Here is a 576,716-nt window from a genome sequence, read left to right on the forward strand (position 1 = left end):
TGGTTAGGAAGGCTTCCAGGATAAGAAAGCAGTGTGAATAAAGGCACAAAGATCGGATGGCAAATGTGGAGCATATAGTAAAATGGTAACTTAATTGTGTGATACAGGAAGTTCATCAATGTACATAATGGGAGACAATCCCGTGAAGGTGGTGGGGGCCAGATTATGGCTAAGCCAGAAAGGGTGAACTTGAAGTGGTCTGTGCAGTCATATTTAGTTAGTACTTATTTAGTTAGACTATTATTTATAATAAATTATATTTATTATTTTTAATAAGTTAGTACTAATTTAGAGCCATATTTAGTTAGTACTTATTACAAAAATGGTTTTATGACTAAGATATTCTACTTATTCTCAAGAATGTTTCAGCTTTTTGGGATTAATATCATAATTCCAAAAGTAATTGAGATGGAAAATGAGAAATGTCTGATAATAAAATAAATGCAGGGTTAATGCAAAAACCATAAAACCAGGGCAACTTATGTATTCTGGAGGGCTCAGAAAATTTTGGGGATAAATGGCCTTGACACTAAGACCTAAGAATTTAAACAGGACAGTGTGTAAGAAAATCATGTTGTGTTTGGAAAAATTGGAATTATCTCAGGAATTCAGAACTTAGATTGTAAAAGGGAGATGAGTGTAGACACAGGTTAGTTTTACTAAGTGGGGAGCGTATCATGCATAACGTAGGGGGCTGTGGCAAATCTGCTGCTGTACATCGATACCTTGCTGCTCTCTTCTCAACACATGGCAGGATTGTACTTCTACGTGTCTGGAAACTGGGTATGAGCCTTGTGATTTCCTTTGGCCAGTGAATGTGTGTGCATAGCATTTAATTCTTGGTGATCAGCTCTATGTCCGGTTCTTTTGCTGCCGTGAGATGAAGGAAGCATGAAGTATGATGTGAAAGTGCAACACTGAGCTATCACATGGAGGCTGACTCCCTCCAAACACATTAAGTGACTGAGACATTGGGGATTGTTATTACAGCAATTCTACCCTCTCCAGATAAAAACACAAGCCACGGTGAAGAGTCTGGATTTCATTATGGTGGCAATGAGGACAAATAGGCGTCTGTGTGTGTGTATATATGTGTGTGTGTTTTAAGTAGCAGTATAGTGACAAATTCGGATGGCTTTCCATAGCTGCATCTCCTGATTTAACCAATGCATATCAAAAATATTTTGAGAAATTGTGTTTAAATTGATTATGTGTATAGTTTCTTATTGTTCCCTAAACAACACAGTAAAACAGCTATTCATGTAGCATTTATATTTTATTGGTTATTAAAAGAACCTTGAAATAATTTAAAATATATAGAATGATGCACATTGGTTGGATGCAAATACTATACCAATTTATGTACAGGAGTTGAGCATCTGTGGATTTGGGTATTTGTGGGGGATCCTGAAGCAATTCCCATGTGTGGATACCAAGAGACAACTGTATGCTCAGAGCATAAATTTTTGAATACTACTGTCATATAAATTTATAGGAAAACAAAAATCATGTCCAATAATCCAGGCAAGAGATTATGACAGTAAGAATCAGGGCACTGGCAGCAGAATAGAAGAGAGCTGAGACATAGGAGAAATGCTATTCTGATGGAATGGCTAGGATTTGTGGAGTGATTAGCTGTGAGAAGTGCAGGAAGAGTCTATGAAGACAGGCCTCCCCAGCTTGGAGAACCTCAAATTGTGCTGTCCTCAATAAAACAAGAACTGCAGTAGCAGAAACCAGTTGGGAAGGAAGGAGGATTTGGTCCATGAGCCAAAGAGAATTGAAGACTTCGCATTAGAGTTCAGGGATTAGGAATCATTGCTTCGAGGTGGTGGCTGAAGTAAAGGAAACGATTGCCTGGAGAAAGGGGCTGGAAGAGAATCTTGATAAAGTATTTGAGGGACAAGAAAGGAAGAGAGACCAGTGCATGAGCTGTGTCACTGAAGCTGAAGAACAGCTTGTCTGGAAGGAAAGCGTATAGCATGCGGAGACGCCAAGAAGAAGGAAGATGAAAAAAATCCCATTGAAGTCGAGTAATCATGCTGGAAATCTTTGAAAGGAGGTGCTGGGTTGGGGGAAAGAGGAGAATTGCCACCAAAACAAAAACAAAACACCATTGTGAGCAGAGAACAGATTTTGAGAGACAGAGGGCAAAAGTGTGCTGAAAAAATGCCAATGCCAATGAAAGACTCTAAACAAACTGGAGGGAATAAATAAGAATAAAATCTAAATAAAAAAATCTAAATAAGACATTGAAATTTCCATAAAAATTGTATCTATAATGGTACTAACTGTAATTAAGTATGCATGGTACTCCTTTGGAGTTTCAATGTTGGGGTCAGGCAGGCCTAGATTTGAGTATCAGATTTATCAATGACAGTTTTGTTAGATGCTACAAGAAGATTTTATTGGGGTCCCAAATCTTTATAAATAAGCTTCTTCCTGATGTAACTTGTCTACCTATTTGACTTCACCTGACACCTCCCTGTCCTTTGTATTCTATGTTCCAGCCACATGGGCATATAGTTAATGAGCTTAATACATAAGAACTATTAACATTCTTTCGGGTTTAAGATCCTCTCAGTCGTGCTTGGAGTAGGTTTAGAGAAATTATGGTCTTGGACTTCAAGCAACTTGCTGAATAGTCAATTGCAGTTGAAGTCTATCTTTTTTTTTTTAAAGATTTATCTATTTATTTGAAAGTCAGAGTTACAGAGAAAGAGAGACACACAGAGAGAGGTCTTCCATCTGCTGGTTAACTCCCGAAGTGGCCACAATGGCCAGGGCAGAGCCAGGCCAAAGCCAGGAGCCAGGAGCTGCATCTGGGTATCTCACATGAATGGGCCCAAGCACTTGGCCATTTTTCACTGCTTTTCCCTGGCCATTAGCAGGGAGCTGCATAGGAAGTGGAGCAGCAAGGACACAAATCAGCACACGTGTGGCATGCTTGAGTTGCCTGTGGCAGCTTTACCCGCTATGAAACAATACTGACCCCACAGTTGATGTCTATCTTTTAAGACAATGGTGGCCAAGGTGACATCTGAGATGCGGGGAATTTACCTCAAGGAAAGTGTTGGGTCCAGGCCTAGCTGGTCCTTATAGTGAGACTCATGTGGTTGTGAGAATAGGGGGGTCATGGGCAAGACACCACATGTTGTTTCCAGCCTTATGATTGGCTCTGGCGCTGCTTGGGGAGAAAAGGGCCCTTTTTGCCTTTGTCTGCTCAGCCTTAGCTGTGAGCACGAAGAAGTAGTGCTTGACCACTGTAGGGTGTGGAGGGGCTTCTGGTGAGGGCATGATCACAACACTTTCCAGAAAATTCAGCCCATAAGCAAACATCTATGACTTTGGTTGTGAATGCATTTTTATATTTTACTATGTGTCTAGATTTGGGCCAAATGACAAGAAAGGAAATTTTATTTAAAAAAAATTAGTAGCATCCAGGTTTTACAAAATGCTTCATTTTCAAAGGAAAAAGTACTATTTATTCATTATATTTATTTGAAAGGCAGAAAGACAGGCAGAGAGGTTTCCCATCTGCTGGTCCACTTCCCAAGGTGAAGTGAAGCTGAGAGCCAGGAACATGATCTGAGTCGCCCACGTAGGTGGCAGGAACCCAAGTACCTGCTGCATCCCAGGGTGTGCATTAGCAGGAAGCTGGAATCAAACACAAGCACTCTAATAGGGATGCTGTTGTCTCAAGGGTCATCTTAATTGCTGTGCTAAATGCCTACTCTGGTTTTTTTAATAACAAGTAATTCTTGGCAGCCATGGCTGCATGGGCTAAAGCTGAGCCTTCACTGGAGTGTTGGAGCTACAATACTTCTGTACCCACGGGCCTGTCTGAACACATTCTGCCCTGATGTAATTTTGGAAGAAGCTCACTGGCCACCAAAGCTGGAGCGCACCTTGTAACTTACTAGGTCATTGCTCCTCTATTGTACCATCACATGTAGATGTTTTGCTGGAATGCATCTTCTTCATTAGAGGAGATATTAATTATTTGGAGGGTGGCATTCATACTGGCTAACTAATAATAGCTTTCAGGCCTGATTCTTCATCATTAAATTCTTGGACCCACTTCTGCTAGGGTTATATAACTAGCGTTAGTCATTTTTGCCCAAGATCTGTCTATATCACCTTGTAGTATGGTAGATAAAGCCAAATATTATGAGCAACTTCCCAGAGAAACACTGCAAGTATATCTTAGGAGTCAGGCTTGCTGACAAGGAGAGATATATGGGATCACAGCCAAGATCTAAAAGTCCACATGAGGACTGAATGTGTTGCTCAGAATCCCAATTTTGGACTCAAAACAGCCCTCACTCAGGGAGAAAGGAATTTACCTGACAAAGAAAATGAATGTTGTCTTTCCTGGAGAAGAAGGAACATCTGTGGGAACTAAAATGACTCAGTTTATACTCACAGATCCAGACCTGTGGTGGCGTAACAAGTATCAAAGGACTTATATTTTTCTTCTTATTTTGCTTTTCAGCACAGCCTATCCCACTAACCATTCATGACACTAGGCCACAAAATTGTCATATCTGTATATTTACAAATATTTCGTGGTTACCTACAATGAATTGCACATTTTTTCTGAGCACTGGGGATAAACCAGACGATAAAATGAAACCCCTGGTTTCAAGGCATTTACATTCTAAAGGGGGATAAATGGGTATATGTGTATATACATTCATGCATACAGGTAGTGCTGAATGAGATGAATTTCAAATAGTGGAGGAATGTACTGAAAGGGAGTGTGTCGCTCCCCCTCTTCGTGGAGGAACGACACTAAACCCTGCCTAGGCTTCATATCCGAGTCACGGCACCATTATGTCACTCCCCCTCTTCGTGGAGGAACGACACAGGACCCTGCGCTGTTCTTTTGTCTGCTCGGCCCTTCCCGGGTTTGCTGCTGGTTCTTCCCGGGTTGGCTACTGACCCTTCCACCTCCGTGGAAGGGCGGTTCCCCCTGCCACTTTCCCCACTTCCGCGGGGGAGCGGCACACCGCCGGCCGGCTCTTTCGGGGGCTGCACAGGTGTTCCTTCAGATAGATGTTCCCCTTAGATGTTCCTCGTGCATGGCGTCTCTCTCCTCCTTTATAGTCCTCTTCCACCAATCCCAACTCTGCTACCCACACGCCGAGTACGCTGCTCTCCTCCAATCAGGAGCAGGTCCTGCTGTTTATTGGTTGAACTGGAGGCAGCTGTGTAGAAGCTGTTTCCTCCTCTCCCAGCGCCATATTGTGGGAGAGCAGATGCATAGAATAAGTCTTAATTCCAGTAACTTAGTCTAGTCCGAGTTGCTCCCAGTTGCTCCCCACAGGAGTGCATTTAAGCCAGGGTTCTTTTTAAGGCAACACCATCAGAGCAGGAACCACAGTAAGGTGAAGAATAAACCACTGGGATAATAAGGGAAAGGTGTTCTAAGGCAAAGAATACATCAAGTGCAAGAGCACTGAGGTGCAAATACTCATTGTGTGTTTGAGGATCAGCAAGGAGGCTGGAGTGACAGAGCAGAACGGGTCTGGGGCCCCAGGACTCGGGGATGAATGCATCCTCTCACAGCACTTTTTGTCTATGAAACAGGACGTGCTTTGATTTTGTCATTTCTTGGCACTCTTTCCTCTGAGAGGATGGCAACTTTATTTTCTCAGTCTCTTTGCCTCCTATGGTGACAACTGTGCCACACACAGCAGAAGTCCCCAACTGGTTTTAGAGACAAGAAATCTTTATTACAAGTCCTACCTCACCATTTAATGTCTGTGCAGCCTGGGCAAAGAATTTAATCTGCTTCAGCATTAGTTTCCACATTTGAACAGTGTGTTAAGAAGTCCCAACATGAGGGCTATCAAATGGATTAAATGCACTACACCATGTAAAGCCCTTAGCTCACAGCCTGTTGATGATAAGCGTGCAATAGATGGTTACAGGTGAGTGACAAGGATCCAGTGACTACATGAGTTATCTCAGGGACAGGATGCTGATCTCTAACTTACAATTCTTGGAAAGTTTGCTTTATAGATAGCTTAACGTGAGGGCTGCTCTTTCTAGTTTATCACTTCTAAAATAGTGAACAAGACACTTTCACCAACTAGTTTCACTCTCTCCTTTGTTAGTAGCTTCGGCATGCTCAGAATAGCATACAACTTTTGGACATTTTATCTGGTCTGAAACTGCTGGCCTGAGTGAATTGTGTCTGGGTTCTACCATCAACTATTACCAGCTTTTCTTGCCTGCTGAGGCTGGGTGAGGTTTGTCTTTTGTGTCTTCATAAGTAGTTCATAGTTTTCTCTGTGTTCATAAATGATACATTATATGGTAATTGCTTGTTTTCTGGTTTATACCTGAAATCATTTGATGGTAGAGACCTCTGGAGGATCATCCTTGAGCCCTTGCTGGCTGAAATTAATTTGCCTGAAATGAGTGTACAAGGATTCAGGTTCCCGATATGCATTGTCCCTGTACTTGATGGGGAAGAAAGAGATCATTAACAAAGACTCACATGGTTGCTTGTTTCTGTTAAAATTTGAACAAATTAGATGCTTAAGCTACAGCCAATCAAACTTTCAGATCTTTCTCCACTAACTTCTCTGTGCCACTTTCCCTCACGTTGAGTAGTGTTGATGTGGCTAAGGGAGCTTTGTGGACTCAGCTCAGAGGAAGTTTAACTGAATATATAGATTTCATTTTAATCTAATAATATTTACGCATGTGGTTCACGTTCTCCTCTTTGTATAGCTAAGCTATAGCTTGCTGGCCCAGTCCAAGAACAGCTTGCAGAAATAATAATTATTGCCTCTTGTGCCAACTTGCCCGGTGTTGGACTGTAATAATGAAGGACCGAAGGTTGTTCTTTGAGATGAATGTGCTGCTAGAACTCCAAGGAGAGAGGTATGTGACAAGCAGCGCTTGAAGTCTATGATGCCAGAAATTAGTCTAGGAAAGCTCTTCCAGCCATTAAGTGTGGAAGGCCATAGAGGATTGGGTTTTAATTGCTGGGAGCATACCAAAAGAGAAGTTCCCTTCTTGATAGATATAATTTTATAGTACCTTACCAAGAATGAATAGTAAAGCTGGAAAAAAAATGTCAAACTGCCAATTATCAGGAAAAAATTCAGATCAGTGATATTGAAGGAAAGAGTAAAATATCCTTCCTTTCTGTCTATAGATAATGATATTTTAAAATAATTGTCATAAGTAAAGTGATCAGTCAAAATATCAGGAAAAGATATAGGAGTTTTTGTCAGGGAAGCTAATTAGTAAAAAATGCTATTTTCCTTGGATTGTATAATATTTGTGATGAATTTTGACTTAATTTTTTGTGGTTTTCTAATGTTCTATGTAAGTTGGTTTTGACTTGATTATACATTATTTTCTTAAAACTGTATAAACTGCAGGATCTGCAAGCTGGGACCCATCTGCACTTACCATTTAGCATGATCACCAGCTCATCATAGGTGTTCATTAAATTCCTGATTGAATGCATGAATGAATGGATGAGTAGATAAATATGATGAGATAAATCACTTTTAATCTTTTAACATGAAGGGCAGAATTACACACACACACACACACAGAGACAGAGAGACAGAGACAGAGACAGGGACAGGGACAGAGAGGCAGACAGAGAAAGGGATTTCCCACCTGCTGGCTCACTCCTCACATGACAGCAACAGCTGGAGATGAGCCTATCTGAAGCCAAGAGCCAAGAGCTTCTTCAGTGTCTTCCACATGGGTACAGGGGCCCAAGGACTTGGGCCATCCCTCGCTGCTTTCCCAGGCACATTAGTAGGGAACTGGATCAGAAGTGGAGCAGCTGGGAGCAGCCCATGTGGGATGCTGGCACTGTAACAGTGGCTTTACCTGCCATGCCAAAACACTGGCCCCATCACTTTCAATCTTAAACCTTGGTCTCTTTATCTGAAAAACAGTAAAGGCACGAATCGTTTAAGTCAGGGTTCTGGAATTTTCTTTGACAAGCAAGAGTTACATTCCCATGTCCTAAGTTTTCTCTGTGGAGTCTTTGCCCTTGACTGATCACCTGAATTATGGTCTCTCTTTTAGTGTCCAAACAACTTCTTTGTCAAGTAGATTCTGTTCAGTGTTTGTACAACCACCACATGGTCAAACCCAAACCGGCTCCTGCAATCATAGGATCAGATTGTGGGCACTCTAATTCCTATTTTTGTTGACTCCATATCTTTAGGCCACTACTTTATTTTCCACAAAGATAGTTTTAAAATAGTATTGAAAAATCCCTCCTGTCCCATCTGATTCTCTTAAAGATGACCTGTGGAAATATATAACTTCTGTGTGAGGACTGACATTCATCTGTTATCTTCTATTAGCAAATTAAAAACAAACCATCATACCATCGTAGACAAATTTGGCTGAAGGCTCTTACTATTCTTATTATTTTAAGGACAGGACTCAACCATTAAACAGTTCCTTCCTGTTGGATCTTCCATACGCTGAACATCCACACACTTTTGCTAAGAACCTCTGTGACAGGCTGGCAAGTGTTTTTCCCAGTGCTTCATGGGAAACCTTCATGAGAACTCTAAGAATCAGAAATGTTCTTGGATCCTGTGATGTGTTTTAGTTCAGGATTACTAAGGAGATGTCAGTTATGTCTGTGTCTTGAATAGTGCCAACCAGAATCGAAATCACACCAGTTGTTTCACTAACAGAGAGCTCTTCATTCGCCGGTTGGTGGTGCCAATGTTGCTGACCAGTGATGGCTTAGGAGCCACAGATGGGCATCTTTTCTTTCACTGCTTAAGTTTATAGTGATTTTCGAACTAAATGTTTATTTATTTTTCTCAAAGTAAATGAGAAGTTCAAAAAGAGAATGAAAGTGATTTACCCCTCAATATATAACTTGCACCCCTCACCTCTCAACTTGAGTTACATTAATTATTTATTCTCAAATTCAGCTCTGTATTTTTCATGATCTGTGTTTGTGTCATATTGTTCACAGAGCAAGAATGAGCTTTAGCAGGATACCTTGAGGGTGTAAGGATGAGTATTGCACCATTTTATCTTATAGTTTTAAATATACTTACATTTTAGCAATTTAACATTTTTCTCGGTTTGGTTCATTTATCAAACTTGTGCTATAAAGCAAATCATTATGCTTTCAGGACAACACACGTCGAGAAGCAGTAAGAATTTTTTCCATTGACTGGTCTTCTTCAGTAACTCATTGACCTCAGCTTGCTGTTCTGAGGAACAAACATATGCAAGAAGTCAAGAGGGCACAAGGAGAAATGTAAGAAAGAGGTCTCAGCAGGAAAAGATGAGAGGAGAGAAAGACATTTTATAATTTATCAAAATAGGAATACGAGGACCACAGGATTTATGAAAAATTAAACACTGTCCCTTTAAAAAAGAAAAAGATAAAATTCGCATTTTATTTAGATTGAAACACACTAAGCAAAGATTGTTTTGTTTTAATCAAAAAACAAAAATGTTTCATCTATTGACTGTTGATAAGCTACATTTCCCATTAAATTCTGCCTAGATAGTCAAGGTAAGGCATGGCAAGAAAAGATAGAGACACAGACATAATGTTAGTGTCCAGGGACTTTGCTTCTGATTCTAGGATGATTCTAAAGTGAGTATCAAATACACACCTTCTAAAAAGCTCGCAGAACAGTTATGTGTAGGCTCAACAAAGGCCTGGATGAGCTGGCAGAATCCAGATTTGGACCCATCTCTGCTGGGTGCTTGGTGAATGCTCAATAAATATTTATTGAATGAATTCGGTGACCTAGACAGGGAGGTTATACCTCTTTTATGATGCCTGATCATAGCTATTACCAGCCACTCATGCTGAAACACAAATTTACTAGAGTCTTTGTGCCCTCGAAATGCTACTGTCCCCAAAAGTTTCTGCTGTGGGAAAGCTAAGAACTCTCTTACTTTAATATTTTATGGTCAAATGATTCAAATCACTGTTTACTTAAGGAAAAGGCAGAGGCACTGTTCCAATCCTTTGTTGGCTGTATTCCACTCATCATAAAGAAAAATAAGACTATGCAGGGGTGGATGTTTGGCCTAGCAGTTGAATCACCATTTGAGATTCCCACATTCCACATCAAGGTCACTGTATTTGACACCGACCTCCAGCTGAGTCCAGCCTACTGCTAATGTAGACCGGGGGAAGCAGCAGTGATGGCTAAGTGATTGGGTTCCTTTCACCCACATGAAAGACCTGGATTGATTTCCCAGCTCCTGTCTTTGGCCCATCTCAGCCTTGATCGTTTTGGGCATTTGGAAAGTAAACCAGCAGCTGGGAGCTGTTTCTCTATCTCTGTTTCTCTGTGCATCTGTCTGCCTCTCAAGGAAGTAAATAAAAAAAAAATCTTTAAAAAGACTGTGGAAGGCAGAGATACTTTTCTTCTTGCTTTGCTCTTTCTGCTTGGAAAAGAGGGGTGAGGACCAACTATCCCACCTAAACTATTTTATATTCTCTTCTTCAGCTCTGTCGCCCTCCTTGCTGATTAAATAGTCCTGCAAGTCTTTAGATTTGTATTCGTGGTTGGGGGGCTAAGAATAGTATCTCACAAGCAGTTCCATAGTTCTCTCTTAGGAAAGTGCTAATGATAGCAGGTGTGCCACAGACACCCTGCAGGTGGCAGAGAGGAAAGATAGAAAGGGAAGGTGTGCAAGATCATAAAAAACAGGATTGCAAGGCTTTTTTCTGGAGTTTTTGAAGGCCACATGTGATAAATACATCACTGTATATCTAACTCCATAAGTTGAACATATGTTAGGAATGAACACCTAATTCATGTGTTATGGCTAAACAGCCAACCAGGGAGTCTCATTAGTTAACACATTAATTAGGATCCTGTTTACTCTTCTACTGTCAACAATTATTTGTTTGAGCTAACCTATTCTACCTTCATTTGAGGAAAGCAGTACCAGTAAGTACATGAAAATGTGATTCAATTTTATAAGGAATGTAGAATCCTTATAGGATATAAAATTTTCTGCACATATTCTGATCATTCAATACTCTAAATAAATGAAGAAGGCATAAGATTTAACTTAGGTTAACAAGAGCAGCAAATGGAATTATAAATATTATCCCTTTATGAATATTTCATTTTTGATTGATTCAAACACTCATTCATGTAATCCTGAGTACTAAGGATGCCCAGGTAAGTAAAATAAGGCTCTGTTTTCATGTGGCTTACAGTCTAGTAGAAATCAGGAAGTCAACATGGAAAATAAATATGTCCCCAGCCTCACCATCTTGTGGGTACAAATGAGAGCAGGGTTAGAAGATTACCCTGAATCTCAATACCCTAATGCATGGGTTAGCAAACTGCAGTGTGAAGACCAAGTCCAGCTGACTACCTGTTTTTGTAAAATTTGATGGGAACACAGACACACCCATTTGTTTACTTATTTCCTGGGTCTGTTTTGTGCTCAGTGAATGACTTCAGTGGTTGTGAATGAGAATGCTACAGCCCAGAAAGCCTAACATATTTACTGCTTGGACCTGTGCAGAATGGGCTTGTTGCGCCCTATTGCCTGGTCTTCAGAATGCATGAGATTCCCCTGGAGGGTCAACTTGTCAGTCCTGGTCAAGGCACTCTAAGGGTGCCTTTCTACCCTTAGAAGCTGGACTCAGACAGTGACGGCCACCAAGCATCCTTCAGAGGAGCCACTGCTACAGTCATCCCCTAGGCCGCCCGGGAGCCTTGAAGTCCTAGTGCTCACTATCTCCTCCCCATGGGCTACTCCATTGTAAAGCACCCTGTTGCCATTTTGGTAGATCCAGAGACTTGCCAACCTTATGGGGCTACTCAGAAGACAGAAGTAGGCTGTTTTGTTCTCTGGATCCCTGGCAGGTTTGGCCAGTGAGAGGCACTGGCTGAAGATCCCAGGCAGAGAAGAAAGGGAGCTCATTCCTAGGGACTTCTTCCTGCTAGGATGCAGGTTGGCAGAGAGTGGTTCCTCCACTGAAACCTAATCCTCCCTAGGTCCTACCAGTTTCCTTCAGTTCTGAGGAAGGCTCACTCCCTTATCCTTTAAGCTTTGGTGGATGGCAGCAGCCACCCCAAAGCAGACTTCACAATTCCTGTTTCCTTAACTACCTGCATCTTTGGACATAGTTCCTTCATTATATTACCCACCAATTTCCTCCTTTGAGTGTTCTATCATTTCCTGCTGGAATCCTGACTATACCCCAAATCATTTTCCCAAGGCACTTGCATTCCAGGAAGATGACCGAGGCAGAATCCTAACCTCTCCCCTGAGCCATAGGCTGTGGCACTGACTCCAAAGTCATTTTCCTCCTGGGACTTTTTATCTTCTTTTCTTTCTTACAATTTGGTCATGAATGGAACCCATTTCAGGGCAGCATTCTAATAAACTGGAGACTCAAATAGGTCTATAGGGGTGAAGAGAGTTGGGGGTGCCTGACATCACCTTACTCCACCCCTTGGTAGCATCTGAAACTTCAGTACTTCTGGCCACTTGGGATAAGGGGCCTCTTAACACATATGAATAGTGTCGTAGTGTCCGAGCTCCAGCTCAGCTCAATGTGAAAGGTTGGAGGCGAGTGGCCTGCTCTTTACCCAGGTACATCTGAGGCCCAGCTCTTGCTTAGGTGAATACACTGGAAGCAAATGCATTTGAGCATTACAAAATTATGAACCTGTTTGCCTTCAATCCTAACCCACCCTCATAGCTTGGAGCTCCCCTTTAGAGGTGCAGACAACGTACACATGTTGTAATTACATCAGAGCATTTCCAGAGCCATGGTGCAGAGGCCAAACATCCAACAAGTGCAGGACACAATGGAGAAGCCAGAGTGTGCGAGCCAGGGAAGATGTGGAGCCGCTTATAAACACTTCCCCATCCCACTCTCGGCTGCTTTCCCAGGGGAGCTTCAATTCTGCTTGATTTCCCAGCCTTACCCTCTGCCCTGCCGCCCAAGGTCTCAGTCAGAAGGTGCCTCTCGGGTTCGCCATTCTGACTGATTTAATTTACAGATTTTCTCGCTCTTCCATGGCAACAAAGGTCACATGGCTTAGCTATTATGTTGTTCAGGAAACAGCTTTTTTATTGCTGTGGTTCCATAATAGTGGGTGAAATTCCTTTTGTGTCTGTGTATGTTTGTGTTTATTCTTGGCCTTGAGATTATAAGATCCTACCAGTTTCATGATCACATCTTGAAAACATTTTTTTTTCCTTAAGGCTTTTTTTTTTTTTTTTTTGCCAAAGAGGGTAGAAATGTGCGTGTGCACTTGCAGGGGTGTGTCCTTATCTTCAAAGACCGATTTCCTAGCCATTGGGAAAGCAGTGGGCCAAGGATGGGTTCACTTGGAGAACACGAATTTGTGTTGTCTATAGGCAGCTGTAACCGGGAGAAAGTGGCCTGGAACTCAGAAGAGCCCAGGCACCATTGATTATGATTCGCATTTTATCTAGAAAGGTGAACTCCGCCTGTGAGTGGGGAATTCTGCTGGAGTCAGAAACCTTTCTGTGGTTGTTGCCTTGGCTCTGCTTTTCTTGATGTAGAGAGCATTCAATAATGGAAAACCAGTTCCAACATTGTGGATGCCACGGGACTCGGGAGGTGGGAATTGGTATGTCAGTTTCTGAAGCAGAAGGCAGAGACTCAAAGAATTTGTGATTCCCTCCCTGGGACGCACAGCTCCTTCGAGAGGCAAGAACAGCATGTTGGATGTGAAGGTTGCGTCCTTAGTGCCTTCTCTAGGGCTGACTGCAAAGGGGTCAAGCCTGCCCTGCTGAGCTACTGGGGTCTGTCACAGGGTTTTGAAAGGCCGGGCAGGCAATCCATACCATTCCTTCTGGTTTTACACTGCACCTTCCTCCCCCACCAATGCCAATGACTGCTAAAGATACTGGACTTTTGACCCCTGCACACAACACCATCCTATGTCTGTTCTTACACCTAAACCCAGTGGCTCTCCCTTCTCTTTTGGATGTGTTCACTTAATAAAAGTGATTAAGCAATTAATGAAGTCCTCAATGCTGATAGCAATTTAATTGAGTCACTTCTTCTAAGCCAGCACTGCCAATCACACAGACTGGATCCTTCCCACACCTTCTAGACACACATTTCCTTTGGTCCCTGTCTATCTCCCCTGTGATGCTGGGACCTCCTGTTGTTTCAGGACCAAGTCTTCATCCTTAAGTCCCTACTACCTGCTATGGTACTGAAACACAGCGGGGCTCGATAAATGTTTAATGAAAGCATGATAACGTGTTCCAGGGCAGTGAGCAGCCAATTTGCTACTGGATGTTAGAAACTCTGAAGACACTGGATTTTATTAAATAATAAAATAGACATTTCCAGGAGTTTTGTTATGAAGGCAGAATTGAACTCTCTGAGTGTGTTTTATACAGACCCTTTGGCAGTAGGCAGTAGGAGGGGCTGGATAAGGACATTTAGACACCAGCTATTGGAAGAATCCTGGAGGCAGATAAAGGAGGGCTGAAACCAAACAGGGGCAGTGAGAATAAAACAGAGAAGACCCAGGTGGAAACACCTGGTAGCAGTCGAATCAGCAGGGTGTGATGATTGAAATCAACAGGGGAGGAGCAGACATTTAGCCTGGCGGTTAAGACACCAGCAAGCCACATACATCATAGTTCCTGGGTTTGAATCCCTGCTGTGGCTCCTGTTTCCAGCTTCCTGCTGGTACAGACCCTGGGAGGCAGCAGTAATGGCTCACGTAATTGACTTCCTGCTAGCGTCAGCCTGGCCCAGCCCTGACCATTGTAGGCATTTGGAGAGTGAACCAGCAGATGGGAGAACTCCGCACGCTCCTCTGTTTATCTCTGCCTCTCAAATAAATGAATAAAATTTTAAACAATTAAATTGACTGGCAGGTCAGGGAGGCAGCAGCATGGGTGCTTGAGAAGCCTAGATTATTCTCTTTTGAGCACTTTTCCCTGGGCCCTGCTCCTACTCCGCACAGTCTCTGTCCTTAAACTGCTGACTCAGCTCTTGACTAGGCTCTTGGTTTTTCACTGGCATTGGCTGTTCATACCCACTTAAACTCAAAAAGGAAAGTTCTCAGTGTAAGCATGGATACTTCAGAACCCTGTAAGCTAAATTGGCGCATATGCTTTGGTCCTTTGTGCAGAATATGTCAGGATCACCCTGCCTGACCTGATTCAGTTGGCGCTGAGCAGGAGCGCCCCCTTCAGGCAGACTTGTCCCACAGCTGCGGCAGGGGATTAGATAGAAAGAGATCACGGTATGTCCAGGTAAAGGTGATGGTCAAAACCATGCAAGTAGATAACACCACTAAAGCAATTTAATACTAGTTTAAAAAAATGACAATATCCAATATTTATCAAGTGGTTATTTTGTTCTGAATTTGAAATATGTAGTGAGAGGGGCCAGCACTGTGGCATAGTAGGCTAAGCCTCCAACTGCAGTACTGGCATCCCATGTGGGCACTGGTTCAAGTCTGGCTGTTCCTCTTCCTTTCCAGCTCTCTGTTATGGTCTGGGAAAGCAAGTACTTGGACCCCTGCACCCACCTGGGAGACCTGGCAGTGCTCCTGGCTTCAGATCCACTCAGCTCCAGCCGATGCAGCCATCTGGGGAGTAAACAGTGGATGGAAGACCTTTCTCTCAGTCTCTCCCTCTCTCTGTCTATAACTCTACCTTTCAAATAAATAATCTTTTTAAAAAAAATAAATATGTAGTGAGATATTCAATGCCTTTAACAGCAAGGTGAGGTAGATATTATTAAACCCATTCAGCAGTGAAGAAACTGAGGTACACTAAGGTTAATTCAGTTGTGGTTCACAATCATCTAGCTTAAAAGCAGAGAAACTAGGCTTCAAACCTGGGCAATTGCACCTCTGAGTTCATATCCCCAACCACGCTGCCAGACCAGGAAAGATGCTGGGAAGAGGATGGGTACTGCGGGCCTGGTGGCAGGGAGGAGGCTACTCTACGCCTCAGCCTCAGAGTGCTCCTTTTTTGAGACGAGCATTGCTGGGACTTAGGGACAGCTCTGTAATATTGGGGGGCTGACGAACTGGAGTTCCTGGGGAGGAGGGTGCCGGCCCCTGGCCTGGCCTGGTCATAGCAGCCATGAGTGACAGAAAGAACTCCAAGTCCAAGACCCAGCTCCCACTGCTGCCTGAAGCCACAGTTCTGCCCTTGGTGAAGTGAGTGCCACAGGGGTTGAAGGGGGGCAGGTGTGTGCCTGTACCAGCACAATGCCAGGTGCACAGGTGCTGGTGTGTGGTAAAAGTTTAGTTGTCCCTTGTCTCTCTTAGACAATGGATGCCAGAGGGGCATCCATTACTCCCTGACTTACTTATGTCTCCTTACTCCTGGCAGACCCACTTACACAAGTTATGTTCATGAGATGGTGAGAGCCTTCCTCCATGCCCCTAAAAGACGTGCTGAATTGTGTCTTGCATTTCCTCCCAGTGGAATGCTCAGTTTTACCCCCAGTTAGAGCAACAGTCAGATGCAGAGGAAACTCTTCTTGCACTAGACATGCTCTGTGAAGTATTGTTCCTTTTTGTTTGTCTTATGTAATGTGCTGGTAATTTTATTGTGCCAGTTGACATTTCCAGCCAATGTAATTACATTTGGAAATGGTTGCAAGAGGCCATTGCTAAAGAAATCAAACACTGCCCCTCTTTATGTAAAGTGGGGTTAATAATTCCTCCTAATGTTTGTACCATGCCTAGGGAGTCTTGGCTGAACTCTTTCAAACCCAGAGCAGCATCTCCTGTCTCACTGTGCCCTTCGTTAGCACCCATTACAGCAGAGCCAGTCTGGCACAAGGCAGTGCAGAAGGCGCAATCCCTTGGGATCTATGTAATGAGCACCCCACCTGAGTGGCAGAGTGGTAACATTAAAACACAGGAAATGTCACATGTAAATTAAGTGCTATTGTCACAAACACGAGCAGTACTTTCCCTACAAGTTCTGTGTAAGCACAGGATAAAGAGGGCACCATGTCTTCTTTCTGGTCTGTCAAGGGAGAGATGCCAGCCCTGAGCGAGCAGCTGGGGCCCTATAGACCATGCCACTGGGGGAGGCTGGGCAAGAGGCTGTGCTGGGGGAGGTAATAGGATTCAGATGCTCTTTCCTTTGGCCCCATCTGGTTAAACCCAGGCGAGGAATACCTTCGCTTGCCTTCCAGATGAGCCACAGAGGAGGTTGGCGAGGGACATGAGCATGTCAGTGAAGTGTTTGTAGAGTGAAATTGGGGCTACAGTGTCACTGGTTCGTTTTCACATAAGGTGAGAAACAGCCGTTTTCTGTACTACTGCTTGTCTGCTGTGTGTGAGTTCAGAAAACACTTATCGAGTGCCTGTTAGCTCCACTTTTAAGTCCTGGAAATGCAGAGACATAAAATAGTCCTGGGTGTCACCAACCAAGATGGAAACAAAAGCAACCTACAGCGTAGTGCAGGGATGACGTCATCTTCTTTTGTCCTTGAACTGAGATACTTTTCTATTGTTAGTGACTACTTGGAGCCTGATTGCTCTGAAGGGTCATCTGGGTTCTGCAGACAGGTGCACTGGGCTCAAGGTGCTCCAGGAGCTTCCCTGCACTGCCGCAAATTAATTCCACAGGTATGTATTTAGTGCCGTCTACAACGCCAGATGCTGCTCTTGGTGCTTGCAATGCCGTGGCGGCCGCCACACACACTGCAGGCGAAGTCGACAGACAATAGACAAACCCTTCATAAAATGTCAGTGGAGATAAGGGGCAGGAGAGAAAAAGACAACAGGATAAAGGAGTGGAAGGTGACTGAGGAGGAAGAGAGGCCGCTCCGGTGAGGTGACATTTGCGCCCAGTCCTAAAAGAATTATGGAAAATATCAAGGGAAGGAGGAGCTAGGCTGAGGGAGCAGCAAACACAGAGCCTTTAGGCGGAGTGTACCAGAAGGCTGGGCGGGGAATGGGTCTGAGGTGGAGTCGGTGAGGAGCTGAGTGGCGGGAAATCAGATTGGAGATGTGGCTGAGGGAGGCTCAGGTTGGCCTGCTGAGTTGTGATCAGCTTTTGGGATGTTAGCCTGCTACGAAGAAGCCATGGAGGGGTTGAGCAGAGGAGGGAGGTGGCCATGCCCATGTGCCCTGATTTAAAAGGCAGGGGTGAGACTGGACGAAAGGAAACCGGTGAGGACGCTTGCAGTGGAGCACGTGGGAGAGGAGCTGGGTCTGGGGTGGTAGAAGCCGGCAGGGCTTTCTGACTGGATGGACCACAGGGAGAAAAGGTAGAGGTGGTTCCAAGGTTTGGTGTCTGAGGAACGGGATGGAAGGAGTGGATCTGGGAAGGGGAAGCTGAGGAGAGCAGATTGGGGTGGGGTAGGGCTCAGGAGTTTGGTATTTGTAACACATTGGCTTAGCACTCCTGTTTTAGAGGTCACGTGGGCCCCAGGACGCAGGCGCCTGGCTCCCAGGAAAAGGTGGGGCATGGCAAGAGGAGTGTGGCCGCGCGGTGATCTGTGCCTCTTACTTCCCTGGTGGTGCTTGCTGTTCTGTTTCGTGAACGGTAGGTAACTCCTCAGACCAAATTTCCTGGATTTGCCTGTTTCTCCTTTGACTGCAGAAGAAATACAGGTTACCCTGGACAATTTATTGACTGTGTTTTCTGAATTGAAGCCTGGCATAGATGGTCTGATAAATATAAACATTTTAAAACTGAGATTGTTCCAAATGTCTGGATAGATGATTGTAGAGCTGATTAGTTCACGTGGTCATGAATTCATTCATTCCATGAGCATTTATTGAGCACCTTAATACTTTGCTGCTTTTTAGTTAACTCACTGCACAAAAAGAAGACTAATTAAGACAGGCTAATCTAAAGGGGCTGCTTTCCTTATTTTGTTTCCTCTGGGCACCAGAAATCCTCAAATGTTGGCATAAATTTAGGTTTCAGCATAACAGATAACAGGGGTCCTGAGCATCTGTCACTTCACCCACTGCTCACGCCTTCTCAGCCCGTTCAGACTCACTGCCTTCTTGCTCTTCTCCCATCATACTCTCGCCTTGTGTCATCCGACTAGGCTGCACCCTCCATCTTTGAGATCCTTCCTCCTGACACTTTTAATGCTTGTTTTCTCACTAAGAGGTTCCTGCTCAAATGTCATTTTTTAGTGACTTCTCATCTCAACTTGATCTCAAGTGCCAACGACCCATCCTCATACTCGGTGCCCACATCATGCATCACCATGTGACCACGTGACATACCATGCCTGTGCTTTTGTCCTTGTCAGTCACCATCTACCAAACCGTGAGCTCTTTGAGAACAGGATCATATTGTCCTCCACTGTAACTGGGCACCAGAATCAAGACCATGCCTGGCACAAATAAATCTTCAGTAAATGAAGAACGAAGGAATGGATTTAAATGGAGACTGCCTCCCCCACCCCCGCCCCGGACTTTTAAACTGAGAACCTTAGATGGTTTATTAGCTTGCTAGGATGGTCATATCACAGAGTCACAGACAGGGTGCCTAAACAACCAGTATTTATTTTCTCACAGTTCTGCAGGCTGGACATCTGGAAGTCCAAGAGCAGGATGCCAGCAGGGTTGGCCTCTCTTCTTGATTTGCAGATGGTCACCTTCTCACTGTGTCCTCCCGTGACCTTCTCTCTGTATTGGTGCATTCCTGGTGTCTCATCCTCTGCTTACACAGACAGCAGTTATTTCAGATCAGGCCTCTTAGCCATCCTAGATGCCCACCCCATTTAACCTTAAGGACCTAATTAAAGGGTACTTAAACCAGTCATGTTGGGGCATCAGGCTTCAACATATGAATTTTAAGGTAACACAATTCAGTCCATCACAGATGGAAAAATACTGCTGCTTATCACAGCAGATTCTTAACCTCAGCCTCTGTGAAGAGATTAGTTTTGTATAAAAGCATTGTTCATATCGGGGTCCATTCCTTCATGCCTAATCCAGGTACTGCTGTGCCAATGGTAGAGTTTCTATGGTGCCCAGTCTGCACGAATCCTCTTTCCTGTGCCCCACATTATTCCTTCCCCAGCTACATCTGCACTCAGAGGTCTGCTCCTTCCTAAGACCCTAAGCTTGACCAGGGCATGTATTTTGTGTTTCCTTATGTATCCCTGGGAAGGACGAAGGCTGCTGTGGCCACCGACAATTAAACCAAGAGCTGAGCCTGCATTCTTTCAGTCCCCAGGTCCTCTACTCAGCAACAGTGTTCTTGCCCACAGCACAGAGGGCTCGGTTTGGTTCTGGGGTCCAATAACCTTTAGTAGAAGGGGTTCTCTGTGTGTTTGGAGTCTCAACCTCACAGTCCTTTCCTTTGGACCATAATTGGAGGAATTTCATTCAAGCATTTTGTACCCAATGTCACCTGTGAGCTTTGCCAGGCTCTGTAGACACAACATCCATGAGCAAGTCAAGGTCTAGCGTGACAGCCAGTGGGTTAAACAACCACACAGCACAGCCAGAAGGGAATGTTGATAGAGATCGCAAGGTTCAGGGGTGGGCAAATGAGAAAGTACCCTCCCTGTCTGGAAATGATCAGAGGAGGAGCAGGCTCAGAATTCTCTGACTTGTCTCCTAGTGGAGAGGCAAAGTCTGTGTCCCCTCCCCATGAATCTCTGGGCTAGTTCATGACTGTGTGGAGTGGTAGAATGTAGCAGAGAACCACAAGAATTCTGAGGAAGGCACCTTGTTCATTGGAATGTCTGACTACTGTACTGCTGTTGTCCCAGGGAGGACACACATAGACATTCTGGTTGACAATACCAACAGGCCTCCGCCCTCAGTCACCTCCACCAAGGCAGCAGCATGTCAGCGAAGAAGCTGTCTAGGGAGTGGATCCTCCATTGCAAATTACCAGCCCCCAGCCATCTGAGTCATGGCTGACTGAGGAGGGGAGACAAGCCATCCTTGCTTGTCTTCTTTCGTTCCACTAAGTTTTGGTGTGATTTGGTACATGGCAAGAGTACCTGGAACAGGACATCAAAAACAAAGCACTTGCACTGGGCCTGCAGGGCTGAGCTCAGCAGATGGGCACCATGGGGAAGAACATACCAGGTTCAAGGGACATCACATGCAAAAGCATATTGGACATTAGTGAGTGGGTGGTGTCGTGAGGGACTTGCCCTCACTTGTGCTTGTGTGAAGCACAGATTGGCCACCAAGATGTGACTGAAGCAACCTGCAGGAGCTGGATGGACCATGAGAAACTGTACTTGTTTGTTTTTATTCATAGGGAACTTTTCATGCCTGGAGAACACCTTCTTCTGGCTCGATTCCATGGAGGTTAAACTTGCTGCTGTTCCATAATTCCTGATGATGGATGGATGCCTGATGACTTAGATGTGAAATGAATTGTTGGACAACACTGGAGTTGCTGTCTATAACATAGAAATAAAAGAACCTCTTTGTTTCCTATGTTCCTGGCCACTGGCTTCCAATTCCAGCATTTCAACATTTCCCTGGTGGGAACAACAGGCTAGTTCTCCAGGGTCACTGTGTGGTTTCTGAAAGGCAAGGTGAAGATACCAGCTTTTCCTGGAATGCTATGACTTCCAGGGCTCAGAGTGGGCCGTGCCAGAGGGCCCTTTTAAGGGACGGGCTAAGGTCACTCTGCTTCATGAAAATCCATTCTCCCAGAATACCCCCATTACATTTTTTCCAAACTTACCATTTCTTTTTGTTTTTCAAGGGAACAAAAGCACTTTCCCTGCCTGGAAAGGACGCTCCCATTCCGTATCCTTGTTGAGGCAATTTTAGAAGTACCTTGCCCTGTGCCGCGGGATATTGTAGTGCGTTTCCATATCACATTTAAAGGCTCACTCCTTAAAATTGTCACGTCTGGAGAGCCCTAGATAAGTCAGCAAGGACACAGACGTGATCACTCTCTCCTGCCCCTAGTATTACAGGCAGCTATCAATTCCAGCTCATTTAGGCTGATCCAATCCCGGCACCAAAAGCCATTTCCATATTATTACACCAAACTGGAAATTACAGAGGCTGTGTATTCCTCTGCGAAGTCTCCAATTTAGGCTGATAACTTAGCGCTAGGTTATTAGTGACATGCATCATTATTCTCAAGATACATCTATCTGCAAAACTCTGCTCTCAAATCCTTTGGAAAATCTCCGCTGGGCTGCTCAGCTTCTCCACGAGGCAAGCTGCACGGTTCATGTTAATGCACCCTTACCACAGGCTCTAAAATTAATTTTTGATCATTGATTCCTTGCATTAACAGCCCCCTGAGCCCTTCTAGTGGGTAAAGAAACAGCACAGATCGAGGCCACAGAGAGAGATGGTGGGCAAGTTGGAGTCAGAACGAATGGGCTTTAATTAAATGGGATCTCACCGGGCCTCGGAGCATCCTAGTGAAAGCTACAGCCACGAGCTGACAAGGAAAATGAGAATCTCATTTCAACTTCTCTTTTAGTCTGGATGTAGCTTGTTTTAGTCAAATAATTCAATTTAGGAAAAGCCAAATATACAAGTTGAGGAATGATACATGCCACCTGTTCAACTGTTTTGATTCCTTTATTGAATAAAGTAAGTAAACAAAAATGTTTGACTATTTAGCTGTACGAAAACTTTTAACTGCTACCGATCATGCAATTCTATTATTTTATCATTTTGTCCATAAAAATAGTTGAACTTAGAAACCAGAATTCCTGACAAGAAGATTTAATTGCTTGAGTTGGAAGAGTCCCATGAAAGAAATGCTTTAGCTGTATTTTATGGCTGAATTGAAAATACATGGTTTCAACTCAAATTTCCTGAATGTGAGCCTCTGATTATACAGATTCTTGTAGGATCATACTTCAAAACGTTTGTGGGAAATATAATTAATAGATAAGTTCATTTTGGTGCAAAATTTTTTGAAATCTATGGATACTAGGAGTTTTCAAAATGTTCATGTAAGATGTTTATTATAAAAAAAAACTACACATGGATTTCAAAATTTTTTGCACCCCTATAAGAATTTATTTATTTATTAAACATTTAATTTTACTTTTAATTTAAAGGTGGAGGTACAGAGAGAGAGAGGGGGAGAGAGAGAGAGAGAGAAAGAAAGAGAATGAGAGGTCTTCTATCCACTGGTCCACTCCCCAAACAGTCACCAACGGTCAGGGCTAGGCAAGGCCTAAGCCAGGAGCCAGGAGCCTCATCCAGGACTCCCATGTGGGTGCAGAGACCCAAGCACTTTGGGCATCCTCCACTACCCTCTCAGGCACATCAGCAGGGAGACAGGTAGGAAGTGTAGTTTCATGCTGCAGACGACAGTTCAACCTGCTGCGCCACAATGCCGGCCCCGCTAATCTTTTTTTTTTTTTTTTTTAATTTCATTTTCCCCAAAGTTTTTGAAATACCTTCATACTTTATCTCACTCAATTCTCACCAAATCTCCATGGAGTAAGAATCATGATGCACGATTTAGTGTTGGGCAGTGGAGCCTTAGGGCAGTGGAGTTAGGTTAAACCTAACTGGCTCCAGCTTGTACCAGCCCGGGCTGTTGTGGCCAAGTGGGGGGTGAATCAGTAAATGGAAGATCGATCTCTCTCTCTCTCTCTCTGTAATTGTGACTTTTAAATAAATAAATAAACCTTAAAAACAAAACAAAGCAAAGCAAAACTGAAGGGAGGATTTTAACTAGCTTAGCCCACAGACCTCAAAGCCTGTTGTCACCCTGGCAGCATCAGTCTCCCCTGGGAACTTGCTACAAATCAAACCTCAGCCTGTACCCACACCCAGGGGTGTGGTCCCAGTGTCTTAGGAAGCCCTCCAGGTGATGCTAATACACACTCGACTTTGAGAATGATTAGCTCAGGGGTTGAACATGACAAAGAGGCAGAAATGCAGGTGCTTTTGTTTTAAGGAAAGAATATATAAAAATATGAAATTCAAAAAGATAAATTGGGGCACATTATAACTAACTCATCATATTTCAAAAAAGCATCTGCCAGAAGTTTTAGTTAGGGATACACCTCCTTAATAGATTTAAAATGAGATTCAACCTTCAAATCTTTATGTTTGTCTTCTCTTCAGGAAGCCAATTTATTTTGGTTCTTATTTATATTACTTAAAACAGTGACTTATTTAAATTACATTGTTTGATTATAGGAGAAGTATATGTATGTAAATTTGTATTCGATTCTATAATTTCAATCAGGTAGACTGGTGCCCAATGTATTACTGGTTGCTCGATACCTATTTTTGAATGCATCTATAGGGCCCTGTTAGATGCAATGTCTTCTCTCTGTGTCTGTGTCTATAGGTGTAATGTCACTATTAACATGGATAATCTAGTAGGAGAGATAACAGGTAAGTCATAGAGTAAATCACACAGAGCAGGAACTAACTGATGAGAAACCAGTGAGTATAGATGGAAGCAATGAGGACTTGGCAAGGCCTGGGGGGGGGGGGTGGAACTTGACTTGGGGCCAGATTGTTATAGGTGAAGAATATTGAAAAGCATTTCAAGTTTGTTGGTAAAGACCTAACTAAAGTAAAAGAGACGATAATGTGTAGGGAATTTTCAATATTCTTGAGTTGGATAGGTGTCCTGGGGCCAGCCTGAAGACAAATTTGGAGTCTGAAGTGTGAATAGTTTATCCTGAAAAATGGTTAAATAAGGTGAAGAGATAACATAAGTGCTACTCACAAAAATTAACCTTCAAGCAGACAAAATTTAAATCAATGTGTGGTTCAACACTTGCATGCAACTATAAAATGCTGACACCTTTCACATTCTAAATTCCATAAGAGAGCTCTTCAAAAATCCTTGGAAAATGAGATTAAAAGATAAGTTTATCTGGGGGCAAAACAATGTTGAAATCCATGCACAGTTTTTTCCTAATATGAATTTTCATTGAACATGTTGAAGACTCTTTGTATGTATTGATTTTAGTTATATTTTCAATGGCCTTTTTGAAAAGATAGTTTTTAAAAGCTTTATTTATTATTTGGAAGACAGAATGACAGAAGGAGAGAGAGCGATCGATCGTTCATCTCTTGGTTCACTCCTCAACTGCCTGTAACAGCCAGGACTGAACCAGTCTAAAACAAGGAGCCAGGAACTTCATCTGGGTCTCCCAGGTAGGTGGCAGGGACTCAGTCACTTGAGCCATGACCATCCGCCTCCCAGGAAGCTGGGCTGGAAGCAGAGAAAATTCTGGTATAGGCTGCAGGTATCCCCAGCGGCCACCTAACTAGCAGGGTAACCACTCCTGGCCCAAATGCATTTTTCAATGAACTTTTCCAAGTTCCTTTCTAAGCTATTATGCATTATATGCACACATTGTTGACTCACCTTTTGCTTTTGTCCACTTAAATACTTCTGCTATGTCACATTTTTGCTACTTTTCTCTTGTGTATTTATATACTTTATAATAAACAATTAAGTTTATAGAGAGCAAAATATGAGTTAACAATGTGTTCATAAGCTGTATTAATAGGAGCGCAGTATGTTATTTGATCTTAAGTAAAGGCTAGCTGTGTTTTGTTATGACTATTATTTTTATCACCACTAATATTCTGGCAACAGTTTGCTGATAAAACATGTCCAGGTCGTGTACCATATTCACACTTTAAAAGCATTACATTGAGAACTTTTTTGGGGAAATTGTGGCAAGATCTCTTGTTGAAAACTTCCAGAAAAATCTGAAAATTTGAAACAGGAGCTCAAAAATACCCTGATTATCATCATGATGGCAATTTGCACTTTACATTCTTCCTACACTTTATTATTTACCAAGTAATTTCATGGTCACTAGTTCACTTTAATTTTCACATTAACTCTGGAAAATGAATATTATTATCCCCATTTTATGGATGGGAATATTTAATATCTCAATGGTTTTGTACAATAGAAATATGATGTGAGCCACATATGAAATTTAAAAATCTCCAGCAGCCATATTAGAAAAGGAAAAAGAGACAGTTAAAGTCAATTCTAATAATATGTTTTATTTAATCCAATATATCTAAAGTATTATCTTTACAATATGTATCCAATATGAAAATTACTAGAGAGAAAATTTGTTTTCTACTAAGAGTTTGAAAACCTCTGTATCTGACATTCATAGGACATGTCAATTTAGACTAACCACATTCAAATGCTCAATAGCAATAGATGGCTAGAGGCTAGTGCAGGTCCCCAGGCCAGTGCAGGAATCTAAGTAAGTGCCTTACATGGTGAGAATCGTGCTTGCAACTCAGGGAAGGATAGACAATTAGAATGACCTCTGCTCCTGATCTCATGCTTATCGGCTGGAATAACCACAAAAATGAAACAAGCCAGTCAAAAAGAAAACGACTTTGTGCTGTTCAATCCAAGTGTGTTCCGGTGTCACACATATTTTATTTTATTTTGCATAAGTTTTATGACAAGTTCGGGAAAGAAATGGTTGAAGCTCTTGCCAGCAAAATATCTGTGATAGAGAAATCAGAGTGGGTGTCGCCTTGCAGAACCCAGAGAACTAAATCAGAAGCCTCATCATTTCAGATTTTTTCAGTCATATTTGCAGTGATTATTGGAGAAAAGGTTTAAATCTATATGGTGGGGGCCAGCAATGTGACATAGCAGGCAAAGCTGCTGCCTGCAGTGCCGGTATTCCATATGGGTGCTGATTTGAATACTGGCTGCTCCACTTCCAATCCAGCCTTCTGGTATGGCCTGGTAATGCAGTGGGAGATGGCTCAAGTCTTTGGGCCCCTGTGCCTGTGTAGGAGACCCAGAAGAAGCTCTTGGCTCCTGGCTTTGGATCGGCACAGCTCTGGCTGTTGTGGTCATCTGGGGAGATGAAAAACCTTTCTCTCCCTCTCTCTGTCTCTCTCTCCCTCTCTCTGCCTCTGCCTTTCAGATACATAAAAAAAAAAAAATCTTAAAAAAACTATATGATTATATATTCCAATAGAAGAATCTCAGATCAACTGAATGATGTCCGTCCTTAATTAGAGGTGGCCTTCCCCATCAACAATGCAATGAGGTGATTCTAAATGCAAATTTGTTGTGTGCAAATATAATTAAAGTGAGAATTAACATACAAATGTACATATTCTTATTGAATTGAAAATGATGTATCTGTAACGTCCTAATCTTCATTATTGTTGGTATGGAATCAGTTATGAAGAATGAGACTTTTATTATCCAACTATTAAAACAAACATTCAAAATTTTCAGAAATAGAAATTCTCCCAAGAACCTCCTTTGAGACCTCTACTGGAACCAATACCCTTCAACTCCTAAAGTGAGATAAGTGTAGGGATCCAGAGGATAGGAGCCCCTGTGGATCTACATGTTGTTATGAAAAACATACCAAAGTTGCTGAGGTACTTGGATTATTTTGAGGTACTTGGATTATGTTACACTCATGCTATAGTCTAAAGCTGGGCCGTTTTCATTTTTATTTCATATATGGTTTCCAGAACCATGACTATATTTTATATATGAGGAACTATAAATGCCCGTAGCAGCTCAGATAGAGTAAGGTCAGTACAAACCAAATAAAGAGGTGATTGCTAGAAATTATAAGCTTCCATATACCTGAGGGTCATTACCATTTATCCTCTGACAACAACTTATTAATGAGATTTTATAGTTGGGGCACATCTGAATCTTGGGTTTAGAACAGTCATCTTACACTTTTAGGCTTTTTATAATTAAAAAAAATGTTTTTCACACCCAAGGAAAGAGTCATATGTGCACAAAATCTTAATGATCATTTGAAGCACTTCACTGACAGACTTTCTATGTGGTCTTCCCCAAGTCTGGCTCCAATTGTAAGCGTCAAGTCCTGCTTTTACGAGTCACTCACTGCAGTGCGTCCTGCTGGGCACTGAGAACCACTGATCAGAATGCATTTAGATCTGAGTGCTTTCCCAATTATGATTTGTAATTACATAGAATGTAAGCACGAGTTTAAGTGGTTGTAAGACTGTGCCAGTCCTGGTCACACTATTAATTTAATAAACTGAATATTTAGCCGGGGCTTCATAATTAAACACCAACTGACGGGAAAGATTCTTAAAAACGTTGTCTTTTGATTTGGATCCGTTCCTCCACCCCTGCTCCCCCAACCCTCTTTTTTTTCCCCCCAAAGGGAAAGGGAAAGAGATGGAGAGTGATGATGCTAATCTCTTTGCCTCTAGGTGTTTATCACACCATGAAAGCCAAAACAATTACTCAGGGCTTCATGTGGTAGGCATGACTGGTAAACAGCAAAATGCTATTTCCTTGGAGAATGTTTTCTTGCAGTGTTTCACACTGGCAGAGGGAAAGCCATTCCCCAACAGGAGCAGCCCTCCTTCGGAGCGCAAATACAAACGAACAAAAATGACATTATGTTCTTGCCTGCCGGAGGCAAAAAGAATCACCTATTCTTAACAGGACTTCAGGTGTGTGATTTTCTGCCATTTTCCTTCTTTTATTAGATTAGAATGACTGCCCCTTGTAAGAGGCAAGCTGTAACGTGGCACTCCCAGGGCAGCTGGAGGATACAACCGTGCTACCTTATGTCTTTAAGGTAACTTGATGCATCCTTGCTGTGCAGGAATTTCTCAACTCTATTCAGACAGATGCAGACGGGGTAGTAATTAAGTTTTCTCTTTCCAGTCAAGTTTCTTTTTTTTTTTTTTCCTCATGGAATTCGTAGTACACTAATTAAATATGAGTTTAAAGTAACGCCTCTGTAAAAATGGGACTAAGTTAAGAAAAGGGGGATTATTTTTACTTCCAAGCCTTTGCAGCTTGCTTCCGCCAGCCTCACTAAATCTTTAGTGCTGGCATAATTAGATTTTGCACAATAATGGCCCATTTTGCCAGTTATGATTCCAGGGTTCGTAAAAACATCACATATTTTTAAATGGTACTACTCCATTTTAATTCATCCATCAATTAAAAACAGCTTTTGAATGAATGGAGAAGGAAGAGGGAGGACACCAGCATTTATTAAGTGCGCAGCAATTTAAAAACAGCCCATCCCACGAAATCATTTAAGTCTTCTTGCTGGACTTGTCTCAGGACAGGACCTGTTCTAAAAATGTACAAGGGGAAGAATTGTTCTGCCACCAGAGATCACAAGTTGCAGATTACTCAATGTTAGTGCAAGTTTTTCCACAGATGTTACTCCCTGCTTTCCAGTTAATTGCAATAATAAGGCTTGTATAAGGAATAAGCTGTTTCTTAGGTATTGGATTCTGTAGATGTAGAATGAAGATGTAAGTCACATCTTACCAGGTATTGTGGAGAGAGAAAGTCCTCTCTATTTCCAAGACTGTTGGTGAAAATTCAAAATACGATAGTTGAGGTTGTTAATTCTTTCTGACATCACGTTATGTTTACATGCAGCATACACTTGCAATTTGTTGGCATCTATATTAGGTGACTAGAGGAAAAAGTTACTTTGAGTGTAAAGTAAAAATACAGTGGTGAAGAATAAGTCTAAATGGAAATGGTCAGAACTGTTGGGATGTTTGTGCCAGCTGATCACTTGATATCTCTCAGAATTGAAACTGATTAGAATCTAGTCCTGATCTCTTTAGGCACAGTAGTTATACACAACCAGGAATATGAATCAAAGCCTTGAGGGCAACTCTTATCTCTATTTTTCATCTCTGTATATTACCAAAGCTGTCCAATTAAAAAAACAAAATAAAAGCCCTAAGGTTTTACGTGATATCCATAGCATTCTAAGATACAGCTTTCTCACTGCCACCACTGACATCTTTATCAGTTAAGTCTGGGAGTAAAAATGGTAGGTAAAGAACTCAAGTTCAGATTCCTGAAGCTGAGGCTTCAAATTACATCAGATCATACATACACATAGAATCCCATACAAAACAAATATACAGAAAACTTAGTTCAAAGTCCACGCATATGCTGCTCAATCCTGTGAGTGAAAAAAATGGTTAAATAGGTATTTTATTTAGGATTTAACAATAGGTGAAATACATTGGCCTGTTTTTCATGTAGCACAGAGTATCCCATTTCAGAGTATCAGCTCTTTACATCCTAAGAACACTGGACAATTGACGGGGGAGGGAGAAGGAGATGGAACAAAATGTTTTATTTCAAGATTTTCTCATCCCAAACTCCTCGTTCTGCAAAAGGCCACAGGTTCAAAAAAAGATGTGCAGGATTAGCAACAGGGACAGTTGAACCATGGAGCTTGTGCCTTCTTCCAAATTGTCCCTTTTTAAAGTTGCAGGGTGAGCGACTGGTGCCAGTCTAGGTAGGGATTTGACTTCAGGGAGATCCAACCCAAATGTTCTCAGAGCCCAGAACAAAAGTATCCATGGAGGCCCACGTGCATATGGAAAAATTTTTAAAAGCCATATATTAGGCTAACAAAACATCCAATAAGTTGTGTTTCATCCCACTATGTTGACTCATATGCTTTCATAGCCAGTGGAAGCTCCCCCTTCCCATCCCCCGTAGATTTAAAGTCCTTACACTGCTCTGAGGTCAGTACTACGTGCACCCTGGACTTGAGTGGACCTTGTCTATCTCTCTCCCACCCCTCTTCTCTGTCTATCCAAGCCTGAACTCTGGTTTTCTCTGCAAGGAGTGTCTCCTCACTCAGCTGTGAATGCCCCAGCAACTAGTCAAGACTGCAGGCACTAAGCCATACACAGACCCCTTATGTGCGGACACATGCACATTGCTGGCTGCTGCCAGTGTCTAGACCCCAGAGGAGGTCCACATATGTGCTGATAATCTGGGTAGGAACTGTAGTTTCTGGCAGTGAGGCCAAGCTGCAGGAGGGTCAGAACTGGCCCCTGGGAGCATCACCCCTCTTGGCTGGGATAACGTTTCCATCTAGGTTGTGTATGGGTCATGACTAGGCAAGTTCCTCACTTTCCTATACATAGCAACACTCCCTCTGTAGCTGGAATGTTCTTCCATTTTGGAAATGGATGCGAATCACCAGAGTTGATAGAAAGAACCATGCTTGTAGTTTCACTCTGTGGGAAAGTTGACAGATTGACCTCATAGGGAAGATGATAACTTAACCTACTTTAAGAAACCTATCCAGGTGGAAACAGAGCAAATATTAGGACCTCATATGTGGGGACAACTTAATACTCTTTTCACCTCAGTCCTGTTCTTAGAACATAATATTGTAGATGAAACTAGATTTGTAAGAATTCTGGAAAGCAATAGGCAAATAAAATCCACTGAGTTTTTTTTTTTTTTTTAACCAAAGGAATAGGTCCCTTAGAAGAACTTGAGAATCCAGATTAAAAAGAACATTTCATTTCCATTTATTGTATACCTAAAAGTGAATTTTTATTAAAAGCAGATCACATCACTTCAGGAAATTCAGAAAACTATATCTAAATACACTGAATGCAAGATATTCCTCATCAATTTAGATTCTTATAGCCTCATAAAGATAAAATGCAGATGAATTGATTTAGATCAGGGCTTCATTAAATTTTAGAATTAGCTTTTGGAATCCCCTGTATTGAATGTGCAGTGTCTGATTCCTGAGCATTGTGATAAAGCCATGAGTGAATAATGATAAAGTGCATCATTGCCAGAAATAACACAGTCTGCCTTTGGTTTGTGCTAATAAACTATAAGACAACTTAAATTCCAATTTTAATATTAGAAATCCACCTCATTATAAGTAATCTCAACACTGTATGTTATCAGCATTTTCATGTGCATTCTTTGGTGAGCCTGAAATATAATTTCTGTTTATGCTTCCAATGTAAATCTCCAATTTCTTGTTGGCCACTCTGGCATGAAGCCAGAGCTCTAATATATTTCCATCTTTTCTTATTTCTTATATCAAAAGAGACTGTTGGTTTGAATAACAAACATTCAATCGACTTAGACGTGGGGTGGCAGGCAGTACAGGCATTACCTGTTTACCTTTTATTGCCTTCTTTGAATTGGCTTTTCTGGGAACAAAACCAATAAGACATGCTGTTCCTTCATCTAGTTTTTACTCAGCTTATTTATCAGAAGACATTTCCTCCCCCCGTTTCTGCAAAGAGTGGCAGCAGGGAGAAGAATTCAGACTGGAACCCAGCCTCCAGCCTAATGCTCTCAGAGGTTATTGCTCCATTGAGTCATGTAGAACTTCATTGTCCTTAAGACTCTGGCTAGGGCTGATAATTATTTTTGATTCCAGGAGATGCTGCTGCTAACACATTTGTAACCTGTAGGACAACAGGACGCTAGGAATGGAACACACACTGTTTTTGCCTCTATGAGCGTTTTCAGTGGTTCTCCCTACTCCCTTCCCCCGGCTGTCTTGTACAGTAATTGGCCTAATAAAAGGCAGAAACAAGAATTTATTACACTGTGGGCAGTACTTAAAACAAACCTTATTCTTAGGGACAGCAGTGAAGTCTACTTGCTGCTGTATGTTTCGGTATTTCCTCTAACTATTTAGTCTTCCTATAATGTCAAATTGCTAACCACTCAATGTCCCTGCTACTCTTCTGGCTCCCCAGGTAGCTTCTTAGGATACTCCATGTAAACACTGTATTTGGAAAGATACATAGATCAGCATCCCTAGAGTCACATGATCACCATCAATCTGTGAAAATAGCATGACTTAAAAATAAAAGTCTCTTAGTACTGTGCCAACAGGCTTTGGCATAATCTTGGCAATCGCTTAGATTTTTTTTTTTTTTGCTGTTATAATTTTTCCCAAGTGGAAGTAGTCTCATATGTTGTAGAAGTTGTCCAAGCTAGTGAACATCAATCCATCTTCCTGGGCACTAAATTCGTCAGCTGAATGTATTCAGTCCACACAGAAAGCAGTAAAGTGAGTGTGAAACTGCTCGGTGGTTGCTCCTTTCATCTTAAGAAATTGCAATACAAATTCCTGAAATCGTTTATGCAGGAATTTTTATTCTTTAAATCTTCCAGTGTTAAAGCAACAAGAAAACATTTAGAAGGTCCTTTGGTGGAATCTTATTACACTTGTTATATATGTAAACGGATATTCTTTGATGCCAGCACGTTCGTTGCCCTTACAGAGGAATCTCTGCACAATGAAACAAAACCAAAACGAAAGAGGACAAAATAAAACGTCAGTCTTTGCTGATCTGAATTAGATACATTAACAGATTGTCTGGTAACACAAATTGGCAATAATACAAAAAATCTACATATTACAGTATTTCAAGAAAAATAACTTCATTTGAATACAAAAGGATAGATACACTTTCTCTTTTCCTATAGCCACTCTTGTCTAGTGGGTGTGCCTCGCACCGAGATGACTCAGTGCTGCTAAGATATGCAGGGGTATGACTGGCTGGCGCTTTTGGAGGGGCTGTTACACATGTGTATCACTAACATCAGACAAAGAAATCTTTCAACCAACAGGGTTACAGAGCAACGTTCACTAAAGCACAGGTTGGAAGGGATCTGGGGGCTGAAGCAGGCCAATATGGCAGCTTGTAACAGACTTCCATAAACTCACGATGCGCCCGGCCGCGCAGAACGCTTCTGTTGGGTGGTCCGCACACTGGGCAGAGCGGTGCCAGGTCGCACCGCGCGTTGGAGTAGCGAATGTTTGTAGGTTGATTGATTTGTTTGTTTGCCTTTTGTCTTTCCTGTTGGGGTGGGGGGGCTGTCACAGCCTTTCCAATCCACAGCAAGCTTTGCAGTTGGCAATGTGATTTGCAGTGATAATATCAAACAGCTGCCAACTCCTCTGGAGTCAGAAGTGAACAGTCTTGACCCCGATGTGCTGTCCACGGCTGATAAATATGGCTTAGTTCAGTTAGGCCCTCTTAGTTTGCACACTGTGTTCGAGTGGGGTGTCTGGGGTGTGTGTGTTTGTGTGTTTCTACGTTGGTAGCAAATGCTAGGGTTGCCTTTGCTTCCCCGCGGCACAGGTCTGTCCCAGGGCCGGAGGCGACGCCTAGAACACCAGGGGGTTGGCGGCCCCCAGCAGCGCGCTCAGCAGGAGCAGCAGCAGGAGCAGCGGCAGGGCGGGCTTGCTGTGCGCAGGCGGCCCCTGGCCGGAGTCCGGCCCGCAGCTGCCCGCCTCCTCGCACCGCAGCTTCTCGCACAGGATGCCGGTGTAGGCGGCCGGGCACAGGCAGCGCACATTGTTGTGGCATGTCCCTCCGTTCTGACAGTGCAGGAGCTCGTTGTCGCAGACATTCGCTGCAGAGTTAGGGGGAGGGGGCGGAGAGGAGAAGCAGAATCAATTTAGGTTCACCTGCTACATCATGTTTTCAGCTTTTAAAAAAAAATCTCTATCGATCTTGTACCCCTCCCCCACCCCCAAACTAAGCGTGGGACTCCAATTTCCAAACAAATGTAGTTTGCTGCCTTTGTTTTTATCGTATTAGTCCTTTTCGTATAGATTTTTGTTGCAATCTTGGATATCATCGCTGTCCATTTCAGGCTGTCGAATACCAAGTAATGCAATACTCCTGCTGTGGCAGTGTCTTCTCTTCATGGAACTGGGACCTGTTGTGACCTTCTGGGTTTATCAAGGACAAATGCCTGCTACAAGAATGCAGAGCTTTGAAGCCAGATGAGTGTTAGTTAAAATGCAAAGCAGTGTTGATAAAATGACCAAGATCCTGTACAGGACTGGCCATTCTCCCTGCACATGATCCCAGCTCCTGCATGCAAGAGATGGAGCCCAAAGGGAAGCATGGGGATGAGGGCTTGGGGCGTGGGGAAAGTAGCATGCTCCAGGCAGGCGGCAGCCAGATGGGAAGAAAGAAAGCCAGTTTCATGGGAGGAGAGTGAAGGAAGAGCGGTCACAATTGTCCCTGACATCCTATTAGGATTATTTTTTTTTTTTACCACCTTGTAAATGTGGGAAAGTAGAGCCAGCCCAAGGTTACCTTGATTTCTGGGAATAGTAATAAATGCTACGGTGAAACCCTGATTATCAAAATTGCATTATGCCCATCGATTAAAAGAATCAGTCTGAATAAATCAAGATTAGCCATTTAGAGACTGAGATTCATCCATAGCCCCTGTCACGTGACTTTCACCTCTAATAATTTCTTGTTCCCTCCAAATCCTGGTTATCCTCATTAATTCCACATCTCCTATTCTTTTAGATAATCAAGGTTTCACTGATTCAGCAGAATACTAAATAGAACCCAGGGAAATTAAAACGACAACAAAGAGTGAAGGAGCCAAGAACACTTCCCAGCAACATATGCTGTTTAAGCACCTGACGTACAGAGCAGAGCCGCCCTGAACTGGGCGACTGGAGGAGCAGAGCAGAAAAAGTAACTTCTTATAAATGATAACATTTTTTCATAAAAAAATATGTCATGGTCAAACTTCCCCCAGGATGTCACATGAATTAAACACATACACACAGTCATACACACACTTAATATTAAGTGTAAAGTATTTTCAAAACAACGCCCACCTTCCAAGTAATAGCTCAATAGAGAATGTAGCCTTGTCCATTAATCATGTTCAATAGTCATGTCACCTTCAAGAGAAGCTTAATTAGCACAAACATGCTAGGGCTTTGTGTGCAAATGAGCTGAGAAGAGGTGGTGTTGGATCCCCTGTGCTTTAAACTGGGCCCTGTTTGATCACCTTTCTCAAAATGTCCTTGGCCACGGCTCACTAGGCTAATCCGCCGCCTTGCGGCGCCAACACACCGGGTTCTAGTCCCAGTCAGGGTGCGAGATTCTGTCCCGGTTGCCCCTCTTCCAGGCCAGCTCTCTGCTATGGCCCGGGAGTGCAGTGGAGGATGGCCCAAGTCCTTGGGCCCTGCACCCGCATGGGAGACCAGGAGAAGCACCTGGCTCCTGCCTTCGGATCAGCGCAATGTGCCAGCTGCAGGGCGCCGGACGCGGCGGCCATTGGAGGGTGAACCAACGGCAAAAAGGAAGACCTTTCTCTCTGTCTCTCTCCCTCACTGTCCACTCTGCCTGTCAAAAAAAAAAAAATGTCCTTGGTGATCTACCTCTGAGACAGTTGGATAGTGAATTGGTATAATTTTCAAATACACCCATACTTGCTATCTATAAATGTCAGAAGTGATTATTAAGGTCTACTAAATTCTTCAGATTCAAAATATTGATTTCAAGGCATGGTTCCATTATTTCTAAAGATTGCATAGCCTATCTCTCATTAGGTGGGTTAGAAGTCATGACTATTAGAACCGATTGTAGTATTTTATGAGACATGGTTAAAAATGGAAAGATCTGTACTCATGAAATGAAGTTCACAGGAGCAGAGTGGTTAGCCTTATGGTCAAGACTGACAAAAGCCCTAGTTTATTGGTTGCTATCAATTTGGAAAGCATTCATAGGTTTTTGGGATTTTGTTTTGTCTACATTTCAGGAAATATCTGTTTAATTGGGACAACATGGGATAAACAGATCCAAATAACTATTTCCATTTAAGGTTAAAGATTCTCAGCGTTTCTTGTTCCAGACAGCAGATTGCTGAATGTGATATTTCCTTTCATTTGGGCACTAGAGGTAGCAAAATATCTGTTCCATCAATATCGATAATTGCTTGCCCTGAATAATTGAGAAGAAATCAATAGTTAATTAAATATCACTCCTTTAAAAAAAAGCTATTTTTCTTCTTCTTGGGCCTGAATGTAAATCAGTTGTTGAACAGAGGTTTCTTTTTTTTTTAAACAAGCTGGTGATTAAGTTAAAATTCAATACCTTAGCTACAACTAAATAATCTACTAGTTGATTTTGATGGTTCTGAGAAATTTAATGAATAGACAAGGAACAAACTTATCCCAGATTGATAATCTCATGGATTGGGGAAACATGTTTTTTGTCAGAATAAATGTGAACAACAAAACCTAGAATGTATTTCATTCTTTTAGAATTTACTATAAAACACTGCATTTGGTTTCTTGATTGTGCTATTTCTCCAGCAAATGTAGAACTTTGCTACAGATCTTACCTGCTATTCATAAAATCCTGCCCCCACTTCATGTCATTTTAAATCAAAATTGTGGAGGTCAATAAACAAACTAGTTTGGTGGTTAATATCATTGAGCTCTTTTTCAGCATATGAAACTCTGTATTAAATACCACAAAGAAAATAAAGGACATATAGAACAAAGGCTCTGTTCCTGGGTACTGTAAATCTGGTTGGGAAGATAAAGTATTTACAAGAAATGATCTAATATTAATTTCATTAAAATGCTCTTATCAATTCCATCTAGCTTAACCAACATCTGTTTCATGCTAGGCACCCTGCTAGATTTTAAGTTGTAATTCTAACTGCCCTAAAGGAGCTCACAGTTTGGTGGAAAATAAACAAACATGAAGAGATATGACATGGTACAAAAAGTCTGCAAAGGAAGTATTTGCAGACTGCTAAGGGATTTCAAATGATGGTATAAATAATTACTTTTGGGAAGATTAGGGAGAAGAGATTGTATTTCATGACATGCATGCATGATGAAGATATTGGTAGAAAGAACCGTATGAGTAAAGGCAAGAAAATGAGAAAGAATGTCCTGTTGGTTGTTAAGCCCTTTTTGCTCCACTCTAAATCCATTCTTCCTGTGTTGTCTGCCGGACCAACCAACAGGGGGCACTAGAGGGAGTAGAGAAAAGTGAATAAACACATTCCCTTGTTCCTGTTGTATGGTTCTTCCTCACAGCAGGACAGGATTCCAGTACTCAGTTTTGTGCAGAACCAACTTCATCTCACCCTCAGAAGTTCCTTCACCAGCTTGGGAGCCATCCTTCGCTAAAGGCTTGAACCCTAACTGGTGCTCAGTATTTCAGACGTAACAGCAATGGCCAGGGTCACTGTCCTCAGAGGTCTAGGTCCCAGGGCTGTGGGGTCCCTTGTCCAAACTTTTAATTTCTGAAAACTTCATTTTCTTCCCTATAATTCTTCAGACTCAGAGTGATGTCTGCCTCCTGCTCACACAATTACTGTATGAGTTACTTCAGTGTCCTGTTCTTATTTTAAAGTTTTCAAACAGTTGTTTAACTGTCTCTTGTAATAAATTGTCTCTGTTGAAATGCCTATCATGGTTTCAGTTTTCTTTTATTTTTAAAAAATATTATTTTCTTTTTTTATTTAAAAGGCAGAGAGAGAGAGAGAATCATCAATATACCTGTTCACTCCTCAAATGTCTACAACATGCCAGAGCAGGAGCCTAGAACTCAGTTGTCAAGTTCTCCCACATGGGTAAATAGAAGGAATTCAAGTACTTGAATTATCATCTGCTGCATCCCACAGCCCACATTGGCAGGAAGCTGAATCAGAAGGGGAGGAGCTGGGACTTGAACTGTGTATTCTGATGTGGGAAATGGGTTTCCCAACAGCATTTTAACTGTTGAGCCAAACACCTTCCCATGTTTTTGCTTTTCTGACTGGAGACTGACTGAGAGACATGGGGAACATATCAGTGAATGATAAATGTACTAGTGTAGCTAGAATATAGGATATGCACAGGGAAAATGGAGACTGGAAAGGTAGGTTGTGGACTGACTATGAAGGTTCTACAAAACCAAGTAGAGTTTACATAATATGCATTGGGAAAGCTTGTGAAAATAAGTGGAAAATAAAGGTAAGGCTAGACCAGGAAAAGGACATACTGGAGACAAGGAGAACAAACACTTCAACAAAATAGATTTAGGCTAAGTTAGAGCAATGGGGAAAGGAAGCAGGGGCCAGGTATGGAGACAGGTTGCATGAATGAACATTAGAGGTTCCTAGACTCTGGTTTTTGATATTTATATGCAACATTAGTAAAATAGATACTGAGAAGAGTTATGTCAGGGAAGAAACTGAAATTTTGGCGGGGGCATGGATAATTGAGTGATCTACAGGTTCTTTTGTACATTTCTTGTTATTAGTTGGAAAAACTACTTAATAGATCAAGAGATAGTTTCTCCTGGGAAAACAATCTAGAGCAAGGCAGGATGTGGTTATGCTTATACAAGACAGAACAAAAGGAGTAAAAGGCATTGTCCTGGGGAACGTAGACCAAATAAAACTGAGGAAATGCAGAAATAGCACTAAGAATACTAGCATTTAAGTCATAAAAGAAGAAGATAATCATTAAGGCTGCTGGGAAAAAAAAGTCAACAGAATGTAATGGTCACATGAGGGTAAAGAATTAATCAAGAATTCTTCTTGCTATGGACGACCGCTTCTAGAACAGACCAGAAAAGTACGATGGGAAGGGCATTCTTGGTTCTTGATTGCACTGTATGTTCTTCATTAAGACTAATAGAAGACATTTGGGGATAATTTACAAAATATTGGGAATATTTGAGGAATTAACATTTAATGAAGGGCACTGGATGTCAATCTAAAGCATAGTTTTCAACACTGGATGACTTTACATCCAACAAGACACTTCACAATGACTGGTAACATTGGTTGTCAGAACTGCCAGGAGGACTGCTAGTGGCTCCCAGTAGGTCAAGGCCTGGGATACTGCTGAATATACTGAAATGTACAGGACAGCCCCCATACCAAAGAACCACTCCCCAGCGAATGCTGGAGGCCTGGATCAGCACATCAGCCACAGCAATGAATGTGAATATTCTCTGATACCTATGCGGGGAAAAGAGAACTTTCCTAGATCAAAGAAACTGTGAGTTTACAGTCTTGGGAATTAGAGACACCTGTGTGTGCTTAAAGTAGCAATTGAGAGTGGATTATCATCTTGGGGGAATAAATATAACAGATTGGGATCCAATAGACTTCTTGGTAATGTTCATTATTAAAAGATAAGAGGAACCAAAGCACTCCTGTCATGTATTCGTTCTTCTTTACAATATGTTTTTCCTGAATACAAAAAAAACGTGGCAAGTAATAGAATACAAAAAAAAGTGATGTGTATGAGCAAAATTGACATTTTGATGTTTGTTGATTGTTTACAGTCCTGTCTCTACTGTTTAGGAAGAGTGTTATTTTCTGTTTACTATTTGTTGAATACTTAGCATGCAGTTAATCTTATGAATATAAAATAAACAGAAAATAGATCATTGTAAAAATTAAAAGAATAAGAAAGAAAGGAGGGGGGAGAGTGACAGCAGCAGAGGCGGGAGAAAGAGTAAGGTGGGAAGCATCACTATGCTCCTAAATCTATATAGAGGACATATATGAAGTTTGTTCACCTTAAAAACTAAATAAATAAATTAAAAAAGCAACAGTTGAATCAGAGCTTTTAGGAAACCTTAGAAACCATCTAGGCAAGCACTATATGTGGAACTGAGAGCAATTTAGGGCAGAACTAGAGCGAGAAGGTGGGTCTTCTGATCGACCTGCGCTTCTCCATGGAGAACAGTCAGGAGAGACACGTGAGCAGTGTTGCACAGCACTTTGTATAACACAGCAGCGCGCCAGTGGATCAGTTCTCTGGAGATTCTCAGAGACTTTCAGTTGTGTCAACTCCTGCTCTGCTTTCCTACTACATGGTGACCAGGCAGAGGTCTTTGCTGTTAGCATTAAATGTTACATCTTCCAGGATTCTATCACATCCTGGCAGAGTTCCAAGAACAAATCAGTTCACACCGGAAAGAAAACCAGAAACATCAAAGGCCTTGGCTGGAAATGGCAAATCTTTTAGTGTCTCTTTTCTCTTTTTATTTTTATGCATAGGAGATTACTAAGGTTTCAACATCCTCTACAAATCTCATGTTGAAATTTAGTTGCCATTGTAGCAACAAGAAGCAGCGGAACCTTTCAGATGTGTTTAAGTTGTCAGGGTTCTGCCCTCACGAATGAACTAATGTCATTATCACAGGAATGGGTTTGTATTGTGGCAGTCATTCTGCTTCCTCTTCATATCTCTCCTTGCCCTTCTGTCATATTATAACACAGCAAGGTGGCCCATGTAGGTGCCTGTCCCCTTGTCTTAGATTTTCCAGCCTCCAGAAATATAAGCTAAAAAACCTGTTCATTATAAATTACCCAGTCTGTGGTATCCTGTTATTGAAACACAAAAATGAACTAAGATAGCATTATAGCTGCCTAATTTTGGCATTTGCCTGCACTGCACTTCAGAATCCTGCTCAACACAAGTTTCCAGGCATCCACTTCCAGTTGAGAAAGCTGGCATGAGGATAAATACCCTTGAACTACAATCTTTGAATTATCTTTATTTCATCTTGCATCAAGAGCCACCCAACCTGCATCTTTCAGTTCCCACTGTCCTTACTTGGTGCCCTTCTCTGTGGATTTGCCTCAAATGAAAACTCAGAACTTATTTTGTAACATATTTATTTTAAGCATATTCCAACTTTCTCTTTCTTGTTATTGATAGTCTAACAGTGTCCTATCTCAGATAAATGGAAAGTTAATCTTTAAATCCCTTTATACAACCCTTGATCCAACACTGGATGCAAATAGTTATTAGCTAGGCACAATTCTTGTTATGGTAAAATATGTACCTTAGATATTAGAAAAGCTAACACTGCTTTGGTAATAGCTTGATTATTTATAATGATTCTTTTTCTTACTGATAACAATAGTTTATTTATGGCGTGCTCAATATCACACCTTATAACTGCTACCGCTCTGATATTTTGATATTAGAAATGCTCTCAAATGGGCTGACCAACATAATCCACGGACGTTGACAGATGAGGTTATGGTGTAAATGTTAGTCTCCAACAGAGTTATGTGGCCAAAAGATGAAGTGTAGGATGCCGGTGGAAAGGCTGAAGTCAGCAAGGTGCTATAATAGCTCTGATCACAACTGCAGTAGGAAGTCACACGGGAAGATAAATAAGTTCTCACAACTGCCACAAATGTATAAAAACACTTAGAATTTCCACAATGAAAGAATAGGAATAAGCAGCATTTTCTCCTCTCTCACTTCTGTTATTCCTTATTCTTTGGATGGAGAGAGTCACAAGGATGTAGCTAAATTACTGAATTCTTCAATTGTATTTTTGTGGTTTTTTTGATTGTCACATACATTTCCTCTTTCCAAACTGAAATTTGCTCTCAAAATGTGAACTACAAAACTTTGGTTTCCTTTCCCTGTATTAGATCTTTCTGGAAGGTCTGGAGAAGCAGAACTAGAGACGGATCCTATATGTTCAGAAGGCACCAGCCAGGACTTGGGTGTTGCTACTTGTTCTTTATTATTTTGTTTTTTTCTTCTGTGACCTGGAAGGTCATTTATTCCCCTATGGTCATGATGACCCATTGCATTACCAAAGGGACGTTTTCTTTTCTCTATTCGGGTTTTGTTCGCAGCTATACATTCAGGTTCACCCTGCCAGTGACTGCTGTGCTTGAGCAGTGCTGGCTCTGTATTTATAGACTTGAAAGTTTCTCTTTCTGGCTTTGTCTCCTGCACTTCAAGGAATCAATGCAATGCGTTGCCATGACAGCTTTCCTTGACGGTTGTATTAATGAAGTGACCTCCACCTTCACCACCTGAAATAAGCGCAGGATTGCTAAGGGAAAGATGCTCCAAACTCTTCCTGATCTATTCAAAGAATCGTCAAAGAGTGAATAATCTCCACCAAACAGGCTACTAACAGAGGTATGTGTGCTACATTCAGGTCTGATTTAGGCATTTGAAATCTGGTGGCAGGGGCTGAAGAACTGTGATTATGGCCCATTTATACAGCTTTTGCACTAGCTGAGACATGAGATATAAAACTGAACCTACAGGTTAGCTCCTGGGGCATGGAAGAAACTTTGTAGGCTGTAATCTAATGGCCTCATTTTGGAAATTCTAGGTACCCTGAATACATTTTCCTTCTTTTGTTCCTCACTGACATCTGGCCAGGAGAAATAGCATGGTGCAGTGGCAAAAACATTGGGTCAGAGTCATGAAGCTTGAGTTCTAGTACTGACTAGTCTTCACATTAGTGTGAGGCTTTGGAAATATCATGAAACCAGTTCATGACATCCACCTGTGCACCCATCCATCATGTTCTGGTTGATGGGTGCAGAGTGACGAGCCAGACCAATAGTACAGATGCATATGTGGAGCTGGTGGTCTTGTGATGGCTATGCAGGAAGGGAGAGGCCTGAAAGGAGGCATTTCTACAGTTCTCTTGAGCTATCTGATTTTCATGGATATTGAGAATGGAAAGTCTATCTTATTAAAGTAAAGAGTTGGGGATTTCTCATCTTTTTGATTAATTATGTGATAACTATTGGACTTCTATCACATTATGAGTTCTTGTGATGACTTTGGGTGACTATCTTTGATCTATTTTGCCTGTCTTACAGTTTTTACTCTCGCATGCACTAAAAGCATGAGGTAATATGAACAGAATTAGGTGAAAAGTGTTGAGATTCAAGTCCCATCCTGGTGGTTAATGGGTTGGGTGAACCTGGGGAAATCACTTAACCTGTTTGTCCCTCTCTTTCCTCACTTCTAAAGCACAGATAATGACACTTGTCCTGTTTACCCATCTCACAGTGTCGGGAGCCTTGAAATGAATTATGTGGAGGTGCTCTAAAAATATAAAACACAGCCTAAGTCTACTTTGTTAACGTTCAATTCCTTTCTCAATCCCTTCTAATGCTAGAAGCTCAGAGTGGAAAAGTGAGGTGCTAATTCCTTACTCTGCTAGAATAATGAGTTCAGTGCTCCCTATCCAATTCAAGGCACTTGAAGTGAAAAAGGAAGTGAATGCCCTCCCTCAAAGGCAGTATCTGTGTATGTCTCCATCTGCAAGTATGAATCTTGAGAGAGCCTGGAGCCACAACATGTAGTTTTTGAATATTTGTATTCAGCTGCTGTGTACTTCACAGCACCTTGCAAGGTCAACTTGGAGTGGCAGTGCCCATTATCTCAAAGGTGACTTTTATATTCTCACTCAATGTGCTTATTCCTGTATCAATCAGGGTACATAAATAATATGTGTTTCCATAGTAGCAGGGGGGAAAACTGAGCTAGAGTTTATAACCCACTTCTTCTCTGTACTTCACCTATGCCTTGTAATGTTGAGGGTTGAGGGGAGGCAGGTAGAGTTGCAAACAACTGGTTGAAACCTGGGGCCATCATGTGAAACACTTTTACTTTCCTGCTCCCAACTTACATTCTTATCCATGTCTGTATCCATCTAGGGACAGTGGTACTGATGGCACGATCCCCATGAGACAGCATCAAGTCCATATGGTCTCAGTGTAATGAAGCCAACGAACAGAGCTGAAGGGGCTGTAGGGAACAGGGTAGAAGCTGTCGGCTGCGTGGTCAGATATGTCTCAGTAATCAAATGCAGCAGATTTTGACCTTAGGGAACAGCCATTCTCTTCAGATTAATCTAACAGCAAAGCACCTATTATGGGACTAACACTTTCTCTTGTCCAACCAAGCAAAACACTGCTTAGGATGTCATTAAAATGCCCCATCCATTTTGAAGGAGTCCTTGTCTGCAGTTTGTAGTGTCCAAGCTGGTGTGAAAGAGGTGACAAGTAACACTAATGCAGGAGCAAAAGGCACTGTTCAGATACCCCCAAAGGTTTTGGCTTTTCCAACTTAAAAAAAAAGCCCCTGTTGATGCTGAAAAAGAATTAATTCACTGAGAGTCCTACAAGCCAAAGGCTGGGCACCTTTCCCAAAGTAATCATTAATGATGTATTGAAATCCTATTTAGGTCAACACCTTCAGACACAGACACAGGCAAGGTGTTCATAAAAATGGTGCTGAGAAACCAGAGTTTCTCATTGAAGATCAGAAAATGTGCTTGTCTAGATGAATAAAATGGCACAACCTCTACTCTTACCTCCAAGTGAAAGATGGTGTTCATGGGCAGGCATATTCACACGTGATGACAAGACACATCAGGGTATAGGTCATTGTTTCCAGAACATGACATTATGTCAGGAGGAAAAACAGATGCAAAATGTTTATTCAGTATGATCTTCATGGGTTCAGACATGTACTTCATGTACCTTATATAATATAAACCTTAGCAAAGATAGATTGTACCATAGCATGATCAATGTTTGGATGGTAGGAAAGCAGCTGAATTTAGTAATTTAAAATTTTGGTTTTTTTTTATTTTTCACTCTTTCTAAATTGTCTAGAATAAAACAGAGTCCTTTGAAGATACTAAAAATGTTTGCAATAGGAATTGGTGTTTCTTGAGATGATAAAAGTTTCTTTTAGTGAGAAGATAAATATATTATAAAATATAATTCATTTTCAAAATGAAACATGTAATCAAATATTGCCACATCTCATTATTTGTGTTATTTATATATATATAAAGACAATTATCTTAAACATTCATAAATATTATGTCATAAAAAGTGTGAGTCCCTACATGAGTCTATAGTCACAGGAGAGTCCTTGGCACTGGGGTTCCTTACTTTGTCAAAGACTCCACAGCCTCAGGTATGGTTAAAACTAGCAGAACTTCCCAAGCTTGATCTGCAGCCCAGGAGCCATCTTGTTGGTAACTAGTATGGACCAAAGCAAAATGAGTTGACATTTTTATACGTGAGGATCAAGTCACAGTAATGACTACGGTTGAATTTCCCACTACCTTTCCAGGAGTGGGGAACAAAGTTAGATTTCAACTACCTTTAAGCAAACCTATTTCATGCAACTTGAGTTTTGTGGTAGACTCAAACTTGCTACCTTATGGTACATGTCTACACCATATCTATTACCTGATCCATGTGGTCCTATCATTAGTATTCAACACTGTCCCTGGAATGGAATAGATGTTCAGTAAATGTGTACCAAATAATAAAATTTGTCCTTTGTTTTCTGTCTCTTCCTGAATAGTGGATATATATATATATATATATATATATATAAAATTAGTAGACAACTAGTTATCTCACCAGCTAGCTAGATAGGAGAGGAAAGTAGAGACAGATATAGAGGGATAAAAAGCTTATAAGTTGGAGAACAGGAAGTGGAAAAATTTTTCCTTGATGACTGCATTTAGGAAAGTAAAAGGCAGGATTCTCTGCTGAGCATGAGGAAGCAGGCACAAGGTGGTGTCTTAAAACGAAGAGATGAAATATTTGTCAGAAAATGGGAGAGGCCACTAACCAGCAGCACATGGGACAATTACTGAGCCCCTTAAATGTTCCAGCTCAGGTTAGTCACCATGATTTGTCAAAGACCCTCACATAGGATTGTCTCAGGAAAACATGAATGAGAAGAGAATGGGGACTTGTACGAGGTTTCTTCCTTCAGGGCTATAATACACAACTGCAGCAGGGAAGGAGATAATGGCAAGAAGTAAGGATGATGGGTCATTATGATAAGAGGTCAGAAGCATTCCCTTCATTTTTCATTCAACAAAATGTATTAGCTCATTATAATTTGGGCATTGTAACAGGAAGGTGAAAAAAACATGGTCCTGAGACCTCAGAGTAACTTAGCAATTTTTTTATTGGAAAGATGGGAAGACTGGAAATATGATTAGCAACACAGGCTCAAGGAAAACGCTAGATGGGGTGGGATAGGGTTGAAGTGAAAGATCATGATGGGGACCTAGAAGAATGCAAGAAAAAGGATTTAGTGCTCTTTGAAATGACCATGGGTGTTTTGAAAGACAATACATATAGCCCCTTAAAGTTGTGAAGACAAATCCATAAAATATCTCCCATTCTGGCTGGGAAGTGGAGCAATACTATAGGTCTTTGATATTGGCATTAAGAAGCAAAAGTATCTATGGCTAAAATGAGATAATTGTGCCATTAATTCCAATGCATACTATTTTTTTAATTTTAAGACAGAATTTCAATGTATGTCTCTGAGCATGTTGTAAAGCTAAAATATAATTTGAGGTTCCTGTTTGTCAAGCTATAGCCAAATGTCTCCTTAGAGACTTAATTTTTTCTATATATACTTGGCAGGAGTTTTCTAAATATGGTCTAAGCCCTCTTAGGATTTTTAAACAGCAGGGATATTTAAGCATGAAAAATAGCTACTGAAATCACACAGCAGTAACTTCTCTTAATGATTTTTTTCCTTGGGAATCACCGTAATTCACTCGGCCTCGCTGTCACCATAACCACCTCCTGACAATGTCAGATCAAGTCTTGGGAGGTGATTTTATAATGTCAGGATGAAACAAAACCATTTCCTTGTTAATGCCAATGTCAAGGCAGAATGAATTGGTGTCAATAAATTCAAGGTGAGGAAAATAACATTATGGAATCAAGAGAATGTGCAAAATGATGACAGCAGTCATTTAAGGATGCCTGACTGCAAGTAAAAATGACTGCTAATTTTCAAAAGTGTATTTGCCATTGCACTGGGGACCAAACAGCTAAATTTCCTAAAATACGCTAGTGAGGTTAAAGAAGGACAAAGAAGTTATAGATATAAGCAAGTCAGAAGCATTCCTTTGCAATAATGTCAATGCTGACCATTGAGATACACATTGTACTTTCCCATTAACAAATTCCTAAGAATCCAAATTTGAGCTGCAAAGCTTAGTACTTAATTGTTTCCTTGGTGGTATCCACAAGTCTATGTTCAAATACTGACATCACCACTCTGGATTTCTGAACCTCTTTTCTATTCAGTGTTTTTACCACATGGGTACTGCTCAGTACCCTACAATAGAAAGACACAAGAATCACAGAAATGGTGTTTATCATTATAGTTTCCTATATTTATATGTCATTAGATAAAGTAACTTCACATCACACATAGCCCTACATCTTCTAGATTACTTTTTTTTAATTTGTTTTTGACAGGTAGAGTCAGACAGTGAGAGAGAGAGAGAGACAGAGAGAAAGGTCTTCCTTTTTCCATTGGTTCATCCCCCAAGTGGCCGCTACAGACAGTGCCTTGCAGCCGGCACGCTGCACCGATCCGAAGCCAGGAGCCAGGTGCTTCCTCCTGGTCTCCCATGCGGGTGCAGGGCCTAAGGACCTGGACCATCCTCCACTGCACTGCCAGGCCACAGCAGAGAGCTAGACTGGAAGAGGAGCAACCGGGACAGAATCTGGTGCCCCGACCGGGACTAGAACCCCCAGGGTACCGGCGCCTCAAGTGGAGGATTAGCCTAATGAGCCGCAACACCGGCCCTTCTAGATTACTTTTATCATTAATAATTTCTAGCTTCCTAGTTACTTCATAAACTTCAGAAAAAATCATCTTTGATTCCTACAATTTCTCAGATGAAAATATAACTGTTTACCTGTTGAATCAAGACTGCTCAAGATTGTTTAAAGTATTTTGTTTCCACCAAATACTAACTGAATAATCTGGAACAAATCACTCAACTTGTTTCCTACACAAAATGGATAATTGAATACGTAGTATCCACTCCTTAAGACAGTCACATGGATGTAATAAGTTCATTTGTACTTAGTCAATGTTAATTGACTTTTTAAAACAGACAACAAACACTCCTTTCCCATGTGCATTTTCTGTCTCCTCAACTAAAATGGATGCAATCTGAGGGCAGGTCATTCATTGTCTCATACCTCTTCTCACTGACACAGAGTGGGTTATTTATTAACCTTACTCCCTGGGGGCAGCAGCCATCTCTGTCAGCTTTGTACTCTCAGACATCTATTTTGTTTTATAGTCCCATGTAGCTACCACCCTTGCTCATTTTTTTCCTGTCACAGAATATGAGATTATCAATGATTGTTTTTCTGGTGATGAGTTTTCAGGCAACTTCTACATTTCTAAGGTCATGAAATAACTAAATCACTTCTAACAACAAAACTGAAAATAATCCGAATTTTCATTTGTTGAGTCAGGGGCACCTGACTAGAAGTAGTGGTTTTAAAAGTCCCTTCACTTAGCTGTCTTACGGCCTTTTGCTTCGGTCTTTTGCTTTTGATTCCTGTGTTGTAATGAGATGAGCAGCCTTGAGGGAGACAAAAGGGGGCAGGGAAGACAGGGAAGTGGGGACTTGGGCTGAGTGGACACCAAAGGCCACTAAAACTCCCCTGAGGCACAGTGCCTGTTCTCTGCAGTGGGTGTCTCCAGCTCCACTTGTTGTAGGGTAGGGATCATGTTAAAAATTTGCAATCTGCAAGGCTCTTGTATTTCTTGTTCTTGTAAACTACAGCTGGCTCTTGTATTTAGGTTCTCCCTCTCTCTTTCTCTTTCTTCATGCACTCCCCAAACAAAATGTGTGGAGGGCAAAAGGCAGATCCTCTACCTACTATACTTCCTGTTAAATTACCATTCAGACTAGTCCTGAAAGCAAAGACCCTGCACTTGAACAAATGCTTCTGTTTTCACTGGGTGTGTTCATACGCTTGGTGTGCTCTATAATCTCTCTTAGGTCATGTTCTCTGCTTTTGTCTTCCTGGATCCCAATTGTTTTCTACCCTTCATGTACTCTATGTAGGCCTCTTGGTTAAACTAAAGTTCCTTCATTCACCCCAGGCTTCCTGGGTCACTGTTGCTGGTCACTGCTGCATCAGACCTTTCATATGTGTCCAAGTTTCTCAACCCCATGCAGTGTTTGCTTTTTATACCAGGTGCCACTTACTTGTCAAATCTTTTGACCATAACTCCAGCCTATTAAGATCTGTCTCAAGCAGGTCTCTGACCTGTTTAATCAGGCAATTCCTTTGTGCTAATGATGTTGCAGGTTATAAAATTTTATGCTTGTCAAATCTGCCTACAAAGTTTAAATACTTTATTCTAAAGGCTAAGCTATGCTTGGCCTGGCTTTAACACCACAAAGTAGTGTAGTTTATTCACAGATTTTAAAGAAAGAAAAATTCATAGGGTAGGAGAAGGAAGCAGAGGTTTTTTTTAATGTGTAAAGCTGATGCCCTTGGTTATATTAAGCAGAACGGAAGAAACACACAACTCAGAGGATATTGAGTTGAAGGCAAGGCTGTTACTAGAACATTGAAGTCTTCCCCTGTAGCCAATTGCTTTGATTTTTAGAAAACAATTATTAGTGGTCTCCTTTTCCTTTATACTCCAGCAAAACATATATATTTTCAAAATAATCTCAAATCTCTCAAACCCACTAAAATGGAATTGTATTTAGAAATGAATATAACACATTTTCCTTCTACAGTGGGTATTTGCCAGTTTTTAGGGTCACTAATGATATTATGAAGGAATAAAGACTACAATTTAATGAACATCTGGGAGTGACTCCAAAGAACATAATCAGAGACTCTTTCTTGTATGGATGAGGTAGTATATTGAAAAAAAAGAAAAAAATATCTTATAAAGTCTTACAAAGCACAAGTACATTTTGGCTCAACAATTTTCTGATGAGAATTCTTAGATTTTTCTTTTAATCTAATGCTTAAGTAACTAAAATATTTTAATTAGTATTATAGATTATTCATTTGCTATTTTAAATTAATCAATTTTATTTCCTGACAACAAGTGGAAAATACAAAGATACCATGGATTGAAATTGTATTTTGTTTTTTCTAGCATTACGTAAGTAATAAGATGAAAATTTATGGGAAAAAATTCAGATGGTAAAGATGTATTGTGCCAAAGTTTCAAGATAAATAAATTTTTATGACCAAGGAATAAACTACATAATATAGATTTAGTTGCAATGCTAATATCAATAGATTCTTAACTATGCTGCCAAGAGTAATAAAGTGAGAATAATGGGAAAAGATTGAATGACCACATGAAGAAATAAAGGATTTTCAGTGATCTTCAACCTTTATCAGCTTATTTCCTAAGAAGCACATAACGAATTCATGTTGATGATGTGTACTTGCCTAATGACATCAAAATGCATGATCAATGCATGCTAACTAGCCCAGGGTCTAATGCAGAACATTCTTAATTGGAAATCAGTCAAGGCACAATGAAAACCTAAGCCAGTGTGGGGTGAAAAGGAAAGAAATCTAATTTCCTGGTTTGATGAGAGACACTTGGAAATAGCCTAGGATAGTTTGGCTCTTATACAGTCTTTAGCAGAAATAGGGTGGTAGAATCCTACACATCTGAAGTCACATCTTGACATCTTGAAGTCACATCCCACAACTATAGAACCTCAATTCTGTAGTTGTGGGACCTCTGCATGGCAAATACCTCCCTGAGCCTTTGCTTTCACATCTGTAAAATAGCCACTGTGGATTTTTACCTAGTGGGGTAGTTTTGAAGATGAGAATAGACACCAACACATTAATAGCTTACCAGCACATAGTTAACTATTTCAATTCTGGAGAGGTATAAATGTGATGTAACTGTGTAAGATATATCTGGCAACTAACAAGAAAAACACAGAACTTCTCTACATAGTCCCTCTTCCAGTTTGGTAACTGAAAGGAAAAGCACACATTGATATGTCATTATATGGATCACATTTGGGGGCATGGTGGAGGGGTGGTGTTTAGTCAAGAGTAATAACAAAAGCTAACTTTTCTTTATTGGACATTTAGTTTGCAACAAGTATTTTTCTAAATTCTTTTCTGCATTGATTTATTTAACCTTCTTTACAATTTTATAAGGTAGGTACTGTCCTTCTAACAGTTTTGCAAAAGAAGAAATGAAGAACTGAGGAAAGCAAATAACCTAAGATCACATCCAGTGTGGGTGGCAGAGCTTGGCTCCTACCCAGACCCCTGGGCATAATCACTTTGCTTTCTCTCCTGATTGCTGTGCTCTAGGTCCACATGCTAGAATGCTGTGAATGTGATTAAGTTTGTCCCTCCATTTCTTACCCTCTAAATGGGAGCTAGTAGGAACACTTTTCACCAGGCATCCGATAGAAAACATAAAAAGTTTATCATTGTCGCAGGTCACCTCAAAATTCAAATTTAATACTGAATTTTTCATCAAAGGCAAGCACTGACTACAACAGGTCCTGGACGCATGTATTTGTACTACCTACCAACATGGTCCAAGCCACTGACATCTCTAACCTGAACTACAATGTCTTGTCGGTTCCAATTTCACCTGTCCCTTCTTTCCCCCTTACTATTCATTGTCCACATTGCCCACAGTAACCAGATATTATTTTTAAATGTTTATTTATTTAATCCACTTGAAAGGCAGAACTATTAGAGAGAAGAGAGACAGAGGGGGGAGAGAGAGAGAGAGAGAGAGAGAGAGAGAGAGAGAGAAAGAGCTATCTTGCACCCACTGGTTCACTCCCTAAAAGTCCACAATAGCCACGCAGAGTCAGGATGAAGGCAGGAGCCCAAAACTCCATCTGGGTCTCCCAGGTGGGTGAAAGGTGCCCACTATCATCTGTTACCTCTTAGGATGCATTAGTAGGAAGTTGGATCAGAAGTGGAGTGGCTGGCACTCCAACTGGAACTCCATTGTGGGATGTAGGCATCCTAAGCAGTAGCTTAACTCACTGCACCATGGCACCAGCCTCTAGTTACAATTTTTTAATTTAAACCCATATATTGGGTCACTTGGACTTCTTAATGTCCATTGTATGTAGAATAAAATCCTGGCCTTCAAGTAAGAGGAAACTGGTACCTCTCTTGCTCACCTCATCTCTGAACACCTCCCTCTGACCACACTGCTACCATACGTGCTTCCTTCTATTTTCTGAACCAGTCACGAGCTCCTGCTTTCCCCCTGGCTTTTGCAGAAGTTATCTGCACCACCTGGAATGCTGGGCCTCCAGGATTTTCCATGGTGGGCTCTTCTTTATCATGTCTGTCTCCGCTGAAGTGATAGCATCTCAGAAAAGTTTTGCTGACTATATAGCCTATAGTAGTAGTCTCTGCCCACTGTTCATTATTTTTAAAAAATATTTATTTATTTATTTTAAAGAAAGAGTTATATAGAGAGAAATATCTTCCATCCCTGGTTCACTCCCCAGATGGCTGCATGGCTGGGGTTGGAACCAAAGCCCAGGAGCTTGGAACTCCATCCAGGTCTCCCAAGTGGGTCCAAGGGGTCGAAGCACTTGAACCATTTTCTGCTGCTTTCCCAGGTGCATTAGCAGGGACCTGGATCAGGAGTGAAGCAGCAGGATTTGAAACTGGGATCCAAACGGGATGCTGGTGTTGCACACAGTGTTTTTTTTTTTTTTTTTTTTTTTGACAGGCAGAGTGGACAGTGAGAGAGAGAGAGAAAGGTCTTCCTTTTTGCCGTTGGTTCACCCTCCAATGGCCGCCGCGGCTGGCGCGCTGCGGCCGGCGCACCGTGCTGATCCGATGGCAGGAGCCAGGTGCTTCTCCTGGTCTCCCATGGGATGCAGGGCCCAAGGACTTGGGCCATCCTCTACTGCACTCCCTGGCCACAGCAGAGAGCTGGCCTGGAAGAGGGGCAACCGGGACAGAATCCAGCGCCCCGACTGGGACTAGAACCCGGTGTGCCGGTCCCGCAAGGCAGAGGATTAGCCTAGTGAGCCGCAGCGCCGGCGGCACACAGTGCCACCCTCATTGTTTGCTTTTTGCTGGTTCCTGTCTTGCCCCTGACACCAGCATGTGAACTCCTTGAGAGCAGGATCTATGTGTGTCTTCTTACCAAGGACTCCTTGATGCCTAGTACAGCACTGGCACAGAGTTCACGCTAAATACACACTCATTGAATACACTGATGGCTTCCATGGCTTGTTTCACCCGGAATTATTTCCTTAAGAGCCAAAAAATAGGGCAACAATAATGGATTTTGTGGAGACTCCTGGCTGGGATGGATTTTAATTGCTCTTCTACCCCAAGATGAGATAAACTTTTCTGATCTTCTGGGCTTCAAGACTGGCTGTTAACTACAGAAGACAATTAGCACCACAGTGCATGGGGCTGCCAGACCCTCTGGAGTTAAATACCACAGTGTGCGTCATGGCAGTGCTGCGTTACACAGCCTTGCTCCAGGGGAATATTATGCTCTTGGAAATCCAGCAAAAAATTCCCCTCAGAGAAAGGATCATTCCTCTGAGGGATGGACGGTTTCCAGCATCGGTTTCCACAGCTAGCCTACCTCCTAATTTCTAGCTCGGAATAGAAGTGAAAGCTGTCAGAACAAGAACCTATCAAATAATACAGCTATTATTGCACATAGAGCTGCCTATTTTCCCAAACAGTGCAGCTAAAATGCTGGGAAATAAATATTCCCAAGATGTCAATATTAAACCACGGGCCGTAGAGGAAATAATTTGATGTCCCACATAGGCAACTATTGGATTTGTGAGATTTAATTGCCAAAGTTATTCCAAAGTGTAAAATCTATCTGCTTGAGAAAATACTCTCTCTCAGGGCTCCGAAGGGAAGCTGAAGAGGAATCAGCTCACCTCTTTCTGAGAAAAAGCAGAGGAACAATGTCACGGTAAGGGAAGCTGCTAATGACCCGAGTGCGCACTCACAGGGAGCGGCTGCATGGGGGGCCGAGGCACAGCTTAGCCACGTGGCATGAGGCTGTGAGTGGAGTTTCATGAAGCTTAGGACAAGAACCGAGAGCAGCCATCCGCAACTGAAACTGGCCCATGATGAACGGTAGCCCCACCCGCACACGCGCTGCAGAGTTTTTGGAGGTTTTTCTCTCCTGACAGAGCAAATTGTTTTTCTACCTTTAATGCTGTATTGTAAAGAAATGGAAAAGAGTAAAGAGAAATCAGAGTAAGGGAGCCACCATGGCACATTTTACTTCACAAATTCACTGCACTCCCTGGTGTATTTCTGACTATTGCGGTGGGGGCGGGGAGGGTGTGGAGATACTGATTTGTAATTTAAAATCCCCCACTGGAAAATCTGCAAGCAAATAATTTGCTCTGGGAGTACTTGGCCAGCTCCAACTTAAAATACTGCTGTGAACCCTTTCCTCCAACATCCTAAAACTGTGTACCAGAACAGCTCCTTCGTGCCACGTTCTAGGTTAGAGTACTCTACACAAAGCCTCGTGCCAAGCCCTCCCCTGCTGGCTTCCTGCCAGAGCCCCTGCAGGATGGATTTTGTCCGGAGAAGCCGATGCTAATGCTGCTGAGTCTTGCCCCCACCCCATGCAGTGTCAATTATCTGGACTGTGAATAATTCCGAATGACTTAAGTGGGTAGAAATAACCTCACGTTTAATGGATAGTTTTTTTTTTTTTTCTCGACAATTTCTTATTTTCTACTCCTGTCTTGCTCCCACACCTACCTCCCACCACCACATTTTCTTGCAATTTTTTTTTAGGCTGACATTTTTGTCTACCGCCAAAGGTATTTTCAAAGACTCCCAGAGCCATGAATGCTGAGAATGGGATCTTCAGAAAGTATGTATTCTATTTTGAGCTGAATGCAGAGCATAACCTGAAGCCAGTGGCCTCTGTGTAAAGAAAGCAAAACAAAGCGCAACAGAATCTGCGTTTTACAAAGGATAGACAACAGAGCCCTCCTTGGTTTAAGACTCAAGTCAAATTAAATGCAATCTCTCTCTCTCTTTTTGAACAGTATGCTTATAAGTCTTTGCAAAGTTACAAAAGAACAGCAATGAACTACTCTGACTTTGTTCTCTTTGATACACTTCAGGTAATAATAGATAGGATGAACTGAAGCTGTATAAAAATCCAGTCAGGACACTTTTTCACAGGTGAAAGAGAAGAATACAAATAAAATAAAATAAAATAAAATAAAATAAAATAAAATAAAATAAAATAAACAAAATGCATTGAAAATGACTTTGAAATGGCATCCGTCTGACTCCCTAAACTGTTTTGATCCCTTCTGAGACTGTACAAAGCAGTACAACATTAGGGAAAAATTAAATTATATTCCTTACCAGGGAATAACGTTTCTAACTTGAGAATGAAGTTTACATCCAACAAACAGGATTGCACATAAGAAAAACTATAGAAATTGGAATGATAAATTTGGTCCACCCATTTTGTCATACAAAATGTTATGCAGCAATTCACTGTATGGAAAACAGTAACTATGGTAATATAGTAATGCTGATAAATGGTAGGACATTACACATTTCTTTTACTGTTCTTTTTTCCTGAGTTGCTCAACTTCATAAAGGCTGTCAAGCTATTTTTTCCTCAGTAATTGTTTCATGAAGATTGTTAATATGTGAATTAACTGAATTTGCATGACTTTAAGAAGGAAGCAGTGGACACTTTGCTCATTTCTGTCCATGTTGCAAATGATACCAATTTTTTAGCTTTAAACCAGATGGTCAATAAAGGCAGTGACCTCAGTAATAGCCAATGTAATTACCTACTTTATTTTCACTGAAATTGAAATTTCATTGAAAATAATTTTGTCTCTCAGTTTATTTATGGTGAAAAGTGCTTTTTACCTTTTGAACTTTAAGACCACTGGGCTGAATATAATGGCGAGAGATTTCCTTTAATCGCCTCTAATGGCTTCAGAGTAGGCTGAAGTTAAATTTAAAATGATATAGAGTTCTTTTGCTTCCCTCAGATTGGCAGTTCCTAATTTTAGAAGATTGCCACTGGAGTGGTGTAACAGTGGAACTAATGTGTCATCCCCATTAATCTAACAGATTTAAAGTAAGGGGATTTTGAACTGATTTTTTATTGTTCTCTGTGTTTTAATATTTGACACTAGACATGTGGTAAATAACATTCCCAAACTTTCAGATGAGAACATGATGGGATTGAGCATATCTGCACTTGGGCCATTAGAGCAAATGAGAACAACTTTTAATCAGAGACCGAACCTTTTTCTCTGAGAGGATGGATAAAACCTGCCATCCTGATGATATGCTTATTCTTCAGTATCTCTAAGGATTCTGGAATACACAAATGAAAAGCTAGACTTCAGAAACATTTCCTATTGTATTCATAATGCAAGAAATTAATGTTCGGTTTTTTAGGTATTATGGCAAAATATTAGATTCATAATTTTCTAATATATTAGGAAGCAAACACATCTTTACACAACAACTTATAAGTCTACTGATATGAATAATTTATTCTCATGGCTTATGTATGATTCAGACTGTATTACTTATAAAATAATGGTACAATTTCTTGTTACAAAAAACTTAATAAAATAATCAGAGAAAACATAAATAACATTTTCTTCCCACGCAAAAATAAACAAAAAGAAATCAAACTGAAAACAAAAAAAAAAATCTGTTTGTGCCTTAGGATATTACATGAATATCTGGCAAACATATGTTATGTTATTATTAAGCTCAGTATTAGAATATTACAAAATTCTGTATTAACTGAACATAACAATACATTCAAATTACCTATGTTGGGTTAAGACTCATATCTATATCTACAGCACTGAGCACAATGCCATACACATGGGTGAATGTGACAGGTGTAAATAGAATTCAAATGCATTACTTCTAGACTTTTCCAAATATATACTGCTCTTGTAATTGAAATTCTATATTGGGGATTTGATACCAAAAAAGAAAAATTCATACTGGAAAATAAGTTGGATGATAGGTGTATGGTGTGTCTTTCAAGTTTGTAGGCTGCCTGTTGGCTTATATTTCTCTTCACAAATTCTTCCCAAATGAAGAACAGATTGGAACTATATGAGTGCATCCAAGGCCTCACAGAAAAAGGATTGTGTTGACCAGACAAGCTTGAAGATTGAGGTCTGTATTTTCTTTAATTAACACCATTTAGATTTAACAATGGTAGAATGATAGAATCAAAAGGGAATCATTTCTTACATGTATGATGGTGTTGTGTGTAGCATTTCTGCAGAAGAATTTTAACTCATCAGTATTGTGATTTATATGGCACAATATTCCAAATTCCGTGGACCTAAGATCTAGCATCCAATATGATCTTATGGTGAATGGAGTCTCTGATCTCTAATGGTCCATCAAAGGACAAATGTCATACAATGTAGGGATTAAGATCTTGCATCATGTTTTGCAAACATTAGTGTTGCACTGCATAGTCAAAAAAAAAAAAAAAGGAGAGAGAGAGAGAGAGAGAGAAAGAAAGAAAGAAAGAAAGAAAGAAAGAACGAACGAGCGAGCGAGCTTGCTGACCCATGTGAAACCAATTGGAATCACTAATCTTGAACTACAGGGTCCCTTGATGGTACTGGATATTTTATGCTAGTTTAAAAGTAAAGGATTAAATGAGGTATTATGTGGTATCTTCAGTGCCCTATATCTAATGCTGTTGTCAAATTCAGCTAGGGGTCACAGTAAGTAAGCAAAGTAGGTCCCTTGTTGGGTCTACTTGCTTCTGAGACTTGGCAGATACACCTAAATGAGATTGATCCTATAATACCAGAGTTCCCAGGATCGGGTGTGGCCCTACACTTTAAAATCTGTCTTGGATGAAAAAGAACTTGCTTCTGCTGTATCCAAATACCATTCTCTCTTCACAAATTTGAAAGCAGGGATACAGACATCTGGTTGTATCTAAGGAGTCTTCATTTTGTTAGACCTAGGTACTTCACAGCCAAGCAAGCCTATGGCTTTTCAGTCCACTCAATGGAGGGGGTCATGTCTTCCTGTGGGTCCCCCTAATGTCTTACTACTTACTCTAAGCAGATACACCTACTAAAGCCCTCAGATGCCTTTCACCATCCTATTTCATGGTCTTTGTCTTTCCTTAATCACCTTCCTTCACATGATGATGGCTGTCAGTTTTTAAGATGAAATGACTTGCCACGTATCATGATGAGTCACTGTGTTAGGATTCAGAGTATATTTTTATCCCTTCTCAAATGGGTGCATCTTTCCAACTCTTATTGGAGACTGTCACACGTCCCATGTTTTCAAAGACCCTGTTTTCAGCAGCCACTGTAACCAGCCATCTCTTCTCTTATGCCCTTCCAAAAGGGATGACAGGCTCAGGATATGCAGCTGAGACAGTGTGTCTGCCACCAGCAGCTAATGATTGGATGATGAAGAGAATTCTTGCCATTCCTGTCTCCAGGGCAACAGAGGGAGCCTGACCAGGTATTACTAACATGATATCATGAAAGCTGCTACCACAATAATGGCTCTTCTATGTATTGTTCTGGCCGTGCCATCCCATGCTGTCATCTCATTCCACAGAAATGGCTGCAGTGCAATAGCCGTTACTGTCCCTCTCACCATGGCACAGCAGAGGAGAGTCCCTTTGGGGTTACCCTGCTTGTCTGAGTATAATGAACCTTCAAAGTGAATCGGGCATGTATTGCTTTTTACAAACACCAACACAGCTGTTGAGGAAGAACAAGTCTGTGTTTAAGAAGATGGGGACCTCCCTGTCTCTCATATTCAACATTCAGGTTCATCTGATCTTAAGGAGTACCACGGGAGGCTGCTGGAAAACATTGTGCATAATGATTCTTATTGTTCCTAAAGATCATCCTGTAAGTGTTCTTACATTCAACGATATTCCTCATTATGATTCGCTTCTTGCCTCAACTTCCCTACAGAGCTTACTGCTGAGTTGCCACGGCACAGTATGCTGTGCATGGAATTTGAACGGGCAACCTGTGCTGGTAGGGGCTAGAAAGGAGGGGTGCTGGGTCTGTGCCTCACTTCCTCCCCTTCTAATTTCTTGATTGCAGACAACCCGTGTCACCTCTTGTTAGTTTTTTCTTACCCATAAAGCATAGAGAGTGACATCGTTTATCAAAGGAATGTTGCAAAGATTAAATAAGGTGATGCAGAGAGCCTGCCATGGTGATAATGTTAGACTGGGATTATATCTTTTGTCATACATGATCCAGCAACAGAATCTATGGCAGCCATTTATGCAGGCTATTTCCTTCTTTGGAGAACTCATTTGTGAAGTGACATGGGGTCTTCTAAATGGTTTACAGTTTGATGTTTACTTATTTAATCGACAGGTTTCAGGAACTGGTCAAAGAACATCATGCCTAGTTTGAGTGATCATGTGTTTTTGAGAAGACACTAGATTTTTGGCTTGAATTGCATAATTTGCATCCTCAGATGCTGTCCATTCTCTCCATTAACATCCTGGACCTTTGTGAATGTGTAGGGGCTACACCTGTTACAGCTGTGTTTGGACCTTACAGCAGGGTCTCTCCTCTGCCCATGCCTATGCATCAGCCCTGTGATTTGGGAATCTGGGTATAACTTACTCGTCCTGTGTGTGCATGGGTGGACTAGTTGTTGATATTGAGAAATACATTCACTGTACACAGAGGGCAGTGAATAAACATTTGCTCCTGTTGGCAGGAGATGAAGCAATAGTGAGAGACAGTTGGTAACACTCATCTGTCGATGCTTGTTTTTTTTATCCAGAAGGCTCTTTCTCTACTGTGTGATACTGTTTGTGCTCATGGACACTGCTACTAATGAGTACTCAGGGTTGTTTCTATCTCTCTAAAAGCAAATAGATCCAGTAGTTGGGCTGTGGTCCAAGATTAGAATGCTGTAAGCTCCTAGTCCCTCCTGGCTCTGAAGGAGGAGTGTAGCCTGTGCATCAGGAAGGAATCACACCTGTGTCTTATTATTTTTTTAACAGTTCGATCATCTATTGATTGTTTGCTTTGAACAACTACTCTAAATTCAGTTCCTCATCTATTAAATAGGCAGAATAGGATTTCCTTGCAGGATTACTGAGACAATAAATGAAGTAATTCCTGTGAAATGTCCAAGCACTGATTTTTGCATGATGAGTTTTTTACAGAAATATTTAATGTAATTTAATTTATATGATTTTTAAAAAAATTTTTTGGCAGGCAGAGTGGACAGTGAGAGAGAGAGACAAAGAGAAAGGTTTTCCTTTGCTGTTGGTTCACCCTCCAATGGCTGCTGCAGCCCGCACGCTGCGACCAGCGCACCACGCTGATCCCAAGGCAGGAGCCAGGTGCTTCTCCTGGTCTCCCATGGGATGCAGGGCCCAAGGACTTGGGCCATCCTCCACTGCACTCCCGGGCCACAGCAGAGAGCTGGCCTGGAAGAGGGGCAACCGGGACAGAATCCGGCGCCCCAACCGGGACTAGAATCCAGTGTGCCAGCGCCGCAAGGTGGAGGATTAGCCTATTGAGCCGCTAATTTATATGATTTTTATAGTATGTGTGTATTTACTAGTAAGGGTCCAGCCTATTTCCCTCCATGATAGCCTTCTTTCCTGTTTAATAAAGTCATTACGGTTTGAAAAGAAAGGCATGGTCAGCAGGAAAATCCCAAGTACACTGGAGGGGAAAAATAGACTCATGTAAATCTGGAAAAACCCTGAGGGCTTTGGCCATAATCTCTAGTCGTGTTTTCCACACACTCTTCTGTGAGAAATGCATACTCTTGAATCTGGGAACTAGGTACCTGCTGAGGGAAAGAAAAGATTCCCCAGTGAACTCCTGTCTTCTTTTGAAAGGAAATGTGTTTTCAATGTCCTTTTTGACTGTCAGTTTCTGATTGAAGTTTTGGATAGAAATCTATGTTCCAGAGGAACTTTATTTTAACTGATATTAAAATTGGAGCTATGAGCAGGTAATGTGTTCCCTTCTTGGTTAATAATAAGTGAAAGACTATCTTAACCTTCTGATTTAATTAACACACTTGGCATTGACTATGCTTTTTTTTTTTTTTTTTTACAAAGTAGTGAAATTCTAATTTGAAATTGGCCACAGGAGAGGGTCTTTCTTCCAATAGTTAAATATTGACCATTGTTTTGAGATCCTCAACTACAACTCGGGAAGTGAGCTGCGGGGAATGGAAGTGCCACATTCTCACTCAGAGCATGCAGAAAGAAGTATTCAAGAATGCTGAGCAAGGCTGAGGGCTTTGCCCTCTCTGGAGCTTAGGCGCTTCTCCAGGGCCAGAGGAGAATCCTGGATGCCAGCCATCTCTTGAGTAAAGGAAAAACTGTAAACTCCTTGTCTTTATGACTTTTTCACTCCCCACTAAATTTTTATAACATGAAGGAATCCATATAATAGGCTCTGGTCCCCATGAGAGGCTTCCCACTTTCCCTGATGAACACACATAATTGTCTCATCAAATACTGCTTATGAATGAACTATAACTGGGTTCTCCATTGACAGGCTTAACGACTCTCATTGACAGTTACAAATCCTTCCTGGCCCTGCATCAAGGCTATCACCTGGCATGGGTCTATCGTAGAGTAATATTGATAATAGCTACTACTCATGGAACTTTGTATACCCATCCACAAAAGAGACCTAGATGGAGCTCCAGAGTCCTGGCTTTGGTCTGCCCCAATCCTGGCTGCTGTGGGCATTTGGGTAGTGAACCAGTATGTGGAAAACCTCATTGTCTGTTTTTCTGTCTGTTCCCCTCGCTCTGTTGCTCTGCTTTTCAAATAAATCGAATGGTAGATAAATAATATTAAAATGACAGGCCAATGTGCTATGCAGAGGGACAGTGCATTTCAAATGCAGACTAAATCAAGGTGACTGTGCCCTGATGTTGAACCTGTGCCAGTGTGCTGCCGAGGACCTCATATACACATGCTCGTTGCTCTGTGGAGACTGTGTTAACCGATCCTTTGTTCCTTAGTGCCTTTGGTCACCCTGAAAACTCATCCTTACTTCTTCAAGGGCAGTTTGACATGAACTGTTACTCATACCGTGATTTTAAATCTTCTGCGGGAATTAACAATCTTATTTCCTGCAAGTTAGAGTCTCAATTTGAGGACCTTTCCAGTATACGAAGAGAAATTTTAACTTTGTTGGAAAACAGCACTTAGCATGAACTTGCTAAAAATAACCAAGTAACCCTGAGGAAAATCTCCTGAAGAGTTCTTTTTTAAAAAGTGAGGGAACTGGATGCATTTCTGGCATACAAATCCCTAAGGATGTCAACGGTCTCCAAGCTGAAAACAGGCAAGTACCCAATGGGTTGAGGATGACTCCGTGGATTGGAACTGTCCAATCAGCACTGTTTTCTGTTCAAGTGGAGAGCCTAGTCTAGTTTTTGGTCTGTTTAGGGGTCATTATAATTCAAGACCCATCTAGCAGGCAAGCATTTTAGCCTTATAAGGTAATTTCCAGGATTTAGGGTGAAACTGAAATTGATGAAGAATTGCTGCTAAGATTAAATTTAAATTTAAAGGATAAATTTAAAGAATTTAAAGGATATAGTGGCTTTATTTTCCTATTTGGAAACTGAAAAACTAAAAGGCACTGTTTTATCACAAAGAGCTTTGTTTTCTTGTTTGCTTCATTTCCTTTATCCTAACTTAAAAGCTAAAAGAACTTATATTAGACAAGATCTTAAGTAAAATTTTTAGTTTTATAGGTGACAATTATAAGTTGAAATAACTACTCACAAAAAGACACAAACAGATATGAAATCCCATACATTTTCAGCCTTTTTTTTTTTTGTCAGTAAGGAACTGTGAATATCACAGCTTTCATTTTATGGTGTCATTTGTTTAAGACCTGATTGCTTTCTCAGATTTGTTAATCCAACCCCCACCATTTCCAGTGCAATTTGAGGGCAGGGACCATCACTTGTAATTTGTTATCTTATTGTATGCTTTTACGGTGGGACAGAAACTGAGTTAAACCCTTTAATTCATTCTATTAAACCTCAAAGATAATGAGGTATATCCAATTCTTATCATTTACATGGACAAAATGAGGCTTCTTTTTTAACAGTAAGTATTTGAATGTAGAGCAACAACAGATCTGTACTGTTAGTTGATTCTGTCGGAATTCAGGCACAAAATATGCTGAAAATATGATGTTCTGTTTAATCATTAAAATTCTGTTATTGTTTATGACATTTTTCTTTTAGGAATAACAGGGGTTAATGTATTTTAATAATTGTATTTATTTCTAAAAATCCTACTGGACACAGACATTTCTGAAGAGAAAAGATAAAGTATCAATAGCAATAAAGCAGCCATATTTTTCCTTATACTGACTTGCTGTCTTTCTATCTTAGAAATACTTTATGAAGTCAAGGATGCAACAAGAAACTTAATTTTAAAAAATGGTAATAGAGAACTTGGTAAAATACATTTCAGAGTAATTCTAATCATTTGTGTCAAGATAAAGGAAATTAAGGTAGCTAAAGTTTTCAGTCCTCTATAGAAAAATCAATTATAAACCAGTTACGCTGCTGACACTAAACAATAAATCCCTGGATTTAGTTAATAAAAAAGAGCTTTCACTTTTTGAAGGTTTGTTTTTTAATGCAACAGAGGAAACTCCTAACATTGATTTTTGAGAAAGAAGGGGCTATTGAAATCAGGTATCTTTGAATACAGACATATTGTTGATCTTAGTCTGTTTGGACCGGAAATCCCTTACCATCTTGGGAAAAAACATCTTTTTAAAGCTGCCCAGGTGCTGCAGTGATACTAGCATTGGTTATGCATCCTCATCCCTCAAGCTCTAACTGGGATTGGCAAATTGGAACGCAGCTTGAGTCTTACTTGGGTACACTGAGTCAACCCTTGGCTGGGTTAAATCTTCCTAGGAACATGTAGTTACTGAGTACAGATTCCTCTTGCCTGACTGCATATTATAATTACCCAGAGAGTTGTAGGACATACAGATGCCTGGGGCCCACCCCAGGGAATCCCATTTAAGTATGCTGGAGTGGGGTTAGTGATAACTATTTCATTTCAATCTCAATTAACCTTTATATAGTCACTGAGATGTTCACTGTCTTGTCACTTTCTAGTTTGGGATGATTAGAATCTTGCTGTCATTCGTTCCCTTTTGTTCTCATAAAACCAATGACACAAAGGTTAAAACCACTGAGAAGGAAAGTTTTTCAACAAGTGCAGCTCTGCTCATCGCTTTCAAATGAGCAATTAATAATTCATCACAATTAACTGAGTTATGAGTTTCTCTTTCAATACGTTTCCAAACATGAATAGATTAAATGGTAATTGCCATCAAATTTTATGTTCTATTTCATGTGCTCAATAAAAGTTTATCTTTTGGAGCTCACTTTGTATTTCTCTTTGATATATTCATAACCAGATGCAATATACTATATTAAAATATTTATCATTAACCTATCAAATATTAACCACTTTTAAATTGTACGGATGAAAGAAAACAAATAGGCTACATGTTTAAGTTTTCATGATTTTCCTTAGTTTAATATGATTTGAATTTGTAGAATACATGCTGATGAAAACTGATGTAGTGACAGACTCTGAGAGTTTCTTCCCCTTAAGGAAATTTGTCTGAGGTTTATGCATGTATTTTACTGATTGGCCACCATTCTTCCATGGACATTAAGTGATACAAGCAAGGAAATCTTTGGGCTTAAAACTCAGTTGATTCTGGGTTAAAATCCTCACCTAGGATTTGGTCCTCTGCTTCTCCAATTTCAATGTGCATACAAATCATCTGGAGGGCTTGTGAACCTGCACATCAGTAAGTCTGGGATGGTGGCTACATTTCTAATAAATTCCCAATTTTGCTGAAGGATCACACTTTGAAATTGCAAGGATCTAGCTGATTTTTTATAGGTTGCATGGCCTTTCTGAGCCTCAGTTCATTTATCTGTAAAATGGGAAAAATTGTTGATGGAGTTTTTTGTAGATTAACAAGATAGTGAAAATGGCACAGTGTTATTTGCATGGCAAGCAAATAACAAGTAGTGGCTATTATTATTTTTACATATTAATAAGGAGAACTAATCTATGGCTTAAAACAAGTGACTAAACTTGAAGAATATTTCTTAGAACCCAACAGGCATAAGAAACCTATCATTAGAAGAGCAAATTAGAAAAGTAGTACTAAGAAGACTAAGGTAGTGTTAGACCTGAGACTCCTCTTAACCGTCAGCTCTTTAATGGGGAGCATATTTTATTTATTTTTTTTTCCAAAATCTGACACAACTTCAGGTACATAGCTGGAATTTCAATATTTGTTAAACAAATGATTGCATGAATTAATGACTGAGTAAGTTAAAGAAGAATGATTGAATCAACAAGTGAATGATGTGAATGGCCCACAGCCAGCCCAGTTTACCAGGGGGGGAGAATTTGGTATATTTAGCAAGACTCCGTCAAGAAGATCTTTCTATCACCATGATTAAACTGAATTTAATAACCTAAGATGAAATGAAGGGTATAGTTTTCTTGGCTAGTTAAAGATGATCTGGCCTCATTTATTGAATTCAAAGGAATATAGTGAAACAGTAACTGCTAGACAGCTTTAGTAAAATTGCCATTTCAGAAATTTCAAGACTTGATATAATTATATGGAATTTATACATTATGTCTATGTATAGCTTAACATTGCTGTTGCAAAATCAGCAAATTTGATTTTTATTTGATTAGAGAGAATAAGGGTGCACTACCTCAGGGGAGACTTAACATCTTCTATGGGAGCACAAATCAAAGTTGGATCTGCATGTCACAGACACTGCAGTAATTATGACATTAGGTCAAAAATAAATTGCCAAATTACCTCGGTAACAATCACTCCTGCGGACTCCCAAATATAGTCTTTTTGCATTCAAAAATCCATGTGTACAATGTGTTTGTCTATACTATTGATTTTCATAATAAAGAATGCAGATTAACACATGGACTAGGTGCATAGGATCAACAATACTGATTAAAAAGTGGTATAAATGTGATTCTTAAAAATAATTACCTCAATGTTTCATCATTTTGTAGTCTACCAGTTCTGAGGCACATGCTCATTTTCCCAAAAGACTTGTAGTTGAGAAAAAGACTGACTACAATCCATAATGTTAATCCTACACTTTTGCAGAATAGGAGAAGGCATGTTGTTAAAAATATATCTTAGCAATTGGTTCTGTTTTAAAATGAACATCCAGTGATGTCTGAATGATCTTGAGTGCTAACCAAGAAGATGAGTCAGGGACTGAAGTTAAATGCAGAGCAGCTGAACTGTGTGTGGGTATGAATCTTTGTGTGTATTTTGTGCCTATTTGACATGAAGTCTGACTTTATTGGAATTTACATGAAAATAATCGATTGTGCTGCATTTATGCAGACCATTGGCAGCCATGGATGACTGAAAATGGACCATAATTTTTAAAAACAGAAAACTCGACAGATACAGGATGCAAAGCACGTATGCATTTAAATAGGGATGGATCATGACATTATTCCTGTGGGCAATACAGAATCTCCTGCATTTAACAGGATCAGTCAAACTCAGCAGAGAATTGGGGCAAAAGGGGTGGGGTTTGCAGCATTGACGTGTACTTTATTCAGAATAATTACCTCCACTATTAAAATTGATGGGCGAAAGGCTACATTCTCAACATGTTCTCTGTGTATTTTTTTCCTGTGTCCTTGGTGTTGGAGCCTGATCTTATTGAGATAATTCTTTCTTAGTAAGAGGATTTTTTTTTTTTTTGCTTACAGTCAAGGTGATGGGTTGTTCTTGCAGAATACAACAGAAAGATTTCTCACACCAATATGAGCAATCCTGATCATATTATGGCCAGCCTGACTTCTCTTTCATTAGTGGTTGATTGTACTAAATTGATGCTAAATTGGCTTGGTTGGCTCTTAAAGCCTTTAAAGAGTTGGCACAGACTATATCTGTGAACTTGTCCTAGAAATTATATGGTCAAGGCCTCCATGTTTCTGGGAATCCCAACATTTTTCTTAAGTCAATTAGGACCTTGCAAATACGAACCAGTTAGATCAACTCCATGTGACATCCATGTCAAGACAGAGGACATAGTTTAATGAAATGGATTTTCCCTCTTATGCTTTCTCCTGCTTCCTGTTTCATATTTTCTTGGTTTTATTTAACAATTCTTCTGTTCCTTCATTTCTAACTGCTGTGTGAGTTTGGAATAAATCAAACTGTGATGTGCAGGCCAAATCCAGCCTATCTCCTGTTTTCTACGACCTAGGAATGGTATATTTACATTTTTGAATAAAGGTAACAACATCAAAGGAAGAATAACATTTTTGACATGTGAAAATTGTAGGAAATTCAAATTTCAGTATCTACAGTTTGAACATAGCCACATTTGTCCATTGAGTGTTGTCTGTGGCTGATTTTGCGCTAAAGGGACAGAGATCATTACAACCCACAGACTCAATGTAGTTCCTATTTGGTCCTTTAAAGGAAAAGTTTGCCAACTCTGGAATGAATTATCAAAGCTTCATTTACACTTACACATTATATTTATGTGTGCAACTCAGGATGATTTTGAGGTAGTCTTTCTCTCTAACACACACACACACACACACAAACCTTTCTCGGTGATGGCTCAAGGTGAAATGCCATTTATACACTGTCTGGAGTAAGGAAAGGGCTTCATAGATTGCATTGCCTCCTGGCCTCCTGATCTGGTTACTATAAGATAGGACCAGGCTGCTGCACTGATTCTAGATTACTAGTAGACAAAATCGTGTCTGTATTTCTCCTGGAGCACAAGCCTTTCCCACACCTTTCACTGTTAAGTTTGGGTGGTTTGTTGGTGTGACATGTCACTCTCAGTATTCTCTCCAAATAAAGGAGAGCATTAGCCTGAATTGCTAAGTATATGTGGGAAGTTTCCCATGCCTATCAGGGCTGAGGCCCCTCCCAGAGCTGAGAGCCCAGGAGCCCAGGAAACTCAACAGAAGGCCAGCGTCAGAATGAAGGGTAGGCCCACTATCTAGTTGTCCTTTGTTGAGCTTGTGTGATTCAGGAGCTGCGGATTCTGAATGTTTTCAGTATATGACCCTGCTGTGGAGGACATTCTGAAACAAGTCCAACTCCGTTGGTATTTGCCCCCTGTGGTTACTTTGAATGGAGCCACTAATGTGTGAAGAATTACAGCACTTTCCATGGCACAGACCCTGACCCCTCTTGCTACTGGGTGGTATCCTGATGCGTTGGAGTTGGGGGGTGGGGTGGACTTTTTCTAACAATCCCAAATCAAAGTTATGTGAAGAATTAAGGTGAAAACAAGAACTACAACTGGAAAGTGATGGTGATTAGCACAGCTGAGTGGTATGGCCTCTTCCCGCTGACTCAAGAGAAATTTCCCATCAGCGGGCAAGCCTGGGTTTGCTCTTCCAGCTGACAAGATGAGCCCCTTTCCCCCAGGAGGACTACCCAGCATATTTGTAATTCCTACCGATTGCCATTGTCTATCCTCTCTCTTGCTAATATTTTCCTATTAAAATTACCTCCAGGAGGCTCTCACTGGCTCTGTTTAAAGAGCACTTTCAGCTACCCTTAGGAATTGCACACAGTAACATCAAGTGCCCTTCTTGGAGTATTTATTTTTCATCACTCTTATGTATGTGGTGCTCAGTAAGGGAAATGATTGGTGTTCAAGTTGCTTAGCAAGGAAATTAAAAGCTTGGATTCAGTGTTGCTGTGGACTTTAAAGATGCGAGCAACTTCTAGTGAAAGACACAGAGGAGCCAAAAGCGTGCAATCATGTGTTTGGCCCTGCAAAAAGCCTGAGACCTCACAGACACAGCCTGTTGTTAAGTGCCGTGCTGCTGCCTGTCAACACATTCTACACGCGAGGTCAGCGGGAGGAGTGAGAACCAGACATCTTAATGTAAAACAGCAAACAGGAAGAGACAGCAAGTAGAGGTGATTGAAAAATTACAAGGTAGGCTCAAGGTATTGTCCAGGGAGGTGTAATCTTCAGCTCACAAAAGCAACTGGAAGAATCATCTTAATATCATCATGATCACAAGCTGTCAGGCCTGTGGAAGTTAATCTCAAATTGTGTACAAAAAGAAAAAAGTAATGTATATGAGTGGAATTGACATCTCGAGATTTGATTGTTGTTAATAGCTCTTGTCTATGCTCCTGTGGAACAGTGGTCTTCCTGCTTTCTACCTGTTGAATTATTTAGTGGAGGATTAAAGCCTGTGATGCTAAAGTAAATTGAAAATGTTATCACAAAAATTAAAAGGGGAAAAAAGAAAGAAAGGAAGAAGGGAGAGAGGGTTGTAAGTATCATTATGAGCTTAAAATTGTATATATGAAATATATAAAATCTTTATACACATTTAAAAAAAGAAAAGAGAGAAAACTTCCTTAATAGTAGCAGCACAAGAGCTATGATGGGAACAAATTAAATCTAAACCAAAGGGGCTACATGAATCTTTAGTTTCTGCCTTTTGGAAAACAGGGGGGAGGACTGAGAACAGGGCAAGTGAGGAGGAGGAGAGCTGAAGTGTGTGAGTAGAAATTACAGTGTCAAGGGCAGCACCACGACAACCGTGGCTCCTAACAGAAGCTGCAGAAGCTGAGCTGAAGGCTGTCATGAAATCTCCCCTCTGCCCCATGGGCTTGGTCTGAAGTCAGAGCTGCAAAACTGAAGAGGCCCAGGAGGCCTCTTCCCGTGTCTTTCCATTTAAGCCATAACTCTCCAGACACATCACTAACGGATGCCTGCTCAGCTTCTATTTGAGCCATTGTAGAATCTGAGGAACTCGTCGTTACTCAACACCCTCCAGCCCCCCTTACTGCTCACTGATTTCTTAAAGAGCTGGGGAGGATAACTGTTGGAAAAAGCTAAGTTGAAACCCACCTCCCTCTTTTTACCCATGGCCCCTGCTCTATCTTTCTGAACCGACTGGTCTGCATTCTCATCATAGCCTTGTTTCCATGAAAATGCTTCTTCAAAGAGGGAACTCTCCTGCATCACTGTCTGCTCTGCTAAGTTATTGTTTCTGAGGTCTGGATTTTGATGCAGGCTGTGGCAGTGGAACTGTAACCTCCTTTGACCTTTGTGCTAGCTTCCATGCCACTTCGGACATACCGTTGTCTGGAATCGAACCTGAAGGTAACTTAACTCTAGGGGCCAGCGCTGTGGCGTAGCGGGCAAAGCTGCCACCTGCAGTGCCATCATCCCTTATGGGCACCAGTTTGAGTCTCGGCTGCTCCACTTCTGATCCAGCTCTCTGCTATGGCCTGGGAAAGCAGTAGAAGATGGCCCAAGTCCTTGGGCCCCTGACCTCCGTGGGAGAGCCAGAAGAACCTCCTGGCTCCTTGCTTCAGATCAGAGCAGTTCTGGCTGTTGCGGCCATCTGGGGAGTGAACCAGCAGATGGAAGACCTTCTCTCTCTGCCTCTGCCTCTCTGTAACTCTGTGTTTCAAATAAATCCTCTATATCTCTGTAGCTTGAACTAAAGTTAATAAAGGTTTGCCACCTGCATGTCTGCAGTTTTGCAAGCCTAATTTTACCAGCACAGTGTCTTCCACATAGTAGGGCTAAATTCATGCCCATCAATATCTCCTAAATGAAACTCTTGGGTAGTTATATTGATTACTTTAGAAAACACCCATTTGCTCAAGGTTATCTCTTGGAAACAACGCATGCTTTTACTTTTTAAAAAATTCAGTGAATGTGTGTGTGCACATGTACTCATGCATATTTTTAACGAGAGTCCAAGATTCTACTTTTTTCTCCCATGAATATTTTCAATTCTCCCCAATATCCAGGACAGTACTCCCTTTTTAAAAAAATAGCATTTATTCTCTATGTAACACTGTCATCTCCCCACTACCATTAAGTGGTACTAATCATTCTCCTGAGTACTTCTCCCACTCCTTTTTTTTTAATAAAAATTACATTATATAGCAATTGTTATTTTTAAAAAATTATGTTCATATTTGAGAGGGTGGGAGAAAGATTTGGAAAGAGAGAGAAACTGCCAACAACTGACTCATTCCCTAAATGACTGCCATGTCTGTGACTGGGCCAGGGCTGGACCCAGGATCTAGGAACACAATCAAGATCTCCCTTATGGATGGAAGGAACCCAATGACTTGAACCATCACCTTCTGTCTCTTAGGGGCTGCTTTGGCAGGAAGTGGGGTATTGAATCCAGACACTCTGCTATTTTAACCACTGGGTCAAATACCTCCCCCATATTTCTTCCGCTTCTTTGGTGAAGAAATTCCTATCAATGAAAGTCAACATTGTCAGCAGTTATCTTGATTTTCAAATTACCTTATTTTGGAATATAATATGGCATTTGAATTTTTCCAATTTTCCTCTAAGTGGTCAAGTGGTTTATAAGAAACTTCTGTAATACCTTTTCTATGTGGTCTTTGGTTTTTACTGAAAAATATTTCACTCTTCGATCTTCTAATCCACAATACAAGTCTATATCTTCTTGACCTACTTAACTTTTTAAATCTATCCTTTTAAGTACATTTTACTCTTATATGTCTTCATTCCAAGCATCCTTTGCATTTCTTTTCCATGGTATTCACATATTTGTCTTTGGCATTAAATACTTACATTCTGATTATTGTGGTTGACAGTATAAAATGGGTCCTTTTGGCTGGTGTTGTGAAGAGTGGGTTAAGCTGCTTTTTGGGATTTCTGCTTCCCATATCAGAGTACCTTATTGAGTCCTGGCTACCCTGCTTACCATCTAGCTTCCTGCTAATGAACCTGGGAAGACAGCAGATGATGGTCTGAGTCCTTGTCACCCACAATGAAGACCAGGTGGAGTTCCTAGCATCTAACTTTGGCCTGGCCCACTCTTGGTTGTTGCAATCATTTGTGGAGTGAAGCAGCTAAGGGAAGAACGCTTTCTCTTTCTTTGTCTTTTCATATGTCACTCTGCCTTTCAAATACACAAATAAATTTTTAAAAATAAATAAATGCATAAGTAAAATGGGTCCTTGAAGATGTTTACATGCTAATCCCCAAAGCCTATCACTTCATATGGCAAAAGAGACTTCACAGATATGCTTGAATTAAATACCCTGAGTTGTAGAGATTATTCTGGATTATCTGTGAGGATGGTTATTTGCACAGGTCTTTAGAAGTCCTTGGCTTTGAAGATGGAGGAGGGGGGCATAGGATCTCTAGAAGTTAGGAAAGGCAAGAAAGCAGATTCTCCACTGGAGCCTGCAGAAGGTTCTCCGAGTGAGACTGCTGCTACTGAACTGTAAGGCAGTGGCTTCTGTTGTTTCAGGCTTCTGCGTCTTGTCACTATTACAGCAGCCATAGACAACTACCCAAGTTATTGGGCCAACTCTGTAAAGGGATGGATGTAAGTTATAAGTTTGTTTACACAACTCTCTCTTATTCTTCTTCTTTTATTTTTGACAGGCAGAGTGGACAGTGAGAGAGAGACAGAGAGAAAGGTCTTCCTTTGCCGTTGGTTCACCCTCCAATGGCCCCCGCGGCTGGCGCACCGCGCTGATCCGATGGCAGGAGCCAGGTACTTCTCCTGGTCTCCCATGGGGTGCAGGGCCCAAGGACTTGGGCCATCCTCCACTGCACTTCCAGGCCACAGCAGAGAGCTGGCCTGGAAGAGGGGCAACCGGGACTAGAACCCAGTGTGCCGGCGCCGCAGGCGGAGGATTAGCCTAGTGAGCTACGGCGCCGGCCTCTTATTCCTCTTTTGAGTCTGTGTTTTCTTTTTCCAATTCTATAGTTTGCTACAGTATGTGGTTTGACAGTTTTATCAGAGTATTTTCCATATATTCCACTCAAATTTAATGAAAAATCTTACTGATTGGGCCACTGAGCCCTAAATACATGCTTTCCTGTTCTTGGTGATTTATGCACTGCTCCTTTGCAAGGACCCGTATTCTAATACTGTAGGCCATGGTCCAGCCACTGACTGTGTCTCCCCTTTGTCCATGTGCTTATTTCCTACAGCTCTGTTATCATCCAACATTATGCCATTCAACTTACATCAACGTATCTTTTGATCTTAGTTCAAAGACCAAGACTGTGAGTCCTTCTGAAAGTACTAATAATAGTCGCACAAATTAGGTAAAAATGAGTAACAATTAGTGCCTTTAATAAACAATGCAGGATGTTCCTCCAGGCAGACAACATATATTCACCAGCTTCATTCATTCTACTGGTGGCTATTTCCATGTTAAAAAACTGAAAACTCACAAACTTCCTTCTGCCCAATCTTTGTTTAGTGTTGGTAGCAAGGGTTAACCCTTCATGTTTTATGTGAAGCATAGAAGGTTGCTTCCTTTTTGGAAAATTCAAGTTTATTTTCTGGGGCCTAGCTATTGCCTCTTCTCTTATTCAAAAAGGGGGCATTTAAAAAAGAAATTTCTCTCTCTTCTCAATATCTTATTCTTCTAATGGGTAACCTCAACACTATTTTTCATTCTGTTGTGCCTCCTTGAAATCTTTTTATTTCTGTTTTCTTCCTAGGTTATTTGTTCCACACTGTCTAAACACCATTTATTCAGGTGGTTTTCAAGTGTTTCACCTTTTGTATCAGAGAACAGCTTAGATTTATGGAGCACATAATTGGTGGCCTCTTCAGGCAGAAAGTCACTGATGAACCTAGAGTTCTTTAGTTTCCACAGCTGAAGCCACACAATAGCTTTTGGGGTCAGCTTTGCTTCAATTTCTTGAATCATACCTCTCTCTAACAAAGGTGCTTTGTGAAGCCCCAGGTCAAAAGCTTGATTCTTGAGTATTGACCAATCTTGCTGCAAGTTCCGCACTAACATAAGTTTTTGGATGTGGATTCTTACTTGTTCTTTGTTAATCAGCATGTGCTTATAACTAAGTAATAATGATTGAGGACTTAATATGCACTATAGCCCACATTCATTTTTGTCCTTGGCTCTTGCAGCTACCTTATGTGTTGGGTCCTATTATTATCCATAATTTTAGATGAAGACCAGGCTTATTGAGTTCAAGTAATTTCCTTCAACTCTTGCAGGTGGTGAGTTGGAGACGGTGTCAAAACCTATCTTGGTATGACTACCAATCCTACTTACAGGATGCAACTGACAGCATGTGATTGGATCTCTTCTTTATTTTCTTTTCTGGAAATGTGAGTCCTTTTGCATTCCTGTTCCACACGGTCCCTTGTGTTAGTCCTTAATATTGGAGCCCTGGATCCCTTGGAATCTTTCTGCTATTTATATCAGTCCTCCTGGCAGCTCTAAATAAATGTCTACTTATTCTAGCATATGGCTGCCACTTGTCACTGTTGGCAGTGACACCACTACTCTACCACTGCATTCCTCCTAAGCAGTGGTTCTTGTTTCCAGGTTAATATCTCTGTCAATGATACTGTGATGAATACAAGGAGTCCAATTCAAGGCCAACAGAAGTGTATGTTGTAAGGGCAGGGATGAGAAAGGGAGAGATTGATCTGGGAGACATTTTGGAGTACAATTATAATGTGTGAAGACACAACATTGATATGCAAAATGTTTTTCAAGCTACCAGCACAAACTAATCAGAATGGACACCTACTATAATACTAGAGCAGGTTTGACGGCATCCTGCTATGACAGGTGTTACCCTGTTACTGGCTGGATGCTGGTGGAGTTTTAAGAGCTTTCAGAGAAAAGCATCTTGGGATCTTGGTGAAGTCATCCTTTACTGACTTCAGAATTTTTATATTTTGACATAGATATTAGCCCTAGGATGGGCCTAAGGGAGAGAAAGGAAATTTCAGAGTGAGAAAAACTCTTGCGAGCTGAAAGATGTGTTTGGAATATGTTAAACACATGCATACACATTGCTTCTACTCTAGTCTTATGAAAGTTATTCGATATTTCTGGAACAGTGTTATCTCATGCAGCTTTGCCCAAGAAGTTCTTTCTCACAAAATATGGGAACATTTGACTTAAATACTATTTCTCAGGAAGCCTTACTCCCCATCTTGGTTTCATTAATAACTAACATGTAGATATCTCCTTTTTAGTTCTAATTTCCTTTGATCATAATTGTTGGGTTACATGCTAGCCTCCCAAATGGTGAACTCCATATCTGTATGTCTAAAACAGCTACCTCTTTTTATCTTGGCAGCCTCTACCATTAGCCCAATGCTTAAGTCATAGTAGGAAATCAATACATAGTCAAAACAATGAATCTCTTTGTTGCCATCATCTCAGCAACAGCCATACAAAGTGCTCACACTGAGGCACAGATTCTGTGACCCGTGTATCATTCAGCCTTTATAAGCAAGGGTCAAGCTTGAAGCCAGTCTTCTGATTCCAGAAGAGACTATTTGGTGACATGACATCTTTTCAAATACTCCAAATAATTAATATAAAATGACTGGGTTAGGCTCTTTGGGGGATACTTTTCACCCAGGCAAGTTTAATTTCTTTTCGTCTCCAAAGTCTTACCCTGGTTATACCCAGGAACCTATTCAGCAGATCTTGCTGCATAGCGTTTACATGGATGCTCTCTTTAAGAACTGTGTCTTAATCACAAATTCTCCTTTGTCTGAATGCCTGGGATTTTGACCCTTCCTCTGCCTATCTCTCCTTCCCTTCTGACTGTTGGCTTATTCTGAGCCATCAGATTCAGCTGTGTTGGGACTGATGCTTGTCCTCTGAGTCCCGGCTCTTCATGTGGCTCCTGGGATCTAACAACAAAACTAAACATCTAAGGACTATGATTGCTGGGACACTATGGCACACAAGACTTTTAAACCATCGCTTTATCCAGAACTTAGGCACGTGTGCTGCCTAGTTCCTATCTTACTACCTTTCAGTGCCCTTCTTTAGCACACAGCTCCTAGATGCTGTCTAGTCTTGAATTGCTCAATTCCACACTTCTGAACTCATTGCCATAGTTCATTGCTGCCCATGGCAATTTGGCTTAAATTATGAAGAAAACTTGCTGCCAGATAATTATAAATTCTACAAGTGGTATATAGAACATTCTTTCATTTTCTATAGAATATGATATACAATTTTCTAAAGAAATTGATGATAGTCATTATTTAGAATTTATTATTCAGAATATTAAAGTTATTATATTATAGAAATATATAATTTCATATAGATATTTACTCTAAACAGTTCCTGCATGCTGACATTTTTTTCAAGTGAAAAGTAAGCAAAAAGAAATCTGGAGCCATGCTGTTCAGTATAGTAGACCCATATGCCTATGAGGCTTGCAACACGGGTGATCCTAATTGACATGCTCTGTAAGTATGTAATAAATATCCAATTCCACAGACAGTACAGAAAAAATGGAAAATGTGTCCCTAATAATTTTGATATTATTTATATGCTGAGATGATAATATTTTCTATATTTGGGGTCAAATAAGTTGTGAAAATTAATTTCTCCTATTTCCCTTTTACTTTTTTAATGTGGATAACAAAAATTTCCAAGCTGCACAAACAGCATGTGTTATTTCTACAGAACTGTGCTGTGTAGGGGATAAACCTTGTGGTTCTTTAATATTCTTAAGTTAACTATGTATAGATGGAACAGGAAATTCACATGGAATTCAAAAAGAGAAAAGTCTGTGAATGACAGAAGGAAACCTTTGCTTGGATTTTTACATTTCTGCTCTGTGTATACACTGACAAGCCACCTGCCTCAACAAACTTTGAAGAAGACATCATAATCTCCAGAGAAATGAGGCTGAACCAAATGGCATCTATCTGAGGCTTGCCACATGGTACCTAACCTCAGAGACTGAAAATCAATATTGACTTTTGTCATTTATTTTACCTTGGCATTTGAATATTCCTTAGATTTATTACCTTTAGGTTTTTGGTTAAGATGCAGTGATGGGTCTGACAGCAAGGTGGTAATAAGTTATGTAGATATCATTTAATTTATGAACTCTGGAGCTCCAGGGTAGCTTTCAGCTGAGGAAATATATTAACCACGTACACATCACCCTTCATTTTGTGGTGAGGATTTTCAAGCCGGGTCCCTATTGTGGCACTTAATTTATGGTCTGGCCAGGTACATGGATCTCCATACAATATTTCAATACAAGTTGCTCCAGCTATCAGAAGGGATGAAGATGAGCTTCCAAGAAGCCAGGTGGACAGCTGATGGATTGCTCTCTTGCACATGGGGCTGAAGCATTAAGTAGCTTTTAAAGCTTGTCAGTGGTTTGGGTCTTTTTCTGCTCTGAGAAGCTGCACGCACTGGCTAGACAAGCAGAATCAGCCATGCTGCAGCAGGCAGAGGGCAGCTCCCAGATTTACTTACGTTGACAGCCGTAGTGCCAGGAATTTCCCGGCAGACACTCATCACACTTAGGCCCTGTCGTTCCAGTCTTACACTCACAAAATCCTGAGCCATTACAACGATCATGGATTGAGCCCAAAGGGTTACAATAACACTCTGTAGAAACAAGACAACACACAGGCTGGAGACAAGTCTGCATGGCTTATAGGTTATCAACATAGGAGCATCACTTATTTAAATGAGTCACTTACTTGAAGAAAGGTGTCCATTAATGAAATGCTTTGGCAAATATGGCTATTTCTGGACCATTAATTTATTTGCCCTGCCTTCCATTATACCATTTTTATGATATGGGAGGAAATCAACTGAAAACTTCCAAGGAAATAAGACATCGTGCTTTTCACTGGTAACAGACCATAGAGATTCCATTTGTTAGCACATTTTCAGATGGTTTAATGAACACTATGAAAAGTTCGAGTATCAAGGATAAATCAACATTCTATCACCGTACTACCTGTTTTAAATTATTCAAATGGGCTTATTTGTTACACTTGATATTTGAGAGTTGCTGAGTATTTTAAAAGTGCAATATGAATGCACTTTGCTTATTTAAAGATAATTTTACTTTATCTTTGAGAGAGCACCTTAACTTCTTTATGTATATACTGTTTTGTGATGAGCCTTTAGATATTGCATTGCCTAGGAATGTTAGTACAGTATTTATGAAACCTAAATTAAGAGTAATGAAATAAAAATAAATTTTGGAACCCAAAATAAATTTCAGTATAGGTATAGTTGAGATGTTAATCTCTCATTATAGTGTCTGCTGGTAGGACAATATATGTTTGGCTAGTACAAAAATAAGTAGAATATTTTCTTTTTCCTCACACACTCTTTTAGGGATATTTTTATTTTTGAAGTTTATTTTTCTTTGACAGCCTCCACCTTATGTACAAATGACTATGTTGTCTACTCTCCAGTCTACATACAAAGGATTCTTTAAAAAATATCATTTATGGAACCATGGCCAATGGTAGATGTGGGGTAATGAGAATGCCTTTAGAGGGTCATATTTGATTCTGTGAAACTAGGAAGATTATGCAGGACTGTCAGATTACCAAGCAACATGAAATACTTTGGGATGCTTGATTGAATTATAGTTATTAAAAGTGCTTGTGTATGCTTTGATATACATAAGATAACTCTGATGACCTGATCTTGGGTTTCAAGGAGAATTAAAAATAATACATCAAAACTTTGAGATATGTTTAGCAGCGACTGCTGAACTCTGCGTTTCATTCTGATGCAAAGCTTGTTAGCAGGGATTATTAACAGTGATTACCCAAGGTCACAGACCATGTATCCTCCAGCTTCCTGCTTAATGTTCAAGTTTATATGAAACAGAAGCATGCAAGGATGTCATCTTCATGTAATTGTTGGGTCATCACAGAGTAATTACATGCATCTTTGGAGAAGGGGCTGTGTTTGTAATTTGTATGAAAAATAGGTAAATTTGCCAGGCATCACAAAGCAGCCATCATTGGCAGAAAGGACTGGCCAGCTGCATTGTATATTTGCTGTAATAGAAAATGATGTGTTTTAAAACATCTATTTCAACACATACTACATTTTGTCAAAGATATGAGCTGTTTCTCCACAGCTAGGATGGTGAATTGGATTGCCAATTGTTAGAAAATTGGCAAACTGCCTTTTTTCTTTTAATTTAGAGAAGACTTAGATGAAGTTCGAAGTTTCCAAGTTTACTGCCTAATCCGTGAAAGAGTCGTGTAACAGCCACTCATTTTCATTAGTGCTTTCTATACAAAATAGTATTAAAATTAACTCTCAATTACTTGTGGTGAAACCTCTTAAATTTAATTCTCAGCTCTGCCTTAAGCCCTTTGGGGAGCTTACATATGGAAAAGAGTGAACGGGCTCATGCTGTCTCATAGAGCAAAATGTGGCCATGGAACCTCCAGAGCAAACCCTAGTTCTAGCCGTGTGCACAGGCAATGCCAGCATCCCCGCCTTGGTCTCTCCAGTGCGGGAAATGAAATTTATCACTCTTTGGGGAAATTGTTGTTGTTTCACGGTAAGAATATAAAAAAGATAGAAGCCCATATCTGTTTATCTGTTAGCCAAAATATACAGATTATTTTAAAAAACTAATTTTTCACTTTTGGTAAAGGTCAACAATTGAAGGGATTTTAAGGTGTGTGTATGTGGGGGGCGTGGATAATGTGATTATTCTAACGATAACTAAGAATGCTCATCTTTGTCTTGAAGAATTTTATTTGGTTGAGGAGTATAAAATGCTAAATAGAAATATGTTTGTTCAATAAAATAAAATTCCCCAAGGGTTTATAATTTTAATTAACATTTTTTAGAAATGGAGAAAACAATTGTTTTTGCTTTTTCAGTAAAATAAACATAAAACAGCTATTAAATCTTCCATATTTCATCTGCAGTTTATGTGATTTATAAGACAAAAGTAGGATGGGCTATCTTCCAGTCCATGTACAATTGAATACAGGTTTATAAAAAAACTACAACTCTCAGACTGGATGAGGAGAAGCAGACTTTGTAGTTCATTGATTACTTTAGGACTGAGAAAAGGTCAAACTTCATAATAATAGAATACTCCGAATAAAATATATTGGGATACTGTTAAGTTATAGGCCATGAGACATTTTATATATAAAACCTTTTCTTTGCAGGCCTTCTTCTTTGATTTATTTAAAATACCAGCAAATATTATGAAACATTTTTATGTAATGTATTTTGTAAAAGTGATTCAGTTTTCTTCCTGTGTTCCTAAGTATTCTACTTTTTCTGTTGTTTCCATATTGATAGTATGACATTTATTTATTTTTACAAATGGCATTCAGTTGAAACATACTCTGCGTTCAGAATTCAGACAGCTCCATGTCTTTTGGGTTTTATTAATATCCACAAATCTTTGCCGCCCAAGTGTTATGAAGGCAATTGGACTTCTGTTCATAAGCTCATCGTGGAATTGCTGCTGTCATCCCAAATGTGTACCATAAGTACCAGTCTGAAAAGCATAGCTCTGCTAATTGTGCCAGAGAGGTGGGGATAAATTGTTCAAGCTTGGAAGTTGGGGATCCCTTTGCTAAAGCTTTATGATTTGGATCAATTTGTTTTATTTTTCTCAAGTAGAAAGTAAGGGAAATATTTGATATGATACTTACCCCACTGTTTGTTCATGAGAGTCAAATTTTAAAAATTGTAAATCAGTTTATAGTTTATCAAGCGTTTCCTGTGCATGCCACATGTTCCTGTTATGTCCAGGTGGCTCAAATGACTTACCTAAGGCACCCAGATACTAATTAGCAATCTGGGACTTGGAACCAAGGTTTCCAGCTTCTAATTTACAAATAATAAATAAGAAAGCACTTTGAAAAATAAAAAATACTATGGACATAAATGATATTATGTATACGTGGCCCAATTTAATCCAAAACAATTGTATAGTTATTTTATGTGACACTTTGTGAAAACTTAAAAGATCTTGACAATCCAATCAGAGAGCAATGACACCAGAAATGCAGGTTGAATAGATTCCTTTTTTGATGAAAAGATCATCTGTCACTTTTCAGCTGTGTACTCTATTTAATTTGGTTGTCTGTATAGCTAACTGCTAAGACATCCTTTAGCATTTCAAATATATGCAATGCTTAGGAGTAAATTACTAATGAAATTCCATTTATTGTTTCTTATTTTTCCACTGGCCTCCCTTTTCTCAGTGAAAAAGGAACCTGGTCCTCTTCAGGTCACAGGTGCAGTAGTCATTGGCAAGGGGGCAGAGGCACTGCTCAAGGGACCCTGTGGATCCAGTTTTCCAGGGTTCATGCACACAGGAAGCTATGAGAATTAATTGCCTAGGATGATTTTAAGAAATTGCTCCTGTTTTGGGGGGACTACAGGAAAATCCAATAAATGGAATTTCATTTACTATGGATGAAAAAGGCAGACTTCTACATTACCAGTTGCTAGTAGTTTTCAATTCCAAATGGCAACATTTTAAATCCATCAACACTTGTTGATCACCAATTATGTGTTAGAGCTTTCACTCTCATTTTTCATAACTATAATTAAATTCTGTATGAGTTTCCATTTTGAATGTTGAATCTATAATTTATGGCTATATGATCAGGTCAAAATTACCAGGTTTTAAAATTTCATGCAAAATAAAAAGAAAGAGAAGAAAGAAAAATCTTCATCTCCTAAACATGATTTCTCAGATCATCATTTTTAAAGTGAAAACAACATAAGGATTCAAAATATGCACTCCAGCTATGATTTCAACCAGTACAGTGAATTCCAAGTCTAATATAAGAATTTATGCTCCATGAAGGAAGTGCATTCTGGCTCAGCTCTGGTGTCAACCACCAACCTCTCCACCCTAAATAGCTCCCCATAGCTGGAAAGGCACAGAACTATAGCTGAAATTATAATGGAACTGACCTATGCACACATTCTCATCGTCCAGCTGTGCAGAAGCATTTCTGAAGTAGCCCAGCCTGCATAACTCACAGTGCTGCCCTCTAGTGTTGTGTTTACAGCTCACGCAAATGACTGTATTTAGCAGATCGATATAACTGCATCGATTGGAGTGGCCGAAGCATTCACAGTCTTGCAAGGAAGAACAGAAATGTATACAGAGTGTATACAGTAGCAGAGTAACAGCACACTACATGCTTGGATAAAATGAGGGATGGAGAAAAGATGGTGGAATGACATTACATACATGTGATTCAGCATGACACATGGTGACAACAGGTGGTTGTGACTGGCGTGGAAATAGCATCTGTTTCAAGCAGGCTAGAAAGGTTGGACATTCGGAACATGACTGAAGATTGTTAATTCTTGGCAGACAAGATGAACAGAAGCATTTGCAGGTGTACACCTTTTAAATTTTGGGAAGGCTCAGTTTCCATTGATACAAAATTCTAATTTTTGTACATGGAGAGTTTTACTATCTTTGCATTGTTTCCCCCATTTTCTCTTCAAATCTGCAGTATTGAAAAGAGGGAGGGGAGAATGTGAGCATTGAAATCAGATTCTGCCATCCCCTGGCTCCTTTGTCTCATCGTCATTTATATTAAGACAGTAACTCAGTTATGTTTTCATAGAAATCATGGACATTTAATTATTTTTCCCACCTAACACTAAAATGAAAAGATGGCATTCTTGGGCCTTTCTTCAGAGTAAGTCTGCATCTTTATGTGGAAGAGAAAACACAACAAACAAGAAATTTTTTGGTATTAAACAAGTACTTCTAAGATTTCCTTTTTTTCCAGTTTCAAGCAAAGTTTGCTTAGGAAAAACATAAAAGAGCTAGGCAGTTACTGTATTGCCAAATTTTGTTTCCTTCATCACTCTTGACTGTTAGCCCTACCCTCTGAGGCTTAGGCCTAATGGTGATAGGAACCAGATAGGAGATGGAGAGAAGAGGATGGGAACCTTGTGGAGAGCTGAGGAATGACTGTGTTTCTTCTTTCTTGTTTCTGGAACACAGCCAGAAGTTGTTCATCTAATTCCAACATTTCAAATAAAATGGCAAGGACAAATCCTCTGTTGGTATAACTCAATTTTCATATTAAAATGTGAGATGTAATGAGGAAGAAAGTGATTTGTTTTCTCAGAATACAGGGGTAAAGGAGTCATACATGATCCTGCAAACTGTGTTTGCCTAGAAACATCCCTCTCGTTAATGTCGAGCTTTTGCTTATTCCATTAGGGAGTCAAACACAGTCACCCACTCACTCACTCACTCATTCATTCAATAAATATTTTGTTGAGTTGGTTTCTTATGTGCTGGGAACTATGCTGTGTGCTGAGTTTCTCTTTTGGCTTGCATTCACTTTTGGGAATATTGCATTTTGATCACTAGAGCAGAAGTGAATGTTTTCAACAAGGAATAATACAGAGAAATGACAAGCTTTAAAATGATTTTAATTTGTATGTGACCACTCATCAAAACAGTGTAGATTTATTTACCAAAGAGCTACAACCAAGATCCTGATGGAATGAAATCAAATTTGGATAAAAAGCAGAGGAAGACACTAGAAATAGTAAAGAATAACAGATACTCAGGTCAGCACCTAGGAGATCTCAGTTGTTTAAGAAAGAGGAAAGAAGACGGGAAAGATCATGAAGTGAAGCCACTTCTTTTATCTGAAGTCAGCTGTAACAGGGTGTATATGTACGCAGGGAGGAGGTGGGGATGGGGATAGGGATAGGGAGGAGCCAGAGGGAGAAGAAAGGCAGTGGGAGACTCCAAAGTAGAAGATGGAGTAGGAAAACAGCCAAGTAAATTAGTAGCTAAAGCATGCCAAGTTAATAATAATAACACCACCAAAAATAATATAGAGTCATAGGGGTAAATATCTGGCCTAGCAATTAAGACATAGGATTGGACACCTGCGTCTCACAATCAAGTACATGAGTTTGATTCTCAGCTCTGGCTCCGGTCTCCAGCTTCCTGCTAATGCAAACTCTAGGAGACAGCAGTGTTGGATCAATCAATTGGATCCCTGGTCAACAAGATAGAGACCTGAACTGAGTTTCTGGCTTCTGGCCTTGGCTTGTCCCAACTTTAGCTCTTGTGAACATTTAAGGAATAAACCAGCAGATCGGTGCTCTACCTGTGTTCTCTTTCTGTCTCTCTGCTTATCAAATAATAATAATAAAAATAACAAAATTACAGAAATTCTCTTGGAAAACAATGTACATTTCACTCAAAACCATCAAACTTCTTGAGTTACAAATTGCTTATACTGGCATTTCTGTCTCTCTTGGGAACTAGGCTTCCAGAGCCTACCTCCATTGAGTTGAGTAAAATATTGTTCTGGCCTGGAGCCTCCAGGAGCCCTTGTTGCTCCAAAGGGATGAAGAGGCTCCTTTCTGGCCATCCTTCGCGGGTTCTTCAACCCCAGCTTGGTTCTCCATGCATCTAATTCAATGACTCCGCTTTTCTTTCAAATGTTTTTACGTACGAATATTCATTCTAGGAGCTCTCTGGCACTACACAGAAGCTGGATGTCAGGAAATTTGCCTAGTAGGTGAGACAAACGTGCCTGGGCAATTAAAAGAACAAAGTACTATGTGTTAAGAATGCAGAGCAGTGACACAAAGCAATCTAGGTGGAAAGAGAAAATCATTTAATGGGAAGGAAATTAGGGAAGCGTCCTGCAGGATCTGTACCCTGAATCTTCCTTGAGGGCAGCTATGGTTTATTTTAATTGAAAAAACTATTTTTTTAAAGGAAGGGTGAAAGGAGCATTTCAGGTGAAATGAACAGAGGGAAGAATGCACAAAAGCATGATGTTGGGGAAATGTGGGGAACAAGGCCGGAGAACGTTCATAGTTCATAACGTGGGGCCTTTGTGGAATTTTAGGGACCCTGTAGGACCTGCCAATGGCTGGTATTATTTGCTCAGCTCCATTTCATAACCTTTATCTAAGAAAAAATGTACCTGTAAAATATCCAAGTTCAATACTTTAAGGCCCATTCCATAAACCTCCACAGATATGCCAAATGTGACACTGTTGCCTACTACTGTTTGAGTTTAGTGAACACTATGCATTTCTGTGGTGCTATTTATTTATGGGTCTTGCTTGAAAACTAATTTATTCATTTGGATCAGAAAATTTAAATAATTATGCAAGAAACAATTCCAAGCTAAACTTACAATACTATGAGCTCATTTGGAAGGTATATGGATAAAGATGTTTTATCAACATTAAAGGATTGGGGCTGGTGCTGTGATATGTGCAGTAAAGCCACCGCCTGCAGTGCCAGTATCCAATATGGGTGCTGGTTCGAGATCTGGCTGATCCACTTCCTATCCAGCTCTCTGCTATGGCATAGGAAAGCAGTAGACAATGGCCCAAGTCCTGACTTGGGCCTCTGCACCTGTGTGGGAGACCCAGAAGAAATCTCCTGGCTCCTGGCTTCGGATTGGCTCAGTTCTGGCCATTGCAGCTAATTGGGGAGTGAACCAGCGGATGGAAGATCTCTCTCTGCCTCTCCTTCTCTCGGTGTGTAACTCTGACTTTCAAATAAATAAATAAATCTTAAAAAAAAAAACATTAAAGGATTTTATAATCCAGAAAAAATGGACCAATGAAACTTGATACTTTAAGACTCCCAGGATTCTTCTGAGACTTTGATAAAAGTGCCTTATCTGACCATGACACATTTGAGAAGGTTGAATGAGAAAAAGGTCTTTGAAAGTTACTTCAAAAACACAAAAGCTTGATATAAATGTGAGGCATTTCAAATATAATTAGTAGATAGCTATACTATTTTTCAGTATTCTGTTGATTTACCACACTTTAGTATTTGTCTTTCAACACAGGCACAGAACCCATTAATGATTATTAATGATACAATTTTAGGTGCAATATCATATTAAGACACTGAAGGGATGATATTAGTAGTTTAATAATTCTTGATCTTAGCCAAAAGGCCAAGAAGCAATAGTTGAATAATTATTTATTTTCCACTTCTCTAACCTCTCTTCTCTTCTCATAAAGTATAGAGTCCATGCTCCTGCCTCAGAACTTCTTTCTTTTATTTACACCCCACCCTCCTTATAGTCTTCTGGGAAATCTGATTCCAGTTAAATTTTACTCTGCACAGCAGCTACATGTGGCTGGAATCATTTGAAACAAGTCTCTTGTTCATGGTCATAAATCTCAATTTGGCATTCTGGGTTGCCAGACAACCTTCCACCAGCAGGTGCTCTGGGCCATTCCTCTGTCTTGATTCTCCTCCTTCCTTATCCCCCATTGCTTTCTCTCTCTCTCTCTCTCTCCTCACTCTCTCTCTCTCCTCCCTCTATCTCTGTCACCCTCATTCCTCCCTCTCTCTCTCCCCCCTCACTCTTCTCTCTCTCCCTCCCTCTCTCTCTCTCTCCCTCCCTCTCTCCTCCCCACCCCCCATCTCCTTGAATGTCTGACAGCTTAGTCTTAGTTCCTCATTGCTCTTTAGATTCACCTTACCTGTTTATCACACAGCTCCAAGACTTTAAAAACCATCTACATGTGGATCATTCCATACTTATTTCTAGTCTGACCATCTCCTGAGTTACTTATTAAGACATTATTCATACTCATATACAGTATCCACTGCTTTTTAAACACCTTCACTTGGATGTTTAATAAAGATTTCAACTTTAACTTGTTCAAAACTGAGGTCTTGGGCTACTTTCTTAAACTTGCCTCTCATCCAGTAAATGATGACTTTATTCCTCTAATTTCAAAACTTAAAATGCTGGGAATTTTTCTTGAAATTTATTTTTCCAACTCCCTACCACAAATAATCAGATACTCTTGGCAATGCTTTTAAAATACATTTTGAATCTCAGTACCTCCTACCATCCTCACTAACTCATTCTGAGTCAATGGCACCATCCTCTCCCACCTGAAGGATTGACATTGTCCCCAAACTGCTCTCCTGGCTTCCACCCTTGGGATAAATCTCCTTTCCACAGTCACAGTGATCCCTCCAAAACTTCCATATGGTCCAGACACCCCTCTGCTCGCAATCCCAGTTCTTTCCTTTTTCATAAAATAAAAGAGGGGTTTACCCATTCCCCAGTGGTCAGACTAGTGGCTTTCCAGTGGGCTCAATGCAATCATTCTCTTCCCCACTTGCTGTACAGCACTTCCATGCTGCTCCTCAAACATGCTAGGCACAACCCAGGGCCTTTGAACTTGCTGTCACCTCTGTCGGGAGTGCTCCTTCCCCAGGCATCTCCACGACTTGCTTCCTCACTTCCTTTTTTAGGTCTCTATTCAAAGAAAACTCTCTAAATAATGGTCCCAAACCCAAGCACTCTAATTCCTCAGTTTCTTAAACCTGTTTAATATTTTTTCATACAATTTAAAACACCTGAAACATACATTAAAAAAATTCCTCCCCTGTGCCTAGAGTGTAAATACATGAGGACAGACCATCTGTTTTGTCCATAGCTGTAACCAGATAACTTAAAGCAGGTACTAAAAACACTCAAAAAATGTTGTGAACGAATAAGTGAATGAATGGGGATCCTATAAGCGCCTTTCTATGAGAGACAAAGGAAGACAAAGAGGTAAGCTATGGTAAGATCCACCCCTCCACATTTGAAACTCCTGAGAGTTGGGCTATATCCCATACACCAAAGAATTTACAACAACAACATCCACCCATCAAGCTCGTGACTACATTAGCCAAGAGTTGGATATTCAAGTAAACACAAATCAGTTTAGGTAGAAAAAAACAGATTTACAAAAACTGCCATGTTTTAAGATTTTATTTGAAAAGCAGATATACAGACAGAGGAGAGAACGTGAGAAAGAGATCTTCCATCCACTGATACACTCCCCAAATGCTGCAATGTCCAGTGCTGGGCCATGCTGAAGCCAGGAGCCAGGAGCTTCTTCTAGGTCTCCCACATGCATGCAGGGGACCAAGGACTTGGGGCATCTTCCACTGCTTTCCCAGGTGCATTAGAAGCAAGCTGGATCAGAAGTGGAGCAGCCAGTACTTAAAATGGCACCCCTATAAGGATTCCAACACTGCTGGAGGAGACTTAACCTTTTATGCAACAGCACCAGCCACAACCACTATGGTTTTATAGAGTTTTAAATCTCAACTTGCATAGCAGACCATTGCTATATGTATCTCTCACTCTATATATAGTTCAGAAACATCCTATTACTGTCGTACAAACAAAGCCAATGGGGCTTCAAAACTACATTTGCATGTTGTTACACAACAGGCATGGGCAACACATGGTTGTTGAGGAGTATTACCCTGTACAGGGAATCATGTAGCAGGAGACACCATCAATGAGGCTCAGTCCCACAGAGTCTAGTGTAAGAATTTCCTAACCCTGAAACTACTAACATTTTGGACCAAATGATTGCTGGGTATAGCTGTTCGTGCACTGTAGGATAACCAGGAGCAGCACCTTGACCATTAGCAACAGTAGCAACCCCCAGGTGTCCACACCAAACCTTCAGACATTGTTAAATGTCTCCTTGGGGGTAAAATCTACTCCCCACCCCATACATGCACCTTGAGTGCTTTTGGTCTACTAGGAAGATAAGAAGGAAATATTATATCTGAGTATGTACCACTTACATGGTACACATTACATCATATGAGGCAGTTATGATAGTATTTTAGAAGCAGGAGGGGGCCAGCATTGTGATGTAGTGGGTACTGCCACTGCCTGAGAAACTGGCATCTCATATGGACACCAGTTTGAGTCCTGGCTGCTCCATTTTAGATCCAGCTCCCTGCTACTGGCGTAGGAAGGCAGCTGAGGATGGTCCAAATGTGTGGGCCCCTGTATCCACATGAGAGGCACTTGATGAAGCTCCTGGCTCCCAGCTTTGGACTGGCCCAGCCCTGGATGCTGCAGCTCTCCGGGGAGTGAATCAGCTGATGGAAGATCTCTCTGTGTTCCTCTCCCTCTCCCTCTCTCTCTAACTCTGCCTTTCAAATAAATTTTTAAAAAAATTATAGACAAAGACAATGGAAGAAAAAGAATGTTAGGAAGGGGGAAGGAGAAGAAATTTCGCTTTTATGTCTTCTTTCTTACCATTACCCATGTTATCTGTAATTACATTATGTCACCTACAATGTAAAAATAACATAAAACATTCTGAATGAAGCACAGGTGGGTCCTTCCTTCCTTCCTTCCTTCCTTCCTTCCTTCCTTCCTTCCCTCCCTCCCTCTCTCATTTCCTCCTCTCCCCCTTCTCTCTTTATTTCTTTTCTTTGTGTGCTTGTGCTTGACCAAATGAAGAAAACTCATTCAAATCTACAGCTGATGAAAATTTATCTTACCCCCTCTCTCTCTTTCTCTGCCCCTCCTCTCTCTGTGTGACTCTGACTTTCAAATAAATAAGTAAATCTTTAAAAAAAATAAGAAAATTCATCTTACTGTGGCTGGTGCTATGGCATAACAGGTAAAGCCACTGCCTGTAGTGCCGGCATCACATATGGGCACCGGTTTGAGTCTCGGCTGCTCCACTTCTGATCCAGCTCTCTGCTATGATCTGGGAAAGCAGTAGAAGTGGCCTAAGTCCTTGGGCCCCTGCACCCACGTGGGAGACCTGGAGGAAGCTCCTGATTCCTGGCTTTGGATGGGCTCAGCTCCGGCTATTGAAGTTAATAGGGGAACAAACCAGCAGATAGAAGTCCTCTCTCTCTCTCTCTCTCTCTCTCTCTCTCTAACTCTGACTTTGAGACAAATAAATAAATCTTTAAAAAAAAGTATCTTATTTGTTCAAAGAGAAATGATTTGGGAAAGAGATTTTAGATATACGGCAAACAAACAAACTAAACAAAAAAAACACAAAACTTAAACCTTTAAGAAGCATTTCCCTTTGGGGCATTAACAGTGTGATGCCTTCCTCCGCACAGGTGGGAAAGACAAAGCTCCAGCACTCTCCAGGTCATTTCCCTGTCTTGCATCCTCCTACAGCTATGAAGCTCTTCCACATGTACTGCTCAGTGACACTGTGTTTTTTTTTTTTTTTTTCTTTCTGATAAGTCTACTTCATTAGGTGGCTGCTTCCTGCCTCCAGGGATGTGTTTGGACCTCATTAGTGCAGTGTCCTCAAGAAACTAGAGATTCTCTGATGCAGGGTCAGATTCCAGGTCAAGGGGCCTCTTGTATATCCAGCATGTTTCACACAACATGACAGAGTCTGATTGTGTAACAGTCCCTTTTGCTTGCTGCCTTCTTCACCTCTTGTTTCTTTCTGTAGATTTGCATAGCGTAGTGAGGAATGGCATCCCCATTGTGGCTTTAAGACTTGCCCTCATGACACATCACATGTACAAATCTGCTTGTTACCCTCTGAACTTGTAGCTCCTCAGTTCCTAAAAACGTATTTGCCAAAATTTCAAACCCATCTGGATTCCCTTCAAAAGGGCACCTTCAATGTTCCTTTGTTAAAAGCACATGTGAGAAGTTTCACATATGGGGAAAGCACTGTAGGTTCCTCTTTCTCATGTCCTGACCTCTTCCTCGTCTTTCCCCTCTTCTTTATATGCCAAGAAAGGAAAAATTCAACAACATTGATTAAAATCTGGGAAATGACTTGAGTAAACTCAATAAGGAATAAGGAAGCTATTATAGTCATTTTAATCTAAGAGGGTCAAACTAAGTTCAGATTTCATTAATAAATCTATCCCTTTGTAAGAGGTGTTTCATGGGGAAAGAGAAAAACCAACCAAGAGAACAACATATGCCCAACAGTCAAGGGTGGAAAACAAGACACACCTGTCACACAGGACATTTAAAGGAAAATGATGAAATGAAAACAGGAGTCTTTATGTTTCCTGAAAAATCTTCGGTCTGTGAATGACAGATGCTAGCTGGAATGGGCCATTCAGGAGTCACAGATGAGATACTGCTTGCTTTCATTCAAAGAAAGTGATGTAATTATTATTTTCATATCATAGTAAAAAATTAACCCAGTGTAGATCTTCACTGGTATTTTTCAAATTCATTCAAAATGGTGTTTGGGCTCAAAAATTCCAAAGTGTTTCATTTGTCACAAAGTGAAAGGGACACCGAACATGGACCCTGCCCTCCTGGCCTCATGAAAAGCATCCTTGAAACTCATTCTTGGTGAGTTTCTTTACTTCCAAAGCAAATAAATATCTATGTTAGTGTAGACATTCATGGTCTAAATAGGAACCTAGATTCTTATCACTTTTAATTCACACATTAATCTTTCAGAAAACAAATATTGCAGTGTTTTAAAATTACAGTCATATTTCAGAGGGAAGCATATTTTTTCTTACAGATGACATTCTCAGTACCATTTGATGCATTGATTGGTATCAGTCAACATGCCTCACCAATAGGCTGATGGGTACACTTCACAGATATTCCAGATTCATACAGTGCAATGTTTCACAACACATAACACCATGAAATCACTGTATGAATCCAAGAATTCCTACCTCTCTTGTGGTTTGCAACTTGAACAGAAGAAACTGTTGACAAAGCTAATTTGGGAGCAACTGGATAGGTTTAAGAGAATGAACAGCAAATTAGAAACAACAGCGAAAGGTTCAAACTGCAATAACATCAACAACCAACTTTAAAAGTAGCCCTAAGTGAGGAGACTATTGGTGTGTGTTGTTTATGTGCCTTTGTTTCAATTACAAAGCAAAGAAAGGCTCATATTTGGCTAGAAATGGTTCGACATCTTCAGTGAAAAAGTTTAGAATTTTTATATCAGAGGAAAAGATAATTATCACTTAAATTAAGAATTCAGTTAAGCAAAAATTGTTCTCAAAACAATATGGATATGAAGATCTCCACTGTCCCTCTTTTAAAATGGTAGCTGTCCTGTTGAGTTATGAGTAATATCATTGCCTCAATTCACCATGGCACTGTGTGTCACAAGTCTGTTTCTATATAAGCCAGCTAAATTATCTCTGTTGAACTGATGAGATACCATTAAACCTAGTCACAATGGTCATTCAGCAGCATTGAGTCTTGGCCTCAGAGTCATCTTGAACATATGTACCTTCAAGAATTGATGTCTTCTCAAATTTATTGACTTTGTGAAGATATCAGTTTCTTAATGATGGGATTTTCTCCCTGAGTGTGCCTGCCATTTCTTTTCCAATTATTCACAATTATTGCTGTGAAAATAGCAATACCAGAATAGAGCCTGATGTTCTTTATAGATGTTGACAGGATAAATTATGATGACACAGAACTGGCCTCTACTACAAAGTGCACCTTTTACTAAAATTTCAAGTTCAAACACTTTATTCAACTGTGTTTTTTCTTAAACAGATTCATTTGAGCTCATCCACATTCTAAAAGAGTGCAACTTACATTACCTAAGGATATTTCTGAAAGCTTTTTGTCCTGTGACACCCACAGAAAACATAGCAAAATAATTAAATGGATCTATTTCAGGTATTGAACAATGAATAATCTTGTTCATCTCAAAACTCACTGTGAGAAGTGTTCAGTCTTAGATTCTATCTTGTATAATTTGTTGAGCTATGAGATTCAATGGGAAATACTCAGCAACATTTCACTGAAGATGCTCTCATTGAATTTACCAAAGAATAAAGCCACTAAACCTCCCCTGGATCCTTATAGAATTATACTAATAGGGGTGAGCTTGATCTGTATTTCTTCTTCCACATATGTATGCAGAAACTTGAAAAAATTCATTTGGAGCAGATGATTAAGATAATTCTATTTGCTAGTAATGTATGTATCTAGGACAGTCTCGATTTCATCACTCTGATCAAGGACTGAAAATGCAGCCCTTCCAATTTGACTCCTCAACAAATTGCTAATATATTTTGTTTTGCTTAGCAGCTATTTCCTGGTTCCTCCTTTTGCTCATTTCCTCCTCCATCTGTATTCATTAACGTGTAAAAGGAACATCCTGTATATAACTAAGGAAGGTGGAAGCCAAAGATGTGCCTTTTCTTCTTTTTTCTTCATTTTTTTTTTTTTTTTTTTGGAGAAGGAAGAAGGCAGAAGGACACAACTCTATATTAAAGTGAAAACACCTATTTATGCATGACTATATGTATGTACATATTTAGTCTAGATGTTCATGTGAATTAACATTGCATTGCATTTATAAAGTTTATTGTCCAGTTTTTACAGTTCTGTTTCTTCTACTCTCAGTAAGTTTCCTCTTTCCTTTTCTTTTCTGTTTTGGTGACATTAGAAATCAGAAAATACCTAACTGCTCTAAGGACAGACAGAAAACAGATTGTTGTTAGTGCCAGTAGACATGAATGTGAATAAAAGGGAAGAGTTCCAACAAAGAAAATTTACTGTGCTGTAGTTGGGGTGGGGTGGTGGCAATCCAAATTTTTGCAAGTCAGCATGGAGTTACAGGAAAACCTACATCACAATACTGCTTTTATGTATTTTCCCAGACCCTCCAAACAACTGAAGTACCAGTCGGTTTATTTAAGAAAGTAACAGAAAGATAGTGGAAGGACACCTATGTCACTCACAAGCTTTTAAAAATTTATTTATACTCCACATTGCGATGGAAGTAGAACTCTAAGCTTCTCTTTGCACTGACTGATGTTCAGTGTAAATTTGGTAGAGGGGTTATAACTTTTACCCCAAGTAAAATTTTTCTCCATGTTTCATCCCAATATTTCTGGGACATTTTTCATCTTAGAAAAAAAAGAGTCCAATTATGATTCTTTAAAAGACATGGCATTCATGATAATGTTCTTATTTAGTGCCAAAAAGTGGTATATGGGCTTTTCTTTCAAACATGTGGAGGTTTATTATTAGTAGGAATTTCACATGCTCCTACCTTGTTTTGGGTTAGAAACCTCAAGGGAAGAAATATTCGGCCATATCCTATTAAACTTGGGAGGAGCTGCATGCATCAGGAAAAATCAGGGCATGTTATTTTCAGCTATGTCATTTGGTTTAAACAGAAAATTATATGGACAAAGACACAAACCACACATCTGCTCTTTATCTTGGCTGTGATGCACTTAAACAAAACATGACTCCCACACTAAACAAGAGCAAGCAATTGATGATTCCCAAAACATTGAATGGACATTAAATATATAGCCACATCCCTAACAAAGCTATGCATTTACTTTTGAAATTAAGGTAGAGTGTTTTTACACAAATAACCAAATAGGGATTTCAGCAATCCAAACTATTATGTAAAACTGGTGCCTGAAACCAGAAGATAACATTGAAGAAATAATTTCTCAGTTGAGGATTCCATTCTCTTTAGTTTATATTTACAGATATGAACTGGTTGCATTAGTCTTTCTTGAGAGATTCTTTGGGGGCATGTTTTAAGTGTGAGCCACTATCTCTAAAACTAAGTAAATCTATTTCCTATTTTCACATGGCAATTTCTCGAAGCGGAAAAGAGGGATTACAGATTACTGGTGGTTCTAATTTATAGAGAATAATCCAAGGTGATTCCAGTTCATGTCTAAGGTTTGTATGTATAGGTATGTATGCTTTCATGATGCTTTAACCTCAAAATAAGTTCCTAGTTATTGGTTCCTATAAAGAAATAATTAAAAGCATAGTGTGAGAATTTATAGCATTTTTTCTTGGATCCACCATTACGAAAAAAAGAAAACCTGACTATAAGTAACACAAGGACAGCTCTTACTCCAACTCCTGGAGCATGTTCCTGTCACTGCTCCTGATTTCTCACTGATAAGTGGATGGACTCAAGTTTTAATATTGCTAGTTAAAGTTTTATAGATCTGGTTTTTTGTCTCCCTAATCAGACAGGATCTCCTTGAAGATGAGGAAATCCTTGTAAAGGGGTTTTAGTGAATATCTGGAAATTGTGAAGTTTGTATCAAGTGGTGAGCTACTACAAATAGGTGTTAACAGATTGTTTTCTCCATAATTAGATTGCAGCAAATAATAACCTTGCTAGACATGAGACTTTCAGCGTAACTTTGGCTATTTAATATTTGTTAGAAAAGCTGATCTAACAGAGCTGCTAGATCTTCCAGTTCTACGAGAGCTGTTGCTCTGCTTGGTTCTGCTATTATGCATGCATACAGAGAGGTAAAGAAAATCTTAATATTAGTGTTACCGAATCTATCAAAATTTCAGAAGAAAAAATATATACATGTAACAGTTTTCCATATGTGCATTCAGGTGTCACTAAATATATTTGGTAACATGTTGACAAAGCATGCAAATGATTGACTGAGTGTTGCTTTTTCACTTGAGCATTTTGATGAGCAGTAAATAGTGAGTTATAGAACAAGCTGACCTGATCTTTCATGATTAACTTTGGAAAACTATAAATTTCCATTTTGAAGGTATTAATATTATCCCTAGAAGTTGTTTATTTAAAGATATTTCAAATTATTGGTATGATTTTATATAAAACACATTTACCTATGTATTACTAACATCAAATTAATGCAATCTTAGTTCAGTGGAATACTTTCCTCCACCTTTTTCTGTAGTGGAGGAAAGAGCTTGTAAGGGGTGGTCATGTTTGTAAGTTCAACACAACTATTTAGTGATGTGTTTGTCTCTGTGATATGAATGAAATCATATGACTTGTTATTTTGCTAAGCTTCCCCAAGAAACTTAAGACAATAATTCATATTAAATCAGTACAGAAATGAGTTCAGAAAAAATTAACACCATAAATTAAATTTTATTGTTCCATATTCTGTTAAATATTTATTTATGTCTACATTTTATATAGCTGTTTTCTTAGTGTTTTATGGTTTTTTCCTGAGGATGTTGAGATTCTACTTTAAGAATCATATGTATTTTAAAAATTAATGTTAGTCATTCTGCTTTTGAATTGTTAAAACCAGTTGACTTGCATGGAATTTTCAAGATACACACTTTAGTTGCAAACTTTTACCTATCTAGAATGAAAATTCGTCTGTACATAAGATATTTTCTTGGGCTGGGGAAGCCCTTGTTTTTGCCTGGGAATATAATTTTCAATTTTTTTTTTATGTAGGATGCCTAACCTTTCTGAAATATTTAAACTGAGAACTACTGGCAGTTATATGGAGGTCCTGATGTAATCTACATCTGTATCTATATATCTATATCTATACGTTTATATCTATATCTGTATCTATATCTGTATCTATATCTATATCTCTCCAGTGGGACAAAATTGTGTGTGTTCTACATGTTCCTTGAGAGGAAAAATATTGACTTGAGAAACTGGGTATTGAAATGTGTGGCCCTTAAACTCCTATATTGTGAAACTGCCCATACACATTTGAATATTTGGTCATCACAAGATTTTTAAACTTACTGTTTCATGTGCATTTAAAAAGCATTTATTTTGTTTTAAAATTGCCAGGCCCAGTAAGCAATCAACTTAAATGTATCAATTACTTTCATTTTACTTTTGTAATTACTGGCATGTAGGAAATATTCAACAAATATTACTAACAAGTGTTGAATTCCCAGAAATAAATTAGGGACATTGGAGCCTATCTTAATAGCATAATTGAGACAAATTCTGTCTCAACATATTCTTATCCAAAGAGAGTCTTTGTAGAAAAATATGAGAATTCCTAGCTAGCCAATAGGCTACTTGTTTTAAGTAAGAATAAAATTGTAAATAGGAAAAAAAGTATTGGTATTGCCTCTTTGAGGTATCATTTCTGTTTGCAAAAGTAGGATAAGTCTCTGGGCCAATGTGAAGATAATTTGCTACAAGGCAAAGAGTCGTGGAGGCAAGCTTTAGCATTTAACCACTTCTGCATATGCCTTCTGGAGAGTTCCCTGTGTGTAGGGTGAGGCCGTATGCCTCTACTGTGGACCTTTCAACTGGCATGGTGAAATCCAAACTGGAGTTGAGGAATTATTCTCAAGGAGATGAAAGGGATGAACGTTATGTTTGTACATGGCCAGCCATTCATGGATAATGTTTTATGGAAACAGATTCTGGTCTCATTCATCTGGGTAAATAAGCCAAATTTATCTTGATCTCCTTAACTGAGCTGCCTATGTATGGAATATGGAGATCAAAATTACATACCTTTCAACTGTCCCTTCAAAAATTAACATAGTATCTTAAAGACCCATTAGATGCAGTTATTCTGTTGTTACTTTTAAGGATTTCCATAGACGTAATTTGAAAACCCAAGTACCTACTTAAGAGAAACTTATTTAAGACATAGTGCATGTAAATAGACCTCAGCACTTGGACAAGTTCCTTAACTTTTTGTACATAATTTTCTCATGTGTAAAATGCAAGTAATGACAATGACTTGCTTCTAGTTGTTGTCAAGAGTGAATGAATTAATGCTTGGCCTTGTAGTGAGTATTCAATAAATGATAGCTCTTACTCTATTTGTGGTTATGGTCGTAATAAAAATCATATTACTGTGGTATAAACAGTTCTGACTGACTTGAAGTAGGGAAAATAATGAGCTCCCTCTATTTCTTTGCAATCTTAATTGTTCCCAAAGCAAGTGATTTTGATATGCAAAAACATTTACTTAAGATCTGGTTTACTTTAGGGAATAAGCTAGTTCTATGGGAGATATCAATTAACTTTACTGCTTAGAAAACAATAGAAATTATTTTAAATACTGTGGGAAACATTTTATTTTTAACCTTTAAAGATACAAAAATGTTAATTTCTGAGTTTTTAGAATCACATCAGTGTAGACTAATAATCTGCTACATATTTCCTTTAAATTTTGTTCTTGTTGTTAAGAACTCCTCGGAAACTGTTATACGGCAATTTATTGGAGATACTTGAAATCCATTTTCATGAATCAGAAAAACTGAGATTCCTGTTATAAAAATGAAGTCCTAGGAGAAAAAAATTTTTTTTTCTCCTCTGAGCCTGAAGGAAAACTCTCTACACTGTAAATTGGAGGGAACCATGTTAGAATTGCTAAACCTGGCCAGCTAGTGCTCACGCCATAGTGAATCAAGCTGAAAAGCAAGCTTGAAGCAGAAAGCAGAAACCATTTTATTTATATCAAGAAAGCTTTAGAGGTAGGGTTGCTTTAGAATATTAAGTTGTCTTCCACCACACATAGTATTCACTAAGCATGCTGGACAGCTCTAAGGATAGAATAAAATATGATCATGGTTCCCTACAAAAGGGAAAGTTTATAGTTTTTGGTCTACCACTATCTCATGCTTTAGGCATTTAAACATGAGAGGGTGAATTCTACACTTGATCTTAGCCAAAAGGCCAAGAAGCAATGAGAGGGTGAATTCTAATGTCACGGTAGATTGTAAAGAATCCTGGTTTGGAAAGTGGACACTGAGCTGGAATCCTGCTCCAACTACTGCCCAGATGCTTTACAGCCCAAGGAAGTCTTTGTCACCTTCTCAAATGATGAAATTGGATGAGCTGCTCTTTAACTTTCCTAACAACACTATCTATGTAATTTTTTTGTGCTTCTAAAGCACAGCACCTTGTGAGAAACAGGGCACCATCATGACATGAAAAGTTAACACTGAAAGGAGGCAAGAGAGAGTCTTCATTAAAACTCTGCCTTCTTCCAGGCATTGGAGGAGAGTGTCAGATGGAGATAAAAATCACAGCCATTGCTGTGATTTCTCAAGGAATATGGAAATAGCATTACTGTTGCCTAGAAAGAAATCTATAAGAAACCCAACGCTCTCCAGGAGAAAACTCTGGAGCCTTGGAGGTAATTTTACCATCTTCACAGCTTGCTGCCTACTCTCAGAAGCACATCATTTATCCAAGGGTAAAGAGAGAGTTTAATGTGATCCTGATAGGTCTCTCTTTGAAATGGCACATAGAGTTTAACTTGCTATGCACAACTATGTCAATAAAGGAAACAGTTTGATTGACTGTCATAGAACACGTGCAAGCATGTTTCACATCTTGTATAGATAATTTTGGGGACTTTTTCATGTTTTATGGTGTGTCTGACATTTAAACATTTCTCCTCTTCCCTAGTAGTTTGAAGGTGTTTGGTAGAAGGGCATATTTTGATGGGAGAGGGAGGATCACAATCCCCCACCCTCCAAGAATCTATGCTTGTAAGTTCTGATGATGACAACACAGCAACGTACTGGAAAATGAGCTTCTATTTTTCTCTAGGACTCTGTAGTTACCTGTACAAAAACAAGTCAGTTTGGATATGGAAAGATCCTTTAAATTGCAGTGTAGTGGATTGGAAAGAGTCTGGGGTAGCAGTCAATAAATCTAGGATCTTCCTTTTCTAATCTCTTCTCCTTGGTTAAATGTTGAGTGTAGTCTTTGGAGTTGGAGAGGCATTCCTGGCTGTATATTGGGCATGTTTCTTGGCCACTCTGGGACTTAAGAGTTGGGGTTTGTAAAGTGGCTTTCAGGAGCTGCATGGAACCATCTCCTTACAATTCCAAGCAAAAACCTTGAATTTTTCTCAGGAAGTAGAGTAGTTAGTTGGATAGTCCTCCACTGATAGTCCAAGAAGACTTCAACTGATATACCTTGAAGCGACTGCTATAGTGTGGGAATTCACAGATAACATATGCAGAATTTCATTGGTGGTCCTTTGGGAGAACTTGACAAATCTTCAGCTCATCTAGGTACTTCATGACCCCACAGAAATAATTAGCAAAGACAGAGATATCAGCTCACACTTAAAAAGTGGCTTGACATTCACCGGGGAAGAGGTTAATACACAAAGTCAATATTCTCAAGGGGGGCTGCTGTGGTCAAGAAAGATTAGTAAATCTCTTGGAATTTTTTTAAGTAGGAAAGTCTTTCCCACTTGTACATTGGGAAATTTGATTTGCCTTTGAGGATTAAAGAGGCAGCTATGTCCTAATGTTCATTCAATTTTAGGGTAGCCACAAAGGTGTTTCATGAAAGTGAAATTCTAGTTACACAAATATGAAATGAATTTGTGATGAGGATACTGGGTCCGTGATAAAACAGTCCCAAAAGCACTTCACCTGGGACATTAGCTTGCTTTCTAGAACATCAGCAAACAGTTCAAAATTAATGTAGCACACCATGCAATTTGCCATATTGCTACACTAGCCTGATATTTGTTTCCTTGTTATATAAAACCTAATTAGTTAAAGGGCAATTCAAATAAAACTTTTATTTGGGGGATTTAGAAGTATTAAAGCAAAGGAAAAGGAGAAACAAATGTATATTACAGCTCTCCAGATAGCATGAACACGATTACTAATAACCCTTGGGTGGGAAAATGATTAACCTTGTTATTTTCCTTACAATCCAGTTTTCTACAATAAATTGGTACTACAAAAAATATTTGGATGCTGTATGGAAAACAAGTTGTACAAGGTCTCCAACTGGCATCAAATGTTTTCAAGTATGAAAACATCTCTGGGCTTGCTCAACAGGCTGATGGATCCCTGCAGGTAGTACTTCTCTGTTTAATTGTCCTGCCAATTAAATAAAATTAGAAACTAATTTTTAAGTCTGTGATGAAACCAACGTGCATTATATGAGTAAACAAGAAAATGCAATGTTTCCCTTAAGGGAACTTTCACTTCAAACTTATTAATTTGGGGTGGGGAGTGGACTGCCAACACCTTCATTGATATTCTATGCTTTTTATGTCATTTTTTTTTAGTTTTTGAAAGTAATTTAAAGAAACAACCCACAATCTGGTTCACAATATTTATATTTGAGGAAGTATTTCTATTTACTTTAAAATTCCAGTATTTTTGAAATGTTCTTTCTTGATGTGATCTTTCATTTTGTGAATAGTCCACCTTTATTCGCTGTCTCATCCTTGACCTGCTTTTATAAAAAGTGATAATCATCCACTCAAAGCTATTTGCCATTCAGCCAATTCTTGCTGTTCTAATTATGCTGTTTTTTAATACATTGTTTAAGCTAATTAGTGCAATAATTTGCTCTTCAGGGCTAAGGACAAGATAATATATGTTAGGAGGAAGTGATTAGTTTATCATTTTAACAAAAAACACCCACAACGAGCCAACAATAAATTTGGATCATCAGCTTCAACAAATGTTCACTTGGATAAAATTGTGAATGTTTACTTTTAAGTGTATAATACATTTTATTAAAAAAAAGAAACTTGAATGAATCACTACACATCAGGTAGAGTAAAAACATAGATCAAAAGGCTTAACTGGCTATAGATCTATTTTGGGATTCATTAATTGCTGACAATATCACCAGTTCTTTTCAGCCATGCTGAAATCACATTAAAATGGCAAAGTTTTAAATCAAGTATCCTTGGGATGATTAGGAAACCTATTTCCTAATAGATAGACAACAGCAGGTACAAATGACCTTAATGGGAATTTTGTTTCAAAAATATTTGTAGCAGATGAACGGAAAGGATGACCACTCTGTCCATGCTTTTGAACCTTAATATAGGCATTGATATTCTGAGATCTATATTCAAAACCTCTAGCCATTATGTGTACTGCATATGTATGTACACTTATGGTTACATACATCAATAATTTACATCAGTAATATACAGCATTTATTTTCCTTGAGAAATGCTTTGATGATCAGAGTGAATCTAATGAGTGTTATTTCTGTTATAATGGTAGCTTCCTGTTCAGCAGGTGAAATTGTATTCATTGATTCCTTCTTTGGGGTAAAGGGAAAGCTCTGGCAAACAACCAACTTTAGTTAAAAATCCAAGCAGTTCCCTCTTCTCTGGTTTGCACCTTGAAAATCCCCTTTCCCATGTCCTGTAGAACAGGTCGTGAGTCAACTATGTGTGAATTCTTGCCCTTTGGAGAGGAACGGAATCCACTAGTACACTCAACAAGTGTCTCATAATCCCACAAAGAAGGAACTTGTGAATGCCATCAAAGCAGCCCAGAAGATACAGTCATGTTTGATGGTTTCTTTGTAAATCTCTTTACCTTAAAGCCAAGCAACAGGCAAGCTAGTCATGTGTGATGGTGGGTGACCCCTTGAAGCTCATACATCCTGTTTCCTGGAAATCTGAGAAAACACCAATCGCACTCCAAGCAGAACAGCCAGAGGCATGTGGAAGCAGAGGACAGACTATCACTTCTAGTGAGAGGGCTTCTGTCAGGTTTTAAGAGCTAAATTTCCTGGATTCCTGATAATAACGGTTAACACATTTTTCAAAGGCACAACAAAGCATCCTTTCAGGTCACCACTGAATTCAAAATAAAACAGAGCAAAACCAAAGTGGAATTTCCCGATTGAGTGTGTAAAAGGTCAACATCTGCTGATGCTCAGATATGGCGGATGTGGTGGAGGCGGCCGAATGAGATGTAGAGTGAGCAGTACAGTCAGAGGGTCCATGCAACACACAATTGACACTCTGAACAGAAACACACCCCAGCGCCAAAGAACTACTTTTCCATCCATCCATTTCTGAAACTGTTGACCTGCCAGATCACATGGCAGCCTCCATGATGTGTCTCAGCTTGCTTCCTTTTGGTTCCTTCTGGCTCTAAGATACATGCGCGGATGCAATTGTCAAGGCCTGAGAGGAGCACATTATGGGGTATTCATACAGTTAGGCAAATGCCAAGGTAGATACTAAAGCAATAAAACGAGACTATCTGAACTGAAGGTTTGTGTTTTTAAGTTTGTAGAACAGATGCCTTTCCAATAATATCACAGAGAACACTGTACCATTAGGTTAGTATCTAAATGGACATGAACACTAACTACTTCTATTTGCAAAGTAGATGATTTCCATGGCATTTAGCACATCTAGTTCTTAGGAAATTGGTGCCCGGGTCTATTCACAAGCTTAAATAAGCTGGGTTGATTTATAATTTGGAAGACCTGACTGTGCATTTATAAGAAGCAAATGTTGTTTCATCCAAATTATCAGAGTGTTGCTTGTTGGAAGATGTTTGGTATTGCCATTCTCCAACTGTTGCTATTTACACTGCAATCACCCAGCTTGGCATAGCACCTATGATGCTAGCCTGTGAGAGGGTTCACTGCAGTGAAAATTCTCTTGACTTTTACAATGCATAATTGCACTTCTGGAGTGCTTTATTTCTGATCAGTTTATCCAGAAGTTATTGCAATATTTTAGCCTGCACACATAAATGGTGCAATATATGAAAATATGTAAAGTTCTGCTCTGAAAAGTGATTAGTTATTTCCCTAATGGGCACATCAGGGCTGATGTCAGAGTGCCAATTTGTCACACCTGGAGAAAGAGCTGTAGTTTACTTCATGATAGATGAGAGAATGTTCTCTGCAGTGATACTGGACAAATAGAGGGAGTAACAGGGGTTTCTCTTTAATGACTTGAATTTCTACTAAAAATATTTCTTGTAGGAATTTCTAGTACTCTAACTCCTAAATTCTGCATCTTTTTTATATATATCTCTTCTCTGTCACACTTAAACCTAAGTGGTCAAGAAGATGTGGATCATTATAGTTTAAGAGAGAAAGGAACATTCTGATGATCTTTTTTCCTTTATTCTTCCAGAAAGGCAGATGATCACAACGTGCTTGTTTCAGGCCTTCACAAAACCAACAGTTTACCGCATTAACAAAACTTCCCCTTCCCCCTGGTTTCATGGCTTTTTCCTTGGGTCCTAATAATTATGCACAAGGCATTCATTGGTATTCATTTTCTGCTTTTCCAGATTGTATTAGAAATGCACACCTAGTCCTAGAGAGTTCAAATTCTTTGTTTCTTACTAAGTATGGGTAATTGGATTATTCATATTTTGGTAAATGAGATGTGCTCACCTAAGTAACTGCACCTCTGGCCTTCATTGACCGACAATAATAAGGAAAGCTGTGGCACCATGTCCACAGAAGAGTTACACAGAAATAACTATTTTATCTATGCATTCGCTATTTCTGTACAGAAAACCAACATACAAATGCAATTCACAAAGAAAATACTCTATTACATCAGAAATGGACTCTGGGAAAATAGATCTGAGGAGCTGAACAACAAAGCAAAGCTAGCCTAGACTTGGTTTGGTGATTTGTTACTTACTACCAATACTGGAAATACTGGGGATACCTGGAGAGAAAGAGAACAATAAAGAAAAGCAATTAGCTATAACATCTTTAAATTAGTATAAAACTTTTAGAAAATGCATATTTAAAAACATTCAGGTCATTAGGAAATTAGCACACTGAAAAATTATATACAAATATCTAGGCATTGAAATCATTTTGGTTTTATTCTAGACCTCTGAGGTTCTTAGAGTTGGGAAATCATGCTCAACTTCAATAGTTGGTGTAAGGGAGTCTTGTGACAGGCTCACACATTTTATGGCCACCTATAAGGTTAATGGACATTTGTATGTGGTTCAAAACATAGTGAGCTAGGTTTATGTTCTGGGCATAAGACACCAAATACATACTGTATGGACCTATACAAAGATATCCACATCTGCAATAGATCTTTGAAAGTGTGCTATGAGATGCTTGTGCTAGCTGCTGAAAATCATTTGGCACTTTATTTGATTAATTTCACATAACCATCATTTTTATTCCTCTTTTACTTGTCAAATATGTGGATTAAACTCTGTAATAGAAACTTAATTGAGCAGAATAATTCAGGAATACATTAGGTTGTTCATATTGATCATGGACTTCATTGATTTTTCAGCTTTCATTTTAATTCATGAGTTGTACAAAGGTAGTGGATCCATTTCAGAGTGTGGCTGGACTTGGTAAAACGACATTTTAGTTGGGTATCCACACTAAGACTCTGAGCCAAGCAATATAGTGCTGTGGCCAACAGCAGGGACACAGAAGCCTGGCCCTCTGAGTTTGAAACTTGTCTTTGAATCCTAAGTTATTCCTGACTCTGTGAACTTGGGACGTGCTGCTTATGCTCTTGGTGGCAGGGGCTCAGTTTTCTACTCGTTAGGGTTGTTGCAAGGATGATATAAATTGAAAAATGTAAAGCACTCAGAACATTGCCATGACAAGTACTATGTGCTATATCCATCTTTACAATTATTGTTTTAGCTGGTTCATCAGGAATCACTATGAGACACTGCTAATTAAAGGTCAAAGATTTGTAGCCTTGCCACTAAATTCAGGAAGCAATATCAGAAACATGTGATGGTGAAAGTTGTGCTTCACAACTAACCAATTGGGTGTTGAAGTTAGCAAGTTCCCTAGCTTCCCAACTTGTTTCCATATTTAAAAACGGGCTAATAATATCTACTGCATAGGGCTGCTGTGAGGATTGAATGAGATAATCCATAAAAATGTCTGACACATGGTAGGTAGTCAATGAATGATAGCTGCTAATGAGTTGTTCAGGCTTGTTTTCTACATCATTGGAGTGTAGTAACAGGTGGTAACTATAAGAGTCATTAAGCTTCTATTTTAATATTTATATTTGAACAACTACCCTCTGCTTATATGAACCAATCACTGTAACTTGCTCAGAGATTCTTTGTATTTTTTAAAATCAAGAATTATTTTCTTATTTAATAGTGGGGAGAGGAGAATGAGGAATAAAGGCTTACTATGATTTTTGTAAATATTGGAAGGAATTTCAGTTATTAGATATAACAAAAATCTCTTAAATATTCAGAGTTTATAATGATTCAGTTTAATTATGATCATAGATCGACAAAGCTGGAAGCCATTCCCCTATTTTTACCCTATGCCATGAACTGAACTTTAAGCTCAGTGTAATTTCTGCAAAGGACTACTACATTCCTGACCTGATATTTCAGTAGACTAGCTAAGCTGCAGCAAGGCAGAGATTTGGTATTGAATCTTTTTTTCCTCCCTTTTCAAATCCCCTGTTGAGTGAGGTGCAATGGCAGCATCATAATTTTAGTATCAATTGCAGGAGCTCCAAATTTCCCCATGATTGAAAATCCTGCTCCAGTGCAAGGAACTGCTTGCCTGTTGTAATCCGTCAAAGAGAATGTAAGTTAGGACAGCAGGAAGAGACTTTTCATGTGTTTTCAAACTTATTTGGAATAAGAGGGCCATGCATAATGCAAGGTGCTTGATCAGACACAAAGGAGAGCAAGCCAGCAAGACTGATGCAATATTTGCTGCAGTTGAATACTTTAGAAAGATGCAGAAATATTTCTATTCCTTTGAGGATACCAGCGCAGGAGAGAAATGTTCATTCCAAATACACAAACCTCACCAAAGTAGGCCATTATGAGATCCTATTTTCCTCATGAAGATGTTATTACCTAACACTGGATGTTTAAAATTCAGGTTCTTCCTCATCTTGTGGCTTACGGTTTTTTGAGGGGCTGCCAGATGAATTACTTTCTGTTCAACAGTTGTAAAATGTGAATTGCTTAGGAAAGATTTTTAAGCTTCTCATTTAAGTAAAGATTTTTGAAACTGAAAATTTCTAAGCAACAAGGGATGTCCATTAACATATTTTCACAGGTTGTTTATTCCCTAATTCTTCTTATTTTAATAACCAAATACCTTGCTGTGGGTTCTCTTCAGACAGCTTAAGAATTTAGTAAATCCATTACATCATTAAAACATTACAAGGAAGCCATAAGAAATCCTTCAAACCCTCAAGGAAGTAAGACAGGAAGGTCTAGAAATGAATGCCAACAGCTCATTTCCTGAAAGGTGGAGTGTCTTTGGTGTCCCTGAGGAATGAATCAGCGAATGAGATTCTGTCTTACAACACTGACTGCCCATATGCCATGGGAACTGGGGTCACATTGTGCTCCAAGAGATTGTCTAGGCAAAAGCTGGTAGATTTTTCTTAAGATTCCCTTTGAAGTGATAGCTGCTGGGTTCTTTTTACCTTGAAATCTGAGCTCAGATATTATTTCTCCCCTTCCTTCTCTGCATCCTTGATATTAACTGCTCTCTCCTCTGTGACCCCACATTGCTTGACACAGACCTTTGTGATGGATTTATCAACTTGTTTTTTGTGATTATTTGCGTGTTTGCCTGAGGGCTCTGAGGGACAAACTCCAAGTCTTAGTTTTTGTATCGCTTGTATCTGCCTGGGACAATGCTTGACATATAAGACTTGCTCAATGTACATTTGAGCAAAAATTTATTGCTTGTTTCCATGAAGGTTTGTGTTATGATAAGAATATCATTTGGGGGCATAGCTTGGTTTTGCCCCTTATGAAATGTTCCACGGAAGTGCTTCTGAGTTCAGGATTAATGAATGTTTTAGTTGTCTTTGAATACTTCCCCTATTCTGTGAGGAAGAGTTTTACGCACTGTAAAGATTTCCCTCACTGCTTTACCTTCCATGCAACTGAGAGCTCAGGGCTCGACCTGATGCTCTGTTGGGGAAACTGCATAGTGTTTAGTGTTTGGCCTATTTTCTTTGTGTCCTTTTTCTTATACCTTCTTTTCTTTTAAAAGTATTATTTACTTACTCACTTGTTTTCTTATTTATTTGAAAGGCAGAGTGAGAGAGAAGGAGAAAGACAAAGAGAAGGGGGAGAAGAAGCAGCAGCTGCTGCCGCCAGATCCTCCACACGGGTGGCATGGACCCATGTCCTTGGGCCACCTTCTGTTGCCTTCCCAGGTGCACTAGCTGGGAGTCAGATCAGAAGCCGAGCAGCTGGGATTCGAGCTGGTGCTCCAATGTCAGGATGCCAGCATCACGAGAGGTGGCGTAACCTGCTGCACTGCAACGCTGGCTCCCACTGGTCTTCCTTTTCAACTTCTATTTAATTCTTGTATTTATATTTGTCTTTTTTGCCAAGACACTGGAAGTAGGTAAATATTTTTGGGGGGGTTTAGATGTGTATAGATCTGAAAGCCCCTTTTAAGAAAAAGAACATTAAAATATAAAACGAGATATAAAACTGGATTTTTTTTTTTTTGTCAGAATGAGTCCAATGAGGGATCCTGAAGTTTAAGCTTCATTGGTTCAATCTATCTCTGGAACAACCTCAAAATTGCTTGGGAAAGATAAATAGATAAAAGGTAGATAAAAAGGCAGAAAATGAAGGAAGATACTAGATAAGCTAATTCACAAAAGTGATGTAAAATTGAGCACTGAAAGAGATTTTAAAAGTCATCTTATTCTGCCCTTTGATTTCACAGACAAGGCATAAAGAGATGCGAGTGCCTTGTCCAAGCTGACCCTTTTACACTCAGCATCAGAGCATGGAGTTTCTAGTCCCTGTCTGATACTTTGCTAAACCCACACTGAGGAAATGAAGCACAGGTATGCGGGAGTTTGCCACGAGTTTCTGTGATGCACTGTATGATTTTAGTGCTAATGCTTCTTCTAGAATAGGAATGTCATGGCGGCCTGAGAAATACACCACGTTGAGGGAGCCTAGGAAGGTCTTACGCCACCACCATGTGCCTGAAAAATAAGATGCTTGCTGCACAGGTCTTTGTAGTTAGTTCCTCCTGTAGCAGCCCTTCCCATTGCCACATTAATTTCAGTGTTTGTTTTAAAGGAATTCTGTTGTTATTAGGGGGAAGAGAACCTGGTAGAATTATGTAATGAGATGATGTGATCTTTCCTACTTTTTACATTTTTACTGCACCCCTTCCCCAGGTAAATCATGAAAGGGTACATAGTTAAGCAAGTCAACATGATGGAGATCTCAAAACTAAATACCCTGGTCATCAGAAGCAGATTAATGCAGTGCTGAAAGCCATAACTCCTTTGGAGAATCAATGGAAAGTTCAGCAGCTTTTCATCAAGAAGGAAGCAGAAGGGATAAGGATTCAGTGTGCTTCAAATTGAGAGGTAAAATTACCATTGTTGTGATTGATGGTTTGAGATAAAAAAAACCATCAAGTAGGTGATGGGATCTTCTTACAGCTAGACTGAAGCCACTGGGAGCTCTAAACTCCAAAAAAATGCCAGTTGAAGAAGAGAGAGGTGATCGGTAAGAAAACATACAGCAGATTTATTTGTATTCCAAAAGAATTATTTCCAATGTCCTTCCAGCCCTGGTCGCTGGTCCAAACTGCGGTTGATAGGAGATGTGGTGTTGTCTCCCAAGAACATGAAAGTGAGGGAAATGAGAATCTCTTCACAGAATTATGCTGTGAAATCATAAATAATCCGAGTAGAGGAGGTGGCATTAACTTGGCTTACTCTATTAACAAATCTGAGGAAGAGAAGGACAAGCTAACCAAAAGGTGGTAGCCCGGAAAAAGGAGCATCTTGAGACATCTGGGGGCAGTATTGTCCTAGCATTGTCTCAGGGAGCATGCTTGATAACCTGTAAACTTCCAGACCTTCTGCGTTCTGTTGGCCTTAGGAAGGCTGACCCTGTGGTAGGATGGATATGTTGGGATGTTTAAGCTTGATGTTATTAGTATGCAAGTCATTTAAATTTCCTGATCCCATGCACACCAAGCAACTTGCTGATAATTTTCTGGCTCTGCACGTAGACTTAATTACAGGAAAGAGAATATACTGGTCATAAGGACTTGAATATTCTGAGCACAGTAACAGTTATTTCATATTATGGATGAATAAAAAGACATTTGACCATAATTTATCTACCTATAAAGCTGCTGATTTCAAGAGAAAAGTTTGCTGATCATGTGCTAGCTCTCAGGGAAAAAATAATGATGCTACCAACTAACTTCATTGTGAGCTCACTATGTTTCAGGCCTTGTCTCAATGCTGTACACATTCTAGTTGCCTTAACTTTTATAAAAACTTGATGAAGTCAATACTCAGGTTAAGTTCACACATGGTGGAAACTCAAATACATACAGGTTAAGTAATTTTCCCAAGATCACCTCACTTAGCATGGAAACTGCAGCTGCAACCTAGGAGCCATATTCCAGACTTTGGGCCCTTATTCATCATTCTATGCTATCTCTCAATTTATTGTAAGCCCCAATTTCTTACTTTCAGTCCTCAAATTAAAATCAAAAAAGGAACAAAAACTTTGTATAAAAGAAAATTTTTCTTTCCCCCTAAAGCATACCTGTAGCACAACCTAATAAGATCTGGGCTTATTTGGCAGCAAATCTGGACTGGAATTGATATGAGGGTATTAATTATAGTCTGCCTTTATCCTGCTTTGTGAGAATAATAAGTTTGCTGCAGAAGTATAAGAAATGTTTGATTAAGTGGTGCTGATATTCTGCTGTGAGTTTTTTGTAATATTTTTATATGTCCTGTATTACCATTCTAAAATTCTTAAAATGTATGACTCCAAATGAGGTCTGGTTCCATGTGCATGAATAGCTTGGTATTTTGGTTTTATATTTGAGTGTACCAGCTTGGAGCATATACATAAGTTCCTATGAAAAAGAATTTTTCTAATTTCTTGCCTGATTTAAGGTTCTAAGTCTGGAAGGTTCTTGGTCAGAACCCAATAATGACCAAGTCATCCTAGTGACTGTCACATAGGGAAGCCTGTGAAAACTAGCCAGCCAATTTGATACATCAAGGGGTTGAGTAGGCCATGAGCCCCAGTGGGTGTTTTTCCTGTTGGATTTCCTCTAAGATCTCAGGTGGTCTCTCCCTGTCGGTGCTTGTGTTAGAACTGCTGAGCTGCGAAGGGCAAGACCAACAGGAGGCCAATATATCCACAAACACATAACAGGGATTTAGTTTTAAGTACTCACTCACCAGAATAACTAATTATAACTAGCAGTTAATAGTTACTAGACATTTGTAAAGACCAAGAACAAAACATGTTTCCTCTCTTAAATTGCTGATGTTTTAGCTCCTGTAGTCATATAGATCTGAGTTCAAATTTTGCTCTCTCATGTATTAGCTGTGAGGCCTCGGGACACTTTACTTATGTGTGTCATTTCTTTATCTGTAGAATAGTTTTAATAGTTGTATTCATCCCATGGGGATATTGTGAGGCTTTTAGGAGATGCAGCACAGAAAGCACTTAATGAGCTATAAAAGGCTAAGGGAAACTTAATAAATATCATTATTTTTTTTACAGACAGAGTTAGACAGAGAGAGAGAGAAAGAGACAAGAGAGAAAGGTCTTCCTACCGTTGGTTCACCCCCTAAATGGCCACTACAGCCAGCGCGCTGCGCTGATCTGAGCCAGAGGAGCCAGGTGCTTCCTCCCGGTCTCCCATGGGGTGCAGGGCCCAAGCACTTGGACCATCCTCTACTGCCTTCCCGGGCCACAGCAGAGAGCTGGACTGGAAGGGGAGCAACCAGGACAGAATCCGGCGCCCCAACCGGGACTAGAACGGGGTGCCGGTGCTGCAGGTGGAGGATTAGCCAAGTGAGCTGTGGTGCCAGCCAGCTATCATTATTATAAAAATTTTAGTTGGAGATAGTCACTCATTTTTGTAATTCTATATACATGATCAATAATTTAGAATAAGAGAGAAAGAGGAGCAATTTATTTTTCATGGGGGAGTCCAGGCAAACTTCTCTGGGAAGTTGGCTTTGAGAGGCACTCATGAAAATGAATAGAATTTCAAAAAAGATTAAATAGAACGGTGCTTTAGGAGGAAAGGATGAATTTAGTATCTAGCAAGATGACTCTGAGATCTTTATAGACAGCTGGGAAAAGATGATCTAGGTTCATTAGAAAGATTAAAGCTAGAATTGGTTGATTACTACCAAGTCAATAATCCTAAGAGCTAAAATCACGGAAGTAAATAGGAATGCCAAGGAAAAACATCCATAGGCTGAGGATAGGCAAAGTAAGGGAACATGACAATTTAAAGGAAGAACGGAAGTTGGCCTTTGAAGACATAGAAATAACAGATCTAGGAGTAAAGGCAGGTTTAGAGAAGACTGACATGTTCAAACAGGTGTTGAAATGGACCCTAAACCCCAATGGAGGATAGAGAAAGTCACTCAAATTTAACCTAAGAAGCAAAATAGAGCAATGTGCAGTACTTCCTCTCACTCTTACTAGTAATGCAAACCTTGAAGATACGTTTGCTCTATAATCATAAGATTCCGTGTATGTAAAATAAAAATGGTAGTATTTACCTTCTAAGACTGTTGTGAGTTTAGAACAGACTAATGGATATAAAGCACTTAGGAAATTGTCTGAATAATGGCACACACATGTATACACCTGGGGAAACATAAATTGGTCAATGCAAATTTAATATCAGGGAAAATAATAGAACAAGCATCAAATTACTTTCCATCACTCAAAGGAGCTCTAGATATTGTGTAACAATTCAAGTTGGATTTCTGAACAAATAATGTCAATGTCAGTCCAATTTAATTTTCTTTCTTTGAAGAATATTAGACTATGTAGGTAAGAGAAAAGTAAAAGGTTGAACACAGACATACTAGCTGGGCTTTCTGCTATCTCTATGATGTTTCTATAACAAGCCTGCAAGAAATTATTTAGACCAGCTTGTCCTCAGAAGAGTGTTTTATAGAAAGATATTAAGTGTTCCATGAAACAAATGAATCTGGGAAACATTGGGTAAAATATGTTATTTTACAGTAGGGCTTCTCAAGTGTTTTTAAAAAGGTATTGTGAGTATCAAAGAGTCAGTATAGTGTACAGCATTTTCCTAAATGATTTGGCCATGAAATTATTTTAAGGGTCAAGGAATCCAGATTAAAAAGTCGATGTATAGACATTATATTACTTTTGTTGGAGTTATGGTTCCTAAACAGTGATTATTAAGTTTCAGCATCTGTATCCATATGAGTTTAAAGGATGTTACCTAATATTTTTATTTATGAGCTGGACAATGGAAATCAAGAGGATCATGATTCTGAGGATGTTCGACAGATCTGATATGACTTTGAGGCAGAAACAAAATTCAAAGGGCATTCAAAGTAGAATTCTATCAAAAATAGAATGAAGATCAACAGGGAGAGGAAAGACGTCTTTTCTACAAAACATAAGCTTTGTAGAAAAATAAGAAAAAGATTTTCACAAGTATATTTCTTCAGAGCTCAAGGAAACTTGGTCTTGATTAAAAGCATGATGGGTCAAAATATTATTACAAAAATTAATACTCTACCTTTTCCAAGCTTATTACAAGAAAATGATAGAGAATTTGGTGTGTCTTGCAGACTTGGGTGGCTGTACTTCAGAGTGCTGGTGTTCAACAGTCTTCTCTCTTGGCTGTACATACTCCACACAAAAGTTGGCCTGAATTGCTCTAGAATGCAGGACCTCTCAAGTCCAACGACTCCCAAAAAGTCTTAGCAGATGGGACTTCTCAGAGGAGTTCGCTGAGTGGCTTTAGATGGGAATCTTTTCTGCCTGCTTTAATGGATGAAGCCTACCTAGTTCTCTTTCCACCTTTGGGGTTTAGGGTTGGGGAGGGGTGAACAGAAACTGCTCTTTCTATTCAAAGATAATCCTGGCTGGGATTCTGCTAAATCCAGAGGTTGTCCTGTATGAGTCACATTTTGAGGCCACTGAGTGGTTGATTTTGAAGGCTCTGCAATTACAGTCCCTCCTATTTTACTTCTTAGGTTTGTATTTTTGTATTAGGGTATGACATATCCTAAACGTCCTTCTTACATAACTGATTCACATACACTAGGGAGAGTCATCTGAATGTGTGTGTGTGTGTGTGTGTGTGTGAGAGAGAGAGAGAGAGAGAGAGAATATGAACTGATAATTATAATGATATTAGAAGTCCACTAATGAATTAGAGGACTTCCAGGGCAGGCAACCAGATAAAAGACATGAAAATAACACATGAAAAATGGAATTGATGATAATTAAACTGGAGAATAAATGAAAACAGGGTCATTTCAGTTCTTTTATTACATAAAAAGGAAAAATAGAAACTAGGAAGCACTCAACATTAATCTTAAGAAATCACTTTTATAGCAAAACTGTCCAACAATGGACAAGCTGCCTTATGAAAAAAATCCTAAAAATAAATTATTTTTGAACACTTATTTTGTGACAGGTGTTATGCTAAATAAACATATTACATGCATTAGCTTATTCAATCCTCTCAAAATGCCTATGAGTTAAGAGCTATTATTATCTGCACATTACAGATGGGAAACTGTGTTGGAGAAGTTAGCTTACTTTATCAAGGTCACTCTGCTAGTGCATGGAGGAACCAGGATTTGATTCTGGAACCTGTGCACTAAACTACTAAGTTATTGACTTCAACTGTTGGATGTTTTCAAGCATAGTCCCATGTGTCAGAGATTTAGTTAAATGAGTTTTTTCCTATTGCAAAGACTGGATCATGGCAGACAATTTCTACAATCTTTCATCAACTTTATGCTATATTGAGGTTTGAATTATTGAATTGAACCCTTCTGGCCATTGGGTCCATTGTGTTTCTATTTTAGCAGAACATGGAAAAGTCCAAAAATCTAGAAAAGGTTAGTAAAGTGTAAGTAAAGTCTAAGGGACAAGTAGACAATCATGCCCACAAGGAAACTCAAAAGATATTGCATTCCTTTGTCCAGGTAATAACTTGGTGATCTTCAATGTGCAAAGGGCTAGGAGTATAGTCACTTCCATGGAGAATATAACAAGAGATCAATTTCAGCAAGAAAGCTTGGTTGAAACAAGGTCTTCTCAACGAAAGCACATTGAAATAAGCAAAGATTTTGAAGCACACAAATGGGTAGAAGAACCAGGTCCTATTAAAACAGAAGCTAATGCCTTCAACTTGGGTCTACCATGGTTGCCTCTTTGGTGGCCTTGAAGTTGGCCTACCTCAGGGATGAACAAGGGTGACAGCAAGTGTTTGTGAACTGCCTTCTCTTCCATGCTGTCCCACTAAAGTGGCAGCAGGCCCTGAAAATAAAATCTGAACCATTTTCATATATGGAAAGCTTTAAACTGAATTTGACAACTGTGGTGATAGGGGTAATTAGCTAGCCAGCCACAGGGTATTGCAACAAATAACCTTGTAAGATGCCTTCCGAATTCATGAGTCTGTGACTCTCAACAATTGAGGAAGGCCCGAGAAAGTCTCTATTAATAAAATCATCCCGAAAAACCCAAGTATCTATTCAACAGAGCTTTAATGTATTAATTTTAGGAAAGAGAAGTCTTTTTTTTTTTTTCTGTAACACAGAGCTGAATGGCCTTACAAAGAGATTTTTTAAAAAAACCATTGGTAGGATTTTTTCTGCTTCATAGAAATTTTATCATAATTTCATGCCCCCACACTTCACGGCTTGTTACTTGGTCCATTACTCTTACATTTTAACTTGATAAGGTCCTGGTACCTGTGATATTAGTTTTAAGTTTAGTTTCTCACAGCTGCTGCTTTGAAAGGCCTGATAACATTCTTAGCCACTGGCTTTTCAAGTTCTCTCTCTCCTGTGCTAACTGTTGTGCTGCTTCTGTTCCTCCTCTGTGAATAGGTCTATTCTAGACCAACCATCTCTCTGCTCTCTAGAGAGGGCTAATGTTGGGCTTTTGTAGGTGGCTAGTTGATCCATCTAAGAAATTGGACAATTTATTCTGGAAATAATCACTTTTTGATTATATCAGAGCTTCTTTTCCTATATTCCTCAGGAATTTCAGTGGGGCACATCTGTGTGGCAATGGGGCATCTCATATGGCTCCTTTAAACATAGAGAATTGCCTGTGGTCTTTCACATAGACACAAAATCTCTTTTTCTTAATCTAGTGTCCATCAGCCACAATCATTCTGTTTGACTGCAGATGGCCTTACTCCCAGAATCCATGGCAGGCTTGCCGGAATGGCTGGAGTTTGGAAAAATCCATTCATTTCGCTAGGAAAAGGGAAGACCTCGGTCAACTTGGAGAAGAAAATACCTTTTGGACTAGATGTTTCTTGTGTTCCTCAGCATTGGAAAATGTGATTGTAAATATTCAAAGAATTCCTGGAAATTGTTTATGGATAAAAGCAAGTTAGGGTTGAGAGTTTTCAAGGCCCTGGGTATGTTAATAAGAAATTAAATTGGGGAAGAAATTAGATCACCCACCTGTTCCACCCATTTAGAAAAAGTTGCTTCTGTGATCCCAAGAATAATTTCTCAACTCATTTAATGTGTGTTGGAAGAGTGAATTTAAGATGATGACACGCTGATGGGTGGGCAAATAAGGGACTACAACTTTAGCTGCACTTTGAAGAGCAATCAGATAATTTCTAAGAGGAGTAGAGTCACAAATGGCAATGAAATTGAGAGGAACTATCAGCTCAAGGTGCACAGAAGATGGCATTACCAAACAAAGTTACTCACAGGTATTTGCAGTGCCTTTGGGGATGGGGAGATACGAGCCTGGACTCCAAGGTCGGCCCTGATAATTCTTCTTGCATTTCCCACAGTCTGGGCCTGTAGTGTTGTGCTCACATTCACATGTCAGTTTGCTGTTGTCATACACACACACTGTGGCATGGAGATTACACTTGCACCTAGGCAGAGGAGAGACAAAGAGGTCATTGTCAGTCATGTTGGTCTTAATGACCACTGAGGCTTTCCTAGTCTACCTCCTGGGGTTGTGGCTCTCAAAGTCAATTGCTCAGTGCCTAATTCCTACACAGAGGCATCCATTAAAATGCAGATTAGCAGGCCTTGGGAATCTTTATATTGAGTGCCAGGGGGTGGGAGCTCTCACAGGGCAACTTGCCTGTCCTCACTCTGCACTTTAAGGAAGCCCAGTACCAGCAGAGGCCTAATTGCTCCCCTGGACAACTGTGCCCTCAAACTAAGGGTTTCCCAACAGGTATCCAAAATATTGCCACTAGTGAGTGGTTTTCCTGTGATCTTCTCAAACCTAAGACCATTTATCTGGGTTTGAAGAACAGTGTTCTCTTCCTTTTTGGTTTTACATCATTAGGACAATTCTTACTCATTGAAGAATGAAGATAACCATTAAAACAATCTGCTGCTCAGGCTTGTAGACCGAAGAGGCTATCTATCCTCAGGTGCTCTCTTTCTGGGATCTAAATGACATTCTCTTAAAGGGGAAGAATTTCCCCAGCCAGCCCTCCCCCCCAGAGTGAGGGGAGACTTCCCATTTATAGAAAATATGGCAATCATAGAGGTCTCTTAGAAACAGGCCAAATGACTCTGATAAAGGATACTTAGACTTCTAGAAAATATGAAAACCATGTGTGGCAGAGGCTTGAAGCCATTAGCAAAGGACCCAGCATTTGCTGCCTGTGAATAAAGCTGTGATACATGAGTGGCAACACTGGAATATGCAATTTCCACAAAAATCCATTTCTGTATCTGAAATCTCTGACTACAAAACTGCAGAGGCCAGCTTGGTGTTTGTTGAGGAAGCAGGTTATACATTGCACCACACTGAGATTGGGCCACAGAACCCAGGAAAGGTAAAATCTAAGTTGATGACCAGAAGTCAGGATAATGTGTTTGGGAAGAAAGGGTCTATGCAAAAGGGAAACCCTGGGCACCCAGGCCAGAGGATAAAGTACCGATTCATCTGAACCTGGAAACATTAAGTGTGTGTGTGCATGTGTGTGTGAAAATAAGTCTGGACACACACACACAAATAGACTCAAGTTTCTTAAAAAAACAAACAAAAATACTGTGAGTAGATGTCATGAACTGAGAAAAAGAGAATATTCTGTCTTAGAAAGGAGCATGAGATTTTTTGAAATGATGTTGATTTCTACAATGGCTGTATAGCAATGGCAAAGTTTCTCTTTTGTGCAACAGTCTGTTTGCATCTCATGATAAAGGCTCAGGCAAATAGTAGTGCTGAAAGCTGCCAGCCTCCCTTGCAACTAAACAGTGTAGTTCTTAATTCATTTGCCACCCATTCAAACCTCTCTGGAACCACTCAGCATCAGCCTCCTTAGGGATCTACTACAATCTGTTAAGACTTTAAGCTACACTCTGCCCTCTGTGTACTTAGGAAGTATAATAAACTGAAAGGCTACTATTTAAACAATATCTATTTAACTTAGACATGCAAATATCAGCTTTGAAAATTACCATTTGTATAGTCTTTTAAAAAGGTAAGAGAGGGGCTCCTGCTGTGGTGCAGTGTTTTAAGCTGCCACCTGCAGTGCTGGTTCCAGTCCCAGCTGCTTCATTTCCCATCCAGCTCCCTTCTAATGTGTCTGGGAGAGCAGCAGAAGGTGGCCCAGGTCCTTGGGCCCCTGCACTCACGTAGGAGACCTGGAAGAAGCTCCAGGCTTTGGCTTGGCTAGGCCATTTGGGGTGTGAACTAGTGGATGGAAGATCCCTTTCTCTGTCTCTCCTCTCTCTGTAACTCTGACTTTCAAGCAAATAAATAAATCCTAAGGAAAAAGGCAAGCAAAAAAATAATTTAGTTAAATTCTGCTTAATTATGAGCCATGTCCTATAACCACCTCCTCCATGTAGGCAGTTATTTGTGCTGGGCTGCTTATTAATGGAACTTTCTCCTTGCATATTAGCACCTTTATTTATGGGTGTGTTTATACAAAAGGAGGATGTTTGAAACCTAAGTGATAGAAGCACCAGCTTATACTGATTTAACACCCTATCTGGTGTTAAAAATTCTAAATGAGGAAGTGAACAATGTGACCTCAAAGCATATGCTAGATGCATGTGTGAAGACTAAGAAGGCAGGTAGTAACTGTAAATTGGATTGTATATCTTATAACTCTTATTACCTTCATATTTGTAGTCATTCTCTGAGTTACAGGCAATTTCTATTCGAAAGACATTATGTTAGCTGGGAAAACAGTTTCATTTTGAATAACAAAAGGAGGTGAAAGGAGAATGGATGATTCTTTAGTTTTATTTTTCTCAGATTTCTTCCAATCAATGGCTCATTCTCACCTGTCCAAAAGCTTATTAATCACTGAAGTCTCAACTCAATTCAATCTGTCCTGTCCCCTATAGACACTCTGAGCTCTATTATTCTGATTTCCTCAGTGATTCTGTGTGTTTTGTTTGGCTCATTGCTATGTAGGCTCTGTGCTGTTAAAATTCTTTACTCATTGAATAATTCTCTGACATCTCAAGGGGGAAAATATCTACCTGTACCTGGTCTTTTACTCTAGCTACTTCCTTAACTTTCTCCTTTTCCTTCTTGAGTTTGCTATACTTGCCATCTTCATTTGCTTATCTTCCACTCACTCTTTCCAATTGACCACAACTTCTTTTTAATTTTTTATATAGTTTTAAAAGATTTATTGATCTACTTAAACGTCAAAATTACAGAGAGGAAGAGGGAGAGAGAGAGAGGGAGAGGGAGAGAGAGAGCCTCTATCCACCAGTTCACTCCCTAAATGGCTGCAACAGCTGGGGCTGACCCAGGCAAAAGCCAGGAGCGAGGAGCTAGGAGCCAGGAGCCAGGAGATTCCTCCTGGTCTCCCAGGAGGCCCAAGCACTCAGGCCATCCTCCATTGTCCTCCCAGGCACATCAGCAGAGACCTGGATTGGAAGTGGAGCAGTCAGGACTCAAACCAGCGACCATATAGGGTGCCAATATCAAAGGCGGCAGCTTTACCCACTACACCGCAGCACAAGCCTCATCACTGCTTCTTTTTTTAAAGAAAAATTATTTATGTATGTATTTTTATTTGAAAGGTGGGGAAACAGAGAGAGAGAAACACAGAGTGAGATAGTGATCTTTCATCTGATGGCTCACTCCCCAAATGCCTACAACAGTTGAAGCTGGGTCTGACCAAAGTTGGGAACCTGGAAATCATACTGTGTCCCCGCCATAGGTGATAGGGACTCAAGTACTTGAGCTGTCACCTGCTGCCTCCCAGGGCACACATCAGCAGGAAGCTGGAACTGGAAGCAGGGCTGAGAATCAATCTCAGATACTCTGATACAGAATGCAGTGTCCCAAATGGAGGCTTAATCAGTGCATCAAATGACCACCCCCCGATCATAACCTCTCTTGCCAGGATCACCCATGATATCCTTGTTGAAAATCCAGTAGATACTTTTCCTTTCTTTATTTGACCCCTTGGGGCACTGACTCTGAAGACCACTCCCTTTGCCCTGACACTCTCCCCGTTGGATGCTCAAGGTCATTTTCAAGACTCTCTTCTGCTTACTTTCTCTATGTGTTGTGCTTTGGGTTCTGCCCCAGCACGATTGGCACACTCCTTCTCTCTCTGGGCGTTCTTATCTAGATTGTCTCATCAATTTCCTTCTGTGGTCCATCTTCTGAACTGCACATTTTTCAAAGTAAATTTGAATGATCTGTCCTCCACTTCTAAGAAAACACATATAAAATAAGCTCAAAAACTTGAAACCATTTTTGTGAGATGCAGAGATTCTTCGTTACCTACAGTGGTCCACAGTACCTCCATCCCTCTATTACTCCAGGTAAGGCATATCTGGCCAAAGTGTTGGTAAGTCTTTGTGTCTGTATCACTATCACAGATCTCTCTCTTGCATTTCCAAATGACTTCTAGATGCATCAAACACAACATGTTCCAAACTGAATTCTTTGGATACCTTGTCCCACCTGTTCCTTCTGTGTTCTCCATTTTAGTAAACTATGTTATCTTCTATCTCATTAGCCAAGAGTGGCTCCTATAACTTCCTTTCCTAATACATCTAATCTGCCATTACTCAGTCTTTCACCAAGTCCTAACATTCCTCTTGCTTGACTGTATCTAAAATTTATACAATGATCACTTCCTTAGTTGAGATCATCATCATCTTTGATCTGATTCATTACAGAAAGTTCTACTTAGAACTGAGTGCTCAAATTATGTTTCTTTCTAGTCCAATCTCAGCACAACAGTCAAAATAATGTTCTACACCAATATACTTGGGCTACTCCTGGCTTAGAACCATTGTTGTCTTTCCCAGTATTCTCAGGATACAGTTCAATTCTGTAATATGGCTTGCAAGTGGCTTTGCAGTTTACCTCATATCCCTTCTCCAGCTTCATCTGTACCACTTCTAATTACATACTTAATGCTTTGAATTTTGCCTCCAGGTAATATTACAAAACTGTTTCTCAAGCCTTCAACATTCAACTTTCCTATACCTATTTCTTTTATCTGGATAAGTCTTCCCTTCTAGGTCCTAGCTAGTTCCTAGTTTCTGCTTGTCATTCAAAAAAATCTAATCAATTTTCTGAATGTTTCTCTGGCTCACAATGATGCTATTTCTATGTGTTTCCACACATCTAGCCAGGCATGTTGCATATTATGTCCACTATCTCTGCTATAGACATAAGCTGCATTCTATTCTCCTGCTACTGTTACTAGAGTGTAAGTTTTGGGGAATCAGCAATTATGTCTGCCTTTCTTATTGCCAACATGTGTCAAAGTGCTTGGAATATAATAGGTGCTCCAAAAACATTTGATGACTAAACAAGTGAACAGTAAAGAAATAAGCTTCCTGAAAGCAGGAACTTCATGTGCATGTTCTTATGAAATCAAACACTATGACACTATGGTGTGTGCTGAAAATTGCCACATACCCTTATCATTGGCTTCATAATTAACCTTATATAGGACAAAAGAATCTATAAAATTGATGAAACCTTGCAAACTCTATTTAATTTAAGCTCCAGAGAATTTACCAGAAGATTGAAACCTTACATAAGAACTATCTTAAAACAATGCCTAGAAACCTAAGGAAAAGAACACAGCACAGGGGGAGAGGAACAGCAATGCATTTGTGTAACATGATTACTCTGAGGGATGCACCTGTTAGTGTCAACTCCTCACGTAAGGTTGACCATGCTTTTCATTTGAACTTTGGAGGAGCATTGCTTGGGCACTGGCTAAAATCATGACTTCCCCAGCAGTAAATCTGATGACTTATCTCAGCATTGGAGCTGTCTTTCTTGAGTAATTGTGACAATTTTGTGTTGGAACAAAGCATTGAAAGTGGACTCTGAGGTACCGCAGCATTGTATTTTGAAGTGGTTCCCTTTCATTTTCCATAGCTCAGTTTATTCTCATCACTCTCATTCCAATCAGACACTAAAATCCTTTATTTAGAGCCTTTGCCAGAGTAGCTGTTCTTCTAACAGGAAAAAAATGGATTTCACAATATTGGGAGATTGCTCTCAATTCCTGGTGTTGCAACCTCTGGCCCTGTGATGGGTGGAGGGCAGATTTCTGTGACATCTCACTTGTCTCCGACAGATTGATTATCCGTTTCCATGGCCATCCAGCGCCCACTTTTATTGTCACATTGGGAGGGGGAGGAACTGTGCAAGTGGAGACCTAAAAGGCTTCACTAGCAAGCAAATGTGTGAGGTTCTGTAAAGCTCAGCCTATTCACTGGTTCTGTTTACACACACCTAGAATTCATGCTAAGACATTGCTGCTAAAACTAATGGACTTCCATGAACCTTGAAGATCCATTTGTGTGCAAATGACAAACAGGAGACATCGTCAAATAAGGGAGTCACTAAGACAAATTTAGAAGAAAAATGAGTTATCTTCTGTGATGCAAACTAATGAACACCGGTGTGTTCTCCCTTTCATCCAGGTCTGCACTTCCTGTATTTTAGTGACCAGCTGTCATGAGTCAATTTAATCTTGCTTATAAAAAGGCTGCAACATTTAGTTCTGTGCCACCTGCCAGTAGGTATGAAAAACCCATAGAGTCTGTCTGATTTTTCTTTATAACTTAATATATCTATTCTGGGAAGGATATTATCTGCCAGAATTTCCTGCAAGTTAGAGGTTCCTACAGTCTATTACTAATGTTTAAAATAGTGGTACTGAGAGAGGAAAGTTAGAAACTTGCTCTTTGAAAAGCCAAACAGGAAGAAAGGTTAGGCTTGCTGCTTTGTAGGTCAGGGTTTGGACTACTTTTGTGCCAAGGGAGGATTCACCACAGAGTGCATGAAATTTAAGCTACAGGGCTATTCCAAGGCCCTGAAGAGAACCCTAGCAACGTATTCCTGTAGTAATATGCTTTTGTATATTTTGTACAAATAAGATACTATTTATGTACTTATATTAATAAACATTTTCACCCTTAATAAGTACCTCCCTGCTCCCAGTACCAAAGGGCGTAAATTTTAGGCACCACCAAACCCAGATCAGTTTCTGTTTTATCTTCTGCATTGTAGGGGCACTAGCTATACAAATGATTTTAGAAAATGTGTTGTCACAAATATGGGAGCTTTGTAGATATCTTCTTGAAAAGATAACAAATTACCCCATGTCTCTTGCCTACTTTTTTATGCCTCTGCAGTCTCTAGACCTTTCACATATGTTTTAGCTTTTTGTTACTACAATGAAATACCTGAAGAAATTAACTTTTAAAACAGAAAAGTTTATTTAACTCACAGTACTGATTTATGTATTTTCATTTTATTTGGAAGGCAGAGAGAGTGAGAGAGAGAGAGACAGACAGACAGACACAGATTTTCAATCTGCTGGTTCATTCTCCAAATATCCCAGCAGCCAAAGCAGAGCCCAGCTGAAGCCAAGAGCCCCTGAGACTCAATCTGGGACTCCCATGTGGGTCCCTGGGATAGCTCAGTATTGGAGGCCCAACTTCAAGTGGGAGCCCCACTGATTTGACTTCTGGTTACAGCAGTGAAATGGGAATGAAGGAACACAGATGGATGAAGGATCACAGAGTGAATCAGCAAGAAGAGAGAGAGAGAGAGTGGGACCAACTCAGACTTTTATAACCAACCCTCTGGCAAGAACTACTTCCCTGGGATTTACTCTGGAGGACAAAAAGACCTCCCACTGGGTCACAGCCCTTAAATTTTCTACCACCTCCCAAGAGCAGCAACCTAGGGACCAAATCTTTAACTCATGGGCCTTTGGAATATACCCAAACTAATATACAATCAATAGCAGCATCATCAGATAAGTTTCTGGCTCTCACCTCAATGTGTTACTTGAAATGTGAGATGCAATATAATTTATAGATTATGAGTTATGACACTGGAATCAGACAGCCTGAATTCAAATCTTGCCTCTTCCACTTATTTGCTGTGAGGCCACAGATGAATAATTTAATAAATCATCAAACAGAACTAACATTGACTGCCTACTGATGTTGCGCTAAGTGCCTTTTGCATATTTCACACATTATTTCACACAAGCCTCACAATAATTCCATGGGATTGGCACTAATTATTACATTTGATGTATTTGAATATTAAGGGATTGAGAACACACATCTCCCAGCTAGTATAAGATGGAGCAAGAATTCAGATTGAAAGCAACCTGTGTCTAGCCCTCTGCTCTCACCACTGCAAAGGGCATTATGTCTTCCTAAGTATGCTAAGCTCAGCTACATCCTCTGTAAAACAGGGGCAATGAGTGCATGTGTTTTAAAATAATTTTTAAGATTTGACAAAAAAAAAATCCCTTAGGACTGTATCTGAAACAAAGTTCAAAGTGATTTTGATTTCTTTTTCTCTAATGACTAATGATGGTGAACTTTTATTCATGTGTCCTTTGGCTATTTATATATAGGGATCTTCAAAAGTCCATGGAAATGTATATTATGAGAAAACTTTGTATTGATTTCATATCTTTTTCACCAAATGTAAACGTATCTATTAAATCTATTTTTCCACAAACTTTTTTTTTTTTTTTTTGACAGGTAGAGTGGATAGTGAGAGAGAGAGAGAGACAGAGAGAAAGGTCTTCCTTTTGCCATTGGTTCACCCTCCAATGGCCGCCACGGCTGGCACGCTGTGGCCGGCGCACTGCGCTGATCCGAAGGCAGGAGCCAGGTGCTTATCCTGGTCTCCCATGGGGTGCAGGGCCCAAGCACTTGGGCCATCCTCCACTGCACTCCCGGGCCACAGCAGAGAGCTGGCCTGGAAGAGGGGCAACCGGGAAAGAATCCGGCGCCCCGACCGGGACTAGAACCCGGTGTGCTGGCGCCAATAGGTGGAGGATTAGCCTAGTGAGCCGCGGCGCCGGCCTTCACAAACTTTTTGATATACCCTCATTTTGATTCCTTGAAAAAAAAAAAAACAAACAGCTATTCATATGCTCTACTCATTCTGTAATTGGGTTACTTACCACTTTATTATTGATTTGTTAGATTTTCTTATGTATGCTAGAGGTAAATACCATTTTGACCAAAAAATATAAACCAGACATTTTTAATATGCTAATCAGTAGATCTAACAGAATTTACAAACAAAATGGTCAGTCTAGTTTGTGAGTTCAGATAAAACCTTCAGGCTAGTTCAGTTTAGACCAAAGATTTCCAAACAGGATTACTGCTAGAAGCGAGGTTTGCCTTAGAATCATTCTCATATTTTAGGCTTTGTGTCTGTCCGAATTTGACACACTTGAACCTTCCTCTGCACAGAAGTCATTTAGGGTTCTGGTTAAAATACAGATTGTTGAGTCAATAAGTCTGACAGAGACCTGCAATTTCTCACAAGCTCTCAAGAGATACTCTAGTTGCCTGTCTATAGACTACACTTGAGTAGCCAGAGTTCTAGCAGTCCTAGAAACATGAGTGTCATTCTCAAATGAACCAGTTCACTTTTTCTGGCTTTGGATCTCTTAGGAAGAGCCCAGTCTTTAGAATTGACTCTTACCTAAAACTTACCAGCAGTAGTCTCAGAGAAAGTACTTGACTGTACTTGCTACACCCTAAATAAACAGATAATTATTCCTAGTGAAAGTGGTAGTGGGAGTCAGGTGAAATAATGTACATAAAATAATTATTACAGTTCAAGTCAAACAATGGGATTTATTTGAAGGGCAGAGAGAGAGAAAGAGAGAGCTATTTGATATTTTCCATTGTTGGTTCACTCTCCAAATGCCTGTGACAGCTGTGTCAGGGTTAGGTCGAAGCCAGGAGCCTGGAACTCCATTCTGGTCTTCCCATGTAGGTAGCAGGAACCCAAGTACTTGGGCCATCTCCTCTGCTGCCTTACCAGGTACGTTATGAGGAAGCTGGATTGGAAGTAGGGTAGCCGGGACTCAAATTGTCACTCTGATGGGATGCCAGTGTCCCAAGTGGCAACTTAACCTACTATGCCACAATGCCCTTTTCAGGGCTGTCTTTTAGTGTGAAGAAAATGTTCTAAAATTTGATACTGCTGATGGTTGCCCAACTTTTTAAATATACTAAGAACTATTAAATGTATGTCTAGAAAAGTGAAAATGTAAACAAAATAAGGTATTTGTCCAAAATAGAATAGAAAACAGTGGAAAAGAGTTTGAGCTCTGGAGTCACATAGCCCTGCTTCAGCAGCAAACTTAGGAAATCCCCTTAAGCTCTGTTTACTTTCACTGTAAAACCTGGGTAATTAAATAACTACTGGAGGGGTTGTTGGGAGAATTAAATTACATGACACCATGAGTCTGAGTCTGCTGATTGATGTATTCTTCCATTTTTTTTAGGTACATCAATACAATTTTGGTGTACGCTCAGTCAGAATAAATACTACATTTCCTAGTACCTCCTCTGGATAGATAGGACCATGTGACTATGTTCTGGCCAACGGGATTGTTGAATGAAAATACCTTTGGCATAAACCAGTCTCTGTTTTTAAATAAGTTTGATCAGAAGCAACTTTTGCATAGTGACCAGTCCCCTAGCTTTATGTGTAAATAAATTTTAACCTAGACTAGGAGTATACCCTTGTAACCAAGCAACTGAGTCTCAATCAATCATATCAGCTTAACTTCCAGCCGATCAGAGACTGAAAACTGCTAAAACATGTTAATAGCAGTACAAGGCAAATGCCAACTGCAGCCCCACATGTTGTTTCTATATGTCACTTCCTTTACTCTGGCTATGAATATAACTGGTATATGTTAGCTTTTTGTTACTTTAAAATACCTGAGAGAGGCTACTAAGGAAGGAAGAAGTTCTATTTAAGCTTACAATTTGAAGGTTCACAGCCCAAAAGCAGGTGGCCCATTAGTCTGACATCTGCTGAAGATGGTGAATGGCAGATCCCATGCAGAGGAAACGTCACGTGGAGAACCAGGAAGCAGAGATGGTCAGGAAGCGTGCTCGCCTTATATAACCAACCATCTCAGGAGAACTGCTTTCCAAAAAGGGCAAGTTCCCAAAGACCTAAAGACCTCCCACTAGCACTAGACCTACCTCCCAGATACCATCATTAGATCAAATCTCCATCCTTAATCCATCAACTAGTAACATTACTCCATTAACCTTAAAGTGATATTTTGGGGTTTAAATGTCTGCATGAGTTTGGGGAGCAAAATCCTGTTCAAACCATAATCTTTCCACCCTGGCTCCCCAAAGCTCACATGCTTCTCACATAAAATAAACAATCATTCAAAACTCCGAAGGGCTTAACTCAGTCCAACATTAATGTTGTTCAAAATCCAAAGTCTTATCTGAGACTCAAGGCAAATTTGGGTAATTGTGCATTCCTGTGCAATCAAAGAGCAGGTACCCACTTCTAAGATGCAATAGTGGGATAGCCATAGGGTAGATATTTCATTCTAAAAATGGAAACAGGGAAATAAAAATGACTAATCAGGTCGAAGTAAGACCAAAACTCAGCAGGAAAAACATTGAATCTTAAACTTCTATGTGCAGTATCCTGGTCACATAGTGATGGGGGCTGGACTCCCAAAGGCTGTGAAGCCCTAAGCTTTAGCTTTGCAGGTCATAGCCCCTGCATCATTTCTCACTGGTTGGAATCTCATCTCTGCAGCTCCACTATTGGGGACTCTCTGCAGCAGCTCTGACCCCACATTTCAGCTGGGCATTGCCCTAGTGGAGGTGCTCTGTAGGGGCTGTGTCCCTGTGACCAATCTCTGAGCTGCTAGTTTGTTCAAAACGTTCTTTGAAATTTAAGTGGAGGCCTCCATGTCTCGATGCTCTGTTGGCCTGTGCTTGTGTGGGTATTCTCTGAGGCCGCATGCTGATGTGTATGGTTTTCCTAGGCTTGCCTGGCACACTGCTTGCAGTTTTCCCAGCAGGTGTCTCATGTTACTGATATCTCTACCCCTCTGGGTTCTCCAATGCAGCTTCACTCCCACAGCTCCACTGAAGCATCACTCTATGCAGGGTCTCCAGCCCTGCAGCACAGCTCTGCCTGACCTTCCATGCACTTCTTTGAAATCTCTGTAGAAGCCACCATGACTCCTTAACTGTGACATTCTGTACATGTGTAAAACCAACATCATACAGGTGACACTGACGTCTGCTGTCACCATAAACCTCATCTGGGCCCACGTGAACTCTGGCTTTAGCAGTCTTGGACCACTTTGTTAGCAAGCCAGAATCCAGAGCTTGTCCTGGACCAGCAGGACACCCTTGGGCTCTCTCCTGAAAGGATGCTGCCCTAGAAGGATCTTTAAGATACAATTTCACTTCTAAACCCTGGTGGGCCTGTTAGGAGAGGGGCTGCCTTGAAGAACTCTGAAAAGCCTTTAGGATCTTTCTCCCATTGCTTCATCCATTAGCAAATGACTCCCTTCTACATGTGCCAGTCTCTTTAGCAAGTGGTTGCTCCATCTCACTTTCCCGTTCCTAACAAGCTTTTTCTTCCTCCTTTCTCTGGTCAGGCTGTAAATTTTTCGAATCTTTCTGCTGTGATAGTTTTTACTCCTGATTCTCATTGTAAAACTGACAGCTGCCAGTAACACCTATGCTGAAACCTGAAGGCTTCTTAGAGAGGCTACTTAGGAAGGAATGCTTATTTTGGCTTAGAGTTTCAAAGTTCACGGTCTAAGAATGAGCAGTGGCATGAGTCTGGGGGTCTGATGAGGATGGTGGATGGCAGTATCCATGAAGAGGAAGGATCACACAGTGAGAAGAGAAGTAGAGAGCGCACGAGAGCCCTCTTGGGAGAACTACCTTCGGAGGGCAAGCCCACAATGACCTAAAGAACTCTCCCCAGGCTCACTTCCCATTTGCCATCATCATATCAAGTCTCCACTCTTAATCCATCAACCATTAACATTAATCCATTAATAATCAGTATAATACTTTTGGGCTTAGATGTCTGCATGCGTTTGTGGAACTAATTCCTGTTCAAATCTTCAGATTATACGTGTGGTGGGGTGGAGTATTCTGAACCATCCTCAGTGTGGAACACTGCCTGGTTCCAGAAATTTTGCTCTTGCTCAAGTAAACTACCTTAAAATTTAATGGGCCTCAGTTTTTCTTTGGACATGATAGTAGTGGGAATGGTGTCTGTGATACTCCTGTTGTGCCCTGAAGAACTGGTGGCATGGACTCTCCTCTATAACACATTTAATTTCTAGAACATGAATACAGTATTGAGTTACATTAGAGCTATATTGTACCTGGACTGAGGAACAAACCTGAACATGGACAATGAACTCAGGCTCTTGGACCGTATCTATTGCAGTTTGGTGAAAGTGGATCAAAGTGGGTGTGGAGTGGAGGACACCACCACTACCTTGGAGTACCTATGTGCCTGCTGCCGGAGAAGGAAATAAACTTCTACTTTTAAAATGCACTGTTAAGTTTGTCTTACATGCAATTTATACCTGAATATAGGACCTGGTCTACAGTAAGCACATAATAGATACAAGATATTATTATCTCTTATATTATAATTTGAACATTACAAAAAAAAAAAAAAGGCCAGATCATCAAAAAAAAAAAAAAAAAAAATGAGTCTGGCCTGATCCTGATCCCTCAAGGAGAAAGAAGATTCCAGTCTTTCAGAATTCTTTTCTTCCTTCTTAAGGACCAACAGAGAATCTGGACATCTTGCCTCTGTTGGGTTTATTGTGTGATTGACACACATGCAGGCAAGAAAATGCACTAGGACCCTAGGAAGCTGTCCTGCAAATCTAGATGGTTTTGAACTTTTACTTTCATAAATGCATTAAAATCTGGTTGATGGCGCTTTCCTAGCTTGGGTTCTGTTTTGGGGAGAATAATTTTAAAAAATTGATTTATATAGCCTTTTCCTCCCAGATAACTATATTTCTACATTGTTTTCTCTAGGAATATAAAATAAAAACAGAGATTTTGATCAGTTCTTCATAGGATACCATGATCCTAGGGTCTTTTAACAAATATATAAAACAATTTAATTGCCCTCAGGTCTTATGAGACAAAGATCAGAAAGTCTTATATATTTAGGAAATAAATGAATTATCCTGGCATTAAAAAATCCACTAAAAGTTCCACTGAAATCTTAGTTAAGACCCTAAACTTGACTATAGTGAAATATCAGATCATGTGATTCACTAAAATGTTTGTTCTTTTAGATAATATTAAAATTGGTCTTTTTCTATTTCTAATCTTGCAAGGGAAACTAGGGTACTATGACTGCAAAATGAATATAGGATCCTATAAATCTGAGATAAATGCAATAACTTTGTGAGCTTGGCTCAGGGACATGATGGTACTCTGTAACTGTTTACTAAACTTATGAAGCAACTGATTGGATAACAGTCACTGAAGGGTAAAAGATCCAATAGGATAATGTCAGTAATACAGAATTCTACCTTGTTAAAGTAAAACTAAGCTGAGCCAAGTCTAATAAGTGACCCTAGAAGCTTAATATATACCCAGGCATGGTAAATTTTTATAACCTTTTTGAGAAAATAGAAAATTCAAAGGTCTTCAGTCCCAGAAATAAAAATGAACAAAGTTCAAGTCACCAGGCTTCATAAAAGAGATGGGGTAGCTTTGTGTTAAAAGCTTGGACTCTAGACACAGAGGGCCTGAGTTCAAGTCCTAGCTCCACCAGGAACTTGCTGAGTTCGCCTAATCTGAGTCCGAGTTTTCTCACCTGTAACCTGGGCTACTATTCATATTTGTAATATAGGATTTCTATGAAGATTAAATGAAGTAACCTAGCAGTTATCAACTTAATGTCTTCAAGTGCTTTTCACACACATCACACCCATTGTGTGGTAGGGTAACCAACAGCTACATTAGCTTTCTTTTCTTTTTCCTTTTTATAGAACCATAGAGGTGAATTTTTTTTTCACCTAGGTTTTTATTTCCAGTTTGATGTGAACTATACCATGATAATTTCTTATATACTTCCTTGGATTAAGCAATATAACTTTCCTTTCTCTCAAAGGAATTATGTGATAAAAATAGAGAAGGAATAAACCTTACTTTCTTTCTGGTTTTAAAAAACCAAAGTTCAGTCTGTTTCTGGCTAGAGGGCTGCAAACCATTAGACACTGTGGCATTCCTTTATCAGGTTAGATTATCAGGTAAATTCTTGATATCTCTTAAATATGTATGTATACTTGTCCACTTAAGAATGGCCTTATTTCTTCAAATGGTTCTATCAGAATCTGATTAAAAATGGATCAGACTGATTAAATAGTTCCATGAGTAGGATTTTTTTTTTAAAGTCAAACCTGTGTCAAAGAAAACTATTCTACTACAGCAACCTTATTCTACACTTTCAGTTTTCACTACAAAATTTGAGAGGAAATTGAATTAGATTCCTATGGGTGATATGGAAAATTGGGGGAAATAGGTTTCTTCTAATTCTCCCTATTCTGAGAAATAAAATAATATCCAGTAGAGAAGAGTGTGCCTAGCAAAGCCTTTGTTTTCTTCTTTCCTCTTATTTTGTGTCCTACTTTTGTTAAACAGACCTTGGAAAAGCTGAAGTGTAAAGGCCAAAACAAAACAAAACAAAAAACCCACAAAAAGAAGGGGACAGAGATGAAAAAAACCCATAGCCACCAAAAGAGCTTGATCTTTCTTGTCATGACCAATGACCCAAACTGTGCCACTTAAGATTAGAAATGAAGACTCTAAAGCAAAGAAACAAAGGACCCTGAAAATAGAAATGAAGAACAGCAACGAGTTCTGAAATAATCCACAAGATAGGGCATGACCAGGAAAAAAATAACTAGATAGTGGCTATGGGATTTATTGACACTATCTTGAGCATAGTCAATGATGTAGTCTTTCTATCTGTATGGTTAGATATTCAGAGGTGAGGGATGTGCCACAATATTACAGCAGAATGTTTAGTGAAAAGTGAAAATAAAATACAGTTTTAAAGATTTATTTATTTATTTGGAAGGCAGGGTGATAGAGGATCTGATAGAGACAGAGAGATCTTTCATCTGCTGGTTCATTCTCCATATGGCCACAATGGCCAGGGGTTGATCCAGGTTGAAGCTAAGAGCCCTGAGCTCCTTTTGGGTCTCCTACATGCATGTCAGGGACCCAAGTACTTGGGCCATCTTCTACTACCTTCCCGGGGCAGTAGCAGGGAGCTGGACAGGGGGCATAGCAGCTGGGACTTGAACTGGTGCTCTGATATGGGAGGGCAGCACTGCAGGCAGCAAGTTGGCTCATTGTGCAACAATGCCAGCCTCTGAAATTAAAAATAATTTAATATGAATCAATGTCATAATTTAGAATCAAGTAATATATGACCAAGAAATCTGAGTTCAATCACTAACTGATTCACTTTCTGTGGGCTAGGCTGGTTTCCTGAGGCTAAAAGGTTTAGTTCTTGTTTGAAAAAATGTCCCATATTGGCTGCTTGACAGGCCCCACCTTCTGGTAATATGTAAATTGTAATTGCTATGCATGCTGTAGCTTCTGCCTTCCCTAGATCCCTTTTTCCTTCTTTAGTAACAACCCTTTGTGATCAACCCTTCTTATTCTCAAGCTCAGTGATTCAGGTAGGGGAGTCTGAAGTCAAGATCCCTGAGTGAGCAGGAAAGCCAGGCTTGGTCAATCAACCCAACCAATTTTATCTTCCTGGGAACAATGCTTGATTCAAGGATAGGAATGAGGCCTTCCATGTGAAGGCCTTTACAGAAATTATGGGAACGGTAAGTGCTTCTCTGATAATCTTGCTAAACTGCTAGGAAGTAAATCTGAAACTGCTCTTGGCCATGGTTGCCATAGCATGAGGAATATGAACAAAGCCAAGACAAGAGGAGAGCCAAACCGAGAGACAGGGACAGTGACTTAAAGACTTTGTGGAGCCCATGATCTAGGTGCTCGAATCTAGCTGTGACCTGGATTCTTAGTTATCTGAGTCAGAGTTGTCTCTATTTTGTTTAAACTAGTTTGAAGTGGTTTCCTATGACTTGCAACCAAACGATTCTGACACACGCCAAACGACAGTGCAGATTATACCGTGTTGCTTCTCCATGACTCCCCCACCTCCTGAAGCTGACTGAGCTAGACTGGATGTACGCCCCCGAAGCAGTTATTTTATGAATTGGACAGCAAACTGAAAGTTATCATCTGGGCTTGCAAAAATGAGCTAGACCAACCAGATTTTTCTGCCAAGGGTTTAGCACTATAAAATAGAGAAGCATTTTTCCCTAGGAGGAGTCATTATAATAGCTAACTTCAAAGCCTATTGAATTTCTAAACTTTTGCTTATAATTTTTCTTTATAAAATGAACTGATATTTTTAGTTATGGTAAAAAGCACTGTATTTTGGAGTTAGACAAATCTGACTCAAACCCACTCTTGATCACCCTTTAACTGTCTGATCCTTAAGCTAGTGACTTTGCTTCATTAAGACTAGTTCTTCACTTATAAAATGGAGATAACAAAAAACTATTCTTTTTACTGTTTACTGTGACTTTTGAATGAGATAGCATGCCATGAACTGCTCCTATGTTGGTTCTTGGTTAGCTTTAATTCTCACATGATTTCATCATCCATCATTATAAAATATTTGCTAAATAGTCACTGTATATAAAACCTCTCTGGTTAAGATTTTCCTATATCTGACCATTGGTTCATTAATAAACAAGCAAAACAAAACAAACAAGTAAACAAACTCTTTAATTAAACAATGTTCACAGGAATTGTGAATTTCACAGGGGCGGGGGAGGGGCAGGCTAAATCTCTCTGAGCAGGTCCTTTCATAGTGCCTATCATGCAGTAGGCTTTTAATAAATGTTTGATAGAAGGGTTATCTAACACCAACCCATCACTGTGGAACTGCAGAAATACAGGATCAGCAACAGTGAGCATAACAATATAAATTAGCTGGTATTATTGAGCTTACTCTGTGTTGAAATGCATACTCCTAAGAGTACACATTCCTAGTGGTGTTTTGTTTCATCTATACAGCAACTTTGTGAGAGACAGGCAGGAATGTATCACTATCTCCATTTTAAATACAAAGAAAATCCAGCCCTAGAGAGAGTACATGTAAGACATAAAGTTATTCTTTTTTTAATCCATAAACAATGACTCAGCTGTTCTCCACACACCTTCATATCCCCTCTCCTCAAATATCATTAGCATGGATGGCTGTTTGACAACACATCCTCTCACTAGCAATACTTTACATAAACTCAGACAACTTTTGTGTCTTCACAGGTTTAAAAATTGTAGTCTTTTGGCCTTGTTTTTAGTTGCCAAACATTTCTGTTCTAACTTCCATGGGGTATCAAAGTTGTGTGATGGAAGGGAAAGGAAAAGGAGGTTTTGCGCAAGAAAATGGATAGCCTCTCTCAAATTCTGCTGTTGTCTCCCGTGAAGGTCACTGGAGACAGTCCTCCCATTCAGCTTCCTGATCTCTCACCTCTTGCCTCAGCATGCTCAGTGTTGGAGCAGCAAGTTGAACAAGCCAGGGGTGAGACAGTGTCAGACAGAGCCCCCCTAAATGATAAGGGGTGCATGTTGGAAGACAACACTCCAACCTCCTTGTCCCTCAGGGTGACAGCTCTGTAGAACAGCACTGTCATTGACTTCTTTTCCCGCTAGGGTTACTCCCCATATTGTATCACTGTGGAGTGCTTTCTGGGCTTATTCCCATATGTAGTATTTGTACCCAACTCCTTGTCTCAGGAGGCCTCAGAGGTAGGAGTACAGAAAGAAGAATCCAGCCAAGGGATCCTGGTCAACTGTGCAGTAGATGCTAAGTCAAAGGCATCAGTGATCAACTGCTGACCTCCCCAGGGGCAAGATGCTTTCAAGCCCATCATCCATGTTTGCTGACCTCTTACTGGGCCTGTGGGAGGGAGTTTGTTATGTAATGGGGCTTCCTTGCTAGCTGCTTCTCCCAGGATTGTCTGAATTCCTCCCGGGGTGTTGTGAAAGGAACACTGGACTTCCAGAAGGTAACTGATAGATAATGAATCACCCTCAATATATATATAATTTGTCCAAATACACTAGGATCAAAACGTACATCCAAGTCTTCTATCTCCTAAGTACAAATTTGTCAACTTGAATTCTGGCTCTACCTTTGCTTGCAGTGTGACCTTGGATAGATAAGCTATCTTTGACTCAGATGCTCTTTAGTTTTTCTGGATACCCACTGGATAATATTGGTACCCATGTCATAAGGTTGTGACACAGAACAACAGATTATCTTTGAAGCATTTAAAAATGCACATAGTGGCTAGTGCTGTGGCTCACTAGGCTAATCCTCCGCCTTGCAGCGCCGGCACACCAGGTTCTAGTCCTGGTCGGGGCACCGGATTCTGTCCCGGTTGTCCCTCTTCCAGGCCAGCTCTCTGCTGTGGCCAGGGAGTGCAGTGGAGGATGGCCCAAGTGCTTGGGCCCTGCGGCCCATGGGAGACCAGGAGAAGCTTCTGGCTCCTGCCATCGGATCAGCGCGGTGCGCCGGCAGCAGCACGCTGGCCGCGCGGCCATTGGAGGGTGAACCAATGGCAAAGGAAGACCTTTCTCTCTGTCTCTCTCACTGTCTACTCTGCCTGTCAAAAAAATAAATAAATAAATAAAATGCACATAGTATTTGCTAACATTGCCAACATTTTCTTCATCATCCTCATCCTCATCCTCAGCTTCATTATTCTGTCATCATTTTGGCTGCAGGAATGAAAAAATAAGGGGGGAGGCACTAGAAGGAGCAAAGGCTTCCAAGTTTCTGACTTGCAGATGTCCACGTAATGCCCGTGCTGAAAGATCCTATGCAAGGTTTCTAGGTACATTTGGCTGACACAAAGCTTTGGATGTTACCAATAAAAGCCATATTCTCTTCCCTTGCAGATTGTTTAGTTTGGTTATGATTTTAAACTTTCAGGAACTTGTGCCAAATCAGAAGAATGCTGTTGACCCCTGATCTTCAGGGAATGGAGGATATATCATCTGAAACTAAGAAGGAAGGTGCTGGAAGCCTTAGGTTTCCATAGTGGTGGCCACAGAGATGGAGTGACCTGCACTCTTTCTAATAAAAACCATCTGATGGTGACAGTAACTGCCTCAATGCAGTCCCTGGCCTTGAGGTTTCCCCTCATTTGAGGGCCCGCCCAAAGAGCAACCCTGCCACAAAAGCAAATGGAAATCGCCTCTCCTGCAGGACTGGAAATATCACATGCAGAGTGCGGTGCAGCCTTTGAATCCACAGGGTAGCAAAGTAAAGGTCAATTACCTCACTTAGAGGAATGAAAGGCATGTAGTAAAAGTCAAATAGATATTCTGTTAGATAATGTATTTCAAGCATGAAAATGAGGATTTTCTATTGCAGGGTTATATTTAATGCACTGGTAAACACAAGAGCTTTATGACAAAGAATAAGATATGAGACTGACAGTGAATCTGCTTGACAGAGTGCCCTCTGTTCGATGTGTGGGATGGGAAGTGTGGTCACCATTGATTGGTGTCAGGACCCTGACGGGGAGGAGGCAGGCTGGTCCCACACCCTTTCAGACAGAGCCGGGAGGAACAGGTGCTTCTGTGGGTAGCTGTAGCTATATAAGGCTGGCAAGACACGCTCAGCTGGGCCAGACCAGCCTCTCGGTCCTGAGTCTGTCCTGACCTGTGAACTTGTCCCTGGAGCTCTTCTTCTTCCCAGACATTCTTCTGGTCCTGACATTGGTGCAGCACCTAGCTCTGCTCCTCTGCATTGATGAATCAGGTTTAACCTTATTCCCTACCTCTGTGGCTGTGACTCTTACTTCCAAGACTTTCTCCTGCCCTTCGTATTCCAGATTTGCATATGTGCTTTCAACCAGGATCAATGTGCATCAATCCTGGCTTCTGCATTTGTTGATGATTTGATTTGGAGTTGTGACCCCAATTTTTGCATTCTGATAAGTTGTTTAGGAAGGGCTCTCTGCCTTAAAACAATCACCTGGCTATGTCTCTGGATATATCTTCTTTCCTGGCCATGCCCTCTGTGTTGCAACTCATCATAAGCATCCTTCAGGGTCACAGGCACTGTTTGGGAGCCAGGAGGAGGCATGCCTCTGCTGCTGACTTGGGACCTCCTGGAAACCTGTCATTATTTCACCTGGGGAAGCATCAGTTTATCGCTAACTACTGAAGAAGTTGTGCCCCTGTAGGCATGGTGCTTACTTTCTCTGAACTTCAGTTTACACTTTATAAGTATTGTAAATAATTCCACTTTTCATTGCTTTTTTAACAAAAGAACTTATATTAAATCTGAATACTTGGCAAAGAATGTATTTCAATATTAATCAAAGCTGCAAAACCATCACTTGGGAGTTCTGCTAGAAACATCAGCAATATATTGTATCTGTGTGGCTACCTCTATTAATAGTGTTGGAAATCACACTTTGGTGAGGTTTTCACTCATGCAGTGTAATGAAAATACCTAATTACTCTTCTTGGGAATGCTCTGATTCTGTGGAATCACCCAAATGCAGATGCTTCAATTTGCCTTCTGGATTAGTGACATAAATTTGGTGCTTCCTTGGCAGATGCCAAGTCTCTGAGATGCCTCAGGAAATCCCAATTTATGATGCTTCCCAATGCCTGAAATGCTCACTTGCCCTCGGGAGACATATGCATGTTTTGGTCCAAGCACTTGCTCACAGGACATTACATATGACACAAGGAGCAGCGAGGAGTTTGATCTCTTATACTCCAGGAAAAACAGTGTAAAAAGAAACCAGTTTAAGCTTAGTGCACACAGGCTGCAGTGGACTGTGATGCCTTAAAGAGAGGTGATGAAGGATGAGACAGATGTGAAAAAATGTTCTGTTGCACAAAGACATTGTTGGTTGTTTCATGTAGGTCAGGAGGTCTGGAATGTTCCCTGAAAGTCATCTTGAGGCAGGGATCATGACAGGCTTTGGAAGGAGAGGAGAAATCTTTCTTCTTTCTCTGGAGCCAGCAAGTAAGATTCCAGGACTTGGAAGTATGGTGGTGGTAGGAGGTTCCAGCTAGGGTGATGGGGATGCTCCTTTCTTCCCAGCCACCACATTGCAGCTGCATGATGACGGCTTCTGGGACATTCAATGTGTCACCTTAGAATCATTCCCTGACTCTCAGTGCTGTCCTTCAGTGCTCCACAAACCTTCCTCCAAGTAGCATTTATCACCTTGGAGAAGGCACTGTGGCACGGTAGGTTGGGGTGTCTGCATCCCATATTGGAGTGCCTTGGATTCAGTCCTACTGTTGCTTTCTATCTAGCTTACTGCTGAAAGCGCCTATGAGGTGGTCGATCATGGCCTAAGTACTTGGGTTCCTGACACCCATGTGGGAGACATAGATGGAGTTCCTGGTTCCTGATTTCAGCCTTGCCCAATTCTGACTTTTGAGGACATTTGCGGGGAGTGGGGGGGTGAACCAGCAGATAGAAGACTTTTCTTTCTCCCTCTCTTTCTGTTACTGCCTTTCAAATAAATAAACAACATTTAACCACTTTGTTCTAAGGACAAATATGTCCTCAACTGGGAGAAACAGATATGTGATAAGAAGCCTGAATAGTCCCTTTGGAAGGAAGCACGAGGAGTCAGAGGACCCTGGAGACCTACGTATCAGGCTCAAGGCACTTCAGTGCCCCTTGGTAGGGTTGTGTCTCCTTGTTCCTCCTGTTTCACTGTTATCCTATAGGAGATTCTGCTGCTAAGCCAATGAACAAATGAGCCATGATCATGTAAAAAGAGATATCACTCAGACAGTTTGGAATGAACAGAGCTGTGATCATAGAAAGTAGGAGAGAAAGGGGCAAGGACAGTGGTTAGAAAGAAATATGAGAAGACTAGAGGTGGGACCAAGAAAGCCAAGAAATTACCCAGTAAAGTTCACTCTAAGTGATATGGTGGTAACCAGGTTAGGAATCCCTGTGTTATACAAGTTAAAGGTCAGAGTAAAGTAGGTCAAAAATTCATGGATAAAACAGAATTCAGGGAAGATGTAAATTCAAAGTTGAGAGAGAGTGGGTGGAACAAAGTTACCATAGTAAAGTGGGTAAAAGATTTGGCTTCTCAGCAAAATTTTCTGATTGGAATTATAGACTTTGTCCGTTTAACAAGATATATAACCTTGGACAATATTAAAAATCTTAAGCTCCTAAGCTTCCCCATGTATAAAATGAAAATACTGACTATAGCAATATTATCATATGAACGTTTTGATCATTAAATGAGTAAGAAAGAGTAAGACATTTAGAAGAGTTCCTAGCACAATATAAACATTCAATAAATATTAGCTATTACTATCATTGCTATTGTTTTCTAGACAAATATGAACTAGGACCAAACAATTAATGACCAAATGTGCTGACTAGTCACCTGTCCTCTGTCTTCCTCTCTTCAAAAGAAGGAAGAAATAAGTGGAAAGGAAGGGAAGGGTTGGGTACAAGAACTTAAAGAGCAGAGCAAATGGCTAAAACAACCGAAGTTTATGAATTTCACATTTGCTTCCTTGAGGTGTAGCTAAAAATCATGCTTATTACTAATTATGAGTCAAATTATCAATCTATGATGTGAGGGTAGGAGAACTACTGTGTATTTTATTCTGTGGAGTGGTCTCTTTATGTCAGAGTCAAGAAATACATCAACATTTTGGGATAAAAGACAATAATGCACACCATTCATATCCAAAATAGTAATTTTATCCAATGAATCTATTAGCTACAAATTCTAGCTCAATAGTACTCTGTAGATTTTTTCAGACATCACTGGAAGATGCATTAAGAACATGGACTCCAGAAAACCTTCCACTTCCAACCAAGATGGAATAACAGATCCTACATATACCCTTCTAACTGATGCAACAACACTGCCTTCCCCTGCTCCCTAAAAAAAAAAATAGCTGAAACATGATATGAGAAATGTTTTTTTTTTTTTTTTTTTTTTTTTTTTTTTTGACAGGCAGAGTGGACAGTGAGAGAGAGAGACAGAGAGGAAGGTCTTCCTTTTCCATTGGTTCACCCCCAATGGCCGCCACGGCCGGCGCGCTACAGCTGGCGCACTGCGCTGATCTGATGGCAGGAGCCAGGAACTTATCCTGGTCTCCCATGGGGTGCAGGGCTCAAGCACTTGGGCCATTCTCCGCTGCACTCCTGGGCCACAGCAGAGAGCTGGACAGGAAGAGGAGCAACCAGGACAGGATCTGGTGCCCTGACCGGGACTAGAACCCGCTGTGCCGGCGCCGCAGGTGGAGGATTAGCCTATTGAGCCGCGGCGCCGGCAGAGAAATGTTTTTATGACATTTTATGACAATTATCTTTGATAGATAGGAAACAAATGAGGTGATTCCAACAAATACCTTAGTTTACTGCCTTCATAGAGTTTTATGGACATAGTGTAGAAAGGAAGAACCCAGGATGAGCCCCATTGCCTCTACCATCAGAGGAGATGGAAGTGAGGGTTCAAGAGTTAAGTCGAAAGAGTGGAGAGAAGAGAACCAAACAAGTAAGAACACTGGAGACTTGCACAGGGGACCCTTAATTACTCAGTCCAGCAGAGGTCAATGCCTGTGTACTAAAAAAAAAAAAAAAAAATTACATGAGCCGGAGAGCAAAGTATCCAAAGGATTAGAAAAAATGTCTAACATTTATACAAAACCAGGAATAGTGCCTATTCTCATTAGCCAAACAAGAAAAACTCATAATTCACAGGACACTGGATAGAATTCTCAGGAAAGTCTTGCTTCACTAATGCAAAATAATTAACCCTAGACTAAGTATTGCTCCAGACAGCCTAATGAATCACAAAAGCAAGACCCAAAAGGATTAACATATTTCCAAAATAACTTAATAAATCCCAGAACAAGCCTCAAGACTCTTCATAGGAATACAAAATTACCATTCACCAAGGTAAAATTGACAATATTTGGCACACAAAGAATACCAACCACAGAAAGAAGAAAAATGACACCAAAAATCAATCAATCTAAACCAACTCAAACTTTGTATGCATATTAGAATTAGGAGACAGAACATTAAAACAGTTACAATAATTATTATAATTGCATTCATATGTTCAAAAGTTAACCAGAGGACTGGAAGACATAATGAAAGACTTGAATTTCCTGAGACAAAAAACGCAATTCTTCAAAGCGAAATAAACTGGATGGCATCAGAAGAAAAGGTTAGTAAATTTAAAGACAAAGCCTTAGAAACTACTTAAAATGAAATACCCAAAGAGGAGGAAAAAAGATTTTTTTATAAATGGAAAGAGAGCATCAGTGAAATGCATGCCAAAGCAAGTGATCTAAGACATGCAAGTAGAAATGCCGATGTAGAAGAGACAGAGGTGGGCAGAATAAATGTTTGAAGAAATAATTAGTAAAAATCTTCAAGTTTTTACCAAGTTCAAGAAGTGTAATGAATCCCAAGTATAAGAAATCTGAAGAAAAATACACCTAGCACATCATCAACAAAATGCCCAAAACCAGTGGAAAAGAGTATCTTAAAAGGCACGTAAATGTGGATTTCCTTTTAGAAACAATGCAAATGAAATGATAAAGAAGCAAACTGGTTAAAGTAATGGAAGAAAAACAAATCCTGTTGATTATAATGCTAGACCCAGAAAAGTATCTTTCAAAAATGAAGGCAAAATAAAGAAATTTTCAGGCATATAAAAGCTGAAAGAATTCATCATCACATGCACATGCACTACAAAGAAATGTTAAAGGAGGTCCTCAGGCAAAAGAAAGATGATAACAGATGGAAATCTGGATTTACACACAGAAAAGTGAAGAGTACTAGAAACGGCTGCTATGTGCTAAGCATATAGTTTTTTTCTTATTATTTAAAAGATAAAATAAAAATGATAAAAATATATTGTGAGGTTTATCACACACACACAAAATACAGGAAAACAAAAGCATAAAGGATGTGAAGGGCAAAATAGAAGTATTCTAAGCTTCTTATCTGAAGTGGTATGACACTTTATTAGATATCTGAAGTCGTGTGGTATCACTTGAATTGAGATTAGTAAGTTACAGTTATATAGTTTATACCCCAAAGTGATCCTAAAATAACAATAAGAAGAGTTACAACTAATAAATTAAGAAGATACAAGAAGCAGTTTAAAAAATTCATAAATCCAAACACAGAAATTGAGGAAAAGCAAACAGTAAAAATGGGACAAATAGAAAATAAATAGCATGATTTAGACTTAAATCTAATTATGTCAATAATCACAATAAATCTAAATTACCTCAACATTCTAATTAAGACATAGATAAAGCGGCTGGCATTGGTTAAGATGCCGCCTATGATGCTGGAAACCCATATAGGTGCTGGTTTGTGTCCCAGCTGCTCCACTTCTGATTCAGCTTCCTGCTAATATGCTTGGGAAAACAACAGAAAATGGCCCAAGAGCTTGGGCTTCTACACTCACATGGGAGACCCAGATGAAGCTCCTGTCTCCTGCCTCCTGACTTCTGCCTGGCCCAGCCCTGGCAATTATAGCCATTGGAGTGTGAACCAGCAGATAGAAGATATCTCTCTCTGTCTCTCTGTCTCTCCCTCTCTCTGTAACTCTGCATTTTAAATAAATAAATAAATCTTTTAAAAAATAGACATAGATAAAGCAGCAATATCGTTACATGATGTCTATAAACAGATGATGGTAACACTACAAAGTAAGCTGGAATGGAATGTTAATATCAGGAAAAAAAGTAGATTTCGGATCAAGAACTATCACTACAGGTAAGTGGGTTATTTAATCATGCTAAAGGATTCAACTGATCAAGGAAATAGAAAAGTCATAATTGTTAATGCTCCTAAAAACAGAGCTTTAAAATGCATGAAACAAAACTGATAGAATTATAAGGAGAAATAACAAATCTGTAATTGTGACCAGAGGTTTCAATTTCCTCTCTTAATAGTTGGTGGAACAGGAAGACAGAAAATTAGGAAGCTTATTGTAGACTTGAACAACACCATCAACCAACTTGATCTTGCTAAAACATTCCACCCAAAACAACCAGAAAACATACCTTTCTAGGTATACACAGAATACTTACTAAAAAAGACCACATTCTGAGCCATAAAATAAGTCAAAATAAAATTAGAAAGATGAAAGTCACACAGTATTATTCTCTGAATAAAATGAAATTAAATTCTAAATCAACAATAGATACCTCAAACATCCACAAACATTTAGTAAAGCAAATATACATGTTTAAATAAGTCATGAATCAAATTAAAAATAAAGGAGGAAATTAGGAAGTATTTTAAATTGACAACATAAATCAGAATCTGTGGGACAGCGGTGAATAGTACTAGATAGGGAAAGAATTCATAGCACTAAATGCTAAGACTTTTTAAAAAGAAGAAATGTTGGCCGACGCCACGGCTCAATAGGCTAATCCTCTGCCTATGGTGCCGACACACCAGGTTCTAATCCCGGTCGGGGCACCAGATTCTGTCCCGGTCGCTTCTCTTCCTGTCCAGCTCTCTGCTGTGGCCCGGGAAGGCAGTGGAGGATGGCCCAAGTGCTTGGGCCCTGTACCTACATGGGAAACCAGGAGAAGTGCCTGGCTCCTGGCTTTGGATCGGCACAGTGTGCTGGCCCCAGCGCACCACTGGGGGTGAACCAATGGAAAATGAAAACCTTCCTCTCTGTCTCTCTCTCACTGTCTACTCTGCCTGTCAAAAACAACAACAACAACAACAACAACAACAACAACAACAACAACAACAAAAAAAACCTGCTTCATCAATAACCTCAGCTTCCATTTTAAGAAACCAGAAACAGAAGAGTCAGGTAAACCCAAAGTATACTTAATAAATACCAAAGCAGTAACCAAAGAAGTGGAAAGCAGAAAGACAATAGAGAAAAATCGAGACCAAAATCCAGTTCATAGAGAAGCTTTCTAAAACATTTTATTTCAAAATAGTTCCAAATTTACAAGACAAGAATTGTGAGGTAGTAACACAGAGTTTCCATAAACCCTTTCCCCAGTTCCCCTACTGACATCTCATATTAATATCTTTTTAAATTTTTTTTAATTTTTAAATTTTTTAAAAGATTTATTTATTTATTTGAAAGTCAGAGTTACACAAAGAGAGAAGCAGAAGCAGAGAGAGACAGAGGTCCTCCATCTGCTGGTTTACTCCCCAGTTGGCTGCAATGGCTGAAGCTGTGCCCATCCGAAGCCAGGAGTCAGGAGCCCCCTCTGGGTCTCCCACATGGGTGCAGAAGCCCCAGGACTTGGGCCTTCCTCCACCGCTCTCCCAGGCCATAGTAGAGAGCTGGATCAGAAGTGGAGCAGCCGGGTCCCACATTGCATGCCAGCATTGCAGGTGGTGGCTTTACCTGCTACACCACAGCGTCGACCCCTCATAATGCTATCTTTGTCACAATTAATGAACCACATCCAACTTTTCACATTTTTGAAGCTGAAAAATTTCTAGCTGGACTGATTTGGGGAAAAGTATAGTGAAGACACAAACTACCTATGTCTGGACACCATGGAGTCTATAGACAGTAGAAGGATAACTAGAGAATATTATGAACAACTTGATGTGGATAAATTTGGCAACTTAGATTAAATAGGCAAATTCCTACAAATTACTGAAACTTACTCAAGAAGAAATAGTTAGCTTGAATAGCCTTTTATCTCTTAAAGAAATAGAATTTATAACTAGAACTTTTTCCACAGAGAAAACTCCAGGTCCAAATGCAGTCACTGGAGAATTCTGGGAAACACTTAAGAAAGAAATACCAATGTCACACAAACTCTGCCACAAAAGTGAAGAGGAGAGAATAATTCCTAGCTAATTATTTGAACCCCAAAATACTCTAGCATCAAGCCAAGAAAAGTCACTACAGGACAAGAAAATGATAGACCAACCCTCATATACATAGATATAGAAATCCTGAACAAAAATTTAGCCAATCAAATTCAAAAATATTTAATGAAGAGAATATATATCTAAGTGAAATGTACCTCAGAAATGCAAGGTTGCTTTACTATTAAAAATATGTCTGTGCAATTCACCACTTAAACAAACTTAAAGGAAAAATTATATGATCATCTCAACTGACACAGGTGAAATATTTTGCAAAATCTTACATCCGTTTCTGATAACAACTCTCAGAGGATTAGCACTGGAAGAGCACTTTACCAACATGTTAACATGAAACATGCATTTACCATTTTAACTATGATCAAAGACTGAGTGCTTTCCCTTTAAAGTCAGGAAAAAGATAAAAAAGAAATTTTTTTTAAGGTTTACCTATTTCATTTGAAAGGCAGAGACCAGAGAAAGAAGGAGAGACACACAGAGAGAGATCTTCCATCTGATAGTTCACTCCCCAAATGCCTGTAAGGACCCTGGCTGGGCCAGGCCAAAGCCAGGAGCCAGGAGCTTCCTCTTGTTTCCCATGTGGGTGCAGGGGCCCAAGCACTTGGACCATCCCCTACTGCCCTCCCAGGTGCACTAGTGGGGAGCTTGACTGACAGCGGAGCAACTGAGAATCCAGCCAATGCCCAAATGGGATGCTAGCACTGCAGGCAGCTTCAATAGAAGATGGCACAACTGCTTGGGCCCCTGCAAGTGCATGGGAGACCCAGAAGAAGCTCCTAGTTTCTGGCTTTGGCTCAGCTCAGCTCTGGCCTGTGGGGAGTGAATCAGCAGATGGAAGACCTTTTTCTGTCTTTCCTTCTCTTTGTCTGTAACTCTACCTCTCAAATAAATACATAAATAAATATTAAAAAGTTTATTCTTATTACTTTTTTTCCCTCGAAATTTTTCATATACTTTATTGACTTAAGGGCCCAACAAGACAGCATTTGGTCAGTTGAGAAAGGGACTTCATTGAAGACAATTCATCATGGTAATGTTGAGTGATCTGAGTTGCAGGATTTGAGGATGGAAATTCCAGTCACTGGATGATATAGCATAGGACATTTGCTCATTGATTTCCAAAGGACCCTTTATGCACTGTGGGTGAAGAAGGCAAGAGTATAGTGTAGCATGTTGGTGGCTGCTGAGAGTTTAGTCAGGAGGGCAGGTAGACTGGTAAAATCAGCAGGATTGATTTGCTGAGCCACCACTGGCCTGAATGAACCCCTGGCTCTCTCTCCAACGTGGAGATGATTTTCTGATCTGCTGGTGTGAGGAAACGAGGTCAATATTTAAAATGTTTCCTGTCCCAAGCTCTAGGACCAACGGGGCCACAGTTTTATTTCCTGCATTCTTTGCCTGGCAACCCATGAGGTTCTGAGATAAAAACCGAGTTCTTAGGGCATGAGCTTTAAAAAGTATCGTGACCAGTTCAAGTAAATGAAAACTCTATTCCTTTGATTGTTTTTATTTTTTAAAAATAATTTATTTATTTATTTGAAAGGTAGAGTTACAGACATTGAGAGGGAGAGACAGAGAGAAAGGTCTTCCATCCGTTGGTTCACTCCCCAAATGGCCGCAACGGCCAGAGCTGCGCCGATCTGAAGCCAGGTGCCAGGAGCTTCTTCCGGTCTCCCATAAAGATGCAGGAGCCCAGGGACTTGGGCCACTTCCACTGCTTACCCAGGCCACAGCAGAGAGCTGGATTGGAAGAGGAGCAGCCAGGACTAGAACTGGCACCCATATGGGATGCTGGTGCCGCAGGTGGGGGATTAACCTACTGCGCCACTGCACTGGCCCCATCTCCATTCCTTTGAAATATGACTGCCTCTCTGTATTTGAACCTAATCAGTCCAATCAGTGTATTTTAAAAATTAGTCTTCCCCTTTACATATACTTTCACAACTCCCACCTGTGTGTGAAAAAAAAAATGCCTCACTGCAGGAACGCTGCTCTTTCGAACACTCAAGCTCCTCCTCAGCTCCCCTTCCCCATCCTCCCCTGGACCACCCTTCCACTCTGCCCAGCACCTAAGAGCAAGGTGATGAGCAGGGGTTTGGTCTGGTCTGGCCTTCTGTTCCTAAGGGGTGGATTTGGAGAAGGCTGCTAGGATGCACACAAATACATCAGAGGTCTGGGATGCATCAATGGCAGGGTCGAGTCCCTGTTTCCTGAGGTCCTCCACAAGTGGGGTGGTCTGAATGTGGATTTCCAAGGCCTTCTCATGACTGATGGATCAAGGGTTCCCCAGTGATGTCATCTTTTATGGGTTCCTCTAGGAAACTGAACCCCTTGTGGTAGGAATGGCCACAGTTGAGGGTAATCTGCCTTTCTGAAATGCTCTGGAGTTGCAGGGTGTCTGGGATACCGAATTCAATTACAGAACCAAGCTTCTCTTTCCTCTTCTCCATCAGGACAGCCAGCAATTTCTCCTGCCTCCCACTCTGAGGGAAGCCTCTAGAAGAAACCATTCCTGCACGACGGGGTCTCTAGATACTTCTCAGTGAGCTCCATGACCATTTCATCATTCACCAGTTTCCCTTCAGCTTTCTTCCAAGCTCTGAGCCAGAAGCTACCATGGACCTGAGCATGTCCTTGTTGGCTAAATGACAGACACAGAAATTTGGGGCCAGTCTGGGTGCCTAGGTACCTTTTGCCAGGCTCTGGCAGGCCCAGCAGCATGGCCTGGATGCTTTTGAGAAACTCGAGTTTGGCTGCCAACATACTGGGAGCCATGCCAGTCAAAGTCTCTCACTGCCATATACCCGTACAGTTCCCATTCTTATTATTTCTGACTCCTTGTTTGTGCAACACATCTAAAAGGATCTCAGAAAGCTAACTTTGCAAGGTTGGAGGATAAAAGATCAATATACAAAAATCAATCATATTTCTAAAGATTGGTAACAAAAAAATTGGAAATTGAACTAAAAGCTTACATAATTTATATGAAGCATTTAGCGATAAATCTGAAAAAATATGTATGTGACCTGTATACAAATAGACACAACATTGCTGAAAGAAAAAAGACCTAAATAAATGGAGAGATGCTCTTGATGGGCCAGAAGACTAAAAATTGTTAAAATGTCAATTCTCCCCCAATTATCAATGGGTTCAATGCATTCCAAATTAATTCCTTCCACCTACCAAGCATAAAGCTCATCAGACTTCTATTTCTCCTTTAAATATTGATAATCTTATTCCAAAATTCATATGGAAATATAAAAGTCCTAGAATAACCAAAACAAGTGTGAGAAAGAGCAAGCTAGAAGATTAAATTAGGCAATTTCAAGCCTTATAAAGCTACAGGAATGGAAACAGTGTAAAACTGGTTTAAAGATAAATGAGGGCCGGTGCCGCGGCTCACTAGGCTAATCCTCCGCCTTGCGGCACCAGCACACCAGGTTCTAGTCCTGGTGGGGGGTGCCAGATTCTGTCCTGGTTGCGCCTCTTCCAGGCCAGCTCTCTGCTATGGCCAGGGAGTGCAGTGGAGGATGGCTCAAGTGCTTGGGCCCTGCACCCCATGGGAGACCAGGATAAGTACCTGGCTCCTGCCATCGGATCAGCGGCAAAAGGAAAACCTTTCTCTCTCTCTCTCTCTCTCACTGTCCACTCTGCATGTCCAAAAAAAAAAAAAAAAAGATAAATGAGAACAGAATAAACAGTTAACAAATAGACCCATACGTCTATGGACAACTGATTTTGACAAAAACTCAAAGGCATTTCTGTAGAAAAAGGACTGTGTTTTCAAGAAATGGTAGTAGTGGGGCCAGCACTGCAGCATAGCAGGTCAAGCCTCCATCTTCAGCGCTGGCATCTCATATGGGTGCTGGTCAGAGTCTGGGCTGCTCCACTTCCGCCCCAACTTCCTGCTAATGTGCCTGGGAAAGCAGTGTCGTGTGGCCCAAGCTCCTGGCTCCTGGTTCCTGGCTTTGGATTGGCCCAGTTCCAGCCATCGTGACCATTTGGGGAGCAAACCTGTGGATGGAAGACCTCTGGCTCTGGCTCTGCCTCTCTGTAACTCAAATAAATAAATAAATCTTAAAAAAAAATGGTAGAACAATTAGTTATATAAAAATGATCTTCTATCCATTCCTAACATTCTTTACAAAAGTTGACTCAATGCTGATCATTATCTTAAATATTAAGCACAAACACATTTTTGAGAAGAACGCATAGAAGAAAATCTTGGTGATCTGGGGTTAGGAAAAGATTTGTTATGTATGACACCAATAATATGAACCATAAAGAACAAATTGATTGGTGCCAGTGTTATAGCATAGGAGATTAAGCCTCCGCCGGAAGCAACGGCATCTTAAGTGGGCACTAGTTGGAGTCCTGGCTGCTCCATTTCTGATCCAGTTCCCTGTTAATGGCCTGGGAAAGCAGTGGAGGATACCCCAAGTGCTTATGCCTCTGCACTCTGGTGGGAGACCTGGAAGAAGTTCCTGACTCCTGCCTTTGGATTAGCCCAGCCTTTGCAGGCATTTGGGGAGTGAACCAACAGATGGAAGACCTCTCTGTGTCTCTCCCTCTCTCTGTAACTCTGCCTCTCAAATAAATAAATAAATAAATCTTTTTTTAAAAAAGAACAAATTGATAAAATTAAAAATTTCTACTTTTAAGACATTGTAAAGAAGAAAAAATAAAAAAAGACAGATGGAGAAATCCATGGATTTTAAGAAGTTGTTTGCAAAACACAAATCTGACAAAAAAATAATTATCTGCAATATAACTCAATAATAAGAAAGCAAATAACCCAATCTATAATTTAAAAATTGTACCAAAGATTTGAGCTAAGAGAGATTTAAGGCAAATAAGCAAATGAAAGATGCTCAATGTCCTTAGTTGTTAGAAAAGTGCCAATTTAAATCACAATGAGATACCTTTGCATGGAGTAGTGAATTGCAGTAGACTTAAAGTCAGATGTGGGAGTAGACTACGGGTCTTAAGTGCAACTGGTAGCACTTTGTGTACTGACTGTGAGACTTCAGTTAAGTTCACTAACTCCATCATTGTCAGTTTCCCTATTTGTAAAATGAGGACAGCAACTGTACTTAGCACACACAGAATTGCTATGAAAGAAGGTGAAATGAGAAAACTGTACTGAAGAATCTGCCATCAGGTCTTTTTGTTAGATAAAGAAATAAAGAAATGTGATATTTTTGCACACTTGAGAGTCATTCCTGCTCCACATATTTAGTTTCTCGTAGGAGAAAGGGAAGGGAACAGCAGATGGGGGAGAGGCAGAACCAAGAGAGTAGATGCAGGAAACTGGAGCAAGAGGTAATGAGAAGGTAGAAAAATCCTCTAAGAACCCTGGAAATAATGAGGATGTGGAGTTAGAATAACAGGTTTCCTATTGTATATGAGATGGATATTCCAGTTAATTTTATTTAAAGACCTTAACACATGATACTCCAGTAGGCTAGGTCTTATGGGAAATCTGGATGGCTCACATACTGGTAATATGTATTTTTTAGCAAAAGTTCCTGTTTTACAAATGGAGAACAGCTGCCATTCTCTAAGGATACAATGGAGATTTCAGGCGTGGCTTTGATGCAACAGGAATCCACATGCACAAAGGTATTCCAGGATTTAAGAACCACACGGGGAAACATTTTCCTGGGAGGGGTCCCACTGATCACACTGTGTGTGAAGACTGTTGGGCTACAGCAGTGATCCCTCACATTACCACTGTTGCCTGGGTGTCTGTAAAGAACAAGGTGTGCTGGTGTCAATCAGTAGGCTCTGCGCTTCCGGAAGGAGTTTCAGATCTACCTGTTTCTCAGTCCAAACTCCACTTCTTAGGGTTCAGGAAAAACAAAAACAACGAATTTCTGGCTAATATTAAGACATGCATTTCCTGTTTGTTGGCAGGCACCAGTTTAGAATGCCCAGGTCTCTATTCAGGATTCAGTCTCTTTGCCCACTGTATCTGTAGCACAGGACTGAGTTATCATATGCCTTGATGTCATTAAACATTTATTAAGCACCCATAGTGTGCAAGACACAGAGAAACAGATAAAGGCATTGTTCCTACTTAGCAGCCCTGTGTAAAAGAAGAGTAATGAATGTATGCTTATTCAGTAGATCAAGCAACCAATATACATTTTAAGAAATCCATAAATATTTAATCAAGATTTTATACAGTAATTCTGACAGAGAAACTTGGGCTTCTGGGAATACATCAAAATAGGATTCAAAATGACTAAAAATTTAAAGGCCTGCTGTTTTTTGTGGACACAATGAATCGAAATACCTTAAAATGGATATTTCAAAAGTATTCTATATAATTTCTCAGAAAAAAAATCTAAAAATCAAATGACATCCTAAGTCTTAATAAGCAAGATGAGCTTATGCTGTATCTTTTTCATCAAGACAGAAGATGTGGAAGATTCCATTGTATCTCAATCACTTGTTCATTAAACATTTGGGAAAAATTTGAAGTCTAACTCTATCCTTTCACTCACATACACAGCTTTATAGAAACAACTTTTGTCCACAGCCCTGTGACTTTAGTATGCTGGAGTTTCAGGCCTTTTGGAGCATCATCCTTGACTCTACACCCTTTTGTTATAAAGTCAATTTTAGCTATGAGTTTCCAGTTTTCTGGAGAGAATGTGTCACAATAAACTTGGAGACAGATTTTTGGGTCTATATTTAATTCAAAGTGCCCTTACATCTGCTCAGACACCATCCTAAAGCAGTCCTTCTGAGATGCGAGTGATGACCCACCACTTCCGATCTATATTTGCAGGTGGCATTCCTTAGCAGCCACCTGCCAGCTGGTGTCTCCGCACTTTTCTCCCTCCTGTGCCACTGAAAGGGAACAATTTGTTGTGTGGGAGGTCTCAAATTCTGGAGATTAAATTACCATCTGAGTGGACACAGTTACAGCACCATTCAAAAATATCACTTAACTCTGCTACATTATTTCCCCCGCATACTCCCAGGTGAGTCGCTACAGCTCTGTGTCACTGCTATTGTTTCTTGGAGCAGCCACTGGTGGCAAACTCTTTATCTGTCATCAGCTTACTGGAGAGGCAAACTAGAGAAGGTACTTCGACACAGTGGGGATACAGTGCATTTGTGATCTGAAAGGAAATTGAGTTTCTGTTGAACTGTTTACTGCTGCTGGAGAAACAAGAGAGGTTAATTTCATACTGTTTAATATAGCTTTGAAAGACTGCACAATAAAATAATGCTTGAGCATAATAGTGGTATGCTTAAGACCTGCCCTCCCGCAAGCAAAACAAACTCAAAATCGTTTTAGATTTTTAAAATGGATTTTAAATTCTTATGAATTCACATTCTGAGGGATTATGCTAAGTAGCTGTTACAAATCATATCTTGTGCCAAGTGGCATGTAGAAAAATATGCAAAAATCTGATTATGTTTCATTGAAGATTCTCTCTATTTTGTATTATAGCTGAATTTGAATTTTTATATTTATCGGCATCATTACATCACATATGGTAAGTGACTGTAAAATATGCATATATAAAATTATATTGGCTTACCTATATGCAAATGAATAAATATATTCATGTGTTTGTATGTTTTTATTATCCTGTAACTTCTTAAAAAGTGGCACTGGAGTCCAGCTGTTTCTTATGGGCCCTTGAGTGCAAACAGGGCTTGCTGTGTACCACTAGTAAATCATTCACAACATTGTTAATCCTTTGGTTGCCTTTTCTTCATAAGAACTATTCATTTTTTTGGGAGGGGTGGAACTGTTCCTATTATAAGCTCACACCGTGGAGTCATAGTGTGAATAAAGACAAGATTCTAGGGTTGATTTTCACCATTTTAATGAAATCTTCCTAGAGAAGAAATTCAAAGTCCTAGACAACATACTTAATCTTAACTGCCTTTTAATTCAGCACTTTATAATAGAAAATTATTGTGGGCCACAGATATGAGCCATATATGTAAGTTAAAATGTTCTCAGAAGCCACATTTTTAAAAAGTAACAGATAAAATTAATGTTTTAAAGATTTATTTACTTATTGGGGGGAGAGAAGTCTTCCATCTGCTGGTTTGCTCCCCAGACGACCCCAATGGCAGAAGCTGTGCCTATCTGAAGCCAGGAGCCAAGAGTTTCCTCCAGAGCTCCCAAGTGGCTGCAGGGGCCCAAGGACTTGGGCCATCTTCCACTGCTTTCCCAAGCCATAACAGAGAGCTGGATCTGAATTGGAGCAGCTGGGACTTGAACAGGTGCCCATATGGGATGCCAACACTGCAGGGAACAGCTTTACCCACTAAACCTCAGTGCCAACCCCAAATAAAATTAATTTTAATAATATACTTACAATACAATAAAAATATTTGTATTTATTTAAATCAAGTATATCAAAACACATTATGCTTCAATGTTTTTTCCAACATTTATCAAAATTAATATATAGCTGTGAGTAGTATAAAATTATTTTGCTTTATGTCAACACTATAGGTATTGCATTAGGGGAAATTTTTTTTTAAAGATTTATTTATTTGTAAGTCAGAGAGAGACAGAGAGACAGAGAGAGAGATTCCACTGGCTGATTTGCACCCCAAAGTGGTCACAATGGCCAAGGCTAAGCCAGGCTGAAGCTGGGGGCTTTATCTATCTCCCATATGGGTGCAGGGACCCAAACACTTGGGCCATCTTTCACTGCTTTTCCCAGACCATTAGCAGGGAGCTGGATTGAAAGGGGAACAGCCAGGATTTGAACCAGTGACATGTCAGTGTTACAGGTAGTGGCTTTACCCACTATACCACAATACTGGCCCCAGCGGAAATATGTTTTTAAATAATGAGAGAAGATTGAGAGACAAGAATTAGAGAGACAAATTGGGTTTGCGTCAGAAAGATGTGGTTTGGGACTTCTGGTTTTGTATTTGAATATACAATTAACTTTATAAGTAACAGTATTTTGAGACAATTTTATCTGTAAAGGGAGACTAATAATACCTGATTCAAATTAGATGGGCAGGCAAAACACTTGGTACATGAGAAATTGATCAGTAAATGCTTGGAGGAAGATGGTGATGGTGATGCTTTCTTAAATGTGAAACCAAGAAGTATGGTTTTGCTCAACTCACTAAGAACTCATTGGAAGGTACTCTATACTCTGCTGGACATATTACAAATGGTTTTAAGAGTCCTTTGAAAAACTATGCAACTTCATAAAAAATATAAACATAATGGGGCAGGCATTTGGCAAAGTAGTGAAGACACGGCTTGGGATACCTACATCCCATATCAGAGCATCTGGGTTCAAGTCCAGCTTCCTGGTAATGTGTACCCTGAGGCAGCAGGTGATGACTCAAGTTGCTGAGTGCCTGCTGTCCATAAGGGAGACCCAGACTGAATCCCTGGCTCCTGGCTTCAGTATATTCCAACCCTGGCTGTTATGGGCATTTGGAGAGTAACCAGAGGATAGAGGGATGTCTCTCTATTTGTCTCTGTTTTTTTTTTCTCTATTCCTCTGCCTTTTGATTAAAATTAAAACATTGAACTTTATTTTAAAAATAAGAAATAAATGTGTAGTTTAACCAAGTTAACCCATTCTTTGAACATATGTGCATGAAATAATTTAAGTGAATAAAAAGAGCTTTATTATGAAAGTCTTTGTTGCAGTGTACCTATCAAAAAGAAATGAATGGGAAATGCCAAGTTTAATAAATGATTAGCTTAGTAGAAATGTAGTCTACCATATACAGAAATGTTATATCATTACGCAGTCAATAGGAATAATCATGAAAATTACGTGAAATTTATAAAATAATTATGGCAAATAGAAGTGAAAATTCAGAAATGGCAAGTGTACTTTGATAACAATTATATATATGGATGTGAAAAAAAAGTTGGGGAGGTAATTTGTACAAACAGAAGGGACTATGTTAGGGTGAAGTGACTTAAATTATTATTCAATATTGCTATATAATATTGAAAAAATAAGCAGTTTATTCTAGAAATATATTATAATTATCCCATCAATTAAAAATATTTAGAATCTCCTCTATGTACTTCACATTAAAGCAACCCAGAAAAAAAGAGAACAGCTCTCTGTACCCCAAAAGTTATCTAGATCAAAACAGGAAATAACTGATCAAAACAATGATGAACAACTTTAAGTAGTAACTGTGTCCTATTATAGCTTTAGTTATAAAGACATTGTTTGCAACATCTCATGAAATATACATGTAAAAACATGGAATGATTGAACACCAAATAGATTCAGATTCAGGTAAGAGAGAAGACGATCGATGAAAAGAAACTGCCTCTCAGCAGAGACTGGCTTTGAGCTGAAATAGGAAAGCTATGCAGTTTTGTGTAAGTGGCAAGAGAGGATCCACTTTACAGAAATGACAAAATGAATAAAAGCATGTAGTGTAGGGAATTAATCCGAAAAGAGAGTGATATTATTAGCAGATTTCTTTTGGAGAGGGGGAGGCACAGTACTGGAATAATTATTTATTGCATGCAAAAATTTGCACGGATTAAGTGCAAACTTTGGTTCGGATGCGGAGATGAGATTAGGCATAATGTTGAAAGCATGCTGCCTTGCAGATTGTTTCCTGTCTCTGGATGACAACTGGATTGGAATGGGTGCCCTCCCTTGTCCTTCCTGATTACGAGATTCTGCGATGACATAAAAGACACGAAGACAGCACAATGCTGTAGTCCCTTCACAGCATTACAGTGGGATACCGTCCTATTATACTTGTACTTGCGATGCGGCTTTTTTCTGTCAGAAAACTAAGCCTCATCTTCACTTTGCCATACTTTCACTTAATTCAAATAAGATGATGTGCTACTTTAAAAAGTTTGATTGGACTATTTCATATTGATAAAGAAAAGAAAACCTAACTCTGGTCCTTTGAATAATTTTTCAAAAGAAGAAGTGACACACAACCTTGACAGTTAACTTGACAAGGTACACAATAGGCTCCTCAGGAACACAGGCAGGTGACCTTGGGTGCGACAGGAGAAAGCCCTGAGATGCCACCAGCAGACAGGAGGGGCACTAGGACCAAAATCAGACCTGTGCTCGGAACATTCTCTGAGCTCACCTGCAAGTGCTCAGGCAAAATAAAAGCAGATTGCTAAGAAAGGTACAGAAACTTTAAAAAAGAACCTCCAAAAGGTCTTGAAATCTGCATCTGCCCTTATTCTATTTTGGCTTCAAATGAAAATAGCATCACTTGCCTTGTGCTTTGCGGTTCACAGAGTGTTGTAACATATATCCCGTGTTTAATCCCACAACAATCATGGGATTTCGCAGATGAGGTAATAGTCTCAGAGGCTGGGGGTCTGCCCACGCCTCTCTCCCCTGCCATAAGCAGGGAGACTGAGCTTGCATCTAGCTCTTCAGAGTGCAAAGCTCATTATTTCCACTGTACAACTTTGGCTTCATGTATGCCAGGGTAACACATAGACTAATTCGTTTTCCTACTTAGATCCTGTCACTGTAATGGTGGCTAAAATGGGGATTGACTGGTGAGCACTGTACCTTCCAGTAATGAAAGCAATGGGACACCGGAATAGCACTTACCATAAGCAGCCAGGGTTTTAATCAGAAGCATATATCAACCTGGATGCAGGTACCTGGTCTGCCTCACATTAGGCATTAAGTGGCAACATTCCAAGGGAATAAAAGTGTGTTTTTTTTTTTTTTTTTTTTTTTTTTTTTTTTTTTGACAGGCAGAGTGGACAGTGAGAGAGAGAGAGAAAGGTCTTCCTTTACTGTTGGTTCACCTTCCAATGGCGCGCTGCAGCCGGCGTACTGCACCGATCTGAAGCCAGGAGCCAGGTGCTTCTTCTGGTCTCCCATGCGGGTGCAGGGCCCAAGGACCTGGACCATCCTCCACTGTACTCCCGGGCCACAGCAGAGAGCTGGACTGGAAGAGGAGCAACCGGGACAGAATCCGGCACCCCGACCGGGACTAGAACCTGGTGTGCCAGCGCCACAGGTGGAGGATTAGCCTAGTTAGCCATGGCGCTGGCCTCAAAAGGTCTTTTCTTCATAACTCTCACACACTACCTGCTAATGCAACTCGGATTTCCACCATTCAAGTTATTCTTTGGGTAATGTATAACCACTGTTTTAGCAAAATAATTATATTATCATGATGGAAATATCACAGCCCACAGATTTGGGAAAATTTGTGAGAGGGAGAGCTCCAAGAAAAATAGATAGAGGTCATGGAAAATCTGACGGGTGGGTTACAGGGATGGAGGGATGGGTGCCTTGGGGAGTGCCTCAGGAATTTGTGATGGTTGTACAAGAACACTAAATGAATGACCGGTGGACAGGCGGTGAGCTCTACTCTCTCTGTGACTTGGCTCAAGGCTCCTGTCATTGCCTCTGCCATATTTAAACAGCTTGTTCTTGCTGAGTGTTCCACCGACCCTGCCAGTCACACTCTAAGATTCTACAAACGAGTGTAACAGAAGCCAAGATGTTAATTTGATATGACTCTACAATTATGAAGGCATCCTCAGAATTGAAAGAACAAACATGCTTTCATCAGGTTATTGCCGCAGGATGTAGGCTGGTTTATCATTTCTTCCATACAGAAATCATTTCCTGAGTGACAAAAAATGACATCCATTTTCACTGGGATGAGGAGGTGTTAGCAGCAATGAAAAGGTTTGTTTTCTCAAACCCATTTCAAAGACCTTTTGCTTTTTTCCCCTGGAGTTGTGAATGTCCATACTGCAACATGAAAACTGATTTTTCTTTAAAGTGATACATTTAATAAGAGAGTTAAAGAAGTGACACAGGATTTCTGCTGGAAGCAAACTTATGTGACATTATCTATTCAGCAATAACAAAACTAAGGTTCTGAATTCTTTAAAGACCTTGGAAACAAAAATGTAACATGCATTTTGGACTAATAGAGAAGAGATACTTCGTGACTGGTGTCTAGATGTTAGAAAGCAATGTCTAAATTTTTGAGCCAAATACTATGTGTTAATTGATCGTTATTCCCTAAACAGAGCTTAGCATAGGATTCTTGCATAGAGTACATGTTCAACAAATGTTATCTAATGTATACTGACTAGCTGCATGGATCAATAATGCAGATAAACCTTTAGGAGAATTATTTAATTTTGCATATACTTCTTTTAAGTAAACCATATATTGTTTGTGAGTTTGAAATACTGTTCAATACCACACACATTAAATTATGAGATGTAACCTTGCTCAAAATCTTCCAGTGGTTTCCCACTGCCTACAGTGTGCCTCTAAGACTTAAACAATATGACACTATGCCTTTCCACCTTCAGTGTTCTTCTCCACACTGCACTTGCTTTTCCCTTCAGCATCCTTACACTTGCTGTTCCTCTGGTTGAATGTTCTGCAGATACTGATATGGGTTACTCCTTCGCTCTGATATCCTGTCCTCAGAGAAGCCTTCTTAGACCACTCCTTCTAAAGTGGCTGACTTCTTATTCTCTTCCTCTCATTCTAGTTTGTTTTTCTTCATGGTATGTATTACTGCTTGTGATTGTCATATTCATTGTTTGGTTTGTGCTAAGTTCAGTACATGTCATAAAATTGTTGCCTAGTAAACCTTTTCCTCAAAGAATCAATTTCCTAATCAATTTGTCATGTGGTGTAGACCATGAGGTTGCAACTCAAACACTGTCAGTTGTAAGGCAGGTAAGTGAACCCTGTCTAAAACAAAGTGTAGTAGGAGCTGCAACTACAGGGACAGTTTAGGTCCCCTAAAAAGATATTCAAATAAAAAAATGTTGTGTTGACCAAATAATACACCATATGAGGACCAGACTGGGCTCAGCTGCCTTGGGGTTACATAGATAATATACTTACAGCCAGCAATGATCACCTAATGATAGTTTTGGAGGAAATATAAAATAAATATTTATTTCCTCTTCTCTCATTCACTTTCTTTTGTCTTATCACCCTTAGCATTTTCCCTGAAGATCTGGATTAGCATGGTATATGTGTCTAATTCTGACTGCTCAGTTCCCTAATGATATGAAAGGGGGATGCAAATGAAAACCCACCACTAGCTTTCTAACCACAGAAACAGTAAGCTCTAACTTTAACAACATAGAATCCTTGATGAAAATTGGTGGAACAAGTTTGTGGGGGGGAGTGCCAAGGGCTGACAGAAATGGAAATTGTCACCCCTCACCTCTGAAAATTATTTTCAGATTTGTAGAGAGGGGTAATTTCCAGAGGGATGGTCATCCTGTAAGGAATAATAAAGCTAAAGAGACTATAAAGCCTTTATCTGTCCACTACACTGACTATTCTGTATTCATGGGCTTTCTTGGGAATGAGGGCAGATCTTTGGCAATTCTCTGATACTCTGATGTCTACGTCTATGATAGGGTTCACATTCAGCCAATCTGTTCCTCTTTGTTATCTATGCTTCTCTACAACCAACCTCCATGGCCTGTTGCTTCAGATTGTGATTCACAATCATTAACTGCAGTATATGTTTATCAACTTCAGTTATAAGAAAAATTGGGCAGACAGGATGTAACTACATTGTCATGAGCTACTACAGACACTGAATGAGGAGGCACAGGTATCATTGCCTGTGGAAGTCAGGTGCATTGTACCCACAGATGAATTTGTGTGTCTGAATCTCTATAGCTCCACCAACATCTAAGGAATCACAATTTATTTATTTTTTTAGTTGCCTTTTCAGATTTCTACCAGATTACAATAATATTGTATGATAGAGATGTCAACATTTTTAACAAAATTTTGTGACTTTTTGCAATACCATCATCAGCCTTATTGATCTTGGCCTTGCAAATTATGGAGTCTGCCATGATTTAGATTAATTTGCAATGAAGCTGTGAAGCCTAGAATTAACAGCAAAAACCTAGAGAAACTAATCTGTCAATTCAAGGCACAGACTTCAATCCTTTAATCACAGCTAAACTCTTTATTTTCTGGGGCACCAAAGCTGTCCTCACAGCAGAGTGTTATGGCATGTTTGTAATGTCTAAAGGGTAAAAATATGCTCAAATTGCAGTTCAAACAGTGTGGTTTTAAGCAACAACAGCTTGTAGAAGTTGTTAAACTCTCTGCTTCTTTTTCCTGGAATGATTTGATTATCATCTTAAGGTGCTCTTTAGAATTCATTACTTTCAAAGTAGATATTCTAATGTAAACTTTTGTTCATATTAGTTTGGGAAAAGATGATCAAGTTTTCAGTGGGCTAGATCAATGATAGAATGCAGCAAATGAATGAGTAGCAAAGGAAAATGTATTCATCCAGAAAAATGGAACAGAAAACTCCCACTGGTGGCCAAACCTAAGTGCAAGTGGCCAACTGTAATTGAATGATTCTGGTGTCTTGAAATGAGATGGATCACAGATGTCAAGAATACATTGTATCCCCTCAGACTCAACTATTTTCTAGTGCTTAATCATAGGATCTTCTTTATTAACAATGCTTGATGAACTAAACTTTAAAATAATTCAGACATGACACCTAATATCTCTTGGTAAAGAGGGAAATACTTTCTCCAAGTTACATTTTCCCCATAAAGATAAAAAAAAATAACCTATGGTATTTACTTTCAGATTTTGCATATTGTTGTTTATAAAAATCTCTCTGTTTTGCAGTCTTAGGACATGTAAACATTTTCTCATAGTATGTAAAATGTAGTCATAGTAAGTTTGTTTTAAATTTAATATATTTAAAGGGTGGGCATTTGGCTAACTGCCAGTTAGGATGCCCACTTTCCAGGTTTAGGTACCAGTGTTCGAGTCCTGGGCCCAGCCCTGATTCCAGCTTCCTGCTAATGTGTACCTTGGGAGGCAGCAGATGATGGCTTCCATGGCTGTGTCCTTGCCATCTATGTGTGAGATCTGAATTGGTTTCCCCATTTGTGGAGTGAACCAGTGGATGTAAAGGCTGTCTCTCTGCTTCTCAAAATAAAATAATTAAATAAATAAATATTTTTAAAATGAATATATTTTGAAATCTTAATCATACATTTGCATAGAATGATCCTTTATTTAAGACCAATCATAAATGTAAAAGTAATCTGACTTATAAAGTGGGATATAATACTATAAATTCTGTTAGAATTTTTAAATGTTCCTTAGATATAGGAAACAAAGTGCACCTTCAACATTCTACATAACCAAACAACTTCATCTGTATTTCAAACATTTTCAACCAATAATGTCCTTCATTTTTGTATCAACTCACCATTAGAACCAAATATTGAAAGGACCAGAGAGTGTGGTATGAGTATGTAATTTATAGTTGCTATTGTGGAAAACAAATTGTTAAATAGAGGGGAATAAAATACTAACATTCACATTTCTTGTTAAAATAGGTTTTTCTGTTATTCTCTCTATCTTTCAGCTTTTAAAATTAGCCCATCCTCTTTCTTTCAATGTTAACTTTGGAATTCAGAGTTTCTAGCCACTTCTCAACTATTTCATGAAATCACTTCAAGTTTTAAGGGCCTATGAAGTGTTTTTGGAACAAATGAACTGTTAGAATATGTCTGAACTTTTTTACCTCTATGGAACTTGTGGAGCTCAAGGTTTTGACAAAGAGATGTTAGAAGCAAGGTATCCAGAAATGATGTTATATCCCTGAATGAAGCACTTTTAGCATCCCCTTCCTGGCTCATGTTCACTGCATGCCTGCTCATTTTCTCTGGCCTATTTAAGTATAAATTTAGACATTTTTAAAATGAGATCATGGTTCAGTGAGGTCAACTATTACAATGGATCTGGCCAGGAAAAAAGAAGAATGCCTTTCAAATAATGCTAATCCACTACAGGCTTGCCATTGCCCTGCAACTCGGGGAAGGAATCCAGGCATGCAATTATTTGGTCCGATTCTGACCATGGTGGGGCATGCTAGAGAACACATCTACAAATTATTCTTGGTGAACATGTTTTCTGGCTGGGAACTGCTGATTATGCCCTAATGGAGAGAGTATTGGTAAAGTCCTTCCTGTCACCAGATTAGCCTTTTCTATCTGTACCCACAAGGTCAATATATCTCTAACAATGACCCGACTCCTTTCAGCAAATAGCCTAATTCTACCTTAAAAACCAGCTTTCTTAAGAATTCGTTAATGAATCCAATAAATATTTTTGAGAATATGCTCACTACCCAGTATTTTCTAGATGCATGTTCTTCAATCCCAGCTGCTCATTAAAATTTCTTAAAAAGTTTTAAAATATGCTTGCCAGGCCCCATGCCAGGCGCATAGTCATTGAGCATGATCTTAAGTGTTACAGAATTGAAAAACATATTTCATGCACTGAGGCTATAAAAGGCTACTTATATTTTAGTGAAGAAAGGACCCAAACACTTGTAAAGAGTTTTGTTTCTGCCAGTATGTCAGCCTAGAACATATTAGAAATTCCTCACAATGTATTTATTTATTTGAAAGGGGGTGGGAATCATGGGATAGAGAGAGAAAGGGAGATAAGAGAGAGAGAGAGATAGAGACAGAGAGAGAGACAGACAGAATGAATTCCCATTTGCTGGTTCACTCCAATAATGTCTGCAATGCTTGAGCCTGGGCCAGGCCAAAGCAAGGAGCCAAGAACTCAATCCAGGTCTCTCACATGGGTGTCAGGGACACAGGAACACAACTGCTTGAGCCATCACCTGATTCCTTCTAGGGTATTCACTTTCAGGAATCTTGAATTGATAACAGAGCTGGGAACTTGAAGCCATGCATTTAGATAAGAGATGCAGGTGTCCCAAATGGCATCTTAACAGTTATGCCTGCAATACAATTCTTTAAAAACAATTTTGAGCTGTAAAACAGTGCAAACAATCCACTGAAGTAAGGAAAAAAAAAAAAAACAGAGAAATAAGCAAACATTGAAGCCATCATATTGCTGAATTTCTGTGGCCCTGAGTTTGAGGGTAGTGTTGAATGGACTGGTACCAGAAGAAACCTTGAGTCCAATGGATCAGAGAGCATCCTAAATAAAGAGGAACCCAGGAAGGGTTAAGGTCTTATAAGAACTGGCAAATTGGGCCGGCGCCGCGGCTCACTAGGCTAATCCCCCGCCTGTGGCGCTGGCACCCCGGCTTCTAGTCCCGGTCGGGGCGCCGGATTCTGTCCCGGTTGCTTCTCTTCCAGTCCAGCTCTCTGCTGTGGTCCGGGAGTGCAGTGGAGGATGGCCCCTGCATGGGAGACCAGGAGGAAGCACCTGACTCCTGGCTTCGGATTGGCACAATGCCGGCCGTGGTGGCCACTTGGGGGGTGAACCAACGGAAAAAGGAAGACCTTTCTCTCTGTCTCTCTCTCTCACTGTCTAACTCTGCCTATCAAAAAAAATAAATAAATAAAAACTGGCAAATTAACATGGGTACATATGGACACATTCATACTGACATCCACATTTCCAATAAATCTTGAGACAGTAAGGAAAGTTATTTTTCTTGCTTTATTCTAAGTAATGGTTAAAAACCAACAAATATCTCAGATTGTGGCTGCTTCCCTGCTCTTATGGGCCTAAAGTAGAATATACCCTATCAGAGTTTCTTAAAACTAGAATATGTGAATTATTACTTAAAATAGAGGTAGGCCATGTTGTTGTTAGAGTCCAGAAGAAGAGAACATTAGTTGACCTCATTAAAGAATTTGTACAGATATAGGGCCATCAATTATAAGCTAATAATATTTTTAAAAGCATACACGCTATCTGGAAACCTTGAGAACCCATGGGATAAGTACAAAGAGTCACGCCAATTAAAAAACCCAAACCATTAAAAATAAAAATGAAAAAGTAAAAAGAACCAGACCCGAACAGATGGTGAAAACAGGAATAATCAAGTCAAATAAAAAATAAATATGTTTGATAGCCTTAAGAAATAAAGAGGAAATTGGACACATGACTATCAAAAATAATCAGGCAGGTTGAAAAGGAAAAAAAAAAACAACACATTCTAGAAATAAAACACTCACTTACTAAATTAAAAAATTCAATGTAAGTTCTTTATGTGGAGAGAAACCCAGTGTAAGACAGAAGTAGCGTGGCTTATCAACAGGAAGGAATGGATTATTTTTAGGATGCCAACTGCTGGGCACACTGCTTCTTCTCTTTTTAAAGTATACAATGTTAAAACACACCACACCAAAGTATGGCATCATAAATAATGGAATGTTTATTACTCACTCAGGCAAGAGATATTCCCTGGGTGGTGGGTGGAACCCACTCACAAAAGGGTGCTTTAGGAATGTCTAGTGGAAGGGGATGGGAAGGTGGGCAGGCCACAGGAAGGTACTGCAGTGATGTTGGGAGTAGACCAGGTTCTTTCTGGTGGACCACCTTGGCAAGGGCCAACAGCAGTTGGGAGGAAGTCCCCAGAGCAGGTAACTGCAGCAGAGACAAGTGAACTTGGCATTTGATAATCCCTATGCAGCTTTGAATTATAGGGTTTCACTGATAGATATAGTAGAGCAGGGTTGGGGAGCTCCATTCATTCTGGCAGGTGTTAAATGGTTTAGTTAGTGTCATAACACTTGGGGTGCTTTAATTCCATATTCCACAACTATTCAGTAAGTGGTATGGACTAATCAGTTATTAAAGTCAAAAAGTTAAGTAGGTCCTAATCTCAGATCATATGCAAAATTCAACCCCAGTTAAATTTGGGATTTCCATGTGAGTGACAAAATTCTAGAAAATTTAGAAGAAGATGGCAGAATGTCCTTATGGTTTGGGGGAAAAATGAAGATTAAATTTTTTCTGAATTTACTGAGGAGTAATTGACATAAAAATTCAATATATTATAAGAGGTACAAAACGATTATATAGTGAAATGCTTACTACCATCAAGATATTCAGAATAGTCATCACTTCACATAGGTGTGTGTGTGTGTGTGTGTGTGTGTGTGTGTGTATGTTGAGGAAATTTAATATCCATGCTCTTAACAAATCTCAGGTATACAATATAACTCTGTATAATACAAATGCTGTAATTTATCTTCAAAATTTATTCTTCCTGAGTAACTGAAACCTTATCCTCTTTGACCAACATCTTCCCATTTCCCCCCACTCCCCAGGTCCTAGTGGAACCACAATACTGCTCTCTGGCATATTAGCTCAACTTTTTAAGATTCCATTAATAAGAGAGATCATGAAGTATTTATTTTTCTGTGCCTGGCTTACTTCTCTTAGTACAATGTTCTCCACATTCCTCTGTGTTGTCACAAACGACAGGTTTTATTCTTTTAAAAGATCAATGATATTTCATTGTATATATACACACAATGTTTTCTTTATTCCTTCATGTGTTAATGAACACTTGGGTTAATTCCCTTTCTTGACTATTGTGAATTATACTTCCATGAACATGGGAACGTAGCTATCTCTTTGAGAATCTCATTTCATTAGATATATACCTGGAAATAGGAATGCTCCATCATATGATAGTTCATCAAAGATTGGCTTCTTAAGTGAAGCACATAAACATACTATTAATAAAGGAAATTATGATGAATTTGTATCAATTAAAAATTATGAGCACTTGTTCATCAAAAGCTCCCATAAAGAGAATGAAAATGTAAACTATAAATTGTAGAAAGCAAGATAAAACTGTTGAAGTATTAGAATCCTTATTCTATGAGGATATTCCTATGAGTCAATTAAAAATAAAAGATAAACCACTTCATAGAAAAAATGGACAAAACACAGGAAAAGACATTTCATCAAATAAGAAACAAGAACAAAGGGGAGGTATTGTGGCACAGTGGGGTAAGCCTCTGCTTGGGATTGCCTCATCCCATTCTAGAAGGCCTAGGATTGAGTCCTGCTTCTCCTCCTGCCTTGATTCCTGCTGTGTACCCTGAGAAGCAGCAGATAGCATCTCAAGTACTTGGGGCCCACCCAGACATATGGGAGACCTGGATGGGGTTCTGGGTTCCTGTCTTCTGCCTGGCTCAGTCCTGGTCTCTGTGAGCCACATGGGAAGTGAACCAATAGACGGACAAACTCTCTGTCTCTCCTTTTCTCCTCTCTCCTTCTGTCTTCCTGCTTTTTAAATAAGTTAATAAATTAATTTTTTAAAAAACTTGGATGCTAAACATTTTAGATGATATTTTAGTAATGAGACTGTTATTTAAAACCACAACTAATTTTATATTCATAAGACTGGAAAAAATTGTTGAGCTTCAAAATAGTAAGGGTTAGTGAGATGCAAAAACTTTTAGAATTGTTGATAAGAATACAAATTAGTACAAGTGCTTTGGGGAAAAGTAGGAATTGTTAAAATGTTGACTATGTGTTATATGCCCAATGCAAAATCCTTTCTTTTTTTTTTTAAGATTTATTTATTTATCTAGAAGTCAGAGTTACACACACACACACACACACACACAGAGGTCTTCCATCTGCTGGCTCACTCCCCAATTGGCTGCAACAGCAGGACCTGCACCAATATGAAGCCAGGAGCCAGGAGCTCCCTCAGGGTCTCCCACATGGGTTCAGGGCCCCAAAGACTTGGGCCATCCTCCACTGCCCTCCCAGTCCATAGCAGAGAGCTGGATCATAAGTGGAGCAGGTGGGACTCAAACTTGCACTCACAAGGGATGCCAGCACCACAGGTGGCAGCCTTACCTGACACGCCACAGCACTGGCCCCATCCTTGCTTTCTAAAGTGTCTTCCTATAGACCTTTTTGCATAAATATACCAGAATGTTCTTAACAGGGATATCTGTAAAAGCAGTACTTGAAAACAAACCAAATGTCCACTGACTAGAATATGGATAAACTGTGGGACAGTTATGGAAATATTATTAACAGTTAAGAATCTCCAGATAATAATATTGAGTGGAGAAAAGCAAATCTCAAAAAAAAAAATGATGCTTGAAACTGACTAAACAGTGTATTGTTTTGGGTACGTGTCTACAAGCTGAAACCACAGAGAAAAGCAAGAGAATGAGGGAAACATAATTTAAGACATTGGTTACATCAGATCTTAGTGTAGGAGATTACAAAGTCATGGACATGCATCATCAAGGAATTTGGCAATATTGCCAATGTTCTGTTTCTCAAATTATGTGAAGGGTTCATAGGTGACTAATTTTGTTTTTCAGTTCTTTAGCTACTCACATTTTACATACATCGCTGTACCTAATTATTCATTGTGGTATCATTTTTGCATATATTTCCAGTTAGCAAAAATGTAAAATGTATAGATTATAGGGATTATGTATGCATATGTAGTCCTGCATTGACTTAATTGTGACTCCTTGAATGGATAGCTTCTTAAAGCACAGCAGATAGAGATTAAAATTTTACTTCACATTTGGTACTGTATAATTTGAGATATCTACTTTCTCTAAGTAGAATATGTATGTGTTACTATAATGGTTTAAAGACACATTTGACATAGGAAATAAGAATTCATGTTTTATAGAAAAATTCCATCAGAGCTACTTTGCATAATTCTTTGTTACCTGGGAAAATACTTATATCATATTATATGTAATTCAATACTTCTGGCCAAGAGATTATATGAATATATTGGTGGTCAATGGTTGCTAAAATCTAAATTATAATGATTCCAATAAAAACTGTTTTCACTTCAAATAAAAATTATTTTATACTTGTAAGTTGAATCACACATGTAAATATACATTTAAAAAATAATGGCATAAATACATAATTAGGATCATTTTATATGGAGATAAGTACTATAAAAAGAACTGGGATAGTATCATTCCAGTAGGAAAGCTGTCTCTGTGAAGATGACATTTGAGAAGGGATCTGAGTGATGTGACAGAGTCCATGAAATGGTGGGCAAAATGCATTCCAGGCAGGGGAATCAGAAGCTCATGATGAGGTTGTGAAGAGGAACAAGCTTGACATTTGAGGACTGGAAGAAAGGCTCTGTGGCTACTGCTGTGTAATCAGGAGGGGAACGTCCCGGAGGAAGCCAGAGAGAGACAGAGAGAGAGACAGACAAACAGACAGATGCAGCAGGTAGGAGACCAGCCATGGAGGCTGCCAGAGGTCAAGAAGTAGAGTTTGGGCTAGCTCTGTGACTCACTTGGCTACTCCTCCACCTGCGGCGCCGGCACCCCGGGTTCTAGTCCCAGTTGGGGCACCGGATACTCGTCCTGGTTGCTCCTCTTCCAGTCCAGCTCTCTGCTGTGGCCTGGGAGGGTAGTGGAGGATGGCCCAAGTGTTTGGGTTCTTGCACCTGCATGGGAGACCGGGAGGAAGCAGCCAGCTCCTGCTTCAGATCGGCACACAGCACCAGCTGTAGCGGCCATTAGGGGAGTGAACCAATGGAAGGAAGGCCTTCCTCTCTGTCTCTCTCTCACTGTCTAGCACTCTGTCAAATAAAAAAAAATAAAAATAAAAAAAGAAGTAGAGTTTGGACGTTTTCTCAGATGCACTGGGAAGCCACTGTTGAATATTAAGTGTGAAAAGAACAGCGTTCTGTTTACTATTTGTTGAATTATTTATTTAGTGGGAGGTTAAACTTGTGATTATCAAGTAAATTGAAATTATGTCATTGTAAAAATTGAAAGAAAATAAGAAAGGAAGAAAGGAAAGGGTGGGAGTGAGTGAGAGAGGGAGAGGAGGTTAGGAAGTACCATTGTTAAAACTGTATATATGAAGTACATGAAATTTGTTGCTTTTATATAAATAAAGTAATACTGTCAAAGTTTACAAAGGTAACATTGGCTGTAGATTGGAAAATAGATTTTAGAGCATCCTAAGCAAAAGCACAGAGACCAATATACTAATTTTTCTATCAAAATAATGATAATAGCAACCAAAGTGCACATACTATGTATTTGGCATATAGCATTGTAAACATTATTTTAAATCTCTTAAAGAAAGGCAGAGTTTTAGTTGGGTTATGAAAGTTAATATTCTAGACACCCAATTTGAATTAATTTGATAAAATGATCACAAGTCATTGTCATCAATAGGGGCAATGTAATTTAGAACAAGACTATATTCAGAGGTAGGAGGGAGGTTTCAGCCTGGGGTGGTGCCTCTGACAGTTTAAGCATGGCAGGGGACAACAAGCTAAGAAACTTCTGCACAGTAAAGAAACATTCAACAAAGTGAAGAGGCAGTTGACAGAATGGGAGAAATATTTGCAAACTATGCATCTGACAAAGGATTAATATCCATGATAAACAAGGAACTCAAGAAACTCAACAACATCAAAACAAACAATCCAGTTAAGAAATAGGCAAAAGATATGAACAGGCATTTTTCAAAGGATGACATGTAAATGGCCAATAGACACATGAAAACATGTTTAGGATCACTAGCTATCAGGGAAATGTAAATTAAAACCACAATGAGGTCACTTTACCCCATTTAGAATAGCTATCATGTAAAATCAAAAACTAATAAATGCTGGAGGACATGAAGAAAAAGGTATCATAATATAGTGTTGCTGGGAGTGTAAACTAGTACAAGCATTATGGAAAACAGTATGGAGAGTCCTCAAAAATCTGAAAATATATCTACAATATGACTCAGTCATCCCACTAATGGGACTTTACCCAAAGACAATGAATGAAATTGGCATATGAGAGTTATCTGTACCCCCATGTTTATAGCACCTCAATTCATAGTAGCTATGATATGAAACCCAGAGTCCATCAGCTGAAGACTGGATAAAGAAAATGTGGTATATATGTTTGGTGGGATACTGCTCAGCCATGAAAACAAAGAAACCCTGCCCTTTACAACAAAATGGATGAAAGTGGAGACCGTTAGGCTTAGTGAAATAAGCCAGTCCCCAAAAGATAAATATCATATGCTTTATCTAATATGTTACAGTTTACAATACAAATAATATATAAGAATGAAACTGCCATCTTATGATTTCAATGTTGCTTATAGCCCTTATCTATATTTCTATGAGACAGCAGTCTTTCTACTTTTCACTTGTTGAACAATCTGGTTAGTGGTGCATCAAGTCTGTGATTATAAAGTAAATTGAAAGTATGTTATTGCAAAAATTAAAAGAAAAAAATGAAAGAATGGAAAGTGAAGGGATTGAGAAAGGGAGGGAAGTATGGTTATCTTATTGAATTATATCTATGAAATATATGAAACATGTTCTCTTAAAATTAATAATTAAAATGAAAACAACGAAGTGCAGGAATGACCATAAGAAAAATGACCTAACATGAAATCTGAGAAAATAGATTAACATACTCATTAACAAGGGCACCAGAACCAGAAAAGATGACTGGGAGTCAGAGAACAGGATGACAGGATAATAGTGGAGTGCTAACAAATAACAATTCCTTGTTAAGGATGTGCCAGTCACCAATTGCAGCACATGATGTTATGCACCAATTCTCTCCACAATCCCATGAGGCCAGCTATTATTTGCCCTTTACTGAGATGATGATGATGGAGAGAGGGATTTGAACCTTTGTCTGGCTACAAAGATTCCTACCAAGCAGTGCAGAGCCCTGCTGTTCTTGTTCTGTTCTTCCTGTACAAGTTTGCTCTTCCTGCTTGCTCTGCTTTGTTCTTTTTATACCTTTCTCATTCCACCGTCTCTAAAACGTGCTCCCACTGCTTCTGCTACCATTTTTTTCTAGGGTGAGTGCACTCTTGAAAAATAGAAACTTTTAAAAAAATCTAGGCTAGAAAAGAGATGATGGCAGAGGTGGGTGGACTAAAATGGAATCATTGCTTTTTAAAGTTCCTACTATGTGCAGATTCTTTATACGTGCAGATGCAAAGTAAGAACGTCCTAGTTGTCACGGGGGCAAGATTAAAGACACCTTTAAACCATTTTGAAAGAGTGTGTTAAATAAGGGGTGCCTTGCAATAAACCTCCAAAAGCTATTCTGGTACCCTAAGCCTGATCAAAGCCTCTTTTTAAACTAGCTACTGAACATTTTATCTTGGATATAAATTTTTCACTTGTTTTGACATCTCTGAAGAGTTTTGTAAAACTTGCCAAAAAAAATCTAAATATATAACAGAGTTGTGAGTGCACCTTGAGAGAAATGTATTCTAGATCCAGAACAGCCTTCAGAGCTCATGTGTTCAAGCTATCGCCCCAGCAAGGGGCTGTGGGTCAATTCTGTGCTGCTGCCTGGAACCTGCTTCCTGGGTACAGTCCCCCTCAGATAAGGGTTTCTCTCAAATGCATGATCTTTTCCTGCAGCCTGCAACCCAGAGAATACCAAAATGGTTTACCCAAGCACCACTTTTTCCCCTGGCCAGTTGACTATAATATTCAAACCCAGAGCAAAGGATACAGTTTCCTCATAAAGCAGAGTGTACAGGGAGCATTCGCCTTCCAGAGCTGTGTTACAGACGTAGAAAACCTCCAGTCATTTCTGGCTGGTGGTAGTTTACTCTTTCTTAGTCTCATGCACTCTTCCTTTTTTGAAGCCTATGGAAATTGCAATGCCTGAGCAAGGCAGACTGTGATGTTTCCACTACACGGGCTGGAGATACCACATCCCACTCCAAATAATGGCTTTGCAGGTGAATCTTTACTGTCTGTTGTTGGCTGGTAAAAGCAGACTTTCTCTGATACTTTAGGGCCTCAGCAGCCTCAGGAAACTCCTTCACAAAGCAGATTCCCAAGGTTAGCAACAGATGCCAAGTGAACTAATCAATATTCTCAGTTCTGAAATGAGAGGGTATTTCCCTCTGTGTCAGTTACATAACCTAGGAATGAAAATCTTTCAATTCAAAATCTTTTTTAAAGAAAAAATAAAAGCAGCAAAAATCTAGGACAGGGTGCACTTTTCATTTGGGGATTATTTGAGGAACAGGAATCCCTAAGGTACTGTAAAAGCTTCATGTAAGATACAGTGGGTGATACTCAGATCGCTTAGGATAAGGACAGTTATCAGTCTGCAGGTGAGTTCTTTACAGCGGTAGTTTGTGGGTGGAGGGGTGACTATCTTGAATAATATGAAATGCCATCTGACATTTCCATCCAGGGATAACACCATTTCAAGGGAGAAAACCAAAGGAGACTGCTTCTCCTTGCTGCTGTGTTTGTAACTTCTGTGCCAATGTGGCTCACACCTGTCTAGTGACCTGCTGAGCATGCTGCCTTCCAGCAGTTCAGAAAACTTAGAGAATCATCCTCTGGGCTCTTCAGAGTCACATAAAAAATAATAAAAGTTGTTTTTAATAACCAACAATAAAAGTTGGTTATTCTGAGTACTTGCTAAGAAATAGTTGTATCACATAACCTGTTTGAACAGGTTAGCTCCTTTGTATTATTTTAAAAGATTTATTTATTTATTTAAAAGGCAGAGTTGAGAGAGAGAGAGGGAGAGAGCGAGCAAGGCTGTCTTCCATCCATTGGTTTACTCTCCAAATGGCTGCAATAGGCTGAGCTGGGCCAGGCCAAACCAGGAGCCTAGGATTCCATCTGGGTCTCCTATGGGGGTGGCAGGGTCCTAGGCACACAGGCCATCTTCCACTGCCTTTTCAGGTTCATTAGCAGAGAGTTAGGTTGGAAGTGGAGTAGCTGAGACATGAACCAGCATATGAAACTGTCAGTGTCATAGGCAGCAGTTTAATATGCTGTGTCACAATGCCTACTCTTCACCTTTGTTTTAATAACTAATCCCAGTATCAAGCAGTGTAAAGCTGTCTGCTACTACTCAGACTTTCCATATAACTCAAGAACACTGGATTTCAATTCTCAGATAAATAAATTACAATAACTTAAACTTTTGGAGAGACTTTCATAGTCAGATCAACAACAGAAAATGATCCATTTTCTCTTTGGAGTTATTGATTTTTACTCTTAGAAACACAAAAATATTGTAAGTGATATTTTGGATCTCTTCCAGGAATATTAGTGTTTGAATGGTGTGGAACAATTTTCTGTGACAATAAAAGGGAGTACATTGTTTTGATCTGTTTTAAAGTAAATGACATTTTATTCACAAATCAACTTTTTTTCTGCTGTTTTAGAGTCTCACATTGCCTAGGAAAGGAAGACTAGGTTTAAAAACATCATTCTTGTCTTTGGAAATACAAAATTCTTCCCTCCACCCAACTAAACAGCTTGAAACTTAGGACCCAGATGAGTTTTTGAACACAAGTGAGATATGTGTTTTGGAATTGAGCGTAATTGAGCATAAAAGCATTACAGGACAGTTAAGAAACCCTGCTTCACATCCCTTAGATATTGTTGGGTCCAAGGAAATGACCTCAACCTCCTCAAAAAGACAATAGAGTGATGGGTAAGTTTGCAGGAAAGCACTTCATGTAGTAGATTTGAAAAAAATTAGAAGACCAACAGATGGAATGTGTCTGGATCCCCTCCCTGGTGGTGTACGTGTCACTAAATATCATCAGTGTGAACCAGGGTGGTCCCACAGGAGCCTGCCAAGGCAGCAGCAATGACCCAAATGCACTTCCCTATACAAAAAACTCAAGGCTGATGAGTGCAGCTGGCTTTTCTTGTCTCTTCACAGCTCCCTGGTGCCCTGTTTTCCCCCTGCACTCTCTCCCCAAAAAGAATCCAGAAAAATCAGATCATAATTTTAGATAAAAAGAAACTTTTCATTTATGTTTCCATTAAAACTTTGGTAAGTATCATCTATAAGTTTAAAGAATCAGTCCTCCTTTTTCCTGAAATTACATGGGAAAACGAATTAGTCAATGTTTCCAAACATAAGCATTAAAAACAATAAATATGCCTCTATGGTGAAGTTTTCCTTTTGGAGAGGAAGGACTAACAAAATCTAAATTAAATTAAAATGGTGTTCTGGGAACCAAAGTGGAATTACAGTTCAATAGAGTAACGTAATTAGGCAATGTAAGTTTTTTTTTTTTTTTTTCCTAAGCGCCAAGTCTAAAACATGGGCTTTGTAAAGGCTCAGGATCATTGTCAGAACTCAATTCAATATTCCAGCTTCTCAAATTCACAGCCAGTGCACTCTGCCTTTAAGGTATCACTTGTCTGATTATCACACCAGTCTCTCCATCTCCAAATGGTTTTGTGTAACTTTCAAGTGCAGCAGCCCCATTTGGAAACTGACAAGTGTTCATTTTGAAATGGAGTCATCAAATGCATGCGCCTTCAGGAGGCTCCTCTTTTCATGAGAACAAACAAAGGGAAATGTTTTTAGTACAAAATCCCTTTTTAACAAATAAAAAGCTTGTATTGCACTGCAGGGCTGCACACCTCCACAAAGCCCTGGCTCTTTTTGGTGGTCCTCAGAAGCCAGCTTCTCATTGTGCAATTCATCCAGGGACAGAGTGTCTGCTGGGCTAATGAGCTCTCCTGCAGTCTCCTCTCCTGCAGGCGAATCCCCAAAAGCACAGTCTTAAATCAGATACTGTAAAAGTCAAAAAGGGGTTTGGAGGAGGGAAAAGAAAGGGGAAGAAAAAGGTAGGTCAAGAATGCAGAGTTAACAGTAGGTCAATAATCATACTTTGCATCTGACTTCAGTGAAGTTGTGTGCTTGAAGATATTCATCTGCACAGTTGATTCTAAACTTGTTCTTTCTTAGCAAGATTCTGTTTTGAGTATTGCATCATTTGAGCACACCTCCAATGGATATTAATGTAATAGATCATTCATGGCAGCTTGCTCTTATGTATACTGATAGCAACCTTGACCAGGAACTGATTAGGAAGGGCAGGATTAAGGAGCATTCCCTTTTTGCTGGAAACTAGAGCATGACCTTGGAAACCTGAAGGCTCTGATGTCCTGTCCTAGTACTAATTTTCCCATGTTTTACGCTGGCACCAGTGAGTCCAGCAGACATTATTACGAAGCTATGTGACAGCATCTAATAAAGTATGTTGGGAGAGAAATCATGGCTCCCCTTTGCGCTGATGATCTTTTGGAGAAATACAGTATTGTGGATTACAGGAGGTGGAGGGTGCAAAAACTGATGATATCTCTGGCAGTTCATCATAAGTCTGCAACTTGCCAGTGATCTATAGCTGCAAAGGAATAACTTTCATGAGAAACAGGGATGAAGATTTGTCTTCTTCATGTTAGCAAAGATGTTTTAGAGAGAACTATTTGATTATTTATTGGTTGTTCTAAATTCCTGAATGCAAATTTAAGCCATTACAGGTCTCTGCAGTGTGAAACTTCTGTAGGTTAGTCTGCCTTTAGAAGTGACCATTGGGGTTGTTTAAAATAACACAGACTGTGCTACGAGTGGTTTAGCAATAAATTTCTAGAATTTAAGATGCCAGGGGAGTATTAGTAATGTTGGGGTTAACAGAGGCAGCTCATTTTAGAAATTTGGTATTTGAGTTTTTCAACACTATCCAAAGTAGGTTCACTACATTCTTTTTAACAAACTCTCCAGCATGGAGCAGATGGTTCCTCTATTAACAACCATTTGCATTTAACATATTGCAATGATTTATGTACCACATGCCATGGAGCAAAGCAAAAACATTCAGTAGCAACTAATTAGTTGAGTGTAAAGACACATATCTCAATGTACAGAACCCTCCTCTAACTGTGTTTTACATTTTTATAGTTTACTGCTTTATTTGTGCAAAGCAGTTAAATCTGAACTATGGCATTCCTCTTATGATTATGGTAATGCCTCTATAATTATGGTTCTATTAATGCCTCAGTCATTTTTTTTTTAAATTTAATTTAAGAGGTTACTATTTGTATAAAAGAATTTCCCTGGACACTGATAGGTCAGTCACATTTTATTTTTAAATAGAGTGCTGTAAGTCACTAACAAACCATCCTAAATGCTTATTTTAAGAAGTTCACTTTGCTTTTTAAGTAAAACCTATTCAATATAAATTGGATATGACATAAGACTACTAATAAAATAGTGATTTACAAAGAATGGCTAATTTAATTGGGTTTTTAATGTCATATTTATTAATATCTAATTCCTTTTTTATCATATCTCTCTCAGTAAACTGTCCACTCTAAGGCGATCATAATTTTTCCCTTCACCTGCTTAAACCTCAGTTGTAATTCCCTCTTAAGTCATAGATTCATTTCTAAACTGGACGTGCCTCCTCAACTGGTGACCTCTGAACCCCCTTAGGACACTGGGGTTTTACTGCCTTTCAGAGGCAGCTTTTCTGAAGCCAAGGGAGACACAGAACTAAAAATTGCATTAGTTATTGCATTCTTAGGAAAAGGAGTCCCAACTCTTTTTCTCTCTTAGATGATCCTGAGATATTTTCTCCTTTGTACAGACCAACAGGGTCAATGGACATTACGATACTGTCACTGTGTGTCAAGGTGACAATGCTAGGACTATAGGATGAACCAATGAATCTTTTATAAGTCTGATTTTCATTCTCAAGAGCTGTCCATGCAAAATGTCAAAGTAGGCCATCCATCATCAGTGAGAATAAATGCACATCTGCGACCCAGAGGAGATGGGCTATAATAGAGCTGCATTTACCCAGGATTCGAGGGGCCAGCCTAAGCACACTGAGCTTGCTTCTCTCTCTCTGCAATTCCCATTTTAATTTTCATGAGAATCTCTACCAATGTAGAATTCTAGAAATACAGTAATGATAAATTTAGCCTGCTGAGGTCTTTAAAGGGGGAAGGAAACAATTAAGACAGGTAAGTGCACCTTAAAGAAGGTACAACAGGGTATGAATTATGTGGTAGTACAAATATAAATTTAGTCCATCAATATGGGAAACTGGAGTTAGTAGAGCAAGAAAAAATATTATGGTGAAGGTTGATGAGGCCATTATGTGGTGAGACTAATAAAAAATAATATCAAAAAGAAAACAAAGCTTCTTTCAAAGCCATATTGCTTCCCTTCATGGGCCCCACTGTAATAACTACCATTTATTTAATATGTACTAACAATTTGTACATGTTAATAATCTTGCAAGTAACTTATCAATGTAAGTAGCATTCGCTCCATCTTATAGATGAGAGAACTGAAACTCTAAGATATTTAAATTACGTAATTTTTCTAAAGTCATCCAAGTAGCAAGTGGGGGAGCTGGGATTTGAATTCAGGTCTATTGGCTTGGGTATACCCTAGGTTGATTCTCTGTATGAACTACAGTTGGTTAACAACTATATGCCACAAATTGCTATTTACTTATTTGGCTTCTATCAAAAACTCAGCTGTGGTATGTAATTTCCGCTGGCATCTTATTTTCATAGTAAAATAATATTGGGATCTCCACATATGCTGTTGTTAGCAGCAAAAATCTAATAGGATAATCAATATCAAGGAAAAGAGCAAATAATCAAATTGCAAAGAAGCCTCCTGGTTTAAACTCATCAATGCTAAACAAATATAAAATGTATAACCCTGAAAGATATTCTTTGCTTCTGCAGGACTCTTGTTTTCCATAAATAACATTTATATTTAATGAAAAAAGGATTAACTTTGTATTGAAAATTGAGCCCATCATTCAGCCTGATTAAACAACATGCAGTCTGGCAAATCCACATTTTACTCAATATTCGTATGTGTCTGAAACCAACTCAACTGTGGATCAATTCTCTGGATATACCAATATTAGGGGAAAGATAAGAAACATGTGTTTTTCTAAGTGCATGTATAGATCTGGTACTAAAATAGAGCATTACTTTCTACCATTAGATAATATTCAACTGTTTCAAGTGATTAATAACAACAATTTCATATGGCCCAACCATATGGTGGGAACTGGCTAGTGATAACCTTGATGAAGATGAGAAAAATCAGTCTGTCTCCAGAAAGCTTCTCACATTCCTAAGGCCTGGGCTGGTGCTCTTCCTTCTCCCTGCTGTTGCCACAGCAACCTTATACACATCCTCATCACTGCACAGACCACGTTGCTTTGTAATTTCTTCTTGAAATGCCTGTCAGCTCATCCAGATGGTAGCAACTTAAGGACAGGGACTATGGTTTTTCATCTTTGTATCTCCAGATGCTGGCACACTGCCAGGGACTAGTAAGCACTAAACATTTAAGTGCTTGCATTTGTTTGTATTGTATTTTGCATTTTTGAGAATTCTTAAAAGGAAGTAGGTAGATATTATTATTTCCAATGTAACAGTTTTGGGATTAGAATCCATGTAATTTGATTCTTAGTTAAATGATTTCTTCTTTATATTTTTGCAAATTGCCATGTTCTTGCAAAGTTTATAAGATCATTTCAAGTAAACTAAACAGAATTGGATATTCTTTTGTTTCTTAATTCTCAAAAATAATTAATTCCCAAAATAGAAAAACGTATGCATATTATTAACAGTTTTAATTAAATGATTATGCTATTTACAAAATGGACCTCTTTCCTTTTTAAGTTATAACATATTCCTGACTTTCCCTGGCCTGCTTTTCATATCTGTTTCTGTTACACATTATGAGTTCTTGAGTATTTTACATTTCAGATCATGTAAAAAATTATTACTATTGTCTCCTTTGATATTAACACTACATTCTTAGTTGCACACCTCATCTCTTCTTCTAAATGAGTCATGTAGAACACAGAAAAACTGCATCCCACAAATTGTGACCTGTTGACTTCCCAAATTCACAATGGCTGGAGAAGTGGACAGAGCTGAACAACAAAAAGCCACTAGAGAGGTCCTTGTTGAGCTGGAGAGTATGTGCTTTGAAGCAAGTGGGGCTTGCACTTTGCCCTTATATCCTCTACTCCCCATCTACAGTCAGGCATGCACTGGGCAATTCGCATGCTTGTAGGGTAATTGTGGGTGAGATTTATCAACTGATCTTCTCTTCTTGGGAAGGAGCGTAAGTATATGCAGCATTCTGTTAAGGAGCGCTCTTGCAACTACAACCTTCCTCCCTTCCTCCTTTCTTCCTTTCCAAAACACTTACAAAGGGAATAAAACAACTTCAATGCATTTTTGTAATATACACTTCATCCATACTGTCTACACTTATATATTATATAATATATAATATGTATTATATATATATTATATATTTCCCAGAGAGCTTGAAAACTCATTAGACAGTTGAACCATTATCCTATAATACCACTTATCAATGGTCTAAATACATTCAAATTCAGATACGAGGTGAGAATACTTTCTAGATATTCTGGTGTGATTCAGAGACAACAGGCTACAATCAGTACAGGTAATAATTATTACCATTTACTTATTTCTAAAAAATATTTGTACTTGGATAACAATTTAAGCACATAAAGTAGTGATTTATTTATAAACCATCTATAGGCCAATTTACTGAGACATTCACTAATAAATACTTTCTCTAAATCTCCTTTAGCACTTTGGTAAAAACATGAATTCAGTGTGTTCTCAGACAGATAGCTCTCGATTTCTAACATTAGTAATGGTACATCACTCCTCTGATACCCTAGGATGAAAAATTTGTTTAAACTTTATGGATACCCACACCTGCCTCCTTTATCCTCCACTACTGCCGTTCTCATGTTTCTGTAAGAGGTATGGCAGCTCTGCACCCTCATTATAGAGGGTCCCATACATCAAAAATATGCAACAGTTCTTTTTTTTTCTGTTCTCTAAAAAAATATTTTTTTGAAAGTTTGGCAACAGATTAAGCAGATATGAGTTATGGGAAGGGAACTTGAGAAAAAAGCTAAATCTAACACCGGATCTCCATACTCCTCCAAATCCTATCAGAATGTACAGAGCTGAGAGCTCAAGGGTGTGGCAGGAGGCTTGGGAAATGGGAAGAAAAAATTAGGACTATGCTTTTTTTTTTGTTTTGTACTTAAAAAAAAAAAAACATGTTTGGCATCCTAAATCACCAAAAGTAGATAACTAAGAAGACAGGTTCCTCAGATAACTGTACATTCTCCCTTCCCTGAGCTTGAGTGGTGTAGCTTTGGCTTGATGGTATAGTATTTAAGATTCTCACTTTAATTTATACATTGGCTTTAAAAAAAAAAAGAATTATTTTATTTATTTTGAAAGTCAGAGTTACACAGAGAGAGAAGGAGAGGCAGAGAGAGAGGTCTTCCATTCCGATGGTTCACTCCCCCAAATGACCGCAATGGCCAGAGCTGAGCTGACCTGAAGCCAGGAACCAGAAGGTTCCTCCAGGTCTCCCATGAGGCTGCAGGGGCCCAAAGAGTTGGGCCATCTTCTACTGCTTTCCCAGACCATAGCAGAGAGCTGGATCGGAAGAGGAGCAAGCCGGGACTTGAACCAGCGCCCACATGGGATGTCAACGCTGCAGGCTGGGGCTTAAACCCTCTGCGCCACAGTGTTGGCCCCTATACATTGGCTTTTAACATATACCTCATTGGAGTGAGAGAGAAACAGAGAGAGAGGGAGGGAGAGAGAGAGAGAGAGAGATGGAGTAGGGGAAAGATATTTTTCTAGGGATTGTAATATATATCTCTAATCTTTCACCATCTACTTGTGCCACTACAGGGTAAATACAAGAATTTGGGACCATTTACAGTTCAAATGCATCCTCTCCTCTTGTGCTTTTTGTTATAGCTGTCATACATATTAAAGCTACATCCATTATAAACATCACAATACAGTAAAATAATTTTTGTCTTAAGTAGTGATATTTAGTTAAAAGAAAGAAAAAGTAAAATAGTCTTTTAGATTTACCCATATGTTTTCAATTGAAGTTCAAAATTTTAATTTGATAACATTTCATTTTAGCCTGATGTTTCTTTTAATATTTCTTCTGGTGTAGGTCGCTGGTGATAAGTTCACATTTCTTTTTATCTTAAAATGTTTATAATAATCCTTCATATGTAAAAGACAGTTTCACTGGGCATAGAATTCTGTATTGACAGTTATTTTTTCTCTCCCTTCAGTGTTTGAGAGGCATTGTTCTACTTTCTGATCTCAATCGTTTCTGATGAGAATTCAACGGTCATTTGAACTCTTTTTTACATATATGTAATGTATATTTTTTTTCTGCTTCTTTCAATATTTTCTCATCATCATGGATTTCAGTAGCTGATCCATGATATGCATAGGGGTTGCTTTATATTCCTCTTACTTAGGTTCATGTATCTTTATGTTTTTGGAGAAATTTCAGAAAATACGTACTCAAATATTTTTTTGTCCTATTCCCTCTATTTTCTTATTTAGGGACTCCAGTTACACATTTACTTGACCTTCAGATATTATCCTGGAGATATTTGAAGTTTAGTTCATTTTCTGCCTTCTTTCTCACTGTTCTCCATAGTGGATATTTTCTATATATCTACCTTCAAATTCACTGACTCTTCTGTCAGATCCAATTTACTCTTAATTACATCTGGTGGAAATTTATGAATGATCTCAGATATATTTTTTTCAGTACTAGAATTTTCATTTAGTTCCTTTTTATAGTTTCTACTTATCTGCAGATATTTTATATCTCCATTTATTAACAACGTATTTTCCTACATCTATTAGCATAGTTATAATAACTTTTAAAATTCTTGTGTGCTAATTCCAATACCTAGGTCATGTTGAACTTGGATTTAATTCTTTGTTCTAGAGTACTGGTCATCTTTTTCTATTTTCTTCAATTGGAATTGCGTCTGTACCTTATGAATGGCACTTTTTAGAGACTGGATTCTGTACTTCTGAAGAGTATTGATTTTGTTTTAGTAGGCAGGGAACATAGCTAAATTCAAGTTGCACACTCTGTCTCCTCCATAATTGCAGCTAAAGTCTCAACTCAGTTCTGGAGACTTTTCCACACGTTGATGATTGAGGAGTTAGCAAAGATTTAGGCAGGGATTACACAGAGTATTGGGGTTCCTCCCTCTCAGGCTCTCTCCTTTCTGTATTTCCCTCTTCACATTTTTGTGGCTGTGGTTGTCCCAACTCTGTCCTCTGGTTGTTTAAGGCAATAAGATAAGAAGATTTTTCATTTTCTAATATAGCTCCCTTTCTCCATCATGCATGGAATAGACTGCAGTCTGTCCTAGAGAAAAGTAGAAAAAAGTAGAACTCTTTCTTAATTTCTTCCAAGGATTGACTCCCCTCTAGTATTTGCCTGCTTCTGATGACTCTTGGGGACCTTCAAGTAATTGTTTTTGTGTTTAGCTCAGGGTTCACAGCTGTTATGTGCATGAAGATCAGTATGACAGGAAATTGGCTTGGTCACTACCAGAAGAACAATTTTTGGTGTAGATTTGGGGTATGGGGGGTGGGCCTAGAAATACCTGATGGAGAAGTGAGCTAGAGAACTTTTCTGCTGTGGCCTTTCAAGTTCAGGCAGATCCAGTCACCACTTAGGAGACTAGGCCAAGGAAACAGCTTCTGCTGTCTGCTAGCTTACACACAGCAGGACTGGCTATAGTAGATAATGGATCCTTTTGCTGTACCTTGGGGAGCTGGCTTTGGAATATGAGTCAGTCAGTGATACAGCTCAATATATAATTTATAAAAATTTAGCATATTGTACGTATGCCTTTATTTATATTTCTTTCCCAACCTTGCAAATATTAGGGGCAGACCTATTTTCTTGCATTATTGAAAACCTGTTTTTCAGATGTACTTCTTCCTTTCTATATTCATGGCCATTATCTTTCAAAACTCTGGAAGGTCTCTATTCCAAGACACTTTATATACATGTAGCAGCCCAATCTAAGAGTTTTTGAAAAATTGCCATCTTCCCTAACACCCAACACTTTACAAGGACCTAAAGTGGTTCCCCATTGTCTACTTATAGTATGAAATCAAAATACAGACTGATAATAAAGACCCTCCATTCTTATTATGTGATCTGTCTCTTAAGCTCCCCTCCTGATTGTGCTTCTCCTCGCCTCTAAAAATCGAGCTCTTTCTAAGTTGATCTGATTCTCAAATACTTTCTATGCAACTTATGGTCTGATTCCTCATGGATTCTCAAAATCCTCTTTCCTCCAGTCAGTCCCTTCATCAAGGAGCCCCTTGTAAACTCAAAAACCTTAACACCATGCTCCATCACAAAGGCAAGAAAATATTAGAGTAAGACCTAGAGTGATGTTAAATAAGGATATAGAGGAAAGATGCATGGATACATCTTGGAATTTCTATGTTTTACTCATTGGGTAAAAGTGTATTACATTTGTGCTATTAACTTATTTTTAATTTTGATAAAATAGAGAATCTGCTATTTTACCAATGGTTAATCATACAGCTTTGTGGCATTAAGTACATCCACACTGCTGAATGGCCATCTTCAACATCCACCTCCAAAAATCTTCATCTTCCCGACCTGAAACTTGGCACAAATACACAACTGCTCTCCCTTTACCCCTCTCCCACCTCCTGACAACTACCATTCTATTTCCTGTCTCGTTGAATTTGACTACATTAGGAATCTCATATAAGTGGAATCAGACAGTATTTACCCTTTGTTACTAGCTTATTTCACTTAATGTGACACCTTCAAGTTCCATCCATGTTGTGACACATGTCAAAATTTCTGTCTTTTTTTATGGCTGAGTAAAATTCCATTGTGTGTATATATAGCATGCTTTTTTCATTCATCTATCAATAGATAACGGATGGCTTCCACTTTTGGGCAGTTGTGAAACATATTCCGGTGAAAAAGGATGTGTGAGTATCTGTTCAAGTCTTTGCTTTTGTTTCTTTTGGGTGCACCCAAAAGAAATTCCACAGTGAAATTGGTGGATTATATAGTAAGTATTTCTCTAATTTTGGGGATTATCAACACACCAATTTCCATTGCAATTGTGCCTTTTCAGGAGCACAAGGCACAAGGGTTCCAATTTCTTCACACTCTTGCCCAAACTTATTTTCTCTTCTCTCTCTCTCTCGTATTAACAACCACTGCAATTGTTGTGAAGTGGTATCTCATTGTCGTTTAGATCTTCATGTCCCTAATGACTAGTGATGTTGAGATTGTTTCATGTGCTTATTAGCTATTTGCAGGGAAAAATGTCTATCGGAGTCCTTTGATCATTTTTAAATTTGGCTTTTGCCATTGGTGTTTTCAAGCTGTAAGAGTTCTTTGTATATTCTGGGTAACAATTTCTTATCAAACATATTATTTATAAATATTTTCTGTTATATCATGGATTGCTTTTTAAATTTGTTTATAATGTCCTTTGATGCATAAAACTTTTTAATTTTGATAACGTTCAATCCATATATTTTTTCAACTGTGTGTTTGGTGTCACATATAAGAAAATATTGCCAAAATCAATGCCATGAAGTTTTTCCTATGTTTTATTCTAAATGCTTCAAAGATTTAGCTCTTACATTTAAGTCTTTGATCCATTTAAGTCAGTTCTTGAATATGGTGTAAGGTAAAGGTCCAACATGTTTCTTTTTCTGGCATGTGGATATCCAATTTCCTCTTCTCCTCCCCTCCCCTCTCCTTTCCTCTCCTCCCCTCCCCTCTCTTCTATTTTTTTCTATTCTTTTCTTTCTAAGATTTATTTGTTTATTTGAAAGTCAGAGCTACAGAGAGAGAGGGAGAGACAGAGAGAGAGATCTTCCATCTGCTACTACACTCCTCAAATGGCTGCAATAATCAGGGTTGGGCCAGGCAAAAGCTAGGAGCCAGGAGTTAAGCTTACTCCTATTTTATTGTTTTTATGTTATTAAAATGGAATTTTTATATTAATTTTCTTTTTGGAATGCTCATTGTCAGTATATAAAACCATAGCTGATTTTTATGTATTGATTTTGTATCCTGAAACTTGGTTGCATTTCACCTTTAGTATTTAAATTATTTCTTTTTCCAAAGATATAGTCAGTGACTAAAATGTGAATAAAATAGAAAATCACAAAGAACTAATAAAAGTTATAATTCTACCATTATGAAATAACCATACATGGTTTCTGTCTCTCTCTCCTTCTCACACTGAGCCTCATATATTAATGATTTAAAATTCTATTTTGCCAGATAAGAGTGCACAATGAATGTTAGTTATTTGATTTATATGTTCCTAAGAGGCTGAGCTATTTAATCTATATAGTTGGGTTTGGTCCCTTCCTGCTTCCACGTCTTCTTTCTTCAAACTCTTTCCAGTTCCATCTCTGAATCCACCAACATTTATATGCCTCACTTAAAAATTGTAAGATATTTTAAAACTCCTGGGCTACTATTGGGGCTGGCTCTGTGGCATAGCAGGTAATGCCAGCTGCCTGCAGTGCCAGCATCCCATACGGGCGCTGGTTCAAGTCCTGGTTGCTCCACTTCCTATCCAGCTCTCTGCTATGGCCTGGGCCTGGGCCTGAACATGGCCCAAGCCCTTGGGCCCCTGCACCCAAGTGGGAGACCTGGAAGAAGCTCCTGGCTCCTCCTGGCTTCGGATTGGTGCAGCTCCAGCCCTTGCAGCCAATTGGCGGGCGAACCATCGGATGGAAGACCCCCCCCCCCCCCGCCTCTCCTTCTCTCTTTGTGTAACTCTGACTTTCAAGTGAAATAAATAAATCTTTTAAAAAAAATTCCTGGGCTACTGAGCCCAAGAGGTAAACATCATTTGAGGTCAACTTTGGGACATATGGTGATAGTAGGGATTTTATAGGGATTTTACTAAATATTGTTTAGGGGTAAATGAAGAGTTAAAGTTTTTTTTTTTTTCACAAACTTCTGTTCATCCAGGAAAAAAGGAATTAATAGTCATAATTTCTACTCTTGGGAGGACTGATCAAATAATGCATAGCTTGGTAAGGAGGTATTTATTTTTGCAGAATGCATGTATTACTCTTATCTGGGCCAGATAAAATGTATTGCTTAAGTTTGGACAATTGATTGCAGCCTCAAGATTTGAAATTCTGCTGTGTTTGATGAAGTAGCATAACCAAAAATATTGGCTTAGCTCCAGTTTCCTGGGAGGCCTGGATGGAAAATACACAGAGATGGCCAGAGGATGTCCAATGGGGAAGAGTGTAGATACCAGAACAGAGTCTGCCGTGCTCAGAAAAGCATTCCCATTCCACAGGCATTCACTCATCCCTACAGTAAGTATTTATTGAACATCAAATGCATGTGAGGCCCAGTTCTAGGCACTGGGGGCAGACCAGTGAGTAAAGTATTAACAAGTTTAAATTCTAGTTATACAAGAGTGTAATCCTTGGCTAATTCACTTAACCATCCTGTTTCACATCTGAAAATGAAGTAGTAAGATGAAATTAGTCTCCTGCTTTGTTTTGGTTCTGAAAGAAATGATTTTGTGATATAATGACTTTTTTTTTTTTTTGACAGGCAGAGTGGACAGAGAGAGAGAGAGAGACAGGGAGAAAGGTCTTCCTTTTCCGTTGGTTCACCTTCCAATGGCCGCTGTGGCCAGCGCGCTGTGGCTGGTGCACCGCGCTGATCTGAAGGCAGGAGCCAGGTGCTTCTCCTGGTCTCCCATGCGGGTGCAGGGCCCAAGGACTTGGGCCATCTTCCACTGCACTCCCTGGCCACAGCAGAGAGCAGGACTGGAAGAGGGGCAACTGGGACAGGATCTGGTGCCCCGACCAGGACTAGAACCTGGGGTGCCTGTGCCGCAGCTGGAGGATTAGCCTAGTGAGCCGCGGCCCCGGGCCGTGATATAATGACTCTTTATTTGGTATGTACACTGTTTACATAAATCCAGTACAGGAGTTCATGACATGGACTCCTCCCAACTTGCCAAATTCCTGACCTCTTAGGGTCCCCGCTTCTGTCATTTCCAGGCTCCCCCTTCCAATCTGTTTTCTGTTCCCAGAAGCACTACAGAATCTATAATTGCACGTGGACATCAGCAGTATATTATAACCACTTTGCTTCCCTGATACTCTGGTAGCACCAAATGAGCCAAAGTAGCCAAGTCAGCAACATAACTCTTAGACAAAGTGACATCCTTAGTTTATACAACAGTTTACTTTACCAAATTTCAGTTTGTTTTTCACTAACAGTCTTATGGAGCAAAAGGAAGGCAAAGTGCAATTAACTAAAATCAGACTGGAGTTTCAAGAATATCCCCCAAAGCAAGTGAAAAAAGTATATTAAACATTAGTTAATCTCACTTTTCTTTAAATACATGATTTTATTTTATTGCTGTAATTAGAGTTTGAGGAGCTTACATATGGGAGGAATAGAAATCCCTTAGCATCTCTATTTATCTCTATAATGCACCAGATTGTACCACTTGGCATTTCATTTTTCACATCTTTGCTGACTCTTCCATCATAATTTCTCTAGCTTAAAACAAAACAAAACAACTATTTCAATATAATAATTTCCTATAATTCATAAAGAAAGATGTACAGTATTTCCCAAGGTTCAAAGACTAAGAGCAACCATTTTAAAAAGAAAGATATTCCCTATCAAGGTTAGTTTTTCTCTAAGGTACTAAGTTTTTCATTCACTGTAGCAGCAATATAGGAAAGATGACATCTAAAGTTAGACTTTGCTATGAAAAATCAATCCATTCTTAGCACTGCAAATAGTTTAAACATATACACACACACATACAAACACAAACTTTTATTTATTTCTACATATTGTATTACGAGTCCAATTGATGCTGGAACTTGAAGGAATCTTGCTGCCCCCATGAATTCTGTGACTATTGTTTCTTTGGGCATATTAACAGATGTTTTTTACCTAATCTGGGAAGCTGTGGCTTAAATTAAATGGAAGTATTTCTTTACTGTAGGGTAACCCAGAGCTTTTACTATAGTCATAGGCATGGGAATCAACTAGAAGGAAATGTTGTGAACATCCAAATGTATCGCAGAATTACAGGTACTTATCTGAAGGGGAATTCTAAGAAACATTAATCTAGCATACTACTCTTGCTTTGTGGATGAAGAGACTACTTACACTGATTTGCTCTATGCTCACAGAGTTGTTAGCACAGACAGAGCTATGACTTATTATTTTTCTCGATCCCTATTCAGTTGTGTTCATTTAAAATAAGATAGATAATGATTTGAAACCCTAATGATTTGTCTTCTGTGCACTCCTCATCTTTCTAGTACAGTGTCTTGGGTATCAGACACAAGGCAGAAAGAGCCAACACAATAGCTGAAGTAACTGCATAATATTTTAGGTTGAGATCTTCAGACCAATTGACTTGTTAGGCACCTATGTCACATATTTCCAGTCTGTCTATACATTCATTCAGCGTTTTTCCAGTAAAAATTTTGAAACAAATTCATATGCCAACCTAAGTCTTTTAAAATTTTCCCTCTTCCTCTTTGCCACTGATTGATTGATCTTGTTTAGGAGCAGTCTCCCCATCTATTCAAAGAAGGCAGAAAGAGCAATTAAGAGACTAAATGAAAGCAATGATTTCTGGTTAAACTAACATATTTCTACAAGTGAATTCTTGAAGTGGAATATTGACCACTATTGCAATGGAATAAATATGGTGGCATTTCCAGAATTTATGGAAATATGGAATAAAAGTTTATTTTGGTACAAAGATTTTTTTTTTGACAGGCAGAGTTAGACAGACAGAGAGAGAGAAAGGTCTTCCTTCCATTGGTTCACCCCCCAAATGGCTGCTACGGCCGGCACGCTGCACCAATCCGAAGCCAGGAGCCAGGTGCCTCCTCCTGGTGTCCCATGCGGGTGCAGGGCTCAAGCACCTGGGCCATCCTCCACTGCTTTCCTGGGCCACACCAGAGAGCTGGACTGGAAGAGGAGCAACCGGGACAGAACTGGTGCCCCTACTGGGACTAGAACCCAGAGTGCTGGCACCGCAGGCAGAGGATTAGCCTAGTGAGCCGTGGCGCTGGCCTGGTACAAAGATTTTTGAAATCCATGCAAATGATCAGTCTTCAAATTTATTGCTTATTATGAAGAAAACTATGCATGGATTCCAAGACACATTTGTTCTTACATTTGGAGAATGAATGGAAATGGTCTCTTTACTGAACCATTGATAGCATGGATCCACAAAAAATTACACCAAATATAAATCAATCACCATCACCTTCTAACATATAACTATATGCTTCTGATTGTAGAAATAAAACAAACAAGCCCAGTAAGAACTCCCCAAATGATCAATTGCTGAATTAGGATAAAGAAGATGGCTCCAGAAGTGAGACAGAAGAGCTAAGAATATGCCACTGTTTGGGCATGCAGGTGCACTTTGAATATTGATTCCCTAATAAATACTAAGCTAATAGATGAAATTATTGCATTTCTTCATTAGGTAGTATTTTCCCCTAAATATCCTTATGCTTCTTAAAAAAGAGAAATTTTTCCTTTAATAACCCACTAGCATGAAAATATCTATGGCTTGAGGGAATTAGGGATAAAAAGACACAGGGTTGTTTTTCTGAGTGCTAATGAAGTTTATAAGTTAAATGGAGGAATTATTAGATACCTTCTCTGTTTATAATGATACAAACCTCAGAGGAAAATGATCTGCTTATGCATATATTCTGTTTATAGTTCAAGAATTTCTCAAGAATTTGAAAAATAAGTTCCAAATCAGAATGGCATGCAGTAGCCCACTTAAAATGGGAACACCCTGTAAATCTCCATTTCCACTGCAGCTAAGTAGCATTGCTTTGTGTTCTTTTCTTCTTAATTGTGGTTACTAAGCTTTTCATTTAAATATTCTTATTTATTGGACTTAATCTTCTTTTTAAGAGAAGAACAAATTATATTTTAGATGGTAGAATGGTGAGATATCCATTCAGCTTGGAAAAAAGACCTGGGGGATAAGCTCATTGACTGTCAATTTATGAAATTTTATTGTCTGAAGAGGCAGTGCAATTATTTACTACAGTTTCAGAAAAGGGAATGTAGATTTGATTAAAAGGGAAAACAGGGCCAGGCATTTGGCACAGTGGCTAAGACACTGCTTGGGACAACCACATGCCATACTGGTGTGCCTGTTTGAGATCCTGCTATGCTTCAATTTCCAGCTTCCTGCCATATGAACTCTGGGAAGCAGTAGGTGACGGTTCAAGTACTTCAGTCTTCTTGATCCGTGTGAGAGACCCAGACTGAGTTCCAGTTTCCTGGCTTCAGTTTGGTCCAGCCCCCACTGCTACAGACATTTGAGGACTGAATCAGAGGAATGAAGATCCCTAGGTCTGTCTATTTTTGTTTCTCTGACTTTCAGTTTGATTCTCAGCTTCTTGCCATCCAGACCCTGGAAGGTAGAAGATGTTGGCTCAGGTACTGGGTTCTACTTGGAAGTCCTAGATTGAATTCCTGGCTCCTAGCTCTGGCCCTGGGGACTTTTGGAGGTGCAAATCAATAGATGAGAGCTCTGTCTGTCTCTGAAATAAAAATAATTGGCAAAATAAAAGGGTCACTTGAAGGGTCAGTGTTCTTAAAGTTGGCCACTTCCAAGCTTGTCTATTAGTATCTGTGAATTGTTTTAATTTCTGATAATTCTCCTCAATTAAAAGCCATTGTAGACATTAAAACTTACATACAGTTGTGGTAGAAAAAAATAATGTTGAGAAAATTCAGCTGTTTTTTCTTTCCTCCAAAAAATGAGAAACTGTCATAATTTTGTTATAGCAGTAAAACACCTAGAATTTAATACAATATGACAAATTAATCCAATCATATGCTTTTAAGTTGAGAAAAATGGGGGCTGGTGTTATGGCATAGTAGGTTAAACCACTGCCTGCAGTGCTGGCATCATATATGGTAGCCATTTTGAGTCCCAGCTGCTCCATTTCTGATCCAGCTCGCTGCTAATGCACCTGGGAAAGCAGCATAAGATGGCCCACTTGCTTAGGCCCCTGCACTGACATGGGACACCTGGCCATTGAGGCAGTTTGGAGAGGGAACCAGTGGATAGCAGGTCTCTTTCTGTCTTTCCCTCTCTATATATAATTCTGCCTTTCAAATAAAATAAATAAATCTTTAAAAGAGTAAAGTTGGGGAAAACGAAGAAGTTAGAGTTCAGATAAACATACAGCAACCTAGTAACATGAAATACTAAATCAAAAGTTAAGAAGTGTGTAACTTCCAGAACATTCCAGGAAAGGCAGAATCATAGAATTGATTGATCTGTTTGCTGCTATTTAGTGGGCTGGCTGTAGCAGCCATATAGGGGGTGAACCAATGGAAGGAAGACCTTTCTTTCTGTCTCTTTCTCTCTCACTGTCTAACTCTGCCTGTCCAAAAAAAAAAAAAAAAAAGACTCCTTTCAGAATTGTTTGAGTCTCCTATATGTTCTGAGCTCACTTTAGGGAGGTGTGGCTGGAAAAGCATAACATTTGGAGAAAACATAAGGTTTTTAATTAGCACACTGATTTTTACTACTTTATGTGTTATGCTGGAAAAAAGAAGTCATGGACATTCTCTGGTCCTTGGTTTTATCAACTGTAAAAAGGATTTTAACACCACCTGCCTCACAAGTGTCTTGTAGGTATGAAAGAAAATATGACAACTGACAACAAATTTATAAACTTAGTGCATGCAAATACAAAGGATTATTATTTATATAGTTTACCATAACTCATTTCCCTCTCTTTGGATTTCCTATCCCCTAGATTATTTCTCAATTTCGTAGAAACTACCTTTCAAATGGCAGTATTTCATAGTGTTCTATAAATGACTGTGATCATTTATAACTATAAGGGGAAAAAAACCTGCTTTTTGATGTCATCTATTACCCAAATTTCAACCATCATATGTAAGGCAATAATTTTTAAACTTGTATATTTAACTCAAATCTCTTTCTGCAATTCTAACACAGTTTTTTCAAATTCATAGCTGGAACTGCCATTTGGATTCCTACTACTTGAACTGGCCAAACAACAAGAAAAAATTAACAAAATGATTGACTAAATTTCTGTTTCGGTGTTTATTTGGCCTATTAGTTTATGGCTCTACTGCCCCTTCAGTTGACTAAGAACTTTTTTTCTCTTAGTTCTTCCTCAGCATCTGATTGGTTGCCAAGTCCTATTGATCTGGTAAGGAAGTCTTAATGGATTGTTATATGCTGTCTTCTGTGGAATTTGTGGAGTTTTCCTGAACTCTGTGCCTCAGGGCTTAGAGTTACTGTGTGGTCACTACTGCACAATTAAGCAAAGTAGTGGCTCTGCAGTCTGTACAGACACCCTGGAACAGCCTCTACTATCACTGCCTTAAAATACTTCTCATCTGCACCTTTTGATATGTGAGAATCCATGCTGTAGATTCCTTATGGCATGGGGGACACCAAGAGCAAGATGAAGGGAGCCTCTAGTGCTTCCTGGAGATGCTGAAGTTCTGTAGGGAGACACTGAGGGGTCTTCTCCCAGGACTCTCAACTTCACTGACTCCCGGCTATTCAGAGCTCCCCAACTGCTGTGCTGTTGAATGCATAATTTGTCTGCTTGGTATATTCATTCTTTCTTGACTGCTTGGCACAGGAAAGCATGTATTTCAAGACACCATGCAAATGTCACAGTCTCATCAAAGCTTTCACTTCCCTTCCCAGATTAAATTAGTCACCCCTTCTCTGTGACTGTAGTGCTGTAAACATTCATATAGTAAAAGCACTTAGTCCATGCTGTCATCATTTTTTTTTGTTCTTTATGAGTCCATGGCCCTGCTAGGTCTCAGTTCCTTGAGAGTAAAGACCATGCCTGCGCATCTCTCTGGCAGACTATGTCAGCATCTGTCCCAGGACGGAGGACAAATGTTGACTGATGACAGACAGAAGGAAGGTGATATAAAAGCAGAATCTGTTAAGTGGTAGAAAAGCCCAAACTTGATAGCAAGAACTAATTGGGAAAGAATGGATCACGGTCAAGTTCAGCAAATTAGAAGTGTCTTGTGGGATGCCTCTTACATGAGATGTGAAAAGTAAATATTTTGGTAGGCTTATTTGAGTTGTGGCTAGGAGACTTAGAGAACTTGCAGAATAACTGAGAAACCTTTTGTAGTTAGAAAATCACTTCTATGTTACACAATTTTGCAAACATTTGAAAAATGCTCTATTACTTTTTAGAGTTCTCTCAGTGTTCTAACTTACTTGACACATTATATTTTGGGGCTCACCATTTAACGTGAATGTTACCTTCACCTTGTTCTGATTATGGCAACTATCAAGACAGTAACATGCAAACAGGAAGGGTTTACAAATAAAAGCTTGGCTCCTTGTGAGAGTGAGAGTGAAGTGGGCCTTTCTCACTCCTCATAGCCAGGGCAGAGAGGTGGAGGGGAGGAGGGGAGGAGGGGAGGAGGGGAGACATGCTCTGGCCCTGGCCCTGACCAGATCCTGGGACTAGGTAAGGAGACTCTGGTTCTGAGCTGGGGCAGTAGTGAGGTGAGGAAAGCACTGGAAACTTTGTGAAAGTCGAGCTTCTGTGCTGGAGCTGCTGGGCTCCCTTCTTAGAGGTCAACAATGGATGAGGAAGAAGCAAAAACATTACAGTTGTTCTTACCCCCACTTCTCCATTGAGGGGGATACATTCCAAGACCTACAGGACATATCTGAACCCATGGACAGTATGGAAACTGACAGTATGTTTTTTCTGGAACATAAATACTTATGAGAAAGTATAATTTATAAAATAGGCAAAGTAAGAGATTAAGAACAATACTAGAAATAAAATAAAACCATTATAACAATGTATTTATTTATTTAAAACTTAAAATTACTTACTCTGAGCTTTTTCATTTAATATTTTTGAACTATAATTGACTATGGGTAAGTGGAACTGCCAAAAGCCAAACCGTGGATATAGGGAAACTACTCTATTTATATTTTGACAACTGCCTACCCATAAAGGTGCCTGAGTGGATGTGAAAAGGGGTAAGAAATGAATAAATTCTATTAAGAAACAATTACTGAGGACTACCTTTAGGGATATTTCATAAAAATGCAAGTAATAGAGGGGGCAATTAGAGTTCTCTAGGCCACTGAGAAAATTGATTACAATTCAATCTTAAAGTTCTTGTTAAAGTGGAATCTCTATTGTCTTATGTCCAAAACAAGTCACTTGATGTGTTGCTGATAGCATATCTAAAAATAAATGAGCAAATTAACATTCACTTGTCATTCAGATTTAAAATTTATCATAATAAATCCCATTACATCCTCAAAAAGGCACACCTCAAAGAAACAATAAACAATGTTGTTTATTCTCTATAAAATCTATGTATCTGACAAATATCATGTTCAATTCTTCACTACGTTTAATGATGGAAAGCTTAGAAGGAAACAAAATACTTCCAAATCAAAATTTCCAACTGTGTAACTCAGAAAACATTTTGGACATTATCTATATTTAACAGCTTTTGAATTAACCCCCTGCCTGTACAGAAAGATGCTCAGAACAAACATCAACTCCTCATTTCTCCTCTCACCCCTCATCTGGGCACATTTTATTCATGCACTAGACGACCTTTTTTGGCCATTAGAACCATCTTGTTTCAGCAGTTAATTAACACAAGTACCATAATTTAATACAGTTAATGCTACTTGATGCCCTTTAATGTACCTTCCATTAGTGATATTATTGTAGTATTACCCTGTAAATTAAAATGAGATCAAGACTAAGAGAGCGGCTCTTTAATTAAGGTACTGGCACACTGCACTCGTCTATTATTCACAAGAGAAAATCACCCTGACTTACTGAAGCAGGACATCCATAAGTCAGAATTAGTCCATGAAGATTATTAGGTTTATTGAACAATGTAAGTACTACGGAGTCACTGAGATTGCCAATAGCTGTGTTTCCTCTTTTTCCTCCATTATCTTAATAAATACACAATGAGAGGGAGTAAATGGAAGCAAAGTAAGTATGTAGCAGAAGAGAAATAAATTTTTAATAATGAGATTATAGTTTGTCATTAGTAAAATAGCCATCAGATGTATCACATGCCCAACAGAACATAAATGCGACATTAGTCTAATGACAATTGGAGCTTCATTTTTATGTCAAACACTATGTATAAAATATACATGTGCATAAAGAAGTAGAGACTAGAAATCCACTATCAGTCAGTTTAAGCAAAGATCTTCAACTGCTTTTGTTTCATAATTTAATATTTCAAGAAAAAACATTGTGTATTCTCTGCCACTATTTTGTGGATATTTACATCTTGTTTCCATTTCACTTTCCCAAAATAGCCCACGTAAACTCCCACATTATGGTGGGCAAGGGGGTGTAAGTCACAAGTAGAAAAATATCATTATCATGATCAGATATAGACATGTAGAGGCATGTAAAATGTTGCAGGCACTGCACGGGATGGTGGAAAGGTTGGAGAGATGGGGATAGCATAGGAAACAGACCTCAGTTACGTTTTGGAAAGTTTAACAGTCATGATCGTCTTGAAAAGGAAACCTTAGAACTGTCCCTTAGAGGTCATCCATTAAAATCTATCTAGTCCTCCTGTACATGATTTGTTGTATAAGAGAAAGATAATCTAGACCATTCACTCCATCAGAGTTGTCAAGAGTCAAATGATTATATCAATGTCCACGCTGAAAGGCCACTGAACCAGGCAATAGCTCAACATTTCCCTTTAGTGGCTCCATCAGGAGCAGATCTTCCTTATATAACTCAAAAGCTGGAGACATGCCCGAGCCATCAGGCCTTGATTCTTTAGTCCCTCCCCTAAGACTAAAAATACTCCAGCCATCTGGTGCTTGGTGCAGTACATGCCAGTACTGCATTTGCCCTAAGGAAGTTGGACAGAGTGTAGAGGTGACAGAGTGGAACCTTATGGAAGGTGGTCACCTCTACCGGACCTTTCACCTTGCCCAGCTGCTTCTCACCTGCTTGTACTTGACTGGTGATCAGGGAAAGACAGTGGAGGTGAGTCCTGGAGATGGGAGGAAGATTCCTCCAAACTCAGGCTGCAGTGAAGATGGAGAACACTACCAGGATGAGGTATAAAAGAAAAGTGATAAATCTGGAAGGATTCTACATTTGCAACATGCCACCATTACAAGAAGGTGGATCTGACCCAGTGGGGAATGCTTACAAATGCTTTCAGCTTTATTTATGTCATTCGAGATGCAGAGAGACAGATGGGGATAGAGGCAGACAAGAGCTTCCCTCACACCTCTGTCTGCTGGTTCACTCCCCAAATGCCCACGAGACTGGGAATGTGAGAGGCGGAAGCTGGGAGCCAGGTCTGCCATGGGCATGGCAGGTACCCAAGCACTTGAACCATCATCTACTGCCTCTCAAGGTCTGCGTTAGCTGGAAGTTGGAATCAGGAGCTGGAGCCAGGAATCAAACTCAGGAAAAAAAGCAGGCATTTTAACTGGAATCCTAACTGCTGGTCTAAATGCCTGCCTTGCCTTTAGGTTTAAAAATATATTTTATATTTTCTTTTAAATTATTACAGAAAAGAAAAAAAGCATATCCAGTACTAACAATATGACCCAACAATGGTTATCCCTTAGGCAAAAAGCTTGTAATGTTTGCTGTGTTTACAAGAGGCAAATGAGTACATGTGGGAAAGTCAGGCTTCTGGGATTTGTCCCCAAGAATAAGATACTGGAAATTGATAATCTTTTGCTGAATTGCTCCTGAGTGTAATTGGCTATATGTTGTTATAAACACCAAACTCATATTTGGGACCATGGCTGCATATGGCCCCATCATGCTACCCTGGCCCATACATAAACTGCCCTCTATATCCTGGAGCCCACAAGCTCAATAGTGTATCAATGCATGCTTCTCATATTTTGCTTTAAAAACAACATCATCACACACCATGAAGATCTTGGTCATAAGTTTTATAAAAGCTCCATAGCTTAAGATTCTTGATTCTTTCAGGAGAAACATGAAGCTGGAACAAAATTGATGGCCACCAGTCCCAGTTCCTTTTCCACAACTGAAACTTTTGAGCAGTAATACCCACTCTGAGTGGTAATACCCACGAATCCATGCTGCATATCCACTGTGGCTTTTACATTAACAGTGGTAACCCCTTCTTCCTGACAATACACACAGGCAAGGTAACCCTCTGAGAACCAGAGTCAGCATGCTTCTCCAGTGTCTGAGTTCTAGGCAGCATTAAAGGATGCTGGAAGCCAGTAAATTGAATGAATACTGCCATATCTGCTTAAATTTTATGATTACTTAATTAAATCTACAAGAATATGTGTCACTTATATTTTTATTCTCATATATTTTGATTTAAAGCTCTTGGCATTTTTAGAGTGATTACTGTTTTGCGTTTCTTTTCCTTTTTTTTTTTTTTTTCTATTTCCTGAATTCTCCCCTCTTACCTTTAGTTTTCCTCACTTGTTAGCTCATGCTTCCATTGCCATTGAGTGGTTTACTGGATGATATACCACATGTAACGGTTGGTTGAAAACCTCTGACAGGGATCCTGGTTCTCTTTATTTAAGTTTTTCATTTAAGCATCTTCAAAAGTCTTAGAAAACTTGCTCAATCGTGTTTTAGTTATATTACCAAAACCAAAGATATCTCAAACTGTGACTATGAATATCACAATGCTGGTCCGTCAATAACTGATCTACATTATGAGGAATGCCTGATTAGGTTCATATTTTAAATGGTATATCTTTTTAGTACAATGACATTCAAAAACTTAAAAGTAGAACTTGCTCCACATCAACAAATGCATTCTTCCTTACATGATTTTGATTCTGATTTAATATTTTTAAAGAGTCACAATTTTTACTGCTGAAAGTTTTAGTGTGCAGTATAAAAAAATATAAACAGACTGTTGTACCACACTGAAACTCTATCTTTCATTAAAATACAAAGGCAAGGAGTATTTTTTGTTTTCATTCCCTTAGAGAGCAACTGGCTTTACTCCCCTGGCTTATTACCTTAAAGACTTAAACCACCTCCTGACCTAAGGAGTTGTTCTGTATCAAATGAGATTTTTTTTTCTTTTTTTTTTTTTTTTTTTTTTTTTTTTTTTTTTTTTTTTTACAGGCAGAGTGGACAGTGAGAGAGAGAGACAGAGAGAGAAAGGTCTTCCTTTGCCGTTGGTTCACCCTCCAATGGCCGCCGCTGCAGCCGGCGCACCGCGCTGATCCTGGCAGGAGCCAGGAGCCAGGTGCTTTTCCTGGTCTCCCATGGGGTGCAGGGCCCAAGCACCTGGGCCATCCTCCACTGCACTCCCTGGCCATAGCAGAGAGCTGGCCTGGAAGAGGGGCAACCGGGACAGAATCCGGCGCCCCAACCGGGACTAGAACCCGGTGTGCCGGCGCCGCAAGGTGGAGGATTAGCCTATTGAGCCACGGCGCCGGCAAGATTTTTTTTTTCTTTTTGGCTTTTGTTTAGGTTCTAAAGAATCCTGCCAGGTTCAGTGACAGCAAGCCTGGGATTACAAATTACTGCTGAGTACAAAGGGTTTCAAATGCCTGCAGAAACTACTTCCTCACTAGCGTTCCTGAGAAAATGTTGCAGCAGAAATTGACAAATGTCCCTTCCCAGCTGTGGGACCAACATGCTGGAGTTTCCTTTAGATCCACCCATTCCCATTCAAGGTTGGCAGATGTTCGCTTACCTTCCTCGCACCTTTATGTCTGAGATTGCATAAAAGTAGCGTGCCAAGTGGAGCTCATCGACAAATATTTCCCCAACAGCTGGTCTCAACAGCCTTATCCTCAGGTCTGTGACTGTGAAGAAATCTCTGAGTTTCTTGGTTGTATCCAGCTGTCCGTACAGGGAAGCCATATTGCGTAGCCGAGGTCCAGCAAAAAACGCGAACCTGTCTTTGATTTCAAAGTGGATTATTTTGCTATTTGTGGAATAGCCTGTGGAGTACTCTTCTGTACAAATTATTTCTAAGACCGTGTGCTGTGACAAATCCTTCACAGATTTGGGATCCATGTGAAACGCATCTAAGCAGTCTGTAGCGTAATACTGATAGGGCTGCCATGTTCGTCCATAATCCAGGGATTTCTCCAGGATCATTTGGTCTGGCCGCCCCGATTCAAAGGTGATCACTATGTTGTCTGTGAGCTCAATGGTTTTGCTCCAAGACAGAGTGATGTTCACTTGCAGAGGCTTGGGATACTCCTTCCAAGTAGCAGACTGCCAAAATGTGGAGGGGTGTCTTCCTTCAAAATCAAACATCAGCTCAGGGGGGTGTGCCAGCTCAGGGGTGCTAGCATCACATTCATTATTGCACATATAGGGGTTACCCTGTGGAAGAAGAACAAAGAGGGGTGTCAAAACACTGGGTTGACACACGTCTTGCCATATTGTTATTGCTAAGAGACCAGGAAGAGAAAAAACAAAGCCATTTTCAGTAAATATTTTTATTTGCCCTAACTGGATTCTCCTCTGTAGTAGAATTTATTTATTTTTTTTTTCTTGAACAATAAGGTAATTTTCTTTTTTCCTCCCATGGGCTTTAAGAAATGAGAATAATTTATTTACCCCATATATGTTAGATACATAATGTGGTCACAGAAGCACAAAGACACCAAGCAACTGTTTAACAGCTCAGCTCCTCTGCTTCCTCTTAGAACAATGCTGTAGAAAAGCAAAGGGACTTCCTCCCTGGCTCAAGGACACTCCTTAGCAGCACAGTGCTTTAAAAAGTCATTTTTCAAGCAAGGCTTTAGAACTAGCAATGAACCGTACATACCCATGTCCTGTTTAGAAAACAATGTCCCCATACAACATTCAGCTTCTCTTGGCTTTGCCTCAAATCCATCATACTTAACTAGGTCCCTGCTTCATAAAGTCTGGTTTTAAAACATTTACTTTTTTCACCACAAATCATTAAAATGTGGTACACTACAGGCTCTGGTATTGGGCCAAACATCTGCCATCCTATTAGCTGAAGATAAGAGGATTGCTCAGGACATTCTTGGAGCTGGGAGTGTGGTCCAAGTTATCAGGACAAAAAACTCACTACAATTGTCCTTCTGAATCCATGGGGAATTGGTTCCAGGACCTTCTGGGGACACAAAAATCTTTGGGTGCTCAAGTCTGTTATATAAAATAGTGGTGTAGTACTTGCAGGTAACCAGTATATATTCTCCCGTATACTTAAATCATCTCCAGATTTTCTATAATACCCAACACCACATAAATAGTAATTATACCATGTTGTCCAGGGAATAATGATGAGGAAAAAAATAGTCTGTAGATGTTCAATACAAAAAGAACCATTGTAGACCTAACAATGTAGTACATGAACCAGAAGAGGTGAACAATGCTCACATGAGTGCTGGAGAGAAACTAAGTAGTTGTGAAAGGTCAGAGGCTACAGCAGGTGTGCCTAACATGGCTTCATTCCTATGGGTTCAGCTTAGTGCTCAACATATGGAAAATTCAAGTTTGCTCTTTGGAACTTTTTGAAAAATTTTTTTGGTGGGAGGCATTTCCCTCTCTGATTGATTAGTTGAATCTTTAGGTGTGGAGCCTTTGGATCCAGAGTTTGGAATCTACTCAAACAAGAGGGTGCTGCACATGAACTCGCAGCCACTTGATAGGTTTGTTTCTCTGTGCAGGCCTAAAAGCAGCTCTCCAGGGACGTCAGTTATTATTATTCTTTTAACAAAGGCTGCTTCCCTTACAGCTCAGTCTAACAAGAAACTGGATGTAAGTCATAACACCACTTCTACTACACTAACTCGCTATCCTCAGCTTTCATCAGTAGATTCTATGGTGAAAGACCTGCTCCCAGATTTTCATTTTCATTTTAAGAAAACAAATTGAGTCAACTATTGAGGTACAGTACTTTCTCTTTTTCCATGGGGATGCATTCCTGGACACCTGAAGTCATGGATAGTACTGGGTCTTATATGTGTGTTTTATCCTGTATGTACATATCTATGACAAGGCTTAATTTATAAACTAGGCACAGGACAGGGTTAAAAATAATAATAGATTGGAATGATTATAATACACTTGTAATGAAAATCATGTGAACACAGTCTTTCTATCTCGAAGTATCTTATTATACTTACCCTTTTTCTTGGGAAGATATGAGATGATATAACATCATTGGATAAGATGAGGTGATGAGAGTGAGGTAGACATTGTGATGTAGCATTAAGCTGCTATGTAAGGGTTACTTGAACACAAACTGCAATAACTTGATAGTTGATCTGATTATTAAGATGGCTACTAAGTGACTAAAGGTAGCATACACAGGGAGGATGTGTAGGACAAAGGAAAAATTCTGAATGGGGTTGGCGAAAGATTTCACCATGCTGTTCAGGTGGTGCTTTCATTTAAAACTTACAAATTGCTTATTTTTGGAATTTTCCTTTTAGTGTTTTCAGATCATGATTAACCACAAATAACTGAATGCATGGAAAATGAAATTGTGGATAAGTGATGGAACATCTTGATGGAACAAGGACATAAGGCTCAGCCATTCTCCCTCATTGCCCAAAGGAATGTATTCCTTGCCCTTGAAACTCAATTGGGTCTCACACCTTATTGCCTTCATACCCCACTCTGCATTCTTTTCCAGGTTCCCAAGGTCCTGCCCAGTTTCTGAAATTCCCCTCCCTGCTGCCCCCTTACCCCTACCCCCAGCCCTAGCCCTCCTTAAAACGGCCTGGCCCCTGGGGTCGGGCCTTCTGCCACATGCTCCATCTTGCACACGCAGGCAGCTGATCACCCACCTCTGGGGATTTACTTTCTCTGAATAAATTTGGTCTGGCTGTAAATGTGTGCACTGCCTCCTCTCTATTCTATAACTCTTTTCCTAACACTATATGTCTCCTTTCTCCCATGTTAGATAAATACGAACAGGGATTGGTGAAAGAACCAACCCTCTGACATGGTCCTTGGGCTTTCTCTTGTAATTACGGTAAGAGTTCTTCATTCTTTTTCATGAACAGTGGGATTTTCATCATACCTGTAGCTGGGTCTTAGATAACGAGATTACACTTTAGATATTGACTCTCAGTTACTGGCTGACTCCTGTGAAATATAAGATGAACATTGGAGAATTGTTTGGTATCCCCAGAGGCAACTTTCTCCTACCTCATCAGCTAATGCTCTCACTCTCTCTTTCCCATTAATGTAACCAAATCCAAAAGTTGGCAACAGGTTTGGGGACTCAGTATAATTGAGACAGCACAAGAGAAAGAAGAGAAGGTACATTATTTGAGGAACAGAACTGTTTTAAAAATATACTCAAGAAATCAGTGATAATGGAAATGTTTCTGTACTTCTCTCTCCAATTTCAATTCCCTATTCCTGATTCCAGCGTCTGTGCCTATTTATAGGCATCCCCTTCACAATGAGCCAAGGGGGCGGGGGGTGGGGTGGGGTAGCATGGATAAGTTTCTGTTCCAGGTGGAATAAATCATCAAATTTATTATTATTTAAACTCTCTTGAGCATACCAGAGAACCAAGTGCTAAGCTCTGCAACCTGCAAAAGCTTTTTATGGAGGGCTATAAATGTTGTGGAATCTGTCAGGATTTATAAATTCTAAATATATGTAAATGTGCATTTTGCTGGAAAGGGTCAGATTTACACAAATCACACCTGCATTTGAGATTTATTGAAAAAATATTGTCATTTCAAAACCTGTCCACAGGTAGCCATCTGCACAATCATTAACATTGACGCTACCACCTTCATCTTGACAAGAGCCAGGGGTATGGAAACAAGAGGAATCAATTCCACAGGATACACCAAAGTGAGTTATCAGACATTTGTTTTCAGTTGTGTTGAAAGATAGCACTTGTGGGCCATTAGCCTAGCTAGCTGCACAGAGCTTCTCAGATGGTGACAGGGCATGGGTCACTGCTAACAAATCTGTCTTAGAAAGAATGTTTGAATTAATCTCTGTAAAAGACATCTATTCCTACATTCAGGGAAAGGTGTTGGTAATATCCAACATTTAGTTAGCACTTCCACATTGGACACTATACATATATTATCCAGGGCAATCTTTTTCATTGTCACCTCAAAGAAGAGGAAACAGGTACACAATGTTGAATAACCCGCCAGAGGTCATATAAAAAAGAAAGAGTTATGCCAGAACAACTCCTCTACCCTTGCCCTGATTTGCTCAACCCCCTAGTCAGTGGGGTTCCTTATGTGACAACCCTGTCTTAGAAACAGGATTGGCTGGTAGAATGGAAATTTCTGAGATTGAGTTTGGGAAACAGAGCTTAAGATTTTCTTGTCTCAGAGCACCCTGATGAACATCATCATATATCTGAGATACATTAAAAACCTTGCTTAGCTTCATGTAATACCTAGTTTCATAAACTTATCTGACCATGGAGTTGCTTTTCAGCTGATTTGCCCCCTACTTATAGTCTACAGATAGAGTTCCATAGAGGGCATCCTTGGAGCTTTTCTGCACCATATTACTCTTAAAATTGTAAACGTGTGTGGAGACACAACCCAGATACGGTTCTTTAATGAAGATGCGATCACAGAAAACACTTGATCTCTACTTTAGATCTACGTGGCTCCCTTCCATGGGGCTCATTGGAACAGCCAGCTCAGGTAAATGTCAACATCTGTGTTAAGTTTTTGTAACTGTGCACAGACCTGGTGCTCTGGACACTTGAATAAGGAGAGAAAAGTTTTACGCATTCAACATTTATTGATTATCTACTACATTACTACATTCAAGGTACTCATCTCGCTTCTCAAGATACAGGAAACAAATACAAGTCTGGTTTCTGTGGTGCTTTCCATCTCAGATAGGGGAGAAGCAATAAACAAACAAACATGTTTTATAATGTCACGTTATGATAACTATTATGGAGAAAAATAAAACCAATTAAAGGGGGAAATGGCATTGGTGCAAGGGTAGTGGGTGTAATTTTATATGGGGAGGTCAGAGAAGGTCTCCCCGATAGTGTGACATTTGAGCAGATTAAGAACAATTCCCAATCCACGCTGCGCATAATCAGGAGGTGCGCCAGGATGGCGGTTTTGTCCTTCATCTGACTCTACTCTTAGTGATATTTTCAGCAGCATAACAATTTATTGAAATCGATGGGTAAACAAATCATTTCAAATGAGAATCTACACCAAATGACTGTAGATACCAAAAAAAAAAAAAAAATCAATTGGACTGTTCTCCTTATTTCATAGCACTCATCCTCTTTTAGGAGATTAATGATTTGATGGCCATTAACATAACTTACTGAGAGGCAATGACATTGAGAGAAAATTAGCAGAGCAGGAAAAAAAAAAAGATTTCATTCTGGTCCCCTGCATTGTAGGTGTGAGAGAAAGGAAACAGAAAGAACAGAGCAGAAGAAGCTGAAAATCTTACTGTCCCCCAAAGGGAAAGCTGGAGGAGAGATTATATGCTAAAATATTTAGTGTAAATATTTCACATGGGTGTGATCTGTAATACTGTTGTTACAGAGAATTATCAATATGAAAACAATTCGTGTTAAAGGGATTAGATTAATTAAATTTTCAACTACTTCAACTCCACCCTAATCCTCTTTAATAATATCTGTGATGAAATTTATATAAGAAAAAGCAACTTTCTGCTACTTATGAAAGCAAAGAACACTTCCAACTACTAAATCTAGCAGATTCAGGCATCAGCAAGTCTAAGTAATTATTTTGTGGCCAGCAGGCATCCTTAAGTAGATTTTAATTTAAGTTCTACAAGCAACAGATCCTTAGCTGATTGTCTATGGACAAAGCAGAAAATATTTATGACTATGTAGATAATATTTACACCACTAAAAGATCCCTAAATAATTAAACAGACATTGCTACTAAATATTTTTACAGCAATTAGAAGAAGATTGTGAAGTTAAATTTCATTCTAAAATGTTAATATTTTACCTCTGGGAGAATTAATGTTAGTTATTAATTAACACTTTGTAACCAATATGGAATGTTGTCATTCTTTCTTAATGTGCTTTCAGAATTTAGAAGGATATCTAAAAGTTCAGAATTGCTTTCACTGCTTCTATTGATAGGAGGTGTCTTTCTTTCGGCCAGTGACACTTAGTTCCTTCAGAGTTAAAATCAAAACAAAACCCTACATAAGCTGTTTAAATACAACATTGTGTTGCTCTCATTTTGCCTTGTCCTCCCAAGCTATACCTATTAGGAAACTATTGGGAATGACACTTGGAAATAAAGGGGATCCTCATGGGAGATTTGCTACTGAAATGTAAGTTACATGCCAAGCAGGCGTGTACTAACACGTGTCTGTGAGAGACATTTTGGTTAACACCTAAGCCAATCATGAAAAACAATGAGACTGAGCTGCCTCACACCTATCTGCATCTGGCCCATCCTTGCTTGTTTTATTGATAAGTGACAGTTAAAAAGGACACAGAGGCGAGAAGCATCACTGAGGGATGGGACTCCCAACGTGTTTCTGCTGCAATTCTGAAATAGACACTATTAGACTTTCCTAATGCAAAACCTTAAAGAGTGTGGCAGGCATGTAGAGCCTACTTCACTCCTCAGAGAGACAGACCATGCACACTGTCCTTTAACTGCAAGGGTGAAGCTTAGCCATCGTCTTAGGCAGATGGCTTCCTTCCCACCTTCCCTCCATCTTCCTGGGGAGTCAAGCTTACAGTCCAGTTTCTGGGAGACTGGTGGTCAAATCTTTCATATAAGAGGTGCACATTTGGGTCCAAGGGACTCCCATTCCTAGTACTTTTGGGAGCCTCCCAACCATTCCTTCTTGCTTGGAGTCCCTCTCCTCTCATGGCTTATAGCTTTGTTACTGGCAGTGGGCAGAAGCAGGGAGAAGTCAGAGCCAGAGGCAAGCATAGGCCAAGAGAATGGACATCTGTGCCAAAGCCTGAAAGATAAATATCAGTACCACTGAGCCTGACAGAGTGACAAACCCCAGCGATCACAGCTACAGAGACAGACTGTGTATCCTCAGATAGCAAAGGTCCATAAGGCGGCCTGGTTCCTGCTGGCCCCAGGTTCTTAGGACACAAAGCTCAGGAATGTCCATGTAATGCAATCCCATTGTAACCTGCCCTGTACGTTGGTAGGCTGGGTCCCATTGTTGGGGACATATGGTAACAAGCTAGCCTGAATACTGTTAGACTGCCTGACCGTTCCATATTCTGAGATCATTGAGACTTTTGTCAGAGCATGAGTCTCAAATTTCAGTTTGCAAAATAATGTATGGCTGCTCTAAGAATGGGGGGACATTTAGGGTTTTGTTTGGGTGACTCTGGAGTTTAAAAATGACCACTCCATCTTCTAATGGAACTTTTTGTGCACCGCAAAGTTTGCTCCCTGGCATAGGCAGGGACTTAAGGCCTGATTGAAGATGTACCTTGCTTCAATCTGCTCCCTGACAATACTAACACCTTGTGGACTTTTTGACTCAAAAATAAAGACATGGAAGCTTAACCCTTATGCAAGGAGAATCCTGGAGGCCAAGTCACAGATGATGGGTCATAATAGACACCTGAGCAAATCCCCACAGAGGATGACTATGAGGATTTCCAAACTAGTGAAGGCCACAGAGGTCAAGAAAACCAGGCTTTTAAGGATCCAAAGACTTCCGCAGCCCACACATTTGGATTCCTGTGTAGCAACCTGAATCACTACTTTGCAGGCACGGAAGATATAAAATCTACCAGATTAAAGAGAGCCTGGCAGTAACTGTCTCCAGAACAATCCTGCACGGAGGTGATATTATGGTAAGCACTGGGGAAATTTCTTTTTAAAAATATTTTCTTAAAAAAAAAAACACAAGTGTTCAATACACTATTTTCCCTTAGAGGTACTCTTGAAATAGACCAGAACACAGATGCTAACATGTTAATAACAGAAAACTGCAGAGGGCTGTCAGCATTTAAGTTAAAGCAACCTTGAGAGAAACAAGACAAGTTAAAATATGAAAGTGGGAATGTTCTGAGTCCTGACATCACCGTGAGAGTTAGTTTGAATGTCGGAACCCTAAAGCCTCTGACCTAATGCTCAAAAACTGATGCCTTCTTCTGTGACATGAGGAAGCAAGTCCAAGACCCACTTGAAGTCCATGGATGAAAGGTCATCGGTTTTAAGAGTATGGGAAGACCCAAAGCACACCACGCTAAAGCCATCCCTTGACCATGAGAGGCAGGAAGAAAATTTCCCAATAATTGGTTTCTGATGAATTTGTCCTGATTTTTCCTCTTTTTTATTTCTTTCAAACTCTGCTCTTCCAAATTCATTAGCTACATATTGGATACCAACAAATACCAAGGTTAAAAACATTGTGAGGAACACAGAAAGAAAAACAACAAGATGTTAGCAATTTGGTGTGGAGATTGGGTTACATAGGAGACAACCACATATTTCTTCAATGGGTTACTTGGGTTCCTATGGAGACTATTATGCATCCTTGAGAATAAACTGTAACAACTAACACAGTACAACTCTGTGGAGTGCCCATTTCACCCTTGTAAAACCCCAAGTTCTGACCCAGCATAGAGCCTGGCATTTGTTACTGTCTTTGCCTAAGATGATCTCTCACTAAGGCTTTAGTCCCAGGGGTTATTCCTTCTCACTTTTTAGGTATCAATTTAGGTACCTCCTGAAAAAAATTCTTTCTTTGACACTTACTTAAATTAAGCCCCCCCCATTACTATTTTCTACTATAGAACTATGTTATTTCTTTCTGAAATTTCTAATCATCACTGGTAATTATACAAACTTTTACTTTTTTAGAGGCTACTTCTCCTACTTGACTGTCAGCTCAGTGTAGATAGGGACTATGCTTAATTAATATGCCACACTACACCCAGTGCACATAAACATAATTTCATATCATAAACAGACATTGTATGGAGTAAACTGCAGAGAGATTTTGCAAGTATTTTTTGGAAAGTAACAAAAAGATATTTTATGCTTGGAATAGATTTGGAGGTATGTTGTCAAAACTGATTGGGGCCGGCACTATGGCGTAGCAGGAAAAGCCGTCACCTTCAATGCCAGCATCCCATATGGGCGCCAGCTTGAGACCCAGCTTCTCCACTTCTGATCCAGCTATCTACTATGGCCTGGGAAAGCAGAAGAAGATGGCCCAAGTCCTTGGACCCCTACACCTGTGTGGGAGACCTGGAGGAAGCTCCTTGCTCCTGGCTTCGGATCAGAGCAGTTCTGGCCATTGAGGCCATCTGGGGAGTGAACCAGCGGATGGAAGGCCTCTCTCTCTCTCTCTCTCTCTCTTTCTCTCTCTTTCTCTCTTTCTCTCTTCCTCTCTGCCTCTCCTTCTCTCTCTGTGTAACTCTGACTTTCAAGTAAATAAATAAATCTTAAAAAAAACTGATTAAACAGGGATATAACTGGGGGAGAGGTTGGGAGTGTCTGGGAGAAATCAGTAACAACTTATCCTGTTCTACCACCCTCCTGTATGTTATATTGCATCTAAACCACCTTGGAGTTGCTTTATCAAAACTAGTCTTACCAAGACTGAAAGGTTAACCAAACCCACCTCAAATTCCTAGTCAGAGGATGTTTGCTGCACCTGTGGCAATCCAGTGGTGTTCTCCATTCTAGTCACTCCTAGCAACTAGACACTAACAGTGTGTTCAGAAATGTGGTTTATTCTCATGGCAAAGACAGTAACAAATGCCAGGCTCTATGCTGGGTCAGAACTTGGGGTTTTACAGGAGCTAACACACAGCAGTTTTTGCTGGAGTGTCACAAGCTAGAGGGAGAGATGGTAGGTGGGGGTGGAAGGAGCAGGCAGGGAGGAGATCACACAGAAATCAAAATGCCAGACAGGATTCTTGATGTTACTCTTAGAGGAATGGGGGTGGGGGAGTGATGGTGGGGGAGTTGATAGAGAGATGGCCATGACCTGACTTAAATTTTAACAATTTTCTCTGTCTTCTGAGTTGATAGAACCTAAACATAAGGAACAGAAGCGAGACATGATAGTGGATTGGTCTAGGGTGGAAGGAGTGGAAATAGACACAAGTGGATGGAGCGATTTACATTTTGAAAGGAGAATCAATAGTGCTTTACATGAGCTCATGCATCTGCTTAATATTTCTGACCAGATCTGATACAAAGTAGAGATGGAGAACAGAAAGTGAAAATGAGTCATTTTTCAGGTTTCTGGCTTGATCAAGTAGGTGTGAGTGTTCATTCTTCACTGAGCTATGGGAGGCCAAGTTCAGAGTTGTGAGGAAAACAAGAATGCAAGGTTGGACATACTGAATGTGATATTCTTGTGAGGCACACAGTAAAGCCAAGCTTATGTAGCGCTTATACATCCAACACTATTCTAAATGCGTTACTCATATTAACACATTTAGTCTTTGTAATGATACTGCAAGATAGACACTATGCATTATTTACCTTATTTTACATAGAAGGCAATTGAAGTACAAATTGTTTAAATAATGCGTTGAGAATCACATAGTTAATGAGCCTCCAAGTCAGGATACAAGTGTAGCCCTCAGTCAACAGGGTCAATGCTCTCAGCTGCTATTCTGCCTCTTTATACATTGAGATGTTCAGATCAGTAGGGGTCATACTAAAGTTTACAATTATGAGCCACTAGCTTACAGAGTATTTGAATGTAACAATGGAAATGAAGCCTGGGGGAGGAAGAGTAGGGATAAGAGGGGAAAGACCTGAGATTGTGCCTCATGTCAGCTCATACCAGTAGCCAGTGCTCATTCACGTACTAGGTTCCACAGACATCATTCATCATTGCTCAGCAAACTACCTGTTAAATAAAAATGTATCTCACTTTTAAATTTATATTTATTTATTTAAGAAAGAAAGAAGGAGTCCCTCATGCCCTGGTTTACTCCCTAAATACTTGCAACAGCCAGAGCCGAGCCAGGTCAAAGCCAGAATCTGGGAATTCCACCTGGGTCTTCCATGTGGTTGGCAGGAACCCAGTCACTTCAACCCACACTGATGCAAGGATCTGTGTTAGCAGGAAGCTGGAGTCGGGAGCTGGAGGCAAGTATTGAACAGACATTCTGAGGAGGGACACAGTCACCCTACTGGTAACTTAATTCCTAGGCCAAATCTTTCCATCATTTATTTTTAAAAAGTAGGTTTGAGGAGCTGCAGTTCTGGCGCAGTGGGTTACAGCACCGCCTGCAATGCCACCATCCCACATGAGTGCCAATTCAAGTCCCAACTCCTCTGCTTTAGCTCCAGTTCCTTGCTAATGTGCCTCGGAAAGCAGTGTAAGCTGGCTGGAATGCTTAGGTCCCTAGGTCCTAGGCATTTTCCCTTTTATCCCTACTCTTCATTCCCCAGGGTTCACATCCATTCTTACTTTCTTACTTTCAAATACTTTGTTAGCGGCTCATAATTTGTAATCTTCAGTCTGATCCCTACTGATCTGAACATCTCAGTGTAGAAAGAGGAAGAATAAACCAGTGGATGGAAAATCTCTTCTCTTCCCCTTAGTGTCCCCCTGCCCCTGTTCCCTGTAACTCTGCCTTTCAAATAATAATAATAATTAAAAAAGGAAACAAGTAGATTTGAATAGGAATGTATTAAATTATAAATATATATACAATAAGGAAAATGTGAAATTTTGGAACATTGTACCTGCTGTATGTAAACAAAGAGCTTCCAAAGATAAAAGATAGACTATCTTCAAATGTTTTATCATTTTTTAAAAATTAGGCCATCTAAAGCTATGAGAGAAGCAGCAGACTCCATTTAAAAGAATTTTAACAGAATTCACCTTTACCATTGACATTCCAATTACTCTAAAGAGAAGTAAATGGAAGGATGATTCAAGATAAAGATCAACAGAAAGAATTAATTTAGATATTGTCCTATCCATGGTTTTCCTAACCTTGTCCTCTATTTTTTACCTTTCCACCATATGCTCCTCTTCACCTTTCTCTGTCTATTCTCTTTATTTTAAATCCTTTAAGCCAAAGTTCATCCATGGTCTCATTCTTTGACCTTTTCCCTTCTAATTCTATGTGAATTCCCTCATTGAATTAATTTACATTTACAGCTTAAACTATTATTCATACTTTGATGGCTCTGAAGTTCTGTCTTCAGCTCTAATTTCCCACATGAATTTCTATTCAACTTCTTATTAGACATCACTCAAATGATTCATAAGAATTTAACTCAACATATTGAAAAGTTAATGTTTTCTCTTTCCCTTCCTAATAACTCAGTCCTAACGTTATTAGGTGGGTCTGAACAAGGTAGGGATCATTTTTGTGAAATTCTCACCAAAATATGCATAATCTGAATGTAATCATGAGGAAGTATAGACAACCCTCAATTGAGGGGTATTCTGTAAAATAAGGGTCGTGTAATATATAACTGAATCATAAAAGATTGAGGAACATTTCAAGATCAATGCACAATGAAGACTACTAATGCTGCCCAACGCAGATCATTTTGCTGTAGAGGACATTATTGGAACAACTGGTGAAACCAGAATGGAATCTTAGGGTTACCTACAGATGAAGTAGCCATATGATTTTCTTGATTTTGATGGTCAAATTATAATTATCTAGGAAAATGTCCTTATATGTAAGAGATATTCAAGTGATATCAGTTATGAGGTATCATATTCATAGTTAGAGGCAAGCACCTCTGGGAAAAGAAGTTTATTATGTTTATAATGCATGTGCAACTTTTCTGGTATTGAGATAAAAAATATCAATTTTTATGTGTCAATCAGATATAAAAATAAAACAAAATTTAAAAAAAGTCCCATACTAAATAAAAATGAATTTTCTAGCATCCTTCCACCCAGCAGTAATATATATTTCAGTGACATTTAAACTTTAAGGTGCACAAAAAAGCAATACCTGGTGAGTCCAGTCCTTATATCTATTGGGGATTGTTTTAATAGACTGAATTGATCCTCTTGGCTTTGAATTCCAGCTCTATCACTTAGCTACTGTGTAATTTTTTACAAACATTTTTCACTTTTGGGGCCTTACAACTTCTTATTTAACTTCAACATAATAATCTTATGCACTTCATGATATTAGTCTCAGATAAAATTGCATAATTTGCATGATAAGTACTTAGCATCTTCTTGGTATGTAGTAAATGCTTGATAATTAGTGATTAGTACTCAGTGTGCTCCTCTACCTGCATTCCTTGACTCTGAGAATGATACAAATTTCTTCCATTTCCAAAGTAGGAAATTTGGGAATCATCTTGTAATCTTTATTCTTCCTCAATTTGTTTATAAAACACAACACCACAGCTTCACTCAAATTGCCTTTGCCTTCCTCAGGAAAGCAGAAAAATAGACCAACAAGAAGGAGACAACATAAATTAGGGAAGTTTAGAAGTATGGGATAAAATTGGAAGGATTTGCCCATAAACTGGTGACTGGGAATCAAAGAAATGACGAAGCTTAAGAACTGATCATGTCTCTAAGTTGTAGATAGAATTTGTGTGATGTAATATGCAATGTAACAACAACAAAAAAATCAAACTCCAAGTACTGAGTGACTTGTGTGTGATTGATACAGTTACTGGGGTTTCTGGTAAGATTGGAGGACAGAGATAAATAGTATGAGCTTCACTTATGTCCTAGAAGTCCTTTTCTAGTCTTCCTTTTCTCCACCAGTAAAAGCAGTATTTCTCCTAGTAGCTGTAGAATGGAGCATCTCTTTTTTAAGCTCATCTTGCTGTACTAGTGCAACCCACAGCATCCTTCTATGTTTACAGGAGGAGCTAAATGCCAAGAACTTGGTTTGTTTTTTAGCAAGTATGAAGAACTAAATAAAAATTGGTGGGGGAAGTAGTGAATGAGCTGGTCATAATTTTATAAGGCCTAGGCCAGGAGCCACATCAGTGGGGCAAATCCTTGAAAAACGATGCAAGAGGTAGCATAGAAATGGTTGTAGACAAGGAATCAGGCATGTTCTTCTGGGAATAGGGATGTGGACTTAGTATATTATGCCACAGCTTTAGTGGCTAATAACAGAGATCCTGAAATCTACCTGGGTCTAGAAGTTGACTCATGAGCTAATAAGGTTTACCCTTCAAGGCCATTCAGTTACACAAGCTGCTTCTCTGGCCTCATTTGTGAGTTTTACGTTTCTCTCTTTAAATGAGAAGCCCCAGGGGCAGGTGTGGTTCAGTGAGTTGAGTTGCATCTTAGGATACCTGCATCGCAAATCAGAGTGCCAGCTGGAATGTTGCCATGTCCACTTCCAATCCAGTGTCCTGCTAATGCATATGAGAGGCAGCAGGTGATGGCTCTAGTGCTTGGGTCTCTGCCACTCACACTGGGGGTCCTGGATGGATTCCAGGTTCTTGGCTTCAGCTTGGCACCCCCAGCCCTAGATGTTTTTGGCATTTTGGGAGTGAACAGGCAGATAGAAGACTGTCTCTCTCCCTCCCTCCCTCTCCCCCTTTCTCTTTCCCCCTCCCCCTCTGCTTTTCAGGTATTAGAAAATAAATAAATGTTAAAAAAAAAAAGATCACCAGGACAGTATAGGTTTTATGAGCCTGGTCTCTTATCACTATCTAGGACATAGTGTGTATTTCAGTGCCCCTGAAGTAAAATAACTCTTCCTTCTCATTTCCTTTTTTCAATTGTTTCCATTTGTTTCTTTTTCCCTGACATGCTCTATTCCCCAAATTTCTAGTCTTGAAATACATTTTCTCTCAATCCAATTTTCAAAATGTTACTTAAGTTCATATCTAATATATAATATACTAATATTTTATTAAAATATGAATGTGTCATATTCAGATCAACAGATTCAAATTTCTCTTGTCATATAACCAACGAAAATATAACCTTCACTTACCTGTAAGGTTGAAGTAGCTGTTAGTCTACTGGAGCCATCATTGTGAATCAAAGTAAATTAAATGATAAAAATATTAAGCATTTATCCTATGTCAGCTATTACATTTGATGTTATAGATTAGTTCAAAATAAGGTTGATTCTTCCTCATCAGTTGCAATGCAGCAGCAAGAAAATATTGAAAAAGATGCATCATTTTGAAAATAAGAAAATGTGATTCAGAGGGCTACTTTGGGTAGGTCACATAGAAATGAAATAGCAGTTAAATTTTCAAATTCCCTGACAATAAGTGAAAAAATTTATGGTTAAAGAGAGGTTTAAAAGTTAGCAAGTCATTAGGAAAGATTTAGAGGAGATAGAGTCTTGGTTTTGAAAAACTTTTTTTTTTTTTTTTTTGCATAGGTGAAGAAGACATATTCTCCTTTAGAAATATAGAAGGAATCAGGGACTATGACCAATTGTTATGGCTAAGAATTTTGAGAGAGGCTTTGTATTTGTCATTCCATTTATTGTTCACAATTCCCTAGGAGACAGGTGTTATCCTAATAGAAGCAACAGAGGTTCAAAATGTCAAGAAACCTAGTTGAGATAAATGATGGAAATCTGCTTATAAAGAGGAAATTGAACCTAATGTTCTGGAAGCCAGGGGTGGGTTGTGAGGGAGTAGAAAATAAATTTAAATATACAATTGTAAGCTGATTTTACAGAGTGCTGAAAGCTGGATAGAAATGGTGAGGTTTGATTGATTGGAGAATAGAAAGTTGTTAGTGGTTTTTATAGTAGAAGTGTATTGGCATTTCATTATTTGAAGTAAAATATTTGAAAGGAGCCATGTAGAAAGAAAGTTTATTTTAGCTTACAGTTTTGGAGGTTCACAGTCCTAGTTTGAGTGACTCTATTTATTTAGGCATCTGGTGAGGGTGAGGAATAACAGAGCAACAGTCACAGAGCAAGCGAGAATGCAAAGCGAGAGAGGTAGAGAGAAAGAGAGAGAGAGGTGTAGAGAGAGAGACAGAGAGAGAGGGATGGGGAAAGAGAGGGGGGAGGGGGAGGGAGGGAGAGAGAGAGAGAGAGAGAGAGACTAGAAGCATGTATTTCCTTCACATCCTTGTGCCTTCCATTATAGGGCCATATCGATTCAATCATTAGACTCACCTTAACAGCTTAATCTAATCTAACCACTTTCTAAGGCCTCACCTTCAAACACCAAAATTCAATGACAGTTTCACCTTTAATCCATTAATTATGACTCTGAGGATCAAGACTTTAACACATGGGCGAGATACCCAAATTATTTCCCAAACCATAAAATATGGTTAATCACCTCCACTTGTTTTCTGGATTCATTTCCATAGAAAAACACAAAGTTTAATTTAAGTCCATTGTTAGGTGTCATCAAATAATGAAGAAGAATCAAAAGCAAGATACAGTTAGAATCTAGGAGTGGGAATGCAAATAATCATGGGCATATTTTATTCATTTTTGTATCCAGCATAAATTCTGGCATATGGTTGGATAACTAATAAATGATAGTCATGTAAATGGCTATAAAACAAGCAATTTTATAATTAGCCTTCCTACTCAACAAAATATGAAAATTCTCAAAAACTGAAGAAACAAATTATGTGTCTTCTAATTAAACTGCATTTCTGCTTCAGGAATTGCTTTTGGAATATCAGGTAAAAATAGAATATGCTGGTGCTGTGGCTTAATAGGCTAATCCTCCGCCTGCAGCGCCAGCACACCAGGTTCTAGTCCCGGTCAGGGCGCTGGATTCTGTCCCGGTTGCCCCTCTTCCAGGCCTATGGCCTGGGAGTGCAGTGGAGGATGGCCAAGTCCTTGGGTCCTGCACCCCATGGGAAACCAGGATAAGCACCTGGCTCCTGCCTTCAGATCAGCGCGGTGCGCTGGCCGCAGCACGCCGGCTGCGGCGGCCATTGGAGGGTGAACCAACGGCAAAGGAAGACCTTTCTCTCTGTCTTTCTCTCTCTCACTGTCCACTCTGCCTGTCAAAAAAAAAAAAAAATAGAATATGATCATTGACTTCTCTCTTTGTTTACAGTGATACTGCCCAAACCTAAAACATTAGTTCATGAGGTTAAAAATGTCATGTACATCATTTGCAAACCAAGAGGTATCCTTGTGGATCCAGAAAGCATCCAGAATTGTCCTTGGGCTGGTGACTCAATTTTCATGGGAGTCTAGGGCAGGTACTGAGGGAATCTTAGAAATAGTGGACTATCATGATAATGCCAGATACATGAAAGGGGGATAAATCTGAGGGATGGAAGCCAGCTAGGAATTAGTTTCAGTTATCTAGGCATGAGAAGAAGGGGCTGGACTAATGTGAACAGCAGAATGATGGAAGATTTAGCAGGAATTTGATTAATTGGAAGTACAGATCAAAGGAAAAGCAAGAGTCAATGAGGATATCAATGTGCATTTCCCAGAAAACAACAGAAGTGGTGGTGATAAGGTATCCATTTGATAATAGCTTAAGATTGGGACTCTGATTGCCCCATCCCAGCAGCTCCATTTAAGAAACATTAGTTTTACATCCAGAGTAACTGAAAATTTTAAAAAGCACCGTAGAGATTCAACTTAAAATCCACATCAAAATATTTTAAAGGTTACCAACCTCATTTCTCTCCAACTATCCCACATGCCTAAATACTGACCCACAAATCTTTCCAACCTCACTTTTAAGTTCCCATTAAATGAATCTCAAAGACAGTGTACACAAGCTCCTTTAACACTCTTGGTTTCTTCCCTTTTTTCTTTTTATCTTCTTTCAGTTACTGTGTGCTTATATCATTACAAATCCAGCTAATCCCTTTGGCTCCTTTAAATATCCTTCTCACACATGACACTAGTGTTTAAAATAAAGACTCAGTGGTCTAGAGGGCAAAGAAGAATTCAAAGGAGTCAGTGGAAAAAGCCATGAATGTTTTCAGGGAGCTAAGTGTGCCCAACCATATTTTTGACAAGTGACCAGAGCTGGGAATTTCAATTTGAGGAAGTAAGGTATATTAACTTCCTCAAAGTAACCATGTGAGAGTGAAAGCCAAGTGCAAATGCCAAGTGGAGATAACTAGAATAGAAGTTTGGACAGGGATAAATGCTAGAAGACAGAAACCAATAAATACAGGAATAGGTTAGGAAAAAGTTATAAAAGCTTATTAGCTGGAAATTAGTGTTGCATGAGGGTATTAGTGTTTGGCTGAAATGAAGTCATTATTTTCAGGCCTGGACAATTGGAACAAATTATTGCTTCTTCTAAAGTGAACAGGTGCATAGAGCTCCCTTTCTGAGGTAGAGCTCAGCATGTTATGAACTCAAGTATGAGGATGGAAAATTCAAAGTCTAACTAGTTAATTAAGGCAAAATTCACTATAATAAACAGTGTGATCAGGAGTATCCTAGAAATTGTCTGATTCTTGTGTTATTCATGGTAAGAAAAGACAAAGAAAATCAGACATAAGAATCAGAAAATTTCTTCAGAAATTGCATAAGAAAAGATATTAATTGGATGGCCAAGAATCAAAGTGCAATAAGGATCTATCTATGTGCTCCCAGAAAAATCACTAGAAATTCTTTAGCTTCAATATTAATAAATCATTTCAGAATTCAGGTGTAGAGAATAGACTTCTTTTTTCTTGAGATGCCTCCCTTAATACCCACCATGTAGGGAGCTCTTCAACTCCTCTAGAAGAAAGAAGAGTCCGTGAACTTGGTCATAAATGTGAAAACACAAAACATGCTTAGATTTGCTTTTATTGGCAACTGACAACCTATATTTGAGGTACTATATGTAATTTAGGCCACTCTCAAAAGCTGAATATGTGTACAAGGAGAGAAATAAAAATTTAATCTAATACCCAAGAAAATGAAAAGGTAATTCATATCCTAAAGAATAAAGGAAAAAAAATTCTTTGAAAATGGCAGAAGGGGAAAAAAGTATATGATCAATAGTGCCAGATATTTGAGAGACGATAAGGAGTTAGAAAAATCTTTTGATTTGTCTCGAAAGCAGTTGTCACTGACCTTGGAAATACTTGCTATAATAGGTGTTGAGGCAAAAGCCATTTTACCAGAGAATGGTGCAATGATTTTTTTTAAATAGAGGCAGAAGTTCAAAACACTCATTAGGGAAGTCTGAAAATGAAGGCAGGGAAAATGGGATAGTAATTTTAAATGGGGAAGAGGATCAAGCACTTTTGAGACTGTTGAAGGTTTGATGTTGGAGTGTAAAGAAATGTAGACAAAGAGGAAGCAATAAATATACTTATGAAAGAGGGTTAGTGTGGGACTAAGTTGCTAGTATCTGTATAGTAATTTGGAAACACAGGATAGATCCCTAACACAGAAAACTCCCTCTTATAATGGCTAAATCTTTTTAGTTAGTAGCAGGATGCTCTATGGCTAAGTTTATTGAATAAATGTCTCCCTTATTCCTCACTTTCTAATCTCATTAATCTGCTGTGGTTAACTTTCACTAACAGGAACCAATATAAGGATTGATTTTAGGCAATTTTAAATCTTCTTCAATATTAGTTCAGGACCAGATCAGTGGAAAATCTACTTGTACTGAATGGATTGCACTGGTCTACTCAAGTGATTTCAGAAGTGGGAAGTTAGAAGATATTGAATTTTAAATATTAGATTATTTTATATTGGACTTTGGATCTAATATAAGATATTAAAGCGTGAAATCACATTGTTCTTATTGCTGGCTTTCTTTTTTATCTTGCTGCAGGATCAGTATTGTTTTAGTTCAGTATTTGATGGCCCATGAGCCAATAGCACAAGGGAAAATATTTATACTACTTATTGAATGGTGTACAGCCCAAGCTTTAAAACAAATGTTGCCAAACTTTAAACACAATAATTTATTAATGTCTGATAGCCAAATCATATTTTACTATTGAAGCATAGGAAATATGAAACAAAATAGAATGTATCATCGAGCTAGCCTAAAGAAGTGAAGAATATGTTTGTGAATCAACTGTGGTCTTTCCTTTAAAAAGAAGCATTTCTCCAAGAAAGACAGCCTCTACGCAGTCCTGTATGTCAATGCCATAAAATGTTTGGTAAACAAAAGGCAAATGGAGAAGAAAATCATAAGGATTCACACTCATGTGACCCAAATGAGTCAACATTATTTTCAATAGAACATTTGGACATCTAGGGGGTCTTCAGAAAGTTAACAAACACTGTGCTTTATCTTTTAATTCCATTTGCCATTAACTTTTGCAAGTTCCCTTATCTATTTAGAATAATCAATATTTAGCATTACATTCAAAATATTAAAATCAGAGGTTAAACATGCTCTTTGAACCATCAAAGTACACATTTGATTTTCCTGAATTATAACACAGGCTCAGGTTTCTTTAGGAATATATCTAAGCATTTTTCTAAAACAAAAATAGTATTTAAAATGGACCTATTAAGTGTTAGGATAGTTCGGAGTACTCCATTAGAAGTCCTTTATATGTATTAAATAATTTATTTTGTAAAACAAAAACACCACTCTCTGAGGAGTATCCTGTACTATTTAGTTTTACAGATAAGGAAATCAGAACTTAAATGATCTGCCAAGATTTCACAGTGAGTTAGCAACAGCATATGCACAGGCCTTAATCTAAAGTTTATGTCTTAAACAAAAACTGATAGACAAATTTTACATATTTATGGAGTATCAAGTGATGTCTCAGTACATGTATATGTTATGTAATATTCAAATTAGGTTAAACATATCTATCTCCCCAAACATCATTTCCTTATGATTAGAACAATTGAAATCCTTCTAGTCCTTTTGTGTTTGTGTATAAAAAATTCAATTCTTTATCATTTATCACTAATGACCAAAATGTTGGTAAGAGAGCAACTACCCATATGATATTTTGTTTTACTTAAGCCCTCATGAGGATGTTTTCTGCAGAGCAAAAATTTAAAACATTGTTCTTGAAATGGTCAAATGGCAGGCAGACTAGCAGTAACCTGCATATCATCAATGGAGTATGAGGCAGAGATGGGTTCCCAGGAAAAACAAGGATGTCAGAGTAAGTTGAAGACAGAGAAAGGTGAATTTATGGTGAGTGCCAAATTACAAGGTAGATCTAGTTTACATCTCTTTTAAATAAGACTAGAATTCATCCTAGAAACTGCAGGGAAGCTAGGCAGGCACCTTTTGTCAAAGGCCAAGATACCACAGTAGCTGGACAAGAAGGGAAGAAAAGCTAAGACCTGCATAAGGCTTATTCAAAAAGATCTTAAGTTCTGAGTGCAAAGACAATGATTTAGGTTCCAGAAAAGAAAGGACCCTATGGAAAACACTGGCAAACAGTAAGCTAATGTGAAGTTCAGAAACCTTGAACAGACCAGTATTTTGTAAAGGGATCCCAGGGGAATATTAGCCATTTGAGTGTTCTCCCCATAAGGATTTACAATGGAATTCTATATTAAAAATGAGAACTCACATGGATATCTATCTAAAAAAAGTGTGTGGAAAAATGGAACTAAAAGTATGATTCTATCTGGATGAAAAACATTTTTGAAAATCCATGCACAATGTTTTTCTAATAAACATTTTCCACATATTATGAAAAAATATTTACAGTAAAATAAACTCACATTTTAAGTGTTTATTCATATATATATATGTGTGTGTGTGTGTGTGTGTGTGTGAGAGATAGGGAGAACAATAGAGAGAAAAAGAGACAGATCTTCCTTCACTGGTTCACTCCCCAGATGCCTGAAACAGCTGGGCCTGGGCCAGGGTGAAGTCAGGAGCCTGAAACTCCATCTGGGTCTCCACATGGGTGGCAGGGATCCACATACTTGAGCCATCATCTGCTAACTCGGAACATCTTAGACACTCTGGCATAGAATATTGGTGTCCACATGGCAGCTTAACCCATTGCATCACAATGTCCATCTCAGCAAAATGAACTCGTGTTTTAAATTAAAATTTCCCATGAACTTTTTGGAGTACCATTGAATTTATTAAGATAACACCAAAATACTGTTTCAGAGAATAGGTTTCGGGGAACAACTGGGAGATTCACATGAAGACAGAATGAAGTACTCCACTAGGAGAGTTGAAGAAAATATTGGAGCATCTATTTCTGCATTTGTTAGCTCATCCTTTAGAATCTCCTATTTCGATATACTTTATAATATGCAAAATGTAGTAGTGCAGTAGAACATTTGTTCAATTAAAATTATTTAATTTTTATTTGAAAGGCAGTGGAGAGATAGAGAGAGAAAGAGAAAGAGAATCTTATATCTGTTGATTCACTTCCCAAATGCCTGCAACATTTGGGACCGGCCAGGTCAAAGGTGGGAGCCAATCTTGATCTCCTTTGTGGGTGGCAGGGGCCCAAGTACTCCAGCCATTATCTGCTGCCTCCCATGGCGTGCTTTAGCAGAAAGCTGACTTGGAAGCAGAGGTGGGACTAGTGCCCAGGGGACTCCACTATGGGATGTAGGTGTCCCAAGAGGCATCTGAACTGCTGTGCCAAACACGCAGTCCCATTTATTCAATTTTTATATAAATCATACATGTATTAAGGGCACATACTCATTACTGTTCATTGATGAAGTACACATCAAGCAGGTTTGGAGAAAAACAGAAGAGGACGGAGACTATTTTCTTTGGGTGAATGTTCCCTACAACACAACTCTAATCTACACTAACTTAGAGGTTGCTCCTCATACCTCTTGCATTTTTATTTCTTTTTCCAGGATTAATTTTTAGCTATATAAACACTCTTAGCTACTGAAGCTGTTGGTGGTAGGTGCCAATATCACTTGATCAATGGCATATAAAGACTTTCAAAAATGATACAAATACTTTCCCCTTAAGAGTAAATATGAAAAGAAATCAAAACAATAAATAGTATTTATTACTATTGATTAGTAAAATAAAAAATATGCTAACAACTCATTCCTATATAGGTCTGTATATAGAAATAAAAATATTTTTCTTTGCAATATTGATAGCTACTCAGAGTTTATTTTAAGATCTTTATAAGAAAAATAAGTTAAAAGCACTGGTCTCAAAAAGTCCTCAGCTGCTCGGTAGAAAAAAAAAGGAAAAAGAAGAGAAAATCCATTCAGTCACTGCAGGTATTTGGACTTATAAAGTAAATCCTTTTTTCCTGATGCCCTTAAAATTCTCTCTAAATAAGTTTGCTGACGTACATTTTAAAAATAAAATCTGGATTCACAAAAATATTACTAACCTTTCCATATCCAATTGTGCTTTGTTACTAAGTCCTAAAATTTTAACATTGAATTTGACTGCAAGGTCTTAAAATGTGACAGTAAAATGTAAATTGGTTGATTTTGAGACACAGATAGTCTTTCAAAATTACAAGACAAAAACAAAGATGAGGCACTGGGCACTGTCTTGTTTGGGAAACCCCCCCCCCCTTTTTTTTTTTGACAGGCAGAGTGGACAGTGAGAGAGAGAAAGAGAGAAAGGTCTTCCTTTGCCGTTGGTTCACCCTCCAATGGCCGCCGCGCCAGCGCGCTGCAGCCAGCGTACCGCGCTGGTCCGATGGCAGGAGCCAGGTACTTATCCTGGTCTCCCATGGGGTGCAGGGCCCAAGGACTTGGGCCATCCTCCACTTCACTCCCTGGATCATCACAATTAAAACACATGCAACTTTTCCTTCTGCCTTAAAAGTTCCTGGAGTTGTCTGAAATTGTCACTGTTTATTGTGTTCAAGTCAATAACTGACTTAGTTATAACAATCATGGAGAATTAAGATTGCAGACTCAAAGCATCAGTGCTTGTGGAAGAAGAATCATGTTGGTGTCTGGTGAGCTGGGAACTCACGCATAGCATCAGGAAGCAGTTGCTGTGTGGTTGCATGTGGTGACTGCTCTGTAGGAATTCAGATCTAGCAGTGCTAAATTCTCTGATTTTTTCCAAAAGGCTGCAAAGATCCAGATTTTAGGTGATCTCTGAATATTTACAAGATCAGCCAATTTTAAGGCAAGCAATGCATGTAACAAACCAACCATAAACATAGGCTAGATTCAAACTGCCAACTGCTGTATGCACCCTGTGCTGCAGCTGTAGGCTTCCCTTCGGTGACGTGGAATTGTGCTTCACTCTCTTTGGAAAATCAAAGGTCCTGGGCTTTTGAGGCAAAGAAGCCTCCATTGGTATTCTTATTTGGCTCAGTAAAGTTCCGGTACTTGGGACAAGTTACCTGTCCACCACAAGAATTCATTTTTTTCAGCTGTTACACAAAGAAAACAGTAATAATCTTGAAGCATTGTTGTGATGTCTAAAAACCAAATAGTGTAGCTCCTCTCTAAAAGGCACTGAATCTGTTTTCTTCAGTTTTGCTGCCACAGGTAACAAAAATGGGAAGTGTGTGTGTGTGTGTGTGTGTGTATGTGCATGCGTGCGTGCGTGTGTGTGTAAGGGTTTGGATATTCACGATGGTTTTAATGCTTTGGTTTTTGTTTCTTTGTTGAGGCCACATAGGAAGTAGAAACAACAGAACCTATTACATCACTAACTTAGCACATGCTTCTTCTTAAGTTACTTAACTTTGCTGGGCCTCACTTCCCTCAGTCCCTAACCTTACATAAGAAAAGTGAGAACAATGATGCTCGTCTTCCCAGTCATTCTGAGACACTCACATGGTGGTTATACCCTGGGCAGTGTAGTCACTTTCTGGATTGGCCATGCTACTTTCCCACATTTGGCTTCCTCATCTGTAATGTGGGAATAACAGAACCTATCTTGAAGGGTCTTGTTACCCAATATGTAGGACATCTAAAGCACTTAAACCATGCTCAGAACACATCAAATGCCTAATAAAAAATAGCTGCTTCTATAGTTCATAGAATTTAATGTGCCAGTGATTGTAAGAAGTTCCAAGGGTACCACCAAACAAGAAAACAAATGCTTCCAATTGAATTGTGACATCATTTGCTGTCAGAACTTTTAATTTACACTAAAAGAAGTTATTTAGAATTCTGTATAGATTTGCATCAGACACCACGCTTGTGTATATACAGATATATATTTAATTGCTTAGACTGATCTTGCTGAATTGCTTTACAACTTTGAATTTTATATATCAGTGCTTTTGTCCCAATCACCTGGGCAATCAGGAACATTGGGAATATATTACATCCTTTTCCTCTTTTTCTATTTCTTCTTTTTCTTGGAGTTTTGTGAAAGACTTTGCATTTCAAAAATTTTTCCAAGATTCCTATTCATAGAAGGATGAGTAAAATGTGCCCATATCCCAATACAACACAACCCATATGTACCAAGAAGTCCAAGGCAACACTCTTTAACAAAATGCTTTTGATCATCTGCAATGTATTATCCCAAGCTGCTGATGCAATTTTGCCAGTTTTGAGGTTCACAGTTTCCTGACCTTACTGAAAAATGTCAACAGAAGGTTTTCAGGTGAGAATTGAGACTCACATTCCTTTCTCCTATTGCCCTTATACTGTTTGTTTCCGGAAACATCAAGGGGCTATCCTGGTTTAGTCATGTGCACAGGAACCACAGCCAGGCTTGTGCAAATGCAAGAAATAAGAACTCTGTCACCACTGCCTCCTGTTCAACAGTAATTTTATGATACCATTGATTGGAAGGTGCATCCTGATTTCAGTGATGTGAAAATGAAGGGAGAAAAGTGTGATTTAGGATCGATGCAATAAAAGTTCTCATAAAATATGACTCAGAGGATATAATGCCCTTCTCTTGATTTCTCCTTCAATAACTTTATTTGTTAACAACTTTGACAAAACAGGTTCTTGGGTGACATCATCCATTGTAGCACAGGCCTGAAAAAGTGCCCTCTATTGAATAATTAAATCATGATTTTCCCCAGAAATTCAAGTTTCTCCATTGTCTCTAGGCCTATGACAATATAGATGAGAACTAACAAAGAAATCAACATTCCCTGGTGTTGAAGTGACTTGACTTTTGTGCTCTGAACCAATGGAATTCATCATTACAACTTTCTGTAACTTAAAGATTATTAACAAGATACAGTTTGTATCACTGTCCTAATGACTAATGATACCTGGGACATGAAAAACTCAACTGCTATTTTTTAGGCCTTTTAAACCCCCAAATCTGAAATACATTTCATTATATCTCTAGTGATAAATTTCAGTCCATTTGTTGAGTTCATAGGTTTTATCTTCGTGACAACTGACCTCTATTGCCCATTATATTCTGAATCATTTTTTAAATCCATGATTTCATTTTCTCGGTATTCTGAGTATGGCTGATTTGATTATCTGCAATGTCAGGCCTGCTTTTTACTACTTTCAAATATGACTTTTATTTCAGTTATCGTCATTTTCATTAGGTAGCGTGCTCTTCTTTTCCAGGTCTGCTTTTGCTCAAAGAGACAATGTCCTCCTTTATTTTATTAGGAATAAGAAGTAGATAATTTCTAAAAACATGTTGTCTACTTCATGAAATAGATCAGATTTATTTCTAAACACTTGTAACTTGGTTCTGTTGTATGTCTGCATTGCTGCTACTGTTTTATATCTTTGAGAACGATTTGTTGATATTTTCATCCTGGCAGCTAAGATTTTTCTTGGACATCTAGAGCAGCAGCAATTGCTAATTTGGGGAAAGACAGGTTTATTAGAGAAATGACCCTACCATCTTAAATCTTAACCAGTGGTTATCAAAGGTCAGAGTGCATAAGAATTGCCAAGGAAGGGCACTTGACCTAGGGGCCAAGACACCTGTGCCCCATATCAAATTGCCTGTGTTCAAAGCTTGGCTCCATTCCCAATTCAAGTGTGTGCTAATGCTTACCCTGGGAGACAGCTGGTGATGGTTTAGGTAGCTGGATCCCTGCCACCCATGTGGGAAACCTGAAATATGCTCTTGGCTCCCAGCTTTCTCCTTTTATAACCCTGGTCATTGTAGGCATTTGAGGAATGAGCCACTGTACAGGAGCTCTCTGTATGTCTCTCTGCCTCTCAAATAAACAAATAAAAATTCAGAATAAGAAACACACCTGAGGAAATTTTTTAAAGAATGCAATTCTAATGTTCCACTCCCATTATAACTGGAGTGGGGTAGCTGGGATCATCATTTGTTAAATATTGAATATATGAAAATCTCAAAAGCACATTTCAGGGACAAATCCTGAAAGAAGAATCTGGAATTAAGGCCATGAGAGAGTTGATCAGCAAACTAAACAAGGCTGATATGTCATAAAAATTATTTAGTGTCTCTAAGAGATTTTAGGCAGGAAAGTGACAGTCAAATGGACAGAGAAAATAGCAGTGAATACATTTTATTGAGGTTCCTTTCTGTTATATATTTTCAAAGTTAATGATCCCAACAACCTGATGATATGCAAATTGTTAGTTTTATCTTATAATCATCTGAAATGAGTTAAGTAAGTTGACCATAAGAATGGAACTGGAACTTAAGCCTATGTGTACCTGATTTAAGACCTATGCTATACAATACCATGTAACAGGGTCAATGGCAGTTCTGCAAGGAACACAGATAATGAGGCAGAGAGTGCAATGAAGTGGCTACTGAAAGCCAGACAGGAATTATGAAGGGAACTAAAGATAGAAGAAGGGGACAGGGGTGATCAAGACAGAAATGGGTATGTCATAGAGAAAATAATAACAAAAATCACAGATCTTGTTGACCGACCTAAATTAGTGGTAGGGGCAGTAAGTATGTATTAGGGGCTGATATTTCCGGTCTATGTATCTACGTAAATGGTGATCTCAGCCATTAAGATGGACAAATAGTTGAAAATATACGTTTTACATAAATTCCATGAGATCTGTTAGAAGTTCACTACTGGATTTATGGGTAATAAATGTGAATCAGTGGCTCTTAGTCAAATCCATGGAAGGCTGTATGAAATGGAAAAGTCAGATGGCCGAGATGGAGTCTGGGTAAGAATACCATTAGGAGGATGAACTGTGGAAGATAAGAGGCAGAGATGGTGACCCAAAGAGGTAAAAAGAAAATAAAGAATGGATCAAGAGAGTAGGCAGTTTCAAAAGAGTAAAAGTGGTCAACAGGGACAAATATTGCACTAGAGTACAGTGAAATAAAGATGTGAGAATATCTACTGAATTAGCAACTAATAGCCCACCTTTGAAAATTAAATTAACTATATGTTACATATAACAGTTAAAACAATTTTAAACTCTGATTCTCTCATCTCTTACATGAGCTTTGTATCATTTATACAGTTCTTATATGTGCACTTGAAGTAACAGCTATAATTTATTAGATACATACCATGTCCTTGGTTCTTCACATACATTATTGTTAGTTCACAAAACTTATCATCTGCATTTTAAAGACGAAGAAACAAAGTGTTCCCATAACCATAATTCAAAGAAGAAGAAATTAAAACTAAAGTGGCTGATATCATGACCTGTTTTCTTTTTTTTTTTTTGACAGGAAGAGTGGACAGTGAGAGAGAGAGAGACAGAGAGAAAGGTCTTCCTTTTGCCGTTGGTTCACCCTCCAATGGCCGCCGCGGCCAGCGCGATGTGGCCGGCGCACCGCGCTGATCCGATGGCAGGAGCCAGGAGCCAGGTGCTTTTCCTGGTCTCCCATGGGGTGCAGGGCCCAAGCACCTGGGCCATCCTCCACTGCACTCCCGGGCCACAGCAGAGGGCTGGCCTGGAAGAGGGGCAACCGGGACAGAATCTGGCGCCCCGACCGGGACTAGAACCCGGTGTGCCGGCGCCGCTAGACCTGTTTTCTTTAACACTATAAACCCACAGCTCTCTTCAGGTTTCAATTGTACAAGCCAAATGCCATCAAATGCAGCTTCAATATGGCACAGGAAAACTAGAGACAGAGAAGTTATCTGATGTTTCTAGCCCATGAAAGAAGCTGGATTATTTAATCCATCACGGAAGCCAGAGGAACTGTTAATACCAACCAAAGTGACGATGGAAATACCCACAACAAATGAACTAAAAGACTGATTCAAAGGTGTGGGTGAGAAAGCTTAAGACAATCACATCAACAGAGAATCATAACAGAAGAAGCAAAGTCAGGGGAGACCCATAGGCAAACCAAAGTGACAAGACTTGCTTCGCTTCGTGGGGCTCCACTTCACAAAGGCAAAAGCACAAATGATTCTTCCTGCACATCCCTGCAACCCTGGTGCGATTACACAACCACTTTCTGACATCAAAAACTGAACACAGTGTAAAATCCTTGGGATGATTTTAATTAAAAGGTATTTTCCAAGTGACACATGAAAGAAACTTGCAAAAAGGCACATTTAATCCAGATGTTGAGTGTTGGAAAGATTTCACTTACTGAATACACTTAGTTTGACACCATTTTGGATGAAAACATGGCAAATTCCCAGTGGATCAGCTCATTTAATATATTGAAAACCTTGCACTTCAGATGAACTCAGACCCATAGCACATTTCGTTTTAAGGTAATGTCACAAAATGGTAGATAAATAAATAACAAGCATGAACAAAATGCTTGGGGACACCAGATAACTGTAAACTCTCATTTCTGTGTCTACTGGAAAGGCAAAATTACCCTGTCCTCTTAAACATGAATCCCACAAAACTGTTACTTTTTGAGACCATTAGCTTCACTTGATCTTCATCAACCATGATACTTTGCAGTCAGAGTTTCATTTCTTTTAAAAACACATCCCTTTACTGACAGATGAAGGTGCAGTTCCTGATTCACTGATAGCTGATATATATTTTGGGTTATTGGTTTAGTAGTGTGAAGGGAGGAGATGAAGCAGAAAGAGGGAGGTAGATGACTTGTGCCTTTCCTTTCAAGCTCTGAACTGGCCCTGCCTTGGAGAGACATATGGCAACGAATAGGCATGCAGCCTGCAGGCACACAAACAGATACCTATGGAAGTCCCTCAGGCTGAAACATGGAACTTGGCTGCATTCATACAATGCTCTAGCCCAGAGGTTCTAAATTTTGGGGTGAGTTAGAATCACAGGTGGAGTCGTTATTAAAAATTCAAATGCTTAGATTCCCACTTCAGTCCTACCAAATAAAAATCTCTGGAAGTAGATCCCTGGTATCCCTGCTGTCCTTAGGCTCTCCTGTTGATTTGGATACAAACCACAACTGCAGAACCACTGCTCTGGCCACCAGGGTACGCCTCTTCCGCCAGAACTCTGATGACTTGCTGCGTAGCAGATGGCATCTGCTGATGGAGGCTCTGCCCTATTGCCCAGGTCCTGGATGCTGCTACTCCTGTTTGATTCTGCCTCTCTTTAAAAATTATTTCTTGCCTATTTTTCACCTGGAAACCAAACCAAACCAAATCAAACCAAGACCAAAATCAAAACTTATATGCTTAAAAAAATCACGAATTAGAGAAATCTGGAAAATACACAAAAGAATAAAGATCATTTATAATTGTACGATTCTTTTACAGAATCATGTACCTATTAAAAATAGCTATTTTTATTGAACACAATATAATAACGAACTTCTGCTAAGTTTGTTATCTTATTTTAATTCTCACTACAATCTTATAAGGAATATACCATTATGCATCCACTTTAAAAGAAAGTGAGAGTTACGCAAGCTGTAATAGGTAGCGGCAGAGTAATGGTTGGAACCCAGGAACACAGTTTCTTTTCTCATTCAAATATTCAATATATCCATATTTCCAAGGTATAAAATATTTTATAAATATTTCTTATATTAGCCAACTAGCTCCTCTATTTAGGACTCTGTTACTTGCTTATTCATTGTTCATAATCCCACAAGGGATTTTAAATTGCTATAATGATGCAGTGAATAACTGTGTGAGTTTATCTTTAGCTCTTTTCCCAATTAATTTCCTTAGGGCAACTTCTTAGAAAATGATTCAATATTTCAAAGAGTATAAATGCTTTTTAAAAAAGTAATTCTTGATGCACATTGCAAAATTGTTTTTTTACGAAAGATTATAAAAAGTCTATATTTTTAAATCTATCCTTGCTAAAACGCTACAATAACCATTTCTCATTTTTCCTGATTATAACATAGGTGGCCACATTTAAGCATTGATCTTTGGTTGTGTTTCTGATTTTTTCGTTAAGTTGTTAATGATGGAATGACTGAATCAACAGATACGCACATTTTAAAAGCTGTTAATAGTTTCAATATTTCTAAATTGTCTGCTAGAAAGGTCACATTTATACTGCCACCAGTTGGGGATGTAAGTGGTCATTTCTTCATATCTTTATCAACAGAAACATCTTGTTTGTCTCTGCATCTTTTCTTCTGTATATAAAGATAATTGAAAATGAATCTTGATGTAAATGGGATAGGAGAGGGAGCGGGAGATGGGATGGTTACGGGTGGGAGGGAAGTTATGGGGGGGAAAAAGCCACTGTAATCCAAAAGCTGTACTTTGGAAATTTATATTTATTAAATAAAAGATTTTTAAAAAAGAGTCAAAGGGATCACATAAACGAGACTAGTGTCTGCTAATACTAACTGATCGAATTAAAAAGGTGAGAACAGGCTGGTGCAGTGGCTCACTAGGCTAATCCTCTGCCTGAGGTGCCAGCACTCCAGGTTCTAGTCCAGGTTGGGGCACTGGTTCAGTCCTGGTTTCTCCTCTTCCAGTCAGCTCTCTGCTGTGGCCTAGGAGAGCAGTGGAGGATGGCCCATATGCTTGGGACCTGTACCCACATGGGAGACCAGGAAGAAGCACCTGGCTCCTGGCTTCAGATCAGCGCTGTGCACCGGCCAAAGTGGCCATTTGGGGGATGAACCAACGGAAGGAAGACCTTTCTCTCTGTCTCTTCCTCTCACTAACTCTGCCTGTCCAAAAAAAAAAAAAAAAAAAAAAAAAGGAGAGAACGATACAACATGGGATGCGGGATACACAGCAGACTCATAGAATGGAATGGCAGATGTCCTAAACAGCACTCTGGCCTCAGAATCAGCCCTTAAGGCATGCAGATCTGGCTGAAAAGCCCATGAGAGTATTTCAGGCATGGAAAGCCAAGACACTCTGGGGAAAAAAAAAAAAAAAAAGACCTAAATGAAAGATCTCTGTGAGTGAGATCCCAGTGGAAAGAATGCGCCATCAAAGGAGATACCTTTCTCTAAAGGGAGGAGAGAACTTCCACTTTGACTATGACCTTATCTAAAAAAGATCAGAGTTGGTGAACTCAAAAGGTTTCCATAGCCTTGGTAACTCATGACAAGAGCCTCGGGTGATTATTGACACCATGAACAAGAGTGTCAATTGTTAAGTCAACAACAGGAGTCACTGTGCACTTACTCCCCATGTAGGATCTGTGTCCTTAATGTGTTGTACAATGTGAATTAATGCTATAACTGATACTCAAACAGTACTTTACACTTTGTGTTTCTGTGTGGGTGCAAACTGTTGAAATCTTAACTTAATATATACTAAATTAATCTTCTGTATATAAAGATATTTGAAAATGAATCTTGATGTGAATGGAACGGGAGAGGGAGCGGGTGATGGGAGGGTTGCGGGTAGGAGGGAAGTTATGGGAGGGAAAAAGCCACTGTAATCCAAAAGCTGTACTTTGGAAATTTATATTTATTAAATAAAAGTTAAAACAAAAAAAAAGAAAAAAAAAGATTATTAGCTCTGTCATATAAATTGCAAAATGTCTCCAGTTTGTCATCTGCATATTTCTTAGGAATGTTTTTGATGTATTAGAGTTTAAATTTTAATACAGTCATGTCTATAAGTATTTTCTTTCTAGCTTCTACCTTTGTTTTTAGACAAAATTTAGAAAAAATGTGCTCTGAGCCAACTAAATATTCACTTACATTTTCTTCTTAATTTTATATATGGCATTATTTAATTTTTAATTTATTTAAACAAAAATTCTACATGTCTGACATTGCAGGTAATTAATATATTTAATAATTAATTTCCCCTATGTGAAATGTTGCCTTTATAAACTTTTGAAAAATACACAAGCATCCATTTACTATGCATTGCATGTATATAGATATACACATGTACAGGTATTATGCATATACATATGTATAAACATTTCAATATGTACATATACATGTGAAATACTTTAAAATGCTCCTGCAAGTATAAGCAACATTTAAGCAATATAATAAGCTGGTTTTTCATTAATTTCTTCACTGTATATTAATAATAAGTTCTACATGCAAGGACATAATTATGAGGTTTTTCTCAATTTTATGAGTTTTCTCAATTTTATTTATTTATTTATTTATTTATTTATTTTTTTGACAGGCAGAGTGGACAGTGAGAGAGAGAAACAGAGAGAAAGGTCTTCCTTTGCCGTTGGTTCACCCTCCAATGGCCGCCGCGGCCGGCGCGCTGCGGCCGGCGCACCGCGCTGATCCGATGGCAGGAGCCAGGAGCCAGGTGCTTTTCCTGGTCTCCCATGCGGGTGCAGGGCCCAAGCACCTGGGCCATCCTCCACTGCACTCCCTGACCACAGCAGAGGGCTGGCCTGGAAGAGGGGCAACCGGGACAGAATCCGGCGCCCCGACCGGGACTAGAACCCGGTGTGCCGGCGCCGCTAGGCGGAGGATTAGCCTAGTGAGCCACGGCGCCGGCCTTTTTTATTTATTTTTTTTAAAAATTTAATACATTTTTAAATTTATTGTTAATTTATCTGTCAAATTTTATTTGACAGAGTTACAGACAATGAGAGAGAGAGACAGAGAGAAAGGTCTTCCATCCACTGGGTCACTCATAAAATGGCCACAAAGGCTGGAGCCAGGCAGATCCAAAGCCAGGAGCCAGGAGCTTCTTCCAGGTCTCCCATGCAGGTGCAGAGGCCCAGGGACTTGGGCCATCTTCCACTGCCTTCCCAGGCCATAACAGAGAGCCAGATTGAAAGAGGAGCAGACGGGACTAGAACTGGTGCCTATTTGGGATGCTGGTGCTGCAGGCAGAAGATTAAGCCACTGTGCCACAGCATTGGCCCCCTTGTATTATATTGACAAGGAAGAGGTCCTACTATTTAATGAGAAAATCTACTTTGCTGTAAAGTCTAGAGCACGTATGGTCCCTGCTGTTCATTGGGCACTTAACTACCCAAGTATAACAACATGTTTTAACCGAATTTTAGATCTTTTTAGTCGGTGTTCACATGAAAAGTCACCTATGTATAGACTGTGCCCATCTAACAAGTACCCCTTATAATGCTTAACACAACACACTGTTGAGAAAAATTCATCGTCTGAAAAGTGGAAATCACTTACACATTGATTTTGCAAAGGCACCAGATTCAAAGAGGATAAGTGACTTACCCAAGGCCACAAAGTTGATTAGTGACTGTGTTAAAATCAGGGAGAAGCTCTCCCAATTAAAAAAAAACCTGTTTATTTAGTGTTTTAAAAAATATTTACTTATTTATTTGTTTGTTAGAAAGGCAGAATCATGGAGAGAGAGGGGGAGACAGAAACAGAAACCTTTCATCCACTGGTTCACTCCCCTAATAGCCCCAACAGCCTGGAATGGTCCAGGCAGAAACAAGAAACCAAGGACTCCATCCAGGTCTCCAACATAGGTGGCAAGGACCCAAGCACTAGTGGCATTTCTACTTGTCTCCCAGGTATGTTAGCAGTGACCTGGATTGAGGGTCTAGAACCACAGCTCATATGGGATGCCAGTGTTGCAGGCAGCAGCTTAATCTATTGTGTCACAATGCTGGCCCCTATTTTTATTTTTTATCTACTTGAAAGGCAAGGGAGGCCGGCGCCGCAGCTCACTAGGCTCCCGCCTTGCGGCGCCGGCACACCCGGTTCTAGTCCCAGTCAGGACGCCGGATTCTGTCTCAGTTGCCCCTCTTCCAGGCCAGCTCTCTGCTGTGGCCAGGGAAGGCAGTGGAGGATGGCCCAAGTCCTTGGGCCCTGCACCCCATGGGAGACCAGGAGAAGCACCTGGCTCCTGCCTTTGGATCAACGTGGTGCGCCGGCCGCAGCGTGCTGGCTGCAGCGGCCACTGGAGGGTGAACCAACGGCAAAAGGAAGACCTTTCTCTCTGTCTCTCTCTCTCACTGTCCACTCTGCCTGTCAAAAAGGAAAAAAAAAAGAAAAAGAAAGACAAGGGAGAGAGAGAAAGAGAGAGAGACAGAGAGAGAGAGAAAGATCTTCCATCTTCTCTTCTCTGCCCCAAATCCTTTCGACAGCCATGGCTGGGCCAGGCTGGAGCCAGGATCCTAGACCCTATCCAGGTCTCTCCATGGGTGGCAGAGGTCCAAGCACTTGAGTCATCATCTGCTGCCTCCCAGGATGCGTTAGCAGGAAGCTGAGTGGGAAGCAGAGGAGCTGAGACTCAAACAGGCACTTTAATATGGACTGTGGGCATCACAAGCCATGGTTCAACTTGCTGTGTCCAAATGCCAGCCCCCACGGGCCCAGGTTTTTCAGGTGTCACTTTTTGTCACACTGTCTCCTCACCAGACTCCATCATCACATTCTTTTTTCCTACCATTTCCTTTGGCTCCTCTTGCTGGCCTACTCTGCTGAAAATACTTGGCACAAAGGCAGAATCCTTTAGGCTCTCAAGCCACAAGTGACAGTGTTATCAAATCATTGGTTACCATGCCAGGGATTATGAAATATATCTGTTCTGTATTCTAACATGCACAGATTTAAGCATTTTGTGTCTGGTTAGCTAAGTTATTATTGGTATAGGAGAACTAAATATACAAACTGAAAAATTAGAAACATGGCAAAGACATAATGCCTGTTGAAGCCAAGACAGAAATGTTAAGGATGGCTTTATCATATGTTGAGGTCAACACTTTTTCAATGGAAAGATTTGAAATTATAATTGTTCTTCGTAGAAAATATGATTGCATACAAAAATATTCCTTGCCTTTACTGCTCAATGTAAAAAATCAATTAATGTAAAAATCAATTGAGCATAATTCTATTGGTAAATTACATTATAATATATGAGGGCACTTGAAAAAGTTCATGGAAAGTGGAATTAATAGATACATTTATTTTGATGCAAAAAAAACCTGGAAATCCATGTGTAACTTTTCCATGGAATGCATTTTCCAACTACTTGAAAACTCCTCGTTTATAACAGGGAATAATAATGAGAATCTCAACGAGCATTCAACAAAAATTTTTTGAGGGGTTACTGCATGCCAGGTTGTATATAATATTCATAATATAAGAATGAGTAAGACATGTTATCCCTCACTTGTGGAATTTACAAATCTCTTAGGAAACAAAGATGAGAAAAGACTGGAATTACAGTAAGTTTAATAAAGAAGAGATCCTGGGCTAGAATCGAGGAAAGACTATTCAAAAGAAGTGAAATTTAACTTGAGACTGAAAGGATGAGTCTGAAGAAGCTTTGGCTAAAGAGGGGAGTTGGGGGTGAGAAGAAACATTCCAACTAGGGACACTTGTATAGTCAAGAGGCAAGGAGAGGCTCTATATGCTAAAGATTGATGAAACTTTATGAAGCTCTGAGATTCACATAAGCTTCTTTATAAATGGATCTGGAGGAAGACAGGTAGTGTGTGGGGGCACTTTACAAGTTTGGTTGGACTTGAGGCTACTGGATCACTGATATGAAGAAGTCAAGATGAAACTGCAGATAAATGGGAATGAGGGGATATTAATAATGGAAAATTCTTGAGAAGGAGGGAGGAGAGAAATATACCATGGCCGATAAAGGGATAAGCTTCCCCTATTATAAAGGGAAAAACCAGGCTGTTCTTTTTTTATATAACATCACTTTTTACCCCTCTGTTTCCTATTTCTGACTTTGAATAGCACTTGCTTGGGTAATTGTCACAATCTTGATAATTCTACTGCAGCTTCCTTCAGGTTTTCTCCACTAACCCTACATACTATTATCAAAGACAATCTTACTAAATTATATGTATGATTATGTTCTTCCCATGCTCAACAGTCTCTCATGTCCTCCATTCATGAGAGCTGTCATTTGTTAAGCTTTTCATAAGTGCAAAGCTTATCTTTTTTACCTTATAATTTAGGAGGAGGACAACAATATTTTATTTTTCCTCCTTCTCATCATCATACCTGAGAGAGGAATTAGCCTCACATTACAACTGAGAGTGTCAGAGGTCACAGAGCTCAACTAATAGTACAGTCAGAATTCAAACAAGTGTCTGGTTAACTATTAACTTCTGCTCCTAACAGTTATCTTTCTACCCGGACAATGAAAGTCAAAATCCTTGGTTTTACATTCAAGTTCTTCAAGGCATATTGCAAATATGCATCTACAATCCTTTGCCCTTCTATCACTTCTCCAAGTTTAAAGAAGTTCTACTTTATTTCCTGCAGGTGCACCAAGCAGTGGAGTCTTTGAGGTGATAGTGCTCCAAAGAATACACAGTCCTTAACCAAGGGCCCTGTAACTTTGCCATTCTGCATTGCATCTGCATAACAAAGGAGTGATGAACTTCTTGCACTTTAGACCAATTTTTTTAAAAATAGTGTATTGTCTTTACCATTTTTTGGTTGAAGAGAAGGTATTTTAAAGGATGATAAATAATTTATTAATCATACTTTCTCTAAAGCCAACTATACGCTGTATGAGATTTACTGGGTTTTTAGCTCCATAGCTTATGAATTAATACATCTATTATTCCTTAGTATCAATAAATATTCTATATGTACAAGAGGAAGAAGTCTTCAAAATACCTCAGGAAACCAAATACAGCTGGAAATATCTACATAATTTTGCGCACATATTTAAAAGCTTTATAACTGTATAAATATCATTGTACCATGTGAGAAAGATATATAGTTCAGTGTTATTTGAATACCCCAAATCACTGTTGGAATGAAAAGTGTGTTAACATTTTTCATAAATTTGAATGATTAGATTTACACTTTTCTTGGCAAAAACTTTGGAATCGGGATAAAGGACATTATATTATTGATGTCCAAATGAATCACATCTGGACCAGCACTGTGGCACAGAGGGTTAAGTTGCTTATGAAACCAGCATCCCAAATTGGAGTGCTGGTTCAAGTCCTGGATGCTCCACTTGTGATTCAGCTTCCTGCTAATGCACCTTGGAAGGCAGTGAATAATGGTTTAAGTTCTCGGGCCCCTGCAACCCACATGGGAGACCCGGATGGAGTTCCTGGCTCCTGGCTTCAACATGGCCCAGCCCTGGCTTTTGAGGCATTTGGGGAGTGAATCATCAGATGGGAGATCCTCGATTCTCTCTCCCTCTCCCTCCCCTCAACCCCCCTCTCTGAGGCTCTACCTTTCAAATAAAGAAATAAATGGATAGATAAATCTTAAAAATCAAATCACATCAGACACCAGGAATTGGGATGATCATTTGGCAGAACTACGGAGACACCAGCTGGGATCCCTGCATTCTATTTTCACAGTGCTTTGGCTTCCCAGCTCCACTTCCAATTCCAGCTTCCTACTGGTGTGTACCCTGAGAGGAAGCAGAAGATGGCTCAACTACTTGGGTCCCTGACACCTACACAGGAGAACCAGATAGAGTTCCATGCTCCTGCCTTTGGTCTGAGCTGGCCCTGACTGTTGCAGGTGTTGAGGAGTGAAGCAGCAGATGGAGTATCTTTCTCTTTCTAGCTCTTTCAAATAAATAAAAATAAATAAATAGCTCATTTCTGTTTAAAAAAATCTCTGTAATTAATATTTACTGTAAGCTCTTCTACATGAAAAGAAACCACCACCAGCAGGAACTAATAGCTTATTTACAAGGCACTGACTTTGGTATCCACACTTCTTACTTCCATTCATTTATATATGATCCTATTTAATTCTCTAAATGTATTTCTACAACAAATATTCAAAAAATATTTGCTACTGCATACTCTGTAGCAAATCAGATATAAATTATGGGAAGACAATGAGTTGGGAGCATGCAATCCTCCATAGTGTTCGTTAATGGGTACTTGTGACAAGATACTGTCAGCTTCAGTTTACTAATCGTTCCTTGAATGGTTCCCATTTCGTCAACACAGTGCTCAGGCATCATTAGGATAAGTCATCACTGGTGGCAGGAGAGAAATGATTTGCTCATCAGACGTATTGCAAAGCATAAGGCCGGTTATAGAAAACATGGGAGGTCTTCAGGTCTTACTCATTTAGTGAGTACAAGAAAACCACTTCCCAATTTTATGTTCCCCTACACCCTCAGCCTCCAATACCATTAATTAGTCCTCATTTTCCCATGGCTCCTGGACAATTAAGGAATTAGGATTTAGGGCTGTCTGCTAGATGAATCTAGATATAGAAGCTAAAATATAAATAGTTCCCTGGGTCTCACACATCTGCTTAAGAGAATTTGTCACAACCACCCTCACAAATGACAAAGTGACTTCCCGTCTCCAGCTGCTACTTCATAGTCTCTTTGATGTGTTTCCTTCTTTTAGGAGAGCAAGCTGACATTTATTCTTTGTTGTTAATTCTATTGTTAATCCCATAGAGTGGGGGTGAGGCATACTATACTTCCAGATGAGAAACAGAACAAAGACAAATCCGCAAATGGAGGCTTTCGGGATCTTTAAAATCCAGTGCTGGGATTGTCTGCAATTGTGTTATTACTCACGGGCTGTTGATTCTTCACCTGTGGATTCCATGCAAAAGTCAGATGTCTAAATAATCACAATTTCATGCTTAGTCATAAAGCTCTCATTGTTTTCAACAATTTCTGACCTGCTTCTATGCTGCCAATGTGTCTGCTGCCATATTTAATAAGCTTTAGAGTTGGTGGATTAACACTGAATGTCAAGCACCACAATTAGAATTGCTGATCACATGCAGAAACACTAGTTTAATGTATTAAAAAATTGCCTTATTCTTGCCATAAAATTCAGTACTCAATTCTGTTGCATTTGATCATTCTTTCATGTGCTTTTTAGCTCTCAATAATCCTTTCATGAATACAAGCCTTTGAAAAGGAGAAAGTTAACATAAATAAAAATGACAATTGTAAATGGAACTTAATTTCTTTTACTTTTATAAAAAGGTGCACTAGGCAGTTTAGCTGTTCATTTTTCCTATGATTCATCAACAGCCAAATAACCCCTAATCTGTAAAAGAGCAAATTTGAAAGCCGGACCCCAGCAGAGTCAAGTGCCTGTCCGTAGTATAGCTTAGAGTTAGGCTTTCTTATATTGTCAAGTTATACATAATAATTTTCTGGAAGGGAGTGATGTTCTTTATCCATTCTACTTCATATTATTCTGAATAGTTATGATAAATTATATCTGAAGTTTAATCTATATTTTCGCACAGCATCAAGTAGTATAAACTCAATTTTTGGGAGAACCAATATTTCTCACACAACCCACAAAACAATGTATATCAAAATATTTTAATATATGTGAGTGGCAATCAATGACAAATAATTTACTCATTGACATATATCCATGACTAATCCAATTAAAATTAGATTTCATACCAAGGCCTATACTCCTTCCTGAGGCAAACCACTCACTGTTGTCTACTTCAAGTCAGCAGACTGATCAACGTATCAATAGCTATCAATGAAATAATGCTCATTTAGTTTTCTTTTCCTTTTAAATCGATTCCTTTTTATTATAGATCTACTATATTCATTAAGGAAACTTGGAATATTCAAAATGCTGTAACAGAGAAAAAGCCCTGGTAGTTATGCCAAAATTGCTATCCTTTAATATTGTGAAAGTGATCTTATTTACCTCTCAAATCTTATCCATTTTTTAAAAATAAGATCTTTCTGCTTTTTACTTGTTAAACTTCTTATTTGGTTAAGTATTAAGCTCTTATACTGAAATTTAAATTTAAAATATGCTATCTCAAAAGCTACAAAAAAAGAAAGGTAGAAGGAAGGCGGGAAGGGGGGAGAAATGCTTAAAATTTAGTGAAATTAAATTATATAATTTTATCTGCCTTTTTCACTTATGTAAATATTTTTCATTTTATTGCAAACTACAAATTTTAATTTGAATGGCTACATAATTGTCTATTAAGTCAATCAATTATTAGGCCAATTTTCTTAAGCACAGAATTACTGAAGATTTTACCTCCTTTATTTGTGTATGTACATTGAAGGTTTCTTTAAGTATCTGTAAACTGATCAATACTCAAACTATTGGGTAGGGGCATATTCAAGCCTCTGACAAGTATCCTCAAATTAGGTTCTATTCATTAAGAGTGGCCCCATTTTTCCTTGCCTTGATTGTCTTCAAATTTTCACAGCTTCATAAAGTAATCAGTTTTAAAAGGTAATTTTCAGGCCCTCTTTTAGTATACAACACTCAAGAGTTTATTCTCTCATTTTTGTTGAGTGTCTTCTGCATGAAAAATCTTGTTAGTCACTCAAAGTCAGCTCTGATGCATGAAGGAACAGCAAGCACCTGCCTTCAAGGAGCTAATATTAAAAAAGAGGATAAAGAGTACCTCCAAAGGTTTGTGGAAAAACAGAATTCAAAGGTAGGTTTATTTTGGTGCAAACATTTTGAAATCTATGCATAGTTGTTTTTTTTTTTTTTTTTTTGACAGATTTAGACAGAGAGTGAGAGAGAGAAAGGTCTTCCTATCCGTTGGTTCACCCCCCAAATGGCTGCTATGGCTGGTGTGCTGCGCCGATCCAAAGCTAGGACCCAGGTGCTTCCTCTTGGTCTCCCAAGCGGGTGCAGGGCCCAAGCACCTGGGCCATCCTCCACTACCACAGCAGAGAGCTGGACTGGAAGAGGAGCAACCGGGACAGAATCCGGCACCCCAACCGGGACTAGAACCCGGGGTGCAGGCGCAGAAGGCGGAGGATTAGCCAAGTAAGCTGCAGTGCCAGCTGCATAGTTTTTTCATAGTATACATTTTAATGAATGTTTTGATGACCCTTTGTATACATGGATTTCAAATTGTTTTGCAACAAAATGAACTTATCTTTTAATTTCATTTTTTGCAAACCTTTGGAAGTACACCTATATACTCAGAAATGAATGGAAATAGCTGGCGCCGCGGCTCACTAGGCTAATCCTCCGCCTTGCGGCGCCAGCACACCGGGTTCTAGTCCCGGTTGGGGCGCCGGATTCTGTCCTGGTTGTCCCTCTTCCAGGCCAGCTCTCTGCTGTGGCCAGGGAGTGCAGTGGAGGATGGCCCAAGTGCTTGGGCCCTGCACCCCCTGGGAGACCAGGAGAAGCACCTGGCTCCTGCCATCGGATCAGCGCAGTGCGCCGGCAGCAGCACGCCGGCCGCGGCGGCCATTGGAGGGTGAACCAACGGCAAAGGAAGACCTTTCTCTCTGTCTCTCTTTCTCACTGTCCACTCTGCCTGTCAAAAAAAAAAAAAAAAGAAAAAAAGAAATGAATGGAAATAAGGTCAATCCAGTGTAAATTAAAACATTGATCAGAATTGGCTGAGGTAATAAGGGTGTCCTGAAGATGGAGCATTTGAACTGGGCTTTAGAGGGTGCCTAAAAAGTTGAATTAGTGGGAAGCAAGAAGACAGGCTAACAATAAAAGCAAGTTACAGGAAACAAGGGCATATAACTGAATAACTGAGAGACAGCGTAGAGCTTAGGAGTTAAGTTAGTGGCTTAGTTAATGATTTGACTTCATCATCAGGCAGTAGTTCCTGGACACCATCTGTTCTGCTATACGGAGCCACTGTGGGTTCTTTAGTACAGATGTAAGGATTCATACAGCAAATTAAAAGAGTTAATATGGCAGTGGTGTGAAAAAAGGATTGAACAGAGAAAGAAACAAGATATCTAGGTCAGACCTATTGAAATGATCTACTCCCAACAAGGCTTACTCATTGGAAATGACAACACAGCAATTGAACTGACTTGCTCATTCAAAGGTAATCATTAAAAAGAATAATGCTGCTACAGATATTTGGGAAATTGAAACTGAATCAAGTAGCAAATTAAAAGAGTTATTTGCACTGACATAACCTATGTGTGCTTGGTGCTTCTTAGGGATTAAACAGAAGAAAAGGGAGAAGGTTTCTTTTTTGTTGTGGTGGTTTTTTTTCTATTATAAGCTTCTCCAAGCAACACCCTGCATCAACAGGGCATCCTGGGAAAGCAAAACAAGTGTGTTCTGACAGGGGACAGAACTATTTTGCTTGAGGAAGTTCACTGCAAGCCGAGATGGACTCGGTAAGGCACAGCCCTTTCAGCACTGACTGAACGGGCTGGTAGAAGTCAGAGGGAAGAGTGTCTCTGTAGAAATGGAAGGGGTGCTGTTCTAAGAGTAGAGTTCAAAGTTGATGAGAGCTCTGCTATGGTCTGGGTGTTTGTGCCCCACCCTCCACAAAGCCACAGGCTCGCTCAAATATACCCCAGGATAATGGTGTTCAAGAGGTGGGCTCTTTGGGAGATGGTTAGGATTATGGCCTTATAAAAGAAGCCCCAGGAAGTGGCCTTGCTTTTTCCACTTTGTCAGATTATAGTGGGAAGAAATCCATCTATGAACCAGAAAGAGGGCTCTTTGTAGACAACAAATACACTGGCGCTTTGAGCTAAGATTCTACAGCCTCCAGAACAGTGAAAATAAATTTCTTTAAAAGCCCAGTTTATGTTATTTTGTTACAACATTAAGAATGACTAAGACAAACCCCATTTAGAAATAGCACTATTCCCGGAATTTGATTGAAATGAGACTTAAGGAAAGTGCCAGAACATGACCTTTAGGATCTAGGTCCAGCTGGAAACTAAGGTGGATTTGCACCAGATGGTGAGATAGTATTTGGGTGGGCCTTCCCCTCAGGCAAAAGTGCTCAGGAAGAGAATCAAGGAACCTTGAGTGCCTACGGAAAGGGCCTGACCATTGCCTGATTATGCTGTAGTACGTATTTAGAGGGCAGTATCTGTTGGCAGCATTACAGAGATGCCTTACCTTTCAGCAGCAGGTAGAGATGGAGGGATCATTTTCAAACTCTGGAGGCACTAATGATGAAAGGCAGGAGTGGTGGTATATTAACTTACCACCTACCTCACGAACACAAATACACACAAGGCTGGAAGGCTCAACAGTATTAATTAGGATCAGCTGGCATGAAGTCTCAGGATGAGGGATCCCAGGAAGAAAGCTGGAATAAACAGGCAAGGTTGGCTACAAGCATAAGTCTGAAACAGTTTTGGCTATTGTTTCGCTAGCAACTGAAATGTTTTCTACTGCGTGAATATACCAAAGTGACTTATGGCATTTATCACACTGAAAAATAAAGAGGAAAAGAACCTTCCACTATGAAAAATGGGCAAAGCTCCCTTTATTATTTATTTACAATTTCAGTTTTTTTTTTATTTGAAACACAGATACATATGAGTTTGTGTGCATGTGAACACATATACACAGAGAGAAATCCATCTTACATCTGATGATTCATTCCCTAAATGCCTTAAGTATCTGGGGCTCAGTTTAGTCAAAGCCAGGAACTTGGACTAAATCTGGGTCTTCCACATAGCTGGCAGGGATCCACTACTTGAGCCATCACTGCTACCTTCCAGGGTGCCCATCTGCAGGGAGCTAGAATTGGAAGCCAAGCCAAAACTCAATTTCAGTCACTTCAATTCGGGATGCAGACATCCCAGGTGGTGGCTTATCTGCTATACCAAATGCCCACCCCATTCTTGATTATTTTAATAAAGAGATATATAACTAAGCATCCTCTCTGTGAACTACCATAGTTTTGTATAAATGAAAGGTATGAAGTTTGTATATCTTAACTAAAAGGTTTCTAGAAAAATATATATAATCTAAGGAAAACATGTGTCATACTCAACTAACACTTTGTTCAATGCCTTCTCTACCAGTTACTTTTCTAAGTGATTCTTTTCTAAGTGATTCTCAAAGTGTGATCCATGGACCAATATTGTACTGCACACTGTTACCTGTGTGTGATAGGATAGGTTGTTTTTTGACAAAATATGAATCAGTGCATTATCTCCTTCAGTGGGAAGATCTCACTCAAAAAAAAGTCTTCTAACTAAAAAGTGTGCTTATTAACATAGTTCATTTATATTCTGAAACAAGTTTCTTACCTGATCATGCAAAATTAACAAATAGCTTTTTGGCTTCACAGATGATACTACAGGTAAAACTGATTTAGATTTATTCAAGTACACAAGTCAAACATGGTATCTCATTGAGGAAAATGTAGGGCAAAGACATTTAATTTAGAATTGGTTCATTTCTTTAGATTCCTGTGCCAAAATCATGGTAAAATATGTCAATTCTACAACTCTTATGACATTTGTGAAATGCCTCAAAATCCTCAATTATCTTGAAAACTCCTGAACATAAACATTGAGTTTCACAAAAGGCAAACAACAGCAACACATATATATTCTTGTGTTTAGGAGGAGACTAGACACATTTCTTTCTCTTAAAAAATAGCCTTGCCCAATATAAATCCCAAAAGTGTTGAAGGAGCTTGTGGGATGAGATGGCAAACTAAGGACATCATACATGCCTTAGTTCCACTGGGTATCCTAAAATAATACCATCTTATATCTATATAATTATATGGAAGTGCAAAAAATGAACAGCTATTTAAGAATAAATAAAAGATTTCAATACATTTATAGAAGAAAACAAACCAGAGAGTTCGTGGGCAAATACAGTTAAAAAAAAAAAGAAGAAACACCACAGCACAGAATGTGCTACAAGAGGACTACTGCAGAAGTGAGAAGATGAGAAACCAAAATGGATCAATAATATTGAGAAATGATGTGGCTTGAAAGAGGAAGAGAAAGTGGACATTACGTATAGAACCAGTCGTCCCACTTCCATTACTCATAGAGACTGGCATTCTGGCATTTGTTCCTAACCAAAAAAGTAAAATGAAAAAAAAAACCAGTAAATTAAATAAACTGTCTATGGGTAGTCTAGGTTTCTGACATAAATGTTAGAGATTGACAACAGTCAATCTTTCCTTACTTTGGCATTTGTGGTTCCATGGATTGTGGCTTGCAATCTAATCTTTGGGTCCCCCTCAACTCAACCTAATGGGAAGTTAAAGATGGTATCCTTGAAAAATATAGGAGAAAACAGAAGTCAGGAGAATCAAAAAACAAGTCAGCACAGGTGAGCAGAAAGGAGGAATCCTCGTGTTACATCTGTGTTGCTGGCTTAGAGTTCTAATCATTCTCATTGAGAATGGGAAGCAGGGCTGTTAGTCTGTACACTCAGGAATGACCCAGTTAAGTCTTTGTAACTGACTTCTACCCTAATTGGTCAGTGATAATGTTATCCTATTTGCTAAACAATTGACTTGAAGAGGGAAGTCCACAGGAAAACCCGTGATAACATGCAATAGATTTTTATGAGTGGGAAGATAAAAAACTTCAGGTTATGATAGACATAAAATCACATTGCCAATAAGGAAAAAAGGAAAATATAGAAAAAATATATAGTGGCAGACATTTGCTGCAGAGCTGGGACTCTTGCATCACATATCAGAGGACCTAGTAGAAGTCCTGAGCTGATTGCTTCTGATCCATATTTCTGCTAATGTGCACCCTAGGAAACAGCAGATGAGACAAGTACCTGGATCTCTATCACCCATGTGGGAGACATGGGTTAAGTTCTATGCTTTGGACTTCAGCCTGGCCCAGACCTAGTGCTTGTATGAGTTTGGACAATGATCTACTTGATGGATAATTTCTCTCTGGTTCTCTCCTCTGCCTTTCAAATAAAATGAAAATAAGTAAGGAAAAATTTGAAAAAGAATAAAGTTATACAAAAAGGTATAGATGTTGGTATGAAGTATATATGAACCAAAAATAATGCAACATAATTTTAAGCTATTTTAGGTCTTTAAAAATAATATATTTGACCTTGATGCTAAAAAAAAAATCTTTCTCCAGAGTGATGAAAATGTTACGATGAGGCCGGTGCTGTGGCATAGCAGGTTAAGCCGACTCCTGCAGTGCTGACATCCCATGTGGGCGCTGGTTCGAGTCCTGGATGCTTTACTTCTAATCCAGCTCTCTGATATGGTCTGGGAAAGCACTGGAAGATGGCCCAAGTCCTTGGACCCCTGCACCGTGTGGGAGACCTGGAAGAAGCTCCTGGCTCCAGGTTTTGGATCTGCTCAGCTCCGGGATGTTGTGGCCATTTGAGGAGTGAACCAGTGGATGGAAGACCTCTCTCTCTGCTTCTGCCTCTCTGTAACTTTGCCTTTCATATAAATAAATAATTCTTTTTTTTTAAAAAAAAAGGTCATGACATTAGTGCTGTAGAGAGAAAATGTAATCTTAGTACTCAATTCACCCATGATCAACATAAGCACAGTCATATTTTCCCACTATAATTGATTTTAACTTTTAGAATCAAGCTATGGGTCAAGCACAATAACCATAGTTATGATTATAGCACAAAATGTGAATATTGAGAGTATCAATATCATAAAAATAATAGCAAGAAGGTGATTAGTGAAATAGGATAAATAAAAGTGGGACAAAGTTTAAAGTCATTTAAAATTCTCATATAGTGGAAATCCAGAGGTTCGCTGAAAAGTTGATGGAAAAAGAAATACACGTATAAAATTACAAAAAATAATCAATAGAAGACTTAAATTAATTCAATGATCTTCAAACAATGAAAAAAAAGAAGTGAGCATTTGGTGAAAGTAATGCTATATTATGATTAGACCTTTTAATTCATGATAGGGAATCTATCTAATCTATATTATGATTAGACCTTTTAATTCATGATAGGGAATCTTCTAATAAAGAAAGAGAGGTGAACACATATTAGGGACAAAGCCAGAAATGATGAAAAGTGATTGTTTCTGGGCAGTGAGATTGAATGAATAAGATCTCCGATCTTGGGATTTCTTATCTTAAGCACTTACTCTGATTTGAAAAAGTAAAACAATAAGCAAAAAAATAAAAATATTTGTAGTGGCTCTGCATCAAGCATATAATACTAAAGGAATAAAAGAGTAATCTTAATTTCTCTGAGTTATTTCCTACCTAAAAAGGGAGACAAGACATGAAACAACTCAAGAAAAAAAGTAATGTTAAACAAGTACTAAGAACAATGTAAATGTACTTGTATAGGAGCTAAAGGAACACAGATGCTGAATGACAACATTTCAACTTATTTTTTGCAGTCTGTATCCTGGAAGACAGTAGTCTTTACTAGCTCAAGGTGTCCTCAAGGAACTGATGGACTCATAGGGCTAGTGAGAAAATGGAAAACTCTATTTTAAAAAGGCAAAGCTCATAGGAAAATATCCAGAGAGAAGAAACAGTCAACATGTGGTCAAGTGCAAGAGGTGGTAAATAGAGTGGATCTTGACCAGAGAAACCATATCATGTAGTTTTTAATAGCACTGCCTCCTAAAAGTTATACCATATTTTATCTTGAATCATTTTTTTCTGGCATGAAAAATGTTATATGAAATAATGGCTGGCTTTCATTTATTTATTAGACTTAAGGTTGCTTCTAAGAGACACTGGATTATTTATAAGAATGCAAATTTAAAAAGCCTTCTGGAATTTAGAAAAGCCTGTCATTTAAAACCCCTATAAATTAGATATGCCCTATTCTATACAACAAACTTTTACATGTTCTTTCTCACAAGATATGCGGCATCAACAATTTGTTAAATGTGATTCTTTTGAGGAAGTCATTTGAATTTAACCTCTAAGATCCAAGTAAACTATTGACCTTCATCAAATGTCTGCTCATTAGAAACTGCACGTAAAAGGCACCTTTGATTTTTCTCTGAAACATATTTGTTCTCAAATTTCTGTAGTATTTTGATTTTATTCATTTGAGAATTTTATTTTCCTCTAAAATGTCAGCATTAGCTAACAAATGAAGCTTACCTAGGACTCTAAGTAACTTTAAGTGGAACCTAGGACTCTAAGTAACTCTAAGTGGATATAATATCCTCATGCACTATTGTTCCATCATTTAAAGTGTGTTTCACGTGTAAAATATGTTTAGATTTGGCCCTATAGAGGTAATACAGGACTGTCTCCACTGCCTCAAAGCTTTCAAGCTATTGTGGCCACCATGAGAATGCCAACTTTCAATTTCCAATCACAGGGATTGTAACTGATGAAGTGCCTTGGCTTTTGAGCTCTAATTTTCCATCTCTAAGTTTGACCAGAGAGTCTACACTTACAAGAGCTGCTCCTGGAAAACAGCGAATGCAGCAATGACAAGGAGGCATCCAGGTCCTGAGAGATACAATGCTCCTTTCATGGGTGATTTTGGGTTTGGAGATTCATCATTGGCTTTGCTGCAGCTTTCTTAGAATTGCATCCTTGTCTGAAGCTTTTCATAAACAACCCTCATCCTTTCTCTCTCCTCCACAAAATTATACATGCATAGTGATCTGCCAACTTTCCCAGCCCCTCTATACTTCCTTTCCCTTTATCCTTATGGGAATTCTCTTCAATTAATTTCTTGCACATCTAATACTGGCATCACATCTTCTTCCTGGAGGACCTTAACTAATAAACCATTAAAGATCACATCTTAAGAATGGTTAATTTTCCTGTCTCTTTAATAAGATCAAAAAGGAAATGTAAGTGACTCAGGGAAGGTGAAGGGATATTGGCCAATGAGTATCATTATTGACAATTTATTATGCATATTAGCTTATGTATCCAACAATTACCTTGCTTACTAAATATATGTCAGGTAGAGTACTAGGTGCCTGGAATGCAGAGATCAGCTATCACCTGGTTGTCTTCAACCTGTACGATTTCATTGATGGCAAGTGTATTTCATGAGTACACTCTAATGGAAGTAGACACCCAGTGTTACGAAAACCCAGTTGAAGACCCAACTGATATTTCTACATGCAAGGAAGGATGTGATCAACAAGTATTTATGGAATCTCCTCAGTATGGACTCATGTTTAGAGCAGAAGCTGTTTGAGACACAAAAGCAGAGGCTTGATCTCTGTGATATGCTTAGAGACTTGGTGGCGAGACACCAAATGGATACTCTCGAAACAAAGTATAAAAAAATTAGTTAAAATTGATTTATATCTTATTTTCTCCAAAAATATTTCAGGTGGCTAACATAATTAAAATTAGCACCTTCTGTATTCTGAGCTCTGTAATAAGTGCTGGGGGTGGGGGTGAGTTAAGAGAAAATAAGAAATTTCCCTCCTCTGTTATCAGAGCTCATCTTTTGGTGGGGAATGATGTAAGTGTCATAGTTACTTTTATATGTCGACCTGATTGGGACATAGGGTGTCCAGACATTTGGTTAGAAGTTATCCTAGGCATGTCTGCAAGGCTGCTGGTGGATGAGATAAATATTTGAAGCAGATTTAGTAAAGCAAATTTCCCTCCTTAATGTGGGTAAACCTCATCCAATCGGTAAAATTTCTAAATGAACAAATAGAACAAAAAGTCTGCCTCTCTCTTGAGTAAGAGGGAAATCCTTCTACTTGACTGCCTTCAAGCTTTATTCCTGCATTTATTCTGCAGTTGAAATATCATCTTCTACTGGATCTTGAGCCTAGTGACCTTCAGGCTGGAGCTACACATTGGTTCTCTTGGGTCTTTAGCTTACTGCCTGCAAACTTGGGGCTTGTCAGCTTCCATAACTGCACAAGTCATTTCCTTATAATAAATCTCTTCACACACACATATCTTATTGGTTTTGTTTCTCTGGAGAAGCCTGACTAACACAAAAGAGAAGCACAAAAATGTAGTAAGAGAAATGAGAATAAGGATTTCTGGACCTCTGGGAAAACAGGTTATTTATTCCAGAATTGGAGTAGGTGGTAGAGAGGTAGTCAGAAGGATTCCTAGAGGAAGTGTCTAAGCTGAGACTCAGTTCAGCAACCTTTGTAGATAATCAAATGCTAAATAATCAATGCTTAAAGTAATTTTATCAATATTCCAAAATGCACATATAATCAAGTGTAAATTCCTTAGTCAACATATCTAAAGCCCTGTATAATATGTCAAAATGGGCACTAATTTGTCTCCAGTGCTTTCCTGCTCAAGATGCAGCAAAAAATCCCATGACAGAATAAGTTTGACTCCTTCCAAAATTCCTAGGAACATTATTCTCTTCATCTGGATAACCTGCCCTCACTTTCTGCTGCTCCTCTAAACCTTTCTTTCAGTGACAAGGTGACCTGCAGCAAATTATTTAACTGCCTATACTTTAATGTCCTCATTGGAACATGGAGGGATAATAGTATCCAATTCTTAGGGTTATTGTAAGGCATAAATGAATTAATTATAAACAAATGGGCCCTAGTGCTTATTAAACACTACATAAGTGTTTCCAATTGTTAAATTTACTCTTAGCAGTTCAAGCTCAGTCCACCTATTCCACCAAGTCTTTCCAAATCGCATACCTCAATGGCTATTTCATTTTCCATTTTCCTGAAATCTGACAGTACATTTTAAATTATCTGTGAACACAGCACATGGTACTTTGCCATGTTACTTGTTTTCCAAGAATGGTCCCTGTCAACAGTCAGTCTGCCTGGGTTAGAATATCAGTGCTACTATATTGTGGACTTGGGGAAGTTATTCCCCAATTTCCAAGTCCCTCATTTGTACATTTTGAATAATGGTAATACCCACCTAAATGGGTTCTTTACAAACTCCACAACAAAATACAGCCACTATTAGTGTCTCACACAGATTAAGAGCTTGCTAAATGTTTGATATTAATAAATTATAAACTCCCTTGGCATAGAGCTTTGCCTGAATTTTCTAATTCTTAGCACTTAAGTAGTTACTGGAAAACAATGACAAATCACTGTGGAAACACAGAAGAGAAGGAAAAAGTATTGTTAGGAAAAAAAAAGCATTGAAAATTAAACTACAAAGCACAGTGGATTTATGTTGCATGTATTCAGTTCATCTAATACACATGTATTCAGGCAGCATGATTATAAATAACAGGCAGTAGTTAAGAGATTCATAATTTATATATATATGAAAGTAAAATAGCATAAAGATGTATATAATTAATATTGCAAAGATTAGAATTTGAGGGAAAAATCCAACTCTAAAATATTTTTTAAAGTATTGATTTATTTATTGAAAGGCATAGATACAGAGAGAGAGAGAGATCCATCTGCTGTTTCACTCCAAAGGACCTCATTAGCTGGGCCTGGGCCAGATCGAAGCTGGGAGCTCGCAACCAATTCATCCCTCTTCAGTGGGTGGCAGGAAACCCAAGTACTTGAGTCATCATTGGCTGCTTCCTAGGATGTGCCACGGGTAGGAAGTTGGATTAGGGAATGGAGCTGGGACTTGAAGTTGACTCACCAGTGTGGGATATGGGTGTTCCCAAGGGCCATTTTAACTGTGGTGCCAAATGCCTGCCACATTCCTCAAATATTCACTCCACACCAGTAAGATGTAAGTCTCTGCATGAGGCACTTCCTCAGGAGACTTGAAAACAAGCAGAGGATAGAGGGCACCTTGGCTGCTCTTCCAGGTCCCTGTTCCTTGTATGTTAAAAATTACACAATAATAAAAATAACTGTGCAGCTTCATATTTCATATTTTCAAAGGCATGTGTCATGTAATCCCCTTAGCAGTTCTCAGAGATGAATTTTCAATAACTTCAGATAATTTATAATAATTTATCCTAATTCATAAGCCAATATATTCTTCTACCAGGATTGAAACACCCTAAAATCTGACTCCAAGTGTTTACTTCTAATTCTTTACATTGCCACTGCTTTTTTTTTTTTTTTTTTTTGACAGGCAGAGTGGACAGTGAGAGAGAGAGACAGAGAGAAAGGTCTTCCTTTGCCGTTGGTTCACCCTCCAATGGCCGCCGCTGCAGCCGGCACACCGCGCTGATCCTGGCAGGAGCCAGGAGCCAGGTGCTTTTCCTGGTCTCCCATGGGGTGCAGGGCCCAAGCACCTGGGCCATCCTCCACTGCACTCCCTGGCCATAGCAGAGAGCTGGCCTGGAAGAGGGGCAACCGGGACAGAATCCGGCGCCCCAACCGGGACTAGAACCCGGTGTGCCGGCGCCGCAAGGTGGAGGATTAGCCTATTGAGCCACGGCGCCGGCTGCCACTGCTTTTCTGTTGCCCACTGCTTCCATTTCTCTCACTTCTCAGCTACACCTCGTCATAACTACCTTGACACCTCCCCACATCTGAGTTACCTACACCATTTAACAAGACCGGATACTGTTAAAAAAAAACTTTCATGTGGGATAGAGGCTAGATTTACATTTGATTTGTTTACTAAGAAATGGGCAATGATTGATCTTTCTTGCAAAAAGCAAGCTGCTTGAAAAACAATGATTGTTAGGAATATTCTATGCAAGCTTTAAGTATTTATGATGCTTTAGATTAGTTCATATTATAGACAAATTTAGCTGAGCTTGTAAGTGCTTCTGACTTCAGTGCTTTAAGCTGCATGAGCATTTGTACTTAATAGCTACCCTATGATAATGCCCACTGTCTCAGTACAATGCCACCATAAGCTAATTTGTATAGCACATACTACTTTTAAAGATGATGTTTCTCCAGTCACTTGGTGAGCACTTCGAACCTCAACTTCACCCCTCTACAACTTCTGTTTAAATACAGATTAACTTTCACTTACTCAACTCTGAATATATGGGGAAATGGTTCCTTCTTGCAGCAATGGCTGCCTCAGAGGGTTTTCAGGTATTCCATACAGCCAGACAGTTGCACATAAATAACTGCCCCGAGGGATGTTCCCACAGGGAGTTCCTTATCTTGTTCCACATACCGTGGGAATTCACTGGAACAAAAAGACCTGGCGGGCTGATGTGAATATCATTTTCCCAGTGGAATCTTTCCAAAATGCTTATTTATTAACCACCAAAAACTCTGAAGTTTACATGAGCCCAGCAGAGAACTAAAAGTGGTGGAGCAAATGCAGGGAACTCATTAGTTTAGGATATAAACAAAGGAAAGGAACAATGACTATTATTCTGTGTTCTGAAAAGAACCTTCGGGAAGGAAACAATTTGCCAAATGGAAAAAAGAACCTCTTCGTCCCTTTAAGAATATTATTAGTGGTAGTATTAATGATATTGTTATTATTCAAAAAGCTAGACAAAACTATTATTGATGACAACTGGGTCACTTGTAAAGACATGCCATCAACACAAGGAGGTGCTCAGTAAGGATTTGTTGGAAAGTCACGTAAGCCACCAAGGATATTGTACTGAAGCTGATTTCCATTTGACTTTTAAAAGTTCTCTGCATCACTATTTGGTCAGAAGGGAATTTTAACTAGAAGAGACGGTTTTAGCTTAAAACTCTGAATCATTGTTTTTAGAACAGGTACTAAACTTGACAGAACAAGGTCTTACCTCCCCATAATTCCCTCTTTTCATTAACATCACCTTTTTTTTCAATGCATTTAAAAGACAGTGCATGCCCTAGATTCTAAAGTCACTAATATATATTCATGAGGCAAACACGACTGGAGTGCTACTCTGCAAACTCTATACCTTATCATATTCTTGTCTCAGATTAGTAGCATTTTTTTGACCTAAAGATAGGGAAATATCTATTAACCAGAGCTGTGTCAACTACTTTTCTCTGTGTCGAAGGCTCATTTGTGATAACTTTACATGCTTTATCCATTTTAATTAAATATCAATTCAATCTATACCAAAAATAAGGTTTACATTGAAATGTATCATTTTGGTGCAGTAATTAAGTTATTTGGGATTCTTATTCATCTTCTGGTTGTGTTTACTAAAGTGTCTGAGGTCTGCCAGTTACTAACATATTTTTACTGTCATTTTTTTTAAATATAACTTCTGAGGATATGGCATTATTTATTCATAGGCTGAATCTGGAATGAAACAGTAAAGGAAAACACAGTGATAATAGTAACAACAACAATAATAAAAGCTCAAGAATGATAGATTTGTTTAGGTTGGACTTGTTGACTTCCAAGTGATTTTGTCTGATAATGATGGATACAATCTCTATTAAAGATTATTTTGAACTGATTTATAGTACCTGGAGTCCTAAATTCAGTGTTTATATTTGTAGACAAAATTATAGTAACTATTAAATTTTCTTAGTTTTAGATTCATATTTAAATATTGTTGCCCACCTTTGCTGATAAGCTATTTGCCTTTCAACTCTTCTTTGGCTGAATAGTAGAACACCTGTTTTATCTAATAAGATCTTCAGTTCTTGACAAGATCACTCATTCCCTTACCATTAGAATCATTCTAGGGGCTGGCTTTGTAGCATAGTGGGTAATGCCACCACCTGCGATTCCACCATCACATCTGGGTGCGGTAATTGTCCTGGCTGCTCCACTTCTGACCTAGCTCCCAACTAGTGGCCTGGAAAAAGCAGTGGAAGATGGTGCAAGTACTTGGGCTCCTGTCACCTACATGGTAGACCCAGATGAAGCTTCTGGCTCCTGGCTTTGGCCTGGCACAGTTCTGGCCATTGTGGCAATCTGGGGAATGAATCAGGGGATATAAGATCTCTCTCTCTCTCTCTCTCTCTCACTCGCGCTCTCTCTCTTTCTCCCCTCCTCCCTCCCTCTCTCTTTCCCTCTCCCTCTCCCTCTCTCTGTGGCTCTTTCAAATAAATAAATCAATCTTTTAAAAATCATCCTGCAAATTAATGTTGGCAGATAAATGCTGCTTTAGCAAGATGATCATCTTCTCTTAAAATAAATATATTATTTAAGTAAAACAAATTCTGTGTCATGCTAAATTTTTATTTTTTTTTAAGATTTATTTATTTGAAAGGCAGAGTTACAGAGAGAGGGAGACAGAGAGAGAGAGAGAGATCTTTCAACTACTGGTTCACTCACAAATGGTCGCAATGGCTGGAGCTGGGCTGATCCAAAACCAGGAGCCAGGAGCTTCTTCTGGAAATCCCATGTGGATGCTGGGGCTCAAGCACTTGGGCCATCTTCCAGTGCCTTCCCAGGCCATTAGCAGAGAGCTGGATCAGAAGAGGAGCATCCAAGAAACAAACTGGGCACCGCTATGGGATTCTGGCCCATCAGATGGGGGCCTAATCCACTATGCCATAGACAAGCCCCACTAAATTGTTTTCTTCTAGGACATGCACTGCCAATGAAAACCTCAGTTTTTGAACTTAAAGAAATATGTGAGACCTTGACTAGGAGAAAGTAACATACAATATACTTCAGGGAGGTAAATGTAGGTTTTGTTTGGAAAACAAGAAGTTTATGTCTTGGAGATGAATCCATATCCAAATTATGAGCTTTTATGAAACAAAGAGCTCTTCTTATTATAACAGAACCCGCTAAAACAAGCAGAAATGCTAATAAACAGATTAAGAGTTCTATATATGATTTGCTTATTTTAGTCATAGCATCCTTATTCCCATTTTATAAATGAAAAAACTGAGTCTTAGAAATATTGAGTAATTTGTCTGAGGTTACTGAGATGAGACTCCAAGGGCTTGGATTCAAACTGAGACCAGCTGCATACAGACACTCAGCTGTTTACAAAGTTCCCATTTCATAAGAGTAAAATGAAGACATAAACTGACCCTGGTAATCTACAATGGGATTTCCATAATTTATAAAACTATTTATAGAAATAATAAAATAATTTTGACTATCACAGGATAAACTCAATACAAACTGCAGGTCAGAAAATGCTCAAAAAGTAATATATGGTCCTAATTGTGTGAGCACAGTGAATTTGTTTTCTGTTTTAAAAAGTTGCTCTCACTGTTTTATATCTGTCTTTCTGCTTAACGTGACTTTCATTTGGTTTTCACCAAATTTGGAACAATTTGCTGTGCAGAAGCCCAGCTTGAAATAAAATGGCAGTTGATGGTATTTTTCATACTGGCATACTTTGTGTAATATTCAGTGGCTTTTCAATGGCATTTGGAATGTAAATAGAAAATACTGAGCCAGCTATCCTAAAAGCAAAACAATTGCTTAGACTACCATTGTGAGGACAATAGTACAGAACAGCTTTAAAGCTGCTGCTGTCTATGTGTTCAGTTAAGTTTATGATATTTAAAGACAATCAGAACACAGATGGAAAGAAAATCTCTAAAAGCAACCCAGTCAGGGAAGCTGCTAAGTAGCCTAAAGACAAAAATTCCAACAAGTATATCATTCCTGGAGTCTTACTTCACACTAGAATGTTTGAGCTGCAAGAGTCAGAAGGAATGGCTGCCATCCTAGTCTCCCATTATCAGTTAAGGGGCACATTCATTCATTTACAAACCTTTCCCTAAGCACACCCCATGTGACAGATTCTTCCTCTAGACATTGTCAATCATGACAAATGGAGGGATGGTGGCTATAAAGCACCTGCCGTCATGGAGCTGCCTTCATGTAGGTAATGAAGGCCAATGAATAAAGCAAATAAGCATGTACCATACACCAGGGCAGTAAGTGCTATGCAGAGAAAATAAAGCAGGACAAACAGCACTGCAAATTCCAAGGGTGGTGATGGGGATACTGTTTTCCTTGGGTGGTAAAACTTCACCAGAAGAAAAGTCACTGAACAGATCACAAATGAGTGGAGAACTCAGGGAAATGAGGTTGAGGTATGTAGAGCTGGAGAAAAGAAAATTCCAGGCTGTGAATACAAAGGTAAGGATGTGCTTGGGCAGGTGGCAGAAGTCAAAAAAGAAGCCTATGGGATTTACAAACAAAACATTGAGATGGGAATGGGAGATAAAGCCAGGGAGGTAGTGAGGATACTATAAAGATTGGTCTTTTGTTTATTAAAGATAGTAAGTCACTGAGAAATGTTTTAACAGAGGAGCATGGCTTGGTAAAAGAATATCACCCTGATAAGAGACTATAGGAAGTAAGTGTAGACATGGTGAACCAGCTAGGAGGTTACTGTGGTTATCTATTTGAGAGATGATAGTGGTTTGAATGGTTGTTTTCTAGATCAATTTGTGGAGGAAGTGGACACATTAAAGAGAAGATGCCAACATGTGGGCTGTCATGAAGAGAGATGTTTAAGCACTCAGAGGAGTTGTGAGGTATGAAAATGAGCTATTTGGGGTTTATCAATCATACACATTTTAAGCTATGAAATCAATTTGTAACAAAGGATGAAGAGGAAACAGTGTATCTTAAAGTGTTGGGAGATAAGGAGAAGCCAGCAAAGAAAAGAATGTTGACAGAGAACCAGGATAGAGCAGTCCAAAATACCAAGTAAGGAAGTGGGGATAATCAACCAAGTCCCACATATCCAATAAATGAAGGAAAGTGAAGTCTGAGATCTCCCTCATCAGATTTGGTAAAGTGGAGATTAGAGGTGATTTTGATGATGAATTATTTTGTTAGAATAGAGGAGACAAAGGCACTTTTATAATTGTTGTAGAGAAAACAAAAGTGATGGCAGAACAGACAGCCAGTACAGAGAGCTCTTTTGTGGAGACTTGTAGGTAAAGAGAAGCTGAGATTTAGGGTGTGGCTAATAACAGGATATGAAGTCAAGAGTTTTTTGAATATGGGACAAAATTGAGTGTAACATATAAACTCTATGCTAAGAGAAGGCATGATAATGTAATAGAAAATGAGGAAAATATGTGCAATAATACACTTGATGAGAAGGGATGGAATCTAATGTACAAAAAGAAAGGTTACTCTTATATAGAATGAAGGACAATTTATTCATAATCAAGGAAATAGTATAGTTTGGGAACTGGACACAGGAAAACTGTTAGGTATATGCTGAGAACCAGTGGAAATTGGATTCCTATTCAATGGTTAGCAGAGTGCCTTTTGAATTTATATTCTTGTGAAAGGTAGAAATAAATAATTAGGGGATGCAATGCTATGATGAAGACTTACTGGAGGGTAGGAGGCTAGGGGTGTTACTATGTGAAGAAGGAAAGCAGCAGAGGCCACACATTCTGAGGAGCCAGGGGACCTCCTGGCAAAGCAGGGAAGGACATTCTAGGGACTGGGAGTACCTGCAGTCACTGCAGGAGACAGGTGCTGGGGATTGGGAAGCATAGTGAGAATTTACTGAGTGCTATAGGTTTGAGACATATTTGGAAGTTAGAATTGATAGGATTGGGGAGTGGCTTGAATTTAAAGATGAATATGAGGGTAAGGGACAAGCTTCAGTTGATAACCAGGATTCTAGTTTGAACAACTGAGTTTATGTTGTGTTTGCATCAGCTCAGTGCCTCCTGACCCTTTATGCATAATTTACCTCTGTGTGTGTTAACCTTCTGCATTCAAATTGCACACATGTCCTGTCTCCCTACAGAGTCCTGTAGTATTCTCCCAGCCCACACTGATCTCTGTCTTCTTTGAGTAATGATCAAAATCATTACTGCTAATTGGAAATCTTTTGACAATCAGGCATTGTACATGCATTATCTCTAACAATAGAAATTAAAAGGTAGGTCTTGTTATTCTTTTTAGAGATTATGAAAAAAATGAAAGTTCAGTGCAGACACTTTAGTGTGTGTCCTGTTGCTCTATTAATAGAATAAAAGTAGCTGAAAAGCAATTTCTTTTTAAAAAAGATATATTTAGTTAGTTATTAGAAAGGCAGAGTGACACACAGAGAGAAAGAGGAACATAAAGAGAAAGAGAATGAAATCTTCCATGTGTTGGTTTGCTACCCAAAGGCCATAAGAGCCCAGGGCTGAATCAGGCCAAAGCCAGGAGCCAGGAGCATCATCTGGGTCTGCCACATAGGAGGCAGGGACTCGGGTCCTTGAGCCATTGTCTGCTGCTTCCCAAGTGTATTCACAGGGTGTTGGATCACAAGTGCACACTCCAATATGGGATGTGGCATCCCAGAGTGGACCTATTGCACCAGAAGTGATTTCTGAACTTCTACTCTCCATACTTTTTTGTACATTGTAACATAATGTGTCATAACTATAACTAGACTCTGGCTTCAGAGCAGGCAATCAAAGCCTTTAAGTTAGCCATTTAAAGCCTCAAACGTATGAGGAAGTCAATCCATTGACATGAAGCAAAAGAAATCTTCAGATGATACCCATAACTGCAAAGTTTCACAATTTCCACTAAACATGTTCAGGGAGAGGAGGAACAGCCAAAGAGCACTCCTACTGGCTGAAATGTTTACAAAAAGCTTCAATTTAATAGCACCATAAAGACCTGAAAGAAGAGTCCCCATTGTGATTCTTCTCATCTTATAAATAGAAAGCTGGAGTCAAAGGGTTAAATGACTTTATGAAGGTCACTCAGGTTTTTTTTTTGTTGTTGTTGTTGTTTTGTTTTGTTTTGTTTTTAAAGATTTATTTTGGGGCCAGCGCTGTGGTGCAGTATGTTAATCCTCTGCCTGCTGCACTGGCATCCCATATGGGCACCGGTTCTAGTCCTGGCAGTTTCTCTTCTAATCCAGCTCTCTGCTGTGGCCTGGGAAAGCAGTAGAAGATGTCCCAAGTCCTTGGGCCACTGCACCCGCATGGGAGACTGGGAAGAAGCATCTGGCTCCTGGCTTCGGATTGGCACAGCTCCGACTGCTGCAGCCACTGGGGAGTGAACCAGGAGAGGAAAGACCTCTCTCTGTGTCTCTACCTCTCTCTGTAACTCTGTCTTTCGAATAAATAAAATAAATCGCTTTTTAAAAAGATTTTATTTATTTATTTATTTGAGAGGTAGAGTTACAGACAGTGAGAGGGAGAAACAGAGAGAAAGGTCTTCTCTGATTGAAGATTAAAGATTGAAGACTGAAGATTGAATCAGCAAATGAGAGCACTGAATTCCCTCCCCCCCTCCAAGTAATTTTTTTAAAAAAGTTACTGTAAAATGTGACCAGCATGCAATTAGAATTGTATAGAAAATATTAAATAATGCACAGAGTTTAGAAAAATGTTCTGTAAGAAGTTTCAATTGCACATTAAGTCTATGATATGCTTCTTACAGAAGTTTAATGAAGCTAGACATTGAATCAAAGAGAAGCATATACTGGTAGGAGGCCAATCAGAACACTAGTACAGTGCTCAAGTTTTTGGCATGCATTCATGGTTTTATTTTCTTGTATATTTATTAAATAAGTAATTTATTAACAATTTTAACAAAAGAGGAATATGACTAAATGTTTTAAAATAACATACATTTTGAGCTCATAATTATTAATTTTAAACTTAAAAATTTAACATATTTATTATTTTGTAAAAATTTGATTTCAAAATAACTAATCATCAGTATAACCAAATTAGCTAACAGAAAAAAACTCATTGCTTTTCTGAAATCTCCACGTGACATTTGCCTCACTGCCTTATAGCCCTGTAAATCTCAACTCATGTGGAGAGAATTTTCAATGCCCAAGATCATTCTGTTAAAATAGTTAATCATAGTTGACTGCCTTTCAGTAAGTCATCTCACTTCCAGACTCACCATTTCAATCGATTGCCAACTTGATAAATCAAGGAAGAAGTGCCATATTCAAATTCTCATGAGTGAAAATACTCCATTTTCTGGAAAAAGTATTTCATGGAGTCTGGAGGAGTGAGTTCTACAGGTACAGATTTGTAGACTAGACATCTGTACCTACCCCCCTATTGATTTATTACAAATTTTATTTATCAGCTTTCTATTGTTCTGTAATTCTCCAGGGAACTCAAGGAGGCATCCTCTTGAGAGAGGACAGTGAGACAGACTATTGGAACAATATGAAAATGAGATACAATCACCACAGCAGGATTAGCCCTTCATGCAACATTCATTCATTCCACAAATATTTGTTGATGTCTGCTGCAAAAACACTGGAAGATAGAAAGGTGAGTGAGGACGCAGGCAAAGCACTCAGTGTGGGTGGCAGAGGCAAATTGGCAAGATTTTGCATATTACCCAAGTCCTAGAAAAAGTTCTGGCCGCATATTCCATTGAAAGCCTTATTTCAGTGGAGATAAACTATGTGTGAATGTTTCCTCAAGAGAGAGATTCTCAAAGAACTCTCACAGCCATATGCAGTGACTGAAGGCTGGACTCACCTTTGTCTTGCTAATCACAGATACAGGTTGAACAGAAAGGAAAGGAAAAGGAAATGACCCCATGATACCCTATCTTAGCCTAACGTAAACACAGAAAATGTTCAGATCAGGTGCACAGATGCAAAATGATTTCTATTTTTTTAAAACTGCAATGTATAAAGAAATGAGATCATAGAATTATACCAAGGGATTCTCTTCAGAGAGTATAGAGTAAAATGAAAATCTGAGGAGCACTGATAAAAAATGAAAGGAAAATCCATATATAGTCTTTTAACTCTCTAGGGAGGGATGGGACATTGATTGTCATAAGACTCCAAGGATTTTGCCTTGTAGTTAAATGGCAAAATCCACTAGAACTTTGGGGATTGCTTCTTTAATGAAGCCATTTCTGTAATGAATGAACCCTTCAGCCTCCACCAAAAAAAATGTGGGAGGGAGAGTGTCAACTTTTAATAAACTGTGTGGCAGATAAGATGATTGATCAGAAATCTCTCTTACTGTCACCTTAAGGAGTAACCAGCTACAGAGATGTGCAAAAAGGTGGGGAAATGGGGGTGGTGCTGGTGGAGGGGTGGGGGCAGGGTGCAGTTGAAAACTGAGAGAAGGGGTGTCTGTGTGTACAGTCTATAAGACAGAGGAAGAGACAGTGGCTTCGATCTGCTTAATCACATAACAAGTGAGAGCTAGCACCATAATTTCCTGTCATCTACTGACATCTATCACGTACAAGACAGCTTAGTCTGTAATTCCTTGAATGTTTCAACAACTTAAGATGAGAAGACTGTAGGAGAAACATTACACACATTTAATAAAGAAGACTTGGGATTTCAAAATATTTCATTAGGAAGTGTTTAGGTCATGATGTATTGTGTTATTTTATTCATTTATTTTACAAAATCCCTAAAACAATACTTAAATTCAAACTTCAGATTCTGGAGTGCTCAAACATGAAAATGAATGCTAAAATGTATTTTTTCATAAAATTAATAAAGGCAGGTGCCATCAGCATAACTCTCGAATACATTTTCCCCATAGGGACTATCTGGGATTGCCTCAGGTTATAAGGCTTATAAGGAGACAAGAAATGCTAAGTGGGAAGTTATACCGTACAAGACTTGGAAGGAATTTTTTTTTTAACTTGCCTTGTTAAGGCTAATTACCATAGATGAAAAGCGCTAGATAACTTAGAGTATTCATTAGCTCTCTCACTCCACTAAGCAGCTGTCCCCAAAGTGCTAATATCTTTCCTACTACATTCTTAAAACGTTTCATATTCACTATTCATGATTCACACTTCGAAAAGACCAACTTCCTGATTAATGCCTAAATAGAAAGAGTATAAAATGTGTCTCAAAAATTAGCACAGGCCTCAAAGGTGTAAGACTGCCTATCTTAAAGGCTTCAGGAAAATTTAGAAGAAATAACATGTTATCAGCTTTCCACCGACACCCATTCACTCCCCTGTACACATCTTTTCTCCACAGAACAAGTGGTGATATAGCCCACACTTGGAGTACACATTGGGTTTGCACATTCCAAAGCTCTGAGGGGTGTGCAACCCACTCCACTTCATAATAGAGACAATGTGGATTCCATGGCCCCCTCCCCACTGCCCACTTATCAGAAATATTTGCACAGTAACTCAGGCATGAGTAAAAGGTCAACCTTGCACATAACGCTTCCCACCCTTTGCCATCACATCTTCCAATAAGCTAATTTCTCAACTGGTCATCACTAAAACATTTCCTGTAATTAAAAATATTTATAGCTATGAATAGTCATGTACCAGAGAAAAGAGGATTCCGTTCTGCCCATTACCAACAGATGGTAAACAACAGCCTAATAATAGTCCTTTATTTGTCTCTCCTTTTCTTTTTTGAGGCAAAGGGAGAGACTGCTTTAATCTATTTTATATTTATTTTAAGCAGAAGACAAATCTGCTCCTGGTAACATGGACACGGTTGTATTAAGTCAACATAAGTGACTTTAAAGATATTCTCATTCATGTATTTATTTCCTGGGTACTTAACTCCCACAGGTCTTATACCATATTCTTATTTTGGAATTATTTCACTATGCATTGTATTTCTCCTTCATAAGTATATATTCCTACAATGCAATTTATGTGTATCTCACAGTGCTCAGGCTGAGAACATTATATAAGGCTTGAGTTTACCTGATATATGTGAATGTGGAACAGCCCATAAGTAAACTAGTATAATATAGTTATCATTTAGAATAATAGAATTATCATCTAAAATCAACAACAGATTTGGAAATAAAGTGTTATATTTATTTGAATTAGAATTTTAAAATTTATTTATTTGAAAAGTAGAGAGATACACATTTACACACATAGAGAGACACAGAGAGAGACAGACACATTTGCTATTTCTAGTTCACTACCCAAATTCCCATAGCAACTGAGGCTGCGCCACAAACCACAAACCAGAACTCAATCCAGGTCTCCCACATGAATGTCAGGAACCCAACCACTTGACTTGCCACCCAGGGTGTGCATTAGAAGGAAGCTGGATTTAGAAGCAGAGCTGGGACTTGAGCCTAAGCACTCCAATATGGAAGGTAAGCACGCTATATGGTGTTTTAACTGCTTTATCAAACACCTTTCCCTTGGGGCCCGGGTTGTGGCACAGCGGGTTAATGCCCTGGCCTGAAGTGCCGGCATCCCATATGGGCACCAGTTCTAGTCCCGGCTGCTCGACTTCCAATCCAGCTCTCTGCTATAGCCTGGGAAAGCAGTGGAAGATGGCCCAACTCCTTGGGCCCTTGCATCTGTGTGAGAGACCCAGAAGGAGCTCCTGGCTCCTGGCTTTTGATTGGCACAGCTCCAGCTGTTGTGGCCAATTGGGGAGTGAACCATCAGATGGAAGACCTTTCTCTCTCTACTTCTCCTCTCTCTGTGTAACTCTGACTTTCAAATAAATAAATAAACCTTAAAAAAAAAAAAAACCTGCCCCTTATTTGAAATTTTTAATTTATTTTTATTTTACGTTGTTGAATTCATCAAATGGTCTTTTTAATATTACAAAATATGAAAGAAAAATCTTTAACTGCCAGTATTTTCTATCTGATGTTAATAAATCTTATCAAATTGGCTACTGAAAGTTGCTTGGTATTTTAAGAAACTTTTAGTTACCTACATAGTATTTATCACACTTGTGATTAAACAATCAATTTACAATAGACAAATGTCTTAATTATCTTCAAGATTGCCCATTCCATAAGAGCAGGGACTATATCTGCCTTGCTTATTTTCATATATCCAATACTTAAACTAATGCTTGGTATATGGAGGAAGCTTGGTAAAAATATATTGGAACAATAAAGAATTAATATATTTTTTATAAATTGATAAATCAGATAATAACTACCATCCCTGGCTCTGATATTTTGGGCTCTGATCTATTGTAACCATATAGCTCTTCAGATGCAATTTCTTGCAATGAAGCTATAGTGGGGTTCTCTAGATCCTTTCACTTGCTCTTCCCTTCCCCCCGAGTTAAACTTGATGAGTACTCCTAGCTGAGATCCCCTTTATCCATGGAAAATATTGGCTTTTAATCAGTGGTATCCATGTATTAGGTTTGTCAGGCAAAAGGAGCAGAAGAAATGCCAACAGAAGAAACCAGAGCCATATGTGTATGTGGCATGGAAGGGAATACTTCCCTGATTGTTTCTTGGGATCTGTAAACATTATAGTCTTGACAACAGTATTGCCTGGTAGCAATGATGGAGATACTGCTTGTTCAGAGCCTAAACAATAGGCTCTGTAGCATGAAGTTCAGCATCAGCATCAGCTGTAAGACAGAAGTAGTAGTACTATCATGTGCCCATTGAAGCATCTGCTTCTGGATTTTGATCAGGGTCTTCTGAAGTAGTCACACCATCATAACAATCCATTTGTTTCTAGAACATGTTACCTCTGAGAATGTCAGTACTAAATATCCCTGCTTTGACTTCCTCTCATCTAGCTTCTGGCTACTATGAACATAGGTACTACTAGAGGCAGAAGAATATCAGCTTGAAAGAGAGATCCTATTTCCTATTGTCCGCATGCTTAGCTTTTGAGACGAGTGTGAAAAGAACCAAACAATCCCAGAAAGTCATCAATGAGAAGACCATCTTCTCATCACGCTACAAATTCTCTTTATGGGTTGTGTTGCCAGCAATTGTTCTTATCAGAGGCAGTGCAAGAAGGATATCTGGAAAGCTGGGAAGAATTAAAAAAAAAAAACTCATGCATTTTTATATGATGTTATCACAGAAGACTACTTTTGGGAGAGGATCAAACAACTGTTTTCAGTTTTCAATCACTATTTACTATCATAACAACTTGACCAGCATTTTAATTATGTGTGCGTCTTCTTGTTCATTTTGGAGTCCTTTTTAAAGGTAACCCATAATGAGCATTCAAATGGAAAGAATAAAATGTTCTTTTTTTAAAAAGATTTATTTATTTATTTGAAAGTCAGAGTTACACAGAGAGAGGAGAGGCAGAGAGAGATATCTTCCATCTGATGTTCACTCCCCAATTGGCCACAATGGCTGGAGCTGCGTCGATCCAAAGCCAGGAGCCAAGAGCTTCCTCCAGGTCTCCCATGCGGGTGCAGGGGCCCAAGGATCTGGGCCATCTTCCACTGCTTTCCCAGGCCACAGAAGAGAGCTGGATTGGAAGTGGAGCAGCCGGGACTCGAACCTGTGCCCATATGGGATGCCGGTGCTTCAGGCCAAGGCATTAACCCATTGCGCCACAGCACCAGCCCTTGAACAAAATGTTCTAACAATTATAGTCCTGCGGAACCCCTCTCACCTAGCTCAAGATTTATAGCAACTGTCTGACCTTAATAGTCAATTGCTATTATTTTGGATTTGGAATCAACAGGATTATAATTAAAATATCAGAATATTGAATTATATTTCTGACTCAAGGTATAAATAAAACTTTAAAGATTGTAAGAATCATTTAAAGAAGAAAACAGAGATCTAATAAAAAGAAATCAGTTGCCAAAGATCTATGGTAACCACTGCACATATATCTGACACACTAGAGAGAAGCAGTTGATTGGAATGAAGTAAATAGCGAGACCGAGGTTTTAGCTTGTGGGGGAGAACATATAATGAGGAAAGAGCAGAAGTACCAAATGTAAATTATTCATTACCAGCAGAATAATATTTTAGGGAGGAAAAATAGAATAGAGCTTGAGGGAAACAATCTAGAAATGAGTTCTAATAGGTTTTGTATCTTTGAATATTATCTGAAACAAGTTCAGAGTTAAATGAAATGACTTTAAAGGTATTTTCTGTTTCTAATTTAGATGAGTGTATGGCCAAGCAAATCAAAGCTGTCTTACATTGCACACGCCTTACACAATAAGCTTTCTAATACTGATGATCCTTTCGGCTAACCTTGTCAATTTAATCGTACCATCAACAACATTGAACTTTACCAAATGAACATATTTGCTACCTTGATCTAGCTGGTACTTTAGTGTGAAAGGGTAACATGTTTTCAATTACCATGTGCTTTGAATAAAAATATACCAGGAAAACATGGCAAGAAGGAAACATAGAAAAAGAAGGAAAGAGAAAATAAGACTAGAACAAAAATGATCTGCATCCTTGGGAACTGTTTCTTATAATTTTCATGATTTTATGATTTTTAAACCCAACTATTTATAGTGAAGTTTTCATATTTTAATGTTCATAAAGGGGTTCTTTTCTGTCTCTAATAGCAATCATGTTTTGATCACCACCATTAGGGAGCTGATTGATTTCTAGTACTCCTTTCAAGAATTATCTTACTTATTTTCCATTTTCCCTTTGGATATGATGAGACAGATTGTATTCTTTAGGATCCCCATTTTTGTCTGCCTCAATGATTAAAACAAATAAATAATAACAACAACATAAAAAGCAAATGGCTTTATTTTCTTTGTATGAAAAGAGTCACACTCTCAGATTAAAGTCTCCTTGGGTTAGGCATGCCAAAGTGTACTCAGTACATGGAATCTGAATTCTCTCTAGATCTGGCCAAGAGGTATTTAGTGACATAGCCATTTACCTGTGGGCATGGTACCCTGCGATGAGCAACTTCATCAATCCAAGTGAGTTATTTCCTATCTTCAGTTTCCTTTTTTGGAATATGAGCATATAACAGTAGCCAGTTTCAATGAGTGTTTTGTGAGGATATAAGTACGTGGAAGAGTACTTGACACACTAAAATGCTCCCATGAGGTTTTGTGTTTGCTGTTACTATAAACTGTGTCTCATGTATTTCTCTAAAAATGAACTAAATTTAAAAAAATATTTTCAATAAAATGCAGCACACAGCCTACTATGAAGGTATTCATGTTTTTGCTTTTATTTGATCTTTTTTTGGTCATTTTGTCTGAATATATGAAAAAAAACTACTTTAAGTTAGAGATGACCCTGCATTGCTTTTAGATAGTAACAATGTTTGCGGCAATATCATTTAGATTTTATTCTTCAATAGTTAAAATTAAAAAAGAATAGAGCTATTAAACACTAAGAATAGCTCTGAACAAAAGAAAAGAACATATAATCCTTCAAAAGCATTCAATTTAATAAAATGCATTTCATAAAAGCAAATGTAGATGATCATACATTTATGGAAGGACTTCTACATTATTGGAAAGAGTACTAAAAATCAATCAGCTCCCTAATGGTAGTGATCAAAACATGATGCTATTAGGGGCAGAAAAGAACCCCCTTCAGGAACATTAAAGCATAATCATCCTACATTGGGCAAGGCTACCAATGCTACTGTAGGATAGGATTAACCTGTGAATGTCTTTCACATAATGTTTTAATCCCACTTGTCCAAAATGTTGTGGTGCATCAGGTTAAGACACTACTTGGGATGCCTATGTTTCAGGTTGAAGTGCCTGTTTGAGTTCTGGCTACCCTGGTTCTGATCCAGCTTCCTGCTGATATATCCCAAGAAGTAGTAAATAGTATTTCAAGTGCCACCCATGAGAGAGCGTTCCAGGTTCCTGGCTTTAGCTTGGCCCAGTCCTGGCTGCTGTGGGCTTTAGGGGAGTGTACCAGCAGATGGAAATACTCTCTCTCTCTCTCTCTCTCTCTCTCAGATATACATACATACATTTTCGAGTAAATGAAAATAAATAAGTGGAGGTCAGGGGCCAACGTTGTGGTGTAGCAGATTAACCTACTGCCTGTGATGCTGGCATCCTTATGGGCATGCCAGTTCTAGTCCCATATGCTCCACTTCTGATATCGATCCCTGCTAATGTGCCTGGCAAAGTAGCAGATGATGGGCTAAATTCTTAAGCCCCTGCATTCATGTGGGAGACCTGGCTTCAGCCTGACCCAACCCTCAGCTGTTGCAGACATTTGTGGAATGAAACAGTGAATGGAAGATCTCTTTCCATCTCTCTTTCTCTGTAACTCCATCTTCCAAATAAGCAAATAAATAAATCTTTAAAAACTAAGTGGGCAGCAAAAAATGAGAAAAGAGATCCTACTGTCACAGATAATATCCTAAATAATGAAATGATCTTGAGAAAGAAGGCTGTCTGGGTTATTCTAGATCTGAGGCTACTGAAACAAAAAAGGAAGCATGAGAAAGGACGCTGGATTATTAAACTCGAAATGTAGGGTACTCTTACTGCCGAGCCATTGGGAGAGTAAGATATTTTGGTTTGGGAAATTCTACACAGCTGCATATATCATTTGGCATTTTATGCTGCTTCTGCAAGACTTTTTCTTCCCCACCAGCCATGCATCTCCATGGATGGCATGTGGGACGTTTTCTCAGCCAGGGTCCATGCAAAGGAGACTCCAATCCTCTCCACATGGTGCCCATCCTCAGCCTATTTCTACATGCAGGGAACAAATTGGCAGTTCATAGTCAAGATGATATTGTTGGATACATTCACAATCAATTCCAAATCAGGTTGCTGGAAGAGCAGAGTGGCAATTCAATTTATTCATGAAGATGTCCAAAATGACTGTATTGACAGTCATTTTAAACATAAAGAGGACAAATCCTTTATTTCCAAATAACTGATTGGGAAATTGAGACATGATATTAAAGAAATAGGAGGGATTTTCTATTTCCTTATCTATATTTAAACTCTAAAATACATACTCGTGATGGATAAACATCACAAGGTCATCTTTTCTCAAATATTTCTCTAGACCTAGTTCTTCTCCAATCAGGATAATTTTAACAGAAATGAGTTTCAGTGATGTTCTCATGGTGACTCCAAAGATTTTTGTGTTATTAAGGCTGTGAATTATGATCTAAACTGGTTTCTAAACTAGTTCATTCAATCCAAATAATTATAAAGGCAGGTAGTCATTATCAAATAAATGGTATATAATCTTTTATAACGTCATACATGATTATTTTGGAAGCAGATTTACTTTTCTAATTTAGCATGGTTAAAGTTCTTCAGTAGGTAGCTAAAAAAGGAAAATAGAAGTTAGAATTCAGACTAGAAAGAAAAATCTCCATATCTTTCAGATAAGCAAAAACATTTCAAAATCAAATCTGTCAGAAATGGAAGTCAGCTCAGTTTGGACAATAAAAAAAATAACAGTTTGGACATTTTGACAGGTATAGAAAAGGCATAAAGTATGGCTGATTAATTCTGTTAGAATATGATACTAATTGGACAGAAGCCATTCTCTGGATTAAATTCCTCATTTACTCTCCAGTTTCTGCAGGGTAAAAGCCAAATAAATGGCTTCCAAAGCTCTTCTGGGTGACTTCCCTGCCCTGCCTTCCTCTCCAGCCTCCTGTTCTTCCTTCCCTTTTTCTCCTCCTCTTTTTCCCCCTCTACCATCTTCCTCTCCTCCTCCTCCTTCTCCTTTAAGGGTAAGCACATACTTGAGCAGAGTTCCCTCTCCAACTGCCTGGGAGCACAGCTCCCTCTGTCTGAACCCCTTCTTTATGACAGTCTTGCTCTGATTTCCCTTGGAACAGGGCCTGTAACTTTTATGGGCTAATATTAGGCTAGCTTTACACATTCTTTACATTAATTCTTACTCCTTTGCAGGTCCCCACACATAATCCTAAGCTCTTTAAAATCAGATTATGCCTTTCATTTATATAGAAAATAAAAGCGTGGGGTCTGGAATTGAGTCAGTCTTTAATACACTGAATATATATGTTTGATCATTGAATAAATGAATGAGTCCAGTTAGCAGCTGGCAGTTCCAAGAAACACTAAAAAGTCCTTGCACATTGGTTGTCATCTTCTAAGGGTATCTCTGGTTACACAAGGAAACTGATGGGAGGCCAGTAGAAGCTCATTGTCCATAAAGGGCAAAGGCCATTAAACTGAACTGTGGTGTGGGTGTAACAAAGGATCATTAGTGACATTTTCCTTTTAAAATAACAGCCACATTTCGATATCAAATAGCTATAGAGAAATTTGAATGCCTGAGATGTGACCGTAAAGGAATGAAATGACTTTAATAAACAACACGTGAAAACCAGTTTCATTAACTTAAAAAGTCAGACTCTGACAGATACATTTAGAAGCTGCTTGTATGACAATTAAGGCTGTAGCTTGCAAACATTCACTGGGGTTCCCAGCAAAAATGTTTAATTTTCTCAAAACACAGTTATTTTTTAAGAGTGTAAAAATAATTATAATCTTATAAAATAATTGTAAGCTTGTAAAAATAATTGAGGCTTAGTCAGAGGCATCAGAGATGCTGTGACAAACTGGGCTCATTTCTTAGGATTTCAGATTATTTCTAAACATGAACTTGAGTTTTCAAACCTCAGAAACCCTGTTTTACAGGTAACTTTATTCCCCCAGTCATCTCCAAAAACATCTCCCTAAAACAATAATGTGTCAGAAGGGAAGGATGTGGCCCTTTGCTGAAAAACCTGAATTACTGGAATTTTCAATTGGACCTGCATTTAGACAGGTACCCTCAAAGAGACAATAGGGCAGTTAATGAGAAAGGAGGGTATTTCAAGAATGAATTCCCGTCTAGCTATAGCTTTCAAATCACACAGGAAAAGAAGAATTTAATCAGAAAGGCCCTAAATATATTTTCAGCTGAGTTAATGCATTTCCTTTTATTTCTTTTCTTTGAAACAAGGTAGTAAAACTGACCAACTCAAAACTAACAGCCCCACCTCTCAATGTCTCACTCCCCCAGGGTTGCAACACCCAGGATCTGGGCTGCCTCTACACTAGGCAATGACTGTGTCTTTGTGAAAGAAAACCCCCTTTGCTATCATGGCATGATGTTTAGGATGTTTAATAATTTTAAGTGACGTTAAGTAATTTTAAGTGACATCTGAAATCTCAAGCTATCAAAATGAGGCTATGCGGAAAATAAGAAGTTTGACTTCATTTTCATTATTTTACTCTTTTGTCTATTGTCTTCTCCTTTGTAGACATGTAAAGAAGTTAAAAGGCTCACTTTGTTTTACATCTTAATATTAACAGTCCTAAGCATTTTCAATGCCCTAATTGTAAGTATTTTTTGGTATTGTTATTGTTGTAGTTGTTCATGATTATGATTAATAGACTTAAATAATCAGGTCAAAAAGCTAGGAAACATAGAAATAGTCCTTGGACTTTCTTTTCCAGGCAAAGGTAAAATATTTTTGGCAGGGATGTATGAAGCTTTTTTTTTTGAGCCTTGCAGCTGTTCCTATAAAACGGTCATAAGCATCCAAAGTCACAGATTAGGTATAAAACACAATCAGGTTTAAGCAACGTCTTTTTTACGTCCCCAAATGGACAGATTAGTCTGGCCTTTCACTAAACAAAAGGCCATTCTATTTTTAATTTTCAACTCATTTATCTCTTTCAAAAGTACCCTTCTATTTAAATCTGTTACCATTCCCTACAAGAAAATCCTATCACCATTGCTTTCTTGGAGTTGGCAGTCCCCACTGAACACAACTGATAATGCATGTTCGGATGCACCCCATCACCTGGTGCAGCTCCCCACAGCAGGGCAGGCACCTCCAAGGGTTGTGGTGTGGGTTCTGCAGAGGGAACCTGGGGAGCTCTCCAGCACTGCTGGGAAAGTGGACACAAATAGCAGTGGCAGCTGCAGCCGCTGGGAAGTAGGGTACAGGGCCACCAAGAGCTAAGATGACATGAAGTCACTGAGAGCTTATTTTGACTTGCTGGACAAAAAAAAAAGGCATAAGAAGTGCTTATTTACCTCAGTTTTACAACCCAACTGGTTTGTTGGGTTTTCAGATTGTATAGTTTGTATTAACTCAATTTTAACATTGATTGCTGCTCTTGATGTTAAACAGATCGGAAGGCTACTCCAGCCGTCACTGTAGGTGTTTATTTAAAGAACACATTTTCCACAGCCTGTTCTGTGCTGTACAGCCTTACTAGAGTATTCTCATGTCAACCAACCCCCCTGGGCTTTTCCAAGTGATGAATCCTAAAAGATGTTTTCCCCACAGAAACCACAAGGTAAATGTAACAAGTAATCAATCTTCCAAGCAGCAATCAGGCAACCACTTAACGAACACTCTACACAAACAAAATAATTAATCTAAGCACTGTCCCAAATAGTAATTAATCTAATTGGCTCTGAGCGATGTGTTTGTTCACTGTACACTATTTTGCTTCATAGTTGTCATAGTTAAAGGTGTCGGAGACAGTACAAATGTGTTAACCAGCTCAAAAGAATACTAATTTCAGGAGGAAAGTGTGACACAAATGTTTACACAGTGTGGGGTGTTCCTTTGTTTGCAGAGAAGAATAACACATATCAATGTCAGAGGAAAACACAAAGGACAAATGCGGTAAAATAAAAGAGGAAACGGGTAACACTCAGGCAAGCCATCAGAGCTGAGCCAATGATAACGTGATATGGACCAACTGCCATTTGGGGAAGGGCAGGCAAACTTAATTACAAATGTCCCCATGAATGAAAACTGAAATGGTTTCTAGAGAGAGCCAAAGAGTACCTGTTTCTTTCTTTCTTTTTTTTTTTTTTTTGACAGGCAGAGTGGATAGTGAGAGAGAGAGACAGAGAGAAAGGTCTTCCTTTGCCGTTGGTTCACCCTCCAATGGCTGCCAAGGCCGGCGCGCTGCGGCCGGCGCACCACACTGATCCAATGGCAGGAGCCAGGTACTTCTCCTGGTCTCCCATGGGGTGCAGGGCCCAAGCACTTGGGCCACCTCCACTGCACTCCCTGGCCACAGCAGAGAGCTGGCCTGGAAGAGGGGCAACCGGGACAGAATCCGGCATCCCGACCGGGACTAGAACCTGGTGTGCTGGCACCGCAAGGCGGAGGATTAGCCTAGTGAGCCGCGGCACCGGCCAGTACCTGTTTCTAAGATCTATGATTCACAAATTGGGAAAAAGAGTTGATTGAATTTCTAGGAGTAAATGGGTGTTAAGGGAGGTAATTCTGATAACTTAGTAGAAATTAAGTCCCTCATTAGCTGTTTCTTTTTTGGATTTTGAATTCAATACTTGCAAATATTATCAGCTAACTCTTATCACTGAATATTGTTTTATGTCACAAGATCAAACCTTTAATGCAGGGTGACTGCAGCCAAGAATAAAAAAGAGTCACCAGATTGCATTTATAGCTGAAATGTGGTGCAGAAGTATGATATGCAGTGGTATTCAGGCTCAATTTAGATCCCACTGAGTAACAAGTGCTTTCTCAAAACTGTGTTTTTAGCTCATGGGAGCTGAGCAAAACTACATAGATATTTTGGCCTATTTAAAGAAATACCCCTGAAATTAAGATTGTAGGTTTCAATTCTTGTTTATAAAAAGTTTCCAAGGCTGGCACTATGACACAGCAGGCTAAAGCCCCGGCCTGCATTGCTGGCATCTTATATGAGCGCTGGTTCAAGTCCCGGCTGCTCCACTTCTGATCCAGTTCTCTGCTATGGCCTGGGAAAACAGTAGAAGATGGCCCACGTCCTTGGCCCCTGTACCCACATGGGAGACCTGGAAGAAGCTCCTGGCTCCTGGCTTTGGATCAGCTCAGCGCTGGCCATTGCAATCATCTGGGGAGTAAACCAATGGATGGAAGAACTCTCTCTCTCTCTCTCTCTCTCTCTCTCTCTACCTCTCTCTATAAGTCTTTCAAATAAATAAAATAAATCTTTAAAAAGATTTAAAAAAATTCCTCTGGCATCCTTTAGTTCTTTGTGAGTGGGAAAATGGTGTGAAGAAAGCAAGCATTCTAGCAGGAAATGCTAAGGTGTGTCCCCCTACAGCAAAGATGGTGATGGCAGATGCACCCATTTGTTGGAGCCCGAGCAGAACCTGTGCCCATCTTAATGCTGTTGATATTTCCCACTCATTGGCTCTACAGGAGTCTGTTTTAAGCGGTCATAGCCATACCAGAGAAAGCTATAGCTTTGATGACAGTGGGCTGTAATGGCTTTCACTTTACAGGTAATACAGGAGTGGACAGGAGCCAAGGAACAAAACCATAGCCTAGACACCAAGATATTTAAGACATTAAGAGACGAAATTTGCTAGTTGTAGGAATCCCTGATGCAGAACCAAGCAAAAGCCAAATCACCCTTGTATGAGAAGTAGAAGGGGAACAGTGAAACTAAGCAGAGAAAGTTGATCTGCTAAGAGAACTAGATGAGGGTCCAGAAGTGTGAAGTGGTTTAGAACTGGATAGAGAAGTCTCAGTCTAACCCTGTGTTGCCTAACTGCCTGCAATTTCCTATTTCTAGATGCTGACAGGATTTCCTGTTGGACCTATTTAATAAATGCCACGTTTACATGTATTGGTTTCTTTTTTTTTTTTTATTTTTATTTTTGACAGGCAGAGTTAGACAGTGAGAGAGAGAGAAAGGTCTTCCTTCCATTGGTTTACCCCCCAAATGGCCGCCACGGCCGGTGCGCTGCACCAATCCGAAGCCAGGAGCCAGGTGTTTCCTCCTGGTCTCCCATGTGGGTGCAGGCGCCCAAGCACTTGGGCCATCCTCCACTGCCTTCCCAGGCCACAGCAGAGAGCTGGACTGGAAGAACAGCAACCAGGACAGAATCCGGTGCCCCAACCGGGACTAGAACCCGGGGTGCTGGCGCCACAGGAGGAGGATTAGCCTAGTGAGCTGCGGCACTGGCCTACATGTATTGGTTTCTATGGTTTTCAACAATACAGCACATTTTCAATTAGAACAGAAAAGAATCACTATTTGGCATTTTCTATTTGAAAAATCTAGGACCAATCAATTACTTTGGTCAGTGAGGACAAAGGGCCCTTAACACCAGGCTGAATCTGGCTCTGAAGAATCTGAGCAGCAGAGTGAGTTGGTTAGAGCTGAGTTCTAGGAAGCTGGCTTACCAGAGGGTGGTTCAACTGTGAGTACTAAATTTTACATTCATCAATGTACTGGGCAAGTTTGAGTTTTTAGGGCCTTGACCTAAGGCTATGACCAGGAGATGGGAAGGGAAAGCAGATCCTAGAGATGGTGAAGGCGCAGAATCCATGGAATTTGCTAACTAATTTTTTAACTGGATGCTAAGGCGAAGGAGTGGTCTGGGAAATAAAGTTTATTCTAAGATTACAAGCCTGAGGGACTTTGAGAACAGTGATTCAAATAGAGAAATCTAAAAGCCAAAAAGAGGAACTGATTAAGCTATAATAGAAGTGGAAGAAAAAGAAAGTTAAGGATAGAGAGAGGGGCCAGCACTGTGCCATAGTGAGTAAAAACCCATGCTTACAGTGCATGTGGGTGCCTGTTTGAGTCCTGGCTGCTCCATTTCTGATCCAGCTGCCTGTTAATGTGCCTGGGAAAGCAGGGGAGAATGGCCCAGGTGCGTGGGCCCCTGCACCCTTGTGGGAGACCTGAAGGAAGCTTCTGGTTCTAGATGGATGACATCTCTCTCTCTCTTTCTCTTTCTCTGCCTCTCCTTCTCTGTAATTCTGCCTTTCAAATAGATAAATAAATCTTAAAAAATTAGTTTTGGCACCCATTGACAAATAGATAAGTTAAAAGCTTTCTGAAAGGCAACAGTAGAAATTATTTGAAAAAAAAATTTCATCTTTAATACAGAATTACAAGAAGATTTTCAAGAATAATTAAGCCAAGGAGCCATATTAAAAGAATTGGTTGATCAAGTATAATCTGACCCTAATGCCAATTGAGAGAATAAAAATAGCAGGTGGAAACAAAGTATGATCATTGAAAGGAATCTGGAAAATGGCTTTACCTATTTACAAACTTGAGAGCACACATAAATGTGTACTGTATGTTACTACCTGTAAATCTTGGGTAGATTTGTGTAAGCTCTGACTTTGAATTTCCACTATAAAGTGAGGATAAGTTTGCCTTACTTAAATATAAGGGTTACTGTGAAGATAGATAATAAAGGACTAGAAAGGAAAAAAAGTTTTGGCACTCAGAGAGATAAAGCTGCCAACTCAAAAATCAGTCACCCAGAACATATCCTTTTCACAGAGATTCTGGATGATCTGAAGCACTACCGCATGTATACATGCTCTGTATTATTTTAATGTTTTTCTCTAAAATGCATTTTGTAAAATTGAAGACATTAAGATATGTATAATAAAGATTATCATGTATTAAGAAAAATTTTGATAAAATGTAAATACATACTGAATTTTGATAAATAAAACTTGTCAATAGAGTTAATCTCTCTAAGGGGATAAGGTGACAAAATCAAGATCCCACTTCAGAAGCAAGACATCCCTTTCTGCAGCTCAGTAGGGTGACTGCTTTCAGCTGATTTTGTCTTGATCAAAGTCACTCTACCTCCCCTGGAGCAGCTCACACCCAGTGACTGGTTGATGCAGAAGTGCAAATGCTAAGCCATCTTGCCTAGATTCTGAACATGCCTGAAGAAACATGGGTTAACCTGAAATCAGTTTTGTGAAAACATTACAGTTCAACTTGTCCCTCTCTCCAAAACTGCTTCCTTCTCCTTCATAGGAATCCTTCTTGAGAGTATTCCTCACGGGCTTCCCGTGTGCAAACTGGTTTCTCAGCTTACTCCTCAGAAACACATGTGTCACGTGTTCTTTTGTGTTTCACTTCCAGATCATCCCTGCCTCTTTTCCTGCCAGCATTCACCACCATTCTAAGTAGGGTATTAATCATTCCCATGTAATTCTTTTTATTTTATTTTCTTAATTTTTATTTATTTTAAAAGCAGAAAAATAGAAAGAGACGGAAAGACATAGAAAGATCCTCCATCTGCTGGTTCACTTCTCTGATGCCCACAGTGGTTAGGGGTGGACCAGCCTGAAGCCAAGAGACTGGAACTCAGTCTGTGTTTCCCACATGGGTGGCAGGGACCCAAGTATTTGAGCCATCATTTGCTGCCTCCCAGGGTGCACATTGGCTGGAAGCTAGAATTGGAAGTAAAGATGAGACTCAATGGCCAACATGGGATAAAAGGGTTCCAAGCACCATATTAACCACTGAGCCAAACATCTGCCCTCTGTAAAATTATTTAGTTTTATCACAAGAAGTTTCCATTTCCTGAATTCTTTTGAAGGCCACCTTTCTCATTTTCGTGTCAAGTTGGAGACTACCGAAATTAAAATAGCCACAATTAAATCTGAAGAGAGCGACAATCTGGATCTATGGCTCAAGGTATAAATTTGTGTTAATAAAGACTGATTCAAAGATTGTAGGCAAATTTAGGTGGAGAAATAAGTTTATGGAGTTTACATATAACAATGAAAGCACTTTGCATGCTCTCACCTCCCATCAGAAACTCACAAGGAAGGCCTGTTGGAATGAACTAAAGTATATATAAACATCTTTGAGAACCTGCTGTTGTCCCACTGCCACAATATAGGAATGCACATGGCAACATTTTCCAGAGTCTCACATGACCTGTTGGTTCCAGGAGACCTGCACAGCTTTTATTTTACAGGAAAGATCTTAGTTAGATAAATTTGTAAATAAAAGTTAAAAAAAATAAATTTATAAAACTCTGGCCAGACATGTAAAATAAGCTCAATTTTCTCAGGAATGTGAAAATTTCCTTAATGTACTAATAAACTGTGGATTTTCAAGAAGCTATTTGATGAAGTTCTTTCCAAACTGCTTTGAACACAGAACACTTTTTTGGGAGTGATCTCATAAAAATAACACATTTGGAGAATGTTTATCTTAGGAATAATGCAAGTAGCAATGTCTTAAAATATATTGTCCAAGACTGGATAAAGAAATTATGGGATATGTACTCTTTAGAATACTATACCGCAGTAAGAAACAACGAAATCCAGTCATTTGCAACAAAATGGAGGAATCTGGAAAACATTATGCTGAGTGAAATAAGCCAGTCCCAAAGGGACAAATATCATATGTTCTCCCTGATCAGTGACAACTGACTGAACACCAAAAAGGAAACCTGTTGAAGTGGAATGGACACTATGAGAAACGGTGACTTGATCAGCATAGCCCTGACTGTTAATGAACAACTTAATACATTATCCCTCTTAGTAGTTTTTTTTGTCTGTTCTACTTAATATAATGGTTTAATTCTGTAATTAATATACAGTTATTCTTAAGTGTTGAAATTTAACTGAAATGTGATCCCTGTTAAACATAAGAGTGGGAATAAGAGAGGGAAGAGATGTACAATTTGGGACATGCTCAAGCTGACTTGCCCCAAATGGTAGAGTTAGAAACATACCAGGGTTTTCCAATTCAATCCCATCAAGGTGGCATGTACCAATGCCATCTCACTAGTCCAAGTGATCAATTTCAGTTCACAATTGATCATAATGAAAGGACTAAGAGTCAAAGGGAGCACATAAACAAGTCTAGTACCTGCTAATACTAACCGATAGAATAAATAAAGGGGAGAGTGATCCAACATGGGAAGCGAGATACTCAGCAGACTCATAGAATGGCGGATGTCCGAAATAGCACTCTGGCCTCAGAATCAGCCCTAAAGGCATTCGGATCTGGCTGAAAAGCCCATGAGAGTATTTCAGGCATGGAAAGCCAAGACACTCTGGCAAAAAAAAAAAACAAAAACAAAAACAAAAAAAAACACCTAACTGAAAGATCTCTGTGAGTGAGATCCCAGTGGAAAGAACAGGTCTTCAAAGAAGGAGGTACCTTTCTCTGAAGGGAGGAGAGAACCTCCACTTTGACTATGACCTTGTCTAAACAAGATAAGAGTCAGAGAACTCAAGGGGCTTTCATAGCCTTGGAAACTCATGACTGGAGCATAGGGAGATTACTGATGCCATAAACAGGAGTGTCAATTTGTAAAGTCAACAACAGGAGTCACTGTGCACTTACTCCTCATGTAGGATCTCTGTCCTTAATGTGCCGTACATTGAGACTTAATGCTATAACGAGTACTCAAACAGTATATTTCACTTTGTGTTTCTATGTGGGTACAAACTGTTGAAATCTTTACTTAATGTATACTAAACTGATTTTCTGTAAAAAAAAAAAAAAAGAAGAAGAAAATATCAATTCCCAACTTGACTCTCACTGGGATTAAACATGACAATAGGTCTGATCTGATTTCATCATCATTTAAAAAATCATCTATTATTTTTCACTTTATGTTTCTGTGTAGGAGCAAACTGTTGAAATCTTTACTTAATGTATGCTAAACTGATCTTCTGTATATAAACAGAATCGAAAATGAATCTTGATGTGAATGGAAGGGGAGAGGGAGTGGGAAAGGGGAGGGTTGCGCGTGGGAGGGACGCTATGGGGGGGAAGCCATTGTAATCCATAAGCCATACTTTGGAAATTTATATTCATTAAATAAAAGTTAAAAAAAAGATATTGTCCAAATACTTACATAGCTACCCAAACTACCTTTGAAATTTCAATCAATATAATTTTTAAATATCTGATGAAATAAGCCAGAAGCATTCTTAATTGGGAAGGAGGATTGGGGGAAAGTGCCACCATGTTTCTATAATGTTATAAAGAAATTATATAAAACTTGTACAACTTAAATAAAATATATTTTAAAAAAGAAAAAAAAGATGTTATAAGAGACAAGGTATCTGTACAAGTAACTATCTCCATTCATGAAAGGAAAACGCAAAATTCAGCACTTTGGAAATGAAGAAACATTGTCTTTCATCTTTTATGCCCTTCTGAACTTACAATGTGACCACAATAAAAAAGCTGAATAATAATTGACAGGTTAATAAAAATCGCCTACATTGTGATTGTCATTATAAATTCATTGAATTCAACTTGATAGCCAAAAGCAATAAAAAGTTGTTGTCTTAAATCACAGAAGACTTGAGGACAAGTGGGTAGTGGAAGTATGCATATGTGATCTTAGTTCCTTGATAAGATTAACTCCTTGCTGCCTCCTGTAGCTTCTGTAGTGCCAAAGGTGCAAGCATCTCTGAGAATCTCAAACTTTCTTAGGCCCATAATTGGTTTCCATACCTGTTGCTCTCCTCTCAGCACCTGGAGAAGACATTGTGTTACATCAGTGAACTTCTCAGTACGTACGTGCCGTGGACGCTGTCCGGCACTAAAGCGATGATCATGAGTGAATCCTCATCATTCTTATTCTGGAGTCAAGACTCCAAACAAAAGCATCTGACCACCAAGCCAAGGCTACAGAACTGAGCCCAGCTGCCAAGTTTTATTTCTCTTTTATGACTCCCTTACTTGGAGACGAGGTATCATTCCTACATTCCTACAATGTGATTTTTCCCTTTAAACAGAATGGTGCATTAGCAACAGGATACCTAAAAAAGACAAGTCCATGACAGTAACAAGAGATCATTTGGAGTGACGACCCTTAGTTCTGCAAGAACTATAAACCTGATTTAAATAACTATTAGTGGTTGATGAGGTTGTCTATATTCATATACCACCTCACATGTGGACCACCAGTCTCTGACTTCCTTGTTTGGGCCGTGCTTCCAAAGGTGGGTGTCAGATACATATTAGCTGACCCAAGAGTAACAGAGCAGCTAAGGCCATAGCTGTTGATAGAACACACAGCTGAGACCTTTGCCTCACTGGACACTGGTCTTGCTTCTCTGACAACAGGAGTCCTGGGTCAGCTGTGAGCTCCTCTTGTTTATGTGGCAGAGAGTTAGCATTAACTTTGCTATTCAGGCACTCAACAAAGAAACACTAACCACATGATCTGGAGGCAAAGGGAAAGATCCAGTGCTATGAATGGGACCCAGTTCCATGGAATCCAGGCAGAAATCAGCCAAGAAGCTCCATGTTTCCCAGATTAGATCTGGATCTGCCTGGAAGTCCCCAACACACATGGAAAGGTACTATGCTTACCACTATACGTATTATCTCACTTAATCATTCCAATTGCCAGAGAAGCTGCATATCATTATTTTACTCACCTTACAGAAGAAGAAACTGAGTCTTCGGTATTTCAAATGACTTTTCCAAGGTCATACAGGTTACAAGTGGCAAAAATCCTAGCCTCTCTGACCCCAAGTCCTGTGCTCACTTTCATTTAGTCATCTTATTTGGCTCTCTCCCCTGCATGGCTCTTTTTTTTTTTTAAGATTTATTTATTGGAAAAGCAGAGTTAGAGAGAGGCAGAGGCAGAGAGAGAGAGAGAGAGAGAGAGAGAGAACTTCTTCCAGGTCTCCCACATTGGGGCAGGGGCCCAAGGACTTTGGCCATCTTCTACTGTTTTTCCAGGCCAAAGGACTTGGGCTATCTCTGCTACTTTCCTAGGCCATAGCAGGGGTCTCGATCTGGAGTGGAGCAGCTGAAACTCGAACCACACCCCATATGGGATGCCAGCACTGCAGGTGGCAGCTTTACCCGCTATGCCACAGTATTGGCCCCTGCTTCATGGCTCTTTGACTTCATTTTAACATAGGACTGAAAGAAAAAGAGCCAAAGACAAAAAGACCAGCTAATTAAGTAATGATTTCTTTTCTAGGTGGCATTGAGGGTGGTATTGTGGTGTGACAAATGGCATAGCAACTCCCATTTAGTATTCGGGAAACAACCGGCTTCTTGTGTGCAGATGGAATGCCTCGGAAGGATAAGATTACTCTTAGGGAGAATTGCCCTTTCGGCTCCTTCCACCGGAGCCTCACAGTGGGCTCCTGAAATGTACCTTAGTGAAAAATCAAGCAGAAAGGCAGCCTCATTTCCGAATTCCCAGGGTTTCTAGGGTGACAGCCACATCAATAAAACCACAATGAAGTGGCAGAAAATGTGACATGCCTTTCTAGGAATAACCCAGTGCCTGGCTGAAAGCTGTAATTCTCACCAAGGAAGGAGGCACACAATGGATTTTACAATTTACATGTGGATGTTGAGTAATATGAAAAATTAAACTTAGCCATACAAATACATATACAACTCACATATAAGAGATCTTAGATTTTATGAGATTCACTGAAAGTTCCTTTAAGTAGCCAATTTATTATATTTAAATTTTATATAACATTACGAAAGAGCTCTAAGACAGCAAATTTTAAGATTTCAGTACTAGTAGATACTGCAATAAAATTTTTATCATAAATAAAAGTACCCTTTAAATTATTATGTATATATCACAGGAAATGTGGTGGATGAGGAAAATCAATTTTAAACTCAACCACTCAGGATCATGCCTACTATAAGAATTGAGCTTTATATGCATTTTCCCACTGCAAAACAGAGATTAATAAATTTATAATAGTATTCCTTTATGAATAATTGCACGTGAGCTCTAATTTCCCACAAGAGTTTTTTTTGGGGGGGTGGAACAAAGAGAATAAAACTGTACTGAAGACTTTATGATATGCTCAAGTTGAATACACCTAATACTGTCCCAGTTTAACAGCTTACACATTAAATCCTGCATAAATTTGCCCTAAAGCCATAATTAGACAACTAACCATTATATAAATAATATTTCTAGATATTTTATAGCCTACTATAAAAAATAAATGAACTCCATACAGCAATATACATATATTTTTTATTTGAGGCTGTGAGAAAGAGAGAGAGAGAGGGAGAGGGAGATGGAGATGGAGAGAGAGCGTCACAGAGAGTGAGGGTGCATTCCCATCAGCTGGTTCACTTCTCAAACACCTGCAAAGGCCAGGACTAGGTGAGACAGAGCCGAGAGCTGGAAACTCAATCCAGGTCTCCCATGTGGCAGAAGGGATCCAACTTCTGAACTATCACCACATGCCACTGTTTCCCAGGGTCTGCATTAGCAGGAAGCTGGAGTAAGGAGTCAGAGCTGGTTATCAAGCAAAGTTACTCTGATAAGGGGCATGGTGGCCCAATCAGTGTCCTGAGCGCTAAGCTAAATGGCTTTTCCAGCAATACATGTATTAAAGTACCAATTTAGAGATTTAGAATTTAATTGTTTAGGTATATGATATAAAATTGTTTTAATAAGAACATTAGAAAATGCATATCATTTATGAAGCATCTAGCATGTGACTAGCTCTAAATTAGGCTTTTAAACATACATTATAACACTTAATATGATCCCTGGTGGGAGAGGTATTACTATTTCTATTTTACAGGAGAAAAAATAGTAACTTGGTATTAACAGCTAGTTTACCCAAAAGCAAATGGGAGATGGCATGTGATAAGCCATTCAGACCCTTATGTGCTTCTGCGACTGTCATTCCCTCTCTCCCTATTCATTTGTTCCTTTCCCTTGTCAGCCTAAAATAACCACAATGAAAGTATTTTCCTAGATTGATATTCTGAAAATCATTCAAATATAGTCGCATCAAATTAGAGCAAGAAAATAGTATTGATTACAAGCAACGGTAAAAATCAACACAATAAATGGGAACAACAAAAAAGTACATATAAGTGGTGAACAGCAAATTAAACTTGAAAAATCACTTCAATTTAAAAACTAAACAGTGGTGGTAAGAGTAGATTTTTTTTCTTATAATAGCCAAATAGGCTGATGGTTCATTTCATTGTGCAGCAATATTCTGATTTTTCTCCTAAAGCTGGAAATGCCTATTTACCAGAATGAGAAAAATACTTACACTTATGTAAACTGCAGTGGTAAATTATGCATGCTCAATTAATCCACAAGTACAGCCTTGGGTTTGCTTAAGGTTCTTGAAGCATAAGACGCAGGTGCCATGCTAATAATTTATCAACCTCTGGATTTTTAGTCATCTATTCAGATTAGGCTGATTGTGCACAGAACATTCTCTAAAAGGAGTTACATGGATAAATTTCTGTAGATGACCCTCCCCCACCGTATGATTCATTATTGGGCTCCACCAATGTGAAATATATATATATATATATATATATATATATATATATATATGAGAAAGCGCTGCTAGCTCACAATTGCAGCCCACAATAAATCTTCTTTATTTACTGCCCACCTGGCTATGGCTCTATCAGTATCAGCAGGAGAAAAGATAAAATCTTATCAGTGAGCTGCGCTGACACCAGCTGCAGTTTCCCTTTCAGGACTTGGGGTACGTGGACTGCACACCAGTTCTATCAGCCTCCAAATGACAGCTAAATTCTCCAGCATGAGATGTACTGCCCAGCATGTGTCGCTTAACTAAAGGTCTCGCTGTCCTCTCCACACTTTTTACCTGATTCAGAGGACCTATGAGTGACATGCAAGAGGGAAAGAGTGAGAGAGACAGAGATGGATAGAGAGAGACAGAACACCTTGATCCGACAGGAAAGTGATGGAGGGAGGGACAAAAGATGCAGAAAGGAACCTCAAACAAAACAGTATACAAAATTACTGAAATAAGGGATCATTCACTCCATAATGGAATTTGAAAGCAGAAATGTAAGTGGAAGAATTTAAAGCTCTAACAAAATCTCACATAATGGCAAGGTCTGTTTTAGAGAATAAAAGAGGCCTATTATTTCTAAGACAGCAGCCTTGGTTTGTATGGAGCAGCAGATGCGGGGACATAATACGATATCTCACATGGCACATTTCAGAACAAGTGAAATGAAGGGGATCGGGTTGGCAAACCAAATTGTCAACACTTTTTAATTATTCAGAATCATGAATTTTCAAAGTTACAGGCAACGTAAAGGAAAGAGAAATAGTTCAAATGTTTAATTTTACTCCATTTCACCAGTATTTTGTCTCTAGGATAACTAAATGTAGATAACAATAGTTCCCTTATTTATTGATTTGTGTCTATGAAAAGCAAATATTTTTAAATGAGCAACATTTCATTTAATTACTGTTTGTAGCCCTTGCCTATTTTTCTGCTGGACTATAGTCTTTTTACTTTTTATCTGTTGAACTCTATTTAGTACAGCCATTAAACCTTTGATTGTATTGTAAATTAAAAATATGTTATCTCAAAAAATACACCAGTAAGTTAACATACTTTAATTTACCCTCAAGTTTATTAGTAGTTTAGTTTTTCATTTCAAAATAAAGCTTTCTAACTTGTTATAAAGCTACTTTTATATTATTGATTAAAGTGCCTAATTTTGTTGAAATTTAAACTATAAGATATTTAAAGAGTAGAGGAGTAAACTGAATCATTCTTTTTTCTATCTATCTGAATATTTTTATATTAAAATAATTTAAGCACAAGGGATCATAGCAAAGAACCTATTGGTCAATTTCTTGAACTGTGGCTCCTTATCTCTGCTTAAAATACAGTACTACCAACTTAATATGCAATTCCTCCAAACACATTTTTTACAAACATGCATGAAAATACTAAGTGGGGAAAATCAAGGTATTAAACAGTGAGTGCACTCTATTTGCTTTAATTTGTTTTTCTTTCAATATACCTTGTTCTGGGGCCGGCACTGTGGTGCAGTAGGTTAATTATCTGCCTGCGGCGCCGGCATCCCATATGGGTGCTGGTTCTAGTCCTGGCTGCTCCTCTTCCAGTCCAGTTCTCTGCTGTGGCCTGGGATAGCAATGGAAGATGGCACAAGTCCTTGGGCCCCTGCACCCACATGGGAGACCAGGAGGAGGCACCTGGCTCCTGACTTTAGATCTGTGCAACTCCAGCCATTGCGGCCATTTGGGGAATGAACCAATGGACGGAAAACCTTTCTGTTTCTCCCTCTCACTTTCTGTAACTCTCTCAAATAAATAAACAAAATCTTTTTTAAAAAATACCTTGTTCTGATCTTTTAAACTGGTAAACAGAATTTAGTTTTAAGAATGTACCATGATTTATGTAAATAGTTTCCACATATGTAGGTTATTCCTGGTCATTTTCAAGCTTAAAACATTTTAGGATACATTTTTGGGGTCACTCTTCCTCATGCAAACCTACTGCTTCTTCTAGAAATGCTCAAATTCAATTCAGTCCCTGATGTTCCAATAAGTGTAAAGTCTAACAGGAATAGCTGCAGAGCTACAAGGAGAAATTTAACACATGGAATATAAATGCGGGAAAATATTTTGTATAATTTTTCAAAGGAATAAAAGTCAAGTTCACAAGTTATGAGGATTTTCAACAAACCCCTTGATGCTCTGAGCAAGCCTTAGAAATTTAAATCAGAAGCCCTCTGGCAACCTTACCTCTTAGTCATCAAAAGCTCACTTTCCCTGTATGTGACATATTGACATATGGTAACCTCTTACTCCAAAGAGTTATTTCTTCTCAAACAAGGCTTTTCATTATTTTGTTCCCTGGTTGCATCTAATCCTTCAGTATTACATTTTTTTTTCCTTTATAATTTGGAAATCCACCAAAACAAAGTTATATTTGAAGCACAAATATTCTCACTTTAGCTGCTCAATGAGATCCAGCCACAACATTAGGAGCTGAGGTGAGGTGATCAACAGGCTAGAGGGAAAAGATCTTTTGTTTGCTGCAGGAAGCAACTACCTCATAAGTATAAAGGTAAGGGTTGGGGTGAGTCTCTGCAGACCTGAAAGCAGCACACATGCACCAGTTTATAGTCCACTTAACATCTCTCACAGGACACCATTTGTCTGACCCTCTGTAGAGCTCAGAGGCTGATCTGCATGGCTCATACTATTTAGTACAGCCAGGTGGTAGGAAGACTTACCCCTCCACATACTCCTAAAGCCACCGAGTTAGGCTGTATTGTATATTTTTCACTGAATTTTTCTTAATGCCATGCATGCATATAAATATAAAAACCAAATCTATCCTAATGTATGGATGATATATTTCACAATGAAAAGTTCACTAAACATTTCTGGGCATAATAGTACAAGATGTCACTTCTTTTTAAAGTCAGTTCAGGATTTTCAACACAATTATGAATCCCACCCCCCAGTCATTTCCTTGCCCTAAAATTTGTTCTTGGCATCAGTTTAAACTCCCAAATAGAGTCAAGCCATCAGCCAAATCTATTGGAAAGTGGTATTGTAGAGACGCCTTTGAGGCAAGGACCACAGGTTCTGGAGGACTGGGGTAGGTATTGCAGGGAGACTGAGGTGCAACTGTTAACATTCTGTTCTATTGGTCACCAGGAAGACTGAAGTGCAACTTTAACACTCTGTTGCCTTGGTCACTGAGTGCTGTGCCCTGTTTGGGTTGTTCTAGTGATAGGATACAAGTTAGAATGAGACCTTCTATGCAACTTGTAGTAGGGCTAAAAGCAGGTAGTTTACAGGTTGGTTGTTCTTGGTTTATTAATGATAATCACAATGTGATCACAATCACATTCACAATGTGAAATTCAGTGATATTTGCATTTCTTTTTTAGTAGAACACTAACCAAAGACAATTTTTTTGCTGCACAATACACATTTCTGCTTCCTCCTTTCCATTTATTTCCATATTTGGCTATTCCAGGAGTTCTCTAATCCAAGAACCCATTAGTAATTTATCAAAAGAGTATCAAAAGAGCAAATGTCATTATACAGGAGGCCAAGGGAACTATTTTGCATTTGATTTCTGGTTCTGATAGCATTACTATTGATTTAGTATTCTCTGATATGACATGAGCTAGACACAACAGATCATTGTATTTTTGAACTGTCAATCACAAATAGATCCAAGGCTTTCCAAAATTTTTGAGCATATGAGAGCAGAAAGTTCATTGCAAAGTCTTAAAACTAAACTTTACCTGAAATGTCCTGGTCCTAAAAGATTCAATAAGGAGGTGTCTTATTACTACTAAAAAAAGAAATTATTTAAAATGGAGAAATTTCAAGTTATTTTCAAAATCCCTTGAAGCAAATTAAAAAGCAAAGGTAGAAAGAGTTATAAAAAATCATGTAACATAATTAGCACTTTAAAAAGTTAAATCCAACATTATTTTAAGATATTTATTATAGACCTGTCATTTCCTAAACTAAGAACACAGAGTTTAAGTAAAATGAAAGACTTCTCTAATTTCTAACTAACAATAATTGGGATTTTTTTTTGAGTTTATGATAGTGAATGCATTTAAAAATACTTTAATTAGTTAAATGTACATCAATTTCCATGATAGAGAGATGGAGTATTTAAATTGTACATAGTTTGTTAACCATTTTTCACTAACTGAACAATGAAAATAAAATTGGAACCATGAAAACCAAATGGATAGCTAGGTATTCATGAAAAACATTTACTGCATATAGTGTGTTGGAAACATCAAGAAAGATTTGCAAAAGAATATGCACATTTTTGGCCAATGGAATATTACAAAATACCTAGCAGATGCAGCAGAGGGGCACTGCCCAGGCACAGTGGATATTTTCACCAGTAAGCTCAGATGGTGGCTGTAATACCCCTGTGTGGGCCAGCGCCACAGCTCAATAGGCTAATCCTCTGCCTGCAGCGCTGGCACACAGGGTTCTAGTGCCGGTCAGGGTGCTAGATTCTGTCCTGGTTGCCTCTCTTCCAGGCCAGCTCTCTGCTGTGGCCTGGGAGTACAGTGGAGGATGGCCCAAGTGCTTGGGCCCTGCACCCGCATGGGAGACCAGGAGAAGCACCTGGCTCCTGGCTTTGGATCAGCACAATGCGCCGGCCACAGCAGCCATTGGAGGGTGAACCAATGGAAAAGGAAGACCTTTCTCTCTGTCTCACTGTCCACTCCGCCTGTGAAAAAAAAAAAAAAAAAAAAAAAAAAACAAACAAACAAACAAAAAACACCATGTGTGCCGGCCACTGTGCCCACGGGCAGCCTCTCAGTCCTGAATGAGGCCTTCTGTGATATCCTGGACTACACAGTTCGGGTGAACAAGCTTCAGCATTAAGCTACTTGACTTCAACTTCCGACTCCACCACAATTTACTGCTAGTGTGAACTGATTTAACTTCACGAAAACTAAATTTTCTAATCTGTGAATGAGGACATTTCATTCCACTCAAAGGGGTAGATAAACCCCCTTCAAAAGTATCTCTATTCTATAATCATACCACATATTCTTTAGATAATTACTACTTGATAGGATTTTTACATCAATAGAAATGCTCTATTTATGTGATAGTCAACATGGTAGCCACTAACTACACGTGGCTAGTGAGCACTTGCAATCTAACTAGCACAACTGAGGACCTGAGGACTTATGTAATTTAATTTACTCACATTTAAATTTAAGTAGTTAGTGACCATGTTATTGTACAGCACAGTTCTTGAGAGCTATTAACACATGCGCTAGACTCAGTTTCCCTCATGATTCATCTCATACTGAGCTCCACCTCAACTCTCAAGGATTGCTGTTTTTTCTCGACTCCAACCCCACCTGCCCAGCATGTCACTTGGATCTCTTGCTCTCTGTGTAGTCCCACTATACAACACAGCTACAATGTGCACACACAGTCCATGCCATTCTCTGATATGATGGACTTAATAACATATAACAGGCTCTCAGCGGTTAGATTTCAGTCTATACAAAGTAGGAACTATTTATCTATCATCCCTGTGGTTTCTAGAATGGTAGGAGTCACACTCAGCATTTAATCTTCCTCCAGAAAACACACTTCTTACTCTTGACTCAAGAATGTCAACTAAGGGCGAGCCTAGTGGCATAGTAGGTTAAGTCTCCACCTGCAGCACTGGGCATCCTATATGGGCACTGATCAGAAGCTCCTCTTCTGATCTTGCTCTCTACTATGGCCTGGGAAAGCAGTGGAAGATGGCCCAAGTGCTTGGCCCCTGCACCCATGTGGGAGACCCAGAGGAAGCTCCTGGCTTCAGATCGGCCCAGCTCCAGCCATTGCAGCCATGTGGTGAGTGAACCAGTGGTTGGAAAACCTTTGTCTCTGTCTCTACCTCTCTCTGTCTGTGGCTCTACCTCTCAAGTAAATAAATAAAACCTTAAGAAAAAAAAGAATGTCAAGTAGGTGCAATTTGAGGCATTTCAAAAAGTTGGTAGAATAATGTGGAGTACAATATTCCTGATACCTAATCTTACAATGAACTGTTAAGTCCTGTCCCACCCTTTCATTTCTACTTGAATCTGGAGTTTTTTGCTTTCTAACCTTGCTCTTGAACCTGAGCTACATAATGCATGAGATTGATTTGAGACAACACATGAAACATTCATAAAATTCTCTAAGGCAGAAATTGCTGGTGCTTCATGATTGCCATTTGTATTGTTTCCTTCTGTCAATCTAATCTGAAATGTTCTATTCCTTTAAGCCCTAACTCTTATGTTATCCAACACTTGTAGTTTTTTTTTTTCCTCACAACCACAGACATTATTATTTGCTTGCTTGCTTGTGATTTCATAGTACTTTCTATGATTCTTTATTTTGGTAACTATTACATTGCCTGGTATAAAGAAGGTGCTCAATTAATATGAATTGCAAAAGTGAATAATAGCTGGATGTTAGCAGTTTATTTGGTTATGCCTTTGCCTTGATCATAGCTTCTGAAGTGTTACAAATATAAATAAGACCACAGCTTATTTATATTTTTATTCCTAAGATCAAATAGTGCCTGGAAAACAGGGAGCATGAGAAATAACCTTTGGGCCCAGATGACATGCAACAATCTTTTTTTGTTCTGACCACACCCTGATTAGCTTTCCCAAATGCAGGGAACCAGATTATCATCTGTACACTTTACTCTGCCTTTCTGTCTTTCAGTTCTCCTGATTTTTAACTCTCTGCCTGAATATTTAGTAACTTCCATTTTTTAAGTTTGTCTCATTTCTTGCCCGTTTGACCTCTTTTAACACATGTTTATTAAGCATCTACTTTCCCAACAGGGAATATGCTTGGACTTCAACTCACTAACTGGACCAATCAACTTTGCACATATATATTTTTAAGCAACCATGATTAGGAAATATGAACATGCATCCTGGCTCTGTATTATTTCTGAATTTCTAGGCAAAGCAAAATAGAAACCAAGTACAACTGCAATTAGTGCATGCCCTTTGTTTCTTGACTCAACCTCCTGTAATTTTTCTTATCTTTTTTTGGCCTTCTCTGTCTTTCACTGTTTATGAGTTCCATGTTCCATCCTCTCAGTATCAATTATTTGCATTTAAAAAAATTTAGTAGTTTCCCTAGAGTTTACAATATACATTTTTAATTAACTTCATTCTGTCTTCAAATGATACTTAACAGCTTCACTTGCAAGGCAGATACCTTTTCAGATTATTCTCCATTCCTCCCTCCCATGCCTTCTGACAGCGCTGGCATTCATTTCACTAATCAACATGCTATAATCACCCAATATACTGTTGCTATTATTACTTCAGACAGTCATCTTTCAAAGCAATTAGGAACAAGAAAAATAAAAGGCTTTATTTTTTCCCTTTTCAATGCTCTTCCTTTCTTTATGTGGGTCCAAATTTCTGATTTATATCCTCTTTCTTCTGCCTGAATAACTTAGATCTTCACTTTTGAAAAACAATTTCAATGAGTCTAGAAATGGTATTTTTTACATTCAGCACTTTAATTTTTAAAAAAATTTTTTTAGACAGGCAGAGTGACAGTGAGAGAGAGAGAGACAGAGAGAAAGGTCTTCCTTTACTGTTGGTTCACCCTCCAATGGCCGCTGCGGCCGGTGAACCGCGCCAATCCAAAGCCAGGGGCCAGGTGCTTCTCCTGGTCTCCCATGCAGGCGCAGGGCCCTAGCACTTGGGCCATCCTCCACTGCTCTCCCGGGCCACAGCAGAGAGCTGGCCTGGAAGAGGGGCAACCGGGACTAGAACCTGGTGTGCCGGCGCCGCAGGCGGAGTATTAGCCTATTGAGCTGTGGCGCCGGCCACATTCAGCACTTTAATAACTCACTCTATGCTTCTATTGCTTGCATGATTTCTGACCAGAAGTCTACTATAATTACAATAGTTGTTCCTTTGTACGTAAGGTATTTTTCCTCCTCTGGATTCTTTCAAGGTTCTCTTTTATGATTTTCTGCATTTAAATATGATATGCTTAGAAATGCTATATAAATGTGTGTGGTGTAAAATGTACAAAGACACTTCAAAATTAATGAGAATAGAATTAAATTTATTGAATTATTTAATTTAAAATTTAATGCTATATATTTATTTTGGTGAAAAACAATTTTTAAATCCATGCATCTTTTGGAGTCTTCGAAAATTTCGTGAGAAATAAATGCTTTGAAAAAACTGTATGTTGCAGTGAGGATTTTTTCTGGTCATGAATAGCTTGCGCTCTATGGTCCTCCTGCATCTGGATGTGCATATCATTCCCAGGAGTGAGGAAAGTTTTCAGTTACCACTTCATTGAATAGGTTTTCTACGCCTTTAAACCAACATTCTTCAGAAAATCCCAAGATTCACATATTTGTTATTTACTGGTTTCCAAAAGGTCTTGGAGGCTATCTTCATTCTTTTTTCTTTCTTCCCTCTTTTTGTCTGACTGGGATTTTTCAAAAGACCTATCTTCAAGTTCAGACATTCTTTGTTCTGCTTGATCTAGTCTGTTGTTAAAGCTGTGAATTGTATTTCTTATTTGACTTACTGAGTTATTCATTTCTAAGATTTTTGTTTGATTTGTTTATAAGATCTCTATATCTTTGCTGAATTTCTCATTAATATCATACATTGATTTCCTAATCTTCTTAATCTTCTATCTGTATTTAGTATCTCTGAGCATCCTCATAATCACTCTTTTGAATTCTCTATCACACAATGCATCAATTTCCTTTTCTTTGGAATCTGATACTAAAGTGTTATGGTGCTCCTTTTGGAGTACCACATTATCTTGCTTTTTCATATTCCTTGTGTCCCTATGTTGATAATGCTGCATCTTACAGTTTAGTTGTCTCTAGTTAATTTTAACTTATTTATTTACTTATTTATTTATTTGGGAGGCAGAAAGAATGACAGACAGAAAGAGCTGATAGCCAGTAACTCAATCCTGGTAGGTGGCAGGAATCCAATTCTTCAGCCATCTCTGCTGCCTCCCAGGGTCTGCTTTGGCAAGAAGTTGCAATCAGGAGTTGACACTAGGAAATGAACCTAAGTATGCAGGTAAATTGAAAGGTATTTTACCTATTAGGCTAAAAGCCTGCCTAACACTTTTTAAAAAAGATTTATTTATTCATTTATGAGGCATAGCTAAAGAGAGAGAGAAAGAGGGAGAAACAGACAGAGAGGTCTTCCATCTGCTGGTTCACTCCCAAAATGGACAAAATGGCCAAAGCTGGGCTGATCCAAAGCCAGGAGCTTCTTCTGGATCTCCCACAGGAGTGCAGGGGTACAAGCACTTGGGCTGTCCTCTGCTGCTTTCCCAGGCTGTTAGCAGACACCTGGATCAGAATTGGAGCATCTGGGACTTGAATCAGCGCCCATCTACTATGACATAGCGCCAGTTCCCAACACTTTTAAAATGTGGCTTTCACAGATTAACAGCTTTTACTTGAAGATGTTTCTTTGGGTGTTGGTTTAATAGGTTACTTTAGCTTCAGTTCCAGTCGAACATTTAAGGATATTCTTCCTGTTTCTTCTTCCACTACAACCAGTGACAATGTTGGCAGGGACACTGGGCATGGATTTCAAGGTGTTTTTTTTTTCCTTTTTTTTTTGACAGAAAATAAACTTATTTTTATTCTATTTTTCCATAAAGGACTCTTGTATTTAGATGTCCTTATTTCTGTATTCTCTGGTAACTTAGAGGGTCTGTCTTGCAGCCTGTCAATTTTCCCTCATCTCCTTATATTCTTTCCTGGTTGCAGTGATCCAAATATATTTTATTAAAGACCTGATTCTCATGTCCTATTTTCCCAGCATAAAATGATATTGGCAGGCTGGTGGGATTTGACGTGGAAGGAATGTCTTTTCCTTATGACGATACTCCATTACCCTAGACAGCTACTCTGGACATATTTCACAGTAATTCCTTCCAAGGCAAAGCAATAACAGAATCTTTACTATAAGAACCTGATGAGACAGACAAGAAAATTCTAAGGCTGAGCTTTATGGGAATTTCTCACATTCAAGACAGTCTACATTTAAGCAACTAGTAATTCATCAAAATGATTACTGAAATGCACTAACCAGAATAAAGACTGCTCTGGCTTGGGCTCTAGGTACACAAATAAAGATGACTCTGAATGTGCCTGTCCCTCCAAAATTTGGAGTGGCAATTTACCATGTAACTTCATCTCTGATGAATCCAAGAAAAGTCACTGGCTTTCAGTTATACGGGTTTTCCTTGCTGTAAGGACAAGAGTAAGGACCTCCAATCCTTTTATGTGCCAGAAGTGAAACCAGAAGGCCTACATGTGGGGGTTTTGAATTCAAACAAATGGAGCAGAAGCTCTGCTGTTGTCATTTAGTAGCTATGTAACCCTGGGAAATTACTGAACCTTTTAAAATAGCTGCATTGATAAAACTCAAATAATTATGAGAGGCTTAAATTAAGTAAGGCCTTGCTGTACATTGAGTCTAGCACACAGAAAGGGCTCAATAAATGTTGGCTGCTGTTATTTCCCAGGGGTCATTTTCACTTGTGCTTATGCACAATCCTCTGCTGAAGGCCTTGCTTTGTATTTCTGGATCCTGCCTCCGTGTCCCAAATGTGAGGCTTGACACTGCATGAGCAGTTCCAGTGTTGACAAATTTGGAAGTCATGGTGTCAGTAACAGCCTCCCCATTTTAATGATTGACTGGGCTTTTACTCAATAAAAGACAACAATTCTTGACCCTCAGTGTTTTGTCCAAGGGAACCAGCTGATAGTGGGATTATATGGCAATTACAGTTGTGTTGTTAGAAGTGGATAGAGGAGAATTTCAAATATCCTCTATGTTGTTTTTCAGCTGTACCACTATACACATATTATTTACCCTCTCTGTGCAACAGCCTTATAAGCCTATTGTTTGACTAATGCAATAGAGAAGAATAGTGTCTATCATGTGGAATAGCTGTGCAGATCAAAAGACAGAACACACCCAGCACTTAAAACAATGATTGGCACAGAATAGGCACTGAATAAGCATGAAATGCAATTAGTATTGACCAGATATGTCTGGGGGAAAAGAGGTAAAAAAGCTTTCTTGACCATCTCTTAATAGCTCTAGGCCCTTATTTGATTATATTATTAGATTTATAAGTTATTCCTTCTGTATTACAAAATTTTATCCCTTATCAAGGTAAAAAAATCAATGGCCAAAAAGTCTATCTCCAGGGTATATATAAAGTGACAGAACAACACAGGCAAAATTAGTGCAGGAAGTTATCTGCCCTTTGATCTAATGTACCTCTTGCTCTGAAACAATCCTGGACTGCTTTAGAGCAGAAGTCATGGAGAGAGGTACATGAGATGAGAAAGGTGGTTCCAATTACATGGCTTCCATGAGAAAAACTTAATATAGGAAAGAGCAAAAAATGTGGGAAAAATGTCAAAAGCCAGATGGTCATTAAACATCCTGAACAGGCAACAGCCAATTAAATAATTAATCCGTAACCAAAATCTACAAATGAGATTTCTTTTCCATGTACACTCCCTAATCACTGTATTTGAAAGCTGTCTGGGAAGGGATTCTAGCTTTAGATGTAGGGAATAGTAAAGGATCGTGATTGTCAGAGAACTCACTAAAAGAACTTGACTACTATGCTGAATGTTTTCCAAAATGCCAGCAGCACATTTCTTTTCCAATAGAGGATGTAATTCATCAATTGTTAAGATTGATTTTCTAAGTAAAGTTCCTTTCTGGATGGGCTTTGAAATTGTACACATTGCATTTCTTTTTTTAAAACTATAATCAAACATGCTTACATAAGGACCTAAAAGTTTGAATACCATTGAATAATCTAAAGGCTACTCCCAGTGGGATGTCAGAGTTCAACAGACTTCATATAAAACAACAATCATTTCAGAAATATCTAAGCTCAATGAATTTATTTTTTGAGATCCACAAAACACAATAGAGAAGTACAAATGCTTGAAACTAGTTGACTAAGTCTCTGTCTAATAATATCTCATCTTTTATCTCCAAGGTGAAAATACTTGATTTATTTAGACTTGAAATTGAAAGCTGTTATTCTCAGTACAGGTCTATATGCTTTAATGTTTCCATAATCTCATATTGATGGAATCTGGGCAAAATACACCAGCCCCATCACAGACAACCTTGAAACAAACAATGGTAAAACAATGTTTGTTGCCTCTGGTGGGAAATGCAATTAAAATGAGTAAAGGTTAATAAAAATTATATTGTTATCTATAAAATAGTAAGAACATATTTTGAAGAGATTTGTGCATAAACTTCATCTTAAATAAAATAAAGTCCAATATGAGAGCTTCCAGCTTTAAATTGTTTTTTCTATAGTCTGAGCTATACACAACTGTTATTATCAGATAATATCTATGCAACTGAGTGCTATTAGTATCCTCCATTTTGAGTAGACTATTTTATTATAAAACATGAGATTGGACAATTTTATATCTACTCCTTTTATTGATTCTGACTAGTAAGTGGGCAATCAATGGTGATTACAAGATGCAAAGCATTCCAGGGTAGTGAGAAAATTAATTGGACCCATCTTTTCTCTTAACTATACAACATCTTCAAGATGAACAGCAGGTGGGCTTTAATATAAATACATATACCCTTTAAGACCCAAATCAGCAACAAAATTTATGAGACTACTTTAAAATGATGAAGCATCTAAAAGGAGATTATATTTTCAAAGGAACTGCTATATAAATTGCTAGTCAATGTAAACATATGATGCCATGACTATTGAGTAAATAACAAAAAGTAGTAATTTAAACATAAGAGAGAAATCATAGAAGACAGGAGACCTACAGCTCTTGCTTCCCATGGTAGAAGGGAATGATATACAGAGAAGAACTGCTTCAAACAGGGTCATTCTGCAGTTTCTCTAGCATGAGATACAACCAACATTTTGTTGGATTTTTTTTAACTTATAAAGAACTCCATTCTACTTAAGTGTCCTTTATACATTGTTATTCTGGATCTATACTTGACTTCACATGAAAAGAGACTTTTAGAGCAAAATGGATCTAATCTTGAACCATTTTAGTAGCTAGGAAAGAAGGTTACACATTGTATCTTTTTATTCCATTCACCTTGACTTTAAGCCAATAATGACCAGAGAAGACCAACCCTGAAGTTTAGTTTTAAATATTCACTCAATACCAGGCTGCTATCCAGAATTTCTGAATAAAGAGGGATTCACTATTTTTTCTCTCTATAGAAAAACCACCCAATATACAAATTATGCTCAGACATATGGGAGGTGCCTGATAAGTCTCCACACTCATTCTATTCATGGTTTCCTAAATTAGGGGAAAGAGGAAAGGGTATCAACTCATCAGCTAAATTTGCTTTTCTTAATGTGCCCATAGATTAATCACACATCCTCTTCTTTGGCACCAAGATGACTTCTTCAGCCTAGTAATATCCAAGCTGAAGATGGAGCAGATACCCTTGAGGATCAACTCACAGGTGCTAGGATTTGCCCTCCTTCAATCTGCACATCTCATTAGTCTGGACTTGATGAGTACCATCCAGGGGTTACTATTTGTCTGCCCTTCTATGTGGAGCAATGTCTTTTTACAAAGGGTGAAGTTCTCAGAACTGTAATTATTTTAGTAATGTGTTATAATCTAATGTACTAACATCACAATGAGTCAAAGACTACCCACCTGAATTGAATTATCCCCAAGATGTAATAAATAGCCTTAGAAAAAGGATACAGTCTTTTTAAAAGACACACAGAATTGTACTTGACAAATTACTTACCTGGACTAGCCACCATTTACCAACCGCATACAGCAGAGTCAAAGTCTTTACCAGGGGCCGGCGCCTTGGTTCACTTGGTTAATCCTCCACCTGCAGCACCGGCATCCCATATGGGCACCGGGTTCTAGTCCCAATTGCTCCTCTTCCAGTCCAGCTCTCTGCTGTGGCCTGGGAAGGCAGTGGAGGATGGCCCAAGTGCCTGGGCGCCTGCACCCACGTGGGCGACCAGGAAGAATTACCTGGATCCTGGCTTCAGATTGGTGTAGCACCAGCCATAGTGGCCATTTTGGGGGTGAACCAACGGAAGAAAAACCTTTCTCTGTCTCTCTCCCTCACTGTCTAACTCTGTCTGTCCATAAAAAAAAAAAAGTCTGTTTACCAGACCCTGTGCTCCAAGACAGCCCAGAAGGCCACTTCCTGTCCCAAGAAGCCATCAGTGGATGCAGTGGTGGGCAGTTCTGGCTGTTTATACCACATCTGAGCTTGTTAATTAGAAATGACTTTTGGCTGGCACCGCGGCTCAATAGGCTAATCCTCTGCCTGCGGCACTGGCACACTGGGTTCTAGTCCTGGTCAGGGCGCCGGATTCTGTCCTGGTTGCCCTTCTTCCAGGCCAGCTCTCTGCTGTGGCCTGGGAGTGCAGTGGAGGATGGCCCAAGTCCTTGGGCCCTGCACCCCATGGGAGACCAGGAGAAGCACCTGGCTCCTGCTTTCGGATCAGCGCGGTGCTTTGGCCGCGGCGGCCATTGGAGGGTGAACCAATGGCAAAGGAAGACCTTTCTCTCTGTCTCACTCTCTCACTGTCCACTCTGCCTGTCAAAAAAAAAAAAAATTAGAAATGACCTTTATGATCATCACCATGGCCATCATGAGCATTGATTCTCTTATTGCAGCTAATTTATGTGTGTTACTTCTATTTTTAAAAACTACAATACAGATATATTTTTGTGTTATGCAGGTATAGAAATTACTGCTCTGAAAGTCAAGTACCTTGTGTTAAGCTTAATTATTGCCAGCGCCGCGGCTCACTAGGCTAATCCTCCGCCTGAGGCGCCGGCACACCGGGTTCTAGTCCTGGCCGGGACGCTGGATTCTGTCCCGGTTGCCCCTCTTCCAGGCCAGCTCTCTGCTGTGGCCAGGGAGTGCAGTGGAGGATGGCCCAAGTCCTTGGGCCCTGCACCCCTTGGGAGACCAGGATAAGTACCTGGCTCCTGCCATCGGATCAGTGCGGTGCGCCGGCTGCAGCGAGCCGGCCGCGGTGGCCATTGGAGGGTGAACCAACGGCAAAGGAAGACCTTTCTCTCTGTCTCTCTCTCTCTGTCCACTCTGCCTGTCAAAAAAAAAAAAAAAAAAAAAGCTTAATTATTACCAGAATCTGGCATCAACATCATCTTTATCTGTTCCCCAAATCCATGGTTTTCTTATTCTACCATATCTCTTTTATTCTATAGAACTCAAAATATGGCTAACATTTTAGAAATTATCCTTCTAGGAAGCACTCTATGTGACACAAGGAAAGCTAAATTCATCCATATTTGAAATTAGTTAGTAATTATACCATGGCATTGTTCCTACTAAGACTGACTAGTGAGTCAGAAAGTCATCTTTGGGGCAAATGTTGTGATATAACAGGTTAAGACACCACCTGTAATGCTAGCATTCCATATGGGTGCCAATTTGAGTCTTGGTTGCTCCACTTCCAATCCTGCTCCCTGCTAATACTCTTGAGAAATCAGTGGAAGGTGGCCCAAGTCCTTGTGCCCCTGGACCCACATGGGAGACCTGGAGGAAGCCCCTGGCTCCTGGCTTTGGCTGGGCCCAGCCCTGGCTATTGCAGACATTTGGGGAATGAACCAGCAGATGGAAGGTTTCTCTCTCTCTTCCCCTCTGTAACTCTGTCTTTCAACTCTTTTTGTAAAATCTCTTTATAAAAAATAGATTTTAAAAACATAAAAGGATAGTTTTTTAATATGACTTTAAAAATTTATTTTATTTATATGAAAGAGCTACAGAGGGGGTGGGAGAGAGAGAGAGAGAAACCTTCCATCTGCTGGTTCATTCCCCAAGTGTGCAATAGCCAGGGCTGGGCCAAACCGAAGCCAGGAGCCAGGAATCATCCAGGTTTCCTACATGGATAGCAGGGATACAAGCATTTGGGCCATCTTCTGCTGCTTTACCCAACCCACTAGCAGGGAGCTGGATCAGAAGTGGAGCAGCTAGAACTGGAATTGGCAACCATATGGGAGGCCAGTGTTGCAAGTAGCAGCTTTACCTACTGTGCCACATGCTGGCCTGAGTCATCTTCTGTACAGCTGTAGTCTCTCAGCATTAAATTAGTATGATTAATTAGAAATAAGTCATGTATCTGTGAGAGTTTTAAAAACACCTTCTATGTGACATAATTTGCTGATCACTGCTATGGTTTCAGTATTACTTGTCCCCCAGGCATTCACGTTTTGGAGATTTGGTTTTTCAGGGTGGCAGTGTTGAGGTGGTGGAATCTTTGAGATGTGTGGTCTAGTGAGAGTGGTTGGGACACTGAAGGTTCTTTGTTTCTGGGGGACTATGGCTGGTTCCCAATAGTGTAAGTTGCTTGAAAACAGCCAAGAGCCTGAACTCTGGATTCCTCTGTGGCTTCCTGTCTTGCCATGAGATCTTTCTCACCCACACTCCCACAAGGATGCCATATGCCTTCAAGCACTCACCAGAGGCTGAAATGAGGCTGTGTAATCTTGGGTTGTCAGTCTCCAAAGTAGCTGGATGAGTCTATTTTTCCTTATAATATACCAGGTCCATGTATTTCATTATAACAATGGAAAATGGGCTAATACAAACAGAAAAATTCATTGTGCTAAATATTATAATATTCCAATTTTAAATAGAAGAAAACATAACTGAGATCAAAAAGAAAAAGGAGGGGCCAGCGTTTTTGGCAGAGTGGGTTAAGCTGCTTCCATGTATGCCACTGGCATCCAATCTGAGTGCTAGCTTCTCTACTCCCGAACCAGCTCCCTGCTAATGCACATGGGAAAGCAGCAGAGGATGCCCCAAGTATGTGGATCCCTGCCACTGATGTGGGAGACCCAGATGAAGCTCTGACTACTGGCTTTGGCCTGGGTCAGCCAAGGCTATTGTGACTATTTGGGAAGTGAAGCAGCAGATGGAAGATCTCTCTTTGTCTCTCTCTCCTTCTGTCTGTAATTTTGCCTTTCAAAAAATAACTGAAAGAACACAAGCAAGCAAGAAAAAAAAATGAAAGAACGAAAGGAAGGAAGGAAGGAAGGAAGGAAGGAAGGAAGGAAGGAAATCAAGATAAAAAAACAAACAAACAGAGATTTAGAGAACTTGTTTGGCTGACCCATACAAAATCAGTATTCAAATCCTACTCTATTGGCTTAATCTTTCCAGAATCCTAAAAATTCCTCTCCAAGTCCAGCTCCCAGATGCCTCGTAGCTACTAGTCACCTACTTTTCTCTTGGAGCCCTCTCTTTTATTCTTTATGGAACCAATCTTGCAGGGACTGCAGACTTTTGAGGGTCTACATGATATAGACATCTCAGCGTGAGATGGACTGGAACCTGCAAGGAAGTACCTTCTATCACGGTTATGTTCAGGGACATTCAGAAGTAAAAAGGTCTTAGGTTCATGATCGTCCATGGTTATTTTAATGCTTATAAAACTAATCTAATAAACAGGAACATTAATCCAGTAAATAATAATGAGAAATTGTGCATTTTAGGGTGAGTACCTGTATTATTATTTATATGTATCACACTTAGTTTCCTCAATTTGTACTCCACATTTTACCTTCCTGAAAAATTCTAGGGCCAGTTTTTCCCATCTTTACAAATAAACCAAATTCCCAGGGACCACAGAATAGTGTTTCTAAAGAAACAAATTCCGTTTTCAGGGTCATTAACATATTCCCATGGGTCTACAGAGCACAACAACTGTGAGGGAAAATGCATTTCCTTCTGCTGAAGAGAAACCACCACATTTTTTTCCAGCCCCATCTCAGAGACTTATCATCATTTCCAACAGAATTCACAGTAAATACAGAAATACTCGACAATATGACTTAAGTAAAGGAATCACCTGGGACTCTAAAAAGAATATTTTAAGCCCCCCAAAAAACAAAAAAGTTTCTGAACCGTCATAGCTTAGTAAACTTTTTAGAAGTGAAAAAGGAAAATAAGATATTATAAGGATTGGCTTCCCAAGTCCCCACAGAGAAACCTAACACACTGGTTCCTCCACCGTGAAGCCCTTTCTCAGCCTCTTTTTTTTTTTTTTCAGAGAAGAATCCTTTCAGAATTCTTATTTTAAAAATAAACAAAAACACCTTTGCAATGTGCTAAACACATGCTGAATTCTGGCAGTTTATTAAGTTGCTCCAGACAGATGAGGGAAGAGCCTGAGAGGACAGCAAAGGAGCCCTCTTGTTTTGGCATTTGTATTGCTCACTGTGTTTTACTATCAGAGAGGACATACGTGATGAGGAAATGACATCAAGTGCATACAGATGTGGCTAAAAAGGCCAACACTGATCAACTGAGGGCATGCACGTATGGAGCAGAGAATTGATTGTCATTCAATTGCTAAGTGGGACTGCCATCCAAAGAGTCCTTTTACGCTATTTCTGCTCTCCTACGCTGCCCCCAGCGCCAATTCTGCTGAGCACGAGCAGTTCCAGTGGTTCCATAACCTGCTGGGTTGACCACTCAGCTGTCCTTCCTTAGAAGGCTTCTAGTATGAAGCCAGTCTGAGTCTTATTTCATGCATCCTCAAGGCATTTTTTTACCAATTTCCTTCTGATAATAAGGTCATACTCTAATGTATTTAATCATGATCATCTCAGAGATGCCTTGAAGGGAGCAATGCTACGACCCCCAGAGGAATGAGCACAGTAGTCATTGCAATCTTGTCTTGTGATTTACATTCACATGTCCACCTCATGCATGATACCAACTGAGACTCTCCATTGGCTGGCAGTGATGTCATCCAGCTGTTATGGCCTCATCAGAACTAGATAACACTATTCATATCTGGAAATGAAGCCACATCAGTTTCATCTTTAACTTCCCTGAGACTCAGTTTTCCCATCTATAAATTGGAATAATAACACTCTCTGCCTCATGATTTTATTGTGAGCCTACTATAAAATATTTTACACAGTGGGTGGCATGTAGCAGTCAAACTGTTAATATTAACTATTGTTATTGTCCCTCAGCTTTCTGGAAGATGTCCTGACTTCACATGTATATGATAACCTACCAAAGAAGTGATATGCATTTGAGGGGGTCTTCAAAAAGTTCATGGGAAATGCATATTACAAAAAATGATGCATTTCAAAAACTTTTTGTACCAAAATGAACTTTTCGCTTAAAAATTATTCATTGTATATAAAAAGAATAATATGGGGCAGGGCGGAACAAACTCCTATCCATGGGTTTACCTCCCAAATATGCACAATGACTGAGAGATGGGAGGCAAAAACAGGAGCCAAGAACTTAATCTGAGTGTTCCACATGTGTGACAGGAACCCAACCACCTGAGCCATCACCACTGACCCCCAGTATCTGATTTAGCAGGAAGCTGGAGTCAAGAGCCAGACACGTGGGCATTGAAAGCATTGAATACATGGAAGGCATTAAATGCAGCCATCTTGATAGGAGATTCAGGAACTGTTGGCTTAACTATTAGGTTAAATGTCCATCCCCAAACTTATCTTATGATTCTATTTTTTCCATGACCTCTTGAAAGTACCCTTATACATTTTTAGAAATGATCATTTTTACTTTTCTTTAAACATATAAGGCATTTACAACAACCTAGAGCAGAATTTTGGATGCCGTGTTGTAAAAGATTATATAAGTAAATTTTGTAGTTCACAAAATAACAGTCCAGTCTGACCTCATAGATTTAAAACTTCCTGGCATGTAACAAGTGAACCCTGAGTATTTCAATGTTAGAAAGACTGAGAGAGTGAACTAGAAGAGATTGGTATCTAAGTTCAAGTGTGTTATTGATAAAAATGATAATGTCTTTCTCTTGGAGGTATTGTTTCAATTTTGCCTTTGGGAGAGAATTTTTCAACTCAGGTTTAATCTAGGAAATTAACTTAAGTATTTGAAAATTTATGCAAAAAAGCTTTTGTGGATTGCCTAATACTTATATAGCAGTTGAATCAGAACAACAAAAGAAGCAGAGATGATGTATTATCTAGAAGTCATATAAATGGGTGTTTGTCAACAACTACAGTAAGTGTTTTCCTATCAATAATTCTTGAATTTTTTTTCAAGCAATTAAAAAAGCACTTATTGGCATCTTTGAAGGAAAATTTAGGAGATTTCATGTAAAATACCATCATGTCACAGCAATGTTCTGTTGATGCTTCAATGTTAAAGTATTTTATTTTTATTTTTTTAATTTATTTGACAGGTAGAGTTATAGGCTGAGAGAGAGAGACAGACAGAGAGAAAGGTCCTCCCTCCGTTGGTTCACTCCCCAAATGACTGCCACAGTTGGCGCTGCACCAATCCAAAGCCAGGAGCTAGGTGCTTCCTCCTGGTCTCCCATGCAGGTGCAGGGGCCCAAGCACTTGGGCCAACCTCCACTGCCCTCCTGGGCCACAGCAGAGAGCTGGACGGGAAGAGGAGCAACCAGGACTAGAACCTGGTGCCCACGTCAAAATATTTTTGAAGGAAAGTTAATAAAGATTCTAAGTTTATGTTCCAAAACATAGTGGAAGGTTTTAAAAGGTACTAAAAAATATATAAGACCTTGTTTTGTTTGTGTATGTGTGTGTGTGTGTGAGAGAGAGAGAGAGAGAGAGAGAGAGAGAATGTGCGTATTTGTTTCCAGCTTGAGCCAGGAGTAAATTCAGCCAAGAATTCAAACATCTTGATCTTTTGGATGCATGCTAGGACAGTTCCAACAGGACTGCTATGCTCAAGTAACTGGGGAACAAATTAGGTAAGAGTAAATCCTAAGGAATAATGAAGACACAGGAACGTAATTTCAGGTTAGTGCCAGAATTGGAGAGCAGAATACTTCTGAATAAAGCCAGTTGTTTACTACTCACAGTGTTCTCCAGCTAGTGGCTGGAGAAAGGCTAAAATACAAACTGAAAGGATAGAAAATTAACATCTCTGCATTGCCCTGGGAGGCTGAGTCAGTCTGATTTGGGTACCTGTAGAATAGTAACAGTGACCAACATATACTGAACCTTGCTCTGGGCTGGGTACAGCCCTATGAGGTAAGTAATAACATTAATCACAGCTGACAGATGAGGAAATGTGGATAAACAGAGATTAGGTAATTTCTCACAGTCACACTGCAACCCAAGAGCAAGGCTAAAATGCAGAACCAGGGAGGAAGGAGTTGGATTCCACACCCCAATCTGATCCACTACAGGTTATAGAGCTACAGAAATGCTCAAGTAGAGAATTGGGTTATCACTCATACTTGAAACATGCAGAAATGGATTTGAGGCTTCAGGAATTCCAGGAGAATGCAGCAAGCCATTGGTGTTGCTCTGGCGATGGGCCAAGCAACATCCTCAGACCTCCAGCCTCCACTTGGAGACATCAAGAGTGGAGGCAACTGCAGAGACAGCAAAGGCCTGAGTGGCACCACCACTTCAAGAAGTTAGAAAACCCAAGCAAGAAAGCAGTTGACAAGCTTAGGTATCTGGGAAGACTGTGTTCATGTGCAAATCTCCTTAGAATAACTGGGGCAACCTTTTTTTTTTTTTTTTTAAATATTTATTTACTTTATTTGAAAGAATTAGAGAGAGAGAGAGAGAGAGAGAGAGAGAGAGAGAGAGATCTTCCATCTTTTAGTTCACTCTCCAAATAGCCACAATAGCCAGGGCTGGGCCAGGCCAAAACCAGGAAATTCTTCTGAGTCTGCTGTGTGGATGCCCAAGGAATTGGGCCATCTTCCACTGCTTTCCCAGGCACGTTAGCAGGGAGCTGGATCAGAAATAGAACAGCCAGGACTCAAACTGGCACCATATGGAATGCCAGCACTGTGGACAGTGGCTTAGCCCACTGGCCTGTAGCGCTGGCCTAAGGCAATCTTTACACAGGAATGGTGTTCACACAGTGTTGAATAGGGAAATAATCAAAGAAACATTGTCGGTAACAAATACTTTGCCACTGAATTTCATTTGCAGGCTGATGTGACCAGGGGAAACCACTTCAGGTGCTAAGGAAGTAAGAGGACCAGAGATGACAGTTGGGTTGGAAGCTGCCATTCCTGTGCCTACTGGGAACTGAGCTCCATGCGTGCATGTGATTGCCCTGGAGGCTTGGAAATCTACATGCATTTTATTCTTGAGAAATAAAACTTTCATCATATTAATAACAAAATTCTTTTCTTACACAAGGAGAGATGGAAAAAATATTAACTTGGCATTTATCTCAGATACAACATTTTACTTCCTGACTGTGTTAATGGTTGTATTTGAATAGCAGGGAGAAAGAAAAAGACCTAAAATAGTGTATCACATTTCACATTTAACATATGGGATCAATTTCATCAAATTAAGACTCACAAGAGTACAGGGGGACATCCTCGGGGTTCTGTTGCCATTATTCTGTAATACACTCATAACAGTGTTACCTTTGTGTATGCTATAAAACTGACACTGGGTAAAAAGTAGCTTCAAAGACAACAGGCCTAGGTTCAAGTCCTGCCTCTTCTCACAAGCTGTACAACTTTGGGCAAGACAGTCACTATCTCTGCATCTTATTGTATCTGTCCACAAATGCAGATGATATTTGCCTATCTCACAGCAGTACTGCAAGGTTTTCATAAGACATTACTTTCCATGTGCTTGGAACAGGGTTGGGATCAGAGAGATTGTGAGACCACAGACCTTGCACGTATACTTCCATGGTCTGTGTGATTGTCCCTAGGGGTGATTTGAGCAATTCAAATGTTAATCACTTGGAAAGAGATCTATCAAAAAGAAACAGGCATGACATATAGATATATGTATGTATAATATATACCTATATGTATTACATATATGTAATACATTATATATACTATATATAATGTATAGTGTACATTATATATAGTGTACATTATGTATAATATATACATACATGTATATATGTATAATATATATGTATATTATACTATTACCATTAGACTATTCGAATTTTTACATCATTAGAATAAGGATTGAAAAACAAATTCTTAAACTTATCTTGACACATATGAGAACTCTTTTTTTAAAAAAAGCCAAAAGTTTCTTCCGGGTATCCCACACAGGTGCAGGGGCCCAAAGACTTGGACCATCTTCCACTGCTTTCCCAGGACACAGCAGAGAGTTGGATTGGAAGTGGAGCCACCAGGACTTGAACCAGCACCCTTATGGGATGCTGGTACTACAGGTAGTGGCTTTACCTGCCACGCCACAGCTCCGGACCTGAGAACTGTCTTGAGATAACAAAGTTTTGTCTGCCTTGATACACACTAATGTCATATTTAGAGAGACATAACTTCTACTGATTACTTATCTCATAGCACACTCTCTGCTAATTTGCTTTCAGCATTTAAGTTAACTTCCACAAAAAGGAGAAAAGTATAGTTTACAGAGAATACGTAGCTTGCTTAGGTACTACCAGTTAGTATAGTGATTTTTGCTAAGATTCAAACCCATATCTAATTCCAAAGCAATGTTTGAACCCCTAATCCATATTGATTGAACTCTCCAGAAAGTCTACACATATTTATATATTATCTCACAGAACCTGCCACTGAAAACAAAAAGTTTTCTTTTTATTTGAAAGGCAGAGAGAGACAGAGAGAGATTCATTTGCTCGTTCACTCCCCCAAATACCTGCAACAGCCAGGGCTGGGCTAGGTGGAAGCCAGGAACCAGGAACTTAATCTGAATCTCCCGCATGGGTAACAGGGACCCAATCAGTTGAGGCACAACCCACTGCCTCTTAGGGTGTGCACTAGCAGGAAGTTGAAATAGGGAGTGGAGTCAAAACTCATACCCAGCACTCCAATATAGGATGTGAGCCTCCCAAGTGCATCTTAACTGGGTCAAACTGTCATTCCAGACTTTTTTCTTTTAATTTGTACTCTAGAGGCCAGTGCTCTGGCATAGTGGGTTAAGCCTCTGCTTGCATCACTGGCATCCCATATGGGTGTCAGTTCTAGTCCCGGCTGTTCCACTTCTGATCCTGCTCTCTGCTATGGCCTGGGCAAGCATCCTGCACCCATGTGGGAGACCTGGAAGAAGCTCCTGGGTCCTGGCTTCAGATCAGCTCATCCCTGGCCATTGCAGTCGTTTGGGGAGTGAACCAGTAGATGGAAGACCTTTCTCTGTCTCTCCCTCTCTGTCTGTAACTCTACCTCTCAAATAAATAAATACAATATTTTTTAAAAATCGCACTCTATTTTCCTTTGTCTATGAACAGGTGCTTCTCACCCATCTTGACTTATGAGATAGATGTAAATATCCCTGACTGTGATGTCTTCTAATCACAAATCTGACTCAGCATCTTTCCAAAGTTAAGTTGCTTGCCAGAGTCTTGGATTATTAAAGGGAACTACTAATTTTTCTAGTTTCATGCATCCAAGTTTCATGTTCTGGTAAATACTATATTAATGTTTTCCTGTAATATAAACTTATTTTCCTATAGTTATTCTGAGTATAGGGACTAAGAGTGATAGTAGCAGCAGAAGTAGTAATCACAAACATTTATTAAACGCCTTCTTTATGCTAGATAGTATACTAATTGACAAATGTGAATTATCTCATTTATTACTCACTATAATCTCATAAAAGAAGTGACAGATAATGCATAGATAAGAAACTAAGTCTTAGGATTTCAGGACTTAAAATATGCAGAGGTGAGTTTCAAACTGCATTTTGACACTGACATCTATATTCTTAAGTGCTACAAATTCTGCTTCAGTTGTACAATGTGAGCTGGGATGCAATTTCATTTCTCATTATTCCTGCATAATTAAATGAATACGCTGCAATCCTGCAGCTTCTGTTAAATACCATGCAATACTTCAGAAGAAAAAGCAGACAGTAGGCCAGTGGGGAACACTTAAAACCGCAGTATTCCAGGCAGAAAAACTGAATCAAATCCCATTTAGTAAAATCTTTAGGGAACGACAAATGTCTGACCACATAAAGCACTCAGATAGTAGCTTCCCAGGGGACTGTGCTCCATACCCCCTCTTGATTTGGTCTCTATGTGGTGAGGGTTTAGAGAGGGTGAAACAGTCTGAAGATCCAGGAAAACGGAGATGTGCTACATGGGAGATGATGCCATAAGTCACCAGGCTTAGAAATCAGTGACTGAAGCACTGCAGTCTCCAGACAAACATCAATTTTCTTGAAAATGTGTTTCATAGATCTCCATGGGCAAACATCTTATGGCAATCTTCTTCAGGGAAGAAGAACCCCAAGAATGTGGGCTTTGGTTTCTGGTTTTATATCTTCATAACCATATATATCAAATCTTCAGGCAAGTCAAGATCCTGTGTCAGACAGGGGCACCCTCCTAACAGATACACCTGAGATTTCTTTGCATTATGCTCATAAATTTGCAGGGATCCACTCATCTTCTATTGTGTGGTGTTCTTGGTGACCCTTGGCATCTCTCTATAAAGCAGGTGTGTGATGTTAGGGTAAATTATCTAGTCTATAGGAATGAGAAGAAATTAACCAGCCCATTAGAGTATCAAATCCATGACCTTTTACTCTAACAAAAACATCTTAAAACAAATGCACTAACATTTTCAAAATTTCCATGTGAGTCTTTTTTTTTTTTTTTTGACAAGCAGAGTTAGACAGTGAGAGAGAGAAAGAAACAGAGAGAAAGGTCTTCCTTTTCTGTTGGTTAACCCCCCAAATGGCCGCTATGGCTGGTGTACTGCGCCTAGCGCGCTGTGCCCATCCGAAGCCAGGAGCCAGGTACTTCCTCATGATCTCCCATGCGGGTACAGGGCTCAAGCACTTGGGCCATCCTCCACTGCCCTCCTGGGCCACAGCAGAGAGCTGGACTTGAAGAGGAGCAATCGGGACAGAATCCGGTGCCCCAACTGGGACTAGAACCCGGGGTGCTGGCGCCGCAGGCAGAGGATTAGCCAAGTGAGCCGCAGCGCCAGCCTCCATGTGAGTCTAAATACCTTTATTCCTCAGAGTTTCATTATTATTTTTGAGAATTCTCTTCTTATTCCTACATAAAATGCCTCTTTTCTCCATTCTCAGGATCACTGTTCAATCTGACACAATTCTAAATTGATTCTTCCAGGATTTTATCCTCACCTCACTCCTCCTCCACCTTATCTAACAGGCAAACAGAAAAGAATAATGTTCTCTAACCTTAAAAAAATAGGTCTTTTTCTTAGACCTATTGTCCCCAGAGTTATCACTTTTTCATACTTGTTCCACACAGAAAATTTAAGAATGATGTTTATTTCATTTTCATTATAAAACAGGTAGGTTAAGTATAGAAAATTAGCAAATACAGCTGAAGAAAAGCATAGAATTTAAAACTGCCCATAATACAAACACTTGGAAATAATGAAAAATATAGTCATTCTGATTGATACTATATTTTACTTAGAGCACACTGTTAGTGCTTTACCAATTTGTTAAATATTCTTTTATTCGCAAAACAGCAAGAGACATCCATTAATCCCCTTTCATTCCCCTCATGTCCTAGGCTCTTGCCCATAGATACAATTCTTTCACCCATGACTTTTGTTTATCAAGTTCATTAGCCTATTCTCATTTCTCTCCCTTTATCAATTTCTGATATCACATGGGATACCATGTTTTGTGCAAGAACTCTCTACATCATGTGACACAATCTTTATACACACACACACACTTCCAACCTGTTGATAGCCTCCTTATAGATTCCCTACTCTATAAGCTACTGTCCATACATGTTCTCTCCTCCTTTCCACCATAAAAAGGTTGGCATTATTCCCATTGAACTACAGAAACTAAAACTCAAATGAAGTAATTTGTTTAAAGTCATAGCATATGTCTAAGTTATTTGTCAAAATGCATATTTCTGGGCTCCACCACAATCCTACACTACTGATCAAAATCTGTAGAGATGAGATCTAGAAGCTTGCTAAACACTCTCCCCAAGTTATTTCTGTGCACATTACAGGTAGGAAAGCACTGGCTGGAAACAGTCCTTCTTAAAATGAAATTCAAGCATATATTACAGGCAAAAGTTCTTTCCTAAGCTCCAGGACTACATATGGATCTCTGTACCAAGCTCAGAACTCAGTATGTCCCCAAATGAAAACTGAATTGATTCTCTTTTCTCACTGAACACTTCTCCTATCCGGAAAGGCACTACTGGTCTTCCCATCCACCAGCCTCAGGTCCTAGACAGAGCCTGCCTTCCCCAACCCCCACCCATATCTGGTAAATTGCTGATTTCCATCTCTAAAATGTTCTTCACATCTATATCTTCATTTGTACAAGCATTGTTTCAATCATCCTACAATATTTGGCATAGGTATTGTGCATATAGGTGATATATAGCTGAGGAACATTCTAGGAATAGGATTGTGATTCCTAGCAGCAAAGTTTTAATAAGTACTTAGGCTATTTCAATAACATTTCAGGGACTGTGCTAAGGAGTTTATCTATGCTACCACATTTAACTGTTATACCCACCCTAAATTTTAGGCTATTATCCTTATCGTACAGATGAGGACCATGACAGTTAGCTACATAAAGTAACTCAGTCACCAAAGTACAAAATGGACACAGAGCCAGGTTTATACTTCATCTATCTCAACCCCTGCTCTCACCCAGTAAGTCACAGAGTCCTCAGTTGGCCAGAGCTTTTGCTCTGTAGTGCTCAGGAGGCAGGTGCAGAGGAACTGACAGCCATGATGAAGTATAGGAAGTTCCAGTATGTGGAAAGTACAGGGTGCAAGGAAGTTCCCAGGAGAGATGCCATCCAGACTTACTGGGTGACAGCAAGTCAGAGATGGCCTCCTGCAAGGAGCAATTCATCTATTGTGATGAAAGATGAGCAGGAGTTAGCCTAGTGGTGAGGAGAAGCAGACTCAAGGCAGATGGACCAGGAGTGAAGGTTTGAGACACAGGAAAAAATTCAGCAAGTTAAAGGTGCTGAAATCAGTTAGGGGGAGCCATCTCAGAATGTGGGAGAGGCAGGGAAGGAGGAGGAGGAAAGGTTAGAGATAAGGCTTTGGAGCTCAGCAGGGCCCTGAACATGCAGAAGTATCTTTGCTTCTAGGAGCTGCTCTTCAAACTTCAAGGGACACATTACCCCAGCTCAGCTTTCCAAAGGATGACACTGACAATTGCACTCTTTTGCACAAAAATGTTCCATTCTCCTTACTTGTTAAATATAGAGCCCACTTCCCTTAGTATACATTGGTTCAAATATATACTAGGACCCAGGCATGGGCCAGGCCCTCTGCCGAGTGATGACACACATGGGCATTGCCTTCTGCCTCCAGACCTCATGCACCTAAGGGTCTAACAAATGAATTATTTGCTCTGCATATTCCTACTGTACCTTGGGATTTTCCTTCTACCAAGAAAGGTCTTTCCTTGCATGTTGGTAGCTATACCTCAGAGGCCAGCTGAGATGTCACCTCCAACCCACGGCCACCATGAATCCTTGCAGACAATTTGTAATCTGCGTTCCTCAGAATCCTCCAACACTTAGTCCATGCTTTGTTAGAGCATGGATCAATTTTTTTCTCATTGGTGTGTGTGTGTTTGTTTTTAAGCAAATGGTTTTCCTAGCTTTAGGAGTACAACCTCGCTGTGGGTTGAGGTCCCTGCGTAATTGTCCTTGTATCATCACAGCCCTGTATAGCGTTATCATGAAAGCTCATATACACGGAGCTCTTTCATTAGAGTGAGCTGTATGAAACTGTCTTTTTGCAGGTCTTTTTAGTGAATATTGAAAATATTACAGCCGGCGCTGCGGCTCAATAGGCTAATCCTCCACCTAGCGGCACCAGCACACCAGGTTCTAGTCCCGGTCAGGGCGCTGGATTCTGTCCCGGTTGCCCCTCTTCCAGGCCAGTTCTCTGCTGTGGCCCGGGAAGGCAGTGGAGGATGGCCCAAGTGCTTGGGCCCTGCACCCCATGGGAGACCAGGAGAAGCACCTGGCTCCTGCCTTCGGATCAGCGTGGTGCACCGGCTGCAGTGCGCCAACCGTGGCAGCCATTGGAGGGTGAACCAACGGCAAAGGAAGACCTTTCTCTCTGTCTCTCTCTCTCACTATCCACTCTGCCTGTCAAAAAAAAAAAATATTGCATGTTTTAACCTAAACATAGGCCAAGTACTGAACTAAGAACTTTACATGAGATATCTTAATTAATCCTCATTAAGCCCTGTGATGGAGGTACTATAATTACTTGGATTATACAATGCAACCAAGACTTAGAGAAGGTAAGCAATTTGGTCAAGGTTACACTGATAATAAGTAGAAGAGTTTAAATGAAGTAAAAATTATTGGAATGAAACATTTCAAAATGGTGACAAAAAATTGCTTCTCAGTGATGGGAAGAAGGGAAATATATGCCATTTTTTTTTTAAGATTTATTTATTTAAAAGCCAGAGTTACACAGAGAGACAAGGAGGGGGGGGAGGGTTCTTCCATCACTTGTTCACTTCCCAATTGGCCGCAATGGCTGGAGCTGTGCTGATCTGAAGTCAGGAGCCAGGAGCTTCTTCTGAGTCTCCCATGCAGGTGCAGGGGCCCAAGGACCTTGGCCGTCTTCTACTGCTTTCCCAGGGCATAGCAGAGAGCTGGATTCAAAGTGGAACAGCCAGGACTCGAACTGGCGTCCATATGGGATGCCAGCACTGCAGTGGCGGCTTAACCCGCTACACCACAGTGCCGGCCCCCATACATGCCATTTTAAATTATTTTCTATATTTTTCTTTTTTCCACAATGACTGTGAATAAGAATGTTATTACAGTAACTAAAGATGCATAGCATTAATTATAATAATGATGATCTATTCAGCACATATCTTTTGCCTTGCCAAACACTGTTCTAACCCCTTTAAATCATTTAATGTTCACAATAATCCTAGGAGATATCGTCTTGACAAGTGAGGAAACTGAGGCTACGAGAGGATCAAATCTTTGCCCAAAGTCACATGGCTAATGAGCAGGGGAGCCAGGATTTGGCAGTCTGGCCTTAGAGAATATTCTCTCAGCTTCTATGCCATGCATGTACAATAAACAAACAAACAAACAAACAAGTATAATATAAAGGATGTATTTAAAAAGTAAGACTCACAAACATATGTTAATCTAAATCAAGAGGTTAGGAACACATTCAAAATGTCAATGAATTTGGTACCTTAATTCACCCTTGCTCTGGCTGGCATAAAACCACAGGCAGGCTCTTTTTAAAATGTTGCACTTTCTAAGGCAGAATTACTTGTTTACTAGCTTCTTCAAAGAATAATGATTGGAAAAGCACAGAGGCATACAGCACATGTGATGGTTCACAGTCTGGAATAGAAAAGGTATTTCTGATTCTGCCACAGGAATTTGTCAGCTAGACCTAATTAAGTCCAAAGTATCTCTGAGGAACTAGTCATAGTTCAATTAATAACTGGCCTGGCATAAAACAAGCAGGGAAGGGAACAGGAGTGCGGCTCAGTAGGTACTTAGAAAAGAATCTATTTTGGGAAAAGCAAGTCTTAAGGAGAATTTCGGGTGCAGCTTTCCACACATACTCCATCCCCATGTCTACTCCCCTCTGTGATGTGCAGTACAGAAATGGAAACACTGTGGCTCGAGCTTTAGTGCCAACAGTTAGCCAAGTCTTCATAATATGTCCTTTAACATGATTTCTTGTGATGTCTCTTTAGGCAAGCTGTTGTGCTTTTCATAGCTTCCAGATGTTAGAGCCATGATGCAAAAAATTGAAACAAGTGTAATGGGCTTGATTGTGCAAAATCATATCAATTCAAATTAGCTTATGAGCCCACTAAACATTAACAGTCAATGAGTTTACAAGAGATTAAAACTGAACACAGCACTAACTATGGTATATCATGGCAGTATGAGGAATTTAACAACTAAAATGAAAATATTTCACTTCACTTTAATGTAGCACAATTTTCCAATCACCCTGGAATATGTTTGACTGTGAATCTTGGCATTCACTACCATGTCTTTTAAAAAGCAGAATTCCAAGACACGAGACAGCATCACCCTGGGGTGTTCCCAAGAGCTCTTCCTTGAAAACACGTCTGGCTTCTGAATGGTTACTGCCATCATCCACCTAACTTGCTCCAAGTAAGTCAACATGAACAAGGCATAGGTGGATAATGGGTACAGAGCAGGTGCTCAATATTACTCTTTTCATGCCCCCCTTCTCCTATATTACAGGAATAAAGAAGTCCTTTCATCACTGCTATAGGAACAAATGGACACAAGCAAATATATTTCAGGTTAAATGGAATCAATACAGCTGGAGTTTTCCTCTGTAAGTTCTTGGGAAGGCAAATTAGTTGGGCTATGTACAGATGCTCCAGTGAATGATTCACTCTTCAAAGCTCAATAATGCGAAGATTCTCTTAAGAAAATAAGATATGTCGGCCGGCGCCGCGGCTCACTAGGCTAATCCTCTGCCTTGTGGCGCCGGCACACCGGGTTCTAGTCCCGGTCAGGGTGCCGGATTCTTTCCCGGTTGCCCCTCTTCCAGACCAGCTCTCTGCTGTGGCCAGGGAGTGCAGTGGAGGATGGCCCAAGTGCTTGGGCCCTGCATCCCATGGGAGACCAGGATAAGTACCTGGCTCCTGCCATTGGATCAGCGTGGTGCGCCGGCCGCAGCGTGCCAGCCGCGGCGGCCATTGGAGGGTGAACCAACGGCAAAGGAAGACCTTTCTCTCTGTCTCTCTCTCTCACTGTCCACTCTGCCTGTCAAAAAATAAATAAATAAAATAAAATAAAAAGAAAACAAGATATGTCTACAGTCTTTGCATGTGTTCAGTAAAACTAAATTAGCAAGTAGAAAAATGTCTTGATATTACTGTTAATATAGCAAAATTAAATGAGCACCAATTTTGAAGCCAAAAAGACCTGAACTTGAATCTTATTTTTTTTATTAACTATGTGTCCTTGGAAAAGTCCCTTAATCTTACTGGGAGTCATCTTAAATGGGGTATTACTTTTGTTGCAGTGCTGATGCAAGGATTCAAGATAAGATTTGTAGAGAATGGGGACAGTCTCTGGAGAATAGTAAGAACTCATTAAATGATATAATATTATTACAATGATTATTCAAGCATACTCATTAATATTAAGATTACATTTGATAAAGTCAGTAATATCATAGATTTATAGATTTTTGACAAATAAAATGTATGGGTTGTGTTAATATACTAGAGAGTAAAGGAGGTTCTTGCTCTATGGATTTAACCAAATCCCCTAAGCCTTTTAATTCCTATATGATGTTTTCATCCAGGAAAACAATAATATCTAGTTCTTATTTTCTCCTTAGAGATTTATGAGCATTAAATATATTTTAATATTTCTAGAAAGAGATTTAAGCTCTTTTTGGAAATAAATCTGAAGGAGCCATTGATCAGAGTTTGACGTGGGAATAATTTCACTGCTGGGTTGCATTTTTCCAAATACATTTCTCCCCATAAACTGATGCAAAATTCAGTATTTCATTTTCTGAATATTGCCCAAATGAATTGTGGAAGTCCAGCAGAAGTGCTTGATTGTACTTTCATTAGAGTTCTTTTCCTTTAGGCCATACAGGTGCAATGAAAGAAGAAAGAAAATTAATTAAATTTATGGGCATGTTTATACCCTCCAGGTGTCATAAAATGTACTGGCTCAGACATTTTTCAAGTAATTAAGCAGACATCTCTGTGTTACCTAATGAGTTGCTGCCCTTCCCTTTTTAATCTGGTGAGAGATCTCATCATCTGCTTGCTGTCAGCTGATGGGTTTTTCCCTGGATGAGTTCAACCTTCTCCTCATGCTGCAAAGCTAATGGGACTCCATGGATACAAATAGGAGATTCTTTTTCCTGCAAAGATCTTTCCAAGGGTCAAGTAATAATCGCACTAGGCATAGTGGCTTGGAGATATTGAAACAACCATGTTTGCCTCTTTTATGTATTATTGGAGATGCCACTTTATATTATTTGATAAATATTATGACAGATTTTCTCAAATATTCAAATGTATATTATACATTTCTCAATATTCTCAAATATTCAAAAGTATATTATACATTTGAATGAAGAGAGTAAGTATGAAGAAAGTATTCAGTTCAATCTGAAGCTTATGTTCACAGATGAGATAAAATTTGAACTGTATCTTAACAGATGTATAAATAAAATTCTGCCAGACAAAATAGGGATTGGGAAAGATTCTAATAAAGACCACATACAACTTACTGATATGATGCTTCCATAATTCACTTAGCACTATTCTGAACCCAGAGACTCCTAAAGTGCACTAGGTATAGTTGAGAAAGCAAACTAACATGTATGTAGCCATTAGGGCTCTAAATCACAGCAAATATGGAACACTGATTCAGTTCAAGTTGATGTTCATAGGGATTGAGTATAGGTTGATGTTCAGAAGATATATTAAAGCTACATTATAGAGTACAACATGGAGAAGGCATCTCAAAGGAATGAAGGAATAGCTGAGCTAAGCTGATGGATAAAGAAAGAATGGGAGAGGGGATTCTACATAAGGGAGCATCCAAAGGACCATGGAGGGAGCTGGTATCTGGGTCCCAAAGCGTGGCATGGAAAAGCAGCTAAAAACAAGATTAGCGAGGTATAGGGAGGACAAATTAAAATGGAAGACATGAAAAGCCAGGAACTGAGGCTGGAATTTGAACATTTGTATAGATTCCTTCTCTAGGATTGACCACATACTAGGCCATAAAGCAAGTCTCAGCAAATTCAAAAGAATTAGAATCATACCATGCAGCTTCTCAGACCATAAAGGAATGAAATTGGAAATTAGCAACTCAGGAATCCCTAGAGCATATGCAAACACGTGGAGATTGAACAACATGCTCCTGAATGAACAATGGGTCATAGAAGGAATCAAAAGAGAAATCAAAAATTTTCTGGAAGTAAATGAGGATAACAGCACAACATACCAAAACTTATGGGATACAGCAAAAGCAGTGTTAAGAGGAAAGTTTATATCAATAGGTGCCTACATCAAGAAATTGGAAAGGCACCAAATAAATGAGCTTTCAATTCATCAGAAGGATCTAGAAAATCTGCAGCAAACCAGACCCAAATCTAGTAGGAGAAGAGAAATAATTAAAATCAGAGAAGAAATCAACAGGATTGAATCAAAAAAAAAAAAAAACATTACAAAAAATCAGCCAAACGAGGAGCTGGTTTTTTGAAAAAATAAACAAAATTAACACCCCATTGGCCCAACTAACTAAAAAAAGAAGAGAAAAGACCCAAATCAATAAAATCAGAGACGAAAAAGGAAACGTAACAACAGACACCACAGAAATAAAAAGAATCATCAGAAATTACTACAAGGACTTGTATGCCAGCAAACAGGGAAACCTATCAGAAATGGATAGATTCCTGGACACATGCAACCTACCTAAATTGAACCAGGAAGACACAGAAAACCTAAACAGACCCATAACTGAGACAGAAATTGAAACAGTAATAAAGGCCCTCCAAACAAAGAAAAGCCCAGGACCAGATGGATTCACTGCTGAATTCTACCAGACATTTAAAGAAGAACTGACTCCAATTCTTCTCAAACTATTCAGAACAATTGAAAACGAGGGAATCCTCCCAAATTCTATGAAGCCAGCATCACCTTAATTCCTAAGCCAGAAAAAGATGCAGCATTGAAAGAGAATTACAGACCAATATCCCTGATGAACATAGATGCAAAAATCCTCAATAAAATTCTGGCCAATAGAATGCAACAACACATCAGGAAGATCATCCACCCAGACCAAGTGGGATTTATCCCTGGCATGCAGGGATGGTTCAATGTTCACAAATCAATCAATGTGATACACTACATTAACAGATTGCAGAAGAAAAACCACATGATTATCTCAATAGACGCCAAGAAAGCATTTGATAAAATACAAAACCCTTTCATGATGAAAACTCTAAGCAAACTGGGTTTGGAAGGAACATTCCTCAATACAATCAAAGCAATTTATGAAAAAACCACGGCCAACATCCTATTGAATGGGGAAAAGTTGGAAGCATTTCCACTGAAATCTGGCACCAGACAGGGATACCCACTCTCACCACTGCTATTCAATATAGTTCTGGAAGTTTTAGCCAGAGCTATTAGGCAATAAAAAGAAATTAAAGGGATACAAAATGGGAAGGAAGAAGTCAAACTGTCCCTCTTTGCAGATGATATGATTCTTTATTTAGGGGATCCAAAGAACTCTACTAAGACTATTGGAACTCATAGAAGAGCTTGGCAAAGTAGAAGGATATAAAACCAACGCACAAAAATCAACAGCCTTTGTATACACAGACAATGCCATGGCTGAGGAAGAACTTCTAAGACCAATCCCATTCACAATAGCTACAAAAACAATCAAATACCTTGGAATAAACTTAAGCAACAATGTTAAAGATCTCTACAATGAGAATCACAAAATCTTAAAGAAAGAAATAGAAGAGGATACCAAAAAATGGAAAAATCTTCCATGCTCATGGATTGGAAGAATCAACATCATCAAAATGTCCATTCTCCCAAAAGCAATTTACAGATTCAATGCAATACCAATCAAGATACCAAGGACATTCTTCTCAGATCTAGAAAAAATGATGCTGAAATTCATATGGAGGCACAAGAGACCTCGAATAGCTAAAGCAATCTTGTACAAGAAAAACAAAGCCGGAGGCATCACAATACCAGATTTCAGGACATACTACAGGGCAGTTGTTATCAAAACAGCATGGAACTGGTATAGAAACAGATGGATAGACCAATGGAACAGAATAGAAACACCAGAAATCAATCCAAACATCTATAGCCAACTTATATTTGATCAAGGATCCAAAACCAATCCCTGGAGTAAGGACAGTCTATACAATAAATGGTGCTGGGAAAACTGGATTTCCACGTGCAGAATCATGAAGCAAGACCCCTACCTTTCACCTTACACAAAAATCCACTCAACATGGATTAAATACCTAAATCTATGACCCGACAGCTTCAAATTATAGAGAGCATAGGAGAAATCCTGCAAAATATAGGTACTGGCAAAGACTTCTTAGAAAAGACCCCAGAAGCACAGGCAGTCAAAGCCAAAATTAACATTTGGGATTGCATCAAATTGAGAAGCTTCTGTACTGCAAAAGAAACAGTCAGGAAAGTGAAGAGGCAACCAACAGAATGGGAAAAAATATTTGCAAACTATGCAACAGATAAAGGGTTGATAACCAGAATATACAAAGAAATCAAGAAACTCCACAACATCAAAACAAACAATCCACTTAAGAGATGGGCTAAAGACCTCAATAGACATTTTTCAAAAGAGGAAATCCAAATGGCCAACAGGCACATGAAAAGATGTTCAAGATCACTAGCAATCAGGGAAATGCAAATCAAAACCACAATGAGGTTTCACCTGACCCCAGTTAGAATGGCTCACATTCAGAATTCTACCAACAATAGATGCTGGCGAGGATGTGGGGAAAAAGGGACACTAACCCACTGTTGGTGGGAATGCAAACTGGTTAAGCCACTATGGAAGTCAGTCTGGAGGTTCTTCAGAAACCTGAATATAACCCTCCCATACAACCCAGCCATCCCACTCCTTGGAATTTACCCAAAGGAAATTAAATTGGCAAACAAGCAAGCTGTCTGCACATTAATGTTTATTGCAGCTCAATTCACAATAGCTAAGACCTGGAATCAACCCAAATGCCCATCAACAGTAGACTGGAAAAAGAAATTATGGGACATGTACTCTATAGAATACTATACAGCAGTCAAAAACAATGAAATCCAGTCACTTACAACAAAATGGAGGAATCTGGAAAACATCATGCTGAGTGAATTAAGCCAGTCCCAAAAGGACAAATATCATATGTTCTCCCTGATCGGTTTCAACTAACTGAGCAGCAAAGGGGAAACCTGTTGAAGTGAAAGGGACACTAGTAGAAACAGTGACTTGATCAGCCCTTGTCCTGACTGTTGATGTACAATGTAATACTTTATCCCGTTTAGTATTTTTTTTTGTTCTACTTAATACTATTGGTTGAAGTCTGTAATTAACACACAATTATTCTTAGGTGTTTAAATTTTAACTGAAAAGAGACCCCTGTTAAATATAAGAGTGGGAATAAGAGAGGGAGGAGATGTACAATTTGGGACATGCTCAATGGGACTTGCCCCACATGGTGGAGTTAGAAATGTGCTAGGGGATTCCAATACAATCCCATCAAGGTGGCATGTACCAATGCCATCTCACTACTCTAAGTGATCAATTTCAGTTCACAATTGATCACACTGATAGGTCTAAGAGTCAAAGGGATCACACAAACAAGACTAGTGTCTGCTAATACTAACTGATAGAATAAAAAAGGGAGAGAACAATCCAACATGGAAGCGGGATACACAGAAGACTCATAGAATGGCAGATGTCCTAAATAGCACTCTGGCCTCAGAATCAGCCCTTAAGGCATTGGGATATGGCTGAAGAGCCCATGAGAGTATTTCAGGCATGGAAACTAAGACACCCTGGGGGAAAAAAAAAAAAAAAAGACCTAAATGAAGATCTTTGTGAGTGAGATCCCATTGGAAAGAACGGGGCTATCAAAGAAAGAGGTACCTTTCTCTGAATGGAGGAGAGAACCTCCACTTTGACTATGACCCTGTTGGAATAAGTTCGAAGTCGGCGAACTCAAAAGGCTTCCATAGCCTTGGCAACTCATGACTAGAGCCTAAGGAGATTTCTGATGCCATAAACAAGAGTGTCAAATTGTTAAGTCAACAACAGGAGTCACTGTGTACTTACTTCTCATGTGGGTTCTGTCCTTAATGTGTTGTCCAATGTGAATTAATGCTATAACTAGTACTGAAACAGTATTTTACACTTTGTGTTTCTGTGTGGGTGCAAGCTGATGAAATCTTTATTTAATATATACTAAACTGATCTTCTGTATATAAAGATAATTGAAAATGAATCTTGATATGAATGGAAGGGGAGAGAGAGCGGGAAAGGGGAGGGTTGCGGGTGGGAGGGAAGTCATCGGGGGGGGGGGGAGCCAATGTAGTCCATAAGCTGTACTTTGGAAATCTATATTCATTAAATAAAAGTTAAAAAAAAAAAGAAAATGCATCTTGATGTGAATGGAATGGGAGAGGGAGCGGGAGATGGGATTGGTGCGAGTGGGAGGGAAATTATGGGGGGGGGGGAAGCCATTGTAATCCATAAACTGTACTTTGGAAATTGATATTTACTGAATAAAAAATGAAAAATAAAAAAAAATCACTTGAAGACATTTGAAAGATCAACTAATCTAAACCTATCCTCCCTGTAAAATCTCTTCCACAGATAAATAAATATATGGAAAATACTATTTTTTAAGGTTCGTCTGGCAGTCACTTAAGATTGCTCAGAATCCCCTGGCTCTTTGGGTATATACCTCATCTTCCCTCTAGACTGGCTGTCTCCTGGGTTCCCCATCTCAATGGAGCAGGCCCAGGACCTCCCCTGGAGGTTTTACCTCTGTATTCTCCCTTCAAATTGTCCCTTTAGGACCACTGCCTTAATTTGGTTCTTCATCATGTCATACTGCAGTAACCCACTAGTTGTCTAACTTCTCTCCTTATCATCATTTTTGTTCCATTCCAGGTTATTTGGAAGAAAGATTATAGTACGAAAGCTATCTTCCTAATGTGCATTATTTTAGTATTGTCTTCAGTGTAAAACCTGAAATTTCTCTGCCTGATCTCTTGGGAAAATGATTCTCTGTCATCCTTAGAGCAGTTTCCCTGTCCCCTCCAAGAATGTCCTCACCATTCATATTTAAATATAATTTGCATATCCTTCCAATCTTTGCTCAAAGTGGCTACCCTTTCTGTAATGCTCTTCTCCTTCCTCAACACTCAACTCTGGCATTATCATCCTTGGTAATTACACATATTTAAATCATATATCTTGGCCAGCGCCATGGCTCAATAGGCTAATCCTCCGCCTAGCGGCGCCTGCACACCGGGTTCTAGTCCCGGTTGGGGCACCAGATTCTGCCCTGGTTGCCCCTCTTCCAGGCCAGCTCTCTGCTGTGGCCCAGGAGTGTGGTGGAGGATGGCCCAAGTCCTTGGGCACCTGCACCCCATGGGAGACCAGGAGAGGCGCCTGGCTCCTGCCATTGGATCAGCGCGGTGCACTGGCCGCAGCGTGCCGGCCGCGGCGGCCATTGGAGGGTGAACCAACAGCAAAGGAAGACCTTTTTCTCTGTCTCTCTCTCTCACTGTCCACTCTGCCTGTAAAAAAAAAAAAAATCATATATCTTAGTTGCAGTTGATTGAAATCTTGAACCACCCAACTGAAACAAACTGAACCACTAAACAGAAGGTAGCAGAATATTGGTTGACAAGAGGGAATGATAACAATGCCAACTTCAGGCACTGTCTGAACTATTGACACATCTTTGTTAGATCTCTCTCTGGAACCCCCTCCCCCGCCCCAAAATATAAAGGTTCTATTTTTTCCTCCTAAAGATAGACTTTCTTCATGTGTGGGCAGCTCCCTCTGGACTACCCAATAGCCAATGCAAGAAGACTTTTTGTACCTATAAGTCCTGTTACCCCTCACAGCTGCTCCTTTCATACTTTTTATATACCACTACCTTAACCCACCACTATTTCACCATCTGCTTTCTTTGCTGCTTTACTCAAGGATATACTTTGAAGCAAATCTATCTGACTACAGTACTTGGCACATAGCAGTCTCTTGAAAAACACTCATTCAATGTGCTCCCCAAATTAAAACTTGTCACTGACACAAAGAGAATAGGGTAACAGATATGGTTTCAAATGAGAGCAGGCCAGAGTAGAGGAGCAAGGATTCATTCTCAATGCCATATGAGTATTTGCACTTAAACTGAGCGAGACAAAGCAGATGCCACCAGTTTGAAAATTACAAAAGAATTTGGAGTCTCAGAAACCAAGCAAATGGCTTACAAACACAAAATACAACATTTGAGCTTCATTTGTTTGTACACTGAATAACTGGGAATGTTCTCTATTTTTCCTAAATGGTCCTATTTATTGGCAAGAATAGGTAACTTACAAATGCATGGCCATGTGGGCAGGGGCATCACCACAGTGGTGGCGGAGTCCCAGAGAAAGCCTGCAGAAGCTGCAAGCATGGCTGACAAGAGACATGTGTGTCAGATGAACTGGAAGGTAAGTCCCTCAGTGACCACTGCAGGGGGACCAAGGCAATGGATTATAGAGACAACCTACCCTAAGAGCAGTGCCTTGGTCCCTGGAAAGGGTGGATGATTCTCACTGCAGAATGGGGTTGGGGCATATGTCTGCCAACCGGACCTCTGGAAATGAAAGAGTTCCTTCATTATAAACATAGGGAGACACTGGGGCATAAATTGCTTATAGCCATATTTGATAACAGCTGACACTAAACTGAGCAAAGAAGCCCTCTCCTTACTTCTGCATGACTCAGGGCATGACTTTAGTGCCCTGGCATCTCTGGAGGAGAATACACATCCCCTTTGGTGCCTTAAGTGTTTCAACCTCAGCTGCCTTCACAGTCACTGGGCAGGTAGGGACTCCCCACAGAAACCATTCTTCTGTGGATACCAGAGGCAACAGCAGCAAGAGTCCCTGGAGCCAGAGCCAGGATGAAAGAGGAAGAAAATCACACTGCCATGCTGTTGCTGTTAGCACAGGTTCAAGTTCACGGTGTGGTAGAAACCTTCCCAGGGGCCCCTAACTATAACAGGGCAAGTGCATGAAGCCAAGAATCTTAAAAGAGTCAACAGGTACAAGATTCAGTGAAACAGGGGTCGTGGAAGTATTTATAACTTCATAGGGCATGGAGGGAAGGAACTGGCACAAGAATTACTAAAACTGAATACACATGGCAACTCATTTTCACTAGGGTAAAATGTTTTTAATCATTTCTAATACTAGAAAAAAAAACCTCAGCTAACATTTAGACCCTAAATATTAAACATATATAGTTTCTCCATGGAAAATTTTATTTTTCACCTCATTTTCTAGGGCAGAGGCAGATGTTGATCAAAAGAGAAAAGCAGAGTGAAGAACTGGTTTAAAATAATAAAGAAGTGGACAACAGGATTGCTCACTAAGCACCATGAAAAAAATTGGCTTTGTGCCATCACCTTCACAGTTACAATATTCTTCCTTGGGGAACTGGCTGTTCGAAGCCTGAAAGTCTTTTTTTTTTTTTTTTTTATGTAAAAGCCTGCTGCATAAACTATGTGATTCCACAGAGGAGTTTTTCACAGATGTGGGAGGGGAAATGGGAAGCTGTCTGAAGCAAAATGAAATGTCCAGGTGTCATAGTTAGTGCCAGGAAGAGTGTCTTCTTAGGGCAGGGCCTCAGTTCTGCTATCACTGGGGATAATAAAGCTGTGTCAGGTGGAGAAAAGGACTCCTTCAATAAAACCCACACTGACACTTGAGAGTGGCCAGGATATGTGTGAAATTAGGTACCAAGTAATTGGATGTCTTCAGTTCCAAAACACACTGCATATGACTTTTGAAAACATGCCAGTGAAAATTCTTTTTATCTCTCCCCAGAAAATTACTAAGCAGAAATCTCTCAAGACCAAATTTCAAAGTGTTTTCCATGTTCATTATGATTAAAGAGCTATATATCAGCTTTCTGCTGACCCCAACCCCATCCAATTGCACCAGAAAGGTGGGAAAAACAGGCATCAAGGTCTTTTATTCAAAACCAGCACTTTATATAAAGGCTGGCACCTGGTCTAGATGCTGTCTGAGTGAAGGAATTATCTTTGATCCACCCATAAACCCTCTGCCAACAGTCTCACACAGAATCCAATTTATACCAGTGTATACCAGGCACTAAATACTTATTACCATTTTAAACAATTCTTACAATCTAAAATTTGCATATTTAATTTTCTAGGAGTAATACTTAGGGTAGTTAGTGGGTGCAGCTTAGGATACAGAAGTTAAAAACCTTGTATGTTCTATACATTCATTTGGTCAAGCAAGTACCTATGTAACACTGGGCGATGAGTACAACAAATGAAAGATATGCTGACAAAGTTTGAGAGATGCAAAACTGACTGGTATGAGCCTTTCCTAGAAAGAACTTCCCATCTAGTTAGGGAGATCTACTTGATTAAATATTCATCATGATGAATGGCACATCCAACTGGCCAGTAAACATAAAAAGATGTTAAATTTTATTACTCAGAAGGGAAATGAAAATTAAAACTACAACAAAATACCACTATATACCCAGAACAGTGGAAGGGGAAAGATGCAAAATATTGAATGCTCATGAGGACATGGTGTGAGAGGGGGTAGGCAAATGGGAGTTTAAGGGAGACCAGGTATAGTCACTTCAGAAAATGTGTTTCCATGTCTATGAGAGTCTAGACACCTGCTACCACATATAGCTAAGAAAAACATATTCTTACATGTTAACTAAAAATCATGCATTAGAATATTGTAGTAGCCCTGGAAACTACACAAACCTTCATCCATTGTAGAATGGACAAATAAATTGTCACAATAGGCAATGAGAATAAATGATCTACAGTGACACATAATATTGTAGATGAATCTAAAAAAACACAACATTCAACCAAAAAAGTCATATGTGAAAGAGCACATATGGTATGATTCCATTTATATAAAATTCTAAAACAAGCCAAACTAGTTTATGCTATAAAAAGTCAGAATAGCTGTTATCTTTTGGGAATCAGCAGTAATTAGTAAAGTTGAAAGAGTGAGAAGTGTGTCTGGGAAGATGTTGATATTCTGTTTGTTAATCTGGATGCTTATTGCACAGGTGACTCTCAGTTCCATTCTATTCATTCTTTTGTACACATAATTCGGGTATGTTTCTGTGTGTATGTATTTTTTAATTTATTTAAAAGTCAGAGTTACACAGAGAGAGGAGAGGCAGAGAGAAAGAGAGAGAGAGAGAGAGACAGAGAGAGACAGAGAAAGAGAAAGAGGTCTTCCATCTAATGGTTCACTCCCCAATTGGCTGCAACGCCTGGAGCTATGCTGATCTGAAGCCAGGAGCCAGGAGCTTCTTCCGGGTCTCCCACACAGGTGCAGGGGTCCAAGGACTTGGGCCATCTTCTTCTGCTTTCCAGGGCATTGCAGAGAGCTGGATCGGAAGTGAAGCAGTCACGTCTCGAATTGGCATCCATATGGCATGCTGGCGCATCAGGTCAGGGCGTTAACCTGCTGCACCGCAGTGCCGACACCTCTATGTTTATATTTTTTAAAAATATTTATTTACTTATTTATTTGAAAGAGTAACAGAAGAGGGGGAGAGACAGAGGAGGGGAGAGATTGAGAGAGAGAGAGAGAGAATCTTCCATCCTCTATTCACACCCCAGATGGCCACAATGGCCAGCACTGGGCCAGGCCAAAGCCAGGAACCAGGAGCTTCATCTGGGTTTCCCACATGGATGGCAGGGGCCCAAGACCTTGGACCATCTTTCATTGCCTTTACCAGACCATTAGAAGGGAGCTGGTTTGGAACCAGGACATCACCTGCACCCATAAGGATGCCAGCATCACAGATGGTGACTTCATTTGCTACACCTCAGCATGGGTCTATGTAGGTATATTAGACTAATGAAACTTAACAAGGGGTCAGTGTTGTGGCACAGCTGACCTCCTAGAATGCTGGCATCCCATATGAGCACTGGTTCTAGTTCTGGCTCCATCATTTGTGATCCACCTCCCTGCTAATGCACCTGGGAAAGCAACAGATGTCCTAAGTTTTGCGGCCCATGACACCTGTGTGGGAAACCTGGATAGAATTCCAGGCTCTTGGCTTAGGCTTAGCCCAACTTGGCTGTTGTAACCATTTGGGGAGTTAACTAGTGGATGGAAGATCTCTCCCTCTTTCTCTCCCCTCCTTCTTTCTCTCTCTCTCTTTGTAACTCTGCCTTTCAAATAAATAAAATAAATCTTAAAAATATTCTAACAAAAAGCCTACTTTGCATATTGTAAAGGAATTATAAAGAAAGTAGCATTTGGGATCAAGGGAACATTGTAATTTCACATTTTGAGGCTCTGCATCCTTGTCCAAACTTTTTTTTTTTTTTTTTGACAGGCAGAGTGGACAGTGTGAGAGAGAGACAGAGAGAAAGTTCTTCCTTTTCCATTGGTTCACCCCCACAAATGCTGCTGCGACTGGTGTGCTGAGACTGGCACACCGCGCTGATCCGAAGCCAGGAGCCAGGTGCTTCTCCTGGTCTCCCATGGGGTGCAGGGCCCAAGCACTTGGGCCATCCTCCACTGTCTTCCAGGGCCACAGCAGAGAGCTGGACTGGAAGAGGGGCAACCAGGACAGAATCCGGCACCCCGACCAGGACTAGAACCTGGGATGCCGGCGCCAAAGGCAGAGGATTAGCCTATTGAGCCGCAGCGCCAGCCACTTGTCCAAACTTTTAATACTAACAGAAATTTAAAATAAAAAAGCTATGACCAACTTTTGGTTTGAGTTCTGATATGCAAAATGTTTGCAAGCCAATGCTACCATCCTTACAAGGAAAATTTGGGTAAATTAAAAACAACTAACTTTTCTTGGACCTATCAAATAACTGAAGTTGCATGGGAAAACAAGACCGTGAAATGTAGGAAAACGGGAACATCCAATGAAACACAGCCTAGAGCTCCCTGCCTAGAATAAAAGCCTCTGAAGCCTTAAGCTGGCAGGCACACTTACAAAGAATTATCAAAGAATTGCTGGAGGTCGAGATGGACTAGTATGAGAATGAGACACTTCTGGGGTCAAGTCTTAGTGGGGCCCCATACTTTCATAGGCTCTACTTTCAGGGATCCCATTTTGTTTTCACTCTAAAGATTTCCTGTGGCTCTGGCAGAGAGAAGGGATACGCGAGATATTGCACAAAAGTCAAGACCCAACCCAACCTGATTATGGCTCAGTGACTCTTGTGTGCATTACTTTTGAGTATCACCAGCAGAGAGCACTTCTAATGTCTAGTTTTTGACTAGAGAATGGAGAAATTTAGCAAAGCAGTCCAAAGCCAACTATCATAAAATGTACATGAACAGGGAATGTGGAGGAATGGGACAGGAAACCACATGTAAGATAAGGCCATATTTCTGTTACCTATTGCTAGGTAGTATAATACCTAGCACTTCAGTGGCTTAAATCAATTACCATTTCATCATAATCTATAATTTTGTGGTTCAGGGATTTGGGCAGAACTCTGCTGGATAATTCTTCTGCTTCAGCTGGTGTCAATCATGGGTACTAGGTGGTAGGTAGATGGTGGCCTGGGCGATATGGAGGGTGAAAACAGCTCCATTTAAAGATGTGGTTCCTGGGAAGGAATTGATGGAATGGTGGAATGAGCTGGGCCCTGTTCCACAAGGTCATTCACGTGGTAGTCTATTTTCTGTTGCTATAACAAAGTACTTGAAGCTGAGTGATTTACCAGAAGTCTATTAGCTCACAGTTTTGAAGATTCAAGAACATGGCAGCAGCATCACACAGCATCATTAGAAAGAACACGTGCAACATGCAAGGAGAGGTCACACAGAGGTCAGACATGGGAGAGGACAAGTCTTTCTTTTAACTTCCCTTCTTGAAGGAACTGAGATCTCATGAAAACTTTGTTAACTACTTCAAAGGGTAGAAACCTCAATGAACTAATTGTTTTGCACCAAGCCCTATATCATACAGGTTTCACCAACCCCCAAATCTCTACACTGAGGACCAAACTTCCAACAGATGAACGCATAGGGGCTCACACTCAAATCATATCTCTTTCTTTTTTTTTAATTTATTTTACAGATAGAGTTAGACAATGAAAGAGAGAGACAGAGAGAAAGGTCTTCCTTCTGTTGGTTCACGGCCAAATGGCCGCCACAGCCAGAACCACGCCAATCTGAAGCCAGGAGCCAGGCGCCTCCTCCTGGTCTCCCATGCGGGTGCAGGGGCCCAAGCACTTGGGCCCTTCTCCACTGACTTCCCAGGCCATAGCAGAGAGCTGGAAGAGAAGCAACCGGGACAAAAATCCAGTGCCAATATGAAATGCCAGTGCTGCAAGGCAGAGGATTAACCAAGTGAGGACGGCGCCAGCTCTGAGCAGATATTTTTTAAGGGATGAAATACAAATGGCAAAACACATACTTCATCCTAATTAGAATGGCTACTTTTACACAAGCAAGTATTAGCATCTCTACGATGAGAATCACAAAATCTTAAAGAAAAAAATAGGATACCAAAAAATGTAAAAATCTTCCATGCTCATGGATTGGAAGAATCAACATCATCAAAATGTCCATTCTCCCAAAAGCAATTTACAGATTCAATGCAATACCAATCAAGATACCAAGGACATTCTTCTCAGATCTAGAAAAAATGATGCTGAAATTCATATGGAGATGCAAGAGAACTTGAATAGCTAAAGCAATCATGTACAAGAAAAACAAAGCTGGAGCCTTCACAATACCAGATTTCAGGACATACTACAGGGCAGTTGTTATCAAAACAGCATGGAACTGGTACAGAAACAGATGGATAGACCAATGGAACAGAATAGAAACACCAGAAATCAACCCAAACATCTACAGCCAACTTATATTTGATCAAGGATCTAAAACCAATTTTTGGAGCAAGACAGTCTATTCAATAAATGGTGCTGAGAAAACTGGATTTCCACATGCAGAAGCATGAAGCAAGACCCCTACCTTTCACCTTACACAAAAATCCACTCAACATGGATTAAATACCTAAATCTATGACCCGACACCATCAAATTATAGAGAGCATAGGAGAAACCCTGCAAAATATAGGTACTGGCAAAGACTTCTTAGAAAATACCCCAGAAGCACAGGCAGTCAAAGCCAAAATTAACATTTGGGATTGCATCAAATTGAGAAGCTTCTGTACTGCAAAAGAAACAGTCAGGAAAGTGAAGAGGCAACCAACAGAATGGGAAAAAATATTTGCAAACTACGCAACAGATAAAGGGTTGATAACCAGAATATACAATGAGATCAAGAAACTCCACAACACCAAAACAAACCATCCACTTGAGAGATGGGCCAATGACCTCAATAGACATTTTTCAAAAGAGGAAATCCAAATGGCCAACAGGCACATGAAAAGATGTTCAAGATCACTAGCAATCAGGGAAATGCAAATCAAAACCAAAATGAGGTTTCACCTCACCCCCGTTAGAATGGCTCACATTCAGAATTCTACCAACAATAGATGCTGGCGAGGATGTGAGGAAAAAGGGACACTAACCCACTGTTGGTGGCAACGCAAACTGGTTAAGCCACTATGGAAGTCAGTCTGGAGATTCTTCAGAAACCTGAATATAACCCTACCATACAACCCAGCCATCCCACTCCTTGGAATTTACCCAAAGGAAATTAAATTGGCAAACAAACAAGCTGTCTGCACATTAATGTTTATGCAGCTCAAGTCACATTAAGACCTGGAATCAATCCAAATGCCCAAAACAGTAGACTAGATGAAGAAATTATGGGAGATGTACTCTATAGAATACTATACAGCAGTCAAAAACAATGAAATCCAGTCATTTACAACAAAATGGAGGAATCTGGAAAACATCATGCTGAGTGAATTAAGCCAGTCCCAAAAGGACAAATATCATATGTTCTCCCTGATTAGTGACAACTAACCAACCACAAAAAAGGAAACCTGTTGAAGTGAAATGGACACTATGAGAAACAGTGACTTGATCAGCCCTTGTCCTGACTGTTGATGTACAATGTAATACTTTATCCCTTTTAGTATTTTTTTGTTCTCCTTAATACTATTGGTTGAAGTCTGTAATTAACACACAATTATTCTTAGGTGTTTAAATTTTAACTGAAAAGAGACCCCTGTTAAATATAAGAGTGGGAATAAGAGAGGGAGGAGATGCACAATTTGGGACATGCTCAATGGGACTTGCCCCAAATGGTAGTTAGAAATGAATGTGCTGGGGGATTCCAATACAATCCCATCAAGGTGGCATGTACCAATGCCATCTCACTACTCTAAGTGATCAATTTCAGTTCACAATTGATCACACTGATAGGTCTAAGAGTCAAAGGGATCACACAAACAAGACTAGTGTCTGCTAATACTAACTGATAGAATCAAAAAGGGAGAGAACGATCCAACATGGGAAGTGGGATACACAGCATACTCATAGAATGGCAGATGTCCTAAATAGCACTCTGGCCTCAGAATCAGTCCTTAAGGCATTCAGATATGGCTGAAGATCCCATGAGAGTATTTCAGGCATGGAAACTAAGACACCCTGGGGAAAAAAAAAAAAAACTAAATGAAAGAAAGAACGGGCCATCAAAGGAAGAGGTACCTTTCTCTGAATGGAGGAGGGAACTTCCACTTTGACTATGACCTTGTCTAAATAAGATTGAAGTCAGCGAACTCAAGAGGCTTCTGTAGCCTTGGAAACTTCAGGACTAGAGGCTAGGGAGATTTCTGATGCCATAAACAAGAGTGTCAATTTGTTAAGTCAACAACAGGAGTTACTGTGTACTTATTCCTCATGTGGGATCTCTGTCCTTAATGTGTTGTACAATGTGAATTAATGCTATAACTAATAATACTCAAACAGTATTTTACACTTTATGTTCTGTGTGGGTGCAAACTGATGAAATCTTTACTGAATATATTAAATCAATCTTCTGTATATAAAGATAATTGAAAATGAATCTTGATGTGAATGGAATGGGAGAGGGAGCGGGAGATGGGAGGTGTGAGGGTGGGAGGGAAATTATGGGGGGGAAGCCATTGTAATCCATAAACTGTACTTTGGAAAATTATATTACTAAATAAAGTTTTAAAAAAATAAACAAAGAAGAAGTACAGCAGCTTGAACATAAACCAGCACTCTCATGGGAGGTCAGCATTGCAAGCAGTGGGTTAACCAGCTAGGCCACAAGACTGGCCACTAAAAACTTAAACTTCATTTAATGGAGTAAATAGTCAATTACAAGAATTAATGAACTGTAATATGGTATTGGGGCTGGCGCTGTCATATTGCCGGTAAGGCTGCTGCCTGAAGTGCTGGCATTCCATATGGGTGCCAACTTGAGTCCCAGCTGCTCCACTTTTGTTCCCTCTCTCTACTATGGCCTGGGAAAGCAGTGGAAGATGGCTCAAGTCCTTGGGCCCTTACACTCACGAGGCAGACCAGGAGACCTGGTTCCTGGCTTTGAACCAGACCAGCTCTTCCACTGCAGCCATCTGGGGAGTGAACCAATGTATAGAAGATCTCTGTCTCCACCTCTGTCTCTCTGTAACTCTGCCTTTCAGATAAATAAATAAATCTTAAAAACAATGAAATATGGTATTGAGAAAGTCACCTAAAACGCAATGCACAATAACAGTTTAAAAAATATGAAAAAGCAAGTTAAAAAGATCAGCTAACACTCTCAAGTATACTTCAATAGAAAAATTCAAAGCATGGAGTAAAAGGAATGGATAAAAAAAATTTCTAAAACTGAATAAAAATAGATGCTTTCAGATCCAAAATAAAAAGCCACGATAGAAAATAAAAAAAGAAAAAGAAACTGCACATAAGCAGAGTTTAATAAAACTGCAAGAAGAATACCCCCCCACATACACACAGGTATTTCAGAAAATCCATGTAAAACTGAATTTAAAATAAGTTTATTTTGGTGCAAAAATTTTTATATACAGGCTAATTTTCTACTAACTTTCTCAAAATCCCTGTGTGTGTGTGTGTGTGTGTTTGTGTTTGTATGAGTGTCTTAGGACACAATAAAAAAATCTTTTAAAAATGATGGAAAATAACTGTCAAACCAGAATTCTAGCTCCTTGTTCACTACTATTCTAAAATAGTGACACAGCATAAAAGACATTTTCAAACTTAGGGTAAGAAAAGTCACTATTCACAAACTTTTTTGAAAAAACTATTATGGATGTACTTAAAGAAAAATAGCAAATTAAAGGGTAGAAGGATGCAAAAAAAATTGAGTGATTGAAACAACTGAAAAATATTTTGATAAATTTAATTATCTACAAAAACAAAGAAATGCTATGTTTTTAAAAGAGAATCAAAATTCTGTACAATAATAACGACAACAAAAACAGTTGTAGGTCAATTTGCAGATAGCTAAAATCTTTTTTGTTTTAAAAGAGTGCAGATTTGGAGCCAGCACTGTTGTGTAGTGGGTAAAGCCACTGCCTGCAGCACCAGCATCCCATATAGGCATCGGTTCAAGTCCCGGCTGTTCCACTTCCAATCCAGCTCTCTGCAATGGCCTGGGAAAGCAGAAGAAGATGGCCCAAGGACTTGGGCCCCCACACCTGCATGGGAGACCCAGAAGAAACTTCTGGCCTGGTTCTGGATCAGCCCAACTCTGGCAATTGCAGCCATTTGGGGAGTGAACCAGCAGATGGAAGACCTTTCTCTCTCTCTCTCTCTCTCTCTCTCTCTGCCTCTGATGTTCTGTAACTCTGCCATTCAAATAAATAAACAAATCTTTGTAAAAAAGAGTGTAGACTTAATAAATAACTTCAGTTAAGATAGAAATTTATATTATTAAGACAAAAAAGATAGCTCTCCACATGGATTGATCTCAAAGGCCTTACACCAAATCAAAGAAGCTGATTATATATAGATGAAAAGAAAATTTAAAGTGATTGGTAATTGCCATTATTTAGGAGTAGGAACAAGGTTGGCTACAGAGATCAGCATGAGCAAATTCTGTGAGCATTTGGAATTGTTCAGAATTCTGACTGTGCTGCTGTTACAAAAATACATGCATAGATTAAAACTCAGAATTGTACTGAAATAAGTTAATGCTACTATTTATAAATGAAAAATATTAAACAAAAATGTTGGTAATTAATAAAGTAATAGCAATAAATTTTATAGTTTCAGTCCAGTAGAGAGAATAAAGTTAATCCAAGGTAAGATTGGAGATAATAAAAAAGAAAGCAAATAAAAGTTGTTCTAAATAGATTCTAGTAATGGTTATGGCGATGATAGTAGCAAAGGCATTCACTGTGTACCATTTCAAACATTATATTTATGAAAAGTAATTGTCAATCTAAAATTATATTTCTGGGTATATTACTATTCTAGAATGAAAACATAACAAAAAAGACATTTCCAGACTCAGACTAAGAAATCTAATATTTACAGAACTTTATGTATGTGTGTATATTTCAAGTAGTAAAGGTTAAAATTGGGATTTGAAAGTAGAAAAAAGTAAAAATGGATCAGAAATAACAATAAATATAAATGGATTATATTTTCCTTGGCATTTGGATTAAAAAGAAAAAAAGAATAGCTAAGAGATATGCCTAAAGTAAAATTATACAGGAAGGCAAACAATAAAAATAACCTTTTATAACCTACTAATGAAATATTAACTGTAAAGAGACAAGCAAACAAGCAAATAAATAAAACAAGAAGATGAAAGTGTAACAGTACCAATATCAGATAAAATAAAATTTAAAGCCTAAAGAATTATTAGGGATAAAAAGGAACATTATGTAAGTATAGAAAGAATAAATCAATTAAAAAATATAACAGAGGAGATACACATATACTAAGGATCCCTTCATGGAACAAATAGCATTTGGACTCTCCTTTAAAGAATGTGCTGAATATTAAGCTAGATGTGGATTGAGAAACATTAAGGAAATGGAAGCAGGTGTTATCTAATATGTCTGATCAGATATATGTGTTTAAGTATATTTGTGTTTTACAAGGTTAACAGTATTTTTTTTCTGTTGGAATGCCTGCATCAGGAAGATACAGCAGACTGGAAGATATGCTGACAGGCTTGAAATGTTCCAAGCAAGTGGACATGTAAAATCTGGGCTGAATTATCTTTCTCCTCTTAACCTAATCACTCACTGTATGTGACCAGAATATAGAACAGAGAGCATGGAACAAAGAGATTAAGAAAGGCAAGAGGTAAATCCTAAGGCAGTCTCTGAGTTCCTTAATCATAGAAGTGACGGACTTCTACCCAAACACATGAATTCACAGGAAAAAGGGGAAATAAAGAAGAACCTCTGATAACACAATATGGAAAATTTATATGATAACTAGAAGGCTACTTAACAAGTAGGCACAAGGACAGATATAGATTCAGATTGGAAGACTGAGCTGATACTAAATTGGAATTGCAGGACAATTCAGAAAGCAGTCAATAGACTTTTAGCAAGATGGTCCTAGAGACAAACCCAAACACACATGAAAGAAAAGTTTTTCCTGCCTTAAAGTGTCAGCTGTCCAAGGAGTGTTTATCTCTCTAGTATCTGCTGGAAATAAAATAAGAATATCCAAAGGGTGGACAAAAAAAGATAATGATTAGGTCAAAACTCCCCTTCTGGATACATTTTCACTAAGGTATTCCTGTAGCTTGACGGGAATACAAATACTCATGAAAATGTCTTCCCAGAGACTCAACAGTGAACCAGAGATATCATCAGCAAGACAAGGAAGACGGTTCTAACTCAACTGCACAGAATATGGTTTAGTTGATATATTAGCAAGGACTACCAAAGAGAAAATTCTTTAAATTTTCTTTATTTGTTTTTTTTTTTTTTTAATCTAATTGAAAGGCTCAGAGACGAGAGAGAGAGAGAGAGAGAGAGTAAGTGAGTTCTCATCTGCTGGTTCATTTTTCAAATGTCACCAACACCTGAACAAGGGCCAATCCAGTTCTCTCAAAATGTGCACTAGCAGGAAGCTAGAACGGAGACCAGAGCCAGAACTCAAATACAGACACTTGGACACGGTACTCCGGCATTCCAAGTGGCATCTTAACTGCTGGGCCAAATGCCTACAAGAGAATATGTTATTTTGAAATGGAGGTTGCTAGGGGTATCTTTGTCACTCCTGTACTTCCCTAGCACAGAGTAGATGGTCTTACAATTTAATTAAATGAATAAATTAATGTTAACAGTTACCTAACAATGGAACCCATTTTGATGTACCAGTCAAACATAAGAATGAAAAAAAAAAGGGATGGTTACAAAAACAGTGTCCCAGAAACTGACATGGCTACTGAGTCCCCATGGCTACTGAGTCCCTATCTGCCTAAAGAAGGAGTACATGATATTTGTCATGTCAGATGGTTCTAACATATCGACAGATGACCCTATAACACCAAATGGAAGCTGGCATGAAAACTCTGGATAAAAAAAAATCATGTTTTTTTTTTTTTAAAAAGAGATCAAACAAACAAAACCTGGCCCAGAAGGCTATTGATTGATAAAACAGACTATCACAAAGATATTGAGCAAGCAGAGAGGATTTGGTTTTTATGAAGTTGATAATGGATTTCATCAGGATTACCATTATGACTTCTACTGAAATAGTCACTTTACTTTGCACGGGCCAGAGTTGGGACTCTGAATTAATTATGGTAATTTTGAAGTATCTATGCAAGAAGAGGACGATGTGTATGAATAAGTAATTATCTCTTAGTAACATTTTCTGATGAATAAATCAGTTTAAAATTGGAAATCTGTGTCCTCTGGTAATTTCCTCTAAGCCTTCTTTCCTATGAAATCCATTTTCAAAATTAACACACCTAGAAGACATTCGTTAAACCTCTGTTGAATGGATGAATTTTGATGTGACATTGAGATAATACTTGTTTATATTACTATAAGGTACTACCCAATGCATATTTTCATAAGCAAATGTTTTTCAATGATTATAGGGCGACAGTGAAATTTAATACTTTGATAGAAGTTACAAAGACAGGACTGGAGTGAATTAGAGGTGTGTTTCACATATTTAAGTCTCACCTTTGCTTTAAAAAGTATATAAAGGCAACATGCATAATGTATGCCAAACTGCAGAACTAGGGACAGCCCAAAAAAGGGGCATTAAACTTGGTGAAGTGGATAATGCCCTACTACATGAGTATATATAAAACAATTAAGAATGCTGTGGACAGGCCGGTGCCACGGCTCACTAGGCTAATCCTCTGCCTTACGGCGCCGGCACACCGGGTTCTAGTCCCGGTCAGGGCGCCGGATTCTTTCCCGGTTGCCCCTCTTCCAGGCCAGCTCTCTGCTTGTGGCCAGGGAGTGCAGTGGAGGATGGCCCAAGTCCTTGGGTCCTGCCCCCCATGGGAGACCAGGAGAAGCACCTGGCTCCTGCCATCGGATCAGCGCGGTGCGCTGGCCGCAGCGTGCCGGCCGCAGCGGCCATTGGAGGGTGAACCAACAGCAAAGGAAGACCTCTCTCTGTCTCTCTCTCACTGTCCACTCTGCCTGTCAAAAAAAAAAAAAAAGAATGCTGTGGACATAATTGAGGTAATAAAATCATAAAATGATATATAGAGAGCAAATTGGATAGTATTCAGAAAATCTTAAAAAATCTTAAACTATTAAAATCAAGATGAACTTTTTGAAATCTTAGAAGTTATTTCAGCACGAGACCAAGAAATTTCAAAGTGAGAAATAACTTATACAACTCAGATTCAACTAAGCAGTATCAAGAAATATCAGGACATTTCAGAAGAAAGTAAATAATAGATTCATGTACAGGAGAGTCATAGGAAGCATATGATATTTTGGTGCCTTGTTCCCAAGTATTTTAAGTGAAAATCAGCTGTTCTCGGAATACAGCCTTTTGCTCCATTAATAGGGACAGAATAAAGAACTAAACACCACGAGCCAGCATTATGGTAAATCTGGAAAGCCTGTGTGTGATACCAAGGCAAACAACTTTAGAACTCCGAGAGTGCCATGACAGCACACAGCACAATGTTCTTGTTTTGCATGATGAGAAAACTGAGGCCAAGTCACACTTCGTGCCAGAGGTTACCAAGTTATAAAGGCAGAAAACACAATCTGGATTCTCTGAGTCTCCAGTTCAAAGTCCTTTCTATTACTCATTGACTCTCTCAGTGCATAAGAATGTTCATACAAGGGTGTCAGGGCATGGCGGGGACGGAGGTAGAGGGGAGATGCAAACAAATATGGGAGTAAGACAAGTATTATTTCCGTCCCCTAAACATGAGCATTAGATTCTTTGATTTCTTATGATATACTTTTACTTAAGCTTTGCATAATCAGACTAGTTTATTGATTGGAAATAAAGTTCTGACTATTTATGAATTTATGATTAAAAATACAATGATCAGTTGGATGGAAATGTTTATATGACATGGTGCACCAAATTATCACGTTACATCCATACATTCAAATAATCTTTGTCAAGGTGCTACACATAGAAAATAAAATTGATTCTACCCTGCCACTGCAAGAAAGGGCATTCTAATATGTTGTGACAGGGATTAGACAGGTAACATTGTCAGAGAAACTCTACATAGGAGAAGCAGCTGAGCTTGGAGTCAAGGAACCAAAATTCCAGCTGTGGCTCACCTGGAATGTAGTCCTGGTAAATCTGTTGCTCTTCCTAGCATCAGGCTGGTTATCAGTTTGAAAAAAAGAGTAGCTAAGATGGCCTTTGACATCCCTTCTATGTCAAATAATCAAATATTGTCGACCCGTTCTTATAAAGTGTACTGAACTTCACAGATAACATTTCATTATGAAATTAAATTGTGATATGCCCAGTTTCTGAAGAACAAAATCCAGGAGTGGGGACCCTGGTTATTTTCCATTAGCCTTTGTCTACAATGAGGGCTCCGTGACTATGTCGTTTGTTGCTGCAGAGGGCAGCAGGAGAGTGACAGGAAGCAAGCAGAAAGCCACCTCCTGTAACTAAGAATTGCAGGTCTCATCCCCTGGTATTTCTGCATCACAGGCTAAAGTATCACACAGAGATTTACCAGTGTTCCTTCTATGGCAGTCAGATTTAGCAAAATAAAAATAGAAGCACACTCCCCATTAGAGATTCAGATAAACAATGAATAAGTTTATAGTAAAATTTTATATACCAAAAATGTTTACACTAACATTCTGTGTACAGAATTCAAGTTTAACTGAATGACCTGTATCTTATCTGGCAACCCTAACACCTTGACATACAGGTACACACATGCACATGCAAACACACATAAACACACACACACACATCCCCATGCACACCAAAATCAGTACAAGTTTTCATATGCCCTTGATTTGCTGTAGCTAGGAAAAATGTGACCCACACTAAGACTGACATTTTGGAGGAAGGAGAGTTATAGTGATGAAAAGTAAAGATCACCCATAGGTAGAATAAATATTTCATCTTTATATATTCTGAGTATGCTGCTGGCAATTTTAGAATGGGCAATAGGGAAGGCTTTACTGAGAAGGGACTATCTGGGTCAGAGCTGCGGTAAGTACTGGAGTAAGACTTTGATGTACATAAAACATTCCCGGAAGAACAAACAGAAAGTGCAAAGGCTCAGGATATATCTGGAGTACTGAAGTGAGTGAGAGAGAAAACACTAAGATCAGAGAGGGTGTGTGGTTGGGGGTTTGAACCTAGAGACAAGAATCAAAGTATGTAGAACCAGGGTTGATGCTGTGGCATAGCCAGTAAAGCCTCCTGCAGTGCTAGTGTCCCATATGGGTGCCAGTTGGAGTCCTGGCTGCTCCATTTCCGATCCAGCTCTCTGCTACGGCCTGAGAGGGCAGTAGAAGATGCCCTGGGTCCTTGGGCCCCTGTACCCATGTGGGAGACCCAGAGGAAACTCCTGGCTCCTGGCTTTGGATAGGCCCAGCTCCAGTCATTGCTGCCATGGGTTGAGTTCCTGGATCCCAGCTTCAACCTGGCCCAGTCCTGTTGGGTTGAGTTCTCTCTTTTTCCCCTCTCCCTCCCCCAAAACAATAAATATATAAATATTTTAAAAACTGTAGGGTCTTACAGATATAGTAAGGATGTTGACTTTTATCTGAGTGAAAGGGGGTTTTTACAGACTTTTGAGGAACTGGTGTGACTGACTAGCTTTTTAGAATACATACTCTGAGTGCCAACTTGTAAATAGACTGGAGGCAGGAGGAGGGCAACCAAATAGGAATAGGAATTGCAATAATCTAAGCAAGGGTAATTAATGATGACTGGGACCAGATTGTTAGCACATGGGTAATGAGAAATTGCAGGATTCTGAGTATATTTGGAGGACAGAGTGGACATGATTTGCTAATGGAGCAGATGCAGTATGTATGAAGATTTAATCTTTATTTTAGAGGTGAGGTAACTGAAGCTCAGGAAGCTTATATGAAGAATTCATTAACACAGAAAAAATAATTGGTGGCAGTGAAATTCAAACTCAGATCTCCCTGACTCTAAAACACACAGGCATGTTTCATACCATATTCATTGTTCCCCAAGCACATTTAGGGAAAACATTTTAAGTGTTCCTTAAATATGCAATAAAACTTCAACAATTTTTAATTAAGAGGACCACAGCTTCCAGGAAGGTTTTATCCATAAGTTGGAAAAGCAGCTATTTAAAAATTTGGAAGAAGGTTTTTACCCACAAGCACACTCTTGCACATGGTCATTAGTTGCCAGGTCAAATCATAAAAATCTGTGTAATCCATGTTCTAGTTGAATCACTATAAATATTTTTAATTAAAGATATAGTTCAAACAAAGTGTACCTCATATTAGTAATAATTAAAAACCAATAGGAAATATATTGATTTATTTTTTAATGGTAGTGTAGGAGGAAGAGAAAATTGTATTGATATGGATCAGAGAAACATTGTGAAGATCTGACAGGATCTTCTACAGATTTTTTAAGCACATCACTGAAGTATGCTATTGGTATACAGTACCCATGTCACTTTTCAATAATTTAGAGTTTCTTTTCTTGAATACAGATGCTGACTTGCATATTTGGACTATAACTGGAATTGTCCTGTTGCTTTCAGATGAAAAGGTATGATGAAATGGGAGAAAGAAAGAACGAATAAAAAATCACCTTCATGGCTAAGTGGGAAGTTTTAAGAGAAAAGGAGAGACTGATGTGTGTTTGTATTTCTGTAGGTATTGACTTCAGATGTAATTAACTAAGGAATGATAGAGAAAATGCGAGGAAAATGCTGTGAATACCTCAGGAGAAAAGACTGCAAATCAGGGAATTCTTTCCAGTGGTCCCCATCTCAAATAACCATCCCCAAAGCTTTGCCTATTGTCTCAAGCAGCCTTGAAGAAGGGTTTGCATTCTGGCTGAGTCTGGAACAATGATGGTATCAGCTGGGGCAGGAGGGAATTCCAGGCAGAGGAGAATATGTATGCAAAGCCACACACAAAGATAGGAAGGTATAACCCAAGGACAACTTCAAACAGCTTGGAATAGTTGAAAGTGATGTGTAAGAAGTCAACAGGAACATGGTGACACAAAACCTTGGGCACAAATTCAAGAACCCAATTATGAAAAGCTAGGAAGTTTGGGTTTGACTGGGGAGGCAAGGTGGAGTCTATGACAAAGTTTATGCATGAGACAGAAATGATTAGTTTTTTCTTTTAAAATCACTCTGAAGGAGGAACAGAGGGAGGGAGAGACTGGGAGAGGGAGGAGGACCTGGTGGCAGTAGAGAATGAATGTGAGATAAAATTGAAGGAAAATGAGAGATATTCCAGGTGAAATTATGAGGGCTTGAACTGCTATAGTGGAGGAAATGCAAAGTTGAGATAAACTGAAGAAACATTAAAAAGTTAGATATGTAGGACTTCATGACTAGATAGGAGGTTGGTAAAACCCAGCCTGAAAATACAAGCCCTATAATCTTAATACCTGACCCTTCCTTTGGAGCTCTTAGGAAATTACTTAACTTTGCTCAGCCTGCATCTCTACATCTCTAACCAAGTCTAGTTCCCAGGACTGTGACATATGAAAGTGCCCAATACATAGTAAACATGTAATAGCATTAGGTATTGCAATGTTTGTTATGAGGGGTGTAAGGAGTTTCTAGCCAGAGAAGAACAGGGAATATCAAAGAGTGAGCAATTAGCAGGAAGAGGATGGGTTTTAAAGCTTAATTCTCTCTAAGACATGGAAACACTGACAGCTGGGTATCCAGGACTGGAAAGGACAAAATGGTTGAAACCAACCAACCAAACAAACAAACAAACAAAAAAACTCAGCAGCAACTGGGTACAACTTGAAATCATGAAAGGAATGCTATGAGAAATGACAAGAGCAGTGAACAAAATAATATAGTACTAAGAAATTATAGCGAAGAGGCTATGGATAGGGTTCTCAGAGAGGTTAGAAGAATACCAGGAGAGAAAATTATCCTATTGTCCAGAAGAGGAAATTATCTTGTCATTCGAGAGACAGTATGAGGGCAACTATCAAGATAATTCTAATTTTTAAATCTAACCACCAAACAATATACATCCAACTGTGTTTATTTTATTACTATGTTGGTATATTTTGAATTAAAATCCTTTTGTATATTATTTCATTTCAACAATCTCTGTTTACTTCGTTTATGATACACATGGGATTTAAAAGGAAGATAACTGAGGAGGGTATTTGGCACAGTGGTTAGTTCACCACTTGGGACATCCACATTCCATATTAGAGTGTGTGGGTTCAAATCCTAATTACACTTCCTATTCTAGCTTTCTGTCAATGTCTACCCTGGGAGGTAACTGGTGGCTCAAGTAGTTAGGTCCCTGTCACACACATGGGAAACCTGGATTGAGTTCCTGACTCCTGGTTTGGCCTGGCCCAGCCCTGGATGTTGCAGTTATTTGGGAAGTAAAAGAGCAGAATAAAATGGTAATAAATAAAGCCTTAAACAATTATTAGAAATATAATTTAATTATTCTCAAAATGAACCAGTGAGTCTCATTTTTCAGGGAACCATAGTAGTCTAACTTCTATTGTTCATAATTAATCAGATTTTAATACATAATATGAGTCAACTGAATTAAAGTGAATATTATAATCAAATCCCAGGGTATTTCTGGTAAATTTCAAGCATGCACAAGGTCCTTACACATATAGAATAGTAATTATAACAAAGTGCATTTCACTACCTAGGGACAGCATTTGTATCTTAATTTTTTAAACTCTAATTTGGAAATAAAAGGGGAAAAAAGACAGGGAAAGATGTGCCAAACACACACACACACACACACACACACACACCAGCAAATATGAAGATGGTTTAAGAAGTTCAAGGAAAAATGGAATTAAAAGGTAAGTTTATTTTTTATAGATTTATTTATTTATTTGAAAAGCAGAGGCAGAGAGAAAGAGAGAGAGAGAGAGAGAAAGTAAGTCTTCCATCAGCTGGTTCACTCTCCAAATTGCTGCAAAGCCCAGAGCTGGGCTGATCCAAAGCCAGGAGCCTGGAGCCTCTTCCAGGTCTCCAACAGGGAAAGGACCTGGGCCATCTTCTACTGCTTTCCCAGGCCATAGTAAGAGCTGGATCGAAAGTAGAGTAGCCAGGACTCAAACTGGCACCCATATGGAACACAAGCATTGCAGGTAGCAGCTTTACCTGCTATGCCACAGCGCCGGTAAGTCTATATTGATGCAAAATTATTTTGAAATCTAGGCACAAGAAGTCTTCCAAGAGGTCATGGAAACTGTGTATTATAAAAAAGCTTTTAATTTTTTTTTGCAACAAAATAAATGAATGAACTTTCTAAAGTACCCTCATACAGGAAAGTTTCCAGGCTTAAATATGTGTTTTCAGGGCCCCTGTGAGTTGGAAGGACGATGGGAGAACCCTGTAGGGCATACAACCCCCAGGCACTGGAATCTCAGGTGAACAGCCATGATTCTGGAATCAGAAGGTTATGACTCCTGGGAACAATCATGTTAGGATACACTAAACCTGATGGCAGCCCTTGAGATAAGGCTATGAACAAAGCACACCCAGCTTCCTCATAGGCAATACTCTGGAAGAGATTATCTACCCCACATAGATGTGTAACAAGGAAGTGGCCAGGAGCACAAAGAAGTCAGTCACTCAGGGGCACAGATGGGGCAGAAAGTTGCTCACAGACTCCCCATTTCTTGCACAACACCTAGCATCTTACTTTGCTTTCATTTAGTTTTAGCAAAATACACACAATATAACATTTGTCATTTAAACCATTTCAAGGGCACAGTTCAGCAAAATTAATTTTATTTGCTCTGCTGTGTAACCATTATCATAATCACTCTCCAATTTTTTCTTCCCAAATTGAAACTCTGCATCCATTAAACAATAACTCCTTATTCATTTCTTCCCCTACTCTCTGGAAATCACCATCCTACTGTCCATATGTATGAATCTGACTACTCTAGAGAATTCAAACAAATGGATTCATACAATATTTCTCATTTTGTGACTTGCATATTCTACTTGGTATAATATCTTCAAAGTGCTTCATGCTGTATCATGTATCAAAATTTTATTCCTTTTTTAAGGCTGAGTATTATTCTGTTGTAAATATATACTGAATTTTGTTTACTCATTCATCCAAAGGGCATTTGAGATATTTTCACCTTAATGCTACTATGAACCTTGGCATACAAACACCTATCTAAGTAGGGCATCTTGTTTTTTAACTTTGACTTGCTAGGCTGAAACCTCTGTAGTCCCCTGTCTTATGACATTGAGTATTTTTAATCTTCAGAGGTGTTCATGCCATAACCATGTATTTGTCCTTTAATGATACACAGGGAATTCTTCCTCCAGAAAGGTTGTGGGTCAATTTATGACCTTTTGTAAGAGTGCAGATTATTGGGGCCAGTGCTATGGCAAACCGGGTTAAAGCCCTGGCCTGCAGCTCCAGCATCCCATATGGGTGCTAGTTTGAATCCTGGCTGCTCCACTTCCAAACCAGCTTTGCTAAGGCCTGGAAAGCAGTAGAAGATGGCCCAAGTGCTTGGGCCACTGCACCTAGGGAGACCCGGAGGAAGCTCCTGGATCCTGGATCCTGGCTTCGGATCAGCTCTGCTCTGGCCGTTGTGGCCATTTGGGGAGTGAACCAGCAGATGAAAGACCTCTCTTTGGTTCTATCTCTATCTGTAACCTTTCAAATAAATAAAATAAATCCTTAAAAACAGATTGTAGATTATTAAAACACTTTATGAACCTGTCTATATTATCACAGTAATAGGCTAAAAGCTAGAGTAAGAAATTGAGTCAAAGATATGGGGGCCAGTGCTGTGGTACAGAAGGTTAAGCCTTTGCCTGCAGTTCCAGATCCCATATGGGTGCTGGTTTGTGTCCTGGCTGCTTTACTTCTGATCGAGCTCCCTGATAATGTGCTTGGGAAAGCAGTGGAAGATGACCCAAGTTTTTGGGCCTCTGCACTCATGTGGGAGACCTGGAGGAAGCTCCTGGCTCCTGGCTCCTGGCTTCAGCCTGGCCCAGCCCCTGCCATTACAGCCATTTGGGGAGTGAACCAACAGATGGGAGATCTCTCTCCCTATCTCTTCTGCTCTCTGTATCTCTGCCTTTCATATAAATAAATAAATAAATCTTTCAAAAAAAAGAAATTAGCAAATTGTGAAAAATGTGCAACAGAGGGTAATTTGACAGGACTGGTGAGTTTGACTCTCATTTTTCTGGTTGCTTACTTTGCTTTTTAAAAATTAGGAGTTAAGTCCTCAAATTGTATTTGCATTTCTAAATTAACCCAAATTCTTAGAGTGAACTGCCCAAATATGACTGGATAACCAGTGCCTAGTCTTTCCTATTGGTTCGGACACCCTCAAAATCCTTTGGAATTAATGCTCTTAAAAATTCCATTGATTTGTATGCCACTCTCCAAAATGAGATTACCAGGAAGGACCATTTTAAATTTAAATGAATACTGCCTTAGATGGAATAACTTACTCTTGATCCTCACATTTGTAATCAATAGGGACTCTTTGACTGCATCTGATTTTTCACATTTTTCAGCCAAGTCAGGAATCCTAATGCAAAAATCTGCTCTGTTATGTGGATTTGTGAACTGTCTAGAGGGTTCTGGGTCCATTAAACAATGGATAGATTACCAAGAGACACAAATATAATGTTTTTGTCTCCAACTTAGATAGTCTTGCTCCAATATTATTTGTGTGATTTAAGAAAAGCAATTGCTGAATTTTTTTTGTTAGATCCACACATAGATATTAACAATGAGAAAGGCATTTATCTCTCTTGATATTAATTCAAAATTCTAAAGCAAAATTAATTACACACGTTTTTAAAACTCTGGGTCTTGAAACTGGCAATGAGAGCATTTAAGGATTGATTCATTCAAAATCCCAGATGAATGTGTGTAACAGAAGGCATTACTGATGCAGAGCGTGAAGGGGTTGCAGCACCTGGGGCAAAGGTACAGAGCTGTCAGTTAAATGAGAGACACATTACATCCTGGCCATGACTTAGACAAGACATCCAAGCATTGCCCCTTGTCTTACCACCCTGATTCTGCAGCCAGCCAATATGTTTCAAGATTTTCATACCCAGTGCAGTAGGTTCAATTCCACCAAGAGCTACAAATTCACTGAGATCTTTTTGCCAGGCTCACATCAATCAGGACTATGGGACTTCTGATCCAGAAAAATCAGCAGATACTTTTGTAATTAAGAACTGTGAAATAAGATGTCAACAATGCTGGGTAGTATATAATGTTTTTTTTAAAAAAAATAGATTAATTTTTATTTATTTGAAAGAGTTACAGAGAGGCAGAAGCAGAGACAGAGAGAGAGGTCTTCCATCTGCTGGTTCACTCCCCGAATGGCTATAACAGCTAGAGCTGAGCTGATTTGAAGCCAGGTATCAGGAGCCTCCTCCAGGTCTCCCACACTGGTTCAGGGGCCCAAGTCCTCGGGCCATTTTCCACTGTTTCCCAGGCCATAGCAGAGAGCTGGATCAGAGGTGGGGCAACCAGGACTTGATCCAGCGCCCATACGGGATGCTGACACTGTAGGCCGTGGCTTCACCCGCTATGCCACAGTGCTAGCCCCAGTACAGTGCTTTTAAAAATAAGCCTATGCCATTCTGTGTAACACATATAAGTAAGTAACTAGATTACAGTCTTTTATGTGATTATGAAGGATAAAAATCTAACAAATATTCTCAAGGAAATGTCTCTGCCCAGCCAAATATGTAACTGAGCATTTTTAAGCTTCATGGGAAATATTAATGGCTTTTTCCTCCTTTCTTTTCAGCTATTCCTGCAATCTCTGCCATTCTCATCCTAAAAAGGGTCAAAAGAAGTCACCCTATCCCTGCTTCTGAATCACATGTGTCTTTGCAATATCTGAGGCACTGAAAAAAAGATGAAAAAATGACAATATCTGGTCTCTGTGTTTCTACAACATGGTTGCATAGGTAGTTAGTATTTCAGCTATTGGGTTAACTCTTCCTTGTCTTTTTGTAGTTCTTATATCATCTGTGCTTTGAACCCTCATACCAATGTGAACTAAAACCACAAGGGCTTATGGAGCAATGGAAACTCTGTCACCTCCTTGAAACCATTACTGTGGGTCAAGTACTCTGCTGTTTGTAACATTTATTCATTCTCTCATTCAGAAATACACAGAAGCTTAATTTTCAGGAAGCTTCTAGGACACTTGTTAAAGTGTTTGTAGCCTGAAATTGGCTAGGGACAAGAGTATGAAAATTCAAAAACAGCTACAAATCAGCCCTTACCCAAAGCTAGCTTTGAGACATTACCAACACATTGCTGCATTTATTCATCAAATACTCATTGTGCCAAGTATAATGTTGGAGGTTAAGATATAACTATGAAAAACAACAACAAATGTTCAATAATAGTGGAAAAGATGGGCAATAAACAAGTAAAAACACAAATATCTAAAAAAAAAAAACACAGACAGTGACCCACAACATGAAAAATGAAAAGATGCTATAACTAAGAATATGATTAAAGGGTGGTCTCTCTGTAGAGGCAGCAGAGGGGAGTCAATTAGAGGGTAGCCTCTGAAGTCAGGCACTCCAAGGTTTAATCCTAAAGACTGAGGTCCACAGCTATGGTACAGAACACATGTGTGCTAGTAGATCATTTTTGGGAATATCATTTAACATCTCCAGTGCTTCATAATCCAGATAGAACGTCTAGCTCCAGGGCCTGGCATATGTTTTGAGTTAATTCCCTCTCCCCAAAAATAACATTAACTGTAATTATTATCATCATTATAATCTGAAGAAGTAACATTTAATGTGAAATTTAGAGTATGTAATATGTGAGCCTGAAGAATAATCAAGGAAGGAGATAGCCAAGCAAAAGAAAGCATAAGCTTTCTTTTGTCTTTGAGGTATAAACAGTTCTTGGTCCAAGAACTGTTAGAAGGCATAGTAGCTAGAAAGCAGCAATGAGGGAGCCGGTGCTGTGGTGTAGCGGGTAAATCTGCCGACTGCAGTGCCAGCATCCCATATGGGTGCCAGTTCAGGCCCCACCTGTTCCACTTCCGATCCAGCTCTCTGCTGTGGCCTGGGATAGCAGTAGATGAAGGCCCAAGTCCTTGTACCCTACACCCGCGTGGGAGACCCGGAGGAAGCTCCTGGCTCCTGGCTTCAGATCGGCACAGCTGTTTTGCAGTTTGCTAGTGAACAGATCAGACGAGGCAACAATAGATGCAGAAAGATCAGATAACAGTCCAATGCATTTATTCAGATGAGAAATTAGGGTACTTTGCATAGTTAGATGGCAAAAGAGGTAAATGAACAGATTTGCAATATATTTTGGAGATAAAACCAATATAACTTGGTCATGGACTGGATTAGAGTATGTGAGAGTGCATTTTTTCAAAGAATACCGCAATTCCACTTCATATCCCATGTTTTCCCATAATATTAGCCTACTAGTCCCTCTCTTCCCAGTAGTAATCTATAAGAGTAGTCTAATTCTCTTTCCTTTAAATTCCAGTGTGAGGATAAGCATTTGGCTTAGCAGTTGAAATACCACTTGAAATGCCTATATCCTATATTGGAGTACCTGGATTGAAGTCCTGTTCTGCTTGCAATTTCAGCTCCCTGCTAATACAGACTATAGGGGGAATAGGTGATGGCTCAAGTATTTGGATTCCCACCACCCATGTAGGAGACCTGGACTGAGTTCTTAGCTCCTGACTTTGACACCCTGGCTTGGGGTCATAGCAGGTATTTGGGGAGTGGGTCACTACATAAATTTGTTTGTTTTTTTGTGCCTCAAATAAATAATAAAAACGTATAAGTCTCAGTGTGATTGTGACTGCTTCAACTTGTTGTAGCACAGCACAAGTAACACTGTAATAGAGCTTATGGGGTTTCTGCTTTGTGCGGACTTGAATAATGTTCCATCAAAACTATGTACACACAAGCCAGCACCGCGGCTCACTAGACTAATCCTCTGCCTTGCGGCACTGGCACACCGGGTTCTAGTCCCGGTCGGGATGCTGGATTCTGTCCCGGTTGCCCCTCTTCCAGGCCAGCTCTCTGCTGTGGCCAGGGAGTGCAGTGGAGGATGGCCCAAGTGCTTGGGCCCTGCACCCCATGGGAGACCAGGATAAGTACCTGGCTGCTGCCATCAGATCAGCGTGGTGCGCCGGCCGCAGCGCGCCAGCCGCGGCGGCCATTGGAGGGTGAACCAATGGCAAAGGAAGACCTTTCTCTCTGTCTCTCTCTCTCACTGTCCACTCTGCCTGTCAAACAAACAAACAAACAAACAAAAAACTCATGTACACCCAAACCTCAGAAGGGGAGCTTATTCAGAAGTAGGGCTTTTGTAGGCTTAAATAGTTGATGACATAATGTATTAGGATGGACCCTAGTGTTAAAATAAGAAGAGGAAACAGCACACAGAGGCAGACACACACAAAGAGACGAAAGCCATGATGAGGGAGGCTGAGATTGCTGTGATGCTGTTGCAAGCCAAAGAATGTCAAGGATTGCCAGCAATCAGAAGCTAGGACTAGGCAAGGAAGGAGTCTTCCCTAGAGCCCTCAGAAGGAAATACAGTCTTTTGAGCTCTTTGATTTCTCTCTTCTGTCCTGCAGAAATGTGAGTAAATAAATGCCTGTTTTTAAGCCATTCACTTGGAGACATTTTGTCAAAACAGTCCCAGAAAACTAGTAACATATTTTGCGAGCCAAGAGGCTCAGTGTTGAAGCTGGAGCTGCCTGTCACACAGTGAGTTGTACTACTCTGGGTCCACCATACAGTGAGGGAGCTCTGGTCTCACGGAGAGGCCCTGTGAAGGGACTTTAGTGATTAGCCCCCATTAAGGATCCAACTGATAGATGATAGCAACAGTCAGGTATGTCAGTAGAGACAGCACAGGATGATTCCATTCCCATATGTTCACCTGTCCCCAGCTGTGCCACTCTCCCAGCTTCACCCTAGAAATTGTGGCACAGAGATAAGCCACTCTTACTATATATGGTTTGAATTTCTCAGCCACTGAATCTCTAATGAAGTACATTTTCTAACACTACATTTCAAATGGTTTCTTAGGCAGTAACAATGAGTGAAGCAAAAATTGTGTCCCAGAATAGATTGCTGCCATTACCACAATCTTAAAACACGTGACACAGGCTTTGGGATTGGGAAGCAGGCAGAAGCTAGAAGGACCTTGTGGAGACAGTGAACACTGGTGAAACTCGTAAAAACAGCGAGTGAAAGCTGAAAGGCCTTGGGGAGACTTTGGTGAAAGTTAGGAGGACAGGGAGAAAACATGTACTGGAAGGTAGGAAAACGCTGACTAAGTTATGTGAGTCAAAGTTGAGCAACTCCACTGGCTGCACTGAAAACTAAACATGGGGGCCAGCGCTGTGGTGTAGCGGGTAAGGCCGTCGCCTGCAGTGCTGGCATCCCATATGGACACCAGTTACTGTCCTGCCTGCTCCACTTCCGATCCAGCTCTCTGCTATGGCCTGGGAAAGCAGTGGAAGATGGTCCAAGTCCTTGGGTCCCTGCATCCATGTGGGAGGCCCAGAATAATCTCCTGGCTCATGGGTTTGGATCAACACAGATCCTGCTGTTGTGGCCATCTGAGGAGTGAACCAGTGGATGGAAGACCTCTCTCTCTCTCTCTCTCTGCTTCTGCCTCTCTGTAACTCTGCTTTCAAATAAATAAATAAATCTTAAAAAAAAAAAGAAAACTAAATATGCATTAGTGAATTGGTAGATTTGGCTAAGGACATTCATCAGGCAGAATATTAAAAGTGCCAACTTGCTTCTTTTAGCCATCTTTAAGACCTTGATCAAGAGATATAAGGAAAATAAGGATTTGTTCAGCTTTTTAAAAAGTGTTAGAGGACATATTAAAAACCCTTAATAGATTTGCAAAAGCAAAACAAAAACAAAACATTGTTCATTCAGTATCTCCCAGCAGAAGATTCTCAAAGACAGAAAGGAAATCAGGGAGAATACCAAACTAGAGTCTGTTAGGAAAATGTCTCCACGTTGGAATGAAGACGGGAATGTGACTGTAAAACTCTTCATTAAAACTTCAGAAAGATTTAAGACAGATCCTCATAAACCTTTCAAATACACACAGAGCTTTCAGGATTTAAGGACTTGCCTTTTTTTTTAAAAAATAATAGGTACCTAAGGGTCTTAAGAGCAGTGTTGTACAGGTTCACAGGAAGCCCATTCTGAGCAGCTCTGTGTATGTGTCTTTTGTCTAATGTCGTGGATTTATAAACTAATACACAGGACGCCCAAAAGCTTTTAAAGGAATTGTGTCAGCTTGGACAGCATATACTGAAAGAAGTTGTCTCTGGAACCATGATCTACTCTGAGTAAGAAGCATGGTGAAAAAACTACTCAGCTCCAAATATGAGCCATTTATTATGGAAAAAGATGGATCATGAGAGAGAGGAGTCAAATGCCAAGGAGGTGAATCCAACAGCTAGAGAAAGAACTCCTAGGAAGTAGGTTTGAGGTCTTCTCAAGGAACTGACAATGCTTAATTTCAGAACTGCATAGGATAGAGCTATGATTTGAATAAAATTTGATTCGCAAACTCTTGCAGACATTTAAACACCAAAGTCATTAATGGTTCTAAGAGGGTGTAAATTTCATCCAAGTACAGTGTGTAGGAGGTGAGCCTAATGAACTCCTAAGTCATGGTGGTGGTGGGGGGCTTCTTTAAGAGGGTAGCTCTTGGAGAGAGTTGGTGATTAAAGCAGAATTAGGCACAGTGATTCTGCTTCTTTTCTATTTTTTTTTTTTTTGGACAGGTAGAGTGGACAGTGAGAGAGAGAGAGAGACAGGGAGAAAGATCTTCCTTTTTCCATTGGTTCACCCCACAATGGCCGCTGCAGCCAGCGCGCTGCAGCCGGCGCACCGCACTGATCCAAAGCCAGGAGCCAGGTGCTTCTGCTAGTCTCTCACGCGCATGCAGGGCCCAAGGATTTGGGCCATCCTCCACTGCACTCCCTGGCCACAGCAGAGAGCTGGACTGGAAGAGGGGCAACCTGGACAGAATCCGGCACCCCGACCGGGACTAGAATCCAGGGTGCCAGCACCACAGGCAGATGATTAGCCTATTGAGCCATGGCGCCGACCATCTTTTCTATTTTTCAAATATATATAAGGATAACAAATTTCATAGATACAGATTTGTGTAAGCATAGTTACACTTCCCACCCTCCCCTACTCTCCTTCTTCCTTCCTTATTCTTCCTTTTAATTTTTACAATGACATACTTTTATTTTATCATAAGCTTAACCCTCTAATAAGTAAAGAATTCAACAAATAGTAAGAAAAACAAAAAACAAAAAACCACTGTTCCTCAACAGTAGAGACAAGAGCTGTAAAAAATCATCAAATCTCAAAATGTCAGTTTTGCTCATAAAAATTACTTTTTTTCTGTACTCTATTAGTTATCATAATTTGACTTCCTCCTTTCCAATTTTTATCCCTTTGATTTTTCTCTTGTCTAATGGCTCTGGCTAAAACTTTCAGAACTATATATTGAGTTCTCTTTCTCTCTCTCCACCTAGTGGACCCAGGATGAGCAGAGCAGGGCACAAAATTCCTCTTTTTACCTTTCCTGGCCCACTCTCCCTGAATGAAGTCCCCATGTACCTGTGTATTCTTCCATTTTGCAAATAAACCTTATTGCACTGCATGCTGTGTTTGTACCTGGACTTAGAATTCCCTCAGTAAAAGGCAAGAGTCTAGTTGATCTGTCCATTGATTAAAGTGCAGTGTTGAAGTTGTATTGGAGTCTGTGACACATTTTAGATCCATTAACATTTGTTTCAAATAGCCAGACACCCTGGAATTCGGTGCATATACATTTATTAGAGTTACATCTTCCTCTTGAATTGATCCCTTAAGCATTAAAAAATGCTCTTCTATGTTTAACAGTTTTTGTGTAAATATCTTGTCTGATATTAGGATGACTACATCTGCTAGTCTTTGCTTTCTGTTAGCAGGGAATATCATTTCCATTCTTTCATTTTCAATCAGCATGTATCTTTGTTGGTGAGGTATATTTCTTACAGGCAGCACATATATGGGTCTTCTCTTTTAATCTATTAAGTCAGTCAGTATCTTTTAATTGGAGTATTTAGGCCATTTACATTCAATGTTACTACTGATAAATAATGATTTGGTCCTATCATTTTTTTACACATATATTCCTACTGTTTGCCTTGGATTTCTTCTTTACTTTTACTAGTAGATTTTCTGCCTCCCCATTCTTTCATAATGATGACTGTCATTCTCTTTCTTTATGTAGGATATCCTTAAGAATTATATTTGTAAGGCTGGAAGAATCGTGACAAATTCTTTCAATTTCTGTTTATTTTGGAAGGTCCTTAATTCACCTTCTTTTATAAATGAAATCTTTGCAGGGTACAGTATTCTGGGATGATAGTTTCTTTTAGGACTTGGACTATGTTTCTCCATTCTTTCCTAGCCTGTTAGTCTAATTGGGGATCCTCTGAATGTAATCTGGCATTTCTCTTGTGTACACTTTAGAATCTTCTCTTTATGTTTTACTGTGGAAAGTTTGACTATAATGTGTTGTGATGAAGATCTTTTCTGATAGTGTATATTAGGAGTTCTATATTCTTCCTTTAATTGGACTCTCTTTCTCCAAATTAGGGAAATCTTCTGCTATTATTTTGCTGAATAGACCTTCTAATCCATTTTCTCTTTCGATGCTTTCAGGAACTCCTAAGACACGTATGTTTGGTTGTTTTATAGTATCTCATAAATCTCAAACACTATGTTCAGTTTCTTTTTTCTTCTTTTGTCTGAGATATTTCCAAAGATTTGTCTTCTAGCTCATATATTCCTTATTCTGCCTCACCAAGTCTGTTGCTGAGACTTTCCATTGTATTTACTATCTGACATATTGAATTCTTCATGTATAATATTTCAGTTTGATTTCTTTTTTTTTTTTTTTTTTTTTTGACAGGCAGAGTGGACAGTGAGAAAGAGAGACAGAGAGAAAGGGCTTCCTTTGTCATTGGTTCACCCTCCAATGGCCGCTGCGGCCGGCGCACCGCACTGATCCGAAGCCAGGAGCCAGGTGCCTATCCTGGTCTCCCAAGGGGTGCAGGGCCCAAGCACTTGGGCCATCCTCCACCGCACTCCTGGGCCATAGCAGAGAGCTGGCCTGGAAGAGGGGCAACCGGGACAGAATCCAGCGCCCTGACCAGGACTAGAACCTGGTGTGTCAGCGCCACAGGCAGAGGATTAGCCTATTGAACTGCAGCGCAGACTGTTTTGTTTGTTTGTTTGTTTGTTTTGACAGATAGAGTTATACAGTGAGAGAGAAAGAGACAGAGAAAAAGGTCTTCCTTCTGTTGGTTCACCCCCAATATGGCCACCACGGCCAGCTCTGCACCAATCCGAAGCCAGAAGTCAGGTGCTTCTTCTTGGTCTCCAACACGGGTGCAGGTGCCTAAGCACTTGGGCCATCCTCCACTGCCTTCCCAGGACACAGCAGAGAGCTGGACTGGAAGAGGAGCAACCAGGACTAGAACCTGGCACCTATATGAGATGCTGGCGCTGCAGGTAGAGGATTAACCAAGTGAGCCATGGCGCTGGCCCCAATTTCTCTTCAATATCTCATTCTCTTGGCAATTATTTTCACCCATATCATTGGATCAGTGGATTTCTTTATCTCATGAATTTGTTTCTCTGTGTTTTTGAGTAATTTTATGATCATTCTTTTGAATTCATTTGCAGGTATTTCATCAATCTCTTCATCATCCCATTTTAATAGTGAAATGTTTTGTTCCTTTTGGGGATTCATGTTATCTTGTTCTTGTTTCTTATATTTCTGTTTATTTTTAGGCATTTGTGGAAACACTACTTGGATTTTTCCTCTGATAGTTCCTATCTTTCATCTATTCCTCTGTGGCTTAGTGAAGTGTCTGTTCCTTCAGTGGATATCCAGAGGTGTGTTCTGGGTGGCACCAGGGAGCTCTGGTCAGTGCTCAAGGGTGGGACAAGAATCCAGGGTGACACCCAATTTGGGCATGGTAGATCTCTTCCACTGTTAGTGGCGGGGGTTGGGTAGAAGTGGGGAGTATGATCACATCTTTTGGCATAACCACCACCTAACTTCATCTCTTCCAAGGTAATCAATGCCTGGGGTTAGCCCACAGTGGGTACAACCCCCACCCATGCAGGCACATGAACTGCACAAATGATATGTGTGGTCCTTAGTGGGAGCATGGAACCCTCAGCAGTGACCCACACCAGGCAGTCAGGGTGGTCTGAACTTCTGATACCAGACAACAGTGATTGCCTAGAGACCTAGCTACACTCTATGCCCTATCATGCAGTCACAGAATTCTCACAGTTACAGTACCCAAGGCTTCCACAGTCATAGGGTGCAGAGGGTCCACTCTGAGCCCCATGAGCTTGCCCTGTCCAGGAAGAGTAGAGATTTTCCTAGAGCCTTCTGTCTGTGGGTGCTCCACATTAGCAGTTTGAACACCAGAGCCTGTAATAGATTGAAGGATAAGAGTGCCTCACACTCCTAAGTGGGTGCCCAGCCCCTGCCAACCCTTCCAGCCAGACTCAAAATCAGGGGGAAATGCAGACTTTTCACTCTGATAAAATCCTCTAATCATGCATGCAGGAGCCATAGCACCCTCTATTGGCATCAAGATGGTTCCTTCCCCCTGCTGGTCACCCAGCACCCTTGTGGAGGGATGGGAGAAAGAAATGTGCTTTTCTTTCACTGGATTAGGTGAGTACCTTGCCCTCTGCTAGGGCTCTAGGCTGGATTCAAAGTAGTGTCATCTGCAAGGTTCTCCCTCAGACAATATTATCAGTGACAGGGGCTGCCACTATCTGCTCTCGCCTCACTGTCAGAAGCTGGTGTCTCCTCCAGCCCCCTGGTTGCGGGAGTTGTGGGTTGTGTCCCTGCTCACTGCCGGACACCTGCACTTTCCATGCTGTTCCATGGCATCCCTCTTTTCTGTAGACTTTCCATTGCAAGCTTCTCTCCAACTCTGCCCTGGGAATGCGCTTCCTCTGGTTGTCTCCTGTTACCTTCCCCTGGTCAAATTCAGCACGTCTTTTCCCTATTCATCCACCTTGGAATCCCTCTCTGTTTTTTGGCTTACTATTTGATCATCCTTTCACCCACACTCCAGGCTCCACCACGGCCACTTTCATTAGAGGCCAAACCAACCAAAAAGGTCACCTGATCTTAGACATGAACTTCCAAAACTGTGTAATAAATAGAACATTTTATCTTATAAAGTTAGATTTCCTCAGATATTCACTGTAGTAATGCAAAGCTGCCTAACAGAGACAGTGACTACTGTGTGTCTTCCATATCTCCCTCTTTTTGAATCAGAAGATTTATGGTGGTTATCCTATGCCACACTGGGAATATGGGAGGAAGATAACTGGAGTCTTGTGCACAGCTCTTCAGATATTGAGTGCCATTTTGGAAAAACTGCATGCAAAGAGCTGCATCTGTATCAGGCATGATTTGGATGAAAACATCCTGAACTTTGGGTAATGAGACAAGACTCTGGGAATCTTAGGGGAAGGGCTGGTTGTATTTTAAATGTGGGAAAGATGTGCATAGCTATGGACAAAAGGTGCATCATGGTTGATTATATTTACTGAAGATGGCTAAACAGTATCTTCCTTTTGACATGTTGTTATTTACTTCATACCACAAAATTTTGGGGTCATTTGTTATACAGCAAAAGCAATCAGATCATAAGGATGAAAGGAAGTAGATCTCAAGGATGACTACAAGGTTTTCACTAGGCAAATGGGTGACTGATACTATCAGTTGCTGAGATGATCAGCAATTAGTTTGTTTTGGGGGTGAGAAATGAGGAGAGAGGAGGAAATTATGTTGTTTTTGGCCATGAATTTTTGAAATGCACATGGATAAGACATTCAAAAGCAACCTCATTAGTTAGCTCATCCAGGATTCAGAAACTCCAATCTGATTCTATAGTGGAAGCAGCCCACTAGTGACATTTTTATGAAACATGGCACTGTAAACCCACTGTAACATGAACAAAAACAAAAGATTAATGTACTGCAAATGTCATAATCATCCCAAACGAATATAACCAAGCGTAAGTTGTCCCCAATTTTCAGTACTAATGTTTATTACTTTGAATGGGCACCATTTGGCCCTACTTAAGTAAGTGAAATGAAATTGTTTTATTTGAAAATGTTTGAATGTTTGGAGTGAGAATTTCATTTAAATAATCACCCTTGCAAGAAAAACACAATTTGAAGTTGATCTAACTGATCACTTACTTGCCGAAGACTGCAACTTGGACAGGATTCCAGTTTTAGTCCAATGCCAATGAGCCCTATTTCAGAAATGGTGCTACTTGTGGACATGCCAAAAGACCTTAAACACTGCTGTATGTCAGTCAAAGCCAGAAAGAGAGAAGTAACTGCCTTGCATCAGAGCATTAATCACAGGAACCACACAAGAATAAACAGCTGCTGGGTGAGGAGGTGCTCTAAGAGCAAGGATAGTAAATGCTTGTGATGACCTCTTGTGCCACTGAATTTAAAACTTTAAGAGGCATAAAAAACAAGAGGAAATGAATGGATTCAATCATCCATCACTTATGTTGAGGAATAAATGTGCAAATTGAAGGAAACCTCTATACTCAAACATCCCATCCCAGCCTGCCAGGTACCATGTTTCTGGTTAGAATGTCACATTGATATCATTGGAATTCCTTTTCATTTTCAGGTGCTATGATTGATCCATGACACTACTTTCACTGCCATTTTCAACAGAATGCCATCATCTTTTCAGGCAGCAACTGAGCAGCAACAAATCAGCAGGCAGAAAGATGAGTCTCTGACTCAATCTGTCCTCTTCTCCCATGATAAGGATAAGGAAGGCTGCCACTTGGAGTGGGCAATTGGAGCAGAGGTTAAGATGCAACTTGGGATATATGCATCCCAGATCAGAATTCTAAGTTCAAGTCCTAGCTCTACTTCTGATTCCAGATCCCTGCTACAATGTACCCTGGGAGGCAGCAGATAGTAAGGATCCTGGCTACATCCTGGCACAACTCTTACTGTTGTGGGTATTCAGGGAGTGAACCAGCAGATGAAAGATCTTTCCCCTCCCTCCCTCCTTCCCTCCCTTTCTCTCTCTCTCTCTCCCCTCTCCCTCTCCCTCTGTGTGTGTGTGTGTCTGCCTTTTAAATTGTTAAAAAAGATAAACGAAGTAATTAAAGAGAAAAAGGAGGCTTCTATTTATTCAATGTCCTACTTCTCCTCTTGTGAATGCACCAAAGTTTCCAACTCAACATGTGGTTCTGGATCAGAATCTTCTATGCAGTTCACATCTCCAAGTCCCAGAGAAACACTACAAGATCTTGAGGAAGTCCCTACAGTGGCTGTGTCATGTAAATGGTGAGTGCTTGAAGTTTACTAGGATCATGGGGAATTGAGACTATAAGCCAAGGAAATGATATTTTATTATTTTCCTTCTATCCAGTGCAGGAACTCTAGGAACCAGCATGGAACTTTGTACCTAGTAGGACATCAGTGAGTTTCTTGTTTGCAATGATGGAGCTAAAGCTTACAAGAAAATATAATCTTAATTCACAAAATAATCAATAAAATAAAATGCAAAGCAAAATTGCATTTGGATTTGACCACCAAGAGGGAAAGAAGGCACTAGTGGCACTATCTGCTAAACTGTAGCATGTTTCTGTTGCTAGGATATTTCTATAAAGTGAGATGTAGGAAGACTTAAATGTTGTACTTGTGCCTAGGCTTTTTTTTCCTGCTTCCTCCTCCTAACATCCCTAATGCTAGATATGGATCATAAATGTCTCATTTTGCATTTCAATAAAAGATATTTATGCATTCAAATCTTTCATCAAATGTTAGATCTTCAAATATTTTAAACACAAGGGGAAAATGCACATTGATTGGGGGTGTGGATATGCTCAGAGTTTTTTGATTTTTTTTAAAAGAGAAATTGCAAATGGTACAAGACAAAATCTAGGACAGCGATTAAGTCTAGGTTCCCTAATAATTATTATTACTATTTTTAAAAATGATGGAATATGGAGAATTCTCTGGCATTTTTTCACCTAAAGGAGACAACCAGAATGAGATGCAAATCAGTGCTCTTATCTAATGAATAATGCAAATGAGTTTTCTGCATATAGCAAGTCAGTCTGCAGGAATTCTCCCTGCCTCACCTCACATTTCATGTGGATTTAAGCACCCAGTGTCACAAGAAATTAAAGAAAGGAATTGCCAAGTAATGACAGAGCCTTGGAGCCCCAAGTCAGTATAGACAGCAAGGACATTAAGATGCACAGTACAGCAAGGGAGGGAGCTGACATCTCATTAAAATGAAAATGTTGCTGTTTTCCCTTCACCTAGTCAATGGAGTTGTATGACACTGTAATCTGTGATTATTTGTGTGGCTTTTAGTTAAAGGAATCCTCAGCAACACTTTTTGGAAGGGTTCCTCCTAACCTCTAGCAAAGAAAAAAATTACCTAAGAGTATTTTGCTTTTTCCCTCACACACATTAACCAACACTTAGGTTTTTTAGTAGCATGACAGAATCCACTTAAGACTGCACTTCCCAGCAACTTTCCAGCTACTTGAAAGGTACTCAATTCCTGAAATCACAATTGAAAACAAACCCTCATTTACATAACACATAATCAATTGATGTTAACCATGGGTGTTCTCATAGTTACTTCAAAGTCAAGGATTATTTCTCTGAAATGTAATTTTGATTTAGAATTCACTGCCATTGTCTCTCTAGTTTTATATTTTTTAAAAAAGCTCTGAATATGGAATTCTTTTCCTGAATACATAACTGAACATGCCTTAGGTTTTTTGCTGAATCCATTTCTTTTCTAGTCCCAGATTTTAATCAATCTGCAAGAGTACTCAATTAATCTTGTGTAAGTGTGACAGATCATGTTTCATCAAAATATTTAGGATAGCTTTCTTGTAACACAGTCCTTGGACTATTTGTTTAGAGCCATCCTTAGAGGAACCTCTAAATACAGATGTGGGCCAAGTTCAAGCAATAACAAAAGTTAAATCTTTTTGAACAAAAAATGCATTAGGGGCCCATACTGTGGTGTAGGAGGTAAAGTTGCTGCTTTTAGTGCTGGTGTCCCACATGGGCACCCGTTCGAGTCTCAACTGCTCCACTTCTGATCCAGCTTTCTGCTATGGCCTGGGAAAGCAGTAGACGATGGCCCAAGTCCTTGGGCCCCTGCACCCGAGCAGAAGAGCAGGAAGAAGCTCCTGGCTACTGGCTTTGGATTAACTCAGCCTCTGTCATTGTGGCCAACTGGGGAGTGAATCAGCAGGATGGAAGATCTCTCTCTCTCTGTCCCTCTTTTTCTCTTTCTCTGCATTTGCCTTGCTGTAATCTGCCTTTCCAATATATAAACAAATAAACCTTTTAAAAATTGTATGCATTAAAAAACAGGTTATAGTAACCACACAAGGTCATAATTAGGACAATAGCTACACATGCCCATTTTTATTTATTTTTTTAAAAAAGTATTTATTATTTATATGAAAGTCAGAGTTACACAGATGGAAGATGGCCCATGTCCTTGGACCCTTGCATCCACATGGGAGACACAGAATAATCTCCTAGCTCCTGGCTTTGGATCGGCATAGCTCCAGCTGTGGTGGCCATCTGGGGAGTGAACCACTATGCCACAATGCCGGCCTCATCATTATTATTTTAGACAATTATTGGGTCACTTTTGCATTTTAGTTTTGTGTTTTCCTTCTCAGTTTTAATTTTGGAGGAAATATCCAGATAAGGGAGCTTGCCAGGAATTATGTTAACTATATATAATAATGCTGTGAGCTAAAACAACAAAAGTTAAAAATAAAACCAGAGGTAATATGATTAAAATAGAGATTTCACGATATTTATTTGAAATCCCAGAGAATATTTCTATTTGCTCCTCAGAAGCAAGTTCTAAAACACTTTGCTTAGACTATGAAATTATTAAGTCACAAAGCCAATTTAATAAATTTTGATCAGGATTTTTAAAATCTGAAATAGGAAATATAAAACTGCTTTGTACATTGAAAGGTATCTTTGTGAAATTTTATTTCAGTGAAATGCATATTTATGTTTATATGTGTGTACTGAGTTATTATGTAAAATCCATTATTGATAATCTTAAAAAATTTGCAACTCTGTAGTTTTGGATCTAATCTTTCATTTACATTGACATTGGAAAGGAACAGGAAGCCAGATCAACTTGATTATTATGCTTATTGAGTAAAAGGGTTGACTGAGACTTCCACACCTGTGTGAAATACAAGTTTTGTGAAATTTACAACTTCACAGATATGCAAATACATTTTCATTCCTTAATAGGCTCTGCAAAGAGAGGTGCAGATTTTTATTACAATTCCTATGCTGTTGTCATGAGTAGCTATCAATCCATGCTCATGTCTTCAGGCAGGAACATATAAGGCACGCCCAGATGCACAGGTGGTAGGGGTTAAAAGTGAATGAAGCTAATGGTCTGGGCAAAGGTAAGGATCCTGTGTGGCTACTGGACTTTGAAAGTGGAGCCTTTAGGGGGCCAGCGTGGTGGCATAGTGGCTAACGCCGCTGCCTGCAGTGCCAGTATCCCATATGGGCACCAGTTTGTGTCCCGACTGCTCCACTTCCATCCCAGCTCTCTGCTATGGCCTGGGAAAGCAGTACAAGGTGGCCCAGGTCCTTGGGCCTCTGCACCTGCATGGGAGGAAGCTCCTGGCTCCTGGCTTTGGATTGACATAGCTCCTGCTGTTGCGGCCATCTGGGGAGTGAATCAGCAGATGGAAGACAACTCTCTCTCTCTCTCTCTGTTAACTCTGCCTTTCAAGTAAATAAATAAATCTAAAAAAAAAAAAAAAAGTGAAGTGTTTGTATACTTGCATTTTGGACAGTCATTGCCTTATGTGCCACCTCCTAAAGAGAAACTAGACTGACTTCCCAATGCTGCTTCTTGTAGTCAGAAATTCCCTGAAAATCAGGATAAACAAGCAGAAAAGCTTACTCTGAGAGAAATGGAGTTAATGCAGGGACAAAATAATATTAAAGTAATCCAACTAATTTGTTCAGAGAGATTCAAGAATGTTTGTCTATAACAAGAACAAAATACTTTGAGAAAAAACAACTGAAATGATAATTTTTTTTAAACTTTTATTTAATGCATATAATTTTCCAAAGTACGACTTATGGATTACAATGGCTTCCCCCCCATAACGTCCCTCCCACCCACAACCCTCCCCTTTCCCACTCCCTCTCCCCTTCCATTCACATCAAGATTCGTTTTCGATTATCTTAATATACAGAAGATCAGCTTAGTATACATTAAGTATGGATTTCAACAGTTTGCTCCCACACAGAAACATAAAGTGAAAAATAATAGATGATTTTTTTTAAATGATGATGAAATCAGAGCAGACCTATTGTCATGTTTAATCCCAGTGAGAGTCAAGTTGGGAATTGATAATTTCTTTTTTTTTTTTTTACAGAGGATCAGTTTAGTATGCATTAAGTAAGGATTTCAACAGTTTGCACCCCCATAGAAACACAAAGTGAAATATATTGTTTGAGTACTCGTTATAGCATTAAATCTCAATGTACAGCACATTAAGGATAGAGATCCTACATGAGGAGTAAGTGCACAGTGACTCCTGTTGTTGACTTTACCAATTGACACTCCTGTCTATGGCCTCAGTAATCTCCCTATGCTCCAGTCATGAGTTTCCAAGGCTATGGAAGCCCTCTGAGTTCTCCGACTCTTATCTTGTTTAGACAAGGTCATAGTCAAAGTGGAGGTTCTCTCCTCCCTTCAGAGAAAGGTACCTCCTTCTTTGAAGACCTGTTCTTTCCACTGGGATCTCACTCGCAGAGATCTTTTGCCAGAGTGTCTTGGCTTTCCATGCCTGAAATACTCTCATGAGCTTTTCAGCCAGCTCCGAATGCCTTTAGGGCTGATTCTGAGGCCAGAGTGCTATTTAGGACGTCTGCCATTCTATGAGTCTGCTGAGTATCTCACTTCCCATGTTGGATCACTCTCCCCTTTATTTATTCTATCGGTTAGCGTTAGCAGGTACTAGACTTGTCTATGTGCTCCCTTTGACTCCCAGTCCCTTCACCATGACCAACTGTGAACTGAAACTGATCACCTGGAACAGTGAGATGGCATTGGTACATGCCACCTTGATGGGATTGAATTGGAATCCCCTGGTATGCTTCCAACTCCACCACTTGGGGCAAGTCAGCCTGAGCATGTCCCAAATTATACATCTCTTCCCTCTCCCATTCCCACCACCATGTTCAACAGGGATCACATTTCAGTTAATTTTCAACACTTAAGAATAACTGTGCATCAATTACAGATCTAAACCAGTCATATTAAGTAGAACAGATAAAAAAACTACTAAGAGGGATAATGTATTAAGTTGTTCATTAACAGTCAGGGCTATGCTGATCAAGCCACCATTTCCCATAGTGTCCACCTCACTCCAACAGGTTTCCCTCTTGGTGTTCAGTCAGTCGTCACCGATAAGGGAGAACATATGGTATTTGTCCCTTTGGGACTGGCTTATTTCACTCAGCATGATGTGTTCCAGATTCCTCCATTTTGTTGCAAATGACTGGATTTCGTTGTTTCTTACTGCGGTATAGTATTCTAAAGAGTACATATCCCATAATTTCTTTATCCAGTCTATCGTTGATGGGCATTTAGGTTGGTTCCAGGTCTTAGCTATTGTGAATTGAGCTGCAATAAACATTAGGGTGCAGACCTCTTTTTTATTTGCCAATTTAAATTCCTTTGGGTAAATTCCAAGGAGTGGGATGGCTGGGTCGAACGGTAGGGTTATCTTCAGGTTTCTGAGGAATCTCCAGACTGACTTCCATAGTGGCTTGACCAGCTTGCATTCCCACCAACAGTGGGTTAGTGTCCCTTTTTCCCCACATCCTCGCCAGCATCTGTTGTTGGTAGATTTCTGCATGTGAGCCATGAAATGATAATTTTTATTATCAAATTTTTAAAAATGCTATTGAGGGGCCAGCACTGTGGCACAGTGGGTTGAGCTGTCCACTTCAGTGCCGACATTCCAAATAGTAAGGGGTTCAAGTCTAGCTCCATTTCCAATCCAGCTCCTTGCTAATGTGCCTGGAAAAGCAGTGGACCAATGGCCCAAATCCTTGGGCCCTTGCACCCATGTGGGAGACCTGGAAGAAGCTCCTGGCTCCTGGCTTTGGATGAGCCCAGCCCTAACTGGTATGGCTGTTTGGGGAGTGAATCAGCAGATGAAAGACATCTCTCTCTCTCTTTCTCTCTGTAACTCTTTCAAATAAATAAATAAATCATTCAAAAATAAAAATGCTATTGAAATAAGTGAAACAAAATGTCATGGAGTTAAAAAGAAAAATAATGAAAAACTAGTAGTCTAATGATTAAGATATAGTTTAAGATGCCCGCAGCATTGGTTTAATTCCAAATTCAGGCTCCTGTTTCTGACAGTATGGACGCAAGGAGGCAGCAGGTGGCGGCTCAATCAGCTAGGTCCCTGTCCCTCAGATGGGAGGTCTGAATTGAGTTAAGTAAAAAACAGTGAGGAGAAGTTGTTAATAAGATAACAATAATAAAAACATTTTCACAACAAGGATATGAATCTTTTGGTTTGGGAAGATCCATCAAGTCTCCAATATAATGAACAGAAAAAGAACCATCTGGACCTGATCACAATTTTTCAGAATACCAAGAATAACAAAAAAGTCCTAAAATCTTTCAAGAGTATGGTACACTTTATTATTAGCCCGTTTTACTGTTGATCTCTTAGTGCTCATCTTTCTGGGACCCTCCCTGGGTCTTCTCCTTGTCAGGAGAGTGGGGCTTGAGGAAGAAGAGTCTTGAAGGAAATGTGTCCTATGCCAGTAGTGTCAAGGGTGGGACATGAGTGGAAATAACAGAGACTATGTTCCAGTGATTTTAAGTGCCTACATATTGGTCTCTCATAGCTCCTTTCTGTTGCCAAATGTGAACAGTTCTAGAGAGGGCTCCTCCACTAGATTCCAGATGTATGAAGATGTGTGGGACCAGGAGATGGACAGCCCAGGACTAACATGTTGAAGCCACTAAGATTTGGGGGTTGCGTGTCACCATGACCCAATCTAATGAAATCTAACAACAAAAAGCAAAAATATGTCCCTTAGAAAAAAATAAATAAAAGGTATAGCTAGCAGTATTGTGTCCAATTGCACCTTGTCAATTATGAACCAAAGCATCTTTAACTTAGAGTTCTATGCCCTATCAATCAAGATGAGGGAATAATGAGAAATTTTTTCATAATACAAGGACCCTATGCAATGTTTACTTTCTATATACTTTTCCTTTGAAAGTTTCTCAAACCTGTGCCCTAGAATAATGAAGCTAAAACAAAAATTAGACACAGGCTCCAGGAAGCTTTGGATCCTGCTTAGGAGAAAAAGGAGAAGTCCCAGGTGCAAGGCTTGGGAACTGGGAAAGAAATTGTACGTAAAATATGAGGCTATCTGAAAGAAAATAAGCAAATACTGCAAAAAATCAGGCAATTAAAGACTCAAAAAAAGTCTGGGCTATTCATTAACTAGCGTGAAATATGACATGCTTTTTCATAGCTGATGAGAGATGAAGAAAAAATATTTTTCCAGGGGCCAGCGCTGTGGCGCAGTGGGTTAATGCCCTGGCCTAAAGTGCCGGCATCCCATATGGGCACCAGTTCAAGACCCGGCTGCTCCACTTCCCATCCAGCTCTCTGCTATGGCCTGGGAAAGCAGTAGAAAATGGCCCAAGTCCTTGGGCCCCTGCACCCTCGCGGGAGATCTGGAAGAAGCTCCTGGCTCCTGGCTTTGGATCAGCGCAACTCCAGCCGTTGTGGCCAATTGGGGAGTTAACCAGTGGATGGAAGACCTCTCTCTCTCTCTCTCTCTGCGCTTCTCCTCTCTCTGTGTGTAAATCCGACTTTCAAATAAATAAAGAAAACTTTTTTTTAAAAAAAGAAAAAATATTTTCCAACCAACATGGACACTGATCACTCTCTTGTATGTGACATTGGACCTATGGAGAAGAAAATAAAATTGTAGATCTGTATTTGACTTGACATTGAAAAATGTTTGCATACTCATAATCTAATCTATTGGCTTTCCACTTAAAGAGACAACAATAAAACACATAAAGCTTATTTGTATATGCAAGGTACAAGAAAATCTGACATATGAATGGTGATGCAAATTGAAATATAAATCCAGCAATCTTACTTCTGGGTGTTTACCCAAAAGACTTGAAAGTAGTATGTTGAAGACATGTATGCATGTTCGAGTTCTGTACAGCACAATTCACAATAGACAAGTTACGGGATCAACCTGTGTGTCCATGAACAAACGAACAGATAAAGAAAATATGGAACATATATACAATGCGATACTCTGGATATTCTTCAGCTTTTAAAAGGGAAGAAATTTTCAAATTTGTTGTAAGATGGATGGAATCAAGAACATTATAGTCAGTAAAATAAGCTGAACACAGACAGACAAATGCCACATGCTCTCAACAGGTAAATCCTTAAAGCTAAAACAAGAGTCCTTAACTCTAAAACAAATGCATAGAAGCAGAGAGTAGAATGGTTGCAGGGTGGGGAATCTGAATAATGAGATGATAATCAAAGGATAGAAAGCCTCAGACAGGAAGAGTAAGTCTATTTTCTTTTCTTTTTCTTTTCTTTTTTTTTTTTTTTTTTTTTTTGAGATCTGTTGCACAGTGTGGCAAGTATAGCTAATAGTTAAGTGCTGTGCATTTCATTGTCTCTAGGAGAGTGGATCTTAAATGTTCTCCTTATGGACAGCGTCAAGTGTTTGAGGTGATGGATAGGTCAGTTAGATTAGATCATTCCACATTGTATTTGAAAACCATAACATCAGGGACAGCATTGTGGCTTAACCTGAAAAGCTGCCACTGGCAATGTCCAAAACACATATGGGTGCTGATTTAAGTCCTGGCATATCCATTTCCAATCCAGCTCCTTGCTAATGTGCCTGTGAAAGCAGTGGAGGATGGCTCACATCCTGGGCCCCTGCACCCATGTGGGAGACCTGGATGAAGCTCCTGGCTCCTGGCTTCAGCCTATCCTAGCCATAACCATTGTAGCCATCTGGGGAGTGAACCAGTGGATGGAAGACATCTCTCTATTTCTTCCCCTCTCCCTCTATAAATCTGCCTTTCAAATAAATGAATAAATCTTTATTTATTGAATAAATGAATAAGTCTTTATTTATTTATTTGAAAGGCAGAGCTACAGAGAGGCAGAGGCACAGAGACAGAGAGAAAAGTCTTCTGTCCGCTGGTTCATTCCCCAGTTGGCTGCAAAGGCCAGGGTTGCACCAATCTGCACTTGATCTTAGCCAAAGGCCAAGAAGTGATGACTGCACCAATCTGAAGCCAGGGGCCAGGAGCTTTTTCCAGGTCTCCCACGTGGGTGCAGAGGCCCAAGGACTTGGGCCATCTTGTACTGCTTTCTCAGGACATAGCAGAGAGCTGGATCGGAAGTGGAGAAGCTGGGACTCAAACCAGCACCTATATAGGATTTACCGTCTATGCCATAAAGCCAGCTAAAGTAAATTTAAAAAGAAAAAAATCATAACATCACTGTTATAATTTGCTGATATATAATAATTTTAAAAACAGCAATGTGCAGTACAATTGATAGACTGATTCTTATTCATGGCTGTATTTAAAGAACCCAGAAAAGAGTATGAACTCAATAAATACATGTTGAGTTAATAAGTGAATAAAATATAATGATAGTAATGCAATTCATTCGAAAATGAAAGTAAAAGTATAGCTGACAGAGGTGGGAATATGAAAGAGAGGAGAGAAGGCTCATAAACAATTCAGTGCTTAAAACACTAGATGGGAGGGTCAACAGATAACAACTAGATCTCTAGTTCCTCCAGCTAGAGAGGACAACACTGGGGTCCCACAGCTGATTTATCAGAAATAGATGAATTCTATATGATTATTATATGTAACTACAAATAACCACCTAAGTATTAAAAAATGTAAAAAGATGGGAAAAGCTAAGTTATATAACTGAGCTGTAGTGTCATCTTTAAAACAGAATGAAACAATTGTAAAGTTGAGAAATCAATGCGTAAAGTTGAGAAATCAAGTAAATAGGGGTAAAACTATAAATATATAGGAAGTCATGGAGGAAACTGCCAGAAGTAAATCAGAAATAGCTGTTTAAGTTTCTTCTTGAATAAGAGAATAGGAAGGAAGAAGAGAGTAGATTTGCTTCTCACAGCTCTTCTGTACTGTTTCATGTGTTGTGTGCATGTAAGTGCCTTCTAAAAATCAAACATGAAATAAGCAAGGTGGAGGAATAAAGGTCTTGACTATTAGGGTGAGGAGACATTGCAGCCAAGAAGGCCCATAAGTGACATGTGGTTCTCACTAAGTAATGCTTAAGAATGAGGGATGACTGGTTGCTTCTCTTCCAGTCCAGCTCTCTGCTGTGGCCCGGGAGGGCAGTGGACGATGGCCCATGTCCTTGGGCCCTGCACCTGCATGGGAGACCAGGAAAAGCACCTGGCTCCTGGCTTTGGATCAGCTCAGTGCGCCAGCTGCAGCGAGCTGGCTGCAGCAGCAATTGGGGGATGAACAAATGGAAAAGGAAGACCTTTCTCTCTGTCTCTCTCTCTCACTGTCCACTCTGCCTGTCAAAAAAAAAAAAAAGAATGAGGGATGATGGGAGGGAGGAAGAATGTTGAAGAAGCTGACTTAGACCAGTGGTTCTCAACTGGGGCAATTTTACCTCTTTGGGGATATTTGGAAACATCTGGAGTTGTTTGCTTGTCACAACTGGATATATGTGCTACTTGTACCTACTGGATAGAGAGAAAGGATGCTGCTTCACATTCTATAATGCATGAGATAGCTACCTACAACAAGGAATTATCTGAGCCAAAATGTCAGTTGTGCCAAGGTTGAGAAAGTATGCTAAAATTTAGGTTATGTACTTCTGCTTAGATAAGAAAAAAAATATGTCACACTACCAAGTGCTAGAAAGGACCAAATGATAATGATTGTGAGGAATTGGCAGTGTTTCAGGCCACCAGGGTGTGGCAAATGAAAATAAAAACTTTGAATATATACATTATGAAAAATCATTACTGAAGTACAACATTGCATTTGACCCCAAAATTTTCCACATACTCAAATTCAGATAAGTACCACAGCATCTTTAAGATTATTTTAAGTGTGTATGCAGTTCATTGCAGTCAGCTAATGCACTTAACAATGAGGTTAAGATGTGTACATTGCTAAACAAATGGGTATATTCCTTAGTTGAGGATCAACACAACTGAGCTATTTGTAAGGTGTAATTCAGTGAAATTCTTCCTCCCAAGCATCTTGGATTCAGATGTTTAGGATAAAAGTATGCTCTTCATGTTTATGGAAATGCATAGAAATTTTAATTTTAATTTAAAAAATATGTGCATATCATATTTTCTCCAAAGCTGTCTTAGGAAATGTGTTGTTGATTGCAGCTGAATAGGAGAAATGATATTTCTAAGGAATGAAAACCTATTTAACTTTCCCTAAACCAATCTCCCCTACTATGGTGCTACTCTATAAACCTAGTTTCTTTGCCTATAGAAAGCTGCAGTTTTTCTACCCAACAGTAAGTTCCCTGAAGGTAGCAACATTGTCTTACTAAACTTCCTTCTCCTCTAAGCATCCAACCTTGAAAATAGTGGGACCTCAATAAGTTGATATTGATTTGTATTGAATTGCTGAATTTAATTTCATACAGCCCTTAGCAAGAATATGTACTTGTCAACACTAAAATTACTTATGATCCTATGTACAGACATAGCCAACTGACAAATTTATGAACCTTTACTAAACTGACCTTAAAACTACTTGGGGTTCTTACCATGCATATGTTAAATGAATCTGGAATTTTTATGCCAAGTTGAAATATGGTACCTGGAGAATTTCCATGATTGATTTCATTCAAGTAAATTTACTTGTTGCCCCAAACACCCCACTATTATTAGAGGCTGGCTTTTTGTTTCAAATTTTAATAGCTTTTCATGTAAGACATTTGTCTTGTAACTTGCCTAACTTTCTTAGGCAAAAAAAAAAAAAAAAACAACAACACAGAAAGCAAGGGGAAAAACAATACTTCAGTGACATTAATTATACCAGCATGTTTTCCAGTGCTTTGAAAGGAGGACTATGAACATTGATTGCCACTGAAATGAGACCAGAAGGATATATTACAATCTTGAAAACTCCACTTAATGTTCTTATGACTCTAAGAAATCTAGTAATATCATGATGGCTACCTAGGGAAACAATGAATTTCTCCCATAAAGTTGCCCTAGGCGAGAGCTTGTTGTGTGTTGGTGCCAGGATCCTTTAGCAAGTTGTTGAATTCTCAAATATTTCTTGCATTTTGAGTCAAAATTTGACCGGGGTACAACATACTAGTAGGTAAAAGTCCTTCAAATCCATATAACTTGTTAAGAAATATCATATTCCAATTATTCTATTGTTAAATTTTATTCAACTCTTTAAGTTTCTCTGTCGAGTTTGAAACCACTGTGCTAAGGTTCACTTGGCAAATACAGGTTGGTTGTGGAAATCAAGAAGCACTAAATTTGAAGTTAGTATTATAATTATGGTTCAGTGCTTGATGATATTATACCATTTATGCCCTCATCGACCAAAGTTAATAAAATAAATAGTTATATTGAAAAACATCATGGTAGATCAGCTTTTTAAAGCTGATTAAGTCATTCAACAAACCATTATTCATCAAGTATTTGTTATGTACTAGAGATGGTACTGAATTCCTGTAATGAGTGAAGTTTCCTTGTCCTTGAAGAATTTATAAGTTAAATTCTCAGCCCTAAACTTGAATTAAAATTTCCTAGACAATTGAAAAAAAAATCTGTGAACTTTACCCCTAAAAGTAAGTTTTAAACATTAGCATTTCTTAAAAACACCCTGGAAGGTTCTAGTATGAGCCTGACAATGAGATCCTTACACTAATAGGTTAACTGCACAAATGAACAAGAGACCACAGTAAGTGTGGTAAGTGCTATCACAGGCAAAGATTATGGGAGCATTGGCGAGGTCTTAGAATTCCATCTTGGCAGTGGTGGGCAGGGAAAGTTTTTTCAATAAAAAAGCCTTTAGCTTAAACAGGAAAAACAAAAGTTTGAGGAGAAAAGAAAAAGATAAAGCAAAGAATTAAAAAAGCAAGAAAACATTCATATTTTAGCATAATAAACTAATGGGTAAACATCTAGCCAAAATTTGTTCATAGCAGAAAGAGTGGAGAATTAGGCTTACATACCAGCAGTGTATCCCTGAAAAATCTCTGATCTTTGTTGACTTTTGACTTCATCTATAAATTGGGGATAGTAATAGGGTACCTCATAGGACTAATGTAAAAAAAAAAAAATTACATGTGGCATGAAACAGACATAACAAATAACCATCATTATGTAGACACAGAAATTCATAGCCAAAACTACTTAAATAAAACACTGATTTAGTGTTGGAGTAGATTAAGTTGATAGCCTCTCTTTGTTTAAAAGGCTGAAATCTCATGTGTTGTGGTGTAGTAGGTTAAGCTTTGACCTGCAGTGCTAGCGTCCCATATGGGTCCCAGTTTGAGTCCTGGCTGCTCCATTCCCAATCCACCTCCCTGCTAATGTGCCTGGGAAAGCAGAAGATGGTCCAAGTTCTTGGGACCCTGCACTCACGTGGGAGGCCTGGAAGAAGCTCTTGGTTTCTGGCTTCTGATTGGCCCAGCTCCTGCTGTTGTGGCCTTTTGGGAAATGAACCAGAGGACTGAAGACCTCTCTCTCTCTCTCGCTCCCTCTCTCTGTCTGTAATTCCACCTCTCAAATAAATAAAAAAAAATCTTAAAAAAATAAAAGACTGAAATCTCAAGATTAAGTCAATACAATACCAACATACTTTCTGTTGTGAGATTGAGTATTGAGTACACACTCTTTTTTGGGGTGGGGATACATCAATCCTGAACAGAACTCAATTCAACTTTCCTCTTCCAACAGTAGTATAAATAGTATAATGCTCTCTAACACTCTCATTAATCAAGATCATTTCCAATACAATTTAAATTCCACTTAGACGGGACTGACATTGTGGCAGAGTGAACTAAGCTGCTACCTTGCATAGGTTTGAGTTCCAGCTGCTTGGCTTCTGATCCAGTTTCCTGTTAATGTACCTGGGAAAGCAGTGGAAGATGGCCCAATTACTTGGTTCCGCCACCCACGTGGGAGAACTAGATGGATTTCCTGGGTCCTGGCCTCAGCTTGGCCCAGCTCTGGCTGTTGCAGCCATTTGAAGAGTGAAACAACAGATGAAAATCCCTTTCTCTTTGTCTCTCTGTCACTCTGCCTTTCAAATAAATAAATTAATTAAAAAAAAAACTACTTAAAAAAACAAATTCTGAAGCTCAAATCTCACTTTCAGAACAAAGAACACATTCTCAATGTGGCACAGATGTCTCCCCTTCCTGAAATCTTTCAGTGTTTAAGATTTGCTTATCTATCTTACAATAGTGAGTAAGAAAAAATAAACAGCTACCTTTTGTTTTCAGTGTATTTCACTAAACAAATAAGAACTGTTTAAACAAACCACACTACTTTCACTAAGTAAGTATGATCTTCCTGAAGACACAGAGAGTTATAAAACCTTCACTCCCAAAGAATCAGGTATGCCAGGGTGCTGGATTCCAAATAGAGTTTCTCATGCACAGCAAAGTGCTATGGGTCATACTTTGTTGTCAAAGAAATTTCAGCCCAATCTTTCACTCCTTCTTTGACCAAAGCCAAAAAAAGTGCCAAGTTATTCAGTTTATTTATTACTAAAGAAGAGAAACATCAATATTTTCAACCAAGGCTTTGCTATAAGTATTTCCAAAGAACCACTAGTATTCTTTATCCTAGACTAGACTATATACAATCCTAGAAATAAAATTTTTTAAAAGATCATACCAGGAAAAAAGGACCATAATATAAAATGGAAAAGTCTGACTGCATAGTGAATATGAGGAGGCTTTAAGGTGCACTGAACAACAACAAAATACCCTGGTAAGTATATCTCAAATAAATCCTTGAAGCACTGAAACATGATTCTTTGATAAATATCACATAATGGCTTGGAAGTGAAGTATAATTTCAATCCCTACTTCAGAGCCATTATGATGTTCTTGTGGACTGGTTAATTTATTACCAGGCTCTCCTGCACTGATCTCATATCAGTCTGGAGACAGAGAAGTCATCTCTTCTTAACTGAGGTAATTCTCCAGAAAGACAACTCTTCTCAAGAGTCAACTTCACAGTACATAGATTGTGAAGGGCACTCCCTTATCTTCTCATACCACAAAAATTATTCCAAGTACTCTCTGAAAAATGCTAGCTTTTTCATATTTTCCAATATAAATTTGCGAATTTATATTTACAGGAGTTCCTATTGACAAGTGAGTCAAGGAGTCTACAGTTTAAGACCAGCCTTTTATTAAATTAGGTTGATACCTACCATGAAAATACAATTTCCTTTTAAGATACTTTCTAAAAGCAAAACCAGTATTTGGCACATTCCAAGAATGCCTTAACAAAAACACTAGTATTTTTTTTTCTTTTTTTAGTGACAATTTTAAGTGTTGGCTTCTGCAATTTGACTTCACACATTATGGCATATAGGTTAAATATAAGGAGTCAGATACTGGGTTGCCAAGATTTTTGTGAATTTTGTGACTTTGGAGAGATTATTTAAAGTTTCTGTGACCCTCCTCATTTGAAAAGTAGAAGCAATAATAGAACCTAATTATTGGCATCAAGAATTAACACATGTAAAAGTCTTATAACTGTGCCTTATACATAGCAGAAGTTAGCTACTAGTAGATTATTGTAGGTTTCCCAGGAATCTGCCTGGAAGAGAGTACTGGTTGTGGAATCTTATCTCAGAACTCATTAACTTTGTAATTATGGGCAGAACATTTTCACTTCTCAGATTCTCTGTGTTTACAAAGTGTAAAACAAGGACATTGATATCTACTGTCTTACAATGGGTATTAATAAGCATGAAGCAAAATATTTGGCACATTTATTTAGGTTTTTATCTGAGTAGCACATAGCAACTAATGGTAATAAAGAGCATATGTACTAGGGCCAGTGCCAAGGCTCACTAAGCTAATCCTCCGCCTGCAGTGGCGCCGGCACCCCAGGTTCTAGTCCTGGTCAGGGTGCCGGATTCTGTCCCGGTTGCTCCTCTTCCAGTCCAGCTCTCTGCTGTGGCCCAGGAAGGCAGTGGAGGATGGCCCAAGTGCTAGGGCCCTGCACCCGCATGGGAGACCAGGAGGAAGCACCTGGCTCCTGGCTTCGGATTGGCGCAGCATGCCGGCCATAGCGGCCATTTGGGGGATAAACCAACAGAAGGAAGACCTTTCTCTCTGTTTCTCTCTCTCACTGTCTAACTCTGCCTGTCAAAAAAAAAAAAAAAAAAAAAAAAGCATATTTACTAGACTGTTGAACTACTAAAGGAAGGGATGTACAAAAGAGAACAGAGGTTTTTCAAGATGGTGGACAAGGGAGAGCGCTTACTGCTCTAGTCTAGGGGAGGATAGTTAAAAAAAAAAAAAGTGGAAATAATGCAATCTCAGGGAAGGGTTAAGGAGAAAACAGCAGAGGAAACTCCCTGCAAATTGAGGGGACACTGTGGACCTATGTGGAGGGTGTGAACGTGCACAGCCCAGGATCCCAGAAGCCAAGAGCCTCAGCATCAGTTTTGGAGTAAGGTGAGACCAGACTACAGCAGCTAAAGTCATGAGTGATAAAGCTGCAGGAAGAGCCTGACATGGGCCCAGCTTGGAGCCTTAAAGAGGGTCAGTGTACCTGCCAACTTACAGGGAAATAATATGGGGCATATTTCTTTCTCCCCAAATGCCTGGCAGCAGTATCCTGCAACTAGCCAAAAGAGGGCAGGTGCCATTTTGGACATAAGTAACAGCTGTATCAGCTTGTGTCCGCATACCTAATATTCAGCCAATTAGAGGCTTGAGTCTGGCTGGGAGGACTGAAAAGGGGCTGGGTGTTGGTGACTGTGGGAGCCCTTGTGTGACAGGACTGTGAAAGCACTCTGGCTATGTGGGAGGGTGCAGGGTGTGGTTGGGACTTTGGGAAGTCACTGTGGGCAGCTTCACATGCTTGGGGCTTCCTGATTCGCTGGTGAGGGTCATGGCTGCAGGATCTGTGTTCACACTGAGGGCTGCATGAATCCTTTTAGTGGTCCATTTGACAGTGCAGATGAAAATTGTACCCACTGGGGCTAGTGCCCAGACATTGGTCTCCTTTAAGGAGAGGAAGTGAGCATGAGAATACACCAACAGATCAGAACAAACCTCCCCTCTGATTTAAAAAAAAAAAAAAGAGATATAACATGCCCAACTTCGGTGTCACCTTAGACACTCCCCTCACCCTGGAGCACTGAACAGAGCTCCCTGACCACACCCAGCAAACACCTCTGTATATTCACTGAAAAAGCAGATGTTTCACAAAGCCACAGAGACATAGTCCAAAGATAAAAGCCATCACAGAAAAAAAAAAAAAAGAGTATCACTACAAATGCCTAATAATAAACACAGCAATTCAAGAAACAAGAAGATGGAAAACAACATGACACCCCACAAAAGAACACAATACTTCAATTCTAGGATGTGAAGATGAAGAGATTTACAAAATGCCAGAAATGGAATTCAAAAAATGATTGTAGGATTACTTAGAAGTAAGCAAAAGCAAATCCACTAATTAAAGAAATCCATACATGACATGAATGAAAATTGTTCCCACAAAACTTAGATTTTAAAAAGAAATGAAATGAAATATTGGAAATGAAGAATTCAATAGAACAAATAAAAAATATGGTGTAAAGTCTTAACAACAGACTCAGTGAGGCAAAAGAAGAATATCTGAGTTAGAAGACAAAACTTTGAACATTTTATATTGAGACAAAAAAGGAAGAGAAGGAGAAGGAAGTAGAAAACTAAAAAACCATGTTGGAGATTTATGGGATACTATCAAATGACCCAACATAGAAGTTCCTTAAGACATGGAAAGAAAACGGATTAGAAGGCCATTTCGGTGAATTAATTACAAAAAACTTCCCTAACTGGGGGAAAGAAAGGGTTATATCCAAGTGCAGGAAGAACATAGAACTCCTAAGAGACATTACCAGAAAAGATCTTCACTAGAACACACTGTAGTCAAACTCTCCATAGCAAAACATAAAGAAAAGTTTCTAAAATGTGCATGAGAGAAACACAAGATGACTTTTAGAGGATCTCCAATTAGACTCACAACTGACTCCTCATCAGAAACCCTATAGGCCATGAGAAAATGAAGAGATAAATTCCAAGTCTTAAGAAAAAAAACTGTCAACCAAGAATACTGTACCCTGCAAAGCTCTCATTTATGAATGAAGGTGAAATAAAGACCTTTCATAACAAACAGATATTGAAGATTTTGTCACCATTCATCCAGCCTTACAAAAGATACTTACAGATGTGCTACATACAGAAACACAGGAACATGGTCGTTGCTATCAAAGAAAGTGAAGACAGAAAATCATCCAGTAAAAGTACAAAATAAATACAAAGTAAACAATGGGAATATTTATGGAAGAATGGCAGGGCAAAGTTGTTACTTATCAACAGTCACCTTGAATGTAAATGGTCTCAACTCTCCAGTTAAAAGATGCACACTGGCAGAATGGATTAAAAAATAAAACCCACCTATTTGCTGCCTACAAGAAATACATCTCACCAACAAAGATGCATGCAGACTGAAAGTAAAAGTATAGAAAAAGATATTCCATGCTAACAGAAAGAAAAAGAGAGCTGATATAGCCATCCTAATATCAGACAAAATAGACTTTTACACAAAAACTGTTAAAAGAGACCAAGAAGGGCACTATGAAATGACTAAGGGATCAACTGGAAGAAGTGACTATTATAAACATATATGCACCTAATTACAGGTCACCTGGCTATGTAAAAGAAATGTTAGTGGATCTAAAGGGAGACGCAGACTCTAATACAACAGTAATGGGGAACTTCAATATTCCACTTTCAGCAATGAACAGATCAACCAGACAGAAAATCAGCAAAAACAACTGAGTTAATCTACAATACATACCAAATAGACCTAATGCATATATACAGAACTTTTCACCATACAGATGCAGAATACACATTCATCTCACCAGTACATGGAACTTTCTCTAGGATTGACCACATGCTAGGCCATAATGCAAGTCTCAGCAAATTCAAAAAAATCAAAACCATACCATGTATCTTCTCTAACCACAATGGGATGAAACCGGAAATGAACAACTCAAGAATCTCGAGAACATATGCAAAAACATGGAGACTGCACAACATGCTCCTGAATGAACAGTGGGTCATTAAAGAAATCAAAAGAGGAATAGAAAAATTTCTGGAAAGAAATGAAAACAATGCAACATCAAAATTTATGGGATACAGCAAAAGCACTGTTAAGAGTAAAGTTTATAGCAATGAGTGCCTACATCAAGAATTTTGAAAGGCACCAAATAAATGAGCTATCAGTGCTTCTCAAGGACTTAGAAAAAGAACAGTAAACCAAACTTAAAACTAGAAGGAGAAAAGAAATAATTACCATTAGAAATAAAATCAGCAAAATTGAAACCAAAAAAATACAAAAAAATCCACAAAAAGAACTGACTATTCAAAAATATAAACAAAATTGACATACCATTGAACCAACTAACCAAAAAAAGGAAGGGAGAAGACCCAAATCAATAAAATCAGATGAAAAAGGAAATGTAACAACAGACACCCCAGAAATAAAAAGAATCATAAATAATTACTACAAATATCTGTTTGTCAACAATATGGAAACCTAGAAGAAATGGGTAGATTCCTGGACACATAAATGCTACCTAAATTAATCCATGAAGACTTATAAAACCTAAACAGACCCATAACCAAGACAGAAACTAAATCAGTAATAAAAACCCTTCCAATAAAGAAAAGCCCAGGACTGGATAGCTTCTCTGCTGAATTCTACCAGACATTTAAAGAGAACTAGCTTCAAATCTTCTCAGGCTATTCAAAATAATTGAAAAGGAAAGAAACCTCTCAGACACATTCCATGAAGCCAGCACCACCTGGCTAAACCTGAAAAAGATGTAATTGATAAAGAAAATTATAGACCAATTTCTCTGATGAACACAGATGCAAAAATCCTCAACAAAATACTATCCAATCAAATCCAACAACATATCAGAAAGATCAATCACCAGGATCAAATATTTATCCCTGGTAGTTGGGATGGTTCAACAATTGCAAATCAATCAATGTGATCCATCACATAAACAAACTGAAGAACAAAAACCATATGATTGTCTCAAGAGTTGCAGAGAAAACTTTTGATAAAATACAACACCCATCCATGATGAAAGCTTTAAGCAAACTGGGTAAAGAAGGGACATCACTACTTATGACAAACCCACAGCAAGAGACCTATTGAATGGGCAAGAGTTGGAAGCATTCCCACCGAGATCTGGAACCAGACAAGGATGCCCACTCTCACCATTACTATTCAATATAGTCCTGGAAATTTTAGCCAGATCTCATTAGGCAATAAAAAGAAATCAAGGAGATACAAATTGGGAAGGAGGAAGTAATAATATTCCCATTTGCAGATGACATGATTCTATATGTAGGGCATCCATAAAGATTCCACTAAGAGACTATTACAACTCATAGAAGAGTTTGGTAGAGTGGCAGGATATAAAATAAACACATAAAAATTAATAGCCCTTGTATACACAGACAAAGCCATCATTGAGAAAGAACTTCTAAGATAACCCCATTCACAATAGCTATAAAAATCAAATACTTTGGAATAAATTTAAACAAGGATGTCAAAGATCTCTATGATTAAAATTACAAACATTAAAGAAAGAAATAAAAGAAGCCACAAAAAAATGAAAAAAGCTTCCATGTTCATGGATTGGAAGAATCAACATCATCAAAATGCCCATACTACCAAAAGCAATTTACAGATTCAATGCAATACCAATCAAAATACAAAGGACATTCTTCTCAAATATAGAAAAAACATTGATGAAATTCATATTGAAGCACAGAAAACCCTGAATAGCTAAAGCAATCTTATACAACAAAAACAAAGCTGGAGCTATCACAATACCAGGTTTTAATACATATTACAGGGCAGTTATGATCAAAACAGCCTGGTACTGATACAAACACAGATGGATAGACCAATGGAACAGAATAGAAATACCAGAAATCAACCCATGCATTTACAACCAACTTATCTTTGACAAAGGAGCTAAAATCAATCCCTGGAAGAAGGAAAGTCTCTTCAACAACTGGTGCTGGGAAAACTGGATCTACATATGCCAAAGTATGAAGAAAGACCTCTACACTACACTTTACATAAAAATCCACTCAAAATGAATTAGATTAAGCTATGACCTGATACCATCTAATTTTTAGAGAACACTGGGGAAACCCTGAAAGACACCGGCATAGGCAAAGAATTCTTGGAAAAGACACCAGATGCTCAGGCAATCAAAGCCAAAATTGACAAACGGGATTATATCAAATTGAGAAGCTTCTGCACTGCAAAAGAAACACTCAGCAAAGTTAAGAGGCAGCCAACAGAATAGAAGAAATTATTTGCAAACTATACAGCTGATAAAGGATTAATAACCAGTCTATAGAGATCAAGAAACTCAGCAACAACAAAACAAACAACCCAGTTAAGAAATGGGCAAAGGTCTTAAACAGTTATTTTTCAAAAGAAGAAATCCAAATGACCAACAGATACATGACAAAATGCTCAGGATCACTAGCTATCAGGAAAATGTAAATCAAAACCACAGTGAAGTTTCACCTTACCCCTGTTAGAATGGCTTTCATACAGAAATTCACAAACAACAAATGCTGGCAAGGATGTGGGGGAAAGGTACCCTAATCCTCTATTGATGGGAATGTAAACTGGTACAGCCACTGTGGAAGACACTTTGGAGATACCTCAGAAATCTGAATATAGAGCTACCATATTACCCAGCCATCTCACTCCTGGAAATTTAATCAAGGGAAACAAAATCACCATATTAAAGAGTTATCTGTACCCCTGTTTATTGCAGCTCAATCCACAATAGCTTGAGGCCAGCGCTATGCAGGTAAAGCCTATGCCGGTGGCAACAGCATCCTATATGGGTGACAGTTCAAGTCCCAGCTGCACTACTTCCGATCTAGCTCTCTGCTATGGCCTGGGAAAGCAGTGGAAGATGGTCCAAGTTCTTGGGGCCCTGCACCCATGTGGGAGACCTGGCAGAAGCTCGTGGGTCTTGGCTTCATATCGGCCCAGCTCCAGCAATTGAGGCCACCTAGGGAGTGAACCAGTGCACGGAAGACTTTCTCTCTCTTACTCTTTGCCTCTGCCTCTCTCTAACTCTGACTTTCAAGTAAAATAAATACATCTTAAAAAAAAAAAAAACTCTCAGACCAAAAAAAAAATTCGCAATAGCTAAGATATGGATTAACTCACATGCCCATCAACTGAAGAGTGGATAAAGAAATTAGGGGATTTGAACACCATGGAATACTACATAGCAGTAAAAAAAAAATGACATCTTGTAATTTGCAACAAAATGGATGAAACTGGAAAACATCATACTTAGTGAAATAAAACAGTCCCCAAAGGACAAATACCATGTTTTCCCTGATCTGTGAAAATTAATATAGCACCTAGAAGGTAATCTATAGAAGTGAACAGCCTTTTTCTTGAATGTTCAAGGACAATTTTTTTCATACAATTTGTTGAACTCTTTACATAGTACAGAGTTAATTGTATGCATATAAAGTTAATTGAAAATAGATCTTAGTAAAAAATTAGAATGGGAATAGTAAAGAGAAAAGAAAAAGAGGTGGCAGTGTGGGTGGGAGGGTGGGTACAGTGGGAATAATCACTATATTATAAAGTTATATTCATGAAATGCATAAAGTTTGTATTATTTAAATAAAAGGTTTCTGGGGAAAAAAGAGAATAAGTTAATATCCAGTTTTAAAGACTCCTAGATCTCTCACCTGCATTGTCAACAACAACAAAAAATTCAGGCTGTTGATAAAAGTTATTCTATGTCCCACTATGAATGTGAGGTGAGAAAGTCATTGGTTACCACTCAGCTTTCAGCAACCATAGCAACTAAGATACAGTTAACAATTGTCACTTGAGAGTTTCTAGAAATACTGTGAATTTTTGGCAGGTGTAGGGGCACTTGTATATAAAAGGTCAGGGAAATGGATATTAGAGTGATAAAGGTAGCAGATGTGCAGTGACTCATACACTCATACAACTCCAGAACCATTGTCCTGTGAGGCTTAGCATAGGGCAGCCCAGCCTGGAAGCCTCTGTGCCCTCTGCTGGGATGAACAATGACAGATCATTGCCTGCTGTCCAACCCAAAAAAGAACCCAGAGTCATGAGTCAGCCAGACCTTGTGAGTAAGGAAAAACCTGAATCCCAGGTGCCTTCTGCCTATGGCTCTGAGAAGAGGCTGAAAGGCCAAGGGAAATAGCAAAAGCTGTTTCCTGAAAGATGGAAGGAATCTATTTCCAAAACTCAGCGCTGGTACAGAATGGATAAAGAAAATTAGCAAGTGTTACTATATAAACACAGGGAGAAGAAATGAAAAATATTTACTGAGCATTTTTAAACATCAATAACTCAGAAATTAATATTGATAGTATTGATTTGAAACACAGAAAAAGCCATGCTAAAATATGTGTGTGTGCATATATACATATATACATATATATATATATGGTTTGACCTGATGAAATAAGACTAGCCAATTGGATTTTAGCACATACTAATGGCTGGATTTCAACACAATGAAATTCTCTCTAATGAAAACATATTTTGGGATACTAAATATTTGTATGGTGTTACAAGTATAGATGGCTCCATTACTAAGATATGTATAATTTATTCCTTACTATAATCTCTTAAATCTTATTAAAAAGTCTAAAAACAGAAAGGGAACTGACAGCTTTAATGTACCCTTTAATGTGAAAAATGGCTGCTTATAATTAGTTATGGGGTCAACAATAACAACCTGACAAATTATAATACATTTTTAAAGCTAAGCTGTAATGACTTAGAAGTTGCTTTGAAAACAAAACATAGAAGATGGTTAAATAGACCATCCAATTAGTTCATTTTCAATAGGTTTCAACTATCAATATTAATAATTACATTCGGCTTGTATCTGGTTGTTAATCTAAATGATATTAAATCTATCAAATAATTACTTTTTACCAGTATTATCAGTAAAAAACAATTTTTGCTTGTAATTAATTGGTTTGTTATTCATTAAGACAGCTAATCAATTTAGAATGGCCAGTCCTTAACCTAGTAACTCATCATCCACAATATAATCAAAAAGATAAACAAATACTGCATGGGTGCTAAAATTTTTCTTTTTTAACTTTTATTTAATGAATATAAATTTCCTAAGTACAGAATATAGATTACAATGGCTTCCCCCCCATAACGTCCCTCCCACCCACAACCCTCCCCTTTCCCACTCCCTCTCCCCTTCCATTCACATCATGATTCATTTTCAATTCTCTTTATATACAGAAGATCAGTTTAGCATACATTAAGTAAAGATTTCAACAGTTTGCTCCCACACAGAAACATAAATACTGTTTGAGTACTAGTTATAGCATTAAATCACAATGTATAGCACACTAAGGACAATGATCCTACATGAGGAGTAAGTGCACAGTGACTCCTGTTGTTGATTTAACAAATTGACACTCTTGTTTATGGCATCAGTAATCACCTTAGGCTCTTGTCATGAGCTGCCAAGGCTATGGAAGCCCCCTGAGTTCACCGACTCTGATCATATTTAGACAAGGCGATGGTCAAAGTGGAAGTTCTCTCCTCCCTTCAGAGAAAGATACCTCCTTCTTTGATGACCCGTTCTTTCCACTGGGATCTCACTCGTGGAGATCTTTCATTTAGTTTTTTTTTTTTTCCCAGAGTGTCTTGGCTTTCCATGCCTGAAATACTCTCATTTTTCACTTGAATATTCAAGCATGATATAGACATGGTCCAAGAAAAATTGAAATAATTTACCTTCCTTAGACTTCACTTCCCTTTCAACTTTATTTCCTGTAAGTCATAAAACATATTTTTATATAAGAACCCTACATAGCCAATTCACTGTGGAAATAGCTCTTAATAGTCCCCAAAAGCAGGTGTGACGGTTTTCTTTAGTTTTCAGCTCTGCTAGATTATGGTCATCAGTTGATCAAAAACAAATCCAGCTCTTTTTTGGATGGCATTTTGTAGATGTTATTAAAGCACATAATCAGTTGTCTTTCAGTAAGGAAGATTATTGTAGATAATTTAAGTAGGCCTGATTCAATTGCTTAGAAGCTTTCAGAGCTGAGGTTCCTTGAAGAATAGTAAAATTCCAGCTGTGGATGGCAGTTTCAGACAGTTTGCCCTTCCTCACAGGCTGCATTACAGATTTTGGCCTTGCCTAACCAGGCTCCTCAATCATGCAAACCAATTCCTGGCAATACTTCTCAATATATATCTCCTACTAGTTCTGCTTCTCTGGTTGCAGGGAAGATTCACAGTTTTAATGAATGACTAACCAGTTAGCTAGTCCAAAGTGTGTTGAGAGTTGCATCAGAGACTAGAGAAAGCAGAAAGTATTCCTTGCTTAAAATATATACCTCACCATTTTAAGTTTCACTATTGTAAGATCATTCATTTTGTTATAACTTCCTATAAAAAGTGTAATATTTCCAGGGGTAACAATATAAAGTATTCCTACTTAGGCCTTCATCATTTGAGGGACAAAGAGGGTAGAACCTAAAAAAGGAGTGCTCTAAAGGTCAATGAAAAGTAACATCAAATGGAAGCACTGTCACCTGGTGATTTGGCTCAAAGCCAGTATTCTTGGAATTAGTGTTTCTGCATTCAAACTTCTTGGGACTCCTGATAAGTTCCAAGCTCCAAGCTGGTCTTTTCTCAAGTGAACAAGACCTTACAGATATTATACCTCATAGGATTTCATTACCAAAAGGGTAATTCATACCATGCACAAAGCTGCTCCTTTTGCCACTTTGTAAAAAAAAAAAAGTACAAACTCAAGGAAGCAGAGTTTAATGTAAAGACTATAGAATCAAATAATATATATGCAGATTAAAATGCTTGAAATAATTAGTTTCATTTTTACTACACCAATGGATGTGGGTACAGATTTGGTAGAAAAAGAAGGGAGTCTACATATACATGACGACTAATGGCTTTGGAAAATTTCAGTCTGTCAAAAATATGATGTATTTTGGAAAATAGTGATTTGATTAATTTATCAAACTGTCACGAGATCACCAAAAATATTCAGCAATTTCAATGTTTTGTGTAGATTTTGTTGCTGTGTTATTTTTATGAATCAGCCCTCAGTGGTTGAGACTGGTGAACCTCTCCTGAGTTTGCAGGATTCAGCCAAATAATAATTAAATCACAGATATTATGAAAGATAAGAAAAATATAATATGGTTATCATTTTTAAAGAAAATTTTATTTATTTTACAAGGAGAGAGAAGAAAGAGCAAGAGTCCATCTGCTAGTTCATTCCACAAATGCCTAAAATGCTCAGAGCTGGGCTGGAGCAAAGGAACTGGGAATCTGATCCAGGACTCCCAAGTGGAAGGCCTGCTCACCACTGCTAGCTCCTATGGTCTGAAGCAGCAGAAAGTTGAAGTCAGAAGCCAGAGCTGGTATCAAATCCGGGTCCTCCACAATGTGGAATGTGGAATCTTCACTGGTATCTTAACCGTCATCTTAACGGCCAGAATAACCATATACCACTCATTATTTCTTATTTATCCAGGATGGAACTCAAAATATGATTATTTTATAACAGGTTTCTTTCTGGGTTTGTTTGGTTGTCCTTGGAAAATATCACATCAAAGTAATTCCACTTCTACTTTGCTTAAGGAAACCAATATTCATGAATCATCATAGCCTAAAGCACACTATTAAGTTAAAAATACTAGAAATTTCTATGAGAGAGAGAAAGGGACATATTTTAAACTGTTCAGTATAGTAAAAATAAATAGAATTTGCATACTGAAAATATCTTACTTGATGTAGTTTCCTATTTTATAGATTAGGAAATAAAGAAGTAAGCATGAATTTACATCTTTCTGAAATCATTTCTATCAGAATCTAACAGTAACTTTTTTTTAAAGACTTACTAATTTATTTGAAAGTTACAGAGAAAGAGGTAGAGACACAAAGAAAGATCCTCCATCCCTGGTTCGCTCCACAAATGGTTGTCAGGGTCAGTGCTGGGCCAGACTGAAGCGAAGAGCTGGGAGAATCTCCAGGTCTCCCACATAGCATCAGGGGCCTAAGCACTTGGGTCATCTTCTGCTGCTTCCCCCAGGCCATTAGCAGGAAGCTGGGAGGGAAGTGGAGCAGCCAGGACATGAATAGGTGCCCATATGGGATGCTGGTTCTACAGGCATAGGTTTTACCCACTATGTAGTGGCACTGGCCCCAAGATTTTTTTTTTCCTTGACATGATTCTAAAATAAAAATGAAGACTACCAGTGATTTCCTATGCTGATTATGTGTTTCATAAATAAAGAAAACAAAAGGAAAAAAAGGAAGAGAAGGGAAAAAGAAATAAAGAATGGGAGGAAGGCAAGTAGAGCAACATTTAGAACTGCTTTGCTCATTTCAGACTAAAACTACATGAATAATCTTCTAGTTTCACAGTAAAGCTCCCATTAGTTATACTGTGAAATTACAGTGTACTTTTCCTCTAGAGATCTCGAAGTTCTTTTCTGGTATCAATTTGTCAATAGCCCAATGCCTCTGATCCTATAGTGCCCAGAGGAATGTGTTCTAGCATTATTTCTGCAGCAGGCTTTCATAAGCCTTATGACAACCCAAGGTAAGAAGCATCAATAATGACTGTAACGTTCTTTTGCCAAGTGCTTACTTAACTAATGAGCAACATGGACATGAAAAAAGATTGGTTTGAAAAAACCTGGAAACTCAAGGACAATATATTTACAACCTTGTGAAATCTACTCAAGCTTTCATCCCAAGATTAAGTTAACACACGTTACACATTTAGATAGTTCCTGATGCAATATACTCACTAAAATTATTCATTATAATCTTAAAGACATCTGATAATACAATGACCATCCTTTATTATTTTTGTAACTAACAATTATCCATTTAATCTTTTTGAACCTGTTTCCTCATTTGTAAAACAGGGTTTTTCCTATATGTTAGGTGAGCATGAGTCAACATACATGAAAACATATTTGTTATTTTATACAAATATGAATAATAAATATAATAAATATGGAGCTTAATATAGACATTTTAGGAATTTCAACACTGATAATAAAACTGTATACTTTAATTGCTTCTCAGCCTTTTGGCTAAGATCAAATGTTATAATTGTATATTTTATACATTACCCCAATTATTTGATATTCTTGGGGAAAAGTAAGTATTTACATCTTTTTATTTACGGATAGATTATTCCAAAATAAAGTTTTCATTATAATACATAAATTTGTACCACTTTAAAGATGACTGTAGGAAGATTCATGGAGTTATAGAGATTTATTTATTTTGGAACACTGTGGAACAAATCAATTAAGAATGCATTTAGGGGTGGGCGCTGTAGCGTAGTTGGCCTGCAGCACTGGTATCCCATATGGGCACCGGCTGCTGGTTGCTCCTTTTCCGATCCAGCTCTCTGCTATGGCCTGGGAAAGCAGTAAAATAAGGCCAAATGCTTGGGCCTCTGCACCTTTGTGGAAGACCTGGAAGAAGCCCCTGGCTTTAGATCCTCCCAGCCATTTGGAGAGTGAACTAGCAGATGGAAGACCTTTTTCTCTGTCTCTCCCTCTCTTTGTCTATAACTCTCTCAAATCAATATATAAAATCATTTCCTTTAAAAAAATACATTTAAGGAATTCTGTAAAGTTTCTTGCTGGAAAGCAATGCTAAAACCAGCAGTCTATTGTACCAGTGACAATGTCATGTAGTCATGAATTAGTACTTTGGAAGAAGATGGAAAACTGAGGTTTTGGATAGAATTATGAATTTGGAATTCCATAATTCCTATGGAATTATGACCCTCAAAATGTCAGAGATTATGGATGTATATCAGATTAATATTTTTGGCTGAATTCTATGCTCATTATAATCCTTCTGATGATTCCTATCTGTGAACCCATAGTAATTAGTGATAGCACCAATGATGTCAATATTTACTCATCAATTGTTATGTATTATTGTATGTCTCAGTGATTTAAATTTCATCTCTCTAGCAAAGTTTTTACAAGGCAAAGTCCTAGGTTGGTATGTGTCTTTAAAAAAAAAGATTTATTTATTTATTTGAAAGGCAGAGTTACAGAGAGGCGGGGTAGAAAGAGGGGTCTTCCATCCACTGGTTCACTCCCCAAATGGCTACAACAGCTGGAGCTGAGCGGATCTGAAGCCAGGAGGCTGAAACTTCTTCCTGGTCTCCCACATGGGTGTAGAAGCCCAAGGACATGGGCCATCTTCTTTTGTTTTCCCACACACATTAGCAGGGAGCTGGATCAGAAGTGGAACAGCTGGGACTCAAACCAGCACCCAGATGGGATGCCGGCACTCCAGGAGGCAGCTTTACCCACTATGCCACAGCACCAGCCCCTTGGTATATACTAAGAGTAGCCAAAATTGCTTGGTTTCATTTCTATAAATATGTATTGAACTGAACTTTACATTATCTGTTAGTTACCAATGCCTTATGACAACTGAGTTTGTAAGTAAATACATAAGAATAATTAAGGTAATCTACTTAATCTTTGTATACCACTTTCCCCTATTACATATAGGAATTTGTATTTTATAAAGTACTTCTACCTACATAATTGTATTTAATGATTGATAGGTTAAATGATATTACTGTATTCTATATTAGAAAGCATAAGGGCAACTGAGCAGGATTTAGAGTAACTCATAGATGGCATAGTCACAGCATTTGTTAATGTTGAGATAGACTCAACAAAAAGAAATTTTGTGTTTGTCTTATTTGAAAATCAGAGTTATAGAGAAGAAGAGACAGAGAGAGCAATCTTCCATCCACTGGTTCACTCCCCAAATGGCTGCAATGGCTGGGGCTGGGCCAGGATGAAGCCAGAAGCCAGGAGCTTCTTGCAGGTCTCCCATGAGGTAGCAGGGCCCATTCACCTGGGCCATCTTCCACTGCTTCTCCCAGGCGAATTATAGAGCAGACAGGAAATGAATCAGCATCCATATGGGATGCCAGCATTGCAGGCGGCAGCTTTACCAGCAACACCACAATGTAGGCCCAAAAAGAAATTATTTTAAAACGGAACAAAAAGACAAGGTTTTGCAGTCTCCTTGAGCTAGTCTTTCTCTTACTTGTTCCATCTCAGGGAAATCTACTCTTTCCTTAAAACTTAGTTCAAAGGCTGTCTCCTTTTATAAACTTATCACCAAGCCCTTAGTTTGCAATGAATTGCTTTTTTCTTTGTTCCCATAGTGCTTCTTATGGAGTTCTAGCATAGTATTTATTTTCTTCTGTTTTGTTCATAATTAACATGGTTTATAATGCTTCTTGAAGCAGAGGCTGGCCCATCATCGTTATCTCTCACCACACCCATCACTGGATTCAGCAGAGCAATGCAGAGTTGAACTGTTTAGAAAGGATACCATGGGGTTAGCTTTGTGGCACAGCAAGTTGAGCAGTCACCTGCAAAGATGGCATCTCATGTGAGCACCAGTTCAAGTTCCTGATGCTCCAGCTTGTTTTTTGTTTTTTGGTTTTTTTTTTTACTTCTATTTTTTGACAGGCATAGTTAGACAGTGAGAGAGAGAAACAGAGAGAAAGGTCTTCCTTCTGTTGGCTCATCCCCCAAATGGCCACTATGGCTGGCACGCTGCGCCAATCCGAAGCCAGGAGCCAGGTGCTTCCTCCTGGTCTCCCATGCAGGTGCAGGGCCCTAGCACTTGGGCCATCCTCCACTGCCTTCCTGGGCCACAGCAGAGAGCTGGACTGGAAGAGGAGCAACCGGGACAGAATCCGGCGCCCTGACCAGGACTAGAACCCGGGGTACCAGCACCGCAGGCAGAGGATTAGCCAAGGGAGCTGCAGCGCCAGCCGATGCTCCAGTTTTGAAACAGCTACTGGGAACTTACTGGAAAAAGACCCAAGTCCTTGAGTCTCTGCCAACCATATGGAAGATGCAAATACAGTTCCAGGCTCCTAGCTGAGGTCTGGTCCAGCCCCAGCTATTGTGGCCAGTTGCAGAGTGAACCAGCAATGGAAGATGTCTCTCTCTTTCTCTCTCTGTAAGTCTGCCTCTCAAATAAGTAAATCTTAAAAAAAAAAAGATTAGAGAATATATTATAGAGACAAACTGTTAAATATTCCTACAAAATATTCCTAAAAGTGACCTCTGTCAGAGTCTGTATGAGGTTACTTTGGTATCACAAATGATGGTAAAGACAGTGGAAAGAAGAAATGAAATGGCAGAAAAAAGTATACTAAAGCACAATTCAAAAATGAAGGAGTAAAAATGGAGAGAACAGGGATGTAAGAAAACAGATGATAAAATAAATCCTTAAAAAAAAGAAAGCAGATGAGTAGAAGGACTCTGCATTCCACAGTTAGATACTAAGTGTCCGTTATATGCCAGGAACTATACTCATTGCTGGGGACACATGAGAGAACAAGGCTCTGTTCTTTTCCCCAAGGAGGTCACAGCCTGGTGTGGGAGGCAGACTGATAATCACAAAATGAGCTGGCAGGTCCATTGCTAAGGATAGCAATCTACTACAACAAGCAACAGCAGGGCTAAGAAACTTAGCTTTTTGGGGGTGGGGGTGGGCGAGGAGCCCCAGAGCAGTGATTAAGATATCGTCTGGGACACCCATCTGCCATGTCTGAGTGCCTGAGATCAACTCCTTCCTCCACCTCTGATGCAGCTTCCTACTGATGAGCACCCTGAGAGGAGCAGGTGATGGCTCAAGCACTTAAGTCCCAGCCACATGTGTGAACACCTGGAATGTGTTCCAGGCTCCTGGTTTCATCAAGCTTTTGGGGAATGAATCATCTGATGAAAGACTTTCTCTCTCTCTCTCTCTTTCTCTCTGTGTGTGTGTGTGTGTGTGTGTGTGTCTAATAAATAAAAATAAAATAGAAAAAAGAAAGCCTGCCTTAAAAACCTAGTTTCAGTCAGAAAAAGTTTTAGGGACTAGATTTCTAGTCTTGCAGTAGCAAAGCCATTTTACCGTAGAAATTTCAATATCAAAGTTGTAAATTTGAATAGCTTTAAGAATACAGACTGAAAGCAAAGCTGAGCAAATCTGTGTATCTGACAATATTCAGACTTCCCTCAAGAAGGGTCTTTACTTTCCTAATACCACCAAAATTACAATTTAATACTTTCATCATGACTTAACTTTCTTTGAAATATTTGTACTACAGTAGTAGTAATTAATGTACTTTTGAAAGGTTTATTTTATTTATTTGAAAGACAAAGTTACAGAGAAAGAGAGAGGGAGAAACAGGGAAAGAGGGAGAGAGGTCTTCCATCCACTGGTTCACTTCCCAAATGGCTGCAACTGCCAGGACTGTGCCAAACCATTGTCAGGAACCAGGAGCCAGGAGGTTCTTATGGGTCTCCCACATGGATACAGGGGCCAAAGCACTTGGGCCATCTTCTGCTGCTTTCCTAGGTGTATTAGTAGGGAGCTGGATCAGAGGTAGAGTAGCCATGATGCAAACTGGTGCCCATTTTGGATGCCGATGTGACAGGCAGCGGCTTTACCCACAATGCCACAATGCCGGTCCTGATGTACTTTTTATAGTGTTTCTCCCTGCCTTGGTCGTGAGCTCCAAGAATATGTGTCTGACTTGCACATCTTTGTATCCTTAGCTCAGTACCTTGCACAAAATAAGTGTTCAATAAATAAATTAGTAACACTTGCTACTTTTATCACCCAATGTCAAATAAATGAAGCTTTGATGACTGCTGCACCTTCTTTCCCCTGTGTGGAGCTCACTCCAGAATGCAGCATGAGTCCCACTCTAGATCAAATTATAATCTTGAAGTCTGTGTAAAACTAGCAACCACAAGGAAGCCTGCAAAGCTGTAGGTGGGAACTAAGACCAAGTCTGGTCTCCCCTTTTCAAGCCATCATACAAGGCTACATTTATAGCTACTTTGACAATGTGGCTTACTTCTATCTCTAATGAACACACTGTTTCCAAATATCATACAGAGCAAAAAAGTTCACCAAAAGTAAGTAGGAATTATGGAGGAAAGATTTCACCTATCAATGCTTTGTTTATTAGTGGAGAGTGTAGGGGAAATCCACTGGATGCTTTTGAGGTAGGAGAGGACAAGGATAATACAGCAGCCAGCAAAACTGATTTAGGTCTAGCATTTTCATTTCCTGTGCAGGAATTTCTCTCACTTACACCAAGCCTCCAAGTGAGTCAACACATAGAACCCACTCCAATGGCCGGCGCCGTGGCTCAATAGGCTAATCCTCTGCCTTGCGGCGCCGGCACACTGGGTTCTAGTCCCGGTCGGGGCGCCGGATTCTGTCCCTGTTGCCCCTCTTCCAGGCCAGCTCTCTGCTATGGACCGGGGAGTGCAGTGAAGGATGGCCCAAGTCCTTGGGCCCTGCACCCGCATGGGAGACCAGGAAAAAGCACCTGGCTCCTGCCTTCGGATCAGCACGATGCACTGGCCGCAGTGTGCCAGCTGCGGCGGCCATTGGAGGGTGAACCAACAGCAAAGGAAGACCTTTCTCTCTGTCTCTCTCTCTCTCACTGTCCACTCTGCCTGTCCAAAAAAAAAAAAAAAAAAGAACCCACTCCAACATTCCAACATGTTATTTATAAAATTAGCTTTTATTTATTTGCACAGTTATTTTGTTAACTGTATTTGTTTTCAGAAATAGTTATATTGTTTTTAGGCATGTCTAGAGCAATTATTAAAACACTGAGCCATTATAATCTCAGTGCAAATGCCATTGCATCTATGAATGATTATTTTAATACCATGTTATTTAGAATACATTTCATTTACTTTAAAACCACACTTGTGAAATTAGTTTGATTTTAAATACCAGGCTTGGAGCCTGAGCCTCATAAACATTTAGTTTATTATATGCCATTATATCAGGGTAGGCCAGACAGTTCACAGGAAAGGGAACTGACAGGACAAAGCACAGAATATCCAAAGCAGAAAATGAGAATCAGAATGACTTCAACCTGTTAGCAACAGGAGCAATAATCACAATGATAAGGATAATTAATATTTATTAGTAGTTATTACATGCCAGGCACTTAGAACAAAATAGTGAAATAACATGATAAAGTTGGAACTTGAAACTTAAGTCTTCTTGAGTCCAAACAAAATGTACTCAGAAGCATGCACTTTCCCATGTTAAACATTCCACTTCTGAACAGCTCTACATGACCAAAACCCAATGATCACAAGACTTCTTTAGAAGGGACTACTGGCCCTTTCTTAGAAGAGCATTATGAGGTGAAAAGTCTTACTGTTATCACTTCAAAAATAGTCACAATTCCCCCAAAACAGGTAAGAAAGTACACAAAATGTGGGTTGATCCTCCTCCCCTGTCAGGTTAAGCTGAAACTTCCTGGCTGTAGTCTTAATTGAAAATGGAACCCTTCCTTTGCTGTCCAAATTTATTACAGTTACACATCACCCTCAGGTTTTCATCTATGAGACAAGTCAAGTCATTCCAGTGATGGATGAGTCAATATTTATATATCATCTTGCAAAGTAAGCAAGGAGACTTCCAGTTTAAGGGAACTATAAGACTACCGTAATAGCCCAGTAATGAAGACAGTGAATTCTGGGGGGCATACACACACACACACACACACATACACACACACACACAGCTAAGTATTAAAAACAGGGTTTTTTTAAAACCGATTTTTGTATAAATTGTATAGTTCGGAGTATACCTTCCAATCTAGATGACCAGGCATAAGGTGCCACTGTTAAAATTTGTTGTTCCCTGTGTAAAGGTATAATCAAAGAAATCAGCCTATAGGTTAGCTCAATGTTCATTTCTCCAAATTTCATTCTTCTTCCTGTTGACTCAATATTTTGGATATTTATTAGCAATGCTTATACAACTTCCAAATTATTTACTATTAAATAATTAAAACAAAGATGATAGAGCAAGTGCCAGTTGGTGTAGTTTTATTAAAAATCCTGAGTTAATTATGATTGCTATAATAAATTATAAATGTCTGACAAGTAAAGAAATAAAAGAAACACAGAAGAGAAACTATGTCCATAAATAAGATCAAGAAAACTCTATTAAACAGCAATAACATTTGCTGAAAATGACTGAAGTCTACAACCCAACAGACTGGCTTTGGGGCACACACTTCAAAACAAAACAAAACAAAACAAACTTCTTGTTCCTGTGCTCCAAGAGATTGAGAGACTAGTATGAGGACCTTTCTTAAAGATGGGTTATAATTGCAAAAAAATGAAAAGAAAATACCCAAAGAACCCACAAAGTTTCCTAAACTCTCATTAAAGAAGAATGTATTAATCCAAATGGAAATAGGAATATAGAAATAATTTTATTATTAATGAAGTTAGATATATGCATCAAATGGACAATTTATAAAAATAATGTTCAATGAAACAGCAAGTTATAGAATTATTTATTTTTAGAATGGTAAATAATAATTTAAAGTTCAAAAGGAAAACCATGAATTATTTTTAACACATAAGCTTGGTTTCATAAGTATAAAAACCTGGACTAGAAGAAAATATACCAAATTCAAGACATTGGATTCTTCTGGGAGAAGGAACATAAGGAATGGATCAAGGGATGGTGAATGAGATGATTTAAACTTTGTCAGTGATATCTAATTTTTAAAATCCTAACAATATAATGTTACCATTGTTAAAACTAAATGGTGGTGTATGCACTTATTGTTCACATATGTGTATGTTATTTACCTACTTTGAAGACATTTTTAGGGGTAAGCATTGTGGTACAGCAGGCTTAGCCACAGCTTGGGACTCCCGTATTCCATATCACAGGGCCCATTTGAGTCCCAGCTACTCTACTTCCCATTTAGCTTCCTGCTAATGTATCCTGGGAGGCAATAGATGATAGCTGCAATACTTGGGCCTCTGTCACCTATGAGACCTGGATTGAGTCCTGGGCTTCTAATTTTAGTGTGGCCCATGTCTGCCTGTGTGGCATTTAGAGAGTGAACTAACAGATAGATGATCTCACAATATCTCCTCCTGAATATCTCAATCTCTCTCTCTCTTTCTCTCTTTCTCTGGTGCTCTTTCAAGTAGATGAAAATAAATAAATATTTAAATATTTTTAAAAAGCTTTTTTAAAAAATTAAATTTAAAATATTTTTTCTGATATCCTTCAACATTAAGGACCTCCAGCACTGCCAGCATACTTAAAGACCTTGTGAGTATTAGAGCAATAATCTTTGACATGAATATTATGGTCAAATTAACATATCCTTGATTTAGCATCTCATTCATTCATTTAACAAGTATTTATTGAGCCCTTAAAGCAGAGACCTGAATGGAAGGTGAAACAAGCTATGGGGAGATTTGAGAATGTGAGTCCAGACCAAGGTGCAGACACAGACTTAGTGTCATGAGTAACATCAAAAGAGTACAGCTGGCAAGGGCTGAGCAAGGTGGGAGGTTGGAGAGCAGATTAGAGAGGGAGGTATGACCAGATCTGAAAGGACCTTTCAGGCAATACTAGGTGTTCTGAATTCATTTTTAATGGGCATGAAGTTACAGGAGATTAAAGAAGGAACAGATCTGGAAGATCTGGATTTTTAAAATTATATAAATATGTAATTACATTAAATAGATATTTGTAGGATAATATTACAAAATATACATGAATTTGATAAATAGAACAAGACTGGGAACCAGAGAGATAAATTGCCAGTCCTGTAGAAGTTCAGCCTAGAGAAGAAGCTGTCTGGCTAGGATCTGACATTGTCAGTGGAGGAAGGGAAAAGAGGTTGGAATTGCAACACATTTTAAAAGTCTCACTAACAGGACTTGCTAGTTTGTGTTGTAAGGGATGTAAATGAGGTAAAAAGCACTTCTAGCCTTTTTTTTTTTTGTCTTAAGGATCTAGATGAATATAAGTTGCCATGTATATAATTGGAAAAGACTAGAGCAGAATCAACTCTAGGAGAAGAAATCACGTTCTATATCCCACAGATGAAGTTTGAAATGCCTAATAGATGTCCAAGTAGAGACAACAAGAAGGCAGTTGGCCATATGATAACAGTTGTTGTTGATATTGTATAAAAACATAACAAAACAAAAGCATCATGTTAACTACTTTTCTCAACACCTCACCCACAGGAATATGATTTTGTTAACTAGCCAACAGTTACTTATTCTGGTTTTAGATGCTGAATGCAATATGTACCCTGCTCTGTATGATTTCTAACAGCTTATTTCCATTTATATGAACATGTTAATGGAAAAGAAAGCCAGAATGGAAACAAACACTGTTGATTGGTTCTCTTATCCTTGAATGAAGACACTCATCATATAATGTGTATTTCCAACATTCCATACACTGTTTACAGAATCCAATTTTCTGAGGTTATTTCAGATAAAAGCCATCTTAAATAAGAAAATCATAGTATGGCAGCTTATAGTCCAAATCATAAATGATATTTTTAAAAAGGTTTTCACTATGATTGTATTCTGCTGCTACAAATAAAATTAGTAGGAATAGATTACTTTAAGAGTGGGATATGGGTGCTGGAGTGCTTGAGTTTATATCCTGCTCCCACTAGTTAGTCAGAAAAATTACTTAACCTCATGTCTCAGTTATTTCACCTGGGGAATTAAAATAATGATAGGATTGAGATTACAAGAACTAACACAGGCCAAGCATTTAGTACACTGCATAGTACCATGTAAGTTCTTTATAAACATCAGCTACAAATATTATTTGCAAAAATAGGTCACAAGATCAATTCAACAAGTGTGTAATAAGTACTATTATACATATTACACTGTGCTAAGTCTAAAAAAACAAATAGCAGACACACTGATTAGAATGCTGCCTCCTGTAAGATTAGTCTTTCCAAACTCTGAAATCAAATCCATTTGGAGTGGTGCAGATATTAATAATCAACCTTATATTAACACCTGCCCACCAGCTCATTTTCTTTATGTCATGTACATATCCTCTTCCACAATTTGTGCAAGTTGTATATGCTGGATTCTTCTCTCCCTTAAGAGAGTACATAGATGGTCTATAACGTAAATAACCTCAACAAATTATGACTCATAAAGAAACTTTGTATGTATGTATGTATACATATATATGTGTGTGTGTATATATATATATGTATGTATAATGAGACAAAGAGAGACACACAGAGAGAAAAAGAATTCCCATCTACTAGTTCTCTCCTCCAAATGCCCACAACAGCCAAGACTGGACCAGGTCAAAACTGGGATATGGGAACTAAATCCAGGCCTCCCACGTGGGTGGCAGGGACCCAGCTACTTGAGCCATCACCGCTACTTTCTAGGGTCTAACCAGCAGGGTGCTGCAGTCAAGAGCCTGAGCTAGACATTAAACCGAGGTACTCCAATATGAGAGACACAAGTTATAATGTTTGAATGCCACTTTCAAAAAAGGATTAAGGACCTCTGGCATAACCTTCACATGACCTACAAATTTCAGCTCTTTCCGTTTGGTAGACAATTTATAGTTTTACATATCCCACATCCATTTTTTTCTGGCTCCTATGTGCACACTATCTTTCCTTGAATATAGAATTCCTGGGCCCAATGCTGTAGCGTAGTGGGTAAAGTCACCACCTGCAGTGCTGGCATACCATATGGGTGCCAGTTCCAATCCCAGTTGCTCAACTTCTGATCCAGTTCCCTGCTAGTGTGCCTGGGAAAGCAGCAGAAGACATCCCAAGTGTTTGGTCCCCTCTCCATGTGGGAGACCCAGAAAAGCTCCTTCTTTAAAAAAATAAAGAAATATGGAACTCCTTTTCTAGAACAAGCTTCTAACTTCTTGGCAGGTTTCATATTCCTCACACTTGTTCAATCTTTTCTACCAATTTATAAATTCTTCTCCTATACAAATCAATTTAGAGGAACCATGACAACATTGCTGAGATTAAACTTTAGGCCATGCTTGTAAGTTGTTGGGAAGTGTTTTTGATTTCTTCATTTTATCATTTCCAAGAAGGAAAGTGAGCAATAGGAAAACAACATAAAGTTACATGTGATGGTGAAAAATCACTGCGCAGATATAACATGATGGTGATGTCAGTAGCCAAACCTCTCAATGGCATCAACCCTCTGGAACAAAAGGGCAATTTCTTTGTACTGGAGCAATCTCCATCTCAGTTCTTCATTTAATATTTCAGAAGTCAGCTTCAAAGTAGGTCAAAGAGTGAAAACCAATTCTGGTTTCTTCCTCAGCTCACATCTTTAATTTTCATGGGACAGACACTATGTGTATCTATCTATTCCCAGCAAGACACGAAGAAACTTCCAACCTGCCAATCTCAGTAAGTTATTTTCCCATATCATACTTCTGAAACAGCTTTCATCATTTTCTTCTATCGTAAGAAAAGGAATTCTGAAATTTGAAAATGGCACCTGAAAAATCAGTCTGCTCCTTGGTCTGGTGAACTAAAACCAAAGCAGATTTCACACCCTCAGCTTTAAACAAAGAATATGTTTCAGGAAGCAGCTGTTTCCAAAATAGCTGATTTGCAGTGGAAACAGACACTTTGCTTAAGGGAAAAGGACAGGTGCTTACATTAGGAAAAAAGACACAGAAGTTGGCTCAAGGATAAATCTTCCTTGGCCCCAGGATGACGACTCCCTGCCATGCAAAGCCAGGCAGGAACACAGAGCATTTGCACAAGAGTACAGGCATGGAAAGTCTCTGACATGAGATCCCACTCTTCAGGCAAAATGAACACTCATATTTTGAATTGATTAAACTGACAGAAAGTGGAGCTCATGCAAAATATCTAAATTTAAAGATATACAAATAACTATGTGTGAGTGCATAATGCACCTTTGGTAGATAACTGGTACTTTCAGTAGAAAAGTTGGAGAAGAGACAAAAAATACAAAGGAGTAAAAGCACTACAGTTAGAAATAAATTTAAATGGCCAAGAAACATACTAAACCAAACTTCTCAATAATAAGCACAACTTTAAAAACTTAAAACATATCTTTAAAAAGATTAAAAAAAAAGATAGGATTAAGTGTCAAAGGGATTACATAAATAAGACCAGTGTCTGCAAATAATGATAGAATTAAAAAGGAGAGAATGATCCTACATGGGAAGCAGGATACACAGCAGACTCATTGAATGGCAAATGCCCTAAACAGCACTCCTGCTTCAGAATCAGCTCTTAAGGCATTTGTATCTGGCTGAAGAGCCCATGAGAGTATTTCAGGCATAGAAAGCCAAGACACTGTGGCAAAACAAAATTACCTAAATGAAAGATCTCTGTGAGTGAGACCCAGTGGAAAGAATGGGCCATCAAAGGAGGTATCTTTCTCTGAAGGGAGGAGAGAACTTCCACTTTGACTATGGCCTTGTCTAAACAAGATTGGAGTTGGTGAACTCAAGAGGCTTCCATAGCTTTGGCAGCTCATGACAAGAGCTTCAGGTGATTACTGACATCATAAATAAGAGTGTCAATTGTTAAATGAATAACGGGAGTCATTGTGCACCTGCTCCCCATGTAAGACCTGTGTCCTTAATGTGTTGTACTAGGCGAATTAATGGTAAAACTACTACCCAAACAGTACTCTATACTTTGTGTATCTTTGTGGGTGCAGTCTGTTGAAATCTTTACTTAGTATATACTAAGTTGATCTTCTGTATATAAAGATAATTGAAAAAGAATCATGATGAAGAATGGGATGGGAGAGGGAGTGGGAGATGGGATGGTTGCGTGTGGGAGGGAGATTATGCGGGGAAAAGCTGCTATAATTCAAAAGTTGTACTTTGGAAATTTATATTTATTAAAGTTAAAAATTTTTTTAAAAAGATGAAATGCCATTTTCGCCTTCCAAATTGTCCCTAAACAATGTCAAATTTGTAAAATCACAACTTTTGCATAAAGGTGTAATGGGAATAAGGGTAATTTTATCAATATCCTTTTTAACAAACTGCCTGTCCTCATTTATCTGCTAGGGCCCTATATTTAGAAGAAATTTCAACAATCTACTGTCTAGTATTGATGAGGATCTAACGATGAGCAGGTTTTCATCACATGTTGTTAGAGGGGCAAAGTGTTAGCTATCTTTCTGGTGGACAATTTAGCAATACCTTGAAGAGCTTCAATGTATAAAATCCAAACAACCTAAATTTCCACATAAACAGAAGACCATCGAAGGAAAATCCATAGTATAGAATACTGTATACTATATAAGAGTAAATATCAAAGCCATAATATTGAATTAAAAACAGGGAACCATACAGTTATATGTACATAATTTTCTCATTTATGAAAGTTTCAAAAACAGTGCTGCATAAAATTTGTAGATCACAATCAGCATACAACTTTCAACTACTTGTTAAACAAGAGAAAGAACTATACAGGGAGAAAGAGTAAGAGAGAATGTAGCACACAGCAAGGGACAGCACTGCTTTGCAAGGTCTTACCTTTGGTATTAAGTATTGTTCGCTGTGTGTTTGCTGAGTTATGATATAAGATATGTTTCTCACTGGCAAGTTTAAAAAATATTTACTTATTTATGGGAGAGGCAGAGAAACAGAGGGGAAGAGAACTACAGAGAGATTGACTGACAGAGCATTCCCATCTTCTGGTTCACTTGCCAAATGCCTGCAACAGCCACATTTGGCTGAAGTGAAAACTAAGAGCTAAAAACTTCAATCCAGGTCTTGCACATGGCGGGCAAAGGATCCAATTATTTGGACCATAACCACTGTCTCCCAGAGTCCCGGCTAGCAGGAAACTTGTCAGGCACAGGAGCTGCCTATTGAATTCAGATAGTACTATGTGGGATGCAGGCATCTTAATCCTAGGTCAAATGCAGGCTCTCAGTGGATAAATATAAAGCAAGTTTCAAATCATATTCTTAGAATTCCACCTATGAACTACATGGACTCTGTTCTCTTTGTGTTAATACCACATTAACATGAGAATTGATGAAAATTGTGTTGTAGTAATTATCACACATTTGCCATGACCCTGAGAATCTAATGTATTAATAGATTCCTTTAAATAAAAAATAAATAAAATTTTAAAAAGCAGACGAAAAAACCATTTGCTTGATTTACAAAGTGTAATTTACTTATCTTCAGCTTAATATTCCCAAAGAGGTCTCCTGACTTTACTCTCCATCATGTGGTCAAAGTTGCTTGATTCTACCTCCGGAATTATTTTTAAGTCCAAACAAAAGAGAGAAAGGCCCAGAGAGAAGGACCTGTGTTTAGTCTCACAGCATTTTCACCCACGACTTCCAGAGTACCCAATGAATTTGGCAGAGATTCTATCCTGAGCATACAGAGAAAGAGCCTTGCCCATCAGCCTCAACTGAATGCAATATAATGAGCTCGGCAGCCTAAAAGAGTATTCTTCTAACATGGAAGGTTTGCTATCTGGGAAAATCTAAAGATTCCATTTGGATAAAGAAGCCTATATCAATATAATTTCATTACAGTATTATAACCAATGGAAAAATACGGAAATAACATCAAGTTATTTCAAGTGGGAAAAACAACTAAAATGTCATATCTACATAATTTAATATTTATATTATTAAAATCATATTTTAAAGATATATAATAAAATAAATAAATGTGGAAAATATAATAGTAAATGAGATAAAAAGATGAAAAACATGTGATATGATTCTAATTTTGTAAAGCAAAATATATGTCATATTTAGGGAGAGATATTTGTAAAAACCAAGGCAAAATGATTCAGTGTTGATGGGTATGCTTTTATATCACTGTCAAATTAATTAAAATAAATAAGAATTCCTTATCTAAAAATATGTTAAATTTTAATGAGGACAGAAAAAAATCATCTTGTACTGTCTAGATAGATATTTTTACTATCAAAGCTCAGTAGATTTTGCATCTACCATCCCTTTTGTTTTATTTACTTTACTATTTTTTTCAATTTGTAAGGCAGCAGAACAGAAAGGGTAGGAGGGAGGGAGGGAGGGGAGAGAGAGAGAGAGAGAGCGCGAGAGAGCTCTCCCATACATTGGCTCAACCTCCAAATTCCCACAACAGCCAAGGCTAAGCTATGCCAAATCCAGGAACCAGGAACTCCATCCAGGTCTTTCATGTGGGTGGCAGAGAGAGACTCAGGTACTGGAGCCATCATTTGCTGCCTCCCAGAGTGTGCACTAATAGGAAACTGGATTGGAAGGGGAGACTGGATTCGATCTCAGGGACTCAGATATAGGATGTGGGCATCCCAATGGCATCTTAACTCACTGAGCTTTAATGTCTTCCCCTACTATCTCTATTTTGAGAGCATCATCATAAGCTGGCCAAATAGAGTAACTAATTTTTGCTAGTTGTCTCCTAACTTACAGAATAAACATAAACAATTCATATAAAATATTAAGGAATGAAAAACATTCTGATAATAAAACACTAAATCAATTGAACAGTTAATCAGCTAAAACTATGTTATTATCTGTTTGTTGCCTGTGATTATGTTAAATGCTTCAAGGTTAAAAATCAGTTTAACGGCCGGCGCCGCGGCTCACTAGGTTAATCCTCCACCTAGCGGCGCCGGCACACCGGGTTCTAGTCCCGGTCGGGGCGCCGGATTCTGTCCTGGTTGCCCCTCTTCCAGGCCAGCTCTCTGCTGTGGCCCTGGAGTGCAGTGGAGGATGGCCCAAGTGCTTGGGTCCTACACCCCATGGGAGACCAGGAGAAGCACCTGGCTCCTGCCTTCGGATCAGCACGGTGCGCTGGCGGCAGCGGCCATTGGAGGGTGAACCAACGGCAAAGGAAGACCTTTCTCTCTCTCTCTCTCACTGTCCACTCTGCCTGTCAAAAAAAAAAAAATCAGTTTAACATATAGCCTCTGCTGAATTCCTACTACACATTATAAGTATGTGGGTCTCATACATATCATCTCATTTAAAGAGTAGTGATCCAATTTCATGATAAAAACCTTAAGCAAATTGGGTATAGAGGAACATTTCTCAACATAATCAAGGCAATTCATGACAAACCCACAGCTAGTATCTTATCGAATGGGGGAAAAGTTGGAAACATTTTAACTAAGATCCAGAACCAGACAAGGATGCCCACCTCAATATTGCTATTCATTGTAGTCCTGGAAGTCTCAGCGAGGTCCATTAGGCAAGAAAAAGAAATCAAAGGGATACAAATTGGAAGGGAGGAAGTCAAATTATCCCTGTTTGCAGATGACATGATTGTATATATAGCAGAAGCTAAAGACTCTACTAAAAAACTATTGGAGGCCGGTGCCGGAGCTCACTAGGCTAATCCTCCACCTTGCAGCACCAGCACCCCGGGTTCTAGTCCTGGTCAGGGCGCCGGATTCTGTCCCAGTTGCCCCTCTTCCAGGCCAGCTCTCTGCTGTGGCCAGGGAGTGCAGTGGAGGATGGCCCAAGTCCTTGGGCCCTGCACCCCATGGGAGACCAGGAGAAGCACCTGGCTCCTGCCATCAGATCAGCGTGGTGCGCCAGCCGCGGCGGCCATTGGAGGGTGAACTAATGGCAAAGGAAGACCTTTCTCTCTGTCTCTCTCTCTCACTGTCCACTCTGCCTGTCAAAAAATAAAAATAAATACATAAAAAATAAAATAAAATAAAGAAACTATTGGAATTCATACCAGAGTTTGGCAAAGTAGCAGGATATAAAATCAATCAATAGACATTGTATACACAGACAATGCCATAGTGGAGAAAGAATTTGTAAGATCAGTACCATTAAAAGTAGCTATAAAAAAGTTAAATACCTTGAAATAAATTTCACCAAGGAGGTAATAAATCTCTATGATAAAAATTACAAGACATTAAAGAAAGAAGTAGAAGACACAAAAAGTGGAAAAATCTTCCATGTTCATGAATTAGAAGAATTAATATCATCGAATGTCTGTACTATCCAAAGTAATTTACAGATTCAATGTGATCTCAATCAAAATACCAATGACATTCTTCTCAGATCTATAATAAAAGGTTCTAAAATTCATATGAAAACACAAGAGACCATGAATAGCTAAAGAAATATAAAACAACAAATGCAAAGCCAGAAGCACCACAATATCAGATTTCAAGACATATTACGGGGCAGTTATATCAAAACAGCTTGGTAATGGCACAAAAATGGACAAGTAGACCAATGGAACAGCATAAAAACTACAGAAATCAATCCGCACAGAACAACTAACTAATCTTTGACAAGGGAGCTAAAATCAATTCCTTGAGAAAGGACAGTCTCTTCAACAAATGGTGCTGAGAAAATTAGATTTCCACATTCCACAGAAGTGTGAAATAATACGCCTACCTTACACTTCATACAAACATCAACTCAAAATGTATCAAGAATTTAAATCTATGAGCTGCTCCACCAAATTACTAGAGGAGAACATTGGGGAAAGTCTGCAAGATACTGGCATAGGCAAAGCCTTTGTGGAAAATACCCCAGAAGCACAGGCAATGATAGTAAAAATAGATAAATGGGATTATATCAAGCTAACAAGCTTCTGCGTTGCAAAAGAAACACTCAGTGAAGAGGCAACCAACAGAATGGGAAAAATATTTGTAAACTATGCAACTGATAAAGATTAATATCCAAAATCTATACAGAGCTCAAGAAACTCAACAACAACAAAACAAACTATGGGGCTGGCACAGTGGCTCACTTAGCTAATCCTCCGCCTGCAGTGCCAGTACCCCAGGTTCTAGTCCTGGTTGGGTTGCAGGATTCTATCCCGGTTGCTCTTCTTCCAGTCTATCTCTCTGCTGTAGCCCGGGAGGGCAGTGGAGGATGGCCCAAGAGCTTGGGTCCCTGTATCTGCATGGGAGACTGGGAAGAAGTACCCAGCTCCTGGCTTCGGATCAGTGCAGCACTGGCCATAGCGGCCATTAGGGGAGTAAACCAACAGAAGGAAGAGACCTTTCTCTCTTTCTCTCACTGTCTATAACTCTCTGTCTCTCTCTCTCTCACTGTCTAACTTCTCACTAACTTTGCCTGGCAAAAAAAAAAAAACAAACAAACAAAAAAAAACACAACTATGGGATTTGACACATGAAAAAATGCTCATGACCACTAGCCATTAGGGAAATACAAATCAAAACCACAATGAGGTTTCACCTCACTCCAGTTAGAATGGGTGTCATATAGAAATCAACAAACAACAAATGCTGGAAGAGGGTATGGGGAAAAAGTACCACAATTCACTGTCATTGGGAATGTAAACTAGTATAACCATTGTGGAAGACAGTATGGAGATACTGTAGATATCAGAAAATAGATCTAATTTATGACCGAGCTATCCCACTCCTGAGAATTTACCCAGGGAAATAAAATCAGCTAATGAAAGAGTTATCTGTATCCCCAGATTTATTGCTGCTCAATTCACAATAGCTAAGATTTGGGATCAACCCAGATGTCCATCAACTGATGACTGGATAAAGAAATTGTGATATATATGTAATATGGAATATTATTCAGTCATAAAAAATGAAATTCTGTCTTTTGCAACAAAATGGATACAACTGGAAACCACTATACTTACTGAAATAAGCCAGTCCCCAAAAGACAAATACCGTATATTTTCTGTGATCTGTAGTAACTAATAGAGTACCAAAAAAGTGTAATATATATGAATGAAAATGACATTTTGAGATTCAATGATAGTTTACAGCCCTTATCTCTACTTTTGAGGAACAATATTTTTTTCTTCTACTTGTTGAGCTCTTTAAGTGTAGAGTTAATCTTACGAGTACAAAATTAACTAAAAGTAGATCATTGTAAAAATTAAAAGAATAAGAAAGGGAGGAGGAAAGAGAGTGCTAGCATTGGTGGGAGGGAGGGGTTGGGTGAAAGGAACACTATGCTCCTAAATCTGTAAATATGAAGTGCATGAAATGTGTTCATCTTAAAAATCTTTAAAAGAATAAAAAGAAAAAAATAAAATGTGGTCCACTTAAAGTGCCAGAATACAGAAACAAACATGTATGTGAGTATATAAATCAATAAGATATAATGAGGTACAGTAGAGGGTATATGCAGGTATAAATACTATACAACGGTACTTAAAAAAGTTCATGGAAAATATAATTTAAAGGTAAGTTCATTTATGTGCAAAGAATTTTGAAATAGGTACAGTTTTTTCATAATCCACACTTTCTATAACTTTTTTTTCAGTTTTGCAGTACATCTGTGGTTTCTTTAATAGCTTTTCTTCCTAGGATATTCTTTCTCATCTGACATCATCTATGTTTATTTCATTTAGTTTTCTTTCTTATAGTTTTATATATTTTAGGTAGATTACTTTCTAAAGTCATATGTGATTTATTTCATTGTAAAATATGAAGCAGAAATTGAATGTTAGATTTTACTAATTGCCTTTTTACAACTTTTTTTTTAGTTTTTTCCTCCAGAGACCTTTTATTTAAAGAATGCAAATTTCATGCATTTCATAAGTAAAACTTTAGGAACATGGTGATTCTTCCCACGGTACCTGCCCTCCCACCCACACTCTTAAGCCTCTTCCTCATCCCTCTCTATTCCCTTTCTTATTTTTTACTAAGACCTATTTTCAATTAACTTCATACACATACGATTAACTCTATACTAATAAAGAGTTCAGCAAATAGTATGAAAAAAACAAAACAAACAAACAAAAAAAACATGTTCCTCAAGAGTTGAGACAAGGGCTATTCAAAGTCATTGCATCTCAAAGTGCTCTATTTGTTTTCAGAGATCAGGGAGAATACATGGTATCTGTCCTTTTGGTACTGGCTTATTTCCCTAAGTATAATATTTTCCAGTTGCATCCATTTTGTTGCAAACTATAGGATTTCATTTTTTGCCACTATGTAGTATTCCATGGTTTTCAAATCCTGTAATTTCTTTATCCAGTCTTAGCTATTGTGAATTGAGCTGAAATAAATATAGGGGTACAGATAACTCTTTCATATACTGATTTCATTTCCCTTGGGTAAATTCCCAGGAGTGGGATGGCTGGGTCATATGGTAGCTCCATATTCAGATTTCTGAAATAGCTCCATCCTGTCTTCCATAGTGGCTGTACCACTGTATCACAGTGGATTAGGGGACCTTTTCCCCCACATCCTTGCCAGCATTTGTTGTTTGTTGATTTCTGTATGAAAGCCATTCTAACAGGGGTGAGGTGAAACCTCATTGTGGTTTTGATTTGTATTTCCCTAATGCTAGTGATCCTGAGCATTTTTTCATGTACCTGTTGACCATTTGAATTTCTTCTTTTGCAACATAATTGTTTAAGTCCTTTGCCCATTTCTTAACTGGATTGCTTGTTTTGTTGTTGTTGAGTTTCTTGATCTCTTTATAGATTCTGGTTATTAATCAGTTGCATAGTCTGCATATAATTTCTCCTATTATTTTAGTTGCCTCTTCACATTGCTGTCGCTCCCCCATTTGCGGAGGAACGACACCGGACCCTGTGCTGTTCTCTTTGCCCGGCTCTTCCCGGGTTAGCTGCTGTTCCTTCACTCGCCGAGGAACGACGCCGTCCCGGGTTAGCTGCCGCCCGCCCCCCCCCCCCCCCCCCCGCCTCCACAGAGGGGCGGCACACCCTCCGCTTTCCCCGCTTCCGCGGAGGAGCGGCACACCGCCAGCCGGCTCTCTCAGGGGCTGCTCAGATGTTCCTCAGATGTTGCTTGGTGCATATTGTCTCTCTCTTCCTTTATAGTCCTCTTCCACCAATCCATGCTCTGCTGCCCACATGCCGAGTATGCTGCTCTCCTCCAATCAGGAGCAGGATCAACTCCTGCAGTTTATCAGTCGAATTGGCAAGGCAGCTGCGTAGAAGTTGTTTGCGGTCTTTCAGCGCCATATTGTGGGAGAGCAGATGCATAGAGTTAGTCCTAGTTCCAGTAATTTAGTCTAGTCTCAGTTGCTCCCCACAATTGCTGAGTGTTTCTTTTGCAGTGCAGAAGCTTCTCAATTTGATGTATCTCATTTGTCAATTTTGGCTTTGATTGCCTGTGCATCTGGTGTCTTTCCCAAGAACTCTTTGCCTATGCCAACGTCTTTCAAGGTTTCTCCAATGTTCTCTAATAATTTGGTGGTATTGGGTCATAGATTTAGGTCTTTGATTTATTCTCAATGGATTTTTGTGTAAGGTGTAATGTAGGGGTCTTGCTTCATATATCTGCATGTGGAGATCCAGTTTTCCCAGCACCATTTAAAATCTTGAACAGACTTTCTTTGCTCCAGGGGTTGATTTTAGATCCTTTGTCAAAGATAAGTCAGTTATAGATGTGTGGGTTGATTTCTGGCATTTGTATTCTGTTTCATTGGTCTATCCATCTGTTTTTGTATCAGTACCAGGTTGTTTTGATTATAACTGTCCTATAGTATGTCTTGAAATATGGTATTCTGATGCCTTTGGCTTTGTTTTTGTTGTATAAGATTGCTTTAGTTACCTGGGGTCTCCTGTGTTTCCATATGAATTTCAGCAATGTTTTTTCTATATCTGAGAAGAACATCCTTTGTATTTTGATTGGTATTGCATTGAATCTGTAAATTGCTTTTAGTAGTATGGACATTTTGATGATATTGATTCTTCCAATCCGTGAACATGGGAGATTTTTCCAATTTTTTGTATCTTCTTCTATTTCTATCTTTAATGTTTTATAATTCTTATTGTACAGACTGACATCCTTAGTTAAGTTTATTTCAAGGTATTTAATTTTTTTGGTAGCTATTGTGAGTGGGGTTGATCTTAGAAATTCTTTCTCAGCTGTGGCATTGTCTGTGTATACAAAGGTTATTGATTTTTGTGCATTGATTATTTTATCCTGCTAGTCTATCAAACTCTTCTATGAGTTGCAATAGTCTCTTTTGGATCCTCTATATATAGAATCATGTAATCTGCAAATAGATATATATCATTTGCTTCCTCCTTCCCAATTTGTATCCATTTGATTTCTTTTTCTTGCCTAATGGCTCTGGCTAAAACTTCCAGGACTATATTGAATAGCAATGATCCATGACCTTTTGAAATACTTTGTCTCTCTATATATCTGTCTAGGTATATAGATGTATAAAGATAGATGCTAGAGGGGCTGGCGCTGTGGCGCAGGTGGTTAACGCCCTAGCCTGAAGTGCCAGCATCCCATATGGGTGTTGGTTTGAGACCTGGCTGCTCCATTTCCTTTCCAGCTCTCTGCTATGGCCTGGGAAAGCAATAGAAGATGGCCCAAGTCCTTGGGCCCCTGCATCCACATGGGAGATCGGAAGAAGCTCCTGGCTCCTGGCTTTGGATTGGTGCAGCTCCAGCTGTTGCGGCCATTTGGGGAGTAAACCATCGGATGGAAGACCTCTCTCTCTCTCTCTCTCTCTCTGTCTGCCTCTCTTCTCTCTATGTAACTCTGACTTTCAAATAAATAAATAAATCTTTTAAAAAAATTTTTAAAAAGATCGATGCTAGATAGATAGACAGGTGAGTGAGTGAGCTAACGGAGTTAAAAGGTCAGGAAAATGCTCTGAGCTAGAATTAGCAAGAAGTATACAGAGAAACTAGTTTGAGCTAAACCTTGAAGGGTGTGTGAAGTCAGGATGAAGAGATGTTCCAGACTATTCTAAATCAAAAAAATATAATCTGCTTATCCTTGTAGACATAGGAGGTGATATGAGGTGAGAAGCTTCTTGTGTGAGGACATTAGACCTTAAAATCAGAGGAATATACCAGACTAAAACTCACATGAAAAAATAACCCAAAGAAAACAAACAGGCCTTAGAGAAGCCTGCAGAATTTGCCAAGGAGACCCCAAAACAGCATGGATAGACTGATATTTTAAGACACTGCTTCTTGGGGCCAGTGTGCCATAATAAGTGCCAGTTCGAGTCCTGGCTGCTCCACTTCTGACCAGCTCTCTGCTATGGCCTGAGAAAGTAGTACAAAATGGCCCAACTCCTTGGGCCCCTGAACCCACCTGGGAGACCTGTAAGAAGCTCCTGGCTCTTGCCTTCAGGTCGACGCAGCTCTGGCCGTTGCGGCCAACTGGGGAGTGAATCAGTGGATGGAAGACCTCATTTTCTCACTCTCGCTTCTCTTTCTCTCTGTGTGTAACTCTGACTTTCAAATAAATAAATAAATCTTTAAAAAAAAAAAAGGACACTGCTTCTCACATTTTTCAAGTGATGTTTTTCTAGATTAAGAGCAGACCAGGTTACTTCTTGGAGGACTAAAGAAAGTAACACAAAATAGTCAACTACAAGGCCATCATTATGTTGAAGTCTTAACATTTTGCATTCAGCTAATTGTTTCCCCTTATTTTTAAGTAAAACTAGAGCTCCACATAGATGATCCTTTTTTTTTAATCTTAGAAACATATAATATCAATATCAGGTTTGATGGTTTTAAGAAGTCATTCTCATGAATGGAATGGGAGAGGGAGCAGGAATTGGGAGGGTTGCGGGTGGGAGGGAAGTTATGGGTGGGGGGAAGCCATTGTAATCCATAAGCTGTACTTTGGAAATTTATATTTGCTAAATAAAAGTTAAAAAAATAAAATAAAATAGGCAATGTTAAAAAAAAGAAAAGAAGTCATTCTCCATTCCACCATCCACTAGGCTCCAAGGCTATCACTTAATGCTGCACATTTGCTTGACTCATCAATTTCTAACATTAGGCACTTGACTATTAGATGATATTTCCCAAGTAGCCCTTGAACATGCTGCAAAATCATATTTCGCCTTAAATTTGGAGTGCTGGTCTTACTTCTCCATTCTCCCTCCTCTTGGGTATACACCACCTTTACTTCCTTTGAGAGCAGCAACAATGTTCACTTCACTCTGGCACAGTACTCTGGGTCATGCTGTGAAACTTTATCACAACAGATATCAGAACATTTGTACACATAGAGAACACTATCTAGGAATAATGAATGACATGAGGTGGTTTTAGGTTTTATTAGCCCTGCTATAATCTTTGTCAGCTCCCTCTCAAGGCCTCTCCCATAAACCATGATTGCTACAGTGCCTGTACAGTTTTAACATAAATCCAGTAATTTCTCTCCAATTATTGTAGCTTTATATTTTCTGGAGATGCCATAGGATCAAAATGGGAAGTAGTGGGAAATCAGGCTATATGCAGCCAGGTTTTTAAAAAAAAAAATAGACTTCCTTAGATTTGATGCAGTAGATAATAAGGAACTATTGCAGGCTCCTCAACAAGGAAATACCTGATTTAGTGATACATTAGAAAGACTGATCTCCATGGAACTTAATTTATTACAAACATGAATTAAACTTTTCTAAGAAATAAGTCTAAATAATGAACTAGTAATGATGAAGCGTTAATGATGAAAGAACTGAAGGCTTTTAAAAATTCCATTCTAGCATAATTAAAGAATAAATCAGTTCAAATGAAAGATGTCACTGTTATTAAAACTTCATTCATTTACTGAGTTATGTTTCATGTGAATATAAGATCATTTGACTATTATGTAAGTCAGTGCCATTTCCAGTTTTTGGAAAATTGATATTAATTCCTTGTCATTAAAAACCTAACCAAGTTTATCAAATTAATTCCTCAAAGGCCACCTGATAGCCACCAGATGGCAATCTGAGCTGATGTCAAATCAGAAACTTAAGCTATGGATAGTCTTGGGACCATACATTACCATTCCCTCATCTCACAGGTTTCCCTGGAATCATAATACACAAAGGCTTTCCACTATTTTTGTAAATTTCATTTGAACATAATGAAATATGCTCTATCCACAAAGCTTATAATAATTAAAGTTTTTTAATAGAAGTATATCTAGAAATAGCACAATATGGAACGATCATTAATAGACCTGTTAAGCTACATGAATAAATGTCTATCAAGAGTACAGGCACATATTAGTAAATTTCCTACAGAAAATCAATTTTCATTTCCAATTCTGACATTTTATTTAGAAAAATTATACCCTTTCTTTTAATTATTCCAGTAAACATAATGAGGGTATTGCTAACTACACCTTAGAGTACTTTATTTTCTCCTTTTTTTTAGTAATATGAGTCTACTTGTAATTAAAGGCATGCTGCATTAATGATGCTGAAAGTCTCCAAGGAAAACATTTAATGTCCACCTCATAATATTATGCCAAAATTACATGCACAGAAGCCTTTTTAATAATCTTTTTTTCCTAATTTAGTTTTGATTGGCTTTGAAATCTATGGCAGCACTCAAGGGTTCACATTTCCACAGCCATCAGCACTTCTGCACCATAAATCGTACAAACGCACATGACTTCTTTCATCTGTAGGCTTCTTTTCAAAGCTTCTGTTTAACTTATCTAGAAAATAAGCTTCAGGCTGGAGATAATTTTGCCATTTTTAAGCCACTGGGGTGTTGCATGAAGAGGTGACAGCTAAGTTTGTCTAAACAGAAAGAACAAACCATAGCTTTGTGTTGTCACTTCAACTTTACATCCAGGTTCTGAACATCCTATCTGCTCTTAAGCATGTTGAAACAAACTGTCATCACTAGATAATCTGTGTTTTCTGGCTAAGTTATGCTACCTGAAGCTTTTAATATGTCTTTTACAAGTACATTATCCCAGTCTGGAAAAAAATTAACCTTCCTGTACCCTCATATTCTTAGCTCTAAAATGATGATAAATAGAAATGGTATAATTCTCCCAGAAAACTAATGTTTATATATGCCAATACAATTAATATACAACTTAAAATTGCTTGATATTGAAGATTTATTAAGTGTGTCATCCAGGTTAGCAGGCAGAGCTCTATAGTTGAAGGTAATCATAAGCACATTTTCCCCTTAAAATTTCACTGTATATTAAAATAAATGCAACACTCATGGACAGTCACTGGCATGCAAAAATGAGCAAAGTCAAAAAGTGGCAACACAGCCTCTTAACGCAATGCCAATGAACTTCATCGCTACATTAAATTAATCGGCTATGGGAATTATAGGATATTTCTCTGACCAAATGTCCTGTCAGTGCTCAGAATAGCTATAGGCACAGCTAATAAGGGTGTCACTAGCTGAGCAAGTGAAACCACTTTGCAGCAAACATTTACATATTGTGGCTAAGTAGTGAGCGTGCTCATCTGGCAGCTACCCTGATGTAATAGGCCATAACGACTCTAAGGGAGCAGGTATGGATACAAGTGTCAAGGCAGCAAGAACGCCAAAGTCATAACACAAATGAATTTATGGATCCCCATTAGACCTTGCACTAAGGAGCACCTAACCGGCTCTGCTCTGACAGCATCCTGAGACGCTTTTACAGTCTTGTGTCAGGAACCCTTACACCACCAAGTTTTATGGAAAATCCAAAACTGCAGAAAGGAAATGCTGCTATATTAGTCCATTGTTATTGACTTTGCCTAGAATAGGCACAAAAACAATCCCGAAGTGTACACATAAAGGTAGATTATTAAGTTTTCTATGCCAATCATATGGATATTAAGGAATACAAATTAAGGATGCATAGATAACATCCCACAAACCTCACACTCTCCCTTAGAAAACCATTCTGCTCATTGCAAGTTTAAATCCACCATGGTTTCTGAATATCTGCACCATGCCAAGACTTAGCTTTTTGAGACTGACCTGTGGCATTTCAGGCGAATACATAAAGCACACACGTTGCTGCACTTGAGAAAGCCAAGGGATATCGTGGTAGCTTTTGTTTCTCATTTGGTCCCTGACACCACTTTGTCAGTGGATAGGTGGGAACTGGCTTGTGTAAGACAGACCATGTCCCAGTGAAAGGCAAGCTAGGAAGTTCTGTAGTGTGCCCTTTCCCACTTGGGATGGGTGTAAGAGGCATGCTGCAAACACCAAGTCAACTCCTCCACACAACAGAGAGGAGCAGTGCCAAGCAAGTATTCTCTGGCCAGAGGATGAGATCAGGGGAGCTGCCTGTACAAATCACACCTTGAACACACTGTCCAGAGCTTACGCAAGTGGAAACAGTATCCTGGAAAAGGACACTTGCAATTTTATTTAGACCTGTAAATTATTAAGCAATTCCTAGGGAAGCATACTGTTACAAGTGTCATGTAAACCAATATATAGAGCTAGAGTGTTGCTAACAATAGGAAGAATTGGCCCAGAGCTTGTCCTCTGCTGTAAGGAGTAGAAGAACCTATCACCTGGACAGCAGTTTCACCCCAGATTTGCAATGAGAGCTTAAATTTGACTTTTTATGAGAAATTATTTAAGATTTTATATAATCCAACAAATGTCCTGGCTCTTTTACAGATTTATTAGAGTTTTGCTAATGTGTTTCAATAAACTTCTCTGAAAGTCTCTGGTTCCTAAAATGCAACTTCTTTGCAAAGCACATACCAGTTTCCCAGAGAGACCGGCCTCCCTTTGAAATATTCAGTCTTTCTGGCACTTTAGTCATAGTGACACCTAATAGCCAAGCTCTTTTTCTCACTCTCCACAAAATCAGGTTTAGACGATAATTCAAACCAGTCCCCAAAGGCACTTCTGAAAAATGGCAGGCCCTTAGCTTTTAGGTGAAAACACTCTTTATTGCTCAAAATTGTTTCCTGTTACAAAACCTTTTCTCTAGTGCTAGGGCTAAGATGATCTTATGCTAATTTAACTCACTGGGGACTGGGAACAGATGCTACCTTGATTAATAGTTTCACTATCCTGGAAATGCCAGGCCAGGTTCAAGATAATAAAATCAGGTAAGAATACTATTAAAATCTGCCATGCGATGATATCTGTTATGTGAAGAAAAATGGGATCTCAGTTCCTGAATCAATTATAGACCACCTATAATAAAAAGCACCACATATACCAAATGAACACACTACCTAAATTCTTTAGCACACGAATCTGAAGCATTTTAATCACCAATCTCTTCACCAATACCTTATAGGTTATAGCTATGGCCATAATGGAAATTCAATGTTTCTCCACTATTATCTTTCTATATATTTAACTTTGCATCCAGAAGATTTTGATGGAGCATGAGAACAATGAATTGTGTAACTATGCTTACAGAAGCATCCTACCTGAATGGGTATGCCCCAGGCCACTGCTTTTCAGCAAATATGTTTTCAACAGTCCAACATTCATCAGTAAAGTACCCATAGAAAACAGTGATTCTTGAAAATCAGGGGCCATGTGAGTTGGCAAAAGACTTTTCTGGAAGACTTAAGTTGTTCTCTCTTCTGCTCACTAGTCGTCTAATCAAGGAATTCCAAATCACCATAGCTCCAGATGAAGAAAACCATGAATTCTAATCTAACCCTGAACGATGGATTTTGGGAAAGACCTTACACAGGTGTGTTAAGAAACTCTTATGTTTTTAAAACTGGTTTTGCCGATGGACTTTATCCTCAGCAAAACACACAGGGTCTAATCATACTTATCCAAAATGTAACCTTTAATTGGACTTTTTCTAATATACATGTACTTCACTTGCCTCAGTGAAACTTTTGGTTTTCAGGGAAGCAGTGCATCAGTCACCCTGTGCAAACAATAACTCCAGAAGGTGCAAACCTCCATCGAGAATGATGCTGGCCTCTTAGCCCAAATCTACCACCTGTGGATTCAGCACATGGCTTGAGCTGAATCTTCACATTGACCACATCTGTATGCATACAGTATGTGACCCCATTCTCTGAAATAGTCTAAACAAAAGGGTTTTCTCACCATTGCACAGAAGGTCTCAGGAGGATCTCCACAGGTAATATCCGGAGGGTCCAGCTTCACTTTCAGGTATTTTGTCATGTCCGTGGATTCAGGCTGACAGGCCATGTAATCCCAAACTTTTCCTTCTTCTGTGTAAATCTGCGTCTTACACACGTCGTAATGCCCCCACACCAAAGGGTAGGGCTGCATCACTGAGGACACGGTGACCCAAAGGGCATGGATCGACAGGAATCTTGACAAATACATCTCTAAACTCTTTGCAGTCTCCGTGGTTTATTTTTGACCTGTCTCTATCTTACATAAATATATAAGCCTCTATATAGGTAGGTCCATATATTTAAAAAAAATAGATGAGGAAGAGATCTCAAAGCAGATTCCAAAACCAAATGCGCTGGGTTAAACACTGTGCATGTTCAGGTTTATTGAGGACACTGGTAGAGGCCTAACATACTTGTGGATTAAGCGTTAGCAACAACTCACAGCTTCCTTTTTTTTTTTTTTTATTTTGTCCTAGAACACATCTGTTAGACTCCGGTCTGGTTTGGTTTTTGTAAAATATGTCCAGTAGCAGATAATAATTTAGCAAAGTGATGGCTCTCCCATTGTACATCCAATAACCCTGAATGATCCTCAGTGTTCACGGCTCACAAGGGATGCTCAGACGTGTTGAGATATCAGTATCTGAAGCAAAAGGATGAGTGTCACTAGTCTGGTGTCTGTTTCCCATCAATCATTCTTCTCTTCTGGCACCAACACCCTTTTGGAAACAATAAGAGTAAGAGTTATTGTCCCAGAATCAATGCACTATGAAATATATGATATGTTGATATTTTGGGGTGTGATACAATATACAGTAAATTGGTATAATATGGATAACTGTACTCAGCTGTGTTGCTGCAATCAGCAAACCAGGAAAATCACTCATGTTGGGGGGGATTTCGGTATGAAGGATTTAACTCTTCCGTAAAAAGGCAGATGTGTGTGTATTGCAGGTGAGTTACAGGTTTTCACTTCAAAACATACATTTCCATCTTGACAAAACTGAGAGCAAGCAGCTAGATCTAAACATTTCTCATATACTGCAGTGCTAGAAAAATCTCAAGGAGAACAATGGGGAAAATGAGTACTTTTATAACAATGACAAGGAAATGACAATTATCCATATGCCTTTTTTTTTTTTCCCATATGCCTTTTGTCTCTTGGCAAAGAGACCCTAAAAGTCTCCAAATTCCTTCTACATGTCTTAGCTTTCGCTAGCTGGAGGGAAACCCAGCATTATTGGCAAGGGCCCGTGCTTCTCAATTTGCTCATTATATTAGAAGAATTTAGCATCTTTTGTTTAGTTGCATTAAGTGATAATGATAACTTGGCTCTCTGGGAAAATATTCAAAATTACAACCAAAGGAGTAAATTTTCATTCCATAAGAATTTTCTATTTTCTTACATCTTTTTATAGCCATTACATCTGCATTTGCAGTTACTTTCTGTAACAGAAGAGAATTTGTCCCAAAGGCGAATATTATACACTGCTTTAAAACTAAAAGCTCCATAGTAAAACGCACAATTTAAAATGCACATATAAAAATAGCTGAGGGTGAGTTAACAGGCCGTGAAGCAGAATAATATGGCACTAATTCTAAGAGGAAATAAAAATTACTGTTTAAAAGTACTTCTGGTTAACTGATAATGGAGCCTATACAACTACGGGTACAAGTCACTGGTAAGTCGAACTGGCAACTTTTGTATTTACAGATCACTAGCCAGACCTAAACAAATGCCAGTATGTGGAATCCAGGTGTTTCCAAAAGTGCATCTGCTTAATCATTTATTTCCTATTCACAGGCCAATAATGAGCTACTTCTTAATTCAAAAAGGAAAAAAAGCCTGCAAATTTGGGAAATGCCATTACAGACCCTTCAGTTCACATAAAACAGTTTAAATATGGAATTTCACTATCTTTAAACAATCTTATAAAAGGAATTCACTATATTTAAATAATATACCATCTTAAAATGAACTAAGCCACAGAGACTATGAAATGCCAACAGATGGTTGAATTGTGTTTCCATAGCAAAGTAATTTATAATAATTGCTTTATGCATGCAAGTGCAATTTTCATTATATTCAATTCATAAAATGTTATCATACAGCTGCAATTTGTGATATTTTCTATTAGGCAAAGTGTTGAATATTTGAGTTCCTATGAAGCAATAATTAGCAGTTTGTCTAAACATGTATAAACTACAGATTTGAATCTGCCTCTTCCTTGTAATGTAAAGACTGTACTATCTTCCGCACATTTTGAAATCTTAAGCTAAAAAGAAAAGAAATCACGAGGAAGCATATGTTGTGGCTACTATAGTCTTCTGCTTTTTCTCAGATTCATTAGTAATTCAGATAATACTTTCAAAAACTTCCACCAATTTGACAATTAATAATCTGAAAAGTTGTCAGAACGATGCAAATCTACCTTTTCTACTTGCGTTTTTCAACTGTTTCAGACCTTAAGAGGAAACACACACTCATGGGCAAAGACACAGGTATTACACGCGAATCAGTGTAAAATCCACTAGGTCAGAAATTAACTTCACTGCATAGTCTCAGATACACAGCAGTTTATTTATCAAGAACAACATAGTCTCAAGCACCTGGAATTAACAGATTGTTTTGAGTTTAAACTGAATGAAAATTACGTGTCAACTTTTAACATTAAAACTGAAATTCGAATGCTCCCTGAGATCAGGCTTCCTGTTGCTGGTAACCTACCAATGCTATTCCTCTAATCCATATAGTCTTGGGTACTCTGCCCTAAGCCACGTTTTACTTTACTGCAACCATGAAATAAAGGGTGACCACACATTTGCACATGAAAAAAATGGACACTAAGAAAATGTATGTGAACCTGTTACTATCTCCTGACACAACAGCAATCCCAATATAACGAATTCTCATTAAAGTATACCAGAGTTATAATGATGGTCATTACACGGAATTATGGACTACACCATTGATCGAATTTAGAGAACTGACAAGGAAAACTGCAGAGGAGTGCAAGATATTTGAATATTAGGCAGTTGCAGGACTGTGCGACAGACATTCTTGACAAGAAGCAGCCAATTATAGCTTAAATTTCTGGCACATAACCAGTTGTGATTAATAGTTTTCCATTACATTACAGACATATTATTAATGTATTAAAAATGTCAAGCTTTGGCAAGCACTAATATGGCATGGCTCAGTTAGTCTGCAGAATTCACATTTAATGAGCTCCCATTGACACAGAAGGAGATATTGACCATGGCATATTACAGATCAGGAGCAGAGGGTCACTAAGCTGTTCTTTAACATAATTATTTGATTTCATCCTCATTTTTATGTTTGTCGCATCACCTACTAGGCATCCTTCAGCTCAGGGGCTTCTTCACTGTGCCACAGTGGAGTGCCACACAGCACTTCAGAGAAAATCCTTTTAACTTCAAATTAATGAGAAATGAAATCTCCGAATGTCCACGTCGTACAATGGGAAAGAAGCTTCTGAGAAAATCAGGAATTTGCTATTAAAGTATAATTATGTATATTTGAAAGAAAATAAAATGATGTAAAAATAAAATGGTATTTACACTCTGGCCTCCATTACCTAATGGCACTGGTTGCCATCTGACTGTGCTTTCAACCAGGTTAAAAATATCAATTGCTTCTTCAAAGCTAGGACATCTCAGCAAATAGCTAGGCAAAGCGATTATGAAAAGGACAGTCAATGACATATTTTTGGATTTAATATACAAAACGCATCCCTTCCGGCCCATAATTGAACTAATTGCCAGGTAAAACGGCCTCTGAATTTGTCTCAGGTGTCTGGATCACCTACAGCAGAGCAGCTTCAGAGGAGCTCCGGGCAGCCCCAATTCTAACACTTCACTCTGCAACCCTTGGGAACCCACTTGTAATCAAATAATGCAATCCTCTCTACATGTGAATGAAAGGACTGAGAAGTCCTCTTTGATAAAAACATGCAATAATATCCTGTGAGTAGTACATAGACCTCTGCTGCATAAATTTGTGGGGCTAGTAAAAAAAATACAAAATTATGTCATGGCTCTCAAGTGGATGGATATTGGTGATCAGGAAAAAATGAACTAAAAATGGCTTTGCATCCATGGAACAGATTTTCCAGGATTGTGTACCTAGTTCCCTTCCACCTTGGCTTAACTTTGCAGAAGGTATTTCACAGGCTCATTGTCTCATCATAGTAAAAACAAACAAAATATTGCATGAACAAAATAATGATCAAAATTATAGACAATTATATCCTAAACGCAATTGCTAATTTCATCAGCTAAGAGGAAAATATTGCTAATAAATCTATCAACTGTAACTGGCTTTTGGCATTTGTTTTATTACATAACCTCACTAGGAGGTGGGGGTGGTGGTAGCAGGCTATTTATTCCATAAATATTCAGCTGTTCAGGGGCACCTGAAATAGACAGCTATTGACTCATTCCTCATAGACATTAAGAATTTTATAAATATGCATGCTTGTGAATGAGAAAGAACAAAAGAAAAGCTGACTAGAATCACATTCCATTGAGTGGAAAACGTAAAGAGATAAAGATATCCAAACTCCATAACCTCTCAAAATTAGCAGCTTCCAACACAGTTATCCTAAGATTGATTACATGAGATATTTTAACATATACTGAATGCTCTTTGCCCTTATTTATTTGTTGTGAAGAAAGCATTTTCTAGTCATCTTAATGGGAAACCTGTGTTCCTATTCCTTTGTTAACTGTCTCTCAAAATACAAGCAATTTAACATGTTCTACAACAACACCGGCATGTCTTACTCATGCTTGATTGGGCATGATGGACAACTACCCATCATGAGACTCTTAATAAAAGCAAATAATAAACCTTCGTATTTGAAAGATCTCTATTGTCCCCCAAGAAAATATTGACTAGAGAAACTCGATAGCACTTTTTTTGCGGGGGGGGGGGGCAGGACATTTGGGGATAGGACAGTAATAAAATTATTTCAGGATCAGTTAAGCCTGGGAGAAATCTGGTGTTTAATTACCATACGAACAACAAATACTCCATTATTATGCAGGGAAGTTCAGAGATGCAAGGCCTCAATTACACATCTGAGAAAATCTACACCCACCTGAAGTTTTAAAACAGAACTCTGGGTTCTGAAAATAAAATGAGTTTTAAAAGTATGCTAAATCTCTTACTGACCTCTAACTCAATAAAATTCATACACCCACACTTCTTGGTATTAACAAAGAACTGGTTTTCTAAGTTGCATGAAATTTTATTTCTTTTCAAGTAACTTGGTGCTTTTGTAACTCTCAAACTCTCTCCAAATTTTATAACACTTAGATAACCAACAAATAATGGAATACTTGTTTGATTTTTTGAAAATTGCTTCCTGATGTCTTTCAGAGTAGTAATGGAAGCAAAGAAAGGAATGTATACGAATTGCAAATATATAAAAGGAAACTGCAAAGCAGATTACCCTCCTACTAAAAAGCCATACTGAACCACTTCAACACACAAGCCCAGTGGAAGCTGACACAACAAAAATCCTAAAAGGAAAACGGCTTTATGTCCAAATAAAATAAACTGTTTTCTCACAAGATTTTTAACAGTACCCCTCTGAAATTTCCCAGTGGGAAATATCACCAAATTAATAGCCAACTCTGTGGCCTTCGGAATGCCCTCCTGTTGGTTTGCATGGAATCGGGAAAAGAAAAGATATCCCAAGTGCATGTAGGCTGGAACAACATTCTATGTGAAATACTTTGATGATTTTTTTTTCCTTGCATGCTGATCCACATGCAAAATCTAAATTTTATCTTCACGAAAAACTGAAAGTTGCTTATCTTCCAAAAGAATCTTGGACAGTTACTGAGCTCCTTTCCCTTTGCCAGAGAGAAAGGGAGACAAGAAAGGCATTCAAAGTGACACAGTTCCAGACACTTAACAGAATGTGGGACTCTGATGCCCCACGGACAGCCACTCCTAAAGGACCACAGAAACCAGGAAAGCCTGGCCTGCCCCACACCCCCCAAGAACGGGATTTCTGGAAAACTTTCTAATAAGCATAACCACTTAGCATATTTTAATAAATGATGTGGATGGAAGAGTCTCTGTTTTTTTTTTTTAATCTCTGTAAGATAAGAAAACTTTTAGTATTTTCGGTCATAAAATAGGGCCTTATTTCTAGAGCAAATCTACTGCCAGATTCGCCATATGTTTAGTAGAATTCTGAATCTTACTCAGAATTTTTCCCTCAAGATTGATAGGCTGTAAAGAGAAGAATGGAGGAGCTGGGGGTGGGGCTGGGAGTGGGAATAAAACCCTCTACTCTCGGAAATCTACACTTGATGGAACGACAGGAACTCAACCTGAGGCTGCTTTAAACTCTCCGAGAGGAATCTTCCCCACCCTGCCCTGTAAAATGACAACCGACTCTTGAGTGGATTTCGGAAGAGGATGGTCCCTGGGCGAGGTTACCGAAATAAACAGCAGAGGGCGCACTTTCTTTTTTTATCTAAGTTTTCCCTCACATGAATCACTTAATTGGTTATTTTGGGCCCAATAATATTCAGTATTACTTTGTATTATATATAGATATCCACGGATCCACACTGGAGAGCAATTCAATGTCCCTAGCTGAATCCATCAACTGAGGAAGGTTACGCCAGTAAAGGATCGGAGAACGTATCCCAACCGGCATTCCCGCACCAAGTCTCTCTCCCTCTTGCAATCTCCCTTGCTTCCCAGCTGCACAACATGGGATAGTAATGCTTTAATCTCGCACCAATAAAGGAGATTTTTTTAAAGGGCGACTTCAAAGGCTCCCGGTGCGGCCACCGGCTCCTCGGGGCTGGCAACAGGGCAAGTTGTCTCTTTCTCCCAAAGCAAAGACAACTGACAAAAGAAAAAGGGAACCCAAACCCTCCCGAGCGTGCTGAGGGGTCAGGTGTGTGAGAGCGAGAGCGCGGCGTGCCTGGCAGCCGGGCGTGGAGGCACCGACCCATGCCTGCAGCGCCCAGGCTCCGGACCCCGCAGCCAGCCGGGCGCACATCCAGGAAGACTCGCGTGTGGGTGTGAGGGGGTGCGGGCTGTGTGTGCGCGCAGCAGCTCCGCGCGCTGCCTCCTCCAGGCGCTTCACAAAGTTCCTCGCCCACCCGGAGCCTTCCCTCCCGCCTGTGGCTGGACCGGGTTGGGTGGGCAGGGAGCCGGGGCTGAGGGGCGCAGACCTGAGGCGCGGGTCGCCGGCGGACAGGGCAGCCGGTGGCACTTACCGTGGGGGCCCGTTCGCCCTGGCGCGGGGCGGGAGCCGAGCCGACGGCGCGGGGCGGCGGCCCTGGCCAGCTTGGTGCGCCTCGGGCGGCGGCCGCAGCAGCGGAGCCCGCGGGCGGCGCTCGGGCGGGCGGCGGCAGCTCCCTCAGAGCCTCCTCCCGGACGCGGGCGGAGCGGGAGGGGAGGGGGTGTGGACCCGAGCCGCCGCTGCCGCCGCCGCCGCCGCCGCCGCAGCCCCGGGTCCCGAGAGCGCCCGGCGACTGCGGGAGAGGAGCCTGCGGCCCCGGACCCCGCGCCCGCACGCCACGCCCCGCCGGCTGAATTACCTTCGCCCGGCGCCCGGGGAGCCTCCCGCGCGCTCGCTCCCTCTCGGAGCCCGCGTCGAGAGGGGGGAATTCCTTCCCGTTGACGTCCTCTTCGGAAATGCCAAAGATCAGTGACTTTGACAGGTAGATGAGGGGGAGGGAGCAGGGGCGGGCGGAGAGGAAGAGAGGATGAGAAAGGTGCCTCTCTCCCTCCAAAACCCGGCGATATTAATAATGGAATCGCAGCCTTCGGAGGCCCGGCCGGCCCCGCCGCCCGCCGCCCGCTCGCCCCGCGCCTCCTGGCGCCGCCGCCGCCGCTGCCACTTCTCGCCGTAAACTTTTACGGACGGATTTTTTTTTCCTTCTTTTTGTGTGTGTGTCTTTCTTTTCTTTTCTTATTTGTTTGGGCTTTTTTTTTTTTTTTCCAAGATGCAGGGCGATTTTCTGGTCCCCCGGTGGCTCAGAACCAGCTGCCGGGCGGTTCTATCCCGCTTGGCACCGCTTTCATTTTTAAATTTTCAGATGGAGACGGCGAGCTCGGTCAGAAAGGGCATCAATCAGGGCAATTCGCCTTGGCGCCAAGAAGATCCTCCAGGAGCAGTTTCGCCCGGGCTTCCCTCGCGCATTCCTCCACTCAAGTCAGAAATGTCACCGCCGCACATCGCGTTGACGGCTGCGAGACGCGGCGCGCCCCAAGTCCGTTTGATGAAATATACATGGCCCGCGCCGCCTCCGGCTGGCGGTGCCGGGGGCTGCGCGCCCCGCCCGCGGCGCGCGGCTCGGACCCCGCTCGCGGTCGGCTCTGCGCAAACTTAGGGGCGCGCTGGAACCAGAGTGAGCGCCGGGGCCGGGGCAGCCGCAGCCCTCGCACGCTCGGGCGGCCGGGAGCGTTTCACTTAACAAGCGGATCTCCTGCAACTGCCAGCAAGTGGAAGGACTGCAAACCTTCTACTACCTCGAGACCTGGGCGCTCCGAGCGGTCCTAACTCCGTCCCGCTCGCTGTCGCTGTTGCAGCTCTGCCCCGCGCCGCCGCAGCCGCTCCCAGCGCACCCGCACCCTCCTTGGCCCGCTGAAGCCGGCGCTCCCTTAACTCCTCGTGCCCCTTCCCCTTCGGCCCAGCCCGGCCTGCCCCGCGCTCCTCAGTTCCTTACCCCAGACCATTCCCAAGCACACCCTTGGCCCCCAGCCTTGAGCGCGGTGGGGTTTTTCAATCAGCAATTCCCTTGCGCCCGATATCCCTGGAGCCCGCTCATTTTGAAACCCAGTTCCATTTAGAAAGGTGAAGTTCAAGAGAAAGAGAGAGCTGTGCATTTCAGGCTTCTTTGGACTTTCCCAAGAGAATGACAAATGCTATGGGGCCCCATAGCTTCATTCTCCACCGATGGGGGCCCGGACTCACCTAAGATCACTCTGAGCTTCCCACTAACGTCAAATAAAAACAGCTGGTACTTAGGTAAGATAGGAACAAACTTTAATCACATATGAAGAATATAAGAGGGAAAACCCTCTGATGATCTCAGAAATCTGCAAGGCTCTCAAAACCGGACAATTGCCTGCGATGTAGTTTGCTTCAGTAGGGTGGGGACCGTGAGCAGCAGCGAGGGAAAGGCTAGTGGGTGAGGTTCAGCTCCTGTCCAGGGATTCTGGGAGAAACTGTGGGGTGAATATTCCACTCTTCCGCGCTTGCTCGGAGATGGGGCAAGCTGAAGTTCAAGGGGCTTCCAGGGCACAGGAGCCTGGCTCTAGTTGGCTCAACATACAGCAAAGGGTAAGCACTGGGTTCCTGTGAGCACTTGGTCACCTACACACAGTAAAGGCAGGGGCCTAAGAGTAGTTGCATGATTTTTCTGTGATGCCTGGAGGTTGGTGGTGGTGGTGGTGGCTGAGGGGAGAGGGGTAATGTTTGAATGGTGCTTGCATCCAGGCCCTCCTTGGCTTGAGCAGCCAGGAAGGATGCAGAGATTCCAAACTGCCCAGCCTCCCCTCTAGCAGAGAGCCCACAGAGTCCTCTTGACTCCTGCAGTGCAGTAACCTGCGATTTCTTTGCTTTCCTCTTTCCCGCCTTTGTACTTTGATTTCGAAAAGGGGCCAGGGTTGTGGCATAGCAGGTGAAGTCTCTGCCTGTGATGCCAGCATCCCATATGGGCACAGGTTGGAGACCTGGATGTTCCACTTCTGATCCAGCTCCCTGCTAATGCACCTGGGAAAGCAGCAGAAGATGGCCCAAGTGCTTGGGCCCCTGCACTCATGTGGGAGACCTGGATGGAGCTCCTGGCTCCTGGCTTTCACCTCGCCTTGCCCTGGCCATTGCAGCCATTTGGGGAGTGCACTAGCAAATGGAAGGTTCTCTCCCTCCCTCTTTTCCTCCCTCCCTCCCTCCACCTCCTCCCCCTCCTCTCTCTGTAACTATGCTTTTCAAATAAAAAGTAAATCTTAAAAAAAGTGGGGTGGGGTAGGGTGGGGGGGGAGTTAAAAGTCCTAGGACACTGGGTCATTCTGGCTTTTTTTTTTTTTTTTTTGACAGGCAGAGTGGACAGTGAGAGAGAGACAGAGAGAAAGGGCTTCCTTTTGCTGTTGGTTCACCCTCCAATGGCCACCGCGGCCGGCGCACCGCGCTGATCCGATGGCAGGAGCCAGGTGCTTTTCCTGGTCTCCCATGGGGTGCAGGGCCCAAGCACTTGGGCCACCTCCACTGCACTCCCTGGCCACAGCAGAGAGCTGGCCTGGAAGAGGGGCAACTGGGACAGAATCCGGCGCCCAGGGCGGGACTAGAACCCGGTGAAGGCGGAGGATTAGCCTAGTGAGTCGCGGGGCCGGCTTATTCTGGCTTTTCCTCCAGTCTCTGGGCTTCCCCACCAGGTCTGAAACACACTGATTATCTGGAGGTGAAGTCACCATCTACCCTCCTACACAGACCCCCAGACCCCATTTCCTGCTGTGACAGCCTTTGGCAGTGGGACCTGGAAGCGGTGCCCACTGTGGCCTTCTCAGCAATCACTGGCTCCCTGGCCTGGACACTGAAATGCAGGCAGCCCTCAGCCTTTCCTCTTCCTCCTGCTCCTTTCTCTCAAGCCCCTTCTGAGCTTTCATGATCAGCCTTATCTGATCATTCCAGGTCCTTTCCCCAAAACAAAACAAAACAACAAAAAAAGAAATTTATACAGAGATTAGGAAAATCCTTCCTAAGATACAGTGAGATCATGTGATACAGGACCCCAACCTGGAGAAATGTCAAACATCTGGGACCTACCCTTCTTACCGTCTTCTTGCACTCTCACTCCTTCCCAGGATTCCCTGGGCGGACTGCAGCTCATATAACTAAGCTGGGGCTAGGGCCCCCATGCAGTAGGATGATGCCTCCCTGTCCAGGAGCAGGAGAGTCTTCCAGAAGTGAGTTTTCCTCTGAGACACATGATCTGACTGCTTCAGAAGCTCAGTACATCACCAGCTAAACACATGGATCTAAATAGGGAGCAAATGCAAATCACTGGAGTTGCTTCCAAACAAAACCCCTTCCCCTCCGTAAATCACTTCCTCCTCCAGAGGGGACAATGGAGGCAGGACTTGTTCTTCAAAAAGCACTTTGAGTGGGCCTGCTACAACCTCCCAGATTGAGAATCCATGAACTAGCATGTGTATAGTCAATCAGCTGTTTTGAATTTATTTTCACAAGTTTGTTTATATAAGATACACCAGTTAGAAATTCACTTAAGATACTTCACCAGCAACAGAGAAAATAATTTAGGGCATACTTACTTTTGTTCATCATTTTTATAGATATATATAAAACCTTCTTTGGAAAGAATGATTTTCTGTTTTTATTTAACCTTTCAACTTTTCTTTTTCTCTCCTCCCTTTTAGATAAGAATGGTTTGATCTTTCAGTTTTCTGACTTCAGATCCCTGGCTGGTTCCTATCCATTTCTCATTCCTCCTCAATTTAGATATCCAGTTATTTGTAATCCTGTTAGATCTGTAACTGTTGTTCATTTTTCTAGGTTCTCAGCTGCCTAAAAATCTCTTTAGAGATTTGGCAGGGTTGTTTAAATACTTGCAACTTCAGTATGCCAAACTGGTAGTGACGGCATATTTGCAATATATCTGGTCCAAAGAGACATGTGTCTTTTTTTATAAATAATATAAAGCGCTTGACATAAAATAGGTGTAAGATAAATGTTCACTGCAGGTGTGAATAATTATGCCCATTCCCAAGAACCAGTTATAGCCTCCTTGGTAACAGGAACTGACTCCAACCACATTAAATTAAGACATAGATGTCCAAAATATCCAACACTTAGGCAGTCTGGGCTGCTATAACAAAGTACCATGGACTGGATGGCTTATGAATAACAGGAATTTCTTTCTCACAGTTCTAGAGGCTGGACTCTGAGGTTAGGGTGCTGGAGTGGTTGGGTTCTGCTGAAGGACCTCTCCCGTTCTCCTATGGCAGAAAGAGAGCTACAGAACTCTTTGGGGAGAGGGTCCCTTTCATAAGGGCACTAACCTCATTTATGAGGTTTTTTTCTTGATGACCTAAATACCTCCCAAGGGCCCTATATTTTAATACCACTACACTGAGGGCTAGGATTCCAGCAGAAGAATTTAGGAAAGACATAAACATTTAGTCCAAGGCCAAGGGCAAGTCTGTTTGACCAAATGTGTACTATGTGATAGATGCTTTGTATAACCGCTGCCCGTGTCCCAGTAGAAACATCTTTCCCAGCAGTTATAAAAACCTTTAGCTCTTTCTTGCCTCCTCCTTGTGCTGAGGGACATGTTTCATTACAAAGCCATTAGCAGAGTAGTTTTGACAGGTTTTGAAGTTCCTTACCTGACAGACTTATTTAATACTTAAATATTTTGACATTTAAACCTCTGGCAAGCCGTAAGCATTTGATCTGGGCTCTATCAGCAGATTATACTGGAATTTTCCTGCTATTGTAGGTGTACCAAAGATGCTTTTCTTGAGCTTTACATTCATAAGCCCGAGGATGGGGGATTTGATCTAGTAGTTAAGACACTGCTTAGAATGCCCACCTGCTGTATTGGAGTGCCTGGATTCAAGTCCTGATTCTGCTCTCAGTTTCAGGTTTCAGCTAATGCACACCTTGTGAGGCAACAGCAGTGGCTCAAGTAACTGAGTTATGTGGGAGATTTCAGATGGATCCCCAATTCCTTGTTTTGTCCTTGTCCAGCTCCAGCTGTAGCAGGCTTTTGTGGAGTAAACCAGCGGCTGGGAGATATCTCTCCTACTCTTCTTTTCAAAAAAAATAAATAAATAAAATATCAGATTTATAAACTCAAATCCATCAAGTACCAACTATGCCCCCCATAGGTATATCAACAATAATGTTGGCTGGCGCCGCTGCTCAATAGGCTAATCCTCCACCTAGCAGCACCGGCACACGGTGTTCTAGTCCAGGTCAGGGCACCAGATTCTGTCCCGGTTGCCCCTCTTCCAGGCCAGCTCTCTGCTGTGGCCCAGGAAGGCAGTGGAGTATGCCCAAGTGCTTGGGCCCTGCACCCCATGGGAGACCAGGAGAAGCACCTGGCTCCTGCCTTCGGATCAGCGCAGTGCGCCGGCTGCAGTGCACCAGCTGTGGCGGCCATTGGAGGGTGAACCAACGGCAAAAGGAAGACCTTTCTCTCTGTCTCTCTCTCTCACTATCCACTCTGCCTGTCAAAACAAAACAAAACAAAACAAAACAAAAAAAACCAATGATGTTTAATTGCTTTCCAGATTGATAGAAGACCAAATGACATATTGTTTGATATAAAAGATACTCTGATTTACTGGTTGCTCTTACTAAAACACAAAGAATAGCAAAGGTCTAAGTAGTTCACAGTTAATAACTGATGCAGGTAACATGACCTCTCATACCCACGTGCTTCCTTCTGTATGGTACTTTGGAAATAATAAGATTAGTTGCTTTGTTACAGTATTTTTTAAAATGCACAAAATGTGGGTTTTGGTATTTTTTCTAAGAGAAAGCTTAATAACTTAAAGTTAGCAAATTTCTAGCCAAATTTTATCTAATTTTTATTCCAATCTTAGTATTCTAGAAGTGTTTGACAGGGGAAAAAAGTTTCTTATTTTTGTTTATCCTCCCTTATCCATAAAAAGTCATTTTTTGATTTTCATGCTTTCAGAGTACATGACCCAAGACATTTTTATCCAACCAGTAAATCTATCAAAATAACAACACCCCAGGCTTATATTGCTCATTTTGTTTTCTTTCATAATCAGAACACATAGTTAATATTTGATTAACAGAGTACCTTTGAAGGCTGCAAAGAAAGCCATCACACCAGTAGATGTGGATAATGCTATGTCCGAACAAGCTCAGTGAGCTTTCACGCACTTTTTTTTTTAAATATGTATTTATTTATTTATTTGAAAGTCAGAGTTACACAGAGAGAGAAGGAGAGGCAGGGAGAAAGAGAGAGAGGTCTTCCATCTGCTGGTTCACTTCCTAATTGGTCACAACAGCCAGAGCTGTGCCAATCGAAAGCCAGGAGCCAGGAGCTTCTTCCAGGTCTCCCACAAGGGTGCAGGGGTCCAAGCTCTTGGGCCATCTTCTGCTTTCCCAGGCCACAGCAGAGAACTGGATTGGAAGTGGAGTAGCCGGGACTCGAACTGGCGCCCACATGGGATGCCGGCGCTGCAGGCAGTGGCATTACCTGCTACGCCACAGCGCCGGCCCCCATGCACTTACGTTTTATTGTGAAGAGTTTGTCTTCCTAAAATCATTAACTTGTTTCTTGAAAAGAAGCAGTCCCTAAATTATCATGTTGGATGGAAAAGTTCATTCTCAAAAATCAACAGCTGTGTAGATTTTGTGAAATGTAATTTTTTTTTAACTTTTGAAATGTAATTTTTATAGTTTCAACTACTCCACAACAAAATCAGCAGCCTTTTCAAATTGTGAAGGAAGATATATGGAGAAAGATTGAATAACACCCCTTGCCTAATTTGGAGTTGTCTCCGCCAATTCCATCCCCGTGGTTCCATTCAATAAATACTGATGGAACTGGCCTTGTCTGCTGAGAACTGTCTGAAGTACTGAAGGAAATGGAAAGGCCTCAAGTTGGGGGCTCACAATCATGTTAGAAAGTTGGACATCTAGCTGTAATGTACATTTCTAATACTATATAGAGATAGTTAATAGAATAACAATTATAATGGTTCTATCTACAGACTCGTTTTGTACTCAAGATGGGGTAAATATGCACAGAAATCTCTCTCAGGTCACTGACCCAAACTATGATAGAGTGCAGCCTCTCAGATTTAGTGGCTTCTGTGGGAAGTTCTTGTATTGCCAGATAAATGTGGGCCCCTCCCCCACCCAGTAAACCACTGCAGTGAGAATTTCTCTGACACATGATACTCCAAGGATAGAAAAATGGCAGACATAAAGGAGGACCTAAGACATAAAGGAGGACCCTAAGATTGTAGGGTGCCATTTACTTTGGGGTGTTATCTACACAGATGTACCTTCCTGATCCATCTTGCCTTTCTTGACTCCATGCTTCTGAGTTTAGTTTGAGGTTTACTTTGAAATGATTACTTTGCTGATTTTATCAGTATTGTTTTCATCCTTTAGCTTCTGTGTTGAATGGAGGTAGTGGATATAAGCTGGATGTTGGCATATAGTGAGTAAGACAGATTCATGCCAAGTGACCTTGACTTTCCAGAAGTCTGCCATCTCTTCAGCAAGAGGGCTCTCTCTGCTCCCCAAAATGACTAATACTCTTAAACTCTGCCTTGATTTGTAAGGGAGGGGAATGAAATAAGAGGCATTATGATTCCTCTTCTTACTTTAATAAGCCAGGAAAAACTTGACTGTCACTCCTCCAAACTTTGAAATCCCTTAGAAAATAGCACAGTTATAAGATTCATTTCTTTGTCTCCTCTCCCTTCATTTTTTTCTCTTCATAGGGTTTGAAATTTAATATCACTATGTTAAGAACCACACTGGAAATAACAAAATGAATAAGGCAACTCCACCACCACTGCCCATAACTTACTCTCTATGAGAGAAGGCAAATTTGTAAACAAACCATGTAATATTTGTGCAGAAACTAAGACGAAACACCACAGGGAGCAAGTGAGCCCCACAAGGAGCAGGTGAGATACAGGGTTAACATAAAACCCATCCTCCTAGGCAATTCTGGGAAAAGCTGGGTAGATGAGATGATCTCTGAATTACATCTCAAAAGAAGAGTAGGTGTTCTTCCAGCCAACAAAGGAACAAAAGCCATTCTGAGGAGGAAGCAGAGAACAAGGTCAGGAAGACTAACACAATGGGTCATGTTTTGGCACTTCTAAGTAGTTTGGTATGATTGCAGCTCACAATGCCCTGCAGATTGACCCTTGTGGTGAACACTTACACACATTTTGACACTAAAGATCTATAACAAGAATTGAGGGCAATAGGAGAGAACACCAAGGAAAAGAAAGTCTCCTGTGTTATTTAGGCAGAGACGCATGAACATGTCAATAATTTACCATTGTTGTACTAAAAAAAAAGACAACTTCATATGTCTCCACCTAATAGGGTAAAGTAATTCTCATTCAGTTCTTTGTAATCTGTTCAGAGAATAGAATGATCTAAAATAGCAAATAATTTTAAAACTTCAACATTTGGTTTTTGAATATATTATATGCCTTTTTTTGGCAGGACATAGACTTTCCTAATGCTTAGATCAGTATTAAAATTAGTTGGATTTCCCTGAGTAAGCACTGACAGTGTGAGGACAGGGCTGTAGAACAAACTGGAGACTGGAAACCGAAGGTCCAAACATCAAACCAGAGAGAAGCCACACCTGAATATGAGAGAGTTGAGTCATTAGTAATTGTAGATAACAATTAAGTTTTAGGCAGAAAGAAACAGTCCCCTCCCCATGGCTGAAGTCTATAGAGTCATGTTTTCCACTTCCCTTCTCAAACCATACTGCTTAAAATGTGAAAGGAGGCTTTACTCTACCTATCTCATCGGGGACCTGGAATCTATCTTCAGAGGATAATGCCATTGGTGTAAAATGTAGAAGGATCAAGAAAGCTTTACATTTTTGGACAGGAGAGCATGTTGGTGCCCTATGGAAGATGTCCTTGGGCTTGGAGAAGAGGTCACTGAGAGAGGGAGACCCTCTGCGCATTCTTGGTCTCTCCACTAGAATTGTATTGGGCTGGATGCGTTATGCAGCTAAGCTCCTGTTATGGTGCTCTTATATCAGTAATAATAAAGACTTACACCTCCTCCCAAATTATTCGCCAACAAGAATGAAGAAGAAATAATAATATACCACAGAGAATGATGCTAAAGGGGCCGGCACTGTGGCATATTGGGTTAAGCCACTTGCTGTGACACCAGCATCCCATATGGGTTCCAGTTCGTAACATGGTTGCTGATGTGCCTGGGAAAGCAGCAGGAGATTGTCCAAGTTCTTGGGCCTCTAACACTCGTGTGGGAAACCTAGATGAAGCTCTTGGCTCCTGACTTTGGCCATGCCCAACCCAGGCCATTGTGGCCATTTGGGAAATAAACCAGTGGATTGAAGATCTCTCTCTCTCTCTCTCTCTCTCTCTATGTGTGGCCTTCTGTCTCTGTAACTCTACCTTTCAAATAAATAAACAAAATTTTTAAGAAGTATGCTAAAATCTTGGATTTTAACATAGAAACCATTTTGCATAATGGGGAAAGGGTAATAAATTAAGGATTATAGTAACCAAGTACTTTTTTTAAGTCAAAGCAGAATTCAAATTTATTTTTCTTTTTTTGTAGAGATGCTTAATCTAACTCTTAAGTTGTTTATGGCCAGCAAGTCAGGAGAGATATATTGACAATAAGGAAAATTCAATTAATCATTTTTTAACCTACCTTTTTCACATACTCCAGATGCATTCTGCATTTTTAAACCTTAATTTTCTTGATAATCTAAGTAAAATGAGACTTTGGAAATCACCTCTTTCCTCAGCCAATATCCTGAAACTGTATCTGCCCCACTAGTCTAATGGCTGAGTTTGCAATAAAGGTTGAGAGCAAGACTGTCAGTTACCGTATATCATGGTATATATGTTATTGTTAAGATGTTGCAATTCTCCCTATATTAAGAATTGATTTATAGCAAGAAGAGTCAGATGCTCTTAGCTCAGTAAAATATTCAGAAGCATAATGTAGGATTTCAGCCACCAAAAACACAGAGACTTATCTCAGTGCATGGTTAGCTTAAAACCCATTGCATATGTTTAGATGCTGCAAAGGAATAATAATGTAATATATAATAAAAATAGCGTAATAATGAACGTAACACTGGATTAAGAGCCAAGATCCCAAACTCTTGTTAAAATACTTTCTTGCTGCATGAGTTCACTTCGCCAAGTCTTAACTCTAACGTCTATAAAATGAGGAAGAAAGATTTGATGAATCTAAGCAGTAGGTGTCAATGTGGGGTTCATAGACTTTTCACCTCAGGATGACTTTGAGGGCTTGCTAAAAATCAGGTTCCTGGGCCCATTCCACTGAATCAGCATCCTCCCAGGCAGTTCCTATTGAAGCACATTAAAGTTCTAATGTCGCTAGCCTAAGGTCTGATCCAGATTTTGCATTTTAAGTCTTGCTTTGAGATTGGGATCAATTTAAATAAAAGCTATGATAAAAATAAATCTATCCTTCATATCCTGGGATAATAGAATAGGATATCCAATTTCTAAAAGTTGTACATCAATTTCTATATATTAGAATTAAGTGGGATATATATTTGATTCTTTGAAAAATTAGACAGAATAAAGGCCAAGGACTTTGAAATCATATTTTGAAGACAGAAATAAATCAAGAATTTGTCACGTAATACAGTTAATTTGTAACTATGCTCACCAAAGCACAATTTCTGGAACATATGTATTAGCTATGAGCTGCCATAATCTCTCTTAGAAGTATATTACTCAACTGGTAAACACCACTCCTTTGAACACTAGCATAAGATCTAGTCATGAAGTGTTAAAAAGCTTTTGAACATTTTATTCTGGTTGAGTTTCTTCAAAATCAGTCGGTGATTATTGCACTGTCTTTACTGGAACTAATATAGCTATGCAAAATGTTCTTGTGAATTATTACAATCAGATTTTGACAAAGGTCAGAACTTCCAAAACATTTCAGATTAAAAGCTTGCCAAATAAACTGCATAGAAGCAAATGAGTGTGTGTATTTTATAAAATCTGCATATATTTTCTGTGTATTCAAGTTAAAGTTATTGTATAATGTAATATGATGTTTTTGGCAAGTCTCCAAAAACCATAGTTCAAGTCCTTGATACAGTGTTTAACAACTGCATGTCCTTAAGGAATTGGCCTAATCTTTCTTAGCCTTTATTTTCTCAAATGTAAAATGGGAAGAATGGGAATAACTGTGTATCCTTGTAGGATTGCTGTGAAGAACAAATGTGTATTTGGTAAAACAAACAAACAAAAATGAAAAATCCTTTGCAAATGTTAACTATCATTTACTTTCCATATTATAGTGTTGAATCTTCCATTATTAATATGTCTGCACAAATTCTGACATTTATGTATTTACTTAATAAACAAGCATGTTTTACCATCTATTATGCTCATATTGTATCAAAAACTCCAGAAAAGACTCTGGCATTGTGGTACACTTGGTTAAGCCACCTCCTGGGACTCCAAAATTCCATTTGGAGCACCTGTTGGGGTCCTAGCTACACTGCTTCCTATCCAGCTTCCTAACAACGCACATGCAGAAGATAATCCAATTGCTTGGACCCCTGCCACCCACACTGAAGACCCAGATGAAGCTCCAGGCTCCTGGCTTTGGCCTGGACTAACCCCAGCTGTTGTGATCATTTAGGGAGTAAACCAGTGGATAGATCTCTTTCTTTCTCTATCTTTCCCTGTCTGTCACTCCACCTATCAAATAAATAAAATCTTTTTTTAAAGGCCCTGAAAACAAATCCGCAAGTGTAAGATGTAATTTCCATGCTTAGGGCAAATAGATCAATTTTACTTGAGGATTTTATAACAATATCACACTGTGTATGATCAAAAACTGAAATATACATTCTAAAAACTGTCCAGAAATGAATAGAACTGCTCTTTCTGATTTCAAGGATCGTTTCATTGAGGCAGGTGGACACTGAGCTAGAATTTTCAGAGTTTGGCGGGTAAATCCTGGGGGGAATTTCAGCATGCAGGAGACGGCATCAGGGCAATGTCAGGAGACCAGGAGGTGAAGACTGTGGGGGAACTACAAGTCACAGGAATCAAGGTCTCAATGTAGAAAATAGTGGGTGTACATTTGGAATATTGCATAAGCCCAAAGTCAATGTTGCTTCTACTCCACAGTGAAGAGTTTGAAATGCATCCAGGAGACAATATGGAACAACTGAAGTTCTGAGTAGGAAAGGCCCATGAATAAGGTTATATGGGTTTCTAAATGTAAACTTATTTGGAAATAATGTTAAAAACCAGTCAGGAAAGGGAGATTCTAGAATCAAAGAGAAACAATCAGGAGGTTATTGTATGAAGCTAGAAAGACAACGTGTTTCATTTAAACTGGTAGCTCTTGAAATAGAAAAGAAAGAGAAATAGATATGTGAAAATTCTGACAGAATCTTTAGAAAAATAATTTTAAGCTAGGCCATTATCTTAAATTACAGAAAAATGAAAATAGTCCTATAAAGTGCTTATGTTTTCATTTATATTCAAATGTTCCAATGCACATATCTTTCCTTCATTCAATCAAATATTTACTGAATGCATTGTATGTGCATTGTTCTAGGATCTTGAGATTCAATACTGAACAAAATGAAGACTGAACCCATGAGCATCACATTCTAGTTGGGAGACAAAGGGATAAAATTAATAAAAGTAATTAATTAGAAAAGTATTGGGTTTGAAAAAGAAAAATATAGGAACATAAGAAAAAGACCAGGGTATAAGATAATTGGAGTGATATGTTGAGGGAAGACTGTAGAGTAAAACACAATTTCAATATAGAAAAGGTGGAATCGAGCAAAGCCTGGTGGAAGAAAGAGCTAGCTCTCAGCTTCCCCAGCATGATGGGAGAGTCCACTATGTGGCTAGAAATTTGCGAATTTGTCTTGATGTTTTTCTTTCAAATATTTATGTATTTATTTTAAACCCTCTGTAGAAAGAAGGAGGGACAGAGAGAGAGAGGTATCTTCCATCTGCTAGTTTACTCCCCAGATGGTTGCAATGGTTGGGCTGGGCCAGGCCAAAGCCAGGAGCCAGGAGCTTCTTTCACATCTCCCAAGTGGGTGCAGGAGCTTAAGGACTTGGGCTATGCTCTGCTGCTTTTCCAGACACATTAGCAGGAAACTGGACAGGAAATGGAGCAGCTGGGTCTTAAACCAGTGCCTATATGGGATTTCAGAGCTGCAGATGGTGGCTTAAACCCACTACACCACAGTGCCAGCCCCACAAATTTGGTTTTTTTTTGTTTCTTTTTAAAGATTTATTTATTTACTTGAAAGGTGGAGTTATAGAGAGGCAGAGGAAGAGAGAGAGAGAGAGAGAGAGAGAGATCTTCCATCCACTAGTTGACTCCCCAAGTGGCCACAATGGTCGGAGCTGGGCCAATTTGAAGCCAGGAGCCAGGACCCTCCTCTGGGCCTCACATGCAGTTGCAGGGGTCTAAAGACTTGGGCCATCTTCCACTGCTTTCTCAGGCCATAGCAGAGAGCTGCATCAGAAGTGGAGCAGCTGGGCCTTGAACCTGAGCCCACATGGGATGCCGGTACTACAGGCGGCAGCCTTATCCACTACACTACAATGCCTGCCCCAACAAATTTGTTTTTAACATCTGATAGAAACTTACAGCAAGTTAATTTTAAAATTTGGTATTTCCTGGAACACTTTGAGGCTTAACCATTTTGCATTGTATACTCTATAGTCCCCTATAAGGTGATGTTGAAATTTTAGAAATGAATAGATAGAAAGAATGGAAAATAGTGCATTTTTCCTTACCTGTTGTCAACTAGCATTATTATTAGTAGCAGAAATATCATTGACTTAATATAGATATTTCATTTCTATATTTTCTAAGTTCCTTTTCTTATTCATTTTCAATTTTAAAAATTTGTTCCACACCACTATATTCCCAAAGGGAATTTAGGCCACTTCCAGCTCTAGCCAGGTTAAGCTGCCCACATCACAGAGTGCCTGAGTTTGATATGTGGCTCTGCTTCTGACTCCAACTTCCTGCTGGGAAGCAATGGTAATGGATCGAATACTTGGATTTCTACTACCTCTATTGGAAACCTGGACTGGGTTCCAGGCTACTGGTTTTGGCTACAGGTCTGGTGCTGCTTAGGATTTTGGGGAGCAAATCAACAAATGGGAACTCCCTTTTGTCTCTCTCAAATTTATTAATGAATTAAAACGAAAAATGTGAATGCCCACTCCCCACATAAAGGAGTAGAAACAATGGAATTCAGAGTGGGGCTTAAAATATGCATCACATTGTCCATGTTCTGCTAATTTCTCTCTAAGCTCACTAGTGGACATTAAAAAGAAAAAGTCTTATAAGCTATTTGATAACATCAGAGACATTAGAAAGAAACTAGATATATAGAAAAATAAGTGTTTGTAATAAGATCATAGATATATTTTTCCTGGGGATCCTCAAAAAATGACATGACGTGATGACATAACACTTTTACAATATTCTTTTCATAAAGATGAACATATAGGAACAACAGTTCATGAGAAAGGCACTTGAATTCAAGACTTCAGTTGAGCATCTTGAGCTCCTCTGGGGAAGATATGAACTATACATGAAATAATACTTGTTTTCGAAAAAAAGGATCTAATTTTATCACTTAGGATATCACGTATCCACATGTTTACAAACTGTAAATTACATCCCTGTCTTTTTTCCAATATTAAGACACTGAATTCAAACCAGGGATGTGAGAATGTTTGAGATTGAGATACTATAATATTTTTTCCTGGGTGTTGAGAAGTAGCTGAGCCTAAGTGCCACAGACCCCAGAAGCCATGGCAGCATGACCAAGGGCAAGATGAGAGCCTTAAGTTTCCTAGAATTCAGTTCTTATCAAACTTAGTTATGTAATTCAATTCTGAGGAATGAATGGGTGATCCAGGTGAACCTGTCTTCAGGTGGGGAAATGGCAACACAACATAACCAGCACCCAACCTGCGTGAGCCCTGCAGAGAGGAAGAGTGGTCTTTCCAGCACAGTATCTGCAACAATGCATAGCAACAGGAGATTGTCACACCTTTAACAGCTAACCACAAGTTGTGTTTTGTGGTTCCACAGCAAACCAGTAAAGTGCAGCACCAACCAACACTTTTATAACAGAACAATAATGTCTCAACTGTGAATAAAAATGATTGACTTTGTTAAATGTAGATACTTGCCAGCAATTAATTATATAGCTTCAAACTATCATTTTATGACACAAAAATTTTGTAATTAGCTTGACCATTTGTCATTTCAAAATCAGTTGGCTTTTACAGAGTATACAGAGACAGAAAGTGGAAATTAAGATTTTTCCTCAGCTATTCTGGGAGCACTTAACAAATGAAATATTTCTCACAATCTAGTCTACCATCTCCAGGATGTATTTCTGAGTAGCATAAGCATCCTCGGATTTTATTGATCTGGAATTGAAAATAAAAGAATAATGACGCCCAATGGAACATCAATTGGTGTAGTTCTAAACTCAATACATTCTATTTCAGATATTATTTCAGTTTAGGACTTCAACTTGTGTTCTTTTGGCATAAATTAATAATGTGTACAAGAAAAGAGGAAAGTCCAAAGTCCTTGCAACAATTGCCATACTTTGCCAGAGCTGATTAAATTAATTTGTCACCACAATATGTTAAAAGGTTAGGGGGAAGGAAGGTATTTTGTGATGAAAATGGGTCACAAAAGGAGGGAAAGACAACTGCCCATGTTTGGTGCCATAGCTTCAATATTCTTTCACTTTTTATAGCATAGTACAACGACTTTTAATGGCCTAAATATTCTAGTATATCTATTAGGAGATATGTCTATATTTTGGGCTTTCCTACAGGAATATAAGTCTTTGGAGGCAGACTTTTTAAGTGTAATCTCCAACTCTTTTTTTAAATGTTTATTTATTTGAGAGAGAGAGAAAGAGAGAGAGAGAGTGAGCAGAGATAGCTCCCATCTGATTATTCACTCACAAATGCCTTCAACAGCCAGGACCCAGACAGAGCCAAATTTGGGAGCTGGAGTTCAATTCGGGTCCTCTATATGGACTACAGAAAGATAAGTACTTGGACCATCAGGCTTGAGCCCAGGAGCTGCATTAACAGGAAGTTAGAGTCAGGAGCTGGAGATGGGAATCAAACCCAGGTACTAGAAAGTGGGATGCAAGATTCTTAACCAATTTTTTTATTGCTAGGCTAAAACACCTACCCCTCTAATTCTTTGATTTAAGAACTGTGTCACTGTTCCAATAACTTCATTCCCTCTGAATTTATCTTTTATGTGTAGAATGTGAATATATATATAGCTAATCACATACTAACAGGGTTAAGTTAAATGGCCAATGCTTCTAAAAATATTGTTATTTAAGATGAATATATCAGGGAAATAAAATACAAAATATATAACTGGTCACTTTAGATTGTTTAAAAAGGTATGGAGCAAATAGGACACTATATAATTTTTTAAATTATTTATTTATTTATTTATTTTTGACAGGCAGAGTGGACAGTGAGAGAGAGAGACAGAGAGAAAGGTCTTCCTTTTCCGTTGGTTCACCCCCCAATGGCCGCTATGGCCGGCGTACCACGCAGATCCAAAGCCAGGAGCCAGGTGCTTCTCCTGGTCTCCCATGCAGGTGCAGGGCCCAAGGACTTGGGATATCCTCCACTGCACTCCTGGGCCACAGAGAGAGCTGAACTGGAAGAGGAGCAACCAGGACAGAATCTGGCACCCCGACCGGGACTAGAACCCGGTGTGCTGGTGCTGCAAGGCAGAGGATTAGCCTACTCTGCCGCGGCGCCGGCCAACACTATATAAATTTTAAATACTTAGTAACACAAACATTACATTTACTTCTAAGTTATATCAAAATAAGTCTGTGAGGCACACCCATTTTTCGCCAAATCATCATTTAATATCTTAAAAAAGTAAATGTCAGTCTTATGAATTGGGAGATCTTTGTAGTTTATTGGTTGTAACAGCTTCCAGAGACATGAAGGTGGAGGCTGATGTCATAGCGCTTTTGCAAGGACCTACCAGGGTCATCTGTCTACTCTAGTTTTGTCCTGTCTTCCTCATGTTTCTTTCTCTCCATGCACTTCTGGAATATCTCTTGCTTAGTAGCAAATGAGCATGTCTTTAAAAATTTGCAAAATTTTTACAACTTGAAATAGCTTCTGACAGGGTAATTTTCAAATTGTCCCATTAGGATCCACTTCATGAATGGTGGGTTGAACCTCTATTGTCTTTGTCTCCACTACCTGGTTTTCCTTTCTGTCCTAGTAATAAGATTTTAACTAAGGACAACTCCCAGGTTTGCTCACATTAGTATGTTAGACTTCTGGGAAACATCCTTAAAGGAGTCAGCCTTACTTTCCTTTGTCCTCTTTCCTTTGAAAGGCAAATGTGAACATGGGGGCTGGAACCAAGACACAGAAGCCAAATGTTGAAGGCTGCAGAGTCAGAAAAGACACACAGCCTTGTCTTCTTTGTATCACAGGTAGATATGATTCCTAAGCTACTCTGCTCGGGTGACTACAAACATTTGTTTTGGGTCTTGTGGCAATGCCAAGCTATACCTTAACAAGCGTAGATTCTATGCCATCTTCACAGAATCTGGATAAATCACAGCCAAGCAGAACACTTGTCATTCACTGAATTACACCAGATCATGTCTTAATTACTATAGAGAAATTGTTTTGGAAATATAATTTGTTTCAAAATTTTAGATCAATGATATCATTTGGACTTTCTAACACATGACTTAATTTTTTCTTTCCAAACTGTTTTTAAGTCTTCAATACATTTTTCTATCATGGACTTCTCATGTTTTAAAAAGTTAATTATTTAGTCTCATTTGATCAAGAAATAAGGGGAAACTAGTATCTTTTCATTGTGAACATATTCTAGAATCTCTGGCCACTGAGTTTTAAAAAAACTGATAAGATAACATGTTTTCCCATGAAATATAATAATTTAATGCTTGCTACTGATTAGTATTTTCCATTGACTTACTATTTTGACTTTCCCTAGTTAAAAGTATACCTTCCGGTTAGATTTGTACCTCTGGGATGGGCTGCAAAACAGAGTTGATACAGCATTTCTTTAACCACTGTGGCCAACATCAATGATTTATGACCAGATTACTATAATCCCAACTACTAATACTTAAAGCTCCACTTGAATGGGTTTAGCCAGTACGTGCCAACGTGAACAATTCTGGGAGGTGGTGAGCGCAGTGAAACTAGTCACCCGAGATACACCTGGCTTTAAATCCTGGCATTGACACTTATCACTCTATTCCTCCTGGCTTATATCTTAGAATTCTCTGGCTCATATCTGAAAACAGGAGCTATAACACCAGTTTCATCGGTCAGTTAAAAACAGTCCTTTCTGGCGTCGGTAGTCTGTTAATGTTAACATCTTTCCCCTACTAGAGCATTCTGACATAATGACCATATGGGACCATGAAAATCTAGACCACTGTTTCTGAGGACTTATTCAGAAACAGTGAATTGGTACCAAGGGTTGTTGCTGGTCTCGCTCACAGGAACTAGAGCAGTCATCTCTCTTTGAGCTACAATTGGCTCTCTGTATCCACAGATTCCACATTATGGATTCAACCAACCAAAAATAGAAAATATTCATTTGTGCTGAGCATCTACAGATGTTTTTCTTGTTATTATTCCTAAAATAACATGGGATAACAACTATTACATAGCATTTACATTGTATCAGCTACTATAAATTATGATTTAAAGTATACAGGAGGACATGCACAGCTTATTTACAAATACTATGCAATTTTATATAAAGCATTTGAACATCTGCAGATTTGGTGTTTGTGGGGAGTCCTGGAACCAAACTTCTAGGCATAGATACCCAGTGATGATTTGAGTTTATACAGTAGAATCCATGGGAAGAGGACAAGAACTGAGTACTCTCAGATGTACTAGACTCCAAGCAGAGAACTTCCCTCCTCTCCCTACCCTTCTCACTACCTTGTTATCTCTTGGTGAACTACAGACTAAGTCTCTTGGCCAAGTAGGGTTTTGTCATGGGCGTGAATAGATCAAACACATATCAATTCCCTTAGACATTGTGTATATGGGAGTTAGGAGGCCTGATTATCACTAGTCACTAGTGCCACTTACTAGTTGTATGACCCTAAGCAAAAAGGGGGGAGGGGCAAAGAGGAATAAATGGAGTGATTGCTGGAAATTCTGTCACATGTTAGATACTTGGTGACATTATTTAATTTCATCCTCACCCTTTCCAGATGAAGAAACTAAGGCTTCTTTGAAATGAGTAATCTGTTCAAAAATTATGCACTGGCTAAGTTGAAAGCCATGCCCTGGATGTGTGTTTGGCACAGTGGTTGAGACACTGCTTGGAATGTTCACATCCCATGTTGGAGTGCCTGGGTTCAAGTCACCATTCTGCTTCCCATCCAGTTTCCTGCTAATTTGCACCCTAGGAGACAGAATGTGAGGGCCAAAGTAACTGGGTCCCAGTCACCCACACAGGAGACCAAGACTGAGTTCAGGTTTCCTGGATGTGGCTTGGCCCAACCTTTCAAATAAAATAGAAGAAAAAAAAAGATCCCTATTACCATGTTTGCTACATTTACTGCTTCCTCTTTGACCTAATTGAGCCTTTATTCCTTCTGCAAAATGCTGTGCGATGGATGTTCTGTAAGGTTCCTTAAACTCTTAAATCCTATAATTCCATCCTCTTTACTCTAAATGTAGGAATATAAAACTTACTAAGCTTTTTAAAGACTTAATAAGTCTTCTCCAGTAAATGTTCACACTATGTTTGGCTCAGTATAGTAGGTACTTTTAAATGTGGAAGATGTAGAAAAGATAAATACATATAATTGGAGTAGGAAATAAAGAATTAGGTACTTGTCATTTTCTGTAGGTATCTTTTTTCTTTAAAAGGCTATTTAAAATCTAAATATGCTTATTATTTATTTTTTAAAATTTAGATTATACAACAGAACACAAATGAAACAATTGAAAATTCATGCTGTGTTGAAAGAAGAAAAGGATTCAACAAGTACAATTGAGCCCCACAGGAGACATGGTTATAGACATGTTATAGCTGAAGGAGCCAAGGGTACAAAAGATTATTAGCTTAACTCCATTTTAGCCTTCCTGGGTTGGCTCGACAATCAACACAGCAATATCTAACACTTAGCTTCCTGCATTTGTCACACACATTTTGAGTTCAAAGATGTGAGTCTCACACTGATTTAAAAAGAAAAAGATTTCCTAGTCTTCCTTAGCACCATAATGCTTTCTTTTCTTTTCCTTTTCTTTTTTCTTTCCTTTCCTTTCCTTTTCTTCTCTTCCTTCCCTTCCTCCCTCCCTCCCTTCTTCCTCCCTCCCTCCCTTCTTCCTTCCTTCCTTCCTTCCTTCCTTCCTTCCTTCCTTCCTTCCTTCCTTCCCCTTGATTAGCGAAGCCAGTTATATACTGAAGCTCAACTATAATACCCTTTGAATGGCAGGTTAGATTATATATTTAATGGATGTGTCTGCCCTAGTCATAAACAGTATGTCCCCTTCTAGGTCAACAAGATATTCCGCATTTGGTTGGGATCTTATTATCCCTACTAATTGTTCTTTGTGTATCTATTTGAACAATAGGTTGAGGTTACTCTATTCTTATTCACATCAAGCCCGTGCTTTTCTGAAACATATTAGAATTTGCATTTTGCTTTAGCTCATAATACAGTAATATTGGAAGCTGCTGGAAATTAGAGGTATTTCAAAGAGATGCAGAGAACATTTCTTCAGTGACTCAGTAAGTTGTATAGGTAGGTTCATAATGGAATGGGCATTTAGGTAAAGTGAGAGAGGTGCAGAGGTCACAGCTTCTGATGCAGATGTTCTGTGAAAAGGTAACCTGGTCCATTTCCCTGCAGTTTCTTTAACAGTACTGTTTACGACACACTCTAGCTGACTCACTTTATGGATCACTTTTTGGCAGATGTAAAATTCACCATTTGATTCCAGATTTTATTGTTATCTGAACCTCCCTGGCACAATACATGATTTTCAAGCACATGAGGCTTCCACTGGGGTCATGTGCATTGTGAACTTTGGGCAAGGACAAATGGCTCAACTATCCCCTGGAAATAGAATTTCAGGGCCCTTTACTTCTTTTCCAAATTTCCCAATTAATCAGCCCACATATGTATTTGTGTATGCAGTTTTTGCAAGAGCATAAATACTACCAAATAGCTGTTGGGGTAGCTTGATTTATTTGCAGCTGACTTCAATGTTCCTAGTCTTCCCCATGTTTTGACCCAATTAAGCACTCTTAAAAAAAGAAGGTTCATTTAAAGATGTGTGAACAAAAAGGCAGCGAGTTCTTCATGTCATCTGCCCTTCCTGATTCCAGTATGAGAGGTTTTTACAGTCCAGGCATTCAGACATCCCCAGGTGTATGTGGCAAGCAAATCATGTGAGGCCAGTAATCTCCCTGGGATCTAACATCAATACTGGGTTCCCAAATTCATTTGGTTTTCTTCGTCCTCCTCCTCCTCATCATCCCCATCCTCCTCTTCCTCCTCCTCCTTCTTTCTATAGTGAGGTCAAGAGAGGTCAAGTTGAGTCTCAAAGCTAGGTCTGAGCCAGTGAAATGTGTCCCAGAGCAATGTTAACATCTGGTTAACACTCAATTCTCTGCAGCATAAAAGCTCCGTTAACATTTAAGAATATTGCTAAGCAGTGAGTTAAGTTTTGGAATCCATTCTCTTTCCCAGTGAGGGAACAAGGGTATCCCAATGATGTGAAGGTGGAAGACTCCTCTATAGGTCAGAGGGAGGAGCCTGCTGCCATCCTCATCTTGTTTGCCTAGAAAGGGTTGAGACTCAAGGTCATCGTTCTTGACTGCTCCTGTCAAAACCACCACGGCTACCAGCAAGGGGGAATAGCTAACAACAATCTGCAGTGGAAAATCCCTACAACACAAATGAATGCTTTGTAGCCCTTGCTTTTTAAATCCGCAGTCAAATAATTGCAAACTGAACTTTAAAGCCATCCTGTTAGAAGTGTGACTGGCATCCAGGCATGTGGCTGTCGGATGAATCACATTATAACTTGGTTGTCATGGTGCTTCAAAACGTACACAGAATTTTCTATGTAACAACCACAACAATTGGCATCATGTATTGGGAGCTTGCATTCTGCCAAGGGTAGTTCTAAGCCTTTTATAGGCATCTTCTCATTTAATTCCCACGGCTGGCCACACAGGGGGAAGCTGTAAGATTGGGACTGCTTAGGTTTGTCGTGGCACTGTGATTTTCTAGCTGTGTGGCCTTGCTGCATTTATGTGTCCAGGTTTCCTTTGACCTTCGCAGCTATCTTGTAAGGGACCTGGAATTTCCCCACTTACTGAAGTGGAAACAGAGTCAGAGATTTTAGAACAGTAGCCTGGAATGAGTTCAGTCTATCAACAGAAAATCTCTTATATTTTCTCCTGCTCTCCACTCCCACTACAAGAACACTTAATTCAAAAAATCATCATTTTTGAGTTCATTGTAATAACCGCCATCGATCCTTCTCAAATTTACATTCAGAGTGATTGTCCTACAAACACATCACATCCTCTGTCATGAGCTGCTTAACACCATTAGTGGCTTTCCATTGCTGTGATGAGCAAACAAACTTTTAACCTGGTCCATAAGGAGATTGTGTTTCACTACCTGCCTGCCAAATCACACTGTTCTCACAACAGTTTGCCTCTTGCTCTCCTTAGTAAGTTAAGATAGGCAACAAAGGTGGGCATCTTGTCACCTGAACTATTTTATAAGATAAGCCTGCTACAGAAAAATATGAAACCTAATCTCCCCTTTGGTATTCACAACAGACTGTCCCCAACTAACAAGTGTATAAACACTCCACCTGTTCTACCCTGGCTGCTTGAGACTAAGATTGCATTTTCCCATAGATTCCATGTTATAAAAATCAGTTAAGTTCTAAGACCATAAAAGCCTATTTTGTCTACACACTAGAAAAACTATGCTGCTGAAAGCACTGTAGCTTCCTATTTGACAGAATAACAATACTTGACAAAAATAACAATATTTGACAAAATAACAATAGCCGATATTTATTTAATACTTACAACATACCAAGTGACATTTTCAGCATTTGGTATATATTTACTCCCGTCACGTTTATGAGGCAGTTTTGTTGTAATCCCTATTGTACAGATAATAAAAATGAGGCACGTAGTAGACTCGAATGAGGAGAAATATTTCAAGCTAAGTTAAACTATAATCATAGAATTTATGAGGAAAATCATGCTCAAATGCCCCCTATTCTCACTTCTAACATTAGTGGGATGGCAGCTTAAGTTTCAGTAGGCAGGCAGAGTTCTGAAGATCTTTTGTTCCCCATTTCTTTTTTTTTTTTAATTTACTCAGATTTATTTTCTATTTATTTGAAAGACAGAGTTACAGAGACAGGGGAGGTCCAGAGAGAGAAAGAAAGAGAGAGAGAGAGATCTTCCATCTGCTATTTTACTCCCCAAATGGTTGCAATGGCTAGAGCTGGGCCAGGAAGAAGCCAGGAGCCTGGAGCTTCTTACAGGTTTCCTACACGGGTACAAGAGACCAAGCACTTGCACCAACTTCCACTGCTTTCCCAAGTGCATTAGCAGGGAGCTGGATCACAAGTGGAGCAGCTGGGTTTCAAACCCACACCCATATGCTAGCATCACAGGCGGAGGCTTAACCTGCTATGCCTTAATGCTGGGCCCTATGCTCCCTATTTCATACTTTGAAAAATAAAAACAAAATAAGACGAACAAAAGCAAAAAGAAAGCAATCATTATTTTTAATTAAAGAGTCAATATTTATTTATAAATCTTTAAAAATTCTCCCATAATCATGACAATAAAACAGTAGATGCTTTTAACTAATGCACATTTTGCTTCTATTTAATTTGCTGCAATGAGACCCACCACTATGATCCACTCATTAAACAACTTCTGTTAATATCTGAAGAGATGACAAAGCAGAGCATGTACCCATCCATAGTCCATGGGAGGCAGAGCCAGTTTCTTCATAGTGACCCCCACTCGAGGCGCTGTCTCAAAGAATGCATAGAAATGACAAACATAAATGCCTTGTGACTGTCTAGTTTCTTCTGCTTCCATATTGGAATTGCTCCCTACAGTGTGAGGCTAAATCTCTGTTTAGCTTTTTTTTTTATTTTATAAAGGCTTATGCAGATTCTCCATGTTTAAAAAGATCAGATCTCAGGTTATTAATATTTGAGCAAGTGCAAAAAAAATTAAGCTAAAATTACAGACAGCATCACTGATTCATTTTCATCTACTGCCTTTGTTGTTTCTTACCTTGGGGAATATTGGCTGGGGTCTGTTTGGTTTGTGAGAATTATTCAAAAGTGTTTTTATTGCTTACAATGATTTTCAATAATAGGTCAGCAAATGAAGGAATTTAAATACATGTTTTATTGAAAGCCTAAAAATATTTTAGAATCAAACTGTAAGATTCTGCAAAACAAAAGTTTCTCAGTTATGAATTAATATAAGCAATGTAGATAATTAAATATTGCTTATATGTTCAACATTTCTTGTTAGAGAGGGAAAGAGAGAGAGGGGGTTCGACCCACTGATTCACTCTTCAAAATGCCTGCAACAGGAGGGGCTGTTTGAGCCTGAAGCCAGGAATCTGGAACTCAATCCAGATCTCCCCTAAGAGTAGCAGGAACCCCACTACTCAAGCTCTCACTCCTGCCTCCCAGTGTCTGCGTTAGTAGGAAGTTGGAGTCAGAATCCAGAAGCAGGAATTAGACACAGGCCCTCTCATATGGGGTGTGGGCATCTTAGCTACTAAGTCAAATGTCCATCTCATATATATATCTTCAACACTTTTTATGAGATTGCAACCAGGAAACATGTCAAGTTTGTCTTTTATTCCATCATCTGCTGCATTTTTCCTCTGTAATTATGGCATTATAATTATGGCATCCATAACATTTTGGCATAGTTCCTTCAAATAAATATTGTAATAAAAAAGATGTTATGTGATTTTAAATACAGAGTTAATATATATAAACATCCATAATCTATGTCATCACTAGGAATTGTTAAGTATTTTCTTCAGATAATCATGACCTTTTTAGACTTCAAAATGTCAAAATATTAAACAAGGAGCTGGTGTTGTGGCACAGCAGGTTAAGCCACTGCCTGCAACGTCAGCATCCCGTGTTGTAACATGGGTCCGAGTCTCAGCTATTCTGCTAGAAATCCAGCTTCCTGATAATACACCTAGAAAGGCAGCAGAAGATGGCTTAAGTATTTGGGCCCGTGCCACCCATGTGGAAGACCAGGGTGGAGCTCCTGGATCCTAGCTTTGACCTGGTCCAGCCCTGGCTGTTGCAACTGTTTGGGGGAGTGAAACAGTGGATGCAAGATCTCGTTTTCTCTCTGACTCTCTCCCTCTCTATCACTCTGCCTTTTAAATAAATAAAATAAATGTTTAAAAAAAAGAGTTAAACATCACTATGGCCCAGGCCCCTGCCAAACAGAACCAACATGGGTTCCTGCTTAATACTGTATCAGGGTGCTCACTACAATGGTTATTTATCAGTGAGTGCAGAAGTATTCCAACATGTTACATAACAAATATCTGTGCTGGTACATATTAGCATGCAACCCTAAACTCCAAGTTAGATTCACTGGTAATGTGCAATGCGGGAAATCCACCATTTTGCATTTACCATGTTTTTTAAGATTTATTTATTTATTTGAAAGGCAGAGTTACAGAGAGGCAGAGGAAGAGAGAGAGAAGTCTTCCATCCACTGGTTCACTCCCTAAATGGCTGCAATGGCTGGAGCCAAGCAGATAGGAAGCCAAGAGCCAGGAGCTTCATTTGTTTTATTTGAAAGGCAGAGTTACAGAGAGGCAGAGGGAGAGGGAGAGGGAGAGGGAGAGGGAGAGGGAGAGGGAGAGGGAGAGGGAGAGGGAGAGGGAGAGGGAGAGGGAGAGAGAGAGAGAGAGAGAGTTGTCTTTCATCTGCTGGTTCACTTCCCATATGGCTGCAATGGCCAGAGCTGCCCCGATCTAAAACCAGGAGCCAGGAGCCAGGAGCTTCTTCCAGGTCTCCCATGTAGATGCAAGGGCCCAAGAACTTGGGCCATCTTCTGTTGCTTCCCAAGCCATAGCAGAGAGCTGAATTGGAAGTGGAGCAGCTGGGACTCAAACCAGCGCCCATATGGGATGCCTGCACTGCAGGTGGCAGCTTTACCCATTATGCCACAGCACCAGCCCTGTCAACCTGTCAACCATTTTAGGAGATCTGATACTTAAATAAATAAAAATAAATAAATTTAAATTCAGGGCCTATTTCTCAGAAATTTACTACCAGTTCCCTGGGATCTGAGTCTATTTCTGTGTTCCCAACTACTCTTTTATTACATTTTCCAAAGTATCAATTGTCCCCATCAATAACCAAATGATTCTAGTATCTTTATAATTATCCCATATTTTTCAGATACCTGATACATTTCATCACTAGAACATTTCCATCTATTGTTATACCAACCCCATTAACCACCAGAGAGCATTTTAACAATTTCATTGCTACCTTTGCCAGGAGATCCATCTACCACCAGTGATAAGGTCCTTACTACCAAGAGACAGACAGTGGTCAAACTCCATGCGAGGCCAGTCCTATTATCAACTCTTGCCCAGTGAGTTCCTAAGGAGGGGCAATCTGAGATGCAGATTAGCATGTTGGATAAACACCTATCACAAAAAAAGACTATCATTAGATAAAGGGAGAAGCTGGTCTGCAATGCAGTCTTCAAAAAGGTAGCACTCCAGACTGTCCACAAAGTGTTATGTTAATGGCATTAAAAGGGTGGAAATTTAATCCAGTTTTTTAGGACAAAGGTATCAGAAATGACTGGGACTTTTTTGGCACTCTGTTTATGGCTAAGGTTTCTGAATAGGTCTAGAATGGGGCCAGACAATTTGCATTGCTAACAAATTCTCAAGTGATGCTGACACTGATGGCACAGGAATTGTACTTTAAGACTCCCTGGTGAGCCGGCGCCTTGGCTCACTAGGCTAATCCTCCACCTAGCGGCGCCGGCACACCAGGTTCCAGTCCCGGTCGGGGCGCCAGATTCTGTCCTGGTTGCCCCTCTTCCAGGCCAGCTCTCTGCTGTGGCCAGGGAAGGCAGTGGAGGATGGCCCAAGTGCTTGGGCCCTGCACCCCATGGGAGACCAGGAGAAGTACCTGGCTCCTGCCATCGGATCAGCGCAGTGCGCCGGCCGCAGCGCGCTGGCCGCGGCGGCCATTGGAGGGTGAACCAACGGCAAAAGGAAGACCTTTCTCTCTCTCTCTCTCTCTCTCTCTCTCTCTCACTGTCCACTCTGCCTGTCAAAAAAAAAAAAAAAAAAAAAAAAAAAAAAAAAAAGAGAGAGACTCCCTGGTGTAGGTCATTTCCTGGAAGAACTGGTCAGCTGGCAAGGTTTCCAACACTTGGGAGAGTAAGCTTCTCAATCCTTAAAGGGAGTCTGGAAATTTTACAGGGTTAAAACAATAAGCCATGAGATTGACATAGGAAAATTTTTCAAAGGTATTAGTGATCTTGTGTCATATGGTAAAGAGGGCACCATGGTATCTGTAATCCATGGTATGCATTAGCAACACAGTAATTTAATTTATCACCTATAGGTACCTGTAAAAATGCCTTTCAAATGCACAACATGTTTGTAGGAGACCAAATATTTGTGTTTATTTTAAAGATTTATCTTATTTACTTGAATGCCAGAATTTCAGAGAGAGAGAGAGAGATCTCCCATCTGCTGGTTCACTCCCCAAATGGCCACACCAGCTGGGGCTGATCCAGGTTTGAAGCCAGGAGCCTGGAATTCCATCTGGGTCTTCCACTTGGGTTGCAGGGACTCAAGTCCTTAGGTCACCATCTGCTGCTTTCATAGGCACAATGGCAGGGAGCTGCATCCAAAGTGGAGCAGGCTGGGCTTCAACTGGCACTCACACAAGATGCAGGTATCCTGCAGCAGCTCAATAGGCTGCACAATGCCAGCCTCAAGACCAAGTATTTGTAGCCGTAAAATATTTTAGTGAAAATATGTAGCATAGTGGGATTCATTGTTTCTAAGTAAGAGAAACTGAGTCAAGAAAATATTGAGCTCAGCATTTTAATATTTCTTTTTTTATTTTTTTTTTAATTTTTTTTTTGACAGGCAGAGTGGACAGTGAGAGAGAGAGACAGAGAGAAAGGTCTTCCTTTGCCGTTGGTTCACCCTCCAATGGCCGGCGCACCGTGCTGATCCGATGGCAGGAGCCAGGTACTTATCCTGGTCTCCCATGGGGTGCAGGGCCCAAGGTCTTGGGCCATCCTCCACTGCACTCCCTGGCCACAGCAGAGAGCTGGCCTGGAAGAGGGGCAACTGGGACAGAACCCGGTGCCCCGACCGGGACTAGAACCCAGTGTGCCAGCACCACAAGGCGGAGGATTAGCCTAGTGAGTTGCGGCACTGGCCGAGCTCAGCATTTTAAATTCCCATCTTTAGGTTTGGATAAAGGACTTGAAACCTATGTGACTATGCTGAGGGAAACTATTTTCTGTAATATGGAGTCAAGATTTCTAAAAATCAAACCCAAAGTCTAATCCTGTAGGTAGATGAACTATAATGAAAACTGAATTCCCAATCTTATAGGATATCTTTTCTTAAAGCTATGGTAGTGAGTGGAAAACAACGAGATCCTGAAAACTGGGATGAACAATATGGACAGACGCTGCTGACCCAGTCTCCAAAAATTTTCCAAGGATTTGTCAGTGAAAGCAGATTTTCCACCTGTGTCTGGGAAAGTTGCTTTCCCTTATCTTGAAGGACTTGTAAGGCATTGGTTGATCTATTTGTTGCAAGGCACAACTGATCTCCTCTGGATTTGGACCTATCACTGCCACACTTCTAGATCTGCAGCCAAAGTGAAGTCCAAGCCAGCCCCAAAGGATAAAGTACAAATCGTGATCTGTCACAGGTCCAACATTCAAATTGCATGATTTGCTCATTTATCTTCATAGAAACCTGGAGAATATGTGTGGGTTTATCTATCAAAGATGTGAGATCAAAGTGGAAGGAAAACAAGGTTGAATCAAGCCTAGAATATTGCTATAGGTCCACTGATCAAAAGTTCTGGATGAAGTATCTTAAGCAGAAGATCTCAAAATGGCTGTTATATACTTTTGGTAGGGTTATTGAAAGGTGGACCCAACGTAGCATATTGAAAAGTTAAAATGTCAGAACTTTTAAAAAATGCTGTAGGGGAAGGCATCTGAAGGCTTAGAGATACTATAATAGTAATGTGGTCTCCTCATCAGCTCTTTTTTCTCACCTCAGGAAAATCAAGAGAACGTCCTTTTTATCAAGTTTTAAGAAATTCATGTGTGACAAGATGTTCAGCATCCCCAAGATTTTTTGCGGTGGCTCTTTTCCACAGTCCCGAAATCGCAGTTAGATCTATTACCACAAAACTGGAATCTGAAATGCAATAGGGAGGATAACATCCCAAAGGCCACATAGGAAAACATATCATGGTTATTGTAATCAATCTTGGGGCCGATGCTGTAAACAGAATAGCCTGACTCATAAAGATCTTCGGGGGTTGGCTGGAACTACAGTTTGAATGTGTCCCTCAAAGTTCCTAAGCTATAAACTTAATCCATACTGTAACACTGGTTATAGGTTGGATTTTGGAGAAACAGATTGAGATATGTCATGATAAATGAGTTAACCATAGCAATGAGCTATCATAGCAATGGGCTAGTTGTCACAGCTGGGGTTTTCTAGTTAGCTCATGAGTTCATCTCTCTCTCTTGCACTTTCTCTCCATACTGTACCTTCTGTTATATTATGATGTACAAGAAAGCCTTCTGCCAACAACTCTCTCTCATTCTTGGACTTTCCATTGTCCAGAATTATGAACCAAATATGATTCCATTATTTATAAATTACCCAGTTTCAGCAAAAAACTAAGATAAACAGTTTGTCATGGCATCCTTAAAACTGAAAAAGATTCCACTTTAGATTTTGGAGCAGCATATACCTCATTTGAGCATGCTACTTCTACCCCTCTTACTGAGTGATCAAAAAACTTCCAGCTTGAATTAAGCACAGTACAAGAGATGGTGCTACAACCGATCTAGACTGCGACAGAAACTTCTTTACCACTTGGACCACATAGCCCAGAAGAAACCACATTTCTTGAACTATGAATACTGGTGCTATTTAAACATTTTGACAAAGTTCTATCATGGTATATAACCTTAGAATTTTGGGACAAGTTGGTTTTATCTTTAAAAGGTCACTTCTTGGGGGCTGGTGCTGTGGCTCACTTGGTTAATCCCCCACCTGTGATGCCGGCATCCCATATGGGAACCGGTTCTAGTCCTGGTTGCTCCTCTTCCAGTCCAGCTCTCTGCTGTGGCCCGGGAAGGCAGTGGAGGATGTCCCAAGTGCTTCGGCACCTGCACCTGTGTCGGAGACCAGGAAGAAGCACCTGGCTTTTGGTTTCGGATCAGCGGAGCTCCGACCATGGTGGCCATTTTGAGGGTGAACCAACGGAAGGAAGACCTTTCTCTCTGTCTCTTTCACTGCCTAAATCTATCTGTCAAATAAATTAAAAAAAAAAAAAAAAAGGTAACTTCTCTTTTAAAAGCAGATTTTTTCTATGGTAGAAACTGACTATTTGACCATTGACCACAAAGTTATCATGTAATATTAATTTCTCATTGTGAATTGAGACCTGCCAAACCATAAAATTGGGAGTGAACAGCTACATTCCAATATCAAATGGAAAAAGTACACACAAGGTTGCATCCAAGCAGATTTTGAAGGCAGAAGTAAGTTGTGTAAAGAAGTGGTCCTCCTATTGAAATCCTATTGAATTTCCTTCTCTTTGTCACCAAAATCCCATGGCCTCTTAGGGAGTTCTGCATGACCAATTGGCTATAAAGGAAAATCTTATGCTGCTTCTATAGATGATTCTGCATGGAGTGCATTTCAGAGTAAATTAATCCTGGCAAAAGGACCATGCTCATGGAATTCATTGGTCTTAACAGATTCCATAATCTTGGAGAGGCTGGCTTGACTTAAGACCAGAGCTATTTTGGTGGCAGTACCTACAAGGGCTAGTGCAGTGTCCTCTCAGATGTGGTATATATCCTAAATCAGCATCCAATGGTGCTTTTCTTCCTATAGCTAGAATTCATAAGTCCAGGTATCAAAGGGTAGAAATGAATATAGCTCCTTTAACAATTAAATTAAATGATTTGCCAGCAAAATTTCTGTATTACATATCCATGGCTTTAGGCTCTGCTGGGAACACAATATTTCCATTCAACTGGTGGTTGAAACCACTGCCTAAACACTTTGATTTTCTTCTGCCATTGAGTCAATAAGGCCTATGACCTAATTTATGATACAGAATTCTTGTGATGAGATAGATGGTACATCTCAAATTATCATTAATGCAATAGATACTTATCTACATTTTTCAGTGTCAGTAAGGGCTGAGACATATGGAGATATCCTGACAAAGGTCACGTGACTGTTTAGACCTTGCACAGGGATGTTAATGTGCTATAGACTCCCATTTCAAAACTTTATCTGACTATGGTAAATAAATGAGGTCGCTTAACTTTTATCTCAGCTTCACAGTCACTTCACAAATGTCCTAATTTTATCTCAGGATTCATGAAAACAACTTATTTTTGTCATTTAAAATGTTAATGTTGAAATTTCAGACACCTTATTTTGTGGGTTTCTGGGGCATTTCTGTTCCCAGACTAGGAACAGATTTGCTAAGCTCTGCCTCTCCTTTCAGTAACAGGCTCTTTTAATCATTTCAATCAATCATAGTCCAACTAGGATTAAAATCATGTAATGAATTACCAGTGGTGTGTGAGAGCTCCAAGAAACATATAGCCTCAGAAGCATTTATACTTAGGATTACAAAACAAAATAAAATAAATTTATCTAATCTCCTTCTCACCTGCTTCTTGAATCAGCTAGATTGTCAATGCACAATAGCATCTGGGAGATTCATTCAATAAGTATTCATTGTCAAAGGATGCCAGAATGGCGTCCATCTGAAAGAATTTCAAACTCTAGAACTGTATTTCCAACAAGGCTTACAGCACTATTTTGCAAGCGGCCATACCATATTTCTTTGAATATCATATCCCCAGGCATTTCTCTTTCCACTTCAATTTTGAGGAACAAATATATTTTTTATTTGGTTGGTTGGGTTTTACTCCAAGTTATTTTCACAGCAGTGAGCTGTTTTGGTTGTTGACAAAAGCAGTTGCTGCTCTGAAAGAGGCATGAAGGACCCTATTTGTTGAAAGAGAAAGCGAGAGGGTGTATAGACTTAGTAACAATGCCTGAGTGATTTGATATGGAGGAAATTTAGCTGTAAATTGGAGTGGCTGTAGTCTCCGGGCAGTCTTCTTCTATTCCTCATTTTTTTTATCTTCTGCTATCTCCTTTCCCAATTTTAGGATGAAAAGATTCACTGATGAAGCTACAGAAATTAAACTTCCTGTAAATACAAAGTGGAGGATAGATATGGGTCACAGATTCCTATTCTGAAGATTTCCCTCAATTTAGAGATTTCAGGAGAATTCTAAGCATTTGGTTCATCTCAGCAGTTTAAGGATTCAGAGGGTAACTTTCTCAGCGTGAAGAATCTGAAACACATTTTGAAATAAAATCATTAGAAACATCATTTTCTAATACATTTCACAGCTTATCCATGCTGAGCCATGTAAAAAGGGAGAGAAAACACAACAAAATAGCATTTTGTCTCTGGCCATACTGGTAATTAGAATATTATGAGAGCTACTAAACAACTTGAGAGTGAGTTAGTTGGGAGTTCTAATGTGGCCTAGCACATTATTGATTGGCCAGTTGCCATTGCATTTATTTTAGCTACTAATTGGAATTGCAACCAGTGCTGAATAAAATAAAGATTACCTTGTAGTTTATGAGACAGTCTATAGGTAAAGAGAAATAAGAGGGAATTTAAAGAAATAGCATTACATGTATTTTCTAATCAATGGGATATGAATGCAATGCAGTATGAAAGATGAATCAAGGAAAGAAGGTATTTGTATCACAGGACAAAGGTCGTTTCTGACTCATTGAACTCCATTGAAGTGTTTGTGAGCTCAGTGTTCTTCTGGGAATTTACAAAATCCTGAGATGTTCCTGAGTGACCAAACTGCTCTTTTCTGTTCTATACTATAAATTAAATTAAAAGAGTGCTTGGCTCTGAATTTACACAGTTCACTTATTTAATAAGTGAATTGTGGAATTATGGTAAATTTCTCTTTGGTAGCCAGGCATAATAATAAATATTTAGTGTGCTCTTCAGAACAGATGCTTTGGTTACAAACACAACTGTGAAACTCAATCAAATTTCTTTACTCCTCTGAATCTTAGTTTCTTTACCTGCAAAATGGGGCTCAAACAACAGTCTCTATTCATAAAGTTACATGAAAATAAAATGAGGTAGGACATAAAAAGTGCCTATCAATGTCGGGCACATAAGAAAAACTCAATAAATCTTCGCTATTTTTAAAGTTGCAAGCTTATAAAACTTCGTAATATTCATGGTACCCTTATGGAAATCAGATCCATAATAGGTTGCTCTTTAAATGGAGCAAGGACTTTACAATTTTAGGTACAGTATGACTCTGTGAAGAAATTCAAGACAACGAGTTCATTGTTTTCTGAAGGTCCAAATGAGATGGACAGCAAATTCTGGAATTAAGCACAATCAGACCTGAAAGCTGGTAAACATAGCAAGAGATATGTCTAGCCAAGAAATTAAAGAGATTGGAATGGAGCACAAATAAAAGATATATAATTTGTCAAGGCATATGTTAAGGAGCAGTGCTACAATGGTCTGAATTTAATGAAGTCAGAAAAAAGTCAAGAAGGAGAATCATAAAGCAATAATCGAGGAATGGGAGTAAACACGGGAAACGGACAACCAAATGGCTTGCTAAAGGAACATGTCAGCAAAGCCACATCAAGGATGAAAAGCAGATCCTTTCATTCATTCACTCATGTACTGTGTGCCAGGTGCCAGGCTGGTTAGAAGAATAAAACAGTATATCAAAGAAGGAGGTACCTTTCTCTGAAGGGAGGAGAGAACTTCCACTTTGACTATGACCTTGTCTAAATATGATCACAGAGTTGGTGAACTCAAAAGGCTTCCATAGCCTTGGCAACTCATGACAAGAGCCTAGGGTGATTACTGATGCCATAAACAACAGTGACAATTTGTTAAGTCAACAACAGGAGTCACTGTGCACTTACTCCTCATGTAGGATCTCTGTCCTTAATGTGCTGTACATTGTGATTTAATGCTATAACTAGTACTCAAACAGTATTTTTCACTTTGTGTTTCTATGTGGGTGCAAACTGTTGAAATCTTTACTTAATATATGCTAAACTGATCTTCTGTATATAAAGAGAATCGAAAATGAATCTTGATGTGAATGGAAGGGGGAGGGAGAAAGAAAGGGGAGGTGGGAGGGAAGTTATGGGGGGGGCATTGTAATCCATAAGCTGTACTTTGGAAATTTATATTCATTAAATAAAAGTTTAAAAAAAAAGAAGAAGAAAACAGTATATTTAGGAGGTGGGAGGAAGAGGTGACTCTGGAGCATTTCATGGTTTCTCTTTGCTCACTCATTCACTCAACATCTATTCATCAATCATTCTGTGCTAGCTCATATGTTCCAGACAGTGGGTATTTAGCATTAAACAAGTCTGAAATCCCTACCCGCATTGAGCCTGCTTTCTAGTGATGGAAATGCACACTGTAAACAGACAATAAATAAAATATATTTTATATTAGGTGGCAATAAGTGCTAAGCAAGAGGGGAAGTAGGAAATATTCCAGGGGATGCTCTTCTATGTAGGCCTCACTCAAAAGTAACCTTTTAGTAAAATCTGAAAAAAATGAGGACACATTACATATCAGATAAGGTGTCTGAAACAGTGGCATTCTTATGTGATGTCAGCGTCACGTGGTGGGCCAGCGTACTTGCCAGGGATCCACCAACCATGTCAGAGGGAGACAACTTTCAGCAGAGGCGGAGGCTACAGAAGAATCCACATGCAGGCTGAGTGAAGAATCTCAGGGCCAAAAAAGTGCCTCCCGATCCTGGTAGGCACAGGAGATCAATATAGTCAAGGAGGGAGACAGGGCCCTGACTATGCAGAGGAGACCACATCATGGACAGCGCAGTCAGACACTTGAGACACAATGTTAACTGAGTCAGTATATCCCTAATGGAAGAGTCCCAAGTGGGTCCTACCTGCAAACACTAAGCCTTATCATCCCTGAGAAATTTACAACGATGTAAAAGCCACATTGTTTCTTTCCCTCCTCTAATTCCAACCACTCACCCAGACAACATTTTTTTTTTTTTAATTTTGTTTGCAATTCAAAGAGAGAAAGAGAGAGAGCCCCCATCCATTCACTGGTCCACTCCTCAAATGCCCACAACTAGTGAGTCTAAGCCAGGAACTCTATTTACATGTCACATGAGTGTCAACCACGTAAATGACAACCACTTCAACCATCACCTGCTGCCTCCTACAGCGCACATTAGCAAGAAGCTAGACTATGGAGTGGGCCTGGGACTTGAACCCAGGCACTCCAATATGATCTTATGGCATCCCAGTGAGCAGCCTAACCACTAGGCCAAATGGCTGCCCCTCCATCAGACAACATTGAGGAAAAGCAACAAGGAAAGGAATCTAAGCCACTGAATATTTTTATCTCAGAGCAGCTGAATTCTACCTAACAGTTATACAATACCAAATTATATAACTCATAATTTATACATTATGTATGAATTGTAGAACTGACAGAGCCTTAAATTGAAGTGGACATTTCATGTATTTTCTTGCATCCCTCCTTTACTTTACACCAGTGGATGTGGCCCCAGGGGAAGACATTTGGATGGTACCACTGGTAAAGGTGTGAATCTAAAAAATTGACTTGTGTGCTTGCTTTTTAGTTACCTGCAAACTTGTTCTAATTGCCCTTCTTTTTCATCCCTACCTTAGACACATTTTTTTTCTGTTTTTGCTCCAAACGCTCCAAAATGGCCTTCAAAATAAGTGGTAGCAGCAATGCAAATGACAGATACTTTGCTCATACCACTTTCCGCTCTTCTTCTGGGGAGCTCACCTTTCTCTTTTCCAATGATGTGATTTTGGAGCTCCCACGATGATGATCGAACAATTTAACAATAAGTATTCACAATGTTATTGACTATTTTTACCTGGTACTTTGGAAAGTCAATTCATTTAACATTCACAAAAACTCTATAAACTGGGAATTGGTATTTCTTCTGTGCTACAAATGTTAAAAAGGAGATTTAAAGATTCGGTAACTTTTCCAACATCACAGTCAATAAAAGGCAGGCTTTCTCCAGAAGCTTACTTTGTAATTCTGATAGGGAGGACATGACCAAAGCTAGTAATTTTGGGTCTTCAAACTGGAAGTGAGGAAGAAGAATCCGGAAGACAGTGGACTGCAGGGGCAGCAGGGTTGGAGGTGGGTGAAAGGGGTTGGAGATTGTAAATTAAGTTTTAGGTGCTGCTGGTAGTCTCGTTTCCCCACAGATGTAAGAAGTTATACTAACAATGAAGCCAAGGATAGCAATTTAGAGCCTGTGGGCAGATTCGATTATTCTACTTCCGAGTTCCTGTTGTCCCTGCTGGGGTGGCATTCCTACCTTACATTCCCTACTTCAAGATGGGGGCCGGAGCTGGACTCAGTGATTAGGGAGCTGCTTTGGATGCTTACATCCCAAACTGAAGGGACTAGGTTCTAGTCCTGTTTCAGTTCCCAATTCCAGCTTCCTGCTCATGTGCACCCTGGGTGGCAGCTGGGAGCGGGTCGAGTAGTTTCATCCCTGCTACCCACACAGAAGATCTGAACTGAATTCTGGGCTCCTGACTTTTGCCCTGTCAGGCACGACTGCTGCGGGCCTTTGGGGAGTGAACCAGTGGGAGGAAGATCGATCTCTCGCTCTCGCTCTCACTCTCTATCTTTCAAATAAATAAAGGAAAAATTTTAGAAATGATATCATTCAAATTGAGTTTCTGCCATTTGACATGAAAATTCCTGCCCATATGCAAATGGAAAGAGTTTAAATGTTAAAAGGCTTGATCTTTCACTGTAGTAGTGACTCTGTAATGATCCAGCTGTTTCAGAGTTTTAATTTCATAATTTTTAAGCTTGAAGGACATATTAAGATTTTTGTTATTTCTAGTAGTGGTAATATTTCTTTGTTTAGTAGTTGATGATTGAGATATCAGTAGTTGTTATTTTGAGTCACAAAATCTGAAGGATCTTGGAGAGGGGACTTTGGTGTACCCAAACCTGCAGGAAATAGATAACTCATCATTCAAGATCTAACTGAAATAGTGCTTACACTGAGATAATTTTCTGTTCTCTGTATCCCAAAAAGATGTAATAACCCTTTCCTCCTATATTGAATATTTTTGTATAACACTAATATAGTTTTTATTATGTTATGGGAAATTTGGATACATGTATAGAATACATGTTGTAGGAGCCAGGGCAAGGGCACAATGGGTTAGCTGCCGCCTGCAGCCAGCATCTCATATGGGTACCAGTTCAGAGTCCCTGCTGCTCTACTTCCAATCCAGCTGGCTGTTAATGTGCCCGAGAAAGCAGCAGAGGATGGCCCAAGTGCTTGGGCCCCTGCATCCATGTGATAGACTCGGAAGAAGATCCTGGCTCCTGGCCTCAGCCTGGCTCAGCCCCTGCTGTTGTGATCATCTGGGAAGTGAACTGGAAAATGGAAGATCTCTCTCTCTCTCTCTCTCTCTCTCTCTGTAATTTCTCTCCCTCTCTTCTGTAACTCTAACTTTCAGATAAATAAAATTATATACATATATTTTTGTTGTAGCTTTTTTATTTTGTATATCAATATTTAGCATAAGACACCATTTTGTAGATAATTCTGATATGTTTATTTAATAAACACTAAATTTACTATAAGAAAACAAATTAAGATGAGGATATAGAACCTTAGAAGTTATCTAGTAGAAAGTTATTTTTAAAAAAAGACACTTTATTTATTTATTTTAAAGGTATAGTTACAGAGAGATGGAAAGACAGCGAGAGAGAGAGAGGGAGAGAGAGATATTCCATCTGTTGGTTCATTTCCCATATGGCTGCAGTGGCTGAAGTGCGCCAGTCTGAAGCCAGGAGCCTAAAACTTCATCTGGGTCTCTCACGTGGGTACAAGGGCCCAAGGAATTGGGCCATCTTCTGCTGGTTTCCCAAGCATATCAGCAGGGAGCTGGATAGGACGTGGAGCAGCCAGGACTCTAACCGGTGTCCATATGGGATACCTTAACTCACTGTACCATGACATTGGCCTCTAGTATAAGGTACTTAATTAATTTTCAATCTGAGGCTTCCTAGAGTTGAAGTATTTGTTCTCCTTCTTCACAAACTCACATAGCTAATTAATAGCAAAATTGGAACTGAAACACAGATCTCTATCTGCTCCAGGTTACACTACAAATTTGAAGGCCAAGGAGATATCTTCACAAATTAAACCTCGTTTGATAAATTCCTGCTCTGAGAAAAGAAGCAAGAGCTCATCTACCCAACAAGGATGGCCCTGCTTAGCCCCCACAGAGTTGTGCAGAATGGAGAATCATTTTCCTTTTTGGTGACCCATTTGGTCAAGAATGCCTTGGCGTTATAACCCTGAAGCCTGAAGATTATTCCATTTCTATTTGACATTTAAAATATTCAAACTAGCATATAGAAATCACCCTGTGTTGTAGATATTTAAAAATATAATACTTACATGGTCTGTTTCACATGTTTGATCAGCTTTCCTTTTATTTTAAAGCACCGCATATTGCTCTTTGTAGTTAGGCATAGTCACAGCTGGGATTTTGGTTTAAAGCCATGTGTGTATTGTAGGATCCATGCAAACTTGAGACCCAACTTTTGCATGATAATGGATACCGAGGAGGATAATATTGGCACTGAGCAGCAACTGTGATAATATTTAGTCAATAGGGTCTTGGCCCAGTTGGGAATTTGCCAAATACTGATAGTTTGAAATTCTGAGTTCTCAGTATATCAAAATCCTTCAAAGGGGAACTGAACAAATTTTTGAATGAGGAATAATATCTTGCTGGAGAGTGGACTCAATTATTGGGAAATGTAGATATGGATTCCAAAGGAGATGAGAAAAGGCTTATCTGAGAGCAGATTATGAGTTAGATTACAATGTATGGAGGAAATTCCCATATATGAATTTTCATGGAAAGTTAAATTGGAATTGAAGCCTGTACCGCTCACTCTTTTGCTGCTAGTGTGAATCAGATTCTTAAATTCCATAAGCTGGATAAGACTATTAGGTACAGAGGACAATGGATGGGAGGGGTCTTCAACAAGTTCATGAAAATGAATTTAAACATATACATATACACATACATATATACAAAGTATGGATTTCAAATTTTTTTCTCTAAAATAAGCTTGTCTCTTAATTCCATTTTCCATGAACTGCTTGAAGCAATCACAGAACAGTGAGTTGCTGTAGATTCTGGTGCAAGTCATGCCATGCTACAATCAATTTAGCTGCAGAGATTGTTGAAAGAAGATAGATAGGCTCACTTGTTCCTCTGTGTTCTCTGTGGTTTGGAAGACATTCTGGAGAGAACTGAATTCCCACATTTATACTAGAGCCAATCATCAACTCTAATTTTTATTATAGAAGTTCTTTTTCCTCTGCTTGATATTTTTGCTATATTATACCAATATATTAAAAATATTTTGCCCATGTATTAACATTATATTTCAAGTATAGCTCTCATTAATATTTATAAAAATACAAACACTTTATTTTTCTGTTCACAGTTATTAGACTTTTCTTGGTATATATTTAAATGATTTTTTAAAATTATGAGTGTATAGACCTAAACTTATACTAATATTCTTGAAGAAAAGAGATTAAAACTCATATCCCAACTATGTTTGAGAAGACTGACATATTTTATGTTTCTTAATTATCTTTAAAGTTCCCAATTGCATTACTGTTGAAAAGACTCAATTTACTATGTGCCAATGAAAGAATAAAAGAACTTCCCAGACAACTGCTATTTCAAATGAGAAAGTATTTCATCCCTTTGTACTGTCAGAATATAAAACTTTCATGTGAAGGGCATTTTTAACCTTCTTTTGTTCTCCTCAAAGTCATAGCATTGTGTGGGTCAAGATTAACATTCAATACAAGTATAAAATATTAATTTAATAAAATTTTCCAGATATAGATTTTTGTATTTATTAATTATCAATGCCTTTAGGGTTTTGTATCTCAAAAATATTTTAGGAAAGCAGTCTCAAAACTAGTTTGATAGAATTGATCAATTTCTGGAGGTTTTTATTATCCTACCAAGATTTTTTTAACCCTTCTCCCAAATTTCTTGTACTTTCACGAAAGGATCATTTCAGTCAAAATCTTATTTTGTACCTTCTATGACCCTTTTCAGTATGTGCATTTTGGAAATACTAGGGAGGACTGGGTAAATCGACAGTAGCCCAGAGGAATGGTTGATGATTTTTTGTATGAAATGGTTTAGTAGCAGAAAGCTTATCCCCTTCCAAATTTACATGTGGGCAGTTTTCAGTCTTCTGCAAGGTACATTAATAATACAACTATTGCATATTTTGTTACATAATTACTCACATTTTTTATCTCTTTTGGATGAAGGTACAGATACTTGTTTTAACCACAGGTCTAGATTCATGACATGGCACCATCAGTATTCATTTTATTTTATTTTAACTAATTCTCCCTTTCACCTACAGCCACTAGTCCTGTTTCTTTCATGCCCTTTCCTCTCACCAAATGTTTACTCTAATTTTTTAAAAGATATACATATATATATACAGGCCGGCGCCGCGGCTCACTAGGCTAATCCTCCGCCTAGCGGCGCCGGCACACCGGGTTCTAGTCCCGGTCGGGGCGCCGGATTCTGTCCCAGTTGCCCCTCTTCCAGGCCAACTCTCTGCTGTGGCCAGGGAGTGCAGTGGAGGATGGCCCAGGTGCTTGGGCCCTGCACCCCATGGGAGACCAGGATAAGCACCTGGCTCCTGGCTCCTGCCATCGGATCAGCGCGGTGCGCCGGCCGCAGCGCGCCGGCCGCGGCGGCCATTGGAGGGTGAACCAACGGCAAAGGAAGACCTTTCTCTCTGTCTCTCTCTCTCACTGTCCACTCTGCCTGTCAAAAAAAAAAAAAAAAAAAAAAAAAAAGAAAAAAAAAGAAAAGATATACATATATATATACATATATAGGATATTGTGTTGAATTGTTTAAAAATTTATATAAATAGTATTAGGCTATAGATTTTAGTTCTTTTTCTGTTTCTTACACTATTTTAAGCTAAATTTATTTCTGCTTATTTGAAACAGTGAAAGAGATATCTTCAATTTGTTTTTTCACTCCCCCAAGTGGCCACAACAACCAGGGCTGGGCCAGGATGAAGCTAGGAGCCAGGAACGCAATCCAAGTGTCCCACATAGATGGCAGGGTTGAAACTACCTAAGCATCACCTGCTGCCTCCCAGGGTGCACATTAGCAGGAAACGCCTATTGTAAGAAGAGGTAGCATTCAGTTCAAAGCACTCACATATGAGACATGGGCATATCAAGCAATGGCTTAACTCACTGTGTCATAATACCAGCTCCATTTTGTAAAAAGTCCATTTATTTATCTTTATTTATTTCAAAGGTCAAATGGAGAGAGAGAGAGAGAGAGACAGAGAGAGAGAGAGAATCTGCTCCTTACCCTATTTAAACTCAACAATACATTAACATTCATATATAATGACGAATGCACATCTAATTCAGTGCTTCTAACAGTTGCACAGTATTTCCTACTGTATGCTGATCATATTTAATTATCTACTCTTCCAACTATGGACAACTAAGCTTCCTTGTATTTGTACCAACCCCGCTTTGACCCTCGGGTGTAAGAATGTAGGTAGGGGAGAACTGTGAGTAGAGAAATTGGCCATGAGCTGGACAGTCCACTTAACCCTATTTAAAATAAGCTCAGAGCACATGGGTGGTTCTGGGTTGCTTGGTTGTGCCAAGCTACTTTTCCCTATTTCACAGTGAAGAAGGGGCCAACAATGATCACCCCAGCGATTCTTTTGGTTGCTAATTTTTCAGACTGAAAAATTTTGTTTCACTTCCATGACATATAAAGCATTGGATTTCAAAAGAGGGAACTATCAACCTGTCTTAATTCTTTTTTTTTTTTTTAATTTATTTGACAGATAGATTTAGGCAGTGAGAGAGAGAGACAGAGAGAAAGGTCTTTCTTCCATTGGTTCACCCCCCAAATGGCCGCTGAGGCCGGAACTATGCCGATCCGAAGCCAGGAGCCAGGTGCCTCCTCCTGGTCTCCCATGCGGGTGCAGGCACCTAAGCACTTGGGCCATCCTCCACTCCCCTCCTGGGCCACAGCAGAGAGCTGGACTGGAAGAGGAGCAACCGGGACTAGAAACTGGTGCCCAAATGGGATGCCTGCGCCGCAGGAGGAGGATTAACCAAGTGATCCATGGCGCCGGCCCCCACCTGTCTTAATTCTTATTGTTTTCAGGAACTAGGGATCTAGAATTATTTTTAGAAGACAAAAATCTTGTTTATAATGTGGGACATTAGTTTTGACATTTGGAAAATACAGACATGAAATGTACTTTCACTGGGCACATTTAACAGGCATAATGTTGAGCTGATATTTATGCTAAACAAACATTAGAGCTATTAACCACATTAAGAACCACAAATCTCATGGGGAAGAATTAATGGCTGCACAAATGACCATAGATTTGAATAATGGGAGAAAAAGTGACTCTGAGAAAAATTTCTCAAAATTATTGCAGCAATCTATTTTCCGGTCATGTTCTCACCTTCCAAGCAAATTTTGATCTTTGTGATCTCTTTTATCTCTTTGATCTCATTCTTTGAAACAACTCCCTTTTTGGTGTGTGTGGGGGGTGCAGGACTTGTTTGATGAACTCTGCTTGATGAACTCTGACTAGAACATTCAAACACTGACCAGAACTGTCCATCACAAAACCAAACCAAACCAAACAATAAACAATTACATACTCCCCTTGCCTGCACATCTCACCCCAGTCCATTCCTTAGATCTTTCCCAACAAATTTCTTCCAGGAGATGTCTTACCTTCCCACTGCAACCTACCTGGGACACTCCTTCACAATGAATGTTACCCTAGGGATACAAATTCAACACTTTCCCATCGGTATGCTGTTTTTATCACATCAAAAGATCCAAACCACTTTCTCTGCCTCAGAACTCTTCATAACACAGTCCTGCTCAGTTTTAATTTCTAATTTCTGTCTCCTTTGTGTCACAACACCAGTCATGAAACACTCTTCAACCCTGAATCCAAGATGCTCTTCTCTTAGAACTCCACTCTCCCTGCCTAAGCAATTGCATACATTCGTTCATCATGCATCTGCTTGCTGGGGGTATTTAAATCTGCTTCTTCAGCCCAGATGTCATTCCTGACTCCATATATCCAACTGTATATAGCTCACACTTTCAATAACTCACAGGCACCTAGATTAAGTTTGTTCATACTGAACTCATGATCTCTCAAGTCTACCATCAATTCACTCTCCACTTCCCCAATAGTCCTAGTCTCCTGATTTTTTTTTTGCTGTTGTTGTTGCTCTGTGTTTGATATAATCATCTATTTATGTATGAAATTTATAAATTTATGAGTTGTCTTTTAAATTTTTTATTATTTATTTGAAAGTCAGAGTGACAGAGAAAGATATATAGAGTACATACATACATAGAAAGATATATGTATGTGTGTGTGTGTCTATATATATATATAGAGAGAGAGAGACAGAGAGACAGAGAGAGAGAGAGAGCTTCTATACACTGAATCACTTCACAAATGCCCTCAGCAGCCAGGGCTGGGCCAGTCTGAAGCCAGGAGCCAGGAACTCTATTTGAGTCTTTCATGTGGGTAGCAGGGGCCCATTTACTTGAGCCATCCTTGCTCTCTTCCAGGGTGCACATTAACAGGAAGCTGGATTGGAAGTGGAGGCAGGATCCAAGACCAGGCACTCAGACAGAATGCAGGCATCCCAGGCAAGAACTTCACTTGCTATATTCCAATACACACTCGAGGTCTGTGCTTTAAACTTCCCTTTCCTTTTCCATCCACATATCTCCACTGTTTACCCACTTCTATTTTGGTCCTGTTTCAACTCATTCTGCACACAACAGCCAAAATGAACTTGATGATAAATCCTAAATCAGGTGGCAGGGCTGTGGCAAAGCAGGCAAAGCTTCTGCCTACAGTGTCAGCATCCCATATGGGCATAGGTTCAGGTCTTGGCTAATCCGCTTCCCATTGAACTCCATGCTAATGCACCTAAGAAAGCAGTGGAGGATGGTCCATATCCTTGGACCCCTGTACCTATGTGATGTGGGAGACTCGGAAGAAGCTCCTGGCTTCAGATCGACCCAGCTCATCCCTTGTGGCTATTTGGGGAGTGAATGAGTGAACCAGTGAGGGGAAGATTCTCTGTCTTCTCTCTCTCTCTCTCTCTCTCTCTCTCTCTGCCATTTCAAATAAATAAGTAAAAAGAAAAAAACCCTAAATCATATTTTAAGTTACTTTCAAAATGTACCCATCTCCCATATGATGCTACTTATATCCTTGTGCATTAGGCCTGCCACCACATTTGTAATTCTGCTTTTCACTCTCTGTTGTCCTGACTCATTATCTTTCACTTCTTTGTGTCTCCTGTCTATACTTGCATCACAATTTTTACTAGACCTAGAATATTCTTCTTGCATTATATTCTCCCCACTTTATCTGAATACCTCCTACTCACACTTCAGCATTTGATTTAAACTTTGTTTCCTCTGATTAGATAAGAATTCCTTTTTGAGGAGCTTATATAGATCCATAGAATTTTTCATGTTATTTTAGCCTGTAATCTTTTTTAAATCAAAGCTACATGCTACAGTTAGGCTCTAAGTAGGCAGATTACTACAACTGACTTATTCTCTTGTCATTGCGCCTGGTACAACAGGCATTCAAAAATATTTGATGAATGGATGAATGCATTTTTTAAAGATTTATTTATTTATTTGAAAGTCAGCAGCATAAACAGCAGACTTATAGAATGGCAGATGTCCTAAACAGCACTCTGGCCTCAGAATCAGCCCTTAAGGCATTTGGATCTGGCTGAAGAGTCCATGAGAGTATTTTAGGCATGGAAAGCCAAGACACTTTGGCAAAAAAAACAAACAAACAAACAAAAAACACAAAACCTAAATGAAAGATCTCTGGGAGGGAGATCCCAGTAGAAAGAATGGATCATCAAAGAAGGAGGTACCTTTCTCTGAAGGGAGGAGAGAACTTCCACTTTGACTATGACCTTGTCTAAATAAAAATTGAAGTTGGCAAACTCAAGAGGCTTCCATAGCCTTGGAAACTCATGAAAAGAGCCTAGGGAGATTTCTGACGCCATAAACAAGAGTGTCAATTTGTTAAGTCAACAACAGGAGTCACTGTGCACTTACTCCTCATGTGGGATCTCTGTCCTTAATGTGTTGTTCAATCTGAATTAATGCTATAACTAGTACTCAAATAGTATTTTACACTTTATGTTCTGTGTGGGTGAAAACTGTTGAAATCTTTACTTAATATATACTAACTTGATCTTCTGTATATAAAGATAATTGAAAATGAATCTTGATGTGAATGGAATGGGAGGGGAAGTGGGAGATGGGAGGGGTGCAGGTGGGAGGGAAGTTATGGGGGGGGGAAAAGCCATTGTAATCCATAAGCTATACTTTGGAAATTTATATTTACTAAATAAAAGTTAAAAAAAAAAGAAAGTCAGAGTTACACACAGAGAGAAGGAGAGGCAGAGAGAGAGAGAGAGAGAAGGAGAGGGAAAGAGAGGTCTTCCATCCGCTGTTTCACTCCCCAATTCCCCAATCAGCCGGAGCTGTGCCAATCTGAAGCCAGGAGCCAGGAGTCCCACGCAGGTCTCCTATGATGGTGCAGGGGCCTTAAGACTTGGGCCATCTTCCACTGCTTTCCCAGGCCACAGCAGAGAGCCAGATCGAAAGTGGAGCAGCCGGGACCTGAACCAGTGCCCACATGGGATACTGGCACTGCGGGTGGTGGCTTCACCCGCTAAGCCACAGCGCCAGCACCTAATGAATGTTTTAAAGAAGAGACCTGTGCTTTGAGATTCATTCATACACAATCTCCTTGTGAGAGTCTTTGTGTAATTTCTATCTTGTCTAAGTTGCCTTTCCCTTTACATTTCCAGACTCTTATCAATGCCTCTCTATTAATCTTTATTAAACTATGTTCAAAATATCTACTTCAGGATCTGATACTACTCAGCTCTGTCTCAGAAATTATATTGTCCATTGAGCTGGACTGCATTGGCTTGAATTCTGGTTCTACTAGGAAATAACTTTGTAATCTTGGATATACTCTGCTGCAGTTTCCTCTTCTGTAAAATGGGGATGAGAATGATTTTCACATCATAGCTTGTTAGGATTCATGACTACAAACATAGTAAGTGCTCAATAAATGTTAGTTATCAACATTACTGTGTGGACTGTTTTGCATACTCTGTGTTATGTCAGTATGAATAATAAAGCAAATTGCTTGAGGCAGTCTAGAAAGAGAAATGAAATTACAGTTTAAATTAATACATTTATCCTTTCATATAAAATACATATTTGAATGCCTAAATCCCTAAATTCTATCCAATTCAGTACTGCAATCAGAATTATATTGTTAAGAATGCAAGCTATGTTTTTGTAACTTCCCTAATCAAATTGTCTCCAATGATTCCTTACGACTTATAGAAAAACAATTTGCAGAAAGTTTAGCCTGGGATGAAATGGTCCATGTTAATCTTTCCTGAACTGTCAAATGTTTTGTTGCCTCATGTTCTTTTGTCTTCTTGCAGCCATATATAATCTCCTAGTAAGAAAAGAAAGAGAAAGAAAACAAAAACAAGATGAAAAACAATAATGCTTTTCTCTCACTGAAGTACCTGACCTTCACATGATCAAATTCTACCTCATCTTAAAAATTGTGCTGAAACTTTTTCCTCTTCTCCACCTCCTTCCCATTAAAACAAACAAACAAAAAAGAATAACATTCTTCTAAATTCTTATGGTGCCTTATGACATATTATGACTCTTTCTATATTTTATTATTACTTTTTTAAAGATTATTTTATTTACATGAAAGGCAGAGTTACAGAGAGGCAGAAGCAGAGAGAGAGAGGGAAAGACAGAAAGATCTTCCATCTGCTGGTTCACTCCCCAGATGGCCGCAATGAACAGAGCTGTGCTGATCTGAAGCCAGGAGCCAGGAGCTTCTTCTGGATCTCCCTTGCGGATACAGGGGTCCAAAAACTTGGGCCATCTTCTACTGCTTTCCCAAGCCATAGCAGAGAGCTGGATTGGAAGTGGAGCAGCTGGGACTCGAACAGGTGCCCACATGGGATGCTGCCACCGCAGGCAGCGGCTTTGCTCGCTATGCCATAGTGCCAGCCCCTTTATTATTACTTTAATGATTATATTTCTCTATTGGATTGTGAGCTCCTTGAGGGAAGGACTTTTGTAGAGCACAACAGTTAAAATGTAGATTTTGCATTTAAATCCTGTCTTAATCTCTTTGAACTTCTGTACTTTTTAGTCAGTTTATTTTGGTCCTTCTAGGAAATGGAAATAATATTTATCTGAGGGTTAAATAAGTGGCTAACAGAAGCTCAATGGGTGCTATCTATTAACAGTATTCATTACAATTACCTATTACTGCATAATAAACTGCCTTAAAATCTAATGGCTTATGCTAACAGCTGTTTTATTATTCGTCACAACTTTGTAGATCAGAAATCCAAGCAAGGATTGTCTGGTCAGGTTCCTACTCCTTGAAGCATTGCCTGAGACCAGCCAGACTGATTTATTCAAAGATACTACCGGTCTGGAAAGACTGATCTCAGATGAACAGCTGTTCGGAGTGCCTATATGTGGTCTCTCCACCAGGTGGGCTTAGTGTCATTAGACTTCTGGTGGCTGGCTTCCAATTGGGCAAGAGTTCTGAGAGAACCAGTAGGAAGATGCATAACCTTTTCTGACCTTGCCTTAAAAATCATGCATTTTATTTCTGCCATAGTAAATGGATTATAAGCAAATCTTAAGGCTAACCCATTTAGACTACACTTCTTTAGAGACCAATGGCTAGGTCATATTGTAACAGAGCATGGAGTATGAGATATTGTTTCCGTTCCCTTTGGAAAATATTGCCCACTATAGTATTACCAGTGTTTAGCATAGTATTATCAGTGTTTAGCATAGTGCCAGACATTCAATCAATATTTGAAGAATGGATGAATGAGAGATTCTAGGGGAAGGAACTAAAAGTAGAACACAAGTCTTACTCTTCAGGATATTTTAACTCTGTCCTTACCAGCTGCTGAAGATCAGAGACTGAAGAAAATAGGCACTACTCTTTCTTTCTCTACCTTCCTCTTCTAAAAAAAAAATCTCTGAAAGTAACAAAGAAGTGAATCTGTTTTGAAACTGGAGGTAAAACAGTTTTCTCCCATGCACTGTCATGCAGTACTCACATTCCACCCCCTCACACACCAACACACACACACATCTATCATGTTTCATGTTGTCAAATGTAAATAAGTTTTTTATCAGTTGTCTTACTAGCTCAACATGAAGTGACATGGTCTTTTTCTTTTATGAGGAAAATTATGGGGAGTTTTGTGATAAAGCACTTACAATTTAATGATCTCCTAATGAATATAAAATATAATTCCTAAGATAATAATCAGTTAAAATGGTTATCATAAAATGTTTCACAAGTCCAAAATTATTTTTTAAAATGAATGAAAATAAAAAGCTCAATTGATTTAAAAGCCTGATCAAGTCATTGTCATAAAAAATAACTTTAGAACAAAAAGAAAATCTTATGTTGATTCGTGGAATTCTCCTGTCCATGTGACCAAATGAGTTTGGGCTGTACTTCCTGATGGGCATGCAGCCAACAATTATCTTGCCAAAGACCATATCATATTTTCAAAATTATAGATATACAAAATATGGTTGAATCTAGAACTAAATTGTTTTAAAAATAGTAATGGCAATAATAGGATATACTTATTCAAAGATACATATTACATGATGAAAAAGCATGTCTGAACAATGGCCCGACAATCTGAAATCTGATAAGTAGGAAAATATTTTTCTCAACTTGAGTGGGGTCTCTCATGTCTAATGAAAGCAAGCTTCAGATTTTTTTTATACACACACACACACACACACACACACACACATTTATGTTAGTTGCATCTTCTTGAAAATTTGAAGCATCTTGCTGAGCAGTGGATAAGCTAAGACTCTAAACTCAAGATGTGGGTTTCTCCTTGACCACAGCCTAGCTCACTGAAGTGGAGAGTTGCACTTATTATTATTCAACAGTAACTAGGGCACTAGGAGAAAGAATATGCATTGATTTACTATAACTATTGGTGCTATGATTTGGCAGAAACCAAGGGGCAGAGAAAGTGATACTTCTGTAACATCTACTCAAGCAAATGCAGGGGAAAGTAAACCAGTTGAGTAGGATGAAATTTAGTGATGTGATCTATTTAGTTGTTTTTCTGTACAATCTCTGCATTCATCATTTAAACTAAATATTGGTAAAAGTATACACTTTGACCTTTCTATTGATTATATCTGGTTGTGTTTAAATATAAATGAGTACAAACAATCCCTGAATCAAATGCATTCAGACAATAAAAAATGGGTATAAATATTTCCTGATTGAGATGTAGTCGAACATTACCAAGTCCTTGATTTTAAAGACATAGACATAGTCTTCAGTAGAGATTTTAAAGTAAGTCAGCCAGATATCCTTTTAGTATAAATATTTGTTATTCAATATATTGGAGAAATTCATGCTTCTACTCATTTGTCATTGAACTTTCCTCCAGAGTTAGTTAATCTATGCATGGCATCTCTGTTCTCCCTTATGCTTTAGAGCAAACATCAAACAACTCTTGCCTATTAGAAATCTCCTTAAATCTGAACAGCAATAGGCATTACTTTGGCCTCAAAAAAAAAAAAAAAAAAAAAGATCTCCAAGAGCAGGAATTTGGCACAATGGTTCAGATACCTCGTGGGTTGCCCACATCCTCTATCAGAGCGCCTGAATTGGGATCCTGGCTCTGTTTCTGATTCTAGAATTTTGGAGACTGCTGATGACTGCTCAGATACTAGGGTACTTGCCACCCTATGTGGGAAACATAGATTGAACACGGGGTTTCTGGCTGTTGAGGGAATTGGGGGAATGAACCAGTAAATGGAATATCTCTCTGTCTCTGTCTGTCTCTCTTTCTTTATTCTTTAAAAGTTTATTTATTTATTTGAAAGTCAGAGTTACACAGAGAGAGAAGGAGAGGCAGAGAAACAGAAAGGTCTTCTATCTGCTGGTTCACTCCCTAGTTGGCCACAACAGCCTGAGCTGCGCCAATCTGAAGCCAGGAGCCAGGAGCTTCTTCTGAATCTCCCACGCAGGTGCAGTGGCCCAAGGACTTGGGCCATCTTCTACCACTTTCCCAGGCCACAGCAGAAAGCTGAATTGGAAGTGAAGCAGCCAGGACTTGAACCAGTGCCCATATGCAATGCCGGTACTGTAGGGTGCGGCTTTACCCACTATGCTACTGTGCCGGCCCCCTCTCTGTCTTTCAAATAAACTTCAAAAATTAAAAACCCACAATTTCCTATGTCTTTTTTAGTTATTTAGTTCTTCAAAAGTGTAGAGTTTACCCTTAAGATATGAAAGACTATTAATTATATCATTAGTATATTAATTTGACTATGTATTCAGTAAGCATTACTAAACTCACTTTATGTGCCACGCACTCTGGAAGTTGCAGTCATTACTCTTGAGTGTAGAACTGAAAAAAAAAAAAAGGTCATTAAATTTCAGTTGCTAACACTGACAGATAATTATAGGCAAATATATTGTGCTGTGTAAATAAATGTACATCAAGCATACAGGAGCATATACATTAAATCATGGAAGCCCATGGGAGAGGACAGCCACTTTTCCCAGGAAGGTTTAGAAATCTTGGAGGGGTTGGTGTTGTGGGTAAAACCACTGCCTGCAGTGCTGGCATCCCACATGGGTGCTAGTTTGAGTCCTGGCTGTTCCGCTCCTTACCCAGCCCTCTGCTATGGCCTGGGAAGGCAGTAGAAGATGGCCCAAGTCCTTGGGCCCTTGCTCCTACGTGGCAGTCCTGGAGGAACCTACTGGCCAGTGGCTTTGAATCGGCCCGGCTCCAGCCATTGTGGCCAACTGGGGAGTGAACCAGGGGATGCAAGACCTCTCTCTCTCTGCCTCTGCTTCTCTGTAACTCTGCCTTTCAAATAAATAAATAAATTTTTTTAAGAAATTACTACTCTTAAAAAAATCTTCTTGGAGAAAGTGATAATGTATGAGAAGGAAATCCAAGAAGATACAAGGAAGAATAGAGTTTGCTTTGTTCTTATGTTTGATCTTATTTTCAATCAGCAAATAAGTATTGTTGAGTAGAAATGGCATCCCTTTCTCCATGATTCTCACATAAAGAATTAATATTAGGTCACAAACTCCTATCCCTAACCACCGTTGGAAATATATAGATTACATTTGTCTGGTAGGCAGCATACTTTGACGTTTTAGAAGTTAGTTACTTGGAGCTTATACACAGGTGAAAATGATAGGGGAAGCATTTAAAAATTTTTTAAATCACAGTTCGACAACTTATTGACTTGACAGTAGCTGAATAGGAAATGAAGTCATTCAATGCCATTTATTTTATTGTCAAGATCTTCTTTAAAGGCAATTCTTAAAAAAAAAAAAAAAAAGAAAAAGAAAAGGTGAGGCCAGCGCTGTTGTGAAGGGGGTAAAGCTGCCGCCTGCAGTACCAGCATCCTATATGGGTACCTGTTGAGTCCCAGCCGCTCCACTTCCAATCCAGCTCTCTGTTATGGCCTGAGAAAGCAATAGAAGATAGCCCAAGTCCTTGGTCCCCTGCACCCATGTGGGAGACCCAGGAGAAGTTCCTGCCTCCTGGTTTTGGATTGGCTCAGCTCCGACCATTGTGGCCAATTGAGGAGTGAACCAGTGGATGGAAGAGCTCTCTCTCTCACTCTCTCTCTCTCTGCCTCTCCTTCTCTCCCTGTGTAACTCTGACTTTCAAATAAAATAAATAAATCTTTTAAAAAACTAACAATTCTTAAGATGGCTCTTCTTTCACAATAAGTAGTCTCCAAAGTATTTTTATTACCAATATTTCCTGATAGTGGTGTTAATTCTATTATGAATTATTTAATGCTCACTTTTCCTCTTATACATTTGGTGAACATTCAAGTCTATTGTGGATCATACTTGGTGTACTAGGTACTCAGTATCCACACAGGGGTGCACTAGTGTTCCTTTGAGAGTCTTCAGAAATGTGATTGTCCACTTGAGCTCAAGGGTTACCATTTGTTCTACCTTGGTTCCATATTTAGGCCTTAATAATGTCACAGTTATCATTTGAAAGGATGGTATGGAGAGATAAGTCCTTCTCAGAAACAGTAGAAGAACACTTTGGGTTCCAGAAAACTAGTCTAGCCTCTGCAGTAAGAACTTGTAGGCTTTTAAAACTCGTATCTTGTTTTTGTTGTAATTGCCTAGTTTTTTTCCACTGGTTAGCAGAAAAAAATATAAAAGAAAGGAAGGAGAGAAGCTGTCAAAATCAAATCTATTCCAAAACTAGTCTTAAGGAAGGAGGAAGAGATCAAACACTGATTCCAGAGAAAAGAAAGCAAGGGACTGTTTGAGCTTTGCTGTCAGTAGCAATGTACCAGAGACAGACTCTGGAGCGGCCCTTGACTCTACATGCTTGGATCTTTAGATATGGAGTTGACTTCATCATGAACTTCTTTTGTAAACCTTACTCTACCTGACCAAGTTGAGTATGAGGTAAATCCTTACTAAGTCCTCAATGAATTGAATTTTGTAATATTTCTGGCCATATATCTATAAAGGCTAGAGGCTTTGCTTATTTTGAGTCTCACAATCTTCACAACACTTTTATAATAGTGTTTATAAGTATATATAAGTTATAAGTATATATCAAGTAACTGTATGCTTGAATAAATGTGAAGAAAAAAAACCTGGAAAATTGTGGTGTGTATTTTAAATCTATCCTTAAACTAAGAAGTTCTTAATGACAATGGGATATTAATGTCCCTGGTATTTTTTTCTAGTTGACTATTTGTTAATTATGGTTACAATATTTTGAAAATACAAAATTAATACACATGCTATGTTAGTTTCCCATGGCTGCTATAACATATGACCACAGATTTAGTGGTTCAGATCAACATAAATTGAAAATCTAGCATGACAATGAGAAAGTGAGCTATTTTGCCCAAGGCCACAAAACTACAAGAGGTAGATCTGGGACTGAAATCCAACTGTGTGTGACTCAAACCTCTCAAACTCTATATATGCTTCAGATGGAACTAAACATGTCATGAACAACATGTAGTTATAAAATTTAATCTTAGAAACTAAAAAAAAGTTTTGATCCTAATGCTCCATTCTTATATTTCTGTAGTTTCCAAAAATAGAATGAATCATACTGGTCCAAAATCAAGGAGTCATTCAGGTTGCATTACTTTTAGGGATCTAGGGGAATTTCTGTTTTCTTGACTTTTCTAGCTTCTAAGACTTCCTGTATTCTTGGTTGGTAGCCTCCTTTCTGTCCTTACAGCCAGCAATGGTCAGTTGAGTCCATCTCACTTGACTTCACTCTGATACTCTTCTACTGCCCTCTTTCCTGTTAAATGAACCTGGTGACTAATAATCTAGGGTAATCTCTGTATCTTAAGATAAGCTGATTAACAATTTTAATTCTTTTTTTTTTTTATTTTTTGACAGAGTTAGACAGTGAGAGAAAGAGACAGAGAGAAAGGTCTTCCTTCTGTTGGTTCACTCCCTAAATGGCCGCCACATCTGGCACTGCACCCATCTGAAGCCAGGAGCCGGGTACCTCCTCCCAGTCTCCCATACAGGTGCAGGCCAAGCACCTGGGCCATCCTCTGCTGCCCTCCTGGGCCACAGCAGAGAGCTGGACTGGAAGAGGAGCAATCGGGACCAATACCCGAGACTAGAACCTGGGATGCTGGCGCTGCAGGCAGAGGATTAGCCAAGTGAGCCATGGCGCGGGCCAACAATTTTAATTCTATCTGCAGCCTAAATTTCCTTTTCCCATGTAACCTAACATATTCACAGGTTTAAAGGATTAAGATATAGGTGAATCTGTGGGGCCATTATTCTGCCTACCATAAAAATGGAGCATTAGGATTGAAACTCTTTTTTTGTAGTCAACTAAGGTTAATTTTATAATAGCATGTTGTTTATTGACTCATCAGTTCCATCTGAAGCATGTATAGAGTCTGAGAGGTTTGGGTCACACACAGTTGGATTTTAGTCCGAAATCGACCTCTTGTAGTTTTGTGGCCTTGGGCAAAATATCTCACTTTCTCATTGTCATACTAGATTTTCAAAACGGCAACATGTGTTGCAGCAGGTTTGTGAATGGTAGAGAAATATGTGCAAAGGAGATATACGATTTATAGGTTTCTTGAAATCATTGGTAGGAACAGGCATTTGGCCTAGTGGTGGAGATGCTGGTTAAGATGTCCGTGTCCTACATTGGAGTGCTCAGGTTTACCTTCTGGCTCTGGCTCTTGACTCCAGCCTTCTGCTGATGCAGAACCTGGAAAGCAGTGGTGATGGTTCAAGTAATTGAGCTCCAGCTACTCATGGGGAGGCCTGGGTTGAGTTCCTGGCTCATGGCTTCACCTATACCCAGCCCAGTTATTGCAAGCATCTGAAGTGAAATAGCAGATGGGAGTGCTCGCTTGCTTGCTCTCTCTCTCCCTCTCCATATGTGTGTGTGTGTGTTTCAAACAAATAAATATAATAAAACAAATAAAATTGATATATTCTCACTCTTTTGAGATAATAGAAAGAAGAGAAGGGACCACAACCTCTCAGTTCTTGCTTCTCTTGCTCTGGGGAGAATTAATAACAACTTTAAAGATTTTTCTGAAGTACCCTGGAATTTTTCTTAGAGAGAAAGATGAAGCTGCTCAGGAAGGGGAGGGCATCAGAACACATGAACCTAGGAGGACACAGTTATTGCTGAACCCATAAGGAGAATGGGTTCCCCTTTTGTACTAGCAAGCCAGGACCAGATATGACTTCAGATGCTGATGCCTTCTGGTATGTCAAAGGAGCTGAAGATTTTTGACAAAGATTCCCATGGTCATACCTGCTACAGAAGTAAATCCCATTTATACGCTGAAAGGAGCCATAAAGACATGGGCAAGAGGTAGAGGAGTGATTTCCACAAACTTTAGGATTCCTAAATTGTGGGAAGGGATGCAGGTAGAATAAGAGTATTTGCTGTGTCTTCTGTGATAATACCTTAAATATAGGGAACTGAACAAAAATGTAGTTGCTGGAGTTCATGTTGTGTCACAATGGGTTAAGTTGCCACTAGGGGTGCCCACATCTAGTTCAAGTCCCAGGTACTCTGCTTCCAACCCAGCTCCTTGATAATACACCTGGTAAGCATCAGATGATGGTTCAAGTACTTGAGTCCCTGCCACCTACGTGGGAGACCCAGAGGGATTCCCTGGCTCTTGCGGCCACTGGGGGAGTGAGCCAGCAGATAGAAGATCTCTTTCTCTTTTTCTCCCCCTCTCTCTGACATTCTCCCTGTCAGATAAATAAGTAAATTTTTTTAAAATAGTAGTTATTCCTCAGTTAATTTTCACTATAGGTGACCTAATTTGATTCTTTCCAAATATGATGCACGCTGAACATAAAGTAGTAAAAATTTTCTCATTCATTTTTACACTTTTTCTTTAATGGTTTTAATAAGGGCTTCCTAAAAACAAAATGTCAATGGAATTCATATTGCACTCTTCATGAAGATAGTAATCTCTTTTTATTTGAAATCTTTACTCCTATCCCTGACATTTTGCTAATTCCAGTGTACTATTTGCAATTTCTTATAAAATGCAAAAACATTTCCGAAAGGCTCACTCAGTATGATGAAGAATGTATCTGAATGACTCAAAAGAAACGTATCCTATTTAGCTAAAGTGTATATGCATTTTGATACTTCATTTTAATTTTTAAATGTACATTATTTGTGCAACCAATTGGAACTATTGCTGCATGCATTCATTTATGAATACTTTTAAAATTCCAAATGGCCGGTAATAGCATATTTGAAACTACTGAAGTTGATGCTCTAAGTGAATGTTAAGACTCATAACCCAAATGAAAAGCTGTTATTGCACAACACTAAAGTCATTTTCTAGAACATAATATCTCAGCAATTTTAAAGACTTTTATTCAAGAGACCAAGAAAAATTAGACAATATAATGACAATCCATTTGCAAACCTCAATTATTAACAATAATTTTAAAACTATCCTAATGAAGATCAACCACACTCACAAATATTTATTAGTATCACAATAAATAAACATTGACTATAGCAATAAAAATAACATTAAGAATTTTAATAGAAAAAATACCAGTCTTCTAAATAATAATTTAAAACCCTTCTCTCTCTAGCAAGATTATTCCACAAAAGGTGGGGAGAGCTATAAATCATTTCTATGGACTTGAGACAGTCATATGGTTAATATGGCCCATGTGGTTTATCACTTTCCAGTTTTGGGAACATCATAACCTTCACTGGTATTATTCTGCACAATAAATATCTCATTCATTTATATATATATTTATGTGCATAAACTTATGCCATTTTTACCATAGGACACTATTTTCTGGCAATTCTTAAAGGCCAAATAAACTTGTACATAATTTTGCTGTTTTTGAATACTTACTAGAGAGCTAAAAATTGCTAGTGACTTCAAATGAATGATTCTCAGATTCAATGCAATTTATCACTGTCATCCCCCTTGTAATATTTGTTAACATCTGGATTCAGTTTTGGCTGTCAAAACTGAATTGTAGGGTGTTTCTGGGGTTGAATGGGTAGAAACCAGAGATGCTCTAAACATCCCACAGTGTTCAAGACAGCCCCACAGCAAAAAATTATCTGGCCAAGGACATGTCAATAGTGTAAAGGTTGAGAAATTCTGCTCTAGATTAAATAATAACAAAATCCATTTATTATAGTTGCTTATCTAGTAAAAATAGTTATTTGGCTGGTAAATATTATTTATAAAATACTCTGTTTTGGGGCCAAAGTGTGATGGAGTGTGTTAAACCACTACCTGGGATGCTGGCATACAATATAACTACTTGTTTGAGTCCTCAATGTTCCACTTACAATCCAGCTCCCTGCTAATGCTCCTGGGAAAGCAGCAGAAGATGGCCCAAGAGCTTGGGTCCCTGTTACACACATTGGAGGCCCAGATGGAAGGCCAGGTTCCTGGCTTGGGTCTGGCCCAGTCCCAGCTGTTGTGGATGTTTGGGGAGTGAACCAGCACTCAGAAGATATCTCTCTCTCTCTCTCTCTTTCTCTCCTCTTTCTCTCTCTCTTCTCTCTCTCTTTTTTCTCTCTCTCTTTCTCTCTCTGCCTATTCCTCTCTCTCTCTAACTCTGCCTTTCTAATAAATAAAACTAAAATCTTTAGAAAAAATAATATCCCTTTTGGCAAAGAGATTAAAAAATAAATCGCCTTTATCTTTGAAGATTTTAAAGTCTTACTAAGATTATCTAAAATTTAGTCTGCTCAATTTTTCTAAAATCTAGTCTATAAATGTAAGTGAAAACAAAATTACAAGACATAAAAAACATGTACCTACCATTCTGTATTTATGGCCTCCCAATAAATATTTATCCAGTAAAGTTTTATTCATGGGGCTGGCGCTGTGGCATAGCAGGTAAAGCCACCGCCTGAAGTGCCAGCATCCCATATGGACCCTGGTTCAAGTCTTGGCTACTCCACTTCTGATCCAGCTCTCTGCTATGGCCTGGGAAAGCAGTAGAAGATGGCCTAAGTGCTTGGGTCCCTTCACTCATGTGGGAGACCTGGAAGAAGCTCCTGGCTCCTGGCTTCAGATCAGCCCAGTGCTGGCTGTTGCAGCCAATTGGGGAGTGAACCAGCAGATAGAAGACTCTCTCTCTCTCTTTCTCTCCTCTCTCTCTCTGCCTCTCCTTCTCTCTCTATGTAACTCTGACTTTCAAATAAATAAATAATTAAAAAAAAAGATTTATTCAGTGCCTATTGTGTTCGTGGCAGAATCAAAGTCAAATAAAAGAGCCCTTGAAATTGAGGAGTTTATATTCTAGTAGAAGACTAACAACAAGTAATTAATTTCATTAAGCAAACAATGCAATTACAGGAGAGAAAAGACTAGAAAGCAGAAAAGTGGGGCCAGAATGCAAATACCATATGTAACCTGAATTAAGACAGTACTAGAAGTATGGCAGAGTGTGCCCATGTAAGAACTGTAAGTGAGATTGAATTGAGTTTTGCAATTTTGCAAATTTGCAAGCGTGGGATTACAGGGGGTGGGGAAGATGAAGAAAAACAAGTATCTAGAATTATCCCCAGGCCTCAAGGTGACAGCGGTGATTTTTCAATGTCCTCATGAATTTAGGCATTGAAACTTAATGGCCCCTGTGACTGAGATGACTACATCTTGAGGACTCTTCCCTTTGTGAAGCCCTTAAGGCCATCATAAAAGAGGCTTCACATAGCATTCAGCTCTCGCTTCCAACAGTGTGGTTGCAGTGTTCTTCCCTTCTGAAGGATCCAGCAGCAACGCACCCTCTGGGAAGCACGGCAGCCCTCACCTGACAACTGAACTTCACAGTACACTGCTCTGCACCCAAACCCCAAGAATGCGAGAAATTCATTTTTATTGTTTATCAATTACTCAGTATCAGATATTTTGTTATAGTAGCTCAAAAACATACTAAGACAGTGGGTTCACTAAGATAGAAAATCAAAGGCAAAGTAGAACTATGGAAAAGTCTTCCGAATTTCCTCTTGGAAATCTGCATTTGAAACATATGTGGATCTGGAATTCAAGGAGAGCTGAGCTGTGTTGAGAGACAATAGCTCATGGATCCACAACATTTCAATCCCTCTTGCAGGCAGAGGCACTGACTCATTGTTAGAGCTGAACTCTCTTATCAAGGATATTTATCAGTGACCAGTCTGGAAGTTGGAGATAATGTCTCCTTCTGGAGAACAGCACGGTACCTAGAGATACTGTGTCAGAGAGGGATTCTGGGAAGATGGTGGAGTAGGAATCACCAGGAATCTGTCTCCCCACTAGAGGTACATTTCCACTGGAAAATTTTGTCTGATTGAAGTACTGGGGAGCTCTGGAGTCCACTGAAGGCTTACAACTTCCAGAGGAAGGCTTGGATTGTAAATTGCAGTTAATTACAGTCAATTTCAGGTCTTGCCACAGTAGCTCTTACTCATCCCCCACCCCAGCTTGTGATTCCCTTCTGTGCACATGTTTCTGGAGCTGCCTGGGCACAGCCTGTGGGATTCAGGGTAAGCATGAACACGTGGCTTATTCAGTTTGCTGTCTAATGAGTAGTAAAATTCTTTGTCTCTAACCCAAGTGTCCTGTCTTCTGTCAGCATCCATGAAACTGGTAGGCTATATTATTAGCTTTTAAGCATGTTAAAAAGCCAGAGTCTTCATGGTTCTTCAAAGAGTGGAAATAGAGATTTTGGAGTGACAGTGGTTAATGACTTAGGAGTATACAAGAGCCTCCACACAATCTGAAAAGAACAAGTTTTCAAGCTACGATCCTCTTGACCTCTTTCTTCCCCTCTTCTCTCCTCTTCCTTTCATTTCTTTTCTCCTCTTCTTTCTTTTCCTCCTCCCTTTATCCCTCCCTCCCTCCCTCCCTTCTTCCCTCCCTCCCTCCCTCCCTCCCTTCCTTCCTTCCATTCCTCTCTTCCTCTTCTCCTCCTTCCCTTCCTGCACGCCTTTGCCCAGTAAGTCTAGGAGGAATTGAGAGCAAACTGCAACTCTTTTCTTCATAACTACAAACAGAGATGCCATCATTTTCCTTCAGCCTGAACCATCTTCTCAGAGAAACTGTCTCATCTAGGGCTCAAAATTGTGACTCTGTCACAATCTCATTGTCTGACCATATAGTAGATGGGGATGGGAAGAAATGTTGCTGCTACTTGAGAGGACAGAGAAAGCACTATGCAACACAGGAAGCATTCTGTAAAACCACGTGACAGAAAACTTTGTGAAGGTTCCAGAGAAAATGCCATTCATTAGTATCTCTTGAATTTTCTACATAGGCATTGGAATAGAAAAAACAGTCTACTTTTCATAGGGAGTTAACAATTTTATTTTTTCTTCATTTCTTTGCTATTCTAAGGATTGTTTCAGATAAGCTTGTCATCTTAGGCCACTTTGTGTTTCTGCAGCAAAATATCTGAGGCTGGCTACCTTATAAAGAAAAGCTAATTGACACACATTTCTGGAGATGCAGGAGTATGGTGCTAGCATCTGCTACGCTTGAGTGGTGGCCTCATGGCAGAGGCCAAGACAGTGGTAGCAGTACCTGTGAAAGGGAAGCAAGTGACTCGAGGTGGCTCTTGTTATTATATCCCATTCTGGGGGGAACAAATTCACTCCTACCAAACCTGACCAACTCGATGAGACCAGCATTAATCCCTCCTAAGAGTGACCAAGATTCAATCCCCTCCCATTAGTTTGTACCTCTTCAAGAGCTCAGCACTCCAACATTGTCGTACTGGGGAAAAGGACATGAACTTTTGAGGGACAAACCATATCAAACCATAGCACCTATGTTTCTATGTGTGATGATTTCAGGTCTTTTTTTAAATTTTTTTTTTTTAAATTTTTTTTTTTTTTTTTTTTTGACAGGCAGAGTAGACAGTGAGAGAGAGAGACAGAGAGAAAGGTCTTCCTTTGCCGTTGGTTCACCCTCCAATGGCCGCCGCTGCAGCCGGCGCACCGCGCTGATCCGATGGCAGGAGCCAGGATCCAGGTGCTTTTCCTGGTCTCCCATGGGGTGCAGGGCCCAAGCACCTGGGCCATCCTCCACTGCACTCCCTGGCCATAGCAGAGAGCTGGCCTGGAAGAGGGGCAACCGGGACAGAATCCGGCGCCCCGACCGGGACTAGAACCCGGTGTGCCGGCGCCGCAAGGTGGAGGATTAGCCTATTGAGCCACGGCGCCGGCTAGATTTCAGGTCTTTTTTGAGTGGACATTACTAATGTATTCTATGAAAGTATGAGAATAATGTACTTACATGGTGATTCTGGTGATGGGGGTATACACTGGTCTTGAACCACAGGGAGAACTTTGTAGATGAGAAACAATCATGTATTTTGGGGGATAAAGTAGTCAACAGGTGAGGGGCTTAAAGTTTAGGAATTCATGCCAGTAAAACACTCAAGAAGTGAGAAGGAAGAATCTGATCAGTCCACATATTGAAGACCCACCGGATAAGGTACCAAAGCACCTCCCAGGGGCTGGATTCCAGAACACCGAGCCCTTGACTTTCAGTCCAGCAAGGGCATCTCTTGACTAGCGTACAGAGGTTGCATTCGTCGAGTCTCCTGAAGCCATAAAGAAAATCTTTGTTTGATGACACATTTACATCCACCTTCACTCTGAGTGCCCAGAAAGAGTAGTGGTCTTGCCACCTTCCATGTACACCATTCCATATACAAAGATGTTTCAGAAAGTTTCTCAAAAAAAAAAATGGTATTAAAACGTAAGTTTACTTTGGTGCAAAACATAGTTGAAATCTAGCCTATGAGGGGCCTTCAAAAAGTTCATGGAAAAGACATATTAGGCAAAAACTAGGCAAGGATTTCAAAGCTTTTTCGCACCCAAAGAAGCTTGTCTTTTAATTTCATTTTCCCACAAATTTTTGAAGTGCTGCCATACATACAGTGCCACATTTGTGAGCCCAAAGGAAGAAAATCTCAACTGGAACCATTTAAGGCAGAATCATTTCAGAAATTTTGTTGTTTGCTTGTTTGTTGTTAAAAGAGGAATATTTTTAAGAACTTGTAAAAAAGGCTGGTGCCGCGGCCCACTAGGCTAATCCTCCACCTTGCGGCGCCGGCACACCGGGTTCTAGTCCCGGTCGGGGCGCTGGATTCTGTCCCGGTTGCCCCTCTTCCAGGCCAGCTCTCTGCTATGGCCCGGGAGTGCAGTGGAGGATGGCCCAAGTGCTTGGGCCCTGCACCCCATGGGAGACCAGGAGAAGCACCTGGCTCCTGCCTTCGGATCAGCGCGGTGCGCCAGCTGCAGCGCGCCGGCCGCGGCGGCCATTGGAGGGTGAACCAATGGCAAAGGAAGACCTTTCTCTCTGTCTCTCTCTCTCACTGTCCACTCTGCTCAATTCACAATAGCTAAGACCTGGAACCAACCCAAATGCCCATCAACAGTAGGCTGGATAAAGAAATTATGGGACATGTACTCTATAGAATACTATACAGAGGTCAAAAACAACGAAACCCAGTCATTTGCAACAAGATGGAGGAATTTGGAAAACATCATGCTGAGTGAATTAAGCCAGTCCCAAAGGAACAAATATCATATGTTCTCCCTGATTGGAGAGAACTAACTGAGCACCAAAGGGGAAACTTGTTGAAGTGAAATGGACACTATGAGAAACAGTGACTTGATCAGCTCTTGTCCTGATGGTTGATGTACAATGTAATACTTTATCCATTTTAGTATTTTTTTTTGTTCTAGTACCATTGGTTGAACTCTGTAATTAACACACAATTATTCTTAGGTGTTTAAATTTTAACTGAAAAGTGATCCCTGTTAGGAATTTGGAAAACATTCTGCTGAGTGAAATAAGCCAATCCCAAAGGGACAAATACCACATGTTCTCCTTGATAGGTGACAACTAACTGAGCACCAAAAAGGAAACCTGTTAAAGTGAAATGAACACTATGAGAAACGGTGACTTGATCAGCCCTCACCCTGACTGTTGATGAGCAGCTTAATATGTTATCCCTCTTAGTATTTTTTTTGTTTGCTCTACTTAATACTTTTGGTTGAATACTGTAATCAATACACAATTCTTCTTAAGTGCTGAAACTTAACTGAAAAGTGATCGCTGTTAAATATAAGAGTGGGAATAAGAGAGGGAAGAGATGTGCAATTCGGGACATGCTCAAGCTGACTTACCTCAAACGGTAGACTTAGGAACATACCAGGGGATTCGAATTCAATCCCATTGAGGTGACATGTACCAATGCCATCTCACTAGTCCCAGTGATCAATTTCTGTTCACAATTGATCATAATGATAGGACTAAGAACCAAAGGGATCACATAAACAAGAATAGTGTCTGCAAATACTAGCTGATAGAATCAAAAAGGGAGAGAAGGATCCAACATGGGAAGTGAGATACACAGCAGACCCATAGAATGGCAAATGTCCTAACAGCACTCTGGCCTCATAATCAGCCCTTAAGGCATGCGGATCTGTCTGAAATGCCCATGAGAGTATTTCAGGCATGGAAAGCCAAGACACTCTGGGGGAAAAAAAAAAAACAAAACAAACAAAAAACCTAAATGAAAGATTTCCACGAGTGAGATCCCAGTGGAGAGAATGGGTCATCAAAGAAGGAGGTACCTTTCTCTGAAGGGAGGAGAGAACTTCCACTTTGACCATCGCCTTGTCTAAATATGATCAGAGTCGGTGAACTCAGGGGGCTTCCACAGCCTTGGCAGCTCATGACAAGAGCCTAGGGTGATTACTGAGGCCATAATCAAGAGTGTCAATTTGTTAAGTCAACAACAGGAGTCACTGTGCACTTACTCCTCATGTAGGATCTTTGTCCTTAGTGTGCTGTACATTGAGATTTAATGCTATAACTAGTACTCAAACAGTATTTTTCACTTTATGTTTCTGTGTGGGAGCAAACTGTTGAAATCTTTACTTAATGTATGCTAAACTGATCTTCTGTATATAAAGAGAATCGAAAATGAATCTAGATGTGAATGGAATGGGAGAGGGAGTGGGAAAGGGGAGGGTTGTGGGTTGGAGGGACGTTATGGGGGGGAAGCCATTGTAATCCATATTCTGTTCTTTGGAAATTTATATTCATTAAATAAAAGCTAAAAAAAAAGAACTTGTAAAAAGAGTAAGCAGTGGTATTGGACAGAAAGTGATATAAGCACAAGTAGGGATTTTTAAAAAGTGATGATTATTTTGTAAAAGAATGTGAAAAAGTGTTTTTTTAAGATTTATTTATTTATTTAGCAGGCCCCGTGGCTCACTAGGCTAATCCTCCGCCTTGCTGCGCTGGCACACCGGGTTCTAGTCCCCATCAGGGCTCCGGATTCTGTCCCAGTTGCCCCTCTTCCAGGCCAGCTCTCTGCTGTGGCCCGGGAAGGCAGTGGAGGATGGCCCAAGTGCTTGGGCCCTGCACCCCATGGGAGACCAGGAGAAGTACCTGGCTCCTGCCTTTGGATCAGCGCAGTGCACCGGCTGCAGTGCGCCGGCCGCGGCGGCCATTGGAGGGTGAACCAATGGCAAAGGAAGACCTTTCTCTCTGTCTCTCTCTCTCTCTCTCTCTCTCTCACTGTCCACTCTGCCTGTCAAAAAATAAAAAAAAAAAAAGCAATAAAAAAGATTTATTTATTTATTTGAAAGTCAGAGTTACACAGAGAGAAAAGGAGAGGCATAGAGAAAGAGTCTTCTATCTGTTGGTTCACTCCTCAGTTGGCTGCAATGGCCGGAGCTGTGCTGATCCAAAGCTAGGAGCCAGGAGATTTTTCAGGTTCTCCCACACGGGAGCAGGGTCCTAAGGACTTGGGCCATCTTCTACTGCTTTCCCAGGCCATAGCAGAGAGCTGGATTGGAAGTGGAGCAGCCGGGACTAGAACCACACCCCATATGGGATGCTGGCACTGCAGGCGGCAGCTTTATCCGCTAGGTCACAGCGCTGGCCCCGAAAAAGTGGTTTTATAGGTAATAACTAGAAAACAATTTCCATCAACCAGGGAACAATAATAACATTATAAACAGGGAAAATTAATGATTCAACTTCTGGGATGCCAACTTTTAGCACTAACTGTCCATGAGAGCAGTTGATAAAATAAATTTAGGACAATTCCAGGAATTGCTGCTCAGTGTAAGAGTTTACATGTTCATCAAACCTCCCATATCAATGGAGTCATCCAGTCCTCAAAACAGGCTGGAAAAAAATGAAGGAAGGAATATGTAGTAGTTAAATATATCTAGAAGAAAAAAATAGTTATTTTCCATTTTTGGAGGGTAAAAGTTATGTAAAGAAAACATTATAGTACCATAACATTATAGTACTCCAGGAAATCCTTCCCATAAAAACAGGCCTCCCTGTATTCCATGGTTCTACTTTTCCCATTATTACCTGGGAACACTGGAGCAACATTTGCATATTTAGTCCCTATTTTTTTTCTAAGCTTAGACATTGCATTTTACAATTGATGCAGGTTTGTGATAAGAATGTTTTTTGAAAAAAAATATGGACTCATTGTTTCTGCAAATGCACGACTGAATAAAAATGTCAATATTCATCTATGTGTCTGATTGGCCAGTTTCTTTCTTTCTTCTTCTTCTCCTTCTTTTTCAAGCGTATGCAGTTCCTGTAATGTATTGTGATAATGCTGGTTTAAAATAGCTATGGTTCCAGTCAGTTCACATTAATAGTAAACAAACAGATGGCTCACAAAAGGATGGCTCTTCTTTTCCAATAACCCAAATATACCACATAACATTCTTTCATAATTATGGTCACTTTTATGAAATTATGTTACAATTACCTTAGAAAAGTCATCCAACCTGTTTAAAAACATTTTTAAAGTATGAGTTCTTAGCATATTCAGAGTAGGGACTAGATTAAAAGGACCTTGTTTGCTAATATGTAGGTTAAAGGAGAAGGAAAGGGACAAGATGTCTAAGCTTCTAAGCTTAATAACCACAAACACCAGCCAAGTATTCCTGTAGCAACTCCTTCAATTAATTTGCTCACACATTTCCCTCTGTGATGTGATTTACTGAATGCTGAGAAGTGGTGCATGTATTGTCCTTGAAAAGGAAAAAAAAAAGACTGGCACTGTGGTATAATGGGTAAAGCCACCTCCTACAGTGCTGGCATCCCACATGGGCACTGATTCTAGTCCCGGCTGCTCCTCTTCCAATCCTGCTCTCTGCTGTGACCTTGGAAAGCAGTAGAAAATGGCCCAAGTGCTTGGGCCCCTGCAGTGGTGAAGACTTGAAAGACGCTTGAGGCTCCTGGCTTCAGATAGGCACAGCTCTAGCTATTGCCACCATTTGGGGGGTGAACCAGTGGATGGAAGACCTCTCTCTCTGTCTCTCCCTTTCACTGTCTGTAACTCTACCTCTCAAATAAATGAAGAAAATCTTAAAAAAAAAAAAAGGGAAAAAATGCAGGCCCTAGCATCACATAGTTATATTAAGGTATTTAGTGAGCCATGCCTATTATATAACATACACATTACATATGAAATAATGACATCTCCGGGAAAGACACAGAAATAAGAGTAGGATTATCATCAAGCCTTCACTAAAATCTTCCAAAATAAGCAAAACAGGGAAGAAGCCTGAAATTAGGAAATAGCTTCAAACTTATAGTCCCAACTTTTGGAATAGCTTTCAGGAATAGTATAAATTGAACCAAATTGAAAGTAAATACTACAATTTGACATTAAATGATCTTTCTAAAGGCAGTGATTTAGCAATTTAAAAAGCAAGTGAAGGTAAGTCTGGAAAATCCCCCATTACATTTCCCATTTGGGAAGGAGGTCTGGAGGTAGGGAGTAAATTAGAGAATGATGAAGAAATCTTTTCATTACAAGTTGAGTGTCATGGGATTTAGTGCTCAATATGTATGCTGTATAAAGAAAAATTCCTCCAAACACCCAGGAAAATAAACAGGTTACTTAAAAAAGGGTGAAAAAATAGTGCGGTTGTTTTCAGACTTTTTCCTAGCAACAGAGGATACCAGAAAAGCAATTTCTATGGACAAGGTGATGTCAGTAAACTGTTGGAAATGTGGTCTATCTTACAAAGGAGGTCCAGCCTGGGGACAGAAAAGCCTGCCATTCAGCCCTGCCTGACTGCCAGCATGGCGGGAATTCTAGGTCAGCATAGCCACATTTCTAAGAGGAGTAAAAGGAAATCTTCTGATGCTTTGCTATTTGAATTTCAAACCATTTGGACTTAAAAAGGAAAATCTTTGAGGGCTGATACATGGTTGAGCCCAATAAAGTACAGAGGTCATAATAATGCTCTTAGTAGAGTGAGAAGTCAAAAGCTTCAGTGAACTATCAGATTTGTCAAATCTTGTCATAAAGTTACATTTAGGGGCCGGCGCCATGGTTCGCTTGGTTAATCCTCTGCCTATGGCACCAGCATCCCATGTGGGTGTCGGGTTCTAGTCCTGGTTGCTCCTCTTCCAGTCCAGCTCTCTGCTGTGGCCCGGGAGGGCAGTGGAGAATGGCCCAAGTGTTTGGGCCCTGCACCTGCATGGGAGACCAGGAAGAAGCACCTGGCTCCTGGCTTCAGATGGGTGCAGCGCCGGCTGTAGCGGCCATTTGAGGGGTGAACCAATGGAAGGAAGACCTTTCTCTCTCTCTCTCTCTCTCTCTCTCTCTCTCTCTAACTCTACCTGTCAAATAAAAAAAAAAGTCACAGACCTTGTGCTGCAGCTTAAAAAAAAAAAGTTACATTTAATAGCAGGTGATACTTGACAAGGGATAAATAATCAGTGGATCACTGGAAAAGTTTTAAGACTTATCAAATAAATCCAAATCTGGACAATTTTGATGTGGTAGAGGTGGCATTAAAATGAATGAAATATATTGAAGCTAATATATGATTTGGCAGTTTAATTTGGAAAATAAAACTATGTTGAAATTCTATCTGACTTATAATGACAGAATAATTTCCACTTGAAAATCCTTATGTTAAAAAATCATAAGTATATTTAAAAATTTAGGTATATGTATAGTAATAAGTACAGGAAGAACTCTGAATGTATAGCAAATCATCCTTAGTGGTTTAAAGAATGATTTATTTTTTCTTAAGACTTCTTGGATTGACTAAGTGGTTCTTATATTTTTTCACTGGGTTTACTCAAGTGGCTACAATCGGTTCATAGATCAAAATGTTCCTAGAGCATAGACATTTAGTCTAGTTCTTAGAGACACCTGCATCCCACATCAAAGTACCTGGGATAGAGTCCTGGCTCTGGTTCCTGACTCCAGCTTCTGGCTAACGCAGGCTGCTGGAGGCATAGTGATGGCTCCAGTACGTGCTTCTCTTCTGCCCATTTTGAGACCTGCACTGAGTTCATGGCTCACTGAATCAACCCGATCCAACCTTTGCTGTTGTGGGTGTTTGGTGGGAGTTTCTCTCTCTCCCTCTCTCTCTCTTTCCCTCTCTCTCTCTCTCTCTCTGTTTCTCTCTCCCTCCCCCCTCTCTTTCTCTTTCCGTTGGTCTCTTTCTTTCTGTCTCTCTGCCTCTCAAATAGTAAATTACAAAAGAAAAGGTGGCTGATGGACAAAGGGAGTGGCTGAAATTTCATTTCCTAATAGCTAGACGGGGCTTCTTCAGAGACTGGTGGCCTTAGAGTTTCAGACAAAAGTAGAAATAGCAAGGACTTTGAAGCCTTGCTGAAAAGTTGCATTAAGTCACCTATATTTCATTCTATTAGTCATTGCAAGTCATAAAATCTCCCAAGCTCAAGAGCTGGTAGGTATACTCTACCACTTGATGAGAGAAACTAAAAAGAGTTTAAAAATTTTTTAATCCACTACAGATTTAAACCCCAATGGACAATTTTGATTGTTTTGATGACATCAAATATTAGTTTTACTGACAAGCTCCCATAATAAATAAAAATGAGCAATAAATAAGAAAGTAGTTAGAATATTTCTCAACATATGTGACAAAGAATTAGTATTTCTAATGCATAAAAAGCTCTTAAAATCAAAAAATAAGGGTAAAAATAATGAAATAAGTTAAATTACAATTACACTTGATTAAAGAAAATATATCAATATTAGTATAAAGATAGTCTTTTTCTGGTTGAGTGGTACTATACTACCTTGAGTGAGCCATTATAGCAGAATGCCTGGGATTAAGTCCTGCCTTTGCTTCCAATCCAGCTTCCAGCTAATGTGCACCCTGGAAGGTAGTAAATACTCAAGTAAGCTCAGGCACTTTGGTTCCTGCCTCACATATGGGAAACCCAGATGGAATTCCTGGTTTCTGACCTTGGATTGGCCCTGCCCCAGTTGCTGAGGGCATTTAGGGGGTGAACTAGTGATTAGAATCTCTCTCTCTCTTTGTATCTTTCCTTCACTCTGTCTTTCAAAGAACTAAACTTAACAACAACAACAATTTCTCACTCTAGCCCATCTCATAACCAAATAAATTAGAAATAAAACACCATTACAATTTTTTCTATCCATAAGGGGTAACAAGATTAATAGTGGGGCCGGCACTGTGATGTAGCAGGTAAAGCTGCTGCCTGCAGTGCCAGCATCTCATATGGGCACTACTTCGAGTCCCGGCTGCTCCACTTCTGATTCAGCTCTCTGATATGGCCTGGGAAAGCAGTAGAAGATGGCCCAAGTCCTTGGGCTCCTGCAAGCACGTGGGAGATCCAGAAGAAGCTTCTGGCTCCTGGCTTCAGATCGGCACAGCTCCAGCCATTGCAGCCAGGTGAGGAGTGAACCAGCAGATGGAAGACTCTCTCTCTTCCTCTCCTTCTCTTTGTGTGTAATTCTGACTTTCAAATAAATAATAAATCTTAAAAAAAAAAAAAAGTGAGAACTAGAATGCAATGAAGAAAAGATTTAAAAAAAATGAGAGCTAGAATGCAATGAAGAAATGACTTAAAAAAAAGGGGGGGGGGCTGACAGAGCCCATTGATTGGCAGTATTAGAAAGGAAGGCGCTCCTACACTGAAAGGTCACAAGTTCAAATTTCCTTCCAGGATAGCAACTTGGCAGTCCATCCAGAACATTCACACATAACAACCCCACTTTCAAGAATTTTTAAAGAAAATTAGAGAGAAAGACAAGAATGAATAAGAATGTTCCTTTCAAAGTTGTTAGCAGTGGTGAAAACACTCTCTTTTTTTCAACTTTTATTTAGCAAATATAAATTTCCAAAGTACAGCTTATGGATTACAATGGCTTCCCCCCCCCCCGAAAACTTCCCTCCCACTCCCACCCCCCCAACTCCCGCTCCCTCTCCCCTTCCATTCACATCAAGATTCATTTTCAATTATCTTTATATACAGAAGATCAAGTTAGTATATATTAAGCAAAGATTTCAACAGTTTTCACCCACACAGAACATAAAGTGCAAAATACTGTTTCAGTACTAGTTATAGCATTAATTCACATCGTACGACACATTAAGGACAGAGATCCTACATGAGGAGTAAGTGCACAGTGACTCCTGTTGTTGACTTAACAAATTGACACTCTTGTTTATGGCGTCAGAAATCTCCCTAGGCTCTTGTCATGAGTTGCCAATTACTTATTTATTCATGCATTCATTCAATAAACATTAATTGAGAGCCTGATATGTATCAGCAGTCTTGATAAATTAAAATCCTGCTTCATGGTGTTCAAGTTCTCTTCTGAGAGCAAACAACAAAATAATCAGGTAAAGGAGTGAGAGGTGAGTTTATTTTATTTTTTTATTTCATTTTTAAAAGATTTTACCGTATTTATTTTGAGAGGTAGAGTTACACACAGAGAGATCCTGCGAAAGACAGAGAAATATGTCTTCCATCTGTTAGTTCACTCCCCAGATGGCCACAATGGCCAGAGGTAGGCCAGTCCGAAGCCAGGAGCCAGGAGTCAGGAGCCAGGAGCCAGGAGCTTCTTCTGGGTTTCTCATACAAACGCACAGGCCTAAGCACTTGGGCCATCTTTCATTACTTTCCCAGGCTACAGGCAGAGAGTTGGATCAGAAGAGGAGCATCCGGGACATGAAGCAGTACCCATATGGGATACTGGCATCACAGATGGCCTACTATGCCACAGCGCTGGCCCAGAGGGGTGATTTTAAGAATGTGGTCTGGGGGCTTGCGCTGTGGTGTAGCAGGTAAGGCTGCCACCTGCAGTGCTGGCATCTCATATGGGTGCCGGTTCTAGTCCCTGCTGCTCCACTTTCAATCCAACTCTCTGCTGTGGCCTGGGAAAGCAGTAGAAGATGGCCCAAGATGTTGGGCCTCTGCACCCACGTGGGAGACCAGGAAAAAGCTCCTGGCTCCAGATCAGCTCAGCTCTGGCCTGTGCATTGGGGAGTGACCAATTGGATGGAAGACCTCTCTCTCTGTAACTCTGCCTTTCAAATAAATAAAAATTAAAAAAAATAATGTGGTCTGGAAAGAGCTCTCTAATAAGTGAAATATGAATGCAGACCGAATGGAAGGCCCAGAGATATGTCTGGGATCCATTTTCAAAGAACCTGTTGCTCAGCAAGGCAGAAACCATGTTTTGCTCATAGTTTTAGCTTTTTCTCTAAACACAGTGTTATGCTTGTCATATAGTAAGAACTCAAAACAATAAAGTATTTCCATTAAATATTAGTCATATACTATATTATGTGCATAGCCTTAGCCTGCGAAATTTAAATGTTGAAACGTTGTTTTCTTCTCGGGCTTCAGCTGCTTCCATGCTCAGCATTAGCTGTTTCCTGAGACTCTGAATGCACCCATTCACTGGCGTGCCCGGGAGAGCCCCACGAGGACTGACAATCTTCCCCTCTAATGTCGCTATCTTGCTTCTTCTTTCTGGTTACTTGTTTTGGACTGCTGGACGACAACATTTTTCAGCAGGACAAGTTGCCTTGCAGGCCTATTTTTGACCAAACTCACAATCTTGAATTGCTAGAGACCTTGAAATTCAACTACTACTTCCAACTACTACTTTCTTTCTTTGAGTGTCCAGTTTCTTTCTTCAATCATCTTGTTTAGAAAATCACTTTTAATCTTTGTTGAACCTGTAAGTGGCCAAATTACCCACTCTATTGTCCAAACTCTTAGCTCTTACATAATTCTTATGTTATTAAGATGCATTAGAATGAAGTAAATTCTGATTAATCAATATTTATTGAGTACCTAGGACATCTAAATAACTGTTTTAAGTTATTAGGGACACACCAAAAATAGAATAAGAATAAGCATCAATATTCAAGCAGCCACTCCAGTTGAGTATACCCAAACAGAACTAGCAATATCAATTTGTATGGGAGATAGGTCCCCCACTGGGATGGTAATGACTGCTGATTACCAAATTTAGGATCAAATATGAAGCATGCAGTTAATTTTTTCTTTTTCAGTTTACTTGAATTGGATGAGAAATTTGAACAATTTCATTTGTTGCACTGTAAATAAGTGAATTAGAAATTCATCTTTACTGCTAGCAAAATGATAACAGCAGCAGCAAGAACAACAAAAACTGTTACATCTGACCGCAGAAACTTAGGCAGTGACGAGTCATTTGTAATTTTTAAAAACAGTGACCATGCGAATTGAGTTATTATGTTCTGGGTCTAAGTTTCTTTTTCAAATTATTATTAAATGCTATTTTTGTCATATTATAAAGTTCCATATGTCTTACAATATTAGAGCTTCAAGCCATGATGGTTGAATTAAAGTGATACCTATACAGAATAAGTTCAGGAGACAAAGCAGCGGAAACAGAGCCTCATTCCAACAATCTCCTTAGTGCGTCATTGAACCTATATAATCATGTTTCCATATACAAAATTTGCTGAAAGATTTTTATTTATTTATTTGAAAGTCAGAGTTACAGAGAGGTGGGAGGAGAGGGAGAGGGAGGGAGAGGGGGAGAGGGAGAATATGAAAGAACTTCTGGGCCTGTAATCCTCCACCTGGGGCTCCAGCATCCCATATGGGCACCGGTTCTATTCCTGGCTGCTCCTCTTCCAATCCAGCTCTCTGCTATGGCCTGGGAAAGCAGTAGAAGATGGCTCATGTGTTTGGGCTCCTGCACCCGCATGAGAGACCAGGAAGAGGCTCCTGGCTCCTGGCTTCGGATCTGTGCAGCTCCGGCTATTGCGGCCATCTGGGGAGTGAACCAACAGAAGGAAGACCTTTCTCTCTGTCTCGCCCTCTCACTGTCTGTAACTCTACCTCTCAAATTAAAAAAAAAAAAAAAGAGAGAGAGAGAGAGAGAGAACTTCCATCTTCCATCTGCTGGTTCACTCCCCAAATGCCTGCAATTTCCAGGACTGAGACAGACAAAGCCAGGAACTTTGGAGTTCCATCCAGGTTTTTTCACTTGACCCCAAGCATTTGAACCATCATCTAACTGCTTTCCCAGGTACATCAGAAGGAGCTGGATCACAAGCAGGGGAGCAGAGATTCAAATTATTACTCACATGTGAGGCTGGCTTTGTAAGTGGAGGCTTAACCCTCTGCACCACAATGCCAACACCCACATATAAATTTTGTAGTATAAGAATTAAATTGCAAGTCAAAGAAACCTGATGGATTTGGGGATAGTATTTTTCTTTAGCATTTGTGCTTTGTTTTTGTAATTCTCATAAATATGAGAATTACAAACTTTGTCTTTTCTAATGGAAAGGTATAAGGGTAAATTTTAAAGAGTGAGAAGGAGTTTTGTGTTATTCAGAAGGAAAATATTAATGTTCTTTATGGTGTACAGGCACATCACACACACACAAACACACACATACACACACACACAGACACAGAAAGATTGGGAGGGAGGAAGAAAGAGAGAATAGTTTCTGTCCACTGGTTCACTCCCCAAATGCCTGCAACAACTTGCACTAGGCCAGGCCAAAGCCTAGAGCCAGGAAATCAATCCAGGTCTCCCATGTGAGTCGCAGGAACCCAAGTTAGATGCTAGTAATCTTCTGCCATAATCTGCTGCCTCCCAAGTGCATTCGCAAGGAGCTAGATCAGAGGCGTGGAATAGCTGTGACTCAGACAAGGCACTCTGATATGGGATCTTTAGTGTCCTAAGCAGCTGCTTAACACTGGTCCCAAGATGTTGAATATTTACGTCTGTATTGCATGGTGAATTTCAAGCAGTCAGCATGATTTGTATTATATCAAGACAAAGGAAACACTCTCTTCTAATCAATTAGCTTATTATATCTGACTATAATTCAATCATGATTCCAAAATAACAAGTTCATAAGTTATCAGACTCGTGAAATAGACATCCTAAATCCATGTTTTCACAGGAGGAAGCTACCCCACCCCTCAACTCTTCACCCTCCCCCCAGTTTATTCCAGGGACAAATTAGCCCTTTGGAGGAGTAATTTTCAATCTTTCCCACCAACTGACTCTCCAACTTGACCTGCAACTTTTTTATTTTTTTATTTATTTGACAGGTAGAGTTACAGAGAGAGAGAGGGAGAGACAGAGAGAAAGGCCTTCCAGCAGCTGGTTCACTCCCCAGATGGCTGTGATGGCTGTGATGGCTGGAGCTCGGCTGATCTGAAGCCAGGAGCCGGGAGCTTCTTCCGGGTTTCCCACGTGGGGCCCAAGTACTTTGGCCATCCTCTACTGCTTTCCCAGGCCATAGCAAAGAGCTGGTTCCAAAGAGGAGCAGCCAGGACTAGAACTAGTGCCCATATGGGATGCCTGCACTGCAGGCAGAGGCTTAGCCCACTATGTCACAACATCAGCCTCCTTGCAACTTCCATTACTAAAAATTGAGATGATTAAAGGGGACATCACCCGTGACCTGCTAGCCTCCACTTGTGCCCTTGTTTCCTGCTTTCTGCCCTTTATTCCCTGGATAGTTTTCTGCTCCCATCAAAGCTTTCCCCTTGGGTTGTGGATTTTCCCCCCTCATTTCCCCTTTCTTTTGCTTTCTTTATCCATCTTTCTATTTCTATTGGATGGTTTCTGTCAACAAAAAGCATATTGTCTTACTTCCTCCCTTGAGAATAGAAAAAAGACTTCTTACTCAACTGAAATCTTCTGGTAGTCTTTACTTTTATTTATTGCTCTCCAGGGTGAAGTTTCACAAATGCATTGCTTTTATTCATTAGGTCCTTTTTGTTCTTCAACCCACTTAAGTTAGGTTGGAACTTCTATAAACATTACTAACTCAATTTAGGACAGTAAATATAATGGGTACTTTCCCTTTTGCTTGAATTTGAAGCCATATTCAACACAGTTCTTTGTAGCACATGAACGGCTGCTCGCTTGGCTTTCCAGGTGTGGCACTTGTCTTGTTTTCTAAACCTTTTGCTCACATTACCTAGAATTCATAATTTCTCATGCTCAGCTACTATTTGGTTGTAAATCATATCTGAATGGTGATGACTCCAAAATTTAGTTTCTCAGTTCGCTCTCCTGACCACTACTCTCATATCAAACTATCCCCTTGACATGTCCACTTGAATACCGAATATATTATTCAAATGCATAAGGCCAAGCTTGAGGTAGGCTGAGTAATGCTTCTCCAAAGATGTCTATGTCCTAATCCTTAGAACTTGTGTTACACTGCATGGCAAAAGAGATTTTGCTGTTCGGTTATGTTAAAGTTCTTGAGATGGTGAGGTTATCCTGAATTAATAGGCCCATTACAGGATCCTTTCAAGAAGAGGGCAAGAGGATGAAAGCCAGAGCAGTGATGTCACAAGCCAATAGACCACAACCAGAAACTACAGCATGAAGGGAGAGGTTTCTCCCCCAGAGCCTCCAAAAGGAAATGTCCCCATTGACGCTTTGTCTTGAACATAGTGAGGCCGCTTCTGGACTTTGGAGCTTCAGAACTGCCAAATTAGAAGTTTCTGTTTATTTGAGCAATTATGTGGTCATTTCTATGAGCACCAGTAGAAAAACAAAAAGTTTCAATGTCTAAAACTAGATTCTTTTACAAAATATTTTGATTATATTCAAAAGACAGAGGCAGAAACACACAGTGATTCACTCCCCAAATGCCCACAACAATTGGGAATGGGGCAGGTTGAAACCAGGAGCCCAGAGCTCAATCCAGGTCTCCCCAGTGGGTGGCAACAAATCAGGAACTTGAAATATTTGCTGCCTTCTGGGGTGACCATTAGCAGGAAGCTGGAATCAGAAACAAAACTGAGGACTCAATCCTGGGCACTCCAATAAATATGGGATTTGAGTATTCCCAGAGACATTTTAACTGCTGTGCCAAATGCCTGCCCCTAAATCTAGATTTTTAATCCATCTTCAAACTTGTTTTTTTGTAGCCTAAGCAGCCCAGTAAATGACACCTTATATTCAGCTGCTCAAATAAAGAAAAAAAAAAAAAAAAAAAAAAAACAAGCAATCACCATTGATTCTTTATCCTTTCACTGCCTCCAAATCATTAATTATTCCTATAAATTTGAAAATAACCTGAAATATGTGAGTTTCTTTCTCTCTCCATTACAATCATGTTCATATAAATCAATATTATTTATCTTCTAGAGGACTCAAATATCCTTCTGAAAATGATTTGGTAGAGAAAATTTTAGATGACCACAGGATGAGAAAAATAGTATATTATGAACTCTGTAAATTCATATTCTGCTAAAGCAGTTACTAGTATCATGTTTAGCTTCTTTCTTCTCTCTTCAGTTTTATACAGAAGTTTTTTTTTTTTTTTAAGATTTATTTATTTGTTTGAAAGGCATTGTTACAGAGAAGCAGAGGCAGAGAGAGAGAGAGAGAGAGAGAGAGAGAGAGAGAGAGTCTTCCATCTGGCTGGTTCACTCCTTAAATGGCCCCAGTGGCTGGAGCTGAGCTGATCTGATGCCAGGATCCAGGAGATATTTCCTGGTCTTTCACATGGGTGCAGGGGTCCAAGGCTTTGGACCTTCTTCAGCTGCTTTCCCAGGCACATTATCAGGGAGCTGGATTGGAAGTGGAGAAGCCAGGACTTGAACCACTGCCCATATGGGACGCTGGCACTGCAAGCAGCAGCTTTATGCACTATACCACAGCACCGGCTCCCTAAAGTATTTTTTTAAAAATCCCATATATAATATCATTTTACCCACAAATACTTCCCTATGTAGCTTTGATAAAAGCATTTTTCCAACAATCCCATTGCCATTTTAATGGCAATGAATTAATAACTTCTTAATATTTTGATACAGTCTATATTTGAAATTCCTTTAACATTATAATTTTATAAATGGTTTGTTAGAATCACATCCAAGTAGGTCCTCATACTGCATTGCTGTTATGTTTTTTGAGACTCTTATTTTGTAGTAATTCCACCCTATTACCACCATCCTTTATGTGCCATTGATTTGTTGGGAAAATCAAGTCATTATTTCTCTGTCTCACATTTTAGATTTGGTTGATTCCTTCCTCATGGTGTTGTTTAACTTATTACTTCATTCCTTGTATTTCCCATCAGTCTCAAGGCTTAACTCGATTCAGGTTAAATATTTTAGGCAAGAGTAATTCATATGTGATGTTATATTTGCTTCATATTTCAATCATCGTTATTTCAAGCCACTTAGTAACAGGTTTTTCCACTGTTAGTGATTAGCTCAATTATAGGATTTTGAGTATGTCTATCTGATTACTTCATTATAAAATTCTCCATTAACTGCTCCTGTCTTGGTTTTAGTAACTGGGTAATCATTTCAGAGAAACATTATGGGTTGCAAAATGGTGATTTTCTAATTCTTTCATTCCAACTACTTTATTTGCTAGACTTTCATAAAAATTTCCCCCATCAACCAGTGGTTACCTTGAAAGAATGTTATAAAGGAAAGTCAAAACAAATGCTTTTTTCTCTCTAATTCAAAAAATCAGATAGTGCCCAAGCAACTTCCAAAGATAATCTCTTTCTATGTGTGTGTTTAAAATTTCAAAACAAACATCTTGGTTTTTATGTATTTGACATTTCAATTCATACAATAACTTAAAAATTGAGATATGTCTGACATAGAAACAACTTCACATTTGAGGTATACATTTTGATGCATTTGAAAAATGAAACTACAGCCATATATATTGTTCTAAACTTAATCTGATAGAAATGCAATCCAAGTCTCCCATGTTAGTGGCAGGAATCCAATTACTTAAGCTATTACTACTGTCCACATGGGTCTTATTAAGCAAGAAGCTGGAGTCCAGGCACTCCAATGAGGCATGCAGGCATCACAATCCAGGCTAAATGACCACCTCTCCATGAATTTTTTGAACCACATTCATACAATGGCTCCTAACACTATAATGTGCTTAATATATGTTAGTTATTGTTATTCATTGCTTTATGCAATTACCCTTATAATGCATCGATATTTATTGAATGGCTTAACCAAAATGAAAAAATGTGAAGAAAACAAATCTGGTGGCTATCCTCATGATGCTCAAATTCTTGTAGGGGAGAAAAACAAATTACATAATTACACAATATATAAAATGATATAAATTAAATGAACAGGATATTTCCATAACATACAATATTGGTGGATTGGGCACACTTGAGTGGATAGGGCTATGTCTCTATGGAAATGAGATTTAAAATTCATCCTAAAGAATGAAGATGATTTCTTCCCCAGGAGAGTATTCTTGGTAAAGAATATATATGGCAGGGCTGGCCCTGTGGTATAGTAGGCTAAGCCTCTGCCCGCAAAGCCCGCATCCCATATGGAAGCTGGTTCCTTTCTAGGCTGCTCCTCCTCCTCTTTTTTTTTTTTTTTTTTTTGTTTAAAACAACTTTTATTTCAAGAGAGACCCCTCCCCCACCTTCTGGTGCCACCTGCAAAGGCCCAAAATGGGCAGAGGGAGGGAAATGTTTGATCCCAGGTGGGTGGCATGGGGAGGGGGTGGGGCGGGGCAGCATAAGCAGGAGGCTGGAATGGAGAAGTAACCAGGCACTTATACAAGGCACTCAAGAGGCGATGCCAGTGGCTTCCATCCTCAGCTTGTGGTTTCTGTGCCCACTCTGGCTGCAAATCAACTGCTTTTTAAGATTAGCTCATTCCATTGACGGAGTTCCACCCCATAGAGTGGCTGGGTTCCATTCCCACTTCCTTCCACCAATCCAGCGTCTGCCCAAGCTACACAGAAACATCTGTATGGGCTTGGGGGCTAGGACTGCTGGCAACTGGGGACCTTAACGTCCAAAGCAGTGTCATTGAGCCACCTCCAGGACCCGGGAAAACACCTTTTGTGTTATTACGACCCCAGAGCACAGCAAGACGACAGGCACCCCTGCCCAACCCAAACCAGACCAGACCTTGGTATTACTCCATAAACTCTGGGAGGCGCCCGCCCAGCACAAGCAGGGCCGGGAAGCTGCCGCAGCCCGCCCTCAGCCCCCAACCCCAGTACATACTGCTCAGCTGAGGAGCCAGGATATCCTAGTGAGGTTTCCTTGGCAGTGGGCTGCTCCTCTTCTGATCCAACTCTCTGCTATGGCCTGGCAAAGCGGAAAAGCAGTGGAAGATGGCCCAAGTGCCTGGGCCCCTGCACCCACTTGGCAGACCCAGAAGAAGCTTCTGGCTCCTGGCTTTGGATTGGTGCAGCTCCATCTGTTGTGGCCATTTGGGAGTGAACCAGCTGATGGAAGACCTTTCTCTCTGTCTCCCCTTCTCGCCGTAATTCTGCCTCTCAAACAAATAAACAACAACAACAACAACAAAAATTTTAAAAATATATGTAGAAGTCCTATGGAGCTCAAAGAGCTTGGCAAATTCTAGGCAATATTTTGGGGGAGGGTAATGGAGATGAGGCAGGAGAAGGTAAGATCTTCTTATTTTAAGATTATTGTATGACGCCTGGATTTTATTTTAGGTTAATTTGGAAAAAAGTAAGTAATCCAAGAAGCTACTGTGATTGATGTGACTCAAAGTTATGGTAGCATGAACTAAGGTGATGGCCGTGATGAAGAAGAGGCATGAATCATGACCAAGTATCTTCTGGCAGTAAAACTCTCAGTGTTTACAATGGATCAGGGGTGGGGGAAGAATTAATGTAAGGAGTGAAGGCTGGCATCCAGTTTTCTTGCTTGAACAAGCAGGTGGTTGGAAGTGCCATATGTTGAGATAGGAAAGCTTTATGGAAAGACCAGCTATTGGAGAGGAAGAAAAAACTGAGACAGACTGGAGAAGGAAGAAGAAAAGAACCTTCATATTTGCTCATTGTATTAACTTTTGAGAGACAAGGATTTTTCAAAATAAGAAAGGAGTTTTCTAAAAACTTAGAAGCACAGGAAAATATTTCATCAAATATTCTACCAGTGTTATTTTTAAAATACCACATCTAGCACCCTAGTCATGTTGCTACACTGACTAAGGCAGCACCAGCAAATGTTATTACAACAGCACATTCGTTCTTCTAAAAGTTAAGGGTCTGTCAGTATTTCCATTATAAACTCCAATTTTCAGGAGTTTATAACTTGGCTATTCTAAAAGCACATCAGGCTGAAACTTGCAAGAAGTAAAACCTTTCAAAAAACAGATTTAATGCATTTTTGTCAATATCTAGTTAAAATATTACCTTTTTTCTAAGATAAAGTGGTTTTAGTTAATATATTGTGTGACAAATGTTTAATTAAAAGTTTTTAATTCAAGTTTTCTGGAAATAATTACATTTTATAATAATGCCTTATTTTATATGTATAAATTAGATAGGATGGGCCACAATTTTAACACATTATACCAAGACTTGGCATGTGCATTGCAGTTCTGGATGATTTTTTTTCCCCCTGGTAAGACTTGCTGTAAATTGGCTACAGTCTTTCTGAGGAATAACATGTTCAATTTTGTTTTATAAATAGATATTTTATTAGTTTGCCAGGCAGAACTTAGTTTCAAAGTTATTATTTGATTAAAGATATACCATCTTCAATTTGGGATACAATATTTTGATTTCCTCTTAGTATTCGAATTTATTATTATATGGATGCTGGGTTCACCTAAGCCCTTTTGTAACAATCAGTCAAGCCAGGAAATCTTCCTCAAAGGCACATGGAAAACCACAGATAATGTTACAGAAGAAAAGCAATCAGGCACTCTCAGTATGCAAAATGAGGGATACAGAGATGCATAAACTAGGTGCTCTGCCTTTAAAGGATTGGGAAACTAAACCAAAAGAGCAACAGGCAAGACCCAAAATAGCAGAGCAGAGTGGGAGATGATGAGCGGATTCCAATCAACAAAATGATGAGGAAATGTTTAGCATGGAGGAGGCATTTAAGTAGAGTCTTAAAGAGAGTTCATGGGAAGGGAACTGAGTCAGGGGGCTTTCTTGGGCAGCAATAGGAGTGAAGGAAAGGAGCTGGGGAATTGTGTAAAGTTTCCTGAGAGTTCCCTATGTTTTCCAGGAATTGAGTCACATTTGTCCAATAGATGTCATTTTCTGAGTCTGTTTTAGTAATTTCTAAAGAATGCATGTGGATACATGTGTACCTATGTGCTTATTTAATGAATAAAGGGAATTTGTTGAAAGTGAAATGGCTATATTGGGTAGGATCCTTGATGATTAAGTGTTTTACTAGGAAGAAACTTTTTTTTTTTTTTTTAAGATTTATTTATTTGGAAAGGCAGAGTTACAGAGAGAGACAGAGAAAGATCTTTCATCTGCTGGTTGACTCCCCAAATGGCCACAACAGCTGGGGCTGGGCCAGGCTGAAGCCAGAAACCAGGACCATCTCCCACGTGGGTACACGGGCCCAAGCAGTTGGGCCATCATCTGCTGCTTTCCAAGGTCCATTACAGGGAGCTGGATTGGAAATGGGTAGACTCTTCTTTGTAATAACAAAAAATATAAAAAACTGGTATTATAAAACTGATTTTTTTCTATATTTATTTATTTATTTATTTGAGAGACAGACAGAACTTCCACTCACTATTTGCTCCTCAAATACCCACAATGGCCAGGGCTAGGCCAGGCCAAACCCAGGAGATCAGAAAATTCTAGTATCCCATATGTGTGGCAGAGACTCAATTGCTTGAGGCATTACCGCTGCTTCCCAAAGTCTACATTTACAGAAAGCTTGAATAAGGAATAGAGCTGAGACTCTAATCCAGATGCTATGATTATGGGATGTGGGTATCTCAAGGAGTTTCTGACCCACTGAATCAAATGCCTGCCCAATATATATTTTTAAATGGCATTGGAAATAGAACTTAAATAACTTAGTATATATACAATACTTGTTTTGTATTTTTAAAAAATGAAGATCTTTTCTTGGTTATAATCTTACTGAAGGAAACCTTGGTATATCTAGAAATAAGTTTCATCAGATGCATTTATACAGGGTCCTGCGTTGTGGTACAGTGGCTTAGGCTGTTCTAGCACCCCATAAAAAGTGCCAGTTGGAGTCCTGGCTTCTCCACTTCTAATCCAGCTCCCTGCTAATGCACCCTGCCACCCATGTGGGAGACCCAGATAGAGTTCCTGGTGCCTGGCTTCTGCCTGACACAGCCCTGGCTACTGTGGACATGTGGACATTTGGGGAGTGAACCAGCAGATGGGAGATCTCTCTCTCTCTCTCTCTATTTCTCTCCCTCTCTCTCTGTTGCAGTACTTTTCAAATAAATTAATGAATGGATAAATAAATATTTTTGAAAGGATATGTTCATCTAGACCATGTAAAATGTAAGATAATGAATATAATTTTTGAAGATTTACTTATTTATTTTGAAATTCAGAGTTATAGAGAGGGAGAGATAGAGAGAGAGAGAGAGACCTTCCATCCTTTGGTTCATTCCCCCAGATGGGTGCAATGCCAGTGCTGGGCCAGCATGAAGCAAGGAACCAGAGCTTCATCCTGGTCTCTCATGTAGTTGTTAGGAGCCAAACACTTGGGCCATCTTCCATTGCTTTTCCCAGGCCATTAGCAGGGAGCTGAGTTGGAAGTAAAACAGCCAGGATATGAACTGGCACCCTTATGGGATGCCAGCATCACAGGTGGCAGTTATACCTGCTATGCCACAATGTCAGCCCCAAATTAATGAATGTTTAAAAATCCGAGGAGGTGGGAGCATTGGTGTTATAGTTAAGATGCTCCATTGGGATGCCTACATTCCATATTGGAGTCTGGTTTCAGTTCTGGCTTCACTTTCACTCCAGCTTCCTGTTAATGTGAACCCTAGGAAGTGGCAGTTGAAGGCTCAAGTACTTGAGTCCCTGCCATCCATGTGGGAGATTTATAGTGGGTTCGGCTCTTGGCTTGTGTTTGGCACAGCCCTGGTTGCTTCACACAGTTGTGGAGTGAACCAGTAAATGGAAGATCTCTCTGTCCCTGTCTCTGTCTCTCTCTCTCTCTCTCTCTACCTTTCATATAAGATAAGAATATATTTAAGATAAGAATATATTTTAGGCTGGTGCCACGGCTCAATAGGCTAACCCTCCGCCTGTGGCGCTGGCACCCCAGGTTCTAGTCCCAGTCGGGGCGCCGGATTCTGTCCCGGTTGCTCCTCTTCCAGGCCAGCTCTCTGCTGTGACCCGGGAGGGCAGTGGAGGATGGCCCAAGTGCTTGGCCCCTGTACCCGCATGGGAGACCAGGAGGTAGCACCTGGCTCCTGGCTTCAGATCGGCGCAGCACCGGCCGTAGCGGCCATTTGAGGGGTGAACCAACGGAAAGAAGACCTTTCTCTCTGTCTCTCTCTATCACTGTCCACTCTGCCTGTCAAAAAAAAATATATATATTTTAAAAAATTGAAAACACCAAAGATCAGTGAAGTAACAAATTTAAAATATTATAGCCTATAAGATATCTACTCCTGATAAACATAAGAGCTCCTGTGCCCCCACCCCATGCTCATAAAATCCAATAGAAAGGGGCAAGTGCTGTGGCGCAGTTGGTTAAAGCCCCGGCCTGAAGTGCCGGCATCCCATATGGGCGCCGGTTCTGGTCCCGGCTGCTCCTCTTCCAAATCAGCTTTCTGCTATGGCCTGGGAAAGAAGTGGAAGATGGCCCAAGTCCTTGGGCCCCTGCACTCATGTGGGAGATCCGGAAGAAGCTCCTGGTTCCTGGCTTCAGGTCAGCACAGATCTGGCCATTGCGGCCAATTGAGGAGTGAGCCAGTGGTTGGAAGACTTCTCTCTGTCTCTACCTCGCTCTGTAACTCTTTCAAATAAATAAAAATAAATATTAAATCCAATAGAAAGATGTATAAATTAAGCAGTAAAATCACAGAAAAGGAAATATAAAAGGTTAATGCATTCACATTTTAGAAAAGACGCTCAACTCAGTAGGAGTTAGGGTAATGAAAATTAAAACAAGAAGCTATCATTTTTATCCAAAAGATTAACCAAAATAAGATCAATAAAGTTCATATGAGGGAAGGTATTAGCAAACAGTCCCACTGTGTATCATGGGTGGGATAATTGTAGGAGACTTGTAGGACACAATCTGCCAGCAATTACTAAAATTACTAAAATTGAAGATAAGCAAATACTTAGGAAAATCTATTGTAGAGATATGGAGTATACAAGAATACAAGACCATATTTTAGGGGCCGGCGCTGAGGTGTAGCGGGCTAAGCCTCTGCCCATGGTGCCTGCATCCCATATGAGCGCCAGTTCATGTCCTGGCTGTCCACTTCTGATCCAGCTCCTTGCTAATGTGCCTGGGAAAGCAGCAGAAGAGAATCCAAGTGCTTGGGCCACTGCGCCCCTGTTGGAGACCGAGAAGAAACTCCTGGATCTTGACTCCTGCCTGGTGTAGTCCCAGCTATTGCAGCCTTTTGGGGTGTGAACCAGTGGATGGAAGATCTTTCTCTCCTCTAACTCTGCCTTTCAAACACACAAACAGTATTGTACATTTTAAATTAATTTATTTCAGGGCCAGCGCTGTAGCAGGTTAAGCCACTGCCTGTGATATCAGCATCTCATATGGTCACCAGTTCTCATCCCAGCTGCTCCTCTTCCAATCTAGCTCCTTGCTGATGTGCCTTGGAAAGCAGTGGAAGATGGCCTAAGTACTTCAGCCCCTGCACCCATGTGGGAGGCTTGCAAGAAACTTCTGGTTCCTGGCTTTGGCCTGGCCCAGCCCCAGTCATTGTGGCTATCTGTGGAGTGAACAAGTTGGATGGAAGATCTTTCTCGGTGTCTTTCCTTCTCTCTCTTACTCTGCCTTTCAAATACATAAATCTTTAAAATGTTAAAATTAAGTTCCTCAGTGCATAAAAAAGGACTGTTTTCCATAAACTGTAGATTTTATTTGAATAAATTCAATACAGAAGAAATGAACAAAATAATTTCAGGTGATAATATTTGGAAAATGTGATGTGATAATTAAGTAAATAACAGTCATAGAAGACATAATGAGGTAATTTTTTGAGGTTTATTTATTTAAAAAGATTTATTTATTTAATTTGAAAGGCAGAGTTACATAGAGGCAGAAGCAGAGAGAGAGAGAGAGAGAGGTCTTCCATCCACTGGTTCACTCCCCAGATGGCCACAATGGCCAGAGCTGTGCTGATCTGAAGCCAGGAGCCAGGAGATTCTTCTGGGTCTCCTATGTGGGTGCAGTGGCCCAAGGATTTGGGCCATCTTCCACTGCTTTCCCAGGCTATAGCAGAGAGCTGGATCAGAAGTGGAGCAGCTGGGACTCGAATGGGTGCCCAAATGGGATGCCGGCACTGCAGGGCAGGCCTTTAACTGCTATGCCACAGAGCTGGCCCTGAGATTTATTTATTTTAAAGTCAGTGTTACTCAGAGAGAAGAAGAGACGGAGAGAGATAGAGATCTTCCATCTGCTGGTTTACTCCCTACATGGCCACAACAGCCAGGGCTGGGCCAGGCTGCAGCTAGGAGTCAGGAACGTCTTCTAGGTCACCCACCTGGCTTGGACGTGGAGCAGCTAGGTCTTGAACCGGTGAAGTATGGGATGCTAGTGTTGCAGGCAGCAGTTTACCAGCTATAATACAATGCCAATCCTTACAAAGTAATTTTTATAAAGTTCAAAACAAATAGAAATATGCTCTTTAGAGACAGATATGTATGGAAAATTATATATATGCAACTTTATATACATTTATATTTATATAACATACATTTATATAAATTATATATATTTATTGTGGTTATATTGGATTTGAGGTGTCTATTATGTCCAACATGGGACAGCAATTAAGCAATATTATATTTGAATCTGGAATAGAGTGGAACTGACAGGAAAATATAAATGTGGGAGTCAGCAGCGTGTGGATCTTACACTATTTAAAGTAATGGAACTGGATGAACTCCACCTAGGGAAAGAACAGAAAGAGAAGGATAAGTAGTGACAAGAATTGTAAATGATTGTCTTATCACTAGAACATTGGTTGCATACATGTTTTTGTCTTGCTATAAGCAAGAATAAATTATACGCACATGTAATGAATAATTGAAAAACCTTGTGGAAAACTGGAATTAAAGTATAAGCTTGGGGCAGCATTTGGCCTAGATGTTACGACACCTGTGTCCCATATGCGAGTGCCTGAGTTTGAGTTTTGGCTTCTGTCATGATTTTAGCTTCCTGCTAATGCAAGTCCTAGGAATCAGCAGGTGAGTTGGGTCCCTGTCATCCATAAGGGAGACCTGGATTGAGTTCTCAGCTCCCACCTTTACTTTGACTCAGTGCACAGGTGAGAGTGGGATTAGGTGAGGATACTGGGAGGGAATGGAGGCCTATTATGAGCATTTGGGGAATGAACCAAGTGAGAAGAGCTCTTTGTCTCTCTGCCTCTTTGCCTTTCAAACATATTTTTTAACTATATAATTTTTTAAAACAAAGTGTGAGCTTATTTTGGTGGCCCTAATTTTTGTAAAATGTGTACTATGTAAAATCTATACATGGGCTACAAAAATTTTTTGTGCCATAATAACTCATACTCTAATTCCATTTTCCCACAAATTTTATTAAGTACTCATGCATTGACTTGTTGCAATATTTATTTATTTTCAATAATTATTTGATTTGAAAGTCATAGAGACCCTGAAAGAGAAGACAGATCTTCCATCTCTTGACTCAACAAGACAGAATGGGAGGTTGGGGAGGGAGGAGACAGGGAAAGAGAGAGAAACAGGAATTTTCCATCTACTGATTCACTCCTCAAATGCCTGTAACAGCTGGGGTTGGGCTAGGCTTAACCTAGAAGCCAGGAACTCAATCCATGTCTCCCACATGGATGGCAAAGGACCCAACTACTTAAGCTATTACCTGCCTTCACAGTGGGCACATTAGCAGGAAGATGGAATTGGGAACAGAGCTAGGACTTGAACCCAGGCACTCTGTGAACCCAGGAGCTCCTATATGCAATGCGGGTGTCCCAAGAAGCATCTTAATGACTCTTTTAAATACCTGCCTCACATGACAAATATTTCAATGTAAGGACAATAGCGGTGGCTCAACTGGAAGACCTCACAGATACAGCCTCTTGCTCTCTGCTCAGACATGTCTGACACTGAATCCCAGTTTCCTGAACTAGTCAAATTTTACCACTTCACATTCTAGCATTGTTTATATTTACTGAAATTATAAGAATAGGAAACATTTAAATGGTTAAAAATGTGCAGCAAAAGATAGAATTTTAAAGAGGATTTGGAAAGTCCACAGATTAAATATATAGTCCCTGATTAATTGAGAATTTTCTCTTGTCAGAATAATTAGAGGAAAACAAGGAGAGAATGATAGCAATTACAACAAGGGGATTTTAGTATGAAACAAAATTAGAAACCACTAGGAAATGTGCTGTTTTTAACAAATAGAATTAAATACCAGCTAGTTTTGCTTGAAATCCCAACCAAAGGGATTTTATAGAGTCTAGGCATTTTTATATGCAAAGTACACATATAAATTAATTCCCTAGCACTGGGTCCAAGGAAAGTGTTATGATAAAGCTTCTGAATGGCAGGTCCTTATACAGATAGGGGATAGAATGATTTTAAAGAATGAAAAGTTCTTAAAAGTAAAACTAGACCAATAAAGGATGTGGTTTTTGCACCATCGCCATAAATAGTGATGTTATTTAAGACATTAAGATGATATATTATTCAGTGCTAAAAGATGTGATATGGCTGTTAATGGGATATAATTTTTCACTTTTTGATCCATTAATAATGACGTATTTTGTGCCAGATGATAATACACTCATAGGAATATATTATAAAAATAGCATATGCTGAAACTTTATACCAAATGATATTTAATGTAACCATTACTGCTCAGCATGTAGGATGTTTTTATGCAATAATAGTATATTAATCAAACCATATAAAGTTCCATTAAAATCAGTGATGGATTCATTTAGTTTACTTCACATCAGTTATACATAATAAAACAAGATTCTGTAAAAGTGGCTTTCATCCTAAAGAAGAGTCCAAATCTATTATACATTCTCATTGAAGGGAAATGCCTCCTTCTATCCAGTGTGCCATAGCCTGCACAGGGATGAGCTTTCCTGATTCTTAAAGTGTCTTGGTTAAGTTTTAAAACTATTGAATGACCAACATTTGTTAGATATATGGTACCTTATTTCCTCCTTGAAGTAGCTCTGTGAAGTAGTTTTATGTTCAATCCTGTTTCACAGATGAGCAAACTAAGGCATGAACAAGTTTGGTGAATTTCTGAAGGCCTTAAGTGACTAAGTGACACAGCCTGGGACCCACCCTACAAGATCTGAGCACTTAAACTTCTACACAAGATAGCCTACCCATGCTGTTGGGTCTCAAGAGTTAGTGAGATCCACAGGCACTTAAAATCCACTGGTCACGGTCCTAAGTCAGGATTCCTACGACCGATAATAAAACACTTAAAAATGTTTATCAAAAAGTATTTCCAGAAAATGAGCAGAATGGGCAATTAGGAAGTGGGACTAGGAAGGGAAGGAGGCCAGGCTAGAATGTGACATCAAAGTCCCTCAAACGCTCACTCGCACAGAGCTGTTTTGGGGACAAGACATTATATCTCAGAATCTCACTGAGGAACAAGGATAGAGAACATTCCTAGCTTCTCACTCCTCAGTCATAAGTTAATGACTGCCTCCGGAGAAATACAAATTTCCAGGCTTTTCTTGGCTCTTTATGTGGGTGCAATATTGCAGGTTCCAAAGCCTAAGGACAGCTCCCCAACAAAGGTTCCCAGTGCAGTGTGGACAGAGTTCAGAGCTAAAGCAGAGACAAGGAAAAGATGGTGAAGGATACAAAGGAATGTAAGCGATGCACCTACAGGATGTGGCTGTAGACAGAAATATTCTTTCCCAGATTCCATAACATTCTGAAATAGTTGCAGACACCTCTGTTTTGTTTATGCCCATTTCATTAATCTTTTAAAAGCTGCATTAATAAAGTACAGATGTTAACAAAATGTTTAGAAGGAAAAATAATCCCTTATGTTCCATAGTTCCGTGTATCTTTTCACTACATACTTACAAATATTTATGCAATTTTTACAAATATGTGATATATTAATATTACTCATAAAATTGTTTCTCTCAAGTTAAGAAACATATGCTAAATATTCTGGGGCAGGGATTTGGCTTAGTGGTTAAGCTACCTCTTGGGATTTCCACATTTCATATTGGAGTGCACAGGTTGAAGTTCCAGTTCTGCTCCTAATTCCAGCTTCCTGCTAGGGAGCATCCTCGGAGTCAGGAGGTGATGGCTCAAGCACTTGGGTTCCTGTAACCCACATGGGAGACCTGGACTGAATTCCTAGTTTCTGTCTTTGGCCTGGCTCAGCTGATTGTTGTAGGCATTTGCGGAGTGACCCAGAGGATGGGAGATCTCTGTCTTGTCTTTCTGTCCTTGTCTCTCTGCCTTTCAAATACATAAAGTTTTTAAAAAAAAGTTTTCTATTTTTATGAAAATTCCAGGTAAAAAAATCTCATCTCCATGAACACATAAAATAAAAAACTTAATCATCTATGGATCTTAATCCTTTCTCTATCATTATACATAACTTAAAATTCAAAACCCCTATTTCGTTCTTATAATCTAATTTTATAATTATATACTATGATTATATTATTCTGCATAATAAATACCTTTCTAAAAGGCAAAGCTGCATTTTTTAAAGAAAGGCCTACTCATGGTACTCTATGCTACCCATTACTCAATTGCACACACAGCTTGAAATAATGGGGATTTGGAGGTTTTGTTCACAAGTCTGAGATTTAACAGATCTTACATAAAAGAGTTCTTGAGTAGTTTCAGAAATTAAGCTAAAAGAAGGTCAAATATCAATTTAAGTTTATAATAAGTGAAAATACTCAGAGACTGGTATTGTGGTATAGCTGGTTAGGCTGCCACTTGGGATGCATGCATTCATATGGTTCCTTGTTGGCTTCTTCACTTCTGATCCACATTCCTGCTAATGCCCCTGGGAAGTCAGAAGATGATGAGACTCAAGTAACTTCTGTCACTGCCACCCACTAGAAAGACAGATGGAGTTCTGGCTCTTGGCTTCATTCTGCTCTCTTCTGCCAGGCCCCAGGCAGCCCTGGCTGTTGCAGGTATTTGAGGAGTGAAACAGTAGATGGTCTCTCTGTTCCTCCCTCTCTTTCTGTCTTTCAAGTAAATAAAAATAAATCTTAAAAAAAAAAGTAAGTTTTGTAAGCCCGTGAGTTAAGAAAAAAACTTACCCTCAGGAAGTAGTAGGTAGAATGCATGGGGATCCTAATCTTCATTTAAGTGCCTCTCTCACTAATCAGGTTTCTATGGCCCCAGGCTGTCTCTATGCTATCTCCTGGCTTGTACAAAAATAGCTACTGGCCTTACTCTAGCCAACAATCTCCTAAACTCAGGTTGCTGCACTCAGCTGCTCTGTCCACTCTACCTGGGTCAGGATTTGCATCCTTCTCTTCCTATTGACTTCCCTGGTGATTAAAATAATAAACTCCTCCATGCATTTCTCTTCAACAAAATTTGCAGGGAAAGAAAGAGATCTGTAAATTCTATGGCGTTTTCAATTACTTTTATTTTCTGGAAATTGGACAAAGGACACAATGTGATGATACAATGCATATCTCTGTAGAAAGGAATGAACTCCAATTCAGTTGCTGAGTAGAGGAATGCTGTTGATACACAACATGGAAGTTGGTTGATTCATATGTGATCATGCTCATCATTGATATTCAGCACCACCATGTAACAACCACTGAACACAAAGCTTACTGAGCAGCTGAACACAGCAAGCCAAAGCGGAATGTATTGCACCCTACAATTTTTGGCCACATTCCCTCTTAGAACTGTTTAGTCTTCCTTCTTTCCCATATTTGTGAATTTTGTTTGTGTTAGGAAAAGAGTTGCCTCCTCACACAGGACATCAAAATGTTAGAAAAAGAGTTTATACAGCCTGACCGAATTTATTCAGAGAAAATAAATCTGCAGAGGTAGGTGACCAACTGCCTGTGTATACAAGATGGAGTACGTGGCAGAAGGCCCGACCCCCAGGGTCTGGGCCTTTTTTTTTTTTTTGACAGGCAGAGTTAGACGGGGGGAGAGAGAGAGAGAGAAAGGTCTTCCTTCCGAAGCCAGGAGCCAGGTGCTTCCTCCTGGTCTCCCATGCGGGTGCAGGGCCCAAGGACTTGGGCCATCCTCCACTGCCTTCCCAGGCCACGGGAGAGAACTGGACTGGAAGAGGTGCAACCGGGACAGAATCCAGCACCCCAACCGGGACTAGAACCTGGGGTGCCGGTGCCGCAGGCAGAGGATTAGCCTAGTGAGTCGCGGCACTGGCCCAGGGCTGGGCCATTTTAAGGAGGGCTAGGGCTAGGGGTGGGGGTAGGGGGTAGAAGGCAGAGGGGAATTCCAAGAACTGGGCGAGGCCTTGGGAACCTGGAAAATAATGAAGGGTGGGGTATGAAGGCAATAGGGTGTGAGACCCAATTGAATTTCAAGGGCAAGGAATATATCCCAAAGTTTATCTCTTTTGGGCAATGAGAGAGAATGGCTAAGCCTTATGTCCTTGTTCCATCAGTTTGTGTAAGTCTTCCCAATTTCCTCCCATTAAACAATCTTCACTTATATTTACTGTGGTGTTTATAAGTAATTTGTCTTTAACTGCTGCTGTTTTATAAGAATTGGTATTGTTTTGTTAGTACTCTTAGTTACAAAGTTACTTAGAGTTTGATGGTCCACTAAATCTATTTTTCTCTTAAGCATGTTTAGTGAGCAATTTTGCACAATGTGAAGGTGTTTCTCACAAACGCATATATCACATTATACTTTTAAAGTATTTTTTAAAAGTTTGGGGAAGATTTCCTTCCATCGCACCTTTTTTTTGTCCTTCCTTTTTCTGCTCTTGCAGGGCTCAGTCTGGAAAGAAAGAGAAGGATGACTCCTCCCCGACCCTCACCCCCACCCTCCTGTGTCTAAGTATTTAAAGCTACTCAATCAACTGAAATCTTTATCAGTCCTATAAAAATATACTTTATTGTCAAAAGTTCCAAGGGAGCAAGATTCAAATGTTACTAGTCATAACGCCTTAATTTTTATCAAAATCTTCCTATTGTTTAACTGAGTCCAAGATGCTTTGCTTCAAATGTCTTTCCCTACAAACATTTGTGATATTTTGAGATGCAGTCCAATTACATCACGTCCCTTAACACTTTGACACATTCTTCGAAAAAGTTTAGAAATCTACTCTTGGCGCAGTACTGTGGCACAGCAGGTTAAGCTGCCATCTGCAGTGCTGGCCTGCCACATGAGCGCCAGTTTGAGTCCTGGCTGCTCCACTTCCTATCCAACTTCCTGCTAATGCACTGGGAAAGCAGTGGAAGATGGCCCAAGTGCTTGGGCAGCTGCACCCATGTGGGAAATACAGATGAAGCTCCTGGCTCCTGACTTCGGCCTGGCCCAGCCCTGGCCATTTCAGCCATTTGAGAAGGGAAACAGTGAGGGGACAGAAGACTTCTCTCTGCCTCTGCCTTCTGTAACTCTACCTTTCAAACAAACAAATAAATTTTTTTTTTTTTTTTTTTGGACAGGCAGAGTGGACAGTGAGAGAGAGAGAGAAAGGTCTTCCTTTTGCCATTGGTTCACCCTCCAATGGCTGCTGCGGCTGGCGTGCTGCGGCCGGCGCATCGCCCTGATCCGAAGCCAGGAGCCAGGTGCTTTTTCCTGGTCTCCCATGCGGGTGCAGGGCCCAAGGACTTGGGCCATCCTCCACTGCACTCCTGGGCCACAGCAGAGCTGGCCTGGAAGAGGGGCAACCGGGACAGAATCCAGTGCCCCGACCACGACTAGAACCCGGTGTGCCGGCGCCGCAGGTGGAGGATTAGCCTATTGAGCCGCCGCACCAGCCCAAACAAATCTTAAACAAAAAACAAAAACAAAAACAAAAAAACTACCAATCTCCTTAATGCTGTGTTCCTAAAGTTGTACTTTTGAAATTTGTATTCCTTAAAAAAAATTAAAAATAAAAAGATTTAATCAAGGTCCTTCTATGATTAGAAAGGGCTATGGGACATTCAAGGACTTGTAGAATGTCTCCAGGTCTGAGTTTGCACATATTCAGGAAACCTGATTTTTTAAAATGTAAAATGCTGTGAAGTTGGCCAAAAGGATCGGATCAAACCAGCTATCCATCCAAATGAACATTTTGTAATGAATAGAGAGGACAAGTCTGAGTCCTCTAGCCTGTTCTCTAACCTCCTCACCTTCAGAGCTTCTGCAGAGATTACAGAAAGTAGGAAAATATTTTAATGCCAAAAAGAATTAGAACAGAAAAAGGTATACACATTCCAATAAAACATGTTAATATTTATTACACTTGAGAAGATAAATCAAAATAATTGGGGTATGGAAATAGAGTCAGATATAAAACTACAATAAAAGCACAGGGACATATAAATTCAGTTCAGTGTTCTAGTAGCCAATCTGAGAAGTCATCTATCCAATATACTGTGTCTATTCTCTGAAATAAATCAGACACTTAAAGAATACAGATGTGGTCTTGGTACTAATATAGAGGGATTTTTCCTGAGGATTTCATAATCTATATGATAAGTTATAATTTTGCACTTGGAGGAAGTTTTAACCATAAGAGGGTTGGCTTCTCGACCTTTTTCAAGAGATTACAATTTAGTTGGGTTGGTTTTCCAGGATGAAGGAGGTATGCAAATTATTGATGTGGGCATTTTCATTTGCCCTATTGCATCCTAGTTCTTTTTAGGTAGGATATATTTTATCACAGAACCTAAATACTGTTGTTATTAAGCCATGGAATGAACTAATGAATACAAAGATATACATGTGGAAGGAATCAGTGTTTCTGGATTCATTTGTCCTAAGAACTGGATAGTATGAATATGAGTATGCTAACAGGACCATCCATACGTAAACTGTTAAGCAGTTTTGTTTGCTTCAAGTGCCTTTCACATTTGCCTTTCTTAACTCCTGCCCATTTTCAGTGTCCCTCTAGCCTCATGGGTTGCCTCTGCTCTCTGACACCAAGTACCTATGGCCAGGTGGCATGGAATTCATTCATCTTTGCTACTGAATTGAGGATTGTTTTCTGGGGACCTGTGAAGGAGTGCCACATTTGATACACAGTTAAGAAAATGGACAATCAGTTGTTTCTCAACCTTGAGATCCTATATACTGAAGTTGGGTCTTTGAGGCCCATGAAAGATAGATCTCTAACAAAGCTTCCTTATTCTGAGGCTTTTCCCCATTCCTTCATTGATCAAATAATGAAAACTGTCACCCATTCAAGAGGTTTACATTTTTCTGTCTTTAATTAAAGCATTCAGGATTAATATGATGAAAAGGTGGATTTTTGATTGAGGTTAGGAAGTAGACTTGTGTTCAAGATTCAGTTGCTAAGAACTGGTCATGTAACCTCAGGAAGATTCAATACCCTTCAATTCAACACCCTTCAAAATCTGTGTAAGCCTTTTTTGCTAGTATGTAAAGTGAAGATAATTACCTGCAACTTTCTTTTTTTTGTTTTTCCTTTTTTATTTTTTGACAGGCAGAGTGGACAGTGAGAGAGAGAAACAGAGAGAAAGGCCTTCCTTTGCCATTGGTTCACCCTCTAATGGCCGCCGTGGCTGGTGCACTGCACTGATCCGAAGCCAGGAGCCAGGTGCTTCTCCTGGTCTCCCATGGGGTGCAGGGCCCAAGCACCTGGGCCATCCTCCACTGTACTCTGAGGCCACAGCAGAGAGCTGGCCTAGAAGAGGGGCAACCAGGACAGAACCCAGTGTGCCGGTGCCACAGGCGAAGGATTAGCCCACTGAGCTGCAGCGCTGGCCTACCTGCAACTTTCTAATACCAAGACCACTCCAGCATTTAGCCCATCATCTTAATTACTTTGTCTTATGAACACACTTACTTGAAAGCAGAAACCATTTTATTGGTTTATATTCCTAAAATGACTGTTATGTTTATACACAAAAAAACTTCCACTGATGAAATAAATTAATGAAAGCATTTGAAAATTCAGTTAAATAAGTAGAAGGCTGTTTGAGGAGGCAGGTAGAACCTTCTCATGCATGTTCTCTTCTTTAGGTCTGGCAGTTCTTACCTGTGCCCCTAATGGCTCCAAGTAATCTGTACCAGTCCTTATAGACAGATTGGACACATACTTTCAATCTTCTAGGAGTTTCCTAACTCCCAAGGTCTTGCGTTTCTTTTGGATCATCCAGGATCCCAGTGTTATACATTGCTCTTCATGTACTGCCATGCAGATGCTGTCAAATACCTGTAAGAAAATCAAAATGTTGAATATTTTTTCTGAAGGACATTTTACATGGATCCAACTGCTTCAGGTTTGTGTGACTTTCCTGCAATTACAATAAATTATTGAGCTCTTACTGTGTACCAAGCACTACGTGGTCACAAGTGCTAACTCACTGTTTCTTACATTTTTGTTCAGCAGGTATTATTGCAACTCTCATCTTGCATGAGAGCTTTGAGGCAAAAACTACGTATTTTGCCCAATGTCACAGTTAAGAGGGGTGGAGCCTGGATGAAGGCATACTGTCTAAGCTCTTAATAGCTATGTTCTCTTGAGCAATTGCTTCAGTAGCTTTATGCTAATTTATTTTTTGGGGGGGAAGGAATAACAAGACTTTTGAAGCTGATTTTGCTTAATTATGAAATATCCACCCTTTACTTGATAGTTGCCCAAATTGTAAATGGGATCCCTTTGTGTGCTTAGATAGGTAATGAGAATTCTATATCACTTTTATTTATAAAATACACAAAAAATCAGAATTTGGAAGAATGTTTTCACTTGCCATATAATGGGATTGCTGCATCGAGTTAAACAACAAATAAATCCACCAGAAATGTAGTAAAATCACACACATATTAAAGTTTTAATGGATGTCTGATTTATAATATCTATGATTCCAAAACAGAACTACTTTTACCTCCAGGTTAAAACAAGTCTTCCTAAGACCAGCATTTATACATGATGGTAACTATCCAATCATCAAAATGATGACAATTATAACTGCACTGCTTGCTATTATAAAATTGAAAATTTTGTCAAAGAAAGTCTCATTCAACACAACAAAATTTTAGCAAATTAGTTATATTATTTAAGTATTTTAATATGCAATGAACAAAAGAGCAAAATTACAATAAAGAAAATGTTGTAGAACTTAAGATCACCAATTTTTCACACTTGTTTTCTATTAGCATATAAAAGCTGTTAGTATGGCAAAACCCAAATATTAAGCGTAGTCAACTGCCCTGAAGCTGTATGCTGCAGGGGTTGTAACACATTTCTTAAGAACTGACAGCATCAATAAGGCGAAAGCATTATAACTCAGTACAGAACACTTACTTCATCTATAAAAATAGTGCGAATGTTGTTTTATTTGCCACAAGGATAAGGAGGGAAACATCAGTGAAGTAAATCTGATAACATGACTCACACTTCATTACAAGTGATTTTCCCAAATTCACAACTTTCACATTTGGCTGAGCTAAAAAGAAGAACAAAAACTAAAGAAGTCAATTTCACTAGATGAAAGTAGGCCAAATCACATGCTCCTTCTACATGAGAAAGTTTCAATGAGAATGAGTGCACTTTTCTAGCAGGAAAAATATTTTCCTTGATTTAGTGAACTAAATCATTTACTATGGTAATAAGTACTGGGTTAGATTCAGAAAGCTCCTCTGTCAGCAGGTTTCACAGGAATTACACAAATATTTTGGAACATACATGAAACAGTTTTGGTTGTCTTAACAGTGAAGACAAAAACTTTAAAAATCAATACTATTTGGCTGGTTTCAGATCCTTTTAAACTAAATAGACCTTCTCAATGTCTTATACCTGCTATAAAATTACATAAAGTCCATTTTATTTAATGGACTAATGTGTTCATCAACTTCAGCACCCCATGGAAGTAATAAGAATAATGAGAAGAGGGCCATTTAAACAGCTTCCTCATCTTTTCTTCATTACCAGTAGTCGTTTATTTAAAAAAATAATGAGGAACAAGGATCATAGCCTAGAGGCACCCAGGAAAAGGGGGAATTCAGAGACAGAAATATGGCTCTAGAGATATTAAAGTGACAATGAAAGTTTCACTAAACTTTTTCACCTTTCTGTGAGGTGTCAGGCGTGTGCATGGACCCTTCATAAACTGCCGTTTCATTCGTGTATTTGCTTTTCCTGTGAAACAAAAGAAATGGAAACCCAAATGCTCGGTACCACATGCTTTTGAGGCTTAAACGCCCATTAACAAGCATGGTGTATCTCTTGGTTGAAGGGTGGGGAGGGGACCACTTTGTAGAAAAAAAAAAAAGGAACACAGTTAGAAGAAATCTCCTCAAACGGAGACTGAAGTCAGGTTCCTGCCCCAGCAGCCCTGAGGGAAAAGGGAGCAGACTTTGCCCCCTACTTGCACGTGGGATCGCCCTTTCTCCTCCAACCTCCCTACACCTCTCCCACTCAGGTCAGGCCGCCTTGGGAGGTCGCTGGGAGAAAACGCGGCGCTCAGTCCTCCATGGCAAAGTCTTTGGTCTTTTCCTCCTGGTCCCCCACTTTGTAGCGCAGCAGCACGCGCAGGCGGCGGGGGTTGTCCCGGGAGGGCAGCAGAGTGATCTCTCCAGAAATGTCCGTGTCTTGCTCCACTGGCACCGGCTCGTTCAAGTAGAGGAGCGCCTGCTTCCAGTGTGTGGCCGGGTGAAAAGGCGAGGTGGACAGCACCAGGGGTTTCTCCGAGTCCCCTCCAGGAAAGGTCACCTGGAACCAGATGGCAAAGCCGTGCAGGGGCGCCGAACCGTAGCTGCTGCAGCGGAAGCGCCCGCCCACGCCAGCCTCCAGCTCCTGCTCCAGGCCGGCGCGGGCCAGCTCAAGCTGAGCAAAGCGCTGCGGCCGGGCCAGCACATCCTCGCCGGACAGGCCCTGCACCACGATCTCCGAGTGGCCCATGAGGCAGCGCGTGGCGAAGCTCTCCAGGCAGCTCATGTCCACGCCATAGTGCTGCTTCACCTGGCTCCAGAAGCCCAGGCGCCATTCCAGCATCTGGTCGCTGATGGGGGCTACGAAGAGCTCGGCGGAGGCCGGCAGGAGAAGCCCGCCCTCCTTCAGCCACTTGGTCCGCGCGTGCAGCACGGAGCTCAGCATGGACTCGTGCAGGAGTCCGTAGCCCATCCATTCGCTTACGATGGCATCCACTTGCTCTGGCAGCTCCACCGTCTCCACGGGCCCCGGCAGGACGAGCACCCGGTCCTCCAGCCCGTTGAGCCGCACCACCTCGCGGGCCTGTTGCCAGATGGCGCTGGCCTCCACCGCGTACACGCGCCGAGCCCCGGCCTGGGCACAGAAGACGCTGAGAATGCCGGTGCCCGCGCCCACATCCAGCACCGTCTTGCCTCGCAGCGCTGCCCAGTTCCGCAGGATCCCCAGGCGGTAGGCGTCCGTGCGGACGCGATCGGCGATCATCTCCTCGTGGACCGACACATCCGAGTAGCACTCGTAGTACAGCTGGTCCCGCTCCCGCTTAGTCCTCCGGGGTCGCGGCACGCCAGCCTCCAGCGCTCCACCATCTTCCTCCTCGGCTCCCTCCCCTCCTTCCCCGCCGCCCCCCGACTCATGCTTTCTCTTCTTAGGTTGCGACATCTTGGCCGCTCCGGCCGGCTCCCGGCGGGCGTTGCGCGGTCGGACGCGGGCTCCAGGAAACTGGGGCTTCTGGGACTTGTAGTGTGCGCTCGCGCTTCCTACTTCCTGCGGGGTCGCCAGGCGCGCGCCTACGGAAGACTCCTGGCCTCACCTCTCTGGCCCGGCTCCCTTGGTGTCCCGGCAACCCTTGCCGGCTCACCACACCCACGTTCTGTGTTTCCTCCACGGCTGCGTCTCCGCTCGCCGTGCTCTGGTTTTCCCTCCCTTCCTGAGGTAGACACGCCCAAATAAGACGACAGCTCCACTTTGCTCAACTTTTTGTTCCACCCAGTTATCAGGGCAGCGCGGGACTCACACTGCCTTACCTAGACGGGGGTAATCTAAAAGCCCAACAGGCCGTGAGGTTTAGGAATCAACGCTACACATTGCTGGGTTTGCAGTGTAGTTAGGGTACAAAGAAGGTGGAACAGGGCAAAATAAAACCTAACAGGATAAAACCTTAGTTCTGGTCCTAGTGTGACCACTATAATTGAGTGATTTGAGGTAAGTAGCATAACTTTTCTGGCCTTCAGTTACCATTCACTCCATCAGCAAAAAGGAGTCTTCATTGCAGTTGGAGAAATTAAGTTTCTGGTGTCTATTTCAGAGGAATAGTTCCTTTTTTTTTTTCTTAAACTTTTATTTAATGAATATAAATTTCCAAAGTACAGCTTATGGATTACAATGGCTTCCCCCCCATAACGTCCCTCCCACCCGCAACCCTCCCCTTTCCCACTCCGTCTCCCCTTCCATTCACATCAAGATTCATTTTCGATTCTCTTTATATACAGAAGATCAGTTTAGCATACATTAAGTAAAGATTTCAACAGTTTGCTCCCACACAGAAACATAAAGTGAAAAATACTTTTGCTCTGTTGTCCTGCTCTTGTTGGTTCTGTGGCTCTCAGAAAATCCTTTGAGGATGTAGATTAAAGAATGTTTTAAGAGCAACAGTGGCATGATACAGTCAAACCAGCTGCTAGATGTATTCTGGTAAACAATCATAATTCTTTTGTCCCAGAAATACTGGGATCCTCTATTCTTCTTGATGGCTTTTCCACTGTGACTCATTTTTTGATTTTTTTGTCTCCCTGTCTGGGCAAGGCTGGTGTTCACCTCTTTTATTTTTCTTTTGTTCAACTCTCACCTGTGAATCTGTTCCCTTTAGGTTGTTCATAATGTCCATAATGTTTTTTTAGTGTGTGATGCCTACGTTCTTAACAATGAGAATTACATTTGGCCCCAGCTTAAAATCACACAGAAGAAACTTCTATTTCCTTATGGTCTCAAAACATGTCCATTAAACTCATGGGCGTATATTACTTTCCTGGGGAGAAAGTTCCTTCACCCCATCTCTTACCTTTCATGGATGGAACAGGTTTATTGATGTGGTATCCTTAGCTGTACTTCTAATTCATGACTCAATCTCGAATGCTCATTGGAGTCCTCTAATGAGTTTTTAAAATGTACCTTATGCGTGAGTCCACCTTAGACCAATTAAATCAGATTTACTCAGTGGAACCTGGGCATCTTGTTTTTAAAAGTTCCTCAAGGGGCTAATGTGCAATCAGAGTGAGAATTACTATTTGTTGCTAAAATAATCTTAGTTAAATTTTGCTTCATTATTTTCATTGGTTATGTTACATTTTCTTTTTCAGTGGTCTGGGCTCAATCACTACTAAAATATTTTAAAGAAGTTCTTTTCTCTTTTTGCACTGGTTTATTACCTCGTTTTAGGAAAATCAAGGCACATTATGAGGTATGGGGTTAGAGCTGTAGATGTGACCACTTCAGTATGTTATTTCAAGGCTGTTACTTAGTGTATACTCCTTTTCTTCCTTGTCCCAAAATGTCACTTTCTCCTTTTAACTGTGTTCACTCCTCCACCTAATTTTCAATTCACTTCCTTGTGGTCTCTTTAAAGAAAATTCTAAATATAAGTTTGTTGGTTCTAACTCCAAAATACATCATGAATCCATCTGCCTTTATCTGTTTTTACTGTCTGCACCCTAGTCTAGTTCTCCATCCTTTCTTCACTAGAAATGTGAATACCCTGAGGGACTGCCCAGTTTCTAATCACACCATATCTAATCCCTTCATGGAGCTGCAAGAATGTGTTTTTTAAAATCCAAATTGGATCATGTCATTGTCCAGGTAGCCTCCCATACTAGTTGAGGGAACAGTCTGGTAGTTTAAGTAATTTCCCATTTCATCTCATACCAATCTTCTCAACACCTACTTGTCTCCAGATAAACTGGTCTTCTAATGACATACTTATTTCCTGGGTCAGATCTGTATTTTTGCTCTTCCAGTACCTTAGCATTTCTTTTTAATGGCTTCTTTGCATCCTTCAGTTGTCAAATGTTGCCTTACGGGAAAGGCCTTACCTGGATACTTGGATATTTTCTAACCCAAAATATTATTTCCTTATGTACTTATTTTTTCTCTTTTCTATGCAATGTAAGCTTGAACTCCACCTCTCCCCCACCCCAGTATTGTAGTGTGTAGCCCTGGAACAGGGCCTGCGAAATACAAAATATTCCATAAGTAGTCCAGAATAGCAATGTAATTGTGCATCTGCAATAGTTATTCAGTATGACAGTGTGACTCTCATAAACCTTGAAGTACATTTACATATAGATTGAGTTAACATAGTTTCATAAATAAGTACTTTTATTTTCAAACATTCTTAATCCTTTTAAATAGCATAATGCTAAAGCCAAAACATCCCCTTAGCATAGGAGAAAACACCTATGGAACTTTCCATTCTTAGCTTTTGGCTAATGGAAAGAGAGAGTTCTCTACTGAGAACCATGGAGTGGTTTTAAGTAGGAAGTAGACCTAGATTTCAGTTTTTCCCTAAGCACTGCAGCTCAGCGTAAAACATCTGGATAGAAGAGTTGGGACTATGGTGGCAGAGAATTTTCATTTTGGTGGTCTACTTACCACATCCATTTAATGCTCAAATCTAGTGTTTTTCAAACAAATGGGTCTTGAAATTGATTTAGTACATCTTGGCCTTCATTTAAAAAGATGAAATAGATTAGAAAATATCATATATACTGAGTAAAGGTACTATTTACTGAAACTTGTTTCAGTTGAGTATTCTGTATGTATAATTCTTGCTTCAGATTACAGTTAAAAATTTGAAATACACAACTTATTTTTCTCCAAAAACACTGTGAATTTCTGTAGCTTTGCTTTGGGTGACCCTACTCTTTGTCCTTTTACTCATTTTTTAGTTAGTGCTTAAATGTTAACTATTTGTAGCTTTCTCAACTATTCTTTGGCCCTACAATGCTTATATATGTATGTAACTCTTCTTTTCACTTAGCCCACTGTATCACAATTATTTATATATTTGGCTTTCTCATGCCAGACTGGATATTTGAACATCAAGATTTTATATTTTTCGCACTTGTCTTGAGAACCTAGTGCATTCTGTTGGAATCTGTACTTTTTCCAAATTCTAGATTGTTTTTCCTGCATCTACTCAGGTTCATGATATGTTTTGTATGACTGGGAAAACTGTGATTGATTTTCTGTCTCACAAACATTCATTTGTTCAATAAACACTCTGTTTCTATTGGCACTAAATGTTATTCTATAAGCAGTGAACATATTTGTAAAGAAAAATACAAAAATTCTTAGCCCAGTACAGTTTACTTTTTTGTGTTAATATTATGTTATCTCTTATTTTTAGGCTTTCTTTGAAAAAAAAAAAGTGTATTTGAAAAGGAGAGAGAGAGAGATTGAGAGAGTGAGCCCTCCCATCTGCTGGTTCACTCCTCCACTGGCTGCAACAGCTAGGCTGGGCCAGACCAAAGCCAGGAGCCAGGAGCTCAGTTTGAGTCTCCCACATGGGTGGCAGGCACTCAAACACAGAGGCATTATCTGCTGCCTCACAGGATGAGCATTAGTAGGAAGCTCAGATCAGAAGCGGGACCAGAACTAGAAACCAGGCAATCAGATATGGAACAGATATGGAATCAGATATGGAAGTCTCATCTGATGTCTGAATCACTGCCCCAAACACCCACCCCTTTTTATGCTTTCTTGCTAACAGATTATTATACCCCCTTTAAATTGCAGCTCTCTCTTCTTTAGTATTGTATCTTGGATTTATTTTAAAGCCTAGTATAAAGATTAAAGATAGTTCCTTCAGGATTTCAAGAATTCATTGTAATTCTCCAAGTGTGGGTTGAGGAAGGGTAAAAGAGCAATGGCATGGAAAATGTTATAAAGATCCCTTTGATATGAGTATTCATTAAATGATGTAGTTCTTGCTATTCTGTAGTTATTAGGAAGCAGACAGCATAGAAAGAGTAGCTTCAGTTAAAACAATCCTTTATAAAAAATAAAGACAATGTGGTGATTTTTGTATTTAAACAAATTAGATCAAATTAAAAACCCTAGGTATATATTATTCCCTTGATGTGTATAGTACCTTTTGGTTCCATGGTGTATTGGCCCAACTGTTAAACTCAATGCTGAAACAGATGAATAACAAATTCATAGCTCCCTGCTGATGTTATCATGAGTGGATGTAATTCATTTAAAAAAATGTTTGTATTGAATTGTTTAGGTAATGACAATAGGGATATTGGTAACTCAATCCACAATTATAAATTCATTTTGTATTTATTGAGCTCTCAGGGCTTATTTATGACATTTTAACAATTTCTATTGTAATCAGGTCACCATAATGAAAATAGTACAGAATAACAATGTAAATTATAATATGGAAAAACTAATATACTATCAGTGCATCTTTGGAAATCAGCACTTATTCACCTTCTCTAGGCAAAAGAGTAAGGTCACTTAGTGAAAGCCAAGTATTAAGCCTAATGACTGTTAATCAGATCTTCATCTCTTTTTTTCTTTTGTGAAAATATGAGATATCAAAGAAAGATTGTCATTTATTTCTGTGAGATGCTTATTCTCACAGTAGTTTGCTGCTTAGATATTTTAAAGAGCATAAAAGTAATTATAGTAATGGTAGTCTTGTGGTCCTGACAGTGTTGCAACAGTGTAGCAACAGTATCAGCATCCCCTGGGAAATTGTGAGAATTACAGAATCTTGGACTCCACCCTGGGTCTAATGACTTAGGATCTCTTGGATTTTAGGATCTCTGCACTCTTTGTTTTATCAAACCTTTCAGGTGACTCTACTGCTGTGTAACAAATTAAGCAGCTTAAAATAATGCACTTTTATTTTTAATAACTCCTAAGTCATGGATCGGGGGCCCAAGCTGGCTTAAGTATGTCTTCTGTAAGACTGCAGTCAATATGTTGACCTTGAAGCTTACTTTTCTGGAGATCAGTGGTCTCTGCAAGCTCAAAGGATTGTTTGCAGAATTCAGTTCCTCCTAGTTGTAGCACTGAGGTTCCCTTTTTCTTAATTGTAGGATGGGAGCTGTTTTCAATTCTAAGTGGCTGGTGTCAGCTCCTTTCCATGTGTCACTCCCCCAGGCTGTCTCAGAGCATGCTCTTGTTCTAGATGGCTAGATGTCTTGGCATAAGAAAAGAATTTGAGACGTGAGAATGGCAGTAGGCACAATAACCAAGTTTAATGAAAAGACTACAACTGACAGACCAGACAGGCATCTCAGTAAAGGACTGAGAGTGAAGAACTGAGAGCCTCAGTTTGTTGCAGCAGATTAAGTTGCTGCCTGTGATGCGAGATCCCACATCATGGGCCCAGGGCAAGTTCCAGCTGCTTTGCTTCCAATCCAGCTTCCTGCTAGCGAAGGCAGCAAATGATGTCCTAAGTCCTTGTACCCCTGCACACTACGTGGGAAACCTGGATGAGTTCCTAGCTCCTAGTTTTGACTTGGCCCAACCCCAGCCTTGACTGTTGTGGCCATTTGGGGAGTGAATCAGTAGATGGAAGATCTCTGTCTCTTCCTCTCTATGTGTCACTCTAGCTTTCAAATCATTTAAGATTTTATTTGTTTAACTTGAAAGAGTTACAGAGAACGGAGAACAGAGAGAGAGAGAGAGAGAGAGAGAGAGAGAGAGAGAGAGTCTTCTATCCGCTGGTTTACTCCCCAATTGGCTGCAACGGCTGGAGCTATGCCAATCCGAAGCCAGGAGCCAGAACTTCCTCCGAATCTCCCATGCAGGTTCAGGGGCCCAAGGACTTGGGCCATCTTCTACTGCTTTCCCAGGCCATAGCGGAGAGCTGGATTGGAAGTGGAGCAGCTGTGACTCAAACTGGCGCTCATATGGGAAGCCAGCACTGCAGGCAGCTGCTTTACCCACTACGTCACAGCACCAGCCCCCAAATCATTCTATCTTTCAAATAAGTCAATTTTTTTTTTTTTTTATTGAAGAGCTGATGGCTTAGTTTGTACTCAGGCTGGAGTGTTTTAAGGTTATGGGGATGGCACACCATTTCTCCTCCCCACTTCCTCTTCTGGAATATTGGTCATGGAGGTCTTTGTGGATGTGGAACTCTTGAAATTCTTCCCAGGACTTTAACAACATCAGTGTTTTTGAATCTGATAGACACTCCTGGAGCAGGGCAGAGAAAAATGCCCCTAAACTGCCCTGGGGGAATTCTGGGACCTACCTCAAAAGGTTATCAATCATGGGCAAGACTTTCTCTGTTTAAATGCTGGTCTGCTTCCAAAGTGAGCTTCTATGTCTTCCCTTATTCAGCTGCACAGAAGTCTCACTTTTGTTCTTTAACCCCTATCTCACAGAAAGGTTAATGTCTAGCTTCCTACCAACCAATGTGGCTTCCTCAAGGTTAGCAGGAGAGCTTTTTGATCTCAACATAGGCTCTAATCTAAGTCAGCTTCCCCCACCAAGAATAATCTGCCTTCTGATTAATCAAGAATGAGCTGATTTAGGGTCTCAATTATGTATGTAAACTAATATATTCAGTAGGAGAAATGGCTCAGGGTAAAGAAAGAAAGGGTATGTCCTCACTGAATTTTTGGTAAGCTTCAATTATCTGCAGTTTGTCTATGCCTCAGAGAAATAGGAGGTGATTCCTGGCATGTGGAGATGACTGAACCAAATAGATAAAAATCAAAGGTTTGAGCAAGCTACATATAACATCTGAACAGGAGATTTTAATGCAGCCAGCTGCATAATGTGCCTCTTTCTTCCTTGAGTTTCTGAACTCTGCCTTGTGAAAAGCTTGCCTCAAATAATGGCTACTTTTGTAGCGTGGGTGCCAGAAGCTAGGTTTGCTGGAAGGAAGACAAGAGGCATTGAGCGCCAGTGAACCCAGTTAATTATAATGAATGGTAGATCTCATGTGATGGATGCAAGATGAAAACATTCATTTTGTGAGCACTGAGAAATTTATATTGTTAATATAGCAAAAACAAACCTATGGGGCTGGTATTGTAGTTTGATATGGGACCAATCAGGGAGATAGAATTAGGCTTATGAGTGGGAGGCCACACGTCCCCTGCCCCCTGTGTGATCTCACCTGTATCCACCCACCTGTCAATCAGATTACTCTTTTGGAAGTGGTTAAGTGCTGCGTGTGTCTCGGGGAGTCTGGCCAGCAGACTCAACCCAGGGCCCGCGACGACGGTTTCTCCGGCGAGAATAAAACGAACGACGCTTATCGGTCTTCAGTAGACTTTTTATTAGAGAAAGTAGACGTGACAGAGGTAGAAAGGAAGGAGGAAAGGAGAGGAGAGAGAGCTTCCTCCTTACACCCGCGGCTTATATACAAAATGTGACCAATCAGAAGCAAGCTAGAGTCCATGTATCAGGCACACCAATCCGGTCTCTGTTCACGTGAAGGGCATGCGTCCTTCGGCCAATCAGGTGAGGTGTCACGCAGCAGGCAGGCAGGCAGACTCGCTGCGGGGGTCCTGGCGCCATTTTGTTGTTTATCGCGACCTCGATCCCTCCGCCTCCAGAGAGCCCTGCCCGTTGGAAAGCCCCGGTCAAAACTGAAACTAAAAACCTCCGCCTAGCAATGCCACCGGGGACTATTCCCCAACAGTTAAGAGGCTGGAGATGGCCGGCGCCCCGGCTCACTAGGCTAATCCTCCACCTAGCGGCGCCAGCACACCGGGTTCTAGTCCCGGTCAGGGCGCCGGATTCTGTCCCGGTTGCTCCTCTTCCAGACCAGCTCTCTGCTGTGGCCAGGAGTGCAGAGGATGGCCCAAGTACTTGGGCCCTGCACCCCATGGGAGACCAGGAGAAGCACCTGGCTCCTGCCATCGGATCAGCGCAGTGTGCCGGCTACAGTGCACCAGCTGTGGCGGCCATTGGAGGGTGAACCAATGGCAAAGGAAGACCTTTCTCTCTGTCTCTCTCTCTCTCTCTGTCCACTCTGCCTGTCAAAAAAAAAAAAAAAATTAAATTAAAAAGAGGCTGGAGATAGCTGAGCTGACCCCGATTTGCCTCTTTGCTTGCCTGCCCTCTTGCTGCTCTCCTGCCCATGCACATTCTCGCAGCTTTTGGCCTGCTCCCTGGGGGAGGCTGGTATGGAATTCCCCATTTACTCTTTCTGACCCACTTTCCCTTAATGAGGCCCTCATATTCCTGTGTCTTTCTCTCACTTTCCACATAAATTTTGAACTTTACCAGGTTGTCTGACTTGTTTGGGCTGGTGCTTAGAATTCTTATCTAAGTTAATGGCAAGAACCCGAAATATTAAATTTTTGCTTAAGATAAACCATAACAGTGTATTGGGTAAAGCCACCACCTGCATCACCAGCATCTCATGTGAACACTGGTTCATGTTCTGGCTACTCCACTTCTGATTCAGCTTCCTGCTAATGGCCTGGGAAAAGCAGCAGAAGATGGTCTAAGTGTTTGGGCCCCTGCTGCCTGGCTCCTAGCTTCAGTCTTGCACAGCCACTGCTGTTGTGGGACCACCTGGGTAATGAACCAGCTGCTGGAAGATCTCTCGCTGTCTCCCTCTCTCTCTGAAACTCTTTCAAAATAAAAAATAAATAAATCTTTAAAAAAAAATCTGATTAATACAAATATACTTACAGGGTGAATTATCATTCTAGAAACACTATGCAGGTCAACACATAAAACATTACCAGCACCAGTCTTCCCTGTGTCTCTCTACAATGTACTTTTTCTCTTTCCCAAGGGTAAGCATCCTAATAATACCATAAGAGTTTCCACAATGTCACTTTTGAACTTCAAGTACATGTAATTGAGTGTGTATTGCCCCGAAAAAGCCTGCAGGGCATTCAAGAGAAACACCTAGTGAGATTTCTCTGAGGTGTGGAGCGGTAGAGCTTTTCACCTTGTTTTAGACATTTGGAGCAACCTTGAGCAAGCTTTGTTCTATTTATTTATTTAATTAATTTATTTGAAAGAGTTACAAAGAGAAGTAGAGCCAGAGAGTGGTCTTCCATCTGCTGGTTCAATCCCCAAATGACTGCAACAGCCAGAGCTGCGCCGATCTGAAGCCAGAAGCCAGGAGCTTCTTCTGTGTCTCCCACATGGGTGGGACTTGGGCCATCTTCTACTGCTTTCCCAGGCCATAGCAGAGAGCTAGATCAGAAGTGGAGCAGCTGGAACTTGAACCAGCGCCTATATGGGATGTCGACACTGCAGGCTGGAGCTTTAACTTGTTACTCTGCAGCACTGGCCCCAGCTTTGTTCTTTATACATTCCTTATTACATTCCCAGAAATGCCTGTCTTAAAATTAATCAGTAGCCCTGTTCTTTCCACTGGGATCTCACTCACAGAGATCTTTTGCCAGAGTGTCTTGGCTTTCCATGCCTGAAATACTCTCATGGGCTTTTCAGCCAGATCCGAATCCTTTAGGGCTGATTCTGAGGCCAGAGTGCTTTTTAGGACATCTGCCATTCTATGAGTCTGCTGAGTGTCTCACTTCCCATGTTGGATCACTCTCCCCTTTATTTATTCTATCGGTTAGTGTTAGCAGGTACTAGACTTGTTTATGTGCTCCCTTTGACTCTTAGTCCTTTCATTATGATCAATTGTGAACTGAAATTGATCACTTGGACTAGTGAGATGGCATTGGTACATGCCACCTTGATGGGATTGAATTGGAATCCCCTGGTATGTTTCTAACTCTACCATTTGGGGCAAGTCAGCTTGAGCATGTCCCAAATTATACATCTCTTCCCTCTCTTATTCCCACTCTTATGTTTAACAGGGATCACATTTCAGTTAATTTTCAACACTTAAGAATAACTGTGTATTAATTACAGAATTAAACCAGTCATATTAAGTAGAACAGACAAAAAAACTACTAAGAGGGATAATGTATTAAGTTGTTCATTAACAGTCAGGGCTATGCTGATCAAGTCACCATTTCCCATAGTGTCCATTTCACTTCAGGAGATTTCCTTTTTGGTGTTCAGTCAGTTGTCACCGATCAGGGAGAACATATGGTATTTGTCCCTTTGGGATTGGCTTATTTCACTCAGCATGATGTGTTCCAGATTCCTCCATTTTGTTGCAAATGACTGGATTTCGTTGTTTCTTACTGCGGTATAGTATTCTAAAGAGTACATATCCCATAATTTCTTTATCCAGTCTACCGTTGATGGGCATTTAGGTTGGTTCCAGGTCTTAGCTATTGTGAATTAAGCTGCAATAAACATTAGGGTGCAGACCGATCCCAGTGGAAAGAACAGGTCTTCAAAGAAGGAGGTACCTTTCTCTGAAGGGAAGAGAGAACCTCCACTTTGAATATGACCTTGTCTAAACAAGATAAGAGTCGGAGAACTCAGAGGGCTTCCATAGCCTTGGAAACTCATGACTGGAGCATAGGGAGATTACTGATGCCATAGACAGGAGTGTCAATTGGTAAAGTCAACAACAGGAGTCACTGTGCACTTACTCCTCATGTAGGATCTCTGTCCTTAATGTGCTGTGCATTGAGATTTAATGCTATAATGAGTACTCAAACAATATATTTCACTTTGTGTTTCTATGGTGGTGCAAACTGTTGAAATCTTTACTTAATGTATACTAAACTGATCCTCTGTAAAAAAAAAAAAAAAAAGAAATTATCAACTCCCAACTTGACTCTCACTGGGATTAAACATGACAATAGGTCTGATCTGATTTCATCATCATTTAAAAAAAATCATCTATTATTTTTCACTTTACGTTTCTGTGTGGGAGCAAACTGTTGAAATCCTTACTTAATGTATACTAAGCTGATCTTCTGTATATTAAGATAATTGAAAATGAATCTTGATGTGAATGGAAGGGGAGAGGGAGTGGGAAAGGGGAGGGTTGTGGGTGGGAGGGACGGTATGGGGGGGAAGCCATTGTAATCCATAAATCGTACTTTGGAAATTTATATTCATTAAATAAATGTTAAAAAAGAATTAAAAAGACAACAATTAAAATGAACAGCCAAAAAAATTAATCAGTAGCCTTATTTTCAATAGCCTCTTTTTATAGGGCCTCCCTGTCTCTAAACGTAGTTTTTAGCTAATCATGTTAGTGAAAAGCCATGTGTTTGGGCCAAGTCAATGTATCCTCACTGTATGAGACATAAATTTCACCACTTCGGAGCACTTCCCATGATTTGTTGCGAGCTGCTAGGCTTGTGTCTCCTGGACCTAGACCACCTGTATTCTGCCCTGAATAAACCTTGTATTTACTTTTTTGAGGATCCTATTTCTTTCCATTGACAGAGCACACAGTATGTGTTCCCTTGCAGAAAGCATAATTTCTATTGCTTATGATTATGGTATTGAGATTCATCTATATGACTTTGTGAAATAATAAGCTGTTTTAACTTTCAGTCCTTTGTTTTATTTAAAATTATGACCATAGTACAATTTATTTAACCAGATCTTTTTAGATGAAAATAATCATTACCACCAGGAATTTTATGTTTTGTTCCTATATAGTTCTAACTTTTAATATTTTCTATTATATGTAAGTAATTTAATTTTATTGCCATATTATATAAATGCCTAATGATATCTATTTTTTTATATGCTGGGCATTGCCTAAATGTTTCATGTACTTCACTCATTTTTTCATTCAGTATTGAATGAATGCCTGATTCCCTGTAGGCACCAAAGGTATAGAGTTAAATAAAGCAGACAAAAAACTTATGTAACTTACATTTTAGGAAATGATCTTATATTAGGATTCTCCAGAAAGATGGAATCAATAAGATATACCTGTGGTGCATAACTTAGTATAATTAGAGTTAGAATTTTTCAACTTTATGGTAGTGTGAAAATGATGTATATTTGGTAAAAACCACTCTTGGAATTTTGAATGTTGACATTTTCCCATAATGTTGACACGCCCTGTGGTGCTCTCTCAGAATGAGGTCACTGGCATAAGTGACTGGTACTACACAGTGTCATGTGCTGCTAAGCCACGGTGTTCATTAGGCTATGTGTATTTTTTTTTTAAGATTTATTTATTTGAAAGGCAGAGTAACAGAGAGAGAAGGAGACAAATACACACAGAGAGAGGGAGGGAGAGAGAGAACGGACCACTGGATCACTCCCCAAGTGGTTGCAATGACCAGGCTGAAGCTAGGAGCCAGGGGTTTCATCTGGGTATCCCATGTGGTTACAGGGTCTTAAATACTTGGGCCTTCTTCCACTGCTTTTCCCAGGTGCATTAGCAGGGACCTGGATTGGAAATGGAGAACCTGGGACTTAAACCTGTGCCTATATAGAATGCTAGCATTGCAGGTGGTGTCTGTCGCTCCCCCTATTCATGGAGGAATGACACTAAACCCTGCCTAGGCTTCATATCCGAGTCACGGCACCATTATGTCGCTCCCCCTCTTCGTGGAGGAACGACACAGGACCCTGCGCTGTTCTTTCGTCTGCTCGGCCCTCCCCGGGTTTGCTGCTGGTTCTTCCCGGGTTGGCTACCATCCCTTCCACCTCCGTGGAAGGGCGGTTCCCCCTGCCACTTTTCCCACTTCCGCGGGGGAGCGGCACACCGACAGCCGGCTCTCTCGGGGGCTGCTCAGGTGTTCCTCTTAGATGTTCCCTGGTGCATGTTGTCTCTCTCCTCCTTTATAGTCCTCTTCCACCAATCCCAACTCTGCTACCCACACACCGAGTACGCTGCTCTCCTGCAATCAGGAGCAGGTCCTGCTGTTTATTGGTTGAACTGGAGGCAGCTGTGTAGAAGCTGTTTCTCCCTTCTCAGCACCATATTGTGGGAGAACAGATGCATAGAATAAGTCTTAATTCCAGTAACTTAGTCTAGTCCGAGTTGCTCCCCACAGTGTCTTACCCTTTGTGCCACAATAGCAGCCCGATGTTATATGCATTAAATGCACTTTCAACTTTTGATGGCTTTATTTATTATAAATCCTGTCAATATGAATTTTTAGATGGATGGGTGGATCCATAGATGAAGGAAAGTTTTTAGATGAGTTGGTTTGCATGATTATGAAGATTAAGAAATTTCAAGACAGGCTGTCTGCAAGCTGGAGAACTTGAGGTGCCAGGAGTGTGGTTCAGTAAAAATCTGAAACCATCAGAACCAGGGAAGCTGATGGTATAATTCTCAGTCTAAAGTGGAAGCTTTGAGAATCAGGGACCACTATTGTTTCCATTCCAAGATTGCAGAGCCAGGAGTTCTGACGTCCAAGGTTATGAGAAGAAGAGTATACCAGCTGCAGAAAAGAGAAAGTGAGAATGAAAATGAGAATGAGAAAATCCTTCTTTGTCCTCTTTTATTCTGTCTAACTCCCTAGCCGATTGGATGCTGCTACTACATTGAGGGAGTATCTTTTCCATGTAAAATTAGCAATACCTAAATACTGATATAAAGTCAATATATATTATGTTGCATGATAAAGGCATATAGAGGAATTAAAACAAAGATATTTGCTTAATATATATTACAAATGTGAAAGTTGTCTTAATCAAAATGAGTCAATGTATCAACACTGATAGAAATAAATAACACTGGAAGGGGGATTGGTCATGAAGGGGAGGTTCTTAATGCATGATTGTCTGATAGTAACTATCATAAAAGACTCTGCTAGAACATCAAGCTTTCACTAAGGCCACCAGACCTTATATACAAAGTATACTACAAGTTGCCTAGCAACTGTTCAACCTTGGACTAGCATCACCCTGGTCATTAATCATTGTAGCCAAAGATAATTGTTTAAAATACCTGATTAAATTGTCCTCATTTTTGTCTTAAAAAAGTCCTTTCCTCAACTTTTTAAATTTGCCCATAGTTTACTATGACATGCTATTCTACTATTCCCAAATGAATATTATTCTTTAGAGAATCTATATTATTTTTGATTTACAATGTATACATACACAGAAATAGATTCTTCACAAAATAGAGAGAAAATATCCAGGACTGTTACAGTTGCCATTTATGTAGGTAATCCTGTGATTTTAACTTGTATTTATAAATTCTCTCCTCTAATATACATTATGTATTTCCTTTGCCTTCACCAAGTACCTCAGCTGGTCATGATTCTTTAGATGAATGAATAAAGAATGACATGGTTTTGGCAGAATGACTGAAACCTTCATTCCTGAAGGTCTGTGTCATTTGTGGTTCTACCCGGATTGGATTATTATGATTTCCCATTGACCCTAATCACTGGGCATGGTAATAATAATAAGAAATGCCCTCTGAAATCTCCTATATTCCACACCTGCTCTTTCCTCCATTATTATTATTATTATTTGACAGATGAGTTAGACAGTGAGAGAGAGAGACAGAGAGAAAGGTCTTCCTTCCTTTGGTTCACTCCCCAGATGGCCTCCACGGCTGGTGCTGCACTGATCCGAAGCCAGGAGCCAGGTGCTTCCTCCTGGTCTCCCATGCGGGTGCAGGGGCCCAAGCATTTGGGCCATCCTCCACTGTCTTCCTTGGCCACAGCGGAGAGCTGGACTGGAGGAGGAGCAGCCAGGACTAGAACCAGTGCCCATATGGGATGCCGGCGCTGCAGGCAGAGGATCAACTAAGTGAGCCACGGCGCCGGCCCCTCCTCCGTTATTAAGTAGTAGTTCAGTTTCCACTTGGAAGTATGAGTAATCAGCTGTGACATTACTCCTTTCTTAATCTGTTGACTTAGAAGCACAAGAAGCCCAAAGTGACTGGGTGGTGGCCTTAATTTCCAGTTCAATGCAAACATTGTGTTTCCTAGTGCCAGCACACCTCCTCTTCAATTAAAGCCTCCAGGCCAACAGAGCATACAGTCTTGGGAATATGTACAAATTTTGCTAATGGGTTACTAGGGATAATCGTGAGTGGTGCCACTCTTGTTTTCTCCCTGTCAATTCTAGTCCCATGGATCCTGGCTATGGGAAAACAGTACTGTGTATCTAAGACTAATCTAGAACACATACAACCTTCCCAAGAATCTTTCCTGATATCCCCTCAAAGACAAAAATCATATGTTTTCCCTAATCTGTGGTAACTAATAGAATAGCAAAAATGTGATGTATAGGAGTAAAATTGACATTTTGAGCTTGATATTGCTTACAGCCCTTGTCTCTACTGTTGAGGAATAGTGTTTTTTTCTTCATACTATTTGTTGAACTCATTATATAGTGTAGGATTACTTTTATGAGTATAAACTAAACTGAAAGTAGGTCATTGTAAAAATTAAGAGAGCATACAGGAGAGGAAGGAGGAGGAAATGTGGAAGCATGGGAGGGAAGGAGAGAGGGTAAGGTTGGAAGTATCACTGTGTTCCTAAATCTGTATATATTAAATTTCTATACCTTAAATAAAATTTAAAAAAGAATCTTTCCCCAACCTGGCAAAATATTGTCATCTAGATAGCACTGTGACTCTTATCAAAAGGTTGTTTTATGATTCTATCATGTCAACTGTTTCAAGATGATAAAGAATATGGTAAGAGCAGTGAGTTGTATGAGCATGAAACCATTGTTTCATTTCTTTGGTTGTGAGAAGAGTTATTAGAGGCAATGCTGTGTAGAATTCCTAGATGGTGGATAAAGGAGTCTATAAATATGTAGATGGCAGTTTCAATAGAAGCAGTTAATAGAGAAAACAAATACATATACAGAGTGTCTGTTCAAGTAAGAACAAAATATTGCCCCTTTCCTGATGGAAGGATTTCAATGTAATCAACCTGCTGTTAATAGTGGCTGGTTACCTTGGAGAATGGTGCCATATTTGGGGCTCAGTGTTGGTCTATATTGTTCTGAGACTGAATACTTAGAGGTGGCCATAGCCAAGTCAGTCTTAGTGAGTGGACGTTCATGTTGCTGAACCCATGCATATTCTGTCCTGCTGCCAACATGACCACTTTGTTCATGGGCCCATTCGATGATAATGGATGACTGATGGAAGAGTCTGACTGGTATCCACAGAATTGAATCATCCTATTCACCTGATCATTAATGTTCTCCTCTACAAAGTTCTATCCACATATTTCCCCACATTTCTTTTACACCAAGTTTCCAGTCAACTTTCTTCCAAGTCCCTTGCCAACCTGCCAAATCATTGCTTATTTCCTGTGAAACAGTAAATAATCGTGCTATTTCTCCTTCCAAGCAATGGATGCAACTAGATACACTGCCTAATATTCTGTGTATTGATGATATTTCTTTTTGCCACTGTCCTTCAGAAATTTCCAAGTAAGGATATGTAAGCTATATCTTTCTACTTTCAAATGCTGCCTTCATATTGTATAGAACTATTTTTAAATTAGGCTCTAGTCTTTTCTTCCTCTGCCAACTGATCATAGGATAATCTTTGTGAGGCTATAGGTATGGGTTGAGAGAGAGAGAAAATTAATGTAACAGGTGTAGGAGCCATGGGCATTTGGGATACTTCTGGTAACTTACTAATGCTCTTAGGACCAGCATGTGATCAGGTATATACCACTTCCAATTGATGATGAAGTGCTACAATATATGCCCAAATTTATGTCTCAGTGGCTCTGATAGCATCCAGTTCATAATAGTTCAGGTTACATGGTAACTGGCTGGCCCATGGATAAATGTTCACTTTCTACAAAGGTACAAGTAGCAAGTCAAGAGCTACCTCTCAAAAGGAGAGTAGTTTTCTGTGATGATGGTAGAGACTTGCTCCAAAATTCCAGTCCTATCTGAAATATGTACGTTCTGACTCCTAATCTGTTTTGATGGAGTTTGTATTTTAAAAAATAATATCTAGCTTTGCTAGTCTATTTTCCCACTTGAGACTTGAATTTTTAGCATTTGACTGGCACTCTTAACTTCCTAGCAGAATATGGCTACTCAGCATTCAGGAAGATACAACTGGTCTGTAAGGTAATAAACTGTTTGGGGCTCATCCTCACCTCTGGGGAACAGAAACTGATTCCCAGAAAGATTACAATTCATGTAGTAGATTCATGTTCCTACAACCTTAAGCAACTCCAAATAACTGGTTAAGTATCCCTAGGTATAGGAAAATAGCAAACCTCCTGTATCAGGCTCTCAAGAGCTAGCTAGAGCAAGGCCCTCCTCCTTTGAGAAAAAGCAAAACATAGCCTTCATCTAGTGAACAGCTGCCATGATTAGGGCCCCTATGCTAGGGTTGTTAAATCCAGTCCTTCATAACAGGCAGGCCCAAGGGTGCATCCATGTCATTGTCCAAAGCTGGTTTTTTTTATTTTTTTATTTTTTTGGAGGGCATGTCAATCAAACTGGACAAGAACAAAACCATGTCCGTCATTTCTTGGGTATGGCCAGATGACTCCAGGACCAGTATGTATAACTCTGGAATATTTGGCCTAACATCTTGTCATAGAAATCCTGATGGGGCTGCCTGCTGCTCATATATGTGCCAGTCCCAGTCCCAGTGACTCCATTTCCAATCTAGCTCCCTGCTAATGCACTAGGAAAGCAGCATAAGAGGACCCAAGTCTTTGGGCCCCTGCATCCATGTGGGAGACCTGGATGAAGTTCCTGGTTCCTGGCTTCTTTCTGGTCCAGCCATGGCTGTTGTGGCCATCTGGGGAGTGAAGCAGCACATGGAAGATCTCTCTCTCCCCCTTTCCCTCTCTATGTAACTCTGCCTTTCAAATAAATAAAATAAGTCTTAAATAAAGGGAAATCAATCCTGGCTATTGCCTCTCCTTGGTCCTATACCTTCCATATTTTTGTTACTTCTCTTTGGACCATATGTCTTTGATGCTCTGGTCTGTGTTGTCTAACAGAGTACAAACCATCCAGCTCCAGAGCTTCCAGCTTATTGCTTCAGATAATATGACCAGTCCTCTGGACAGTGAAAAGCAATCATTTTTGAACACTGTAGGACAGATAGCAAGAGAATACCCATAAGCAGCTGTAGACCCATATGTCAACTCTGAAGAAAATATAGCAGATGGACCTTCATCCATGTTACCCCATAAGATTATGGGTTACATCTCTTCAGGAAGGAATGTTAAGGTAGGTAGGGAGACGTGAGCCTATGTAGATGTGAGGGAAGAAAAATGGGAATTTCTGTGTGATGGAACAAGGAAGCAAGCCTTGGAAGTAAACCATCATTTACATATCAAAAGTTTTGCCATTGTTCAGTAACCTGGGTGGATGTCCCAGCCCTTTCTTTGGGGCAGTTTAGAGAAATTTCATCTGCCCTTTACCAGGGATGCTACTGTGAAGTTCTGGGAAAAATTGCACACCCAGAAAGCCCTCTAGCCCCAATATTCCAGAAAGGATGTAGGGAGAGGAATAAAAAGGCCAACACCCAATATCCATAAAAATAGTCTGAATGCAGACCTGGCTCTAAGTTCTTTACTGAGATGCCTGCCTGGCCTGTCAGGAGCACTCCATTATTTCTCTTCATTAAACTTTGCTAACATGCTTACTACACACACACACACACAATCTAATTTTCAAAGTTTATGAAGTTTGTGTTACTATCCTAATTCACAAATGTGGAAGCCAAGACATATAGCAGCTCTGTGTGCATATTCTTTATTCTTTCTTTAAACTCCTTGTACGCAATGATCCAATCCTCTACAGTGTTCATTGGAGCACCATTCATAGCGTCTTTTTTTTTTTCTTTTTTGACAGGCAGAGTGGACAGTGAGAGAGAGAGAGAGAGAGACAGAGAGAAAGGTCTTCCTTTTGCCATTGGTTCACCCTCTAATGGCCGCTGCGGCCGGCGTGCTGCGCTGATCCATAGCCAGGAGCCAGGTGCTTCCTCCTGGTCTCCCATGGGGTGCAGGGCCCAAGCACTTGGGCCATCCTCCACTGCACTACCTGGCCACAGCAGAGAGCTGGCCTGGAAGAAGGGCAACCGGGACAGAATCCGGCGCCCTGACCGGGACTAGAACCCGGTGTGCTGGCACTGCAGGTGGAGGATTAGCCTATTGAGCCGCGGTGCTGGCCCATATCATCTTAATAATAATAATTTTGATGATGATTAACACTTATTTCATGCTTTTTATGCTCAAGAGACACCCAGTCTTCAAAAATAAAAAAAATAAAAGGCCTATGTGGTGGCGTTATTATTAGCCTCATTTTAGAGATCAGAAAATAGGTGAAGAAGATTCACTGACTTATCTTTGATCTAGATTCTTTTGCTCCATGCTATGTGTTGACATTAAACCCAGTAGTTGCATTTCACAGTGGTTTCTTTTCTTTTCTTTTTTTTAAGATTTATTTACATTTGAAAGTCAGAGTTACACAGAGAGAGGAGAGGCAGAGAGAAAGAGAGAGGTCTTCCATCCACTGGTTCACTCCCCAATTGGCTGCAACTGCTGGAGCTGCGCCAATCAGGAGCCAGGAACTTCTTCCCGGTCTTCCCATGTGGGTGCAGGGATTCAAGGACTTGGATCATCATATTATGCTTTCCCAGGCCATAGCAGAGAGCTGAATCAGAAGCGCAGCTGAACCAGTGCCCATATGGGATGCTGGCACTGCAGGCGGCAGCTTTACCTGCTAAGCCACAGCGCTGGCCCCTCACAGTGTTTTTTTAATTTTTTTTTATTTTACTGCTATATGATAATTCAATTCCTAGCTTCTTATAAAGCCACTATGCTGTATGTTATGCTATTCCTATGAATGACTTTGAGTAGACAAGATAGCTGAGTTTCTGATTCTTCCAGCTCTTTTCTGCAGCTACTCTGTTAATTTACACCAAAGGAAAAAGCACTTCACACATTTTGTTTTTATCTAATCTCTACATATGTTTCACTCAAAAGAGTGTGGGAATTCCCATAGTGTGGGAATTGTCAGTTATGCTGGTCGTAGTAGACTGTATTTAAGAATCTTGGCTGTTTTATTCTTTTTAATGTTGCTAAGCTCCTTCTACATACCTAACACTGTGCTAGGCTTTAGGAAAGGGAGGAGGAATCAGTCTCAGTTTCCACCCAAAGGAACTCATAATACAAGGGGCTTCTAATCCACTTGTCAATCCTTTAATCCAGCTTTGTCTATCATTTATAAATGTGTTGAGTGCCTTTGACAAAAACTAGAGAATAATTGTTGTATTATCCAAATAGCTTTCCTACAAGGACCTGCAGATATTTAATTTGCACTGAATTTTGTTACTGATTTGAGGAACTATTTTGTTGCTCTTCTGATATATACTATTATGTTCTCTATGTAGTTTTCTAATCTATATGCTTTAGGACATTATTTGATAATGTAATGGCTGCACTTAAGAATTCAATTTTCAGTTTCAGGTTTATAAAGTCCTTTGTAAAATGCTATGAAGTAACATTATAATGATTGTTGTTATTGTTAGGTTTATGCTTTATCAACATAGGCAACATAAGGAGATATCTGGATGGCTGAATCTGCTCTTTTCTTTCTTTTTTTTAATGTCCATTGAATTGAATACTTTCACCAAGGATGGGAAACAAAATTTAACACATGCTTTCAGGCTTCTCTTTATATTCTCAGGTATGGTTTACAGCCTTAAGCATTGTGTCCTTACTGACAGAACTGCCTTTTATCTTCTTTTTACAAGATAAGATTGATCTATTTTTAAAGCTAATACACCACTGGTTTTATATTCTTGTTTTAGGCTTTGGGGATAGGTTAAAGCCTCTCTGTGTAGCATTATTTACTGAGCACTACATTAAGTAATACAATGAAGACACAGAAATTAATAACTCTAGAAGGGTGTAAACTGATAGTATTCACACTCAATTGCAGAGATGATCCATTAAATTAATATAATAGTGATGCTATTCAATTGCAATATGGTGAATAAAAACAAAATGGCATGATAACGGAATTTTCACTTTTTAGTATAGAAAATGAAAAGAAGATAAATGGTAAGAAGACATGGTTTTTTAATAGCTCAAATGTATATGTGACAAGACCTTATTTCAGTGTCAGCTCCTAGCAAAGGACATCAGGCAAATGAACTTGAACATCCCTTTGATTAGCCAGCTTCTTAAGAACTGAAATAAGCTTTTATAGGCTTTGGAAAGAATTTCTGGCAAAAGGGATAAGAGGGTGGGTTTTACTGGAGGTAATCCTCTTAAGAAACTACTTCTTAGCAGTTAGAATTATAGAAAAGCAAGATAAACTTGAAATAAGCCTGATAAATCCTATTTTACTCATTGTCTTCATAAAATAGATACTTTGGATCTGAGTTAAATTGTGTTCAGTGTTCATCTGAGAAATGCTGTACTTTTGTATTCTTCTTTCATCCCACCTCTTGCCCAACTAATGATTACTTTCCTATCTATCAGTTATGATTAAAGTCCCTGATGGATTTATTGGCTAGTATCAGGGCTCTTGACTTAAGATAATGAATCTGTAATGAACCTTCATATGTTCTGTTAGTAGTGGCTATCAGGCTTGCTAGACGTCAGAATTACACATGTGGCTTGTTAGAATATGCATGCCTGGATCTGTGCCCATAGATTTTGGTTCTACAAACCTGGGAAGAACCTGGGATACTGTCTTTTTTTTAACCAAGCTTCACTGGTGATTATAATTCATGGACAAGGTTGAGAACTCTATAATATTGTTGACTCAAATAGGTTTCATAAATAAGTGTGGATTTTTGAAAAAAAATTCTGAGTATCTTAGCACTGATTTGAATTGATACTATTTTATGTACAAAATTAATTTTTATTATACAAGTAATATCTGTACATTGCAGAAGCATCAAAAAATAGAGAAAGAAGAAAATATCTTTATTTCTTCATCTTTAAAGATTTATTTATTTATTTGAAAGTCAGAGTTACAAGGAGAGGAGAGACAGAGAGAAAGAAATCTTCTGTCTGCTTGTCCACTACCCAAATGGCTGCAATGACCCAGGCTGGGAGAGGCCAAAGCCAAGAACCAGAAGATTCTTTTGTATTTCCCACATTGGGGGAAGGGCCCATCTTCTGCTGCCTTCCTAGGCACAATAACAGGGAGCTGGGTTGCAAGTGGAGCAACCAGGACTGAAACCAGTGCCCATATGGGATGCCAGCACTGTAGGTGGTGGCTAAACCTGCTGTGCCACAGCACCATCTTTATATATGATCACCATCTTTATATATGATCAAATGGAAATTTGGAGTTGAACCATAGTATCAGAGTATTTGCCATTACAATTGAAGCAGAATTCCATTGAGTTTTTTTTTCTTGTAAATAATCTTTACTGTTAACATTGACATTCTTTACTGAATGGAGGGTACTAATTTTCCTTTCTTCCTCTACCCAAACATTTTTTGACTCATTCATTTTAGATAGTAGTGTAGCTTAAGTTCAGCATGGCAGTTCAGTAAAGCCCATAATGGACTTTTGGGCTTTTTAGTCTGGTGACATACCAAACTGGTGTGACAGAATTAAACCCATCTATTCAGTTTATTCACTCAACAAATATTTATGAAGCATGTCCTGATTTGTCAGACACTATGCTATGTGTTGGTGATACCCAGTCCCTTTCCTGAGGGAAGGATTATACTCTATAATGAGAGGTAGATAACTATGTATAAACAACTGTGGCATATTGTGTATGTGATAAAAAAGATGTATGCATAAGATATATTAGGTGCACAGATAAAGGACATCAAATTGAGGCAGAGAGTGGGGAAAGATGAATGTAAAGAAAACATGAGATAGCAGGGAGTTAGAATCAAAGCTACCAACACATCTATTTGCTGATTTGAGGATACAATCACTCCACTTATTGTATCACTGCCTATTGTGGAAACCAGGAAGCCCTTCTTCTCTGATATTCCCTTTTTAAAAACAATAATATGTTCTCTTTCTGGTAGATGCATTATTTTATATTATATTTTCTTTTTTTCCCCAAAGAAACCTCTTATTTAAGGAATATAAACTTTATGCATTTCATTAGTACAACTTTAGTAAAAATATAGTGATTCTTCCCACCGTACTCACCTTCCCACCCACAGTCCCACCACACCCTCTCCCATTCCCAGTCCTATTCTCTACTAGGATATATTTTCAATTAACTTTATACACAGAAGAGTGACTATACTAAATAAAGAGTTTAAACAATTTGAATAAACAACAACAACAACAAACAACAACAAAACTGTTCCTCAACAGTCTGGAAAGGTCTGTTCAAAGTCATTAGATCTCCAAGTTAATTTCACCTTCTTCTTCTTTTTTTAAAGAAACTTAATTAATTTTAAGGAAGCACCCAAGAATGATACATCTTTTGTGAGCACATAGACATAGCTATAACTTATGAGACATAAGAATATCATCCACCTAATACATTAAAGTAAGTCCTTGAGAATAAGTTTTAACATTAATTAAGCAAGCACCTAAGAAGACAAGCAATGGAGTTGGACACTTAGGCATAACTAAAACTTATGATACATAAGAATATCCTCCACTTAATACACTAAAATGGAATAAATCTTTGAGAACAGTTTTACTGTTAACTCTCATAATATAACTCTTTGAGGACAAAGGTCCTGAATGAGAAGTTAGTGCAGTGATTCCTGTTAATCTTACAATTAACACTCTTATGTATGATGTCAGTGATCACGTGGGGCTCTTGACATGAGCTGCCTAGGCTGTGGAAGCCTTTTGAATCCATTAACGCCATCAGTATTTAGACAAGCCATAAGGAAAGTGGAAGTTCTAACCTCCCTTCAGAGAAAGTACATTCTTCTTTGATGACAAGTTCTTTCCACTCAGGTCTCACCCACAGAGGTCCTTCATGTAGGACACTTTTTATCACAGTGTCTTGGCTTTCCATGCTTGAAATGTTCTTATGGGCTTTTTAGCCAGACCATATTGCCTTCAGGGCTAATTCTGAGGTCAGAGTGCTACATAAAAAGGAGCAGTCACTCCTTTTTAATTCTATCTGTTATTATTAACAATCACTTAATCCTATTTATATGATCACTTTAACAGTTGCTTCTATCTATATGATCACTTTAACACTTAATCTTATCCATATGATAATTTTAACACTTAAAATGCTATTTTTACAACTTAGCTTAAGGGGATTTGGGGTCCCATGGCAAGTTTTTAAACTGTACCCTTATAAGTAAGTCTGGAGGAATGTATGCAGAACTCTACAGCTTTATAGTCACAAGCTTCATACACTTCATAATTATAGCTGTAGGAACGTGGTGATTCTTCCCATGATGCCTGTCCTCCTACCCATAGTCCCACCTCTCTTCCTCCTCCCTCTCTTATTACCACTCTTAATTTTTACTAAGATCTATTTTCAATTAATTTTATATACATATGATTAACTCTGTTAAGTAAAGAGTTCAACAAACAGTATGAAAAATTGTTCCTCAAGGGCTGTTCAAAGTCATAGCTTCTCAAAGAGTCAGTTTCACTTCTACAGATTGCCTTTTAGGTGCTCTGTTAGTTATCACAGGTCAGGGAGAACATATGATATTTGTCCTTTTGGGACTGGCTGATTTCACTAAGTATGATGTTTTCCAGATTCATCCATTTTGTTGCAAATGACAAAATTTTATTTTATTTTTTTACCACTGTGGAGTATTCCATGGTGTATATATCTCATAATTTCTTTATCCAGTTTTCTGTTGACATGTATTTGGGTTGATTCCATATGTTAGCTATTGTGAATTGAGCTGCAATAAATAAGGGGTGCAGATAATTTTCATATGCTGATTTCATTTCCCTTGGGTAAATTCCCAGGAGTGGGAAGGCTGGGTCATATGGTAGCTCTATATTCATATTTTTGAGGTATCTTCATACTGTCTTCCATAGTGGCTTTGCCAGTTTACATTCCCACCAACAATAGACTAGGGTACCTTTTCCCACATCCTTAGCAGCATTTGTTATTTGTTGATTTCTGTATGAAAGTCATCCTAACTTGGTGAGGTAAAACCTCATTGTGGTTTTGATTTACTTCTCCCTAACGGCTAGTGATCCTGAGCATTTTTTCATGTGTCTGTTGACCATTTGGATTTCTTTTACGAAATAACTGTTTAGTCTTCTGCCCATTTCTTAAATGGGTTGTTTGTTTTGTTGTTATGTTTCTTTATCTATGTATAGATTCTGGTTATTAATCTTCTCTTAGTTGTATAGTTTGTAAATAATTTCTCCCATTCTGTCTGTTGCCTCTTCACTTTGCTGAGTGTTTCTTTTGCAGTGCAGAAACTTCTCAATTTGATGTAATCCATTTGTCAATTTTGGCTATGACTGCCTGCGCCTCTGGGGTCTTTTCAAGAACTCTTTGCCTGTGCAGATGTCATGCAGGATTTCCCCAATGTTTTCTGATAATTTGATGGCATTGGGTCATAGATTTAGGTCTTAACCCATTTTGAGTGGATTTTTGTGAAAGGTGTAACATAGGGGTTATACTTCATACTTGCAGCAATCTGAGATCATGTCACTCCAGAGCTGCTGCTGAGGTTCTCAGCTGCTGGGGTTCTGAGTTGTGCATGTCTATACCATCCGCAAAGATCCACAGTGTTCCTCTAATTTGTGTGCACTTCCTCTGCCATTTTTTTCCTAACTATTCCCTGAGACTGCACTCTCTCCACTTTTCTGAAACTATCTTCTAGACTATGCTCCCTCCTTATTCAGCCATCTTAATCATGACCGCTATATTATATTTTCAAGGGTCTTAGTATTTTGAAAATTTCTTCTCTCTGAATAGTTTCTATTTCTTTTGAGAAGCCTTTTACTCTTTTGTTTCTCAGGTCCCTATTCTTCCAGGTGGAGGTTAGATTCTTCTGAAAAAACCCTTCCCACCTCTTGCCTGAAGAATGATCATCCTTGCTTTCAACATCTGTCAATTGCATGGGATGAGAGTTTCAACATTCAGGATGAAAAAGCTTACATGGGAGAAACAATCACCCAAGCTCATTTGGTGAAAGAATGGTGAGAAAACTACTGATTCTTAAAAAGACTTTTCATCAACCTGCCTTTTTTTGCTTTGTTTTCAGCCACACTTCCAGAGGAGGGCAGTTATATGCTGCAAATAAGGTTACCACTTGCCTTCCTCATTATTAGCTTTGCATTTTGCCTTTCTGTGACTGCTGCCAGTTACCATTACTCAGTTGTCATTGACTTTCTGGCTTCTAGAATTTGTTGTTTTCCTCTACTTTTATGTTCTTTTTTGTCTTCGTGTCCTTGTGCCTTGATAAAAATGAAACAAAATAACTCCAGAACAATGTGGTTTCAGAAAGAAGGGAAATTAATTCATGCACAGTATTCTGCCTGCCCTTTCATTTTTTTTTTTTTTTGACAGGCAGAGTGGACAGTGAGAGAGAGAGAGAGAGAGAGAGAGAGAGAGAGAGAGGAAGGTCTTCCTTTTGCTGTTGGTTCACCCTGCAATGGCTGCCGCTGCCAGCGTGCTGCGGCCAGCACACTGCGCTGATCCGATGGCAGGAGTCAGGTACTTATCCTGGTCTCCCATGGGGTGCAGGGCCCAAGCACTTGGGCCATCCTCCACTGCACTCCCTGGCCACAGCAAAGAGCTAGCCTGGAAGAGGGGCAACCGGGAAAGAATCCGGCACCCCGACCGGGACTAGAACCCGGTGTGCCAGCGCCGCAAGGCGGAGGATTAGCCTAGTGAGCCGTGGCGCCAGCTGCTGCCTGCCCTTTCACTTGCATCTAAGGACCTTCTTTTTGTCGAACACTGTGTTAAGAACGTAATTCATAATAATAACTCAATATTATTGTATTACTTTGGCAGATTAGGGAAATGAATTTCAGAGTGGTTAAATGGCTAAGGAGCTAATAAGTGGCAGAGCCAAGACTAATTGGTGTCTCTGAAATCTGTAGATTGAATCATATAGGCTTTCAGATGGCCTTTTCCAGAACATTATGATCAAAAACAAGTTCATAAGGTAGGCATTAAGCCTGGAGTTTAAGATGTCAATTAAGACACCTGTGTCCCATTTGGTGTACCTGGGTTCAACACTAGCTGTCTGCTAGCTCCAGTTTCCTGTTAATGCAAACCCTGAGAGGTTGTGGTGATAGCTCAAGTAGTTGAGTCTCTGCTGCTCATGTTGACAGAAGTTCACTCAGGTGAGTCCCTCTCTTCGGTTCCAACTAGGAGCTACTGTGGGCCTTGAGGAGAGAACAAATAAATGAGAGCTCTCTGTCTCTACGAATAAATGAGAGCTCTCTGTCTCTACGAATAAATGAGAGCTCTCTGTCTCTCTTTCAAATAACAAATAAACAAACAAAAACAAGTCTTTCTTCTATTTGTCACAGCTAAGGCTGATTCCAAGTACAGCTTTGGGGTTCTAATAGTGAAGCCCAGTAATGGGAATGTTGGCATGGAGTGTGATGTTAGTCCCTGTTCTGTGCATAGCTGATTATTGTCAGTTCTATTACTAGTATGAATTGGACTATACTCTGTAAAAAAATTCTTTCTTATAGATGCTTGACAAAGTTTCATTCTGATGGTCTGTTTTAGTATTTTGCTAATTATGAACTGCAAGCCACCTGCTTTCAAAAGAGACGCTGGAAGGGAAAATAACGGAGATGTAAATAAGGTGACTTTTATAGCAAAAGCAGATTTTTTAGAAGCATGTGTTTTAAAAATTAAATATTTAACAGCTGTTTTGCAAAATAAGTGAAATGCTTTTGTATTGTTAAAGAGTGCATACAGTTAATTAAAGTAAAACTTGTAACCTCATTTGACTGTATTTACCATCATTAAAATAATTTTATTCTGATCAGTTCTAAATCTCTGTGCAGTAAAAATACTATTTTGCATGAAAGGTAAGTATAAGCTAACAAGATCAATTTCCTTATGTGTTTATTATATATTGTATTTATATAAATGATGTGCTTGCTTTTTCAACAAGTGATGAATAGAACTAAAAAGCAGGAGGTGTGAATGGGATGGGTTTGAGGGTAACATTTATAAAGTAGAAGGTTAAGTTTTAATAGAAAAAGATTAATAGATATATTGAATTTGAAATATAGAGAGGGGGCCACCATTGTGGTGTAGAGGGTTAAACCACTGCCTATGATGTTAGCATCCCATATGGGTGCTGGTTTGAGACTCAGCTGCTCCACTTCCAATCTTGCTCTCTGCTAATGTGCCTGGGAAAGCAGCAGAGGATGGCCCAAATGCTCAGATTCCTGCACCTATGTGGGAGAACCGGAAAGTTTCTGGTTTATGATTTTGGCTTGGTCTTGCCCAGGCTGATGGAGCCATTGGGGAGTGGACCAACCGATGGAAGATGTCTCTCTTTCTGTATCTCCCTCTCTCATTCTCTAACTCTGCCTTTCTTCTTCTATTTTGTTTTTAAAAGATTTTTTATTTAGTTATTTGACAGGTAGAGTTACAGACAGTGAGAGAGAGACAGAGAGAAAGCTCTTCTTCTGTTGGTTCACTCCCCAAAAGGCTGCAACGGCTGGAGCTACGCCAATCTGAAGCCAGGAGCCAGGTGCCTCTCCCTGGTCTCCCATGCGGGTGCAGGAACCCAAGAACTTGGGTCATCCTCCACTGCCTTCCCGGGCCACAGCAGAGAGCTGGACTGGAAGAGGAGCAGCTAGGACTGGAACCAGCGCCCATATGACATGCCAGTGCTACAGGCAGAGGATTAACCTAGTGTGCCATGGCGTCAGCCCCATAACTCTGTCTTGCAAATAAATAAATGAATAAATCTTTAAAGAAATAAAATACAGAGTGATATAATTGAAAAAATTGTCTTTCAACAAGGCTTTTACTAATATGCAAATCTGTTACTTAACAAGCATTTAACCTTAGTTTTTTGCTTTTTTTAAAAAAAGATTTATTTATTTATTTGAAAGACAGGATTACACACACACACACACACACACACAGAGAGAGAGAGAGAGAGAGAGAGAGAGAGCGAGCTTCCTCTGCTGATTCATACTCCAGATGCCTGCAACAGCTGGGACTGGGCCAGGCTGAAGCCAGGAACCAAGAACTCCATCCAGGTCTCCTACATGGGTGGCTGGGATCAAGCACTTGGGCCATCCTCTGCTGCTGTTTCAGCTTTATTAGCAGGAAGGTAGACCAGAAGTGCCACAGCCAGGACTTGAGCCAGGTACTCCAATATGGGATGTGGGCATCCCAAGCAGCGGCTTTACCTGCTATGCCAGAATGCTCCTCTCTCATAGTCCTTTGTTATGGACTGTCTGTTTGTGCACCCCGTATCTTTCACATGTTGATGTTCAGACCCTCAAAGATGATGATGTACAAGGTAGTGCCTTTGACAGGCAACTGGAATTAGATAAAATCAAGAAGGCAGGATCCTTATGATGGAATTAAGGACCTTATTAAAAAAGAGAATTGGCAGGGGCAAGGGTTGGATGAGACACAGAGAGATTATGTTCTTTCCACCTTAAAAGTTCATAGAAAGACAAATGCAGTCTGCAAGCTAGGAAGAGAGCCCTCACAAGAACCAGGCCACGCTGGTACATTCATCTCTGACTTCTAACATCTAGAACTATGAGAAAATAAATTTCTGTTCTCTAAGACATCTAGCCTATGGTATTTTATTATGACTTCCAAGTTGAATAATATACCTTGCACCCTGCATTAAGCTTTGTAGGCCACAGGACCCCTCTCATCCTTTCACCTAGCGTATCTTCTTTCTTCAGTGTAAGATGCATCCCATGATACCTGAAACACTTCTTCCTCCAAACATTTGCTAATCTTCTGTGTCCTAGTTTTCAAAGTGAAGATGAAAACTACACATTTTTATCTGAAATTGTAGTATAGCATTTTTTTAAAAAAAATTATTTGACAGATAGAGATAGACAGTGAGAAAAGTCTTCCTTCCGTTGGTTCCTCCCCCAAATGGCTGCCATGGCCAGAGCTGTGCCGATCTGAAGCCAGGAGCCAGGTGCCTCCTCTTGGTCTTCCATGCAGGTGCAGGGACTCAAGCACTTGGGCCATCCTCCACTGCCTTCCTGGACCACAGCAGAGAGCTGGACTGGAAGAGGAGCAACCAGGACTAGAACCCGGAACCCATATGGGATGCTGGCGCCGCAGGTGGAGGATTAACTAAGTGAGCCACGGCGCCAGCCCCATAGTATAGCATTTTAAATACTGATATTGTCATTATGTAATATAACATTTCTTTGCTGGATCTACCCGTAAGTGACCAGTTTGCAATCTTTATTTTAATCTGTAAGTCTTATTTTCCAAGCTATTTGAATGCAAGGTTTGTGTTTTGTTTTTAATTGTCATTTATTTATTTGAAAGACAGAGAGATGGAGAGAACCACACATACAGACACATATACAGAGAGAGAGAGAGAGAGAGAGAGAGAGAGACATGGGAAGAGACTACCCAACCCGCCAGTGCACTCTAGATATCCGTAATGGCTGGAGGACTGCAGCCAAGAGCCAGGAACTCAATTCAGGTTTCCCACATGGGTGGTAAAGACTCAACCACATGAGCTATCACCTCTGCCTTTTAGGCTCTGCACCAACAGGAAGCTGGAATCAGGAGCCAGAACCAGGTGTCAAACCCAGATACTCTGAAGTGGGACATGGGCAACCTAACCAGCTTCCTAATTGCTAGGCCAAGTGCTTGCCCCTGTGGTTTACTTTTATTCTGTAATTCTCAAGGTAGAATTTGGTAATCAAATAATATTTCATTTTGTTGATTCCAATTCTATGAAGGTACTCTAAAATTTTGTGGAAATATGCAATTAAAAGATAAGTTTAATTAGTATAATAATTTTGAAATCCATGCATACTTTATGCATAATGTGAATTTTTTATGAACTTTTTGAAGACTTGTCATTTGCATGGATTTAAACAAATTTTTTTTTTTGTGGGGCAGGTATTTGGTTTAAACAGTTAAGATGCCATTTGGGATGTCCACATCCCACTCAAAGTGCCTGGGCTTGAGTCCTAGCTCCACTTCCAGTTCCAGATTCTTGCTAATTGATACCCTGGACGGCAGCAAGTAATGGCTCAAATAGCTGGGTCCCTACCATTCTGTGGGAGACTTGGTTTGATTTGGTTTGACTTGGTCTGGCTCTTGGTTTTTAGACTGGCTTTTGTGGGCATTTGGGAGTAAACCAGCAGATGGGGGAAGCTCAATTTGTCTCTCTTGCTTTCAAAAAAAATAATAAGAAAAAGAAATTTAAAAAGATTTTAGGGCCAGCGCTGTGGCGCGATGGGTTAAAGCCCCAAACTGCTGTGCCAGCATCCTATATAGGTGCCCTTTCGAGTCTAAGCTGCTCCATTTCCAATTTAGCTCCCTGAAAATGCACCTTAGGAAATCAGCAGAGGACCAATGTGGGAGACCCAGAAGAAGCTCCTGGTTCTTAGCTTCCGTCTGGCCCAGCCCTGGCTGTTGGCAGCTATTTGGGGACTGAACCAGCAAATGCAAAATCTCTCTCTATGTATCTACCTCTTTCTGTAACTCTGCCTTTCAGATAAATAAAATGAATCTTTAAAAAACTCCATAAAAATAAACATTTTAAATGTTTAAATTCTATTTTCCTTGAACATTTTGAAAAACCCTCTTATTTCCCCTCACTGTTTTTCAGTAAAACATTCCAAATTCCATTCATTCTTATGTTCTTCTTCAATTATGTTTTTAGTTAACTTGTTTGTACTCCTTTGATCTCTGAGGTTTTGGTGAAGACTTCTCCTGAGCCATTGTTCAAGAAATCTACTTGGCCCTATTCATCACTTTTTAATACTTGGTTTTGGTTCCCAAAGGTGGGACATTAGGATTCAGGCCTTTTTCAAATGTTGGCTTGAACTGTAGTTAGTAAGAAAGAGATTAATTTCACATGTAAGTTGGGGGGGCTCCTCACTGTTGCTGTTTTCCTCATCGACTACCTGACTTATTTCAACTACGGTGTCATGTTACTGCTCTGTGGTCCAATTTCTCCTTCTTTACATGGGAAGATTTCTTTTTTTGTATATTTATTTGCTCCTATTATGTGGAAATTATGCTTAAAGTGGCTATATACCTGTTTATTCATTCTGCAAGTGGTGAACTCACTGTCAGTGGTTGCTTCTGATGTTAATAATGCTTCATCCCTTGTTTTATCTGGGTTCCTGATGTGTGTGCCAGCCTGCAATATTAATAAATGACAACAATGTATTCTTTGCCAGGCCCTGTTCTTCCATCAACACAATTTTTAAAAATCAAATTGGAGAAATTTTTCTTCTGGTTTTATATTTAGTATAAATAAATAGTTCAATCAAGATATTCACAAAATTAAGCAGATTCTTTTTCAGTAATGCAGTACTGATGTCATTTTTTTTAAAAAATATTTATTTGAAAGCCAAAGTGGTGTTAGGGAAAAGGATAGATTTCTGCAGTAGCTAGGATTGGGTCAAACAAAAGCCAGGATCCAGCCAGTAACTCCAATAAGGTCTCCCACATGGGTGACAGGGACCCAAGTATTTGGCCCACCAAGTGCTGCCTCCTAGGCACATTAGTAGGAATCTGAATCAGAAGCAGGGTAGCTGAGTTTCAAGTCAGGGACTTAAATATAGGATGTGAGCATCCCAAGTGTTGGCTTAACCTGTATCTGTTGTGCCACAACAACTCTTCCTGAAATGATTTTCTTATAAGCAATTTTTCTACAATGATTATTTTTGTCATTTAATTTTGAGGACAGATAATATCTTTTACTCCTTTTTCCCTTTCTTCTCTCCCTCCCTTCTTTCCTTCTCTCTCTCTCTCTCTCTTTCTCTCTCTCTCATTTTCAATGAAAACCAGAGAGATAGAGAGAGCTCTTCCATCTGCTGCTTTATTTTCTGAATGTCCACCCCATAATTCAACCTGAATTTCCCATGTGAGTGAAAGGTGCCCATATCTAGAGCTATTGTCTGCTGCCTCCCAGGATGTGCATTAGTAGTGCACGGGGTTGAAGCAGAGGAGCTGGGACTTGAACCCAGGCACTCTGATATGGAATATCAGTATTCCAAGTTGCTTCTTAACTACTGTACCAATTATCTGTACCCAGATAATATCTTCTTATAGTTCAAAAACTAAAATGAGGTTCCAAGTTTTAAGATGGCTGATATCCTTCACCCATCTCTGCCAACAAGAACAAATTGGGCAACAATAGAAGAACTACACTGCAAGGACATTGGCAGGGAGAGAACTCTGGAAATAAGCAAAGGGATGATGGGGATCCTAAAGTACACTGCTGTTTCTGACTTTTGTCTCAATTGAGAGATAGTGGGAGAATTCTACATTGCCAGGAAAAGGCAAGCAGGGAAGCACCAATGATTTCTGTCACTGCTGAAGACCATCTGCCTCGACTCCAGGAGAATTCCACAGACCTCATGAGCTTTAGATCTATTTTGAGATTTTCCTGAGTTCTGAGCAACTGTTTAGTTTCAAAGAAGGAATCCATACTTTTTCCACCCCATGAACCCAAGCTACCACAGCACAGCTTCCACTAGACTCCATTGTTCAGGTGGCCCCAACATGTGACCAGGAACTCTGGAGCCAGTGAGCACACTTCATCCATATGGGATGCAGGTGCTCTGTGCTACAGTGATGACCCCTGTTGTTGACTTTTGACAGTTTGACTACAATAAGCCTTGGAGACAGTCTTTCTTGGTTGAGTCTAGTTGAGGTCTTTTGTATGAGGACATACAAGTGCTGGGGAAAATCATATGGACCTTTTTAAATTTTTAAAGATTTGATTTAATCATGTATTTCAGAGGCAGAGTTACAGACAGATAGAGGGAGAGACAGAGAAGTCTTACATCTGCTGATTCACTGCCCATATGGCCACAATGGCCAGAGCTAGGTTGATCTGAAGCTAGGAGCTAGGAGCTTCCTCCAGGTCCCCTTCATGGGTGCAAGTGTCCAAGCACTTCTGCTATCCTCCATTGCCTTTCCAGGTCATTAGTAGAGGGCTGGATCAGAAAAGGAGCAGCCGGGACATGAACTGGTGCTCATATGGGATGCCAGCAGTGCATGTGGAGGCTTAACCTACTATGTCATAGTGGGGCCACAGCTAGCCCCATCTATGATTCTTTTTGGTGGGGTTGGAGAGTTACTGAGATTGAATAAGCTGGAAAGAGGAATGGTCAGAGTGGGGAGCAACAAATTGAGCTTAGGGTGCAATTATGACAAAGCCTATGATGTGATCTTGGGAATGAGTGGCTGAGATAGGGAAGATGACATAATATGACATAGGTTTTAAAAGAACACAGCTTTACGGGATACATAGCAGACTCATAGCATGGCAGATGCCCTAAACAGCATTCTGGCCTCAGAATCAGCCCTTAAGGCATTTGGATCTGGCTAAAAGCCCATGAGAGTCCCTCAGGCATGGAAAGCCAAGACACTGGCAAAAAAAATGACCTAAATGAAAGATCTCTGGCCCACTGGGAAAGAATGGGCCATCAAAGAAGGAGGTACCTTTCTGTGAAGGGAGGAGAGAACTTCTACTTTGATTATGGCCTTGTCTAAATAAGCTTAGAGTTTGTGAACTCAAGAGGCTTCCATAGCCTTGGCAGCTCATGACAAGAGCCTTGGGTGATAACTGACGTCATAAATAAAGAGTGTCAATTGCTAAATCAACAATGAGAGTCACTGTGCACTTGCTCCTCATGTAGGATCTCTGTCCTTAATGTGTTGTACTATGCGAATTAATGGTAAAACTACTACTCACACAGTACTCTACACTTTGTGTATCTGTGTGCGTGCAAACTGTTGAAATCTTTACTTAGTATATACCAAGCTGATCTTCATTATATAAAGATAATTGAAAGTGGATCTTGATGAAGAATGGGATGGGAGAGGGTGTGGGAGATGGAATGGTTGCGGGTAGGAGGGAGGTTATGGGGGGAAAAGCCACTATAATCCAAAAGTTGTACTTTTTAAATTTATATTTATTAAATAAAAGTTAAAAAGAACACAGCTTCAATGACAGGAAAATCAAAAAGTGTGAAGTCAAGGTAACAAAAAGATAGAGTACAAGATGGGTAATCTGCATGTATCGTGGACTGAATTTTGTCTCTCCAATATCCATATGTTGAAGTATCTCAGAATATGGCTGTGTATGGATATAGGGCTTTTAAAGGGCTTTAAAAAAGGTAATTATGTTAAAATGAGGATATTTTGGTGAGCCCTGATACAATCTGGCATCTTTAGATGAAGAGGATTGTAGAACATAAAGAGAGAAATACAAGGAATGATACAAGAGACCATGAGAAAGAGGCAGGGAGAGGGTAGCCATCTGCAAACCAAAGAGAGAGGTCTTAGAGGAAACCAACCTAGCTGCTACCTTGATCTTGGACTTCCAGCCTTAAGAACTATCAGCAAATAGTTTTCTCTTTTTAAACCACCCAATGTCTGGTAATTTGTTATTGTTGTACTTGCAAATAATGCAAAACATTTTTTAAAGATTTGTTTCTTTTTTGAAAGGCAAAGTTACAGAGAGGCAGAGCCAGAGTGAGAGAGGTCTTCCATCCACTAGTTCACTCCCCAAATGGCTACAATGGCTGGAGCTGGGCCAATCCGAAGCTAGGATCTGAAAACTACATATTTAGAGCTAAATGACATCTATGCCACTTATGGTCCCAGTGACATTAGTACTATGGGGCAGAATCAGCCATCACTAGAGAGAGCTTCAAGATAAGCAGAGTCCACAGGGGAGAGTTGGATTTCAATTGGGGAAGGTGAAGGAAATACTAATACTAATGTACCCATGAATTTTAGAAGGTAGAGTGGTGAAGAGTTTCAGAAATTGAATGGCTTCAGAAAAGGGATAGAAGAGAAGATGTAGGGACTGTTATTGTAGATGTAGATGCTTAGACAATGTGGTGATGGCCATAAATAGGGATAAATGTATTTCAAAGTAAGTCGGGGTGTAGTCAAGGCAGCGAGGCCCATCAGGCCTTAGAGTTTATATTTGCAGGAGTGTGTGTTTGTGTGTTTGAGGAAGGGAGGAGGAGTCCCTGATTAAGAAGATAGAAGTCCTAGCAGGTTAGGTTGTTGACCTTGAATGGAGTGATGGTGGTTTTATTCAGCATGTGCTGTATCTTGACTCCATGTTAATGGTCTTGGGGGAATTCTGGGGAAGCAGAGTGTGCTTGAATGCGTTGACTATATTACTTCTGATTTTTCTAAAATTTATACTGTTTTACTATGTGAAATATTGAACCAACTAATTTTGTTCTAGACAGTTACCCAATTGGCCCCAATTGCCTCAAAACCTTTTTTTTTGGATTGGATATATTCCCCATGGATTTGAGGTGCTACCTTTCATAAATACTAAATTTCCATATGTATGCTATATTTTGTGTATATACTCCTATATATTGTTCTTAAAGCTATTGTGGTTAGTAAAATAGATGTTCTTTAAGAAGTGTTCACTACTCATAGAAACCTTTTATTAGTGTGACTTTCTCAAATGGTAGAACCTAAAAGTTTGCAGCTATTATTTGCTAGGGTTGGGGGAAGGGAGTATGTAAGTCAATAAACTTTGTGTATTTTATGGAAGATTTTTTTTATAAGATTTTATTTATTTATTTGAGAGGTAGAGTTGCAGATAGAGAGAGGGAGAGACAGAGAGAAAGGTCTTCCATCCACTGGTTCATTCCTCAAATGGCTGCATTGGCTTGTGCTGACCTGAGCTGAAGCCAGGTGCTAGGAGCTTCTTCTGTGTCTTCCATGTGGGTGCAGGGCCAAAGCGCTTGGACCATCTTCCACTGATTTTCCAGGCCATAAGCAGAGAGGGCAACCAGACATAAACCAGTGCCAATATAGGATGCCAGTATTGCAGGCAGAGCCTTAACTTACTACGCCACAGTGCTGGCCCCAATGGAAGAATTCTTACACCAAAATGTTGTGAGAACAACCTTCTTCATTATTTTCCTTCACTGGGATTGTAATTATGCAGGTGTTGTTCACTGTTTCCTTCTGTGCTAGCCTGGCCTTTGTCATCAAACAATGGCATAGCAATGCAACATAACTCCCAGGAGCAACACTGTCACAAATTGCCATCTGCCATAAGGTAAGTTAATATAACATCAGGTTGAGCAAGGCCCTCTCACAAGTAACCAGTGCATCCTGGCAAGGTCAGGTACTACAATCTCATCTGAGACATAGGCTATTCAGAGCGTCATCAACAAATAGGTTAGTAATTATGACCATTAAAACAACAGCTACTACTACTAATAAATATGTGCCAATTTCTGCACAGCTTAGCAAGTATCAAGTATTTTGCCTAGGATTTTGATAGTTAATGTTTAAAACCACTAGGAATTTATTATCATTTTACAGAAGAGTATGCTAAGGCTCAGGAAAATTGAGCAACTTGTGAATGTTACACAGCTGGTAAGTGGCAGAACCAGTTAACAGAACATCTGTGTTCTATTCAAAATATTAGATTTGAAATATATATATATATATATTTAAGTGGCATTCTTGCCACTTTACTAAATTGTATTACAGAGAAAATACCTTAAAAGACCAACCTCCAGAGGCCAGTGTAAGAAAATATTAATTCTTTTGGTTTTACATTCTTAGTTATCATTTCTATTTAATGAGTTTCTAAAATCAGTGCATTACATTTTAACTTTTTGAATCTATCTATTATCTACCAATCAATTGATCAATCTGTCTATCATCTGTTCTTTGTAACTGGGTACAATTTTATATATAATTATAAACATACAAATACTTCCAAAATTTAGAAATTTTAAAAAATAAAAATGTGATTTATTTTAAACTCAAAAAATCTAGAATTACAGAAGCATTAGTGGCAAAAATATGTAATTGGGAGCTTTTAACCTGGTTATTATAAAACACATACTTTAAGAGAAAGCACCTTTATTCTCAATGCCTACCTAAGACAGTTTAGAATTAAAGTTCAGATCTAACAGGTTCTGAGATGTGTATTCTAATTTTCCACAAATAGTGATAGATTTTTAAATATTTTCTACTTATACATCAAATACAACTTGGATTTTTATTTGACAGAGGAAACACAATCAAATACTTTTTCAAGATAGAAAAAAAAAAAAACCCAGGTCATTTTGCTTTTGTTTGATAAATTATGGTAGTTTTTTTTTCCTTAACACAAGTGTAGTCAACATATTGGTTACGTTATTGCTTTTTTTTTTGACAGGCAGAGTGGACGGTGAGAGAGAGAGACAGAGAGAAAGGTCTTCCTTTTGCTCTTGGTTCACCCTCCAAAGGCCGCCACGGCTGGAGCACTGTGGCCAGCGCATCGCGCCGCTCCAATGGCAGGAGCCAGGTACTTATCCTGGTCTCCCATGGGGTGCAGGGCCCAAGTACTTGGGCCATCCTCCGCTGCACTCCCTGGCCACAGCAGAGAGCTGGCCTGGAAGAGGGGCAACCAGGACAGAATCCGGTGCCCCAACCGGGACTAGAACCCTCAAGGCGGAGGATTAGCCTAGTGAGTCGCGGCGCCGGCCCACGTTATTGCTTTAAACTCAGCATATTTATGCATTTTATTCCAAGATTTTATGTTTTTGTATTGTGTTGAACAACAGGTATTTTTAAACAGTATGTGAAAATCTGGGAATCTAGTAGTCACTGTCACAAGGTATCTAACAAAAGCTTGATTTTTTATTTTTGTTGCTCAGGATTCCTTTGTCTATTCTGGGTCTTTTGTGATTCCTTATGAATTTTAGGATTGTAGTTCCTAATCTCTAAAGAATGTCATTGATATTTTAATAGGGATTGTGTTGAATCTGTAGATTGCTTTAGGTTGTAGACATTTTAATAATATTGATACTTGCAACCCATGAGCAAAGAATATGTTTGCATTTTTCTTTCCTTGATTTCTTTCATCAATGTTTTATAATTTTCAATGTAGAGATTTTTCACTTCTTTGGTTAAATTTATTCCTAAATATTTGATTTGTGGCTATTGTGGATGGGATTTCTTTCTTGGTTTCTCTTTCCTTGAGTTCATTACATATAAAATAATAAAAGGTGGGTTTCCTAGTGCATTCCAGGTACTTATATCCAAATTCTGTTTCTTTCATGTGCTAAGCACCCTGCAGCCTCAGGACCATTGCAAAAGTTTCCTTGTCATAGAATGCATTTACACCAGATATTCCTACAACTTTCTGTTTTACTTCAGTCAGGTATTCTTTCAACTCTTATCTTGGGTCTTTTTTTTTTTTTTTCTTTTTAAAGATTTCTTTGAAAGAGTTACAGAAAGAGAGAGAGAGAGAGAGAGAGAGAGAGAGAGAGAGGGAATCTTTCATCTGCTGGTTCACTCCCAAATGGCTGCAATAGTCCTGGGCTGGGCCAGACTAAAGCCAGGAGCCAGGAGCTTCATCTGGATCTCCCGTGTGGGTGACGGGGCCCAAGCACTTGGGACATTCTGCACTGCTTTCCCAGGCACGTTAGCAGAGAACTGGATTGGAAGTGGAACAGCCAGGACTCACAAGCACTGTGCTGCAGCTGGTGGGTTAACTGGCTGCACCACAGGGCCAGCCCTTCTTGGGTCTTTTCTAATTAGCCTAACTAGCTGTCTCTTTTACTTTGAAGTCCTACATTCCGCTTTTCTTCTGCTTTTTCTTGTCTAATCATAGGATTATTGCACATTTCATACTTATTTATTACTGTCTTTTCCATTGGAATATAAATTGTATCTAATCAGAAATTATCTTTTGTTCAGTAATGTGTCTGCAGGACCTATGACAGTCTCTGTGATCTAATAGACATTCCAAAAACATTTGTTAGTGTGTTGAGTTTTCAATGTATGAACATTTATGAGTTCTCTTCCTTTGTATTCCTGTTTGCCAAATTATCTCATCTATAGAGAGCAGCTTGTGATTTCATTTTTCTGTCTTTAAACAAAGGAGTCACATATTATATCTTCCTGGCAGGTGTGATTCTTATAAGTATCTTCTATTATCCTGTGATTGTTATCATCTATAACATCATATGGAACAAAATATTTTTGTTAAATTCATTGGCAGACTTTCCTCCAAATTTTATGCTTTACCTAATTTTACAAGAGTTGTAAAAGTTCTGGTTGAAAGAAACACAAAGAGAATACTTATCTCCTCTTAAAAATCTTTAGATCATCTACTGTCCATCATTTACTGGATCCAGATACAGTATGACTAATACCTATAAAGTACTTTTCAAATATAAGATATAATTTTTATTCAACTATACAATATTTTGGATTGTAGTGATTTGGAAAATATCTCTAGAACCAGCATTAGGCTTTATTTTTATTTTTAGAACACATTTACTTAAATTGTTAAAAAAATTACACCTACTTTTTAAACTTAAAATCATGAAAAAGCATGTTCCTAAGGCACTTACAATTTTGCTTTTAATTTAACTCTGTTTATAATGGGCAAAAAAATTATCACTAAATATTTGAACTTAAAATCATGAGGAAAACATTCTGAGATTAGTAGACTTTTCTTTCTAAGATTTATTTATTTATTTATTTGATAGGTAGAGTTACAGACAGTGAGAGAGAGACAGAGAGAAAGGTCTTCCTTCTGTTAGTTCACTCCCCAAATGGCTGTAACAGCCGGAGCTGTGCCGAACTGAAGCCAGGAGCGAGGAGCCTCCTTCTGGTCTCCCATGCGGGTGCAGGGGCCCAAGCACTTGGGCCATCTTCTACTGCTTTCCCAGGCCATAGCAGAGAGCTGGACTGGGAGAGGGGTAACTGGGACTAGAATCTGCACCCATATGGGATGCTGGTGCCGCAGGGGGAGGATTAACCTAGTGCGCCACCGCACTTAGTAAACTTTTTATTGATATGTAGTCTGGCTCTTTCAGAATACGGTCTCATGGAAAGTCATTTAGAGCATTTAACAAGAGAGCAAACCTATTAAAAATATGCAAGCTCTTGGAAAACAAAATCTAGTGTGCTAATTAAACCTATTAAGACAATTACTGAGAACTATAAATGATGCAAAAGTTATGTTGAGCTCCTCATAGTGCCAGTGACAGAAAGCCAAGGAGTTCCTGTTTTTCTAAATAGAGATAAAGAGCGTGGGTAATTAATTTCAGCACCATTGAGTTAATTTATAATGAGTTAACAGCAGAAAACATTTCCATGGACCTAGAAAAATGGTGTAAGAAGGTTGTTTTACTTCTTAGTGGTAATACAGCTATTTGTCAGGGAATGTTTTAGTATTGAGGGAAAAACTGCAGCTACCTGTTCACAAGGAAGAAGAAATAGAAAAACTCCTGGAAAATAGATTGTGGGCTTCAAGTGCAGCCAAATCTCTAAGGATTTCCTAAATAGTATGCCTCTGTAGTAGATTCTTAACTGCTGCCTTAATATCTTTTGATGGGTGATCAAAACATTATGACTGTATTTCAATAGACAACTTCAGGCTTATGAAGTAGCAATAAGAATTTCAAACCTCTTCCCTGAAAGGCACTGATTAGTATGTGAGGGTGTTGAAAATCACCATCTTGCTTAAGGAATATGGAAATTCCCCATGAGGCTGAGGTCAATAAAACCATAAAGAAAATATTGTACATGCAGACTCATAAGATGCTTTCTTAAGTATTTTAAAAAACCTTCAAATGTTTATAATCACTCTGTGCAGCAATTGCAACAGATGAGACTGTCCCTACTCTTCATATAAATTGTTGAAGAAAATCTAAGAAATTTTCTCAAGACCACTCAGCAAAGGCAGAACAGAAGTGTTAGATCAGGACTCAGCTTTCCTAAATCCAAGTTTGGCATGAAGTGCCTAGAACGTGGTGGTCCATATGATACAATGCAAATGTTTCTCAAATTTGAGCTGCCCAATGAAGTTTTATTTGTTTGTGCTTTATAGAACTTAACTTTATTAACATTTATTCTGTACATAAAAAGCATATTGGCCGGCACCGTGGCTCACTAGGCTAATCCTCTGCCTTGCAGCGCCGGCACACCAGGTTCTAGTCCTGGTCGGGGCGCCAGATTCGGTTGCCCCTCTTCCAGGCCAGCTCTCTGCTGTGGCCAGGGAGTGCAGTGGAGGATGGCCCAAGTGCTTGGGCCCTGCACCCCATGGGAGACCAGGATAAGTACCTGGCTCCTGCCATTGGAGCGGCGCGATGCGCTGGCCACAGTGCGCCAGCCGTGGCGGCCTTTGGAGGGTGAACCAAGAGCAAAAGGAAGACCTTTCTCTCTGTCTCTCTCTCTCACTGTCCACTCTGCCTGTCAAAAAAAATTAATTAAAAAAAAGCATATTTATTATTCACTAATTTGCAAGATGTGTGAAGTCAGCCAGGGCAAAATAAGCATGAAGGAGAGACAAATAGCAGCATATGTGCAGATGCAATGTTTATTAAAGTCATCCTTAGTGGTTTTGCCATGGAATAGAAGCCATCAACAGAACTGCTTGATCTGCACAATCTCCTACTAGAAGAACAACAGTTATTTTGCTATTACACTGCTGGTTTTCATCCCCTTTTAACATCTTCATAAAAAGTGTACACATTTAATTGGCATATGTTCCATTACAAAATAGAGTGGCATAGAAAGGTAACAAAAACTAAACGTAGTTGTTGGGCTATTGTAACCTCACAAGATCCAGGGCTTAGCAGTCCTACTTGCAGAGACATAGCTAATTGAGTTGCATTGAGTTGCTTTTACTCAATTGTTACAACATGGATTCCTTATAAATTGTATTTGTTTTAAAGATTTACTTACTGGAAAGGCAGAGTAATGGAGGGCAGAGAGAGAGAGAGAGAGAGAGAGAGAGGAGAATCTTTCATCTGCTGATTCATTTCCCAAATGGCAAGTCTGGGCTAGGTTGAATCCAGGAGCTAGGAACACTATCTAGGTCTTCCACATGGGTGGCAGGGGCCAAAGTACTTGGGCCATTATCTGCTGCCTTCCCATGGACATTAACAGGAAGTTGGATCAGAAGTGGAGTAGCCAGGAACTTGAATTGGCCTTCTAATATGCGATACCAGTGTTACAACTAGCAGTTTAACCTCTGTTTCTCAATGCTGGTCCTAGGCTGTATTTTTAATTGATGACTTATTAACACTGACAACTTTTTTTTTCTTCTAACAAATCATGAATTAATAATATTGTGAAGTAGATTGCTCAGGTATTCATCTGTAGACTGAGCAGTTTGGTTTTTGATCTGTTCTCGATTACCTGTTCCAAAGAGCTCATAATTTTAACACACTGACCATACAAAACCTTTGTGCTGAGTTTCCATTGCAGGTTAAGAATTCATTGAAGACAGAAACTTTTTCTCCATTATTTTTATTTCTCTTGGCTTGATATCACAGTGTAGGTACAGAAAAAATGATGCATGAACCAATATTTATATATTGAATCAATACTCAAAATATTGACTGAGAGTTATATACAGCTGAAATTGCTAACTTGGAAGATTGTGTCTTTGCAGCAGTTACATGGCAGACTTGGTAAAAGTTGTTGAGCATGATTCTAATTTTTTAAAGGAAGAATCAAACTGAAAAAGACATATAAAGAATATTTAGTGTTTATGAAATCTTGGAATCCCTATTCTCTACATAAACTATACACTATGAAAAAGAAAGGTAAATATGACGACAGATAAAGAAATTGTGGTAGAAATACACAATGGAATACTAGTTAACCATAAAAAGAATGAAATACTGTGTTTCACACAAAATGGATGCAATTAGAGACAATTATGCCTAGTGAAATAAGCCAGTCCAAAAAGACACATAACATGTTTTCCCTGATGTGTGATAACTAATATACAGAATACCAAAAATATAATGTATATGAGTGAAAACAATAACTTAGTTGCTAGATGATACTGGTGTTTTCCTCAATAATGGGTTAAGATTACCAAAATGATGAATTCATAATAGGGAAAACTGAGCTTCAAAGATAGAGGAAATTCATTTAGTAATGAAACTTCTGGTTTGGCCAACTAAAAGTAGACCACAGGGGCCACCTCTGTGGCACAGTCTGTTAAATCACTGCCTGCAATGCTGGTGTCTCATTTCAGAGTCCTGGTTCGAGTCCCAGCTACTCTACTTCTGGTCCAGTTTCCTGCTGATGTGCTTTGAAAGGAAGCAGATAATGGTCCAAGTACTTGGGTCCCTGCCACTTATGTGGGAAGTCAGGAAGGAGTTTCTGGGTTCTGGTTTTGGCCTGGCCCAGATCTTAGCATTGGTCCATTTGGGTAGTGAATCAAAGGATAGAAGTTGTCTCTCTGTCTCTTTTTCCTCTCTCATGTTGTTCTGCCTTTCAAATAAACAAATATAAATAATTAAATATACAAATCTAAAAAAATCAAAATAGAACATCAACTCCAGAAATGAAAATATATTGTTACTCTAAACTGATCTGGAAGTAGGAATAAAAATGAAGAAAATTCCCTGGGGGAAAAAAAGGGAGAGAAATACTTAAAATGGCAGAAGATGACACATCTTGGTTATATGAATCTAAAGCTACTATGTTGATTTAGGATAATATAATCGACTATAAGAAGTTATCCTATAGGAAGATATAGATAATTGCTGTCTAATAGAACTATAATGTGAACTATGTATGTCATTTAATATTCTCTAATAGCTACTTTGCATAACAAAAATTTTGACCTCAGTTAAAGAAAGTTCTAGCTCTCACCCTTGTTTCTATCAGGTAGTGTCATGTGTTAGACAAATGTCTGTTTGAGATGGGACCAGTCATAAGAGGTCCCAGTGATACCCAGTAGTCAAAGAGAGGGGCTAGCCATGCCAGAAAGATCAACTGTGTGATTTAGAATGGAGGTTTTGTGTCACATGGTATCAGTTTACCTGAAGGCTGAGTACAGTCATATGAGAAATCAATCAATCATGCCTCTGTAATGAAGCCTCAAAATAACTGGGCATTGAAAGTCATGTGAACTTTCCTAGTTGGCAATAATTGGTGTGTATTGTCACACATTGATGCCAGTGGGGAACATAACCTGAGGACAGTGGAAGTTTCACATTTGGAACTCTCTTAGGAGTTCTTACTCTCTTTCTTGGCTGATTTCTATTTATAGCTTTTTCTCTGTGGAAACCATAGCCATGAGTATAATAACTTTCAGTTATTTCTGTGTGAGCCCTTCTAGTTACCAAAATTGTGGTTGGTTTTAGGAGCTCCTCAAATGTACAGTTGGTTTTAGAAACCCTCAATTTGGCAGTCAAAATTGAAGGTGTGTTTTTCTTTGAGTTAACAGTTGGACTGTTAGCCTTGTAGTTGGCATCAGAAGCCTTGGACACTCTTGGAAATCTGGAAGACTGAGCCTTCAACCTTATAGTTTGGCTAACTGTAAGTATATACTAATAAAATAAAAAGTAATGGTGAATTATTATTAATTAATAAGAAATATATTTCACTTAATTCAATATTTTTATCCAAAATATAATAATTTCAATAGGTAGTTGATTAAAATTATTCATCAGCTATTTTATGTTCTTTTTGTGAAGTCTACTGGCTAGTGGCTAATTTGTTGGACGAGGTATATGAATGTTGCTAAACTATAAATATATCTAAACAGAAAAGATTAAATAATGTCATCTTTCAATAAAGTACTCATATACCGTTAAAAAATTAAGATACTGAAGGTTCAGGCAAATTGAAGGATGTTTAGGTGCAGAGCAAAAGGAGAAAATAAGGTATGTAACAGAGGAGTGTATGTCCTGGTCAAGTACATGGACTGCATATTCCTGAATCTGACTATAGTACTGAAATCTAGTATAGTGTTGGGCATGATGGCACAGATGTTTAAGCCACCACTTGGGACACCTGCATCTCACATCAGAGAGCAGGTTCCTGCTAATGCACCTGGATAGGTAGTGGATGATGGCCCTAGTACTTGAGTCCTTGCCACCCACATAGGAGACTTCAGTGGACTTTGTAGCTACTGGCTTTGGCCTGTCCCAGCCCAGGCAGTTGCAGCCTTTTGGTGACTGAATCAGCATATGGAAGATCTTTTCATCTCTTCTTCTCTCTCTGTCATTCTGCCTTTCAAACAAATAAATAAATCTTAAAAAAAAAAGACCCAAAAAAAAAAAAAGCGCAAAAGTTACATGGTAGCAGTGTTGGAGGCCTTCAACTATTAGGTCATCTACTGTTCTCATTCTGCTCAATGCAGTGGATGTGGTAAATTCTTGCCATTTGTTGCAAGAAATACTCTGTTCCAGTCTCTTCTGCTTTACTTCCCTGTCTCCACTCCACCCCATTCCCTCTCACCTACCAATCTAATTTTATTTCTTCTGCTTTTGAAAAACCTTTTTCTCTTGTCCAACAAGCATTTATTGTATGCTTTTTTATGTGTCATGTACATTTTTCTCCTAACAAGTTTGAGCCCTAACCCTAGGACATTTGGAGACATTTTTGGTTGTCACACTTTGGGCAAGGCTATTAGTAGGGTATAGTAAGTAGAGGCCAGGGCTGTTGCTAAACATCCTGCAGTGTACTAGACCATTCACCACCATAAAATTATCTAACTCAAAATGTAAATAATGCTAGGGTTAAGAAACTGTTCTAAAAACTTCAACAGATGTAGTAATAGTTTTGATTAAGAAGGAAAATGTGGAAGTAAAAACTATTTAGAGAAGTAATTAAGAATAACAGTAATAATAACATAATGGGTAACCCTGGAATGTTTACTATTTTATTTTTTAAAAAAGATTTATTTATTTATTTGAGAGGCAGAGGGAGGGAGGGAGGGAGGAAGGGAGGGAGAGGTGGGGGAGAGAGAGAGAGAGAAAGAGAGAGAGTGAGTCTTCCATCCACTGGTTCATTCCCCAAATGACTGTAACAGCTGAAGTTGGGCCAATGCAAATCTGGGAGCCAGCAGCTTCCTCCAGGTCTCCCACGTTGTTGCAGGGGCCCAAGAACTTGGGCCATCTTCTACTGCCTTCCCAGGCCATAGCAGAGAGATGGATCAGAAGTGAAGTAGCCGGGACTTGAACTGTCACTCATATGGAATGCCAGTGCTGCTGGAGGCAGCTTTACCTGCTATGCCACAGTGCCATCACTTACAATTTTATTTTAACCATAATAAGCATGTCACATATTTTAATTCCCTTCGTCTTCACAACCTTCTATGGGAAGGGACACTGCCAATTCAATGAATCTAGGAAGGGATATTATAGTTATTATTCTAGAGTAATGGACAAGAGGATTAATTGACTGACTCAAGTAGTTACCATACATACTAGGAATATGGCCTTTATAAATGGAAGGAAACATTTTATCATGGAGCTGTTGGCAATTTCTTATGTCTTCCTTTAAAAATGTCTAATTAGGACTATTGCACATTTTAAAGTGGGATTTTTTTTGCAATTGAAGTTTTTGAATTTCTTATATTCTGGTTATTATTTTATTTTCTGGTGTATAGGTTAAAATATTTTCTCCCATTCTGTGGGTTGTGTATTCACTCTGTTGTTTCTTTTGCTGTGCAGAAGCTTCTTAGTTTGGTAAACTCTTGTGCTTTTGGGGTGTTATCTAAAATAGGCTTGCTCAAATTAAAAAAAAAAAAAAGGTTGCTCATTCTAATGCCCTTAAATATTTTTCCTGTGTTTTCTCCCAGTAGTTTCATAGTCTCAGGTATTACACTTAGATCTTTAATCCGTTTTTCAAGATTTTTATTTATTTATTTGAGAGGTACAGCCACAAACACACACAGAGAGAGAGAGAGAGAGACAGAGAGAAAGGTCTTCCATCCGCTGGTTCATCCCACAAAGGGCTGCAATGGCTGGAGCTGGGCTAATCTGAAGCTAGGAACTAGGAAATTCCCATGGGTCTCCCACGTGGGTGCAGGGGCCCAAGCACTTGGGCCATCTTCTGTTGCTTCCCCAGGACAAAGCACTAGGATCATCTACTACTATTTTCCCAGGCTGTAGCAGAGAGCTGGATTGGCAGAGGAGCAGCTAGGAATGAGCTGGCACCCATCTGCCTATATGGGATGCAGGTGCCACAGGTGGAGGCTTAGCCCACTACTCCACAGTGCCTGTCCCCTTTAATCCAATTTGTGTTGAGTTTGTACGTAGTGAGAGTTGGTAGTCTAGTTTCATTATTCTGCATGTAGATATTCAGTTATATCCACACCAATTCTTGAAAAGCATATACCTTTTCCAATGGATATTCTTAGCCCCTTTGTATAGGTCAGTTGGCTTGTAGATACATGGGTTTATTCCCAGAGTCTCTATTGTGCACCATTTTTCTGTTTTTATACCAATACAAAGCTCTTTTAATTATTAAACTTTTGTAGTGTATTTAAAATTCAGATTATGTAATGGCTCCTGCTTTGTTTATTTTGCTCAAGCTTGCTTTAATTACGTGGGTTTTTGTGTGATTCTATGCCCGACATTACTAATCACCAGGGAAATGCAACTCAACACCACAATGAGATATTACCTCACTACAGTTAGATTGGCTATTCTTAAAAAGAAAAAAGATAATTATTACTGATGAGGATGTGGAAAGAAGGGAACCCTTGCGCAGTGTTGGTTGGAATGTAAATTAGTATAGTCATTATGGAAGCAGTATGAAAGTCTTTCAAAAATCAAAAATAGAATATTATAGAATCTAGCAATCCCATTCCTAGGTATATATCAAAGGGAGATGAAATCAATCTGTTGAAAATACATCTGTGTTTCCATATTTATTGCATTATTCATAATAGCTAAGAAATGGACACAACCTAAGTGTCCATCAACTGATGAGTAGATGAAGAAGGTGTGGTGGGGTTGGCACTGTGACTCGGTGGGTTAACGCCCTGGCCGGAAGTGCCAGCATCCCATATGGGTGCTGGTTTGAGGCCTGGCTGCTCCACTTCCAATCCAGCTCTCTGCTATAGCCTGGCAAAGCAGTAGAAGATGGCCCAAGTCCTTGGGTCCCTGCACCCACGTGGGAGACCTGGAAGAATCTCCTGGCTCCTGGCTTCAGATTGGTGCAGCCCTGGCTGTTGCAGCCATCTGGGGAGTGAAGCATTGGATGGAAAACCTCTCTCTTTTGCTCTCTGCCTCTCCTCTCTCTGTGTAACTCTGACTTTCAAATAAATAAATAAATCTTTAAAAAAAAAGGTGTGGTATGCATATTCACTCATAAATTAATTGAATCTTGTCATTTAGCAGGTCATTATGTTAACTGAACTAAGCCAAGCAAAGAAAGACAATTACTACATGTTCTCATTCATATATGGAGCATAAAATAGTTAATATCAGAGATTGAGAACAAGAAGATGGTTATCAGGGGCTGGGGAAAGTAAGGAGAGTGAGATGGGTGAAGGCTGATTAACAGGTATTAAATTATAGTTAGATATGAAAACTAAGTTCTGATTTCAAATATTTTCATTGTAAATAAGTGAAATTAATATACCCTGATCTGGTCATTGAGGAAACAGATATATCCATGAAACAGATACACCATGAATTCATATATTAAAATATCACATGGTATTCCTATAAATGTGTGCAATTTTTATTTATTTTTTAAAAATGAAAAGTAAAACATTAAAAATGAAAAAAAAAGTTGACTTGTTTGATCTGAGGCTATAACAGAGAGGATGGCTTAATGGGATTTAGAGCTTCTGCAAACAATTCTTTTTTAAACTTTTTCTTTAACTTTTATTTAATAAATATAAATTTCCAAAGTACAGTTTATGGATTACAATGGCTCCCCCCCCCAACTTCCCTCCCACCTGCAACCCTCCCATCTCCCGCTCCCTTTCCCATTCCATTCACATCAAGATTCATTTTCAATTCTCTTTATATACAGAAGATCAATAAGTAAAGATTTCAACAGTTTGCACCCACACAGAAACACAAAGTGTAAAATACTGTTTCAGTACTAGTTATAGCATTAATTCACAATGTACAACACATTAAGGACAGAGATCCTACATGAGGAGTAAGTATACAGTGACTCTTGTTGTTGACTTAACAGTTGACACTCTTGTTTATGGCGTCAGTAATCTCCCTAGGCTCTATTTGTCCCTCTGGGACTGGCTTATTTCACTCACCATGATGTTTTCCAGATTCCTCCATTTTGTTGTAAAGGACTGGATTTCATCATTTTTGACTGCTGTATATTATTCTATAGAGTACATGTCCCATAATTTCTTCATCCAGTCTACTGTTGATGGGCATTTGGGTTGATTCCAGGTCTTAGCTATTGTGAATTGAGCTGCAATAAACATGAAGGTGCAGGCAGCTTTTTTTGTTTGTTTGTTTGTTTGCCAGTTTAATTTGCTTTGGGTAAATTCTAAGGAGTGGGATGGCTGGGTTGTATGGTAGGGCTATATTCAGGTTTCTGAGGAATCTCCAGACTGACTTCCATAGTGGCTTAACCAGTTTGCATTCCCACCAACAGTGGGTTAGTGTCCCTTTTTCCCCACATCCTCTCCAGCATCTATTGTTGGTAGATTTCTGTGTGTGAGCCATTCTAACCGAGGTGAGGTGAAACCTTGTTGTGGTTTTGATTTGCATTTCCTTGATGGCTAGTGATCCTGAGCATTTTTTCATGTGTCTGTGGCCATTTGGATTTCCTCTTTTGAAAAATGTCTATTGAGGTCCTTGGCCCATCTCTTAAGTGGGTTGTTTGTTTTGATGTTGTGGAGTTTCTTGATCTCTTTGTAGATTCTGGTTATTAATCCTTTATCTGTTGCATAGTTTACAAATATTTTTTCCCATTCTGTTGGTTGCCTCTTCACTCTCCTGTTTCTTTTGCAGTACAGAAACTTCTCAATTTGATGCAATCCCAATTGTTAATTTTGGCTTTGACTGCCTGTGCTTCCAGGGTCTTTTCCAAGAAGTCTTTGCCTGTGCCTGTATCTTGCAGGGTTTTTCCATGTTCTCTAATAATTTGATGGTTGCAGGTTGTAGATTTAATCTTTAATCCATGTTGAGTGGATTTTTGTGTAATGTGTAAGATGGGGGTCTTGCTTCATGCTTTTGCATGTGGAAATCCAGTTTTCCCAGCACCATTTATAGAACAGACTGTCCTTACTCCAGGGATTGGTTGATACGGATTTGATCTTGTCTTAGTCAAGAATGAATGTTTTCTAAAGGGACATGTTAATCAATTTAGCATGTTGTAGTAGGTTCTTTTTTTTTTTAAAGATTTATTTATTAATTTGTTAGCAGAGTTATAGAGAGGCAGAGGCAGAGAGAGAGAGAGAGAGAAAGTGAAAGATCTTCCATCCACTGGTTCACTCCCCAGGTGGCCACAATGGCCAGAGCTGTGCTGATCCGAAAGCAGGAGCTAGGAACTTCTTCTGGGTCTGCTGTGCGGGTGCAGGGGCTGAAGGACTTGGGCCATCTTCTACTGCTTTCCCAGGCCATAGCAGAAGTGGACTGGAATTTGAATATCTGGGACTGGATCCAGCTCCACATGGGATGCCAGCACTGCAGGCTGAGGACCTAACTGCTCTACCATAGCTCTGGCCCCAGCATGTTCTGTCTATATCTTTTCCATATAGACAGGTATGGTTTCTGGGCTTGTGGACCTGACCCAACAGCATCCTATTATATACATCAACAACTCTTTGCCTGAAAGTTTTCTTGGGAAGGTGGAGACTTTTCAGTCTTCAAAGGGCAGCTCAAACATGTCTGAAAGTTAATTTCTTTAGGAGAAGGTGTAGCTAGAGTTTGAGAAGGGTTTCTGCATAAAAGGTCAGCTTCCTTGTATCTCTGAGGTGGGCGACTGCAGGCTCGCCCTGCTCTGAGCAGAATCCAGCCCCTGTTGCCCACAGTGGCGTGCTAGCTTTTAGTATGCCTTGTGCTGCCTTCCTTCCTTTCCTTTCACTCTTCCTCAGTTTTCTGTGGTTGCTTTAAAGATGAACATCTACTCATAATCTTAAGTTTTTCTGGTGAACCAAATCTGATTTCACTGTTCTTAGAGTCACATTATGAAAATACAGGTCAAAAGAAGCCGTGGAGGCCAGTTACAGATGAATATGAATAAATCCCAAAATTGTAAGAGGTAGAATAAACTAAGAAATATAAAATTGTCACTTAGTTTGTAGGGATTCAACCACTTGAACAGTAACCTGCTGCCTTCCAGGCACATTAGCAGAAAGCTAGAATTAGAAGTAGAAATGGCACTCAAACCCAGGTACTCTGATCAAGTGATAGCTTAACTGCCATGCTAAATGCCTCCCCTTTGTGTTTTTCAATAAATGTAAAGGTACTTTGTTTATTAACTCTACTTATCCTCACATACTATGCAGAATTCTAAAATGAGCTATAATTATAAACATTCGTTGAACATAATTGTAATCATTTGGAGTTTGTTAGGTTCTTGGCTTATTATGGATGCTCCTCACTCACAAGGAGTAAAAAAAACTCCCTATTTACTATTTACTGTCAGATATTTTGATCAGGTGAATCATGATACTGAATGTTACAACCTCTAAATAATGAGAAAATTATATACACATATACAAATAATGTAACATATTAGATCTTACCAAAAATCTGATTTTTATCTCAGCAAAACTTTAGCCTAAGCATTCTTAACTGGATGGACATGGCTAACCTTAAAAATAAGCCTTAAAAATTATGAAATAGTTTTATTTCATCCCATTTCTTTTTTTCCACTGATCATTCAGAGATTTCCAGAGTCTAAAAGACAAAGGAAGTAAATCTAAAATAACAGAGCTACATAAATTATAAAATAAATCACTTGAAATTATTTTTGTTGTATCAAATTATTAACATAAAGACACAATTATGAGATTTTTCAGTCTTGTAGTTGCAGTATGATGATGAATACTTTTCAGTACATCATGAATAATTGGAATGTCTAGTGACAGATATCATAAAGTATTTAACTCTTGTTAGTTTTGTGCTATGTTCTTCAATTTATTTAATTTAGACAACTTTGCATTTTGTTATAGCTGCATGGAAGAAATTTTATGTACATATTTATTATTTAGTGTAAGTTATTTATAAAGTTAAGATATTAATATTTTAAAAAATACACTGTTTTCACACTGAATTAAATCAGTTTATTCATCTCTAAATGCCTATTTTTGTGTGTGTATTTTATGGTGGTGGTGACAGGAGAGAGTGAAAGCTCATGGGCTAGGTAGATCAATTAGGAAGATGTGGGTAATTAAGAAAATTAGGCAGAATAAATTAATGATCTAAGTCACGAAGGACTTAGCAATCTGCTTCTTGTCAGCCCATACCTAGGAGTCAGATGCTGGCCACGTCACTGCTGTCCTTTGTCCCAAATGGCTGAAAATCAGCTCATGAATGCCTACTAGTGTGTCTGAAAGCTCCATACATCTCTTGAAGATCCCCTGGACACAGAGCACACATAGATATTAGAACGTGATTGTAAGCAATCCATTGATTTAACTATCTCAGTGTTCTGTAGGATCTTCCTCTGATGTTTAATTGTTGAACTATCTGGACAGGCTTACTTTGTTAACACATTTCAGCTAATTACATATTTGTATGCCCAGTAGACATATTAAACACTATGTGGGTCAGTTGTTTTCTGTTTCACTTTCATAACTTTTGTCAAAGCTCATTCTCAAATCAGCCTTGCAGCAACATTCTCACATTCACAGAGGACTGCCAGCTACTTGG

General features: G+C 39.6%; 2 protein-coding genes, 1 non-coding gene and 1 pseudogene across 8 annotated transcripts; all 4 read right to left on the reverse strand.

The window, feature by feature from the left end:
* Positions 1–32,839: 32,839 nt before the first annotated feature.
* Positions 32,840–423,568, reverse strand: NTNG1 (netrin G1). Of its 6 annotated transcripts, none has more exons than XM_051856220.2 (8): positions 423,340–423,568; positions 415,706–416,462; positions 197,874–198,514; positions 116,038–116,210; positions 103,969–103,995; positions 81,981–82,148; positions 77,514–77,648; positions 32,840–34,125 (listed from the first exon to the last, which is right to left on the reverse strand). In XM_051856220.2, exons 2-8 carry the CDS (start codon positions 415,949–415,951, stop codon positions 33,878–33,880), a joined length of 1,638 nt encoding a protein of 545 aa, XP_051712180.1. In that variant the 5' UTR covers positions 415,952–416,462; positions 423,340–423,568; the 3' UTR covers positions 32,840–33,877. The 6 variants fall into 6 exon arrangements, with proteins under 6 accessions (XP_051712180.1, XP_051712182.1, XP_002715864.1 ...); XM_051856222.2 differs by lacking the exons at positions 77,514–77,648; positions 81,981–82,148 and adding exons at positions 91,495–91,554; positions 93,852–93,917; XM_002715818.5 differs by lacking the exon at positions 423,340–423,568 and adding an exon at positions 423,016–423,298.
* Positions 146,331–147,546, reverse strand: LOC103350221 (adenylate kinase 2, mitochondrial pseudogene; annotated as a pseudogene).
* Positions 423,569–509,155: 85,587 nt separating the features above from the next.
* On the reverse strand, positions 509,156–519,518 carry LOC100346377 (uncharacterized). The gene is made up of 2 exons (XR_011390127.1): positions 519,342–519,518; positions 509,156–510,078 (listed from the first exon to the last, which is right to left on the reverse strand). It is a non-coding gene; the product is annotated as an uncharacterized protein (transcript).
* Positions 519,519–520,339: 821 nt separating this feature from the next.
* On the reverse strand, positions 520,340–522,984 carry PRMT6 (protein arginine methyltransferase 6). The gene has a single exon (XM_051856225.2). It carries the CDS (start codon positions 522,894–522,896, stop codon positions 521,769–521,771), a length of 1,128 nt encoding a protein of 375 aa, XP_051712185.1. The 5' UTR covers positions 522,897–522,984; the 3' UTR covers positions 520,340–521,768.
* Positions 522,985–576,716: the final 53,732 nt, after the last annotated feature.

The sequence above is a fragment of the Oryctolagus cuniculus genome, chromosome 7 (genome assembly GCF_964237555.1).
Source record: "Oryctolagus cuniculus chromosome 7, mOryCun1.1, whole genome shotgun sequence".
NCBI classification, from domain to species: Eukaryota; Metazoa; Chordata; class Mammalia; order Lagomorpha; family Leporidae; genus Oryctolagus; species Oryctolagus cuniculus.

Bases quoted from the DNA above. Each gene is read 5' to 3' on its own strand.
- NTNG1 (XM_051856220.2), bottom strand. From the start codon at position 415,951: ATGTATTTGTCAAGATTCCTGTCGATCCATGCCCTTTGGGTCACCGTG. The intron at 103,996-116,037 runs GTGAGTAACTTT...CTTTCTCTCCAG, and splicing joins CAAAGGCACTGCAAATACCT to GTATCCCCAGTATTTCCAGT. The intron at 77,649-81,980 runs GTCAGTTCCATT...TTGTTTCTACAG, and splicing joins CGATGAGAATGTGTGCATAG to AGTGTTATTGTAACCCTTTG.
- PRMT6 (XM_051856225.2), bottom strand. From the start codon at position 522,896: ATGTCGCAACCTAAGAAGAGAAAGCATGAGTCGGGGGGCGGCGGGGAA.